Source organism: Panthera leo, chromosome C1, assembly GCF_018350215.1.
Source record: "Panthera leo isolate Ple1 chromosome C1, P.leo_Ple1_pat1.1, whole genome shotgun sequence".
Classification (NCBI taxonomy): domain Eukaryota; kingdom Metazoa; phylum Chordata; class Mammalia; order Carnivora; family Felidae; genus Panthera; species Panthera leo.
In genome coordinates this window covers 90,645,986-91,222,701 of record NC_056686.1, presented here as the reverse complement: position 1 = coordinate 91,222,701, position 576,716 = coordinate 90,645,986, and the positions used below count along the sequence as shown (strand labels likewise).

General features: G+C 38.9%; 2 protein-coding genes and 1 pseudogene across 3 annotated transcripts; 1 reads left to right on the top strand and 2 right to left on the bottom strand.

Annotated features, from left to right (window-relative positions):
* Positions 1–91,883: 91,883 nt before the first annotated feature.
* On the bottom strand, positions 91,884–478,214 carry NTNG1 (netrin G1). Of its 2 annotated transcripts, XM_042953169.1 has the most exons (8): positions 423,563–423,957; positions 415,833–416,587; positions 241,959–242,599; positions 176,207–176,379; positions 163,093–163,119; positions 152,497–152,562; positions 136,777–136,911; positions 91,884–93,448 (listed from the first exon to the last, which is right to left on the bottom strand). In XM_042953169.1, exons 2-8 carry the CDS (start codon positions 416,076–416,078, stop codon positions 93,219–93,221), a joined length of 1,518 nt encoding a protein of 505 aa, XP_042809103.1. In that variant the 5' UTR covers positions 416,079–416,587; positions 423,563–423,957; the 3' UTR covers positions 91,884–93,218. The 2 variants fall into 2 exon arrangements, with proteins under 2 accessions (XP_042809103.1, XP_042809102.1); XM_042953168.1 differs by lacking the exons at positions 136,777–136,911; positions 152,497–152,562; positions 423,563–423,957 and adding exons at positions 436,907–436,968; positions 477,918–478,214.
* LOC122228231 lies at positions 391,218–391,887 on the top strand (annotated as a pseudogene).
* Positions 478,215–498,705: 20,491 nt separating the features above from the next.
* Positions 498,706–503,941, bottom strand: PRMT6 (protein arginine methyltransferase 6). The gene is made up of 2 exons (XM_042953167.1): positions 502,712–503,941; positions 498,706–500,408 (listed from the first exon to the last, which is right to left on the bottom strand). The coding sequence occupies exon 1, from the start codon at positions 503,933–503,935 to the stop codon at positions 502,808–502,810; it is 1,128 nt and encodes a 375-aa protein (XP_042809101.1). The 5' UTR covers positions 503,936–503,941; the 3' UTR covers positions 498,706–500,408; positions 502,712–502,807.
* Between the last annotated feature and the right edge of the window lie 72,775 nt (positions 503,942–576,716).

Below are 576,716 nucleotides of genomic sequence, written 5' to 3'. Positions count from 1 at the left end.
TCCACTCACACCAGTGTTTCAAGAGGGCTAATAGGTAACTTATTTCTTATCCTTCAGTTTACCTTCCCAGAACTTTACTTCTGCTATTGTATGAGATCTAATTCTTACAACAAATCTCTTACCTAATAGCACTCATAGTGACTCTACTTCTGTGGCTGACAGACTCATTATTTAAAATTCACCATGCATAGCTTGGACTATGTGCAACACCTAATGCCCTCAATATCCCTGTTCTCATAGTAGCCCTATGTGTTCTCATATGGGAAGGATCTGAAAACATTTTGCTTTCTTTCTTGAGACTGGTTATAAGGAGAAGAGTAAAGAATTCATATCTTCTCTGTTTAAAAACTCTGTAATTTTGGATTTTTCACGTTAAGTTGCTAGGCATTGAGAGGACAGAGAAGACATCTGATGTTTCATTGGATACTAGAGTTAGAAATGCCAGAGACCTCCCTTAATCCACCTAATATAGTTATTATGAAAAATAAAAAAATAAAGCAAATATCTTTTCTAATGGCACTAACCGTATTCTATGAAATGCTGATGTGTATTGTTAAAGTGACTTATTTATTCTTGGATGCCATGTTGTTTTTTCCTGAATATTAGGTACTTCTCTCCAAAACACCACTACCCTTGGCCGCAGAGGAGAGTAAACTTAGGTATCAAGTGTTACTTATCTGTTCCTTTGAGGTAGAACTGGAAAGGACACCAAATCATAAACAGAATGGCCTTTTATAAAAGGGAGGCATCTCTGAAAGATAATTAAAACATCTCCAAAAACTCAGATAAATTACTGGCTGGTCAAGTACTCATTTTCATTTGGAGTGTGGGTTATGGAGAATTGAGTGCTTTCCCTGTGTAATTTATGGAATTACATCTCATGTTGTTTGATAGAATCTACAAGAGCTGCATTAGCCATGGTCCCAGCAAGAAACACATGTCACATGAACCATGGAGACTTTAATGGAGAGACTGTTTGCAACACTTGGGATAGGGTTAAAGGAAACCAGTGAGGCTTGATGAAGCAACATTGGCCTAGCAAGAGTGGACAACAAAGGCCCTGACCCAAGGGAGGAAGAGGAATGAGTGGCTTTGGGAACCTGGAGAACTGGAGGAAGCTGAGAGAGACAGCCTGAGATGGTCACTGCCAACCCTCAGCCCAACCCTTCCTAGGGAATAAATATCTTTGCTTCAATGTCTCCCACCCACCCTTGCCAGGGCCTCCCACTCTCCAAACTCAATCATAAGCTGGGGGTCGGGGACTCTGGTTGGCACAGACCATACAGATCAGCCCTCTATGGTCTATGTGGGGTGAGGAGTGGATCTAGGGACAAACAGAAAATGTCCACACAGGCTATTGCATCCATTAATCTTTACATGGGAGAAAATTAATCCTATTATTCCAGATGTAACCACCTTGCTCTTACATGTTCTTGTCCTGCCGTGGACATGCCTGAAAGACTACTCTTCATTTGGTAGGATGCAGTCAAGCTCCTTAGTCATTGCACATAAAGGTTAGCAAGACAGTAAGTATTCATTTGAGTGAAAAGTACTTGGTGGTTTTGTTTTGAAGTCTCTTTTGTATTTTGTCTTTTTGAAGAGCCATGAGGGCATACATTTTTAATTTAGCTGCCATGCATCAAAATTTACTGGCCTGTTTTGGGACTCCTACATTTGGGATGGCCCAGAAGAAAATATAGTAATTTTATTATTATTAGGAAAATTAGTCAAGCACAAAACCTATCCATGATGGCTTCATAGAACCTTTGGTATTTGTAAAAGAACTTAAATGGATATTGCCTTTTCCTTATTCCTTCTTATTTTCATTGAAATAACTTACTGCATTCCAAATACCAAGTGATTCTAATGAACGAAACAATTCAAGCCATTTTCATCAGATAAATGACATTCAATAACCACAAAATGTCTGTGGACTGGATTGTGCTGAGAATGAACAAGGGTTTCCCTATGACCATGAGACCTGCAACAGTCAGGCCTCATCTCCATGCCCATCTACTGTCAATAGCAGGCTGGGATTTCCCACGGCAGGAGGTGGGAGCCTTGGATTCTGTCATTGGAAATGATAGGCCACTGCTCCGCCATTAAAGCTCTGGATTAATCTCTTTGTCCTTGATGAAACTACTTGATTACTGTCCCCCTATGTCAGGTTTTAGCATCTTCTGTCCATTTGATCTTTCTCCTACTTCATGCCTCTGAATAAGATGCTTATATTCAGGGCTATCATTCTCTCCTCCCATCTTCACAGACTTGTTTGATGAGTGATTATAAGGAAGAATTCTGGCAAAGAGCAATTATTTTTCAAAATTTCTACCAAGGTCTCCTCATGCAAAGGAAAGTGAGTCTGCATTTCTAGGATGAGGGGGAAGTTTGGGAAGAGAGAGAAGTTGGATGCATCCCATTGTAAACAGGAAATCCCTTTGAAGAGTCATGTTTTATGGATAAAATTTGTATGGATTTTTCACTATCTTGATATCATTAAATGTAAAAACAATAGTTTCTGTAAATCTGAAAGAATTGAAGTTCCATGAAGTTCCACATGATGTATTTTTCTGTGGCCTCACATAGCCCTCCACACCACCATGGAATGTTGTCTGAGAAACACAGATTTTTATCAATCAAATTAGCAAAAATTAAATACACATGCATGCACACAACTCCCAGGGTTATGAGGGTTATTGACTGGCGGAAAGCAAACTTTCTGGAAGAAAATTTATCACGACCAGTCGAACATTCATATACTTTGATCTAGCAATTCAACTTTGGGAATTTGTCCTAGGAAATCAATCAAAGATGTGTGCAAAGAGAACTACAGAGATGTATATTTCAGGGATAACCTGTATGAGTGAAAAATCAAAAAGAACAAAAGTGTACAATTGAAGTGAATCTATTGAAAATTATGGTTAAAAAAAAAGGTATACCCAAATGCGGGCTACCGTACTAGGTATACGTTGGCTGATTACTGAAGCACCATTTCCCCTTCCTGTCCTAATAATGCTCAGATTTTGTTAGGGGATTCTTCCTACCTCTCCCTACACCCAGCCCATATACTTCAGGAGATGACCGAACCCTCAGCTCAATAAATAAATCCGATCGATTGATTAAGCTCATCAGACCACGCCCATTCCTTGCACTATAGTTACTAGTTCAGGGAAAAGAGGCCCAAACCACTCAGTACAAGGCATTTCCTATAGTGCCTCCTCCTAGGATTGCCTTTACCTGTATTTATGCCCTTTCAATCTGGGAGGCTGGAATGCTAAACACTGCCTGTTCAAATGTCTTCGTGACCAGGTTTCTCCCAAGAAATTCTCCCAACTGAATACACTCCTGTGAGATTTGGAAGCTGGCAAATGTGGCCCCATCTTTCTGTGTTAACATGGACATATGTGAGTACTTGCAGTTGCAACCTTCTCTGAACTGTTAAGGATCCTTACCTGGAAAGCAAGGGTAACATTGGGCCTCTTGCATGGAAATGTGGTAGATGGATGCCGTGGTAGGCTCTTTTTCAATATTCCTTTCCCAGACATTGTGACCGCAGTGTCACTCAACTGAGTGGTCTGAGAATTCTTGGGTACAGATGGCTATGTTTTTTCAAACCTTATTCTGCCCAGTCAGGAGCCAGACTAAGGACCTAAAAGTGGGTCTTGACATTCAGGTCAAGATATCGAGCAGGTATGCTCAGACCCCTGGTGGCCATACCATGAATACGGCTTATTTATGAACACAGCCTGCACCCATCTGACAGGTTTCCAGACAATAGAGATTTGATTTTTCCACAAGAGAAACCAAATAGGAACACAGGAAACTGAGAGCTGTTCTTGGCCCTGAGAGCTCTCTAATAAGTGACATTGACCAAATGCATTTATCCCTCAGGACCTCAGTTTCTTCATCAGAAAAATAAATGTTTAGAAGAGGTGTTCTCTAAAGTGCCTTCCAATTTTAGAAGCTCCATGTATTAGTGAGACAGAATGGTTGGAAGTTTTTATGCGAAGTCAATCTTTCTGCAACCAAAGGTCAGCCCTGAAATGTTTTTATTTCATATACATCTTTTTAAACATGCCCTTTAATAAATTTGTCCTATGGTACAATGCATAAAAAATAACAAAGTGTGTGGCACAGAATAGCAATGTCCAGGATACATTATAAATTGACCCCTATGAAAATTGCTGATAGTTTATTTTATTTGGCCCATAAATCAGCAATTTTATATGACTCGATCTGCTAAAATTGTTAAAATGCAAAATTTTTAAATGTGTTGAGCATCAACAGATTAAGAAAGTTGAGATTTTTTGTCTGCCTCTGACTTCACACATTGATGTCAAAAATCTTCATTTTGTTTTTTTCGTGTGGGGTGGTGGAAAAAAGAATGATACTACGATATTTCAATTTATATAAAAGGCAAAAAGATATCTGAACTGCTTCTTTACCCTCTCACCGGAAGGCTCCCCAGTTCACTCTCCCCTGCAGAGCAGAGTCTAAAAGATGCTTGACCTGCACTCTGTGATATGCTGTCCTGCCCTGGTTCCCTGGGCATCCTAAGGGTGGCAGTCATTGAAGGTTATGGGTTATTATGGGCAACTTGTTTGCTTAGATCCTTTGTTTTTTTAAGTTTATTTATTCATTTTTGTGAGACACAGAGACAGGGTGGGAGGGAGAGGGATAAAGAAAGGGGGAGACAGAGAATCCCAAGCAAGAAAACCAAGAGTTGAAAGCCCAATCGACCCAAGGATCCCTGCTTAGATCCTTTTAATCCAATTCTTTGGCAGAGTAGGCATAGGATCTGTGTCTGTGTCAACAATGCTGGTAATATTAAACTAGCAAACACAATATAGCACTTCTTTCATGTGCCAGGCACCAGTTGAAATGTTCTGTGCTGATGTATTAAGTCATTTCATCTTTACTTTCCTGCAATAGCCACACTACTAGTTTACAGATGAAAAGACTGAGGCACATCAAGTTTTCTTTCCACGCTCAAGATCACACCACTAGCAAGTGATCCAACCAGAACCCCAGCCTCTCTCTGTAAGCTCATGCTCTGTTGCCTCTCTGGTTAGGCTTCCTTACACTGATCAGAATGTCAGTATCACAGACACAGTTACAGAGTAATTCTCAGGACAGGGTCGCTGTCACCTATGATCACAGACATGTTTACTAATGTGCTTTACAATGAATAAAAATGTATTTATTCACAATATTTATTTGTCCCAGAGAAGCTGGCAGACCCTCCTGCTCCTCTCTCTGTGTGGGGATGGAGGTATGGGTGCTCTACCTGTAGCAGGTCAGCATTTCCAGGCTGGTGGAGGCAGGTGTGTTTTCTACAAGTTAGTTTTCCTCTCTGAGATTCTCGTGCATCACCCTAGGGATATCCTCATTTGAACCCCTGCCCTGGATATTGATGCAGAACAGAATGTACCCGAACCATTTTGATTGTTTGCCAAGGTTTAGATGGATAAAAAGAGTATCATGTGATTTAATAAATTTACCAATAAAATTACTCCATCTATTCTTATTTACCTAGTATATTACTTATCTACTCTATATGAAAGAATTTTTAAGCAGTAAACCTGTAGTGATTCTACACTCGAATGCATGTTATTGTCTTCAAGCCCTGCTCTATCACCATTTCCTTGCTGCTGCCTTTTTTCCTGAAGGGTCTGGAGATGTTGGTGATTGGTCTTCTGCACTGATTCACAGTGAAACCAGGCTGGCTATCTGACGGACCCTCCTGTCCTGAGCACAGTGGAATGTTATTCCTCCATTCAAGTGTGAGAATAACAGACGAGGCACCGTCCAGGACTGCTGGAGGAATTCACCTGGAGCCCTTGCCCCATGAGTCCTTCAAGACAGGACCACTCATTCCAAATAGAGACAATAAAATTTTAATTGCCCCAGGGTCTGTCATAAGAACCTGCAGGTGGATGATGAACTGTCTGTAGAACTTGGCTATTTTCCTTGGATGCACTTTCGAGTCTGAGAAATTTGCACATCTTTTTCCTTAGCAAGCAAGTTATTTTAAGAAAAGAAAATGCACTCACCCATTTAGCATTGTAAATTTAAGGTAAAACTTTGTCTTTTGTCAGGTTGGGGTTTCGTGATTTTTTTTCACTTACTCATGGGGTAACATCTGTCCCCACTTTGTCCACAAAGGTCCTCTTAGAGACTCACTGGGCTTGGATGTCCTGTCCTTAGGTCAGCAGTGATTTTCCTGCTGTAACAAGGCCTGAAAAGACATTGTCTGATGGTGTCCTTGGTGGGCCCAGAGCAATGATTTGAAAACATGCCCAAGGCTATCCTTTTGCCTTCTTTATCCAGACTGGGGTCCTCTCACAGCCCCATCTGGAGTGCTTGGCTCAGTGTTAGAAAAGGACAGATTCCTAGCAGATGGTTTATCAGAGGATCTGGCACATGGTCCGGCCAAGAAAACCTCATCTAATACCTTTGAGTTTGGGAAGCTTTGGAGCAAATAGTAGCTCCAAGCCTTCTGCACAACCAGGAATGTTTTGCTTATTAGATTTTTAAAATGATGCCCAAGTAAATATCTAGACAACAGCAGTTCTGGAGATCTGGCACCACAGCCAGCACCAAACTAATGTATCCCCTCAGATCAGCTTTGTGACATCCATGAAGTTTGGGAAAGGGCCAGCCTCTGGGGCCTGAAAGGAATGAGGCTAATCCTAAAGGATATCAGGCATTTTGACAAGTGATATTTTAATTTAAAAGACGCAACTCTGATCAGAACTAATGTCTTGAATATCTAATAGGCTGCTCAAAATTAATATGTTCAGACCTAGACCTTCCACAGCCTTCCTCCCTCTCGGTTAATGGTAACTCCATCTTTCCATTTGCTCAAGCCAAAAACCATTAGAGTCATTCTTGATTCCATTTGCTCTCATATACAACATCCAGTTCATCAAATTTTTTCAACTCTACCTTTGCAGTGTGTATCCCATTTAAACTGTGTTATCGCCCTGGATGGAGCTGCCATTGTCTACCAACCAGATTATCAGAGGTGCCTCCTAGCTGACACTTTAGTCCCCATTTTTACTCTTATTAAGTTTATTCCCCAGATAGCATTTTGAGTGAGACTGACAAAAATCCGTGTCCCAGCATGTCACTTCCCTATTGGGACACTCTGGTAGCTTCCCTTTGCATACACTGTGAAATCTCCCACAGGCCAGCAAGGCTGTACATGATGGAGCCCCTTGTGTCTGCACTGGTCTCTCATTGCTCTCTTTGGCTTATTCTGCTCAAGCCACACTGGCCACCTTTTTGACCCATGAACTCTCAAGGCGTACACCCATGTAAGACCTTTGAGTTAGCTGTTCTCTTTGCTGGAGTGCTCTTCCTGAAAATATCCAACTCATTCTGCCATCCCCCCCCCTCCTACCCCCTTGCCACTTATTTTTTCCTATGGCATTTATCACCATCAAGTATACTATAATATGCTCTATATTCTTCTCTCATTTTGTTTATTCTTTCTTTACTAGAATGTATCCTTCTTAAGGACAGAGTGTTTTGTCCCCATTTTTAAAAATTATTTCCATATTGCCAGCACCTATTCTTGAGCTTGACACAGAGTAGGTGCTCCAAAATTTTTTTCTTGAATAAATGAATCATATATTTCCCAAATATGTGTCAGGCACTGTGCTAATTGATAGACTTTTAGTGGTGAGCAAAATAGACAAGGATTCATGATCTTGTGGATCTTAAAATCGAATAGGCAGGGAATATGGTCATTTAACAATTAGATGTAGAAACGAAAGTTGAAGCATTTTAAGAACTTGCAGAACTGGAAAATATTGAATGAAGCTAGAGAGTATGGTTTGAGAAATGACACTGTGAGACAGAAGTCAAGCTATGTTGAGGTTTGGGGTGTGATCCTAGCAATGAGATGCCATTGAAGGGGTTTAAGCAGATGAATGACATAGTCCCACATGTACTTTATGAAGTCCTCTCTGGCAGCAGTGTGAGAATGGGTTGGAAGAAGTCATCAGTGGATGCAGGGAGATGTGGTGAGAGATGATTGCTGCAGTACAGTTGAGGGGTGATGGTCACAAGCCGGGATAGTCTGTGTAAGACAGATGGGCAGGAGCCTAGTGCCAGCCTGAATAGAATTTGGATGGATTTTTGTGGTTAGGGAATAGGAGGGGTCAAAGATGAGCCCCCGGTTCTGCCTTGAGCAGTAGGTGTATGCCATTTCCTGCGAGGCACACTGCAGTAAATGGGATATGGGATGCAGAGTGGGAATGGGAAGAAGGTCATGAGTCATCTTCTGACACATTGAGTGCGACATATACATATGCAACAGCCCTTGGTGGCTTCCCTGCTTAGGAGCAAGCCTGAGCAGGAACAATGGATTAGAGTCCTTAGTTTACAGATAGATGGTGATCCGAGTCACTGAGGTGGATGGGATCACAAGGAAAGAGTTAAGATGAGTAAGGAAGGTGGTCTGGGACAGAATGCCACCTAACTCCACTATTCAAGGCTTGATCATGTAGGCAGAAAAGGCTACCATGGAATTAGGGGGAAATAAAACATTGAATCTGTGAAGGCAAGGGAAAGGAGGATTCTATAGAGGAGAATACAGTTAGCTGTGCCAAATATTATTAAGAGATCAAGCAAGGCAGGGCTGCAAGTGGGACTCATCACATGGAGGCACTAGTGAGAACAGTCTCAGAGGAGCACGTGGCATAAGATGATGGGACGGTAATGAGACGTGATGGGAAGGTGAGTAAATGGAAGCAGTGGGTAGACATTCAGCAAGAAATGTAGTTGTGAATGGGAGAAGTGGGTATGGAATTTTAAGGCAAGGGAGACTTAAGAGGCTGGAATATTTGAGGGAGGCAGTGGTCAGGGAGAGGCTGAGCATACTTTGGCAGTCATACAAAGATCAGAGGGAAAGTGTTCCATACAGAGAGAATGGCCAAGGCTCAAAGCACATGAATTCAGCACAGGCAAGGAACAGAAAGATCAGTGTGGCTAGAGCTAGTGGCAAAAGGGTGGGGGCCAGCTGGGAGAATTGGGCTGCTCACAAAGTCTCTAGACAGCCATGGCAAGGAATCTGCATTTCATTTTAAATGTGATGTTCAGCCATGGGACAGCTCTAGTGGGGAGAGGTATGATATGAACTCATCTGAATGGGTGTATCACACAGGTAAGGGAGAACAGCATTCCTTGTCCACAGCCCTTCTGATGTACCCTACTGCCTCCTAATGTGCTCTCTGCTGTGCTCAGAGACTATTCCACACCTTTAGAAAGAGATGAGAAAAGAAATAAACCACATCACCCAGAGAAGGTAGAGAGGGAGATGATATCCCACCATCCCTGTGAGATATCCTGTCTCTCCTCTTCTCAAAAGCACCCACTATCCCCACCTCACTGACGGGACATTCAAAGCCCTCATCTTGACTCATGATGCCCAGTGGAAATCGCCCCACTCCCAAACCCTCTCCCCGTACTCTCTCCCTTCCAGCCAGACTTGCCAGATCAGCTCCTGTCACCAGGGCTTTGAACCTGCTGTTCCCTCTGCCTCGCATGCTCTTCCTCCAGGCATCCTCAAGGTCCTATCCCTCACCTTATACAGACCTTCACTTAAATGTCACCTCTAGTGTGGCTTTTCCTGGGTGCCATATCCAAATTTTCAATACCTCCAACATATTGGCAGCTCCTTGCTTTTATGACATTCTATTTTACTTAATTTTGTTTATTCTCATATCCTCTACTGAAATTAAAACTCCATGGGAATGGATGGTCTGGTTTGGTTTGTCTTAGCATCTAAGACAAGTAAGTAAGATTTAATTCTGATGGAATATTTTAGGAAGGAGACAAGGACACCACCTTATCACAGGTGGTGACTGCCTTTGTAACACTGGCACATAGTAGTCACTCAGCAATTAGCTGTTGAGTGACTGAATGAGTCATGATTGGTCTTAGGTAGGAAAAAGGACATCTCTCCCACATCTCTTCCATTTTGGCAGGAGAGAAGAAGGAAAGGATGAGTGCTTGCCAATTTGTAGCAACGTTTGAGAACATTTCTATCTGATGGCCTCTACTTTCTTTGTGGAATGGCAAGTGAACGTGGGAGTGAAGGTAGGGTTAAAAGGTATAGGGAACATGCAGGGAGAAGCTTTGCAGGGGTCACTGTGGAGCCAAGAAGAGTGAGCATAGTATAGAATCAGAGCAATGGCAATGGGCAGTGCTGAGGGCAAGGCCAATATGGGTGACTAGGAGTATATAGCAGTGCTAATGTGCTTGGTTGGAAAATGTCCTCCATCAGCAATTGGTGGGCCAGGTGCAGGCATGGAGGAGACAGGTAGGTGGAATTTTCCAGGTGCTGTGATGACTGGATTAGTGAGTTGCAGCTATTTGAAAGAGAGTCGTTGAAAAGATGACCCCCTGAACCTGAGCTGGACCAGTCAGGGGTAAATGCAGATGGAGGCAGATGGATGGGGGTGGGTGGAGCACTCCATGGACTGAAGTCATGGCTGCCCCTCCTGTGAGGGCACAACTCGGCCTGCTGACCTTTTCAGAAGAACCTATTCTTTGTCTCATTCCTGACATCTTTCAAGGTTGGGAGGTGAGGCCACTTTGCCCAACCTTGATGAAGTACTTGTTGTAGTCCTTCCATCATTCCTTCATGGAGGTCACAGGTTGGAAGTAGGAATTAAGAAATAGAGAACTCTATGATAGCCTTGGGATTTGTGTGTTATGATGGTTAGAGATAGGTGTCCAAGAGGGAAGGAATATAGGAATGCAACAGGGTTGGGGGAGTGACAATGAATTCCATTTATTGAAATGTTAAATCAGATGCTTGTGAGACACCCAGAGGATAAGATCAGTAAATAGTTGGATCTATGACTCTGGAGTGCAGCCTACTAGCTGGGGAAAGAGCTGTAGTTTGAAGATGGTTATTTAGAAATTATCCATATATGGGTGGTGACTGGAATAAAAAAAAAAATGTAGAGTGAGTAGAAAGGGCCAGGACATGCCATAGAGAACACCTGCATTTATGGGGGCAGGTAGAAATGTCCAACCAAGAAGACTGAAAAGGAAGTGAAGGAAATTGGGAAGGGTGTTATAAAGACCAAAGGAGGAGAATTTTGAGAACAAGGGAAGATTCAATAAGGACCAGTGCTGCAGTGGATCAGGTAACATGGAGACTGAAAAGAGAGGCCATAGGGCACCTTCATGAGGGGACTCTGAGGCAGCCACCCCTCCCTCCTCCCCCCTAGCTACAATGACTTCAACCTCTCTTTCTCAGGAATGAGAGCCAAAAGTAAAGAATTGCCCTCCCCTGGGGAATGTTTTCAGGCTGGTTCACTAAAGCAGTCCCATAAACAGCCTAAAGAAACCTTGATCTCACCAAGAGTCTTTGTTGTAAATCAAAGGTATATAAACACACCTCCCTGACAGAAGAACTTTCTGGATACAGGCCCCATGTACTGCCCTCTGTCCACTGTGCACCTGTCCCTGGAAGCCCTGGGTCCCCAAGGGGATTCCAAACATGGCTCACCATCAGAAGTGGATGCCGCATGGAACACTGAGCTCCTGAATGAGGCCGGATGACTACTTGTCAAAAACTTTGTTGGAAAAATTCAGGCAATTGGTGGCAGCTGGACTAGATGACCTCGTGGTTATTTTCAACCCAACAATTCTTGCATCCTTTGAAGGAGAGCTCATTCCTGTTACTAATTTTGTCATATTTCCCATGGGGATTCTGTTACAAAAGACTTCTGCCCTGATTTCTACTCACGGGTCCCTCGGCTGGCTTCCCTTCCCTGCCTATGGATCCTCCTCTTTAATCCTAGGATAGGTGAGGCCCTGACCTTGATGTGCCAATCAAGCCCAGTTTCTCTCTTCTCTCAGCTCCTCTTTGGACACTTTCCTGCTCCAGAGAGGTCTTCACCATGTGGGGTTTTGACTATGTGGGGCTTAAAGTCAGGGACTGGACCTCTCAGAGTGAGGGGCAGAGGGTGGGTCCAGGGCCTAGTTTGAGAGGAGGCCATGGCTGTGCAGCCCCGGAGGAGGAGGGCATCCCCCATCACACTCCTTCTTCACACTTGCTTCTGCAGCCACTGTGCTGTGGGGCAGAGTCAAGAATGCTCCATATTCTGTCCTCAGTCCTCCACCCAGTCTCCCCAAGCTTGGGGTATTGCTCTTGGCTTCCACCACAATGCTGCAGCAAGATAGGAACGTAGGTGAGATAGAAGTCAAGCCTCCCATTGGGGCCCCCAAAGTCCTGGGTAGTTAATGAACTGGGTTGTAGGTGCCAAGTGCAGGAGAGGATTAGCGGTCTACATGGCAGAGAACAGTAATGGGGTGAGGTGGGGGGTGGATGAGGGCTTGAAGAGGGCTGGACCCCCCTAGGAAAAGGGGGCATTTAAACACGGGCCTTTTCTGGATTTTTTCTGGGAGTCCTGATAATGAGCCTTTCCCCTGTTCCCAGAGACTTCCCTCATATGTACACGCCTTCCAGTTTGTTCCTCTCTGACCCTTCCAGCCTTGCCTCCATCTCAACTGCCCTCTCAACTTGCCTCTGGGGGAGCTTCTCACTTCCTCGTCCAGAGGGCCCAGCCTTCAGCAGGGGTCATGGTGGCTTTTTACCAGGGTCTCAGTCTGGTCTCACATAGTCTCAAATCCACCTTTGTCCTCGTGAGAAGTTGTATCTAACTCCCCAGTTGCTTCTGGTCAGAACTAGGGGGCGGTGACAGGGCAGGGCAGTTCCTGCAAACTGCCCTAGGTCAGTGTAATCCCTAAATAACTAGCCAACTCAGGGACTCCCTGTGGGTTTTGGATGGGCAGTGAAGGCGGCCAAATCTGTTGCTTAATTAGTGTGTGTCACAGCATTCTATAGTCACCAGCAGGCCCTGGGTCTGGCCTCAGGTACTGATCATTTAAAAAGTGGGCAGCAGCAGGGCAGAGTCAGGAGGGAAGCGAAGCCAAAGCAGAACCAGCTCCAAGCTGTGGAGCCTTCAGCCACCAGTAACGTGACCATTCAGAGTGGCAGCCCCGACCAGCTGCGATGGGACAGGCCTTCCTTGTTCTGCAGATGGGGTGTTTATGCACTTTTTCACCCGCCTCACTTCATGCATGCTGTATTTATTCACACAGAGGTTTTATTACAGCCTTTATACTGCAAGCGTCTTGTGAAAGGTGCGCTATGCATTGGGTTGGTCCTCACAGTCCCGTCCCTGGGAAATGCCAGTTTCTCCAACAGGAAATCCGATGGACAGGAAAGACCAAGAACCTGTAGTCTGAAATGCTAATGAACTAAAGTGAATGGTCTTGAAATAAGAAAAAACCAACCAACCAACCAATCAAAAAACAAATGAATTGTGTCCCACAGGAAGATGAGGATACAAGGTCCTTTTTGTAGTTATTATGGAAATGAAGAGCAAGCTCCTAATTTATGCTGCTTCCCCTGTCTCACCCCGCCTGAGCTATCAGCATCCATTCCGCTGTGGAGCTCAGCGACCGAAGTGAGCCGCGACACCACCTCTTGTGCTGTGCCCTCCATCTGCTTCCTCATGGCATTATGCCAGCTTTGCAAACAGTGAGGTTTAGGGGTCAATCAGGGGGAGGGGGAACCAGGGCATGGTAGCCAAGGGGCACTCATGCCATTTGCCCTCACCCTTGGCTTGCCTACGTGCACAGTGGGCCATGACTCACACAACCAATCCATGGCAGGAAATGCTAGGTCAGCAGCAAAGGTGACAATGGGTACCGAAGGTGGGCTAGAAGGTGCAGAGCTTTTTTATAAGCCTCTCCTAACTCTGCCCCTGCCATAATTTATTCCACAAATACTTATTGAGCACTTACTGTATGATAAGGGATGAGAATACAATGATGTGATACCATGGTATAAGAAATATATGTAAGAAATATATATTTGGGTTTTGTCCCAGGTTTCTGGCACAGAATTCATAAAACTGTTGGAATTTCTGGAGTGATAGAGATGATAGGAGCACCTTTTGTTACTCATGATGCACCCCTTTCAACCAAAGCCATGTTTATATTAATGAGATGACTGGTGACTGAGGATGGTTGCCAGAGGGAACGGTTTAGAGGGTTGGAATTTTTAGTTTCACCCCCTGACCTCCCTGGAGGTCTAAACTAAAAATTGAGTTAGTCACCAATGGCCAATGATTTATCAATGATGCATGATGTAACGGAACTGCCATAAAAACCCTAAGTGAAAGGACTGGCGAACACATCCATGTGCTGGGACAGTGACACACCCCAAACTGTACTAGAACTCCTTCCAGACCTTACCCTATCTGCCTCTCTATCTGGCTGTTCATTTATATCTTTGTCATAATTGGGTAATAGAAGGCAATGTGTTCCCCTGAGTTCTGTGAGCTCTTAAAGCAAATTATTGAAACTGAGTAAGGGTTTATGGGAACCCTGATTTGTAGCCAAGTCTGACAGAAGTTGTGGGTAACCTGGTAACCCACTGGCATTTGAAGGGGCTGTAGAGGCAGTCTTGTGGGACTGAGCCCTTAACCTGTGGGGTCTGTGCGAACTCCAGTTAGTTAGTGTCAGAGTTTAATTGACTTGTAGGACATTCAGTTGGTGCCTGCAGAGAATTGGAGAATTGCTTGGTGTGGAAAATATGCACATTTGGTGTTAGAAGTGTGGGCAGCAGAAAACAGCCCATTAAATAGTGAACAAGGCAGGCATGGTCTCTGTCCTCACAGGTCTTTAGATTTAGCAGAGGAGCCAGACTAGCAAAGAGCAAAGCTCTTAGATTCTGTCTCTTACCACTTTCCCCCTTAGTTACCACATGCCAGTCATTCTGACCTCTCCCCGGTTGTTTATAGACACCACATTTGCTTTGCTCTTGCTGAGACCTCTGTCTAGAATGCTCTCCCCTCTCCACAGATCTTCTCATGTCTCATCCTTCTGGTTTCATTCAGGTCTCCACTCCAATGACACTTTCTCATAGAGACCTTCTCCAACTTGCCTACCTAAAATAGCATTACTGTTACTCTCTGTGTTCTGCCATCGCTTTATGTTTTTTCCCCTGAGCTCTTATGCTCCCTGTTATGTTACATGTTTATTTCTTTACTCGTTCAGGGTTTGGCTCTGCCAGCTGTAATGCAAGCTCCCAAGAGCAGAGAGTTGGCCTACTTTGTTCACAGGTGTATTTCCAATGCCTGAAACAGTGCATGGGACATGCAGAGTAGATGCTCAAAAAATATTTGTTTATTAAACAAAATAAATAATGAGTGACCTGCGCAAGTGGTATCTAAATTACAGTTGCAAAAAGTACCCCAAAGGAGACATTCCAGAGCTTTGTGAGACTACATCACCAAGAGTGGGAGCAGGTCTCAGGATAGAAACGGGGGCTCCTGAAGTGTCTTATTGCGTTAGATGGCTTTCCAAGCAGGTTGGTGGGTGTGGGATTTGGCCTCTGCTGCAGACAAGCCAGACCTAGTTTCCATTGGGTCCCTACCACACTAAGCCTCTTGGGCTGTGCTGTCCAATATGTTAGCCACTAGCCATGTGTGCCTATTTAACTTTAAATTAAACAAAATTAATTCACTTTCTTAGTTACACATTTCAAGTGCTCTGTGGCCCCATGTGGCTAGTGGCTGCCATATTGAGCAGCACCGTTAGGTACAGGCTATCTCCATAATCACAGATAATTCCGTGGGGCAGAGTGTGTTTCAAACCAGCAGTCCTGTAAGTATGGCATAAGCTAACTGCCACACTGCCATCTGTATCCATTCCCATTAGCAGTACTAGAGAGAGAGAGAATGGGGGGTGGGGAGGGGCGGGGAAAGGAGACCTGGTTACCAATAACCCCCATGTAATCATAATCATGTATTTTTCCTAAACTTGCTCTTTCCCCTGAGTCACAAAACGACCTCCCTGCTAATGCCGACCCCATCCCTTGCCCTAAGCAACAATACAACACATGGTTGCCCTCATTCATATGCTCCCTTTTCCTGCTGGAAAGAGAAGGATAAGATGCTTGGATATTATCTGCATGGGAGGAACAAAGAGGGGAGCTCACAGTACACTTTGGATGGAGGTCCCTCCATCTGTAATTTGAGACTCCATTGTTGGGAAGGCAGGAAGGCGGACACATTGCCTCCTTTCCAGGTTGAAGCATAACATCTTCAGGAGAAAACTGGAAAGAGAAGGGTCCTTTAGCCTCCAGAGCTAGGTGGCCAGGGCATGCTCTGACATCTGTACTTTGTAAGCAGACTATCTTATGATTCTTGCTTTCTTTGTGTTTATCCCTTTTTTTGTGCTCCTTTTGTACTTTTTTTGGCAATCCCAGCCAGGCTTAGCTGTGCTAAGGATAGTCAGAGACAGCAGATTTTGTTCCACTTGTGCCAGAGCATGTAAGGGGGTACAGCCATTCTGGGGGCAGGCTGGTGGCAGAGGAATTTCCTGTGGCAGGGGGAAAGATAAACCCTGGCAGACAATGTTAGATCCACCTGGCAAATTACTTCTCCCCACCTGGAGCTTCATCTTCGAGGGCAAAAGCCTTGGATGTTTTAATAAGAGAAATGATGACAGCAATAGGATCTAAACCTGAGGTCTGGTGGGACATGCCTGTGCCACACCCAACCACCGCAGTGAGTGGAAATCACACACCTGCATATCTTACAGGACCTGTTTGTGTGACCGGAAATGAAGAAAACTCAAGGGTGGAATTAGTAATATCCATATGAATTATTTGTCATTCCCCATTTGTAATAAAAGTTAGAAAAATACGATTACGAATATCCCTCATGAGATTATATGCTAATGTTAATTTCTTACAGTCCTCGAAGCGCAGGCTAGATTTTCCTGAGCAGCTCAGCATGCAAGTTTATTGGTAACTATGTGTGAATATGCTTATTTCCAGGGATCAATTACAAGAGATGAGTTCCCTGTCTGTAATAGCCTTTGTCATAGTTATTGTTTCACAAGCCTCTAACTAGATAGCCCTCTCGATGTCACTGCAGTGACCAAGGAGCAAAAAGGAAAAATGAACCATCAATCAATTTAATGCTATCCTTTTCTTTCCCACGAAAACTTCCACTCAGTGGATGATGACTGACATAAAAACTAAATCCATCTGTTTTATCACTCCTCTACAAAAGGACAAGTCTGAGAGGCAGGAAGAGGACAAAATGTGTAGGATTAGTCTTACCTCTAGTCACTGGTCTGCTGTGGTACTAGGTAATCTATCACTTGGGGGAAGAAAATCAACTATTAAAATAGCTGTCTTGCAATTTAGTGCACATTTAGTATAAAATGTGCAGATGTGAATCGTAAGCAAGATCTTTTGGAGTAGCATTCTTAGAATATCCTGTTTAATATTACAGAAAACATCTTTAAAAAGTGTCTGAGAATGCAGTTAGGTTATTCATTCATTCATTGAACAAATATATTTTGAGTACCTATTATGTCTGAAATGCATGCCAGACATCGAGGACATAGTGGGGAACAAGACAAAACCCAGTTATTGCCTTCATAGGGCTTACAAGTTGGTGGTGAGGACAGATGTTTAATAAGTGAGCAAGTGAGACAAATGTTACCAGAGAGGAAGCACAGAGAGCATATCACTCCACTCTGACAGTCCATGGTGGTGGCAGTGAGGGATACAAGGGTCCTTTCTGAGGAAGAGACATTTGAGATGCCATACAGAGGGTGGGTAGGATTGAGACAGATGGAAGTGGAGGAGGATGAGGGGTAAAAGTGAGGAGGGCATATTGTAGGCCAGAGGGCAACAGGGAACAGGAAACATTTCAGGAACTAAGGTAAGAATGGCTGGTGCAGAGAAAACAAGGGGAGAGTGGCACATAATGAAACTGGAGACATGAAAAGGATCAGATCCCAGATGAGAGGTTTAAAATTCTACACAGAGAAGTGGGAAAACAGAATTGTAATCATAGGAATGGAATGCTATAGAAAGATCTGTGTGCAGCAAGACTGATTAGAAGGGTGTAAGACCAGAAGTGTGGGGTCCAGTTAGTGCTGTAGTCCAGGTGAAAGACAACAGGTGTTTAGACTAGAGCACAAGCTGCAGATATTTAGAGAAATGGTCAGATACCCAGGAGACAGAACCCGCCACACTTAATGATTAAGTTTTTAAAATATATATATTTTTATTTATTTTGATAGAGCACACAAGCAGGGGAGGGGCAGATACAGAGGGAGAGAGACAGAATCCCAAGCAGGCTCCATGCTGTCAGCTCAGAGCCCAAAACGGGGCTTGAACTCATGAACCTCGAGATCATGACCTGAGCCGAAACAAGAGTCGGACACTTAACTGAGCCACCCAGGAGCCCCATCACTTAGTGATTAATTGGATGGAGGGAGAGGTGAGAGCAGAGAAGGATTCAAGGATGACCCCTGAGCTTCTGGCTTGAGCAGTGGGGTAGACAGTGATGTTCTCACTGGATTGAGGCACACTGGAGGGGGGGCAGGTTTGGGGAGTTGGGAAGAATCTGAGAAGAGTAGTTGTACAAATATTGAATTTAAAATACTTATGGAATATCCAAATAAAGATGTCTAATAAACGGTTGATATATGGGTCTGGTGCTTACCAGAAACAAGGGTGTATAGGTGTTCCACTTTTACCTCTAGTTTTCTCGACTCATTTAAACAAAGAAACATATTTGGAAAATTACTTATGAGTTGTAAAAATGGAGGCTAAAATGTATCCTTTATTTTTTTAATTTTTTTTTTAACGTTTATTTTATTTTTGAGACAGAGAGAGACAGAGCATGAACGGGGGAGGGGCAGAGAGAGAGGGAGACAGAATCGGAAACAGGCTCTGGGCTCTGAGCCATCAGCCCAGAGCCCGACGCGGGGCTCGAACTCACGGACCGTGAGATCGTGACCTGAGCTGAAGTCGGACGCTTAACCAACTGAGCCACCCAGGCGCCCCTAAAATGTATCCTTTAACTTCCAAATTCAACCTCTGGGAAATTATCCCAAATAAATTACCCAAATTCAGTTACCATATGCATTGAATTCTGGTTTATAAGAGAAAAAAAACTGGAAACATATTCATATCCAACAAAAGGGGCTAGTTAAATAAATTATAGTATACCAACAAAACAGAATATTGTACAGTTACCAAAAACAGTAATTATGGATATATTATAGCAGCTTAGAAAGATGCTTTGACATTTTAAGCTAAACTGCAAAATTCAAAATTCTATTTATGCTATGATTATAATTTTGTGGGAATGATCACACATGGACAACTAGAAGGGCACATGAATAAACAAAGGGTTGACTTGCCAAGCAATGGAATTATGGTGATTTTTTTTTTTTTTTTTTGCTGAAATGTTGTCTGTAAAGTAAACATGCTAAACAAAATAAAGATGGTTTTCTGCTAGGAATTTACCCAAGGGATACAGGAGTACTGATGCATAGGGGCACTTGTACCCCAATGTTTATAGCAGCACTCTCAACAATAGCCAGATTATGGAAAGAGCCTAAATGTCCTTCAACTGATGAATGGATAAAGAAACTGTGGTTTATATACACAATGGAGTACTACGTGGCAATGAGAAACAAGGAAATATGGCCCTTTGTAGCAACGTGGATGGAACTGGAGAGTGTGATGCTAAGTGAAATAAGCCATACAGAGAAAGACAGATACCATATGGTTTCACTCTTATGTGGATCCTGAGAACCTTAACAGAAACCCATGGGGGAGGGGAAGGGAAAAACCAAAAAAAAAAACAAAAAAGAGGTTAGAGTGGGAGTGCCAAAGCATAAGAGACTCTTAAAAACTGAGAACTGAGGGTTGATGGGGGGTGGGAGGCAGGGGTGGGTGATGGGCACTGAGGAGGGCACCTTTTGGGATGAACACTGGGTGTTGTATGGAAACCAATTTAACAATAAATTTCATATATTAAAAAAAAATAAAGATGGTTTTGCTATTGTTTTGTTTTTGGTTTGGAGGCAAATGGGTTTCCATCTTAGATAAGATGGAACCGTCTTGCTGAGTTGGGGACATGGAGTTCAGTAGTGGGGTGTGGCTTGATGCACTTTGTCCACAAGGATCTTGTCTCCCGGCTCTCCCCACAATCACATAGGAGTCTCATCTGAGCATGTCTCAGTTTCTCCAACTAAAGAAGCCCAAGCTCCTTGGAGCACATGTGAGTCTCCCCTGGGATCCTGTGGTTTCAGTTCTTTACACTCAGATCTTTCTTCCCAGTGGCTTTCTAATCTCTGGAGACCGAGGAACTTGATACACAATTGATCTCATTTTTTTTCCCTCTGTTCCTTGACTTGCCTCAGGAACCTAGTAAGAATTAATGGTCAAATGTCGGAGACAGGTATTTATTTTGTTTTCTCATCTCCTTCATTGAAAGCCCCTCAGTGAATATTTGCAAGCAACCATAAAGATGATGTGCCAATGGTTTCCAAAGGAGAAGTGTTCTGAAGATGCTGGATGCCCATTGTTACGATTCTTGTCTATTCATTTATGCCCTTTGCAGTCCACAGGGGATGCAAGGAGATTTGCTCACAGGAGAATCTTGTGTGATGACAGTAGCAGCAAGAGCAGAGCCAGAATGCAAAACTCCTGGGTCAGATGTCACCCTGAAATAGGCTGTGACAAGATGGCTGTACTGGCAGGATCCTTTGTTTTTCCAAAAAGAGAAGCTCTGCCTGGGAACTAGTATAGAAAATGAACTCCAGTGGCATGTACAGTAAGGACGGATTTCATGCTTTTGAAATGAGCTGGGCTATGTGGCAAAGAAATCAATGCCAATGAAATAATGAAACATAAACCCTCAGAGGTAAAAGAGCTCTTTTCATTCTGGGAGGAAAAAACAAAACCAAGCAAAAATGCATTTAAAATGTCCTTGTCTTGGGTTTATGACAAATGGAGAATTAAGGAGATTGGCTGGATTGGTTCCCCTGGAAGAGATAAAATGGCTGAATGTTCAGATGCTCCCTTTTCTCTAGGGAAGCCCAACAAGAAAGTTGCCGTGAATGGCAGAGTGGGGCAGTCAGGTGAGAGAGAGGGGCTCAGCAGTGGAGCCAGGCAGGGCATTGATGCAGCGAATTCCTATTCCCACTGCTCTCTTCCCCAAGCAGGGGCCATTTCATACATCCTCCTAGTATGTGATGTTTCCATGGGAAGTTTTGTGAGCTCTTGTATCTGTTAGGATTGACGGCAATGCATCAAGTAATAGCTACCTGGGTATGATTTACAGGTGTCACAGAGATGGTTTTGTGTGGTTATAAACATTCAATAGCCTTATTATGGTTTTAACTTTTTGTTTTCAATTCATCTGAGAGTTACAGAAGGATCACAAAGACAGGACAAAGAGTGCCATGTGCCCTTCCCTGAGCATTAGCACCATACAGAGCCAGGGTCCATTTTCCGAAACAGAGAAATTCACATTGGGAGAGATTTTATTCATATTTCAGCACTGTTTCCACTAATGTCCTTTCTCTGTTCCAGGAGCGAATCCAGGATGTCACCCTGCATTCTTTTGCCTGGTCCCTTTTGTCTTTTCCAGCCCGCGATAGTTTCTCCATCTCTCCTTGTTTTTTGTGACCTTGATAGTTTTGAAGAGTACTGTCAGGTGTTTTGTAGAACATTCTTTAATTAGTGTTTGATGTTTTCTCATGATTAAACTAGAGTTATACATTGTGGGGAAGAAAGCCACTGAGATGTTCCCTTCTTACCATGATATCAACACGATGTCACCACAACTTATACTGGTGATGTTAATCTCAACTTGGTCTAGGTGGGACCTTCCAGGTCGGTCCCCTGTAAAGTTACTGTTCTTCACTTTCTATACTCCTTTGAAAGTGACATTAAGTCCAGCCCACACTCAGGAAGGAGGAGAGGGGAATATCAAAGAATTTGTGCACACATGCTAAAACCACCAGAGTAATTAATACAGATTTTGGGGGATTACTTTGAAGCCAAACCATTTGTTTGTATATTTACTATTTTAAGATTAAATGTCCTTTTTTGTTTTTGATCACAAAGTGTAAAGCAGGTGACCTAAATTTCAGCAGTCTCACAGACAAAAACCCAAATCTCACTAATCACTGGGTGCATGTGGATGTATAGTGTGTATTTACTATTTGGTAACTGGTTAAATTTATGACATTGTGAACATACTTTAATGCAAAGTGATATTTGAGAAGACCATAGAGTACGATAAGCTTCCTTCACTGTCCAGCCCCTACCAAGAATGAGTGCCTAAGATCAACACAATTACCAGAGATTTTAAAATATAGGAGTTCTAAAAACTCAACACCCCCAAAATGAATACAACAATTAAAAATGGGCAGAAGACATGCATAGACATTTTTTCAAAGAAAACATACAGATGACCAATAGTCACATGAAAAGATGCTCAACACCACTCATCATCAGGGAAATGCAAATCAAAACTACAATGAGATTATCACCTTACACCTGTCAGAATGGTTAAACTAAAAAAGCACAAGAAGCAACAGGTGTTGGCAAGGATGTAGAGGAAGGGTAACCCTCGTGCACTATTGGTGGGAAGGCAAACTGGTGTAGCCACTCTAGAAAACAATATGGAGGTTCCTCAGAAAATAAAAAATAGAACTACCCTAAGACCCGGCAATTGCCTAAAGAATACAAAAATACTGATATAGAAGATGGCAAAACAGCATGGAAATTTTTTGTGTGTCTCGCGTCCATGAAATACAGCCAGACCCACACTAAACCATCCTGCACACCTAGAAAACTGATCTGAGGATTAACACAACAATCTGCAAAACCTGAACCACCGAACTCAGCAGGTACACGGCACGGAATGGTGAACTGGGGGAGATAGAAGCCACAGAAAGCAGGGAGCCACTTTTGCATGCAGAGAGAGGACAGAGACGGTGGAGAGAACACGGGAAAAGAACCCCTCCCCCTAAAGCAGCTGGAGAGAAAGTGGAAAAGTGGAAACAGCTGCAGAGACTGAACTAAAAAGGGACAAAGGAGAGGGTTTAAATTCCATTAAGACTATAAACAAGGGGAGCATAGAGTCTGAAACTCCGTAGCACATTACCTGACCGTGCTCTGGTGGGAAGGGCGAATCCTCAGGAGCAGAGTGGAGTCCGGGGTTCTTCAGGCCACACGGGCAGAGGCGGTTCCCCTGCTGGGAGGACACCTGGTAAAGGCTGTGCAGGTCCCCCAAAGGCAGGGCCCCCGTGGACCCAGGAAAACAACCACATTTGCTGGTGCTGGAATGAGGTAGTTAAGGGTGAAGCTGGTACCAGATGTGTGTTGTGATTTTTCATAATCCCTGAAAAGCTGCTACACTACCTCCTGAACTTTTTCTGGGCGGGCTGGCACCCGGCTGCAGCCTCTGGGCATCAACAGCAGCACGGTCCCACAAACGTTCCTGGGTGCCGCCGACACACGGCCGTTGCTTGGTGAGACCCTCTGGCAGAGGGGCAGAACGCGTCAAAGCCGCAGTCCCTCAGAAGTAAGACGTGGGGAAAAACAGCCGCATCTGAGACAAAACTCAGGAGGGAGGTGCTGCCTGGGGCTTGGTCACGGACTGTGTAAAAGCGGGGAGTTAACGGCAGCCGAAGACAAAGGACGGGTACGATATTGCTGATTGGGGAGAACAGAATTCTGATACTGGACACTGGTTGGCTGGGTGCCGCCATGGTCACCATTCCGGCGCATGCGCATATGCACCTACAGGCGCCACAACAATTGACCCCAGTAAGCTAAGCAGCGTCATCTAGTGGATAACAGAGCCATTACACTAAGCCCTGCTCAGCTGCGCCAACTTTGCTCTTCAGGAACACGTCTCTCTCTGCCTGCTTAGCTTATGGACTATAAACGGCTTCATAGTTTGACTTCTAGGGGAAAACAAAGTAATTTCAGTCATATTTCAGTCTGTTCACCGGTCCATTTATTCAATTTTCTTTCTTTTATTTACTTATTTATTTTTCTTTTTTCTCTTTTTTCTTTTTCTTGAATACAGAAAGAGAAATCCATTTTTATTTTCAATTTTTATTAAAAATATTTTTGTTTAATTTTTTCTACTATATTTTCTACTTTTGTGTAAATTTTTTCAAATTCTATTTTACTTCCATTATTTCATTTTAGTCTACTTCAGTGTATTCATTTTTTCAAATTTTCAAACAATTTCCTTTTTTTTCTTTTTTCTTTCCTCTTTTTTCTCTAATCTATCAAGCCCCTTTCAACATCCAGACCAAAACACACCTAGGATCTAGCATCATTTATTTGATTTTTTGTGTGTGTGTGTGTTTAATTTTTAATTTTAATATTTTTTTAATTTTAATTTTTTTACCTCATTAATTCCTTTCTCACTTCAAAATGACAAAACAAAAGAATTAACCCCAAAAGAAAGAGCAGGAAGAAACAACAGCCAGGGACTTAACCAACACAGATACAAGCAAGATGTCTGAACTAGAATTTAGAAGTATGATAATAATACTAGCTGGAGTTGAAAATAGATTGGAATCCCTTTCTGTGGAGATAAAAGAAGTAAAAGCTAGTCAGGATGATATAAAAAATGCTATAACTGAGCTGCAATCTCAAATGCAGGCCATGGTGGCAAGGATGGGTGAGGCAGAACAGACAATCAGCCATATAGAGGACAAACTTATGGACAATAATGAAGCAGAAAAAAAGGGAGATCAAGGCAAAAGAGCAGGATTTAACAATGAGAGAAATCAGTGACTCATTAAAAAGGAACAACATCAAAATCCTAGGGGTCCCAGAAGAGGAAGAGAGAGAAAAGGGGGTAGAAGGGTTATGTGAGCAAATCATAGTGGAAAAATTTCCTAACCTGGGGAAAGACACAGACATCAAAATCCAGGAAGCACAGAGGACCCCCATTAGATTCGACAAAAACCGATCATCAACAAGGCATATTATAGTCAAATTCACAAAATACTCAGGCAAGAAGAGAATCATGAGGGCAGCAAGGGAAAAAAAGTCCCTCACCTACAAGGGAAGACAGATCAGTTTTGCAGCAGACCTATCTACAGAAACTTGGCAGGCCAGAAAGGAGTGGCAGGATGTATTCAATGTGCTGAATCAGAAAAATATGCAGCCAAGAATTCTTTATCCAGCAAGGCTGTCATTCAAAATAGAAGGAGAGATAAAAAGTTTCCCAAACAAAAATTAAAGGAGTTCGTGACCACTAAACCAGTCCTGCAAGAAATTTTAAGGGTGACTCTCTGAGGGGAGAAAGGATGAAAACAACAACAACAAATAAATAAAGACCAAAAGCAACAAAGACTAGACAGGACCAGAGAACACCACCAGAAACTCCAACTCTACAAGCAACATAATGGCAATAAATTCATATCTTTCAGTACTCACTCTAAACGTCAATAGACTAAATGCTCTAATCAAAAGAAATAAGGTAACAGAATGGATAGGAAAACAAGATCCATCTAGATGCTGTTTACAAGAGACCCACTTTATATGTAAAGACACCTTCAGATTGAAAGTCAGGGGATGGAGAACCATCTATCATGCTAATGGTCAACAAAAGAAAGCCAGAGTCACCATATTTATATCAGACAATCTAGACTTTAAAAGAAAGACTGTATCAAGAGATGCAGAAGGGCATTATACCATAATCAAGGGGTCTATCCACCAAGAAGACCTAACAATTGTAAACATTTATGTGCCAACTGTGGCAGCACCCAAATATATAAATCAATTAATCACAAACATAAAGAAACTCATTGATAGTAATACCATAAGAGTAGGAGACTTCAACACCCCACTCACAGCAATGCACAGATCATCTAATAAAAAAAATCAACAAGGAAACAATGGCTTTGAATGACACAGTGGACCAGATGGACTTAACAGATATATTCAGAACATTTCATCCTAAAGCAGCAGAATATACATTCTTCTCTAGTGCACATGGAATGTTCTCCAGAATAGACCACATACTGGGACACAAATAAGTCCTCAACAAGTACAAAAAGATCGAGATCATACTGTGCATATTTTCAGACCACAATGCTATGAAACTTGAAATCAAACACAAGAAAAAATTAGGAAAGGTAACAAATACTTGGAGACTAAAGAACATCTTACTAGACAAGGAATGGGCTAACCAAGAAGTTAAAGAGGAAATTAAAAAGTTCATGGAAGCTGATTAAAATGATAACACCACAACCCTAAACCTCTGGGATGCAGCAAAGGCAGTCATAAGAGGAAAGTATAGCAATCCAGGCCTTTCTAAAGAAGTAAGAAAGACCTCAGATTCACAAACTATCCTTACTCCTTAAAGAGCTGGAAAAAGAACAGCAAATAAAAACCCAAACCAGCAGAAGACAGGAAATCATAAAAATTAGAGCAGAAATTAATGCTATTGAAACAAACAAACAAACAAAAAAACCAGTAGAACAGATCAATGGAACCAGAAACTGGTTCTTTGAAAGAATTAACAAAATTGATAAACCACTAGCCAGTTTGATCAAAACGAAAAAGGAAAGGAGCCAAATAAATAAAATCAACAATTAAAGAGGAGAGATCACAACCAACACAGCAGAAATAAAAATAATAAGAGAATATTATGAGCAATTATATGCCAATAAAATGGGCAATCTGGAAGAAATGGACAAATTCCTAGAAACATATACACTACCAAAACTGAAACAGGAAGAAATAGAAAATTTGAACAGACCCATAACCAGTAAAGAAATAAAATAAGTAATCAAAAATCTCCCAAAAAACAAGAGTCCAGTGCCAGATGGCTTTCCAGGGGAATTCTACCAAACATTTAAGGGAGAGTTAAGACCTATTCTCTTGAAGCTGCTCCAAAAAAATAGAAATGGAAGGCAAACTTCCAAACTCTTTCTATGACTCCAGCATTTCCTTGATTCCAAAACCAGACAGAGACCCCACTAAAAAGGAGAACTATAGACCAATTTTCCTGATGAACATGGATGCAAAAATCCTCAACAAGATATTAGCCAACCAGCTCCAACAATACATTAAAAAAATTATTCACCACAACCAAGTGGGATTAGGGATGCAAGGCTGGTTCAGTATCTGAAAAAAACAATCAGTGTGATTCATCACAACAATAAAAGAAAGGACAAGAACGATATGACCCTCTCAATAGATGCAGAGAAAGCATTTGACAAAATACAACAACCTTTCTTGATAAAAACCCTCAAGAAAGTAGGGATAGAAGGATCATACCTCGAGATCATAAAAGCCAAATATAAAAGACCCAATGTTAATATCATCCTCAATGGGGAAAAACTGAGAGCTTTCCCCCTAAGGTCAGGAATAAGACAGGGATGTCCACTCTCACCACTATTATTCAACATAGTATTGGAAGTCTTAGCCTCTGCAATCAGACAACACAAAGAAATAAAAGGCATCCAAATCAGCCAGGAGGAGGTCAAACTTTCACTCTTCACAGATGACATGACACGCTATATGGAAAACTCAAAAGATTCCACCAAAAAGCTGCTAGAACTGATCCATGAATTCAGCAAAGTTGCAGGATATAAAATCAATGCACAGAAATTGGTTGCATTCCTATATACCAACAATGAAACAACAAAAAGAGAAATCAAGGAATCAATCCCATTTACAATTGCACCAAAACCCATAAAATACCTAGGAATAAATCTAACCAAAGAGGTGAAAAATCTATACACTGGAAACTATTAGAAAGCCTATGAAAGAAATTGAAGAGGACACAAAAAAGTGGAAAAAATTTTCTATGCTCATGAATTGGAAGAACAAATATTGTTAAAATGTCGACACTACCCAAAGCAATCTACATATTCAATGCAATCCCTATCAAAATAACACCATCATTCTTCACAAAGCTAGAACAAACAATCCTTAAATTTGTATGGAACCAGAAAAGACCCCGAATAGCCAAAGCAATCTTGAAAAAGAAAACCAAAGCAGAAGGCATCACAATCCTGGACATTAAGCTATACTACAAAGCTGTAATCATCGAGACAGTATGGTCCTGGCACAACGACAGACACTCAGATCAATGGAACAGAATAGAGAACCCAGAAATGGACCCACAAACGTATGGCCAACTAATCTTAGACAAGCAGAAAAGCATATCCAATGGAATAAAGACAATCTCTTCAGGAAGTGGTGCCGGGAAAACTGGACAGCAACATGCAGAAGAATGAACCTAGACTACCATACACCATACACAAAAAATACTCAAAATGGATGAAAGACCTAAATGTAAGACAGGAAGCCATCAAAATCCTCAAGGAGAAAGCAGACAAAAACCTCTTTGATCTTGGCCGCAGCAACTTCTTCCTCAACACATCTCTGGAGGCAAGGGAAACAAAAGCAAAAATGAACTGTTGGGACCTCATCAAAATAAAAAGCTTCTTCACAGTGCAGGTAACAATCAGCAAAACTAAAAGTCAACTGACAGAATGGGAGAAGATATTTGCAAATGACATATCGATAAAGGGTTAGTATCCAAAGTCTGTAAAGAACTGATCAAACTCAACACCCAAAAAACAAGTAATCCAGTGAAGAAATGGGCAAAAGACACGAATAGACACTTCTCCAAAGAAGACATCCAGATGGCCAAGAGACACACGAAAACATGCTCCACATCACTCATCATCAGGGAAATACAAATCAAAACCACAGTGAGATACCACCTCACACCTGTCAGAATGGCTAACATTAACAACTCAGGCAACAACAATGCAGAGAAAGAGAATCTGTTTTGCATTGCTGGTGGGAATGCAAGCTGGTGCAGCCACTCTGGAAAACAGTATGGAGGTTCCTCAAAAAATTAAAAATAGAACTACCCTACAACCCAACAATTGCGCTACTAGGTATTTATCCAAGGTTATACAGATATGCTGTTTCAAAGGGACCCATGTACTCCCATGTTTATAGCAGCACTATCAACAATAGCCAAAGTATGGAAAGCCAAATGTCCATCGATGGATGAATGGATAAAGAAGACGTGGATATATATACAATGGAGTATTACTCGGCAATAAAAAAAAAATGAAATCTTGCTATTTGCAACTACATGGATGAAACTAGAGGGTATTATGCTAAGTGAAATTAGTCAGAGAAAGACAAGTATCATATGATTTCACTTATATGAGGACTTTAAGACACAGAACAGATGAACATAAGGGAAGGGAAGCAAAAATAATATAAAAACAGGGAGGGGGACAAAACATAAGAGACTCTTAAATATGGAGAACAAACAGAGGGTTACTGGAGTGGTTGTGGGAGGGGGGATGGGCTAAATGGGTAAGGGGCATTAAGAAATCTACTCCTGAAATCATTGTTGCACTATATGCTAACTAATTTGGATGTAAATTAAAAAAATAAAATTAAAACAAAAACCAAAACAAAACAAAAAAAGGAATACAAAAATACTAATTCAAAGGGATGCATGCACTCTGATGTTTATAGCAGCATTATCTACAATAACAAAATTATGGAAAAAGTCCAAATGTCCATCGACTGATAATGGATAAGGAAGATGTGCTACACACACACACACACACACACACACACACACACACACTGAACTATTACTCAGCCATAAAAAAGAAATTCACCATTTGTAACAACATGGATGGAGCTAGAGAGAGTATTATGCTAAGTGAAATAAGTCAGAGAAAGACAAATCCTGTATGATTTCACTCATATGTGGAATTTAAGAAACAAAACAAACAAGCTAAGGGGAAAAAACAGTCAAACCAAGAAACAGACTCTTAACTATAGAGAACAAACAGATGGTTAGAGAGCAAACTGATGGTGGGGGTGGAGTGGGTGAAATAGGTGATGGGGATGAAGGAGGGCACTTGCTGTGATGAGCACTAGATGTATGCAAGTGTTGAATCACTCTATTATACACCTGCATTAATATTACACTGTATATTAACTGAAATGTAAATAAAAACTTAAAAAAATATATGCATTTTTCATTTAAAGCCACATAACAGGGTACAAATAATCAAGATTGAGGCTGTGTTTACTGAGGCGGGGTTCTAGTCAGGCACAAAGAGCAGTCCCAGAGATTTCCAAGCATGACACTTCAGTCTCAGCTCTTGACCTCTGAGGCAGAGACAAAAGCCACAAGTCTTCCGCAGTGAAAAATGAGACCTTTAGACATTCAAGAATGCCAGCTTAAATCTCATTCAAGAGTGTTTAATTTTCAGAACAGAAATTGCAAATACTTTCCTCATCATTTTAGGAGCCTGCACCTGGGGGGCAGGGCAGTCCAGCTGGTCACAATTAAGACTCATTTCATAAATGCCATGTTTTTGAAAGAGTCTTCATCCGATTTTTAAAAATGTTTATTTATTTTTGAGAGAGAGAGAGAGAGAGAGAGACAGAGTGTGAGGAGGGGAAAGGCAGAGAGAGAGGGAGACACAGAATCCGAAGCAGGTTCCAGGCTCTGAGTTGTCAGCACAGAGCTGGATTTGGGGCTTGAACTCACGAACTGTGAGATCATGACCTGAGCCAAAGTCAGACACTTAACCGACTGAGCCACCAAGGCAAGCCATGAGAGAATCATCCTTTGAATCTTTTTTCTAGTATTAAGATTGGAAGAATGAATAATATAGTGAAAGATGCAGGAAAAATTAGATGGCATAGAATGTATAAACACCTTATCAAATTTACATTGAATGTCAGCCCCAAGGGAAGCCTGGAGTTCTGTCACCATCACAGTGTAGAGTATAAATAAATCTTAAAAACTTGTGAGTGGGTACAGGCATCCTTCCCCTGTCTCTCTTTTGATTTTCTTAAGTAAAGTGACTGATCTGTCCGTTGTATTGAGGGTCAGGGAAAAAACCTGAAGACAATATTGCAACACCTAAGAGACCTGTTTACTTTTACTGTTGCTCCATATTGACTGGCAAACATTTAGATCTCTCTCTCTCTCTCAATTGCTCTCCCTCTCTCAACCTCTCTCCCTCTCTCCCTCTTCCCTACCCTCTCTGGTTCCCCCTCTTTAGAATCCAGACAAGGGTAAGGAATAAGAAACAATGCATTTGCTATTGGAGAGGTTTGTGGGTAACTGAATAATTCTCTATGTCTGGAATTAACACTGTTGACATTGATGTTGATGCTAAGCAAGGTTAAAGGACCAAATTAGACTCCTGACACATTAAAAAAAAATGTTAGCCATTTCTCTTGTCAAAAAGTCTTAGAGTGGCTGAACTTGAGCATAATCACCAAGAATCACGTGGGTGACATCTGAGAAGCTTCTGTGCATCAGGACCACAAAGAGAGCTTATTAGCAAGAGAGTCTGGGCTCCATTGCCAGAGTCTCTGATTTGGTAGGGCCTAAAGTGGGACCCAAGAAGTTGCATATCTAACAAGTTCCTAAATTATGCTGATAGTTTTGGTCCAGGACCGCACTTTGAGCATGACTTCTACAGACCAAGTTACTTGCGCAGATTATTTTCTGCACAAGTAGCAGGTGCTGACTAAGTGGATATGATGAACTAATAATGCAACACCAAGACAAAACAAAATTCAGCCTGCCTTGCTACAATTTTATTCTAATTAACATCTGCTCTCTCTTGGGCTCTGAAAAACTCTTTTGATGTTTGTATTTGAAACCACCACCAAAACGAGTTGATGCAAAAGTTCATTCAATTACCAAACATTTTGTTTGTGATGAGAAAGGAGTTTGCTTTCTCTAATTTGAGACATGTTTTGTTTCATCTTCAATAGTGGCTCGCACAGGTGTTTCTTCCCTCTGACATCTGGCAGGCCACAGTGGCTTGGAGTTTTCTGATCTTCTCTCACTCTTTGCCCCTCAGAATCTTGAGGTTATGAGGCCTGGGGCTTGCTCTGAGTTGTAGGGATCTTTGACAGTTTCATCTGTGTACCTCTTTTAGTCTCAGATGAAAATCTGTGGCTTCTGGAAGTCATCAAGCCAAATGAAATCGTTTCTGATACAGTACCAACCTTGGCATTCCTGGGGGATGTGATCCAAGACTAATCAGTTCTCCAACTGGAGAATTCCAAATACAGTCTGCTCTTCCTCATTCTTACCTCAGTGAGGCCCCCTGGAATATAGCTTCGGAGAAACAAACCAAAACAATGCTGCCACCACCCTAAGAAAGCGGTACTGAGTGTTCAGCAGACACAGAAAATGAGGGCCAAAGAGGTTTTTCTGAAATATATCACTGCTGCCTAGAAAGGAAGGGGAAATTAAATAGTGCAAGACAAAGAGTGATTCCTTGCTTGCTGGATGGATGATCACTCTTGTAGAGGGAAATGCAAATGGAGACTTGAAAGGGCTAAGTTATTATCCTTGTGTTTTAGTCATAAGCAAAGTCGATGCCCATTTTGGCTACAGAAACATCTGGTATGGAGCCAAGGGCACGGTTTGTTATGGGCCTGGGCTGGGCTAGTGTCCAGCGTCAATGATCAGGCATGTAGAGCTGAGGTTGGAAGTTGGTCAGACAAGTAAGAACAGGATTGTGGTTAGAGACTCCTGACAGAGGCAGACAGGCAAAGGTGGGACAATGATTCACTTTACTGAGCAATCCCCATGGGCCTGCTTGGGTTAGAAGTGTGTGTGTTTGGGGTCTGTGTGGTTCAAGAGTCACTTTAGGGAATGAGACAAGTAAAGGCATGTTCCCAGATGAAATACAGGACACTCAGTTAAATTCAAATTTCAGGTAAACAATGAATATTTGGGACATTTCTCTGCTAAAAAAGTGTTTGTAGTTTATCTGAAATTTAACTGGATGTCCCGCATTTTTATTCACTAAATTTGGCAGCCCTAAATTCAGGAGGCCCGGCTTAGGTAAAGCAGGTGGGCAGCAGCTCCTGGAGGCGGGCCACATGGCGGCCAAGGCCTCTGCTCTGGAGGCAGGCGCTGCGGGTGCTGCGGGGCCCCTGGGCCAGTGGGAGAATCAGGAGACCCACTCTCACCTGGTCTAGGGGAGAGCCGTAGGCTGTGTCCAGTCAGCCTTTGGAATGAGTTATGAACTAAACAGTAATTAAAAACATTTCACATTTTTCCAGGACTTTTTTTTTTTTTGAAAGCAAGAGAAAGGTTGGGAATCCTAGGGGCCAGGAGTGTGACTTCAGGCAGAGACTCTAAATGTGAATTCTCCACAGCTAGTTGGTAAGTGTGACCCAATAGGGCAGAGGAGGAGAGGAAAGTAATGAGCATCTGCTCTGAGCTAAGCATTTTCTATTTGTTTCTCTATTTATTTTCACAATAACCACTGTAATCTGGGGGGGGAGGGGGGGGGTTGGCAGTGCCTATTAACTTCCCAGCACCCCAGCCCTTATCAGGACCTGCCTCACTTCCTTCTCCTCCTCCACCTCCATCCCTCTCTCACCACCCCGTGCACATATCCAAAGATTGGACTTGGCTGCTGTAGTTCTCATGCAAATCTTACTATCTAAACTGAGCCAACAGGAAACCCTCTGAAGTCTTGGAATGAGACATAGAGACTGAGCTCCTTATTTGTGGGAAGAAAAGTTAGAAGGTCATATGAACTCAGAAGATTTCTTTGTCCTTGCGGGTGGCCAGACTGATGGGTGCAAGCATTCATAGTGCAGATAAAGCCAGTATACAGAGGGTGCAGAAGGATGTGGAAGAGAGAGGTAGAGAAGGAGAGAGACACACAGACAGAGATAAACTACTGGCAGCTTTCCAGTTCAGCTGTCCTTGCAACTGGCCTGGCAGGACCACTCCCTTACAGTTCATCTCAATTTTGTTTTTTAATTCTGAGTGGCTTCTTGTTCCTCATAACTCATAACTTGTGTGCTGTGAACCGGTCATTATTATTAATTCTTCTTTACAACATATCACATGGCAAATAAATGATAACACCTGTAAATGACCCCCATGTGGCCAACCACAATAGTCCCTGCTCTGTATGGTTCTAAGCTGCCAGCTTTTTCTGAAGCATGATCTCCTATCATGACAGATGGTGAGTGACCCATGATTTCCTCTCTTGGGTAGACCGCAGAGGTGGCAAAGGTTTGCCCAGACACAGAGACCAGAAGAATATAGTTGTTGAGGTCCACTGAAAGCAGAAAGCTGAGCTGGGCTGGGCTGGTCCAGCAGGTAAGGCCAGGCTCTTCCAGCCACAAGGCCATCAGACGAGCCAGAGCTCCCAGAGAAAGCACAGATGACTGGGGCCTGGCCCTCGGGCTGCCCAAACACTCAGAAGGTTTAAGTGAGGCAGCTGCAGGGTCAATGTAAGAGGCCAGAAATAGGATGGTTCCCAAATGGTGCCATTGATTGGCCAGTCACCTGGCATACAGCGATGACACCATGCTGAAGGGACTCTTGCATTCAAGAACTTTAGTGGGAAAGGACACAATAAGCAAATAAATGTAACTAAAAATTAATAAGCGCAGGTGACTGGTGTGCTATGAAGCAGAAGTTCTGGCTATGAGGACCGAGGTAACACAATCACCTAGAGCTTAGTGTGGTCCAGCCCAGGAGGGAGTTGTGGCCCTCCCAAAGCAACTGTTCAGACCAGGGGCTCAGAATTTGTTTTATGGGTTGGGGAGATCCGCTGGTGGGATAAATGGGATAACTTACTGAATGGGATGGTAGGAGTGGTAGATAAAGACTAAACTTGAAAGTTCTTCTTGGATTTCATTTATCCAAGTTGGTGAGGTGAGGTGTTTGGGATCTGGGTCAAGTCATTGAAAGTAAATTATTCACAATTCACCTGAAGGTTAACTTGCTAAATTATCAAATTACCAAAGTTGGTCAGATACATTTTTTTAAGTTTATTTGAGAGAGCGTGAGCAGGGGAGGGGCAGAGAGAGAGCAGAGAATCCCAAGCAGGCTCCCTGCCAGTGTGGTCCAACATGGGTCTCAAACCCATGAAATTGTGAGATCATGTCCTGAGCCAAAATCAAGAGTCAGACGCTTAATGGACTGAGCCACCCAGGTGCCCCAGTCAGATACACTCTTTACCTGGCTCTAGAATGGTTTGTCACAGCCATTTGGTGGGCATGGGCAAAGATGGGGCACAAGACAGGAGTAGTAGAAGATAAAGAGAAGAGATAGGCAGAAACAGGGGTGTAAGGTCTCACATTAGGATAGCTAGCTGTATTTAAGGGAAACTCATTCTATTTGCATATAAAAACTGCAACGCTTGGAAAGGTCCTGGGCATTTAAGATGTGAAATCCATAGGAAATTGACATTCAATTTAGAAGAGTCTGACTAACATCACAGCTAAATGCGAAAGTAACAGCCCGGGAGAAGCCATAGCTAAACCAAAGTGTGGGGAAAGCGTCAGATTTGTGACTAGGTCGTTCAGCAAATAGATTATTTGAGGAATTGATTTTTGGCAAATTGGTTAATCAGACAGGTGGCTTTCAGAAACGTGGGGATTCAGGGTACCGTCCTGTTTTCATTTGATTTGATTCATTTATTAGGGCTCTTTTAGATTCAAGGACAGAAACTCAAAGTGGCAATGGCAAAAATAGTAATTTACTAGAAAGATACGGGAGTATCCTATGTAATCAGAGGAAGGATCAGGCAGCTAAAGGGAAGGGCAGAGCTGCAGCCGGTCCTCAGAAGCAGTGCCCAGGGTCAGGCCAGCCCACTGCTGGTGTCAGCCCAGTCCCACTTGTGGTATTCTGGCTTCTGCCATGAGGCTACTGATAGGTCCCAGCCTCATGTCTCAGGGCTCCCATGCCTGTGGTGGACTGACTTTTTGCCCAATTTTCGTTTGAACATAGCAGAGGAGTTCTTTGGCCAGCATGAGAAATGTACCCAAAGCAGGGGGAGGCAGAGTTTCCAGAAGAAGGGGGTGATGTGGACACACAAAAGTCCACTTGCACACATATGTCCACTTGCTGGCCTTATGAGAAGCTGGGAAAGACGTCCTCACCGTGTGGGCCCACAGCACAGTTCTTGTTGACACAAAAGGACAAAATTAGTCAATTCCCCAAATGAACAGGTCCTCAAGCCTCTTGTCTCCACCTGCCAGCTTAAAATGGTGATCAACCCTCCACCTTCTGCTCAGAGACATCAGAGTCCCCTCCAACCCTCAGCTCAGTGGACAGCAGACGGATATTGCTCGAGGGAACAGAAAACCTGCTGGCCAGATTGGGCTCCACTTTGAACATGGCAGTGGTCGATTACTAAATTCCACAGGGGCTTCTTATGAAGGGGATGAAAAGATGGAGAGGGCCAGGAACACAGCTGAGGGGCTCTGTGGAGCTCACCAGAACTCAGTGGGAATCAAGACTGCCTAGACACCCAGCCTGGCACTGGGAGTGGGCAGGTGTCCTGTCTGCATAATGCCCTTGATCTCTAGGAAAAATGGTGAGGAACCAATCAGGTGGCGGTCTCCTGCCAAGGACTCCATTAGCCCGCTCCGGTGGCTGCTTCTGAAGTGGCGGCCGCTGGCTCCTTCTCGCTCTCTTGTTCACGGAGGACATATGGGCCAGGCAGGGATCAACGGAGGAACATCTGGTACAGGAACAAATCAAACAGCCCCAATGACTAATTTAGGAGGGTTGCTTCTCCATTGTTCTTTCCATGGCCCCATGCAAAGGTCACCCAGTGCGGCAGGCTCAGAGAAGCCACCTATCCACCTCCAGCGGTCCCCAGGATCCAGCTTGTTTTCCTTAAAAGTGAATCGATCGCTCTTTCTTTGAGGATAGAAACAGCAGCTACCTATCACTGAATCCTGAATTCTCCCAAGCATGGTTAGCCCCTCCTTGCCAACCCCCCAGGCACCCCTGTTTCTTATTAGCCATTTATCATCTTGCCTCAGAAGGCTCTCTTTTTTTAAAAAAACTCTACTGAATTCAAGTGTGACATGTTCTATTTCTGCAGCTGAACTTTTTCTCCTTTTGGTTCAAATAAAGGAAACAGCAAATATTAAAGAGCATGAGAGAAAAGGCACAAATGCCTGGACCATTAACAGACAAGATTGCCTGTGGTTCTGATTTTGGTGGTTTATGTAATAGCCAGAAATGATCTTTAAATTAAATATCCATTTTCTTTTAAATTATCTCTAATGGCACAGTACAACCATATCATTTTCAGCCTAAGAAGAGGGTTTGATAGGATATCTGATGCTTCTTCTATCCTTTTTTTTTGGGTCAGGATCACACATCACATAGCTTATTTTTGAAGTTCTCTACTGGAAATGTTACATCTTTCCTTCAGAATTTATTCTCATGTGTTAAAGGTGTGCTGTGGGATAAGCCAGGTCTTCTGTGTTTGTCTGCATCCTAGCTCATTGGTAACCCCCAGCTGGCTGTCACATTACCAATACCTCCTGCTTCACTCCCTCACCCGGTATCACACACTCCTGGGGCTCTGGGTGTCCCCAGTCATGGGATGGTCAAGATTATTGTGGTTAGTCACAATTATCCCTGGAAACACCTAAAAATATTTCCTGATCCTATTCCCAGCAAAGAACATATTCCATTCCCAAGGGAAGCAAAAGCCAGCTTTCTTCCTGCTGTCCCAGGCCGGCTGGCTCTGAGCTCCCAGAAGTGATTCTGGAATTGTCTTACTGGTTATCTCCATTGGGTTTCTTCAGTGCAGCACTAGCTTTCTTTCCTCCCTTCACTGATGTAGACTGGTGTCCTTTGTACAACAGGCTGTCCTAGGCAAGTAGATGATCACTGAGTGACAAGACAAACGGAATCTAGTTCCAGCTCAGTCATGAACTTGCTGCGTGCTCAGAGACAAGCTACAACTTCTCTGTGTCCCTGTATCTGTACCTTCTGTTAGGACATACTATAGATCTTCTGATGTGGTTATCACTTAAGGTGGGAGTGGGCAACAGATTCAGTGAAAACTATCCTTCCTAAGCAAGGTGGTGATAATGAACCGACATGTGTTTTGAGGGCCCTATAGTCTAGTGTTCAGAGCATTCCACTGTGTCTTCACTATTCTAACCTACTAGAGACATATTTGTCAAATGAGACTTCCAATGGATTCCTCCAGATTTCTTTGGAATGGGCGAGAAGACAATGCAGGGCATTGTCTGGAGCCTGTTCCTCTTGGTTGCGTGACTGCCCATTACAGCTGTCTAATAAGGACAACATGATCATCTGTCTGGTAATTACAAAGCACTTTCATTTTACTGCCTCCTTTAATGTTGCCAATAACCCTGTGGAATAAATATTATTTCCCCTATTTTATAGATGAAGAACCTGAGGTTTAGAAAGGTTAATGACTTATTAAATGATGCCTGGCTACTAAGGGGTAGAGTTGGAATACAAAACTAGGAGTTCTGATTTCAGATCTAATAATTTCCATCTTCCCAATGGTTTTCAAGCTGTTCCCTCAAATGGCTAGGTTTGGGGAGGTACCTTAGGGGAACAAGGGAAGCTAGACCAGTGGAGTTTAGATCACATGATTCCATCAAAGCATCTTTTACCAGTTTTTTTCTGTTTTATATTTATAGGATTCCACAGTAAATTTGGTTTTGAACAAAATGTTCCCAGTGCTAAAAAACAAAGTTTGTGAGCCACAACACTAAACCATATGTGTTGAAAATAAGACCTTTTATCAGTCCTCTCTTTAGTACTCAGGGGATTCTTCCTTCTTTGTTCTAACAATTCTAGCTTGAAATCCTCTGTCCCAGAGGAGCTGACCACAGGTACTCTTTCTTCTCTCATTCCAGTGAGACACATTCTGTTTTGGTGGATCTTTCTCAGGAGAAGCATTGTGGCCCAGGTAGTTGACACTGAGCCAGCTGTTGTAGAGCCCAGATAGAGGCCCCGTTCCTTTCCTCAGAAGGACTGAACCGCATGTTCCAACCTGCCTCGTAAATATAAAAAGAAAAGGCTAGTTTCCATTTTAATTAGATGAAATAATTACATGTCACACATCTCCTAAACAGTTTTGTGTTTGCCCTAACTGTAATGCTGACATTAGCATTCAAAGATGCTGTTTGCACCGTGTACAGATGTTGAGTTTATAGACTGTCATGTTCCTTGTGGCCACAAGATGTCAGGCAAATATGGTCATGGGATGTAGGCGCCAGAAGGTGCCTTGGCTCCTGAAAATGCCATTGATGAGTTCATTAGCTGATTAAAATCCTTCCAATACGCTTGTTGGAAGAATGTAGGGAAAGTCTATGAAATGTGTCATATTGTTATCCTGTTGATGGAGGTACTGATCACCACTAGCTGGTAATCAGATTAAGATGAACAAATATTGATTGTACATGCCTGCATGATTAAATCCTGAATAATTAAAGGCCACTGAGTTTCCCAGCTCTTTCTCTAGTGTGTGTTACCATGCGCAATCTCCTTTGAAAGTTTCTGTTTGAAAATCTGGTAAAGTGAAGAAATGGGTTTTAATGGCTATCATATAATCATGAGACACTACATACACTGGAATATGTTAAATAAAGCCACATATCTAAACATGTGCATATATCTAATGTATACTTGTTTCCTCAATCATTTGAATAATAGGTGTTGTTAATTAATGGCCGTCCTGACACCCCACCCTTGCTATTCTTTTAGTCTCCTGAGTGACTTCCTATAGCAGCTTCCTTGGGATCTGACGGAAGGAAGCCATCATGGCAAGCAAAGGCTGGGTCCAATCAATAAGCAGTTATTGAGTTCCTACAGAGGGCCAGGTGCTGGTGGGGATTCAGAAGACATTGAGGATATGGTCTCTGCTTCACCCTTGTTTCTATCCTCCTCATTTATTTCCTTTCTCTCATTTTCTGTCTTCTGCTCCTTAACCTTTCAAATGCTCTTTACTGCTAAGCTAGAAGATGAGGAGATGAGCCATTATTCATTTACCTTTGAAATCATATTGGCCTCCTACCACATGCTAAACTTTGGTCTGAAGATTCAAAGATAAAGTTTAAAATGTTGCTCACCTTTCTGGGATGCCTGGGTTCTCAGTTGCTTGAGTGTCCGACTCTTGATTTCATCTCAAGTCATGATCCCAGGGTCATGGGACTGAACCCTGCATTGGGCTCTTTATTCAGCATAGAGCCTGCATAAGATTCTCTCTCTCTCTCTCTCTCTCTCTCTCTCTCTTTTTCTCTCTCTCCCTCTCTCTCTCCACCCCTCCTTCCCTCTGCCCCTCTCCCATGCTCTCTGTCTCTCAAAAAAATGGTACTCATCTTTCTGTTGGAGGAGTATGGTCATGGAACAGACCACGGAACAAATGAAAAATCAAATGACAGTGGTCTGGTATTAGCGATGTCATCAAGTAAATGTGCTATGGAGAGCATAGGCAAGAAAGGATTAATTCTGCTGGGTCCTGCGAGAGTCATGGCCTTTTGCAAAAGTGATGAACTGGAGCTTACCAAGTAAGCAAGTTGGGACAGCCTGAAGGATTAGGACACATGAGGGCAGGTGCGTTAAGACAAAGGCTAAGGGCTGTATCAAAGAGATCTACAATATAGCGACTTGAAAGAAGTCTGTCACAGAAGTCTCTCACACAGTCTGCAGAGGACAAGTCAGTGGGACAGGGCAGCTTTGCTCTGCCATGTCATTCAGGGACCAAGATCCTTTCAACTTGGGTCCTCCAGGATTGGTGGGGCATCACATGGCTTGCTGCTAAGAGCACACGCCAGTTGCAAGGAGGAGAGAGGGAAGAGAAGGATAGCAAGCTAGCTCATTTTAGCCAAGTGAGGCAGAAGTTGCACACCTGTCTTCCTCCTACATTCTGCTGCTGGCTTTGAGAACAGACGTGTGGCCAAATCTAGCTTCAGAGGAATGATGGCGGAGGGGTGTGGTGGGAAAAGGGAAAAATATATTTTTTAGTAAGGTGAAAAGGGGAAGAGTGGGCTGTGGGGACCAACCAGTAGCCTGCTGTAGCAAAGGGTTATAAAGGGAATGCTGTGTCTATGGTGAATCTGTAAGTGGGGACATGTAGCTGGCTTATGGCTGGTGTGGCTGGTAATTTGTCTGGTGGGGTGGGGCCAGGGTATGGAGGAGTTTGAAAGCTACATGAGAAAACTTCAATGGATCCAACACACTGACTTTGTTTTTGGCGTATATCACTCTATTTCCTGGTGGCTCCTTTGGTACGGTGAGACTGGAGGCAGGCAGTTGTTGTAAGTCCAAGTCAGAGATGACAAGGGCTTCACTCAGGGGTAGGGACGGCTGAGTGGGATGGTAGAGTAAAGTTAAGAGACATTTAAGCAAGACTTTGAACTGAAACTGGCTAAGGATCTACCAGCATCTTCATTAAAAAGTGTTAACAAACCAGACTGATAGTATTTCCACTATTAGCAAAGCCTCTCCCACAGAGAATAGTCCCACCTCTGTCCCCCACCTTTTATGAAATGTACACACTCTAGAAATCAAAGCAGCAGAGTGGGTCTTTATGCTTTACCCACTTGGATCCATGTTCTTCTTCTTTTTTTTTTAATATATGAAATTTATTGTCAAATTGGTTTCCATACAACACCCAGTGCTCATCCCAAAGATGCCCTCTTCAATACCCATCACCTACCCTCCCCTCCCTTCCACCCCCCCATCAACCCTCAGTTTGTTCTCAGTTTTTAAGAGTCTCTTATGCTTTGGCTGTCTCCCACTCTAACCTCTTTTTTTTTTTTTTTTCCTTCTCCTCCCCCATGGGTTTCTGTTAAGTTTCTCAGGATCCACATAAGAGTGAAAACATATGGTATCTGTCTTTCTCTGTATGGCTTATTTCACTTAGCTAATCTACATTAGGGATTAGGAAGTTTTTTCTGTAAAAAGCAGGATAATATATATTTTAAGTATTGTGGGCCATATGATTTCTGTCATAACTACTCAACTTTGTAATTATGGCACAAAAAGAAAAAAAACCCTGCCATAGACAATAAGCAAATGTTCCAACAAAACTTTATTTACAAAAACAGGCAGCAAGCTGGATTTGGGTTGACTGACCCCACTGCCTATCCTAGATTATCTTTTTATTGACAAAATCTTTCTTGGAGGAGGATTTAATACTATTGACTTTTTTCCTACTAAATCTTATCTTTAAGTTTACCCACCCTGAGTTTGCATCCAGACCAACCTGATTGGAATTTGGGGTGTTTCTAAAGCTACAAGTCACAGAGAATCTTCTAGTTTACTATCACAGATGCTTGTCTCATCCATCATGTGAAATTCCACTAGTTGAATTCTCAAAAGTCAATCTTATTTCCCTCCAAGTTCCAGAGTCGCAACTCACTTTGTACCTATTATGAAACCCATTTCACAGATGAGCAATCCAAGTTACAGCAATGTTAATAAATGGAAAAGCAGAGATTAGACGCCAAATTAGTAAACTCCAGGTCCAGGATCCTTCCCACTCTGTCACATTCTCCTGGGTTTATTCTAATTCTGCAAGTATTTAGCCTGGCATAATGACAACACGGAAATGTGGTAATATGGGCAGGACAGAAAATTATTAGGATCTGAAGGCTATAAAAACAAAACAAAACAAAACAAAACAAAACAAAACTGGAATGTAAACCCAAGTTCACTGCCTAATACCTTCTTATATCTACACAAACATGACCTTTGTGGAACAAATGATTTAGTCATCGAAGCTAAAGAGGTTTATGTGACTGTGTGTTTGGATTTAATCTCTACACTTCATTAAGCATACGGCAGTAGTGAACAATGTCTGCTTCCTACTGTACTGACGAGGGGGGATGTGACCAGAAATATCCTTCAGACGTCTGTGAGCGGCTCCTGGAAGCTGCCAGGCTTAGCAGATGGAACTAGGAAAATGTTGATTCCAAGGCCCCTTGTTGTTGTGGTAGTTGTATTACAAATTGGAGGTCTTCATCCTGGCCAATGGCACTCCTATGAAATCCTTCCCACCTGAACCCCACCCCTGTAGGAATCAGCCGCTCCCTCTTCTCTGTAAATCCTGCTCTAATAAGGCCTACAACACTTTGTGGACTTATCCATTTATAAGTCTGTTCCTCTGTCTTTTTTTTGAGGCAATAATTAGGTTGCGTCTTTCCACCTAGCATAGGGCCTGGCCCTTAGTAGTCACTCTGTAGATTTGCTGTGGGAAAGAAAGCTTCCCCATGCAACTTTTTTTTTTTTAACCTTTGCTCTTCATATACACTTTCCAAATAATGAGTGTGTGACACCACTTACCTCCTCTTTCCCTCCTCCTGGTTGGTTCTATCCATGTTCGTCCCTGCGGGAAGCACGGCTTTGCCTGGAGTCTCACCATGTGCACGTGCCAGGCAGTGTTTTACATGCTTTGTATGTCTCAGCTCCTTTAACCTTCTCAGTACTGCTCTAGGTCCTACTTCATGAAGCTCTAGAATTAGACAGCTTGCATTTGGATTCTGAATTATCTACTACTGAGCTGTATGGCTTTCCGTGTGTCACCTCCCAGTCTGTGACGTTGAATGAGATAATACACGTAAGGTGCTTAGCACAGTGTCTGCCATGCAGTCAGAGCTCCTTAGGTTTTTAACTCTTAATATTATGCTTGAGAGATGACAGATATTAGCAAATCAGAGTCTGTTTGTCTTTCAGATGCTTTATGCTAAATAGTGTGATTATCTACTTAGCATGCATGGAAGCCATAACTAGGTGGAGATGGGACTCCGGGGGGGGGGTGGGGCAGAGAGACCTAAAGGAGAAAGGAGAGAGGAGAGGCAGGCCTCCCTCTGAACCCGAGGAGAGCTGTAAAGATCCTGTTTGTGCCATGCTCTGGCCTCAGCATGTTTGTGATGGGCTAAGAGTAAGATTGGATTTTCTCTGGTAATGGCTCATGTGGCCTCCCAGACATTGTGCAACATGGTCACAAGATTACAAATGTCTTACTTAGGTGGTTAAGCAGTGGATCAATAATTATTTATTGCAAAGCAACCTCCTGAAAGCCTATGCCCCATACCCTAAAAATGGTCACAGGTATTCTTGTTATAATGCAGCAAAGGTGGATTGGAGACATACCCAGAAAGTTCAAGAAGGGATGGGCTCCTGCCAGAAATGACTCCTAGGTGTAGTTCCTGGGCATGAGGCAGACTGTGGAGAGGAAATAATGACAAGGGTAAGACATTTCACCACACAGAGGTCTTCTGACACATACCATTCAAATGGAAATGAAAACCGAGACAAATTAAGGAAAATTAAAAGCTCTCCTTGCTCCCTCCCCCTGCAAGATGCATTCTGTGGTGCATGGCCCACTTAAACAGATGCGAGAGGTCAGAGCTTTCCACTTCCAAATATATATCAGTGCCTCACTGAGGAGGAAGCATGAGGAGGGCTTTGGGAGGAGGGCTCCGGAGAAGATGGTGTAGCAAGCCCACCCTGATGGTGGCTCCCCAGATCTTCATCCCCACCTCACCAGCTCTGGCTCCTTTAAGCCTATGCCACTCTTCTAGCCTTTCTCTTGCAAGGGGAAAAATCGCCTTTCATATCCCACGTGGGTATTGTTGGGAAGAGGTACGCTTCCTTCTTCCTTCTTGGCTATAGAGTTGTCTGTTAGGGTATGTTATAAATAAATAATGTTTCTATAAGAGAAGAGAAGACTGAAGCAGGAAGGGGGAGGACGAGGTTTATCAGACAGAATAGGTGCCAGTTAGGAGAACCTGCAGTGGAATGTTAACATGGACTAAACAGGAAAACACGCTGCCGGCCGGGGAAGCTAAGGTGTGAGCAGCCTTGACTGGGTACGCAAGGGGTGGCCTCCAGGTGGACTGCCTTAAAGGGAAGCCTGGCTCAGACAGGGCAAGAAGGACCTCCAGTCAGTGCAGCCCCTTAATTGCTTTGACAGTGCAGGCGGCTCTGGGGGATGTGGCTCCTGCGGGGAGATAGTGCAGGATTAAGGGAACCCAGGATCTCTTGGGAATTATTTCCATGAGGGGAAAAAACAACAACAACAAAAGATACTTAAGCAACTCTAATGTTATAAAAGATAACTGTTTGAAAGACTTAATTGCTCCCATGGATTTCAGTATAGGAATGATATCTACCATGTATCTATTTTAATCAACTTGGGACTTCTGTCTAGGGATGTGTTCATTCATTCATTCAACAGAATCTTGATAAACGTGCCCCATGTGCCTCTTGTATTATACCTTTGGATAATATAAGCAAAGGAGGCAGGAACAGATGATAAGTAATCAACATATTAAGTACAATATACATTTTAGAAGATGATAAGTGCTCTGGCACACACACACACACACAAAACCAACAGAAAAAAAAAGAGGGGCGAGCCAAGAAGGAGGTAGTTGACATGATAAGTATGGCGGACACAGTGAGCCTTATGGAAAAAGTGACACATGGGCAAGGACTTAAAGGCAGCATAGAAGTGGCCACTGAGGGTATCTGGGAAAAGAGTGTTCCAGGCCAAGGAAACGGCAGAGCAAAAGCCCTGTGGTAGGAGGAAGCTTAGTCTGTTCTGAGTCAGCAAGGGTGCCCTGTTGTGGTGCCTTTGCCAGAACAGAGAGTGGGGGTGCAGGGTGGCAGATGATGGAGAGCTTGATGGTCTCTTGCCTCAAGCCCATTATGAGAACTTTGGCTTTTATTCTGATGGCAGAAGGAGGGAATGGCAGCGGCTGTCACTGGGAAGCTGCTGCTTTTCACCTGACAGGATTTCTGAGAGGCCAGCCAAGCAAAGTTCTTGTTGCTACTGCAGAAGAGGACCTAGTATGTTGTAGAGACCAAGGTATATGGGAGCTGAGGGGTCGGTCATCTCCATGGAGGTGCAGAAAAATCCCTGTGGTGCAAACAGCTTCCAACCGTTCAAAGCCAAATGGGATTTTCTTTGCCATTTTAATTTCTTCCCCTAGTATTTGTCCAACCAATAGGTGGTGAGGTGTCAGGTGAAAAGAATACTGGATTAAGGGTCAGATACCAGGTATATGTGAACTCTAGTCATCTTGATTAGTCTTAGACTTTTCTTAATGAGAGTGATTAAACCCCATTGAGCTTCCCTCACAGGGTGGGGGGATGTGAACAGTCTTAAAGGGGGAAGAGAAAGGGATGGGTCTGTCAGCCACTCACTGCATGGCAGGCTACAGGTGGAGCTCAGCATGGTTTGTTTCTCCTAGTAAAAGAAAACCTGTTGAATACTGAGAGATCTAATGCAAATAAAAGGTTTTTTTTTTTCCCCCCCTTAAGTTGATAACATAATTAGGCTATTGCTCTGGAGAGGCTTTTTCTCTGTGTTTTGGAGACTAGGACCCAAAGCTAGGAATGCAGGATTAAGACAAAAAACAAGGAATTTCTTGTGTTTTTGCCAGAATGGAAATGGTGATTATAACTCAGAGAGAAAACTCATTGAAGATAAAAATCTTCATTTTATTGATCTATTCATGACTAATAACAGTGCCTTCATGGGATAAAGAGTGAATAAATAAGAATTGACAAAGAAATAATGAACAGATGAGAAATGAATAGGTAAGGAATGGTTGCACAGGTGGATGGATGAACCGATGTTTGTGATTCTCCACAGTTCATTGCTTTTTGTTTGGTTTTGTTTTACATGGCTTTGTCACTTAAGGAGGCCTCTCTGGCTTAGGAAATTATTATTTTTTTACTTACAGATTAAGAATTATAAAAAAAAAGATGTTGAATATATGGAAATATGCACAAGGAGACATTACAGAATCAAGTGCTCATTTCACTCTAGGCCACATTGAAAAAATGGACTTTACATGGAACTGAAGACATGGCCAGTGTTTTTCTCCCTCAGTGAAGTTCATCTTTCAGAACCTTGGGAACAGCATGAAAGGCAGTGTCTGAGCTCCTTTTTCCAGGAGCAGAAGTACACAGAAGGTCAGGGAATGGTGCCCTATCTACTTCCTTCTTGCGTTCCCTTTCTCCTCTTCAGCCTCCTTGCTTCACTCTGCCTCCTCAGCTTTTCTCCTCTTCTTTTAATGGATGTATTTGCCCTTTCCAGGGTGCTCCGCCTTGTTTTGTCTTCCCTGAAGACCTATCTGAATAATACCTGCATCTCCCGCTCTATTTCACTACAGTTCTTCTCCATTCTTTACTCCTCTGTGAGTTTGGCATGCTTCATCCCTTCTATCCGCTTCCAGCATGTGTCATGAAGAAGTTCCTGTTGGCTCATTTACCTTGGTAAATCTTTTTTTTCAAATAGTTGTGCTTTCCGCCTCCTTTTACTTTGAATACTTAGTGAGAACACTTTAACCTATGTTAGTGGATGATTGAAGAAAAAAATCAGTCTTAACCATCTCTGAGAGAAGAATATTTTCAGTTTTTGAATTTACCTGGTAATTAGAAAGTAAGGCTTATGTGGGTCTAGATGTCAAGAAAGTTTGGGGCCATATTTTTGAGATGTCCTGGAATGAAAATGGGCCTAATCTTCCATGTTCCAATTAAGTCAGGGACTGATGGAAAAGAGCCTCCTGTAATCATGCTCTGGGGGTGGGGTGGGAGTTGGAGTAGTTGACCAGACACATTACCTGGATCATGTGCTTATTTGTTTGTAATGAATGACCCCTGCCTTGGAACATTATCAGTAATGATGATTTTGGCCTACTTAAATCTTTTGGAGCTTGGAGCTAGGGGTGAAGAAAAAGAAAGGAATCTGTCTCCAGGCCACTCTGCTTTCAGCCAAAGTCAGAGCTAAATGTTTTGCCATTTTCCTCCATCATGTGTCTTTGCTTCCTCATTTGACCTATAAACTTAAAAAAAAAAAAACAACACTTTTTTTAGTGTTTATTTATTTTTGAGAGAGACAAAGTGCAAGTGGGGGAAGGGCAGAGAGAGAGGGAGGCACAGAATCCGAAGCAGGCTCCAGGCCCTGAGCTGTCAGCACAGAGCCCGACGGGGGGCTCAGACTCATAAAACATGAGATCATGACCCAAGCTGAAGTCAGATGCTTAACCGACTGAGCCACCCACGCGCTCCTCATCTATATGCTTTTAAAGTCTGAAGAACTTCAAGTCAGGAAAGGCAGAGGCCCGTGGCTTCCGTGCATACTCCTTGCCTGTGCCCAGGTGAGGGCAGAGTGGCTGCACCAACAGGGTATGTAATGGAGCCAGACCAGTTTGTGGCTTCAGTGACACTGGAAGCAAAAGGAGAGTATCCAATGTAAGATAATTCTTATCTTTTGAGTTGTTGCTCCTATTCCCGTTCTTGTTCCACTGAGAGAATTCACAATTTCATAGTCTCATCAAAAAAAAAAAAAAAAAATGCATAGTGACCAGCAGTGAATGTGGGCAATAAAGCACATAAGGCATTTTGACTAGAAGTGAGAAAGTAGTTTTAAAACAATAAAGAAAGAAAGGCTTAGGGATTGAATGAACTAAAAACATGCATATTAACTGTGGTTGTTTCTTGTGGCGGTGAGGATCTTGGGAGACTTTAACTTTTTTATCTTTTAGTTCATCAGTATTTTCTCCACTGATATTTTTGTAAACTATGTAATTGTATAATTAAATATAGTAACTTTTTTTTAAAGGAATGTAGTAAAAACTGTTGAAGTATGACTGACTTCTTATTAATGTCCAAGTGACCCCAACAATCTTAATTGCTTTGAACAAAACCTTTGCAAGACATGGGTGAGACTGAAGAATGCAGTTGTATGTTGTGATGCTAAGTGTATTGGCTTTAGGGTAATCTGTGCAATTCTGAGACATGTTGATTTATGAACTAATTAATGGCACACCACAAAAATACTTAATAGAAACTTGCTCTACCCCCAGCCTGAAAAAACTTTTGAACAACAGGAAAATGGGTTTTGCATGTTAGAAAATTAAATTCAATATATATTTATGAGGCCATTCAAAATGTGGAGTCCTTTCCTACTAAGTCCCGAGTAAGCAGAAATGTACATGCATCAAAACCTAATTGTGCCAGAGTCTAAGGCTTGGGGAATAAATTAAGTCTTAAGCCAGAAAAGACATTGGACATTAATTTTATGGCTTATTATTGCTCCAATGATATGGGCATTAATAAATCCAGCAGGAAGAAAGAATAAGGAAAAACAACAAATAAGACATACCTATTGGTTTTCCTTGGCAAAATGTTGATTGTTGATAATTCATTTAAAGTTGCACAGATATTTCTGCACTCTAGGGTCATGGTTCCAGCAGCTTGTTAATAGGGACTGAATAGGGTGTTGAATATTTCATGTACTTTTGATGTCCACTTCTTGTTTCTGAGGTGAGAAGGGAATGGAAATTATTTTATACTGTGTAGAACATTCAACATTCATCCCACAAACCTTTACTGAGCACTTTGTTTGATAAAGTAGTATTATAGGCTATGGGTAAAATTTGATGGGCATTTAGAGGAGGGAGACATTATTTCAGGCTGGAAATAGAACTGTCTTTAGAACTGGCCTTTGAAATATCTGTAGGACCTAAAAGTACAAAAATGTGGCTAAGAAAGATTTCATGATAAAGAAGCAGTATGAACAAAGATGCAAAGATTGGAAAATGTGGGGCATGTAATAGAAATAGTAAGTAACTTAACTGTGTGATAAAATAAGGTTCATAAAGGCACATAACAGAGCCAACCCTGGAAAGGAGGTAGGGGCCAGATAATGGTTAAGTTAAGAAACCTGGACTTTATGTGCTAGATAATGTAGTTATTGAACCAATTTTTACTGAGCACCTATTAGATGGGTCTAAGATATTAATATGAATATGAATAATAAATGCTACCTATTCTCAGAGCCTCAGGGTAATATCACAGTCAAAAAAATTTCAGTACAATCAATTTCAGTACAATTTCAGTACAAAATGAAAAATCTATGTTAATACAATAAATGCAGGTCTATGCAGACCTGTTAACAGGGCATCTAATATGTTCTTGAGGGTCAGGAAAGTTTTATTGGATAGATAACCTTAATTATGAATCTTGGGAATTTAAGCAAGAATGTATGGAAGAAAGTCATATTGTGTTTGGGAAAACTGGAATTACTGCAGGAAGGCTGGGACGTAGATTGTTGAAAGAGGGATGAGAGTAGCCAAAAGATGAGCTTAGCTAGAAAAGCAGGGAACAGACCATTCAAACATGTGCAAGCTGTGGCGAACTTTTTTACTGTTCACTGAAGTCTTGTTGCCCTCTTTTTCTGGACACAGGGAAGGACTATACTTATATACACCTTGAAATTAGGCATGGCCATCTGATTTCCTGTATCCAATGGAATGTGTATAGGAAGAAGCACTTAATTACGGGTATTCAACTCTATATCTGGTTGTGTTGTCATAAGATTATAAAAACATGTGTTGACATGGCAGTGTAATACTGAGCCATCTTGTAGAGGGCAGCTTCTGTGAAGAGTCATATTAGGTTCCTTTGAACCCATCAGACGTCGTGTGAATGAAAAATAAATGCTCTCTCTCACTGCCCTGCTAACACCAGCAGGGGTATACGGTTCCTGTGCTCATCCACTGCCCTGCTAAAGCTGGTGCACATTTGCAGACCACACAGGGGACTCTCCTTGATTGCCTGGTTTTAGTGGTCAGGGGGCCTTGCATTCCTGAGTCCACAGTACTGTAACAAACAGAGAGACAGCTCTTGGCAGGCCACCACCCCCAGGACACTACACAGCAGACTGAAACATATCCTCCAGTCTTCCTGTGAAAAAGGCCTATTTACTTGTCCTGGAGCTTCAACCTGAAAGGCATGCTTTAGGTTTTATATACATCTAGAGGCTATGGAGTAGCTCTCAGGGAATGTAGGAATCTAAACCTAACACTAAAGAAAGTCATCAAATCACAAGAGGAGAAGAAGAAAGGAACAAAGAGGAACCACAAAACAATCAGAAATAAATTAACAAAATGACAATAAGCATATACCTATCAATGATTAATTTAAATGTAAATAGACTATATTCTCTAATCAAAAGATACAGAATGGATGAATGTATAAGAAACCAAAACCCATCCATATGCTGCCTGTAAGAGACTCACTTCAGATCTAAGGACACAAACAGATTGAAAGAACAGAAACACACATTTCATGCAAATGGAAACCAAAAGAAAGCTGGAGAAAATATGAGACAAAACAGACTTTAAAACAAAGACTGTGATAAAAGACAAAGAAAAGCATTACATAATGGTAAAGAGGTCAATTCAACAAGACAATACAACATTTGTAAATATTTGTGCTCCCAACATAAGAGTACCTAAGTATACAAAGCGATTGTTAACAGACCTAAAGGGAGAAATTGACAGCAATACAATAGTAGTAGGGGACTTTAATACCCTACTTACATCAATGGCTAGAGTATCCAGACAGAAAATCAATAAAGAAACATTGGTCTTGAATGACACACTAGACCAGATAGTCTTAATAGATATATGCAGAACATTCCATCCAAAAATAGAAGAATACACATTCTTCTCAAGTGCACATGAAACATTCTCTAGGGTAGATAATATGTTAGGCCACAAAATAAATTGAAGAAGATTGAAATCACATCTAGCACCTTTTCTGACTATAATATTTTGAAACTACACATCAATCATAAGAAGAAAACTGGAAAAGTCACTAATATGTGGAGATTAAACAAGATGCTCCTGAACAGCCAACGAGTCAATGAAGAAATCAAAAGTGGAATAAAAAAATACCTTGAGACAAATTAAAATGGAAATACAACATACCAAATCTATGAGCTGCAGCAAAAGCAGTTCTTAGAAGGAAGTTGATAGTGATACAGGCTGACATCAAGAGACAAGAAAAATCTCAAATAAACAATCTAACTTTACACCTAAAGCAACTTGCAAAAGAAAAACAAATGAAGCCCAAAATCAGTAGAAGGAAGGAAAGAACAAAGATCAGGGAAGAAATAAATAAAATAGAGATTTAAAAGACAATAGAAAAGAACTAAAATTAAGACCTGGTTGTATGAAATGATAAACAAATTGACATATCTTTAGCTAAATTCACCAAGAAAAAAGACGGCTCAAATAAATTAAATCATAAATGAAAAAGAACTTACAACTGATACCACAGAAATACAAAGGATCATACGAGACTACTAAGAACAATTATATATCAAAATGTTGGCCAGCCTTTAAGAAATGGTTAAATTCGTAGAAACATACATTCTTCCAAGACTGAATTAGGAAGAAATAGTAAATCTGAATAGTCCAATTACTAATAAGGAGATTGAAACAATAATCAAAAATCTCCCAACAAACATAAGCCCAGGACCAGACAGCTCTACTGGTGAATTCTACCAAACATTCAAAGATTTAATACCTATCCTTCTCAAACTCTTCCAAAAAATTGAAGAGGAAGAAATGGTTCCAAACATATTTTATGAGGCCAGTGATATCCTACTACCAAAACAAGACAAGGACACACACACACACACACACACACACACACACACACAAATTATACTCCAATATCCCTGATTAATATAGGTGCAAAAATCCTCAACAAAATATTAGCAAGCCAAATTCAACTATAAATTACAAGGATGATGCATCATGATGAAGTGGGATTTATTCCAGGCACACAAGGAAAATTGGACAGTCAAATACAAAAGAATGAAACTAAACCACTATCTTACACAAAAATTAACTCAAAATGGATTAAAGACTTGAATGTAATGCCTGAATCCATAAAACCTCTAGAAGAAAACATAGGTGGTAATCTCCTTGACATTGATCTTAGCAACGATTGTGTGGATTTGACAGCAAAAACAGAGACAACAAAAGCAAAAATAAACAAACGGAACTACATCAAAATAAAAAGCTTCCACACAGCAAAGGAAAATTAAAGCAACAAAATTAAAAAGCAACATACTGAATGGGGTATTTGCAAATTATTTATCTGATAAGGTATTAATATCCAAAATATATAAATAATTCATACAACTCAATAGCAAAACAAACATTCTGACTAAAATATGGGCAGAGGATCTGAATTGACATTTTCACAAAGAAGATGTGCAGATGGCCAACAGGTACATGAAAAGATATTCAATATCACTAATCATCAGGGAAATATAAATAGAAACCATTATCAGATATCACCTCACACCTGTTAGAATGGTTATTATAAAAAAGACAAGAAATAACAAATATTGGTGAAGATGTGGAGAAAAGGGAGTCCTTGTGCACTGTTTTTGGGAATGTTTTGAGAGTGTAAATTGGTACAGTCACTATAGAAAATAGTATGGAGTTTCCTCAAAAAATTAAAAATAGAACTGCTATATGATTGATCCAGAAATTCTGCTACTAAGTATTCAGAAAATGAAAACACTAATTCAAAAAGATATATGGACCCCTATGTTCATTGCAGCATTATTACAATAGCTAAGATATGGAAGCAACATAAGTGTCCATTGATGGATGAATGGATACATATATCCATTATATATATCCGTATATACAAATACTACTCAGCCATGAAAAAGAATAAAATCTTGCCATTTGTGACCACATGTATGAACCTTTAAATTATGCTAAGTGAAATAAGTCAGACAGAGTAAGACAAATGGTGTATAATTTCACTTATATGTAGAATCTAAAAAAACAAAAGAAACAAATGAAACAATACAAAGCAAAGCAAAATTCATAGATACAAGGAACAAAACGATGGTTGCTAGTGTGGAGGGGGTGATTAGAGCTGGGTGAAAAGGTGAAGGGGATCAAGAGGTACAAACTTCCAATTAAAAATAAATCAGGCTTGGGGATGTATGCACAGCACAGTGACTATAGTTAATAATACTGTAGTGCACACTTGAAAGTTAGCAAGAGAATAATCCTGAAAGTTCTCATCACAAGGGAAAACAATGTTTTGTAACTTTATATGGTGACGATTCGTAACTAGACTTTGTGGTGATCAATTCATAGTGTATACAAATATTGAATATCTTGTCTGCCTGAAACTAATATAATGTTATATATCAATTTTGCCTCAATAAAAATAGAGGAGGAAAATAAAAAGAAATGTATCATTCAGGTATGGAGACATTAGAGATTGTTACTTCAGCAAATCCCAACCTGTCCGGATTGATACCATTAAGCCATAGTTAAGAGTACATATTTTATTATGAGGGCATGAGGACTAATTGGAATGTTGGATTAAATTTTTGAAAGATTGCTTTCATGTCAATGTATAGGAAAGCAGAAAAGTATGTTCAATAATTAAGGTGAGAGATAATATGAAATTAAAATATGGCAGTGTGATAGAAGAGACTGATGCATAGGAGAAATGTTGTCATGATGGAATTTACATGATTTGTTGAGCAATGACCTGTGAGAATTGAGTGAAGGTTCTAGGATGACTAAGTTTCCCAGCCTCATGTACTAGAAGAATTAGGTAAAAGAAATAAGAAGAGGGACACCTGGGTGGCTCAATTGGTTAAGGATCTGACTTCAGCTCAGGTCATGATCTCATGGTCTGTGGGTTCGGGTCCCCCATCGGGCTCTGTGCTGACAGCTCAGAGCCTGGAGTCTGCTTCAGATTCTGTCTCCCTCTTTCTCTGCCCCTCCCCTGCTAATGCTATGTCTCTCTCTCTCTCTCTCTCTCTGAAAAATAAATAAACATTAAAACAATTTTAAAAATTACAAATGAAAGAAATAAGAAGTGTAATAGGAGAAATGAATTGGGGATGAAAGAAGAATTCAGTCCGTGAGCTGATTTACAGTCGAAGAATTCAAGACACTTTAGTGCTTAAGAATCATGTACTTCTAGGTGGTAGTTGACTTGAGGAAAATGACTACCTAGAGAAGAGGGTTGAGAACAGAAGCCCAATCACAAATTTGGGGGACAGGAGCATATATAGGAACATAGGAGCATAGGAGCAAAAGAAGTTGTTTTGCTGTGACAGAAGCTAAAGGAGAAGAGATTTTCTGGAAGGAAAAGGTATTAAATGCTGTAGAGACATTGAGAGAAATAAGGGCTGAAAAAATCCATTAGAATTGAGGTTCAGTAACCGCACTGGAACTCCATGAGGAAGGGGTTTCCTGAAAGAATTGGAGCAGAGAATGGACTTTACAAGACAGAGAGGAGGGTGGGTGTTGGGAATTGGGAGGCAATGGGTATAGATGGATATTTTAAGAAATTTGCCCATGAAGGGATTTAAGAAAAGGGAAGATGGACTGGAAAAAAAATAAACTATAAATAAAAAGTGGAAATTTCTAAAGAAAGTTGACATAATGGTAATGAGTGCAATTAGGACATCATAATTGTTAAAAGTGTGGGCCAGGGGGGCAGGTAGGCCTGGATTTGAGTCCCAGCTTTGTCAATAACAAGCTTTGTGACCTATTGAAAGGGGACCTCTCAGGTCTCTCAAATCCCTCTAAACAAGTGTTTTCTTGATCTGGGCCCTATCTACCTGTGTTCACCTCACCTCATACCTCCCTACCCTCTGCTCATTATGCTCCAACCACACTAGCACATAGTAAAGGGCTCCATAAATAAGAGCTATTTACAGCCCTTTGGATACAAAGATCCTCTGACCAAGGTTTGGAGTGGGCTTAGAGAGTTTCTGATCTTCAAAGAACTTGCTGAAGATTCAATTCCATTTGATGTCTATGTTTTGAGATGACGGTGGCTAAGGCAACATCTGAGGATGCAGGGAATTTGTCTCAAGAATAGTTTAGGGCCTGGCCTGACTGGGGAGAAGGTGGGTCCTTGCCTGGTCATGAGAATAGGGAGAGCCCAGGTAAGGCGGTCTCCATCATCTTCACTAGATGTGATGCTATTCAGGGATCAAAGAGAGCATGTACAGGCCATGCCTGATGACTGCAGGGCATGGATGAGCCTCTGTATGGGTGTGTAGTGATGGCAATGCTTACCCAAAATTAAGCCTTTAAGTTGTTATCTAGGTCTTTGGAATGTGAATGCATCTTCCCGCCATACTGTGTGTTCAGGGTGGCACCGAATGGCAAGAAATGAGATTTTATCAATAAAGATTTCATGAGCATCCGGTACCTATGAAGTACACCATTATTTTAAAGGGCAGAGTGTTGGGGCGCCTGGATGGCTCAGTCAGGTAAGCATCCAACTCTTGATTTCGGCTCAGGTCATGATCCCATGGGTTCCATGCTGAGTGTGGACCCTGCTTGAGATTCTCTCTCTCACCCTCTCCCTCTGCCCTTCCCCTACTTGTGCAGTCTCTCTCTTTCTAAAAAGAAATAACAAAATAAAAAATAAATGAAAAGTGTTTGTTTTGTTTTGTTTTTAAATTACACAAATTCTTGGCAACTACAGCTGCAGGGATCAGGCTGAGGACTACCCTGGAGAATGGAGCCTCACTAATGCTTCTGTATACACTGGCCTCTCTGAATCTATTTTGTTCTTAGGCAATTCGGGGGAAATAGAAGCAACACACTAGTTGCCAAAGCTGGATCACCCCCCTGGGACTTTCTAGGCCATTACTCCTCTGATAAATTATTGCACTTAAGGGTTTCATTGGAATGCATCGTCTTCATTAAAAGAGATATTACCAAGAGGATGTCATTATAGGGCCCAAGGAACAATAGTTTCAGAGTCAGCTTTTGAGCCATGTAAATCCATGGTCCCACTTCTACTAGGCATATATGAATAACTTTAGCCATTTTTACATAGCATGCGTCTCTATCATCTTATAGCAAAGTAGATAAAGTTATGCCCTAAACTTCACCAAGGGCATCCCAGAAACACAGTAAGTGTGTCTTGAGAGCCAGACTTGCTGACAAGGAGATCTACATGGGACTCATGACGAAGAACGAAAAGTCTGTCGTGGGGACTGAATGTTTGCTCAGAATCCCAATTGTGGTCTAAAACCTGGTCCTCTCACAGACAGAGAGGTTTATCTGACAAAGAAAAGGAATGTTGTCTCGTAGAAGCAGGAGGCTTCTTTGGGAACCTTAACTCAGATTATAGATCCAGACCTTTAGTGGAAAAACAAGTATATAGGGACTTATACTTTTCTTTTGGTTCTACTTTTCAGGGACAGCCTATTTCATTAACCACTCATGACACCAGGCCATCCAGGAGACACATCCATTTATTCACAAATATTTACTGGTCACCTACCAGCACCAGACATAAAATAGACAATAAAACAAAACCCCGATTTCATGAAGTTTAAATTCTAACTGGGGAGTCACTGGTAGATAAATGAGTATGTGTATGTAAACATTCATGCATACAGATAGTGCTAAATGATATGAAGAAAAATAAAACACGGGAAGAATATAGTGAAAAGGGATGCCGATTAGCTAAGCAGATATCTGAGCAGAGACCTAGGTGATATGAAGGATAAACTACATGCAAACCTAGAAGGAAATGCAAAAGCCCTGATGTATGAATATTTGTGTATTTAAGGAACAAGTAAGGAGTGCAGGTGACAGAGCAGCATGAGTGTGGAGGGGGACAGTAGCTGGGGGATGAGTAGAGCTTACCACACTTCCACCACACTTACCCATGACATATGACAGCCTTGGGGTTTTGTCATTCCTTGTTCGTCTTTCCTCCACGTTACCTTCACCTCCGTATCTTAAGTGATGGTAACTGTACTTGACACACAGTAAGTCCAAAGCAGAAGTAAGAAAGTCTGGAGTTTTGAAAAAGAAAGTTTGGAGTCAGAAAGTCTTTACGACAAATGTCACTCCATTACTTATTGTCTGTATGTCTTGGGCAAAGCATTTAAACTCCTTCTGGGTTTCCCTATCTGGATAGGTACTAAGGATCCCAAACATGAAAGCTGTCAGATGGATGAAATGCAATACACCGTGTAAAGTCCTCAGCCCAGAGCCTGCTGGTGGTGAGCTCTCAATCAGTGGTGGCAATAGATGGGTTATAGATAGGTTAACAGGGTTCTGGCGGGTACATAAGTTGTTTTAGGGACAAGAGGCTGATCTTTAACTTCTAATACTTGGAAAATTTGCTTGGCAGATGAGAAATAATTTGGTGGCTGATCTTTCTAGTTTTTTAATTTTTAAATTTTTTTTTACTTCTCAAAACTCTATAAAAAAAAAATAAAGAGGCGCCTGGGTGGCTCAGTTGGTTAAGCAGCCGACTTCAGCTCAGGTCATGATCTTGTGGTCTGTGAGCTCAAGCCCTGCATCGGGCTCTGTGCTGACAGCTCAGAGCCTGGAGCCGGTTTCAGATTCTGTGTCTCCCTCTCTCTCTGCTCCTCCCCTCACTTGTACTCTGTCTCTCAAAAATGAATAAGTGTTAAAAATAATTAAAAAAAAAACCTAGCAATACCCCTTTACCAATTAGTTTCACTGTCTCCTTTGTTAGCAGCCATGATATGGGTCATAAACTAAAATGCTGAGCTGCATAGTATACAGCTTTTGGAAAGGATTTTTTTTTGTCTGGTCCTAGACTGTTGGCTAGAGTAATCTGGGACTGGATTCTACTTTGAATGATAACAAAAGTTTCCCTTATTCCCTGACAGGTATAAGAAGGATGTGTCTTCTATGTGTTTTCACAAGTAGTCCATATGCTTTTTCTCTATGTGAGCAAACATGGTATGGTAATTGCTGGTCTACCCGTTTAGACTGAAAGCCATTATATGTGTTGCATCCACACAACTCCTGAAACAGAATGCTACAGGCACCAGTGACAGTCACAACAAAGTTTATTGCAATGAGAGGCAAGGCAAACCGATCGATCTGGACCAACACTCTTGACCAGAGTGCCATCTCGAACAGCCGGGTACAGAGCTTTTATAGCCGACCACATCGTCTTATTATCACCTGGGAGCAAAACAGAGGAATAGTTCCCAGGTGGAAACAGTTCAAACAGGCCCTTGCCCCAATCCAATCAAACACTAATTCATCCCTTGATTGATAGGATAAGGCTGTTATCTCTTAACCTATAGTGTTAAAACAAAGCTGTTATTTCTTAAGGCTACAGGTTAACCCTACACTACAATTTAACCCTTACATTTCCTTTTTCTTGTCCGTGAATCAATCCCTTGATTCATCATTAGGAACTAAGGGGACATAGTTGGACCTAATCATAATTTTTATTTCACCAACTCACCTCTTGACATACTGTACTAACGAATTGATAATGCATGGGCTGATCGTTAACAATAGCAGTAACAATAGCAGTAACAATAGCAGTAACAATAGCAGTAACAATAGCAGTGGCCCAGCCATGGTGGTGAGCAGTGATGTGAGCCAGGGGGACCAAGAGTGATACCAATTATTGCTGGCCTCCCTGGCACGTTCCCTGGCTCTAAGATTGTTTCTTACTAAACTGAGGGTCTCTAATTGCTCCAGAATTGTTGGCATGAGACACTATGCACCAACCCTACCCTTGGAGGTCCCCTAGGGTTAAAATTGGTCTCGAACCCCAAGGGCATAATGACATCATACATTCGGAGGCCCCAAGTGTGCCCAGTATCTCAGAATGAGGAGAAAATAGATGAGCTGGTGTTGGGTTACATTTTCCTTGGGCATCACATTGGGAGTTCGGGGTTCTAAGGAGAGTAATTAGGGGGTCAAAGTCCCGTCCTGTTAACCAGTGGGCTAGTGTCTCACAACCCCATTTGGCAGAGTGGTATTGACCCTCTCCTTCACATTCATTTTTTTCTATCTGCATCTTTACCACATTTCGCTCTAGTGCCCTATTTCCACATCCACAATTGTTCTCCCCAATGTTCCTGAGAGCTCTTGCCCAGGTTTACAACCCCCATCCTTCTCCTACCAGGTCACACAGGTCGAACAAGAAACAAGGCATAGTACGAGAGGCGTTAGACGTTACCACCTTCCGTGTGACAGTGTCTGACTTCCCATTGGTATGGCCAAAAAGACAAGGGCTTCAGTTCCACACAGTCTCCCAAGCTTATTATACAAAGCCAGACAATTATTATTCCCGCATCAGTCTTATCTTTAAAGGATCCTCTGGGTGCCTTTTGACCTTCCATCGCTGTTTGTTCTCTGGTCCCGTATCAGTCCTGGGTGTTTCTGCCTCCGCACAGTTTTTCTTAACCTGAGAGTGACGAATCCAGGTTCGGACACCGTCTGTCTTCACAGCCGTCGGTGTAGTCAGGATCACGGTATGTGGTCCTTTCCAGAGCGGCTCCAGGGTTTCAGGCTTGTGCCTCTTGACCCAAACTAAGTCTCCTGGTTGAAAGGAGTGGGGAAGAACAGGAGGATGGACGGAGGCTTCTTTCAAGGCCTTAGTTATTTCCTTTTGTACAAGATGCAGGGCCATGAGTGAAGCCAACAAGTGGTCCTGTTCTAGCTGTTTCTTTATGTCGTCCCCTAGCCTTGGCAAGATAGGTGGAGGTCTGCCAAATAAGATTTTGTAAGGGGACAATCCCTTGATAAATGGAGTACAACGCACTCGCAAAAGGGCAAAAGGCAGAACATCAACCCAATTTTCGCCAGTCTCAAGGGACAATTTGGTTAAGGTCTCCTTTAGAGTCCGATTCATCCTTTCTACTTGACCGGAGCTCTGGGGTCTATATGCGTGATGTAATTTCCAATCTATTCCCAATGCTCTGGCTAGACCCTGCGATACCTGTGCTGTGAAGGCCGGGCCATTGTCTGATCCTATGCTCAGAGGCAGCCCGAATCTAGGAATTAGTTCATTTAATAATTTAACTGTCACCTGAGCCGTTTCTGATTTAGTGGGGAACGCCTCAACCCATCCGGAGAAGGTGTCCACAAAAATGAGCAAGTACTTCTATCTGTATTTCCCTGGTTTAATTGCAGTAAAATCTACTTCCCAAAACCGGCCTGGCTCAGTTCCTCTATCTCTTTTAGCTTCTGAAAACTTATTTGCACCCTCATTTACTTGGGCACAACTTACACATTTTTCAACCGTCTCCTCAATCTCTTTTCCCAGCCTTTGCGCCCTGAACTTCTTCCCGCACCAATTCCGCCATCTTTGCTTTTCCCAGAGGAGTCCCTTGGTGGAGCAGACGCACCATGCGTTGCCCGAGTGCCGCGGGTAAGAGTATCTTACCTTCAGGATCCTGAAACCACTTTTGTCCCGGTATCATACTTCTTCCTTTTCTTGAAATCCACTCCAAATCTTTAGGAGTGTAATTGGGCTCTGGCGGAAGCAAGGGGTCTATCAAGATCCGTAGTGCCAAAGCACTTTTACTTTCAGTTAGGGCAGCTTCCTGGGCTGCTGCGCCAGCCAGGCGGTTTCCGACTGCCTCTAGGGAGTTGCCTTTTTGATGTCCTGGGCTGTGAATGACGCGAGTCTCACAGGTTCCCGGATGGCTGTTACAAGGTCTAGAATTTCGGCTTTATTTTTGATGTCCTTGCCCTCCGCCGTGAGGGGGCAGCGCTTAATAGATGGACCCGTGCACATGCGCAGTTGCAAAGGCATAGCGGCTGCCCGTATAAATATTAACTGACTTGTTTTTGCAGAATTTCAGGGCTTTAGTTAGCTCGATGAGCTCTGCGCGCTGGGCTGAGGTTCCCGGGGGAAGGGTCTGTTGCCATAGAACCTCGCCTTCTGTCCTAACCACAGCACCATCATACTTTTGCCCTTGAAATACAAAACTACTGCCATCTGAAAACATGTTGATATCAGGATCCTGTAGGGGAATGTCCGTGAGATCGGAGCGGAGGAACGAAACTGTAGCTAAGGTCTCTGGGCAAATGTAGAGGGGGACCTAGTCCTTCGGGCAGCAAAGTAGCTGGGTTTAAGGCTGCGGGGGCACAAAAACGTATCCGGGGCTGGTCGAGCAGCAATGCTTGATACTGGGTAATCCGAGCATTTGACAGCCACCGTTCTGGGGAGCGTGCAGTAAGGCCTCCACTTCATGGGGCCCTGTAACAGACAACGTCTGTCCCAGGGTTAGTTTATCTGCATCTTTGACTAGTAGCGCGGTGGCAGCTATCTGTCAAACGCATGTGGGCCATCTGGAAGCAACTGGGTCTAGCCTTTTGGATAAATAGGCCACTGGTCGGCCTCAAGTTCCCAGGAGCTGAGTCAGAACTCCCTTAGCTACTCCCCCTTTCTCGGCTACAAACAAATGGAATGGCTTAGTGGGATCTGGCAGGGCCAAGGCCGGTGGGGTCATGAGAGCCTCTCGTAAAGCTTGGAAGGCTTTAGTTTGAGTCTCCCCCCATGTGAAGGACTCCGGAGACCCCTTGAGAGTGGCATACAAAGGGACTGCCAGTTCAGCGAAGCCAGGTATCCATAGTCTGCAGTAGCCTGCTGCCCCCAGGAACTTGCGAGCTTGTTTGCGAGTTTTAGGCCGAGGAATATCGAGTATAGCATGAATTCTTTGTTCACCGAGATACCGCTTACCTTTAACGTTGTAACCTAAATAAGTGACCGCAGTGCGACAGATCTGCGTTTTGGCTGACACTCGGTATCCTAGTTTTTGCAGAAGACTCAAGAGTTCCTTGGTGGCACTCAGGCATTCTGAATGAGAGGGGGCTGCCAGCAAGATATCATCAATATACTGCAACAGAGTTACCTGCGGTTTGGAGATTCAAAATGGTTCTAAATCCTGGTTCAGGGCTTCATTGAAAAGAGTAGGGGAGTTTTTGAATCCCTGGGGGAGTTGCGTCCAGGTGAGCTGTCCAGCTTTTCACTCTTCAGGATTGGTCCATTCAAATGCAAACAGTAGCTGGCTCTGTGGGGCCAGTGGGATGGCAAAGAAGGCGTCTTTTAAGTCCAGAACTGTATAATAAACCTGAGAAGGGGGAAGCAGACTAAGGAGAGTATATGGGTTGGGTACAGTGGGATGAACATCCATTACTCTGGCGTTTACTGCTCTCAGGTCTTGAGCTGGCCGAAAATCAGAGGAGTTAGACTTTTGGACAGGGAGAAGTGGAGTATTCCATGGCGACTTGCATGGGGTCGGAATGCCCGAGTCGTGCAAATGCTTGATGTAAACAGCGATTCCCCGCCTAGCCTCCCAGGACATAGGATATTGTTTCAGTCTTACTGGAAACACGGACACCTTAAGTTCCACAATTAGTGGGGCTTGATGAATCGCCAGTCCAGGTGGATTGGTCTCAGCCCATACCTGGGGAAAGTCCGCCTGGAGACTTTTAAGGAGGGGATTGACTGTGTCGATCCAACATTTTCATTGGGTACCCAGGGTACGTAGGCCCTCTTCCCCAAGTGGCACAGTCACCATTACTATTGTTGGGCCATCCTGGCTGACTTTAACAGGCATACCCCCTTCAGTGAATCTCAAAGAAGCAGTTTATGTAATAGGTCTCTACCCAGTAATCCAGGGTAGGGGCATTCAGACATGATTAGGAAAGAATGTGTAACAGTTTTACAGCCTTGAGCAGCTTTCTCATAGTCCTGGAAATGGGTTAGTATGAGACTCAGAGGGGTGGGGGTACTCTGATTTTGCTCCATGACAAAGATAGGCAAAACCAAGAAGGACGCCCAGACAATCAACAGAAAGAAAATAATTAAGACACGAAGAGAACACAAGTTCGAGATCTCGAGGCCAGTAGGCCGTGGTAGCCACCTGAAAATAGGATCCTTTCTAACAAAAACCAAACCAAATGGGATCCACCGGTGTCCCGGTAGGAACCCCGACTCTGGGTCCATAGCTGCGTCCAGCAGACCCTTCTTGAATCATTCAAATTGCGTGCCCCAATCCTTACCTCTCCCAATCCTGATCCTCCTTCCAGGGGTCGGTGGAGCAATCCGAGGAAAGGACCCTGTTTCAGACCTTTAACTTTCCTGGTCAATGCACCAAATGTTGCATCCACACGACTCCTGAAACCGAATGCTACAGGCACCAGTGACAGTCACAACAAAGTTTATTGCAATGAGAGGCAAGGCAAACCGATCGATCTGGACCAACACTCCTGACCAGAGTGCCGTCTGGAACAGCCGGGTACAGAGCTTTTATAGCCGACCACATCATCTTATTATCACCTGGGAGCAAAACAGAGGAATAGTTCCCAGGTGGAAACAGTTCAAACAGGCCCTTGCCCCAATCCAATCAAACACTAATTCATCCCTTGATTGATAGGATAAGGCTGTTATCTCTTAACCTATAGTGTTAAAACAAAGCTGTTATTTCTTAAGGCTACAGGTTAGCCCTACACTACAATTTAACCCTTACAGATGGTTTTCCAATAGCTACCTGATTTTCATTATTGAATCCCTACCACCTTAGATGCATTTACCATAAAGCTAGTGTACTTTAGGCTTCAGGTTCCTAACTTGCATTGTGCCTTTACTTGGGGGGTAGGGGGAAGAGTCCTTTAACAAAAGTTCACATGACAATTTAATTTTGGTAAAAGTTGCATAAGTTAGATATTTTAATCACAATCAGTTACACTGCCGGGTCTTTCCCCACTGACTTCCCCTCTGTCACACTCCTTCTTTGTGGTGAGTTGTGTTGGTGTGGCCACGAGTGAGTTTTGGATTCAGCTAAGAGAGGGTTGAGTTGCATAGATATTTAATTTTAGTTTAATAAGATATATTTCTGTGGCTCCCATTCACTTTTTTGGTATAGCTAAGTTATTACTTGCTGATCCAATCCAAGAACAGCTTCCAGATATAACCCCACTGCCTCCTGTGCCAACTCATCTGGTGTTGGGATATAATGATGAAGGGCCAGAGGTTGTGCTTTGAAATGAGTGTATTCCTATGGTTCCAAGCAGGGGAGGCATAGGGCGAATAGAAGAGAAACAAGGTTTGAACTATATGGTGTCTGAAGTTAGTCTATGAAAAATTCTTCCAATCATCAGTTGTATAAAATCCTAAGGGTTTGGTTCTTGTTGCTGGAAGCAAATCAAAAGAGTTCTCTCCTTGATAAATGTTTTCCCAAATTTGCTGGCAATTCTGAAATTTTATATTACACTCCTTATAATTAGTTGTGAAGCTAAAAAAAAAAAACCACTTCAAATTGCCAATTATCAGAAACAAATTTTGATTAATGATATTGAAGAGAAGACTAACATATCTTCCCTTTCTGTCTACAGAAAACGATATTATAAAATCATTGTCATTGAAAGGTGATGAGGAATATGTGCCCAAAATTGTTAGGGAAAGATATTATAGAGGTGTGATAGGTAGTTAATTAACAAAAATGTTACGCTACTTTTCTGGATTTTGTAATGTCTGTGATGATTGTTGGCTTCAGCATTTTTTTTTTGTTTGTGTTTTTCCATTATTCTACATAAGTATTCACTTTTTGACCTAACTTTACATTCTTTTCTTAAACTTATATAAGCTTCAGGATCCACAAAGCTGGATCTACTCCTGCCTACTATTTAGCATGGCACCTGGCTCATCATAGGTGCTCATTAGACACTTACTAAGTGAATGAATGAATAAAAAATATGACCAGAGGAATCAATCTCCCTCTTCGGACCATGGTCTCTTTATCTGAAAAATAATGGAGCTAGGGTAAGAGGGTTAGAGGTGATACCTACCCAGTGTTCTTTTACTGCTAATGTTCCTAATTCAGTATTCTGGAATTTTCTTTGGTGAGTAGGAGTCACATTCCATGTGCTGAATTTGCTTATGCAATCTGTGCCCCTTGAGTGATCACCTGAGCACTGGTCTGTATTTTAGTGCCCTAACCTGCTACCCAACTCAAGCAATTTCTGAGCCGTGTGACTCTATTATTCAGTGTTTCTGTTTCTACCACACACTCAGATTAGAATGCTCTCATGCAAATCACAGAATCAGATTTTGAGCTCTCTACTTCTCCAACACTTTTGTCAAATCCATATCTTTAGCCCACTGCCTCATTTCCCCAAAGAGAGTTTAAAATAGTATCTAAAAATCTCTCTCTTCCCACATGATTCTCTTAAGGATGACCCACAAGGATATAATAACTGAATGAGGACTGACATTGATGTCTTACCTCCTATTAGCAAATCCAAAACAAAGAATCACACCACACAGAAACCTGGCTGATGTGTATTTTTTTTAAAGAACACAATTTAACTCATTAAACAGTCCCCTCATGTCAAATTCTCCATCAGCTGAACATCCTACACACTTTCGCTGAGAACATCTGTGACAGCCTGGAATGTGTTTTTTTCCAGTGTTTGACTTAATGCTTACTCTAAGTATCAGACACTTTCCCAGATCCCGTGATATATCTTAGTACAGTTTTAGTGAAGAGATGTCAGTTATGTCTGTATCTTCAATAGTGTCAATCTGAATTGAAAATATGCCTTGTTCTTACTAACAGAGCTTTTAATTCACTGGCTGATGGTGTCAATAATGCTGTCAATTGATGGCTCAAGATCTATAGCTGAATATGTCTTCTATTTAAATTTACAGCTTCTTTAGAACTAAACAATTAGTTTTTCAATGTGAATGAGAAATTCAGAAACAACAGGAAAGCGACTGATTTAAGTCTCTCAATATGTAACTGTCACCTATGAACTCCAGTTGCATTCATTATTTATTCTACAATTCCAGTATTTTTCATGATGTGTATTCTTGTCATACTGCTCATAAGAATTAGTTTTAGCAGAATGTCTTGGGATGGAAGAATGAGGATTGTACTTTTTCATTTCATAGAGTTTTAAATATACTTGCATGCAAGCAATTTAACATTTCTATAGTCTGGCTCATTTCTTCGATGTATTGCCCATACATAGGCTGATGTACAAGAGCTTGTCCCTCCCAATATGAAATGAACCACTGTGCTTTTAGGCCAAAGCTTATTGAGAGTCAGTAAAGATTTCTTTCTATGGCCTAGTCTTTTACAGTAACTTGTCGACCTCTGCTTGGTGCCCTGAGTATAATACACATACGCCAGAGGTTGTAAGGGCAGAAAGCCAAGACCTGGGAAGAGCCAGGTCTCAGCAGGAAAAAGGTGAGAGGAGAGGAAGTCATTTTATAATTTATCAAAGTAGGAATACTCGGAGCACAGGTTTTATGAAGAACTAAAAATTGCCCTTTTAAAAAATAAAAATATGAAATTCATATTTTACTTAGATTGAAATAAATTAAGCAAAATTTTTTTTTGCTTTCACCAAAAAAATAAGAATAGCAGTTTATCCATTGCCCATCAATAAACTACAAAACTTTTTTTTTCATTCTCTTGGCTAGCTATGTCAAGGTGAGTCCTGACGAACATGGCACAAACACAGACAGAAGAGTGTCAGTGTCCAGGGGCCTTGCTTCTGATTCCATGATGACTACACAGCAGGTATCAAATATATACCTTCTAAAAAGCTTGTAAAATGGTTTGCACGGAGGCCCAACAAAGGACAGGATGAAGTAGCAGCATCCAGATTTGGATTCATGTCTGCTGGCTACTGGTGAATGCTCAATAAATATTTATTGAATGAATTCAGTGACCCAGAAATAGAGGTCATATCTCCCTTTTGATGCTTGTTCACAGATATTTCCAGCCACTCAAGCTGAAACACATTTCTTAGAGTCTTTGTACCCCCTAAACTCCACCGTTACCAAAAGTTTCTGCTAAGGAAAGCTAGGAACTCCCTTATTTCAAGATTTTATGGTCAAACGACTGGAAACTACTGTTTACCCAAGGAAAAAGCAGAAGCGCTTTTCCTGTTCTTTATTGCTATATTCCTTCCATCATAGAGGAGACTATCTGGAAGGCAGAGGTACATTTTCCCCTCGCTTTTGCTTTTCATTTGGAAAGGGGGGTGGTGGTGGTGGTCAAATGTTATATTACATAAGCTGGTATTATTTTCTCCAGCTCTCATTTGCCTCACTGCAGCTGGGTGTATCTAGTCCTTGAGTCTTTTTTTTTTTTTTTTTTTTTGAACATTTATTTATTTATTTTGAGAGAGAGAGAGAGAGAGGGATATGAGTGGGGAAGGGGCAGAGAGAGAGGGAGACAGACAGGGAGAGAAAGAATCCTAAGCAGGCTCTGTGATGTCAGTGCAGAGCTTGATGTGGGGCTTGATCCCACAAACTGCATCATGACCTGAGCCAGATACTCAAACCTACTGAGCCACCCAGGTGCTCCAGTCCTTGAGTCACTGGATCTGCATTAGTGCTTGGGTGCTAAGACTAATGTCTCATAGGCAGTTCCAAAGTTATCCTTCATGAGAGTGCTAATGATAGCAGGTGCATTGCAAACACTCTGGGGTTGGGGGGGGGGCGGGGAGATAGAAACGCAACTTATGCAAAATCATAAAAACAGAGTTGCAAGGTGTTTCTTTTTTTTCCTGGAGTTTTTGAAGGCCATGTATGATAAATAAGGCACCAAATACCCAACCCTATAAGTTGAGCATATGTTAGGAATAAACACCTAAAACATGTGTATGGTTAATCCCCCATCCAGGGAGTCTCATTAACAAACACATTAATTAGGATCCTGTTTACTTTGCTACTGTCAATAGTTGTTTGTTTGAACTATTCTATTCTACCTTCATTTAAAGTAAAGCAGCACCAGTTAGTGCATGAAAATGTGTTTCAATTTTATAAGAAATTTAGGACCCATACAGAGAGTCGATCTCTACACAACTTCTGATCATTCAATATTTTAAATATATGAACAAGGTATCAGGTTTATCTTAAGAAGAACTGTAAATGAAACTGCAAATTATAGTATCCATTCTGTGGACATTCATTCATTCATTCATGTAATTCAGAACAATAAAACTTGGCTCCTGTTTTCACATGCCTTATAATCTAGTATAAATCAGGAACATCAACACATATAACAGATATGACCCCAGCCTTACCATCTTGTGGGTACAAATGAGGGCAGAATTATATCAACACCCTAAATTTCAATGTTTTAAGCCAGTAGTCAGCAAACTACTACTCCTAGGTAAGATCCAGGCTGCCACCTATTTTTGTAACGTTTTGTTAGAACGCAGCCATGTTCATTTGTTTTCTTGTCAGTGGCTGGTTTTTTGGGTTCTTTTGTTTGTTTGTTTGTTTTTGGTTTTTTTTTTTTTTTGTACTGCGACAACAGAATTGAGTAGTTGCAATAGGAAACATATAGGTCACAAAGTCTAAAATATTCACAGCATGACTCTTTACAGAAGAACTTTGCTGAGCTCCATTCCCATGCCTCCAGAATGTTTGCGGTTCCCCTGGGGTGCTTACATGTCAGTCGTCCTCATGGCTCTGAGGATGTCCTTTCTGGGGAGCTGGGATTTTGCATGTGCCCTTTGAGGCTACGTCAGAAACTGTCAGCCTCCAAACATCCTACAGGGCTGCCGCCACTGTATCATCCAGTGCTGCTGGCCCCAGTGGCCTTGATGCCATAGCTTTCACTGCCTCCTCTGCACAGGCTATTATGTTGCAAAATGTCCTACTTGCTATTAGTAGAACCAGAAACTCGTAAACCTTATGGGGGGCTGCCAAGCAAGACAGAACAGACCCAGAGAACGTCTTGGGGATATGCCTCATCAGGTCACTTGGGTTGGCCTCAGCGAAGCTTCTCCGATTGCCCCAGTCTGCCAGGATCTTGGGGAGAAAGGAGAACGATGCTGCACGTCCTCCATGTGCCACTCTCCACTCCTCTCCACCTGCTCTGTGCCTTGGGTAATCCTTTATGTTTCCTTCAAGGATCACGTGAGCAGGCTCCTTTGCTTTCTTGATTCCTGTTGGGTTCGGCCAATGGGAGGCCCTGGCAGGAGACTCAAGTGCAGAGAAATAGAGAAGGGTTTTTCCCGCCAGGATGCCTCCTGTAGGATGCAGGTTGGCAGGAACTGGTTCCTCTGCTAAAGTCCATACCTCCCCCAAAGCTGCCCGTCTCTTCAGGCTCTGGTGACGGCTCACTCCCTTCACCTGTCAGGCCTGGGGGTGGTAGCTGCTTCCCCAACCCAGAGACCTTACCGTTTCTTTTCCCTTAACTCTTCCCATGTCTTCGAACATAGTCCCTTCATTAACTTCTCCTTAATTTCCCCTTTAGAATGTGCCATCTGTTTCCTGCTGGAACCCTGACTATACCCAGAGCCATTTCCTCAAGGCACCCGCATGTCAGGAGGGTTACTGGGTTGAAATCCAAGTTTCTCCTCTGTGTCTTAGGCTGTGGTATTGACTCCAAAATTATTTTCCTCTTATGGCACCTTAAGCCCTTTCTTGAAATTTGATCTTGGGTAGGATCCATTCCAAGTCAGCATTCTAAAAAGTCAGAGACTCAACTAGGTCCATGGGGTGGGGGGACAGGATGGAGGACTTGGCTTTATTCCACTTCTTGGTAACACCTGAGCCTCAAATACTTGTGAATTGCATCTGAGTCCAGCTCAGCCAGATGCAAAAAGGGCCAGAGAGTGGTCGCCTACTCTTCTCCCCAGATGCCTCTCAGGCCCAGATCTGCTCAGTCCAAATGCCCTGTTTCAGAAGTGCCTTAGAGAACCAGGAGGCCGTGAGCCCGTGTTGTCTTCAGTTCTAACATCCACGCAGAACTGGGATTTACCTTTTGGGTCTAGGCTCAGAGAACGGATGCGTTCTGTGATTACATTATGGTATTTGCAAGGCCACGGTACAGAGGCAGAAACAAAAAACAGAAGTGGAATACTCAACTGAGAAGGCACAGTCTGTCAGCAAGAGAAGCCTTGGCAAAACTTATAAACACCTACCCATTCTGCTCTTAACTGATCTCTCAGGGGAACTTCAATTCTGCTTGATTTCCCAGACTGGCCCTCTGCCCGGCTGCTGGAGGTCTCAGTCAGGAGGTGTCTCTCGGGTTTGCCATTCTGACTGATTTAGTTTAGAGAATTTCTCGCTCTTCACATGGCAGCAAAGGTCACGTGGTTTAGCGATTATGTTGTTCAGGAAACAGCTTCTTTACTGCTGTGGTTCTGTAACACTGTTTGAAATTTCCCTTTTTATGCTGGTTTTTTTTTTTTTTTTTTCCCCTCTTGGGCCTGAGATTATAAGGTTCTACCAAACAGTCTTATGACCACATCTTGGAAAACACATTTTTTCCCCTGTAAGTCTTTATTGCCAAAGGGGACGAGAATGTGTATATGCACTTACATAGTGTATTTCTATCTTCAGAGACAATTTCCCATCTCATAGAGAGAGGATCAGGAAGAGAAGCATCTGGAGACTGAGTTGGTATTATTTGTAGGCAGCTCTATCAAGGAGAAAGAGGTCTTGATAAAAAGAGGAGATGGCTTGGAAAGCAAAGGACCCCAGGTGTTGTTGCTTATGAGTAGTTTTATTTACGATGTTGAACTTTGCCTGTAATTGGGAAATTAAGGTGATATCAGGAAGCCCTTCCATGGTCATTGGTTTGGTTCTGTTTTCCTGATTTAATAGCATTCCCCTAATGGCAAAGGAATTCTACATGTGCGACTCTCTTAGGACTTTATGGAATAGGAATTGTTATCTCAGTTTTCAGAGAAGACTGTGGCTCAAAGAATTTGGGTCACTTGCCCGAAGACACACAGCTTAGAGGTGGTAGAACACCATCCTGGATGTGAAAGAGTCAGATATTGGCTTTTTTTTCACTCCCCTGGGGCAGCCTGTAAAGACTGATAATGCCCTGCTGAGGGTTTGGGTTTGTCTGAGAATTTTGAAGGAAAATTGAATAAGAATGTGTCCTGGCATGACACGTAGTCCCAACCATTCCTGCCTGACTACTGACGGTGTTTCAGGTATGGCCACAATACCGTTCTTTTTTTCTGTCTACACCTCACCCAAGTGCTCTCCATTCTGAGATTTTTTTTTTTTTTGATTAAACAAAGGTGACTCAATAAAATAACACTGACAGCATTTTATTTTTTTAATGTTTATTTATTTATTTTGAGAGAGTGCACACACATGAGTGGGGGAGGGGCAGAGAGAGAGAATCCCAAGCAGGCTCTGGGCTGTCAGGCTGATACAGGGCTTGAGCTCATGAACCATGAGATCATGAGCTGAGCTGAAACCAAGAGTCAGGGACTTAACCTACTGAGCCATCCAGGCGGGCCAATGCTGAGAGCATTTTTTTTTTTTTTTTTTTTTTTTAAATTTTTTTTTTTTTTATTTATTTTTGGGACAGAGAGAGACAGAGCATGAACGGGGGAGGGACAGAGAAAGAGGGAGACACAGAATCGGAAACAGGCTCCAGGCTCTGAGCCATCAGCCCAGAGCCCGACGCGGGGCTCGAACTCACGGACCGTGAGATCGTGACCTGGCTGAAGTCGGCCGCTCAACCGACTGCGCCACCCAGGCGCCCCGCTGAGAGCATTTTAAAAGAGAAGCCACCTCTACCTGATCAGACATGCAGGTCCCATCTGCCTTTTCCTGGCATGCTTTACTGTTGGTCCCTGCTGATTTCCCCTATTATTCTGTGGCCTGGTGCTCAAGGCCCTAGCTTCTGCAATGGTATAAAACAGAGAGGGTGCTCAATAAATATTTCAGCTTTGCTAGTGGACAGAGAACAAGGTAAGACATGTGGATTGTATTCAATAAGAAAATAGGCATCTGTAAAGTTTTTGTCTGAAAGGCAGAACTGGAATTCTCAGAGTGTATTTTATACAGCCTCCCCCCACCCCCTGCCCCCCACCACCAGCAGCAGGCAGTAGAGCCAACCGCCTCGGGAAACTTGAGCGCAGGCTATTGTAATGGTTCACAAGGTAGGCAAAGGCGGCAGATGAAATGGTGGGGGCAGGTGGGTGAGAATGAAAGAGAGGGGGCTCATACAAAAACACCTGGTGGCACTAGAATCAATAGGACATGTGGACTGAATTGAAAGGGAAAGTGAGGGCGATAGCCAATTCTGAGACAAGTTGTGGAGCCTGGGTGACTGAGAGAAACAAATTGTCTTGTTATCACTGCTCCTCCTTCCCTGCCCCATTCCTCACATCAGCTGCCATTTCACTGTTTACTTAGTTCCTGCATCTCTTGTGTTGGTATTGGCTTTTTCCACCCTTTTGAACTCAGAAAAGAAAAAATTCAGTGCAAGCTTTGATCCTTCAGAGCCCCGTCTGACAAATTTGGTGGATAGTTTTCGGACATTCGTACTGAAGATGATGTCAGGATCACCCTGCCTGACTCAACCTCTACGGGCTGCAGTTCAGGCTGCCGGCTCCCATTTCAATCAGACCTTTCCTGGCAACTCTGAGGAGGGGATTAACTAGAGGGAGAGATTGGGGAGTGACCATATAGAAGTGGAGGTCAAAATAATGAGAGTGGACAACACCACTAAGGCAACGTCATAGTGATTGCCCTAATTACCTTGGGCTACTTTAACAAAACAGCATAGACTATGTGCCTTAAATGACAGTAATTTTTTTTTACTGTAATTCCAGTATAGTTGGCATACAGTTTCAGTTATATTATATTCATATATATATATATATATATATTCAGTTATATTAGTTTCAGGTGCACAATGTAGTGATTCAACAATTCTATTCATGACTCAGTGCTCATCATGCTAAGTGCACTCTTTAAAGTTTATTTATTTTGAGAAAGAGAGAGAACCAGTGGTGGAGGGGCAGAGAGAGGGAGGGAACAGAGGATCCAAAGCAGACTGTGCGATAAGAGAGCCCAATGTGGGGCTCGAACTCATGAACTGTGAGATCATGAACGGAGGCAAAGTAGGACGCTTAACCAACTGAGCCACCCAGGTGCCCGATAAGAGTATTCTTTAATCACCTTCACTGATTTCACCCGTCACCTGCCCCTCCCCCCCACCTCTCTTCTGATAACCATAGGTTTGTTCTCTATGGTTAAGAGTTTGTTTTTTGGTTTGTCTTTTTTTGGTCAGTGTGTTCGTTTGTTTTTTCCTTAAATTCCACATATGAGTGAAGTCATATGGTATTTGTCTTTCTCTGACTAATTTATTTGACTTAGCATTATACTCTCTGGATCCATCCATGTCAGTGCAAGTGGCAAGATTTCATTCTATTTCATGGTGGAATAACATTCCATTGTATGTATATGCCATGTCTTCTTTATCCATTCATCAATCAATGGACACTTGGGTTGGTTCCATAATTTGGCTACTGTAAATAATGCTGCAATAAACATAGGCATGCACATATCTTTTCAAATTAGTGTTTTCATATTCAAACATTAGAAATTTATTTCTCACAGTTCTGGAGGCTGGATGTCCAAGATCAAGGTGCTGGCTGATTTGGTTCCTGGAGTGAGCTCTCCCTGCTTTCTAGATGGCTGTCTTCTTCCTGTATTACTACACAGCGGAGAGAGACATCATGTTATTTGTGTTTCTTCTTATAAGGTCACTAAAATTCCATTCACGAGGGCCCCATCCCTAATTATCTCCCAAAGGCCTCACTTCCTAATACCATCCCAGTGAGATTAGGACTTCAACATGTGAATTTTGGGAGGACACAGACATTTGGCAGTAATAAAGCAATAATGAAAATAATGATGACAATACTAAATATTTAAGGATTATTATGTTCCAAGCTTAAAAGATGTAGACATACATTCAATTCTTATAACAACATGAGGGAGATATAATTTTAAACCCATTTAGCAGTGAAGAAACTAAAAGTTAAAGTTTGAAGTCAGTGCCCAAGCTTAAGAGTGGAGAAGCTGGGCTTCGAGGCAACTTGACTCTGAGCACATCCTCCCAGCCAGTCTGGGAGCAGGGAGCAGCCAGCAGGGAGGAGGCTTGGAATATGATGGGTATTGAGGGCCTGCTGGCAGTGAGCTAGTGCCTCTCAGGTCTAACAGCCAGCCTGATCCTTCTGTGAGCTTAACACTCCCATGGCTCAGACTTGCCCCCTGCAGTCCTGGAGGGCTGGCTTTCTGCCCCTGAGGGTGGTGGAAAAGTGAGGGATTGGAGCTGCCGAGAGAGGGTCGTGAGTTCTGCCCTGCCCTGGCCAGAGGATGGCAGCTGTGGGTAATTGAAAGAATACGAAGCCTAGAGTCAGTCCAAGACTGAGCTCCTGCCACTTCTTTGAGCCACAGTTCCTTCATCTGTGAAATGAAACTGTCATGGGACTGAAGGAGATTGGGTATGTGAATGTACCCAGCGCAATGCCAGGTGTGTGGCTGGTACTTGGTAAAAGCTGATTCACTCATTGCATCACTCTGAGAATAAATGCCCGAGGGGCAGGGGGAAGCTCCCCCTATCTCCCGTTACTCCCAGGGGAAGCTCTGATTTTGTATGTGTTCGAATGATAATGTTAGAACATTCAACCATGGCCCAAAGAGACGTGTAAGATTTCCTCACAATGGCAATGCTCATGCGTTACCCCCGGTTAGAGCAGAGCAGGAGTCAGCATCTAGAGGAAACTCCTCTTGTACTTGATGTGTTCTATGAAGCATTGTTTCCTTTTATTTGTCTCATGTAATGTGCTGATAATTTCATTGCACAAGTTGGCATTTCCAACTAATGTAATTACATTTGGAAACTGTTATAAGAGGCTATTACTAAAGAAATCAAATGTTTCTCCTCTTTATGTAAAATGGGGATAATAATTTCTCTTAATGTTCCTACCATGCTTGGAGAGCCCTGACTTAAAGAAATTTTGCAAACACAAAGCAGCATTTTCTGTCTTGCTTTGTCCTTATTTAGCACCTATCACCAAGAATGCCTTTCTGGCAAAAAGTAAGGCAGAAAGCACAGCCTCTCAGGACCTATGGAACCTTCTTGCCACCTGAGTGACTGAGTGTTCACAATAGAAGACGGGAAATGTCAAATGTAAATTAAGGTCTCCTGTCAGAAATTCCAACCATAATTTCCTAAACAGGTACACATAAGCACAAGATAAAGACAGTACCATTTCTTATCTTATCCCTGCAATTCAGGGAAAGATGTCAGCATGAAGTGACCACCCCCATCGCTCTAGTCCACACCAGGGGAGGAGGCTCTACTGATGAAGACAAGGATCCAGACACTCCTCCCTGGAGCCGGCTGCTTACTGCCCAGTTAGCCACCTTCTCCTTCCTTCCAAGCTGCCTGGAGGAGACGGGGAAGGCACACGGGGCCTGGGGCCCAGTGCTTGACACAAATTTGGTGTCAGTAAAATATTGGCAGAATTCAGCTGGGGCTCCCATATCACCACTTAGTTATTACATACGGTGAGGCACAAAGCCATCGCGTGGACTGCTCTTCGTCTTCTGAGCCATGAGTGCAGCAGACACCATTAAATGCCTATTATCCCAGACACTGTTAGGTTCGGGCAATAAAGAGACAAAACAGTCTTTGCTGTGAACAAAACAAAACAAAACAAAACAAAACAAAACAAAACAAAAGGAAAAGCATCCCACGGTTTAATGCAGAGACCGCACATTGTTTTCATTTCTTGAGCTAAATGCTTTCAAATTGTTGGTCACTTGGAGCCCCCATCTGAGGGGTTCCAAGGCCTCACCCAGGTTCTGCAGGCAGGAGCACTGCCATCAGGGTCTTCCGTGAGCGTTCATTCACTTATTCATTAATTCCACAACTATTTATTTGGGGACCTCTATAATGCCAGATGCTGTTCGGGATGCTTGGAAAGTAGCAGCAAACACAGCAGACATTCTAATGGAAGGAGACAGACAATAAACAAATAATATAATGTCAGAGGTGGTAAGTGGGAGGAAGAAAAACAAAGCAGGCTAAAGGAATAGAAGGGGATTGGTGTGGAAGAGGGAACTCTCTGATGAGGTGACATTTAAGCCAAGTCCTGAATGAATTTTGAAGAATATCCAAGAAAGAAGATTCCAGGCAGAGGAAAGAGCAAGTAAGTAGGGGGCTTGAGGCAGAGCACGCTTGAGGGAAAGGTGGCGTGGGTCTGACGTGGTGTCAGTGAGGGGTGGTGTGGTAGGACATCTGGGCAGCAATGTAGCGCAGGGCTAATCCTGTAGGGCCTTGTGAACAGTAATCCCTTTGGACTCTACACGTGAGGAGAAGCCATCGGTGGGTTTGAGAAGAGGAGGGACATAGGCATATTCCCTTCTTTAAGGGGTCACACTGCCCGCAGAGGTTGCCATGAAGGGGGTGAGGCTGGATGAAAGGAAGCCAGTGAGGACACGGTCACAGTAGACCAGGTGGGAGAGGTGCTGCGTCTGGGATGCCACGTGACCTGAGGATGAAGCCAGAAGGTCTTGCTAACTACATGTATGAGGAAGAGACCCCCCATTCTGGGGGTCTGAGCAACTGGGTAAAAGGTGGTATCATGACCTGAGATGGGGAGGTAGCTGTGGAGCAGATGGGGTTGGAGGAGGTGGGCAAGTGAGGATTTGGCATTTTAGACATAATGATTGAGCATTCCTATTAGACATTAGACGTCCATGCAGGCCGGACTCCAGGGAAAGGGGGAGACAGCAGTGGCACAGGAGAGTGACAACAAGATTGTCTGTGCCTTTTTTAATGTTTATTTTTGGGAGAGAAAGAGAGAGAGAGAGAGGCAGAGAGAGTGGAGGACAGAGGATCCAAAGCAGCCTGTGCTGAGAGCAGAAAGCCTGATGTGGGGCTTGAACTCACACACCGTGAGATCGTGACCTGAGCCGAAGTCAGATGTTTAACCGGCTGAGCCACCTGGGCGCCCCTGTCTGTGCCTTTTGACAACCCTGGGGTACTTGTCGTTTTAGTTCATGGACATGATATTTCCTTGGACAAAATTCACAGCATTGGCAACGTTTCTCCTTTGCTTGTGAAGGAAATGCAAGCTACTCTGTACAATGTATTGATAATATTTTCTGATTAAAACCTGGCATAGATAAATAACAGTCTTTCAAAACTGAGACTGTTCAAAAAGTCTGGGTGTATTATCACGGAGTTGATTAACTTAAGGTTCATGAATTCATACACACCACCACATTTGTTGAATGGCTCCTCTGTGGTTTGCTAATTTTTTGTGTAACTTGCAACACAGAAATAAGACTAAGGCAGAAGAACCCTATAAAGGGACTACTTTCCTCCTTTTATGTCTTCTGGGCATCAGAAATCCTCACTCAAATATTCATATTAAGTTTATATGTCAGTTTGAAGACGAAATGGGTCCTGACCCTCTCTCACTTCATCTACGTCCCCCCCTTGGCTCAGCCTATTCATTCTTGCAGCTCCTCACACATACTCTTGCCTCATGGTATTTGTCTTGGCTGTTCCCCCTGCCCCTGATGCTCTTCCCCTACATATTGGCAACGCCCACTTCCTTACTTCCTTGAGGTTCTTGCGTAAGTGTCACTTTGTCATGATATCTCATCTCAGGGCCTCAACCTGCCAGTGCTCTCTGGCCTCATGTCATGTGTCACCATCTGACACACTCTGTGCTTTGGTTCTTGTTGGTCACCTGCCACTAGGGTGTGATGTGAGCTCCATGGGAACAGGGTTATCTTTTTCTCCACTGTATCCCGGCACTGGAACCCTAACCATTCCTGGCACATATTAAGTCCTCCGTAAATGTTTGGAGAATGAGGGACTGCACTTAGTAGTGGTCTTTTTTTTTTTTCTTTTTAACACTCAGGTCTTTGGTGGCTTATTAGCTTGCTAGGGCTTCTATAACAGAATCCCATGGACTAGGTGGCTGAAACCATAGAAATTTACTTTTTCAGAGTTCTGGAGGCTGGAAGTCCAAGATCAAGGTGCTGGTAGGGTTTGTTTCTCCTGAGGCCTTGCTCGTTAGCCTGCAGATGTCTGTCTTTTCGATGTGTGTTCAATGACTTCCCTCTTTCATGCATGCATTCCTGGTGTCTTTTCCTTTTCTTTTTTTTGTTTATTTATTTTGAGAGAGAGAGAGAGAGAGAGAGAGAGTATAAGCAGGGTAGGTGCTGAGAGAGAGAGGGAGAAAGAAAGAATCCCAAGCAGTCTCCACACTGTCAATGTGGAGCCCTATAGGCTCACGAACTGTGAGATCATGACCTGAGCCGAAATCAAGAGTCGAATGTTTGGCTGACTGAGCCACCCAGGCACCCCTCTTCCGTTTCTTGTAAGGACACATCAGTTCTAAACACTGATCCTAATGGTTTAGGACCTCACCCTTATGACCTCATTTAACTTTTAAAGGCCTTATATACAAAATCAGTCACATTGGGGGTTAGGGCTTCGACATATGAAACTTGAAACAGAATGCAGCCCCTAGGAGAGGGGAATGTGCTGTGCTTACAGTGATAGACTCTTTCCCCCTGGCCTCTATGGTGAGATTAGTTTTCTAGAACAGTGCTTTTCATATCAGGATTCCATGCCTTGATGCTGACACCAGCCATGACTGCAGCTAATGGGGGAGTTCTCTGTGCCTGGCCAGCATGAACCCTCTGCCCCGTGCCCTGTGTTATTCCTGTCCCCAGATACCTCTGCACTTGGAAGTCTGCTCTTTGCTTGGAGCCCTTGGCTTGATCACTGCTGGTATTTGTCTTCGGAAAAAACAGAGTGGGGTATTACTCACCCCACTCTGGAAACATTGTGGGTGGTGGCCACTGGTGGCCTCTCTCACTGAGAGATCTGAGTTTATGTTCTCTTGGCCACCATGCACCCTGCCCATAAACAACACTCTTCCATGTGGCATAGTGGGACTGTGCTGGGGAGCGGGGAGGTTACATACCCTTTGGTGGAGGAGTTTCTGCTTGGAATCCAAACTTAAAACAGATCCTCTGTGTGAGCAATGCTCAGAGTGGTCTCATTAAGCACTTTTTTTAATCCACTATCTTATGTGAGCTTTGCTAGGCCCTGCAAATACAATGATGCTAGGAGGTCAGGGTCTAGTGTGGAAGCCAGTGGGCTAAACAGCCACACAGCACAGCCTGAGGCAGGTGTTGACAGAGACCTCAAGGTACAGGGGTAGGCAAAGAAGAAAGTACCACCCTATATGGGAGGGGTCAAAGAAGAAACAGGGTCCCAAATTCTTTGACACTTTTCCCAATGAGAGGGAGAGTCTGTGTCCTCTCCCCATGAATGTGGCTAGCTCGGGACTGTGTTGAGTGATGGAATTTGACAAAAGTAACACTATGTATTCTGAAGGTAGGTCATAAAAGGCATGTGGTTTCCATCTTGTTTGCTGGAATACTAAACCTTTCCATTGGATGTTTGGCTACCTGACAGCTATTATGCCAAAGAGACCACATGCAGACACTCTGGTTGATGGTCCCAGCTGAGGCTCAGCCTTCAACCACCCCCAATGATACGCCAGACATTTAAATGAAGAAGTCATTTGGGAGTGATCTTCTAGTTCCAGCTGCCAGTCCCTCCAGTGTTTGAGTCACCCCTCAAGTGATGTGCCTGCCAGATATTTTGGAGAAGAGACAAATGATCCTCACTTGTCTTGTTTTACTCCACTAAGTTCTAGGGTGGTTTGTTATGCAGCGATAGTAATGGGAGCAGGGCATCAAAAAGAAGGCACTTCAACTGAGTCTTAGGAATGAGCTCGCCAGATGGACACAACGGGGAGGTACATACCAGGCAGAAGGGACAGCAAAAGCAAACGCACGTGGAACATCCGAGCCTGGTGTCTTTGGGGAATCGGTGCCATTGGTACTTAGCTGGAGCACAGGCTGGTAAGATGGGGTGGAAGCAATACAGACACCAGAGGACAGGGAGTCTTACATGCCTTGCAAAGACCTCATCATGCTTGATTCCATTAAATCTAAATTTGCCACCGTTCCACAACTGCTGATGATTTCCTCAGGCAGTGATGACTTATTAGTGAAATTAACTGTTTCATAATACTTGAGATGCTATCTATAATACAGTAAATAAAGTCGCCTTTATTTCCTAAGTCATTGATCACAGATTTTAATTTTCCTGTGTTAACATTTTTTTGAAGTTTATTTATTTATTTTGAGAGAGAGAGAGAGAGAGAGAGAGAGAGAGAGCATGAGCAGGGGAGGGGCAGAGACAGAGAGGGAGAGAGAATCCCAAGCAGGCTCCCCCATGTCCATGAGATCATGACCTGTGCTGAAGCTAAGACTCAGACACTTAACCGGCTGAGCCACCCAGACACCCCTTGCTGTTTTAACATTTTAATCATGAGTGTTACTGTTTGTCCTCGAGTGTCTATTACGTTGTCCCCAAAAAGAAAAGGCACAGGTGTCTGACCTCTGGAATGCTATCACTTCCAGGGGACAGAGTGGACTGGAGCTTGGGGGTCTCCTAAGGGGACAGCTAATTCTCTGTGCTCTCAGAACACCTCTATTGCATTTTTCCCAACTGTACTTAACCACCTTCTTTTACTTTTCATGGGAACAAAAGCCTTTTCCCTCCTTGGAAAGGAGACTCACCATCCTGTATTCTTGTTGAGGCAATTTTAGAAGTACCTCGCTCTGTGCTGCAGGATATTGTAGTGCGTTTCCATAACATGTTTAAAGGCTCACTCCTTAAAATTGTCACGTCTGGAGAGCCCTAGATAAGTCAGCAAGGACACAGACGTGATCACTCTCTCCTGCCCCTAGTATTACAAGCAGCTATCAATTCCAGCTCATTTAGACTGATCCAATCCCGGCACCAAAAGCCATTTCCATATTATTACACCAAACTGGAAATTACAAGGCTGTGTATTCCTCTGCAAAGTCTCCAATTTAGGCTTATAACTTAGCACCAGGTTATTAGTGATATGCATCATTATTCTCAAGATACATTCTATCTGCAAAATTCTGTTCTCAAATCCTTTGGAAGATCTCAGCTGTGCTGCCCTGACTTTCTGAGAAGCAAGCTGCACTGTTCATGTTAATGCGCTCTTACCAGGGGCTTTAAAATTAATTTCTGATCATTGATTCCTTGCATTAGCCACCCCCTGATCCTTTCTAGTGGGCAGAGAAACATCACAGAGTGAAGGCACAGAGTGACTCAGTGGGCAAGCTGGCATCAGGAGGAACTAGGCTTTCATTAAGCGGGAACTCACAGGGCTTCCGAGCGTCCGTGTGGAGGCTACCGCCATGACCTGACAAGAAAAAAGAGAATCTTATTTCTATTTTTCTTTTAGTCTGGATGTGTCTTGTTTCAGTCAAATAATTCAATTTTGGAAAAGCCAGATATTCAAGTTGAGGAATGACACATGCAACCAGTTCAATTGTTTTGATTGTTTTATTGAATCAAGAAAGTAAACAAAAAAGGCTTGACAATTTACCTGGTCCAAAACATTTAACTGCTCGCTACAGAAAAATCTCTAAGGTCTTTGTCAACTGTAGGGTTCTATTATTTTATCATTTTGTCAGTGAAATTAGTTGAATTTAGAGGCTGGAATTTCTCACAGATAGTTAGAATTGCATGAGTGGGAGAATCTAGTGCAATAAATGCTCTTGCCTTATTTTGTGGCTAAATTGAAAATGTGTGGCTTCAACTCACATTTCCTGAATGTGAACCTCAGATCAAACAGTTACATGTACGTGATGTCATTCAATTCTTGCCATAGCCCTGTGGGGTGAGGGTCAAGATGGCCACTTTAATGTTAGGTGACTGAGCCTCCCTCCAGGAAGGGGAGTTAGATCAGCCTTGTGAGATTCTCAGTAAATTGCAGTGAAGGTTTTAACTACCTTAAGCCAATGGGTCTCAGACAGTGATGTCTCAGACCTGCAGCATTAACTTCATGTGGGCACTGGTTACCAATCATACCCTCCGGCTTCACGCCAGACCTATGGAGTCAGAACCCCAGGGGTGTGCTCCACCACACTGCTTCACCAAAGCCCTCAAGGTGATTCTGATGCATGTTCAAGCCTGAGAACAGTTCATTCAAGGGCGACGTGTGACAAAGATTGAGAAATACAGGTATTTCTATTTTAGGACAAGGAAATGTCTCAAAATGTAAATGGTAAATTAGGATACATTGATCACACTGTAAAAGACTGCTTGCTTTTTAGGAAGCATACCTCACAAGTTTTAATTGGGGGTACTCCTCTAATGTTTAAACTAATTTTTTAAATGTTTATTTACTTTTGGGAGAGTGAGGCACAGAGTGTGAGCAGGGGAGGGGCAGAGAGAGAGGGAAATACAGAATCCGAAGCAGGTTCCTGGTTCTGAGCTGTCAGCACAGAGCCTGATGTGGGGCTTGCACCCGTGAACAGTGAGATCATTACCTGAGCCGAGGTCGGATACTTAACCGACTGAGCCACCCAGGCACCCCTTCCCCTAATGTTTTAAAAATGAGATTCAATCTGCAACTCTTAAATGTAGACAACATTTTCTCTTTGGGAATTCAGTTTGCTTTAGTTCTTATTTATATTATTTCACAGAATAGTTTACTTAAATTGCTTTATTTAAATATAATGTGAGGGCCACACACTCAAACTTATATTAAATCCTGTTGTTTCAGTCTTTTAGATCAGCACCTGGTATATAATAGGTGCCCAACAAACATTTGTGAATGAATGTATGGAACACTATTCTACAGAAAGTCTTTGTGTGTGTGTGTGTGTGTGTCTATCCAATGTTAGTCTTAACAATGATAATCTACTAGGAGAGATAACAAGTAAGTCATGGTATAAATCACATATAGCAAGAGCTAAGTGATGAGTCAGACCCCTAGAAGCTGTGGGGATAATTTGCCAAGATTTCTTGGAGAGGTGGAGCTTGACTTGGGGTTGGATTTTCATGGGTGAAGAATGTTTAAAGGCACTCCAGGTTTTTAAAAAGACCTAACTAAAGTCAAGAAGATGATAATGGGCAGGGCATTTTCAGGTCTTGTGCACTGGAGAAATGCACGGGGACAACGTGAAGGTGTCTTTTCAGTCTGAGGCTGTGGAGTGAGCAGTTTATTTTGAAAGATTGTTGAATGGAGGGATCATGGAGGTGCTATCTCATGAAAATCATTGTTTAAGCAGGTAAAATTTAAAGTAATTAAAGGTTTAACCCTTCTAACAATAGAAATCCTAACACCCTTCCCATTATAATGCTGTATCTCTATTATGCAGCCTATGTGCACATTATAGACTCACATTTGGCCTTTGTCCATTGGATCGCCACACTTTGCCATCTTCCATTCATTGTATGCATACACAGCTTAACAGAAGCAATTAAATGTACAGAAAGAAAAATGTGGGTCAACAATATGCTCGTAAGCTGCGTTAATAGAAATGTGGTGTATTATTTAGAATAAAGATGGTAAAAACACTTACCACTGCATCTAGCTCCAGGCTTTCAGTGAAGACTTGCTGTGTTGTTGCTAGTACTATTATTTTTTATCACCATTAGTATTCTTGTTGATGCTGTTGCTAACGTAAGATCCACGTTCAGGCTATGTGACTCGTTTAAAACTCTAGAAGCCTAGCAGTGCCTGGGTGGCTCAGTTGGTTAAGCTTCCGACTTTGGCTCAGGTCATGATCTTGTGAGTTCAAGAGCCGCATCGGGCTCTGTGCTGACAGCTCAGAACCTGGAGCCTGCTTCAAATTCTGTGTCTCTCTCTCTCTCTCTGTCTGCCCCCCTGCCTTGCTTGAGTGTGTGCTCTCTCTCTCCTTCTCAAAAATAAATAAACATGAAAAAATTTAAATAAATAAAACTTTAAAAGCCTAGCATTCGTTGTTCCAGAGTTAGAGAAAGACTTGGTAAGACCTTTGGCTGAAAATTTTCCAGAAAAATCTGGAAATGTGGAACTGGAGCTTGAAAACATCAAGATTGTCACCATCAGATTCATCAGCACAGTCATCTTCCTATACTTTACAATTTACCAAGTAATTTCATGTTCCTTAGCTCATTAACTCTGGAGAATGAATTTCATGAACCCCATTTTAGAGATGGGAAAATTAGGTATCTAGGGCATCGCTGTCCAATAGAAATATGACATGAGCCACATATGTAATCTAAAAATCTCTGGTAGCCACATTAGAAGAGCAAAAAGATACAGTTAAAATAAATTCTAATAATATATTTTATTTCACCCAGTATATCCAAAATATTATCATTCCAACATGTAATCAATATGAAAATTATTAAAAGAGAGAATTCACATTCTTTTCTCATTTATTTTGTACTAAGACTTTGAAATCCAGGGAGTATCTTACAGTCACAGGACGTCAGTTTCGACTAGCCACATTCAAGTCCTCAATAGCCATCGGAGGCTAGTGGCTACTGATTTAGATAGTGCTGGTCCAGAGGACAGGGTGGGAATGAAAATCAGTGCCCTGAAGAGTCAGAATAATGCCCACAACTTAAAGAACCATAGAGACACTTAGAAAGATCTTTGCTCCTGATGTAATGCTTGTAAACTAGAATAACCATAAAAATAAAACAAACCAGACAAAAGGAAAATGGTTTCGTGCCATTCAATCCAAATGTGTTCTGGTGTCACATGTACTTTATTTTTCAAAATGTTAGGACAAGTATGGAAAAGAAAAAGTTTGAGCCCATTCCAGCAAACTGTCTGCAATAGAGAAATCAGGGTGGGTTGTGCTTTGCACATCCCTGAGAACAGAATCAGAACCCACATCATGTCAGGCTTTTTCAGAGTGTTAAGAGTATTTTAGGTGATGGAATCTGACTAATGGGGAGGGATTTAAATCTATGTGGTAACATCCTATAATAGGCGAGTCTCAAATTAACCCAGTGCTATCTGCCTTTAATGAAGGGTAGTCATAATGTGATTTTAAATGCTAATATGTTGTGTGCATTAACGTGAAAATTTACATGGAAATATGCACATATTCAGATCAAATGAAAAATGGTATGTGTCCAATTGGCGGAGTTTAGTTATCATTTAATTGGAACTGAATATGCAGTATAGGGCCTTTATTATAAACATTTTTTTAATTGTTTAATTTTTAAAATTTTAAACACACGCTTCCATGCACACGCACAAGAGAGACAGACAGAGAGAGGGAGACAGAGAGAGAGAGAGAGAGAAAGCTGGGGAGGGGCAGAGAAAGAGGGAGAGGGAGAATCCCAAGAAGGCTCTGAGTTGTCAGCACAGAGCCTGACACAGGGCTTGATCTCACAAGCTGTGAAATCATGACCTGAGCCAAAATCAAGAGTCAGACGCTTAACCAACTGAGCCACCCAGGCACCTATGATAAATATTTTAATGCAAGTACTTAAATTACTTAGGAACAGAGATTCTCCCAAGAGCTTTATTTAGTGGCTCTTTATGGAGCCACCAATATCCTTCAAACCCTAGAGAAGGTCCCCCATCTGCAGATACAGAGGATGTGAATCTCCATTTGTCTACATGCTGCCATGAGAAACACTACATAAAACACTACACAAAAGCTACCAAGACACTTGGATCATTTGTCCATGACATTACACTCCTGCTCTGGGCCATTTTCACTTTTACTTCCTGCCTGGCTTCCAGAACAACCATGCACATGTTAAAATAGGTACCTACAAAAGGGAATACAGATGCCCTTAGCAGCTTAGGAGAGATAAGGTCGGTACGAAATGAATAAAGAGCTGATTTCTGGAAAACATGTGCTTTCAAATGCCTTCATGTTATTTTCACTCATCACCTGCCAACAATTTATTATTTAAAGAGAACTTCCAGGGATCCCTGGGTGGTCCAGTAGCCTGGGTGGCTCAGTGGGTTAAGCATTCGACTTCAGCTCAGGTCATGATCTCGAGGTTTGGTTTATCAGTTCGAGCCCTGAGTCCGTCAGATGCCTAACTGACTGAGCCACCCAGGAGCCCCATTCAAAAAATTTTTGTAATTCAGTTCCCTGTGTATATATAGAATATTTGTAAATTTGGATAATTATTGCTTTATTTCAAAGAATAAAGTGCTATATAGCTTATTTTAATTATAAATTATGAATGTACCATAACAAATGTCCTGTACATATCTCCTCCAGAAGTTTCTTAATTTATTAGGAAAATTTTTTTTACCATATAATTATACTACATAAAATTTGTAATCTTATTATCTCCATGAAAAAATACCTCTTCAGTGTTCACCTTTACAAATTAATTAACAAAGATGTGGGTTGCCTGGGTGGCTCAGTCAGTTAAACGTCTGACTACCACTCAGGTCATGAACTCTGTGAGTTCAAGCCCTTGTCAAGGACTGTGCTGACAGCTTAGAGCCTGGAACCTGCTTCCGATCCTGTGTCTCCTTCTTTCTGCCCCTCCCCCACTCACACTCTGTCTCTGTCTCTCTCAAAAATAAACACTAAAAACAAAACAAAACAAATTTAAAGAGAACTTCCATAGATAGGGTAAATCTCAATCTTAGGTTTGGGAGCAGTCATCCTTATACTTTTAGGCCTTTTGTAAATTAAAAAATAAATACAGTGGGGTGCCTGGGTGGCTCAGTCAGTTAAGTGTCTGACTGTTGATTTTGGCTCAGGTCATGATCTCACTCAGGGTCATGAGCTTGAGCCCCATGGTGGGCTCGGTGCTGGGAGTGGAGCCTGCTTAAGATTCTTTTTCTCCCTCTGTGCCTCTCCCACATTGCTCACACAGTCTCTTTCTCAAAAAAAAAAAAAAAGAGTGTAACAGCTCCTCTGCCAGAAAAAAAATATATGTATGCACACACATATATGTATATACATACATATGTGTATACACATACATACACACATACATATAATCTTACATGTAATTTAAAGCACTTTACTGCCAGAATTTCTCCATTGCCCTCCTCAAATCTGGTTTGAAGTCTAGAAAGAAGTCTCACTTTTAAGATTCCCTTGCTATAATGTGTGCTGCTGGGTCTATGTGGCAGAAAGAACCATTGATCAGAATGCATTTCGATTTCACTGCTTTCCCAATTATGAATTGTAATTACACAGGATGTAAACACGAGTTTAAGTGGTTGTAAAACTGCTTCAATTCTTGTCACACTATTAATTTAATAAACCTAAATATTTAGCTGGGGTCTTCATAATTAGGCATCAACCGACCAAAGGATTCTTGCAAATGTAGTCCTCCCATATTTGGACCCATTCCCCGCCCCCCCCCCCCCACCCCCCCCACCCCCCCAGCGGGGACAAAAAGAGATAGAGAGTGATGACACTAATCTCTGCCTGTAGGTGTTTATCACACACCATAAAAGCCAAAACAATTACTCAGGGCTTCATGGGGTAGGCACGACTGGTAAATTTCAAAATGCTATTTCCTTGGAGAATGTTTTTTTGCCGTGTTTCACACCGGCAGAGGGAAAGTCATTCCCCCACAGGAGCAGCCCCCCTTCAGAGCGCAAATACAAACGAACAAAAATGACATTATGTTCTTCCTTGCCTGGGGCAAAGAGAATCACCTATTCTTAACAGGACTTCAGGTGTGTGATTTTCTGCCATTTTCCTTCTTTTGTTAGATTAGAATGACTGCTCCTTGTAAGAGTAAAGCTGTAATGTGGTCATATCAGGGCAGGGCGGCTGGAGGATACACAGCATGGCACATTATGTCTTTAACGTAACTTGACACATTCTTGCCACACAGGAATTTTCAGTCTATTCAGACAGATATAGGAGAGGTAGTCATTATGTTTTCTCTCTTCCAGGCGGTTTTTTTTTTTTTTTCCTACATACAATTCATGGTTTGCTAATTAAATAATGGTTAAAAGGAATGCCCCTGCAAAACTGGGACAGTGTTAAGAAAATGGGTATTATTTTTACTTCCAATTTTCTGCAGTTCACTTCAATCAGCCTAGCTGAATCTTCAGTGTTACCATAATTAGGTCTCACGGAATAATGGCCCATTTTACCAGCTATCATTTCAGGTTAATAAAAACATCACATAATTTTAAATGCTACTACTCCATTTTAATTCATCTATCAATTAAAAACAGCTCTTGGGTGACAGGAGAAGGTAGAAGAGGGATTCTGGCATCTGTTAGATGCTTAACTTGTACCATTGTAAACGATGCCCTTAAAATCATTTAGGTCTTCTTGACAGGCTTTTTCAGGACCTACTCTAAAAACGTGTTAGGAGCAGAATTTTTCTGTGGTAATCTATTTTAAATAATTGCATTTAAAAAATATTAATATGAGTTTTTCACAGATATTGTTTTCTCATTTCTAGCTAAATGCAATAATATGATTTATACAAGGGATATATCTGTTTCTTATATTTCTTATATTTGATTCTTCAGAAACAAAATGAAGATGATAATATGTGAGTCACACCTTCCCAGGTGTTGTGAAGATGAAAAGTTCTCCATGTTCCCAAGATTTTGGTGAAAATTCAAAACCCAATAGTTGGCATTCTGAATTCTCTCTGACATCATATTATGTTTATGTGTAGTTTATGCTGGGAGCTTATTGGCATCTGTTTTAGGTAACTAAAGGGAAAAATTACTTTTTAATGTAAAAACAAGTGAAAATGTAGTTAAAAGTGAAAAACTCTTCTCTATGGAACTGGTAAGAATTACAGGAATATTTGTGCCAGATCAACATTTGATATTTCTTAGACAGAAAATGGATTAGAATCTAGTCCTGATACCCTGAGGCACAGAAGAGATTGCTCACAACTAGACATTTGGATCAAAATTCTGGGGGTGTTCCTTGTCTCTATGTTTCATTCTTACATATCACTAAGGCTGTCCAATTGGATTTCCAAAAAAAAAAAAAAAAAAATCTACTTTTCCCCGGTTGTTCATATTTTGCTAACGTGTAGCTTGATTGCTGCTACCATTCCCATCCTTGCCGATGAAGACTGGGAGGGACATGGTGGGGAAGGAATTCTAGTTCAGATTTCTGAAGGTGAAACTTGAAATTGCCCCAGATCATAAGGTACAGAGTCCCATATGTAACAAATATATAGAACATGTAGTCCAAATTTCCCACATGTGCAATCCTGTGATCAAAGAAACTGTTGAACAGGTATTTTTTTCTTTTTTTGTCTTTAACAACAGATGAAGTACAACAACCCATATCCCACATAGTGCAGAGCAATTATTTCAGAATATGGGGTCTTTACATCCCAGCAATACTGGGTTATTGATGGTGGAGAAGGAAGGCAATGGGACAAAAGATCTGATTTTAGGGTTCCCCACAGCTGCCCCGTAGTCCATCCAAACTTCTAAAATTCCAGTAAGTCCATAGGTCTGAGAAAAGGTGAGGGAGAGCATTCATGACAGCAACTGCTGAACTGTGGCCCACGCCTTCTCCAACCTGTACCTTTCTGTTACCTGGGTGAGTGATTTGTGCCAACTTAGTGATTTAATGCAAGGGCATCTCGTGCAGTGTTTACCTCCAGGTAGAGCCACCAGGTGGGGGCCAGGACAAAAGTACCAACGGGGATCCATGTGCCATATGTCTAAATATTTAAAAGTTATACATTAAGCTAACACAGTGTTGAATAAAATACATTCCAATCTGCCACACTGATGCAAATGCTTTCCTAAGAAATGGAAACCCAGTTGTAGATTTATAATCCTTAGTCTGCTCAGGGTTCTGTACCCGACCCTGGCCCTGAGGCAGCCCTCGTCTCTCTCTCTCCCACGTTTTAGACCCTTTCCTTCCATTTCTGAGCTCTGGTTTTCACTGCAAGGGGCTTCTTCTCACTCATGTGTGAATTCTCCCATGTACACTCCTAGGACAGAGTCACTTATCTACCCACACAGATTCACTGTCGGCCACCCCTTGTGTCCAGGGATATGCAGTCATGGTGCTGCTTGCCTTTGGAAGTTTGGACCCATAGAAGAGGTGCATACATGCCCTTTAAGTGGGTAGAGGCCATTGGGGAAGGGAATACTAGGTTCCTGGCTACTGAGATGAAGTGAGAGGAGAGTCAGAATGGACTCCTCTTTGCTGAGACTCAAGTACATGCTCTAGGCTGGCACAGGGACAGAAACGAATCACTTCCATATCACAGCAGGGCAGTCTAATTACTGTCCTAGAAATAGTGACCCTTTCTATAGAGCTGAACATTTGGATAAAAATTTTGTTGAAGTTTTATGCTCATTAATGGTGTTGATGGAATGAATTATATTTTTACTCTGTGGGAAAGTTGGGGAAGCAAGAATTGGGACCTTAAGTATGTGAACAACTCAGTACCCACTTTTCACCCCAATCCTGTTCTCAAAGGCATAATATTGCAGGTGGAACCCACATGGCAAGAATGCTGGAAAGCAGCAGATGAATAAAAATCCACTGAGTTGGGGTTTCTTCAAAGGAATAAACCCTTTAGAAGAACTTGAGAATCCAGATTAAAAAGAACATTTCATTTCCATTTGTTATATACCTAAAAGTGAATTTTTATTAAAAGCAGATCACATCACTTCAGGAAATTCAGAAAACTATATCTAAATACATGGAACGCAAGATATTCCTCATCAATTTAGATTCTTATAGCCTCATAAAGATAAAATGCAGATGAACTGATTTAGATCAAGCCTTCATTAAATTTTAGAATTAGATTTGGAGTCCCATGTATTGAAATGTGTGGAGTCTGATTCCTGAGCACTGTGACAAAGCCATGAGTGGATAATGATAAAGTGCATTGTTGCTAGAAATAACACAGTCTGCCTTTGGTTTGTGCTAATAAACTATAAGACAACCTAAATTCCAATTTTAATATGAGGAATCCACCTCATTAGAAGTAATCACAAACTCTGTATGTTATCAGCATTTTCATGTGTATTCTTTGGTGAGTCTGAAATATAATTTGCTGTTTATGCTTCTAATGTAAATCTCCAATTTCTGGCACTAACCCAGAGCTCTAATTTATTTCCATCTTTCCTTATTTCTTACATCAAAAGAGACTGTTGGTTTGAATAACAAACATTCAATCGACTTAGACATGGGGTGGCAGGCAGCACAGGCATTACCTGTTTACCTTTTATTGCCTTTTTTGAATTGGCTTTTCTGGGAACAAAACCAGTAAGACATGATGTTCCTTCATCTAGTTTCTACCCAGGTTATCAGAAGACACCCCCCTCCCCGCCCCATGGTAGGGTAAAGAATTCAGACCAGAAGCCGCTTCCAACCTAACACTATCATGGATTATTGCTCTGCCGAGTCAGGTAGGACTTGGTTGTCCTTAAGACTCTGGCTTGGGCTGAAAATTGTTTTTGATTCCAGGAGATGCTGCTGCTAACACGCTTGTAACCTGTAGGACAACAGTGTGCCGGGAACGGAACACACACTCTTTGAGCCACTGTGAAAGTTTGCGAGGGTTCTCCTGCACCCACCTCCCCTTGCTGCCTTGCACAGTAATTGGCCTGATAAAAGGCAGAAACAATTTATTACACCTCGGGTGGTACTTAAAACAAACTTTATTCTCAGGAACAGCAGTCATGTCTACTTGCTGCTGTATATTTTGATATTTCCTCTAAATACTAAGTCTGAAGATATTCAAATTGCTAATCACTCAAATTCCCTGCGAATTTCCTGGTTCTCCAGGTTTTCTCTCATGATACTCCATGTAAACACTGTATTTGCAAAGATACATAGATCAGCATCCCTAGAGTCACACGATCACATCAATCTGTGAAAATAGCATGACTTAAAAAATCAAAGTCTCTTAGTACTCTGCCAACAGGCTTTGGCATAATCTTGGCAATCATTTAGACTTTTTTTTTTTTTTTTTTTTTTTGCTGTTATAATTTTTTCCCAAGTGGAAATAGTCTCATGTTTTGCAGAAGTTGTCCAAGCTAGTGAACATCAATCCATCTTCCTGGGTACTAAATTCATCAGCTGAATGTATTCAGTCCACAGAGAAACCAGTAAAGTGAGTGTGGAACTGCTCGCTGGCTGCTCCATTCATCTTAAGAAATTGCAATACAAATTCCTGAAATCATTTACGCAGGAATTTTTATTCTTTAAATCTTCCAGTGTTAAAGCAACAAGAAAACACTTAGAATGTCCTTTGGTGGAATCTTATTACACTTGTTATTATATGTAAACTGATATTCTTTGATGCCAGCACGTTCGTTGCCCTTACAGAGAGATCTCTGCACAATGAAACAAAACAGAACCGAAGAGGACAAAATAAAATGTCAGTCTTTGCTGATTCGAATTAGATACATCAACAGATTGTCTGGTAACACAAATTGGCAAGAATACAAAAAATCTACATATTACAGTATTTCAAGAAAAATAACTTCATTTGAATACAAAAGGATAGATACACTTTCTTTTTTTTTTTTTCTTTTTTTTCTTTTTTTCCTATAGCCACTCTTGGGCAGTGGATGTGTGCTTGCACTGGGATAACTCAGTGCTGCTAAGATATACAGGGTATGACTGGCTTGAGCTTTTGGAGGGGGTTGTTACACATGTGCATTACTAACATCAGACAAAGAAATCTTTCAACCAACAAGGGTTACAGAGCAACGTTCACTAAAGCACAGGTTGGAAGGGGTTCAGGGACTGAAGCAGGCCAATATGGCAGCTTGTAACAGATTTCCTTATACCCACAGTGCACTGCCAGCAAAGAATGCTTCTATTTGGTTGGTCCACACACCGGGCCAGTGGTGCTGGGGCACCCCGCGGGCGAGTAGCGAATGTTTTTAGGTTGCTTGATTTGTTTGTTGTCCTTCCTGTTTCAGGGGCTGTCACAGCCTTTCCGATCGGCAATAATGCTCTGCAGCTGGCAATGTGATTTGCGGTGATGGTATCAACAGCTGCCAATTCCTCTGGAGTCAGAAAGTAACAGTCTTGACTCGGGATGTGCTGTCCACGGCTGATAAATATGGCTTAGTTCAGTTAGGCCTTCTTAGTTTGTACACGGTGTTTGAGTGGGGTGTCTGAGTGTGTGTTTCCTATGTTAGCAGCGAATGCTCGCGTTGCGTTGGCTCCCCCTCCCGGGCGGGCACGCGCTCCGGCCGGTGGCTGGTGGCCCATCTAGAACAGCAGGGGGCTGGCTGTGCCCAGCAGCGCGGCCAGCAGCAGCAGCGCCGGGGAGCCGGGAGGGGGCGCCCCCTGGCCCGAGTCGGAGCCGCAGCTGCCCGCCTCCTCGCACCGCAGCTTCTCGCACAGGATGCCCGTGTACGCGGCCGGACACAGGCAGCGCACGTTGTTGTGGCACGTCCCTCCGTTCTGGCAGTGCAGGAGCTCGTTGTCGCAGACATTCGCTGCAGAACGAGGGGTGGGGGTGGGGCGGGGCGCGGGGAGGAGAAGCAGAATCAATTTAAGTTCATCTAGTACATCGTGTTTTTCAGCTTAAAAAAATCTCTATCGATCTTGTGCTTCCCCCCTCCCCTCCACAAACTAAGCATGTGACTCCAGTTTCCAAACGAATGTAGTCCGCTGCCTTTTTTTTTTTTTTTTAATTATCATATTTGTCCTTTTCGTATAGATTTTTGCTGCTATCCTGGATGGTATCATTGTCCATTTCAGGCTATCGAATACGAAGGAATGTAATACTCCTGGTTTGGCAGTATCTTCTCTTCATAGAACTGGGACCTGTTGTGACCTCCCGGGTTTTTAAAGAGCGAGTGCCCCGTACAAGAATGCAGAGTTTTAAAGCCAGGTGAATGGAAGTTAAAATGCAAAGCAGTATTGCTGAAATGACCAAGAACCTCTAAGGGGTGGGCCATTCTCCCTGCAGGTGATTCCAGCCACTGCATGCAGGAAGACCGAGCCAACAGGGAAGCAAGAGGGGAGAGGGGACCGGTCAGGGGACAGGCAGCATGCTCCAGGCAGGCGGGCAGCCAGATCAGAAGAGAGAAAGTGGTTTTGTGGGAGGAGAGGGAGGACGAGCGGTCATATTTACCCCTGACAGCCCTATTAGGATATTCATCGCCATGTAAATATGGGAAATAGAGTCCAAGATTACCTTGATTTCCCCGAATAGTAAAAAATGCGGTGATGAAACCCTGATTACCAAAATTTCACTCTGTCCATCAATTAATAGAATCCGTTTGAATAAATCAAGCAAGCAATTCCAGATACTGCAATTCATTCATGGTCCCTGTCATGTAATTTTCATCTCTAATAATTACTTATTTCAAAGTTCTGGTTATCCTCATTAATTCCATGTCTCCTATTCTTTTAGATAATCAAGGTTTCACTGATTTAGCAGAATGTTAAATAGGACCCAGGGAAATTAAAATAATAACAAAGAGTAAAAGAGCCAAGAACACTTCCCAGCAACATATGCTGCTTAAGCACTTAATATATAGAACCACTCTGGAGTTGGGGGTAGGGGCAGAGCAGAAAAAATAGATTCTTATAAATTATAACATTTTTCATTTTTAAAAAATGTCATGGTCAAATTTCCCCAGGGGTACCAGGTGAATTAAACACAGACACACACACACACACACACACACACACACGCACGCACACACACACTTAATATTACTATCAAGTGCAAAGTATTAAAAAAAAAAAACCTCCCAAGTAGTAATTCAATAGAGAATGTTGCTTGTCCATTAATCATGTTCAGCAGTCATGTCACCTTCAAAAGAAGCTTCCTACACACAAATGTGCTAATGCCCTGTGTGCAAATGAGCTGAGGAATGATGGTAGCGGACACTCACAGAGTTCACAACAAAGTGCCCTAAACAAGGCCTTCTTTTACCTTCTTCCACAGTAACTCTTTGGCAACCTCTAAGGCAGCTGCATCACTCACTGGTATAATTTTCAAATGTACCCACATTTGCTGTCTGTAAATGTCAGAAGTGACTATTAAGGCCTACCAAATCCTTGAGGCTCAAAATATTGATATACACGGTAGTGTCTCAGGGGTTCTAATGATTATTTAAGCTACCTCTCATTGGGTGGTAGAAATCTTGAATATTAGACCCAAATGATGGTATTTTATGTGTCATGGTTAAAAAAATGCCAAGATCTGTGGCTGCGAGGCAAAATCTACAAGGGTAGAATGGTTACACCCATGGTCAGAGATGGTTGTTGTTAATTTGAGAAGCATACCTAGGTTTTCAGGATTTTGTTTTGCTTACACTTCAGGAAATATCTGTTTAATTGGGGCAACATGGAATAAACAGATCCAAATAACTGTTTCCATTTAAAGTTAAAGATTCTCAGCATTTCTTGTTCCAGGCAGCAGATTGCTGAATGGGATATTTCCTTTCATTTGGGCACTGGAGGTAGGGAAATATCTGTTCCATCAATATCGATAATTGCTTGCCTTGAATAATTGAGAAGAAATCAATAGTTAATTAAATATTGCTCCCCTTAAAAAAAAAAAAGCTATTTTTCTTCTTGGACTTGAATGTAAATCAGTTGAACAGAGGTTTCTTTCTTTATTTCTTTTTTTTCTTTTTTCAAGAAGCTGGTGATTAAGTTCAGATTCAATACCTTTCCTACATTTAAATAATCTGCTAGTTGATGTTGGGAAGTGTGAGAAATTCAATAAATATGCAAGGAAGAGATGTAACCCAGGATTCATAATACCGTGAATTGGGGATATCTATTTTTCTGTAGGAGGTAAACAGAAAAGAAATCAAACCTAGAATATATTTCATCACTTTACAATTCACTATAAGACATTTTACATTTAGTCTCCCGATTGTGCTATTCAACAAACACAGAACTTCAGCGTATGAACAGCACTTTGTTGGAGTCATGTGCTAGAAGCACGTCTAAACCTAACTACAGATCTTACCTGCTCTTCATACATCTATTCTCCAACTTCATGTCTTTTTGAACCAAATTTGTGATGCTTAACGAATAAACTAGGTGGTTAACAAATATCACTGAGCTCTTCTTCAGCATATGAAGCCTTGTACTGAACACCATGCAAAAGTTTTAAAAAAAATATTATAAAGCGTGAACTCTGCTCTTATGGAGTTCAAGTCTGGTTGGGAAGATAAAATATGTACAAGAAGTGATCTAATATTAATTTCATTGACATGCCTTTATTGATTCCATCCATCTCAGCCAACATCTGTTGTGTGCCAGGCACCCTGCTCCATTCTATGGTTGTAACTCTACCTGCCCTAAAGAAGTTCACAGTTTGGCAGAAAACAAATAAAATGAACATACACAAGTAACTGTGAGACCAAAGAAGACTAGAAAGGAAATATTTGCAAAATGCTAGTGGAAATAATTATTTGGGGGAAAATTAGAGAAGATTAGAAAGGAGATTGTATTTAAACAATGGTGTACTCCAGGCAGATATTGGTTGGAAGAGCATTATGGATGGGGAAGCTGTATGAGTATGGATAAGGAGACAGGGAAGTGCAGAGTGCTGGTCATTAAGCAATTGTCTCTCAACTCTAAACCCACCCTTCCTTCTCCAAATTGTCTCCTGGCTTCCACCAACAGGGGGCACTAGAGGCACTGGAGAAGGTGAAGAGATTTTCCTTTTCCCATTTGATGGCTCTTCCTAACATTGTTGCCCCACCATGGCCCTTCATCCCAATAGCAGCATTTGGTCCCAGTGCATAGCTTTACTCAGAACCAGCTTTATCTCACCCTTAGAAGGTCCCTGCACCAACCCAGCAGCATTCCTTCCCTAGAGGTTTGAGCTTAGCTCCAAGGGGCCCTTGCCCATGTTGCAGAGGTACTAGGAGCAGCCAGGCATTACATCTCCTCAGAGATGCACGTCCCATGTCTGTGCGGTCTCCCCCTATACTTCTAGTTTCTAATAACCCATCCCCTTGCCTGTAAGCCCTCTGCCTGGGAGTGGTGCTGCTCCCTGCTTACACAGTTACTATCTCTGAGTGACTTCAGGGGCTCTCATTTCTAAATTCCAAAACACCTGTTTAATGATTTCCTTTGATAAATTCTGTCAAAATGCCTAGTGTGGTTTCAGTTTCCTGACAGGAGCCTGAGTGAGAGATGCATGGGACACGCTAGTGAATGGTGAGTGGACTGCAGTGGCTGGAATGTTGGATGTGCACAGGGAAAATGGAGACTAGAAAGGTAGGTTGTGGCCTGATGACTGTGTAAGCTCTACATAACACACAACACAGCGTTTAAATAACAGGCAATGGGGAGCCATCAAAGACCTATGACCAGGGCAGGGTTTTAAGGGGGAAATAGACAGATGAGGCTTGGCCAGAGAAAGGACAGACTGGAGGCTGACCTTTGCATGGAGCCAGCCATGCAACCCAGATGCTTCAGTACAATGGGCTTGGTCTGGTTAGAGCACTGGGGAGAGAGAAGGGGAAGATTTGGACATAGGTGATTTGAAATGGGTAATTTTCAGTATTTGGATGCATTATAATGTAATTTATTAAGAAATGTAGACTGGAGGAAGACTTTGGTCAGGGATGAAAATGCACTTTTCTTGGACCTATTGACTCTGAGGGGTCTGTAGGCTCTTCTTTAGGGGTCTTGTTATTAGTTGGAAAAATTAATTAACCATTCAGGAGGTGGGTCATCTTGGAGATACAGGTTTGGAGCAGGAGTGATGGTGGTCATCACCAAGACCTGATCTTGGTGGAATACACAGCAAGGAGAAATGAAGGAACCAGTTGGAAAACTGAAGAATATCAGCATTTAGGTCATAGGAAGAGAATGAAAGATCATGAAGCGTTCTGAGAAGAAAAGATGTCAACAAAATGTAGTGATCATATGAGGGTATAAAATTAAGCCTAGAAGTTTTCCTGCTGTGGTTGACTCTGTCTAGGGATAAACAGACTGGCAGAGTATGAGAGGAAGGGCACTTTGAGTTGGGTGAAAGAAATTTAAAAATAAGCATTTGATTCTTGATTGAATCTGGTAAGAAGGGATTTCAGAATAATTTAAAAAAGGATTGAAGAAATTTAAAGAGCTAACATTTCACCGAGGTCTTTGGTTGTCAGTCTAAAGCAGTGGTTTTCCACAGTGGATGACATTGTCTCCCTGCAGACACTTGACGATGTCTACAGATGTTTGGCTGTCACATCTCAGGGCCCGCTACCGGACAGAGGCCAGAGAGGCTGCTAAATATCCCTCAATGCACAGGACAGCCCCCACAACAAAGAATCTCTCTTCAATTAACGCTGATGGTAACATGATGAATTTCTGAATGGGGGTGTCAGCCAGGCAATGAGGAGGAGTTGTCTTTACACATACTGGGCAAAGGAGAATGAAGATGTCTTGGTGATTCTAGGTCACAGAGGATTTTGAGTTTGTAGGTGTGCAGCTCGGGAGTTAGAGGCAACTATAAGTACTTGAAGTTGAAATGTAAGAGTGGATTATCCTTGGAGGGGAGTAAATACAGAAGCTTGGGATCTAAGACAGACCCTTGAGTGCTGTACATAATTAAAGAGTAGGAGAGAGGAACCAAAATCAGCCTTGTCATGTAATTTGTTCTACTTTGCCCTGTTAGAAACAGTAAAATCAGAGCTTGAGGAGACTCCAGAAACTAGGCAAGTTCTAGATGAGGAAACCAAATGCAATTTAGGGAAGAACTAGAGCTAAATCAGGTCTCTTGATTTGCAGATTACTGCTCTTTACATAGAATAGAACATTCAGGAGAAAAGCAGTAAATGGTGGTGTACAGTGTGCACCCTGTGCTCCTCAAGACAATATAATTCACCTCTGTAATCCTCAGTAGGTTGTCACTTGTATTGACCTTCATATTGTATTGTCGGCTGTTCTGCTGTCAGACCACACTGTGCCTAGGTTGAGGTGTTTGTTGACAGGATCGAATCTCACATCTTCTAGACTTCTACCGCATTCTAGGAGAGCCCCAAATACCAATCAGCTCAGACATAAATATAACCAAAAATAGCAGAGGTCTGGTTTGGGAACAGCAAATATGCTGCATATGCTGCCATTTCCTCTTCCTCCATGGAGAAGACATAGCTACTTATCCATGGCACTCTCTTGCATCACACTTCCGGATTTCTTGCAACATAAGGTTTCAGGCATCCACCACCAGCTGATAGAACTGGCATGAGGATGAACAGCCATTTACAGTCCTGTCATCATCGCCATCTTGTCTGGCATGTCACTGCAGATTAAAAATCCAACCGGGGAGTTTTTGCAGTTATCACTTCCTTTACTTGGTGCCCTTCTGTGTGGATTTGTCCTTATTTTGGGAAGTATTTACATTAAACATGTTCTGATTTTTTCCTTACCGCTATTGATAATCTAAGAGTGTGTGACCTCGGTAAACAGGGAAGGTTTGTTTTTCAATCCCTTTTCCAACACTTGATCCAGTATTGGATGCAAATTGCTATTTGTTAGACACCATTGTTTTTATTATGATACCTTTTATTATGATATCCTTAAATACTGGATAAGCTAATCCTTCTTTGGTAATAGTTTGGCCATATTCTGAAGGATAATTTTACAATTGATAAAAATAATTCATGTATGGTGTGTCCAATATCACACCATATAATCTATAACCCCCTGACATTTCAATATCAGGAATGCTTTCAAGTAGAGTGACCCAAATGATCTGTGGCCCTTGATAGAAAGGTTACAATATTAATGTTAGACCCGAACAGTTACACGGCTAAAAGATGAAGTGTGGAATCCTGGTGGAAAGTTTGTGGTTGGCAAGGTGTTATAATAGCTCTGATCACACCTTCAGTAAGCAAGCTACAATGGTAGATAAATAGGCTTCCACAATTGCTATGAGTTTCTAAGAACACTCAGAATTTTCAAAGTGAAAAAACAGGAATGCGCAGCATTTCTTCCTCCCTTTTTTGCTACTTATTTTTTTTCTAGCTTGAATAATGAGCCACTGGGATGTAGTTAACTATTCAATTTTTTTAAGTTTTTTTTTGTTGTTGTTGTTGTTGTTGTTTTTTTGAGAAAGAGGGGGCAGGGGAGGGGTGGAGAGAGAGGGGCAGGCAGAGGATCTGAATTGGGCTCTGTGCTGACAGCAGAAAGCAATGCAGGGCTCAAACTCACAAACCGCGAGATCATGACCTGAGCCAAAGTTGGATGCTTAACTCACTGAGCCACCCAGGCACCCCCAAATTATTCAATTCTTTAACTTTTTTGTAGGTTCCTTGTCATACACATTTCCTATTCCCCAACTGCAATCTCTTGTCAAAATGTGCATTATGAGAGTTTGATTCCTTTTCCCTCTATTAGTCCTTTCTGGAAGGAATGGAAAAGCAGACATAGAGAAGGATCCCTATGCTCAAAATGGGCACCAGCCAGAACTTAATGCTGCTGCTTGCTCTAGTCTTCTTTTCTTTTCTGACCTGAAGGGTCACTTATTCCCGTTATGGTCATGATGATCCATTACATTACAAAAGGGAAGTTTTCTTTTCTTTGTTTGGGTCTTGTTCAAAGCTATACATTTAGGTTCACCCTGTCAGTGAGTTGCTATGCTTGAGCAATGCTGGGTCTGTATTTATAGACTTGAAAGTTTCTCTTTTTGGCTTTGTCTCAGGCACTTCAAGGGATCGATGCAATGCGTTGCCATGACAGCCTTCCTTGATGGTTGTATTAATAAAGTGACCTCTACCTTCACCACCTGAAACAAGCCCAGGATTGCCGAGGGAAAGATGTTCCAAATTGTTCCCGTCCTTTTCAAAGAAACGTCAAAGAGTGAATAACCTCTACCAAACAGGCTAATAACAAAGGCATGTGTGAAACATTCAATTCTGATTTAGACATTTGAGATTTTGTGGCAGGGAGATGAAGAGCTATGATTATGACCCATTTATTCAGCCTTGGTGGCTGTTATACTAACTTGTGAGCTGGGAGCTATAAAACTGAACCTACAGGTTAGCTCCTGGGGTATAGAAAAAACTTTGCAGACCATGGTCTAATGGGCTTTTTTTGAATTCTGGGTACTCTAACTGCATTTCCCTCCATCTCTTCTCACTTGTGTCTGGCTATGACTGGTAGATGTATGGTGGAGAAAACATTAAGAGGCATGAAACATGAGTTTTGGGTCTGACTAGCCATAATTATGCTGTGAGGCTTTGGACATATCATGAAGCCACTTAGTGACATCCACCCATCCATCCATCCATCCATCCATCCATCCATCCACCCATCCATCCACCCATCCATCCATCCATCCATCCATCCATCCACACATCCATCCACACATCCATCCATCCACACATCCATCCAACCATCCATCCATCCAACCATCCATCCATCCATCCATCATCCCACCAGTCACTGTTCTCGACGATGGGCACATAGCGGGAGCCAGGTGGACAATGCAGCTGCTTCTGGGGAGCTTACATTCTGATGACAGCTACAGAGTTAGGGGAAGAGTTTGACATAGGTATTTCTAAAGTTCTCTTGAACTTTATGATTTGCATGCATATTATCATGGTAAGCCTATTGTCTGAAAAGGCAAAAAGTGAGGAATTCCTCTTCTTTTTGATGAAATACGTGATGATTGTTGGACGTCTCCAGTATTAGTCCTGGTGATGACTCAGGTGGCTTTTTTTGCTTGACTGGTTTTGCTTGTCAGTCTTGTCTAGTGCAGGAATAATTTTTCTCCTGACTTGTACTATAAGCATGAGATGGTATGAAGAGAATGAGGCAAAGAGAACTTGTGATTCAAGACTGGTCTCTGTAGTTAATGGGCTGCGTGAATTGGGGAAATCATTTAACCTCTTTGTGGCTCTCTTTCTTCATTTCTGAAGCAAGAGTAATAACGCTTGTCCTGTTCACCCACCTCACAGTTGTTGGGACCCTCAAGATAAGTTATGTGGAGGTGGTTTAAAAAAAGATAAAACATAACCTAAGTATACTTTGTTAATGTTCAGTACCTTTCCAATCCCTTCCAAGTGTTAGAAGCCTGGGTTGAAGAGTGAGCTGTTGCTCCTGTCTCTGCCAGATGAGGATTTCATCACTACCTATTCAATTCAAGGCACTGAAGTGAAAATGGAAGCAAATGTCCTCCCTCAAAGATGCATCTATGTGTCCCCTGTGGGGTCAAATGTGCAGTCCTTGAATATTTATTTATATCCAACTGTTGTGTACTCCACAACAGTTCTGTGAGTTGGCTTGGGTGCACAGTTCCCGTCTGTTCAAAGGTGACTTGTGTACTCACAATGTACCTTCTCGGGTACTGATCAGAGTACAGAAGGTGTGTTTTCAGGGGAACAGGGAGGGTACCACCCCACAGCCCACCTTTAGCCTCTGCTTTGGTGAGGCAGGGATAGATACAGATGCAAACCAGGAGCTAGACTGCAACGTGGGGGCCATCCATTGGAAACATTTTTGCCTTCCTGCTATCAGCCTACCCTGTGTGCTGCATCTCTATCCATCTGGGGACAGTGGTGCTGGTGGCAAAATGCCCATGTGACAGCATCCAGTCTACTTGGTTTCGGTGTAATGAGGCCAAGGAGCAGAGCTGAAGGGGCCGTCGGGAACAATGTGGGAGCTGTCAGCTGGGTGCTCAGACATGTGTGGGTAATGAAGTACAGCAGGTTCTGACATCAGAGAGAAGCCGTTCTATTCATATTCATCTAATCTCAAGGCACTGATTATGGGAGTGACACTTGCTCTTGTCCAGTTCAAGGAAACACTGCTCAAAACATCATAAAAACAGCCACGTTCATTTTGAAGGAGCCTATGTTTGCAGCTTGCAGCAACACAGCCAGCGTGAGAGAAATCACAGATGACTCCAATGCAGGAGCGAGAGGCGCTGCCCAAACACCCCCCAAGTTTTCAGCTTCTGCAACCACCCCCTCCAAAAAAACCCCTCCGCTGATGTTGAGAAAGAATTAATTCACTGAGAATCCCACAAGCCAAAGGCTGGGTATCTTTTCCCAAAGCGATCACTAATGATGTATTGAAATCCTATTTAGGTCAACACCTTCAGACAGAGACACAGGCAAGGTGCTCAAAAGACCGTGCTGAGAAATCACACAGTTTCTCATCTGGTATCAGAAAACACACTTGTCTAGTTTAATAAAAAGGTGCAGCCTCTACTCTTTTGCCCGAGGTGAAAGATGGCTCCTGTTGGGAGGCTTAGTCACACACGATGCAACACACATCAGGGTCTAAACCACCATTTCAAAGGGCATGACGCTATGTCAGGAGGAAAAGCAGCACAAATGTTTATCCAGCATGATCTCCATAAGCACAGACATACACCCCTACACGTGCCCTATGTAATACAGACCTTAGAAGAAGTACTAGAACAAACTGTACCAAAATGCGACCAGTGTTTATCTCTGGCTGGTGGGAGTATGGGTGATTTTAGTAATTTTAATTTTCATCTTTAGACTTTTCACTTTTTGCAAAATGTCTAGAATATATAGTCCTTTGAAAGTATTAAAAATGTTAATAAAAGGAGCTATTGTTACTTGAGAACATAAAAGGCATCTTTTACAGAGATGATAAAGGTGATTCATGTAAGAAATGATCCGTGTGACCAAATTTTGCCACATTTCAGTATTTGTGCTATTCATATATATTTCTAGTCAAACTGCTGGTTATCTTAAATGTCTCCAAAAATTATCTCGGAGTATGTTAACTAACTGGGATTTAAATAAAAAGTTGAAACTACAAAAACAAATTATCTCATAAAAGAAAAAAGAGTTCCTACACAGTCCCACAATCCTAAGAAGGCCGCAAATGTTTTCACTCATGTGTGGAATTTGAGAAACTTAACGGAAGACCATGAGAGGAGGGAAGGGGAAAAAATAGTTTCAAAAGGGAGGCAAACCATAAGAGACTCTTAAATACAGAGAACAAACTGAGGGTTGATGGGGGGAAGGGGAAGATAGGAGATGGGCGTTGAGGAGGGTACTTGTTGGGATGAGCACTGGGTGTTGTATGTAAGCGATGAATCATGGGAATCTACCCTGAAAACAAGAGCACACTGTATACACTGTATGGTAGATAACTTGACAATAAATTATATTAAAAAAAAAAATAAGGCCCCAAGCACTGAGATTCCTTGCCTTGCCAAAGACTAAACAGTGCCAGGTATGGATGGAAGCTGTAGAACCCTTGGGGTTAAAGGGATCTGTAGCCTGAGGGCCTGCTCACTGCTAACTGGTGCAGATGATATGAAATGCATGGACATTCTTGTATTGGCAGATCACAGTGATGACTGTAACTGAATTCTCTACTACCATCCCAGTATAGGGGCTCAGAGTCCAGCTTAACTGCCCTGGAAGAAAACATATTTCATGTGCCTTGAACCTGTGGGAGACACTTATGGGCTCCCCTCGTATGTGTCTGCACCACATCTAACATGCTCACTGTGGTTATAAGTCAGTAATGGGCACTGTCCCTGGCACCAAACTGATGCCCGATAAATTATTTACTGAACATGTAAATACAATGTGTCTTTTGTTCTCTGCCTTTTTCTGAACAGTGGGCATATATCTATTTTAGTAGACAGACAAGTAGATTGGTAGATAGATATTGATACACATGCATATAAAGCTTATTGGCTGGAATGGGAAGTGGAGGTAACTTTCCCTTAATGGCCTCATTTTGTTTCTGGGCAGTAGGAGGTAAGACTAGCTCCTGAGCTCAAGGAGACAGAGAGAGGTAAAGCGAGACATTGAAGGTAGGGCTGGAATATTTGGTAGGGAGTAGGACAGGGAAGTAAGACAGGAAGCTAACAGGGGACACCTGGCAAAAGTGCTGAGCAGCTTTGACATTCCAGCTCAGCCTGCATACCATGACTGGTCAGACCTTTCCTGCTTTCCTGATGGAGAACACTAGAAGGAAAGGCATGGTGACTTATTTGGGGTTTCTTCCTTCGATGATACAGTTTATGCCTGGGGAAGGGATGGAGGGAGGTGAAGAAGCAAGAGTGGCCACCTGAGCTCAGTCATCAGAAGCACCCCCCTTCAATTTTCATTAGGCAAAATGTATTGGCCCTTAGTATCATCTTGGCATGTGAGTAACCCAAAGGTGGAAAAGACATGGCCCTGAAGGAAATTAGTGGCTTTCCATTTTTTTTTTTTTTATAATTTTGTTTTAATGTTTATTTATTTTTGAGAGAGAGAGACAGAGTGCGAGCAGGGGAGGGTCCGAGAGAGAGGGAAACACAGAATCTGAAGCAGGCTTCAGGCTCTGAGCTGTCAGCACAGAGCCCAAGGCAGGGCTCGAACTCTCGAACCGTGAGATCATGACCTGAGCTGAAGTCAGACGCCCAACCGACTGAACCACCCAGGCGCCCCTCTTTTTGTTTTGTTTTGTTTTGTTTTGTTTTGTTTTGATTGGAAGGTGACTAGACAAATTCGGAACATAGGCTAAAAAAACATCCAGATGGAACTGTTCTATGTGGAACTAGGATGGAGGTGATACACCATCACAGGCATATGGAAGAATGCAGGTAAAAGGATTTGGTGTTCTTTGAAATGATGAGGGAATTGTGAAAGACAATCCATATAGCCTCATTCCATGCTGAAGGCAAATCTGTAAAACAGTCCACATTCTGAGGAGAAGGTAGAGCAATACTACAGTAGGCCTTTGATATTTGGCATTAAGAATCCAAGTTATCTGCGACTGAGAGGAGATAATTGTGTCATTAATTCACATGCATGTTTTTTTTTTTTTTTGAGACAGAATTTCAATGCCTTTGAGCACTGTGTAAAGCTAAAATATAATTTGAGGTTCCTGTTTGTCAAGCTATAGCTAAATGACTCCTTAGAGACTTAATTTTTCCTATATATATTTGGCAGGAGTGTTCTAAATATGGTCTAAGCCCTCTTAGGATTTTTAAACAGCAGGGATATTTAAGTATGAAAAATAGCTACTGAAATCACACAGCAGTAACTTTTCTTAATGATTTTTTTTTTTCCCTGAGAATCACTGTAATTCACTCTTGTCTGTTGTGGCCTTGCTGTCACCATAACCACCTCCTGACAATGTCGAACGAAGTCTTGGGAGGTGATTTTATAATTGGATGAAGCAAAGCCATTTCCCTGTTAATGCCAGTGTCAAAGCAAAATGAATTGGTGTCAATAAATTCAAGGTGAGGAAAACAACATTATGGAATCAAGAGAATGTGCAGAATGATGACAGGAGTCATTTAGGGATGCCAAGCTCCAAGTAAAAATGACTGCTAATTTTCAAAAATGTACTTGCTACTGCATCAGGGACCAAACATTTAAGTGTTCTAAAGTACATTAACAAGGTTCCAAACAGACAAGGGGTTACAATTATAGATGGGTCATAAGCATATCTTTTCAATAAAGTCATTGGTGACCCATTGCAGTTCACATTGTCCTTTCCCATTGATAAAGTCCCGAGACATCCAAAATTTGAACTGCAAAATTTAGTGTTTAACTGTTTACTTTGGTTTTGTCCAAAAGCCTACGTTCGAATACTGACATCACCACTCATGGCTGAATTTCTGAGCCTCTATTTTTTCATCTGTAACAGAAGCCATCTCATAGGGCTGTTGTGAGCATGAGAGATCATTCAGCTCAATGATTATTATTAAGAGTTTTGTAAGTGTGGGCTCTGTTCAAAGTCCTGCAATAAAAACATAGACTGGGAAAGCCACAGGAATGGTGTTTATTTTTGTAGGTCAATGTATTCCTTGGATAATGTAACTTCACATGGGGTATGTTCTTGTGTCTTCTAGTTCACTTTAATCATTAATAATTTCTAGCTTCTGGGGCACCTGGGTGGCTCAGTTGGTGAAGCATCTGACTTTGGCTCAGGTCATGATCTCACAGTTTGTGAGTTGGAGCCCCTCCTCGGGCTCTGTGCTGACAGCTCAGAGCCTGGAGCCTGCTTCAGATTCTCTGTCTTCCTCTCTCTCTGCCTCTCCCCTGATTGTGCTCTGCCTCTCTCTCAAAAATAAATAAACATTAAACAATATTTGAATAAAAAAATTGTTTCTATCTTCTTTGGGGCTTAATAAATACCTGTCGATTAAAAAAAAATCATCTTTCCCACCTACAGTTCCTTACACAGAAAAAACAACTGCTTACCCATTGAAAAGAAGATCTATTTGCTCATTTTTCTTTAATGAAGAGAAAGAGGGACAAAGCGTGTTCTGAGGAAAATGTTTTGGTAAGACAGGAATGCTAGACTAGCTCATAAGTAATTTAAATAATTCTGTGCAACGTAACTTTTACCAAACCTAAACTTCAAACATGATGCAGAAGGTAAAGTTACTCAGTTCTTTCTTAACATCCAAGGGAATCTTTTCTTAATAGGTTAATAAAAAGGTGTAGGGATGAAAACAATCCAGAGTGGATGATTTGAAAAGGGGAAATAAAGTCATTGCAGGTATAGAGAAGGACATTTTAAGTCTTCTAAGAAAAGCATAGATGTGTCTCAGGAGAGAGGTGAGCTAGTCAGCCCGAAATCAAGAGGCTAGCAAGCAACATGTGTGAGCTGTGCCTTCTGGGGCTTTCAGATTCAGAGGCAGAAAGAAAAAAAAAATGTAGGAATTGGTTTGGATACAGTTGGGAGGCTGTGAACATTATTTAAAACAGTGAAAAGATGTTAGCCCTCCTCTTTGAAGCAGACTAAGGCATACCCAAAGTTAGATTAAGCAGGAATGAATATGATTTGGGTGGGCTGGTTAAAGAGAAATCACACAAGAGCCTTTGAAATATACCTTGTTCTTTTTTTTTAAGTTTTTTCTTTTTATGTTTATTTATTTATATTGAGAGAGAGAGAGAAAGAGAGAGAGAGAGAGAGAGAGAGAGAGAGAGAGAGAGAGAGAGAGAGAAAGCGCATGAGCGGGGGAGAGGCAGAGAGAAAGAATCCCAAGCAGACTCTGCACAGCCAACCTGGAGCCTAATACGGGGTTGAAACTCACGAACCATGAAATCATGACCTGAACTGAAATCAAGAGTTGGACGCTTAACCGGCTGAGCCACCCAGGTGCTCTGAAAATATCTTGTTCTAACACGTTTCATTTTCTTGGACATTTATTATTCTTTTTTTGAATATACCATAATTTTATATTAATAATGACTTATTCTAGACTATCAACGGGATTTTGACTGTTTTGTTCCTCAATGCATGTGTGATGCCTAGAACCATGCCTAGTACCCGACTGTATTCAGTGGATGCCTGAGTATTCTCAAGTGAATGAATACATGAATTTCATAGAAAAAAGTCATATATCATATCCATTCCTCCCTTTCTACTTCTAACCTACCTTCCCACTGTGTCTATTCTCTCTCCCCAAATCAAATGCGCAGAAGTGCTATGGCCAGATTGAACTCACAGAGCTTACATGATACCCCTCGCTCACTGGGTAATGTTGTAGTCAGAATCCTTCACAATGTGCTGAGAATCTCCCTATCGTCTGTTTTTACTCCCCAACATAAACTTTCCAATGTTGGCTAATCTACTTACTGTCCTAAACACATACATATGCACAAGACAAACAAAAATAAATTATAATTAAGATACCTTTGCATATGTCACTTTGCCAAATAATTCCACTGGCCTGGCAGGATAGCTATTATTATTATTATTATTATTATTATTATTATTATTATTTCCATTTTATGGGAGATGCGTGGATTTTACCCAAGCCCTACCAGCAACCCAGCAGCAGAGGCAGGACTAGAACTTAGGCCTCTCTGGCCCCAAGCACCATTGGTCCATTCTGACCTCCTGTTCCTTGGCTGCCACATGCTGGCCCCTGAGTCAGAGCCTCTACTCCTGGTGTGTCCTTCCCTAAACTCGCACCCATCCTTAAAAAGCCAGTTCATGGACAACCCCACCATGAAGATTTCTGCCTCAGCCTTCAGACACCAGCCCTGCCTTTGATGCCTAAGATCTAGATCTAGACATAGATCTAACTCTAACTGTAGATAGAGTTTGAACAGCCTGGATTTAAACCTTGGTTCCACCAAATACTTGCTGGATGCTCTTATGAAGTCGCTCAACTAATCTTTGTTTTATTCACAACAGGGAGCTAATTTAATACCCGGTATCCACTTCATAGGACTGTTATATATGTATTAAAGGAGTTAATACATATAAGGCAGCCACCACAGTGCCTGACACACAGAAAGTCCTTCAGTAAATGCCAAGGTTTATTTGACTCTTCAAAACTTACAACGAACACCCCGTTTCCACATGCATTTCTTGTCTCCTCCGTGAAAACACATGCAATTTGAGGGTAGGGCATTGTCTTGTAGCTCTTTTCTTTGTCTGCACTGAGCAGCACGGGGTGCTTTGCACAGAGTGGAAGTCTAAACATTATTTCTTGAGGGCAGTGAACATCTCTTATCTTTGTATCCTAAGCACCTATTCTACTGCCTGGCACATAACAGGAGATTCTTCTTGGTGTGGTTTTTTTTTTTTTTTTTTCCCCCTTCTCAAGCAATTCTGCATTCCTAAGATCATGTGAGAGTTAAATCACTCTTGAGAATATAACTGAAAATAATCTGGTTTCATTACTGACTCCAAATAGTAGTTTCAGCAATGTTCCTTTCCTCTGTAGTTTTTAATACCTTTTGTTTCTGTTTCTTTTAATTCTTTGGAGTGAAAGCAGCAAAGACAGGGGGGCAGGGAAGGAGAAAGGGAAGGGTGATGCAGGGTTGGGTTGATCTGGAGGGAATACCACACCAGAGATGTGGTGCTGGCCCTCCTTGGGGTGGGGGTGGAAGGTCTCCAGCTCTCCTTGTTTGGGAGTATGTATTGCATTTAAAGTTTAAAGCCTTCCAAAATCTTAAATTAAAACTCTAGCTCAGCTTTAGCCTCTATCCTGGCTATTTTATTCCAAGGATGAGAAGGATGAATACGTTACATGTACTCCCTATAAAAAAAAGTGCAGAAGGGCAAACAGGTTTTTCACTCCACAAATTCAACTTTCCGACTTCTCCTTAGGCCAAAGCCAAGACCCTGACTCCAATGAACACGTTTCTTCGCACTGGATGTGCTGCTTGGTATGCTGTGTGATCCTACGTGGGTCAATTTATCTGGCTTTATTGTCCGGGGTTCTAATTGTTTTGTACCAGTTGCTCCGTGTAGGCCTCTCAGTTAATCTAAAGTTCTTTGCTCCACTCACCCCTCTTCCTCTGGGTTCCTGCTACCTGTCACTGCTGCAGTAGACCTTTCATCTGTGTCCAGGTCACTCATTTCCATGCAATGCTTGCTTTCTACACCAGGTGCCCTTAACTAGTCACATCTTCTGAATATCACTTCAGTGTATTAGAATGTTTTAGGCAGGTCTCTGACCTGTTCAATCAGGCAATTCCTTTGTGGTAATGATTGTTGGTTATAAATCTTTGTGCTTGTCAAATGCCCCTACAGTGTTTAAATGCTCTAATCTAAAGGTGCGCCTATGGCTGGCCTGGCTTCATCAAGACAAAACAGGGCAATTTATAAATAGATTGCAAAGAAAGAGAAGAATCATGAGGGTAGGGAGTGGGAAACAGAGGTTTTCTGACAATGTAATCATTTTCCCATGAGAATTCTTGGATATTTTTTTCTCTTGGCCTAATGCTTAAATATCTAAAAATGTCTCAATTAATGTTATGGGTTGTTAGTGTGCCGTTTTATTTCATCAATTCTCTTTTGTGGGAACAAGTATAAAAAGAAACCCAAGGAAACAAAGGTACCATGAATTAAAATTGTGTCTTATTTTTCCAGTAATACATAACTAATAAGATGAAAGTTTATGACAAAAATTCAGTCAGTAAAGAAGAATCATGCCAAAATTTCAAATAAATGAGTTTGTGTGACCAAACTACATGATATAGATCTTCTTTACAATGCTAACATCAATAGATCCTTAACTATATGGCCAAAAGCAATTATGTGAGAATAATGTGAAAAGACTGAATGGCCACATGAAAAAGTAAAGGATTTCCAGTGATTTCCAGCCTTCATGAGTTTATTTCCTAAGAAGCACACAACAAATTCCTGTTGACGATGGGTACTTGCCTAATGGCATTAAAGTGTGTCATCAATACGCACTAACCAGGCTGGGAATCTAGTCCAGGACATCCTTGATTGGAGACCAGTCAAGACACAAATGAAGACCTGAGCTTGCTGGCATGGGGGGAAAACTAACTTCCTGGTTTGTCTGATGGATCTGAGAGATCGCTGGAAGTCACCTGGTATAGTTTGCCTCTAACCCACTCTTTAGGAGAAAGGGGAAAGGCTATGATGTCATACAAAGCTGGGTCACATTTTGGTTCTTCAGCTCTTCAGCTCACTAGTTGTGGGAACTTGGGAGGGCAAGTAACCTCCCAGATCCTTCCAACGTTGTAAAACAGGCACATAATGTTTTCCCAGCAGAGTTATTTCCGAGGGTGCAAATAGAGACTGCATATAAAAAGCTTACCAATAAATGGTAACTATTTTGATTACAGTGAGGTCTAAATGAGATATAATTGTCTATGAAACATCTGTCAAATAGCAAGAGCTTCTTCAATGTTAGTTCCCCTTCTCCTTTTAAGAAATTGAGAAAATCTCTACACAGTCTCTCTTCCTGTTTGGTAACTTAAAAGAAAAGCACATGTTGATATGTCATTTGATGTATCATTTGGTCAGGGCGGGGGAGCGGGGTGAGAGAAGGGGGTTTAGTCAAACCATGATAATAGCAAAAGCTAACATTTATTTATTGAGCATTATTGAGTGCTTTTCATGCATTAATGTATTCAATCGTTTTTTAACAATCTTATAAGGTAGGTATTCTTATCCTGATAGTTTTATTGTAGATGGAGAAACAAAGACTCAGGGAAGGTAAATCATGTATGGAAAGTCACATAGGTAGTGGGTGGCCAGAGCCTGGGATCCCACCCAGTTTTGGGGACTTAGTCACTTTGTCTAATCTCTAGGCATTACATTAATATGCTGGAATGCTGTGACAACTACTACTTGTGTTCCTCTGTTTCCTTCTCTACCAAACAGAAACCAGTACAGCCCAACTACAAGGCATCCAGGTGGTGAGGGCAACAGAAAACAGAAAATACAAAGCTGTGTTGCAGACCACCTCAAAATTTAGATTTAACACTGAGTTTCTCAGCAAAGGCAGGCACAGACTACAGCAGGTCGTGAATCCATCCACTTTCATTACTTGCTTTGCTGCCAATCCAGTTCACGCCACCAAAGCCTTCTGCCTAGACTACTGTGGCCTTGTTAGTTCAAACCTCGCCCTCTCTCTTTGCCCCCTCTACCATTCATTGCTCTCACTGTAGTCACAATTATTTATTATTTTTTAATTGAAACCCCCATATCATGTCACCCTACTGCCTAACATCCACTGTGCTTAGAAGAAAAGCCACACCTCTTCTCCTGGCCCTTCAGGGACAGGTGAATCTGGTGTCCAACTCCCTCTCCCACCTCATCTCAGACCCTCTTCTTCTGATTCACCGCACCACACTTTCTTCTTCCCACTTTCTGAACTGGGCAAGCTCCTTCCTGCCTTTCTGCTTTTGCAGGACGAATTTCTTCTTCCCTGGAATACTCTTCCTTCAGAACTTCCCACAGTGGGCTCTTCTTGACACTTGGGTCTCAGCCAAAGTGTTACCTTCTCAGAAAGGCCCTTGATAACCACTTGTCTAAAATGGTCTACACCCACTGTTCATTCCTTGCCTTACTTCCCATCTGCCTCCCACCAGCATATGAGCTCTGGAGAGCAGGGGCTGCGTATGTCTTCCTATTACCATACCTTCAGCACCCAGAACAGCGCCTGGCACAGCATTCGTGCTCAATACATGTTCAGTGAATAAAGTGAAGGCGTCTATGGCTTGTTTCACCTAGTATCCTTCCTTTAAGGACCTAAAACTATGACGGGAATACTGGATTTTGTGGAAGCTCTCCTGGCTGAGATGGATTTTAATTGCTCTCCTACTCCAGGATTAGATAAACTCTTCAGACTTTCTGGGCTTTAAGGCCCGACGATACCTCTAGAACACAATTAGCACTCCAGGCCCTCTAGAGTTACATATCATGCGATATGTCACAGCAGTGTCGTTTTATGCAGCCCCCCTCCAGTGGAATATTATGCACTTGGCAATCTGGTAAAAAATTCTCCTCAGAGAAAAGATCATTCCTCATGATGGATGAACAGTTTCCAACATCAGTTTCCACAGCTAGGCTACCTCCTAATTTCTAGTTCAGTATAAAACTGAGAGCTGAGGAATGTGGCTGCTTTCGAAAGAAAGAAAGAAAGAAAGAAAGAAAGAAAGAAAGAAAGAAAAGAAAGAAAGAAAGAAAGAAAGAAAGAAAGAAAAGAAAGAGAGGAAAAGAAACAAAACTATCAAATGATTACAGCTATTATTTCCATAGAAGTGCCTTTTCCCCCAGCAATACAGCTAAGATGCTAGGAATATAAATATTTGTAAGAAGTCAATATGAAACCACGGGCCATAGAGGAAATAATTTCATATCCCAAATAGGAACTATTGGATTTCTTTGTGAGATTTAATTGCCAAAGTTATTCCAAATGGTAAAATCTGTCCTGCCTGATAAATTATTATCAGCTCACCTCTTTATGAGTAACAGAGCAAAGGAGGGATGTCATGGTAAAAGAGGCTGCTAATGACCCGAGAGTGCACTCCTGGGAGCTGCCAGCTTGGCCCTGTGCAGAGGCACGGCTTAGTGGCATGGCACCGGGCAATGAGGCAAGCGTCATGACGAGAGCCAGGGCTAGCCATCTGTGACGCTGAGATGGGTCTCAGCCTGCATGGTCATTGTGCTGAGAACTGTGTTTTGAGGTTTTTCTCTCCTGGCAAAGCAAATTGTTTTCTACTCTCAATGTTCCAAAGACACAGAAAAGAACAAAAAGCAAAATCAGAAAAGATGAGCCACCACTGTACTTGAACCCATCGATGCATCTCTGCTCCCCTGGTGTACCTCTGGCTAGCTGGGAGGCAGGGACCCTGATTTGTGGTTTTAAATCTCTCACTGTCAAATCCACAAGCAAATGATTTTCCCTGGGAGTACCTGGTTGGCTATGTCTGAAAATGCTGCTGTGAACCCTTTCCTTCAACATTCCCTAACTGTGTATTGGAACAGCTCCCTTGTGCCAAGTTCTAGGTTAGAGCGTTCCATCCCCAAAGGTGTTCTAACAAATTATCCCCTGCTGGCTTCCCACTAGCATCACTGCATAATGGGTTTTGTCAGAAGAAACTAGTGGGGAGGCTAAGGCCTACCCCCATCTGTAAGGAATCATTAATCTTTATTGTGAATAATTTTGCAAGACTTGACTAAATAGAAAAAAGCTCAAATTGAAAGTGTAGTTTTTTCTCTTGGCAACTTATTTTCCACTCCTGCCTTGCCTCTGTCCCCCTCCTCCTCCTCTGCCCTCATTCCTTTCCTTTTCTCAGGCTGACATCTATGTATACTGGCAAGGGTATTTGTGAATACTCTCCAACAGCAATGAATGCAGAGAATGGGATCTTCAGAAAGTGTGTATTTTACTTTGCAGCTGAATGAATGGCATAACCTGAAGCTGGTAGCCTCTGTGTTCAGAAAACAACACAACACAACAGAACATGTTTGTTTTTTAAACAAAGTTTTGGGTTTTACAAAGGACATAGGAATAAAGTTATCCTAAGTTTAAGACTCAGACCAAATTTATCCAATTTCTAACTCACTCTTCTTAAACAATGTATCTTTGCAAAGTTGCCTTAAAAAAGGCAATAAACTGCTCTAACCATTTTGTCTTCAGTACAATTCAGGCAATAATAGATAGTGTGAGCCACTGCTAACTAAAAATCCAATAATGACATTTTTTAGAGGCCAAAGAGATTAATAAAAATAATCAAAGAATATGCATTGAGAATGACTTTAAAAAAACATCTTTCTGCTCAGTCGGTTAAGCATCTGACTTTGGCTCAGGTCATGAGCTCAAAGGTTGTGGGTTTGAGACCCGCATTGGGCTCTGTGCTGACAGCCAGGAGCCTTGAGCCTCCTTTGGATTCTGTGTCTCCCTCTCTCTGCCCCTCTCCCGCTTGTGTTCTGTCTCTCTCAAAAATAAATAAACATAAAAAAATTTTAAAGGAACATCGGTCCTGTTTTGATGCCTTTTGAAATTATAGAAAGTACAGCAAAATTAGGCAAAATTGAATCATATTCCTTTGTAAGAAATAACACTTCCAATTTGAAAGTAAAGTTTACATCTAACAAATAGGATTCTATATATAGGAACATTATAGAAATTGGAATGATAAATTTGGACCACTAGTTTTTGGCATGCAAAAATGTTATGCAAGAACCCATCATATGGAAACTATAACTATAGTAATAGTAATGGTAAGATATTACAGATTTATGTTCTTTTTTTTTCCTTCCAGAGTTGTTCAAAAAGGGCTCAAGAAGGCCATCAGGCTAACTTTTCAGTAACTGTTTCATGAAGACTATTAATTTGTGAACTAACTGAATTTGGAGGTCTTTAAAAGAGGAAGCTGTGGACCCTTTGCTCATTTCTGTCCGTGTCATAAATGATACCTATGTTTTAGTTTCAACCCAGATGGTCAATGAAGGCAGTGACCTCAGTAATAGCCAATGTAATTACCTACTTTATTTTCACTGAGAGTGAAACTTCATTGAAAATAATTTTGTCTCTCAGTTTATTTATAGTGAAAAGTGCTTTTTACCTTTTGAACTTTAAGACTACTGGGCTGACTATAATGGCTGGAGATCTCCTTTAATCGTCTCTAATGGCTTCAGAGCAGGATGAAGTTAAATTTAAAATGATATAGAGTTCTTTGGCTTCCCCCAGATTGGCAGTACCTAATTTTAGAAGGCTGCCAGTGGAGTGATAGAACAGTGGAGCCAATGTGCCATCCCTATTAATCTGACTAACGGATTTAAAGTAAGGGGACTTTTTATTATACTGTGTTTTTTAATATTTGACATCAGACGCATAAGGAATAACACTCCCAAACTTCCATATGAGGACAGATTCTTGGGCTATTAGGGCAAATGAGGTCAACTTTTAAAAGGAAACTGAAACTTTTCCTTGAATATTATGAATAAAAACATACCATCCCGGGGATGGGCTCATTTTCTAATGTCACAAAGGAGTCTGGGATAGATAAAAGTCTTCAGAAAAATTTCCTTACACTACTCATAACACAAAAAGCCAAGAAATTAATGTTCTGTTTCCTTAGATATTATGGTGAAGTATTAGATTCATAATTTTCTAATACTTTAGGAAGGCGAACACATCCTCACACTACAAACTCATAAGTCTATGGATATAAATAATTTATTCTGGCAGCTTATGTATGATTCAAACTGTAATATTTATAAAAGGATGTTGCAATTTTCTTGTTACAAAAAACTTAATAAAAGATAAATTATTGTTAGATAACCCCCCAAACAAAATAATCTATTTGCCTCTAAGAACATTACATGAATAGCTGATAGACACATGTATGTCATAATTAAGCATGATATTAAACAATATTCCCAAATTTTGTTAATTGAGCATAGCACATTCAAAGTAAGCATGTTGAATGAGTGCTCACATCTATGTATATCTACAGCACTGAACACAGCACTGTGCACATGAATAAATATGAAAGGTGCAAATGGAATTCAAATGCATTGCTTCCAGACTTTTCCAAATATGTGCTGCCATAAAGTATTGGATAGAGGATTTTGTACCAAAAGAACCAGAAATTCATACTGGAAAATAAACTGAGTGATAGATGTGCGGTGTTTTCTTTCCAATCTGGATGCTGCCTGCTGGCCTTTATTTCTCTCCAAGAATGCTTTTCTAATGAAGGAGAACAGCCTGGAACAATTCTAAGTGCACGCATCTAAAACGGCACAAAAAGAATTGCGCTAGCCATACAGCCTGAGGCTTGAGATTTGTATTTTCCTCAAATGATACATCTTAGATGTGCCAGTAATTAGATTTGTGATAGAACAAAAAGGAAGACATTTTGTATGCAGAATTTCTGCAGACAGATTATTAATTCATCTGTACCTTGAGTTACACAGTACACAGTACTCCAAATGTGTAAATCTGTGGACCTACAACTTAGCATTCCAGTGCGATCTTACAGAGAACAGTTGCACGCTAGAACCTCTGATAGCTAACGGTACATCAAAGCACACATGACATCCAACTGGGGGATTAAAGTCTTGCATCATCATAAGGCAACACTATTACAATGTATAGCCAGACAAAGGTATTTGCAGACCAATATGAAAACAAATGGAACCTGTAACCCTGGGGTATAGGGTTTCTTGGTTGGTACCAGATACCCTAATCTACTTTGGGCATAAGGATTAGATGAAGTGCAGTGTGATATCTGCAGATACATCAAAGGCTACTCTAAAGTCCAGTTAGGAGTCCCAGTAAGCAAACAAGGTGGGCTCCTTGGGGGGTCGACTCACTTCTGGTGGCAGCTCTCAGAAAAGTTTAGCTGATTTATTTGACCAAGGGTGATTTTATAATACCAGGGTCTTTGGGAGTAGGCATGGACCTACAGCAGATTCCAAAGCCAGTTTGGGTGAGAGAGAACTTGCTTATGCCTATTTTGTCTAAGTCTCACTCCCTCTTCTAAAGTTTGAAAGCAGGGAGGTGGATATCTTCTTGGTGTCCAAGGGGTTTCCATTTTGTTAAGCCCAGGCAGCCGAATGAGCCAATGACTTACCAGAACAGCCCATGGAGGACATAATTCTATTGCCTTACTACGTACTGTAAGTAATCACTCACAGCCCCAAGTGATTTTAGGATTCCCTCCATTGCACTATTTCATTTCCCCTATCCTTCATTGCTCATCCTCCTTTTCATGAGATGGTTTTCAGTTTTAGAGATGACATGAGTCTCCCATCATGATGGGTCACTGTGTTCAGGCATGGGCAATATTCTTATCTCTTCTAGAAATGGGTGCATCTTTCCAAACCTGATCGGAGATTATTCCATGACAACTACCCACGGTTTCAAAAATCCCATTTATAGCATGTGCAGCCACTATATGGAGCCATCTCCATTTCCTCTCATACACACTTCCGAAAGAGATGACAGGCACAGGACACAAGAGCTGAGACAGTGTCTGCTACCAGCAGCTAATGATTTGATGATGAAGAGATTCTTGCTATTCCTTGTCTCCAGGGCAACAGAAAGAGCCTGACCATGGAGCACTGACATGACATCATGAAAGCTGCTACCACAATCAAGGCTTGTCCACGCATTGTTCCTGCCATGCTACTCAGTGCTGTCACCTTATTTCACTGGAATGGTTGCAATGCAACAGCAGTTACTTGCCCTGCCCGTCTGAGAATATTGGACCCTTACAGTGAATCAGGCATTTATTACTTTTCACAAGCACTAACACAGCTGGCGAAGAATAAGCCTGCTGCTTTAGAGAAGATGGGCGCCTTCCTGTTTCCAGCATCCAACATTCTGTTTCATTTGATCCTGAGGAGCACCACACTAGGTTAATGGACAACATTGTGAATAATGACTCTTTACTGCTCCTAAAAATCATCTTGCCAGTGTCTGGTGTTCAACAGTCTGCCTCCTTACACCTCACTTCTCACCTCACTTTCTCTGCAAGGCTCACCCCCGAGTGCCGTAGCTCAATGCTCTGCATGTGGCACTGGGCGGTGAATACACATTGGTGGCCTAGAGAGGAAGCGAACTGGGTTTGAGTCTCATCCTTTTCTTTTCTAATTTGTGACCTAGATAGTTGGGTTCACCTCTCTAAGTCTGTAAAATGCAGAAGGTGATATATTCTCTTACAGGGATGCCGTGAAGGTTATTTGATCTTCTGCTTGGTGTCCACATAGTAAGGCAACAGAATGATGCCCTCCATGGGCTGATCTGGTAAGTCATTGGCTCATTTGGCTGCCTGGGCTTAACAAAATGAAAACCCCTTGGACACCGAGCAAGATGATGCAAACGGCTTGTCATGATGATGATGTCGGAATAAGATGATCTCTTTGGTCAGATAGGGCCAGTGACTAAATATCTAACAGCTGTTTATGTACGCTGTTTCCTTCTTTGAGGTATTAACATGTGAAGTGACGTGGGATCAGCTACAGTTTGATGTCTTTATTTGAATTTCTGACTGGCTTGAGGAATTGGTCAGAAGGTATTTTCATGACCAGTTTGAGTGATTTTTCTGTGTGAAAAGACACAGGATTGAATGATTTGCAACCTTAGAACACATCCTCTTTGTTAACCTCCTCCCCTACATGAGATGCTACCTCTCACCAGTTTGTATGTTATGGCAGCGCCTCTCTGCACGCTTCTAGGCGCCGACCTTGAGAGCTAGGGATCTAAGAATATAGTTTCCTCCTTCCAAGTGAGCATGGGTGGATGAGCTGTGGATTCTGGGAAATAAATTCGCTGCACACAGAGGACAGTGAATAAACATTTGCTGCCATTGGCACATGATAAAGTGATACTGAGACACAGTCAGTAACCTTTGTCTGTCGATGCTTGTTTTTGTCCAGAAGGCTTTTTCTCTGTTGTGTGGTGGTGTCTGTGTTCATAAGCACTCCCATTAATGAGGACCGAGGATTGTTTCCATCTCACTGAAAGCAAACTGATCCTGTGGCTGGGCTGTGGTCCAAGACTACGACACCGCAAGTCGCTATTACCCTCCCAGTTCTGAAGGAGGATTGAGCTTAAGACTGCATCTATTTTGGACCCACAGCACTGAGTTTGCATGGCAAATGGGACAAGGAATCAGATCTACATCTTGGTTTTATAATAGCTCTATTGCCTACCAATTGTTTGACCAAATTTAACTCTCTGAGCCTTAGTTTCCTCATCCATAAACTGGGTATACTAGCACTTCTTTCAGGGTTATAGGGAAAGCTAATTGAAATAACATGTGTGAAGTGTTCATGCCATGCTTATGGCACATGGCATGTTTATTACTGAAATATTTTGAAATACACCTATTTGTAATAGGGGTGTATTTATTTGTAACACTCCAGTGAATTTCCCTATATGGTATTCATCTTTCCTGTTATTAAAGTCATAGCAGTTTGAAAAGAAGGACACAGTCAGTGGGAAAAGCTTAAGAACATTGCAGGCATAGAATTGGACTTATGCTGGGCCTGAGGAGAGCCCCTGGGGGTTTTAGTCATGATCTCTAGTTGTGTTTTCAAACACATTTTTCAGTGAGTAATGCATACTCTTGAGCTGGAAACTAGGCACCTGCTGAGGGAAAGAAAAGATCCCCAGTGAACACCTGTCTTCTCTTGAAAAGAAATGTGTTTTCAATGTCCTTTTTGACTGTCAGTTTCTGGATGAAGTTTTTTTAGACAGAAATCCATGCTCTAAAGGAACATTATTTTCTGTACTGATGTTAAATTTGGAGCTAGGAACAGATAGTGCCTGGCCTTTTTTTGATTAAAAAGTGTAAGACTACCTTTACCTTCAGATTTATTAACAAATTTGAAGCTGACTGTGCTATTCCACAAAACAATAAAATTCTCATTTGAAACTGGGTACAAAGGAGAACTCTTTCTTCTACCACACAGATGATGGCTAAAATTCTGATGTTTTGAGATGCTAAACTCATACCAGAGAAGTTAGCCACAATGAATGGAAGCTCTAACTTCTCCCTCAAAGACCGAAGGGGGAGTATCCAACAATCTTGAGCAAGGGTAGGAGGTTCAGGCATTTCATAGATCCTGGTCACTTCCCCAGCACAAGGGAGAAGACCTGTGATGTCAGATACCTCCTGAATATAGAACAGAATTTTCAACTACTTATCTTTTCCACATCCCCCACAAATGAATTTCAGAACATCAGGGAATCCACGTAAAGTTCTCTGTCCCCACCCAGAGACTCCCCACTTTCCCTTGATGGCTTCTGAGCACACATGATTAATTGCCTTGTCAAATATTGCTTAGAAACCAACATTTATGATTGGAATCTCCATTTATAGCTGTAATGGCTCATTGACAGCTGCAAATCCTTCCCAGCTCTTCATCAATTGCTGTTACCTACTGCAGTTTGCTTACAGTAGAACAATCCCAATAATAGTGATCCTTCGCAGAGCTTACTGGGCCCCAGGAACTATGCTCAGTAATACAACCATTTCATTTAATTTCCTGACAACTCTATGAGATGAAATCATCTCTTTTTTTTAGAGAAGCAACAGCTTGGGCAGAGAGGTTATATAATTTACTCAACACAGGATGAGGCAGGGCCAGGATTCCAACCACTATTCAAGACAGAGCTACTTACTCAGCTAGAATAGACCTAGAGTAGTTTTCAGTTTCCTTTTACAACCAGAGTCATTAGGAGAGAACTAAATATTCTGGACAGGAAACTTCATTTAACTCTCTAATTTATGTGCTTTACCCCAATTTCGAGTTTGATAACCTCCTTGAGGGCACAGGCTGTATTAACCTTGCTTTACATCTTATATAGCACCTAACATGATGCAGGGTTCATAGCAAAAGGTCCATAAGTGTTTGGTTATTTATTGATGAATCCCTCAACCCAGGGTCTTTCCTCCAACCCTGCTTCTTTAGAGCTTGGTACTTTCACACCTTTTCTCCCTGCCCTGATAAATACTTCCTCAACAACTAGTACACTCATGTTAAAACATAAATTAATATGCCAATACAGCGTACAGAGGGACAGCACATTTCAAATGCACAGACTAAACCAAGATTGGTTGACCCTGGCAGTGAGTCCCCTGCCTGTTGTGAGGGACAGTCACACTTCCCTCATGTCCTCCTTACCCTTTGGAGGTTCTGTTTCCTTCTTATTTTCACATTTGGTAGTGACATTGCTAGGGCTGAAGAAATATCAACTCATCCTCTGTGCCTCAATGCCTTTGATTCACTGTTAAAATTCAGCCTTCCTTCTTTATGGGCTGGATGACATGTGGTTAAACTGTTACTCATATTATTTCTTTTAATCTTCTGCAAGAAAAAAAAACCTTATTCCCTTAAAAGTAAGAGTCTCAACTTGAGCATCTTTGTAGTATAAGAAGAGAAATCTTTGCTGAAAAAGATAGCACATAGCATGAATTTGCTAAGAATAGCAATAATAATACTAATAATAAAGTCTCCTGAGGAGTTCTAAAAAAAGGGGTGGGGGATCTGAATGTATTTCTGACATACAAATCCCTTAGGGTGTCAATAGTCACCAAGCTGAAAATGATCAATTATCACATCCAATAGGTCTGATGATGGCACAATTGATTGTTAAGTGTCCAATCATCATCCTGAGAAACTGGTTTATGTCCAACCACAGAACCCAGTCTGCTTTGGGTTGGATTAGGGGTCACCATAATTCAAGACCTGGCTAGCAGGCAGGCATTTTAGCATTACAGGATAATTTCTAGGATTTAAGACGATCCCAAAATTGATGAAGAAGTGCTGCTAAGGTTAGGGTGAATCTAATGGACAAAAGTTTATAGTGAGAGCTTTACTTCTCTATTTGGAAACTGCAAAACTAAAAGGCACTGATGTTGGATAAAATCGTAACTAAAATTTTGCATTCACAGGGGGTGATGAGGACTTGAAAGAACCACAAGAAAATGACACACTAAGTATTAAATCCCATCCATTTTTGAGGTTTTTTTTCTTTTTTCCAGGTAGCAGCTGTGACTAGGATTGCTTTCATTCTCATGTCATTTTGTTTGTAACTTGACTGCTTTCTTAAATTTGTTGATCCAATTCCCACCATTTTCAATGAAACTTTGAGGGCGGGAACCATCACGTAGCTCACCTTGTGATCTTACTGTGAGATAGAAACTGGGTTAAATATCGTTATATTATTGAATTCTCACAGATAGTGAGATGGATCTGATTCTTAGTGTCATTTTACATCAGCAAATTGAGGCTGAATAAGGCTAACTAATGGTACAGGACTGTAATGGCTGCATATAAAATGTTCGATCGAGTCTATAAGGACTCAGGCACATTAGCCTAAGTTGCAAATGTTACATTTTGTTTCATTGTCCTTAAATTTCTGTCATTGCCCAACCAAATGTTCTTCCTTCTTTATCCCAAGATTTAAAAAATTAATAGGTGTTAATGTCTTTTAATAATCCTACTCATTTAAAAAAAATAACTGAATATAAACATAATTTTTTGAAGAAAGAATATAAAGCTATCAACAGGAATAAAGCAGTCATATTTTTTATCTTCTTATACTTCCTTTCTCTCTGTCTCAGAAATATTTTATCAAGACACGTATGCAAGGAGGAAGTTGATTTAAAAAAATGGTAATTGGGAACCTGATAAAATATACTTCAGAGTAATGCTAATCATGTGTGTCAAGATAAAGGAAATTAAGGTAGCTTAAGTTTTCAGTTCTCTTCGGAAAAATCAATTATAAAGCAGTTACGCTGCTGACACTAAACAATAAATCCCTGGATTTAGTTCATAAAAAAAAGCCTTCCACTTTTTGAAGGTTTTTTTTTTTTAATCCAACAGAAGAAACTCATAACATTGATTTTTTGAGAAAGAAGGGGCTATTTACATCAGGTATCTTGAAATCCAGATACATTCTTGATCTTAGCCTGTATGGATTAGAAATCACTTGCCATCTAGGGAATATGTCTTTATAAAGCTGCCATGGTTTACACTGCTCCTGGCCTTGGTTGAATGCCCTCTTACCTCAAACTCTAATGAAGAATGGTAAACTGGAACCCACCTTGCATTCACTTGGGGTTCAGAATATCGAGTCAAGTTCAAGGCTGGATGAAATCTCTCTGACAACATGCAGTTACTGAAAATGTAGCCCTCAGTCCTGGCTGTATATTGTAATTGCCTGGGAAGTTTTGGAGAATGCAGATGCTTGGGCCTGCCCCCAGGAGAATCATACTTATGTATGCTAGAGGGGGGCCAGCAATAACTATTCCATTTCAATTGCAATTAACCTTTATACAGTTGCTGAGATGTTCACAGTCTTGTCACTTTCTAGTTTTGGATGATTAGAATCTTGCTGTCATTCTTTCCCTTTTGTTCTCATAAAACCAATGACACAAAGGTTAAAGCCACTGAGAGGGAAAGTTTTTCAACAAGTGCGGTTCTGCTCATCGCTTTTCAAATGAGCAATTAATAATTCATAACAATTAACTGAGTTATGAGTTTCTCTTTCAATACGTTTCCAAACATGAATAGATTAAGTGGTAATTGCCATCAAATTTTATGTTCTATTTCATGTGCCCAATAAAAGTTTATCTTTCGGAACTCACTTTGTATTTCCTTTTGATATATTCATAACCAAATGCAATATACTATATTAAAATATTTATTATTAACCTATCAAATATTAACCACTTTTAAATTATATGGTGAAAGAAAACAAATAGGCTACTTGTTTAAGTTTTCATGATTCTCCTTCTTTTAATATGATTTGGATTTGTAGAATACATGCTGGTAAAAACTGATGACATGAGATACTATACGAGTTCTGCCCCTTATATAATTTTTTCCAACGCGTGCGTATGCCCTTGATTTCCCAGCTACCATCATTCTGTGAACACTAAGTCATAAAAACAAATAAGCAAAACACCTGGGCTGTAGAATCAGCCCGTCCTAGGTTAAAATCTACACTTACTATCTCATCCCCTAACTTCTCTAATTTTAATGCAAAATGCATATGAATCACCTGGAAATCTTGTTAAAATGCAGATCAGGAAGACTGGGGGAGGGCCTGAAATTCTGATTTCTAACAAATTCCCAACTGCTGCTGAGGCTGCTGGCTGAAGGATCGCACTTTTTTAAGTTGCAAGAATCTAGACGTGCAGGGTACTTCGCCTCTTTGAGCCTCGATTCACTTATCTGTAAAGCGGGGATAACTGCTAATGGGATTTTATACAGATTAAACAAGTCAGGGTAAATGGCTTGGCATAGTTCCCGGCACATGGTGCCTGCCCACTTAATAGTGGCCACTGTCATCATTAGTAAATGCAATAGGGAGAGCCTATTAAAGCCCTGAACAATTTAAAGACTAAACAATTTTCATCTATGACTGAAAAATAAGGGCTAAACTAGAAAACGTCTACGACTCAAATCATATATAAGATCCTAAGATTAGAGGTTGAAGGAGAGATTCCTGTGACCAGAAAAACAAGCTAGGAAAGTGGTACAGGAGGTCTGTCTTCTCAGATTCCAACTAGAGTGGAGAACCCTCCTTAAACTGTCAGCCCTTAGAGGGAAGGGATCACATTTTCATTGCCTTTGGTGATAAAATTTAGCACAATTCCTGGTGCACAGTTGGGCTTTAATATTTTAAAACGAATGACAGTATGAATAAATGAAGGAATGGATGGGTGAATGAATGACGGCGTGAACAAGTGAATGAATCAAACAATCCTCTAGCCAGCCTGGTTTGCTGGGGAGGAAAATTCAACAGATTTTGCAAGACTCGGTTAAGAAGCCTTTCTATCACCTTGGTTAAATCGAATTTAGTAACCAAAGATGAAATTAAGGGTATAGATTTCCTATAGAGTATGCTACAATCTGACCCCATTTGTTGTATATGAAGGAACATACTGACCATGATTGATTGAACCCATATTAGATGGGCCTTGTCAATAGGTGAAACAGAAACTCCTCCATCCCAAGACTCTGGACAGTCTTGAGTAAAAATGTGACTTCAGAAATTTTAAAGCCTGATATAATCAGACAGAATTCATATGTCATATCTATGTGTCTATACATAGTTTAGCATCCTTGGTGCAAAATCAGCTCCTTTAATTTTTACTTTAATTGGAAAGAAGAAGGGTGTGATATCTCAGTAAAGACCTCATAATATATCCAAATATCTTCCATGTGGTCACTAGTTAAAGCTGGATTGGCAAGATCATTGAAAATGCAGCCACTGTGACATTATATCACGAATAAACTGCCAGATTAATCCTGGTAACAAGCCTTCCTACAAACTCCCAAGCTTTGTCTTTTTGTACTCAAAATCATGTGAACAATGTAGTTGTCTATATTATTGATTTTCATGATAAAGACTACAGATTAACATAAGACTAAGTCCATAGGGTCCAAATACTAATTAAAAAGAGGTCTCAAGGTGATTCTTAAAAATAATTACATCAATATTTCATTATTTTTGTAGTTTTGTCTCTGAGACATACACCCATTTTCCCCAAAGAGTTGTAGCACAGAAGAAACAGCTGCAATACATAATATTAATCCTGCACTTTTGTAGAACATGGGAAAGAATTTTGTGAAAAATACATTTTTAGCAATTGTTTCTGTTTTAAAGCATCCAGCAATGTCTGGATGATCTTGACTGCTATCTATGAGGATGAGTCGGTGACTGAAGTTGGACGTGGAACAGATGAATCGTGTACGGGCCTGAATTTCTGCGTGTATGTGCCTGTTTTCAATGAAATCCAGTCTTATTGGAATTTACATCGAGATAGTCAACTGCGCTGTATTAACGCATGCCTCTTCTCCCACCTTGCAGCAATGGAAAACTGAAGGTTGACTATAATTTTTAAAAACAGAAAATTTGACAAAGATGAGATGAAGAGCATATAGCCCTTAAGTAAGGATGGTCATGACATAATTCTGTTCCTGGAGGTAGAGCCACATGATCCAGAATGCCCTGGGTTCAGTGGACTCAGTCACACTCAAAAGGGCATTGGGCAGAAAAGGCAGGGGTTTATGGCCCTGACATACACTTTATTTAAAATAATTATCTCTGACATCAAAGCTGATGGTAGAAAAAAAAAAATTCTCAATGGGTTCTGTATGTTTTTCCTGCACTCTCCGTGTTGTAGGTGGTATTATTACTATAATTCTCCCTTAGTAGAGCTTTTTGCTGATGTTCAAGGTGATGGGTTGTTCCTGTAGAATGCAACAGAATGATTCCTTACACCAACATGAGCAATCCTGATTGTATTATGGCCACCCTGATTCCTCTTTCATTAGTTGCTGATTGTACTAAATTGATGCTAAATTGACTCGGCTGGCTCGTAAGCCTTTAAACGGCTGGCAATGACTACGCCTGTGATCTTGTCCTGGAAATTATATGATTGCAGCCTTGATGTTTCTGGAAATCCTAACTTTCTTCTTAAGGTCAATTAGGGCCTGGTAAATATGAATCAGTTAGACCAGCCCCCTGTGATACCCATATCAAGATAGAAGACACACTTTAATGAAATGTGTGCGTTTTTTCTTAATGTCCTCTTCTGTCTCCTGCTTCATACTCTCTCCGCTTTATTAAACAGGTCCTCTGTTTTTTTATTTCTAACTGCTGTGTGAGCTTGAAATAAATCAAACTATGGTCTGCAGGCCAAATGGAGCCTGTCTCCTGTTTACTATGGCCTATGAACTAAGAATGTTTTTTACATTTTTACGTGATTGAAACAGAATCAAAGGGAGAATAATATTTCATGGCGTGTGAAAACATATGAAATTCAAATTTTAGTGTCCATAAACAAAGTCTGATTGGAACATAGACACACGCATTCATTTCAACATCATGTTGGGCTGATTCGGGGCTACAACAGCAGAGGTGAGTAGTTGCAACAGACTGTGTGGCCCAGGAAACCTGAAATAATTGCTATCTGACTCTTCCTAGAAAATGCATGGTGACCCCTGGAGTAAATCACCAAAGTCTCTGTCTCCATGTTCGAATTAAAAATGACAAAATCCTATAAAATGCTGCAGCAAACTCAATTAATAAATATTTGCTAATAACTGGTTTGCCATTTTGGCGGGGGAAGGGATTGCCCTCTTTAAATCTCGGTTTTTCTGTCTACAAAATATGGAAGATAATCTTAACCTCCCTTGTAGAATGAGATAATGCATACGTATTCCTGACACACATAAAATGTACAATAAATAACAACTTTTATTATTTTAAAATAGTTATTACTCCTCAGAAATTGGCCCAAATGCAAGTAGGTCAAACCATTTGTGAGGTTTCAGGATCACAGAATTTCAAACCAGCAAGGAGCCTGAGGATTTCACAGGAGATGCACAGAAAAGGCTGAGGTGTGGAACAAACATTCCTTGGAGAGCTGGTAGCAGTCACACCCAGAATTAGGATCCCTGATTTCATTGTGTTGACTTCTAAAATTTAGTTATCAGGAACCCTAGCTACCCTGGTTTATCTGTGGCTCCTCTACCCCAGAATTCTGTTTGATGGGGGCTGAGGACTGATTTTTCACTTACGTAAAATTTTTTCTCCCACAAATTTCAAGTGGGGCGGCCCTTTTACAATTGGGCTGACTTATACACATAGGCATTACCTTTATATACACAGCCTCAGAAGATTTTGAGATTCTCTTTCTCTCTCACACACACACACACACGACACTCACTAGTGGGTAAAGAGTGGCTCAAGGTGAAACTCCATTTATGTATTGTCTAAAGTAAGGAAAGAACTTCATGTATTGTATTTCTTCTTGGCCTCTCGATCATCTCACTATCAGATAGGACCAGGCTGTTGCTTCGAATCTGGGACACTAGTAGATAGAGTTGTACCCGCATTTCTCCATGAGTTTTGGCATTTCACACACCTTTCACTGTTGAACTTGTACAGTGGTGTAAAATTGTAGAGTTTGGGCATTCTTGTCATTTTCAAAATTCTCTTCAAATAAAGGGGGAAAATTCATATGGATTGCCAAGTAAATATGGAATGTTTCTTATTGAGGTCAGAACTGAGGCCCCTCTCTGAGCTGAGCACAGGGTAGCTGAGTAGCAGGCAAACCTCAGAATGTCAGGAAGTGGTCTGGAGTTGCTGTTAGTATACCTACCATCTGTATCTGTCTTATGCCAAGCTCTAACAATTCGAGAGTCACAGGTTTTGATTTTGAACATACTTAGGATATGATCCAACTGTGAGGGGAATTCTGAACAAGGCACTCCTTTCAAGCTGCCCCAGCCTTTGCCTCTAATGGTTGCTCCAAATGGAGTCATTAGTAATGTGAAGGGGGACAGCACTTTCCATGGCATGAGGGTAAGCCTTGGCTCCCCTGTTCATGGGTGGCATCAGGTCCCTGGTGTACTGGAGATTGGTGGGATTTTTCTGCCAATCCCAAATTAAAGTTATGCTAAGAATGGAAGGGAAACAGGACTGGAACTGGAAAGTGATGGCTATTAGCATGACGGACTGCTGTGACCACGTCCTGCTGAATCAGGAGAAATTTCACAACTGAGAGCAACCCTGGGGTTTGCTCTTCTAGATGACAAAATGAGCCTTTTCTCCCCAGGAGGACTACCAAGCCTATTTGTAATGCCTACAAATTGCCACTTTCTATCTTCTGTCGTCCTAATATTTTCCTTTTTAAATTACCTCGGGGAGGCTCCTACTGGTTCTGTTTAATGAGCACTTCCTTCCCACCCTTAGGAGTTGAACAACAGTAACATCAAGTACCCTTCCAACTATTTACTTTTCATCACTGTTATGTATGTGGTGCTCAGCAAGGGAGATGAGACTGTTGTTCAAGTTGCTAGCAAGAAAATTAAAAACTTGGATTCAGTGATGCCATTCACGTTTAGTGATACAGATGCAAGAGCCAAAATGAGTGAAATCATATGTCTGGGCCTGCAAATGCGCTGAAGCATCACGGACATCCTTGTTTAAGTGATGTGCCACCTGTCAATGGATTCAAAATGTGAGGTCAACTGGTGAAATGTGAATTGGATGTTTTAATGTAACACAGCAAATAGCAGGTCACTGCAACTGGAGGCAATTGAAAAGTTACAAGTTAGGTTCACAGTATTTGTCCAGGGAGGTATAATCTTCATCTCAGTGAAGCAATTGGAAGCATCATCTTAATGATCACAAGTTGGCAGGTCTGTAGACGTTAATCTCATACAAAACAAAACAACAATCAAAAAAGAAAATAAAAGAAAGCATTCTGATCTATAGTAGGAGAAAAGTTAGTTTCTAGAAAAAAAGGATTTACCAAGAAGTGAGGATGCAGAACATGGCCAGTGAGAAGCATGAGAATCTACCCATTGGTAAGGAAAGGCAAGAGCACAGAGGACAGCTGAATGGCCAAACTAGTTCTTAATACAACTTGAGGTATCTCATGATGCCTTCCCTTGGCCCACTGACTTGGTCTACTAGAGCCAAAAAGCTGGAAAGGTCCTAGAGGTCCTTTCACTCAACTATTCATTCAGGCAGAAACTCTCCCAAAAGCATCACTCACAGGAGCCCATCCAGCTTCTCTCTGAACTCTTCCAGAGTCTGGGGATTTATCATTACCCAAGGCACTCTCCTGTATATTCTTAAAACAGCTGGGGAGAATAGTTGTTGGAAAATGCTGAGACTCACCTCTCTCTTTTACCTACTGGTCTCCATTCTATCTTCCTGAACCAACATGTCCACTTGTTACATAAGAGCCCTCTGAACCCTGGTTGACATGTGTCAACCTGCTTCAGCTTGCTTTATGAAAATCCCTTCACCAAAGATGGAACTCTCCTACATCACTATCTGCTGCATTATTATGTGGTCTCCCAGGACTAGACTCTTGACGTGGGCTGCTTGGGGCACATGTCAGAAGGACTGTAACTTCTTTTGGTCTTTGTTCAGCCTCAAGTTGTGTTAGCTTCTTTGCTGCTCATGACATACTGCTATCTAGAATTGAGCTTGAATGTGAGCTGAGATTGCCACATCTTTGTGACCTAAGCAACTGTGAACACAACTTTATACCATCCTACATTTTTGCAACTTCTATTTTTTAGCCTTAATTTGCAGCACAGTGTATGGCACACAGTGGGGACTAAATGTTTGTCAAAACCCTGTTGGGAACCCTTGGATAGCCATGTTGGTTATTTTAGAAGTCTTCTATTTTGGGTCATCTATTGGGAACAATTTGTTCTTTTATTTCTTAAAAAAAAAAAAAAAGAGCGTGTGTGTGTGTGTGTGTGTGTGTGTGTGTGTTTAATAAGGGTCTAAGATCTTACTCCTGCCCCCCAAGGATATTTTGAATTTTTCTTAAGGTTTGGGACAATGTCCCTTAAAGGTTTTTATTAACATTTCTTCACTTATGTGATACTACCATCTCTGTACTAACCCAGTGGTAATACTAGTTTCCTGACTCCTTTTTCCACTCTTGTCAATGCAAGTCAACAATTAGTAGACCACATCTTTTAACAAATATCTTGGTATCTGAATTCCCTCAGTTTGGAAGATTCCAGAGCATCTAGATTTCCTAATTTGGCTTTGAAAAATATCTATATCTTCCAAATAGCTGTGTGGTCTATAATACACTTTACAATACCTTTTCTATAAGCTTCTTGGTCTTGACTGAAAAATATTTCACTGTTTCTATCTTCTACTTCATAATGTGAGTCTATACCTTCTTGACCCATGGCAATCTTTTCTAACCCTATAATGTATTTTTTCAAGTTAGTTTTATTCTTGCATATCTTTATTCTGAGCATGAGTTACATTCCATCTCCATGATGCCTGCGTATTTATCCTTGGCATTAAAAAATTGACATTATCAATGATTATTGTGGTAGGCAATGTTGACTGTCTTCTCAAAGATGTCTATATCCTAATAACCTGTTCTTTTACATGGCAATAGCAACTTTACAGAGAAATTACATAAGGACCTTGAGGTAGTGAGATTATCCTGGATTATCTGTGTGTGCCCAATCTAATCATGAGTCCTTAAAAGTGGAGATCCTTTCCCAGCTGTGGTCAGAGAAAGATGTAATAATGGAAGAAAGGCAAAGAGAGATAGAAAGTTCTTGGCTTTGAAAGTAGAGGAAGGGGGGCATGAGCAAAGGAATGCAGGTGGCTTCTAGAAGCTAGAAAAGGCAAGGAAAAAGATTTTGCTGCTAGAACCTCCAGAAGGGTACACAACTCTGCCAATAGCTCGATCTTAGCCCAGTGAGATTCTTGTTGGACTCCTAAATACAGAAGTTTAAGAGATACATTTCTGTTGTTTTGAGCCACTAAGTTTCTGGTAGCTTACTATAGTAGCAGTAGAAAATGAATATAACTATTGTGCTCTCTCTGGGAAGGAAAACATCTAAGCCATAGAGTATTGTTCCCCAACTTTCCCTTATTCTTCTGAGAATAACTGTTGTCTTTTTTTCTTAACTCTGTGGTTTGCCACAGTGTTCAGTTTTTACAGTTTTATAAAGGTATTTTCACAATACCCTACTCAAACTTAATTAAAAATCTTCTTGATCAGGCCATTGCGTCTTCTGCTAAACACTCATTTTTCTATTCACAGTAATATATGTACTGATCCCTTCCAAGAACCCATATTCTGATATTGTAGGCCATGATCCAGCAACTGAATCTCAGCCTTCCCCTTGCTATATGTACTTAGTTCTTGATTTCCTACATGTTCTGTTATCTTCCAAAATCATAACACTGAACTATGTTACCAAATCTTTGGACTTTAGTCCAAATATTCAGACTATAAGTTCTTTTGAAAGTACCATTAGTATTCATACAAACTAGGTAAAAATGGGAGATACTTGGTAGCTTAATATACACTGCATGATATTCTAATGTGTCTTATATGTCCTCCAGGGAAATGACACACCTTCTCTTCAGTCTCATTGGTTCTATGTGTGGCTATTTCCATTAAATTTTCCAAACCAAAATACCCCCAACCTCCTCTATGTCCATCTCCTTAGAACAAGTGTTTCATTACTTCCCAATACATGTTAACCCTCCGTGTTTTATGTGAAGCATGGAACGTGGTTTCCTTTTGGATGATTTAACTTTATTCTCTGGGATGTGGTTCATCCCTCTTCACTAACTTCAGAGGGGCACATAAAAAAAACCCTCCTTCTCCTCAACATCTCATTCTTCTATTAGTAACCTCAACACTAATTTAGATTCTGCTTGGTGTCCTTGAAATCTTTTTCTTTCTCCTTTCTCTCCTAGGTTGGGTGTGCTCCATGCTGTCTAAAGACCATTCATTCCAATGGTTTTCAAGTGTTTCACCTTTTATGTCAGAGAGAGCAGCTTACATTTATGGAGCACACAATCGGTGGCCCCCTGAGGCAGAAGGTTCACTTATGAACCTAGAGTTCTTCATTTTGCCTGCTGAAGCCATAGCATTGTTTTTGGGGTCAGCTTTGCTTCAGTCTCTTAAATCAGCCTTGCTTATCATAAAGGGCTTTTTAGAACTTCCTAAGTCCACAGTTTGGAATTTCAATAGTGGCCCAGCTTGCTGATGTTCTGCACTATCACTGTACAATAACTTTTAAACACAGATTCTTGCCTAGCATTTTCACACATCAACATGTGCTTGGAATTAAATAATAATAATCGAGTGCTTACTATGTACCATAAAGTCCACATTCATTACTTTCCTTGAATTTTCACAATTATCATATGTGTTAGGTCCCAGTATACCCCCATTTTAAGACGAAAAACTGTGCTTAGAGAGTCCAAGTGATTTCCTCTAAGTCTTGCAGGTAGTAGGAGGTGGAGGTGAAATTCAAACCCAGAGCCTAAGTGTGTCTGCTTCCTCCCTGCTCGTGGCTACCAGCACCACTGCCAGCCCTATTTACCACTGCTTTCTTCTTGGCATTGGTTTCTTGTTGTCAGGTTAATTACTACCACTGATAATGTGGCTAACTCAAGGATGGGTTCATCTCAGTAGAAGTGTGGGGGGTAGGGTGGGGAGGAGGGTGGAGGGAAGAGAGAAAGAGAGAATTGACTTGAGGGACTTATTTTTAGTACATTCATGTGTGTGCAGACACAGAGTGATATGAAAAATATTTGTCAACCTATAATCGCCAACTAATTAGAATGATATCTTTTATATAATACTGGTGCTGGAGGCACCTTACTATGACAGGTATTACCCTAGTAGTTGCTGGATCTTGGGGGTGGTCTGAGAGATCCTGGGGAAGGCACTTAAGGATCCTCATGCCATAGCCATTTATCAACTGACAGCAGAACTTCTATATTTTTATGTAGAATATCAGCCCTATGTGGGTGGGTCTGAGGGAAGGAAAATATATTTCAGAGTGAGAAAAAGCTATTGCATACTCAAAGGTGTATTTGAAATATGTTAAATTTATATAACAAATCCCATCTCATCCTGTTCCAGTCCTTCCTTTACAGAGCAGCCAGAATAATCTTTCTAAAACAAAATCTGACAACTTCATTCCTCTGCTTAAAACTGTATGATGGATTCCGTGTCTGTCTCCTCCCCAGTGAGAAGAAATTCCTCAGCTTACTGTTCATGAAGCCATATGATCTGGTCTCTGGTTGCCTTTTCAACATCTTCCCTCCCTCCCAACACATACACACATGCATGCGTGTGCACTCACACACACACACACACACACACACACACACACACACACACACCTCATCCCCCATCACATCAAAACTATTTGGTATTTCTGGAACATAGTGGGTTAGCTCATTCACTTTTACTCAAGAAATCCCCTCCTGTAAAGCTCCTACTAATCCTTCAGTACTGAATCAAATGTCACTTCTTTGGGAAGCCTTACAATTCCCACCCGGGCTTCACTAAAAGCACGCCTATAGGTCTTTCTTAGTTCTGATCATCTTCTTTCATAATCATTGGGTTGCAGGTTAGCCTCTTACCTCAGATTGTGAACTCCATGCCCATATGTCCACAGCAGCTATCTTTCTTCATCCTTGTAGCCTCTACTGTTACCTCAATGCCTAATTCATGGAAGGTACTCAAGAAATACTCAAGAGGATAAAGCATTTGCTTCCATAATCTCATTTATCCATACATACCAAGGATGTGAGATGCTGGAGCTGAGGTACAGAGTTTTCTATATTGCACAGCCTTTATGTGGTAGGGCCATGTGTAATACAGTCTTCCAATTCCAGAAGGGAAAATTTGATGACATTATATTGGTTTATAATACTCCAATAATTAATACAGAAAAATCAAGTTAGGACCTTTTTGGGATATATTTCCCCTAAGGCTAGATTAGTTTTCCTCTCTAATGTCTTTCTCTGATTATACTACAGGAATCCATTCCTCAGGTCCTGTTGCATCAGGAAATTTACATGGATCTTTCTTTTAGAGAAGTGTGTCTTAATTGTAAAGTCTTATGCCTTATGCCTTGAGTCTTGGACCTATTTTGGGTCCCTCCTTTGTCTGTCCCTCCTTCTCTCCTTTTGGCTGCTGGCATTCTCTGGACCTCCACATCCAGATGTTCCAGGACCAATGACTGTCTGCTGAGTCCTGGCTCCTCATATGGTCCTTGGGATCCACCAAGTCATCCATACCCCTAAGGTGCCTTCTAGGAATCTATAGCATGTAGGATTTTTAACCATGGCCTTATGCAGAGCTCACGTGCAGTTGTGTTGCATGACTTCTGACTATTTGTCTTCTAATGCTCCTCTCCAGCATGGCTGGAGATGCTCACCTCCAGCTCCTTGATCCCATATTAACCTTGGCATACTCAATGGCAAATTTCTCAAACTATCACCACAGTTTTCTGCCGCCCATGACAACAGGATGGCAGTTAATTTCACTTTGGCTTTACATTACGTAGAAGGGTAGCTTACAGATAAGTATAAATTCGACAAGTGGCTGGTGAAATATTCTGTAAGGCCCTGGACTTAGCTTTAGACAGTTCCTGCATGCTGACATTGTTTTCAAGTGAAACGTAAGCAAAAACAAAAACAAAACAAAACAAAACAATCCCAAAAAGGCAGAAAAACAAACAAACAAAAAATGTCTAGAGCTGTGCTGTCCAATATGGTAGACACATGTGGCTATTAGGCCTTGCAATATGGTCAGTCCTAATTGAGATGTTCTGTAAGAATAAAACACACACTTGATTTCAAATACAGTATGGAAAAAACGTATCTTTAATAGTTTTGATGTTGATTTTATGTTGAATGATACTATTTGGGATATTTGGGTTAAATAAAATAAGACGTTAAACTCAGTTTCTTTTTCAATGTGTGTAACAAAACATTTAAAATTCCATATGTGGCTTGCACAATTTTCTATTGGACTGCACTGCTCTAGAGGATTTGCCTGGTGGCTCTTTAATATTAGTAAGCTAAATGTGTATGGATAGACTCACAAGTTAGTGCATAATGAAAAAGCAGAAAAGGTTATGAATGACAGAAGGAAGCTTCTGCTCAGATTTTTAAATTTCTGTTCCCCGAATACACCGACATGCCACCTGCCTGACAAGCTTTTAAGAAGGTCTGATAATCCTCAGAGAAATGAGGCTGAACCAAATGGCATCTGTCTAAGTCTCACTGCATGGTGCCTAACCTCAGAGGCTTAAAATCAATATTGATTTTTTCCATTATTTTACCCTGGCATTTAAATATCCCTTAGATTTATTACCCTTAGGTTTCTGGTTAAGATTCAGTGATGGGTGTGAGAGCAGGGGTGGTAATAAGTTATGTAGATATCATTTAATTTATGAACTCTGGAGCTTTGAGGTAGCTTTCAGTTCAAGAAATATATTAACCACATCCACATCACCCTTCATTTTGCGGTAAGGATTTCCACGCTGGGTCCCTATTGTGCCACTTAATTTATGGTCTGGCCAGGTACATGGATCTGAGTACAATATTTCAATATAAGTTGCTCCTGCATTCAGAGGAGAAGAAGATGGGCTTCAAAGAAGCTGGCTGGACAGCTGATGGATTGCTCTCTCTCCTATACATAGGCTGGGGCTTTAAGTAGCTTTTAAAGCTTGTCAGTGGCTTGGGTCTTTTTCTGCTCTGAGAAGCTGCACACACCGGCCTGGACAAGCAGATCAGCCATGCTGCAGCAGGCAGAGGGCAGCTCCCAGAGTTACTTACGTTGACAGCCGTAGTGCCAGGAATTTCCCGGCAGACACTCATCACACTTAGGCCCTGTCGTTCCCGTCTTACACTCACAAAATCCTGAGCCATTACAACGATCATGGACTGAGCCCAAAGGGTTACAATAACACTCTGTAGAAACAAGACAACACACAGGCTGGAGACAAGTCTGCATGGCTTATAGGTTATCAACACAGGAGCGTCACTTAAATGCATCGCTTACTTAAAGAAAGATGTCCGCTAATGAAATGCTTTGGCAAATACAGCTATCTCAGGTCCCTTTATTTATTTCCTCAGCCTTCTGTGATGCTGTTTTTATGATATGGGAGGAAATTAACTGAAAACTTCCCGGGAAATAAGACATTATGCTCTTCATGGCTAACAGATCATAATAGAGATTCCATTTGTTAGGGCATTTTTAGATGGTTTAATGAACACCATGAGAAGTTTGTATATCAAGGATAAATCAATATGCCATCAGTGTAAAATCTGTTTTAAATTATTCAAATGGCCTTATCTGTTACACTCAATATTTGAGAACTGCTGAACATTTTTAAAGTGCAATATGAATGCACTTTGTTCACTCAAAGGCATTTTTACTTTATGATATGGGAAAGCACTTTAACTTATTTATATATATACTGTTTGGTATGAGCTTTTAGATACTCTATCTGCTAGGCATGTTAGTACGGTTTTTATGCAGCTTAGATTAACAATCATGAAAGAAAAATAAATTTTGTAATCCCAAGTAAATTTCAACACAGGCATAATTTGAGACATATATTTCATCATAATGTCTCCTGGCAGGACAAAACAACTTTGTCCAATGAAGAGTAAATAGAGTGTTTTCTGGATTACTCACATACTCTTATACAGGATACTTTTGCTTCTGAAACTCTGTTTAGCTGAAAGGCTGAACCTGAAGTGGGGATTCCTTAGGTTTCCATTAGTTTGAAAGGTAATAACTGCTAGTTTGCAGCTTTGGGGACTTGGGGGCCAAAGTTTCTTTCCTTGTTACCCCACTGTATAATCTTGGACAAGTCATTATGCCTCTCTGTCTCTCAGTTTCCTTTATACTAAAAGGGTCCTATTAAAAGGTTTTCTGGTTAAAAAGCAAGTAAAATCATACCAGTCAACCAACCAACCAACCAACCAATGGAAGCCCTGAGAGCTTAGCTTAACAGCATCAAGTTTAGTGTTTTAGACTGCAACAGAGATTCAAGGTTTAACGTTATAGAGAGGACTGGACATTTTGTTCTGGTTTTACTACAGGAATTAACTAGAGAATGTCTTCAGAAAATGTGGGAGACCTTACGATTATGATTTATTTCATGTTAGTCAATTTTTGAGTTCTGCATTATGGTGATATAAGCATTGATAAGACTAATAGTGATAGTGACATATGCAGGTAAAAATAAAACTAAATAAACTAAAATGTTCCCTCCTTGCCTGGCTTGGTTTGTATTTAATAACTAGAGTTTTAAGTCATCATTTTCTATTTTAATGTGTGTACATGGGAGTTGTTTAAAAAGGTTTTTTTTAAATAGTAATTTTGTATGGCTTTAAAATGTTTTGTGTACATATTTATACTATCAGTCTGTGCTTATACTTATTCAACATTTAATGTTTCTTACTATTTCAAGTGCATAAGTTGACAGTGAGTCACCAGCATTTTGCAAACCAGGGAGTAGAGTTATATCTAGCCAATAGGAATCCACACACCAGTCTAGTCATTTAGCCCATAGCAATTATATTAATATAAGGATTTAGATGCAAAGAAAGTAATTTTTTTTTAAACATGGGACACCTAAACCAGTGATTGTCACAGGAAGGGTGATAAGTGTTATGTTATACAAACAGTAGGGAAAATAAGTGACAAGGAGAGGTGTGGTCTATTTACCACCTTATGTACAAATAACTTAGTTTTTTAAAGAATACCATGGTCAATGGTAGATATTGGTGATGGCCTTGGAGTATTGTATTTTATTACATTAAACCAGGAAGAATATGCAGGACTGTTAGGCTAAAAAATAACATGAAATATTTTGGAGGTTTGATTAAAAAGTTACAGTACAATTGATTTATAGGTACTAGAAGTATCCTGTCTATAGAAGGTACCTCTGACTACCTGATCTTGGGTTTCAAGGGGAATAAAAAGACAATACTTCATAATTTGAGATACGTTTAGTAGCAAATGCTGAACCCTGTGTTTCATTCTGATGTCAAGCTTGTTACCAGAGATTATTAGCAGTGATTACCCAAGGTCACGAACCACATATCCTCTAACTTCCTGCTTAATGCTTGAGTTTATATGAAACAGAAGCATGCAAGGGTGTCATCTTCATGTAATTGCTGCGTAATACAGGGTAATTACATGCATCTTTGGAGACATGGCTGTGCTTGGAATTTGTATGAAAATGGGGAAATTCACCAGTAACCAATAAGCAGCAACCACTGTGGCAACACGGAATAGCCTGCATTTTATATCTGTCATAATATAAAATGACGCAAATAGTTTACGACATGTACTTCAATGCAGTCTATATTTTGTCAAGATTTGGCCTGTTCCCTCACAGCCAGTGTGGTGGATTTCATTGTCATTTGTTGAAGAGATGGCCAAAATGCCTCTTTTCCCCCTTAAATTTAGAGAAGACTTAGATGAAGTTCAAATTTTCTGAGATTGGTGCTTAATTCTGTGAAAGTGAATTGGGTAAATATCCATTCATTTTCATTAGTGCTTTCTATACAAAAAGGTATTAAACTCAATTATTTGTGATGTATGCTCTTCAATTTAATTCTCAGTCCTGGCTCAAGCCCTTTGGGGAGCTTAACTGTGGAAAAGAGTGAATAAGTTCATGCTTTCCCTTAGGGCAAACCTTGGCAATAGGGAGCCACAGGCTACCAATGGCCCTCAGAGAGCAAACTCCAGCCTTAGCCTGGTGTGTAGGCAGCTCTTCAAGTGGGAAAAGTGGAACCCATAGCTCTTATAGGACATAGTTTTTATTGTTATTGATTCATTGTAGATATATATAGACTAAAGACAAAAGATAGACTATAGCATATATCAGCTAGCTACATTTTCCAATGCATTCTTTACAAACAATTTTACGCCTTAGAAAAAAGGCAGCAATTTAAGGAATTTTGGTATGTGGGGGAATATTATAGCCAATTTTAATGGTACCTAAAAGTTCTCATCTTTGTGTTTACCAATTTACTTGGTTTGGAAAGTATAAAATACTGAATAGAAACATGTTTGCTTCAATAAAATAAAATTCCCCAAAGATTTATAATTTTAACTAACAAACTGTCTAGAAATGGAGATAACAAACGCTCTTGATTTTTTTCGGCAGGAGAAGAAATGTATATTCAGCTTTTTCATATTTCATCACTAGTTGATGTTATTCAAAAGACAAAAGCCAAACAGGCTGCCTTCCTGCCTGTAGATAATCAGAAATAGATTTACAACAGGACTAAACCTCTTAAAATTAAATAGTAAGTGCAGATTTTATACTTCATAAAATTACTTTAGGACTGGAAAAAGGCCAAAGCTTATAAGAAAGAATACTCTGAGTAAAACACTTTGGGATATTGTTAAGTTACCTGCTATTAGAAATTTTATGGAATAAAATCTTTTCTTTTAAGGCCTTTTTCTCTGATTTGTTTAAAATACTATGAAATTAACACTGTAAAACATGTTAATCTTAGGTATTTTAGGAAAATGATTTTTATTCCTGCGTACCTATTTATTTTACCTTTTTTCTTGTTTCTGTATTTACAGTATGACATTTATATATTTTTACAAATGACATTCAGTGAAGTGTAGCTCTGCATTCAAAATTCAGACAGCTACATGTCTTTTGGGTTATTAATAGCCTCAAATCTTTGTAACCCCGATTGTTATAAAGGCCACTGAACTACTGTTCACAAACTCATGGTGGAATTGCTACTGTCATCCAAAAAGCATACCGTTTAAGTAAGAAGTCTGACAAGTTTAGTTTTGCTAATTATGTCAGGGTAGCTGGGAGAAGATGTTCAAGCTCTGAAGTCAGGAAGCTAACTCTTTGCTAAAGCTGTATAATTTGGTTCATTTCACCTTACTTTTCTCAACTAGAAAATAGAGGAAATTATCAGTGGAATACTTACCCCCCCGGTTTTGTTAATGAGGATTAAGTAAAAACAAAACAAAACAAAACAAAAACAAAAACAAACCATATTTGCAAGTCAGTTCACAGTTTACCAAGTGTTTCCTGGGCATTCCATATGATCCCAGTTTGTTTGACTGGGAGTTCTGAAAGGACTTACCTAAGACATACAGCTATTAAATAGCAAAATGGGACTTGAACCCAGCTCTCCGGTCTCTAAGTCCAGTGATCTCTCCACTAATTCACAAATAATAAATAAGGAGGCACTTGGAAAAATAGAACATACTGTAGACATTAACTGTATTGTGTAAACTTGGTCTAACTGAATTCACAACAACTTGTAGGCCTAGTTTATGGGATTCTGGGTAAGTAGCCATATGATCTTGATGACCTAATCAGAAGACAATGATCTCCGAATTGCAGATTAGATTTCTTTTTTGATGAGAAAACCACCTGTCATTTTTCTGCATTTTTAAAAAATTTACATTAGTCTTTATGTGAAAAATTCTATTTTGAAAATTAGTTGCCAATGTATTTACCTACTGGTATGGTAACAGACACACATGTACCTTGACCATTTCAAATATATGCATTTCTTCAAAGTAAATTATGAAGTGAAATTCCATTTATTGTTTCTTATTTTTCCATCAGCTCCCTTTCTTAAAGACTGGTTCCACTGTGCAAAAGGTGGGAGAAATTTTTTGTCTGTGAAAACAGGTTCTCTCTCCAGTTGACCTGAGCAGTAGTCATGGTGGGTAGGGGATAGTGCTCAAGGGAATCCTGTGGACCCAGTTTTTCCTTATTTACCTTGGAAGCTATGAGAATTCATTGCCTATAATAGTTCTGAGAAATTGCTTCTGCTTTGGGGGGCAAGGAAAATTAAATAAATGGAATTTCCTTGCTATGGATGGAAAAGTCAGGCAAACTTCTATATTACCAGTTGCTAATGATTTTCAATTCCAATTGGCAATATTGTTAATCAATGTTTGTTGATTACCAGTTATGTGCAAGAGTTTATCCTAATTTCTCATATCTATAATTAAGTCCCATATAATGAGTTTTCATTTTAAAAGTTGAATGTACAACATAAGCCTTTAAGATCAGTTTGATATTACCAGGTTTTAAGATTTCATGCAAAAAAAAGGAAGAAAGAATAATTGATAGAAAATTCTTCATCTTCTAAACAAGATTTCCAGATCATCATATTTAAAGCAACAAAAACATAAGGATTCAGAATATATTCCCCAATTCAACCGGCACAAGAGAATTTTAAGTCTACCACAAGGATGTTTTCTCCATTGAGAAAGTTCTTTCTGGCTCAGCCGTGGTTCAAGTTAACAGCCTCTTCACCTTGAATAGCTCCCCATAGCTCGAAAGGCACAGAACAATAGCTGAAATTATAATGGAACTGACCTATGCACACATTCTCATCGTCCAGCTGTGCAGAAGCATTTCTGAAGTAGCCCAGCCTGCATAACTCACAGTGCTGCCCTCTAGTGTTGTGTTTACAGCTCACGCAAATGACTGTATTTAGCAGATCGATATAACTGCATCGATTGGAGTGGCCGAAGCATTCACAATCTTGCAAGGAAGAACAGAAATGTATACAGAGTGTATACAGTAGCAGAGTAATAGCACACTACATGCTTGGATAAAATGAGAAGTGGAGAAAAGATGGCAGAATGGCATTACATCTATGTGATGCAACACGACACATGGCGACCACAGGTGGTTGTGACTGGCATGGAAGTAGCATCTGTTTCAAGCAGGATAGAAAGGTTGGACATTCAGAACATGACCGAAGAGTGTTAATTCTTGGCATACAACATGAACAGAAGCATTTGCAGGTGTACACCTTTTAAAATTTGGGAAGGCTCGGTCGCCATTGATGCAAAAGTCTAATTTTTGCACAGTGAGAACTTTGCTGTCTTTACATCACTTCCCCATTTTTTTCTTCATATTTGCACTCTTAGAAAAAGGGAGGGAAGTATGTGAGCATCTAGGGCCTGAGCCTGCCATCACCCATGACTCCTTTGTTTAGTGTCATTATCATTTATGTTAAGACAGTAGCTCGGTCAGTGTTTCACAGAAATTGTGGCAAATTTAATAGGGATCTGGAGGACTAAACAATTCTCTATTTTTATTCCAAATGCTAACAGGAAAGACAGCCTTTGTAAGCCTTTCATCAGGCTAAATATGATGTTTGTTTATGTGTGAGAGAAAATACAAAAAACAGAGAGATGATTTGTATGGGAAAAGTGCTCTGAAGATTTCCTTTTCATTCAAATTTCAAGCTGAGTCCACTACAAAAGAAGGATTAGGCAGCTAGTGATTATGCAGTACTCCCAGATTTCCATTCTTTGTTTTCCCAGAATGTTGGAGATGCCTCTGAGGCTGAGGTCCTAATGGTGAGAAGAACTAGACAAGGAGATGGGGAAAGAGAAGGAGAGCAGGTGGGGAAGGGTGGGGAGTGATTACATTTTCTCTTGGTTGCATCTCAGCTAAAGCAAGAAGTTGTTCATCTAATTCAACATTTTTCAAAAAAGTGGTAAAGACAAAGCCTTTACCGGTAGCAATCACCATCAAATCAGATAGAAAAAGAAAAAAAAAAAAAAGACGGGAGAAGTAAGTAGGTAAGTAAGTAAGTAAGCTAATTTGTCTTCTCAAAATATGGAGGCAGGTGTAGCTGGATATTAATGAGGAAGGTCAACGGTGATACTGCAAAACCTTTATTTAGTTTATCCAAAAATACTCCTCTTTTTAATGTCTGACCTTTATTTTACCTCACTAGGAAGCCAAAGACAGCCACTACTTGAACCCATTCATTCATTCATTCATTCATTCCATATTTTATTGGGTTGATCTACCATGTGCCAGGCATTATGCAAGGGACTGAGTTACTCTTTTGGCTTAGATAAACTTTGGAAGTATCGCATTTGATGAGCAGAGTAACAATGAAAAAACACTGTCAAAATGAATAACGAAGATTAAGGAAGAGAGACTGGATTTTTTTTTAAACATGCTGATACTCATCGGAATGGTGTGGATTTATTTAGTGCAGAGCCGATTGCTATAGCAGAGGGTCAAGGTCCTGACAGAATAAAATAAAATGTGGATCAAAGCAGAGGAGGACACTGGATGTAGTGACTAGTGAAAGATACCAAGATTAGGGTCAGCACCTTGGGGATTCTAGATACTCAAAAGGGAAGCAAGAAGAAGGGGAGGCTCCTGAAGACAAGCTGGTTCCTTTAGGGGAGGACAGCTCTGTCGTGTGTGTGTGTGTGTGTGTGTGTGTGTGTGTGTGTGTGTGCGCGCGCGCGCGCGCGCATGCGCGCGCGCACCGCGCACATGTTAGGGGCTGGGATCAGGAGGAAGCAGAGGGAGAAGAGCAGAGTGGGAAGGAGGCCTATGCAGTAGTTAAGGCATGCCATATTAATAATAATAAAACAATAACAACAAAAATAATAGAATTACAGATCACCAAATTAAATTTTCTTAGAAAACAAACATATCACTCCAATACACTATATCTCCCTGAGTTACACCTTGTTTATGCTGGCAATTCTGACTTGCGAGGAAACCTAAAAGGGCTCTAGAGCCTTTCTTGGTTGAGGATTTGGAACAGGGAAAACCTTTCTGGCCTAGAGCCACCCAAGAGTAGCGGTTTCAGGAAGGAGACCCAAGTTCCAAATCTAATTTCTTCCTAAGGACTTCTTCAGAGCTGCCTGGAACTGCTGAGGAATGGGCATCAACAGCCCTGTCCTCTGGCTCTCCCTCCTGGAAGACGTTCCTTGGTGGTTGTTTCTCATATTCCCCATCCCAGGCTGGCCCTTGGTGCACCTAATATAATTTACCCAGCTTTGAAAAAAGCTGGAGCTACAAAGAAGCCCTTGTTGTCAAAAAACTAGTTTTGTGGGTAAGACAAACATATGGTTAGAATAACTAGAAAACAAAAGAGCATGTGCTAAGAAAGCCAAACAGTGACACAAAGTGATCTAAGGAGAAGGTCATTTAACTTGAGGGGAATTAGCAAAAACTACCTTAACACTGGACTTAACAATGGGTCTTCCATGAGGGCAGGTAGGGTTTGTTAGAAAAAAGAAGTTTGGGGGAGAGAGGATGAGCATTTCAGGTGAAAAGGGAATAGAACCTGCAAAGGTATGAAGTTGGGGGAAGTGTAGAGAATAAGGCTAGAGAAGTTTCATAAATCATTTCCTTTGTGGGTATTTGAAGGGTTCTGTAAGATCTGCGCAATGGCAAGAGTACATGCTGAGCTCTATCTGACAAAGTTTTATCCAAGAAATAAAACATATCTATAGATATCCAAGTTCAACACTTTCAAGACTCAGCCCATGAATCTCCATGGACACATCAAGTGTCACACTGTCATCTACTATTACTCTGAATTCAATGAGTAGTATACATTTCCACAATGACATTATTTGTTTCTGGGTCTTGTTTGAAGACCGATTTATTAATTTTGGTAGGAGAAGATAAATAATGTAAGTTGTATAATTATATATAGAACCATACCAGCTAAATGCCCAATATTAATAAATTTATTTTAGAAGATAAGTGGATATTTAAATATCTTTTAATCTAGGAAACAGGGTAGCAACTTGATTCTTTTAAGACTTCTAAGATTCTTCTGAGACTTCAATAAAGCTGTCTTCTCTGGCCACGATATATTTGAGAATGTAAAATGACAAAAAGATCTTTGAAAATGATTTGAAAAACATGAGAGCAGTGTATAAATGCAAGGCATTTCAAATGTAATTATTAGGCTGCTGTATTATTTTTCAGTATTCTGTTAATCTACCACTCTTTAGGAACTAGTCTTTCCACACAGGCACAGAATCCTTGAATGATTATTAACGATGTAGTCTGAGTTACATTACCATATTAAGACCCTGCAGGGATGATACTAATAGTTCAATAATTCTTTGATCTCTCAACTCATTGACCTGCCATGTCCTCCTTTCCCTTCTTACAAAGTATGGAGTCCATGGTCCATCCTTACAGTGACTTCCTTTCATACACTTTCATCTCCCTTGACCCCGAGTGTCCACCGCAATCAGTCTCCTGGGAAAACCTGATCCTGCTTAAATCCACCTCTCCATCTCTCCATGCCTACACCCCAGCAGCTAAATGTGGCTGGAGTTTTTCTCCAACTATTTTGAAACAAGTCTCATGTTAAGTTTATAACCAATAGTCTCAAAGGGACCTTTAGGGCTGCCAGGAAACCCTTCCTAAAACAGGGGACTTCTGGGTCACCACTTTCTCTTGCTTCTTCTTCTTCTCCACCCATGATTGTTTTTCCCTCTCTTTTCCTCTTGGTCCTTTCTCCTCACAGGTACTCAGGGCTTAGCTCTTGGAACTCTTTGCTCTTTAGGCTCAACCTAGAGCCTAGGGCTCCTTACCCAGTCTGCGGACTTTACACATCATGTAGATGCTGACCTTTCCAAAATAGTTGTTTCAGCCTAGATCAACTCCCCAGTTAGTGAGACTTCCTCCAGACTGACATACTCATCTGCATTCTTAGTCTCCATCTGGACATTTACTAGATATCTCAACTTCAACATGTTCATAACAGAGCTCTTAGGTCAACCTTCCCAAACCTGCTACTCACCCAGGCAGCCCACCCTATCTCAGTAAATGGCAACTCCATTCCTCCAATTGCTTAGCTCAAAATTCCTGATGTTGTTCTTGACATGTCTTTTTTCCTCATCCCTGACAACCAGTCAATCAGCATATATTCTTGGCTATGCTTTTAAAATACACTCTAATCTCACCACCTCTTACTCTGTCACCTTGAGTTAAAGGCACTTGGATTATTGCGATTGTCCCCAAACTGCTCTCTTGGCTTCCATGCTAGTGATACCTCCTCTCCACACAGCAGTCAGAGTGACTCTTTCAAAACTTAAATTCAGTCATGACACCCCTTTGTTTATAATCCTAATGGCTTTCCATGCCATTCAGAATAAAACACAGAACTTATATGCATTCATTCCCAATTGATCTGGCCCCTGGCCTCCCTGGTGGCTCACTGCAATCACTTTCCTCCTTGCTCTTGTACAAAGCCTCCATGTTGCTCTGCAAACATGCCAGGGACTTCCCTGGGGCATTTGCTCTTGCTGTTACCTCTGTGTAGAATCCTCTTCCCCTAGACATCCCTGTGACTTGCTTCCTCACTTTGTGCTTAGGTTTCTGCTCAAAGAAAATTTTGTGACCACTCTATTGGAAATAACAGCAATGCCTAAACATACTAATCCTCAATTTCCTAATCCTACTTAATTTTCTGTAGAATTTATAGTATCTGGAAAGTATATTTAAAATAATTTTTCCCCCATACTCTGAGTATAAATACACGAGTGTGGACTGTGTTATGTTTACAGATGTAACCAGAGAACTCAAAACATCTGTCACATGCTAGGCACTCAACGAACATTGTCAAATGAACGTATCTGTGAATATGTGATGATTCTAAAGGTGCCCTTTTTTGCAAAACACAGGCAGACACAAGAGAAAAGTTATGCTTAAATTCATGCCTCCCCCATTTGAATTCCATCAGAGTCTGGCTACATCCCATATACCCAAGAGTTTAGAAAAACAACAGCCACACCAACAATGTGTAACTGAGTTACTGATTATTTTAGCTGAGGGTTGTCTACCCATCTATGCAGATCATTTTGGGAAGAAAAAGAGGAGACTTGTAAAAACTTCTATGGTTTTATGTAGTTTTTCAATCTCAGATTACACTGTAGATGATTTTTCATTGCTGCTGTGTAGACGAGCTAGTGGGGTCATCTAGAACACATGGCCATGGTGTGCAAGGAACCGCTGGCAGTACATATTTCCTGAGAATCACCTCATACCAGGGAACAACATGAGCCAGTCCTGCAGAGTCTAGGGTGGTTTCTCAGCCTTGGCACTATTTCCACGTTGGGCCAAATAATTCTTTGTTTTCCTATACGTTGTAGGCTATTTAGAAGCATCCCTGGCCTCTACCTACTGGATGCAGTAGCAACCCCCAAGTTGTGACAACCAAAAGTCCCCTGGGGGGTAAAATCCCCCATATGAATAGATGAGCTCATATGAAACAGTTATGATAAGATACTACAATACTTAGCAATTGGCTAGTTAAGACCAATTAAAGCTAGGGATACTTTAGAAGGAGTATTTTAGAAGGAGTGGTTGGTCTAGATCAGGAAGGACCCAACCCTCTTAAGTAAAGGTTCTTTCTGACTGACACTGGCTGGAGAAGGGCTGGGCAAGGAGGAGTTGCCAGAAGCAAGAGGTTGGAGAGAAAGAGAATGGAAGAAAAAGAACGTTAGAATAGGAGGGGTTAAACTTCCCCTGAGTGTCTTCTTTCTTACTGTTCGCCATGTTGCCTTGCATCATATGTTACATGGCCTATGTAAATATAAGATCAAGTCCTCTGAATATGGCACAGGTCATTTTTCTTTTTGGCCAAATTAGGAAAGCTGATGAAAATTCATTAAAAAAGAAACAAAACAGATTTGGGGAAAAGAGTTTAGATAGAAAGTAAAGGAATGAGAACTCTCAAAAAGTATTTTCCTCTCACTACATTAATAGAGTCACCATGCCTCTGAGGGGCCTCCTCCAGGGGTGGCAGTGAAGTGGCTGTAGCATTTTGCTGGTCCTTACCCCATCCCTCCCCTATTTTGCAACCTTATGTAGCTTTTGAAGCTACATACATCATTTGATGACGATATGGATTTTTTTAAATGATAAGTCATCAGGTGGCTTCTTCCTGCCTCTGGAGATGTGTTTGAACCTCATTAGTGCTATGACCCCAGGAAACTGGAGATTCAATGATGCAGGGTGAAATTCCAGATCAAGAGGCCCTTTGTATTTCCAGTGTACTTGACGGGACATAAGAGAAATGAAATCTATGAAAGTCCCTAATGCTTCTCTGTTTCCTCCACTTCCTTGGTTTCTTTGTGTGGATTTGCATTTTGGAGATAAAGAAAGATCTTCCCCCTGTGGCCTTAAGATGGGCACACTTGCCCAGATAGGCTTGATACTCTATGACGCTGTGGCCGGTCTGTTCCAAAGAACTTAGTTTCCCCAAATTCATATACATTTGTATTCCCCTCAAAAGGGCACCATTAATGTTTGATATGTAAAAAGCACATTGTGAGGAAAGTTTAAGACATGGTTTGAATACCATCCATTTCCCTTTTCCCATCTTTGGACCAGTTTCATCTTTTTCTCTATACGTCACAGAAGGACCAACTCAACATTAATTAGAATCTGGAAAATGATCTGACTCTATTCAATAAGGAATAAATAAGCTGTTATGGTAATTTTCATCAAGTGGGTCAAACTGAATTTTGATTTTGTTAATAAATATATTTCTTTATAAGAGGTGTTTCATGAAAAAACAAAGAACAAAAAAAAAACCCCACAAACCAAAAACATGACATAAGCCCAACAGTCAAGGGTGGAAAACAAGACACACCTGTCACAGAAGACATTTAAAGGAAAATGGTAAAATAAAAACAGAAGTCTTTATGTTTCCTGAAAAATCTTCATTCTGTGAATGACAGATGCTAGCTGGAATGGACTATTCATGAGTCACAGATGAGATACTGCTTGCTTGCATTTAAAGTAAGTAATGTAATTATTATTTTCAGGTCATAATCAATGCTAAACCCAGTGTAGATCTTCACTGGTATTCATTCAATTTCATTTCAAACAATGGAAATAGAAAATATAAGCTATTTCGTTTGTCCAAAAGTCAAATGGGCACAAAACATGGAATCTGCCATTCTGTTCTCATGAAAAGCATCCTTGAAACTCACTGTAAGTGGGTTTCCTTATTTTCAATGCCAATGAGCAACAATGTTAATACTCTAACATTCATGTTCTAAACAGGATCCTAAGCTGTTTGAATGTTTATTCACGTGTTAATCTTTCAGAAAACAAATGTTGCAGCAATTTTAATTTGCAGCAGTGAAATTTCTGAGTGAAGTTTTTTGTCTCTTACAGATGACATTCTCAGTACTATTTGATGCATTGATTGGTATCAGTCAACATGCCTCACCGATAAGCTGATGGGTACACTTCACAGATATTCCAGATTCATACAGTGCAATGTTTCACAACACATAACACCATGAAATCACTGTATGAATCCAAGAATTCCTACCTCTCTTGTGGTTTGCAACTTGAACAGAAGAAACTGTTGACAAAGCTAATTTGGGAGCAACTGGATAGGTTTAAAAGAATGAACAGCACATTAGAAACAATAGTGAAACGTTCAAACTGTAATAACTTATCATCAACCCACTTGAAAAGGTAGCCCTAAATGAAGAGACTACTTGTATCTGTTGTTTCTGGGAGATGGTTTCAGTCCCAAAGGAAGTCTTGTATTTGGCTGAAAATGTTTTTACATTGTCAGTAATAAAGTTTAGAAGCTTTATTTTCAGAGGCAAAGAGAATTACCATTTAAGAGTCCAGTTATGCAAGGATTATTCTGGTAACAATATGGATATTAGGATCCCCTATTGACCCTCTCTTAAAATAGTAGTTGTGCTGAGATAATTAGCAATCATTGCCTCAATTCACTGTCATTTTCTCTGTGTAACCAAAAGCTCGTCTGTGCCTCAGCCAGTTAGATTATTTTTGTTGAACTGATTAGACCTCACGGAACATAATCTCAGTGGCCAACCATATGGACCTTAGTCTCAGAGTCACCTTGAATCTGTCTACCTTTGAAAAATGTAGTCTCCTTCTCAATATTTATTACCTTTGTGGTCATATCAGTTTGTTAATGGCAGAGATTGCTCTGTTTCGCTGTCTGCCATTTCTTTTCCAATTATTCATGACGAGTTGCTTGCGAAAACAGCAAAAGCAGGTAGAGCCTGACGTTCTTTGCAGATGTTGACAAGATAAATTATGGCTGCACAGAACTGGCCTCTGTTAGAAAGTGCACCTTGAGCTAAAATTTCAAGTTTAAGCACTTTATCCCGTGCGCTGCTTCTCAAATAAATTCATTTGAACTCATTACCCACATTCTAAAAAAACTGCACCTGGTATTAGCTGAAGGTATTTCTGAAAGTTTGCTGTGCAGTGACACTGAACAGAAAACACAGCAAAATAATTAAGCAGGTGTGTTTCAGGTTTTGAACAATGCATAATCTTGTTCATCTCAAAACTCACTGTGGAGAAGTGTTAAATCTTAGATCCTGTCTTGTATAATTTGTTGAACTCTGAAATTCAATGGGAAATACTGAGTGACATTTCACTGAAGATGCTCTCATTGAACTTGCCAAGGAATAAAGCCACTAAACCTCCCCCAAATCCTCACAGAATTATACTAATAGGGGTGAGCTTGAGCTCTATTTCTTCTTTCACATATGTATGCAGAAAGTTGAAAAAATTCATTTGGAGCAGATGATTAAGATAATTCTATTTGCTACTAATATATGTATCTAGGACAGTCTCGATTTCATCACCCTGATCAAGGACTGAAAATGCAGCCCTTCCAATTTGACTCCCCAACAAATTGCTAATATATTTTGTTTGCTTAGCAGCTATTTCCTGGTTCCTCCTTTCCCTCATTTCCTCCTCCATCTGTATTCATTAGAGTTTAAAAGGAACATCCTGTATGTAATGAAAGAAGGTGGAAGCCAAAAATGTGCCTTTTTTTTTGAGAAGAAAGAAGGCAAAAGAATACAATTTTCTATTAAAATAAACTCCTATTTATACATGTCTATATATATCTATAGGCTGAATGTTAATGTGAATTTAACATTGCACTGCCTCTTATGAATTTCATTGCCCAGTTTTTAAAAGTTCTATTTCTTCCTGTGTAATCACACTGCTGTCAGTCTCTCTCTTTTATTTATTTACTTATTTTTGAGGTTACAAGTCAGAAAATAATTACTGCTCTAAAGACAGACAGCAGGTTGTTCTTAATGCTGCTAGAAATAATTGGTAATTTGTGAAGGATTAAAAGGGGAAGCCCCAACAGAGAAAATATACTGTGATGTGGAAGAGAAAGAGAGAGAGAGAGAGAGAGAGAGAGAGAGAGAGAGAGAGAGATACACACAGAGAGAGAGAGATTCAAATTTCTGCCAGTCAATATGGAGAAACAGTAAAAGAAAACAAGTCTGTTAGGGGTTGCAATACTGCCTTTATGTATTTTTCCCCCGACCTTCAACACAACTGACGTACTAGTCAGTTTCGTTAAGAGGAGCAAAAGGGAGACATTGGAAGGACACCTGCAGCACTCAGAAGTTTTTAAGGCTTATTATTTATATTCTAAACTGTGATGGCAGCAAAACTCTAGGCTTCTCTTGGGAGAGACATTCAACCTAAATTTGATGAAGTGCTTGTAACTTCTATGCCATCTAATTTTCCCCTATATCTTTCACTCTAATATTTCCAGGGCACTCTTCATATTAGAAATAATATTTGAATCAGGATTCTTTCAAAGACATGGCATTCACAATAATGCTGTTATCCAGTGCTGAAAAACAGTATATGGGATTTTCCCCCTAAACATGTGGGGTTTTATATTGCTAGGAATTTTACATGCTCCTACCTTGTTTTGGGTTAGAAACCTCAAGGGAAGAAATATTCGGCCATATCCTATTAAACTTTGGAAGATCTGCATGCATCAGGAAAAATCAGGGTATGTTATTTTCAGCTATAATGTCATTTGGTCTAAACAGAAACTTATATGGACAAAGACACAAACCACACATCTGCTCTTTAACTTGGCTGTGATGCACTTAACAAAACATGACTCCCGCACCAAACAAGAGCAAGCAATTGATGATTCCCAAAACATTGAATGGACATTAAATAGATAGCCCCTTCGCTAACAAAGCTATATACATTTACTTTTGCAATAAACTAGAGTGTTCTTACAAATAACCAAATAGGGACTTCGGCATTTCAAACTGTTATATAAAGCTGGTGCCTGAAACTAGAAGATAACGTGAAAGAAATAATTTCTCACTGGAGGATTCCATTCTCTGCAATTTATATTTACAGATATGAACTGGTTGCATTAGTCTTTCATGAGAGATTCTTTGGGGTATGTTTTAAGTGTGAGCCATTATCTCTGCAAAGAAGTGGATTTATTTCCTATTTTTATTTATGCCATTTCTCAGAGAAAGAAAGGGAATACTGGTGATTTCTGGCTTCTTAGTATAGCTAAGGTTTGTATGTATGGATGTGTATATGTCTTCATGATTTTTTTTTTTTTACTTCAACCTATGTTTCTAGAGTTTTTGGCTCCAATCCAGAGGTAATTATAAGCATTGTTACCTTGAGAACTGATGTTCTTTCTTTCTTAGATTCACCAGTATATACATATTTAAAAAAAAAGACTCTGGAAAAGCAGAACATCTAGGTTTAGGATTGGATGCTTTAAAATTATTTTTGCTAAGGTGCATAACTATTAAAGCAGGCATTTTAGGACTCCAATCTACCACCCATTCAGATCAGCTCAAAACTACACCTTCTGTGTGGTCCTTTGGGACTACCCAAGTCCACAAAAAGTGCTCTCACCTCCAAACTCCTATAGCATGTTACTGTCTGTGCTCCTGATTTCTCATTGATATGGGGATAAGGCATGAGTTTTAATATTGTTAATTTAAATTTCATAGGTCTATTTCTCATCTCTGTAATTAGATTGGATCTCTTTGAGGAAGGGCAAAGCCTTGCAGGAGGCCTCAGTAAATATCTAATAATTGAATAATTGATATCAAGTGGCTAGGCCACTGTAAACAGGTATTATCAGATTGTTTCCTCCATAATTAGATTATAGCAAGTAACATTCTTGTAAGACATGGTACTTTCGTTATAACTTTGGTATTTTAATATTTGTTAGAAAAGCTGATCTACTGTGTGTGTGTGTGTACACAAAGGCAGATGAAATCTTAATATTGATATTACTCTGTCAAAACTGTGGAATGAAAAAAGTGTAGTAATATTTTCCACATTTGTACCCAACTGTTACTAAATATATAGATACTTAGTAACATGTATAGGCAAAGTAGGCAACTAATGTTGCTTTTCACCTGAGCATTTTGGTGCTGGGTAGATGCTGAATTAACAGAACAAGGCTACTTAAACAGTGCTCATTACCTCTGAAAAACTATAAATTTGCATTTTGAGGGAATGAATATGATTTCTAGAAATTACTTGGAAAAAAATTGTGGGTTTATATAGAAAATATATTCCTTCACATTATTAGCTTCAAATTAAGAATATTTTAGTTTGTTGAAATGGTTCTCTCCATATTTTTGTTACAGGAGAGGCAAATACAGGTCATAGTGGGGCTGCTGTTTGTAAATTTGATGTTAGGTATTTAGTGACTTGATGAAATTAAGCAATATGATTGTTTGGTTAATAAGCTCTGCCAAGAAATTTAAGTAAAGACCGGCATTTATACTAAATCAATTTAAAAGTGAGTTTTGAAAATTAGCTTCATAAATTAAACTGTATCCCATATTCTATTAAATATTTGTTTATGCCTATTTTTAGCATACTCTTTTCCTAGTGTTTTATAATTTTTCCCCCTAGGATTCTGAGGTTCCATGTTAAGGAATGTATAAAATATATAAAAAGTTAACATAGGGCATTCTACTTTTGAATCGTTAACTACCTGACTGTATGGAATTATCGAGGTAGACAGCTCAGTCACAATCTGATCCGTACCTGGAGTGTAACTTTCTTCTGTATTGTGTACTTCAGATGGCTTCTTGGGGGGAAGGGGAGAAGGTAGCCCTTGTATTTGCCTGGGAATGTAATTAGACATTCCACCCCCCTGCCGCCCCCAAAAGTTCCATTATGTGGGATGCCTAACTTTCCTGAACACTCAAAACTCAGAACCACCAGCAGTGATCCCATTGGAAATCCCAATCTAATCTACACATATCTCTGATGGGACAAAATTTTATGTGCTGTTTTTCCCTTGGAAGGAAAAATGTCCTGAAAAAAAGGCACTGAAATTTGTGTCCTCCCTCCCCCCAGACTCCTACAGCATGTTACTGTTTGTGCATGCATGTTCCAATATTTGGTCCCCAGGAGTTTTTAATTTAATATCTCATCTTATTTTTTAAAAATTTGATTTTGTCTTATAATTGCAAGGCTAAGTAAGAAAACAATATTAGGCAGTTACTCTCCATTTACTCTTGTTACTCTAAGATCCTGGCTCAAATAAATATTTAATCAATATTACTAACAAATGTTTAATTCCCAGGAGTAAATTAGGCACATTGAAGGTGATTTTAATAGTATAATTGAAACAAATTCTATGTTATCATAGCCAATTCTAATGAAAAATTTTTGCATAACATGTAGCTTCTGATAATTTTTAGCCAGGGGGCCACTTGTTTTGAGTAGGTGGAAATTGAAAATAGAAAAAAAAATATCTATCTATATCTATATCTATATCTATATCTATATCTATATCTATATCTATATCTATATATTGCATTAAAACTATTGTATTGCCTCTTTGGGTGACCTGAGGCAGAATTTATTAATTTCACTTTTTGACATATTAACTAAGGTATATCTTTGGGCCAACATGAAGGTCTTAAAGTGGTGCCTTGTTGCAGGGCAAAGGTCACCGTGAGTCAGAAGAATCAGGTTTGGTCCCAGTACTGCTACCAAGGAATTGCCTGGCTGTTAATTTCTCTGGACTTCCATTTCCTTATAAATAAAGGTGCGGGACTAAAAGATCTCAAAGGTTTCCCTTAGGTGTTAATTTCCATCCTTCTAGGAGTTCTCCAATGGTCTAGCAGGGCCCCCACTCAAGTTCATGGGAGGATGAGGCCTATTGGGATGAGGTACACGTTCTTTGGAGACTCTAGAGGACTAAGAGGGAAGGGAAAATTATTGCTGCATGTTTTGACAGTGGACCTTTCGACTGTCATAGTGAAACCCAAACTGGAGTTGAGAAATTATTATTGGGGTGAGGGGAGGGATCCCTCCATGTGTCCAGTGGGGTTGTAGATGGCTAGTCATTCAAGAATAGCCTTCTGTGGAAATCCCTATTTCTTAAGGATGCTGGCACAATACATCTGGGAAAATGGACTGGACTCATTTTGATAATCTCCTTGACTAGATTCCAAAGACTGGCTCTAGGAGTATAGAGACCATAATCACATACTCCATAGCTGTCCCCTTACAAAAAACAAAAATATCTGGAATGTCCATCAGATCCAATTACTCTCATTGTTGAATTTTCAAAGTGCATCTATGGGAAGCTTAGAAAATAACTATTTGGGGAAAATTTTTTGAGATATGGTGCAGGTAAGTAGAGTTTGGGCTGGATTAAAATCCCAGCTCTACCACTTGGACAAGGAACTTGTCTCTTTCTTGATCAAAAAAAAAAAAATAAAAAAAGGAAACTCTCTTTGTCTTTCTCATCTGTAAGTTGGGGATGATGACACTATCTGCTGGTTGTTTTCAAGACTCAATGAGTTAATACTTGCTCGATATTGTGAGCATTTAAAAAATGTTAGCCCTTATGATACCATTTGTGGTTGCTATTGTAACAAAAATCAGATTACTGTAGTATTAACAGTTCTTGCTGAATTGAATTAGAGAAAATAATGTGCTCCCCCTATTTTTTGCAATCTTAATTATTCCCAAAGTGAGTGGCACTGATAGGTAAAAAAGCTCACTTAAGATGTAGTTTACTTTAGGCCAGTTTTAGGGTCTCTATTGATTAATACTATTGTTCAGAAAGCAATGGAAATAGTTTGGGATACTGTGAAAAAGATTTGATTTTTAATATTAATAGTTAAATATATAATGTTAACTTTCAAATTTCTTTCAGTTTGGGGGCACATCAGTTTAGACTATGAATCAAATATATATGTCATCTGAATTCTGTTTTTCATCAGGGAGAGAATTCAGAAAACACTTTGGTTGTGGCACTTGAAACTCACTTTCATGAATCAGAAAAAATGAGATTCTAGTTACAAGAGTGAAACTTTGGAGGAAAATTTTTCTCCTCTGTGCCCCAAGGAAAACTCTGCACTATACATTGGAGGGGACTTTGTTAGAATGGCTGAAATTGACCATCTATTGCTGATGCCATAATTTGTCAAACTGGAAAGCAAGCTTGAAGCAGAAGGCTGAAAATATGTTATTCACATCAAGAAAGCTTTAGAGGTAGGGTTGTTTTAGAATATTAAGTTGTCCTCTATCATCCATAGCACTCAGTTTGCATGAACTATAGGCAACTTTCAACTCACTTTGTGGGCACCCTTTAAAAACAGAGTAAATTGTGACCATGATTTCCCATCTTTTTCTAGAATGGTGCACCACATAGAATTTCATACTTTAGTAGTTTCATCAAATGAGAAGGTGAGTTCTAATATCAGGGTAGAATGTGAAGAGTCCTAATCTGGAAATTGGATATTGAGCTGGAATCCTACCTTGGCCACTGCCCCGATGACTTAGACATTTCATTTAAGCCTTTGTTGCCTTATATACTGTAAAATGATGATGTTGAATGAATTCTCTTTAAGTTTCCTAAAAATACTAATTTTTAAATAATTTTTTGGTTCTAAAATATGGTGGGAAGCCACCATGGGTGCCACCATGGATATGAAAATCCACTCCTGGGGGATGTTAGTGAGCCTTCATTAAACATCCTTCTTCAAGGAGTGTGAGAGGGAAATATCAGGTAGAGGCAAAGTCACAAGGTCCTTTGGGCCTTATATAGTTAATGCTTCTGTTACTCAGGGAATCTGGAAGCATTATTGATGCCTAGAAAGGAATCTACAGAAAACCCTAAAGCTTTCCAGAAGAAATCTCTAGGGCCTTGGAGGTAATCTTACCATCTTTATAGCAAGCTGCCTACCCTCAGAACTACCATGTCATTAAACTGATGGGGAAAGATATAGTTTAATGTGATAGTGGTAGGTCTGTCCTAGAGATGACGTATAGAATTTTATTTTTGCTATAAGTGACTATTTCAATAAAGAAAAAAATTTGGATTTTTACTGTCATACAATATGAACAAACATGTTTCATAATTTGCATAGAAAATTTCATGAGCTGTCTTGCGATCTATAATATACCTGACATCTATACATCTCCCCTCTTGCTCAGCATACTGAGGATGTTTAGCGGTAGAGGAAGGGCATATATTAACGTGGAGGTCACAGTTCTCTACCCCTTCTACTCAGACATGATGCTGGTAACTTCTGTTGACAACACAGTGAAGTACCAGAAAATGAACTTCTGTTTTTCTCCGGAACACTAAATTTCTCTGTGCAAAAATGGGTCAATTCAGAGATCAACAGGTCTAAAGTGCAGTGTGGTAGACTAGAAAAAGTCTGAGTTAAGAGTCAATAAATCTAGAATTTTTCCTTCTGAGCTCTTCCATTTGGTGTAATGTTATGAGCATAACTTCTGGAGTCAGATGGGCCTTCCTGCTTGTATTACACTGGTCAAATGACTCGGCCCCTCTGAGCCTCAGATTCACCATTTGTAAAATGGAATTCTGTAGATATGTGGGAACATCTCCCTCCGGTTGTGAGCAAAAGCACTGCCTAACTCTTCCTGGGAAGTGAAACACTTAGTTGACCAGCTCCATATCTATACTCTAAGAAGATGTCAATGATACCCACACTCTTAGCACAGGAATTCACAGTTACATGTTTGAGGCTCATCATGGGGCCTTTCAGAGATCTTGCTAAATCTTTGTTTATGCTAGGAATTTCCAGATGCCCCTACACAGAGATAATAGCAAAGGTGCAGATAGCAGCTCACACTTAAAAACTGGTCTGGCACTCTAAATTCACCTGGGAAAAGGTTAACACATGAAAAAAGTCAGTTTGCTCAAGGTGGGTGATTTTTGATAACATTACTAAACTTCCCAATTCTTTTTTCTTTAGGTAGGGGGTACTTTGCCTCCTTCACTGTAATACTTGATTTATTCTTCAGGATTAAAGCAGCAGCTATATCCTAATGTTCATTCAATTTTAGGATAACCACAAAGGTTTCATGAATGTGAAATGCTAGTTACACAAATATGAAATGGATCTGTGATGAGGATACTGGGTACATGATATAACAAAGTCCCAAAGGCATTTCACCTGGGACCTGAGCTTTCCTTCTAGAACATCAGCAAACAGTTCAAAATTAATGTAGCACACCATGCAATTTGCCATATAGCTACACTAGCCTGATAATTTTTTTCCTCATTATATAAAACCTAATTAGTTAAAGGGCAATTCAAATGAAACTTTTATTTGGGAGATTTAGAAGTATTAAAGCAAAGGGGAAAAAAAACAAACACTGCAGATGTCTAGATAGATGAACATGATTACTAATAACCCTTGGGTGGGGAAATGATTAACCTCATTATTTTCCTCATGATCCAGGTTTCTACAGCAAATCGGTACCAAACAGAAATATCTGGATGCTGTATGGAACAAACTTTTACAAGGTCTCCAACTGGCATCAAATATTTTCAAGTATGAAAACATCTCTGGGCTTTCTCAACAGGCTATTGGATCCCTGCAGCTAGCATCTCCCTTGTTCCACAGTCCCGTCAGTTAAATCAAATTAGAGATGAAGTTTAACTCCATGATGAAGGGAATGCTCATTATAAGAGAAAACAGGAAAATGGAATATTTCCTGCAAGTGAACCATGATTTCTAATTGAATGAGGTAGAGAGGAGAGGATATCCAAACACTTCCACCAGTATTCTATGCTTTATATATCATGGTCTCAGCCACTTAAAAGTAATTTAAAGAAATAATGTATATTTGGGTTCACAGAATGTTTACATCTCTCTTTTCTTTTGTTGCTTTTCTAAAAATATCTTTACTTATTAAAAATTTTCAAGTTGTCTGAAATGGTGTTTCCTGATGTGATCTTCCATTTCAGTGGCTGGCCTACCTTTAACCTCGGACTCATCTGTCATCTGCTTTCTTAAGTGATAATAACCCACACAAAGCTATGTGCACATTAGGCCAGTTCTTATTCTAATTATGGTCTGTATAATGTTTAACATATTAGGGAAATCACTTGCTTTTCAGGACTAAGGATCAGATAATATATGCTAGAAGGTAATCATTAGTTTATCACTCTAGCAAAAACATCCACACCAAACCAACTCTTAATTTGCATCATCAGCATCAACAAATGTTCACTTGGGTAAAATTGTGAATGTTTACTTATCAGTGTGTGATACATTTTATTAAAAAAGAATGAAACTTGAATGAATTACTGCCCCATTAGGTAAAGTAGTAACAGAGATCACAAGGCTCAAATGAATATAGATATATTTTTGGGATTCATTAATTGCTGACAATATCACCAGTATTTTTTTCAGCCATGGTCAAAAGCACATCAAAATGACCAAGTTTTAAATCAAGTACCTTTGAAATGATTGGGAAGCCTATTTCCTAATAAATAGACAATGGCAGGTACAACAAATGATCTTAATGAGAAATTTGTTTCAAAAACATTTTTAGCAGATGATCGGAAAGGATGACCACTCTGTCGATGCATTTGAACCGTAATACTGGTATTGACAGTTTGAGATCTATACTGAAATCTATCAGGGCTTGAAAATCTTTAGCCATTGTGTATATAGCATACGTATGTGAATTTATGGTTACATAAATCAATAATTTACATCAGTAGTATATATCATTCCCTTTCCTTGAAATATGCTTTGGTGATGGGAGTCTCATGGGTATTACATCTGTTATAATGGCATTGTCTATGTACTTGGTGGAATTATGCTCATTGCTTCTTTCTTTGGGATAAAGGCGAAAGAAAGCCCTGGGAAACACCCAAACTTAGTTAAAAACCCAAGCAACTCCCTCTTCTCTAGCTTATACCTTGGAAACCTCCTTCCTGAACCCTGTGGAATAGGCCGTGAGTCCTCTATGCAGGAATTCTTGCCCTTTGGAGAGGAAAGGAATACACTAGTGCACACAAGGAACACCTTATGAGGAGCACCACAAAGAAGGAATGTGCAAATGCCATTTAAGCAGCCTAGAAGATACAATCATGTTTGATGGTTTTATCGTAAATCTCTTGACTTTAAAGCCAGCAATAGGCAAGCTAGTTGTGTGTGATGTTGGGTGACTCCTGGAAGCTTTTACATCCTGTTTGCTGGAGAAATCTGAGGAAACACCCACTGGGCTCCAAACGGAGCTGCCAAAGGCACAATGAGGTCAGGTTACAAACTATCACTTTGTTAGAGGGTTTTCACTAGGCATTAAGGAGTTAAATTTTCCTAGGCTCCTGATTAAAAAAAGGTTGATACATTTGCCAAAGGCACAACAAAGCATCCTTTCAGGTCACCACCCATTTCAAAATAAAACAAAGCCAAACAAAAGTGGGATTTCCTGAATCAGGGTGTAAAAGGTCAACATCTGCTGATGCTCAGAGATGGGGCATGTGGCGGAGGCGGCCGAATGAAATGTCCAGTGAGCTGTACAGTCAGAGATTCCATGCAACACATGACTGACACCGTGAACAGAAACACACCCCAGCGCCAAAGAACTACTTTCCATCCATCCATTTCTGAAGATTGGATAGGCCAGACTGCCACAGCAGCCTCAATAGTCTGTGCCAGCTTGCTTCCATTTGGTTCCCTTTTGCTCACAAATGCATATGCAAATGAAATTGTCAAGGCCTGAAAGGAGCCTACTGTGGGGTATATGTATGTGTATACATACACACACACACACACACACACACACACACACACACACACACACACAATTAGGCAAATGCCAGAGGAGATTCTAAAGCAGAACCCGGAGACTACTAGAGCTGAACTTTCTCCATCTGCAAGTCTGTAGCACTGATGCCGTTTCAATAAGATCATAAAGGCCATGCTGTAGCATTAGGCCGGTATCTAAAAGGATGTGGACACTACTTCTATTTACAGAGCTGCTGATTTTCATGGCATTTAACATGCCCCGTGCTTAACAAAGCTGTGTCTGGGCCTATTCACAAGCTTAAGTACACCGGGTTGCTTTACAAATTGGAAGACCTGCCTGTGCATTTGTAAGAAGGAGGAAGTTGTTTTTATCCAAATGATCAGAGTATTGCTTTCACGATGGATGTTGGGTTTTGCAACACCTCAGTGGCTGTTGTTTACAATGCAATCACCCTGGGTGGCACAGCACCCATGAGGAAGTCTGGGAGGGGTGAGACCACAGTGAAAATTCTTCCCTTCACTTACAGCACATAATCTTGGCTTTCTCAGTATTCTATTTTGAATCAGTTAATCTAACAATTGTTCAAAGGTTTTAGCCATCAGAGCGAAAGGCTGAGATATATAAAAACCCTGCTCCACAAAGCTGTGGGGCATTTCCTTAATGAGCATTTCAGGCTTGGTGTTGGGGTGTCATTGTTTTCTATGTGAAGAAGGAGCTATAGTCTGTTTCTCCTATGACAGCTGGGAGGATGCTGTCTGCCATGGTAGTGGGAGTTTCAGTTGCTTCTATTTCTACTAAAAGATTTCTTGCAGGAATTCTAGTAGCCGGATTCCTAAATTCTGCATATATTTTTTAATACCACATTCTCTATCAAACTTAAGCCTAAGTAGTCAGGAAAAGATGGATTGCTGTATTTTAGGAGGGAGAAATGGACATACATTCTTTCATTCCTCCAGAAAACTAATGGTCGCCAACCTGCCTCTTTCAGGCCTTCACAAAGACTGGAGTGCAATACATTACTAAAATTCCCTCCCCCTGGTTTTCTTGGGTTCTAATAAATATGCCTAAAGCATTTGTTGGTATTCACTCTCTGCTTTTAAAAATTACAGTAGAAATCCATACCCAGTCCTAAAGAGAAAGTTGAGTTTGTTGTTGGTTACTGAGTATGAGTACACAGGACTATTTATACTTTTGCTCATGAGCTATGGTTACCTCAGTAACTGCACCTCTGTAAAGGTAGCCTTCATTGATTAAAAGTAGTCAGGAAAACTGTGGTATTAGAGGAGTTATACATGGATAACTGTTTTATCTGTGCTCTCACCATATCTGTGCACAGAACAAACACAACAGTTCAATTCACAAAGAAAATACCCTTTCCATCAGAAATGGACACTGGGAAAATAGGTCTTAGGAGCCCAACAAGAAAACAGAACTAGCCTAGACTTGGTTTGGTGATTTTCTTTTTTTTACTTACTACCAATACTGGAAATACTGGGGATACCTGGAAAGAAAGAAAACAATAAAGAAAAATTGTTAGACAGTTATTAATACATGATATCTTTAACTTAATATAAAAATCTCAGAAACTTAACACTAAATAACATTCAGATCATTAGGAAATATGCACAGAAACAGAAAGACATATATTCATCCATCAAAACCATTTTTGCTTTCATTCTAGAACTCCTGAACTTATCAGGGTTGGGAAATTAATGCTCAACTTCAACAGCTGGTTCAAGACTGCTTCATGACATCAAACATTTTGTGCCTGCCTCTAAGGTCAATAAACATTTTGTGGCACTGTATGTGGTTCAAAACAGATTTTAAGCTAGGCTTATGTTCCGGGCATAGAGTGCCAAATATACACTGTGTGGACCTGTGTAAATATCTCCACACGTGCAACAGATCTCTTTAAATGTGTTATGAGACGCATATGTTAGCTGTTGAAAGTCATTTGGCCCTTTATTTGATTAATTTTGCATAACCATCATTTTTAGCCCTCTTTTACTTGTCAGATATGTGGATTAAACTCTGTAATAGAAACTTAATTGAGCAGAATAATTCAAGAATACATTAGGTTGTTCATATTGATCATGCAGTTCATCAATTTTCTCAGCTTCCACTTTAATTTACAGGTTGTGCTAAGGTGGTGGCACCATTGCAGAATGCAATGGACTTGGTACAAACGTGGACATGAATTTAGTCTGTCCCGAGAGCAGGGGCATGGCAGCCAGGCTGCCTGGGTTTGAAGCTTTGCTTTTACACTCACTGACTGTGTGACCTTGGGCAAGTTGCTTACGCTCTCTGTAGCTTGGTTTCCTACCTCTTAGGGTTGCTGCAAAGATCACTCAAATTGATACATGTAAAATACTCAAAATGCTGCTTGGCAGGTAGTGTGGACTACATCCGTCTTTACTATGATTACTGTTATTGATATAGTGGGTTCATCAAGCAAGCAATACAATGAAAGATACTGCTAATTAAGAGTCAGAGATTTATATCTTCTCCACTAAAGTTGGGTAGGGGTATGGATGGGAGCATGAGATGGGAATCAGACAGAACTGAGAGGCCAGCTTTGCAACTGATTAGCTGGGTGATGACTTCAGGCAGGTTCCCAGCCTCTCTATGCCTGTTTCCTCAACTGAAGGGGGCTAATACTACCTACTGCATAGGGCTGCTGTGAGGATTGGATGAAACAATCCATAAAAATGTCTGACACATGGTACACTGTCAATAAGTGATAGCTGTTAAGGGGCTGTTCAGACTTGTTCTCCACATCACTGGAGTGTGCTCCAAATAGGTGGTAAATGTAGGAATCATTAAACTTCTATTTTAGTATTTATCTTTGAACAACTGCCCTCTGCTTGTTTTAACATCTGACATTTGGCATAACCTACTTAATCATCGTAACTTACTCAGAGATTTCTAGCTGTGTATTCTTTAAAACCAAGAGCCGTTTTCCTATTTCCTAATGGGGAGGGGTATGAAGGAATTAAAGCGTACCATGATTTTTTAAAAACCTTGGAAGGAGTGAAATTTTATTTTCAGTTATTAAATACATTCCAAATCTCTTGATTTTTAAATGCACAGGGTTTATGGCGCTTCAGCTTAATTACTGATCACTCTTCGACCCAAACTGGAAATCTAAATTTCCATTTCTGTGTTTTAACTCTGTCCTCTGAACTGAATTTCATGCTGAAAGCAATCTCTTCAAAGGACTGCTGAGTTCCTGACCGATACTTTGGCAGACTATCTTTGCTGCAGCGTGACAGTGACTTGGTACTGAATCAATCTTTCTTTCTTTCTTTCTTTCTTTCTTTCTTTCTTTCTTTCTTCTCTCTCTCTCTCTCTCCCTTCCTTCTTTCTTTCTTTCTTTCTTTCTTTCTTTCTTTCTTTCTTTCTTTCTTTCTTGCCTTCTTTCTCTTTCCTCCCCCCCTCTCTTCCTTCCTTTCTTTCTTTCTTTCTTTCTTTCTTTCTTTCTTTCTTTCTCTTCCTTTCGTAAATCCCCTGTTGAGTGAGGTATAATGGCACCATCACAATTTTAGTATCAATGGCAGAAGCTCCAAATTCCCCTATGATTGAAAATCCTGCTCCATCAGAACTGGTTGCCTTTTGTAATCCGTCAAAGAGAATGGAAGTTAGGATGGCAGAAAGAGACTTTTCGGGCGTTTTGAAACTTACATGGAGTTAGAGGGCCATGCATAATGCAAGGCGGAGTTCTCAGGATGTTTGGCCAGGCAGCTGGAGAGAGAGCGAACCTGCAAGACTATTTAATGCAGTACTTGCTGCAGCTGAATACATTAGAACGATGCAGAAATGTTTCCATTCCTTTGGGGATGCTAGCGCAGGAAGAAATGTTCACTGCAGCTGTACAAAGCTTGCCAAGCAAGGCCATTCTGAGATCTTATTTTCCTCATGAAGATGTTTTCCATTACCTAACATTTTGGATGCTTAAAGTTCAGCCCCTTCCTCATTTTGTGGCTTACAATTTTTTGGGGTAGTGTCAGGTGAGTCACTTTCTATTCCATTGCTGTAAAATGGGAATTCCTTAGAAAAGCCTTTTAAACTGTTTGCTGGCATAAAGATTTTTGAAGTAGAAAATATGTGAACACCAAGGGATAGCCATTAGTACATTTTCGAATGTTATTATTACTATTATTTTTCCAAATGTTCCTTATTGTACTGTCCAAACACCTTGGTCTGGGTTCTCTACAGACAACTAAAGAATTTAATAAACCCATTACAGTCATTAAAAAGAGTAAGGTAAGCCATGAGAAGCCTTCCAAGAGTAAGACAAGAGGGCTGTCATTCATGAAAGGTGGGCTTCTTTGGGGTCTGTAAAGGATGAATAAATGAATATAATTTCATCTGACAACACAGACAATGCCCATGAACCACGGGGATGAGAGTCAGATTATCTAGACACATGTTGGCAGTTCTTAAACACTCCCTGTGAAGTAATAAGTATTAGGTAAAGAATATTTTTACCCTTAAAATTGAGCTTGGAAGTTATTCTTTCCCTTCTTTTTTCATCTCCCTGATGTGAAATAGCCACTCCCTGTGATCACACACCTCTTTGTACAGGCCTCCCTGAAAAACTTATCAACTTATTTATAATTGTTTGTGTGTCTGTCTGAGAGGTCTGAAGGATAGTCACCATGTCTCATTCCTTTCTGTATTTCTAGTATCTGCCTGGGACAATGCCTGGTACAGAAAAGCTGCTCAAAGTATATTTGAGCAAAACTTTATCACTTGTTACCAAAACGGTTTCTATCAAATGAAAATACTTTTGGCCATAATATGATCTTGTCCCCTATAAAATGTTCAACTGAGATATTTCTCAGAGTTCAGAGTTAATGGGTACTTTTGTTCTCTCTGAACATTTACTTCATTCTGATAGCCAGAGTTATACGATATTCCTTGCCTTCTAGAAAGTGTAGTGGCTCAGAACACAACCTGGTGCTCAACTGGGTAAACTCATTTAATATTTGGCTTATTTGCCTTCCATTCCTTCTTTCACATCTTTTTTTAACCCTCTATTTGGATACTCTTATTTGTATTTGTCTTTTCCCCTAAGCCACCCAAGGGAAAGTACAGATTTTGTGGAGGTCTAAAGCATATTCAAATCTGGGAGCTCTCTTTGAGAAAAAGAATATTAACTTTAAAATATAAAATTAAAGATAAAATTTATTTTTTTAAGGTTAGAAGGATTCTGATGAGGAATCCTAAAACTCAAGCTTCATTAGGTTAAACCTCACCTCTGAAACAACCTCAAAAATACTTGGGAAAGATAAACAGATGATAGGTAGACAGACAGGAAGCACGATACCAGGTAGGCTAATTCAGAAAGAGTAATTTAAAAATGAAGAGCAGACAGGGAGTTAAGAAATAATCTCATCGAGCTTTTCATTTTAGAAAAGAGGAAACTGAATGCACAAAGAGAAGAAAGAGAGAGCCTTGCCCAAGTCAACACCTTTAAATTCAACATTGGAACAGTTAATTCCTAATCCTTGTCTGATTAGACACTGCTGAACTTGCACTGAGGAAATGAAGCACAGGTATGCATGAGTTTGAGAGGAAGGTTCTGCAATACATGGTATATGAGTTTAATACTCCTGCTTCTAGAATAGAAAATGCTCCTTCAGTCAGAGATACACACACACACGTTGAATAAGCCAAAGGGTTTCGTGTATCAAAAGAATGAGAAGGCACTTAGGGCTAGTCCTTCCTCAACTGTAGGCACTTATGGCTAGTCCTTCCTCAACTGGCCCTTCCACTCCTGTATTTAGTTTAATGTTTGTTTTAAAGGAATTTGCTACAATTAGGGGGATGAGAACTTAGTAGAATTATACAATCATTTTCTTCTTCCCGTTCTCCTCTTTCTCCTTCTCCTTCTCTTTCTGTTTTCAATTTTACTAACCCTCCCACCAAGTAAATGGCTAAAGGGGGCATAGTTAAGCAACATGATGGAGATCGCAAAAATAAACATCCTAATCTTCCAAAGCAGATTAATGCAGTGCTAAGAGTCATAACTCCTTCTGAGAATCAATGCAAAGTCGGCAGCTTTTCATCAAGAGGAAATCAGAAGGGACACAGATTTGGCATGCCTCAAAATGAGAGGAAATATTACCACTGTTGTGATAGATGGTTTGAAAAAAGCCCATCAAGTAGATGGCTAGATCTTCAGGGGAAGCCAGGCTGCGGCCATCGGGAGCTATAATTTCAAAAAACCCAGTTGAAGAAGAGGTGGGTGATGAGGAAGAAAACACTCTGCAGCCTCATTTGTATTCTGGGGGAATAATTTCCAATGTCCTTCCAGCCCTAATCCCTGGTCCCACTGTGTTGATAGGAGGCACAGTGAGTTGTCTGCCGGGAACTTGAAAGTAAAGGAAATAAGGTTGCCTTTATAGAATTATAGTGTGAAATCACCATATAAATGATCCAATCAAAGATAGCTAAAGTCATCTTACAACAGAAGGACCTGAGTGTATGTGATTGACTTGACATAGGTGACATCAACCTGATGTAGCCTATTGACAGATCTGAAGAATGGAAGAATGGCCAATCAGAAGGGGGAGGCCTAGAAAGGAGCAGTATCCCAAGGCATATGGTAGCACTGCTGGCCCAGCACTGTTTCAGGAAGAGGGAGGGGCAACCTGAAAGCTTTCAGGCCTGCAGTGTTCTGTTGGCATTAAGGAGGCTGACTCTGTGGCAGGATGGATGTGTCAGGATGTTTCAGTCTCATGTTATTAGCATTAGAGTCATTTAAATTTCCTGATGCCATGCTCACCAAGCAACCTTCTGATTATTATCTGGCTCTGCAAGGAGTCTCAATTACAAGGGAGAGAATACACTGGTCATGAGGACTTAAATATTCTGAATACCATAACAGTTATTTCATATTCTACATGAATAAGCTGGGACCTGGACATAATTTATCTCCCTACATAGCTGTTATCTCCAAAAGGAGGATTTACACATCCGGCTGGGATGAGTCCATGTGTTAGATCTCAGTGAAATTATAATGACAATAGCATCTCATTCCATTGTGTGCTTACTATGTGTCTGCCTCTGTTCTAAATACCTTACATGCATTTGGGGCACCCGGGTGGCTTAGTTGGTTGAGTGCTGACTTCAGCTCAGGTGATGATCTCATAGTTTGTGAGTTCGAGTCCCGCTTTGGGCTCTGTGCTGATAGCTGAGAGCCTGAAGCCTGCTTGGGGTCTGTGTGTCCCTCTTTCTCTACCCCTCCCCCACTCGTGCTCTTTCTCTCTCTCTCAAAAATAAAATAAGAAACATTAAAAAATGTAAATACCTTACATGCATTAATCCATTTAATTTTGATGACAACATTATGAGGTCAACACTCAGGTTTATTCTATGGATGGGAGAAACTCAAAAACAAACAGCTTGCCTAAGATCATCTCTTAAGGAAACTGATTTGAATCCAGAGATCCAGGTTGCAGAGCTTGCACCTGTAACAACCACTCTATACCATCTCTTAATTTATTTTAGGTCCCTATCTCTTATCTCCAATCTTCAAACAACAACTCTGAAAATTAAAAGTTTTTTTTTTTCTCCCAAATTTACCTCCAGCACAACATAACATGCTCTGAACTAATTTGGTGGTAAAACCTGAGTGAAAGGGGCATGAGGTGAGAATAATCAGAGGTTTGCTGCAGAAATATTACAATGTTTTCAAGTGGTGCTACCTCATATTGTGCTGTGAAAATGGTTATATGTCTACAATATATGTATTACCTTTTAAAATCCCAACAGTTTTGAATTCCAAGTCATATTTGGTCCCATGATCTTCAGATAAGGACTGTGTGGATTGATGGTTATACATGAATAATTTGGTATTCTGGTTTTGTATATTGGGCTGACAGCTTGGCATGCATATATATATATATATATATATATATATATATATATATATATATATACACACACACACATACATATATATATGGCTCTGAGAGGAAAGTCCTCTCTTATTGTGCTGTAGAATCAGGGGTCTCAGCCTGAAAGGCTGGTGGGCAGAATCTGACAGTGCTCAAGTCAGTGAGGCCATGAATGACATTTGCGGAAGTCTGGGAAGCTCAGCCAGCCAATGTGCCATCTCTAGATGGTCAGATGGGTTATGAGTACCCTTGAAAAAAAATGAGTCTTTTCCCTGTTGTATTTCCTCCAAGATGGCTGGCTCTTGCTGTAGGAGATTGAAGACCTTTGTGTTAGAGCTGCTGAGCTGTGAAGACCATACATTCCAGGAGACAGGGGAAAATGGATGGGAGGTCAATGTACCGCATGCACATTACAGCCTTATTTAGGTTTTCTTAGTCATTCACAAAATAGTTAATTCCACAAGCATTTATAAAGGCCAGAAATACAGTATGGTACTGTTCTTAAATTGCTAACATTTTAGCTCCTGAAGTCATATAGACCTGAGTTTAAATCTTATTCAGTAAATCAGGACACTATAGATGCTGGAGAGGATGTGGAGAAACGGGAACCCTCTTGCACTGCTGGTGGGAATTAAAACTGGTGCAGCTGTTCTGGAAAACAGTGTGGAGGTTCCTCAAAAAACTAAAAATAGATCTACCCTAGACCCAGCAATAGCACTGCTAGGAATTTACCCAAGGGATATAGGAGTGCTAATGTATAGGGGCACTTGTACCCCAATGTTTATAGCAGCACTTTCAACAACAGCCAAATTATGGAAAGAGTCTAAATGTCCATTAACTGACAAATGGATAAAGATGTGGTTTACACATATAACGGAATACTATTTGGCAATGAGAAAGAATGAAATCTGGCCATTTGTAGCATTGTGGATGTAACTGGAGGGTATTATGATAAGTGAAATAAGTCAGGCAGAGAAAGACAGACACCATATGTTTTCACTCTTATGTGGATCCTGAGAAACTTAACAGAAGACCATGGAGGAGGGAAAGGGGGAAAAATGTTACAGAGAGGGAGGGAAGCAAACCATAAGAGACTCTTAAATACTGAGAACAAACTGAGGGTTGATGGGGGTGGGGGGAGGGGAAAGTGGGTGATGGGCATTGAGGAGGGCACCTGTTGGGACGAGCACTGGGTGTTGCATGGAAACCAATTTGAAAATAATTATATTTTTAAAAAGTAATAAATCTTGTTCTGTGACGTATTTGCTGTGTGACCTTGGAAAAACTTACTTAGTGATCTTTGTGTGCCTGTGCTTTCTTATCTGTCAGATGGAGATAAAAATAGCACACACCCCATGAGGATTGTTATAAGAATTTAATGCAAGAAAGCACTTCACAAACTATAAAAGCCTGGGGTAAACTTAATAAATAGAAGCTACCATTATTATTATTACAATCTTGGTCATAGAAAGTCAACCAACTGTAAGTGTACACACGTTATCAAAAATCTAGAGCGAAAAGAGCAGTTAATTTTGCGTGGGAGAATCTAGGTAGGCTTCACTGAGGAGTTGACATTGAGGAGCAGTTTTGAAAAAGGAGAATTAAAATAGAAAGTGAGAGAAAGGCAATTTGGAGAAAGGAATAAATTCAGTGTCCAGCATGTGGACTTTGAGATCTTCATAGACAGCTGGAAAAACCAGTGTGGATTCATTAGAGCAATTCTAGGCTGTAATTGGCTGATTACTATCAAACCAATAATACTAAGAGCTAAAACCACAGGAATAGACAGGAATTGTAAGGAAAAAAAACTGTAGACTGAGAAGAAGCAGGGGTGGGGAGCTTGAAAATTGAAAGCAAGGGCAGATGGGGAGTCTCTGAAGGCAAAGAAATAACAAACAGAAGTCTAGGAAGAGAAGTAGGAGAGACCAGGTTTAGAGAAGACTGACTTGTTTAAGCAGGTGTCAGAATGTGCATACCCCAGTGGAGAACAGAGGAAGTCATTAAACTTTAACCTGAGAAGCAATATAGTACAATGTGCAGTCCTTGGAGTCAAGATATATGTGGGTTCAAATCCTCCTGCTCACCCTGACTAGTCATGGAAACCTTAATACTCATCCTCAGTAGTCTGCAAAATCCACGTCTGTAAAATGAAACTAACAGCATCTACCTTATAAGAATGTTGTGAGTTAAGAATGAGCTAATGCATGTAAAGCACTTAGGAAATTGTCTGGATAATGACACACACATGTGTACACCTGGGAAAATATAAATTGGTCAATGTGAATTTAATACTAGAGAAAATAACAGAACGATCATCAAATTATTTTCCATTACTCAGAGGAGACCTAGATATTGTGTAACAATTCAAGTTGGATTTCTGAAAAAACAAATAATGTCAATGTCAGACCAATTTAATTTTCTTTCTTTGAAGAATATTAGACTGTGTAGGTAAGAAGAAAGTGAAAGATTGAATACAGTGGAACTAGATGGGCTTTCTGTCTGTCTTCATGACATTTCTATCACTAGGCTGTAGAAATTGTTTAGTGCAGCAGATTCCCCCAAAGAGTGTTTTACAGAAAGTTATTAAATGTTCCATGAACAGTTAATTTTGGGAAACTAGGGGTAAAATAGGTTACTTTACTATAGGATTCTCAAGTTTTTAATAAGGTAATATGAATATCTTAAGAGTCAGTATAGTTTATAGCATTTTCCAAACTTATTTGACCATGGAATTCATTAAAGGGTCATAGAACACACTTTGGGAAGCAGAGGTGTGGATGGTATTGTACTATCTTTCTTACAGTTATAGTTCTTAAAAGTTAATTATTGAGTTTTTAGCATATATATGTAGAAAAATATTGTGTTATTCCACAGGGATCAGAAATTTAAAGATGTGGTACTTAATACTTTTATTCATGAGCTGGACAATAGCAATCAAGTGAATCATGATGAAGCATGAAGTTGGACAGAGTTGCCATCTACTTTGAAGACAGAAAAGAAATTTAAAGGACGCTGAGAATACTATCAAAAATAGAATGAAGATCAATGGGGAGAAGATGCCTTACAGAGAAAACATAAGCTTTGTAGAAAAACAAGGAAAACATTCTGATATATATATTTGGCTTTAAAAGACCAAGAAGAAAACACACTGGTCTTGAATAAAAAACATGGTGAATAAAAATATAATCACAAGAATTATTACTTCTGCCTCTACCAAGCCTATGGCAGTGAAAAGCATAGGGAAATGTGATGTGTCTCACAGATTATAGGGGTGGCTCTATTTTAGAATGTTGGGGATCTGTATTCTTCTCTTCTGGCTCTACATGCTCCTTACAAAAGTGGCCTTGGAGATGCTCCAGAATTCAGGACTTCCAAAGTCATAAAATTCCCAGCAAACTCCTGGTTTACAGTACCTCTGGGTGATGGGTTAATTGTCTGTGAATGGAGATCTTCTAATTTTCTAGTTTAATGAAGTTCTCTTAGTTCTTTTGCTGAGAGTGGACAGGAATTGACCTTCCTACTAAAAAATTACTCTGGGGGCACCTGCGTGGCTCAGTCAGTTAAGTGTCCAACTCTTGATTTCGGCTCAGGTCATGATCTTGTGGTTCATGAGTTCGAGCCCTGCATCAGGCTCTGTGCTGACAGTGCAGAGCCTGATTGGGATTCTCTCTGTCTCCCTCTCTCTCTGCCCTCCCCTGCTCTCACTCTCTATCTCTCAAAATAAATGAAAACTTAAAAATTATCCTGGCTGCTGACATTCTGCTAAATCAAGAGATTATCCAGATTGCATAGCCTTTCTAAGCCATTGAGGAGTTGATGTTGAGGGCTCAGAGATTGTAGCCACTCTTTTTTTACTTCTTAGGTTTTGTACTTTTGTATTAGGATATGACATATCCTAAGTGTTCCTCTTAAATAACTGATCTGTGATGCACCACCTAGAGTTGTGTGTGTGTGTGTGTGTGTGTGTGTGTGTGTGTGTGTGTGAGATGCACACAAAAGCACGTATGCATGTGTGTAAGAAAAAGCCGGTATGAATAAGAATCACAACAGTGTCAGAGTCTTGTGCTTGGCTGACATTTTCACACTAAAAAATTAGATGACTTCTAGGGCAAGCAACCCCATAAGAGACATGAAAATCTTATTATATGAAAAAGGATGATGATGTTAACCTGGAGAAGAAAAGAAACAGGGATCATATATTCTTTCACTACTTAAAGAGAAAAAAACCCACTGGAAATTAGGAGATAATATTGATATTAATAAATAAGTTTTATAACAATGAAACTGTCCAATAATGAACAAGCATGCCTTATGAAAAAAATTCCAAAATCAAAATTATTTTTGAACACTTATTTGGTGACAGGTGTTATGCTGAACACATTACACGCAGTAGGCCATTCAATTCTCTCAAAATCCCTATGAGGTAAGAACTGTTATTATTTTCACATTACAGGTGGGAAACAAGTGTTGGAGAGGTTAGTTTAACTTTTTCAAGGTCACACAGCTAGTGAATAGATAAACTGTATTTGATCCTGGAACCTGTGTACTAAACCACTGAATTGTTTATTTCCATCTTTGGACATTTTAAAGCACAGTCTGATGTATCAGAAATTTAATTTAAGGGGTTCTTTCCACTGTAAGGCTTTTCCATTGCAAGACTGAACCACTGCAGTCATCTCTAAAATCTTTCATTTAATTTCTGCATACTAAAGACTGAAAGAAACATTGACTTGAGCCCCCTTGGGCATTATGACCCCTGTCATCTTCCTACTGTAACAAAGATGGGGAAAAGTCTGCAAGTATAGAAAAGGCCAGTTGAAGACTAAGGGGTTGATAAGCGATAGAATCCACAAAGAAAATTGGAAGAGGTTGCATTCCTTTGGCCAGGGAGTAATTGGTGATCTTCTGCAATGTGCAAAAGATGATGGGTAGGTAAATCATGTCCATGGAGAATACAAGAAACCCATCACAGTGAGAAAGCTTGGCTAGCACAAGAAGCTCTTCCCAGTGAAAAGGTCTTGAAATAAACAAGACTTCGAAGCTCAGTTACAAGCAGAAGAAGTCATGTTAGAATAGCAACCAATGCCATTAGTAGCAGCCCACTCCAGCTGCCTTTCTGGTAGCCTTGTTAAGCTGGTCAGTCCTGAGGATGAGCTAGCAGGCTGGCAGGTGTCTGTGAACTTTCCTCTGTTCCATCTTGTCCCACTAAAGAAGCAGCAGACACCAAAAATGAAATCTGAGCCACTTTCATTTTGGGAAACCTTTAAAGTAAATATGACAAGTGTGGTGATAGGGACCCTTGGTAGGCAGCCACAGGGTCTCACAAACAAATAACCTTTTGATTCCTTCTGAATTCATGAGTCTATGGCCCTGAACAATTGAGGATGGCCAAAAGAGTCTCTGTGAATAAAATCACCTTGAAAAATCAACATTTCTGTTCAATAGAGTTTTATGTATTAATTTTAGGAGCTAGACTGTCAATTTTTCTTTAACCCAGAAAGAAACTGAATACCCTTACAAATAGGGATTTTTAAAAATCTTTTGAAGAATTTTTTTTCTGCCTCATAGAAATTTGATCATAATTTCATGCCCCCTTACTTCATGGCTTGTTTCTCGCTTCATTACTCTTACATTTAACTTGATAAGGTCCTGGTTCCTGTGATACTAGTTTTTAGATTTTGGTTTCTCACAGCTGCTGCTTTGAAGTACCTGATAACATTCTTAGCCTTGCACAGAGTGAGTGGCTTTTCAAGCCCTCATTCTCCCACTGCTCACTGTCCTGCTATTTCTGTTATTTCTCACTTACTAGGTATATTCTCAACCTCACCCCTCCTCTACTTTTGAAAGAGGGCAAACCTTTGGCTTTTACAGGTGGCTAATCGGTCCACCCATGGAATTGGGCAGTTTATTCTGAAAGTAATCATTTCTCTGCCTGAGCGTGTCAGAGTGTGTTTTCCTATGGATGTTCAGGGATTTTAGTGGGGCATACACATGAGTGGTAATGGGGCACCTGTTATGGTTCCTGTAAACACAGATAAGGCCGATGCTCTTTTCACATACACACAGACGTTCCTTAACTTAATGTAGCACCTGCAAGGCCTACAATCACACTCTGTGTCAAAAGGTGACTTTTGCTAACAGGATCCATGCCAAGCATGACCTCAACTGCTGGAATTTGGAAAAAGCCAATTATTTCACTGGGCATAGCTAAGGCTATGCTAAGATCAGACAGGGAAGCATCTTCTGGACAAAGCATCTCTCAGGTTACCCAGTAGGGGAAATGGGATTATAAACATTTAGAGAATTTCTGGAGTTGTTTATGGTTAAAATTAAGTTACCATTGGGAGTTTTGAACGCTGTCGTTATTTTAATTGGAAATTAATTTGGTGGAGAAAAACAAACATCTCCTGTTTCATCCACTTAGCAAAAATTTCTCCTGATTTCCTTCATTTCCCAACACATTTGATGTGAATGTTGGAAGACTGAATTGAACAGATGAGCCAAGTGTGAAAATGTGCTTACAAGTGGTAAAATAGGGACTAGAGCTTCAGCTGCATTTTGAAGAGGAATGGGACAACGGTAAGAATAAAAACAAAAAAAGCACAATCGCAAGTGAAATTGAGCAGAACTCTCAGTTCATCTCATTGTGCACAAAATATGGTGTTACAGAGCAAAGCTACTCACAGGTATTTGCAGTGCCCTTGGGGATGGGGAGATAGGAGCCTGGACTCCAAGGCCGGCCCTGATAATTCTTCTTGCATTTCCCACAGTCTGGACCTGTAGTGTTGTGCTCACATTCACAGGTCAATTTGCTGTTGTCATACACACACACAGTGGCGTGGAGATTACATTTGCACCTAAAGAGAGGAGAAACAAGAGTTCATTGTTAAGTCAAGTTGGTGATCACAGAGGCTTTACCCATCTATCTCCTGGGTGGTAGTTCTCACACCCTGCTGTGCTTGGATACCCACAAGCTCTTGGCAAAATACAGATTTGGAGGCCCTACCCTCAGAATCTTTTCAACAAGTGCCCTTGGGGGAAGAGGTGGGGTTATGATACAGTCTGTCTCCTCCCACACTTTGAGGAATCCTAATACCAGTCAGTCTGTTCAATGGGGACCTGAATATGAGGTAAGACAACTGTGCTAAAAAATCAAGGGCTTTCCAACAGGTATCCAACTACTTAGGGAGCAGTTTTCCTATAATATTATCAAAACTATGACGATTTCATCTGGGTTTGAAGAACAATTTTATCTTCTGTTTTTCCTTAAATCAGAAAGGCAATCTTTCTTTGTTGAAAAGGAAATGTAACCATTAAGACAATTTGCTATTCAGACCATTTTATAGACCCAAGGAGGTCATAATAAGATATTCATATTCCGGGCTCAAAAATGACCTTACCCCAGATCCAAAGTTTTCTCACCAAGGCTTCTACCCAATCTGAGTAGTCCTTAGATTCCTCCCTCACAGCAAATAAGACAATTACAAAGTTCTCTCAGGAATGGTTCAAATGACTCAGAAAAAAAATGCTTAGAGGCCTAGAAAACAAAAACCTTTATGTGGCTGGGTTATTGCCTTTGGTGCCTATGAATAAAACTGTGATCTATGAGAGGCCACAATGAAATATGCAATTTCCACAAAAATGCATCCCCCTATCCAAAATCCTGGACTGTAAAATTGCAAAGGCCAACTGGATATTTGTTGAGGTAGCAGATTATAAATTGTAACTTCTCAAGCACAGGTCGCATCCTGTGGAAAAGTAAAACCTAGGTTGACAGGATGACCATGGCCAGAGGCCAGAATAGTGTATGCAGGACGCCATGCATCCACGCAAAGGGGAGAGCTAGGACACCCAAGCTGAAGGATAAAGGGTCAAGGTATGTCAGAGTCAGAATCGGGAAAATGTAATTTGTGTGTGTGTGTGTGTGTGTGTGTGTGTGTGTGTGTGTGAATTTTTAAATGAGTCTGGCCTCTCCCAAGAAGTAGGACAAAAATATAGAAAGCCAAATTTCATAAAGACAAAGAAATATTGTCGTGCTTTACATTTGTTTTCCTTTGTGGAAAGTGTCATGAATTAGAAAAGGTAACAGTAGTCTTTCTTAGGTAGGAAAATAAGGTTCTTTAAGAACTGATGTGGGTTTCTATGTTGTCTGTACAGCAACATCCAAGGTTCTCCCTTGTGCACTGATGATCTGTTTGGTAGGCTGGCCCACACTTATGGCAAGGAAGCAAAGGAATGGCTAAGACCATTACTGAGAGCTGTTGGGTTCTCTTCTAACCAAAAGGCGTGGCCCCTAAAGCAATGCCCACCCTGCCCCCCTCCCTCAAACCTCCCTGGGTAAAGACCACACCTCAGCTTCCTCAGGGGTCTAGCACAATTCGTAATACTTGTAGCTACACTCTGCCTTCTGTATACTTATAAATTGTAGTAAATTGAAAGGCTGCTGTTTAAACAATACCTCTTCAACTTAGATACATAAACAAAACCTTTAAAATTAACATGTATGCAGTCTCATAAAAAGATAAGAGAAAAATAATTCGGTTAAGTGAAATAGTGTTTAATTATGAGCTAGGTCTTACAGCAATCTCCTCTATGCAGGGAGGGAGTCAATTGTGCCAAGTTGTATATGGAAGGATCTTTATCCATCAACATTAGCACCTTTATTTATGGGTGTGTTTGTATATATGGAAGATGTTAGAAACCTAAGTGATAGAAGCACCAGCTTATACTGATTTAGCACCCTATCTGGTGTTAAAAATTCCAAATGGGGAAAAGAATAATGTGACCCCAAAGGATATGCTGGTTTCATGTAGGAAGACCAAGAATACAAGAAGTAATTGTAGGTTGGATTAAATGTCTTGTAACTGTTAATGCCTTCATATACTTGTAGTCACTTTCTGTGTTACAGGCAATTTCCATTCTAAAGACCTTATATTTGCTGAGAAAATATTCTTTGAATAACAAAAGAAGGTGAAAGAGGAACGGATAAATGTTTAATCTTATTTCTCTCAGATTTCTTTCAATTAATGGTTCATCCTCACCTGTCCAAAAGCTAATCATTCAAAGGCTCAACTCAATTCAAACTCTTCCCAATCACCTATGCTACCAGTGTAGGCACCCTGAGCTCTATTCTTCTGATCCCCTTAAATGCTTCTATTTGGTTTTGTCAGTTGTTCCTTAAGGCTCTTTGAGCTTTTAAAATGTTGACTCATTGCACAAATCTCTCCCATCTTAAGCGGGGGTGGGGGGGGGTGGGGGGGTGGATATCTATCCTGTACTTCTTTTCTACCTTGTCTTCATTTCCAGCTACTTCTTTAACAATCTCCTCTCCCTTCTTGAGTTTCCTGTACTTGAATTTTCCATTTTCTCATCTCCCACTCACTCTCTCTCACCACCACAACCTCTCTTGCCATGACCTCCTTGTTGAAAATCCAATGGATACTTCTCTTTACCTCATTTGACCACCCAAGGGTATTTGAATCTCTCCCTTTGATTGAGGTATTGACTACTCCCTTTCTCCTGATACTTTGTCCTCACTGGATTCTCAAGTGCATTTTCAGAACCTTCTTCTGTGTGTTCTTTTTATATGCTGTTCTTGGGGTTCTGGCTCAGAACCATCAGCCTAAGTGAGTCTTTTCAGACACTCTTACAAAAGGCCGTCCCTTCAATTTCCTCTGTGGTCCTTAACTACCTTTGGGTTACAGCAAACTTGCATTCTAAAACAAACTTCCATAATCTTCCCCACCCTGAAATAATAAGCACATGAAAGATAAGCTTTAACATTTGAAAACATTTTAGGAGATTCAGAGATTCTCTGTTACCCACAGAGATTGATAGAACCCTTCCCTCCACTAATTACTAGGTGAAGATTACCTGATTGACATATTGATAAATTCTGGATCTATCATGGATCTCTCTCCTGGGCATGTCAAACTCCACAGATCCTGAACTGAAGTCTGAGCCTCTCTTCCCCACTGACTCCTCCTTCTGAGATGTCTGTCTCAGTAAACTGCATCACCTTTGAGGCAGTTGGTTAAGAATGCCTCTCTTCCTTTCCTATCACATCTAAGTTGTCATTGCTCCATCTCTCACCAAATTCTGGAATTCCTTCCTCTTTGATAACTCTCAAATACACATGGTTCCAGCCACCCATTGTCACTGCCCTAGTTAAGCTTGTCATCATCTCTGATCTGCTTTATTACAATGGCTTCTCAACAGACCTTACTGCCTCCAGTCATGCTCCTCTCTAGCCCAGTCTCAACACAACAGTCAAAATAATCCTTTACACAAAAATATTGGGGTCACTGTGGCTTAGAACCATTTAAAGACTTGTCACTATTCTCAGAATAGAGTCCAAACTCTGTCATGTGGCCTCCAAGTCCCTTTGAAGTTGGTGTCTTCTCCCTTCTCTAGATTCATCTGCACTGCCAGCAACACTACTTAGTTTTTCAAACTTTGCCTTCAGGTAATCTTATAAGCTGTTCCTTCTGCTTGCAACATTCTGCTCTACCATTTCTATTCCTTTCATCTGCAAAATTCTTACCATTCAGGTGTCAACTTGGAAATTTCCGGGTCTGGCTGCTAACTGACATTCAAAAAACATCTGCTGGTCAATTATCTGAGTGCTTCTCTGACCCACCAGAATACCTTTCCCATGTGCTCCTGGGACACTGGGTCAGGCCAGTCACATGATAAAGCCCACACTATCTCTGCCTTAGACATAGGCTGCATTCTCATAGTTTCTTCTTCTAGCATGTTTACTAGAGTAAACTCCTGGAGGCAGCAGTCATGTTTGCCTTATTTATTGCAACATCCCCAGCACATGTCAAGGTGCTTGGCACGTAGTAAGTACTTAAAAAAAAAAAAAAAAAAAAAAAAAAAAAAAAATATATATATATATATATATATATATATATATATATTTGACAGATAAACAAATGATTGTTAAACAAGTAAACTCTCTGAAAGCAGGAACTTCATGGGTCTTTTCTACTATGTCTAGCACGGTAATGGACTAAAAACAGAATTAATAGTATTGTAATAAATCAAAAACTCCTTGACATGTGCTCAAAACTACCACATGCCCTTATCATTGGTTTACATAACTAACCTCATAATGGGCAAAGAGAACTCTATAAAATTGGTAAGACCTTGTAAACACTATTCAAACTCCAGCTAATTTGCCAAATGCTGGAAACCTAACACAAGAAAAAAAAAAGCCCGAAAATAAATGCCTCAAAGACTCAGGAAAACAACACAGTTTAGAGGAGAAAGAACAAGATAAAACAAAAACAAAGCATTTGTGTAGCATAATTATTCTGGAATGTTTATCTTTTGGCTTCAACTTCTCATGGAAGAATGGCCACCTGGTTCAGGTTCAAGTTTGGCAATCTTGCTTGAGTTCTGGCAAAAACTGGAACTTGTCTAGTATTCATTCTGCTGACCTAGCCTAGCTTCTGGACTGTGTTTCCTCCATCCTGGTGATGACTGTTGTACCTGGGCAGCACAGGTGAAAGTGGACATTGAGGTACCACAACACTGGCTGGTATTTGAAAATGATTCTCTTTCCTTCTCTACAGCTTGGTTTATTTGCATCAGCCCATTCCAACCAGCCACTAAGATTCTTTATTTAGAGCCCCTGCCAGAGTATCTTTTCCTCCAGCAGAAAAAAAAGAAGAAATGGATGTCACAACGCCAGGAAATTGCTCTCAATTCCTGGGAATATGACCTCCAGCCTTGTGATGGGATGGAGGTCAGATTTCCAGGGCAACCACTTGTCTCTGACAGATTCATTATCTATTTCCATGGTCATCCAGCTCCCACGTCTACCATTACATCAGGCAGGGAAGGAGCTGTACAAATGGAGACCTAACAGGCTTTGCTAACAGTGAAATATCTGATGTTCTGGAGAGCTAAAACCTATTCACTGATTCTGTTTACACACATAGAACTCACACCAAGACACTCTAGATGGAATTGACTTGCTTGTACCTCAAAGATCCACTTGTGCATAAGTGACAAACTACATACACTGTCAAATAAAGGCATTGCTAAGACGGACTTACAAAAAAAGCGAGCTCTGTTCTTTGATGCGAGTGATGAAAACCAGTGTATTCTTGCTTTCAACCAGGTCTGCACTTCCTGTATTTTAGTGACCAGCTGTCATGAGTCAATTTAATCCTGCTTATAAAAAGGCTCCAACATTTAGATGTGTGCCACCTGCCAGTAGGTACGAAAAACCCATACAGTCTGCCTGTTTTTTTTTTCAAGATAATTTAATATATTTATTCTGGGAAACATGTTATCCACCAGAATTTCCTGTGAGTTAGAGATCTATATATATAATCTATCACTAGTGTTTCAAATAGAGGCACCAAGACACAGAAGTTTGAAACTGGCCCTTTCTGAAGCAAAACAGGAAGGAAAGCCAGGCTTGCTGCTTTGCAGGTCAGGGATTTGACTACTTTTGTGCCAGAGGAGGATTCACCATGAAGCGAATGAAGTTTAGCATCACGGCCTTTTCAGGGCCTTAAGGAGGACCCTAGCAATGCTCTCATGTGGTCATGTGCTTTTGTATAATTTTCACAAATAAGATATTTTTGCATTTTTTAAGTAGTGAAGGCTTTCCCTTAATGAGAGCACCCTTCCATTCCCAAAGGTTGTAAATTTTGGGCACGACAAAACCTGGCTCAGTCTCTGGTTGCACCCTCTGGCTTGGATTGGCAGCAGCCACACAAATGCTTCTAGAAAATGAGTTCGCACAAACACTGGAGCTTTGAAGATGTCTTTTTCAAAAGGTGATAAATTACAAAATGCCTTTCACATATTTTTTATGCCTCTGCAGCCCCTTGACCTTTCTCTTTTCACTTTGACACATGAATTGTTGGTTTCTACCTCAACAGATTATTTGAAATAGGAGACCCGCAGCAACATAATTTAGAAATTATGAGTTATTGATTATTAAGTCAGATAGCCTGGGTTCAAATCCCACCTTTGCCACTTGTGAGGCCATTGGATAAATGACTTCACAAACACACACGTAAACAGAACGTGTGGAATACTTCCAAGTAGCGGGAACGGTGCTAAGCATTTTTTTTTGTATAGTTCACACGGACCTCACAATAATACTGCGGGATTGGCATTAATTATAGATGATGTATTTGCATATTGACCAGCTAAGAAACCAAACCCATCTCTCTAGCTAGAATGAGACGGAACAGAGATTTAGACTGTGGGCAGCCGGCCTCCAGAACTCTGCTCTTACCACCAAAAGTGGAAGGCTGTCTAAGTATGGCTAGGTCTCAGCTGCCTCGTCTGTAAAACAGACACAATAAATGGATGTGTTTCAAAGAACGGTTTTGGGTATTGAATAGATAATGTATGCGTGCCTTTAGGATAATGTCTGACACAAAATTCTTAATAAATGTTATTACTTCTATAGTCACTACTGCTACTACCACGACTGAAATGGGCTTATTCATTCTGTAAGACTTAATTAATAACATATTCTTGGGTAGCACCATGAGAGGGCCCATGGGATTCAAAACCAGAAGATGACAAAGAGTCCTAATGTCCAAGAACATACAATTTTTGAGTAAATAAGATGAAATACACATAGACTACAAACCTTCAAGAGGGCAATACCAAGAATGCCAGGGACCATGGGAACAAGCCCCAGGTGAAAAACATTATATACCTGGGGCATTTCATGTTGACTATTATTGCTAAGCTGCTTCTCTTACAGTGCAGAACCGGGATGCAGACTAGTATACAAGGCTGACTTAAAAACAACAGCCATAGCTATGTCCTATTGGCACAGAAACAAACAGGCGCCACAAGCCTGAAAGACCCCAGCTCCAAAAGACACCAATAAACTGTCTTAGTTGCTTGCCAAAATCAACCAGTCAGGACAAGGCACTTTTCTATCCTTTATTAGCATAATGGACCTGGCAACTTTCAGGGGACTTTATATAAGCAGGGCCTCCCCTTTGTTTGGAGAAGCCAGCCTAACTCCTGTGTGTTCGTGATGTGTCTCCTTCCAGCTAGAGCTATAGCCCCAATAGAGCCTTGCCTGTGCCTTGGTCTGGCCTCATTTCTACCGTTGTGGGGCCCAAGATCTGGACTCCAGTAACAATGCTTGATCTAATCATGACAATATAGGAAAGTAGGGTAGTAACACTCACTTGTCCCTCCACTGATAATGCTGTATTTGCACAAAACAGAGGGACAGCCCCTAACGCTGAAGGCGGGTAGAAGAAAAAAAACAACACTTAACCACGTCCTAATATAGATCTGGAACTGTGATAGATGCCTTATGTATGTTATTTCACCTCCTCCTCATTACCACTGGGAGAAGGAAGTATAAGTATCTGTAATTTACAGATGTGGAAAGTGTGGTGAAGAGCAGTTAAGTGATTTGCTCAAAGAAGCACTTCTGGTAAGTGGTAGTCAAGAGTCAATTCCAAAGGCCAGGTTTGAGCTAGGACATCAGTCTATTTGAGGCAGAAGAAAGCAAATTGGTTTGTAGAAGGAGAATTAGACTCATGGTTCCCAACAGCGATATTAATACTTCTACTAACACTTGCTACCTAAATTGAGGTCCCTGGATCAGCAGTTTCAGGATCACCTGAGGGCTTGTTAAAAATCTCAGGCTTTTCCCAGACTTGCTGAAGAAGAATCTGCATTTTAACCAGATGGCCAGGTGATTTATATGTAGAGTAAGGGCTAGAAGCACTGCTGAGTCACCAGTGTGTCAAAATCCTGGTGAACAGGGGTGCCTGGGTGGCTCAGTCGGTTAGGCGTCCGACTTCGCTCAGGTCATGATCTCATGGTCCGTGAGTTCGAGCCCCGCGTCAGGCTCTGTGCTGACAGCACAGAGCCTGGAGCCTGCTTCAGATTCTGTGTCTCCCTCTCTGTCTGACCCTCCCCCGTTCATGCTCTGTCTCTCTCTGTCTTAAAAATAAATAAACATTAAAAAAAAATTAAAAAAAAAATCCTGGTGAACAGGAAAACTAAAATCATGGGTGTGATCCATATACAAACCTTACTTCTGCCTATATTCTGTTGGGCAGTCTTTGGCCTAAAATCTGAGTAGTACTAAGGTGCTAGCTGTACTCACAAACTGAATTGACCATTTTTGTTTGTGAATTCTGTCAAGGCTATCAATCTGCAGATTCATATATCACGGAATACTTAAATAATTCAACTATATTAAAAACTGTTTATACTTACTAATCAAAATCGTATTTCTATCCAGAATATATAAGGAGCTCTTACAACTTGAATAATAAAACGACAAAAAAAAAAAGTTAGAAAACGTGTAAAGGATCTGAATAGATAGGTCTCCAAAGAAGATTTATACAAATGGCCAATAAGCACAGGAAAAAATGCTCAACACCATTAGTCATTAGGGAAGTGCACATTAAAACCACAATGAGTTACCACTTCACATCCACTAGGATGGTTATAATTTAAAAAGATGGTAAACACTGATGATGATGTTGGTAGGAATGTAAACTATAAAAAAATTTTAATGTTTATTTTTGAAAGAGAGAGAGAGAGAGAGCGAGCAGGGAGGTGCAGAGAGAAGGGAGACACAGAATCCGAAGCAGGCTCCAGGCTTTGAGCCATCAGCACAAAGCCTGACACGGGGCTCAAACCCACAAACTGTGAGATTATGACCTAAGCCAAAGTCCGACGCTTAACCGACAGAGCCACCCAGGCGCCCTGGAATGTAAACTTTTTTAGCCACTTTGGAAAACAATATGGCAGTTCCTCAGAAAGGTAAACATAAAGTTATCATAGGATCCAACAATTCCACTTCTAGGTATTTACCCAAGAAAATTGAATACATGCCCACAAAAAAACCTGTACACAAATGTTCATAGCAGCATTATTCATAATAGTCAAAAAGTGAAAACAATCCAAACATCCATCAACTGATGAACGGAGAAAGAGGATGTAGTATATCCATATAATGGAATATTATTTGGGAGGAAAAAAAAGGAATGAAGTACTGGTACATGTTACAATATGGAAAAATCCTTGAATACATAATGCTAAATCAAAGAAGCCAGACACAGAAAGCCACAAAATGTATGTTTACTTTTGTATGAAATACTCAGAATAGGCAAATCTATACAGATAGAAAATAGATAAGTGGTTTCCAGGAGCTGGGGGAGGGGCATACTGACAGTGACTGCTGATGGATGGGGTTTTCTTTTAGATTGATGGTAGTGTTCAGGAACTCAATAATGGTGAGCGTTGTACAACTTTTTGAATATACGAAAAACCACTGAATTGTACATTAAATAAATGAAAAAGTAAACTAAAAAAATATGGTATTTGTCCACAGAGATGGCAGAAAAACAGTGGATAAGAGTTTGGGCTCTGAGGTCAAGTAGTCTGGCTTTAGCTGGAACTTAGGCAAGTTCCTTAAGCTCATTTTATTCCTCTGTAAAATGAGGATAATTAAAATACCTACCTTAGGGGTTGTGGGGGCCTTAAATGATAGATTACAATACAGCAGAGACTGCTAATTGATGTATCTTTTCTTTTTCCATACCACTACAGTGTTAGCTGGGTGCACAGTCACACGTATTAAGACTATGTTTCCCAGCACCTCCTCTAGCTAGGTGTGGCCATGTGACTATGTCCCACCATTGGCATATTAGTGGGAGTGATGTCTGTGTGTGACACTCCTGTTGGCCTACACTCCTTCCTCCATTTCTAATTTACTTCATGGAACACGAATGTAGCGTTGATCCACTTTGGACAACATGGACCATGGCAGTAACCATGACTAGTGGAACCTGGGGCCTCAGGCAGCCTTCACTGCGGTCATAGGGAGGTAGGTAAAGATAGAGCCACCATTCCAGCCATGGAGGACCTACCTCCCAAGAGAAAGGAGAGAGAAAAAACTTCTACTTTGTTTAAGGCTCTTATTTTTTTTTTTAATATATGAAATTTATTCTCAAATTGGTTTCCATACAACACCCAGTGCTCATCCCAAAATATGCCCTCTTCAATACTGTTTAAGGCTCTTATAATGTGAATCTATCTTACACACATCTGAACTTATATTTGAGCATAGCCCCTGGCAAGTAAGCAGGTAATAATTATAAGCTATTACTATTATCACTTCTATCTCATAGCAAAAGGCCAGATTTTCAACTATCAAATGGGTCTGCTGATCCTGATCCCATGAAGAAAGAGAGAGCTCAAATCTTTCCAGCATTCTCCTACTCCTTCCTCCATTAATAAAAGCTGCTAATTGCCGTCTGACAGTAGTTACCACTGGTGAGCAAAAATGTTTTCAGAAGATTTATTGTTATAAACCATGCAATGGCCAAAGTTCGATGTGAAATAGATATCTACTTACAACAATTTTTGGAAAGCAGCCACACACTAACATACTAACAAAGAGTCTGGGCATCTAACTTGGGTTTGCATTCCTGTATTATAGGAGAAGCATAGAAGAAAGAGAGGCGCTAGGACTGTAGGTATCCGCCCTGCAAACCCAGAGGACAGATTTCCACATAGCTTTTGAGCTCATTCTTTCACAATATATTGAGTATCTAATATGGCCCCGTGTTGATGGTGGCTTTCCTGTCCTGAGGAAACTAATTGAAAGAATTAGTTTTGAAAAGTTATTGGTACAGATCTTTTTTTTCTTTTTTCTTTTTTTTTAAGCAAAGAAATATACAGTTACACAGTTTTCTCCAGGAGTGTGAAATAAAGCCTGAGACCCTTATCAAGTTCTTCACAGACACTGGGATCTTACCATCTTTTAAAAAATATGTAATTTATTTGCTCCAAAAATTGATGGAACAGGGGCTAGAAATCCTTCTTGTACATTTAAGCAATAAATGACTTAGACATCCTTATGACATTTAAGAAACCCTCTAAAATTACACTTAAATCTTGCTTGAAACCCTAAACCGACCCGTAGTGAAACCTCAGATTACATGACTCGCTAAACTACTGGTTCTTTTAGATAATCTTAAAAATAGCTCTTTTCTATTTCTAAAGCTTGCCAGGGAGACTAGCATACCATGACTGTAAAATAAAATAAAAATAGGAGCTTATAAATTTGAGATAATGCATTCTCTAAGATTGGAGTAGGTATACGATGGTGCTCTGTGACCTGTTTATTACACTCATGAGGAATCTGGTTAGACAAGAGGTGCTGAAGGATAAAAGACATAACAAGATAATTATCTCAATTGAGACTGCCACTGTTCTCTGCACAACCAATCAATCTGGAGATTGGGAGGTAAAGAGCTTGTTAAATTAAAACTAAACTAATCCAAGGCCAATTAGCAACTAACAGATGAACCTAGATGTTTAATATATCCATGGTGAACCTTTCCATTCTAATTCTTTTTGAGAAAACAGAAAATTTAGGGGTCTCCAGTTCCAGAAATAGAGATGATCATTGTTCAAGGAACCAGATAAGAGAGACAGGGCAACATGGTGTTAAGAGCTTGGACTCTGGAGACAAAGGGTCTGATGTCAAGTCCTAGCTCTGCCATGAATCTGGTGGGTGTCTCCATCTGAGTCTCAGTTTCCTCACATATATTTTTGGACTGTTATTAGTACCTATCACATAGAATTGCTATGATGATTAAATGAAATAGTTCACGTAAAGTATGTATCACAGATTCTGGTAAATACTAAGTATTTAAGCTGTTATTATGGAGAGAGATGGGAAATTCATGGCTTGGCCATCTAAAAGTCCTTTTCATCCCTTTCTCTCTTGATTTTTTCTACAAAACATGTGAGAAAACTACAATACTCATTTCCCAGGCTCCCTGACTCTATGGTTGACCATGTTATATAGTCTGACCAGTGGGATGTGACCAGAAGTCACTAGGTGGGGTGTTCCGGAAGGTTTTTATTTTTATTAATTAATTAATTAATTAATTAATTCATTCATTCATTCATTTATTTTAAAGTTTATTTATTTATTTTGAGAGACAGAGAGAGTGTGGGGGCGGGGCAGAGAGAGAGGGAGAGACAATCCCAAGTAGGCACCACACTGTTAGTGCAGAATGCCATGCAGGGCTCAAACTCGAAAATGGTGAGATCATGACCAGAGCTGAGATTGAGAGTCTGACGCTTAACTGATTGAGCCACTCAGGTGCCCCTTGAAAGTTTTTAAACAGGGACAGCTTAAAAAGAATCATTCCTTCCCCTTTCTTTTTTCTTTTTTCTTTTTTTTTTGCCCCCTTTCACTTTGCCATTTCTTCCTTCTTGTCTGGGATCCAGACAGAAATGCTAGGGGGACTCCAGGCTTTGCAACCACAAGAATGGAAGTTCCATTTAATGATGGGTAAGCGGGAGGCCAGAAGGAAACTAAGGCCTGATGGTGCTCTTATACCCTGAGCCCCAGCCTGCCCACCTCCCATGTGTTCTCACTTGAAGAAAACATGCTTCACCATGTTTAAGGCAGTCAGCTATCCTGTTTTTGGAAACCAAATATATTCCTGATATAAGAAGCCATTATAAAGGTTGTTGATGTAATCAAGTTATTATTTTCACACATATTCATCCATTTTGCGGTTTACAGTAAACAACTGCTAAGTTACATTTCTTTTTTTCTCTTTATAGAACTACACAAGTGAAATATTTCTTTCACCTATTTTTTACTTCCAGTTGATTTGGACTATACTATGATAATTTCTTATATACTTCTTGGATTAAAAAAATATAATTCTCCTTTTTTCTAGGAGAAACTGGGACAAAAGAAAAATAGGACAGGAATAAACCTAAAGTCCTCTTGTGCTCTGCAAAGCCACACCGTTCAGTAAAACTCTGGCTATAGACCTAAGAACCCTCTGACACTGTAGGATTCCGCTCTCAGGTTAGATTGTCAGGTAAGCTTGGGGGCCTTTTAACTAAGTACACTCATCCATTCAAAAAAGGTCTTATTTCCTCAAATAGTTACAGTAGAGTCTGATTAAAAACGAACCAGGCTGAATAAACAGTTTTATCACATAAAAAATAAAGTCACACCTGTGCAAAAGAATACACTACAGCAACCTGATTCTATATTTTTACTTTTCACTACAAAATTTGAGAGGAAATTGAATTAGATTCCCATGGGTGGTATGGAAAATTGGGGGAAATAGCTTTCTTCTAATTCTCCCTTTTCTGAGAAATAAAATAATATCCAATAGAGAAGGGTACACCTAGCAAAGCCTTTGTTTTTTTCCCCTTATTTGGTGGCCTACTTTTGTCAGCAAGCCTTGAAAAAGTTGAAGTTTAAAAGTAAAAAAAAAAAAAAGAAGATAGAAGAGAGAGAGAGAAACAGAGAGAGACAGACACACACACAGAGAACGGAAAGAAAAAAAAAAAAAACATCTGTTAAAAGAGACTGATCTTACTTGCTGTGGCCGATGACCTGAACTGTATGTCACTTAAGATTAGACACAAAGGCTTTAAAGCAAAGAAATAAAGAACTCTGAGAATAGAAATGAAGAACAGCAATGAACTCTCAAAAGATCCAACAGATAGGATGTGGTCAGGGAAAAATAACCAGATGGTAGCTATGAGATTAATAATATTGTCCCCATCACCATCTCTTCACTTATATAATGAAATATTCAGAGGTGGGGTCTGCACCAAATGTATGAGAAGTGAGGTGTCGTGAGAAGTGAAATTTCAAATAATGTAATATGGATCATGGTCATATTTTAGAGTTAAGTGATAGGTGATCAAGAGACCCGGGCTTAATCACTAACTAGGTGATTCACTTTGGGTGGGTTACACTGGCTTGAGGGACTAATTTCCTTGAATTGTGAAAAGTTTGGTCTGTGCTTGAGAAAAGGCTTACGTTGGCTGTGTGATTTACCCCACCTCTGGCAATATCTAAACTGAAATGGGGGTGCACATTGCAGTTTTTGCACCCCCAAATTCCTACTTCTTTTTCCTTTGGTAACAACACTGTGGGGCTGCCCTTTTTCATCTTCATGTTGGGAGGTCGAGGTGGGGGATTCCAACCTACAGCTCCAGGGATGAGCAGAGAGGCTGAGCTCAGCCTACCAATCCATTCCATCTTCTTGGACACATGATGATTGGTTCAAGGATGGGAGTAGGACCTAATCCCTGTGAAAACGGACCCTTGGGCCTTTGCTGAGAGTATGAGGGTAAAAAAAGTCCTGTTCCTTGTGGTACTGATACCCTGGTAGCAGGTGGCCTGGAACTGCTCATGGCCATCTTGTCCACGACATGGAGAATCTCAGCCTAGAATAAAGCCAAGACGGAGGAGAACAAGCCAAGAGATAGGGACAATATCCTGATGACTTTGTGTAGCTCATGCTGTCAGCCTGTCTGAATCTAACTGTGTCCCAGATTCCTAACTATGTGAGCCAAAATAGTCTCTATTTTGTTTAAACTAGTTTGAATTACTTATTTATTTATTTTTGGCACTAGCAACCAAAAGATCCTAATACAATATGCCATGTTAGTTCCCCATGATTCTTCCACCTCCCAAAATGATTGAACTAGACTGGACCTATTACCCATAAGCAGTCATTACAGAAATTGCTCAACAACCCAAAATTTATGGCCTGGCTTGGAAAAGTCTGGCCAACCAGATTTTTCTGCCAAGGATTTAGACTTGCAAAACAGACATATGTTATCATTAGGAGGTAGGCATTAGAATATGCTGGATAATTTCAAAGTATGCTGGTTCTAACCTTACATGATTTTTATAAAAAGTGTTTTGTTTTGTTTTTGTTTTCTGTAAAATGAACTGACTTTTTAAGTTAAGGTGCAAAAATCGTGCTGTATTTTGGAGTAGAAAAGACCTAGATTTGAATATCCCTATGATCACTTTTAAACTCTTTGACCTTAAGCTAGTTCCTCACCTGTAACATAGAGATGAAAGTGAATGACTTTGTTAGGCTTTATTTTATTTTATTTTTTATTTTTTAATTATTTAATTAATTTAATTTTATATCAATGAAACTAAGAGCTGGGTCTTTTTCTCTTTTTTTTTTTTTAATATTTTTTTAACGTTTTTATTCATTTTTGAGACAGAGAGAGACAGAGCATGAATGGGGGAGGGTCAGAGAGAGGGAGACACAGAATCTGAAACAGGCTCCGGGCTCTGAGCTGTCAGCACAGGGGCCCGATGCGGGGCTCGAACTCACGGACCGCGAGATCGTGACCTGAGCCGAAGTCGGCGCTCAACCGACTGAGCCACCCAGGCGCCCCTGGGTCTTTTTCTCTTAATGTTTATTTATTTTGAGAGAGAGTGTATATGTGTGTGTGTGCCTTGGGGAGGACAAAGAGAGAGAGAGAGAGAGAGAGAGAGAGAATCCCAAGCAGGCTTTGTGCTGTCAGTGCAGAGCATGATGCAGGGCTCCATCCCATGAAGTGTGGGATCATGACCTGAGCCGAAATCAAGAGTCACACACTTAACCACTTGAGCCACCCAGGTGACCCTTTATTTTGACTTTTGAATGAGATAGCATGTCAAGTGCCACCATGAACAGATCATAAAAGGGTAAACTTGATAAGTTTTAATTCCCATCTGTCATCATCAATCATTATGAAATATTTGTTAAATGCTTATAATACATAAGATCCGGTGGCTAAGCTTATACTATTTCTGAACGATATCAGAACAATAATCCACAGAAAGAAGGGACCTGCTGTCTCACCTCAATTACTCTAAGGTCATGAGGTCTTCTCATTTTTGTTTTATATTTAACAGAAGAATGAGAAGAAACTTGAGTGCGTTGTGAGGCACTACAGTGTGAAGGAAAGGGATCAGGACTCTGAACTTCATGAGGTCAGGTGATGGGCAGGCTAAACCCCCAGTTCCTGAACAGGACCTGTTATGGTGCCTGGTCTGGAGTAGGCTCTTTGTAAGTATTTGTTGAAAGAATTATCCAGTCCCATTCCCTCACTGTGGAAATGTGGGAAACACAGGATCAGAGAAATAATAATAGCAATAATAACAATAAAATAATAAATTGGCTAGCAGCTTTTGAGCTTAATTTCTGTGTTTAAACGTACATTCGTTAAGAGTACATTTTTCTGGCAGTGTTTTATTTCATCTGTATGGCAACGTTGTAAGAGAGAGGTGGGCAGGTATCACTCTCCCCATTTTATAGATTAAGATAAAACTCAGACTTAGAGAATTTACATGTAGTAATATATAAAAGCAAACTTGTTTTAATATTCCCACTAGCAATACTTTAAACAAATTAAGCCAGTATTTTTTTCTTCAAGTTTTCAAAAACTGAGCTCTTTCTACTTTGCTTTTAGTTCCCAAAGATTTTGGCTCTGGTTTTAACAGGTGATCAAAGCCTCTCCATAGGAAGGAACAGAGAGGGGGATAGGACTTGGGGTGTGAAAGGATACAAATGTATATAGTAAAAGCATCATCATTGTCCCTGCAATGATAGTCATTTCTTGCCTCCGCATGCTTGGTACTTGGCGAGCAAATTTTACAAGGGAGAGGTGAATTAACTCCCCAGGAGCAACCCCTGGGTGTTTGAGGATAAATACTCCAGTTTCCCTGCCTCTTAGGGAGCCAGTTCTGGGAACAGCACCCTGATTGACTTTAATCCCTGCTCCATTTATTCCCCATTTCCTCACAATGCTTTCCTGAATTACTTCCCAAATATATCATTTGCATCCAGATCCTTGTCTTGGGGGACTCTGAACTAGGAAGACAGAAAAGCATTCGTAGACTGCAAGAAGAACCACAGAAAGGGACACTGCTAGATTGTTGGGTCAGTGTTGTCCTAGTAGTAAGAAGCTCTCTGCACACGTCGTGTATGTCTGTTGATCGTTTAGTTAGCACATCGGAGTGTGTCTTGTTCCTTATGTAACAGGGTTTTACTGATTGACTACTTTTCCCTGGGATTCTGAATCTCTCCTGGGGTGTTCAGGAAGGAATTTTATACCTCTAGAGGCTAACAGATCCAGCCTGACAACTCTCTAGAAATAGGATGGGTAATTAGTGAAGTACCCTCATTGTATATACGACTTGTCCAAATGCATTAGGATCCAAACTTGTATTAGGATCTTCTGTCTCTCAAGTTCCAAAATGCCTCAGTTTGGTTTCTGGCTCTACTACTTGCTTGCAGTGTGACCTTGAGCAGGTTACCTAACTTCTACATGCATCAGTTTCATCATCTGTAAAACTGGATAATAATAGTACCTGACTCAAATGCCAAAGTATTATCTTCAAAGCAGTTTTAAAAAATATTTATTTATTTATTTTGAGAGAGAAAGAAAGAGAGAGGGTGCAGGGTGGGGCAGAGAGAGAGGGAGAGAGAGAAAATCCCAAGCAAGCTCCACACTGAGAGAAAATCCTGACGCAGGGCTTGAGTTCATGAACTGCGAGATCGTGACCTGAGCCAAAAATCAAGAGTCAGACAACCGACTGAGCCTTCCAGGCGCTCCTTCAAAACATTTAAAAACAATGCCTGGCACGCAGTAGATGTTGGCTGTCATTATCACCATCTTCATCATCACCATCATCTTCATTATTCTTGTCATCATTTTGGTTGTGGGAAGGGAACTAAAGAGGCACCAGAGAAAGCCAGACCTTCCAGATTCCTAACTTGTAGAGTTACATAACACTAGTGCCAAATTATCACACAAAAGATTTCTGGGTCCATGTGGCTGACAGAGAGCTCAAACTCTTATTGATAACACTAATATCTTCCGCTCTCACACAAATTGCGTAGTTTGGACAGGATTTTAAACTTTTGGGTGCTTGAACTGAATGTGAAGAATGAAGCTGTTGATCCCTAAACAACAGCACTGGAGGCAGGGAGTGAGGATTTGTCATCTGAAACTGAGGTGGAAGGTTCCGGAAGTTGTATAGGCCCACGGTCCTTAGATTCTATAGAGATGGCCATAGAAATGAAATGACCTGTGCTTTTTCTCATAAAAACCACATGATGGTGGCAATAACTACCACAATGCAGTCTTGGGCTTTGAGGTTTCCTTTCGTTTGGGGGCCCGCCCAAAGAGCATCTCTGCAACAAAAGTAAATAAAAATTGCTTCTCCTGCAGGACTGGAAATATCAAATGCAGAGTGTGGTGCAGCCTTTTAATCCACAGGGTAGCAAAGTAAAGGTCAATTACCTCACTTAGAGGAATGAAAGGCATGTAGTAAAAGTCAAATAGATATGCCATTAGATAATATATTTCAAGCATGGAAATGAGGATTTTCTATTGCAGGGTTATATTTAATGCACTGGTAAACACAAGAGCTTTATGACAGAGAGTAAGATACGAGGCTGACAGTGAATCTGCCCGACAGAGTGCCCTCTGTTCGATGAAGGTGTCTGTGTGGGACCGAGCAGTCACCATTGATTGGTGTCAGGACCCTGCCGGGAAGCAAGCAGGCTGGCCCCACAACCTGCCAGACAGAGCCAGGAGGAACAGGTGCCTCTGCAGTGGCTCTAGGGATTTAAGGCTGTCAAGACACTCAGCTGTGCCAGACTAGTCTCTCTGTCTCTAGTCTGTCCTGATCTGTGAACCTCTACCTTTGTTTTTCTCCTTCCCTGATATTCTACTTGTGATCCTGACATTGGCTCAAAACCCAGTTCTGCATTCCTGCATTGGCGCATTTGGTTTAACAACCTTATTCCCAGTTCCCAGGGCTGTGACTCTATTCCAAAGCTGTCCCCCACCCCCCCCAGCCTTATGCATCTAAGATTCTAATCTCCACGTTTAACCAGGATTAATGTGCATGTATCCTGGTTTCTGAATTTGTTGATGATTTGATTTGGAGTCTTTGACCCTGATGTATTCATTCTGATCACTTCCAATACCCTTGTTCTTTAGGAAGGGCTCTTTCTCCTAAAGCAATCACATGGCTATGTCTCTAGATTGAGCTTCTCCCCCTAGCTATGGCCTCAGTTTTTCACCTCATCAAAAATATCCTTCAGGGTCACAGGCAATATGCTGAGAGGCTGTGTGTTTCCGTTGCTGACACAGGCAGTCCCCATGACCTGCCATTTTTTCACTTGGGGAAGCACCTTGTTTATTGGCCACCGCTTAAGAAGCTGTGCGGCTTTAGAGACGTTGTTTAATTTCTCTGAGCTTCAGTTTTTCACATTATAAGCATTCAAAAGAGTCTCATTTTTCATTTTTTAAAAATAAGTATTTACATTAAATTAAGATATTTAGGAGGAAAGGTATGTTAATACTTATTGAAGCTGCAAAACGATCACCTGGGGCCTCAGCTAGAAACATCTGCAGTAGATTACATCTACATAGCAAAATCTGGAAAGCACACTTTGGTGAACTTTTCATTCATGAAGAGGAATGCCAGGACCTGCCCACTGTTTTCAGGAAAGCCTCGATCCTGTGAAATTAACTCAAATGCAGATGCTTCAGCTTGCTCCAGTAAGATTTCTGGTTGGTGTAAATTTGGTGTGTCACCTGCAGATCCAAGCCTTTGAAGAGCCTCCCCACTAAATCATAAGTCATGCTCACTTGCCCCTGGGAGACACGTGTATCCTTTCGCCCGAGCATTTGCTCGTAGGAAATTAAGGGAGTATATGAAACAGGAGGAATGTGGTGGTCTGACCTCTTAAACACTTTCGGGATAAAATGGGGAATGGGACAAACTGGGCACACCCAACATGACTGGGTGTTGGTGCCATAAAGATGATGTTATGGAGGATGAGGCAGACTTGAAGACACGCACTGTTGGACGGCTCATCTGTTTTCACAAGGGCCAGGAGGTGTGATCACATTCTCTAGGTAGGGGTGGGAATTTCTCTTGAAGGAACTGAATGTTCTCAGTCTTCCTGAGGCAGGAAATTAGATGGGCTTTGGAGAGAGAAACGAGGTTTTTCTTCCCTCTCTGCAGCCAGGAAGTGGGGAACTTGGAATGTGAGCTGTAGTGGTGGCTGAAGATTCCAGCTGGTGGTGACAGAGATGCTCCTCTCTGCCCAGGCCACCATGTTGCCTCTGAGTGACGCCTTTCGGGAAGTGGGAGCCACTTAAGATTGAACATGAACTCTAAAACTAGTCATTCTCTCTCAGTGTGATTCTTCAGTATTCTCCAAATCTTCCACAGAGTGCTTTTAAATTTAACAACTTTGTTTTAAGGGAGACGGTGTCCATAATTGAGGGAAACGGGTATGTAGCAAGCACCTGATGAGCCCCTTGTAAGCAGGTGAGAGGGGTCAGAGGGACCCCAGATTCACATATATCAGCTCAGGGGACTTTAATCTCCTGGCAAAGCTGCATCTTCTAGCTCGCTCTGCCTCACTGTTAGTCTAACTGAGGCTGTGCTGTGAAACTAATAAATAAAGGGGAAAAGAAGAGGTATTATTTAATTGAGGAAGAGGTATTCCTCCGATAGTTCTGAGTGAACAGAGCTGTGAATATGAAGAGCAGGGGACGAATGTAAAGAGCAAGCACTTACAGGTGCCTGGGTTGCCAGCTGGGGAGCAGCAGGAGAAGCCTAGAGGTTGGGACCGAGAGAGCCGAGAAATTATTGAATGAAGTTCATTTGTTCAGCAACCAGGTTAGAAATCACCTCATCATACAAAATAAATTCAGAATAAAGCATGTCAGAAACTCAGAGAAAAAGCAGACTTCATGATGGATATACATTCTGAAGTGCAGAGGATCTGGGCGGAAGGTAACAGAGCAGAGTGGGTTGGGGCGTGGGCACCAGGGCAGGGTTTCCTGTTTGGAATGCCGGCCTTGGACAATCCTCTTATCGTCTCAGTGCCTCAGCTTCCCCTTTTATAAAATGGGCATAATAATAATATTAGTATTATATGGATGTTGTGATGATTAAATGAGCTAATAAGAGTAAGTGCTTACAAGAGTTACTAGCTCAATATAAATACTTAATACACATTAACCATTGCAATTACCATCATTATTTTCTAGGCAGAGATGAACTAGGAACAACTGATTAATGGTCAAACAAATGCAGAAAAAGAGGAAAAGGAACAAAAAGAATGGGACGAATGGAAAATAAATATCAAGATATTAGAGTTCAACCTAACCATTAAATCCAAATCACAACATCCGATCACATTAAATCTAAATCCTAACAGCCTATTAAGATACAGATCAGGGGCGCCTGGGTAGCTCAGTTGGTTAAGCACCGACTTCAGCTCAGGTCATGATCTCACAGCTGTGTGTTCAAGCCCCGCATGGTGCTCTGGGCTGACAGCTCGGAGCCTGGAGTCTGCTTCGGATTCTGTGTCTCCCTCTCTCTCTGCCCCTCCCTCGTTCATGGTCTATCTGTCTCTCTCTCTCTCAAAAATAAACAAACATTAAAAAAAGAGAGAGAGATCAAAAAGAGCAACTATATGCTGCTTACAAAAGGAAAGAAAAAGATGTATCCTGCTAACACTAATCAAAAAGAAGCTGGGATGGTATGTTAATATCAGATAAAATAATACATGTGAAAGATCATAAGAATGTTGTTACACAGTGCTCAGTGAGTGCTCACTGTTAGTATGTCACTTATGTGGTAGTTCTAATGAGGGAGGCAATGAATCATAGCAGACTTAGAAGTCAAACATAAGAGTAGACCAGGAGTCTTAAATTCAACTCGTAGCACTTTATTTATCATCTGTGAAACTTTAGATAAGTTACTTAACTCCTCTCAGCCCCAGTTTCCCTACCTGTAAAATGGGGTTAGCAACAATGCTTACCACACAGGAATGTTATGAAGGAAGGTGAAATAAGCAACATGTATTAAAAAATTCTGTCACCCATTCTTTTTCCTTTAGGTAAAGGAAATTAAGAAATGTGGTATTTTGCACACCTGAGATTGTGGACTGAGATTCATCCCAGTTGCACACACTATATTCATGTGGTGGAGAGGGGAGGGGAGGGAAGGGAAAAAAGAGAAGAGAAGGGAAGGAGAGAGGAGAGACACAAGGATACACCAAGGGAGGAGAGACACAATGAAGATCATAGAAATAGGAAAATGGAACAAAAAGTAATTAGGAGATAGAGAAATTCTCTAAGAACCCTGGAAATGATGTATTTGGGATAGAATAAAGGGTTTCCTACTATATGTTGGATGGATGTTTTGGCCATTTTTATTTAAAGATCTAGTATAGAGTAACTAGGGGATACCTAGATGGCTCATATATATTGGTAATATATTTTGTTTTATTTATTATTTTATAGTTTATATTTGTACATTTATATTAATATATATTAATAAATATATAAATATAATATGCTATATTAAGTTTATAATTTATAATCATAAACTTGCCTGTTTTACAAAAGAAAAAAGCTGTCATTCTGTAAGAATACATTGATATTCTTGGCTTGTGATACACTAGGAACTTATATGTACAGTGATATTCTAGCACAGGAAAACATTTTCCTGAGGGTAAATCTGGTCACGGTTACACATAAAGTTTGCTAGGCCATAACAATAATGGTTCAGTCAACAATTATTTGTTGGGTATCTGATATGAACCAGGCATACTGGTGTTCAATATTCAGAAGATTCAGTGCCCTTCTTCAAGGAATTTCAAATCTGCATGTTTCTACTTCCTACCTCCATTTCTTAGGGTCCTGTATATTTAAAAAATAAAAATCGTTTCTGGGCAACTATTAAGATCTACACTTCCTGCTTTGGGCAGGAACAAGTTTCAAATGCCCTAGTCCCCGTTCAAGTTGCAGTTCCTTTTCCAATTATATCTGTAGGACAGTAGTGATTTATCATATGCCTTAATGTCATTAAACATTTATTAAGCACCCATAGTGTGCTAGACACACAGAGAACAGCTGAAAGACATTGTTCCTGCTTCGCAGCTCTTTGTAAAAGAGGACTAATGAATATATGCTTATTCAATAGATCAAGCAAGCAATATACATTTTAAGAAATTTATAAATATTCAATCAAGATGCTGTACAGTTACTCTGACAGAGAAACCAAGGCTTCTTGGATTACAAAAGTGGATTCTCAATGACTAAAAATGTAAAGGTCTACAGCTTTCATGGACAAAATGAGTTGAAAACATCTTGAAATAGGTATGTCAAAATTATTCCATATAATTTCTCCTAATTTCCCAGAAAAAAAAGTTAAAAATTTGAAAACATCTTAAATCCCCAAGAGACAAGATGAATTAACTCTGCATCGTTTCAATCTAGATATAAAGTATGGAAGATTTCCTATTATCCCAGTAGCTTATATGTTAATAACTTGGAAAAGATTTGAAGTCTGACTTTATCCTTTCATTCTGAGTGACTTTAAATATAAATACTCCTACACGTGTGCGCACAACCCCCCCCCCCCCACCCCCCCGGCCTTACTGGAGCTTTTGCCTACAGATCTATAACCCTAGGTTGGCATTTTGTGACCCTCTGGAATATCATCCTTGACTCTAAACCTTTTTGTTCTAAAGTTAATTTTAGCTATGAATTTCCAGGTCTCTGGAGAGAATGTGTCACAGCAAACTTTACTTTGAGACAGATTTTTGGGTCTATATTTAATTAAAAGTGCCCTTACATCTGCTCAGTAGCCATCCTATAAAAGTCCTTCTGAGATGGGAGTGATGACCCAAAACTTCCGATCTATATTTGTAGGTAGTATTCCATAGCAGCAACTGCCAGCTGGTACCCTGCACTCTTCTCCCTACCGTGCCACTGAAAGGGAACAATTCGTTGTGTGGGAGGTCTAAAATTGTAGAGATTAAATTACCATCTGACTGGACATGGTTACAATACCATTCAAAATCTTACTTAACTCTCTGCTATGTTTTTATTCTGCAACCCCCTACTCCCCCAAAAGAACTACCCAGGAGAGTTGTTACAGATCTAGGCTGACTGCTATTGTTGGCTAGAACAGAAATGGGTAGCAGGATCTTTATCTGTCATCAGCTTACTGAAGAGGTAAAGTAGAGAAGGTACTTTGACACAGTGGGGAATATAGTACATTTATGAACTGAAAGAAAATTGAATTTCTGTTGAATTGTTTACTGCTGCTGGAGAAACAAGAGAGGTTAATTTCATACTGTTTAATATAGCTTTGAAAGAATGTAAAATAAAATAATGCTTGAACATAACAGTGGTATGCTTAAAATCTGCCCTCCCCCAAGCAAAACAAACTCAATGTAGTTTTAGACCTTTAAAATACATTTTAAATTCTTATGAATTCAGATCCTGAGGGATTATGTTAAGTAGTTCTTACAAATCATACCTTATGCCAAGTGGCATATAGAAAAAATATGCAAAAATATGATTATGTTTCATTGAAGATTCTGTCTATTCCATATTATGGCTGAATTTGAATTTTTTTATTTATAGGCATCATTACATCACATATGGTAAGTGATGGTAAAATATGCATATATAAAGTTTTATTGGTTTACCTATATGCAAATGAATAAATATATTCATTCATGTGTATAATTTTTTTATTATAGTTTGACTTCTCAAAAATAGGGCCTTTTTCTTTTTTCTTATGGGCTCTGGACTGCCAAGAAGGATTTATGTGTAGCATCAGTAAATCATTCACCACTGTGGTGGTCCTCTGGCTGTCTTTTATTGGTAGGTATCATCTTTTGAAATTTTTATTTATTTTTTTGATGAGGGAAGAGACAATTCTTATTGCAGGTTCAAGTTACGGAGTTATAGTGTGAATGAAGACAAATTCTAGGATTGACTTTGAACATTTTGAATGAAGTTTTTCAAGAAGAACTATGCTCCATATTCCTAGCCAATACACTGGATCTCAACTGCTTTTTAGGTCAGTACTTTAAAAAAATTTTTTTTAATGTTTATTTATTTTTGAGAGAGAGAGAGGCAGAGCGTGAGCAGCAGTGGGGCAGAGAGAGAGGGAGACACAGAATCCGAAGCAGGCTCCAGGCTCTGAGCTGTCAGCACAGAGCCCAATGAGGGGCTCAAACTCACGAACTGTGAGATCATGACCTGAGCTGAAGTTGGACGCTTAACCAACTGTCACCCAGGCACCCCTAAGTCAACATTTTGTAATAAAAATGTGGCTCACATCACAAACGCAGACACAAACACTCACATGACAAAGCCACAGACGCAAACCACATATATAACTTAGAATTTCCTAACTAGCTACATTCAAAAAAGTAAAAAGTAACAGGTGAAATCAATTTTAATTATATTGTTAATCCAATGCTATTCAAGACACGATTGTTTTAATATTTTTTAAATACTCATCAAAGTGAATATATAACTGCATTGTGTAAAAATTTTTTGCTTCCCATCAGTGCTAAAGGTGCTATATTTTGGAAAATACTTTTTGAAATAATGAGTGTGGGTGATAAAAAAAAAAAAAAGAGAAATTATTAGGTGTGTATTGGACAGATCTGGATTGGGACTCCAGGTTCTGTATTTGACGATATAATTGACCTTAGGCAGGAATGTAGTGCTCTGAGCCACTCTTACCTGTAAAAGCATAATAATAATAATACTTGATTCAAACTGGATAATCAATAAGTATTCAAAGCACTTAGAACATTGCCCAGCACAGACAAATTGCTCAATAAATGCTAAGAATAAGATGATGGTGACACTTTCTTGATTGGGAGGTAAATTGTGGTCACTCCTCCAGAAGCTTCCCTTGAGAGTACTCTATATCCTGCGCTACACATTGTAAATGGTTGTATAAGCCCCTTGTAAAGCAATACATAACACTTAATATGAATATTAAATGTGTCTTCTTACCAAGTCAACTCATTCCTAGAATGTATCTGAACGAAATAATTCAAGTGAAACAATTAAAAAAAAAAAAAAAACCAACCCTTTGTTATGAAGGTCTTCACTGAAGTGTTACAAATGAAAAATAAATGGGAAAAGGTCAAAAGTTTAATAATGAGTGAATAGATTAATAAAACTATGGTTCTCTCATAAAGGGAATATTATGCTGTATAGTATTGTACAGGTAACATGATAATCATGGAGATTATGTAAAATTACTGAAGTGATTATGCCAAATATAAATGAAAATTCAGAATATGAAATGTAAGTACATTCTGATAATGATTATATAAAATATTTATAGACGTGGGAAAGGCATGGAAGGTAATTTGCAAAGGTAGAAATAATTGTGTTAGAGTGAAGTGACTTAAACTATTATTTAATATCATTACATCACACTTTCAATACAAGAAGTGTAAACAGTTTATTACATAAGTCCTCATACATTCTTATTATTCAGTTAAGCACAAAGATTTATTTAGCATCTATTCTATCTATGTACTTCCCTTCACTGGTCACAGTGGGGCAATCCAAAAGAAAAAGAAAAAAGGGAAGTCCTCTACAAAATAACATAGTCAAAACAAAAATGAAAATTGTAAGATAGACATGTCATTGTGTCTTATTTAGTGATAAAAGCATTGTATATAATGTCTCAGGAAATATATATGTATCTATATCTATACAGATGTAAGATGGTAAAGTTCGGGTAAGAAGGAAGAACTCAATGCAGATGGTATCTCTGGGTGGAGATTAGCTTGGAGCTGAAGTTTAAAGTAGGCAATCTCTGTATAAACGGAAAGAGAGGATCCACATTCTATTGGTGGAAAAAGTGAATAAAAGCATGATGTGAATGGAATTAATCAGAAAATAGACTAATGATATTAGAAAGTTTCTTTTTTGACGGGGAAAGAATAGTGGGATAATTATTCAATTTTCTTAGCTAACATTTATTAAGTGCAAACTATAGTTCAGATAAGGAGTCACCAACTTAGGCAAGATATGGAAAGTAGGTTATGTCACAGGTTAAATCATGTGTCCTGTGTATTCTTGATCCGTGATCAAGTTGGACTGGATGGCCCTCCATACCTTTCATGATTACGAGATTCTGTGAGGATACACCCCATGCCAGTTTCTGACGCAAAGACTATGTAATGCAGTATTCTCTTCATAGGATTATGTCAGGATGATGCTCTACCACATCTGTACTTGAAATAGGGCTTTTTTCCATTGAGTTCTCCAGAAAACAATCCAAAATATAAGCCCTGCCTTTACTCGATCATATGCTAATGAAATTTATATGAGAATACACTTTAGTTTGAGATGTATGATTAATGATTAATGTAGATGACTTATATTTACAAAATAAAGAAAAAAACTAACTTCACTCATTTGAGTAATTTTTTCAAAGAAGAAACAAAATGATGGAACAGTGATGGTTAATTTGACAATATACACAAAAGGTTCTTCAGGAATACTTGAAGTCAACTTCCTGCGTGACCAGAGAAAGCCCAGAAGAAATGCCAAGGCACATAAAGGAGGAAGAAGGTGAGACACTGAGATAAAACTCATGCATTTGTTCAGAAAAGTCTCCTGAGAAACTCAAGTAATCAGCCATAATAAAAACAGATTGTCAAAAAAGGTAGAGAAACTTTAAAAAGAAAAATCTAAAAGAGGATCTTGAAATCTTCATCTGCCCTTATTCTATTTTTGCTTAAAATGAAAATAGCATCATTTGCCTTGTGCTTTACAGTTTACAAAGCATTTTAACATATATTCTGTGTTTAGATTTCACAACAACTCTGTGGGATTTTACAGATGACGTTAAGAGTCTCAGAGACTGAGGGACCTGTCCCATGCCTCTTTTTCCACAAGCAGTGGACATGGAGGGCTCACCCAGGTCCTTGAACTCCAAAGTTCTTTCCACGGCACCACACCAGGTGCCTGTCAGCTTTGGCTTCACATGGGCTGGGATAAGGGACAGAAAAATTTACTTTCCTACTTCAGTTCCTGTTTCACTGTAGTGGTGGCTAAAATGAGGATTAACTAATGAATATCCAGTCTTCAGTAATGAAAGTAATAGAACTGCATAGCATTTACCATGTCCAGTCAGGGCAGTAGGCAGTAACATGTACTTAATAACCACACATTAGACATCACATGGTGGTATTCCAGGGGGATCAAAAGGCATCTTGTCTGTAACTCTCTTATGTTGCCTCCTATTGCATCTAGAATGTCACCATTCAAGTTATTCCTTTGGAGAAGGTATAAGCACCTCTTTTAAAAAGCAGTTATGTTATTGAATGGAAATATCATGGCAAACAGACTTGGGAAATTTATCAGAGAGAGGGCTCTGAGGAAAGCGGATAGAGGTCAGAGTAATTCTGATGGATGGGTTTCAGGGGTGGATGCTTTTGAGAGGAATATTCAATAATACCTTATATTATTATATAATATAATATATGGTTATAATTATATTGTGTATAATATAATATGTGGTTGTACAAGAGCACTGCATGTATGACGTGTGGATGTGAGACGATTCTTTCTGCAATTTTGTTCAGGGCTTTCCCTGTCCCTATCCTTGTCTCTGTCATATGTAAACCAGCCTGTTCTTGCTCAGTGTTCCATGGACCCTGCCGGTCACACTCAAAGATTCTACAAAATAGGGTAAGAGAAGCCATGATGCTAATTTGCTACAGCTCCACAATTATGAAGTGATCCTCAGAAGTGAAACAGCAAACACGATCTTTTATTGAGTTACTGCAGTAGGATGCAGACTTGTTTATCACTTCTTCCATATAGGAATCATTTCCTAAGCATCAAAAACAATATCAGCTTTCAGCAGGATGAGGAAGTGCTGGCAGTGATTAAAGAATCTGTTTCCTCAAACTCATTTCAAAGTTCTTTTGCCTTTTTTTTTTTTTCTGGAGCTGTGAACTTTCATATTGCAGTATGCTTTTCTTTAAATCAAGGTAATTAATAAAAGAGTAAAAGGAGTGACATAGGAGCTCCATTAGAAGCAGGTTTATGTGTCATAGTTATTGATCAATAACAAAACTAAGGTTCTTAATTTGTTTTTTAATAATAGGAAGAAAAATGTAACAAATGTATTTTGGAGACATGGCAGAAAATACTCAGTGACAAGTGAATGGATGTTAGAAAATGGTGTCTAAACTTTTTGAGCCAGGCACTATGTATTAAGTAAACTTTATATTGTGAACAGAACTTAGCATAGGACTTTGCACACAGTAGGTGCTCAATAAATGTTTCCTAACATATTGTAACTAGCTAAGCAGATTAAGAATCCAGCTAAAACTTCAGGAGCATTATTTAATTTTACAAATATTTTAGGAATTTAAAATGAGTTAAAATATTTATGTACAAATAATCCAGTGAAGAAATGGGCAGAAAACATGAATGGACACTTCTCTAAAGAAGACATCCGGATGGCCAATAGGCACATGAAAAGATGCTCAATGTCGCTCCTCATCAGGGAAATACAAATCAAAACCACACTCAGATACCACCTCATGCCAGTCAGAGTGGCTAAAATGAACAAATCAGGAGACTATAGATGCTGGAGAGGATGTGGAGAAACAGGAACCCTCTTGCACTGTTGGTGGGAATGAAAACTGGTGCAGCCATTCTGGAAAACAGTGTGGAGGTGCCTCAAAAAATTAAAAATAGATCTACCCTATGACCCAGCAATAGCACTGCTAGGAATTTACCCAAGGGATACAGAAGTACTGATGCATAGGGGCACTTGTAACCCAATGTTTATAGCAGCACTCTCAACAATAGCCAAATTACGGAAAGAGCCTAAATGTCCATCAACTGATGAATGGATAAAGAAATCGTGGTTTATATACACAATGGAATACTATGCGGCAATGAGAAAGAATGAAATATGGCCATTTGTAGCAAGGTGGATGGAACTGGAGAGTGTTATGCTAAGTGAAAGAAGTCATACAGAGAAAGACAGATACCATATGTTTTCACTCTTATGTGGATCCTGAGAAACTTAACAGAAGACCATGGGAAAAGGGAAGAAAAAAAAAAGAGAGGGAGCGAGCCAAACCATAAGAGACTCTTAAATACTGAGAACAAACTGAGGGTTGATGGGGAGTGGGAGGGAGGGGAGGGTGGGTGATGGGCATTGAGGAGGGCACCTGTTGGGACGAGCACTGGGTGTTGTATGGAAACCAATCTGACAATAAATTTCATATTAAAAAACAAACAAACAAAAAAGAAATATTTATGTACCACTTATGAATAAAAATTATCGATTTATTACCATATAAGTTAAATTACTTGATTTTCTTGCTGAAAATCTTCCAGTGGCTTCCCCTTGTCTTGAAGTAGCCTGTAAGACCTAAGCAATCTGGCACTTAAGTGCTTCATCACAGTGTATATCACTTTCTGCCTCCACTGCTCCACACTGGTCTACTTCCTGTTTCTCTTCAGGGTATTTACAGTTGCTACTCCTCCTTTTGGAAAGTTCTTCCCCCAGATGTTTACGAGGCTCACTCTTTTACATCACTTAACTCTTGCTCTGATATCCTGTCCTCTGAGAAGTCTTCTTAGACCATTCCTAAAGTGGCTGTCCTGTGTTCTCGCTCTGTTTCCTTAACTGAATTTATTTTTCTTCATGGTATGTATCGCTGCCTTAAATTATAAAATCTTTTGTTTGGCTTGTGTCAGGTTCAGTACCTGGCATATAATAAGTTACATTTCAGCAACCGTTTTCCTCAAAAAGTCAATGTTTCCAAATCAATCTATTGGATGGTGTTAGACCACGGCGGGGGGGGGGGGGGGGGGGGGGGGGCGGGGAGGTGTCACAACTCAACTGCCTTCAGCTGTCAGGTAGGTAAACACACCTTGTATCAGACAACAAGGTGTGGAGGGAGATGGAACTACCTGGAAATTATAGGCTCCATAAAAGGGCATTCAAATTTTAAATATAACTAAAACACTGTGTTGGCCACAAAAAATACATCTAAGGACCAGACTGGGCCTTACCTTTTTGAGTTTACATAGTATATGAATTTATAGATAATGGTAGTTGGCTTTGGAGAAAACATATTGTTTCCAATAAATATTTATTCCCATTTCTCTTCCTCCCTTTCTTTTGTCTTCTTTACCTTAGCATTTTAAGTTAGCACAGTTGATGTGCTTAATTCTTGACTATTCAGCAACCTAATGTTATAAGCAGTGACCACAAATGAAAATATCTCTAGCTTTCTAATCACAGAAACAGGGAGCTCCAAACTCAAGAACACAGGGTGAGTTATAAAAATGAGAAGGGAAGGGGCTTGCCAAACACAGACAGAAAACAGAAAATGCCACCTCTAACTTCTGGTACCTACTCTCACGTCTGCAGAGAAGGCTAACTGCCAGAAGAATGATCATCTTATAGGTATGAATAGGGCTAATGAGGCTATGAAGGCTTCACTGGACAACTGGACCCGTTCACTCCGTATTCGTGTGGTCTCTTCCTAGGAAGCTAAGATTGATTTTAGGTGGTGCTTGGATTTTCTGATGTCTTAACTGGTCTGTGATAGGGTTCAGATTGAGTCAATCAATCTGTTATCATCTGCTATTCATATTTCTCTGCAATCAATGTCCATGCCACGTTGCTTCAGGCTGTGATTCACAATCATAAACAGTGGTTTATAGTTATCAACCTTGGTTATAAGAAAAATTGAGCAGGCAGGATGTAATTACATTGTCATAAACTACTAGAAGACCAACACTGAGGATCACAGAAGTCAGGCACATTCTCCCCATTAGCTCCGTGTGTGTGTCCACATCTCTATTTCCCCACCAGCCTTGAGGGAGCTGCAATTTCCTGTGGTTTTACCTGCCTTGTTCAAGTTTCTACCAAATGGGAATAGCATTTTGTGATAGAGATGTCAGCATTTTCAATAGTACTTTATGATTTTTTTGCAAGACAATGATCAGGCTTGTAGTAGTCTGCCATCATTTAGATTAATTTATGGTGGAGCTGTCAAGCCTAGAATTAACAGGGAAAACCTAGCAAAAAATGAATCTGTCAGTTCAAGGCACAGACCTCAATCCTTTAATCACAGCTAAACTCTTACTTCTGGGGCACCAAAGCTGTCCCCACAGCAGGGTGCTATGGCAAGTTTATAATGTCTAAAGGGTAGAAATATGCTCAAATTTCAGTTCGTATTGTGTGTTTTCAAGCAACCTCAGCTTGCGGATATTGTTAAACTCTCTGCCTTTTTTTTTTTTTCTTTTTCCTGGAATGATTTGATTACCATCTCAAGGTGCTCTTTAGAATTCATTACTTTCAAAACAGATATTCGAATTTAAGCTTTTACTCATAGGATATTACTTTGGGAAAAGATGACCACATTTTTAGTGGGCTAAAGCAACACTAGAGATATAGCAGATGAATTGGAGATCAAGAAAAATGTTACTGTTGACAGAGTCATCCAGAACAAAAGAACAGAAAGCCCCCAGTAGTGACCAAACCTGTGTGCAAGCTGCCATGTGCTGTTGATTAATTCTAGCTTCTTCACAGACGTCAAGAAAAACAAATTACATCCTAGCTCTTCACACCCATCTATTTTCCAATGTTCAACTGTGTGGAGTATCACCTTTATCAACAAGACTTGATAAAGTAAACTTTAAAAATAACTCAAATTGAGGTGCTCCCTGAGTCAAGAAGACAGTATTTTCTCCCAATTACTTTTTTTCTCCACAAAGATAGAAAAGCCATATTTTGATATTTACTTTCAGATTTTGCATATTGTTGTACCCCAAATCTCTATCACATTCTTAGGATGTGTAAATATTTTCTCACAGAGTTTAAGATGGAGTTCACAATAATAGTTCATCTAAAATTCAATATATCTCAAAATCCTAATCTTATATTTGAATGAAATAATGTATTCCTTAAGAGTAGTCACAAATTTAAAAGAAGTAATTTGCCCTACATAGTTGAGTAGGTTATAATGCTATAGATTCTACCATTAGAGTTTCCAAATGTTTCTTAGATATGTGAAATAAAGCACAGCTTCAATATTCTAACTGAACAACTCCATCTATATTTCAAATGTTTTCGATCAATATTTTCCTTCATTTCATATTAACTTACCATTTTAATCACATATGATTGAAAAGCTTAGGATCGGATAACCCGTTGTAAATAATTTATAGTTGTCTCTGTGAAAAACAAATTGTTATATACCATGAACAAAAACATTATGTTTATCCCTTTGTGTTAAAAAATACATTTTTGCCCAGTGTCTCTCCTTTTCTCTTAGCTTTTAAAACCGGCCCATCTTCTTTCTTTCAATGTAAACTTTGTGATCTAGAATTTCTGGTCACTTCTCAGTCATATACTTGACTAGACCAGTCAAGTAAAGAATGAAATCATTTCAAATTTTTAATAAACCATGAAATGTCTATAAAAGAAGTAAAGTAGTGGGGCGCCTGGGTGGCTCAGTCGGTTAAGCGGCCGACTTCGGCTCAGGTCATGATCTCACACTTTGTGAGTTCGAGCCCCGTGTCGGGCTCTGTGCTGACAGCTCAGAGCCTGGAGCCTGCTTCGGATTCTGTGTCTCCCTCTCTCTGACCCTCCCCCGTTCATGCTCTGTCTCTCTCTGTCTCAAAAATAAATAAACGTTAAAAAAAAAAACTAAAAAAAAAGAAGTAAAGTAGTTAAAATTTAAACTTGGCTAAGCTTGTGTAGGGATTCTGGAGCCCAAGACTGCCAAATAGATACTAGGATTTAGGGGCCCAAAACAGATGTTATAATCTGGAATCATTTTCCACCACTGTGGAAAACAGTATGGAGGTTCCTCAAAAAATTAAAAATAGAACTATTCTATGATCCAGTATTTCCAGTATGATCCAAAGAAAATGAAAACACTAACTCAAAAAGATACATGCATTCTTATGTTCACTGAAACACTATTTATAATAGCCAAGAGATGAAAAAAACTTAAGTATACACCAATAAATAAATGGATAAAGAGATTGTGGTGTGTATGTATATATACATATATATGTATACATATACACATATATACCATATATACACATATATATGTATATGATACATACATATATATGCACATGTATAAATACACACAATGGAATTGTACTTGTATTTAAAGTGAAAGAAACAGCCATAAATATTTATAAAGATTTCTGTTTCTGCCATTATGGCAGTCTAGTATACACTAGCCTTACAACACAAGATCTAAAAATATTTGATACATATTTTTAAAACTGTAAGAGTATAGAGAATCCACTGGAGTCAGGAATAAACAAACAAACAAAAAACAAGGAATCAAGTGAATATCGGCACCACTGGATTATTAGATTTCTATGTCCTAGAGATTGAAGGTGGTGGTGGTGGTAGAATTAGACCGGTACTGAGACAAGACCTTGAGCCCGGTGGATCAAAGACTACCTTAAATAAAGATGGAATCCAAAAAGGATTAGGGTCTTGCAGAAAAGGGTAAATTCATGCGTGCATATATATGCAATGGAATTATTCATCCATAAAAAAAAGGAAATCTTGCTATTTGCAACAACATGGATGGACCTTCAGGGTAACACAATAACGTTAAGTGAAATAAGTCAAACAGAGAAAGATAAAGTATGGTCTCACATGTGGAATCTAAAAAAGCCTAAAAAATAACAACAAAAAGAAGCTCATAGATACAGAGAATGGATTGATGGTTTCCAGAGGTAGGGAGTGAAATGGGTGAAGAAAGTCAAAAGTTATAAAATAAATAAGTCACGGGGGTATAATGTACAGCATAGTGACTATAGTTAATAATACTATATATATGAAAGTTGCTAAGACAGCAGATCTTAGAAGTTCTCACCACAAGAAAAAAAATTCTATAACTATGTATGGAGATGGATATTAACTTGACTTATTCTGGTGATCATTTTGAAATATACACAAATATTGGACCATAACATTGCACATCTAAAGCTAACATAATGTTATATGTCAATTATACCTCAATAAAAATAAATAATTTTTTATTTACTTATTTTTTTAATGTTCATTTATTTTTGAGAGGGAAAGAGAATGTGAGCAGGGGAGAGGCAGAGAGAAAGGGAGACAAAGAATCTGAAGCAGGCTCCAGGCTCTGAGCTGTCAGCACGGAGCCTGATGTAGGACTCAAATTCATGAACTGTGAGATCATGACCTGAGCTGAAGTTGATCACTTAACTGACTGAGCCACCAAGGCACCCCAATAAATAAATAAATTTTTAAAAATAAAAATAAATAAATCCATCACACACACACACACACACACACACACACACACACACACACAGAAATTGGAGATTGATTCTGAGCCCAGATGAAATAGTCAGCTTTTAAAAGGAATTCTTACAAGTATCAATATGAAATGGAATGGGTCCAGCTCTAGCAAGGCTGATTTATCTATTTTAGGCACTCTAGTATACTAGTTTCTGGTGTGCTGTAGCATAGTCTGTGAAAAGCTTAAGTAATATTGCCTATTGATGTAATAATAAATATATTTACTTAGATATTTCTTTGTCCAGTTCATACTTTAATTTCTTAAAGAATAACAGATGATGTCAACTTGTTTTAGATCATTTTTAATTAAAAATGAGATTAATATTAATAAATGTCATTGGATATCTATGAGATACCATACATTCTATTTTCTACTTTATTTCCTAAATTATATTAATAGATTTATTAACCTCCTAATATTGAAAGACCTGACATGTTAGAAAATCAGCTCTATTAAGTATGACCAAATCACCTCCCATTGGCCTTGAGAAGATAAGCAACATAATAAATATGGTCAAGCAGGCCTTGGAATGTTTGCCTTTTCCTATCACTCCATTTCCTGCTGCATATAGCGAGCGCTGCTGAGTAAGTTTTTACTATATTGGTTACTTTGACATAATTATATTTGAATTGATGTGGGATGATTCTTTAAATAAAACTCCCTTTCAGTAAGAAAAAGAAAAAGAAGTTGGAATATTCAGATCAAATACGAAATATTGATAGCCTTAAGAAATAAAGAGAAAATTGAAAACACAAGTTGGGAATGAGACTATCAAAAGCATTCAGGTAGGTCTGGGGAAAAAAAAACTAAACTAAACACAATTTTAGATAATGCTCATTGAAATAAAATCAATGAGAGTTTTATCTAGAGAAAAATCCAACATAAGGCAGAAGTAGCATTGCATATCCAAAGGAAAAGATGAATGTTACACACTAATCGTTCCAAGAACCCCACAAGGCCAGTTATTATTCCCATTTTACTGATGTGGAAAATATAGCTCAGAGAGACAAGGCATTTGCCCACATTATCCAGAGGTAGTAAATGATGGAGAAATGGATTTGAGCCATTTCCAATGGGTCTGTCCACCTACAAAGATGACCATTAAATAATACAAATGGTGTGACTCTGGTGTGAACATTCTGTTCTCACTGGAAATCTCCTCTTCCTGCTTGCTCTGTCTTGTTCTTGTTTACTTCCTTTGCCTTTGTCCCTAGTATATGCTGCAACTGCTTCTGGTGTACCATTTCTCAGGGTCAGTGCACCCCTAAAGAAAGAACATGTTTTTTTTTTTTTCTAGGGCAGAAAGAGATGATGGCAGAAATAAGGGACTAAGATAAAACTCCTACTACGTGTAGGTTCTTTACATGTGCAAATACAAGATAAGAAAGTCCTGGCTGTTATGGGGCAAGATTAAAGACATAGTTAAGCAATTTGGAAGGCATGTTTTAAATAAAGATTGCCTCGCAATAACTTCCAAATGCTATTCTGGTCCCCTAAGCCTGATCAAAGCTTCTTTTTAAACCAGGCACTGAACATTTTATCTTGGATATAAATTTTTCACTTGTTTTGACATCTCTGAAGATTTTTTTTAAAACTTGCCAAAAAAAATCTAAATATATAACGCATTTGTGAGTGCACCTTGAGAGAAATGTATTCTGTATCCAGAACAGCCATCCCACCCCGTGTAGTCAAGCTGTTATCCAAGGAAGGGGCCACAGGCCGTGCCTGTGCTGCTGCCTGGAACACACTTTCGGGCTAACCTCTCACTTGACATCTGGGCTGCTTTCAAATGACTGGTCATCTTCTCAGCCTGCAATCCCCAAGGATGCCAAAATGGCTTATTCAAGCCCCATTTTACCCCTGGCCAGCCAACTATACTAAATTCATGCTTAGAGCCAAAGAAATGCAGTTTCCTCATAGACCTGGTGTTTCCAGGGAGCAATCCTCTCCCAGAGCTGTGTTACTGATGGAGAAAACCTTCAGTCACTTTAGGTTGGCTGTAGGTCAGCATTTCTCATTCTGAGACATATCTCCTTTTTGAAGCCTATGTAAATTGCAGTGCCTGGGAAAGTCAGACTGCAGGACATCAGCCACACACACAGGGAGACTCCAGATCCCAGCCCAAATCCAGGTTTCTAAAGTGAGCCTGTTTTGTTTGTTCCTGGTTGCTACAACTGTACTTTTTCTGATGTCCTGGGGCCTATGCAGCCTCAGGAACCCCTTCTCAGAAAACAGATCAGCAAATCACACAATGTATGCCAGGAGAACATCTTCAATTCTAAGAAGACTATACATACCCTCAGTCTAGAAATGGGAATTGGGTATTACTCACCATGTCAGATACATGATCTAGAAATAAAAATCTTTCAATTCAGGAAGTTTTTTATTAAAAAAAAAATTTTTAATGTTTATTTATTTATTTATTTTTTTTTCGAGAGAGAGACAGAGACAGAGATAGAGTGCGAGCAGGGGAGGAGCAGAGAGAGGGAGACACAGAATCGGAAGCAGGCTCCAGGCTCTGAGCTGAACTGTCAGCACAGAGCCTGACATGGGGCTCGAACTCACGGAGTGTGAGATCATGACCTGAGCTGAAGTCGGATGCCCAACTGACGGAGCCACCCAGGCACCCTCAATTCAGAAAGTTTTTAAAATAAAAAGAAGAGCACTAATGTAGGGCAGTTAGCACACTTTTTATATGGGGATTTGTTTTGGGGAAGAGTCTCCAAGTTCCCTAAAAAATCTGCATTCAGACTATTGGCTATAAGGATAGTTATCCATCTGCAGGTGGGTCTTCTAGAACAATGGTTCTCGCTTGAAGCGTTGCCATCATGAATAATAGGAAATGCCATCTGACATTCTCATCCCAGAAAAATGGCATTTCAAAGGATAAAGCCAAAGTAACTTGATGCCCCTTGCTGCTGTGTTCGTGACTTCTATGCCACAGCATCTCACACCTGTCCAGTGACCTGCTGATCATTGATCCTTACAGAACTGAAAATCACCCTCTGGGTTCTTTGGGTTCACACAAAGAACACCAAGGTTTGGTTATTCTGAACATTACATAACAAGATGGAGTTCCTGCTTATAACCTATTTTAAAATGTTAGCCACCCCCCCCCCCTTTAAATAACTAATTCTGGAAGCAAGCAGTATGGAGATCAGATACTACCCAGATTTTCCATATAGCTTCTGAACACTGGATTTTAATTCCCAGATAAATAAATCAGACTAACTCAAACATTTGGAGAGATTTTCATGATCAAATCTATGACACAATGTGTGATCCCTATTCTCTCTTGGAACTATTGAGTCTTACCCTTCTTAGAAAAAAAAAATTAGAAGGGACATTTTGGAACTACTCTATAACTATCAGTGTTTGAATGGTTTGGGACTGCTTTTCTTGTTAGTACAACAAATATACTGTTTTGATCTGTTTTAACTAGATATTTTCCTCACAGGTCAACCTTTCCTGCTATTTTAAAGCAGAATATCACATTGTAAAGGACACGGCAAGGTTTTAAAAACATTACTCTTATTATAAAAAAATGAATAAATGCCTGCCTTCACCTAACTAGACAACTTGAACTTGATGACCCAGAGGAGTTTTCAGAACGAAAGTGAGATAAGTATTTTGGAATTGAGGAAATTGCCAGTATAAAAAAGTATTAAGAGAGGGCTATGAAATTCTGCTTTGCATCACTGAGATACCTTTGTGCCCAAGAAGAGGGCTCAAACCTCCAAAAGACAACAGAGTGACAAGTTTGCTGACAAATACCTCATCAAGTGAATTTGAAAAAAAATTAAACCACCAACAGATGGAATGTGTCTGAATGCCCTCCCTGCTGGTGTGTGTGTCACTGAATATCAGCACAGTGTACTGGGGAGGCCCCATAGGATCCTGCCAAGAAGGAAAGCAGCAATGACCCAAATGCACTTCCCTATACAAAACACTCAAGGTTGATGAATACCATGTCTCTGCAACTGGCTTTTGTTGGCTCTTCATATTTCCCTGGGTGCCCTTTCCTCTCCTTAAAAAAAACCAAACAAACAAAAAAAAACAAACAAAAAAAACCCACCACCACCACCAACTCCAGAAAATCAGACTATAATTTTGGATCAAAGAAACTTTCCATTTATATTTCCATGAAAAACTGGTAAATATCATCTGTAGGTTTAAAGAATCAATCCTCCTGTTCCCTGTAATTAAGTGGGAAAATGAATTAGTGAATGTTTCCAAACACAAGCATTAAAAACAATAAATATGCCTCCATGGTGAAGTTTTCCTTTTGGAGGGGAAGAAGTAACAAAATCTAAATTAAATTAAAGTGGTGTTCTGGGAGCCAAAGTGGTACTACAGCTCAATAAACTAATGTAATTAGACAACCTAAGATTTTTTTTTCTTCTAGGCTCCAAATCTAAAGCATGGGCTTTGTAAAGTTTCAGGATCATTGTTAGAATCCAATTCAATATTCGAGCTTCTCAAATTCACAGCCGGCACACTCTGCCTTTAAGGTATTGCCTGTCTGATTATCCTGCCAGTCTCCCCATCTCCTAATGGTTTTGTGTAACTTTCAAGTGCAGCAGCCCCCTTTGGAAACTGACTAGTGTTCATTTGGAAATGGAGTCATCAAATGCACGCAGCCTTCAGGAGGCTCCTCTTTTCATGAGAACAAACAAAGGGAAATGTTTTTAGTACAAAATCCCTTTTTAACAAATAAAAAGCCTGTATTGCACTGCAGGGCTGCCCACCTCCACAAAGCCCCGGCTCTTTTTGGTGGCCCTCAGAAGCAAGCTTTTCATTGTATAATTCATCCACGGATAGAGCATCTGCTGGGCTAATGAGCTCTCCTGCAGCCTCTTCTCCCGCAGGCGAATCCCCAAAAGCACAGTCTTAAATCAGATACTGTAAAAGCCAAAAGAGAGAGGAGTGGGGGTAGGGAAGGAGAAAAAAAAAGTAGGGTAGAGAAAGCCAAGTTAGCAGTAAGCCAATAATCATACCTCGCATCTGGCTTTAGTGAAGTTGTATACTTAAAGATTTTCATCCACACAGTTAATTTCTAAGCTTGTTCTTTCATGGCCAAAGTTCTATTTTGAGTATTGTATCACTGGAGCACACCTCCAATGGAGATTAATGTAATAGATCATCATGGCAGCTGGCTCTTAAATATACTGATAGCAACCTTGACCAGGAACTGATTAGAAAGGGGAGGATTAAGGAGCATTACCTTTTTGCCAGAAAGTGGAACATGACATTGGAAACCTGATGGCTCTGATTCCTGTCCTATTACTAATTTTCTCATGTTTTACACTGTCATCAGTGAGTCTGGCGGACATTATTGGGAAGCTATGTGACAGCATCTAATAAAGTATGTTGGGAGAGAAATCATGGCTCCCCTTTGCACTGATGATCTTTTGGAGAAATACAGTATTGTGGATTATGGGAGGTGGAGGTTGCAAACACTGATGATACCCATGGCAATTCATCATCAGCCTGCAACTCGCCAGTGATCTACAGCTATAAAGGAATACCTTCCAGGAGGGACGGGGATGGAGAGTCTGTCTTATTCATGTTAGCAAAGATGTTCTAGAGAGGATTGTCTGATTATTTATTGGTTGTTCTAAATCCCTGAACACAATTTTAGGACACTGTCCATCTCTGTGCAGTGTGAAGCCTCTGTAGAATGTTCTGCCTTTAGAAGTGTCCAACGGGGTTGCATTAAAACAGCACAGACTGTGTTACGAGTGGTTTAGTGATGAATTTGTAGGATTCAAAAGGCCAGAGGAGCATTAGTAATGTTGGGGTTAACAGAGGCAGCTCATTTTAGAAATGTGGTATTTGAGTTTTTCAACATCATCCAAAGTAGGTTCACCACATTCTTTTTAACAAACTCTCCAGCACAGAGCAGATGGTTCCTCTATTAACAACCATTTGCATTTAACATATTGCAATGATTTATGTACCACATGCCACTGAGCAAAGCAAAAACATTCAGTAGCGACTAATTAGTTGACTGTAAAGACACATATCTCAATGTACAGAGCCCTCCTCTATGTTTTTTTTTCATTTTTTATAGTTTAGTATTTTATCTGTGTAAAGCATTTAAATCTGAACTATGACATTCATCTTTCAATTATGGTAATGGTGTAATTATGGTTTTATTAATGCCTTTGTTATACTCTTTTTGGGGTGGGTGGTTGAGATTTGTATGTCAAAATTTCTCTGGGGACTGATCGGTCTGTCACATTTTATTGCCAAGGTGGTAGAACGCTTGTAAGTTACTCCCGAACCCACCAAAATGCTTATTTTAAGAAGTCCACTTTGCCTTTAGAATAGAATAGAATAGAATAGAATAGAATAGAATATATACTAGAGATGAAATAAGACTACTAGTCAAAAAAGATGACTTACAAAAAGTGATTAATTTTAATTGGATTTGAGTGTCATTTATTAATACACAATACCTTTTGTATCAGATCTTCTCCACTATATTGTCCACCTTAGTGAGCTCACATAATTTTCTTCCCTCCCCTGCTAAATCCCTGCTTCAATTCCCTCACAACTCATGGGTTTGCCTCTGAACTGGATGTGGTTCTTAAGTTGGTAAGCCCTGAACTTCCCCAGGACACAAGGGGTTTTGCTGCCTTTTAAAAGCAGATTACCTGAAGCCAGAGAAGAAACTGAACTACAAATTGTATTAATTCTTGCATTCTATGGAAGAGAAGTCTTAAACTCTTTTTCTGTCTTAGATGATCCTGAGACATTTTCGTCTCCTTTTTGCTGACCAACAGGGTCAACGGACATTACAATACTGTCACTGTGTGTCAAGGTGACAGCGTTAGGACTGTAGGATGAACCAATGAATCTTTAATACCTACAGTTTTCATTCTCAAGGGTTATCCATGCAAAATGTCAAAGTAGGCCATCCATCATCGGGAGGATAAATGCATGTCTGCAACCCAGAGGAAATGGGGTATAATATAACTGCATTTAGCCAGGACTCAAGGAGCCAACCTTAGAAAACCTGAACTTGCCCTGCTCTTTTTACAATTCCCAGTTTTAATTTTCATGGTGATCTCTACTGACAGAGAACCCTAGAAATATGGTAATGATAAATTTAACCTGCTTAAGTCTTTAAAGGGAAAGGAAGCAATAAAGACAGAGAATGTAAGTGCATTAATGAAGGTACAATAGAATATGAATTATATATTAGTATAAACAGTCCAGCAATATAAGAAAGTGGAAAGAATTAGTAGACAAAAAAATATTAATGACTGAAGTCTATCAGGTACCAAGTGGAAGAGCTTAGATTTGAACCCAGGTCTTTCCTGCTTCAAGCCCCCTCTACTGCCTCTCCATGTAAACCAGAGTTGGTTAGAAGCATATGCTTCAACTTAATATTTTCTTATTTTAGTTTGTGTCAAAAACTCAACTGTGGTGTGATTTCCTTTGGCATTTTATTTTGGTAGTAAAATAATATTGGAATCTTTAGATATGCTGTTGTTAGTAGCAAAATCTAATAGAATAATCAATATCAAGGAAAAGAGCAAATAATCAAATTGCAAAGAAGACTCTTGGTTTAAATTCATCAATGCTAAGCAAATATAAAGTGTATAACCCTGAGAGATATCTTTTTTGCTTCTGCAGGACTCTAGTTTTCCATAAATAACATTTATATTTAATGAAAACAGGATTAACTTTGTATTGAAAATTGAGCCTGTCATTCAGTCTGATTAAACAACATGCGGTCTTGCAAATCCACATTTTACTCAGTATTTTTGTGTGTTTCTACTGTGAATAAATTTTCTGGATATACCTATATTAGGGAAAGAAGAAGGAAAACATGTCTTTCTAAGTGTGTACTGGTACTTAAATAGGACACTGGACAATTTCACCCATTAGATAATATTCAACCATTTTTAATCAATTAATAACAACTTCATATGGTTCAACCTAATATATGGAAGTAATTGTTTAGAAATAACCCTGATGCAGGGTGCCTGGCTGGCTCAGTCGGTTAAGCGTCTGACTTCAGCTCAGGTCATGATCTCACAGCTCATGAGTTCCAGCCCTGTGTCAGGCTCTGTGCTGACAGCTCAGAGCCTGGAGTCTGCTTCAGATTCTGTGTCTCCCTCTCTCTCTGCCCCTCCCCTGCTCACATTCTGTCTCTGTCTCTGTCTCTCTCTCTCTCTCTCTCAAAAATAAATAAACATTAAAAAACAAATTAGAAATAACCTCAATGCAAAAGAGACTATCAGAAGGTCCTCTAGAAACCTTCTCCCATCCCACCCTCCTCCTCCTTACTAGTGTTACTACAGTAATCTTATCTGTATCCCTATCACTACACAGATCACATGGCCTTATAATTTTCTTTGTGAAATGTCTATCAGTCCGTGCAGATGGTAGCAGTTTGAAGACAGGGACTGTGGCTTTTCATTTTTGTATCTCCAGGAATTGGCACACTATCAGGAACAAGTAAGAACTAAACATTTAAATGCTTGCATTTATTTGTATTGCATTTTGTGTCTTCTTCTTCTTCTTCTTCTTCTTCTTCTTCTTCTTCTTCTTCTTTTGTATTTTTTTCAATTCTTGAAAGGGAGGTAATATAGGTATCATTATTTCTCCAGTTACAGTGCTGGAACTAGAGTTTTTGTGATTCAATCCTCAATTAAATGATCTTTTACCCTTTTTTTCTTACATATTGTCATGTTCTCAAAAAGACTTGTAATATCACTTGTACTTAACTAAATATAACTAGTTTTTCTATTCACTTTTAAGATATAAGCAAATTATTATTAAAACTGCAAAATGTCTCCATTGCATTAGCATGTTTAATCAAATGGTTATGCTATTTCCAAAAAGGACTCCTTTCCTTTTCAAATTACCATATATTTCTGACATTCCCGTGGCTATTTGAAGTTTTTGTTATGCTTTATGGGATTTTGCACATTTTACATTCTATGTAGTGCTAAGGTTAAATAAGTGGTTGTGATGCTCTCATTTAATATCAACACTACATACTTTTCAACATGCTTTATCTCTTCCTCTAAATGGGTGACTCTGGAACACAGCAAAGGCCCCACCTTATAGACTATGTTCTTCTGACTCCCAATCTCATAATGACTAGAGAAGTGGGCAGAGCTGTGAGAAACAAAGAGCATTTGAATGGCTCTGGTGAGTTGGGGACATTCCTCTCAACCAAGACGGCCATAGGCTCTACCCTTTATTCTCTCTGATCTGTAATCAGCCATGAAGCTGGCCTATAAAAAGTGCTTCTGAAGTGGATGAGATTTCCCAACTGATCTGCTCATCTTGGGTAGGAGTGCAGAAAGATGCAACACGCTATTAAAGACTTGCAAGTTACAGCTTTCCTGAGAAACACCACAATTTTTTTTTCTTCTTTTTAAAATGTTTATTTATTTATTTATTTTGAAAGAGAGAGAGAGAAAAAAAGAGGCAGAGAGAGGGGGACAGAATCTCAAGCAGGCTTCATGCTGAGTGTGGAGCCCAACATGGGGCTTGATCTCATGACCCATGAGATCATGACCTGAGCCAAAATCAAAAGTGGGACACTTAACCAAGTGAGCCACCCAGACACCCCTAATTTTTTTTCTTTACAAAAATTTTCCCAAAGGAAATAAAACATTCCATTCAAAATATTTTTGTAATATACTTTCCATCTAAAATCCTATTTTTTATGCTTATGGTATGCTTATTGGTATACTTCCTAGCTGAGCTGGAAAACTCATTGAAGAGTCCAACCATTGCCCTAAATACCAGTTATTAATGGTCTGAATGCATTCAAGGTTATACACAGGAAAAGAATACTTTCTAGGTATTCTGGTGTCATTCAGAATTACTGGGTTGCAATCAACAAAGATATTAATTATTGCTATCTGCTTGCTTCTAAAAAATATTTTTCCATTGATGGAATTTTAAAATGTAAAATAGCAATCTATTTTATTTGTAGGTCATCAATAAGCCAATTTGCTCATGTAGCAACTAACAAATACTTATCATATCATATCATATCTATTTCATGTTCTTACAGTCTCATGATTCCAATTTCCTATAGGTCATTACCACGTTAAAAAAAATTTTTTTTACATTTTTATTTATTTTTGAGAGACAGAGAGAGACAGAGAACAAGTGGGGGAGGGGCAGAGAGAGAATGAGACACAGAATCCAAAGCAGGCCCCAGGCTCTGAGCTGTCAGCGCAGAGCCCGACGCGGGGCTTGAACCCACGAACCATGAGATCATGACCTGAGCTGAAGTCAGACACCCAACCGACCAAGCCACTCAGGTGCCCCATTACCACGTTTAAAAAAAAATGTTTTTATTTATTTGGGGGGGGGAGGGGCAGACAGAGAGGGAGACAGAGGATCCAAAGTGGGCTCTATGCGGAGAGCAGAGAACCCGATGTGGGGCTCCAATTCATGAATCGTGTCATGAGCCAAAATTGGACACTCGAATGGACCACCCAGGCACCCCAGGCCATTACCACTTTTGAGTTAAGTTAAAATATGAGCTCACTGTAGTCTTAAATAGGTGTCCATTTCAATTTCTAAAATATTAGTAATGGCCCCATGACCCTTCTAGCTCCCTGGGATGAAAAATTTGGTCATACATTGTAGATACCTCTGTCTCTTTCTACACTTCACCATTGATGTCCTCAGGTCCCCGCAGAAAGGGTTACTGCCCTGCACTCTGACTTTAGAAGGTCCCCTATATCACAGTATAGAAACATTTTTAAAAAATGTTGTTTTCTTAAAATTTTTTGAAAGTTTGGTAACAGATCAAGCAGTTAGGAATCATGGAGGGGGACTTGAGATTTTACCTGAACCTCATCAACATCTCACCAGAAGATTTAGGGCTGAGAGAGCTTCAGTAGCTATGTTGGGTGTAGGGGGAGTGGAAGGCGGGAAGAAAAATCCAAGCCTCTGCTTGTATTTTTGTTTTTACTTTTAAAAAATACTGCGCACCCCAAATTACCCAAAGTAGATGTCTAGGCAGATAGGCTCCCCAGATAACTGTGCTTCTTCCCTTTCCTGACCTTGGGTGGTATAGTTTTGTCTTGATTACATATTCCATAAGATTTACATTTCAATTTGTCCATTGGTTTTTAAGATATTAAAATTATTGAATCCTATTATTTAATTATTGAATCACTGAGTTATTGTTACTGATAATTCTTCTAGAGATTATAATGTATACCCTTAGTTTTTCATTACCTACTTGGAGCTAACACTGTACCACTTCATGTCAAATGTAAGAACTTGCAAACATATAGATCCATTTATCCCCTCTTCCCATGCTTTATGCTGTAGTTACCTTATGTTTTATATCCACATGTTATAAACCTCATATTAAAATGCTATACATTTTTTACACAACCATATATTTTAAAGAAATAAAGTGGAAAAATATTCATATATTTTCAATTTCCAGTGTTCTTCATTGCTTCCCAATGTTCTAAGATTTATCTGGTATCACTTCCTTTTGGCCTGAGAAGCTTCTTTCAGCATTTCTTCTAGTACAGGCCTGCTGGCGATGAATTCTCTGGTCTTCTTTTATCTTTATTATTCTTTTAATAAGCCCTCATTTGTAAGAGATATTTTCACTGGACAGAGAATTCTGGGGTGAGAGGGTTTTTTTCTTTTTCTTTTTTCTTTCAGCCCTGTAAAAATGTTCTTCCCCTGTCTTCTGGTCTTGCTTGCTTCTGATGAGATTTTCAGTGGTCATTTGAATTGTTGCTTGCTCATATGTAATGTGTCTTTTCACCTCTTTCTGCTTTCAAGATTTTCTCCTTATCATTTGATTTCAGTGGTTTGCATATGATATGCCTAGAGGCTGCTTTCTTGATGGTCCTCTTGTTTGGGGTTCACTGTAACTTTATGCCACTGGGAAAATTTTGGACATTACTTCCTCAAATACTTTTGCTGCCCCATTTTCGCTCTTTTATCTTTCTGGGACTCCTATTACATATCTATTGGACCTTTAGATATTGTCCTAAAAGTCCCTGAAACTGGATTCATTCTTTTTTCTACCTTCTTTCTCACTGTTTTCTGATTTGGATAATTCTACAGATGTATTGTTAAGGTCACTGATGCTTTCTTCTATCAGCTCCAATCTACTCTTAAGTATATGTGGTAAAATTTTATAGAAAAATATGCTTTTTCAGTACTAGAACTTCTGTTTGGTTACTTTTTATATTCTCTGTTTCCCTGTAGGTATTTCATATAATTATTTATTAACATCACATTCTCCTACATCCTTTGGTATTGTTATAATAACTGCTTTAAAATCCTTGTGTGCTAATTCTTATACTTTTGTCATGTAGAGTTTGGTCTCAGTTGTCTATTCTTTAGAATGTGGGATATCTTTTTCTGTCTTCATATATTGTGTAATTTTTAAATTGTATCTGGATATTATGAATGATACTTTGTAGAAACTCTAGATTCTGTTATGTTCTTCTGAAGAGTATTGATTTTACTTATTTGTTTTAGGGGGCAGGGACTGTGACTAAATTCAAACTGCACACTGTAAACTGTTTCCTATGTGATATGAGTCAAAATCTCAGTTCAGTTCTTTTAGCTTTAGCCACGCTGCTTGGAGGCTGTCCCATGCATTAGGGATTCAGGAGTTCACCAGAGATTTAGGCAGAGTTTATATATACAGTATTTGAGGTTTCTCCATCTCTGTCTCTCTCCTTTTCATATTTCTGTCTTGACATTTTAGTTGTTGTGGTGGCCTCAACCTGTCCTCTGGTATTTCAAGCCAATAAAAGAAGAGGATTTTCCATCCTGGTTTTAACTAAACCCCGTTCCCTATCATGCATGGCACAGACTGAGGCCTGCCCTTAGGGGAAAAACTGAAAAGAGGTGAAAGTCCCTCAATGCCTTTGACTCCCCTCCAGTATCTGCCTGCTTCTTATCTCTCTCTAAAGTCTTCAAATAATTGTTTTTATTTTTAGTCCATAGTTTGTAGTTATTATTGGCAGGAGAGTTAGCATGATAGGAAATGCCATTACCACAAGGAGAGCACTTGGTGTAATTTTGGGAGGTTCTTAGAACTACCTGGAAATCTTGGAATGGAGAAGTGAGAATGGAGAGAAGAACCTTCTTGCATTGGTTTGCTCGCCTGGGTAGGTTTCCATCCCAAGTTCAGGCAGATCAGTCACCACTTATGAGTCTTGGACCCAGATACAGTGTCTACTTTCCTCCAGCAGTACCATGTTGCCATCAATCTTTCACACAGCAGAACTGTCTGGGTTTAGATGGTGGCTCCTTTAATTACACATTGGAGAGTGGGCTATGGGGTCCACGGTGGGAAAATGGGCCAGTCAGAGGTGTAATTCAATGTATAACATTATTATTTAGGCATATAGTATTTCATTTGTATTCTTTCCCCACCTTGCAAATATTAGGGACAGACTTGGGTATTATTAAAACCTATTTTTCATCTCTCCTTCTATTCTGAATGACAGCTTTGCTAGGTAAAGGATTCTTGGCTACATATGTTTCCTATTCAGCACATTGAATATTTCCTGCCACCCCCTTCTGGCCTGCCAAGTTTCAATGGACAGGTCTGCTACTACCATTATGTGTCTACCCTTATAGGTTAAGGCCCATTTCTCCCTAGCTGCTTTCAGAAATCTCTCTTTATCTTTGTATTTTGCCAGTTTCACTACGATATGCCATGGAGAAGACCTATTCTGTTAAATTTGAAGGGAGTTTTCAGTGCCTCCTGGATTTGGATGTCTGCCTTCTTCCCTAAATTAGGGAAGTTCTCAGCTATAATTTATTCAAGTAAACCTTCTGTCCCTTTCTTGCTCTCTTCTTCTGGAACTCCTATGATACAGATATTATGTTTCATTGAATCACTTACATCTCTAATTCTCCCCTTGTGGTCTAGTATTTTCTTACCTCTCTTTTTCTTGGTTTCATTGTTTTCCATAATTTTATCTTCTATTTTTTTTAATGTTTATTTATTTTTGAGAGACAGAGAGACAGAGACAGAGACAAGGCACAAGTTGGGGAGGGGCAGAGGGAGACAGAAACACAGAATCAGAAGCAGGCTCCAGGCCCCAAGCCTTCAGCACTGAGCCCGATGCGGGGCTCAAACCCGCAAACTATGATATCATGACCTGAGCTGAAGTTGGAAGCCTAAATGACTTAGCCACCCAGGCGCCCCCATAATTTTATCTTCTTTTTCACTTATTCTCTCCTTTGCTCCCCCCACCCTTGATGTCATGCATCTAGTTTATTTTGCACCTCATTTATAGCATTTCTTAATTCATCATGAGTATTTCTTAGTTCCTTGATCTCAGCAGCAATAGATTCTCTGCTGTCTTCTATGCTTTTTTCAAGCCCAGCTATTAATCTTATGACTATTATTCTAAATTTTTGCTCAAATATGTTGTTTATATCTGTTTTGAGCAATTCTCTAGCTGTCATTTCTTCCTGGAATTTCTTCTGAGGAGAATTCTTTCGTTTCATCATTTTGGCCAGTTTTCTGTCCCTTACGTGTTTTTTAAATTTTTTTTTTTTAACGTTTATTTATTTTTGAGACAGAGAGAGACAGAGCATGAATGGGGGAGGGTCAGAGAGAGAGGGAGACACAGAATCTGAAACGTGTCCCTTACGTGTTTTAATAGCTCATTATGTGTCCTGCACCTGCAAGCACTATTATATTAAAATGGGGTCATACACTGTCTGGGGCCTGGCCCTCCAGGAGGTGTTTTTGGAATGTGTTGCTTGTTCTCTGTTGTTGTGACTCTGGTTGCTTTATCTCCCTACTCATAGTGGTGGTTTGGACCTACCACCAAGTGTGCTTTGATTTGTTTTTTGAAGTAACCCAGCTATATGACCTTGAGAAGACTACTTCATGTATATGAGCATGAGTCTCCACCTCTCAGCCTCCTGGAAGTGACTGACTAAGGTTTGACCCGACTGGGGTATAACTTAGGGTGCAGGCAGCCCAGGGTACTCTGGCCTGGATGCTGCCTGTGGGAGCTGTGTAGGTGGCCAGAGGAGTGCACAGCCCCAACTCAATGGCTCTGCCCATTTCCCTGTGCCTCCACCATGCCGGCTGAGGCTTCCTTTCTACTGTCACAGTCATCATCTTTCATGATGGTTATTGCAACAGTCAATAAGGTTCTTCTTTCAAGCCATTGTACACACAGACAGTAGTATAATCTTCTTAGTGTTTTTTAAAATATTTTCATCTTCCCCAATATACATTATACACAGACCTACAGTTTTTCCTCATTGCTTACTTCAAGCAATGAAATCAAAACTCAGTCTGATATTGAATATCCTCTACTACTATTACTGTGCCTGCCCTTTAAGCCCACTTTTGTAATTGCTCTCCATCTCTCCTGTACACAGAGAATCCCCTCTGCCCATTAACTATCTGTTTGACAAAATATGGTTTCCTCCAACTAGCATGTATTCCCTTCCTCATGAAGCCCCTTACAAACTCAAAACCCTGCTCAAAATCTTTCTTCATCTCAAAGCCAAGAATAATATTAAAAATAGCAAAGGGCTAAGAATGTTAAATATGTTAGAATTTCTGTGCTTTACTTGAGTCAATAGGTTTTATGTTTTTGCTGTTACTTAATTTTATTTACTTTTTACGTGGTAAAATACACATAACATAGAATTTACTATTTTAACTATTTTTAAGTGTACACTTTTGTGACATTAAGTATATTCTTATTGTTGTATGACATTCACATTTGTTGTTGGATTGTAAGTTTGTTATATTTTCTGGATAACAATTCCTTACCAGATATATGATTTGCAAGTATTTTCTCCCATTGTGGGGGTTGCCTTCCACTTTTGATAGTGTCCTTCAATATGTGAAAGGTTTTAAATTTGATTTTTTCTTTTGTTGCTTGTGTTTTTGGTATCACATTCCAGGAATCATTGCCAAATCCAATGTAATGAAGTTGTCCCCTTATGTTTTTTCCTAAAAGTTTCATAGGTATAGCTCTTATATTTAGGTCTCTGATCCATTCTGATATGGTTTAAGATAAGGATCTAAATTCCTTTTTTTTGCACGTGGATATCCAGTTTTCCCAATACCATTTGTTCCAAAGGCTGTCTTTGGCCTTTGAGTGGGATTGGCACCCTTCTCACAAATCATTTAGTTATATGTGCAAGGGTTTATTTCTGGACTCTATTATACTCAATTGCTCTATAAGTCTATCTGTATGCTGATATGCACTGTTTTGATTACTATAGCTTTGTAGTAAGTTTTGAAATAAAAAAGGATAAAACTTCCAACTTTGTGCTTCTTTTTCAAGATTGTTCTGGCCATTCAGAGTTACTTGAGATTCCCTATGAATTTTATAATGAGTTTTTCTACTTTCGCAATAACTGTCATTAGGATTTTGATAAGAGATTGCACTGATTCTATAGATCTCTTTGGATAATACTGACATCTTAACATCTTTCAACTCATGAACATGAGATTTCTTAATCATTTCTTTGTCTCCTTCAATTTCTTTCAGCAATGTTTTATAGCTTTTAGTGTTTTAGTTTTTAGTTTTTTAGTTTTTAGCCTTTTTGGTTAAGTTTATTCCTAAGTATTTTATTCTTTTTGATGCTGCTGTAAATGGAACTGTTTTCTTAACTTATGCTTTGGATTGTTCATTATCAGTGTATACAAGCACAACAAATTTTTGTGTGTTGATTTTGTATCCTGTAACTTCTAAATTTTAACTTTATTTTTAAAACTAATTTTATTCAATGATATGTCCTATGAATGAAATGTGAAAACTACAGAAAAGCACAAATAAATAATATTACCCACAATTCCATGATTCTGAGCTAGCCATGCACTATGTTCTTTCATTTTCTTCCCCCCCCATCATAACTATTAATAGTTTTAGTCCCATTCTGTTACTTAAGAGCATATAATGAACTTGAGTTATTTTAGTAAAGACATATGTTCATAAAAGGTCACTGCCTGTCTCCATGTCTCCTCAGCTCAAATTTCTTGAAACCCAACCCTGACTCTATCAATATTTAAAGGCCTCATTTACAAGTTGTAAGATGGTTTTTATATAATTTTTAGCTCTTTAGTTGTGGAACCCAAGAGACAAACCTCATTTGAAGACAGCTTTGGGACACATAGTGATATTGTAATTTTACTAAATATTTCTTAAGGGTGGACAAAAGGGTCCACTTCTTTTCATGGACTTGTTCTCACCCAGGGAGGAAATTATGAGTCAGAATTTTTGGTCTTAAAGCACGAATCAGACGATAATAAAAGAAACGTGTGTGTCTGGGTAGAGTGATACTCATTTATCCCGAATAGATATATGACTCTGATATCTGAAATAGATAAATTTTATTCTCTATCTTTTGACAATTGGTTGAAGCTTTGCAATTTTGGTGTTTTAGAAAAGTGGCATTACCAAAAATTTGGGCTTGGCTCCAGTTCCCTTATGGTCTTATTAAGGAATACACAAATGTGGTCAAAGGATGTCAAGTGATCGCTTCTTGGCCTTTTGGCTAAAATCAAGTGTAGGATGTCAAGTGAAAGGGTATAGATGCTTAGAATTGTTGTTTTACATGATGTTCAAAAGGGTATTCCACAGACATTCATTCATTCTGTCAATAAGTATTTATTGAATCCCTACTATGTGCCAGGCCCAGTTCTAGTTACTGGAAACAGGTCAGTGGATAAAATACAACAAGTTCCATCTGGCTCTAATTCCTGATTATGCAACAGTATCATCCTTGGCTAATTGACTTAACCATTCTGTTTCACATTTGAAAATGAGGGAGTTAGATTATATTATCTCATGGTTTCTTTCAGTTCTAAAAGAAATTATTTCATAGTGCTATGATTCTGACTATTTGGCATACACACTGCCCATATAATTCCAGTTCAGGGTTCATAATGCTATCTACTCCCAGTTTGACAAATTGTTGACTTCTCCTCCCATCATCTCTTGGCCTACCCTCCGCCTATCTGTTCTCTGTTCCCAGCAGCACTGGAAAACCTATAATTACACATGGATATCACCAGTATGTTATAATAGCTTCACTTCCCTGATGTTCTGCTAAGACCAAATGAGTAAAAGCAGACAGGGCAGCAACACAATTTCCAGACAAGGTGATATCCCTTAGCTGTACACTATTTTTATTTTTACTGGGCTCTCATTTGTTATTCATTAGCACTCTTAAGGGACAAAAGAAAGGCAATATGCATTTAACTAAAATCAGCCCGTGGTTTCAAGAATATCTTCCAAAGCAAATGAAAAAAATAAAAAAGAATATATTAAATATGAGTTAATCTTATTTTCCTTTAAATACATGATTTTAGTTTATTGCTGTAATTAGAGTTTGAGAAGTTTACATTTGAGAGAAATAGAAATCTTCCAACATCTCTATTTATCTCTGAAACATACCAGATTGTACCACTTGGCATTTCATTTTTTACATCTTTGCTGACTCTTCCATCACAATTTCTCAAACTTAAAAACAAAACAAATATCCCTATCTATTCCAATACTGTACTTAATTTCCTATCTTAAAGAACGATACACAGTACTCCCCTAGGTTCAAAAAATAAGAGCAACAGTTAAAAAAAGAAAGGCACTCCCTATCAAGGCCATACTTTCCTTAAGATAGTCTCATTTTTTCACTCAAGGTAGCAACAATATAGGAAAGATGATAGCTAAAATTAGACTTTGCTGGGAAATATCAATCTGTTCTCAGCACTGCAAATAGTTCAAACACACACACAGACACACACACACACATGATGTTTTCATTTATTTCCTTATATCATACAAAAAGTCCAATAATATTAGAGACTTAAGTGAAGAAATTTTGCTACCCACATGATTTCTACTGATGCTAGTTATATGGGGTATTAATAGAGGCTTTTTGGCTAAGTTTGGGAGGCTCTGGGTAAGTAAAATGGAAATGTTTTCCTTATTATAGGATAATCTGCTAATACATATTGTGATTCTCCTAGAAGGAAATACTGCAAACATTTCCAAAATATATTTGACCATTATGGGCTTTATTTGAAGAGTAATTCTCAGAAACTAATGTAGTGTAACATTCTTACTTTGTAGATGAGGAGACTTTGCTCACAGTTGCTGGGGCTTGCCCTGAGCTCACACAGTTATTAGCATAATAGAGCTAGAACTATTTCTCTTGACTCCTAGCGAATGTTTCCTTCTAAAGAAAGACAAAAATGATTTGAGATCCTAATGTTTTGTCCTCTGTCATCTCAGTACATTCCTAATACAATATCAGTTGTCTTAGTACCAGTCACAAAGTTAGCAAGAGTTGACACAATAGCTATCCTAATTGAACAATTTTCTGGATTGGGATCTGTGAACCAATGGGATTTGTGAAGCTCCTATATCACAGACTTAAAACCTAGTCTATCCATTCACTCAATGATTTTCAAGTTGAATTTCAGGAGAAAATTCATTTCCCCAAACATAAGTATTTAAATTTCTTCCTTTTCCGCTTGCCACTGATTCAGTGACCTTATTTAGATAGTTTTCTTACCTATAAAAAGGAGGCAGAAATAGCAATGATTTATATGTGGTGTAGTCAGTTCTGGTTAAACTAAAATATTTAATTCTAAAAGTCACTTAATTGAAATATAGACCTATATTGCAATGAAATCAACATATTTTACATAATCAAATCACTATGATAAAACCCATTACTATGAAAAAAATCCATGACATTAATACATTTATTCTTGTATCTGGAGAATGAATGGAAATAGTGTCTCTACTGAACCATTGATTACATAATTCCACACAAACTCTTACACTAAATATCAACCAGTGGCCATGACCTCCTAATTTGTCAGGAAATACCTGTGATCCTAGGGACAAAAAGTCCAAGACCTTCCAAAGATGCCTACCACGGAACTAAAATGAAAAGCATAGCCCCAGAAGTTGGACATAAGAGCTGAGTGCATCCCTGTCTTCCATTGTTCGGGCATGCAGATGCAGCCAGAATGTAGCTTTTTCTACAAATGCTAAACTAAGTGAGGGAGGAAATTATTTTACTTTTTAATTATGTGGTATTTTGCCTAACTATCCTTTTGTTTCTTAAAAAGGAGACAACACTCCTTTAATGACCCACTAGTTTAAAAAAATCTACGGCACTGGGGAATTAAGGATAAGGAGACAAGCTCTTAAACTGGGTTGTTTTTCTGCACACTAATGAAGTTCATAATTTAATTGGAGGAATTATTAGAAACATTCTCTCTTTATAATGGTGCAAACCTCAGAGGAAAATGAGCTGCTTAAGCATATATTCTCCTTGTAATTCAAGAGATCCTCAAGGATTTAAGAAATATGTTCCAAATCAGAATGGCACTCAGTTGTCCACTTAAAATGGGTTCATACCATAAATCTTGATTCTAAGCATTTCCACTGGAGTTAATGCTTTGTGTTGTTTTTTATTTTCAATTATGGTTACTAAGCTTTTCATTTGAGTGCTCTTATTTACTGAACTTCATTCTCCCTTTGAAAGAAGAGGAAATTAAATTTTAAAAATTTGGATGGTAAAATGTTATTTATGTATTTAACTTGAATAAAAGACTTAAGGATAGAATCATTGACTGCAAATTTATGAAATGCTATCATATGAAAGAGGTAGTACACTTATTCACTATAGTTACAGAAGAGCTAATGTAGTCTAATACATGGAAGTTAAAAGGAAAAGCAGATCATTCTCAATTGAAAGGTAAACTCTTAAAATAAGCTGGTGTAGTTGGTAATTTCCAAGCTTATCCATTAATATTTGTGGTTTGTTTTCATGTTTGAGGATGCACCTTAAGCAGAAGTGGTTGTGGGTATTAAAATTTATGGGAAAATATGGGGAAAAATTAACATTTAGAAAATTCAGTGCATTTCTTTATTTTTTTCTCCCCTTAGAAAATGAGACACTACCATGAGAATTTTATTTTAGCAGTGAAGCACCTAGAGCTAACACAATATGTCAAATAAGCCCAATCAAACATATAAAAATGAGTTAAGAAGTTAGGATTCAGATAAACACAGTGATCTGATACAGTGAAATACACCATATTTCAGCTGAGAGTCATGGAGAGGGTGACTCCCAGAACATTCCAAGAAGGGCAGAGCCATAATTTAAATTGTGTCCATTTAAAGATGGCTCCTTTAGGAATATTCTGGGTCTCCTATATGGATTGAGCTCACTACAGGCTAGTGTGACTATATAAGCACAATGCAGAGAGCATGAGGTTTGTAATTAGCAACATGACTTTGTCACTTTATTATTACGTATGGGATGTTTAAAAAAACAAAGTCATGGAACTTCTCTGATCCTCAGTTTTCTCATCTGTAAAATAGGGTTAAACAATACCTTCCTTAAGTTTCTTTTTTTTTTTTTTTTTTTTTTAAATTTTTTTTTCAACGTTTTTTATTTATTTTTGGGACAGAGAGAGACAGAGCATGAACGGGGGAGGGACAGAGAGAGAGGGAGACACAGAATTGGAAACAGCTCCAGGCTCCGAGCCATCAGCCCAGAGCCTGACGCGGGGCTCGAACTCACGGACCGTGAGATCGTGACCTGGCTGAAGTCGGACGCTTAACCGACTGCGCCACCCAGGCGCCCCTAGTTTCTTTTTTTTTTAAGTTTATTTATTTATTTTGAGAGACAGAGAGAGAGAGAGAGAGATAATGAGCTGGGGAGGGGAAGACAGAGAAGGGAACAGGATCCGAAGCATATTCTGTGCTGACAGCAGAGAACCTGATGCAAGGCTTGAACTTACGAGCTGTGAGATCATGACCTAAGACATGAAGTCACGATCTGAGCTGAGAGATCGTGACCTGAGCCAAAGTCAGACGCGCTTAACCAACTGATCTGCCCAGGTACCCTGCCTCACAAATTCCTTATGAGGATTAAAAGAAAGAAAGAACCTGCCAAGAACCTTGTAACTGAGTGCCACACAAATGTAAAGGTTTGTTACTTAAATATTCATGGGGGCTATTAGAATTACTTAATTCATTCCCCCCTTTTCTGATTTCCTCCTAGTTCTCAGATTATTTCAAAATTTCCTTCAGAAATTACCTCTTAAATGACAGTATTCCACAGAGTTCTGTAAATGTTCTGTAAGTGACCACAGTCATTTATAACTGTAAGGGAAAACACCATATCATATCATATCATATCATATCATATCATATCATTGTCATCCATTCCTTAAACTTCAACCATTACATGTAAGGCATAATTTTCAAACCTATATTTCTAACTCAAACCTCTTTCTGCAACACCAGAGCAGTATTGTTAAATCCTTGACTAAACTCTCTACTTGGATTCCTACTGAAGTCTTTCCTTCAGCCCTTCCTTCCTCAAAATCTGATTGAGGCCATCAAGTTCTATTGACTTTGCAAGCAAATCTCAAACCCTCATGTGATGATGGCTTTTGTGGAACTTAGAGAGCTTTTCTGGACTCCTCATTTGGGCATCAGGACTTGGAGTTCCAGCTTCTCCACCACTGAGCAATGTAACAGCTCTTCTTGTCTCTCCCACATTCCCTGCTAACCACAGCTGCACTGAAATATCCTCTAAAACCATTGCCTTAGCATGTTTCTCACCTGCAGGGGTGCCTGGGTGGCTCAGTCAGTTGGGCGTCTGACTTCGGCTCAGGTCATGATCTCGCAGTCTGTGAGTTTGAGCCTGCATCGGGCTCTGTGCTGCAGCTCAGAGCCTGGAGCCTGCTTTGGGTTCTGTGTCTCCCTCTCTCTCTGCACCTCCCCCACTCGTTCTCTCTCTCTCTCTCTCTCTCTCTCTCTCAAAAATAAACATTAAAAAAAAAAAAAAAAAAAAAGAATGTTCCTCACCTGCGCTTAGTTGATATATGAGAATCCAAATAATCCAGTGAAGAAATGGGCAGAAAACATGAACAGACACTTCTCTACAGAAGACATCCAGATGGCTAACAGGCACATGAAAAGATGCTCAATGTCGCTCCTCCTCAGGGAAATACAGATCAAAACCACACTCAGATACCATCTCACGCCAGTCAGAGTGGCTAAAATGAACAAAGATGTGGAGAAATGGGAACCCTCTTGCACTGTTGGTGGGAATGAAAACTGGCGCAGCCATTCTGGAAAACAGTGTGGATGTGCCTCAAAAAATTAAAAATAGACCTACCCTATGACCCAGCAATAGCACTGCTAGGAATTTACTCAAGGGATACAGGAGTCCTGATGCATAGGGGCACTTGTACCCCAATGTTTATAGCAGCACTTTCAACAATAGCCAAATTACAGAAAGAGCCTAGATGTCCATCAACTGATGAATGGATAAAGAAATTGTGGTTTATATACACAATGGAATACTACATGGCAATGAGAAAGAATGAAATATGGCCTTTTGTAGCAACGTGGATGGAACTGGAGAGTGTTATGCTAAGTGAAAGAAGTCATACAGAGAAAGACATATGTTTTCACTCTTATGTGGATCCTGAGAAACTTAACAGAAGACCATGGGGGAGGGGAAGAAAAAAAAAAAGAAAAAAAGGTTAGAGAGGGAAGGAGGGAGCCAAAACATAAGAGACTGTTAAAAACTGAGAACAAACTGAGGGTTGATGGGGAGTGGGAGGGAGGGGAGGGTGGGTGATGGGTACTGAGGAGGGCACCTGTTGGGATGAGCACTGGGTGTTGTATGGAAACCAATTTGACAATAAATTTCATATTAAAAAACAAAAAACAAGCAAGCAAACAAAATAAAGAGAATCCACATAATTTTAGATTTCCTATGACATGGAGGGCTCAGAGGCCAAGATACAGGATTCCTTCAATGTTCTTGGAGATCCAAAGAAAGAAGATCCACAGAGAGAAGATGGAAGGGCATCTCCCAGGATTTGTCCATCCCACCAATTCCCAACTATTCAGAGGTTCTTAACATGCTGTGTTGTTCTTAAACATAATTTTTGACCTAGAATATACATTCTGCCCTGGCTACTTAAAATTCCGAAGCACATATTTCAAGATACCATGCAAATGTCATATCCTCATCAAAACTTTTCTTAGGCTTCCCAGATTAAATTAGTATCCCCTTCCCTGTCATCAGGGCACTTTACACTTTCACATGGTAAAAGCACTTAAACCAAGCCATCATCATTTTTTGTTTACACCTCTGTGCCCACTCTGGTTTCAGCTCCTTGAGAACATTGACGATGCCTAGTACATCTCTGTTATACTCACTGTCTAGCCCAGCGTCTGTCCCAGGGTGGAGAAGGAGTATTTTTTGGTGACAGAAAGAAGGAGGGTGTTATAAAAGCAGAATCTGTTAAGTAGTAGTACAGCCCAACCTCAATAATTAGGACTAATTGAGAAGAATGAACGAATGCCAGGTCCAATGCTTCAAAAGCGCCTTGCAGGATGCCTCTCACAGGAGAAGTGAAAAGTAAATATTGTGGTACATTTATTCAAATTGTGGCTAGGAAAAAGAGAACTTGCAGGGTAACTGGTAAACCTTTGGTAATTGGCAGACCACTTTCATATTACATGATTTTTCCAAATTATTTGAGAAAAATTGAAGGGATGCCCTACTGCTTTGATACTTTTAAACTTCCCTAGTGTTCTTGCTTACCTAATATCACATGTTTCTGCACTAAATATTTGAATGCCTAGCTTTAAGAAAGTGAATTCCAACCTCACTTCATACTAAGTACAGCAAATACCAAGGCAGTGACATTCGAAGAGTAAGCATTTGCAAATAGATCTGATTCCTCCTGAGGGTGAGAGTGTAGTGGGGGGAGGGGGGTGTCTTTCTCACTCCAGACACCTAGTTAGAGTGGTTCTGTTCCTCTACCTTTGCAGATCTTGGGATTAGGTAGGGAGGGTGTAGGGAGGGAGGGTGTGGTTACGAGCTGGAACAACAATGAAGTGAAGGAAACACCCAAAAAGGTAGCACATGGAACTTCTGAGCTAGCACCCCCTGGCTCCTTCCTTGGAGATAAAAAATAAGGGGACAGAAGGCAAAATCAATTCTGTAAATAGTAACAGACAACCAACTACTTGTGAGGTGTTTGGGTAGGTGCTGCAACGGGTAAGGAATGAATAAGCACCAGGGAGAAAAAATACATTGATAATTATTTTTAGAAATATTGTGTAACAAGGAGAGTAATGGAGATGTGGGTTAGAGTTTTCTAGGCCACTGAGAAAAGTTCTGACAATTCTGTCCTAAAGTTTTTGAGGTCAAAAATGATTTTCTAGGGGCACCTAGTGGCTCAGTCACTTAAGTGTCCAACTTTGGCTCAGGTCATGATCTCACAGTTTGTCAGTCTGAGCCCCATGTCAGGCTCTGTGCTGACAGCTTAGTCTGGAGCCTGCTTCAGATTCTATCTCCCTCTCTCTTTGCCCCTCCCCCACTCACACTCTTTCTTTGTCTCTCAAAAATGAATAAAAACATTACAAAAATTAAAGAAAAAAAAGAATATGATTTTCTATTATCTTAAGTCTGAAACCAGTACCCCGATACATTGCTGGTAGCAAATCTTACAGATAAATGAGCACATTATCAAATGTTCATTTGTCTTTCAGATTTAACAATTATTACAATGAATCACATTACTTCCTTGAAACTGTTCATCTCAAAGAAACAATAAATTATGCTGAGTTTATATTCTATAAAATCTACACATCTGACAAATGTGATGTTCAACTTTTCAATTAATTTAGTTACAAAAGCTTGGAAGAAAACGAAACATTTAAAAATCAAAACTTCCAATTGTGCAACTAAGAAAACATTTTGGACATTATCTCTATTTAACAGCCTGTGACTTGAACTCCCTGTCTGTGTAAAAAGATGTTCAGAACAAATATCTACTCTTCATTTCTCCTCTCACCCCTCATCTGGGTAGATTTTATTTATGCATTAGATGACCTTTTTGGCCATTAGAACCATCTTGCTTCAGCAGTTAATTAACACAAGTACCATAATTTAATACAGTTAATGCTACTTGATGCCCTTTAATGTACCTTCCATTAGTGATATTATTGTAGTATTACCCTGTAAATTAAAATGAGATCAAGTCTAAGAGAGCCACTCTTTAATTAAGGTACTGGCACACTGTACTCGTCTATTATTCACTAGAGAAAATCACCCTGATTTACTGAAGTAGGACATCCATAAGTCAGAATTAGTCCATGAAGATTATGAGGTTTATTGAACAATGTAAGTACTACAGAGTCGCTGAGATTGCCAACAGCCATGTTTCCTCTTTTCCTTCCATTATCTTAATAAATACACAATGAGAGGGAGTAAATGGAAGCAAAATAAGTATGTGGCCAAAGAAGAATAAAATTTTTATGATGGGATTATAGTTTTTGTCACCAGTAAAACAGGTATGAGGTGTATCACATGCTAAAAGGAACATAAATGCTACATTAGTCTAATAACAATCAAAACATCACCTTTACAGCAAACAATACTAGTGTAAAACATAAAGGCCAGGGAGCCTGGTTCAGTCTGTTAAGCGTCTCACTCTGGCTCAGGTCATGATCCCATGGTTCATGGGTTCAAGCCCCATACTGGGCTCATGGCTGCCAATGCGGAGCCCACTTAGGATCCTCTGTCCCCCTCTCTTTCTGCTCTTCCCCCACTTGTGTGCTCGCTCTCTCTCTCTCAGAAATAAATAAACATTAAAAAAATCCATCAAGGCCACGTGCACATGTTGCACAAGAATTGAGAATTGGAATTCACAGTCAAGTCAAACAAAGACTCTCCTGTTTTTGTTTCATAGCTTCATATACTTCCAGGTGAAAAATCTTGTATTGCCTGTCTACTCTTCTATGGATATTTGCCCACTTTCCCCAAATAATAATGTCAATTCCCACACTATGACATGGGTGGTAGTAGAGTGATAAGTCAATAAACATCATTATAATGATAAGATATGGACATGAAATGACACATTAAATATTGCGGCCATTTAATGGATGGCCAAGAGCAGGTTCAGGGCAACAAAGGGCTTCTTATACTTTGGAAAGTTTATAATGATGAGGTCTTGGAAAAGGAACCCTTAGAACTTTCTTTTGGACATCATCAATTAATATTTAATCATTTTGTAGATGATTTGTTCTATAAGAAAAAGTTAACCCTACCGAAGTTTTCAAGTATAAAATGTATGTATCAGCTTCTGTGCTGAAAGGCCTGTGTACCAGAGACAGCTCAACAGCTCTCTTTAGTGCCTCCATTTCCCTTATATAACTTAAAAGCTGGAGACACGCCTGAGCCATCAGGCCTTGCTTCCTTAGTCCCTCCCCTAAGACTAAAAATACCCCAGCCATCTGGTGCCTAGCACAGTACACGCCAGCATCAGTTTTGCCCTGAGGAATTTGGACAGAGTTTAGAGGTGACAGAGAAGGACCTGATGGAAGGAGCTCACCTCTATTGGACCTTTCTCTCTTGCCCAGCTGCTTCCTCACTAGCTTACATTTGGTGAACAGGAAAAGGCAGAAGAGGGGAGTCCCAGAGAAGGGAGGATGGTTCCTGCCAATTTCCCAGTCACCAAAATGCAGTTGGAGAATTCTAGTAGGACCAGGGATAAAAGAAAAGTGGTAAGTCTGGTGGGAGTCTACATTTCAAACATGCCACTTTTAAGAGATAGTATGTCTGACCTCAGTAGAGAATGCATCAAAAATGTCTATCACTTTATGGGGCGCCTGGGTGGCTCAGTCGGTTGAGCATCTGACTTTGGCTCAGGTCATGATCTCACAGTTTGTGAGTTCAAGCCCCGCGTCGGGCTCTGTGCTGACAGCTCGGAGCCTGGAACCTACTTCGGATTCTGTGTTTCCTTCTCCCTCTGCCCATCCCCCTCTTGTGCTCTGTCTCTCTCTGTCTCTCAAAAATAAATAAATAAATGTAAAAAAATAATGCTGTCACTTTAAAGTGTGTTTATACTCTCTTTTTTAATCAGAGGAAACAAGAATGAATGTGCAGTAACAGAAGTAAGTCCCAACAATGGTTATATCTTAACCAAAAGCTGCACAAGATTGCCTTCTTTACAAGTGGAAGATGACAGTGTTTGCAGAAGTTGGACTCTAAGGATTTTGGCTTGGATTAAAATTTCTCAAACTGCAAGAAAACTGAATTAGATGATACTATCTAACAGTGCCGATCACACTAGGATTCAAATTCAAATCTCAGTTTATTAATTCTGTAGCACTCATTCTTGTAGACGAACAGAATACTTGTTACTTTGTTGTGGAATGCTATTGTTAATAATACCAACATCAATTATTTTTATATATTATAGTCCCCCAAAATAAGAACTGGAAACTGATTATCTTTTGCTAAGATATTTATGAGTATGATAGCTACCTTTTATTATAAATAGCAAATTCATATTTAAGGCAACAGTTCCAGATTGCCCACTCGTGGTGCCCTGCTAATACATAAACATTCCTCTACACCCTAGAACCCATAAGCTCAATAATGTACCGATACATATTTCTCTCAGAAATACTACTTTGTTCTAAAGATATCTTCATCATATGTCACCAAGACCCTACTTAAAAGTTTTTATTTGTATTAATTAATTAATTAATTTTAAAATATTTATTTGGGGGGAGGTGGGAGAGTGTAAAGGGGGAGAGGGACAGAGAGAGCGAGACAGAGGATCTGAAGCGGGCTCTGTGCTGACAGGCTGACAGCAGTGAGCCCAATGTGGGGCTCAAACCCACAAACTTTGAGATCATGACCTGAGCCGAAGTCGGATGCTCAACCGACGAGCCACCCAGGTGCCCCCGGCCTTAGTTAAAAGTTTTTATTTTCTATTTATTTACTTATTTATTTTTTTATTTTTTTATTTTTTTAATTTACATCCAAGTTAGTTAGCATATAGTGCAACAATGATTTCAGGAGCAGATTCCTTAATGCCCCTTACCCATTTAGCCCATCCCTCCTCCCACAACCCCTCTAGTAACCCTCTGTTTGTTCTCCATATTTAAGAGTCTCTTAAAGTTTTTAAAGAGGTGTCATTGCTAAAGATTCTAGACTCTTCCAGGAGGAACATGAAGCTGGAATAAAATTGAGAGTAGGTGGCCACCAGTTCCTGCTACTTCCCACAGTTAAGATTGTGAAACCTTTACTACTATACCGAGGTCATGTCCACCACTCCATTCTGTGTGCCTGCTATGGTCTTTACCTTAACATCAGTGACCTCTTCTTTCTTCTCGTGCACAAGTACAACAACACTATCAAAAGATAGGTCGAGTCAACTCTTGGAAAGACCAGGGAGTCTCAATTCTTCTCCAGTTTGTGAGGACAGGGTTGCCTTAAGGGATGCTGAAAGCCAGTAAACCTAATGGAGCCTGCCTTATTTGTTTGAATTTTATAATTGTTAATTAAATCTACATGATTTATGTACCATTTATATTCTTAAGTTCATATATTCTGACTTAAAGCTATCTTGGCGTTGTTAGAATGATTATTGCTTTGTTTTGCTGTTTTTTCCATTTTGCTGTGTATTTCACTCATCTTTAGTTTTCCCAGCTAATTACCTCATGCTTCAATTCCCATCAGTTGGTTATTCGGATAACATACCACACTTAGAAATCTGGTTGAACAGCTCTACATTAGTAGCCCTGGTTCTTATTACTTGAGGTTTTCATTAACACATCCTCAAAATTCTCAGAAACTTGCTCATGTGTGTCTCTGATGTATTCTCAGAACCAAATATATGCTCAACTATGACCATTCAGGTGTTTAAACTCTGGTCCATCTGTAATTGACCCATAAAATGAAGCAAGCCTGCCTCAGGTCCATATTTAAATGGCAGCCTATCTTTTTAAGACAGTAACGACCAAAAGCCTGAAAAGTAGAGCTACTCCTTTTTAATAAATGTGTGACATTCCTATTTGCATTTGGCTCTGATTTAACATATTAAAGGAATATAACTCACATTTCTGAAACTTTTTGGGGGGCCATACAAGAAAACAAAAACAGAGTTGTACCATGCTGAAACCCTCTCTTGCACTTGAAAACAATGGAAAGACAAATTTCTTATCTTTCAGTGTCTTTTATAGAGCAGCTGGCTTTGTTTCCCCTGGTTTCATTGTCTTAAAGACTTAAACCACCCCCTGGTCTAGTGAATTCCTTGGTCTCAAATAAGATGCTATTCTTTTTTTCTTTTGTTTAAATTCTAAGAAATCCTGCCAGGTTCAGGCTCAGTGACAGGGAGTCTGGGATTGCAAATGACTGCTGAGTAAGAAGGGTCTCAAATTTCCCCAAACCTACCTCCAGACTGGCGTTCCTGAGAAAATGGTGTAGTAGAAAGTGACAAATGTCACTCTCCAGCTGTGGGGCCAACACACTGGCATTTTCTTTGAACAACCGTTCTCACTCAAGTCACACAGATGTTTTCTTACCTTCCGTGAACCTTTATGTCTGAGATCGCATAAAAGTAGCGTGCCAAGTGTAGCTCATCTACAAATATTTCCCCAACCGCTGGTCGCAAAAGCCGTATCCTCAGGTCTGTGACTGTAAAGAAATCTCTGAGTTTCTTGGTTGTATCCAGCTGTCCGTAGAGAGAAGCCATATTGCGTAGCCATGGTCCAGCAAAAAACGCAAACCTGTCTTTGATTTCAAAGTGGATTATTTTGCTATTTGTCATATACCCCGTAGAGTACTCTTCAGTGCAAATGATTTCTAAGACAGTATGCTGTGATAAATCCTTCACGGATTTAGGGTCCATGTGAAAAGCGTCTAAGCAGTCTGTGGCATAATACTGATAGGGCTGCCATGTTCGTCCATAATCAAGAGATTTCTCCAGGATCATTTGGTCTGGACGCCCCGATTCGAAGGTAATAACTATGTTGTCTGTGAGCTCAATGGTTTTGCTCCAAGACAGAGTGATGTTAACCTGGAGAGGCTTGGGATATTCCTTCCAAGTAGCAGACTGCCAAAATGTGGATGGATGTCTTCCTTCAAAATCAAACATCAGCTCAGGGGGATGCGCCAACTCGGGGGTACTTGCATCACACTCATTATTGCACATGTAGGGGTTGCCCTATGGAAGAAGAACAAAAGAGGGTTCATCAAAACACTGGTTTGACACAAGTCTTGCCATATTGCTGTTGCTGAGTAAAAAGCTAGGAAAGAAAGAAAGGGGGGGGGGAACCCTGTCTGCAGTAATCATTTTTATTTGCCCTAACTGGATTCTCCTTTTTAATAGCTTTAAAAAAAAATGAGGCAATATGGTAATTTTCTTGTCTTGTTTCCTTCCATGGGCTTTAAGAAATGAAAACAGTTTATTTATCCCATATGTGTTAGACCCATAATGCGGTCCCAGAAGCACAAAGACACTGAGCAACTGTCTAACAGCTCAATACCTCTGTGTCCTCTTAGAAAGATGCTATAGAAAAGCAAGGAAATTCCTCCATGCCTCAAGGACGTTCCTCAAGAGCATAGTTCTTTAAAAAGTCATTTTTCAAGCAAACCTTTAGAATTAGCAACGAACCGTAGATACCTGTGTCCTGTTTGGGAAACAATACCCCCCTACAACATCCAGTTTCTTTTTGCTTCACCTCAAATCCATCATACTTAACTAGGTCTCTGCTTCATAAAGCCTTCTCTTAAAGCATTTACTTTGTTCACCACAAATCATTAAAATGTGGTATACTACAGGCTCTGGGGCTTGGTCCAAACATCTGCCATCCTATTAGCTAGAGGCAAGGGGATTGCACAGAAAAGACTTGGGGCAAGGGTGTGCTCCAAGTTATCAGGACAGGACACCCCAGTACTTAATTAGAAGTATAAGCCATGGCTACTTGAGGTGTTACTCTGTGCCGGCCCATAGTCAGCTGTCTGTCCATGGATGTTGGCCATTACTATAATTTCCCTCTCACAGAAGCTAGTTCCTTCACAGTCCACTCAGACAAGAAGCTGGAAATAAATCTTGTATCACAACAAGTTACAACACCACTTATGCTACACTTAATAGCTGCTTTCAAGCTTTCATCAGATGATTCTTTGGCAAACAGCTGGCTCCCCGATTTTTGTTTATTTTGCATTTAAGAAAATAAATGGTATCATTTGGAGCCAACTATCCAGGCATTTCTCTCTAATCCTCTATTGGGTAATTATAAGCATGGATGGGTGAAAGAATCGACCCTCTGACATTGTCCTCAGGCTTTCTCTTGTAATTACAATTAGATTTTTTTTTTTCTTTTTCATGAACTGAGAACTTTTCATCGTATCTGCAGGATGCATGGGCCAGGTCTCAAATAATGAACTTACACAATGGACCTTGGTGCTCAGTTACCAGCTGACTCCCATGAAATGTGAGATGGACACTGGAGAATTGCTTTGGCCTCCCCAGAGGCGATTTCTCCTACCCAGTCAGCTAATACTCTCACTCTCTCTTTCCCATTAGTGCAACTGAATCCTAAAGCTGGCAACAGGTTTGGGGGACTCAAGTATAATTGAGATGGGCAAGAGAAAGGAGAGAAGGTACATTATCTGAGGAACAGAACTGTTTTAAAAATACATCCGAGGCATCAGTGATAATGGAAATGTTTCTGTACTTCTCTCTCGAATTTCAATTCCCTATTCCTGATCCCAGCGTCTGTGGCACTATTTATAGTAACCCCTTCAAGAGGAGCCAAGGGGGGAAAATACGTTTCTGTTCCAGGTGGAATAAATCACCAAATTTATTATTATTTAAACTCTCTTAAGCATACCAGAGAGCCAAATGCAAAGCTCTGCAAACTGGCAAAGGCTTTTTATGGAGGGCTATAAATATTGTGGAATCTGTCAAGATTTATAAGTTCTAAATATATGTAAATGCACATTTTACTGGAAGGGGTCAGGTTTACACAAATCACACCTTCATTTGAAATTTACTGAAAAAATACGGTCACTTCAAAATCTACCAGCATGTAGCCATCTGCACAATCATTAACTTGGATGCTACCACCTTCCTCCTGACAAAAGCATCTTCATCTGAGGTCAAGGGTATCAAAACACAGGAAATCAACTCTGCAGGATACACCAAAGTGAGTTATCAGGCATTTGTATTAAGTCATGTTGAAAGATAGCATTTCTTGGACTTCAGCATTGATGTGCAGATCTTCTCAGATGGGCATAGGTTGCCGAGACAAAGAAGGAGGTACAGTAGACTGATTCTGGGTATGGGTCAATACTAGCAAACTCGTCTTAGGAAATATACTTGAAGGTATCTATCTAAAAAGCATTCATTCCTACATTCAATAAAAGGCGTTGACAATAACCACCATTTATTTAGCACTTATGGGTCACTTTACATCCATTATCCTGGGTAGTCCTTTCCACCCCTGCTATATGGAAGAGAAAACCGAGGCATAGAGAAGTGTTATGCAACTTGCTCAAGGTCACATATCAAAGTGAGTAAGGGACAGAGCCAAGACGAGTTCCTTCTGCCCCTGCCCTGACCTGCTTAATTCCCAAGTCAATGGAGTTACCTATGATGCAACCCAGTCTTAGAAACACAGTTGGCTGGTTAGAAAGCAAGGGCCTAAAATCAAAATAGGTTTGGGAAACAGCTTAAGATCTTCCTGCCTTAGAGAGCCCTAATGAGCATTATCATACATCTCAGATGTTAAGAATCTTCCTCAGCTTCATGTAAGACCTAGTTTCAGAAACTTAATTTGACCATGGAGCCCCTTTTTGCTTTAGTAACCCCTATTTATATGCCACAGAAGTAGTGTTCTGGAGAACATCCTTTGAGATTCCCTGCTTTGTATTACTCTTAAAATTGTAAACGTGTGGATGCCAGAGAGCACTGCAAAACTCAAAGTTTTAGTCCTTTAGTGAAGACATGGCCATACAAAGCACTTAGTCTCTGCTTTTGTTCCATAAGGATACCCTTCCACAGGGGCTCAGCAGGACAGCCAGCTCAGGATAAATGCTTATATTTACATCAAATTGTCAGCCATCAAAATGCATGCCAGGACAAGGAGACAATTTTATTGCTTTGCACTGATCTGGTGCTGTAGGCACCTGAAAAATGAGAAAAAAGTTTCATGCATGCAATAATTATTTATTGATTGCCTACTATACTACTATATTTAAGGCACTTGTCTTGGCTTTCAAGAGGCAGTAGCGAACAAATCCAAGTCCCAGCTATTAGCATGGCTTCCATTTTAGTTGGGGGAGATGTACTAAACAAATATATAATGTTCTATAATGTTACATGGTGATAACTACTAATAAACCAGTTAAAGGGGAAAATGGTGTTGGAGGAGGAATACTGATTGTAATTTTATACTGGGAGGTCAGAGAAAGTCTCTCCTGGATAATGTGACATTTGAACAGATTAAGAGCAATTCCCAATTTACACTGGAGATGATCAGAGTTTGACCAGAATGACAGTTTTGTCCTTCATCTGACTCTACTCTTAGAGATAATTTCAGCAGCATAGCAATTTATTGAAATGGATGAGTAAACAAATCATTTCTAAGGAGATTCTACACCAAATGGCTCACCCCCCCCCCCCAAAAAAAAATTAATTGAACCATTCTTATTTCATAGACCTCATGCTCTTTTAGGAGATTCATGATTTGATGACCATTAACATAACTTACTGAGAGACAATGATACTGAAAGAAAATTACTAGAGAAAAACAAAGATTTCATTTTGCTCCCCTCAGAAAAAAGCTTACATTTGTGGTGAGAGAGAAAAAAAAAAGAGAGAGAGAGAGAGAGGCAAAGAAGCTGAAAACCTTACTATTCTAGAAAGAGGAAGCTAGAGGAGAGATTATATGCTAAAATATTTCATGTAAATATTTCACAAGGGTGTGATTGGTAATACTGTTGTTACAGAGAATTATCAATATGAAAACAATTGCTGTTAAAAGGATTAGATTAATTAAATTTTCAACTACTTCAACCCCACCCTAATCCTCCCTAATACCATTAACAATGAAATTTATATAAGAAAAATAACTTTCCCCTACTTGTGAAAGCAAAGAACACTTCTTGTTGCTAAATCTAACAGATTCAGGCATTAGCAAGTGTAAGTAATTATTTTGTGGCCAGCAGGCAGCTTTAAATAGATCTTAATTTAAGTCCTACAAGTAACAGATCCTTAACTGATTGTCTATGGACAAAGCAGAAAATATTTATGACTGTGCTGATAATATTTACACCATTAAGAGATGCCTAAATAATTAAACAGATATTGCTGCTAAATGTTTTTGTAACAATTAGAAGATGAAGATTGTGATGCTTAATTTCATTTAAAAAATGTTAATATTTTACCTCTGGGAGAATTGAAGTTAGTTATTAATTAGCACTTTGTAGCCAAAGTGGAACTGTTATTCTTCCTTAATGCGCTTTCAGAACTTAACAGGATAAATAAAATTTGAGACATGTTTCTATTGATGGAATTACCTTCCTTCTGTCAAGAGATACTTTGACAAGAATAGTCATTTCAACTCAGATCTGCTAGACCCTTCTGAGTTAAAAAAGAAAACCTGTATAAGCAGTAATCCTTGTGGTTCCAACCATTTTGAACTTCTCCTTCCAAGTTTTACCCATTGGGAAAGACAGTTGGAAAGGTAGGGAATTCTCATGAGAGGTTTGCCACTGAACTGTACATTACATGCCAAGTAGGCATGTACTTACAAGTGGTCGTGAGAAGGATTTGGGTTCACACTTATACCGATTATGAAAAACAGTGAGACAGAGCTGCCTCACACCCATTTGCATCTGGCTCATCCTTGCTTGTTTTAAGACTAGGTGCCATTAAAAAAAAAAAAAAAAAAAAAAGACACATAGGTAAGGGAGCAGACACAGTATTCTGGGATAGCACTCCCAACCTGTTTCTATTGTGATTTTGAAATAGATATTACTATGTCGTTGCTAATGCAAGGCTTTAAAAGGGTGAAGAAATACGTAGCATAGTCTACTGCTTGTCTCTCAGAGAGATGAACCATGAGCACCATGTTTTAACTGCTAGGCTGGGCTATCATCTTGAGGAGATGGCTTCCTTTTCTTCCCTTTCATTGGTGTAATTTGTGGTAGTTAGGAGCCCCTACTCCCCAGTCCCTTCTTGGGACTTCTTCGTCACTCCTTTCCCTGAGTTCTCAATTCTCGGTTGGCTATAACACAGAAAGGCCCCTCTTTTATGACTCCTTTTCTGAGGAGCCCCTCTCTGATTTTTATGACTACTCTGAGTCTGAGAGCTGATCATTGTTCAGGCTGAGGTGCCCCCTCCAGGTCTTATAGCTTTGTTACTCGTGATAGAAAGAACAGGAAGAAATCAGAACCAGAGGTGTGTATAATTCAAGATGGTGGATACCTTCTCCAGAAATCTGAAAAGTAAGTGTCAGCATCATCAGTACTGATAGGTCTTGCTGACCACAGCTATGGGGATAAACTCTTCATGTCCTCAGGTAGGTCCACAAGGCAGCATGTTTCCATTATCCCTCTGTACATAAAGGGCAGCAATCCCTACAAATGACAGTGCACTCTCACTTATAACCTGCCCTGTTAATTGGCATGTTGGATCCCAATGAGGGGTACACACAGGGCAACAATATAGTCTGAATATTTTGGGACTGTCCAAACTTTAGTCTGAAAATGTCGGGACAAAATTACCTATATATTTGTCAGAGCATGAGTGCCAATTTTTGCTTTGGAAAATATGGCCACTCTAAGAATAATAGAGGAGAAAGAGTTTTGTTTTTGTAACTCTGCAGTTAAACACCAACTGCCCTGTTTTCTAATGGAACCCTCTGTTCATCACAAAGATTCCTTTCTGGCATAGACACAGGCTTAAGGCCTGATTGAAGCCATTGCTTGTTTCAATCTGCTCCCTGACGATACTAACACCATGTGGACTTTTTTACTCAGGAATAAAGACAGGAGGGCTTAACCTTTCTGCAACGAGAATTCTAGAGGCCATATTACAGAATATGGGCCATAATAGACACCTGTGTAAATCCCCACAGAGGATTATGGCCAGGATTTTCAAACTGGTGAAGACTGCACAGATCAAGATGACCAAGTTTTTAAGAAGGAGCCAAATACATTCTCAAGCCACAGTAGCCACAAAAGTGGATTCTTATATAGCAACCCAAATCATTATTTTGCATGAACTGGAGAAGAAATAAATATTCATGGAGTCGAGTTAGTTTGAAAGTGAACGTCTATAGAAAAACACTGTAGTAATGTGACACTTTTATAACTGGTAGGGAAATTGCTTTTTAAAATTTATTGTCTTAAAAAATATTACTTAAAAATCCTTGGCATGGTGTTTTGCCTTATAGGTCATCTTGAAACAGAACCTAAGTGTTGATAACACCAAGTTGAAATGGACTTTCAGCATTTTGTTAAAGTAACTTGAGGGGAGTTTAAATATCATGAAGGTGGGAATGTTCTGAGTCTGATACCATCATGCACTGTGAGAGTTGATTTAAACATTTTGAATCCTGAAAGTTCTGACTTGATTCTCAAAAAGTGGTTCCTTCCTCTCTCATATGAAAAAAACAAGTCCAAGACCCACTTGAAGTCCATTTTCTGCAAGCCTCCAGCTTTCCTGTAAGAGAGTATAGGAAGACCAAAGCATTCTCTGTTGAAGTGATCACTAAACCATGAAAGGCATGAAGAGAACTTTCTAATGTGGCACTTTTCAAAAGTGACTGGTTTCTGGTGAGTCTATTCTGATTTCTCATACTCTCTATTTCTTTCAAACTCCTCTCTTCCAAATTCATTAGCTGTTTACTGGGAACCTACTCTGTTAAAAACACTGTGAAGAACACAGAAATTATACAACAAAATGTTTGCAATTTGGTAGTGGAGACTAGATCTGTACACGCAACAATCATGTTTTTCCAATTGGTTATTCATGCTCCTAGAGAGAGCACTAGGTGCTCTTGAGGGGAAAAAGACTCACCAACAACATTGTGTAATTTTCTGGAGGGTCCATTTCACTACTTGCCAAATAATTAAACAAATATTTATATTAAAAACAGACATTTTAAAGTATGGAAAGAGCCCAAATGTCCATCGACAGATGAATGGATAAAGAAGATGTGGTATAAGGGAAAAACAAATCAAAACCACACTCAGATATCACCTCACGCCAGTCAGAGTGGCCAAAATGAACAAATCAGGAGACTACAGATGCTGGCGAGGATGTGGAGAAACGGGAACCCTCTTGCACTGTTGGTGGGAATGCAAATTGGTGCAGCCGCTCTGGAAAGCAGTGTGGAGGTTCCTCAGAAAATTAAAAATAGACCTACCCTATGACCCAGCAATAGCACTGCTAGGAATTTACCCAAGGGATACAGGAGTACTGATGCATAGGGGCACTTGTACCCCAATGTTTATAGCAGCACTCTCAACAATAGCCAAATTACAGAAAGAGCCTAAATGTCCATCAACTGATGAATGGATAAAGAAATTGTGGTTTATATACACAATGGAATACTACGTGGCAATGAGAAAGAATGAAATATGGCCTTTTGTAGCAACGTGGATGGAACTGGAGAGTGTGATGCTAAGTGAAATAAGCCATACAGAGAAAGACAGATACCACATGGTTTCACTCTTATGTAGATCCTAAGAACCTTAACAGAAACCCATGGGGGAAGGGAAGGAAAAAAAAAAAAGAGGTTAGAGTGGGAGAGAGCCAAAACATAAGAGACTGTTAAAAACTGAGAACAAACTGAGGGTTGATGGGGGGTGGGAGGGAGGGGAGGGTGGGTGATGGGTATTGAGGAGGGCACCTTTTGGGATGAGCACTGGGTGTTGTATGGAAACCAATTTGACAATAAATTTCATATATTAAAAAAAAAGAAGATGTGGTATATATATACACACACACACACACACACACACACACACACACACACACACACACACACAATGGAGTATTACTCAGCAGTCAAAAATAATGAAATCTTGCCCTTTGCAATAACATGGATGGAACTAGAGTGTATTATGCTAAGCGAAATTAATCAGTCAGAGAAAAACAAATATCTTACGACTTCACTCATATGTAGAATATAAGATACCAAAGAGATGAACACAGGGAAGGGAAGCAAAAATAATATAAAAAGAGGGAGGGGGCAAAACATAAGAGACTCAAATACAGAGAACAAACTGAGGGTTGCTGGAGGGTTGTGGATGGAGGGATGGGCTAAACGGGCAAAGGGCATTTGGGAGGACACTTGTTGGAAAGAGCACTGGGTGTTACACGAAGGAGTCGTATATGAATCATTGGATTCTACTCCTGAAATCATTATTGCACTATATGCTAATTAACTTGGATGTAAATTTAAAAAAAAAAAAATAAAAATAAAAAAACAAAATAAGGTAAATGAAAAGTGAAAATAGGCATTTTATGGAGTAAAATGCAAAAAGTATTTGCAAGCAAATTTTTAGGAAAACACACAAAAACATTTCATGCTTGGGGCAAATTTGGAGGTATGTGTCAAAACCACTGAACTAGAGAAGGAGGGGATCTGGGGGTTTCTGCTCAGTGACAGTTTATTCCATTCCACCACCTGCCTGCATATGATACTTCATCCAAACCACCTTGGAGAGGTTGTGGCAATACTAGCTTTACCAACACTGAGAATGGTGATTTAAACAGTCCCAGCATCAAATTCCAGCCTGAAAATATTTGCTGCACTCTACCATGGCAATCTGGGTGGGTACTGCATACACTAAAATCTCTATACAAAAAGAAAATTTGCCATCCTTCCATCAAGTTGAACATACAGTATGTACTGTGGTAATATACAAACTTTAAGGTGCATAAGAAATACTTGGTGAGTCCAATCCCCTTCCATCAGGAATGCCACTTCAATAGATTGGGTGGACCCAGGAGCCTAATTTGACAACTACCCTAGATGAATCTGATGCAGACAACCTCTGGACTACACTTCCATAAACACTGGTGTGATGTTTCTAAGAATCATGGCTCTGGGTTAGATCTGCTTAGGTTTGAATTCCAGGCCTACACTTAGTTATTAAGTAATTTTGGACAAGCTAATTGACTTCTTGAGCCTTGATTTCTTCTTCTTCAAATTCCATATAATATGTACTTCATGATATTAACGTGAGAAAAAATTACATAATGCATGTTAAGTGTTCAGCATCTCCTTGAAATGCAGTCAGTGCTCAATAATTAGTAGTTAGCATTAAAAATGCTCCTCCTTCTGCATTTCTTGACTCTGAGAATGACATCAAATTCTTCCATGTCATAAGCAGGAAACATGGAAATCATCTTTTTTCCTTCTCTTTCCTCAATCTGTTTACCAGCCAAGCTCTCTAGAACCCATCACTACAGCTTTCTTAACACTGCCAATGTTTTCTTTAGTTTTTTCATGTTTTAAATATTTAAAAACTATTTTTGTCCTGAATTACTGTAACACCTTCTTAAATGAACTCTCTCTAGATTATACTATCCTCTTACAATCTATTCTCTGCGTAGTTTACAAATGTACTTTTATTATGCCCCCTTCTTAAAGCTCTTTAATGGGTTTCCATTACCTTGAGGGCTACAATTCAAATTCCTTAGCCTAGCTTGTAAGATCCTTCAAGATCTGGCCTCTGTGCTTTTTTTCTTTTTCACTCACTCATGTTCACACCTTATGAGTCAATCACACCAGCCCATGAGTGTTTATATATATGCATTATTATGCAATTCATCATATTAAATTCTAATTGTTTATTTTTACGTCTTTCCAACTAGAGTTCTATGAGAAGCATTGGCACATAAGAAGCAAACAACACAACTTTATGAATATAAGAAAAATAATGAAAGCAGAAAGACAGGAAGACAGGGAGAAAAAAGGATAAATTAAGTTGGTTTGACAGTATGGAATAAGATGGGAGAGATTTGCCCATAGGTTGGTGATTAGGGATCAAATAGACCACCAAGCTTAAAGGACTATCTAACATCCTAAGTTGTAGATGAAATTAGTAATGATGTAATATATTGGGTAAAACAAAATAAAACCAGGAAAACATCAAGAAGTCCAACTCCAAAGTGCAGAGTGCCTGTGTCTGTGATTGATATAGTTACTGGGACTTCTGGTGAGGTCGGAGGACAAAGACAAATGGCATGACTACAGTCATGTCCCAGTCCTTTCCTGGTGTTCATTTCATCTTCATTTTTCTCCATCAGTCACAGCAGTGTTTCTTCTAGTGGCTTTAGGCTGAAGACCTCTTTTCCTCATCCCACCTTGCCTCACTTATCCAACCTATAGCATCCTTCTGAGTTTACAGGAGTGGCTGAACATCAAGGGTTTGATTGGGCAATTATGGAGAATAAAATAAAAATTGAGGGAAGAAGCAGTGAATGGGGAGGTTATAATTTAACAATGTTCAGGCATGGAAATGGTGCCTGGTGCAAATCCTTGGGAAATGTAAGATGTGGTAAGTGGAAATGGGTGAAGAACCAGGAAGCAGCACAGTCTGTTACAAAACAGGAAGTGGTCTTCATTTATTGTGCTGCAGCTTACATGGCTCTCCTAATTACAGAGGTCCTGAAACTTCTACCTGGCTCCAGAGGCTGACTCATTAGGAAGCTAATGAAGCTTACACCTCAGAGCCACTCAATTACACTAGCTGCCTCTTAGGTCTAGTACCTAATTTTGTGTTTGAAGCTTTGCATTTCTCTTTTTAAAAAAGGGCCCCCAGAACTGTATAGGCTCCAGGCTCATAAAACTTGGTCTTACCATGGTCTGGGCCATAGGTAGTGTTTCGGGGCTTGCTGAACTAAAATAACTCTCCCTTCTTCCTTCCTTCCTTCCTATTTCTTCTTTTCAATCGATTTCCTTCTCTTTTCTCCCCTAGAATGTTCTTTTCTCAACATTTCCAACCTTGAAATAACTTTCTCTATTTTTTTTGCCCAAGTTCACACTTGAGGGGTGTGTGTGTGTGTGTGTGTGTGTGTGTGTGTGTGTGTGTGTGTATGCGTGTGTGTGTGTGTGTATGCGTGCAAAATAACATACCAATATTTGTTATATTAACACTCTTGGTATATTGTCAACAATAAATGTAATTCATTTATTTGTAAGTCTGAATGACAGCTTACCAGAGCCACCATCATGAACCAGAGTAAATTAAATGACAAAAACTATCAAGCAGCTATCATGTGCCAAGCATTATGCTAGCTCTTATAGATTAGTTTATAATAAGGTTGATTCTTCCTTATCAGCTATAATGTAGTGGCAAGATAAAATTAAGGAAGGTGTATCAGTTGAAAAAAAGAAAATGTATTATAGAGGGCTATTTTGGGTAGGTTATATAGGAATGAAGTAGCAGCTAATAATATTCTAATATGCAGGTAATATATGCAAAATGTATTGTTAAAAAGAAGTATAAAAGTCAGGCAGTCATGATGAAAGAGTTAGAGTAGGCAGAATCTTAGTTTTCAAAGATGTCTCAGATTTGCATAGGTGAGGAAGGCATTCTCTTCCTGGAATAAAGAAGGGATCAATGATCATTGAATACCTTTTATGGTTAGGAATTGCAAAAGGGGCTTTATATGTGTCCTCCCATTTAATCCTCACCATTACCCATACAGCAGGTGTTATTCTAACTTTACAGATGAAGGAACTGAGGTTCAGAAATGTCATGGAATCTATTCCAGATAAATGGGATAAGTCTGTCTGTAAAATGAAGATGAACCTAGTGTTTGAGAGGCTGGAAGGTGTTAGGAGAGAATTTTAAATATATAATGTGAAGTTGATTTTAGAGAGTACTAAAATCTGGGTAGGCGTATTTGTGTGTGATTAATTGGAGAATAAAAAGCTACTGGTGGTTTTCAGAGTAAGTGACCTGTACAGTTAGCTTTCTTCATTAGTTTTCCAGATTCCTTTCTAGAGAAAATATCACCTTGCGTCCAATATTAGGAGTTAACTCAATCAAGTCATGAAGAAGAATCAAAAAGCAAGAGTTACAATTCTCAGAGTGGGCACGCAAATAATTCTGGACACACCTCATTTATCTTTGTATCTAGCACAATTCCTGGCACACGGTAGACAGTCAATATATGAGGAGCTTACAAATGAATGTAAAACAAGCTGCTTCTCTAACTAGCTTTTCTGTTTAACAAAATAAGAAAATTCTCAAAAATGAAGAAGAAGCAATTAAATGTCTTCTAATTCAACTATCTGCTGTGTAAATCACTTCTGGGACTTCAGGTAAAGAAGAAGCATGATCTTTAATTTTTCTCTTTATCTAGAGAGATACTGCCCAAATCTCAAACACTCGTTCGTATTTCACCTACAAATCAAGAGATTCATTATGGAAGTGGAAAGGGTCCAGAACTGACTTAGGGCCTGATGACTCTATTTCCAATGAAGTCTAGGGTATGGACTGAGACAGCCTCAGAAATAGCAGAATGTCACAATAACTGCAGTGTGGGATATAATGAAAGGAGGTAAGACTGGAGGTAAGGAAGGAAGCTAGGAGGTAGCTTTAATAATGTAGGTGTGAGAACAAGGAGCTGATTAAACTGAACAGAAAGGTAATGGAAGAGTCAGCAGGAATTAGACTGATTGGAAGCAGAGAGCAAAGGAAAACAAAGAATCAATGGTGACACTGAGTTTAATGCCTGCAGACAGTAAAAATGGTGGTGATAAAGTTTTCGACTAAAACTAGTATAAGACTGGGACTCTTTTATTGCCCCATCACAGCAAAGTTCCAGTTGCAAAATGTTAGTGTGACATCTAACATTACTGAAAACCAATTACTGAAAATGCCACAGAGATTCTATTCATAATGTACAAGATATTTAATTTATTTTTTATTAAAAATTAAAATTTTTTTTAGCATTTATTAATTTTTTTAGAGACAGAGAAAGAGTGTGCGTGAGGGAAGGGCAGAGAGAGAGGGAGACACAGAAGCTGAAGCAGGCTCCAGGCTCTGAACTGTCAGCACAGAGCCCAACGCGAGGCTCGAACTCACGAACCACAAAATTATGACCTGAGCCGAAGTCGGACGCTTAACCAACTGAGCCACCCAGGTGCCCACAACATGATATTTTAAAGCCCTCCATTCTCATATCTCTCTAAATAGCCAACATGCGTACTTATTGATCTCCAAATATTTCCCACCTAACTTTAAGTTCCCATTAACTTGGTCCCAAACTTGGTCTGTACAGGCTTCCTCATCTCTCTTGGTTTCTCCTCCTTCCCCTCTTTATCTTCTTTTAGTTGCTGCTTATTTCATTGCAAATCCAGCTATTCTCCTACGTACAACACTAGTTTATAAAATGAAAGCCGAGGAGCCTAGAGAGAGCAAAATAGAACCCTTAGGAGCCAGTGCAAGAAGCTGTGAATATTATTAAGGGGCGAAGTGGATCCAACTGTATTTTAGACAAGAGGCTAGAGCTGGGAATTACAACCCGAGGAATGAACAAGGTATTTTATCTTCCCCAAAGCAGTCCACAAAAGAGTAAAAGGCCAAGGACAAATGTCCAAGAGGAAGGAACTTGGGTGGAAGTGTGACTAGGGCTAAGTGTTAGAAAGTAGAAACCAGTAAAAACAGGAGCAATAACTTAAAAATAAGCCCTGTTAGCTACAAACTAGTGATGCATGGGGGCATTAGTGCTGGACAAAGAATCAGCATTTTCAAGCCTGGACATCTGGAATAAATAGTTATTCTGTCAAGGAGTATCAGCCTCTTCCATAGTGAAGATGAGCACATGTAATTAGAATAATAAGGGATACTCTCACAGCATTTTTGTGAGGACTAAATAAGCTCATAAGTAAAAAGAGTTCAAGATGGTGCTTGGCCCATAGTAAGACCTCAGTACATGTCAGCAATTACTATTATCATCAACATTGCCATCTCTATGACCCTTACAACTTGTTGCCTCATAAAAGCCCTCCTTTTCAGGATCCATTGTGCCACCAAATAACTCAGCACTCAGTTATTCAATGTGAGCTGGTAAAATGGAGGTGTGAAAGTTAATCTCCTCATAGAATTCATACGATAAGTCAACCTCTTAGGGATGCACATGCAAAAATACCATTCCTATTATTTACAGTACAGCTTTACAAGGTCTCAAGGTACCTTTCGTAACAAATATAAAAATACCTCCAGACGGCTCTTATTTTTAGAATCTTTTTTAATGTTTATTTATTTTTGAGAGACATAGAGACAGAGTGTGAGTGGAGGAGAGGCAGAGAGAGAGAAGGAGACACAGAATCTGAAGCAGGCTCCAGGTTCTGAACTCTAAGCTTTCAGCACAGAGCCTGATGTGGGACTCGGGACTCACAAACTGCGAGATCATGACCTGAGCCAAAGTTGGACTTTTAACTGACTGAGGTACCCATGTGTCCCCCAAGATGGCTCTTGTTGAATGCAATATCTACCTCTCAGGATCAAACCTGTTATAGTAGCTATGGTCAATGTAGAGCAAACCCAGAATCCTCCCAACCGGACAGCTAATTCAGAACCCAGTGTAATTAAAATGAGGATGGGAAGAGGGCAAGACTGAGACTGCATCCACACTCTTGAATTTATGAGAAGAATCAACCTGGGGAAATTATCTAACTTTTCTGAGCCTCTGTTTGCTCAGGTATACACTAGGGAGTACATCTCACTACCTGGTGAAGATTAGAGTATCCAACACATTAAATACACACACACACACACACACACACACACACACCCCATAGAAAGTGAAATAGAGCTGGGAATAGAGATTAATTTTCCTCTTTTTATTATTTTTTAATGTTTTATTTATTTTTGAGAGAGAGAGAGAGACAGAGAGACAGAGTATGAGCGGGGGAGGAGCAGAGAGACAGGGAGACACAGAATCCAAAGCAGGCTTCGAATCCACAAACTGTGAGATCATGACCTGAGCCGAAGTCTGATGCTTAACTGACTGAGCCACCCAGGTTCCCAGAGATTCATTTTCTTCTACTTCTATCCATTCTGTCTTCTTTTTAATGGTTCACACCTATGTTTTCCAATATGGTAGCCATGAACCCCATGTGCTTATTAAGCACTTAAAATGTAGCCAGTAGGCAGTCCAAAATGAGATTTGATGTAAGTCTAAATTACACACTGGATCCCACAGACATAGTAAAGAAAGAAAAAGAATATAGAATACCTTGTTAATAATTTCATATTGATACATGTTAAAATGACAATTATTTTGGATATGTTAGGTTAGATAAAACATATTATTAAAAAATTGTTTTAAGATTATTTATTTACTTTGAGAGAGAGAGCTGGGAGGGACAGAGAGAAAGAAAGAGAGAGAATCCCAAGCAGACTCCACACTGCCAGCATGGAGCCCGATGTGGGGCTCAAACTCATGAGCTGTGAGATTATGACCTGAAGTGAAATTTAGAGTCTGATGCTCAACTGACTGAGACACCCAGGCACCAAATTAAAATCATTTTTACCACCAAATTAAAATCATTTTTACCTGTTTCTTTTTACCTGTTTTTTTTTTACCTTTGATAAATTAAATATTACTTATATGGATACATTATATTTCTATCAGACAATACTGGTTTAAACAATCAACCAGATGTGATGAAGGAAACAAACATTTGGCAAGTGAAGGTTCATATGGTCCTTTTAACTTCTCATAGCCTAGATTGAGCTGACTTTTGTCATTGATGCCAATAGGCACTTGAGGTCTCTTTTGGGCAGGCATCCAGAAAGGAGAATTAAGCACCCTGCCCACACACAAGGTAACATTAACATTAATAATAATAATAATAATAATAATAATAATAATAATAAATAGAAGTATGAAATGGCATGGAAGGCACAGCCCGACCAACTGGTGAAAACAAAGCCTGAGATGAGAACAGAGTGACAAGAGTCTTTGAAAAATTGTCTCAGCCTTGTGTTTTTCATGATTGTGAAGACCAAAGACAGATCAGCCACCAAGGACCAAAAAAATCTTTAAAAATTACATGAAAAAAAATGAACTGGATGCTAAAAATGAAACTGCAACAAGAATGCATTTATGCCTACAGAAAGGTAATTAGAAATTCTTCGACTACAATATCAGCAAGTTATTCCAGAATTTAGGAGTATAAGAGGGAATTACTCTTTCTGGAAGAACCTCTTCTGGACCCATCATGTAGGCTATTGATCAACTCTCTTGGAAGAAGAAGAAAGAGTCCATGTATTTTGTCATAAATGTGAAAATACCATTTAGTTAGAGCTGGTTTTATTGGCAGCTTACAACCCATATTTGAGTTAATAAATGTAAGTTAGGGCTCACTAGATATTTTAATATATGTACAAGGAGAGAAATAAAAATTTAATCTGACCTCCAAGAAAATGAAAAGGCAATTCAATATCCTAGAGAATAAAAAACAAACAAAACAAACAAACAAAAAACTTCAAAATGCCAGAAAGAAAAAAAAAAATTGTGTGATCAATAGTGCCAGATACTCAAGAGAAGATAAGGAGCAAGAAAAATCTTTTGCTCTGTCTTGTAAAGGGTTGTCAGTGACCTTGGAAATACTTGTTATGATTGATGTTGATCCAGAGCCATTTTACTAGAGAATGTGAAATGCTAAAAACAAAAAGGGAGAGAGAGATTCAAAACACTCACTGGAAAAGTCTCAAAACAAAAGCAAGAAAAATGAGATAGCTTAAATGGGGAAGAAGATTAAGTAATGCACTTTTAAGAATGATCAGTGTTTGGAAAAAAAAAAAAAGAATGATCAGCGTTTGCTGACAGAGTGCAAAGAAACGTAGCACAAAAAGAAAGAAGGGTTAAGTGTGAAACCAAGTTGCCAGTACCTACCCTGTAATTTTGGAAACAAAGGATATCTTCTCAATGCAAAAAACTTATGGCTAGATCTTTTCAGTGAGTAGCCAAGATGCTTTACAACTAGAATTATTGGATGAATGTCTCCTTTGTTGCTCACCTTCTAATTTCATTAATCTGCTGTGGTTAAGGCTCACTAACAGGAACCAATATAAGAATTGATTTTAAGCAATTTCAAATCTTCCTCAATATTAGTTCAGGACCATATCAGCGGAAAATTTACTTGTCCTGAATGGATTGCACTGGTCTACTCAAGTGAGTTCAGAACTGGGAAGTCAGAGATATTGAGTTTTAAATATTAGATTATTTTATATTGGACTTTGGATCTAATATTAGATATTAAAGTGTAAAATCACATTGTCCTTATTGCTAGCCTTCTTTTTTATCTTGCTGCAGGATCAGTATTATTTTAGTACAGTATTTGATGGCTCATGAGCCTACAGGGTAAGGGAAAATATTTACACTACTTACTGACTGGTGGACGACCTAAGCTTTAAGATAAATGTTGCCAAACTTCAAATGCACTAATTTATTAATGTCTGATGACCAAATCATATTTTACTAGTGTAGCAAAAATATCAAACAAAATGAAACAAATCCCAAGCTAACTTAAAGAAGTAATGAATGTGTTTATGAGTCATTTGTAATGATGCTTTCAAAAAGAAGCATTCTGCATCTATACAGTCTGGTATGCTGACACCATAAAAAAAAAGGTAGCAAACAAAAACAAATATAGAACAAAATTATGAGGATCCAAACTTCAAAAGCAAATTGGGTCAACACTACTTTTCAACTATACTATTGTGAAATATATTAAGAATAATCAGTATTAAGAAATACTTAAAATTGGGGCGCCTGGGTGGCTCAGTCAGTTAAGCGTCCAACTTTGGCTCAGGTCACAATCTCACAGTTCGTGAGTTCAAGTCCCTGCATTGGGCTCTGCGCTGACAGCTTGGAGCCTAGAGCCTGCGTCAGATTCTGTGTCTCCCCCTCTCTCTGCCCCTCCCCTGTTCATGCTCTGTCTCTCTCTCTCTCTCTCTCAAAAATAAACATTAAAAAAAACTTTAAAAAGAAATATTTAAAATGATTGAAAGCAGAAACAAAACATGCAATTTTAGATCCTCAAATGAAACACAAATACCTGATTTTTATTGAACTGCAAAAACAGCCCAAGTCTCTTCAGAAAATACCCAATGCAATTGTTTAAAACAACAATAGTAAAAGTTTTTATTATATTATTATATTTATTGTGGACCTATTATGTGCAAGGACTGTTCTAAGTACTCTATTTCAAGTACTCTACATGTATTGAATCATTTGTCTCAAAACAAACCTGTGAGGAAAATACTGTTATTCTAACTTTGCTGATGAAGAAACGGACTTAATTTCCCTGCCAAGGTTGCATAGTTAGTAGTGCAGAATGTGGATAGACCAAATCTAAGTTGCTATTGCTGTTGGGCTTTTTGTTTCTTTTTTTAATTTTGTTTTGTTTTTTGTTTTTTTGTTTTTTAATGACCAAAATACTGGTACACTACAGTAGTTCCTGAACAGAAGCTAACTTACATTTTACTTTGTTTGAATTCCAGATACTCATATTCCCTGTATAGCAAGGATTTAAAATATTTTTCATGAAATGGTCTGATAACAGGCAGGTTAGCAATCACCTGGTTATCATCACTGGAATAAAAAGTGGGGAACGGGTCTTAGGAATAAGAAGGTTGTCAAAATAGGTGTTCCTATGCATGATCAAGACTAAGCAGGAAAGGTGAATTTGTGGTGAGTTGAATTGTGGAGTAGATCTATTTTAAATCCCTTTAACCAGTACCAAGATTCATCCTAGAAACTGGAATGAAGCTAGGCTCACAAGTTTTGTCAAAAGCCAAGATAGACTAGTTGCATGGATAACAGGAAAGCTGAGGCTATGATTCAAGCAGGGCTTATTCAAAAGCATATTAGGTTCTGGGTGCAAAGGGGAAAACATGGTCCTAGAAAAGAAGGAGACAATAAGTGAGATGAAAGGACAAAGAGGTTGGGAATTGGTAAGCAGGATCTTTTCAGATTTATATGGGAACCCCATGGAAAGAACTGGCAAACAGCAAGCAAAGATGATCTTCAGGAAACTTGAATAGATGGGGGTTTCCCAAAGGAATCTTGGAGGAATACTAGCCCTATAGTTGTTCTCCCTTGTAAGGACTCACAAAGAGTCATCTGTATTAAAGATGGGAAGTCACATGGCAAGGAAACCTAATTTTAACCTAGCATTTCCCAAACTTACTTGACAATTACACCATTCCTCATACTTATAATGACATTAAGCTGGTGTTGCATAGAATAGACTCTGGGAAACACTGAAATGGACACCATTAAGAAGAGGGCACCAAGCCTATTAAGGGAGTTGAAGAAAATACTGGAACATCTATTTCTACTTGTGTTATCCTTTAAAATTTCTTATTTTGGTATGTTTCATAATGTACAAAATGTATTAGTGCAGTAGAACATATATTCCATTTTTATATAAATGAACATATGTATACTAGAGGCACATGTCCCCTACTTCTTACTGATTAGGTGCACATCAAGTGGGTTTGGACACAAGTAGGAGAGGGATAAGACCACTTTTCTGGTGAACATTCCCAACCAGAATGCAACCCTAGTCTATACAGATGGGGAGACTGATCTTTATTCTTCCTCTACTTCTATTTCTTTTGGTGTTTGTCCCGGATGAGTTCCAGCCCCCCAGAGTACCACCATCAGCCACCGAAAGCTGTTGGTAATAAGGAGCAATATCAACCTAACCAATGCTTTCAAAGAGAAGAATTTTTGTTCCCTCAGAGGAAATATGAAAATAAATCTAAACATTACATGGTATTTTATTGTTATTTCACTTTTTAAAGAAAATAAATAAGCCAATAATAGGACTTCTGAGTAGACACCAAGGTTACTTCTTTTCTTTCTAATACTGATATCTACTTAGGGTCTAATAACGGGTTTTAATTAGCAAAAAACCTTTTATTTTTTAAAGTATTTATCTCAAAAAGACCCCAGATTTTAGGTAGAAAAAATGAAAAAAGAAAAGAAAATCCATTCAGTTACTGTAGTTATTTGGACTTAACAAAAATCTCTTTCCTCCCAAAGCCTTTAAAATTCCCTCTAGTAAGTTTGCTGGTGTGCATTTTATTTTATTATTTAAAAAAAATTTTTAATGTTTATTTCTGAGAGAGGGAGAGAGAGAGAGACAGCCTGAGCAGGGAGGGGCAGAGAGAGATGGAGACACAGAATCTGAAGCAGACTCCAGGCTCTGAGCTGTCAGCACAGAGCCTGATGCAGGGCTTGAACTCATGAGCAGTGAGATGATGACCTGAGCATAAGTTGGACGCTTAACCAACTGAGCCACCCAGGCGCCCCTGCTGATGTGTATTTTAAAAATATAATCTGGATTCTCAAGAATATTATTAACCTTTAAATATCCAATTGTAGCTAGTTACTAAATCTCAACATTTTAATGTTGATCTGACATCAGGGTACCAACAAAATGTGAAAGTAGAATATAAAATCTGTTAACTTTTGAGATACAAATATAACTCCCAAATTTAGAAAGAAGTGCTCCACCAAGCACTTGCTTGATCTGGATCCCTTAAAAAACACAAAAACAAAAACAAAAAAAAACCTACCAATATAATTCTGAACATCACAAAACAGATGTAACCACTACTTCTAACTTAAAAAAAAACTTAAGAGTTTACGATTTGTCATAGTTTATGTTTTCAAGTACATGGCTGTCTGAATTATAATAATCATTTAGGTTTGAGGTCCCAGATCGAAAGCCCAGAGAGGGGCCAGGCAGGCAGAATCAACCCATGAAGTGCACTGGGTGCAAAAGGAATGGAGTGTTGGGGTTAAGTGAACTGGGGAACTAGAGCAACCGATAGGTCCATCGCACTGTTGCCATTTAAGAATTCAGATCCGGTTCTGCCCCAAATCCAGACTTTAGGGCATCTCTTAGTATTCAAACCTGACACAACAGTTAAAGAAATCATTGCATGTGACAGACCCACCACATATATATACAGAATTGAACTGCAAGCTGCCAGTGTGTAACCTCTGCCCTGGCAACATGCTTCCCTTTGGCAATCAGTAATTGTATCTAATTATCTTTGATCAATCAAAGACCATTGGCTTCAGATGCACCTATATTTAAGTCTGCAGTCTTATTTTGCCACATACTAGTTCTGGAACTTGGAACAAGTTACCTATCCTCTCCAAGCCTTTGTTTCTTCAGCTGTTGCACAGGAAATTGGTAATGAAGCCCCACTGTGATGATTAAATAATATTATCAGCCCGACTCTCCATTAAAACTGACTACATTCCTTTTCTTTTATTTCCTGCCAATGTTGGCAATAATGGGAAATTTGTGCGGTTGTGCGTGTGTGTGTGCGTGTGTGTGTGTGTGTGTGTGTGAAGGATCTGCATATCCACAATATTGTTTTTTGTTGTTGTTGAGGCCATACAAAGTAAAAAGAATGTAGAATAGGATTGGACTATATTCTATCACTAACTTATTACATGCTTCTTGCTAAGATACTTAAGTCCTCTGGGCTTCAGTTCCTCATCCACATAAGTGTGAAGGGAGCACCTCATCCTAAAGTCCTTCGGAGGCAGTGACAGAGTGATGACGGACTTGGCCACTGGAGTCAGACTGCCTAGATTTGAATCTTGGCTCTGCTACTTACTAGCTGTGAGATATGTATCACATTACTTATCTTCCCTGTTTTCAGTTTGCCCCTCTGTAAAGTGAAGATAGTAATAACACCGTACTTTTAAGAAATAAGTAAGATATGTAAGGCCCTTCAAAAAGTGTCCAGAACATAGCAGATGCTTAATAAATAATAGTTATTTCTATTATTCATAGAATATAAGAAATGCAATTGTATGTATCTCTAAAGAAGAAAAAAATCACTTCAAATTAAATTGTGACACATGCTTTCTCATTAGAATTTTTATTTTACTTTGAACAAAAATGGTTTCTAGGCCTTTTGTGCATCACATGCTACACTTTTGCATATATAAAGAGAAAAATATAAATTTAATTGACTAGATTGACTTTGCTGAATCAGTGCTTTTCTACCCAATATCATCTTCTGAGTAATGAAGAGTATTAGGAATGCATATCTCCTCTCCTTCTCTTCCTGCTCCTTCTTCCTTCTTCTGATTTGTGAAGACTTTTCATTTAAAAATATTTCCAAGATGCATATTAATAGAGAGAACAGTATAATGAACTCCTATATACCCATAACCCAAGGCAACACTCAACAAAGCGCTTTTACCATCTGCAGCTTTTTTCCCAAGTCACTAACATCTATTTTGCAACTTCTGATGCTTACATTTTCTTGATCTTTCTAGAAGATGCAAATAGAAGCTTTGTAGGCAAGAATCAGGACTCATATTTCTTCCTCTTATTCCCCTCAAATGGTTTGTTTTTTGAAACATCAAGGGGCTGCCCTTATTCAGTCATGTCAACAGGAATCCCAGCCAGGTTTGTGCAAGGGCAGGAAATGACAACTCTCTCACCACTCCCACCTGTCACACAGCAACTGTAGGACATCATTGATTAGAAGACACATCCTGACTTCAGTGATGTTAAAATGAGGTGGGGAAGTGCAACTTAGGTTCAATATAGTAGAATATTATCATAAAATATGACCCAGAGGATATCAGACCCTTTTCTTGATTTCTCTTCAGTGACTTTAACTATTTGTTACCAACTTTGGCAAAACATGTTCTTGGGTAACATATTCTCTGCTACATTACATATCCGAGGATGTCTTTTTATATGAACAACTCATGATTTCTCTGTAGGAATGCTAGAATTAACCCAAAATGCAAATGAGGCCCATGAAGAAAGGTAATGATAACTCCTGTTGAAGAAATCTAGACTTTTCTGTTCTGAAACTTATGGAATTCATCATCACCTTCTTCTGTAATTTAGAAATTATAACAAGAAACAGCGTGTGTCATTACCCTGATTACTAAGTTACCCAGGCCATGATACAGTCTTTCAGTTGCTATTTTTTGGGTCTCTTTTTTCCCCAGAATTGTAAAATACATGTTATTACATCTTTAATGATTAATTTTGATCCATTTGTTGAGTCTATAAGCTTTATCTTCATGACTGACCTCTAGGCCCATTATATTCTGTCTCATCTTTTAAACCCATGATTTCATTTTCTCAGTATTCTGGGTATGGCTGATTTGATTATCTGCAATGTCAGGTCTGCTTTTTACTACTTTCAAATAAGATTTTTATTTCAGTTATTGTCATTTTCATTATGTAGTGTGCTCTTCTTACCCAGGCCTGCTTTTCCTCAACGAGACAATGCCCTCTTTTATTTCATTAGGAATAAAAAGTAGATAATTTCTAAAACCATGTCTTCTATTTCATGAAATAGATCAGATTTATTTCTGAGCCTCTATAACATGGCTCTGTCTGTGCATCTTTGAGATGGATGCGTTGATATTTCTATCCGGAAGTTAAGGTTTTCTTTGGATGTCTCGAGTAGCAATTGTTGTTTCGGTTAGAGATAGATATGATCCTGCTATCTTAAATCTCAACCAGTGGTTCTTAAATATTAAAGCACACAAGATTCACCTCGAGAGCTTTCTAAGAATGCAGAATCCAGGGCTTTATCCCCAGGGGTCTTGATTCAGCACAACTGAAGTGGGGTGCCAGGAACTGTTATTTATTAAATAGTTAATATGAGATTTTCAAACATACGCTAAAGTAGAAGAACAGCATAGTGAGCCACCCTGTTCCCATGATCCAACTGTAATAATTATCGATAGCTTACTCATCTTGTGTCTTCTATCACTGGTGCCCTTACTTTATCTTTTTCTGTTTTTTTTTTTTTTTAGTTTTTATAATTTTTGCTACACTAATTTAGAACATATCGCAGACATCAGTTATTTCACTTTTAAATCTGTAGAATGTATCCCTAACTGATGAGGACTTAAAAAAAAAAAAACAAACACATAACTGCAATGATGTTATCTCAATGAAAATCACAACAATTCCTTAATATCTCACATTGCATGATTGCATTTGAATTTCCTCTTGTGATTAAAAAATTTCTTTCACAGTTCGTTTGTTGCATCAGATCCCAACACCATGCATAGTTTGCATTTGGTTATGTCGGTTATATTGGAGCAGCTATTCCTAAAACTTGTCCTCTAGAACCTGGATAAGATGCTGGCATAGGATCCTTCCAGAAGTGAAATGGTTTCGTTCACAACACAAGAAGATAAGGAAGACAAGGTTTGTCTTTAGCCCTGATGAAGATGGACATAGAGAGATCAATTCAAGATTTGAGTCAAGGAACACTGTCCAGGGGTGCTCAGAGAAGGAACTATCAGTTCAGAACAGGCTGTAGCACAAAGGATACTTGCTATTCATCCCTCATGCTATTAAATGATACAGTATATAAAATGTGCTTAGGATGACCTAGCATATGGTAAGCTCTCAATAAAATGCTAGCTGTTGTTATAATTACTCGTTGGGACACAAAAAATAAAGTTTAGAGGCCTGGTCAGTGACTGAAACAAAACAAAAAAAACTAATCAGCATTTAAATGTCTTCAGTGATTTAGAGCAGAGTTTAATGGCACGTGGCAGAGGGTAAGTGCAGGAGAGAGAGCTGAATGGAGAAGTGGGTGACTGGTTCTATAGTAAAAACAAGGCAGGCCCAGAAAGTGCAACACGGGCAATGAATAGAATTCTCTATGGTGTCCATACCTGTCCCGTTGGTATTTCAAGCACAACAGAGACACAACTTAATTCTCATTAGTTTTTACATATGCTGCTGAAGCATCTTTACTTAGTGTCTCATAGGTAGTTTAAGTGGAGTGAGGAAGGTGGAATGCCATAATTAATATGGAACACTGTGTGTTTTCTAGGCACTGGAAATGATGTGGGATAAATGATATGAAAACAAATGAAAGTTTGCTCTCAAGGGGCTCATGCCCCAGTGGCAGAGAGGTAAGTGAGAATTTATAAAATAATGAGACTTTATGAAACAATGTGATAAATCTAATGCAGAAGGGAGTGCAGAGGTCTGTGGAGACAGAAAGTAGGGCATGCTTAGCTTGGCCTAGGAACAAGGGGAATTTAGGTAGAGTGATCAAATAATGTATCGTCCAATGCCCTGTGAGTGAAAGGTGGTGCCAACATTAATCACAGGGAGACAGCAGCGGTAAACTAAAACAATCCTTGACAAACTGGAATGGATGGTCACCTAGATTAGGCCAAAGAAGTCTTTATAAGTCAGGTGATCTATGAGCTCTGATGGGAGAGAACACAGTCACCAGGGAAGAGTGTCTTTCAAGTGCAGGAAGAGTGTATATAAGGACAGAGAGGTGTGAGAAACCTAAGATGGTTATGGGGTCAGGACATAGCTTAGAAGTGGAATACTGCAGTATGAAGGATGTAGAATGGGCAATGATGAAAGAAGAATCTAGAGTTAGGGCCAGGCCATCAGAAAAAGAAGTCAACTAAGCAGCCAAGACTGAATTTTATCTTTAGCGTTATTGGGCATCATCAAGGGGAATGTGGCACAGTCAAATTTGCATGGAAAGGTACCAGTAAATAAATTTTACTAAAGTGTCTGCCTATCATATACATTTCCAAATTTAATGTTTCAACCACCTGACAATATGCATATAGCTATCCCTATTTCACAGCCATATACAAGTTCAACAATTTGCCCGTGAGAGATGGAACTGGCAAATATAGGTGTATCTAATCTAAATGTAGGTGTGTCTACCTCAAAATCTAATCTACACTCAACTGTGACTGAAGGTTTGAGAACACTGTGGTGAGGAGCCAGGGGAGTCCAGTGAAGTGCCCGCTGAAATCCAGGTAGGAATCATGACAGGCATTACGTGTGGAACAGGCAGGAGAATGATTGAGAAAGAAATAGGCATGCCATATAAAAAGAAATAAAAATCATAAGACTTGGTTTCTTGAGTGAGTAGGAGGGGCAATAAGTAGATTCAAAGAGTCTAGATTTCTAGTTTATATGTCTGAGTAAATAGTGATACCACTCACCAAGATGGCCAATTCACTGAAGGCAGACGTTTTATGAAAATTCAATAGGTTTTCTTTTAAAATGTTGGTATAGGATTATTGGGTGGTACTTAGTCAGTAATTGGATATATGAAGCTGGTGTTTACCATTGAATTAACTGTCAAATCCATGGAAACAGATTATATAAAATGGAAAGACCAGAAGGTTGAAAATGAAACTTGGATAATACCACCATTGAGAGGATGAGCTGGAGCAGATAAGAAAATAAGTTACAGGGGCACCTGGGTGGCTCATTCGGTTGAGCATCAGACATTGGCTCAGGTCATGATCTCACCATTCAGAGTTTGAGCCCCGCAACGGGCTCTGTGCTGACAGCTCAGAGCCTGGAGCCTGTTTTAGATTCTGTGTCTCCTTCTAGCTCTCTGCCCTTCCCCCACTCGTGCGCTCACTCTCTCTCTCTCTTTCACTTATAAACATAAAAAAATTTTTTTTAAAGTAACAGAGATAGATGAGCCAAAGGGATAAGAAGAAAATAAGAGGAATGACTCAAGAGAGTAGGAAGTTTTGAGAGAGCAAAAGTGGTTGACAGGGACAAATACTGCAGTATAGTAAAGCAAAGATGTTAAAGTGTCTTCTGAATTAGGCATCTAGCAGACCAATTTGGGAACCTAAACTGAATACTATATCTTTGTACCTGTTAAATGCAATACTTGCTGAAACACATTTGAATCTCAATTCTGTCATCTCTTATACTAGCCAGCTTTTTCTGCTTTGTGTCATCCATACACTTTATACATTAATACCTATTTTACTTATACATTCATAATAATAGATACAATTCATAAAATGCCTACAGTATCCCTGGTTCTTCATATAAATTGTCATCTAATTTACAAACAAGCCTGCAAAATCCATATTCTCATCTCCATTTTAAAGATGAAGAAATGGGGTGTTCCTATAGCTATGATTCAAAGAAGAGGGGAAGAAAGCTAATTAGGGAAGATATTGAGGCCTGTTCTCTATGTACTTACACCACAAGCCCATCATTCTCTTCAGGTTTCAACTGCATTAAGCCCATTTCAAATGTATCTTCTTTATGGCACAGGAAAACTGGTGACAAACAGCAAAGTTATTTAATGTTTCCATTCCATGGAAGAAAATGGATTATTTAATCTACTATAGAAGCAAGAGGATCTGCTAACTGAAGCAAACATGGAGATACCCACATCCACAATGAATGAACAAACAGAATGTACCGAAGGTACAGGTAATGAAGCTTAAAATAATCACATCTAAAGGGAACCAGAAGAAAAGAAACAGGGTTGGGTGAGACCTACAGGAAAATCAAAGTGACACAGCTCGCTCCATTGGGCTCCTTTTTAAAATGGCAAGAGCACAATGATTCTTCCCGCACATCCCAACCAACTCTAAGGTAATTACATAACTGCTTCCTGACACTAAAAACCGAAAACAGTGCAAAATCCACAGGATGATTTTAATTAAAAGTTATTTTCAAAGACAAACATGAATGGATTTTACAAAAGGGCAAGTAAAAAATCAGATGTGTAAGGGTTGCAAAGATTTCACTTATTGGGTGCACTTAGGTTGACACTATTTTGGATGGAAAAAACTTCTCACTCCCATGGGGTCAGCTTCATTTTATATGTTGGAACACCCTGAATTTCAGGTGAACTCATCCCTAATAAAGCACATTATGTGCTTAAGGTAATGTTACAAAACAGTGGACAAATAAATGATACCAATGAAAACATAAGGAAAATGCTGAGGGGTTCCAAATGAACACTAAACAACCATGAACTCTCACTAATCTCTATAACTCTGTTGGAAACGCCAGAGTACCCTGCCCTCTTAAACATGAACCCATTAAACTGATGACTTTTTAAGATCACCTGCTTCATCTGATCTTCATCTACCACCATATATAGCAGTCAGGTCTCATTTCTTCTTCAAACATGCCCTCTTACTGTCTAGCAAAGGTGCTATTACTGACTTACCAATAACAGGACGTTACGTTTGGGGTTATTTGTTTAATAGTGTGTGGGGTGGAGTGGAGAGAGAAGGGAGGAGACAATTTGTTCCTTTCCATTCATGCTCCAAACTGGCCCAGCCTTGGTTAGACATATGGCAACAAATGGGCATGTAGCCTGCAGGCACACAAATGGCTAACTAGGGAAGTCCCTTGGGGATGATGTCTGGAACTTTGGCCTCATTAATACCATGCTTTAGCCCAAGGATTCTCAAATTTTGGTGTGATTTAGAATCACAGGTGGGATAGTTATTAAAAATTCAAGCGCTTGGATCCCACGTCAGTCCTACCAAATTAAAATCTCTGGAGGTGGGGCCCTGGCATCTCCACTGTCATCAGGCTCCACCGTTGACTCAGACACACATCACAACTGCAGAACCACTGCTCTGGCCACCAGGCTGCACCTCGTCAGCCAGGACTCTGACTACTCGCTGTGTGGCAGATGGTGCTGGCTGACAGTTGCTCTGTCCTGGTGGCCCACGTCCTGGCTTCTGCTGCCGCCTGTCTGATTTACATTTTCTTTTCAGAATCCTTTGTCTGCTTTCTACCATTTGGAAATGAAACCAAAACAAAACACAAAACCGGTATACTTTAAGAATTATGAAAGGAGAAAAAATTACGAAAGAAAAAAAATCACATAATTGCAACATTCTGAGATAACCACTGTTAATGCTGCAGTCAATTATTTTCACTGTATATTTAGACAGTTACAACCATCCTTTGGAGGAATCATGTGCCTCATTAAAAAAATAATTTTTATTGAGTGCTATGTGCATTGCGCTAAGTACTTTATATTCATTATTTCATTTAGTCCTCACGGCATCCCTGTAAGGAATGCACAAGCATGTCCCCTTTTATAAATTAAAAAAATTGATAGCATGGAGAAGTCATAGTAGATGGGGGGAAAGTGCTGGTTTCAACCCTGACACACAGTATCTTGTCTCATTCTGACATTTCATATATGTGTGTTTCAAAGATATTAAAAACACTTTGTAAATAACATGTATAATGACCACATACTCTTCTACTTCAGGACTCTACCATTTGCTCATCCAATGCTTAGAATCCAACTATGGAGTGTAAATTGCTCTAATGCTGCAATACCTTCATAAATTTAGCTTTATCTGTGTTTCCAATGATTTCTTTAGGAGAAGTGCCTAGAAAATGAATCACTATGTCAAAGAGTATAAATATTTAAAAAATATAATTCTTGGTTCACATTACCAAGTTGCTTGTAACAGAAAATTGGAAAAATTTCTGCATGCTTTTTTCATTTGCCCTGGCCAAAATGCTTAGGGTAGCCGTTTCTCATTTTTCCTGATTGTAAATAAATCCTAGGTGACTATATTTGTACATTTATCTTTGCCTACATTTCTGATTATTTCTTTAAGTTCCATTTCTAAAAGTGGGATTGCTGGAGCAGTGGATACACATATTTTAAAATCTGTTAATACTTATGGTATTGCTGAACTGTCTGCCAAAAAGATCACAATGATACTCCCACTGGCAGGGAATGTGAGTGACCATTTCTTCACACCCTTGTCAACACAAAACATTTTGTTTCTATTTGAATTTTTAAAAGCTGAGGAAGTAGAACAGTTTTTCACATGTTTATTGACCTACTGCTTTCCTCTTTCTTTTTTTCTTGTAAATTTTTAAGTTTATGTTCTTTGCCTTTATTTAAAAAAAATCTTTATGTTCAAGTCTCTTATTAATCATTTATTTGGAAGAGTTCTTTATATTAAGACTATTAGCTCTGTCAAATCCATTGCAAAATGTCCCCTGTTTCTCATTTGCATATTTCTTAGTAAAGTTTTTGATGTAGTACAGTTTAAATTTTAATATGGTCATGTCTATCAGTATTTTCCTATATGGTGTCTACCTTTGGTTTTATGTAGAATTTAGAAAATGTATTCTCACTGCACTAAATATGAATATTCACATATATTTTCTTTTATTTATGGCATCATTTAATCTTTAAATCATGTGGAACTTTTTTGGTGTAGGGTATAATATAAAAACCCTAATATATTTCAAGTAGTTAATAAATTAAGTGAGCAATATTTCTGGAAACAATATTTTCCCTATGTGAAATGCTATTTTTGTATTTATGAAAAAGACCCATGCATGTACATACATATAAATTGTGCATGTGTATGTATAAATACACACACACACACTTGTTTATATACATATAAAACACTTAATATCTTGTGCGTGTAATAAATATTTTAAGCACCTAATTCATTGATTCATCTATCTAGACTTTCATTTATTTATCCCGTGCATATTCATGAATATATTCTACATGTAAGCACATAATTAGATGCTTTAAACTCAATCTCATTATTATTGTATTGACAGGGAAGAGGTCTTACCATTTAATGAGAAGTTCTACTTTTCTCTAAACTCTATAGCACTGATGATCCCTTCTGTTCATTAGGCACTTAATCATCTCAAGTACAACAGCATGTCTTATTTAATTTTAGACTGTTTTGGTGTGGGTCCATATGAAGAAGATAAGCTTTGTGGAAAAGGACTTTACCTATCATCTTAGTATCCCTTACAATGCTTCAGAAATGTATGCTTATGGGGTCCCTGGGTGGCTCAGTCGGTTGAGCATCCGACTTTGGCTCAGGTCATGATCTTGTGGTTTGTGAGTTCAAGCCCCATGTTTGGCTCTGTGCTGACAGCTCAGCCTGGAGCCTGCTTCAGATTCTGTGTCTCCTCTCTCTGCCCCTCTCCCCCCACTCTCAAAAGTAAACAGTAAAACATTTTTAATAAAAAAAGAAATGTATGCTTATATGCACAGTACATTTTTGAGACAAATGTATTCTCTTAACTAAAAGTTAAGTGTAAATCACTTACACTAATTTTACAAATGAAGCAGATTCAAAGGGGTCAAATGACTTATCCAAGATCATACAGCTAATCAATGATCATATTAGGATCAGGACCCTGTTTTTAAGCTGTCACTTTAGGGACCCTTCTGTCACCACATTTTTTTTTTTTCTGGCATTTTACTTGGCTCTTCTAGATGGGCTACTCTTCTAAAAGTCTTGGCATAAAGGCAATGCCAGTGGCTCTTGAGCCATGAGTGAGTGTCAAATCATGAGGAAACTCTCCTGGGTTGTGAAACAATTCTGTTCTATATTTTAATATGTGTATACATAAGCATTCTGTGTCTGGTTGACTAAGTTATTAGTAGCATAGAAGAATTAAATACACAAACTGAAAAATTAAATACATATGGCAAAGAGATAATGCTTGTGAAAGCAAATATAGAAATGTTAAGGATGGTTATATCATATGTTGAGGTCAACACTTTCTCAGTGGAAACATATTTGAAATTGTAATTGTGCTTAGTGAGAAAAATGACTTCATATGAAAATATTCCTTGCTTTCCTCCTAAAATGAATGTAGAAAAATCAATTAATGTAAAAATCAATTAAATATAAATTTATTCTTTTGATAAATTACATTATAATGCATGTACTAAGGAATCTATTAATGAGAATCTGCAAAGAATATTCAACAAAAATTTTCTGAATGCTTACTCTATGCCAGCTTTACTCTATGCCAGACTATATGTAGTATTCACTATATAAGAATGAACAGGACATATTGCCCTTTCTTTATGAAACTTAGAGTCTCTTAGGAAAGAACAAGAAGTGACTAGAAGTGTAGTAGGTATAATAAAGAAAAGTTTCAAGTCTAGGACTGAGACTCTTATGAAGAAGTGATGTTGAAGACTGAAAAGGTGAGTATGAAGAAGCTCGAGGGGTTAGAGAGGTTGGGGGCAGGAAAGAACATTCTAAGTATGAACATTTTAAGAAAAGGCAGAAGGTAAGAAGTGGTGTTATATGTAAAAAGTTGGCCAAACGTTATGAAGCTACAGAATTAACATCAACTTCTCTATAAAACAGGAGCTGGAGGAATATAAGGAGTAAAAAAGGGGGGGAGGCTTTAAAAAAGTGTAGTAGAGACCTTAGCTTGCTTGATGACTGATATAAAGAGGTCAATGTGAACTTGCATATATGTGAAGTGAGGAGATGACTCAGCACAGATTCTGGAGAAGGAGGGAGGAGAGAAATGCTGTGCAGCAGGTGCCGGGGTCTGCCTGCTGCATTGTGAAAAGGGAAATGGAATAACCAGGAGACTCAAAGGCACATACGTTTCTAGATTTGATGGTGGATAGTGGAAAGAGTCAGCATCTCTGCTGGCTTGTGTTTTCTCAATGAAGTAGATTGCCTGATGGGAATGAAGAGAAGGAAGAGAAAGCTGGAAGAATGCAGAAATTTTGAAATAATCATTGATGGTCAATGGAAGAGACAATGTGAGGCTTCTTGTGTGTATACCTGTATTACACAAAATTTAACTTGGCTTTAATCTATGAGGTCATCTGAGAAATTGGGGAGAAAAAATAATACAAAGAAAATAATTGAACCCTGATTCAAAAATCACGTCAAAACAACCCAATGCGATTGAATGTATATACTTCTTGTAAAATAAATCAATCAAACCTCCTCAGAATATAAACGTTTTTTGAGCTTCCACTCACTACCAAACTTCTTGAAACAATATTTCATACATGTTTCTAACTCATTCCTCAATCCCTTGCAAGAGCCATTGAAGTTTTCAAAGGATATAGCTGAATTAAATGAAAATTCTTCGGATTCATCCTACACTGTCTTTCCTCAGAACTTTACATCCTTGAAACTCTCTTCTCTCCTACCATCTTGAAATGTCCTCATTGACTCTTAAGATTATTCTTTGCAGAAATTTATGTTTACAATAAAATTGAGAAGGATGTCCCATAACTCCCCCACTCCCCACATTTATAGCCTCAGTCTCCTCCATTATCAACATCACTTACCAGAATGGCATATTATTTCTAATGTTCATTTATATTTGAAAGAGAGAGAGAGAGTGCAAGTGGGGGAGGGGCAGAGAGAGAGGGAGATACAGTATCAGAAGCAGGCTCTAGGCTCTGAGTTGCCAGCACAGAGCCTAAAGCGGGGCTCGAACTCACACACCATGAGATCATGACCTGAGAGGAAGTCGGACACTTAACCGACTGAGCCACCCAGGCGCCCCATAGAATGGCATATTTTTTTTTTTTTGCCAAGGATTACCAGAATTATTTCCTAAATTACAGGTGTAATCATGTTACTTCCACATCAGAATCCTCTTATGGCTTCTCATTAGTGATAGCTGTCATTTATCAAGCTCTTCCTTTCCTAAGTTCCAGTCAGTTTACAAAGCTTGCCTAATCTTACCATATATTAGTTATCTGCCTCATCATCACCTAAGAGTATCATCCCCATTTTGCAGGTGACAGTACTGCAGATCATACAGCCCAATTAATAAGAAAGCCAGAATTAAAACAAAGCATTAGATTAACTTTATTTCCTTGCTCCTAACTCTGACTCTCCTACCTGGAGAACAAAGTAAAGGTAAATTCCCTGCTTCCCATTCAAGGTCTTCAAGATGGGTCTCAAATACACATCTTCATCATTTTGTTCTACTTTCATTCTTCCCAACTTCATTGAGTTTAACTACATTTCTGGCAGGGATCTCAAGCACAGGAAAATCTTTGAGGTGCTAATTCTCCAAAGAACAAGTAGTTATTAACCAAGGGCTATGAAACTTCAGTATTCTATGCTACGCCTGATTGAAATAGTGAAGAACTGGTTATACTTTAGGCCAAATATTTTTAACAGTTTATTATCTCTACCTTTTTTACTTGAAGGGATATTCTAAAAGATGGTAAATAATTATTGTAATACTTTATGCAGAGTAATATTATTACACACAATGCATATTTTGCTGGGCTTCAGCTTCCACAGCTGGTAGAATTTGTTCTTCCTTTTATAGATGAATACACCTATTACTCCTTTGTATCAATAAAAATTCTACATGCGCAAGAGGAGTCTCCAACATGCTCTAGAAAATCAAACGCTGTAAGTAACTATACAGATTTTAAGAGTTTTTAGAAATGTAAAAGCATCCTTGTACCTATGTGTGAAGGATACATTGCTTAGTGTCATTTGAACACCTCAAATCTTGGTTGGCCTGAAAAGTGTATTAATATTTTGCATAAATTTGGATGATGAGATTTACACTTTTTTTGGCAAAATCTCTGGAGTTGGAATAAGAGAGATTATGGATGTCATGATGAATCACATCAATAACCAGGAATTAATATTTATCTGCAAGCTTTTCTATACAAAGAAACCTACTATCAGCAGACAAAAGATAGCAGATTTACAAAGGCATTTACTCTGTTGAAATATTCACCCTAAGGAAGTGAATTTATAATTCATTTCTCTCTTCTTGTTTCCACCCATTTATTATAAAATCCTATTTGCTTCTCAAAATGTATAGCTGCAACAAATATTCATACAACACTGCTGCATAATCTGTGGGAAATCAGATATAAATTACAGAAAGAAAATGAATGAGAAGCATGCAATCCTCCATGGTGTTCATTAATGGGTGCTTGTGACAAGGTATTGTCAGCTTTAGTTTGCTAATTTTTCCTTGGATGGTTCCTATTTCTTCAGCAGAAGTCACAGGCATTGCTAAGTTAGCTCACCATTGGTAGCAGGAGTGAAATGACTCTCGTCAGAATGGACATGCTACAAAGCTTAGCGGTATAACTGAAAGACATGAATGAGGTCCTCAGGTCTCACTCAGTTAGTGAGTAGGAGAAAACTGTATACCAAATAATCCTCCTTACACCTTCAGCCACTTCTACACCATTGAGTATTTCTCATTTTCCCACAAGCATTTGGATAATTACAGAATTAGCTTGGGAGTGGCTCCTAGATAAATCCAGATATAGAAGCTGAAACATAAATAACTCCCGTGGCCTTACATCCTTCCTGAAAGGAATTTGCAACAAACACCTTCACAAATGACAAAGCGATTACAGGTCTCTATCTTCACAGTCTCTTCAGTGTGCTTCCCTCTTTTAGGAGGAAAAGCTGACATTTATTCTTTATTGTGAATTCTATTGCTAATTCCACTGGGTAGAGGTGAGAAGCTCCACAGATCCAGATGAAAAAGAGAACAAAGGCAAAAACAACAAATGAAGGTTCTTTCCCTCCACTTGGGATCTTTGAAAGGTACTGCTGGGATTGTCTGCAATTGTGAGCGTTATTTGTGGACTATTGATTCCACACCTGTGGATTCCATGCACAAGTCAAGTTTCTAAAATAACCACAATTTCATGGCTGATCATAAAGCTCTCATTGTTTTCGACAATTTCTGACCTGCTCCTATGCTGCCAATATGTCTACTGCCATTTTTAATAAGCTTTAGAGCTGGTGGATTAACACTGAATGTCAAGCACCACAATTGGAATTGCTGATCGTATGCAGAAACACTATTTTCATATATTAAAAAGCTGCCTTATTCTTGCCATAAAATTCAGCACTCACTTCTGTTGTATTTGATCATTCTTACATGTACTTTTTAGCTCTCAATAACCCTTGTGTGAATACAAGCCTTTGAAAGGGAAAGAGAAAGTCAACATAAATAAAACTGACAATCAGAAGTGGAACCTAATTTCCTTTCACTTTTCTAAAGGGCGCATGGACTCTTTAGCTGTTCATTTTTCCTATGATTCATCATCAACAACCACATAACCCAAAACCTATAAAAGAGCACATTTGAAAGCTGGACCTTGACAGAGTACAGTACACTTCCCTAGCATGAGTTGGAGTTGGACTTCTTATATTCTCAAATTATGGAGTATATTTCTCTAGGCAGGGGTGATGTCACTTACCCACTCTACTTCAAATTATTCTAGATACTCATAGAAAACTGTTTCTGCATTTAATCCATATTTTTCTACAGCATCCAGTAGTATAAACTCAGTTTGGGGGAGAACTCAGCATTTTCCAACTATCTCACAAAAACTTTACATATGTCAAAATATTTTTGATATGTGTGAGTGGCAATCAATGAGATACAAATTACTTATGGAGATGTCTCCATGACTAATTTAATGAAAAACAGATTTAAAGCAGAATACTATACTCCTCCCTGAGGGACTCCATTCTCTGCCATTCCAAGTCAGAGGACTAATCAACTTAACAATAGCTATCAAAGAGTTAGATTTCTATTGGATATTTTTTCTTCCCTTTTAATACATTTTTTAAATACAGTATTGTATATCCACTAAAGAAAACTTAGAATATGCAAAATACTATAACAGAAAAAACACTCATCCCTGTGGCACCACACTTAAATATTAACATTTTAGAAGTGTTTCTACCTTTCTCTCAAATCTTTTCTTATGCATATTTACAAAACAATCACAATTAAACTATACATACAATTTTTATCCTGCTCTTTTCACTTGCATTATGTAAATATTCTTCACGTTTTTGTAAACTATGAAGTATAATTTTTAATGGTGATAAAATTGACCACAATGTGAATAAATTATTAGGTCAATTATCTTAAGCATAGATTTGGTAAAGACTCAGACAAAACAAGCATTTCTAATTTTCCTCAGTTCAAATACTGTTATTTGCATGCATATATTAAAGGCTTCTGAAAAGTATCCGTAAGTAAATAATTTAAGATAAATTATTGGAAGGGTGCCTGGGTGGCTCAGTCAGTTGGGCATCTGATTTCATCTCAGGTCATGATCTTACAGTCCATGGGTTCAAGCCCCACATCAGGCTCTGTGTTGATAGCTCTGAGCCTGGAACCTGCTTCGGATTCTGTGTCTCCCTATCTCTCTGCCCCTCCCCTGCTTGCTCTCTCTCTCTCTCTCTCTCTCTCAAAAATAAATAAATATTTTTTTAAAAAGATAAATTATTAGAGGGGGGGATGCTCAAGCCTGTAGTTCAGTATCATAAGAATTAAGTTCTGTCACCAAGAGTGGCCCCTTTTCACTCCTTGCTTTAGTTCAAACTTTCACAAACCTACTTCATTAAGTGCCCATCTTAATATTTACTTTCTTGGTTCTTCCTTAGTATGTAACAATCAATAAGTAACTCACTATTTATTGAGTGTTTTCCATATGAAAAATATGTTAGCCACTATGAGTGAACACTGATGCATGAAGAGGCAACCCATGCCCTCAAAGAGATAATACCAAAAAGAAAGGAGATAAGTGCACTAATAAGTAAGAGGAAATTAAAGTAAATAAAGAAGTTCAAAAGAGAGAAAGATCACATTTGGATGATCTAATCATATGAGGTTGTCCTAAAGAGACATCTGAACTGAGCTTTGGAGGATGCATAAAAACTGAATCAGTAGAAAAAGGGAAGACACATATAACAATAAGAGCAAAATTAAACATGATAATTAAGGGAATGTGACTAAATAACTGAATTAGCCTAGAGTGTAGGAATCAGTGGCTGAGTTAATGATGTAGCTTAATCATCAGGCAATGATTCTTGGACTCCGTATGTTATGCCATAGGGAGCCACTATAGGTTCTTCAGCACAGATATAAGGATTCATGCAGCAAATTAAGAAACTTAGTATCTCAGGAGTACATACCTTGGATTGAGCAGAGAAAAAGTAACAAGATATTTAGGTCAGATCTATTGAAATGGCCGAGGTCTGACAAGGCCAAGTCATTGGAAATGGTAAGAAAGCAACTGATCTGACTTACTCATTCCAATGCAATTGTTAAATACAAAGGAATAATGTTACCATAAAAGTGAGTAAGTGACAAACTAAAGAAGTTATTTCTTGTAACATAACTCATGTTTCTTTGGCATTCCTAATCACAGGTATTGGACAAGGTAGAATTTACAGATTAAAGATTTGCAAGGCTGGAGCAGGATCTATGAAGTTGTCCCAAGCAGTGCCCTGCACCAAAAAGGCATCCTGGGAAAGATGAACAGGTAGGTACCAAGAGAGAACAGAGCTATAATACCTGAGAAAGGTCACAGAGACTTTAACCAAGTTAAACTAGGGTGTAGCCTATCCAGTCTTATGTGAACTGAGTGGTAAAAGTCTGAGGGAAAGTGGTCTCTATAGAGAAGGATTACATGCTGTTCTGTGAATGGAATGCAAAGATGGTAAGAGCTCCATTTAGAAAGTAGGCCATTCCAGGATGGTCTAGAATGAAACTGAGGACAGGACCACAACATGACCTCTGGAATCTGGAGCTAGCTGAAACCAGTGGTAAACTGGCACTAGACAGTGAGCTATGGTTTGGGTGGGTTTTATCCCTAGGAGAAAAAAGTGTTCAAGACAAGAACCATGGAACTCTGAGTGCCTACAGAAGGGGGCTGATCAGTGCCTGGTTATGCCATAGCTGTTTTCAGGAGCTAGCATCTGCTCAATGGCATTGCAAAAAAAGATGGAGAGATTATTCCCAAACTCTGAGAGGACTTACAATGGAAGACAGATATTGATATACAACTCACTACCCACATCACTATCAAAATACACACAATGGTTTGTAGATGTCAGAGTATTAGTTAGCATTAGCTGACATGAAGTCTCAGGATGCGAGCTCTCAGGAAGAGATCTAGGACAGGCAAGGGTTGGCAACAAGTAGAGTTCTACAACAGTTATGGCTACTGTCTCATTGGCAACTTCAATGGTTGTTTTCTATTGAATATATCAAAGGAGCTTATAAGGTTTTGCCAGACTGAAAAATAACAAAACTTGCACTATGAGAAATTAGTAAAGTTCCCTTATTGCTTTATTAATGAGATAAGTAACTAATCATCCTATCTGTGAATGATCATGGTAGTTTTCAAATTTCATTCCAAGGAAAACATGTGTCAGATACAACATTTCTTTAATGCCTTATCTGCTAGGCACTGTTCTGATTTCTATCAGTCTTCTCAAAGTGTGGCCCAAAGATTGGTGCTAATCTGAAGACTGTTACTTGTCTGTGATAAGATAAGCAGCTTTTCCCAAAATGTTAATCAATGCGCTACTTCTTTCATTGAAAAATCTCATTAGGAAAAGATGTCAGTTAACTATGGCTATGCTTAGTAACCTAACTGATTTATATTCTGGAACAAATTCCTTATATCATCATGAGTAGGTAAAAAATAACTCATGGACATATAGTAATCCACAAACCAAATTTTAAGGAGGTTTGATTTATAAACATTATCCCATTTAGCCAAGTAAATGAGTCAAACTGAGTTGAGAAAAATGCAGGGCAACACAGACTTCTATTTACATTTCTTCAGTCCAATACCAACAATATGAAAATTCCACAACTCTAAACATTTGTTTAGTGGTTCAAGTTTCTCAATTATTTTGAAAACTTGAACATAATCATTGAGTTTCCCAAAAGATAAAAACCAGCAAACAAATGCATTTTTTCTTTTGATTAGGAAGACTAGATATAAAAACTATAATTACTTAATAGAATTATATTGATTTAAGAAGCTTCTACATCCATGACACAAGAACAGAATACTATGAAAAAGGAACAAGTGGGATATAATAAAGAGCTCTTCAGTTTTAAAAATATATAGTCAAAATGAAGTCAACAGAAGGGTTGGAAATAAAGCTAAGAAAATTTCTTGAAGATTGAGTAAAAGGAAAGACATATGCACACATGAGAGAGAGAGACAGAGAGAGAGAGAGGTTAAGTGATATAGTTAACCTGGGTTAAGTGAACCCAAGACATCCAAAGAATGTCCAATAGAGTTGCAAAAATAAGAGAATGGAAAACATGTAGAAATCATCAGAACATAAGAAATTATCAGAAATAAAAATGAAAACTTTCCACAACTAAAGAAACAAATTAACCTTCAGATTGAGAGGTTTCAAAGAATGACTAAAATAATGAGTAAAAAGTCCAACACCATGATACATCTGCATATCTTTAAGAAATCTAAGAAAATCAAGACTAAAAAGATTATCCAAAAAGCTTCCAGATTAAAAAAGAAACACACACACACACACACACACACACACACACACACACACACATCTACAAAGGAACAGGAATTTAGAAAGCACCAGACTTCTTTTATTAGCAACAGGAAGGCCAAAAACCAATGGAGAATGCTTTCAAAATTCTAGGGAAATATTATTTTCAACCCAGAATTCTGTTATCAGTCAAATGATCAATCCAAAATAAAGAGAAAATAAAGGTTTTTCATTCATATAAAGTTAATTTCCAAATTTCTCTTCTGAAGAAGCTAAAGATGTAATCTAGAAAAATGAAAAAGAAACAGAAGTCAGGAGAGTAAAAAAATTATTAAGTCATCCCAGGAGAACAGAAAGGAGGAATCCCACCGTGATGGATGTGCTGCTGTCTGAGAAGTGGATTGTTCACACTGAACTTGGTAAGCAGGGCTGCTAGTCTGTATACACTAGAATGCCCTGATTGGTAGTTTATCAAGGTCCTCTTCCTTGATTGGTCAGTGATGATAACATGTTAGGTGTTAAAATAATTTGACTCTAGGATGAATCCAAGAGGGAGGTCAACAGGAAAAGAGGGGTGACAATATGCAATAGATTTCATTTTATATTTTATAGAATGAAAATCTTCAGGCTATGATAAACAATTTCTATTGTCAATAGGAAAGCAAAGAAGTAAAGGAAAAGCTGTAAACGAAAACATGGAGATTTTATATAAAGCAGATATGAACCAAAAAAAAAAAAAAAATGTGGCATAATCTTAAGCAGTTAGAAGTAATTTGAAAAGAATCTATTTGACTTTGTGGTAGAAATGCTCTTCTCTGAGTGACTGAACTGTCATGACATTGGTGCTCTAGAGAATGAAATGTAATCATAGTATTCAGTTTATCCATGATTAACATCAACACAGCCATAGTGACCCCAATCTACTTGAATTCTAACTTTTAAAAGCAACTTAGGGGTCAAGCATGAAAGCCTTGGTTATGGTTACAGCACAAAATGTAAATCTTTAGAATCCTGACAATATAAAAATAATTGGAAGGTGATCAATGCAATGAGAGGAGGAAAAGTAAAGAAAGTTTCAGGGCATTAAAATTCTCACATAGGGTTAATTAAGGTGCTTACTGAAGTTGATGGAATAAGAAATCAAGAAATACACATTTTTTTTAAGTAACAAAGATAAAAAATTATTAAAGGTACAAAACTAATCAACCAAAGACTTAAATTAAAAAAATCACTATCAAATAATGGGAAAAAAGAACACTTAGTAAAAATAATGATTTATTATTAGATCTTTATATTTCATAATGGGGAATGAGTAGAAATTGTCTAAAACTTCTAATGAAGAAAGAGAGGTAAGTGCATTTTAATTATGTAGGTAAGACCACCATAAAAATGAAAACAGAAATAATTAAAAGAGGCTGTCTCTGGGTAGGTAGTGAGATAGAATGAATTAAAAAACCCTCAAACTCATGTTTTTTTGGTCATAAACACTTATTTGGATTTTAAAAAGGTAAAATATAAACACAACAAAAGCATTTGTTGAGGATCTACTGCAGAATGGGAATACATTCCCTGAAGGGTTTTTAATCTAATTACATGACACAAGACATAAAACAACTTTAGGAAAAGGAAACCTGTGATTGAGTGCCCAGCATGGTTGTGAAATGTACCTGTATAGGAGTTAAAGTATGCAAGTACCTAGTGACATTATTTCCTCTTAGTTTAAAAAAAAAAAAAAATTTGGGCGGTTATTTATTTTTTGAGAGAGAGAGATAGAGTGTGAGCAGGAGAGGCAGACACAGAATCTGAAGCAGCTCCAGGCTCCGGGCTGTCAGCACAGAGCCTGAAGCAGGGCTCGAACCCACAAGCTGTGAGATCATGACCTGAGCCAAAGTTGGTCACCCAACTGACTGAGCCACCCAGGTGCCCCTATTTCCTTGTAGTTTTGTAGCTTCTAAGAGAACAGTTTTGTAGAAAAGGCTTCATAAAAGAGAGTAGTCTACCAGCTCAAGGTATCTTCAAGGAAGTAATGGGTTCATATGGGTTTGGAGGAAATAAAAAGGCATTTTTCAACAAGATGAAACCCAGGAGAAAACAAATCCAAAGAACAAGGAGTGAACATGTGGTTGAGTGTGGGGGACAAGTAGAGTAGATACTGAACAGAGAAACCATATCATGTAGTTTTATTAGCACAACTTTCAATAAGTTCTACCTATATTATCTTGAATCATTTCTTTCTGGCATGAAAAAATGTTATATGAAATAACAGTTGGGTTTTATTTATTTATTAGACTTGAGGTTGCTTCTAAGACAGACTGGTTTATTTATAAGAATGCAAATTTAAAAAGCCTTCTGGAATTTAGAAAAGGCTTGTCATTTAAAACCTCTATAAATTAGATATGCTCTATTCTACACAACAAACTTTTACATGTTCTTTCTCACAAGATATGCAGCATCAACAATTTGTTAAATGTGATTCTTCTGAGGAAGCCTTTTGAATTCAACCTCTAAAATCCAGCAAACTATGACCTTAGTCAAACATCTACTCACTAGAAACTGCATGTAAAAAAAAAAAAAAAAAACAAAACAAAGAAACCAAACTCCTTTGATTGTTCTCTGAAACAATTTCCTGTAGTATTTTAAGTTTATTCAGTTAAGAATTTTATTTTTCTCTAAAATGTCAGAATTAGCTAACAGCCGAAGCATACCCAAGACTAAGTAACCTGAAATGTATTTAAGATGCCCAGTGCATTATGTATTGTTCTATTATTTAAAGCCTGTTTCATGTATTTAAAATATGTTTTGCTGCAAATCTGTAGAAGGGATAAAGAACCATCCCTACTGCATCAAGAGTTCCAAGCCTTCGTGGTCACCATGAAAATGTGGGCTCTCATATCTCTAACTGCAGGGAGTGTGATCAACCAAGAGCCTCAGCTGTTGGGCTCTAAAATCCATCTTTGAGTTTGACCAGGGAGTTTACACTTCCCAAGATCTGCTCCTAGACAACTGAACACAGAGGGGCAATAAGGCAACCAGTTCGTGGGAGATGTAGAGCTCCTCTGTTGGATGACTAGTGACTCAGAGATTCCCCACTAACTTTGTTGAAATTTTCTTGGAACTGCACCATTGTCTAAACCTTTTCCTACCCATCCTTCATGTCTTCTCTTCCTCCTCCACAGGACACCTGCATGGTTATCTGACAAGTCTTCCAGCCTTCCCCAGCTTCCTCTCCTTTTCCCTCCATGCAAGTTCTCCCCACTAAATTGTTAATAATAATTAGGTAATGAATATAATTGTTAATAAATGAATATAATTATTATGTATGTTAATTATGCATCCAATAATTATTGATTACTTACTGTGTCAAGTACAGTCCTAGGTGCTTGAGATGCAGAGGTGAATAGGACCTATTCCTTGCCCCCTACAATTTCACTGGCTGGCAAGGAAGGCCAGTCCTGGATAAACAGTCAATGGATAAACTCTAATGGGAGTAGGTATCCAGTATTATGGGAAATCATATGAAGACACAATTGATTCTTCTAGCAAGAGGAAGGTTGAGGGTAGAGGTTCAGTAGTCTGAACCGTGAAATTTGAGTAGGAGTTCACCAAGCGGAGAAGGCAAGAGGAAACATTTCCAATCAGAGGGTATGGTGTAAGCAAAAGCTGGCAGCCAGACTAGTTCATGTGATATGTGAGATGTGGTGAATAGTAGGTGTGGCCAGAACTTAGAGGGGTGTTTGGGAGGGCACTAGAACTGAGAAAGGGGACACTAATGGTTTGATGGCACAATGACTGACTACTATGCTGAATTCTAGTAAATAAATGTCTTGATACACTGTCTTCCTCTGCACACAAGGGAGGATGCCATTGATATGGACTTACAGAGTCTCCTTAGGATGGAATCAGCAGAGAGTGTTAGGGGCACAAAAGAAAAGGTCTGATCCCTACCCCTGATGTGCATGAGACTTCACAGGGATGTATTTAAATACATACACTCAAGATAACTAGAGAATGAAACAAAATTAGTTAATATCTAGATCTTATTTTGTCCAGAAAATGTTTCATGTGACTAACCTGATTATATTTAACACCTTCTATATTCTAAGCTTCCTACTAAGTTCTGGGGGATTCATTCATAGGAAAATAAGAGAGAAGCTCTTCTCCTCTGTCATTAGAGCTCATCCTTTGTGGACAGAATGAACAAAGGAGATACAAAGGCATGATGAGAGCTATAAGGATGAGGACCTACTGGTTCCTCAGGGAACACAGAGAGGCATCTATCCCACAGGTAGGAGTGGATGGTCAGGAAGCTTCCCAGAGAAAGTGTCTAAGCTGAGCCTTAGCACAGTAACTTCTATATATAATGAAAAGCTAAATAATAAATGCTTAGGATAATGTTAATGTTACTCTAATACCTGCATAGACTCGAGTGTAAATTCCTCAGCCAATGCATCTAGTGCCCTCCACAATTTGTCAGTAGTAAGAGATAACCTGTGTCAAGTGCTTTCTTATTCATTGCCCAGAGAAAGCCTTCATATGGCAGAATATGTTTGATTCTTTCTAAACTTCCTAGATACGGCTCTCATCTGGACAATCTATCCCCACTCTTTGCTGTTCCTCTAAACCCTTTTCTCACTGGCTGGGAGACCTGGACAAGTTATTTAACTGTCTATGCTTCAGTTTCCCCATCTGTAAAATGGGCATACTATGTGCCTGTCTCATAGAGTTATTGTGAAGCATACATGAGTTAATTATAAACAACTGATCTCTGGTAAGTGCTATATAAGTGTTTCATATTATTACTATTGCCCTTACTTACTGTTCAAACTCAAGTTCTATCTATGCAACCAAGTCTATCCAAATAACATGCCCACAGAGGCATTTCATTTTTTTGAAATCTGATGGTGCTTTAAACATTCTGTGTGGACACTTAGCATATAACACCTTATAGTGTTACTTGTCTTCCCTGAAGGGGCCTGAAGACAGCCTGCTGGGGTTAGAATCCCAGCACCACCTCCTGTGGCTTTGGCAAAGTTACTCCTCAAGCCTGAATTCCCTCATTTGTAAAATTGTGAATAATAATAACGTCCACCTCCACGGGTTCTTGTGCAATCCAAGTGGTAAAACATACCCAAAGTCTAACAGGGTGGCTGGCACATAAGAGGTCACTAAATGTTTGATATTAATAAATTGTAAGTTCCGAGTGCACAGAGTGTGCCTGAATTCTCAAATTCCCAGCACCTGGTCGAGTTATTGATAATAATGATAAAATTGTTGTAATGGTAACAGGAGAGGAAGAAAGCATTAGGGAAAAAAAAGTCATTGAGAAGTAAGATGCCAAAGGTTGGTCAGTTTATACTGAATGCATTCCATTCAGTTAACAGGTACAGTGAGCACTGACTGGGGCACTCTGGAGGACGTTGACTGTGAGTGATATACAGTCACCAAGAGCCCCACAGACCAACATATGAGATGGCCCGTGTACACCTAAAGCCATTATAAGGAGGTATATAATTCACATTCCAAATTGAGAAAAACATTCAGAATTGTGAGGAAAAAGAAAAGTTTACTCATTTTTCAAATATTGTTTCAGCACCTATTAGTCAGAGTTAGAAGGCACTCTCATGGAGATTTCATGGAAAGAAGGAAGGGGAAAGAGGGCAGGAATGGCTGCTGTTCCAGTCCCACAGGTTTTGTGTTTAAAAAAAAAAAAAGCAAAGCAAATACATCCTCTTTGCCACCAAAACATCAAATCAAATCAAAACAAAAAACAAAAACTACCAACAAAAATAACCATGATGCTTTAGATTTTGCACTTCCAAAGGCATACCTCATATAATTTCCTTAAAAATTCTTAGAGGTGGGGGTGTCCTGGGTGCCTCAGTAGGTTAAGCATCCGAACCTTGATTTCAGCTCAGGTCATGTGAGTTTGAGCCCCATGTGCTGACAGTGTGGAGTCTGCTTGGGATTCTCTTTCTCCCTCTCCACCCTCCCCTGCCCCCTGCTGCTTGCACACACAGGCTCTCTCTCTCAAAATAAATAAATAAATAAATATTTTAAAAATATGCTTAGAGGTGGGTATGAATTTGTAATAACTTTAGGGAGTGTATACCGTGCCCTAATTTACAAATGAATAAATGCCTTCACCAGGATTCAAACCTCCTAATGTCTGAATTCAAGTTCTCCCTTCCAGTTCTATGCATTTTGTTCTACATCACTCAGCTGTTCTCTTCCCTCAGGTCCCTCACAACCTTCCTGCCCTTTTCAGGACTTGCTTGTCTTGATATCTGTCAGCTCTGGGTCACCCCCACCATTTATCAAGGCTTTATACTGTTAAGAGAGAGAGAGAGAGAGAATAAAAAGAAATAACCTTCATAGAAGAAAAAAACAGATAAGCATTTTATTCCTTTACCAAGAAATGGGAAATTATTGATCTTTACTTCTTATCATCATATAAAAAGCAAGCTGCTTGAAATACAATGATAGTAAGGCATATGCTAAGTAATCTTTAAGTATTTATGATGCTGTAGATTAGTTGTGTACTATAGACAATTTTACTAGAGCTTTTAAGTGCTTCTGACTTTAGTGTTCTAAACTGCTTAAGCATTTATACTTAATGGTCATATGATGATAATGCCTACTCTCTTGATACAACAGCACTGAAAGCCAAATTCATACATTACAGATCACTTTTAAAGACTGGCTTTTCAAGTGACTTAAGTGAACACTATCAAACCTCAACACCATCCCTCAACAACTTTTCCTTAAATACAAATTAACTTTCACTTGCTCAAATATGTACATATGGGGGAAAATGGTTCCTTCTGGGGTTTATGGCTGCCTCTGAGGGTTTCCAGGTATTCCACAGAGCCATGCTAAAACACATAAATAACCTTCCCAAGGGTGAACTTCTTCATCATTTTGCTCCATGTACCTATGGGAATTCACCGTAACAAAATGCCCTGGAGGGCTGATTTGAATACCATTTCCCAGTGGAATTCTCTGTAAAATGCTCATTTATTAGCCACCGAGGACACTGATGCTCAGATCAGTCCAGCAGAGAGCTAAAAAGTTGTGCAGCAAATGCAGACAGTCATTAGTTTGTAATATAAACTCCTCAGGGAAGAAACAACGCCCATTATTCTATATTCTGAAAGGAGCTGCAGAGAAGGAAACATTTTACCACGTTAAAAAATATTCAAAAACAATACTGAGTAACTGCTTTTAGTTCCTTTAAGAATACTAGAATTAGTATCATTATTCAAAAAGCTGGACGACCCTATTGTTGATGGTAATAAGTAACTAGGTCATCTGTAAAGGCACAGAATTGACACTAGGAGGCACTCTATAAATATTTGTTGGAGAGTCCCTTAAAAATATTAAGGGTATTTTACTGAAACTGATTTCCATTTGACTTTTAAAAGTTCTCTACATCACTATTTGGTCAGAAGGGAGTTTTAACTAGAAGAGACGGTTTTAGCTTAAAATTCTGAATCATTGTTTTTAGAACAGGTACTAAACTTGACAGAACAAGGTCTTACCTCCCCATAATTCCTTCTTTTCATTAATGTCATTTTTTTCAATGCATTTAAAAGACAGTGCATGCCCTAGATTCTGAAGTCACTAATATATATTCATGAGCCAAACATGATTGGAGTGTTATCCTGCAAAGCTCTATACCTTGTCACGTTCTTGTCTCAGATTAGCAGCACTTTTTTGACCCAAAGATGGGGAAATGTCTATTTAACCAGACTCTGGAGGGTCAACAACACATCTCTGTGTCATGTCCTTGTTCATGTTAACTTTACCTCCATTACCTAGTTTTAATTAAATATCCATCCATAACAAAATAACTGTTTCATTGGAATATATCAGTTTGATACTGTAATTAAGTTATTTAGGATTCCTAGTCATCAGCAGGTTGGGTTTCTTGAGGTTTTTGGTGTCTGCCAGTTACCAAAACATGCTTTCATTATTTTTAAATACAACCTCTGAGTATCTGGTGTTCATTTACCATAAGCTGAATCTGTAATAAAATGGAAAAGGGAAATTTGGAGGTTATAAACAAAAGTAATAAATGCTTGAAGAAGATAAATGTTTAGATCCAATTTGTTGATTTCTAACTGGTTTTGTCTGATAATAATGCTTACAATCTCAATTAAAATATATTTTGAATCGATTTATGCTACCTAGAGACTAAACTCATAATCTGTGTTTGTATAAACAAAGTGATTGTAACCATTTAAATTTTCTTAGTTTTAGATTTATGTCTAAATATTGTGGTAAGCGATTAGCCTTTCAAATCCTTTTGGTTGAATATGTAGAACATCTTCTGTTGCTTAATCAGTTCTTCAGCACTTGTAATGAAATCGACGGATGTGTAGTCCATTTCCTCATTATTAGAATCATCCTATAAGGTGTATACTTTTTATAGGTAAAGGGCGCTTTTGCTATATGAGGGCCTTCTCTTAAAATAAATCATATTTATGCAAGTAAGGCAAACCTAGGAGCATGCTAACTTGTCTTCTTTTCAGAAGACACACTATCACTGAAAAACTTAATTCTTAATTTCAAAGAAATATGTCAGGCCTTGACAAGGAGAAAAGAGAAGACGCTGCATTTTACAGGGTCAAGTCAATGCATTCAGGCTGATAAGCTTCATTTAGGAAGGGAGCAAAAAGTGTGCATTTTAGAGGTGAATGCAGCCCCAAATTAGGAGCTTTTAATAAATAGTCTTTCTGACAGTATAATTAATAATAACAGAAATATTAAAAAATGCATATTAAATACTAGTAAATGCTATATACCATTTATTTCCATCATCGTAACAAATTTCCTCTTCCCATTTCATAAATGAGGAAACCAAATTTTAGAAACGTTATGTAATTTTATGACTTTGCGGAGATGAGAATTCAAAGAGCGTTGTTTCAAGCTGAGATCTGCCTGATGACAAAGCCTGAGCTTTGAAATCGCGATAGTAAATTAGCAAATAAGGCATCTATAGCAATCTACAATGGGATTTTTATATTTTACAAAACTATTTGCAAGAATGATAAAAATGGTTCTGGTTAAAGCATGAAAAACTAAATACAAGTGACAGGTAGAAAAATGTTAAAACATAATACAATAAAATGTGGCTCTAACTGGCTGAACGCGTTAAGTTTGTTTTCTGCTTTGGAAAGTTACTTGCTGTTTTGCATCTGTCTTCCCGCTTAAGGTGACTTGGATTTGGTTTTCACCAAATTTGGAACAGTTTGCTGTGCTGAAGCCCAACTTGAGATAAAATGGCAGTTGATGATATTTCTCATATTGGCATACTTTGTGTAATATTCAGTGGCTTTTCAATGGCATTTGGAACATGAATAGAAATTACAGAACCAGCCATCCTAAAAGCAAAACAACTGCTTAGACCACCATTGTGAAGGCATTAATATAAGGCAGCTTTAAAGCTGCTGATGTCTACATGCTTAGTTAAATTGATGAAAGTTCAAGGCAGAAGTCGGAACAAGGAAAGAAAAAAAAAAAAACAAAACCTCTGTAAAGAACTCAGAGAAACTGCTAAGTATTTTAAAGACATGAAATGTAACATGCCCAAGAGTGTGTACATGCTAGTATATTTGTGCTGCAGAGCTAGAAGGAATGACTGATATACTAGTCTCCCATGGTGAACTAAGGGCCTCATTCATTCATTTGTTCATTCAAAGAATGTTTTTCCAGGGGCGCCTGGGTGGCCTAGTCGGTTGGGCGTCTGACTTTGGCTCAGGTCATGATCTCACGACTCGTGAGTTCGAGCCCCGTGTCGGACCCTGTGCTGACAGCTCAGAGCCTGGAGCCTGCTTCAGGTTCTATTTCTCCCTCTCTCTGCCCCACCCTCTGTCTGTCTCAGACCCTCTGTCTGTCTCAGACGCTCTGTCTGTCTCTCAGTCAAAAATAAACATTAAAAAAAATTAAAACAAAGAATATTTTTCCATCACACTCTATGTACTAGATATTCTTCTAGGTGTTGGGGATAATAATAAATGGGGGTGGGGATGGGCACTGTAAAGGCCCCGTCATCACAGAGTTCCCTTCATGTGGATAAAGGAAGACAATAAACAAACAAATAATGTATCATGAAACAGTAAGTGCTATGAAAAATAATAATAATAATAAAGCAGGGCAAACAGAATTGAATAAGCCAAGGGTAAGGGTGGGAATACTAGTTTACTTAGGTGATCAAATAAGATTTCACTGAAAAGGTGACAAGAAAGCAGAGAACTGTGGAATAGGAGAGTGACCCATGTCAACGTGGGGGGGGGGGGAAAATTCCAGGCAGAAAGAGTAGCAGACACAAAGGCCCTGGGGTGGAGGAATGCTTGAGTGTGTAGTCAAAGCCAAAAAGAGGCCTATGGGGTTGCAAACTAAGAAAAGGAGAGATTAGCAGGAGGTAAAGTCAGAGAGGTAGTAATGCCACCATACAGACTTTAACTTTGACCCTTATTTCTTAGAGACAAGAAAAAACTGGAAAATATTTTAATAGAGGAATGGCACATTATGCTTTACATTTTACAAGAATTGCTCTGGATGTCATCTTGGTAAAAGACTATCGGGTAGAAACAGTGAGACCAGACAGGAGGTTACTGTGATTATCCATATGGGAGATGACAGTGGCTGGGACTGTTGGATTCTAGATGTATTTGTTAATAAACTGGCTGTGATAAAGAGAAGAGTCCAAGGTTTTGGAGGTGATGGGGAGAGGTAATTTAAAAAGAACCCTAAAGTTTGGGGACTAAGCAACTGGCAGAATAGAGTTGCACTGAACTGGGGACGTATGTGGATGGTGTGGTTTTGGGTAGGAAGTGAGAATTGGAGTTTTGTTTAAGATAGTTCAAAATGCTTAATAGAAACTAAGCAATAAGAAGTTGGCAGTAAGTAAGTACTAAGTAAGTAAGTAGTAAGTAAGCAGGAATTCAGTGGTGAGGATGAGATTTGAGCTGTTTGGGGCTTATCACTCACAAAGGAGAGTGAGAAAGAGTGATAAGAGAATCAAGATAGAACAGGCCAATAAGCCAATGGAAGACAGTGTTTCAAGAAGGGGTTAGTAATCAACTAAATCCACTGTGTCAAAAAATCAAGAGAGGTGAAGCTTGAGATCTTATCATTAAATGTGGCAATGTGGAGATCAGTGGTGATTTTGATAAGAACTGATCTGTAAAAATGGTAGGGACAAAAGTCTAACCAGTGTGATCAAAGAGAGAATGGAATAAGATGTAGAGAGAAACACAGTATAGACAACTTTTTCAAGAAACTTTGTTGTAAAAAGGAAGAGAGAAACAGGATGATGGCCAGAAGGGTGAGACATTAAGTTAAGGTAGTTTCTTTCTTTCTTTTTTTTTAAAGATGGGATGTAGTTTAGCATATTTGCATACATGATGTTAGAGAGGGAAAGTGATGATGTAGGAGAAAATGTAGAATGTCTGGCACAATGTTCTTCTTTGGTGAGAAGGGATGGGATCTATACATGTAGAGAGAAGTTCGTTGTGGATAGAATGGGGGTCAACTCATCATCCATAGTAATGGAAAGAAAGGCAAAGTTTGGGGGTTAGATACAGGAATATTGTTAGACATGGCACTGGGAACTTGTGGAAATTGATGGTTAGCAGAGTGACTTTTGTGCTTATATTGAAGTGAAGGACAGAGAGAGATAAACAGGCAACCAATACTATACTAAAAACTTACTGGAGAAAAAGCTTCTAGGTGCAAGTGTATGTGTGTTTAGTGTGTGCTCAGTGTGGAGAAGGAAAGGTGGCTGGAGGCTAAGTGTTCTATGGTTTTTTTTTAATGTTTATTTATTTTGAGAGAGGTAGAGAGAGACAGAGAACGGTAGGGGGAGAGAGAGAGAAAGAGAGAGAGAGAGAGAGAGAGAGAGAATCTCAAGCAGGCTCTGCAATGTCAGCACAGAGCCTGACATGGCGCTTGAACCCACAAACTGTGAGATTATGACCTGAGCCGAAATCAAGAGTCAGATGCTTTACGGACTAAACCACCGAGGTGCTCCCCCCCATAAGTGTCCTATGTTAAACAAACAGGATGTTCAAAGCCCTTGGGGCAAGACAGTGAGGGACACTGTTGGGACTGAGAGCAGCTAAAGGAATCATGGCTGAAGAGAGGTTCTGGGAATGGAGGGGTACAGTAAGAATTGAGAGGACTATGTAAGTTTGAGACACATTTGGAAGTCAAAATTGATAGAACTTGGTAGTGAATTGAGTATTAGAGTAAGTATGAGGGGAAGAAAGGAGCTACAGTTGATACCCAGGTTTCTAGCTTGAGTACTGTGTTTATCTTGATGATGGTATTGATTCAGTTACCTCTGTGCCTTCTTCATTTATGCTTTACCTCTACGCAAACTTGGCTTCTGCCTCCATATCTAATGCACACTCTAAATCCCTGATAAAACCCCACACTGACTTTTCTCTTCCTTGGATAATGATCAAAATTGCTACCATTGGTTGAATGTCTTCCATATATCAGGCATCCCGTTGGTGTTTAACATGCATTTCCCATTTATCTCTTTACGGCCCTATAAGGTAGATCCTGTTATCCCTTTTGCAGAGGGAAGACAATGGAGGCTGAGTGTGGACATTTTAACAGAGGTCTACATGTCTTGCAAATCCATGCTGACTTGGTAAAATGAAAGCAGCGGAGGAGCAGTCTCTGAACTTCTACTCTATTTGTTGTACACCGTACTACAATGGGTCATGACTATAGTCAGACTGTACTTTATGAAGGTGCATCAATGCCCTTTAACTCATCATAGCACTGTGAACATACTAGGAATTCAATAAATGTTAACATGAAGGAAAGGATATTTGTGGATGAGACCCCATATCTTGAAACTTTAGGTAAATCGATAATTTTTGCGGACATATTAAGGTTAGGGAGGCGAAAGTGCACTTCCACTGGCTAAAATGTTAACATGATTATAATATCAATTGAATAAACATGTTAAAGATCTGAAAGCAGTCCATACATCATCTTACTTTTGATTCTTTGTAACTATTCTCATCTTATAAAATTTTTAAAAAATATTTATTTATTGAGAGAGAGAGAGAGACAGAGAGTGAACAGGGGAGGGGCAGAGAGAGAGGGAGACACAGAATTCGAAGCAGGCTCCAGGCTCTGAGCTGTCAGCACAGCGCCTGACGCAGGGCTCAAACTCAGGAGCCGTGAGATCATGACCTGAGCCAAAGTCGGACGCTCAACAGACTGGGCCACTCAGGCTCCCCTTTCCTCTTCTTATAAATGAGGAAACTGGAATTCAGAAGGCTAAATGGCTTGGCCATGTGACAAGAAAGCTAAACTTGGAACAACTGCACATCCAGCACACTTTTCTGATATGCCATTTTATCTCCCAAATCACCATCAACTGATACTTCTCAGTGGTCCCCATCCCAGCTAACACATACTGGATATTTACAGGCAGAAAAACATTAAAGACATGCAGAACCTCACATTCCAGCAAAGGGAAAAAGATGTGGTTAAAACAGCATTCTGAAATGTGACGAACACAATTAGAATTATCTACAAAATATTACAGACGCACAGAGATTGGACAGATTAATTTTGCTTGGGGCAAGGGAAAGAGAAATGGAGGAGGTTTCAATTTGTCCATTAATTCCAAGATGCATTCTCAAATATATTGATCATTTCCAGTTACTGAATTAAAGAAAAGCACCCACTAGTAGTAGGCCAATCAGAACACCAAAGAGGAAGCTCTGATTTTTTTTTTTTTGCTATGCTTTCATAGTTTTGCTTTATTTTCTTATGTATTTCTTAAACAAATAATTTCTTGTACTTCTAACAAAAGAGAAGCATGACTGAAAATCTTAAGACATATTTGGGGCTCATATTTCTTACTCCTCATATTAAAAATTTAACAGAAAGCCATTTGGCCTAGAGTAAGTTGTAAACAAGTGATTTCAAAATAACTAAGGGTATTGACCAACCAAATCACCTAACAGAAAGAACGTGCTCCTTTTCAGAAGTCTCCATGTGATATTCATCTCACTGTTTAGGCTTGCAGCCCTGCAAATCTTAATTCATGGCAGAGAATTTTCAGTGCCTTCGATTATTCTGTTAATCATAGTTAGCTGACTACTTGGTTGACTCGCTTTCAAGAAATCTTCCCACTTCCAGACTCTCACCATTCGGAGGAGTGCTGTATTTGAATTTTCATTAAAGAAAATCCTCTAATTTCTGAAAAAGTAATTTACAGAGCCTGGAGGGATGAATCCATAACAGTGTACCAGTCTACAGACACAGAGAATTCTGGGTTCCTGTCCTTGCGCGCCCTCCCGCCCCCCCTCCTCCCCGCCCCCGATTTACTATACATTTTCATCAGCTCTGCTCTTCCATAATTCTCCAGGGAACTCAAGGAGGCAGTCTCCTGAGAGAGGGCAGTGAAATCTAATATTGGAATAATGAGAAAACAAGCTATAATCACCACCCCAGGATTAGTCCTTCATGCAACACTCATTCATTTGTACATCCATTCATTCATTCATTCAGCAAATATTTGTTGATGCCTGCTGCACAGGACACTGGAGAGAAAGGTGAGTGAAGACACAGTCAAGGAAGGTGTTCCTCATCTTGTGAAAGAGGTAAATCGGCAAAATTCTCACTGCACCCAAGACACATGAAACATCCTGCCTGAATATTTGATCAAAACCTTTATGTCAGTGGAGGCAAGCCATGTGTAACGGGCAGTGCTTCCCAAGGGAATTTCACAGGTGCACAAAGGGACTGAAGTCTGGACCCAGCCACTGCTTCAGCCCTCCCTTATCACAAATGCGGCCAAACACAGAGATCAAACAGAAAAAAAATGAGAAGGAAGTGACCCAAAGATGCTTTAAACTAATGTAAATAGAGAAAATGTTGAGATCAGCCCAATAGACACAAAATGATTTCTATTTTTAAATCTGCCAATATATAAAGAAACAAGAACAAAGAGCTATAGCCAGGAATTCTGCTCAAAGAATAAAACATGATATGGTATAAAAGTCCAAAGAGTATTTATAAAAAAATGAAAGAAAAATCCATATATAGTCTTTTAACTTCATAAGGAAAGAATGGGGGGCATCAATTACCATAGGATAGTGAAGGATTTTATTCTGTAGCTAAATGGCTTAATCCACTAGAACTCTGGGGTTGCTTTTTTAATGAAGCCATTTCTATAATGAATGGCCTCTTCAATCCTCACAAAGGAAAAAAAAATGGCAGGGAGGAGTAAACCTCCAATAAATTGTGTGGGAGGTAAGATGATCAATAGGACCGTCACCTTAAGGAACAACCAGCTACAGAACTGCGCAACAAGGTGGCAAAATGATATTGGAGGTGGGGGGGGGGGTGTGGTTAAGGATTCTGAAAAACAGAAGGGTGTGTGTGTGTGTGTGTGTGTGTGTGTGTGTGTGTGTGTTCTCCAGGCAAAGGGAAAGAAGGTGCTGTGGATCTGTGCAAACAAATAACAAAGGGATTCTAGATTAATCTCCTGTCATCCACTAACAAATATCAAACAAGATAATTTAGTATCTATAATGCCTTGGAATGTTTGGCAAATTACGATAAGAAGACTCCTAAGAGAAATACTGTATTTTGAATAAAGGTGTGGAGTTTTGTAATATTTAATTAAGATGCCTTTGGTTCATGATTCATATACCTTACTTCTATTATTTTTCTATGAAATTCCAACAATAATCCTTAAATCTAACCCCAGATTCTTGAATTCTCAAACGTTAAAGTGAATGTTAAAATGGGATTTTTTCAAAAATATTAATAAAGGAAAGTGCCGTAAGCATAACTCTCAAATACATCTTTCCCATAGGGAATATCTGGGACTGCCTCGGGTTATAAGGCTTGTAGGGAGACAAGAAACGCTAAGTGGGAAGTTACACGTACAAGACTTGGGAAGCATTTTTTTAAACTTGCCTTGTTAAAGCTAATTACCATAGATAAAAAGTGCTAGATAACTTAGAGTATTCATTAACTCTCTCACTCTGCCAAGCAGCCATCCCCCAAAGTGCTAATATCTTTCCTACTCCATTCTTAAAAGGTTTCATAGTCACTATTCATGATTCACGCTTTGAAAAGACCAACTTCCTGATTAATGCCTAAATGGAAAGAGTAAAAATGTGCCTCAAAAATTAGTACAGGCCTCAAAGGTGAAAGCCTGCCTATCTTAAAGGTTTCCAGAAAATTTAAAAAAAGAAGAAGAAAGCTAACTGAGAGGTGTTACTAGCTTTCTCCACAGCTGCCCTCCCTCTCATATCCATACACCCATTCTCCCAGGAGCCTTGGCGGCCACGTACTTGAGGTAAACAATTGGGATTTGCCAAAACTTCGGGCTATACGTACTCCCATTCTCCTTGGCAACAAAGGCAACATTGATTCCAAGGCTTTTTCCCCTCCTTGATCAGAACCGTTTGCAACAGTAATTCACACATAAGTCAATGGCTAACTTTGCATTTTTTGTGCTACATAAGGCATTCCAGTCCTTTGTCGCCATATCTTCTAAATGGATGGATTCTCAATCCAGTCATATCTATAGCAGTTCCCTTAATTATGAACATTCACAGACATAAACACAGTTGTGCACCAGAGAAAGTGTTTACCACCAACAGATGGACTTACAAACAGCCCTTTATTTTGTCTTTTACGTCCCTCCTTTTTGGGGTGAAGGGAGGGATTCTTTTTCCTTTTTTTTTTTTTTTTTTTTCTTAACAGAAGGTCAATATGCTCCTGGGAAATGTGCATACCATATGCTCAAGTCAACATAAGTGATTTTTAAGATCTTCTAATTCATGTGTCCCTTCGAAACAGCATACCTGTATCCCTTGGATAAATACCAGGTCCCAGTAGTTCATTTTTGCTTTTGTTTCCCTTGTCTCCAGTGACGTGTTGAGTAAGAAGTTGCTGCGGTCAAGATCAAAGAGGTTTTTGCCTGCTTTCTCCTCGAGGATTTTGATGGCTTCCCATCTTACATTTAGGTCTTTCAGCCATTTTGAGTTTATTTTTGTGTATGGTATAAGAAAGTGGTCCAGGTTCATTTTTCTGCATGTCGCTGTCCAGTTTTCCCAGCACCACCTGCTGAAGAGACTGTCTTTATTCCATTGGATATTCTTTCCTGCTTTGTCAAAGATTAGTTGGCCATACGTTTGTGGGTCCATTTCTTGGTTCTCTATTCTGTTCCATTGATCTGAGTGTCTGTTCTTGTGCCACTACCACACTGTCTTGATGATTACAGCTTGAAGTCTGGGATTGTGATGCCTCCTGCTTTGGTATTCTTTTTCAAGATTGCTTTGGCTATTCGGGGTCTTTTCTGGTTCCATACAAATAAATGGAAGAAAAATTTTAATTGCCAGCCGTTCTTACATGATGTTAATGAATTAATTTATTGTTATCAAATTGGCTTCTGTAAATTGTCTGGTGTTTTACGAAAATCTTAGATGTTTACATGGCATTTATCACATACATGATTAAGTAATCCTGTATTTATTTGCCTAATATCTTTATTTTGTACTAGACTGCCCATTCCATGAAGCCAGGGACCATGTATACCTTATTTCTTTCCATATCTCCAGTACTTAGAATAGTGCCTAGCACAGGCAGGATGTCAGTAAATATTTGTAGGGTCAATGAATTAGGAATGAACAACTTTGAAATATGGAATGAATTAAAGAACAACTAATATCACCAGGACTCCTCTTCTTTGGGTTCTGATCCATTGTCACTAGAGTAACTAGAGTTCTTCAGATGTACTTATTTGGGCTGAGGGTTCTCAAAATCCCTTGACTCACTTTCACGCTCCCCATAAACAAAACTTGGGAAGTGGTGCCAACTGGGACCTCCTTTCTCTATGTAAAATACTGGCTTTTAAATGGTTTTGTTTGTTTGTTTGTTTGTTTGTTTGCTTGTTTTTAGAGAGCCAGTGCAGGTGGGGGGGGGGCAGGGAGAAGGGGGACAGAGGATCAGAAGTGGGCTCTGTCCTAACAGCAGTGAGTCTGATGTAGAGCTTGAACTGATGAGATCATGACCTGGGCCAAAGTCGAACACTCAAACAACTGAGACACCCAGGTGCCCCTAAAATACTGGCTTTTAAACACTGACTTCCAGTTACCTGGTCTATCAGGCAGCAGAAGCAGCAGAAATGCTGACAGAACAAACCAGAGCAGTGTGTGTGTGGTTTGAGAGGGAAATCTCAATTGAGTAAGTTCTGGAGATTCCTAATCACCAGCATCTTGACAAGAGTATTGCCAGCTGACAATGGTGGAGATGCTCTTAGTTTGGAGCCTGGAAAAGCTAGACAGGAGGATGTCAAAACAGAGGTAAGTCAGCCCTGGCATTCTGAGCTGTAATGTGTTCTGGAAATGATGGTAGTGACTGCTGCCAAAGATCCTGTTCACAAGTCAGAAGCTTCAGTGGGTCTATTACCAGCTGTAGTTACTTTTGTCTCGCTGCTGATGCTCCAACTGAGTTTCACACTGTGAAGGTCATTGTTGCTACTACAGCTGTTGGAGGCAGGGTAGACCCTCTCCTCACTGAAGAATGTCAGAGTGAAATGGGGATCTTCTTGTCCACACATTTAGCTTCTGAAGTAAGAAAAGAGGTCTCAAAGCAGCCCCCAAAAAGTATCGAATAAGAATTGAATCATCTTGTCCCCATCCCACAAAGCATCTTTATAGTCCATATTAGTAGAAATTGCTCTTGTCAGGGACCAATCCAAGTAGGCTATTTGGAGAGCTGGGAAGGTCAATAAACTCATTCATTTTTATATGATGTTATCACAGAAAACTACTATTGTGAAATGATCAAATGAGTGTTTTCACTTTTCAACTATTGTTTACTATCATGGGTACATGGCCAAAATTTTAATTTTCAATGTGTGCCTTTTGCATTCCAGAGTTATGTTTCCATAACCTAGAATTTGCATCCAAAAGGAGAAAATGAAGTGTTCACACAATCATAGTTCTGTGGTGTCTTTTTCTCATCTAGCTTAGTTTCCGACCTCAATAATAAGTTTTTGTTATTCTGGAGTTTGAATCAACATGACTATAATTAAAAATAGCAGAATTTAGGGGCGCCTGGGTGGCTTGGTCGGTTAAGCGTCCGACTTCGGCTCAGGTCATGATCTCATGTCCCGTGAGTTCGAGCCCCGCATCAGGCTCTGTGCTGACAGCTCAGAGCCTGGAGCCTGCTTCCGATTCTGTGTCTCCCTCTCTCTCTGACCCTCCCCCATTCATGCTCTGTCTCTCTCTGTCTCAAAAATAAATAAACATTAAAAAAAAAAATAGCAGAATTTAAAATTATATTTCTGACTCAAGATATCAAAAGAATTATAAAGATTTTAATAATTATTAATAAAATACAGACTTAGTGAAATGAAATCAGTCTAAAAAAAAAAACAAAAAACAATAACAAAAACCCCCCAAAACTCTGGCATCTAAGGCACACACTAGAGAGAGGTAGTTGATTGATATTTGAATGAAGCAAATAGCAAGATTGAGGTTTTTATCTTGTGGGGGACATATAATGAGGGTAACATAGAGGTAGCAAGCATAAATTATTCATTACCAGCAGAATAATAATGTTAGAGAGGGAAAATCAAGAGTAGAACTTAAGGGAAATAGACCTAGAAATGAGTTCTAACACATTCTGGATTTAGATCGATGAAAATTAGGGCACCTGGGTGACTCAGTCAGTTAAGCGTCTGACTTCCACTCAGGTCATGATCTCACAGTTCACGCGTTCAAGCCCTGTGTTGAGTTCTGTGCTGACAGCTCAGAGCCTGGAGCCTGCTTCAAATTCTGTGTCTCCCTCTCTCTCTGCCCTTCACCTGTTCACACTGTGTCTCTCTCTGTCTCCCGAAAATGAATAAATGTTAGAAAAAACTTTATATCTATGAAAACCACGCAAAGCAACAAGTTCAGAGTTCAAATAAATGACTTTAATAAGTGTTTTCTGTGTCTAATTTTAATGAGTATATGGGTTAGTAAATCAAAGCTATAATACATTGTATGCCTTATACAGTATGATTCCTAATATCGAGGGTCCATTCCAGGACCTTCGTCAATTTATTCCCGTTATGGATAACACTGTTTTCCACAATGAACATATTTGTTACCTTGACCCAAGTGAGATTTTAGTGTGAAATGTCCAGTGATGCACATGGAAACAACTGGAAGTTGTAAAATTGCAATCTGCTTTGGAATTTTGGTTGCATAGAAATATACCAGAAAACAGTGGGGAAAAAGAGAAAAAAGGAAAAGAAAGAAAGAAAATGGCAAGAATAAGACTCGTATAAAAATTATTGGTTTCCTTAGAAACTAGTGTTTACAATTTTAATGGCTTTCTGGTTTTTAAAACCCAACGAATTTTTATAGTGCATTATTTTAAGACCAGCATTTCCTAAATATTTTTATTTCCTGTCCCTAATTCCAATCAAATTTTGGTCACCCCTGTTACAGAGCTGATTAGTTTTTAGAGATCCTTTGAAGTATTCCTTTACTTAGTGTCCTTCCCATTTTCCTGTTGGGTTTCTCAGATGAAACATTTTGTGTTCTCTGAATCCTTTTTTGTTGTTTCCTCCATCCCAAGGATCAAACCAAATAAACCATAACAACAACAACAGTAGCAGCAGCAACAGCAAAATGGCTTACTTTCTTTGTACGAAGATGGTCACATTATCAAATGAAAGTCTTCTGCTGTGTAGATCAGGCTTGCCAAAGTGTGCCCACTGCTTGGAGTCTGAACTCTCCCTCTAGGCAACAGGAACTTGGTGAAGCAGCCCGTTGGAACCTGTGAGGTGGGCCCCTGAGATGCGATCCCATTCTGCCACTCAGTTGTTCATGAACTCCAGTGAGTTATTTAACTTCTGTGCCTCAGTTTCCTCATTTGGAAAGTAAGGATAGAATAATAGCAACTTTAAATAGGGGTTTCTTGAAGAAGTAAATGCTTGGACAAGTAAATGGGCACATTAAATTGCCATGTGAGTCTTTGCTGTTGTTATAAACTGTATCTGTTTATGCGTGCCCCTGAAAAAATCTAAGTTGACACCCCAATTGTTTCTCCTTTTTAAATAAAATAGTCTATTATGGAGCTGTTTTTGTTTTTATTTTCATTCAATTTTTAAAAATTATTTTGTCTAGGGAGTAGATGAAGGAACATGTTTTAATTCAGAGAGGGGAACCCACATTATTTTTAAATATTGACAATTTTTTCAGCAACATCAAGTGGACTTTTTTCCTCAGCTACTATTAAAGTGGAAAAGAAAAACAAAAACACTTCATAGGGCTATTAAAACATTTCCTATGAGTAGCCCTGAGCAAAGCATTATATAAAAGAGCATACAATCCCAGTAAGAACATTCAACTTAACAAGCGTCATCCTATAAACCCAAATATGGATGATCCTATCTATACAGGGCAACATGGACAGTGCCAAGGTAGAGAAGGGATTAGTCTGACAATGTCTTTCATGTAATGCTTTAATCCCACTTGTCCAAAATTGGAAAATGGGAACGGAGGCCCTATTAACACTGATAATGTCCTAAATAACAAAATATCTTGGGGTAAAAGGCTCTTTGTGTTGCCATAGGCCTGAGGCTACTGAAACAGAGGAAGCATGGGAGGGATGCTGGATTATTAAAGTGAAAATGCAGGATACTTTCTCACTGCTAAGGTCATTAAGAGAATAAGATATTTGGTTCAGTGAAATTCCAGAAAGCTGTGTCTACACCTTTGTTCTCTGCCCTGCTCCACAGGACATTTGTCATACAGCTTTGCTTCCCTCCTTGCTATGTGTCTCCACAACTAACACATGGGAAAGGTTCTTTCAGTGGGGGCCCGGACAAAGAGGGCTCTAATCCTCCCAGACCTGAAATCCTCCACTATCCTTACAGCATGTCAATGGATAGGGATCAAATTGTGTATGTACAGTCAGGCTGGTATTTTGGGATATATTCACAATCACTTCTAAGTCAAGTGAGTACTACAGCTGAGTAGCGACTCAATGTTTTCATTAAGATGTCCAAAATAACTGTATTGATGGCTTCTGGTCTTTTCATTGTTTTAAGTACAAAGGGGGAAAAATTCTCTATTTCTAAAGAGCTGACTGGGACAAATATGAAAGAGATAAGATGCATTCCTTAAATGTAGACTCTTATTTCCTCATCTGCAGTGGAACTACAAAATAAATACCTGAAATGAACACACATCAAAAGACAAATTTTTCTCAAATATTTCTGTAGACCTAGTTGTTTTCTAGTCTTAAGAAAATTTTAACAAAAGTGGATTTCAGTGATATTCTGAGCAACTAAAATATCTTCTGTTTTCAGATTTATGAATTATGACCTATACTATTTTCTAAACTGATTTATTGAATCCAAATAATTATAAAAGCAGGTAGTTAATATATGAATAGCGTATCATCTTTTTAAAAATCCTGTACAATTATATGTTGAAGCAGATTCACCTTTCTAATTTAACATGGGGAAAGATATCAAGCAGGTAGCTGAGGAAGGAAGATAGAAGTTAGAAATTCAAGCGAGAAAGAAAAATCTCTCTATCTTTGAGATAAGCAAAAACATTTCAAAGTCAAATCTGTCAGAAATGGAAGCCAGCTCAGTTTGGACAATAAAAAATAAAAAACAAAACCAGTTTGGACATTTTGACAGGTAAAGAAAAGGCGTAAAGTATGGCTGATTAATTCAGTTAGAATATGATACTAATTGGACAGAAGTCATTCTCCTGATTAAATCCTTCCTTTGCTCTCCAGTTTCTGCAGAATGAAAACCAAATGCATGGCTCATAGGACCATCCCAGTCTTGCCCTACCTTCCTTTCTTGTCTCCTGTCCATCTTCCTGCTCCTCTAGGTTTAAGGAACATCTCAAGCAGGGTTCTCTCTGCAACTCCAGCAAATGCAACCAGCCCTCTTCTGCCTGGACCACCCTTCCCTCAGCCCTTCCTCTCCAAGAGCTTTTACTATGTCCTCCCCAAGGATGCTTTCGCTGACCTCTCTGAGCTCTGTTAGGCTCATTCCAAACACTATGCAAATTGTTTGTTCCTTTGCAGCTGCTCTCACAAAACCCTGAGTTCTTTGAAGGTAGGGATTATAACCTTCATCCAAACAGAAAATAAAAACATGGGTTCTGGAATCTAGTAAGAATTTAATACATTTATTCATTGACTGAGTGAATGAATGAATGAATGAATGCTGCCCCAGAAAATACCCAGTAATCTTCAACCTGTTTAGTGTCCCAAGAGATATCCTTCGTTACATGATGAAATTGATGAGAGGACACTGTCCATAAAGGGAAAAGGCAATTAAACCAAATTGTGGGTCGAGAGTAACAATGAATCAATAATGCCATTTTTTTTTTTTTTTGTTTTGTTTTAAAAGGACAACCACATTTAGCCATCAAATAATTACAGGGATCTTTAAAAGTCTGAGGTGTGACCATAAAGTAATGAAATGATTTTAGTAAACAATACATGGAAATGAGTTTCATTAATTTATAGATACATTTAGCTCTTACAGATACATTTAACATGCTGCTTTTATAATTAAGACAACAGCTAAAACACTCCAGTGAGGTTCCAAACACATATTTTCAATTTCTCAGAGTTGAATAATTCAATAATATCAGCAACTTATTTATTAAAATAGGTCTGAGTTGTGAAAGTTATAATACTATATGAAAAAGACAAGGAAGATATTGGGGATACTTTGAAAAACAGGGTTCATTTCTCAGGATTCCAGTCTATTTCTAAAAATGCTGAACTTAAGAGTTTTCAAACCATGGATAATTTGTTTTAAAGCAACTTTATTCCCATAATAGTCTCAGCCCCACTTCCCAAGATACCAGTCTGTCAGAACTGAGGGATTTGGGGCCTGAAAACTTGAATTACTAGAATTTCCTACTGGACTTAAGAAGGTACCCACAAAGAAACAACAGGGCAGTCAATGAGAAAGGAAAATGTTTAAAAAAAAAAATTAATTCTTGTCTAGTTCCAGTTTTCAAGTCACAGAGGAAAAGAAGAATTTAATCAAAAAGGCCCTAAATATATTTTCAGCTGGGCTAATGCATTTCCTCTTATTTCTAGTCTTTGTACCACTGGAGAAAGCCAACCACCCCCCAAACACTGCCCATCTCTCATCATCTTCTCATTTATCAATGTCCCATACCTGTACTCTAGGCTATTTCTCCTTTGGTAATTACTCTACCTTATGGAGGAAAACTATCTTTGCCATAACAACATAATGATTGTGATGTTTAATTGTCTTAAATTCAAAATGATGTGAAATGCTAAAAAATACTTTGTGTTTGCAAATAGCTTGCCTCCTGAAGTCTCAAGCCATAACGGAAGACTGATTGAAACATGAGGCAAGTCTTATTTCATTTTCATTATTTTACTATTGTTTTCTAATTTACTGGGATGCATGTTAAAATGCTTGCTTAGTTTTAATCCATAATATCGCAAGCCTTAAGCACTTTCAGAGGCTTATTTCTAAGAATCTGTGTTATTGTAGTCGTTTATGATTACAATTAATAGACCTAAATAATAAAGTCAAAAGAGTAGGAAAGAGAGTAATATTCTTGAATCTCTCTCTTCTGGGGAAAGATATAGTATATTCAGCAGACATGTACGTAGCTTCTTTGGGTCCTAAAATTGTTTGTCTAATACAGCCATAGGCATTCAAAGTCACAGATAGGTGTAACATACAATTATGTTCAAGCAATGTATTTTTTGGTCCCCAAATAGACAGATTAGTCCAACCTTCCACTATACAAAAGGCTGCTCTATTTTTAATCCTTAACGCATTTGTTTCTTTCAAAAGTACTTTTCTATTTAAATTTGTACAATTCCCCCATTGCAACAAAATCCTATTATCGTAAATCCTTCCCTAGTGCTTGCAGTCAGCCCTCGAACACAGAAGATAATGCGTGCTCTTATGCATCACATAACCCCCTGTAGTTTGCTATTGCGAGGCAAGCACCTCAAAGGGCTGCAGTATGGGCTCTTCAGGAGGGACCAGGGGGCTCTCAAGCCCCATTGCAAGGGGCAGACTCGTATAGCAGTAGTACCTGCCATGTGACAGCCACTGGGAAGTGAGGTATATGACAGTCAAGAGGTAAAATAACAAAGTCACAGACCCTGTTTTTTTTTGTTTGTTTTTTTGTTTGTTTTTTTTTTGTTTTAGCTTACTGGAGACCAAGAACATCCTGGGAAGTGCTTATTCACCTCAATTTTAGAGTCCAAGTGGTGTGCTGGGTTTTCAGATTGTATAGCCTGTATTAACTCAATTTTATCATTGATTGTTTCTCCTGATGTTAAACAGATCTGATGGCTACTCTAGCCACCACTGTAGGTGTTTATTTAAAGAACACATTTTTTCCACAGCCTATTCTCCATTTTACAGCTCTACTGGAGCATTCTCATGTCAACCCAGCCCCCTGGGCTTTTAGAAGTGATGAATCCTAAAAGATGTTTTCCCCACAGAAACCACAAGGTAAATGCAACAAGTAATCAATCTTCTGAGCAGCAATCAGGCAACCACTTAACGAACATACGACACAAACAAAATAATTAATCTAAGCACTGTCCTGAATAGTAATTAATCTAATCGGCCCCAAATGATGTGTTTGTTCACGGTACACTATTTGGTTTCATAGTTGTCATAGTTAAAGGTGTCAGAGACAGTACAAATGTGTTAACCAGTTTAAAAGAATACTAATTTCAGAAGGAAAGTGTGACACAAATGTTTATGCAGTGTGGGATGTTCATTCCTTTGTTTGCAGAGAGGAACAACACATATCACTGTCAGACTAAAACAAAAGGGACAAATACTTTAAAATAAAATAGGAAACAGGAGGGACACCACCAAACATCAGGCAAGCCATTAAAGAGCTTAGAAAATTATAATATGATCTAGACCAATAATTGCCTCTTGGGGAAGAACAGGTAAATTTAATTTTAAATCTCCTGATGAATGGAAGTGAAATGAAATGGAATGAAAAATACAGACAGCCAAAAGAATCTCTTTCTCTAAGATCTCTGACACACAAACTGGGAAGAATTTGTTGCTTTTTCTAGGAAAAATGGGTTGCATGCAAACTCATTCTGATAATTTAGAATAAAAGGCTAAACATAAATCCCTTATTAGTGGTTTCCTTTTTTTTTTTTTTTTTTTTGATCCTAAATTCAGTAATTTCAAATGCTCTCAGCTACCTCTTATTGTTGAACTTCACTTTATGTCATGAAGACCAAACCTTTATTGCAGGGTGGCCACTGCAACAGTCACAAGGAGCCACCGGATTTTATTTGTAGCTGACATCTGACCCGGGAGTGTGATATATAGTGGTAGTCAGCCTCACTGTAGGTCAGACTCTCTTGAGTAACAGGGTCTTTCTCAAGACTGTATTTTTAACCTCTGAAAGCTGAGTGAAGCCACCTTCACAATTTTAAGCTGTTTTTGAGAAATTTCCATTAAATTAGGATTGTGGGTTTCAAATGCTCGGTTATAAATCATTTTCCCATTTTAGTTCTTCTTGGTGAGAAAGTGAGTAAAGAAGAGAGGAATTTTAGAGGAAAACACGAAGACATACCTTCCTACCGCAAAGGTGGGAACAGGTTGTATGGCCATTTTGTGGTGCCCATACCACCAATGCCCATCTCTGGTATTGGGGATATCCTTCCCCCCACCACTAACCCGACAGGAGGGCTATTCTAAGTGGTCATATTTGTACCAGAAAAAGCTACAGTTTTGACTATAGCTGAAAAAAGAGTGAACCCTTGAGACAGGGAACCAGACCATAGTCTGATCAGAGCCCTTAAGATACTCTTTCCTAAGAATTTGGAATTCAGACACTGAGAGATTGAGTTTGTTAGTTGTGGGGATCCCTGATGCTAAACCAAGTGGTGTCCAGGTATAAATCAGTGCCTTAGCAAGCTGGGCCCACCAATGTGCAAGGATATCGGGAAACGGCAAAATCGAACAAACAGAGAAAATCAGTCGGCTGAGAGAACTAGGGTAAGGGCCCAGGACCAGACGAAAACAGCATGAAATGCCCCAGAACTGGAAGGAGAAGTCTCATTTCAGTCTAACCCCATATGGTCTAGCTGTCTGTAATTTCCTGTTTTTAGAAGTTGGTGTGATTGCCTGTTAGATCTATTCAGTGAGCGTCATGTTTACATACATTGGCTTCTGTGACTTTCAATATAACATTTCTTGAATTAGAACAAAAAAGAATCACCAAATAGAAAATCCGGGAGCAGGCATACAATTAGCAAGTAGCAAATCAGCTGCTAGGTTTAAAAACAAAACAAAACAAAACAACAAAACAAAAACAGTGTGTTATGGACCTTCAGTAATAGATTTCACACAAAAAGGTATTTCAGTGAAGAATTTAACTTGGCCTGGAAGAAAATAAAACAATAGCCAACATTCATCGAATGCTTACTTTAAGTCAGGTATGCTTCTAAGCATTTACTTACACGAACCATTTAATCCTTATAATGTCCTCTGACACAGATGCTATTATCCCCACTTTACAGGCAAGGAATCCCCATTAAATTGGCAGAAGTGAACCTTGGAGGCATATAAGCCCAAGGCATCTGTTGTTAAAAGTAGGTAATGCGAAAAAAACACAATATAGAAACATAAATTATGACAACTTTCCCCAAAGTGTATCTCTTAATACATTATACTTACATAGTGTAACTATTAATTCCAGGAGACACTCTTAGTTGTTCTTTTACAGGAAAGGTCTTGGTAGCCAGACAAATGTGGAACATTATAGGTCAAATGATGTAAAATAAGTTCATATATATAATAAATATATGAACTAATAATATATATGAGCTAATAGTAGTGCAGATTTTCAAGAGGGAGATGTTTTATGTAATGAAAAAATACAAATTTATTTGTCCACAATATTCTTTTTTAGGGTAGTCTAATCAAAATAACACTTTTTTGGGAACTTAAATCATATAGAATAATTAAAGCAGTAATGTCTTATGAGATAAAGTCCCAATACATGCATAGCTCCCCAAGCTAACTTTCTAATCTCAATCAATATAATGTCTAAACTTCTGATGAAGTAAACCGGGAACATTCTTAAAATTTTAGAAGAAGCTAGATATATGCACAACTATCCCCATTCTCATTCATGAAAGGAAAATACGAAATTCAGCACCGTGGATATGAAGAAACACTGTCTTCCATTTTTAACACTCTCCTGGACTTGGGATGTGACCAGAATAAGAAAACTGAATAATAATTGACAGGTTAATAAAATTGCTTATATTGTGATCATCATTATAGATTCAGTGAACTCAATTTGATAGCCACAAGCAATGAAAACCGCTTGTCTTAAATCACAGAAGACTTGAGGACAAGTGGATAGCGAATATACATATATAATCTTAGTTCCTCGGTAATATTAACCCCTCACTACCTCTCACATCTGCTGTAGTGCCACATTCGTAATGGCAGCTAAAAATCCCAAACTTCCCTAAACCAAAGCTATCTTTACCACTTGTTATGCTCCTCCTAGCAACTGAAGAAGTCACCATGTTATATACTTGAACATCTCAGTACGTACATGATGCTGCCACAGACCATCACTGAAGTGATCATGAATGAATCCCCACCATTCTCCCTCTGGAGGGAAGGCCTCAAACAGAAGCATCCTGATTGGCCAAGTCACAGTCATATGATGGAGCCCTGGCTGCCAAGAGGACTTGAAAAACAAGGTTCATTTTCCTTTCTTGACTTCTGTACTCAAAGTACCATATTTTAATAATATCATACAGAGTGGGATTTTCCCTTTAAATAGAAAGGCACATTGGCAGTACAAAGGCAAAAAATTGACCAAAGTTCATCAGGGTGACCAGGGACCATTCTGAGTGACAACCTCAAGTTCTGCAGGAACCTAGACTATTGACCTAAATAAAGAAACATTTGGTAGCTGAGGTTGTGTCTCAACCTTATGCATGGAGCTGTAGCCTCTGACTTCCTGGTTTTGGCTATACTTGAAAAGGTGGATGCCAGATACATATTAATTGAGCAGAGAACCGCAGCCCTCCTCAAGGCCTGGCTGGTTGGTGGAACCCACAGCTGAGACCCTTGCTTCACTTGGCATTGATACTGTTTCTCTTGTAAGAGATGTCATTTGATAGAAGTAATTAAGATCCTCTTAAATAGCAGATGGTTGGCATTGCAACTTTGACATTTAGGAAGCCAACAAAGAAAAGCTGACCACATGATCTGGAGGGAAGGGACCAGATGAAGTTCTAAGACTGGGACCTAATCCCATAGCACCCAGGCAGAAATCCATGCTTCCAAGTATAGATCTGTCTTGAAGTCATCAACGCACACTGAAAGACACCAAGCTTATAACTATATGTATCATCTCATTTAATCCTCCCAACAGTAAGATTAGGTGGGTGTTATTATTATACCCATGTTACAGAAGAGACTGAGTCTTAGGTACTTGAAGTCACTTGCCCAAGTTGTATAGTTCCTTAGTGGCAGAGATACCTTTCCTCTCCTGACGCCAAGCCCTGTGCTGGCAATCAATGATCCCTTTAGCTCGCTTCTCTCCCATTCATGGTTCTGAGACCTCATTTTAAACATATGACTGAGAAAGAAACAGAGAAAGACAAAGAAATGACCAGCTAATTAAGTAATGATTATTTCTGGTAGGACTGAGGGTGCAATTGTAGTGTGACTGACTAATGGAACAACACTTCGCATTTTGTATTCAGGAAACGACCAGTCTGTGCAGATGGAAAGCCTCAGAGGTATAAGACTGTTCTTATGGAGAATTACCCTTTCAGCTTCTTCCACCAGAGTCTCACAGTGGTCTCCTGAAATGTACCTCAGTGAAAAATCAAGCAGAAAGGCAGCCTCATCTCTGAATTCACTGGGTTTCTAGGGTGACAGTCACATCAATAAAGCCATGGTGAAGTGGCAGAAAATGTGACACGTCTTTCTAGGAATAAGCCAATGCCTAGCTGAAAGCTGTAATTCTCTCCAAGAAGGAAGCATACAATAGATTTTACATTTTACGTGTAGGTGTTGTATATTGTGAAAAATTAAACTTACTATACAAATACATTTGCCTCTTATAAAAGGGATCTTGGATTTTATCAAATCCACTCGAAAGCTCTTTTAAGTGGCCAGTTTCTCTATTATAGGTAAATGGGCTTTGTATAACTTAGTACACAGGGGCCCTGAGATAACAAAATTTAAGATTTTATCATTAACTGCTACTGCAGGACAAATTTTAGCATAAATAAAAAATAATACTTTTTAAATTATAATATATAATATTACAGGAAAGAGGAGTACATGAGATAAATCAAATTTAAACTCAGTCTCCCAAGATTATGCCTATTCTATGAATTGAGGTTTAGATCTTTTTCCCTATTATAAAACAAGGATTAATAAATTTATAATAGTATTCCTTTATGAACAATTGCCTTTATTTAAGCTTTTACTTCCCAAATGGGCCTTTTTTGGCTTAAACAAAACAAAACAAAACAAAAACTCTAATGTAGACACTAAGATACAAACAAGTTGAATGCACCTAACATGCCCCTAGGTTATCTACCTACACACAAATTTGCATAAGTTTGTCATAAAGCCATAATTAAACAGCAATTAGAAAACCAGTGTTTCTAAATACTTTAGAGCCCACTACTAAGAGTTAAATAACTTCCCATATAGAAAAACTTTTTTTAAATGTTTATTTTGGAGAGAGCAAGTGAGCATGTGAGCAAGGGAGGAGCAGAGAGGGGGAGAGAGAAAATCCCAAGCAGGTTCCATGCTGTCAGCACAGAGTCTGATAAGGGGTTGAAACCCAGGAACTGTGAGGTCATGACCTGAGCAGAAACCAAGAGTTGGACACTTAACCGACTGAGCCACCCATGCGCTGGTTGAAATAAATGTTTTAAACTACTAACTTCGGGATTTAGAATTTACTGTTAGGCATATAAAATCAATATTGTTTTAATAAGATAATATAAAAAATACATATTATTTACTAAACGCTTAGCATATGCCTAGCTCTAAATTAGGCTCTTTACATTCATTATAAAATTTAACACAACCACTTGTGGAATAGGTAGGACTATTCCCCTTTTGTAGATGAGAAGATAGTAACTTAGTATTACTGACTAATTTACCCAACAGCTCATGAGAAATAATACCATGTGAGAAGCCATTCAAACCCTGATGTGTTTCTATCACCCTCATTCCCTACTCATTTGCTCCTGGCCCTGCTCTACCTAAGTGCAGTGAGAGTATTTTCCTAGGTTAGCATTCTCTGAATCATTCAAATCATTTGATGCATAGCAGCATCAAACTGGAACAAGAAAATAGTATTGATTACAAGCATGGGTAAAAATCAACACAATAAATGTGAACAAAAAGAAATATATATTAATGGTGAAAAGCAAATTAAACTTGAAAAATCATTGCAATTTAAAAACTAAGCAGTGGTGGTATGAGCAGAGATTTTTTTTTCTTATAATAGCTGAGTAGGCTGATGGCTCATTTCATTGTGCAGCAATATTCTGATTTTTCTCCTGAAGCTGGAAATGCCTATTTACCAGAATGAGAAAAATACTTACACTTATGTAAACTGCAGTGGTAAATTATGCATGCTCAATTAATCCGCAAGTACAGCTCTGGGTTTGCTTAAGGTTTTTTTGAGGCATAAGATGCAGGTGCCATAATGATAATTTATCAAACCCTGGATTTTTAGTCATCTATCCAGATTAGGCTGATTGTGTAAGAAATGCTCACTGCTTAAAACAAATTGGACAGGTAAATTCCTGCAGCTGCCCCTCCCCCACCACACAATTCATTATTGAGCTCCATGGATGTGAAAGATGAACACTTCTGGGTCTCTTTTGATATAGTTCTGAGAAAGCACTGTTAGCTAACAAATCCAGTCCATAATAAATCTTTTTTATTTACTGCCCACCTGGCTATGGCTCTATCAGTATCAGCAGGAGAAAAGATAAAATCTTATCAGTAAACTGCGCTGACACCAGATGCAGTTTCCCTTTCAAGACCTGGGGTATGTGAACGGCATACTAGTTCCAGCAGGCTCCAAAGTGACAGCTAAATTCTCCAGCATGACATGCACTGGCTGGCATGTGCCACACGAAAGGTCCTGCTGCCTCCTCTCCACACCCTTCACCTTATTCCGAAGATCTAAGAACGGCATATGTGTCAGAGAGAGGCTGATAGAGACAGAGAGAAAGACAATGAGCCAGCAAGCAGGAGAAGGAAGAAGAAAGGGGAGAGGGGTAAGAGAGAACAGAACCCCCAAATAAAACAATATACAAAATTACTGAAATAAAGGATCACTTATTCCATAAGGGAAGCTAAAAATGGAAACACAGAGTGGAAAAATTTAAAGCTCTACCACAATCACACATAATGGTCTTGTCTGAGAATAAAAGGGGGTGTATTATTTCTAAGAGAGCAGTATTGGTTTATATGGAGCAGCAGATGTGGGGACATAATACAAGATACCTCACGTGGCACATTTTGAAACAAGTTAAAAGGATGGGGGTGTGAAGGGAAAACCAAATAGCCAACACTTCGCAACTTTTCAGAATTGGGAGTTTCTGAAATTATGAGCAACATAAAAGAAAAAATAGTTCAAAATTTTAAAGTTTTATCTATTTAACTAGTATTTTTATCTCCATAGGTTAACTAAATGTAGACAACACTCACACTCTTATTTACAAATTTATATCTACATAAAAAATATATTTAAAAATAGATGACCTCGGGGCGCCTGGGTGGCTCAGTCGGTTAAGCGTCCGACTTCGGCCCAGGTCATGATCTCACGGTCCGTGAGTTTGAGCCCCGCGTCGGGCTCTGTGCTGACAGCTCAGAGCCTGGAGCCTGCTTCTGATTCTGTGTCTCCCTCTCTCTCTGACCCTCCCCCCGTTCATGCTCTGTCTCTGTCTCAAAAATAAATAGACGTTAAAAAAAATTTTTTTTTAAATAAATAAAAAAAAATAGATGACCTCATATATGAAGTTATTAACCTACACCCTATCTGCAATAATAGGTATACCTTTATAATTTATTTATTGCATCAACATATTTTTTTCTTCTGGTAATTATTGCCACGTATTGAAAAATGCTAAATGCTTACCTTCAAGATATTTCCAGAATGGAAGCTGGCAATTTATTTTGCATTTCTAACTAAAACAAAACCTTCCTAACTTGTTATATATCCATACTTCCACTTCACTGGACAAAATGTCAAGTTTTGATGAAATTTGGTATATAAATAATATACTTACAGAGTGAAGGAGGTGTAAAGAATTGAATAGCTCTTTCTTTTATCTATGTATCTATCTTTATATTAAAATAACTCAGCACAAAGTGTCATACAATGAGAAACAACTCTCTGAGTCTCTTGAGCCCAACATCTTTCCCTTGCTCAAAAGCAGTGCTACTAATTTATTATGTAATTATTCCAAATAGATTCTATGCATATGTACACAAAAATATTGAGTGAAAAAATCAAAGTACTTAACAGTGGGGCAGTTTTTTTTTTCATTCATTCATTCAGTATGTCTTGAGGACTGTTCTGCTCTTTTAAACTGGTAAATAGAATTCCACTTTAAAGATGCACCAGAATTTATTTAAGTAGTCCCAATTCATGTTCATTTAGGTTATTCTCAGTCTTTTTTGAGCTTCAGCATTTTTAGAGCCAAGTTTTGGGGTCACTTTTCTATTTCCAAAACTTACTGCTTTTTCTAGAAATGCTCAAATTCAATTCTGATGCTACAACAAGTATAAAGCCTGCACAAGAATAGTTGTAAAGCTACAAGGAGAAGCATACCACATGGAATATAAATGTGAGCAAAAAACATTTTGTATAATTTTTCAAAGGAATAAAAGTCAAGTTCACAAGTTATGAGGATTTTCAACAAACCCCTTGATGCTCTGATCAAGCCTTAGAAATTTAAATCAGAAACCCTCTGGCAACCTTAGTTCTAAGTAATCAAAAGCTCACTTTCCCTGTATATGACATATTGACATATGGTAACCTCTTATTCCAAAAAGTTATTTCTTCTCAAATAAGGCTTTTCATTATTTTGTTCCCTAGTTGCATTTAATCCTTCACTACAAAATCTCTTTTCTCCTTTAATTTGGAAATTCAACAAAACAAAGGTATTTCTGAAGCACAAATGTTCACTGAAGTAGCTCACTAAGATCCAGACCAGACACAACATTGAGTAGATGAGGTGGTCAGGTGGCGAAAGGAAAAGATCTTTTGTTTGCTGTAGAAAGCAAGTCCTACTTTTTATTCATTTTTGACACAAACGATACAGCAACCAACTTGTAAGTACCGAGCAAAGTTAGGATCAGAGTGAATCCAAAGCTCGAGATATGTTCATCTTGTAGACCACATACATAGAAAGCACAGGCTGGCTTGTGTTAATTAACATATCTTACATTTTTTACAAAAGCTCTTTGGCTTTTGTAAAACGCAGAAGCTGATCTGAATTTGTCATATGTTTAATACAACCGTGTGATAGATAAGACTTCCTCTTGCCACAGATTTCTAAAGCCTTCGAGTTAGATGTGATTTGGATATTTGTCATAGTATTTTTTTTTATACCAGTTATACATGACAATATACAACTACCGTGGTGCAGGTGGTCAAAAGTTCTTTAAGTCCATTTAGACTTTTAAAGACAACTATATGAATCCCTTCCCCTTTTTGCCCTAAAACATGTTCATGGCATCAAATAATCCCCCAAACTGAGTCAAGCAATCGGTCAAATCTACTTAGGGCATGCTTGGAGTAGTAGTAGTAGATGGAATTTTCTTGAGGAAAGAGGGTGGGTCTTCTCTGGAGAAATGTGGTACATACTGATATTTTGTTGGTTTGGTCAGTACACTGCTTTGCCCCGTGCAAGCTGTTCTAGTTATAAATGCCGGGTTTAGTGTGAGGCTCTCCAGACGACTTTTAGTATGGCTCAAAGACCGTGGTTTACGGTTTGCCTGGCCCTGCCTCTTTACTGATATCCTATCACAACCTATCCTATCCTATTCAATTATATTTGGACATTCTTTGTATAGAACCTTCACCGAAGGCAATTTTTTTGCATAATAAACATCACTGCTTCACCCTTGCCATTTATACTCAGGCTCAGCTGTTCCAGGAGGTCTCCTGTCCAAGAACCCATTAATTCATCAAAAGAGCAAATGTCATTATGCAGGAAGCCACGGGAACTACTTTGCATTTGATTTCTGGTTCTGATAGCATTATTATTGATTTAGTATTCTCCAGCATGACATGGGCTAGACACAACAGATCACTGTATTTCTGAACTGTCAGTCACAAATGATCCAAGGCTTTCCAAAATATTTGAACATATGAGAGTCAAAGGTCCATCTCACAGCCTGAAAATGATCAAACTTTGAAATTCTCCAGCCCCCAAAGGATTAGTAACGAGTTGCTTTATTTTCTGTTAAGAAAGAAAGAAATTTTTAAAAATGAAATCTCAGTAGTTTCTAAAAATCTTTGAAGCAAATGAAGAATAAAGTAAGAAACTGTTGGAAGAAAAACAATGCAATATAATTAGTTCTTTAAAAAGATAAACAACAACAAAAAAGTGACTTTAAGGATATTTATTTTGAACTTCTTATCTTCCTAGAGAAGAAACTAAAAACAGAGAGGGCAGGTGAAAATTAAGGCACTTCACATAATTTCTAAATTAGTGAGAAATTGAGGAATTTTCCCACTATTTGGTAGTAAATTTATTTTTAATTTTTAGTTGGTCAAACATACCTCAATTTCAGTTATTAAAAAACAAAACTCAATGTTTTTATATTATACAGAGTTTTCTCACTTTTTTTCACAAACTGAACAATGAAAAGCAAATTAGACTCATGAAAATCAAATGTTTAGCTGGGTATTAATGGAAAGCATTGAATGGATATGACATTTCACAAAGATCAAGGTGATGTGAATGTCCACATTTTTGATAAAAGTGATATTACAAAATATCTAACAATTGCTGGTGTCCAAGCAGAATGCTCAGATGCTGGCTGTAAACATCTAGAGGTGCCCATGCCCATACCCACTGGTGGCCTCTCAGTCCTGGAAATGGCTTTTAGGGCTATGTTGGAGTCCAAAGGTCAAGTGAACAAACTTTGGAACTAAGCACCCTGACTTCAACTCCTGATTCTACCATCTTACTACTAGTATGAAGTGACTTGACTTCACTAAAATTAAATTTCCTCATCTATAAAAATTAGGATATTCCATTCCACTTGAAAGGGGGAAATACCCCTACAGATATTTGTTGGTAACGTCAGATAATTATGCTGTAAGAGCTCTACTAAGCTTTACTCCTCACTGCCAAAATAAAAAAAAATTTAAAGCTGTTTTGCAGTTGTTTCTGGGAGATAATAAACTGCATTTCTCTGTTGTGTCATTACATCCCACACACTTTGAAATACTACCATTTAATAGAACTTCCTGCGTGGATGGAAATGTTTGATTTTTCTGTGCTGTTCAACATGGTAGCCACTAGAGATATGTAACTATTGAGCACTTGAAATGTGACTAGTGCAACTGAGGATGTAAGTGTTTAAATTTATGTAGTATTTTAAAAATGTTATTAAGTTTTTAATTTTAATTCCAGTATAGTTAACATACAGTGTTATATTAGTTTCCAGTGTACAATATAGTGATTCAGTAATTTTATGTCATTTTAATTAATTCAAATTTAAATTTAAATAACTAGTGACCATGTTTTTTGACAGCACAGTTATAGACAGCCTACTATTACAGGGCTAGACTCAGTTTCCCTCATATTGAGCTCCTCCTCCACAAAATCAAATATAATTTTTGCCCTTTTACCATCTGTCCCTTAAATAGATCTAAATAAATAAACAAGTCTGAATCTTGAGTGCCCATCCCATCTCAACTCTAACCCAACCTGATCGCCATGTCATTAGTGGACTCTTTCTCTCTCTCCAGTCCCATGAAACACCAAGCACCAAAGGTCACACACCTATTATTAGTCTCTGGTCTAATGGCCCTACTAACAGATGATGAACTCTCATTTCACTGGATTTCAGTTTACACAATTGAGAGATTTTTTATCTGTCATTACTGTGGTTTTCAGAAGGATAGGACTCACTCCTGGCCAAGAGTTAATGTTCCTCCACAAAATAGACTTCTAACTCCAGGATCAAGAATGCTAAATTGTTTCCATCTCAGATGGTAATTTTTTAAAAAAATGGTAGTATCAACATGAGTAGGTCATAGTACTTAAACTCAAAATGATATGTCAGGACCTGTCCTACCCTTTCATTTCTATTCTGATCTAGTTTTCTTATTGTGTGATCTGGCCTTTGGGCCCTGAGCTACATAATCCTTGGGACTGACTTGAGACAAAGTATGAAACATTCATACAGTTTGCTAAACCAGAAATTGCTAATGCTCCATGTCTGCCATTCATGTTGCCTGTTTAGGTTCGCATCTGACATGTTCTATTCCTCCTTCTAGTCCTAAATCTCATGGAGCTTTCCTTCACAATCTGAGAGACATGACTATTTGCTCTCTCACTTCTTATTTTATAGCACTTTCTACACTTTATTTCAGCAATGATTACATTGCCTGGTATGGAGAAGGTACTCCGGAAATACATGTTGAACAAATAAATGAACTTAGATGTGTTTAACTATGACTTCCTAAATGTATGGACCATATTATGTATTCACCTTTTTATTCCTAATAGGAAACAGTGCATGGAACACAGTGAACATTAGAAATCATCTTTTCACCTAAACGACATGCAGGGGGTTCCAACACTCTTTTCTGTTCCAACTACTATCTGACTAGGTTCTTCAAGTCCTAAATATCTGGACTCTACTTTCTGTGCTTTCAGTGCCCTGGTTTCTAACTCTCTGCCCAGATCTTTAATGGCTTGAATGTCTTTGTCTGTCTGCCTATGTGGTTGCAAACCCACTGCCAGACCTTATTCAATAAGAATTTACTAAGCACCTACTTTTTGGACTTTGCCTTACTAATCATAGTTAAAAAGATATATTTGCCTAGTCATCTTTTAATAATTTTTAATGTTTATTTATTCATTTATTTTATTTATTTTTTGAGAGAGAGAGAAAGAGAGAGAGAGAGAGAGAGAGAGAGAGAGAACATAGGAGGGGCAGAGAGAGAGGAGACATAGAATCAAAATCAGGCTCCAGACTCTGAGTTGTCAGCACACAGCCCAATGCAGGGCTCAGACTCACAAACAGTGAAATCATGACCTGAGCCAAGGTCAGATGTTCAACCAACTGAGCCACCCAGGAGCCTCTCTCTTTTAATAACTGTATATTTGATTGAGCTCAGAATCTTAGTTCTGTCATTTTGAGCTTTTAGGGAAACAAAGTAGAGACATCAGTAATGTGATTAAAAACACACCTTTAATCTTGCCTCACACTTCCTCATCTCATCTTTTTCTGTTTTCTATCCTCCTAACATATCAATTATATTTACTTTAAAATTTTTTCTAGTGTGTTGTCCATGTTTCCAACAAATCCATCTTCCAATAATACGACATACACCTAGCTTCATATGTAGTACAGGTACCTACTTTACAAGGGGGCTTCCCGATCCCTCCCTCCCATCCCTGATGACATTGCTGCCTTCATTCCATTTATCCACATGCTATAATCACTTGATGCACTTAAAACATTGTTACTATTATTACCTTGAAGTTAACTTTTATATTAAGAACAAAAACTGAATATCTTTATTTTACCTTTATTTATTCATTCGTCAACACTCTACCTTTGTTTATGTAGAATGTAGCTTTTGACCTGTAGCATTTTCTTCCTGCCTGAAGCACTTCTTTTACTTATCCTGCAGGGCAAATCAGTTGGTGATAAGTTCTCCCAGTTTTTGTCTGTCTGAGAAAAGTGCTTATTTCTCCGCTACTTTTGGGGAATAATTTTGATGGATACAGGATTCTAGGTTGGTGGATCTTTTTTTTTTCTAGGAACACTAAATATCTCACTCCATACTCTTCTGTCTGGCATGACTTCTGATTGGAAGATTACTGTAATTCTTGCACTTGTTCCCCTGTAGGTAGAGGCAAAGTATATATCCCCCTGTCTTTTTTCATAATTTTCTCTCTTTGACTTACTGCAGTTTGAACATAAAATGCCTAGCTATGCATGTGTTTGGCATTTTTTTCTACTTGGTGTTCTCAGGTCCCTGGGTCTACTATGCCATTGGTACTTCAAATATGTTTTTTTGATCCCTCCCTTCTCTTTCTGGCATTCCAATTATGTGTATTTTCCACCTTATGAAACTATCTCACAGTTCTTGAGTCTGTTCTGTTTTTTATTTGTTTGGTTTGGTTAATTCTTTTTTCAATGAATTCTTTTTTAGTTTTTGTGTTTCAGTTTGGGAAGTTTTTCTTGATCTATCTTCAAGCTCACTGATTCCTCAGCTGTGTCAAGTCTATATATGAGCCCATCAAAAGCATTCTTCACTTGCATTATAGTGGTTTTTATTTCCAGTCTTTGATTCTTTCTAAGAGTTTCCATCCCTCTGCTTGCATTACCTATCTGCATTACTATTCTATGGTTGCCTTAACTAACAAACTATATCAAATTTAGTAACTAAAAACAACACAAATTTATTACCATACAGTTCTGTAGGTAAGAAGTACAACACAGATCTCACTGGACTAAAATCAAGATGCAAGAAATGCTGTATTACCTTCTGGAGGCTCTAGGGAATCATCCCCTTCCTTCCCTTTTCCACTTCTAGGAGCTGCCTGCATTTCTTGGCTCATTGCCTCCTTCCTCCATCCTTAAAATTAGCAGTGGTGGTCAAGTACTTCTCATACTGCATCACTCTGACTTCCTCTTTTCTCTCCCTCTTCCACTTTTAAGGATCCTTCTGATCATATTGGGCCCACCTGGATAATGTGGGATAATCTATTTCAAGACCCTTAATTTACTGACTTTTTTAAAGTTCCTTTTAACTATATTCATAGTTGCTGGGTATTAGGATGTAGACACCTTGGCATGGAAGGAGGGCATTATTCTGCCTCTTCTACCATCTGTTCTTGCATGCCATATACCTTTTCCATTAGAGTACTTCATATATTAATGATAGTTATTTTAAATCCCTTGTCTAATAATTCTTGTATCTGTGTCATCTCCGAGTCTGGTTCTGAAGAATACTTTGTCTCTTCAGACTGTTTGTTCTTGCCTTTTGGAATATCTTGTAATTTTTTTGCTGAAACCTTGGATATGTTGAATCACAATAGGAACTGATGTAAATCAATCTTTAGTGAGAGGATTTATTTTAATCTGGCTAGAAGTAGGTCTGTGTTTAATGTTTTCTATAGGTGGCATGTGAGTAAAATACATTTGAGTGCCCTTGTTTTTGTGTTCCCTCTTGACTTTAAGAGTTTGTGTCTTGCAGTTTTTTCACTTGCAATCCATGGTTATTATGCTGGTTGGTGTACTGGCAGGGTGTGGGGGAGGGAGAGCATTATGTAACATTCAATTACACTCAGTGTTTTAGTGGGGTCTTCCCACTTGGGCTGTGTCATTAACCCAGTAGCCTAGCTTGTTTTCTCCCCTTTTTCCTACATCTTACTTTGGTTGCAGTGCTCCTAATATAGTTCCTTGAAGACTTGACCCCAGCAAACAACCTCCCCCCCCCCCCCCCACACACACACACACACATACCCTTTAGATGAGAATGGAAGGCTAGAAGGATCTGGGATGGGAAGAATGCCCTCTCCTTAGCTGAGCCATAGATAACAGCCATTGTTATGGAGAAAGATCTTGGCATATTTCACAATTACTCCCTGCCAAAGCAATGACGGAATGTTCACTATGAGAGTCCCATGGGATTTCTGGAGGTAAAGTCCATTGGATCTGTGTAGAACTATCTGAGATTAAAGTCCCCCAGAATTTCTCACACTCATGCTAGTCCATAGCTCACTCATCAAAATGGTCATTTAAGTGTTCCTACTGGCTTCTGCTGTAAGTATGCAGATCTTCTATGTGTCTCTCTGAATGAACTTGTCTTTTTAAATTTGGGGGTAGCAATTGGTCCTGTAACTTCATCTCTTATGAGTTCAAGAAAACTCACTGATTTTCAGTTTGTCTGAATTTTTCTTATAAGGACAGAAGTGATGACTTCAAACTCTTTACTTCAGGGTTAAACCAGAAGTCCTAGCGCAAAGCCCTCTGAATTCAGACAAATTGAGTTCTGCCATTGTCTTTCAGCAGCTATGTAATCCTGGGAAAACTGCCTAACCATTTTAAACCCCAGTTGCTGCATTGATAAAATTAGAATAATTATAAGAAGCTAACATTAAATAAGGCATTGCATTACATTGGGTCTAGCACACAGAATTGCTCAATAAAAGTTAGCTGCTGTTATTTCCCAAGGGTAGCTTTCATTTGTGCTTATCCATGATCCTTTGCTGGAGGCCTTGCCCCAACTTCTTGCAACCTGCCTCTTTGTCCCACATGTGAGGTTTGATACTGCATGAGCAGTTTCAGTATAGACAAATTTGGAAGCTGTGGGCTCAGTAGCAGTGTCCTCATTTTAATCATTAGCTTTCATCCAATGGAAGATAGTAATTCCTGACTATCAGTGTTTTATCTATGGGGACCCATTGACCTTGGGCTTCTCCAGGCATTAATGTGCTGTTAAGAGTAGGTGGAGAAGAGAGTCAAATATTTTTTCTGTCATTTTCAGCTATATCACCTTAGGTATGTTACTTAACCTTTCTTTATACAAGTTTTCTTGTCAGTACAACAGGGTGGAAATAGAGCCTACTTTATGGAATAACACTACGGATCAAAAGATGTAACAAATACTGAATTTAGAACTGAGTAAGAACTCAATAAGCATTAAGTATTATTTTCATTGACCATATACATCTGAAAAAAAAAGTAAGAAGGCTTTCTTGAACATCTAACATTCCTGGACTATTATTTCATTATGTTATTAAACTTATAAGTAATTCCTTCTCTATTACAAACATTTATCCCATATAAAGATAAAGATCAATTACCTAAAAGGCCTATCTACAGAGTAGAGAGTGACAGAACAACATAGACAAAATTAGCATAGATAGTTCTTTGCCCTTTGACCTAATGCACCTCTAACTCTGAAACAACCTGTACTTCTTTAGAATACACAGCAGTGAGGACAGGAATGTAATATGGAAAGGTGGTTCTCATTTGATGGCTTCCAGTGAGTAGAACTCCCAGGAGCAAAAGAATGGGAAAAATGCCGAAAACCCAATGCTCATATCCATTAACCATCCTGAACAGGCAACAGACTATTAAGTAATTAATCTGTGTGATGAGTACACTCCCTAACCACTGTATTTGAACACTGTCTGGGGAGGAATTCTTGCTTCCAAGTGTAGGGAATAGTAAAAGACTATGATTGTCAGGGAACACACTAAAAGAACTTGACTACCATGCTTAATGTTTTCCAAAGTTCCATGAGCACATTTCTTTTCCAATAGAGGATGTATTTTATCAATTGTTGATATTGATTTTCTCAGTACAGCTCCTTTTTGGATGGACTTTGAAATTATACCCATCACATTTCTTTTTCAAAACCATAATCAAGGATGCTTGCTTAAGGACCTAAAATTTTGAATGCCAGTAAATGATCCAAAGGCTACTTTCAGTAGGATACCTGAGTTTAATAGACTTCATATAAAACAACAATCATTGTGGAAATATTTAAGCTCAATGAAATTTTTTTTCTGAGACCCATAAAGCATAATAAATAGGGAAGTGCAAATGTTTAAAAAATAGTTGATGAAGTCTTCTACTTGCTGGTAATGTTTCTTATCTTTTATCTCCAGGGTCTTGCTGATTTATACAAACCTGAAATTGAAATCTGTTATTCTCAGCACAGGTCTATATGCTTTAATGTTTTCATAATCTCATATTGATGTATTTTAGGCAAATGCATTAGTCATATCAGAGACAATCTTGAAACAAAGGTAAAAGTGTGTGAGTGGTCCCTGAAAGGATATGTAATTAAAATGATAAAAAGTTAATAAAAATTATATTATTATCCATAAAGTAGTAAAAATACATAGTCTGATGAGTTTTGTGTATAAGCTTCATCCTAAATAAAATAAAGCCTAATATTTGAGCTTCCAACCTTAATTTCTGCCTCTGTAATCTGAGCTATACACACTGTCATTATCAGATAATGTCTATGCAGCTGAATGCTATTAGTACTCTCCATTCTGACTAGACTATTATATTATAAAACATGAGATTGGGCAATTTTACATCTACTCCTTTTATTGATTCTGACTAGTAAGTAGGCAATCAATGGTGATTACAAGATGCAAAGCATTCTAGAGTAGAAAGAAAATTAAATTTGGCTCATCACTTCTGTTAACTATACAAATATAATACCTTCAAGATGAACAGCAGGCAGACTTTAATATAAATAAATATACCATTTAAGATCCCAAATCAGCAACAAAATTTATGAGACCACTTCAAAATGATGATGCATTTAAAAGGAGATTATATTTTCAAAGGAACTGCTCTCTTTAAACTGTTAGCAATATAGGCACATGGTGACACTAATTAGTGGGTGAGAGAATGCAAGGAATATTTATTAAAAGAAAAGAGAGAAATCAGGGGAAGCACAAGACCCAGGGCTTCTGGTTTCCACAGAAGTAGGAGAAGATATGCAGAGAAGAACTGGTTTCAGCAGATCATTCAGGGCTTCCTCTAAGAATGAGAAACAGCCAACATATTGTTGACTGTTTTTCACCTTTAAGAATTCTGTTCTAAATTAAATATCCTTTATATGTTGTTTCTCTGGATCTGAACTTTGTTTCACTTGAAAATATATTCTTACAGTAAAAAGGATTTTATCTTAAATGTTTTAGTAGCTATGAAATGAAGGTTACATATGGTAGCCCTTTATTCCACTCACCTTGATTTAATGGCAATAAAGACCAGATGAGACTAATCCTGAAATTCAGTCTGTTGAATGTTCACACAATATAAGTCTTCCATCCAGAGTTTCTGAATCAAGAAGCCATTATTCTTTCCTTCTATAGGAAAACTGTCCAAAGTACAAATTACCCACAGATATATGGAAAATGCCTGGTGAGTCTTTAGACTGAGTTCTTTTAAGGCTTCCTAATGAAGGGATCAATCTATAGAACAAATGTGTTTCTTCTATGATAGCCTTATATTAATTTCATCTCATCTTCTTTGGTAACAGTATGCCTTCCATGACATAGCAGGATCCCAGATGGAACAGACATCACTGAGGAGGACCAACTAATAGATATTAGGAGTCTGATCTACTTCAATCTGCACAGTTCATTGGCCTGAAGTGGCCAGGTACCACTCAGGGGTGAATCTGTTTATTCACCTTCTGTTTATACACTTCTGTGTAAGGCACTATCATTTAACAAGAGGTGAAGTTCTCAGAATTGATTAATTTGGTAATATAGGGTAACTTAGTGAGCTTAGTGAGTTAATGATTAGCCATGTGAAATGAATTAGCCTCTAAATACAATAAATAATCCTAGAAAAAAGTACGTGATCCGGTGTAAAAACACACAGAAATGTATTCAACATAAATAACTTATCTGAATTAACCAGCATTTACCAGTAGTAAATGCCAATCAGGAGCTGAAATCAGACTGCTGAAGCCTAAAGCCTGTTTATTCACTTGACCTTTGCATTTCAAGATGTGCCAGAAGGGCATATCAAGGATGAAGAGGCTGGAAGTGGGGGTAGCGGTGGGCATCTCTGGTTGTTTATGCCAGCATCGGAGCTTACTAAGTAGCGTGAACTTTCATGGCCATCATCATGGCCATCATGGTCCTTGTATTCATCTTTTATTATACAGGTAGTTTATGTACATTATCTCTTTTAAAAATCTGGAAGATAGGGATATTTACCTTTTTTTCTGCAGGTCAGGAAATTGAGGTTCTGAGAGTCAAGTACTTTGTCATACATTCAATAATTACCAAATCTGGTTTCAAACCCATCTTTATTTGATCCCAAAGTCCAAACTCCAGTGACTCCAAAGTTCCCACTCAACGACAATACCTCTTTCATCCATTAGAAGTCAAAATATGTATAACACATTAAAAGTTATCCATTCTAGGAGGCATCCCATATGATACAAGGAAAGCTGGACTCACTGATTTTTGAAATTCATCAGTAATTGTACCATAATGCCATGTTATCTACCAAGGCCAACTAGTGGGTTAATGTTAACTAGCCTACATTTCTAGATTCTGAATATTAAACTAATATGTGTTCAGCTTTTCACAGACCTGGAAATAGTAACTCATTTTTTCTGATACAGTTTAAAAAACATATTCTTAAAAAATATATAATTTGAGTATCACAAAAATTCATCAATTATTATCATTAACAACAATGTTATTATATAATATAATATAATAACAGGATATTATTACTAATATCCCCATTTAAAAATTTTTTAATGTTTATTTATTTTTGAGGGGGGGAGGGGCAGAGACAGAGGGAGACACAGAATCTGAAGCAGGCTCCAGGGTCTGAGCTGTCAGCACAGAGCCCCACGTGGGGCTCAAACTCATAAACCATGAGATCATGACCTGAGCCAAAGCTGGACACTAAACTGACTGAGTCACCTAGGCGCCCCTAATATCTCCATTTTATATATAAGGAAACATACTCAAGGCAAAAAGAAAAAGAAAAAGAAAAAAAAAAGTGGGGACCCAGAATTTTAGAACATTTAACTCTAAAATACATACAGAGTCAGTACTCAGTTCTACTCTACTGACTCAGTCATTCCAGAATCCTAAAAATGCCCAGCCTCCAGATGCCCTGTACCCACTCTTCAGCCTACTCATTCTCCTAGAGCCCTCCCTGGTCTTCCACATGCAACAAATCCCACAAAGACGCGGACTTTCTAGGAGTCTGTCTGCCGGATATAGGCAGGCCCTCAGTGACTGACTAGAGCCTGGAAATAAAGGATACCATAGTTCTCTTTTCTTTCTGCAGTAATACTGGCACCTTATATCATTGTGAGGCCCAGGGATGTCCAGAAGTAAAAATGTCTTGTGATGTCACTAATTCTTAGGGATTTGGGCTTTCATAACTTACTTTTATAAGGGCTTGTAAAACTACTACAATAAACAGGTGTAATAATCCAACAAATAATAAGAATCAGAATAAGAAACTATGCATATAGGGATCAGTACTGGCATTATCACTCGTGTTTCATACTCAGTTTCCTTAATTTATATTCCATATTTTGCCTTAGTGATGAATTCTAGGATGAGTCTTACCATTTTTACAAATAAACCAAATTCCCAGAGACCACAGAACAGTGTTTCTTCGGAAACAAATTCACTTTCAGGGTCATTAACATATTCCCATGGGTCTGCAGAGCAGAGCAGCTCTAAGGGAAAATGCATTTCCTTCCTCTAGGAGAGAAACCACCATATTTTTTTCCAGCCCCTTCTCAGAGGATCATCATCATTTCCAATAGAATTCACAGCAAATGCAAAAATACACAATATGACTTAAGTGAAGGAATCACTTGGGATTCTAAAAAGAGTATTTGTTCAGCCAAAAAAATAATCTTAAAAAGTTTCTGCAAACTGTCATGGCAGAGAAAACTTTTTAGCAGTGGAAGGAAAGGGGAGATATTACAGGGCTCAGCTTCCCCACTCCTCACAGAGCAGACCAACACACCAATACCTCCACCTCTGAGCCTTTTTCCAATTGCTTCTTCTTTCAGAGCAGAATCCTTTTCAGAAGTTCTCATTTGAAAATGAATGAAAACAACTTTGAAATGTACTAAACACACCCTAAGTTCCTGCAGTATAAATAAGCTGCTTGGGACAGGCAGGATTAAGAGCCTGTGAGGCCAGCAAAGGGATCCTTTCATTGTGGCTTCTGTACTACTTGCTATCTTTGATTGCTCGAGAAGGCATACTTGATGAGAGAATGACATCAAGTGTATACAGATGTGGCTGGAAAGGCCAACTCTGGATCAACTGAGGACATGCTCCTATTGAGTGAAGTATTGATTGTCCTTCAATCAATTAGTAGTGGGACTGCTAATCTAAAATGGGGCTGCCATCCAAAGAGCCCTTTTCCGTTTGTAACATTTCCACCTCCTGGACTTGCTGCCAAACCCCAAGTCCTTGCTCAATACGAGCAGTTCCATTCTGTCTGGCCTCTTGCAAGGCTGGTTGTGTAGCGACCCTTCCTTTTATCTAGCGCAAAGCCCGTCTGAGCTTTGGTATCACTGCATCCTCAAGGCATTCTTACCAATTCGCTAGTTAGAAGGAGGGTCTTGCTCTACTCAGGGAGGTTACTTGGATAGCTCGAGCCTTGATCTGCCCAACAAAGGTGCACTGGGGAAGCAATGCTCCCATGCCTGGTGGGCTGACCAAGGCACACGACCTCATTCATTACACTGTACTCCGGCCACTATGTCTATGTCCCCATGACACCAAATAAACTCCTCATGAGAGTGATATTTTTGGTTGCTCTAGACCTTACAGCCTCATCAGAAGCCACACCTGTGCCATATTTAACTTCCCTAAGCCTAGTTTCCTCATCTATAAAACAGGAATAATAACACTACCTGCCTCATTAGTTTATTGTGAGGTTATTGTCAAGTATTTAGCCCAATGGGTTGCATGCAGTAGTCACGCCGTCAACAATAATAATTATTATTGTTGTGTCTCAGCTTCTAAGAAATTGTGCTGGCTCCAAGTGGCTGAGATAACTTAACATGGAAATTATAGCCATACTTTCATAGGAATGAATTTTCTATACACATGGAAGGGGCTTACTATAACCGAGATGGCAATTTTCACTGATGTGTTCATCAAAAGAGATTGTATAGATACATTTTATAGTCCACGAGATAACAATGGAGTCTGATCACACAGATTTAAAATTTCCTAGTATGTAAAAAAGCAAGCACTGAAACAGTGCTTTCTCAAATTTAGAGAGATCAAAAAAGTAAGAAAGAGAGAAAGGAAAGAGATTAATACCTAGGTTCAAATGAATTACTGGTGAAGGGGTTAATGTTTCTGTCTTGGAGGTGTTGCTTCAACTTTACTCTTAGAAAAGAATCCTTGTGATCATGTCTTACCGAGAAAAAGAAATTAAATTAAATCTTTTAAAGTTGATGCAAGATTAGCTTATATGGATTACCTGCTGCTTACTTGAATAAGAACATGAGAAGCATAGATTATCTACTATCTAGAAGCCATATAAATAAGCGTTCTTTAATAAACAACTGAAGTACATGTTTTCATTAGCCTTGAATTCTGGCCTCAGGTAATTCAAGAAGAACCAATTAACAACAATGACAGATTATTTGGGAGGTTTCATGTAGGAGACTATCATCTCACAATGATGTTCTGTTGAAACTCCAGTGACAAAGTACCTTTGAAAGAAATTTAAGAAGTCAAGTGTACAAAGTTGGTTTAATAAGCAAATTATAATAGAAGGTTTCTGACCTGCTGAAACAATGTTAAGTCTTTGCTTGTATATGGGAGTAGGGGAGAGAATGCTGGTTTGCGCCTTGAACCAAAAGTAACTTTAGCCAAGAATTCAAACATACAGACTTATCTTGGTCTATTTGGATGCCTGCTGGAACAGTCCCAATAGGATTGATATGCTGAAGGGAACTGGGGAGCTGACCAGCAAGGGAGAATCACAAGGAAGGAACAGTAAGGCACACACACATAATTTAAGGTTAGTGCCACAGAGTTGGAGAGCAGGGCATTTCTGAATAAAGCCAAGTGCTTCCTACTTATAGCATCTTCCAGTTCATCACTGAGTCCTAAGGAGAGGAGCTACCAGTACAAATTGAAATAGCAGATTAAAATCTCTGCACTATTCTGGGAGCCTAAACCAGTTTGAGCCCAATAGGACCAACATGTACTGAATCTTTACTCTGGACTGGGCCAACCCCAAGAGGTAAGGACTATTGGTAGCCCCACTCTATGAAGTGAAGAAGAAAACCCAGGTGAAGAAACCTGGGCACAGAGAGATTAAATAATTGCCCCCAGTCACACTACAACCTGAAGGAAGGGCTGACACCCAGACCCAGGGAGAGGGCAGTCTGACCCCAAACACCTACTCTAATCTACTACAGCTTATGAAGCAAAATCTTCAAGTGGTGAACTGGATTTCCTGCATTATCCAAAACATACAGAAGTAGTTTTAAGACTTCAGAAATTCCAGAGAACACAGGAAACCATTGGTGCTTCTTAGTTGCTGGGCTCTGCAGTACTCTTAAGACTACATGTCTTTGCTAGAGGCCCCAAGAATGGAGACAACCTCAGAGACATCCCCAACCTTCATAGAGCCATGGCCTCAGGAAGTCTGAATATACGAGGAGAAAACCAGTTGGCAATCTGATATCAGAGGAGACTGTGAGTAAATCTCCTTGGAATAACTGAAGGAATCCTTACATAGAAATGGAGGACTAGAAATAACGAATGGGCAGATACACCAAGAAATACTGTTACTAGTGTCCCAACACTTACTTCACCTTTAGTGTGATAAGGCCTGGTGAAACCTATTTAGGTGATAAGGAAAGTAAGGTTACTACAAATACAGTCAAGGAGGAAATTGCCATTTGTGTGCCTGCTGGGTGCTGAACTCCACCATCAGCACACAATTGCCCTAGAGGCATGTGAATCTACCTGTCTTTTATTCCTGAGAAATAAAACTTTTGTCACATTAATGACAAAATTTGTCTCTTACACAATGAGAGACGGAAGAAAAGGAACACGAACATGGCATTTATCTCAGATGCAACATTTTACTTTCTGTGTTAATGATTGTATTTGAATAGCAGGGGGGCGGGAAAGACCTAAAACAGTGCATGGCATTTAGCATTTAACATCTGGGATCAATTCAGTCAAATTGAGACTCACAGAGTTCACTGGGATATCATGGTGGTTCTGTTGTTGTTCTACAATATAGTCATAATATATTACATTTGTATTTCCCACAGCATTAACAGTGGATAAAAAGTGGCTTTAAAGACAACTGACTCTAGTTCAAATCCTGCCTTCTCTTGCAAGCTGTATAACTTTGGGCAAGATACTTTATGTCTCTGAATCCCATTTTATTTGCCGATAAGGTACATATGATATTTGCCTTTCCCATAGCATTAATGTGAGGTTTGCCTCAAACATTACTTGCCCAGTGCTTAGAACAGTACTGGGTCAACAGTGAGGGGTATGGGAATAGGGTAATGAGTGTCCCTTACTGTTTCAAGAATATAAGAATACTTAACCACATGGAAAAACATTATTATATGTTTTAAGTAAAATACAGTATAAATCACCATGATCCTATTTTTTGTTTAAAAGCATTTGTGTACACACAGATAAGGGATTGAGGAATATATTCTAAAATAATACATAGGTTATATCTAACTAGTTGCAGTATGGTGACAATTTCATCTTTTTGCTTTAACATACTGATTTTATACAAAAATTAAATAATAAATGTTGCTGTTGAATAGTGTAATGAGTGAGAAAGATTGGTATCTCTGGGATAAGGGGACTAAAAGAAGGTCTTTATATATTTTTATTTTTATTATTTTTTTAATCTTTATTTTTGAGAGAGAGAAACAGAGTGCAAGTGGGCAAGGAACAGAGACAGAGAGGGAGACACAGAATCTGAAGCAGGCTCCAGGCTCTAAGCTGTCAGCACAGAGCCTGACGCAGGGCTTGAACTCATGAATCCCAAGTTCATGACCTGAGCAGAAGTCAGACGGTCAACCGACTGAGCCACCCACCCAGGAGCCCCTTATTTTTTTTTTAATTACAGAATACGTCTACAGCTTTTAGACAAGGCAGAGGCAGAGTGAGCTGGGGATAAAATGCTGGAAGAATCAATTTGGAATTGTGTCAGATTAAGTAGTGAGCCTTGGAATGGAGAAGAAAGTCATCTTGTGAAGGAATGGTAGGAAAATAATAATGACAGCTTGCAAAATAAAGGCATTATTTATATCCAAATTTTGAAAATGATAGTTCAGTTGTTTTCAGATGCTTTTATTAGAGAACAAAGTTATGGATTTGATCCCCTAATGGGCCAGTTAACTTCTCCCTGTTCCTAGAGGCTAAATAATTTACCCTAGTATCACCTGCCTGTTTTGTAGAAAGATGCCAACTACCCATTGTTAACGTGCTTCAGTCTGACACAGCAACAAACCTTACCTGAAGATCTGATGACTCTGGGTTTGAGGCTCATGGTCTAGAGGTTGCTCTCCCTGAAAAGCACTGCCATCAAACATTTGCCCAGACCTAAGAAACACATCTTCCAGAACACTGATGCGTATGTAGACTTGCACTGGTCACTGATTTCTAAGGGTGGCAATTCAGGACATCATTTCCAACATAATGAACCTCAGTTTCCTGGGTATTTAGACTGCCTCATCTTCTCTACAGCATCACCACACAGGGAACTCGTCAAGAGGATCACGGAGCAAAGCCCCCTGAGAAGCAGCTATTTTGGGAAAGCTTCTGTGGTCAGACATTTGTTGGTCCCCAAAGATTTTACTAAATGGGATTTGATTCAGTTTTCTTGCCTGGAATGCTGCAGATTTAAATGCTCCCTACTGGATTACTGTCTGCTCTTTTTTCTGAGGTATTGTGTGGTATTTAACAGAAGCTGCAGGATTGCAGTGTGCTTATTTAATTATGCAAGAATAATGAGAAATTAAATCGCATCTTGGTTTGTATTTTACAACCGAGGAGAAATCTATAGCACTTAAAAAAGTATGGATGTTTATGTCCTACAGAATCCAGCTTGAGACCCACTTCTGCAAATTGTTAGCTCTGAGACTGTGGCTCAGTTTCTCATCCAGTGTCTAATAGCCACTTCCCTTATAAGGCTACAGCGAGTAGTGAATGAAATAACACATATTTACCAATTAGTATAGCACCTAGCAAACAGTAAATGTTTCATAAATGTTAGCGATTACTGCTTTCACTTCTACTACTGCTCTTAGTGGATATATCTAGAGAATGCCTCTGACAAAATAAAAGAAGACTGTCCCAAGGGAAATACTAATTTACCATTTAACCAGAACATAAGATTTAGAGGGGATGAAAATGGAAGAATTAGAAATTTCCTTTAGTGGCCCAAGATTCTGGATAAAAGCTTGATTTTGGAAAGGGTTTCTCAGGGGCATTTCAAGGATCATCAGATACCACAAAGATATTTACATCCATCTGTTAGGTCAAAGGCAGGTGAGAAGCTCCTATATATAGGACAAAGGAAAATCGAGTGCATATTAAAAAAAAACAAAAAACAAATCTTGTCTGTGTTCAGTGATAAATTCTGTGTAAAAATATGTAAATATACCAGGGCAGGCTTCTGGGGGGTTGAGACAACATGGATTAAAGTTTCAAACCTGATTTTGGAAGTAAACAGATCTGGGTTTGAATCCCAGGTAAATCACTGTACTAGCTATAAGCCCTTGAGCAAGATATATAACCTATAGTAAACCATATCTTCCTCTTTTTGTGGGAATTAATTTAGATGCTGAAAGCAAATTAGCAGAGAGCATGGCATGAGCTAAACAATCAATAGATGTTAGCTCTATTTTTCCATGTATGAGAATGGGACATTGGTGTGTATCCAAGCACATAAAACCTTTCTATCCCAAGAAAGTTATCACAGGTGTCAAGATAAAATTAAGAATTTGTATTTTAATCCTCAATTACTCACAGCTACATCTTCCCCATTTCCACAGGCATTGTTTCAATCATCCAAAAATATGTGGCACATCTATTATGTGCTCAGTAGCATATGGTGTGGGGACTCTGGGGGGCGTGACTGTCACTACCAAGCAAAGTTTTAATGGGTGCTTATGATGTTTTCATTACATTACAAGCCTCGTGCTAAGAACTTTAAATTAGGCTTTGTTATTATTCCCATTATACAGATGAGGATGCTGAGAGTTAGCTAGATAAGGTAAGTTGTCCAGCGTCAATCAAGTATTAAATGGCAGGAACCAGGATTCGCAAGAAGGCTTACATGTAGCTCTCAATCCCCACTTTGAACCAATAGCTTATTTAGTCGTCACTCTGCCAGAGCTTTCATTCTGCAGTGGTTAGGAGGTGGGTACAGAGAAAATGAAGCGGAGGAAGTGTTAGCATGTGGGAAATATGGGCTACCATGGGAGTACCCAGGAGAGACATGATCCAGACTTGGTGGATGATAAGCAGTCAGAGAAGGCTTCTTGCAAGAAGTGATGCATCAACCAAGATGAATGATGAGCAGGGGTTGACTAGTGCTGAGGAAAAAGATATTCAGGGCTTATGTAACCACGTGTAGAGACATTTGAGACTCGAGGAAAAGCTTGGCAAGTTGTAAGAACTGAAATAAGCTTAGCAGAGTTAGACCTTAGTGTAGGGGGGTGCATGGACGCAGGGGAGGAGGAGAAGGAAAGGCAAGAGATAAGGCTGGAGAGCTTAGAGGGAACCTGATTGACAGTATGCACAAGTTCAAGCGCACATGGGTTCGAGAGAGTTCCAGATACTAGCCATGGGCCAGGCACTGTACTGAGTGTGAGACCCATGCTTTGCATTTTACCTTCCACCTGCAGTCCTCATGCACCCTAAGTTCTAACCAAGTAAATTACCCGCTCTGTACATTCCCCCCACTCTTTCTTTGCCCCAAATGTTCTCTCTACATAAAAAGCCTTTTCCTTGCATTTTGATAGGTAGACACAAGGCATACCTCGGGACCAAGCACAGGTGTCACCCTGTCTGGTAGCAACCCTGGATTGACCAGACAGTGGTGGTCCACCTCTGCTGAGATTATCCACCACTTAACCTGTGCCTTCATTAGGGCACATATCAGTTTTGTCTTACAGATGTTTGTTTGCTTGTTTTTAAAAGAATGTTTTCTCTTGCCTAAAGGATTGTGGCTTCCCTGCGAGCTAAGACCCCAGGGTATTCTGGAATTCATCTAGGAACCATCACAGCCTTGCCCAGCCTTATCATCAAAGCTAATACAAATTGACTCTTCTCATTCCTCTGTCTGTATGAAAGCGACTTAACTCAAATATGGTGGATATTGGCAATTTCATGTGGTTAAATTCGAATATAGGCCAACTACTGAATTAAGCAATTTGCATGTGATATCTCAATTGATCTTCACAACAGCCATATGAAGTAGACACTATAATCATTTCCATTTTACAGACAACGCAACTGAGGCTTAGAGAACTTAAGTGATTTTGCTCAAGGCTACACTGACAATAACCGGAAGAGTTTAATTAAGCTAAAAACTGATTAGAATAAAACTGCCTCCTGCTGGTGGGAGTAAGGGAAATATATACTGTTTTCACTCAGTTTCTGTATTTTTCTCTTCTCCATAAGAGGAGTATAATGCCTGATTGTAAATAAGAATGCTATTAAATTAACTGAAAAATGCATAGTTGTAATAATTATTTTATTTTATTCAGCACTTACCTTGTGCCAAACACTACTCTACATACTTTAAATCATTTCATGCTTATAATAATCCTATGAGACAGAGTCTGACAAATGAGGAAACTGAGGCTAAGAGGGCAGAGACATTTGCCCAAGGTCATACAGCTGCTAAGTGGTGGGGCCAGGCCTCAGCAGGAGTCTGACCTCAATCCCGTTCACTCCACCTTTATGCCATGCAGACGTACAAAAGCCCGCACCATATATAAAGGAGATATTTTAAATGGCAAGAAACACAAACATATGTTAATCTAAATCAAGGTTTAAAATGCATGCAAAAATGTGAATGAATTTGATACTTTAATTCCCCCTTGCTATGGCTGGCATAAAATCACCGGCTGGCTCCTTTTAAAATGTTCCACTTTCAAAGGCAAAATTACTTGTTTACTACCCTCCTCAAAGAATAATGATTAGAAAAAACATAAAGGCATAGAGTCATACTGAGGCACGCTTGATGGCTGAGAATCTTGAATACAGAAGTTATTTCTAACTCTGCCACAGGAATTTGTCCGCTAGACCTAACTGGGTCCAAAATGTCACGAAGGAACTAGTCATAGCTAATTTAGTAAGTGGCCTAGGAGGATAAACCAGGCAGGTGAGGGCAAGGGAGGGCTTAGCGGGTACCTAGAGAGCAACCTGTTTGGGGGAAAAAGCAATTCCCAAGTAGGGCTTTAGGAACTACCTTCCATGCACACTCCAGCCCTCAGTCTGTATTTCTGTCTGAGATGTGGAATACAGAAACAGAGAAAGCAAGGCTGAAGTTTTATAGCTTATGGTTAGCCAAGTCTTAATATATGTCCTTTAACATGATTTCTTGTGGCAGTCTCTTTAGACAAGCTGTTGTGCTTTTCATAGCTTCCAGATGTTAGAGCCATGATGCAAAAAATTGAAACAAGTGTAATGGGCTTGATTGTGCAAAATCAGATCGATTCAAATTAATGAGCCCACTAAACATTAACAGTCAATGAGTTTACAAGAGATTAAAACTGAAAACAGCACTAACTACAGTATTTCATGACAGAATAAGGAATGTAACAGCTAAAATGAAAATATTTTATTTCACTTTTATCTAGCAGCAATTTTCAAATCACTCCAGAATATGCTCCACTAAGAAGCATATTGGCATTCACCACCATGTCTTTTAAAAGCAGAATCCAAGGTAAGCGGGAGCATTGCCCTGGGATGTTCCCAGTAGGCATTGCCTCTGAAGGGCCACCTTCATCACCCACATAGCTTGCTTCAAGCGAGTTAATACATGCAAAATGCTGAGCATATAAGGGGCACATAGCCAGTGTTCAATATGTAATGTTTTCTTTCTCCTTTGCCTTATACCACAGAAGCTAAGAAGCCTTTTCCTACTTTCTGTAGAAACTACTGGACACAAACAAATATATTTCAGGGTAAATGGAATCATACGCAGCTGGAGTTTTTCTTCTGTAAATTCATGGGAAGGTGATTGTTTGGGCTAAATCCAGAAGCTTCAATGAATAATTCACTGCTCAAATCTCAATAACGTCAAGATTTTCTTTTAAGAAAACAAGATACGTCTATGGACTTTTCATACATTCAGTGACATTGAATTAACCAGCAGAAAAATGGCTTGACGTTACTGCTCATATAACAAAATTAAATGAGCATGGATTTTAGAGCCAAAAGGACTTGGGTTTGAATCCAGATTTCAACACTTACTAGCTATGTGACCTTGAATAAGTCCCTTAATCTGTCTGGAAGTCATTTTAAAAGGGATAATCCTTTCCTTGCAGTGTTGTTATAAGGATTCAAGATAAAATATGTAAAGCACAGTATAGTCTCTGGCAAATAATCAGCACTCTTAAATGATATCATATTATCACAATGGGTATTTAAGCATACTCCTTACTATTAACTTCTTAATTGATAAAACAGCAATATCACAGATTTAAAAGTTTTCAACAAAAATGTGTGGGTTATTGTCACTGAAATAAGAACAAATGGGATTACTTGGTCTAAGGATCTGACCAACCCTTAAGCCTTCTAGTTCTCATAGAATGCTTTCCTCCAGGAAAACAATAATATCTAGTGCTGATTTTCTCTATAGAGATTTATGAGTATTAAATATATTTTAATATATCTATAAAGAGATTTAAGCTCTTTTTGGAAATAAAGCTGAGGGAGCCATTGATCAGAATTTGACGTGGGAATAATTTCACTGCTGGGCTGCCTTTTTCCAAATACATTTCTCCCCATAAACTGATGGGAAATTCAGTCTTTCATTTTCTGAATATTGCCCAAATGAATTGTGGAAGTCCAGCAGAAGTGCTTGATTGTACTTTCATTAGACTTCTTTTCCTTTAGGCCATACAGGTGCAATGAAAGAAGAAAGAAAATTAATTAAATTTATGGGCATGTTTATACCCTCCAGGTGTCATAAAATGTACTGGCTCAGACATTTTTCAAGTAATTAAGCAGACATCTCTGTGTTTCCTAATGAGTTGCTGCCCTTCCCTTTTTAATCTGGTGAGAGATCTCATCACCTGCCTTCTGTCAGCTGATGGGCTTATTCCCTGGACAAGCTCAGCCTTTTCCTCACGCTGCAATGTGCCAATGGGACTCCATGGATATGAATATGAGATCCTCTTTTCCACAAAAATCTTTCCTAGGGTCAATTAGTGGCTTAAAGATATTAAAAGTTGACTGGTTTGTCTCTTATATGTATTATTAGAGATGCTGGTCCAGATTATTTGAGAAATAATATGAATGAAATATGTTCATATGTTCAAATATATACACATATATATGTGCTCAAATATGTATTATAGATTGTATTATATGTATTACATATTTTATATATGTGTATATGAAAAAAGCGTGACTACTATTTCAGTCTGGGGCTTAGATGAGACAAAATTTAAACTCCAACTTAGAGGATTTATTAATTTGGACAAAGTGAGAGTTTGGCAGGATTCTAGTAGAGGTGAAGACCACATATAACTAGTTTGTTTGTTTGATGTTTATTTATTCATTTTGAGAGAGAGAGACTGAGAGACCACAGGGGAGGGAGGAAGAAAGACTCCCAAGCGGGCTCTGTGCCACCAGCACAGAGCCCAATGTGAGACTCGAACTATGAACCGTGAGATCATGACCTGAGCTGAAATCAAGAGTTGGATGCTTCACTGACGGAACCACCCAGGCACCCCCACATGTAACTAGTTTATATGATGCTCTGTAAATCACCTAGCACTGTTCCAGGCACCAAAGGTCTTTACGGAGCACTAGGTTCAGTTGCGAAAGCAAACTAACAAACATAAAATAAATAAGGCTGTAAGTAATAGAGAACATGCATAAGTGACAGCGTTTCACAGCGATTGTTGAGTCCAAGTGGATGTTTGGAAAAGATACACAAAGGCTACAGAACAGAGGATGGTATGGAGAAGGAAGGCACCCCAAAGGAAGGGAGGTTGAGCTGAACTCAGCCACTGGATAAATAAAGAAATGGGAGAGGGCATCCCAGAATAGGGAGTATTATGAACTTAGCATCTTCAGGGGCATGGAAGGTACTGCTCTCCCTAGAACAGAGTGTGGCATGGGAAGGAGCTACAAATAAGATTAGGGAGGCACAGGGGGCCATATTAAAATGGAAGGCTTAAGAGCCAGGAAGAGAGGTTAGAATTTGAACCTTTTGTGTGGATTCCTCGGCAGTGACATATAATCAATTCTTTTTAAAAAAAAAAAATCACTTGAAGAAATCTTAAAGATCAACTAATCTAAACCTATCCTCCCTGCACAACCTTTTCACAGATGAAGAACTATACTGAAAATAGTGTTTTATTAAGATTCATCTGGCAGTGACAGACGCCTGAGTTCCCGGGCACTCATCGTCCTCCAGACCTTCTCTATTTCCGGTATTCCCCATCTTAGCCAAGGAGCACTTTCACCCAGGGGTACCCCAGTCCTCCTTCTCCCTCTACCCAATGACCCTACCCTAGAAGTGTTATCCCTTTATTCCCTCTTACAGCTGTCCCTCTCCTCTGTCCCCAGGGCCACTACCCCAATTCAGGTCTTCATCATTTCTGACTGAAGTGCCACAGGAGATGTTTACCTGTTCTCCTTGCCTTCAGTTTTGTCCCACTCCAGCTCGTTCTACAGATGACTGTGAGTGAAACAAGATTAGGGTGCCTGAGCCATACTTCTTTTGTAAAAATGTATATTTTAATAAAAACTCGATATTAATGTGTTCAAAATGATGATTTGATATCCATCCACATAGTGAAATGATTACTATAGTCAAGCTAATTAACAGGTCATCTGCTCATATAGTTACTATTTTTTCACGTGTGTAATGAGTGCACCTGAAATCCACTCTCTTAGCATATTTCTAGTGTTCGATACCGGATTATTAAGTATGGTCACCAAACCATCATTCTTAAATATCTTTTTTTTTTAAGTTTATTTATTTATTTTGAGAGAGAGAGAGAACAAGTGTTAGAGGGGCAGAGAGAGAGGGGACAGAAGAACCGAAGCAAGTGGGCTCCATGCTGACAGCACAGAACCTGACAGGGGGCTCAAACCCACAAACCATGAGATCAGGACCTGAGCCAAAGTCGGACACTTAACCAACTGAGCCATCCAAGCTCTTTATCAAGCCATCATTCTAAAATGCATTATTTTATTATTGTCTTCAGAGTAAAACTCCAAACTCCTGTGCTTGACTGCCCCTAACTGCTCCTCTTACATCCTCTCAACCGATTTCCCTCCCCCATCAGGAACATCCCCACTGTTGATGTTTATATATTAATGCAGCCTTTGTTCAAAGGGTTTCTCCTTCCTGGAATGCTCCTCTCCTCCTCCTTGAACATGAAGCTCTGGCATCAGGTCCTTTAGGAAATATTTAAATCACACCTCCTTTAGTTGCGAATGACCAAAATCCTAACCTATCCAACTGAGAAGCTCAACCAACTTAAACAACAACAACAAAAGGGATGTACTGACAGAGAGGACCACCATGGACAGGGCACAGGCATTGCCTGATCTAATGACACACCTCTTATCAGATCCCTCTCTGGACCTGGGACTCCTGCCCGATCCCCCATTATGGGAATGGTTTCATTTTATGCTCCTACAGGCAGGCTTTCTTCATGTGGTAGCAACACGGCTATAATCAATTTCTTCTTGAACAGAGATAAGAGAGAATTCTAAGTAAAGTTCCAGGGAAATGTGTTCAGTTGGCCTGACTTAGGTCCTATGTCTATTCCTGGGCTTATTACCGTGGGAAGTTGGATGGGGTGCACGAAATTGGCTCAACCAAGGTTGTGTGTTAGAGGCTGTCACTGGGCGGTGATGGACAAATGAGTACTGAGCACAGGAAAAGCAAGAGCCAACACAAGAAGCCTTTCTTACCTGTCCAGGCTGAGTCACCCCCATAGATGCCCCATTCACACCTTTTCCATTCTGACATGTCACCATTATATCATGATGCTTCCTTTTCTGCCTCCCCCAAGGATATACTCTGAGGCATATCCTCACATGACTGCAGTGCTTAGCATACAGTAGTCTCTTGAAAAAAACATTTATTGAATGGACCACAAAAATGTCAAAATTTGTAACTAAAAGAGAATAGATTAATTACCACATAGTGGTAATCAAAGCAGTAAATAAGGTTTCGAACAGAGACAGACCAGAACAGAGGAGCAAGGATCCAGGACTAATGGCATGAGGGTATTTGCTGTTGAACAGAGTGAGGAAAAAAAGTGAATTCACCAAAGAATAAAAGGCAAGCAGAAAGTTATTAAAAAAAGAAAAAAAGTAACAGAAGAGTTTGTGATATCAAAAACCAAGCAAAAAGCTTGCAAATACAAAATGTAAAATTTTTAGGTTTATTTGTTTGTATCCTGAATAACTGGGAATGTTTTCTAATTTCCTTAAGCAGCTGTATTTTCTGGCTAGAACAAGAATCTCACAAATCAGTTGGTGGCATGTGGGCAGGGGCATGGAGGCAGTAGTGGTGGTGGAGTCCCAGAAAAATCCTATAGAGGCTGCAAGAGTTGTTGAGAGCGGGCAGTCTGTCAGAGGAACTAGGGGACAAACCCCCACAAGAGACCATCTGGCTGAGAGACTTAAGGCGCCTTCTAGGAGTGAGATGGCCCAAGGGATGGGGAGGTGAAGCAGACAAGCCTAATCCAGGACGAAAGCCTGGGTTGGTGGAAGGAAGAAAGTCTGGGTCAGCACAGCATAGTGCTGGTCACTTACATGCCTCTCAGGCAGCTCTCTGGGAATAGGGGATAGGGACAACAGATGGAAAATGACAGAGTTCCCTTGCTGTGCTGCTTGGGGACATACATGATAAAGGTTAACGTTGAAGTGAGCAACGAAGCTCTCCTGCCACTTCCGCATGAGTCAGACTCTGACGCTTTGAGGTCTTGAGACAACACACAGTCCTCTGGCATCTTCGGGACTTCAGCATCAGCTCTGTCACCCCTCCAGTCAAGGTGAGGAGGCGGGCAATGGGATGTCCTGCAGAAACCATTCTACTATGGATTCCAGAGGCAATGACAGCACAGTCACTGGAACCAGAATTATATCTGTTGATACCCATTACCTCATTTTCAGTAGGCAAAGTTTTGAACCATTTTGAATATTAAAAACAAAAATTAAAACAGGGGTGTCTGAGTGGCTCAGTCGGTTAAGCATCTGACTCTTGATTTCAGCTTAGGTCATGATCTCAGCTCAGGTCATGATCTGGCAGTTCATTGGTTCAAGCCCCACATCAGGCTCTGTGCTAACAGCTTGGAGCCTGCTTAGGATTCTCTCTCTCCCTCTCTCTCCACCTCTACCCCACTTGTGCTCTCTCTCTTTGTCTCTCTCTCTCTCTCCAAATAAATAAACATTAAAAATGAAAACAGCTGGGGCACCTGGGTGGCTCAGACAGTTGAGCATCAGACTTCGGGTCAGGTCACGAACTCTCAGAGCCTGGAGCCTGCTTCGGATTCTGTGTCTCCCTCTCTCTCTGCCCCTCCCCTGCTCATGCTCTGTCTCTCTCTGTCTCAAAAATAAATAAATGTTAAAAAATTAAAAAAAAAATTAAAACAGCTAGCATTTATACCCCAGACACTAAACATATGTATAGTTTCTCCACAGAAAAGTTCATTTTTGTCCTTAATTTTTGAAGAAGTTGATGGAAAGAAAAAGCAGAATCAAGAGACTCTTAAAAATGAATAATGAAGTACACGATGAGAACTCTCGCTAAGCACCGTAAAAACCTTGGCTTCATGCCATCTCCTTCCCAGTTACAGTATTCTTCCTTTAGAAGGTGGTGATTCACAACTGGAAAGCATTTCTTTAGCATGCATACCTACTGTAATACGTATCTGACTCCTTAGAGGAATTTTTCACAGATACAGGAGGAAAATGGGAAAGTGTTTCAAGCAAAATGAAATCTCTAGGTCTCATAGTTACTGCTAGGAAGAGTGTCTCTTCAGAGTGCAAGCCACAGAACTACTATTATAGAGGATAATAAAGCTGTGTCGGACAGAGAAGAGGATTTCTCTCATAAAACCCATACTGACACTTATGACTGTCCAGGATACCTGAGAAATTAGGAACCAAGTAATTGGATGTTTCATCTCCAAAACATGCTCCATACCACTTTTGAAAAAAATGTCAGTGAAAAATCTTTTTTCTTTCTTCTAGAAAATTACAAGACATAAATCTCTCAAGACCAAATTTCAAAGTGGCTGCCATGTTCATATGCTTAAAGTGCTATGTATCAGCTTCTGCCCATCCAGTTGCACCAGAAAGGTGGGAAAACAGAGCCAAGGAATTACACTTAAGGAAGGTTCATCTGAAACTAGCACTTAAGCTAGGCTGGTACATGATCTAAAATCTCCCTAAGTAAAGGAATTATCTGATTCACTCATATGATCTCCCACAACCCAGCCTTACATAGTAGCCAATACATAGCAGGTGTTGAACAAATACTTATTAATTTTTTTTAAATGGTTAAAACCTAAAACTTATATACTTGATTCTCCAGGAATAATGTTTGAGATGGCTACCAGGTGCAACCTCTAGCAGGTCTAGAAGCTGAAAGCCCCATATTCATTCACTTAAGCAGGCATCTGTGTAATGCTGCATGAAAAGCATTAGAAGACTTTGTAGCAGACTTTGTGCAAAGGTGAATGATACAAGTCTTCTCTAGACAGAATTCCCAGCCTAACTAGGAAAACAGACTTGATTAAAAGTTCATCATAGGGGAGCCTGGGTGGCTCAGTTGGTTAAGCTTCCGACTTAGCTCGGGTCATGATCTCATGGCTCAAGAGTCTGAGCCCCACAACAGGCTCCATGCTGACAGCTCAGAGTCTGGAGCCTGCTCAGATTCTGATTCTGTGTCTCCCTCTTTTTCTGCATTCTCTGTCTCTCTTGATCTCTCTTTCAAAAAAAAAAAAAAAAAAAAGTTCATCATTATAAATGGTACCTTCAAACGGCCAGAAAACATAAAATGCTCAATTTTATTACCCACCAGGGAAAGGAAAAGTAAAACTACAGCAAACTATCACGATACACTCCAGAATAGCAAAAGTGAGAAAATATGAGATATTGACTGTTGGTATAGATATGGAGCACCCAGAATTTTCATGCATTGCTAGGTGATGTGGGCAGGGTGGGAGATGAGGGAAAAATAGGTGTGGTCACTTCAGAAAACCACCTGTCTATATTGAGGAAAGCCAGAAGTAAGAGTAAGTTATGACCCAGCAATTACACTCCTAGGTATACACATGTTCACCCAAAAAACACGTATTAGAAAGTCCCAACAGCCCTGGAAAACTACCTAAGTCTTCATTCACTGTAGAATGGACACATAAATTACCATATAGTCACAAAATGCGCAATGAGAATGAACAATCTACAACTAACACAATAAGGCAGATTAAATCTAAAACACATAATGTTAAACTAAACAAGTCAGATGTGAAAGTATGCATATTGTAAGATCCCATTTCTATGAAGTTCCAAACAAGCCAGACTCATTTATGCTGTAAGAAGGCAGATTAGTAGTGAATAGTAGTTATCTTCTGGGACTGGGGGCAGTTAGGAAAGTGTTAAAGGCAGTTGAATGGGGAATGAGAGGTATTCCTGGGCATATTGGTAACGTTCTGTTTATTTATCTGGGTGATAATTGTGTAGGTGACTTTTTGTTTGTGAAAATGCATTGTTCTATATGTGATTTGTGCACATTTCTGTATAAATATTAGACTGATACAACAATTTAGCAAAAAGCCTCTTTTATATACTGAAAGAGAATTATAAAGAAAGTGCTCAGGGGGTGGTTCAGTCAGTTAAGTATTGACTCTTGATTTTGGCTCAGGTCATGATCCCAGGTTAATGGAATTGTGCCCTGCATTGGGCTCTGGCTGAGTGTGAAGCCTGCTTAAGATTCTGTCTCTCTCTCTCCCTCTGCCCCTCAATCCCACTCTCTCTCTCTCTCTCCCCCTCAAAAAAATAAAAAATAGAAAATAAAGTATTCAGGATTCGTGGTCAAGGGGGTATTATAATTTCATACTTTGGGGCTCAATATCCAAGTCCAAACATTGGACAATAACAGATACATTTTAAAAATCATTATAAAAATTTTAAATAAAAAAGGAATGACTGCCCTGTGGTTTTAGCTCTCAAAGAGCTTAGAAGTCATCACTCCCATCCTTATAAAAGAAAAAAACTGAATAAATTAAAAACCTTTGACTTTTCTTGGATCTGTCAGAGAACTGTGGTTGCATGGGAAACCACCACGCTGAAATTTCCAGAAAGATACTGCTTAGATCCAGAAAGACACTGCTCAGATCCACTTACCTGGGGCAGAAATCCCTGAAGCCATAAACTGATAGAGGCACTTAAAAGGGATTGTTGATGGATGTCTGGAGGCTAAGTGTGGACTAGCATTAAGACTGAGACAGTTCTGGGGGCCAGAGCCTTAATGGGGTCTCCACCCTTCCATAGGCTTTATCTTCAGAAATCCCACCAGGTTCTCAAGATTCTCTCTGACTCTGATAGGGGAAGGGAAGATAATCTTTGTGCAATGTGCCCAGAACCTGCCCCATAGAATACTTAATGTTGAGGAAAAGACTGTCAGAGCATTACTCCAGCTGGAAGAATGGCATTTACTCCCACACAGCCCTCTCTAACATTCCCAGATTACCTGACAGAGGAAAAAACATAGTCAATAGGGGTGAGGACTTTGTGGAAATAGATTGGTAACACTGCAGCCAGCAATGGAGCAAGAATGGGGGTGGGGAAAAGCTATGCCATGAGAAAAACCCTTCTGAAGGTTACAACCCCAAAAGACATAGGCAATGAAAGACACAGATTTAATCAGAAGATCAGAGAATTCCCTTTCCCTGACACTTTACGATCACAACAGTGCTGCTGTATAAAAATGGTGACTCTTAGTTGAGAGAGCTCCAAGATTCAGTTTTTCTCTGAGAAGGAGTAGTTAGGGAAGCCCAAGATCAAGAGGGGAAACAAAAATAAGAACACTAGAGAAATCTGAAGCTTCTAATTCCTACTGCTACAGCAAACATTAAACACAGCCCAAGTCCTAGACAGATTAATGTAAACACTCACACTAAAGAACTATTTACCTCAGTTCTTATTACCCAATGCATCAAATCTGGCTTTCAACAAAACAACACATGGCATACCAACAAGGCAAAACACAGTCTGAACAGACAAAGGAAGCATCAGAATCAGATTCAGATATGACAGGAATTATCAAAGAATTTAAAGAACTATGATTAATATGCTAAGGGTTCTAACAGAGAAAGCAGACAATGTGCAAAAACAGGCAATGTAAGCAGAGAGAGTAAACTAAGAGAAGAAAATAGAAATGCTATATATTCTGAAACCACTACACAGGTATCCTAGAATGCTAAAATTAATTCTAGTTAATTTTAAGATTAAGAAAGTGTAGAAGCGCCTGGGTGGCTCAGTCAGTTAAGCATCTGACTCTTGATTTTGGTTCAGGTCATGATCTCATGGTTCGTAGGTTCGAGCCCCCGGTCAGGCTCTGTGCTGACAGCGTGGAGTCCATTTGGGATTCTCTGTCTCCCCTTCTCTCTGCCCCTCCTGCACTCACTATCTGTCAAAATAAATAAGTAAACATTAAAAAAAGTTTGTTAATTAAGAAAGCGTATAGCAGATAGTGGAAGACAGGTTTCTCACCAGTAGAGTGGGAAATTACAGATAAGCAATGGGAGAATGCTAGTGGGATTTGTGTGCTAAGAGATTAAAACTGAAAACATTAGGGGATCCTGGGTGGCTCAGTCGGTTAAGAGTCCGACTCTGATTTCGGCTTAGGTCATGATCTCAGGGTTCCTGAGTTCGAGCCCTGCATTGGGCTCTGTGCTGTCAACGGCAGAGCCTGCTTGAGATTCTTGCTTTCTTTCTCTCTCTGCCCCTCCCTTGCTCTCTTTCTCTCTCTCTCTCAAAAATAAATAAATAAACATTAAAAAAAAAAGAACTGGGGACATTAGATGAATTCATGTTTAGCTAATATAGATATAGATGGTTTCCTACAGAAATAGTTATGAATACGTGTGTATACAGGGGTTACTCTATACATGACAGTTTCATCGCTTTGTCAGCTGAGACGGCCTTGAAGCAAAAACAGTCTAGTAGCAATAAACATACCTTAGCACATAGATCTTGGTTTCTAATACCATTCTCCAGCAAAAAGGGCCAGGCTGCTTGGGGAAATGGTTGATTTTAGGGCTGGAACTGGAAATACACTTTAAGGCATCTTGTAGTGTCAACAAGTAAAGAAATGTTAATACACATGCCATACACACACACAATGATGAGTGTATGTCAAAGGAACCTAGGAGCCAACTGAAGGAGCTCCCAATGGTCACACTTGTACCAATTTATGTAAATACTTTACCCTCAAAGAAGTGAAACAGAACTCCTGATCCTTAAGCAGGGGCTATGCGCAGTTAGTTTCTCTTTTTTTAGTTTTTTGTTTTTGTTTGTTTGTTTGTTTTTTAAATGTTTTTAAATATTTATTTATTTTTGAGACAGAGAGAGACAGAATGAATGGGGGAGGGTCAGAGAGAGAGAGAGACACAGAATCTGAAGCAGGCTCCAGGCTCTGAGCTGTCAGCACAGAGCCCGACGCGGGGCTCGAACTCACGGACAGTGAGATCATGACCTGAGCCGAAGTCGGACGCCCAACCGACTAAGCCACCCAGGCACCCCTAGATTTTTCTTTTTAAGTTTATTTATTTTGAGAGAGACAAAGACAGCACAAGTAGGGGAGGGGCAGAGAGCGTGAGAGACCAAGAATCCCAAGCAGGCTCTGTGTTGACAGCACAGAGCCCAATGCAGAGCTCAAAGTCACAAAACTGCAAGATCATGACCTGAGCTGAAACCAAGAGCCAGTGCTGAACTGACTGAGCCACCCAGGTGCCCCCTGTTTTTTTGTTTTTTTTTTTTTAATTTATTTAGTATTTTTGAGAGAGAGAGCACAAGCAGGGGAGGGGCAGAGAGAGAGGGGACAGAGGATCTGAAGTGGGTTCTGTGCTGACAGCAGAGAACCTGACTTGGGGTTTGAACTTTTCAACTGTGAGATCATGACCTGAGCTGAAGTTGAATGCTTAACAAACTGAGCCACCCAGGTGCCCCAGTAAGTTTATTTCAAAGAATACAGTATAAAAGAGGGATCAAAGAATAACTTTATAGTACAGAAGTCTGACAAAGGCTACGTTGACCAGGTGATCAAGGTTAACAACAGCAGTGATAGGTCATGTAAAGTACGTAGTATGTAATCTTCATATAATGTGATCAGAATGGTAGTTTATCTTTGTGGTCTTCCTACCAAAATATATAACCCCAGTCTAATAATGAGAAAATTATCAGGCAAATCCTATCTGAGAAACAATCTATAAAATGCCTCACCAGTATTCCTCAAACTGTCGAGGTCATCAAACACAAAGGAACTGTGGGCAACTGTCACAGCCAAGAGGAGCTTACGGAGACATTGACCACTAATGTAATGTGGTATCCTAGATGGAATCCTGGAACTAAAAGGGACATTCGGTAAAAACTTCTAAAAAATCTTAATAAGTTATGAACTGTAGTAATAATTATATACCAAGACTACTTCATTAATGGTGAGGAACTTCTCTCACTAATTAGACATGTTAATAAGAATGAAAACCAGATACAGATATATACAAACTACCTTCTTTACAATTTTTCTATAAGTCTACTCTATTATTCTAAAACAAAAAAATTATTTCAAAAAAATGAAAAAGAAATCATATGATAGAAAGGAAAAGAAAGAGAGAGAGCACAAAAAAAGAGATATGGCTAATCTCCCAAATAAGCTAAACTACTGGGGTCAGAAATGAAAGAAACACAAAGAGTAAATGCGACTGAATCTGAGAGTTTACTGTGTTTCAAGTCTGGAAACCAGCACATGTAACTGCGCAGGTTTCTTGTGTGGTGGCTGGAAGTAAAGTGCCTACACAACAAGAGAGACTATACACAAGCATGGCTCCCTCCATCTTGGAAGGTGGCTCAAGAATCAAAGCTGGTGCTCACATGAAGTTGAAAACCTAAGGAGTCAGGAGGAAGCAAGCACAACATGGAAGCCAACTCCTGGGCCAAGCTGCTTTTGGCTCAGTGGCTTCATCTGCAGTATCTCCAGTATCACCTGTAGACAGGGACCTGAAAGCCTAGGGGTAGACTGGTGGAGTGCGGAAATTTAGTGGAGTATCCCCTAAACCAGTGGTCATGATGAGTGTGTACAGAGAGTATGGGACAGGGTAGGAGGCAGGAAAAGCCAGATTCAAGATAAGTCATGTTTCCATTATCTATTGCTATGTAACAAAGCACTCTAAAATTCTGGCTTAAACCAATTAACATTTTATTGTATCTCATAATTTTGAAGTTTAGGAATCTGAGCAGGCCTCAGCTGGGTGATTCTTCTGCTCTACCTGGTATCAATTATGGTCACTTGATGATATTAAGATGGTGGCTAAGTGACAGGAGGGTCAGAGACAGCTTTGTTCACATGCCTGATTCATTAGGAGGGACACATCGAAAACCAGAATACACTCCCTTTCCACATAGTCTCAGGGCCTTTCCACACAGTCATTTGCATGTAGTTGGACTTCTTACATAAAAACTCAGATCCATAAAAGGACTATTCCAAGAGATAGAAAGTACCCAGAAACTGGCTCAGTATTATCCCCATTGCATCTTGGTCAAAAGAGTTACAGATCCCACCAAATTAAAGAAGAGATATATATCCACCAGTCAGTGAAATCTGTGACCATCTTTAATTGACCATTGTTCTCGATCCAAAACTCTAAAATAGGTGATGACAACTAATGCTAAAAATTCCAACCAAAGAAATCAACAAGTAGGCTATAAAATGTGTTCCAGATGAAATGAAAACAAGAACATCTGATAACTTCAACATAAAAATGTTTGGGATATTCAAAGAGATACAGGAAAATAGCATCAATAAAAAGAAAACCTAGGGGTGCTGCGATGGCTCAGTCAGTCAAGCATCTGACTTCAGCTCAGGTCATGATCTCACGGTCTGTGAGTTCAAGCCCCGCGTCGGGCTCTGTGCTGACAGCTCAGAGGCTGGAGCCTGCTTCCAATTCTTTGTCTCCCTCTCTCTCTGCCCTTCCCCTGCTCATGTTCTGTCTCTCTTTCTCAGTCTCAAAAATAAATAAAAAAATTAAAAAGAAAAAGAAAACTATATCACAAAATACAAAGTAGCTAAGAAGAGTAAGCAGATTAGAACACTTGAGTATTAACCTTGTTTAGTAGAATAAACTTTATAAATCTTGTTTAGTAGAATAAACTTTATAGAGTAAATGCAAAAATTAGTGAACTGAGAGATACTATTGAGAAATTCACCCAAAATGCAATGCAGAAAGTTAAAAATATTTTTTAAAAAGTTTGAAAAAGCAGTTAAGAGACATAGATCAGTTGAGACTCTCTGACACTTCAAAAAATAATTCAAAGCATAAAACAAAAAGAACGGATAAAAATTTCCAAAACTGAACAAAAATAAATGCTCTCATATTGAAAGTATGTGACCAAGCTGACAAACTAAAAATAAAACCATATTAAATAGAGCTTATCAAAATTGATGAAGAATAACTATAATTATATACATATATTCCATAGGGAAAAAAATCATTGTCTACCAAAAAACCCCCCAAGATTGATAAAATTTGCAATAAATTGCATTAGTAACAATAGGTGTCAAGAAACAATAGAGGGGCACCTGGATGGCTCAGTCAGCTGGATGTCCAACTTTGGCTCAGGTCATGATCTCACGGTTTGTGGTTTGAGTTCCATGTCGGGCTCTGTGCTGAAAGCTCAGAGCCTGGAACCTGCTTCGGATTCTGTGTCTCCCTCTCTCTCTGTCCCTCCACTGCTCACACTCTGGCTCTCTCTCAAAAATAAACAAACATTAAAAACATTTTTTTAAAAAAAGAAATGATGGAAAAGATTCTTCAAAGATGGATGGAAAATTAATGTCAATTTGGAATTCTATCTCTGGATATATTACTAAAGAAATAGAGGGAGAAAAGACTTTTTCAGACACAGGCTACAAGAAATTAGTACTCATAGATTCCTACTGAAATAATTTTTAAGGAATGCATTTGAGTTTCAAAAAATTGTAAATTCATGGACACCTGCGTGGCTCAGTCGGTTGGGCATCTGACTCTTTATTTTGGCTCAGGTCATGATCTTACAGTTTGTGGAATCGAACTCCATGTCAGGTTCCTGCTCACAGCATGGAGCCTGTCTGGGATTCTCTCTCTCCCTCTCGGTCTCCCCTCCCTGGCTCTCAAGCACACCGATGCCCAGCTTAAATAAATAACCTTTAAAAAAAATCGTAAATGCAGAAAGATAGAAGGATGAAAAAATGAATATAAGTAGTCAAAGGAATTGGCAAACTCTTGCTAAATTTAATTACCTGCAAAAACGAAGAAATACTATTACGTTTTAAAGTGCACAATCAAAATTCTAGACAATAGCAAAAACAGAGAGAAGGATGAAAGGTCAGAGGGTAGGGATCTAAGATCTTTTTCATTTAAAAATAGTGTGGACATATTGAATAATTTTTTAAAGTTTATTTCTTTATTTTGACAGAGAGAGAGAGAAAAAATGTGTGCATCCACGAGCATAAGCAGGGGAGGGGCAGACAGAGATGGAGAGAGAGGATCCCAAGCAGGATCTGTGATGTCTGCATGGAGCCTAACACGAGGCTCGATCTCACTAACCTCCAGATCATGACTTGAGCAGAAACCAAGAGTCTGACGCTTAACAGAGTCACCCAGGCACCCCATAAATTTTTATTTAAATTATGAATAATTTTATGAATAAAATTAAATAAAATTTAATAAATTTAAATTTATTAAAATTATGAATAATTTTAAATTTGGATTGAAATTTTTGCAATTAAGATACATTTGATGTAGCTTCACATGCCTTCACAAAAGGCATTAATCTAAGTGAAAAGGAAGCCAGTCTCAAAATACTACATGCTGTATGATTCCATTTAGATGAAAAAGGGAAAACATTTGAGACAGAAAACAGATTTGTCACCTTAGATGGTGATAGGAAGGGCTCATGGAGGAAAGACAATTGATTTTTGAAATGAAAAATCAAGCCCTCCCTCACATCAACAAATTATGTGAAGAAGCACTGCGCCATTAGAAAAAGGCGCAACCAGTTCTTCTAACTTTAAAAAGGCTTTGAAAATTTCCTCATCAAAGCGTATTAAAAAGACAATGAATTACAAAGACAAAAGAATCTTCAAAGTGCTGGCCAAGAAAGAATGGAGAATGATTTGGTCAAAAAACTCCCTTGGAGGAATATGGGGGAGGAGCCAAGAGGGCAGAACAGCATGGAAGATTTTTGTGTGTCTCGAGTCCATGAAATACAGCCAGACCAACACTAAACTGATCTGAGGATTAACACAACTATCTGCACAACCTAAACACAGAATTCAGCAGGTGCATGGCGCCAAGAGGTGAACTGGGGGAGAGGCCGCAGAGGGCAGGGAGTTGTTTTTGCCTGTGGAGAGAGGACAGAGACCGGGGGCGGGGGGAGAACACGGGAAAAGCACCCCCCCAAAACAGCTGGAGAGAAAGTGCAAAAGTGGAAACAGCCGCAGAGACTGAACTAAAAAGAGAGAAAGGAGGAAGGAGAGGGTTTAAATTCTATTAAGACTATAAACAAGGGGAGCACAGAGTCTGAAACTCTGCAGCACACTTCCTGGCAGTGCTCTAGTGGGAAGGGCGAATCCTCAGGAGCACAGTGGAGTCCGGGGTTCTTCAGGGCACATGGGGAGAGGTGGTTCCCCTGGTAGAAGAATACCTGGTAGAGGCTTTGTGGGTTCCCCAAAGGCAGGGCCCCCGTGGACCCGGGAGAACAACCACATTCGCTGGTGCTGGAACAAGGTAGTTAAGGATGAAGCCTGGTGCCAGATGTGTGTTGTGATTTTCCACAGTCCCTGAAATGCTGCTGCTACATTATCGCATAAACTTTTTCTATGGCAGGCTGGCACCTGGCCGCAGTCTCTGGCTATCAGCAGCAGCACAGTCCCGCAAACGTTCCTGGATGCGGCGACACCCGGCCATTGCTAGGTGAGACCCTCCGGCAGAGGGGCAGAACGCGTCAAAGCCGCAGTCCCTCAGAAGTAAGACGTCGGGAAAAACAGCCGCATCTGAGACAAAACTCAGGAGGTAGGTGCTGCCTGGGGCTTGGTCACGGACTGTGTAAAAGTGGGGAGTTAAAGGAAGCCGGAGACAAAGGACGGGTGCGATATTGCTGATCGGTGAAAACAGAGTTCTGATACTGAAGACTGGTTGGCTGGGTGCAGCCATTTTCACCCTTCCCGCGCATGCGCATATGCACCTACAAGCGCCGCAATTCACCCCAGTAAGCTAAGCAGCGCCACCTAGTGGAGAAAGGAGCTATTACACAAGCCCCGCCCAACTTGGCCAACCTTGCTCTTAAGGAACACAAGTCTCTCCACCTGCTTAGCTTATGGACTATAAAGCGCTTCATAGTTTGACTTCTGGGGGAAAACGAAATAATTTCAGTAGTATTTCAGTCCATTCACCGATCCATCTATTTAATTTTCTTTTTCATTTTTTCTTTTTTCTTTTTGCTCTTTTTTGTTTCTTTTCTTGAATACACAGAGAAAGAAAATTCGTTTTTATTTTCAATTTTTATTAAAAATATTTTTCTTTAATTTTTCTACTATATTTTTTATTTTGTGTAAATTTTTTCAAATTCTATTTTTCTTCCATCATTTCATTTTAGTCTAATTCAATGTAATCATTTTTTCAAATTTTCAAATGATTTCCTTTTTTATTCTTTCCCCTTTTTTCTCTAACAGATCAAGCCCCCGTCAACACCCAGACCAAAACACACCTAGGATCTGGCATCATTTATTTGATTTTTTTTGTGTGTTTGTTTTTAATTTTTTAATTTTAATATTTTTTATTTTAATTTTTTTACCTCATTAATTCCTTTTATCCCTTCAAAATGATGAAATGAAGGAATTCACCCCAAAAGAAACAGCAGGAAGAAATGACAGGCAGGGACTTAACCAACACAGATACAAGCAAGATGTCTGAACCAGAATTTAGAATCACAATAATAAGTATACTAGCTGGAGTCGAAAATAGATTAGAATTCCTTTCTGCAGAGATAAAAAAAAAAAAAGTAAAACCTAGTCAGGATGAAATAAAAAATGCTATAACTGAGCTGCAATCTCAAATGGAGGACAAGGCGGCAAGTATGGATGAGGCAGAACAGAGAATCAGCGATATAGAGGGCAAACTTATGCAGAATAATGAAGCAGAAAAAAAGAGGGAGTTTCAGGCAAAAGAGCACGATTTAAGAATTAGAGAAATCAGTGACTCATTAAAAAGGAACAAAATCAGAATCATAGGGGTCCCAGAAGAGGAAGAGAAAGAGAAAGAAAAGGGGGTAGAAGGGTTATGTGCGCAAATCATAGCAGAAAACTTTCCTAACCTGGAGAAAGACACAGACATCAAAATTCAGGAAGCACAAAGGACTCCCATTAGATTCAACAAAACCAACCATCAACAAGGCATATCATGGTCAAATTCACAAATTTGAGGCAAGGAGAGAATCATGGCAAGGAGAATCATGGCAAGAGAATCATGAAAGCAGCAAGGGAAAAAACTCCTTAACCTACAAGGGAAGACAGATCAGGTTTGCAGCTGACTTATCCACAGAAGCTTGGCAGGCCAGAAAGGAGTGGCAGGATACATGCAATGTGCTAAATCAGAAAAATATGCAGCCAAGAATTCTTAATCCAGCAAGGCTGTCATTCAAAATAAAAGGAGAGATAAAAAGTTTCCCAAACAAACAAAAATTAAAGGAGTTGGTGACCACTAAACCAGCCCTGTAAGAAATATTAAGGGGGACTCTCTGAGGGGAGAAAAGAAAAAATACATACATACATACATACATACATACATACATACATACCTAAAGCAACAAAGACTAGAAAGGACCAGAGAACACCACCAGAAACTCCAACTCTACAAGCAACATAATGGCAATAAATTCATATCTTTCAGTACTCACTGTAAACATCAATGGACTAAATGCTCCGATCAAAAGACATAGGGTAACAGAATGGATAGGAAAACAAGATCCATCTAGATGCTGTTTATAAGAGACCCACTTTAGACCTAAAGACACCTTCAGATTGAAAGTCAGGGGATGAAGAACCATCTATCATGCCAATCGTCAACAAAAGAAAGCGAGTCGCCATACTTATATCAGACAATCCAGACTTTAAAGACTGTATCAAGAGATGCAGAAGGGCATTATATCATAATCAAGGGGTCTATCCACCAAGAAGACATAAGAATTGTAAACATTTATGCGCCAAATGTGAGAGCACCCAAATATATAAATCAATTAATCACAAACATAAAGAAACTCATTGATAGTGATACCATAGTAGTAGGGGACTTCAACACCCCACTTACAACAATGGGCAGATCATCTAATCAAAATATCAACAAGGAAACAATGGCTTTGAATGACACACTGGACCAGATGTGGACCACTTAACAGATATATTCAGAACATTTCATCCTAAAGCAGCAGAATATACATTCTTCTCTAGTGCACATGGAACGTTCTCCAGAATAGACCACATACTGGGACACAAATCAGCCCTCAACAAGTACAAAATGATTGAGATCATACTGTTCATATTTTCAGACCACGATGCTATGAAACTCGAAAATCAACCACAAGAAAAAATTTGAAAAGGTAACAAATACTTGGGGACTAAAGAACATCCTACTAAACAATGAATGGGCTAACCAAGAAGTTAAAGAGGAAATTAAAAAGTTCATGGAAGCCAATGAAAATGATAACACCACACCCAAAACCTTTGGATGCAGGAAAGGCGGTCATGAGAGGAAAGTATATAGCAATCCAGGCCTTCCTAAAGAGGGAAGAAAAATCTCAGATACACAACCTAACCTTATGCCTTAAAGAGCTGGAAAAAGAACAGCAAATAAAACCCAAACCAGCAGAAGACAGGAAATCATAAAGATTAGAGCAGAAATTAATGCTATCAAAACCAAAAAAAACAAGAACAGATCAATGAAACCAGAAGCTGGTTCTTTGAAAGAATTAACAAAATTGATAAGCCACTAGCTAATTTGATCAAAAAGAAAAAGGAAGGGCCCAAATAAATAAAATCAAGGGTGAAAGAGGAGAGATCACAACTAACACAGCAGAAATAAAAACAATAAGAGACTATTATGAGCAATTATATGCCAATAAAATGGACAATCTGAAAGAAATGGACAAATTCCTAGAAACATACACTACCAAAACTGAAACAGGAAGAAATAGAAAATTTGAACAGATCCATAACCAGTAAATAAATAAAATCTGTAATAAAAAATCTCCCAAAAAGCAAGAGTCCAGTGCCAGATGGCTTTCCAGGGGAATTTTACCTAACATTTAAGAAAGAGTTAACACCTCTCTTGAAGCTGCTCCAAAAAATAAAAGTGGAAGGAAAACTTCCAAACTCTTTCTATGAAGCAAGCATTACCTTGATTCCAAAACCAGACAGAGACCCCACTAAAAAGGAGAACTGTAGACCAATTTCCCTGATGAACATGGATGCAAAAATCCTCAACAAGATACTAGCCAACCGGATCCAACAATACATTAAAAAAATTATTCACCATGCCCAATTGGGATTTATACCTGGATACAGGGCTGGTCCAAAACCCGCAAAACAATCAATGTGATTCATCACATCAATAAAAGAAAGGACAAGAACCATATGATCCTCTCAATAGATGCAGAGAAAGCATTTGAAAAAATACAACATCCTTTCTTGATAAAAACCCTCAAGAAAGTAGGGATAGAAGGATCATACCTCAAGATCATAAAAGCCATATATGAATGACCCAACACTAATATCATCCTCAATGGGGAAAAACTGAGAGCTTTCCCCCTAAGGTCAGGAACAAGTCAGGGATGTCTACTCTGGCCGCTGTTATTCAACATAGTATTGGAAGTCTTAGCCTCTGCAATCAGACAACACAGAGAAATAAAAGGCATCCAAATCAGCCAGGAGGAGGTCAAACTTTCACTCTTCGCAGATGACATGATACTCTATATGGAAAACCCAAAAGATTTCACCAAAAAACTGCTAGAACTGATTCATGAATTCAGCAAAGTTGCAGGATATAAAATCAATGCACAGAAATCGGTTGCATTCCTATACACCAAGAATGAAGCAACAGAAAGAGAAATCAAGGAATCGATCCCATTTACCATTGCACCAAAAACCATAAAATACCTAAGAATAAATCTAACCAAAGAGGTGAAAAATCTATACACTGAAAACTATAGAAAGCCTACGAAAGAAATTGAAGAAGACACAAAAAAATGGAAAAAGATTCCATGTTCCTGAATCGGAAGAACAAATATTGTTAAAATGTTGATACTACCCAAAGCAGTCTTCATATTCAATGCAATCCCTATCAAAATAACACCAGCATTCTTCACAGAGCTAGAACAAACAATCCTAAAATTTGTATGGAACCAGAAAGGACCCCGAATAGCCAAAGCAATTTTGAAAAAGAAAACCAAAGTAGGAGGCATCACAATCCCGGGCTTCAAGCTATACTACAAAGCTGTGATCATCAAGACAGTATGGTCCTGGCACAACGACAGATACTCAGATCAATGGAACATTATAGAGAACCCAGAAATGGACCCACAAATGTATGGCCACCTAATCTTTGACAAAGCAGGAAAGAATATCCAATGGAATAAAAACAATCTCTTCAGCAAGTGGTGCTGGGAAAACTGACAGCGACATGCAGAAGAATGAACCTGGACGACTTTCTTATGCCATACACAAAAATAAACTCAAAATGGCTTAAAGACCTAAATGTAAGATGGGAAGCCATCAGAATCCTTGAGGAGAAAGCAGGCAAAAACCTCTTTGATCTTGGCTGCAGCAACTTCTTACTCAACACGTCTCTGGAGGCAAGGGAAACAAAAGCAAAAATGAACTACTGGGACCTCATCAAAATAAAAAGCTTCTGCACAGTGAAGGAAACAATCAGCAAAACTAAAGGGCAACCGACAGAAAGGGAGAAGATATTTGCAAATGACATATCAGATAAAGGGTTAGTATCCAAAATCTATAAAGAACTGATCAAACTCAACACCCAAAAAACAAAGAATCCAGTGAAGAAATGGGCAAAAGACATGAATAGACACTTCTCCAAAGAAGACATCCAGATGGCCAATCGACACATGAAGAAATGCTCAACATCACTCATCATCAGGGAAATACAAATCAAAACCACAATGAGATACCACCTTATACCTGTCAGAATGGCTAACATTAACAACTCAGGCAACAACAGATGTTGGCGAGGATGCAGAGAAAGAGGATCTCTTTTGCATTGCTGGTGGGAATGCAAGCTGGTGCGGCCATTCTGGAAAACAGTATGAAGCTTCCTCAAAAAATTAAAAATAGAACTACCCTACGACCCAGCAATTGCACTACTAGGTATTTATCCAAGGGACACAGGTATGCTGTTTCGAAGGGACACATGCACCCCCGTGTTTATAGCAGCACTATCAACAATAGCCAAAGTATGGAAAGAGCCCAAATGTCCATCAGAGGATGAATGGATAAAGAGGATGCGGTATATATGTACAATGGAGTATTACTCGGCAATCAAAAAGAGTGAAATCTTGCCATTTGCAACTATGTGGTTGGAACTAGAGGGTATTATGTTAAGCTAAATTAGTCAGAGAAAGACAAATATCATATGATTTCACTCATATGAGGACTTTAAGACACAGAACAGATGAACATAAAGGAAGGGTAGCAAAATAATATAAAAACAGGGAGGGGGACAAAACATAAGAGACTCTTAAATACGGAGAACAAACAGAGGGTTACTTGAGGGGTTGTGGGAGGGGGGATGGGCTAAATGGGTAAGGGGCATTAAGGAATCTACTCCTGAAATCATTGTTGCACTATATGCTAACTAATTTGTATGTAAATTTAAAAAATAAAATTTAAAAAAAAATCTCCCTTGGTTACACCTTCCCTTAATATACTGATGGGAGTCCTCATGAAAATAATCCACATGAAAGCACCTTCAGAAAAGAACTACAGACACAATGAGTAAGACCATGCATACTGTTTGAATTCAACCACACAGCATGTGATTAGTTGATATGCTACCAAGGATAACCAGATTTCATAATATTATGTTATTTTGAAAGTAGAGGTTGCTGAGATTATCTTTCTTACTCTTGCACTCACCCAGCACACAGTGGATTTTAAAAATATCACACACAAAAAAGGTCTATTGAATAAATGAATGAGTTAGCTAACAAGGAGCCACAGTAATGTGTCAGAGACAGGAGTAAAAGAAAGAAATGGTTACAAAACGAGTGTCCAAGAACCTGACATGGTTACTGGAGTATGTATCTGACTAAAAAAGGAATGGATATTACTTGTCATGTCAAGTACTTCTAACAGGTTGATGGAAGACCCCATGATTCCACCAAGATCAAAGAGAAATTAACCCTGAAAGACTCTGCATAAAAGTATCATTTCACAGACACCATACACACAAATCCTGGTCCAGAAGGTTATTGATTGATAAAATGGATTATCACAAACATATTGAGTAAGCAGAGAACATTTGTTTTGAAAAGCGATAATGGATTTCATAAAGATATTCCATTACGGCTTTGCTGAAATAGTCACTTCACTTTACGAGGGCCTGAGTTGGGACTCTGAATTAATTATGGTAATTTTGAAGTATCTGTGCAAGAGGAAGACTGTGTGTATGAATAAGTAAGTGTCTCTTAGTAACATTTTCTGATGAATAAATCAGTTTAAAATTGGAAATCTGTGTCCTCTGGTAATTTGTTCTAAGCCTTCTTTCCTGTGAGATCCCTTTTCAAAATTAACACACCTAGAAGACATTCATTAAACATTTGTTGAATGGATGAATTTTGATGTGACATTGAGATAATACTTTTAGCATCACTATAAAGTAGTGCCCAGTGCATATTTTTCATAAGCAGATGTTTTGCAATGATTATAGGACTGCAAAGAAATTGAATCCTTGGGTGGAAGTTACAAACATACAGGTTTGCAGTGAGTTAGGGTTGCACTTCACATATTCAAAAGTCTCACCTTTGTTTGAAAAAACATGACATAAATACAATATGCATAATGTACGCCAAACTATGGAACTAGGAGCAGTTCAAAAAAGAGACAATAAAATTGGTGAAGAGGGCAACGTCCTGCTACATGAGAATATATAAAAGATTTTTTCAAAAAGGCTAGGGACATAGCTGAACATAATACAATCATAAAATGATATATAGACAGTAAATATGGGATTATCCTGGAATCCTAAAATGAGGATTTGAATTTTGAAAGTTTATTTAAGCACCACACCAAGGATATTGTTCAACCTTTCAAAGTGGAAAACAATTTCTATAATTCGTTGACTAGGTAATAGCAGTAAAAAACATCAACCAGTATCAGCATGACTTAAATAATAAATTCATGCACAGGAAGCATCCATAGGAAGCATATAATATTTTAGTATCCTATTCCTAATATCTTTCAGTTAAAATCAGTGGTTCCCAGAATAGATCCCATTGCTCCATTACTGGGGACAGAATAAAGGTTAAACACACCATGAGCCAACTTAATGGTGGACTTGGAAAGCCTGCATGTGATATCATCAAGTCAAACAATTTTAGAGCTGAACACCCTAAGAGACTACTGCAGTGTTTTCACTTCACATAATGAGAAAACTAAGGCCTGAAGAGATTAAGTATTTTGCCTGAGGTCACATAGCTAACAAAAGGCAGAGACCTGTTAGGATTAAACTCTTTTGAGTTCCCACTTCTAAGTTCTTTCTATTACTGTGACTCTCCCAAATGAACATGAAGGGTAAAAAAAAAAAAAACAACAAAAACAACAAACAAACAAACAAAAACAAAAAAACAAAGCAAACAAGTATTGGACATTAAGGCAAATGTTATTTCTGTCCTCTCAATATAGTCATTAAAATGGCTCAGTCGGTTAAGCATCTGCCCCTTCATTTCAGCTCAGGTCATGATCTCACAGTCATGAGATTGAGCCCCACATTAGGTTCCATGCTGAGTGTGGAGCCTGCTTGGGATTCTCTCTCTCCCTCTCTCTCTGCCCTCAAAATTAAAAAAAAAAAACCAAACCTTTGATTTTGTGATACAACTTTATTTAATTTCTGTATAATCAATCTAGAGATTGGGAATCAGGAGTCTAGTTTTAACTTTTTATTATGCAAAATTTTGAGCATAGATAAAAACAGGCAGAATAGTATAATGAAAGCTCCACGTACCCTTCATCCACCTTCAAAAATGATCTCATGGCCAATCTCATTTTAGCTATTTCCTACCTAATCCCACCTCCTCTCACAATGTAATTTTGAAGCAAATCCAAGAGCACATTCATAAGTATACCAGCATGTGCCTCGAAATGTGACTACAATTACATTATAATACCTAAAGAATTTCTAATAATTCTTTAACATCATTTTAAAGCTAATGTTCAAATTTCCACTTGTTTCATACATGTCACTTTTAGAATTTGTTTTGAACTAAAAATAAGTTAAATTTTACTAAGTTATTAAAAAAAAGAATAACTAGATAAGCTATAGTCATGAAAGTCACAATAGAATCTATCTTTGATAAAAATAGTATATCACTGCACCTTGAAAAATGGGGAAATGTGTACTATAAGGGTCTGGGAATAAGGTCATTATTTTTGTATAATCAAATTCAGTGATCCAATTTAATGCATAGAAGAGTATTTTAATAGAGATGAGTATATGATTAAAAATGCAGTGGCCAAATTGATGGCAATGTTTACGCACTATGGTGCACCAAATTATCAATTATGTCCATATATCCAAATGATCCCGGGCAAGGTGCCATGCAGAGAAAATGAAACGGATCCTACCCTGTCACTGCATGCCTGTGTATTCTAACAAGTCATGGTGGGGATTAGTTAGGGTACACTGCAGGAGAAACTCTGCAGGAGAAGAACCTGCTGAAGTTGGAATCAGGGGGTTGAAATTCCAGCCTGGGCTCAGCCAGGATGTAGTTGTGTGCAAATCTGTTGAATTCCTTGGGGTTCAGCTCCTTATGGCTATATAACAAATAGTCAAGATGACCTCTGAAGTCCCTTCCATGTATAAGAGTTGATGATTTTAAGTATCGTCGACTTATTCCTATGTATTATGCTGAATTCAGATACCATAATACTACTAAATTGAACATTGAAAAGTCACTTCATTTAGCACACAGTTTCTGAAGAACAAATCCCAAAGCGGTGACTATTATGATCTCTCATTAGATGGTTTAATGGCAGGGAGTCTATGACTATGTAATTTGCTGAGGTAGAGGGTGGCATTTGGGAGTAGTAGTAAGCAAGCCGAGACTGACTCAGTTTCAGCATAGCTGACCACTCTAGCTAAAGGCTGCAGAAGCAATGCCATCCATCATATTTCCTTTATCACACATCTCTGGGTATCATACAGATATACTCATGCCCCCTGCAGGTTTGCAAGATTTAGCAGATGAAAATACAACATGCTAAGGTAAATTTAAGTTTCAGATAAACAATGAGTATTTTCATACTAAAATTTTATATACTAAAAATGCCCATTGTTTGCATGGGTTTCAAATTTAACTAGATGTTCTGTATTTTACGTGGCAACACTAAACCCCTAACCCATGCCCTTGGGAGGATTTATCTTCATTTTACAGATGTGGCGATGGAGGCTTAAGTAAACTATCCATTAACAGGGAAAAAATAAATGGTGGCAATGGAATTCAAATCCAGATCTGCCTCACTCTAAAACACAGGCATTTTTCACTACCTCTTCATTATTCCCTAAGCACCTAGGGAAAACAATTTAAATTTCCTGTAAATATGCAAAGAAACTTCAAGAAATTCAAATGTAAGAAGACCACAGCTTGCATAAGGGCTATGCCTCGAAGTCTGTAAGGCAGCTATTTAGAATTTGGAAGGCATCTTTCCCACAGAAATTCTGACAAATGGTTGTTAGCTTCCAGGTCAACCCATAAAGCCCTGTATAAACCACATTCTAGCTGAATCACCATAGATATTCTTAATCAAAAACACAGTAGAAACTAAGTATGTTAGTAATAGTCATATTAGTAACTAATAAGTGCGAATTAATAGGAAATATGTTCTTATTTATGTTTTAATAGTGATGTAGGAAGTAAAGGAAATCATACTGAGACAGAGAAGGTAATGAAAATATTGTGGAGACTTGAAAGAACCTTCTAGAAAATTTTAAACACATTGCAGATGGATGCTGTTTGTGTACTCTGCCAGTGTCACTTTTCAACACGTTAGATTTTCTTTTCTTGGAAACAGATGTTGACTTGCACATATGAACTGTAACTGGGGCTGTCTCTGAACTCAGATGAAAGGATACGAGGGGAAGAGAGAAAGAAAGAACAAGAACACTGACAAGTATTCCTCCATGTGCCTGAATTAACTGGAAAGAGTTTTAGGAGAAAAGGGCGGACTGGTACATATTTGTGTTTCTGTAAGGTGGCTTTGATTTAAAATGTAATTAGTTAAGGAATGATAAAGAAAAACCAGGACATTGCTGTGAATGCCACAGGGGAACAAATTTCAAATCAAAGTATTCCTTGCACTGGTCAGCACCTGACATCATCATCCAAGAGTATTTGGTTATTGAAGAAGCTCAGAGTATCACAGGAACAGAGGGTAGGGGTGGGGGTGCATGGCAGGGTGAGGGGACTAACCCTCCAGAGGAGGAGTGACATTCAAGTTGAGTTCTGAAGAATGATAGTAGTTAGCCAAGAAGACAGGACTTCTGGGCAAAGGAAGAAGTATATGCAAAGGCACAAAAACCAGAATGCATGATCTATTGACAACTTCAAGCAGTTTGGTATATGTGGAAGCTATGTGTAAGAAAATAAATGATGAGACACAATCCTGGGCAGGATTTCGGGGACCTGACCATAAAGGGCTAAGGAGTCTGGATTTGACTGGGAAGCCATGGTGGAGCCTTTGAAAAGTTTAAGCAGGAGAGAGACAGGATTGGTCCTTTTTTCTTTTCTTTTCTTTCTTTTTTTTTTTTTTTTAATCACTCAAAAAGGAAGGAAGGAAGGAAGGAAGGAAAGAAGGAAGTCTCATAGCAGTAAAGAAAATGAATGTATGTGGTCAAATTGAAGGCATATTAAGTGTGGGAATATTCCAGGTGAAACTTTGCTGACTTGAACTAAGATAGTAGTAGAGGAAATATAAAAGAGAGATAAATTCAACAAACATTATGATGCCATAGGACTTAGAGACTATTGGTAAAAGACAACATCGAAGATATGAGCCATGTGGTCTTAGTGCCAGAGTGTCTTCAACTGGAAGTCTTAGGCAAGCTACTTCACATCATTCAGAGAAGAGTTCCTCAACCGTAAACTGAGGATATAATTAAATACACTTCCAACAGCTGTTTTGTATAAAAGTGCCTGACACAGAGTGAACACTCACTAATACTAGTTACGACTTGCTTTTAGTAGGAGCGTAAGGAAGGCCTTCTGGCCAGAGAAAGATAGGGAATCCAGGAAAAGTGGGCAACAAGGAGGAAGAGATTGAATTCAGTTTAAAGTATCCAGAATTTCAATGTGTCCTGAGATGGAAATGTTTGGTTGGCAGTTGGTAATCAGGGCTTGGAGAACACAAAAAGGTTGAAGTGGAGGAAATAACAGCAACTAGGCAGAACTTGTAATCATAACAGTAAGACTGTGAGAAAAGAGAAGAGCAGCGAGAAAGAAATTTAATATGAGAGATAACAGCACTGAAGAAGCTGTGGAAGAAGTTCTCAGAGAAGTAAGAAGACTACCAGGGGAGAAAATTATACCCCCATTCAGGAAAGTTCTATCAACAAAGGAAAAGACAATTTGGCCACCTATGAAGGTACTTTTAATTTCTGAACATAAAAATTAAGCAATTAATATATGTTTAAGGGCATTTGCCTTATATTTAATACCAGTATATTTTGAATTATAATCCTCCTATACCTTATCTCATTTTACCTATTAGTCTCAGTTTACTTTGTTTATGATACACATGGAATTTAAAAGGAAGAAAATTTAATTCTTTGAAAAAATTGTCAGTGGTTCTCATTTTTCAGGAAACCACTGTAGTCTAACTCCCATTATTCAGAATTAGTCAGATTTTATTGTATAATGTGAGCCAACTGAATTAAAGTGAACATTAGAACCAAATCCCATGGCATCGCCGGTAATTTCCGAGCATGCAAAATGTAGTCACACATGTGGAATAGCAATTGTAACAAAGACCATTTCATCCATCCAGGAATAGCAATTGTATCTTAAACTTTAAAACTAAATACACATTTTGGAAATAAAAGGAAAACAAGATGGGGAAGATGTGTCAGAAAAAGAGTAAATACAAGTAAAGAGAGGGAGATTACAGGCTAATATATGTGTCTCTAGACCCCTGAGTTGGAAGGAGGAGGGCTAACTTCCAGACACTGACCTTTTGGGCTAATGGTTGGAATCTGGGTCTCGGGAGTTATGAAGACTTCTGGGAAAAAAATATAGTGAAACACACTGGAACTGAAGTCATTCCCTGGGATAAGGCTTTTGCACAAAGTCTACCCACTTTCCTCTTAGGAAACCCCAAGTGATCTTGTCCATCCAGGATTGGTGTCTGAAAAGAAGGAAGCCAGCAGCACAAAGTGGGAATCAGACATGAGGGACACAGACTGAGTAGAAAGTGAGAACATACAGAAAGATAATCGTGGACTCCTGACTTCTTCCAAGGCACCTTTGTTGTTGTTGTTGTTAATTGTGGCAAAATATACACAGTACATTTTAATCATTTCTGAATGTACAGTCCAATGGAATGAAGTACATGCACCTTGTTGGGCAACCATCATCATTATCCATCTCCAAAACTCTCATTTTCCCAAACTGGAGCTCCCTATCCATTAAACAATAGCTCCCCACTCCCTGCTTCTCCCAGCATCTGACAGTTACTGTTCTACTTTTTTGTCCCCATGAATTTAACTATTCTAGATATTTCACATAAGTGCAATTATATGATATTTGTCCTTTTGTGTGCAGCTTATTTTACTCAGCATAATATCTTCAAGGTTCGTCAATGTTGTAGTATGTGTCCAAATTTCATTCCTTTCTGATCATATTCCATTATATGTATATACCACATTTTGTTCATCCATTTCTCTGTTGGTGGACATTTGGGTTGTTTCCACTTTCAGCTACTATGAATAACACTTATAAATATTGGTGTATAAAAACCTGTTCAAGTAAGGCACTTTGTTTTCTTAAGTTTTGACTTGCATTTACCTCCTTGGTCATAAGTGTTTGCTCCCACTGTCTTAGGACATTAAGAACTTTCCATTTTTAGATGTGTTCAAGCTGGAACTGTCTATCTGTCCAGGGTGATATATAGGAAATTTTTATACCAGATATGAAGCTGGAAAACTGATGAATTATATGCCTATAAGGTTCTTCTAAAAAACATATAATATTGCAATCTCTTATGAACCTACCTATACTATTAGAGTACTATGATCAAATGGCACAGCCAAAAAAATTGATATTCGAGCAGCAAAGAGTAATTTGGCAGGGCTGGGAAATTTGACTCCCATTTTTATCTTTAGAGACTACTCATTGTTTATTTTCTTTAAAAAAAAAAAAAAAAAAAAAAAGCTAAGAATTACAACTTTGTCCTTAAGCTCCATTTACATTTCTAAATTCACCCAAACTGTTAGAGGCTCCAAAATATGACTGGCTATCAATGTCCATTCTGTCATAGGAAGCCCCTCATATGGGATAGAATTAATACTCTTAAAAATTTCATTGATTTGTATGCCACTAACCAAAATGAGATTACCAGAAAGGACCATTTTAAATTTAAATGAATGCTGCCTTAGATGGAATAACTTACTCTTGATCCTCACATTTGTAATCAATAGGGAACTCTTCGGCTGCATCTGATTTTTCACATTTTTCAGCTAGGTCAGGAATCCTAATGCAAAAATCTGCTCTGTTATGTGGATTTGTGAACTGTCTAGAGGGCTCTGGGTCCATTAACCAATGGATAGATTACCATGAGACATAAATATAATGTTTTTGTCTCCAACCGAGACAGTCTTGCTCCAATATTATTCATGCGATTTCAAGAAAAGAGGTTGCTGTTTTCTTTAGACTCACACCTGGAAATTAATAAAGAGCAAGGCATTTCTCTTGGTATTAATTCAAATTACTAAAACAAAATTAATTACACATGCACTTTTAAAACTCTGCATCGTAGAGCTGGCAAGGAGAGCATCTTAGAATATATTCACTCAAAACCCCAGAATGCATGTGCGTAATAGGAGGTATTATTCCTACAGGGTGTGAACCAATTAGAGCAAATGGGCCCACAGTATAGACTTGTCAGTTAAATCAGAGACACATTACATCCTGGCCATGACCGAGACAAGACATCTAAGCACCGCCCTTTGTCTGAACACCTAGTGTTGCAATCAGCCAACACGTCAGGACTTTCATACCCAATGTGATAAATAAAATCCCACCAAATGCTATGAATTCATTTGGATCTATTGCCAGATTCACACCAGTGTGGGACTGCTGATCAAAAAAAATATTTTTTTTAAAATTTAAGAATTGTCAAATAAACTACTTTCAGCAATGCTGAAAGTGGCAGATATTGATTTAAAAAATAATGCCTATGTTATTCCATATTACACACAGAAGTAAATAATTGGACCAATTATAAATCAGTCTTTTGTGTGATCATTCAGCATAGAAATCTAACAAATATTCTCAAGGAGATTTCTCTTCCTAGCCAAAGCTGTAACTGAGCATTTTTACGCCTAATGTGAAATATTAATGGCTTTTTTCCCATCTCCTTTTTTTTTCACTCCTTCTTGCTCCAACCCCTGCCATCCTTTCCATATAAAGGATAAAACAAAGTCATCCTGCCCTTGCTTCTGAATCATATGTGTCCTCGCCAACACCTAAGGCAGAGGAAAAAAAAAAAAAAAAGATGAAGAAATGACAGTATCTGGTCTCAGTGTTTCTCACTACATTGTTGTAGAGATATCTAGTATTTCAGATACAGCATTAACTCTTCATTGTCCTTGTGCAGCTGTGAGAACAGCTTTGCTCTGAAACCTCACCAATGTGCATGATGATCTTTTTGGAGCTAAAGCAACAGGGGCTTGTGGAGAGAAGGAAAGCCCCCACCCTTTTGGAAACCAGTTCCGGTGGGGGAGCCACCATGTTCTTTGCAACATTCATTCATTCATTTAGCCATTCAGTGCTTAACTTTCCGGGATCTTATGAGTCACTTGTGAAACTGCCGACTGAAATCAGCCCTGTGGTGGCAGTATGAAAATTCAAAAGAGCTATAAATCAGTCCCCAGCCCCTACCCAAACCTAGTGGCTAAACATTTACCAACACTTGTGTAGGGATACCAACATAAGTGTAGGGATCTACACTTATTTATCAAATACTTATTAAGTATCAGATATGTGCCACACACTGCGTTGGATGCTGGAACACAACTATGAACAACAAAAAATTCTTTGATACTGGTGAGAAAGATAGGCAATAAATAAATAGACACATACTTAAAAAATTACAGAGAGTGATCAACAAAGTGAAGAAAATAAATAGGTTCTATGTCTAAGAATAAAATAAGGGACACATCTTTCTGGAAAGGCAGCAGGGTCTAGTGGTAGAGAGGGCAGTCTCTAGAGTCAGATAGTCCTGGGTATAATTCTAAACTCTATCATACCTGGTATATGTTACACAGCAGATGGTAGTATGATTCTGGGAACATTATTTAAACTCTTAACCTAAGCCTTAGTTCTCTTATCTGTAAAATAAGAATGATAATAGTACTTCTTTCAAAGGCTGTTATAAAGATTTAAAGAGATAATTCAGATAGAATGACTAGGGCCAAAGTCTGGCAAATGTTTTGAGATAACTCAAAAGAATGCTAGCCATAATTATTATCATCACTATTGTCTGAAGAGGTAACATATGACACTTGGAGTGTGCAATATGTGAGCCCTAATGAGGAACCAAAAGAGAGAGATTTCAGGTAGAAAAAAAGTACATGTGCAAAGTCTTTGAGATGCCAATGTGGTTGACTTGGTCAAAGAATGGTTAGAAAGCCTGGGTTGCTGGAGACAGTACATAGCGAAGAAGAAGTTATCATACCTTTTTACTGAGGCACTTGGAAAGACAGGTTAGGGAAATATTATGCACAGCCTCTTAGGCCACTAGGAGACATGTGGATTTTATTATGTATGCAATTGGAAGCCTCCAAGGATATTTAAAAGAAGAGGATATGAGTCAATTTATAGTTTTAACAACTCTCTTCTTGTATATTGGTGGTGAACGGATTAGAAGAGGCACAAGTAGGTACAGAAAGATTGGATAACAATCTAACACAGTAATTCAGATGGAAGACTATGCTGCTTTACATGAGTGGGTGGCAAAGGAGATAAGTGGACAGACTAGGGGTATATTTTGGAGGTAGAATCAATAGACTTTGGTCATGGACTAGATAAGGACATGGCAGAGTGTGTTTTTTAAAGATGAACAGAACAACACCTCATAACCCGCCTTCTTCTACAATGTGGTCCTCAAAGTCTCTCATTAATAAGTGTAGTCTAACTCTTCTACCTTTAAGCCTAAGTGAGCATTATCGTGACTGTGTCAACCAGTTGAAGAACAGCACAAGTGATGCTATGTAACTTTCAGACAATGTTATAGAGACAGCATAATTCCAGTTGTACTGGGTTGAAGAGTGTCACACAAAAATTCATATCCAACTGGAACTTCAGAATATGACCTTATTTGGAAATAGTCTTTGCAGATATACTTAGTCAAGATGAGGACATCATGGATTATGGTGGACCTTAATGCCAATATAGCTGGCATCCTTCAAAGCTGAGAAGACACAGATACACAGAGGGAAGAGGCTCATGTGGCAAAGAAAGCAGGGATTGAAGTGATGCAGTTGGAAGTGAAGGAACACCAAAGATTGTGGGCAAGTACCAGAAAGCAGGAAGAGTAATGGAAGGATTCTTTCCTAGAGCCTTCAGAAAGAGTACAGCCTTGCCAACATTTTGATTTCAGACATCTAGACTCTAGAACTGAGACAATAAACTTCTGTTTTAGGCCGCCTGTTTTGTGACATTTTGTTATAGCTGCTACAGGAAACTGGTGCACACTTTGTTGGCTATGACGCTCACTTTTGAAGCCCTGAGCTTTGATGTAGAAAGTTCAACTACGCTGTGTCAACCATGCAGTAAGAAAACTCTAGGCCATACAGAGATCCCATCTCTCTCCTGGAGAGATCTCCTATGTGAACAGCCCAAGAGGTCCCTACTGCTAGCCAGCATCAACTGCTAGATATGTGAATGGAGACACCTCAAAACGATTCTAGCCCCAGCTGTGAAAATGTGCCCAGCTACTGAAGACTCCCAGCTGAGATCCTAGATATTGTGGTATAGACAAGCCGTCTTTATTGTACCCTGTCTAAATTCCTGATCCACGCAATCTTTAAGCATAATAAAAGGTAAATGGTGCCACTAAATTATGTGGTGGTTTCTTACACAGGAACAGAAACTGAAACAGAAATTTCATGTCAGAATTGAGTTCTGCCACATCAAAAGCTTAAAACATATGGCATTACCTTTAGGACTGGACAGTGGGCAGAAGTCCTTAAGGAGATAGTAGTTCAGAGTAAGTGAAAGCTAGTGAAGCAAACAGATGTTAAAAAGGACTTATGGGGGGGGGCACCTGGGTGGCTCAGTTTAAGCGTCCGACTTTGACTCAGGCCATAACCTCGCAGCTGTGCTGACAGCTCAGAGCCTGGAGCCTGTTTCAGATTCAGATCTCTGCCCCTCCCGCGCTCACGCTTTGTCTCTCAAAAATAAATAAACATTAAAAAAAAGTTTTTAATGAAAAGAAAGGACTTATGGAGTCCAGTGACAGCTAGGATGACAGAGAGGAAACTCTTATTGGAAGCTGGGAAAATACTGACCTCTGCTTTACAGCCGCAGAGAGTTTGGCAACCCCATTGCCTGTATTAACATAGAAAATAAAAAATGTACCTAGTAGGGGCACCTGGGTGGCTCAGTCAGTTAAGTGTCTGACTTCGGCTCAGGTCATGATCTCTCAGTCCTTGAGTTTGAGCCCCGCATCAGGCTCTGTGCTGACAGCTCAGAGACTGGAGCCTGCTTCAGATCCTGTATCTCCTTCTCTCTCTGCCCCTCCCCCACTCATGCTCGCTCTCTCTCTCTCTCTCTCTCTCTCAAAAATAAACATTAAAAGAATTTTTTTTAATAAAAATAAATGTACCTAATAAACTGGTGAATTTGTCTAAGGATACTTCTCAGGCAGGATACTGAAAGTGTCCATCTATTTCTTTTAGCCATGTGTAAGGCACAGATGCAAAGACATAAGGAAAAAAAGTACTGGACAACTTCTAAGCAAGCTTTAAAGAAAATATAAAAAGACTTAGTGGGTTTGAAAAAAAAAAAACAAAAATTGTTCTTTCAGTGTCTCTTAGAAGATTCTCAAAATAAGAAAGGGCCTCAGTGCAAAGATCAAATCAAGACCTATTAGGAAAATGTCTCATCGTTAAGATGAAGACAAGAGTGTGGCTGTAAAATTTTTCATTAAAACCTCAGGAAGATGTAAGATGGTGCCTCATAAACCTTTCAAATACATACAAAGCTTCTGGATTTAAGGGCATGCCTTTTTAAACAATAGACACCTAGACTCTTAAGGGTTTGTCTTATGGCAGCTTCACAGGGAGTCCATGGCAGAAAAAAGCCTATAAACTGAAGAGATTTCTAGACACGTTTTTTTTTTTGTTTGTTTGGTCTAATATGATAGATTTCTATATTAATACATTGGAAGCCGAAAAATTTTAAAGGAAATGTATCAGCTTGGACTGAAAGGAGTAGATACACCATAAAATAAAAGGGGTTTGGTCTTTGGACCCATGGACTACTTTGGGCAGGAAGCAGGATGAGAAAACTACTCAGCTGCAAACATGGAAGGTGGAATAACTCAGGGAGTGAAACCAAATGCTGAAGAAGGTGGATCCAGCAGCTGGAGAAAACAACGGCTAAGAAGTAGATTCAAGCCCATATCAAGGAACTGGCAAGATGTGCCCAACCAAATTTCAGAATTGCTATTGGACACTGATTCTGTGTGCCTCCTGCTCCTCCTCCCTTTTTCAACAAGAATATTTATAGTGGTTATCCTGCACTGCATATTGGGTATATGGAAGGAAGATCATTGGAGTCTCTTACTCATAGCTCTTCAGAGAGTGAAAAGAACCATGCTAGAGGAATTGCATCCAAAGAGCCTTGTTGGCACTTGGAATTGATTTGGATGACCACGTCCTGGACTTCAAGTACTAAGATGAGACTTCAGGAATTTTGAGGGAGGGGTCAGATGTCTTTTGCATGTGGAAAGGATGTGAATAGCTGTGGACAGAGGATAGACAGCAGTTGATAGTATTTTCCAAAAATGGCTACAATATCTTTCATCCCCTACTCTCTTCTACTTTATACAGCAATAAAGTGATTTGTTATACAGCAATAGTACTCAGACCATAAAGATGAGAGAAAAAGGGGACCAAGGATGCCCACTAGCGTTTTGACTTACACAAATGGGGGAACGGTGATACCACTTGCTGAGATGATTAGTAATAGTTTTTGAGTGAGGGGAAGGGAAGTGGGCAGAATGGTAAATCACAGTTGTCTTTTGGCCATGTTAGTTTTGAAATGTGTATGAGATATTCAAATGTAATCTCTTTAGTTCATTCAGGATTGTGAAATCACAGTAACACTTCTACAGTGGAAATAGCTCACCAGTGACATTTTTATGAAGCATGGCACTACAACCCTATTATGACATTAACAAATATAAAAGACTGATGTCGTCCAAATGGCATAATCATCCCAAACTAATACAACTAGGTATAAGCTGCCCCAAATTTTTAATATTAATGTTTGTTACTTTAAAGGTCACCATTTGGCCCTAATGAAATAAGTGCAAAAGAACTTCATTATTGAAAACGTTTGAGTGCTTGAAGTGGAAAAATATCTTTCAAGAATCATGCTTGCGAGAAAAACACAATTTGAAGTTGACCTAACTGGTCACTGGCCAAAAATAAAATCTTGGCCAGGATTCCAGTTTCAGTGGGATGTAAATGAGGGCTATTCAAAAATGGTGTTCCTTAAGGGGATGCCAAAAAACCTTAAACATTGCAGTATGCCAGAAACAGCCATAAAGGACAGAAGTAGTTGCTTTCCTTCACAGCATTAATCACAGGAACCAGACAAGAATAAACAGCAGTTGGGGGAAGGGGTGCCCCATGAACAAGGATAATAAATGCTTGTGATGACCTCTTCCACCAGTGAATTAAAGGCCTTGAGAGACACGAAAAAGTCGAGCAAAAGAATCAATTTAATCTTTTGGTACCTGTGTTGAAACAGTGTGCAATTTGTATGAAACCTCTACTCACAAACAAACCATCCCAGCCTGCCAGACACCATGCTCCTGGTTACAATGTCACCCTGATACCATAGAAATTCTACTTCATTTTGGGATGTTGTGATTGATCCATGACACTAGATTTGCTGTAATTTTCTACAGAATGCCATCACTTGCTCAGGGGGCAACTGAACAGCGATAAATCAGCAAGTGAGAGACTGAGTCTCTGACTCCTCTGTTCCCATCTCTCCTGAGAAGGATAAAGGAGGCTGCCATCCACAAGATGCCATGTTTCCCCTTTGTCAATGCACCAGTGGTTCAAACTGAAGGTGAGATTGTGGGTCAGACTGCACCCCAGAATCCTGAAGAATCGCTCAAGTGCATAAATAAAGCCCTACATCACCCCTGCCAAGGAAATGGTGAGCGCTTGGAAGATTACTATGACTATGGGATATTAAGACTATAGGCCAAGGAAAGAAGGATATTTTATTGTTTTTCTTGTTCCTATCACAGGAACTCTAGAGACCGGCAGAGCTCTACCCACAGTAGGACATCATCAATAAACTTTTTTTTTTTATAATGATAGGGCTATTCTTAATTGGTCATTGCTTCTCAAGAGAAAATGCAAGGCAAAATTTCATCACTTGGATTTGACCATCAAGTAGGGAAGAATTTATTACCAGCAGTATCTTCTAATCTGTGGCATGTTCTGTTGCTAGGAAATTTCTCTAAAATGAGATTTAGGGAGACTCAAACGTTGTACTTGTGCCTGTATTTTTTTCCCACTCCCTCCTCCTTCTCATTCCTAATGTTAGATATAGATCATAAATAAATGTCTCATTTTGCATTTCAATAAAATATATTTATGTATTCAGATCTTTCATCAAATGTTAAAGCTTTAAATATTTTAAACACAAAGGGGAAAATCACATTGGTTTGGGAATTTGGGGGTGTTTAGGATTTTTTAAAGAGGAATTGCAAATGGTGCAGGACAAAATCTAGGACAGCAATCAAGCATAATTCCCCTAATAATTATTATTAATATAAAAAATTGGGGGAATGTGGAGAGTTCTTCAGTATTTTTTCACCTAAAGGAGACAACCAGAATGAGATGCAAATCAGTGCTCTTATCTAATGAATAATGCAAATGAGTGTTCTGCATATAGCAAGTCAGTCTGCAGGAATTCTCTCTGCCTCACCTCACATTTCTTGTGGATTTAAGCACCGTGTGTCACAAGAAATTAGAGAAAGGTATTGCCAAGTAATGACAGAGGTTTGGAGCCCCAAGTCAGTGTAGACCGCAAGGACATTAAGATGCATGGTACAGCAAGGGAGGGAGCTGACATCTCAGTAAAATGAAAATGTTGCTATTTTTCCTTCACCTGGTTAATGGAGTTGTATGACACCATAATCTGTGATTATTTGTGTGGCTATTACTTAAAAGAATCTACAACAACACTTCTTTGGAAGGGTTCTGGAAAACTCTAAAAAGCAAGCCACTATCTTCCCAACCCCCAGTAGAGGTAGAAAAACCTAGAAGTAGTTTACTTTCTCTTTTGTGTAAGTTAACCAACACTTAAGATTTTTCAGTAACATGACGGAATCCACTTAAAACTGTGCACTTTCTGCAACTTTTCTTGCTACTTGAAAGGTACTCAATTCCCCAAATAACAATTGGAAACAAACCCTCATTTACTCAACATATAATCAATGGATGTTAACCATGGGTGTGCTCACAGTTCCTTTTCGGTCATGGGTTATTTCACTGCAATGTATTTTTGATTTAGAATTCACTGCCATTGTCTCTGGTTTTCTAAGAAAGCTGTCCTGAATACAGAGTTATTTTCCTTGTATAACATAACACATGCCTCATGTTTTCTGTTGAGTCATTTGCTCTGCCAGTCCCAGATTTTAATCAATCTTAAAAGAGTGCTCAACTTAATCTTGTGCAAATGTGATACACTTTTTTTTTTTTTTACCAAAATATTTAGGAGAGGTTCAGCCACAGCCACCTGGCAGAGGGGAATCTGTAGCACAGTCCTTGGACTATTTGTTTCTAGCCATCCTTACAGCTACCTCAACACATAGAAGTGGACCAAAATTGAGCAACAACACTTAAATCTTCTTAATGAAAATTGTTTGATGTATGTTGCAAATCTCATTCTCCCTCAAACAAGCAACCTGACCATACAATATCCCAATTAAGACAACGACCACATATATTCATTATTACACTAAGCAACCATTGGGGTCAATTCTTCATTTTAGTTTTGTAGGTTTTCCTTTAAGTTTGAATTTTGGAGAAAATACACAGATAACAAAGCTTGCTAAGAATTGTTATGTTAAACACACATAATAAGACTCTGAGCTTTAAGGGGCACCTGGGTGGCTCAGTCGTTTAAGCATCCAACTCTTGATTTTAGCTCAGGTCATGATCTCATGATTTCCTGAGTTCAATCCCCTCATCAAGCTCTGTGTTAATAGCGTGGAGCCTGCTTGGGATTCTCTCTCTCTCCCTCTCTCTCTCCCCTCGCCCCCCAACTTGCACTCTCTCTGTCTCTCTCAAAATAAATAAATAAACTTAAAAAAAGATTCTGAGTTTTAAAATGATGTTAAAAAATGAAGAAAATATCTTTAGAGTAGGGAATTTATGACATTTACTTGAAAACCCAGAGAACATTTTTATTTACTTCATAGAATTTCTATAGCACTGTTTTATATATGATAAAATATTAGTGAGTCATAAAACACGTCTAGTAAGTGTTGATCAGAGTTTTAATATCTGAAATATAAAGGAAAATATAAAATTGGTTTGTATATAGTATGGCATTTTGTGAATTTTTATTTCCATTAAGTGCATATTTATGTTTATATGCATTACTGAGTCTTAATGTAAAATGCATTACAGTTAATCTTAGATTAAAAAAATGTGAAAGCTTGTGCTCTAGGGCCCTTCATCAAATCATCTAACATTCACATTGACATTGGGAAAGAGCACAGACAAGCAGACCAGCTTAATTATTATGCTTACTAAGTCAAAGGGTTGATTGAGTCTTCTATACCAGTATAAAATACAAGCTTTGTGAAATCCACAACCTTATAGAAATGCAAATAACATTTTCATTTCTTAATGGGCTCTTCAAAGAGAAGCAGGCACTTTGCAATTCGTAGCTTATTCCCAAGGGTGGGTATCAATCCATGTTCATATCTTTGGGCAGGAAAATATATGGCACTCTCTGGAGTGTATCTGGTAAGGGTTAGAAAAAAACCTTGAATTAAGTGTGTGAGCAAAGGTGAGGCTCCTGTTTGGACACTGTAGTCTCAAAGTGGAGTCTTGGCATTCTGGTCTGTCAGACAGACATCACCAGATATACTGCTTCTGGAGGCCAAATTAGACTAATTCCTTCATAGTGCTTCTAGTCAGAAATTCTTTTTTTTCTTTTTTTAATATAATTTATTGTCAAGTTAGCTAACATACAGCATATACAGTGTGCTCTTGGTTTTGGGGGTAGATTCCTGTGATTTGTCGCTTACATACAACACCCAGTGCTCATCCCAACAAGTGCCCTCCTCAATGCCCATCTCTCATTTTCCCCTCCCCCCACTTCAACCCTCAGTTTGTTCTCTGTATTTAAGAGTCTCTTACGGTTTGCCTCCCTCTCTGTTTGTAACTATTTTTTTCTCCTTCCCTTCCCCCATGGTCTTTTGTTAAGTTTCTCAAGTTCCACATATGAGTGAAAACATATGATATCTGTCTTTCTCTTCTAGTCAGAAAGTTTTGAAAAGACAGCCAAGGTAAACAAGCAGAAAAATGCACACTGAAGGAAATGGAGATAATTCAGGAAATAGAAAAGGATATTAAAATGAGCAGATTCATCTACTCAGAGATTCAAGAACATTTTATATTCATAAAACAAGAACAAAATATTTTGAGAGAATAAAAATCAAAACAATAATTTGTTATTGTCAAATTTGTTTAAAGATCAATTGAAAATAAATGTCTCAAAAAATATCATAAGGCAAAAAGACAAAATAATGGAATATATGTCTAAAAAATAAAAAAGATAAAAACATACATATAAAAGCAATTCAGGTGGTTCAATTTCCTGGAAGAATGAGTGAAAAACAGGAAGGAGGATTTACTAAAGAAAGAATTGAGGAATCTTTCCCACAAGAAGGATATGAGTCTTTGGATTATAAAGATCCACCAAGTGCCTAGCATAATGGATGAATAAAAGAACCATCTCAATACATAGTCATAAAATTTCAGAACTCTAAGAATAAAGAGAGTAAACCCTAAAATTCTAAAATGTGGTAGAATATATTATTATTCCTATTTATTCACTGTCGCTCTGTATAAGGCCCATCCCTCAGACCCTTCCCTGGGGCTCCTTCCCATGTGATGGATATGGGATGCTGGAGAAGAAAGACTTTTGGAGGCAATGATTCCTGCTCCATTGGTGTCAGGTTTGGACATGTGACTGGTTTCAATGTGAATGGTAATAACGCTAGTAGGAGCTTGAAATGTCAACATTTTTTGGTTCTATCATAGTTCCTTTCTCTTGTCAAAAGTTGAGCATTCTCTGCTAGGGACGACTTCTGGAGTCTAGATCCCATACTTAGAAGACAAATGAGGCCAAAATAGAGATACCCACAGTTAACATGTGACAAGCTACTGACATTTTGGCACTGCATATACCGTAGCCTAACTTATTGACACCAAATACAAGAGAGAGAGAAATATGTCAAGAAAACGTGTATGCCTTTCAGCAGCCCTGGGTCTAACTGTACCTTTAGAATTGTAAACAAAATTATTTTTAGCTTAGAATTTTATGTTCAACCTACTGATCAGAGTGAGGGTAGAAGAGAGAAGTTTTTAATCACTCAAGACTCTTTTTATTTGTAAGTTACTTGCAGCTATACTCTAGCAAAATGAAGATAAAACAAAAATTACAAAGACATGGGATTCAAAGCAAAAATCACAAAGACATGGGTTTCGGGCATCTGTGGGTCCAACCTAGGAAAACAATGAAGAGAAGCCCTAAGAGTGGGGTTGGGCATGTGGGAAAAGAGATTAATCAGCATGATAAATGTGAGGATATGGTGAAGAAAAACAGACAAGCAGTGCAAAAACAAAGCAAATAAAAACTCACAAGATCTAATGCACAGTGTGGTGACTATAGTTAATAAGACTGGACTGTAAACTCAAAAGTTGCTAAGAGAGTAGATCTTAAAAGTTCTTATCACAAGAAATGAACAGACTCTTAACTATAGAAAACAAACTGATGGTTATCAGAGGGAAGTGGGGGGATAGGTTAAATAGATGATGAGGATTAAGGAGTTCACTTGTCATGATAAGCACTGAGAGATATATGGAAGTGTTGAGTCACTACATTGTGCACCTGAAACTAATATAACATTGTGTATTAACTAACTGGAATTAAAATAATGACTTAAAAAATAAAAAATAAAAAAGTTCTGGTTGTAAGAAAAACAGTATAAATATGTATGGTGATGGATGTTAACTGGACTAAAACAAAAACTCACAAGAAAGATATGGGCTATTTATGAATCAATGTAAAATATGCCATGATTTTTCGGAGCTATAAGAATTGAAGAAAGAAGTTCTCTGACACTAACACTGATCTTTCTCCTTCAGGTGAATCAAGGATCATGCCATTGAACAATGGAGAAGGAAATAAAATTATAGCTCTATACTTGACCTGGTAGGGAGAAATGTTTGTATTGTCATAAAATGTAAATTTGGTTTATTGGCTTTCAACTTAAAGGGTCAAGCTAAGAATATGGCATAGAAGACTTTGTTGTATTTGCAAGAAAGAATGAAAATGTCAACATTGTAAATGGGAACATAAATAAAAGTATAGCTGACAGAAGGTGGATATGGAAAAAGAGGAAGATAAGGTAAAAGCAGTGAAGCTCCCATCTTACTAAGTGGGAAGGTTGAGAGATATTATCAACTTGGTCTCTATCTCACTCAGCTTGAGGGGGTGCAACACTGTGGTCTTGAAAGTTGGTTGACCAAAAATATATTATCTTTTAAAGATTACCATGTATGACTAGAAATAATCACCTACATGTCAAAAAATGGAAAGGAGAGAGGGTAAAAGCCAAATTATATACCTGAGTTATAACCCCATCTTTAAAACAAATAGCCAATAGATTTTGCCTAAAATTGATAAGTCAAATAAACAGAAGTGTAACTAAACCTAGAACTATGGAGAAAACTGCTGGAAGTAAGTCAGAAACAAAGTTTTTAAAGTTGCCTCTCAGGAGAGAAGAGAGGAATAGAACAGGAGGCCGCTTTTCATGGCTCCTCTGTACTCTTTTACTCGTTAACATGTGCATGTAGCATTCTGCTAAAAATGAAACTTAAAAAAGATAGGGGTGAGGGGGATAAAGGTCTGAACTAGGGTAAAAAGTCACTAGAAGTTTAGGGGCACAGGAGTAACAGAATGAAAGCAAGGCTTAGAACCATTAAAATGGAAGCTATCATGAACAGAAGTGAGACTGAGGAAGAATATCTAGAAACCTGCCTTAGATGAATTGTTTTCCACTGGGGCAATTTTGCCTCCCAGGGGGACATGTGGCAGTGTCTGGAAATACTTTATTTGTCACAGTTGGGGGTGTGTACTCCTGGAATCCAGTGGGTAGAGGCCAGGGATGATACTCAACACCCCCACAATGTACAGGACAGCCATTTCCAAGGAATTATCCGGCTCCAAATGCCAACAGCACCAAGGCTGAGAAACCCTGGTTTTGGCTCAGGTCATGATCTTGTGGTTCATGAGATCGAGCCGTGCTTTGGGCTCTGTGCTGATGGCTTGGAGACTGCTTGGGATTCTCTCTCCCTCTCTCTCTTTTCCTCCCCCCCCAAAATAAATAAATAAACTTAAAAAAAAAAAAAAAAAAAACCTCTGCTTTAGACTATGTACATTTGTTCAAATGTAAGGTAGAAAGTCATCAAAATAGGCAAATGGCAGTAAGAACTGAACAGAAGAAACATGAGGAAATGGCATTTGGAGCAACCTGGATGTGTTACATGAAAATCAGAAACCCTTGCAAATACAGAGTGTGAACAATTACATTCCTTTTATCCACTTTAGTGAATTCCCTATTGTAGTACAGCACTGTATTTAACCTGCGAATTTTTAGTATATTCCAATTCAGATAAATACCATGACATCCTTAAGCCTCACTGTAAGGAGTATATGCAGTTCATTCCTGTCAGCTAATAAACTTAATGGTGATGTTAAGTACACACTTTGCTAATAAATGAGTATAGGTAATCCTTAAATTCCTTAGTTGAGAATCAATACAACTGAGTTATTTATAAGAGTTAATTCAGTAAAAATCTTCCTCCAAGGCATCTTGGATTCAGATACCTAGAGTAAAGGTATCTAGACACATAGATATCTAGATACATAAAGATCTATGAAAATGCTTAGTGATTTTTACCTTATTTCAGAAACAAATAATGTATAGAGTAGACCACCTTATCTGTGGTTTTGCTTTCTCAGGTTTCAGTTACCCTTGGCCAACTGCAGTCCATAAGCATCAGATGACCTCTTCCTTCTGACATATCATCAGGTCAATAGTAGCCTAACACTATGCCACAATGCCTGCATCATTCACCTCACTTCATCTCATCATGTAGGCATTTTGTCATCTCATATCATGACAAGAAGAAGGGTGTCTACAGTACCATAAGCCATTTTGAGAGAGAGAGAAGGAGGGAGAGACCACATTCATATAACTTTTATTATGGTATACTATTATAATTATTCTTTTATTTTGAGTTATTGTCAATCTCTTACGGTGACTATGAATGAAACTTTATCATAGGTATAACACAGATAGGAAAAAACATTGGGTTTGATACTGTCTGTGGTTTCAGGTATCCACTGAAGGTCTTGGAACATAACCCCCACAGATAAGGGACTCCAGTATCTTTCTTATCAGATGAGTTGCTGACTACAGTTGAATGGGGGAAAAGGGGTATCCATAGGGAATGGGCAGTCATTTGTTTTTCCCTAAATCAATCTCCTTACCAACGTGCTACTCTATAAGCCATTAGTTTCTTTGCAAGAAGACTTGACTTTATAATCAAAAGCTGTCACTTTCCCATGCCAGAGAAAGTTCTTTGAGGGTAGGAACCTTGCCTTACTCAACTTCCTTTCCCTCTCAGTGCCCAGCCTTGAAAATAGACGGTCCTCAATAAGTAGTTATTGATTTGTACTGAATTGGTGAATTTAATTTCAAACTGCCCCCAGCAAGAATCTGTACTTGTCAACACTAAAATTACTTATGATCCTATGAAGAACATAACCAACTGACAAAGTTATGAATCTTTCCCAAACTGGCCTTAGAACTTCTTGTGATTCTCACCATGCATGTTGTAAATGAGTTTGGAATTTGCATGCCAAGTTGAAATATGGTGACCTAGAGAATGTCTATGATTGATCTCATTCAAGCAAATTTACTCATTGTCCCCCAATACCTCACTATAATTAGACACTGGCTTTTTGTTTCAAATTACGTAATGGTTTTTCATAGGAGACATCTGTCTTGTAACTTGCCTGATTCTCTTAGGAAAAAAAAAAAAAAAAAGAAAACAAACTGAAAGGAAAGGGAAAAACAATACCTTAGTGACATTAATTATACCAGCATGTTTTCCAGTGCTTTGAAAGGGGGATTCTGAGCATTGACTACCATTGAAATGAAGCCTAAAGGGTACACTACAGTTCTGAAAACCCCACTTAATGTTCTTATCGCTCCAAGAAATCTAGTCATATCCTGATGGCTACCTAGCGTGACAATCAATTTCTCCTATTAAGTTGCCCAAGGCAGTAGCCTGGTGTGTGCTAGTGCCAGGATCCCTCTGCAGGTTGTTGAATTCCGTAATGCCTCTTGCTTTCCAACAAAAATTGAGCAGGATATAACATACCAGTAGGTAAAGGTCCTTCCAACCCCAGGATAGACTTGAAAAGAAACCTTACACTCTGATTGCAGTATTGTTGTACTTCATTCATCCCAATAAACTGCTGCTTCTTGTGTTTGGAGTTTTTATGAAGCATTACTATGAAGAATTACTATGTTGAGGTCTGCTGGGCAAGTACAGCTTAGTTGTGAAATTCAGAAAGCACTAGCTTAATTTGAAGCTAGTAGTATAAGTGCTCTTGAATACTTTATAGTATTTGAGCATTCATACATTCATCAATCAAACATTGATCAAATAAATAAATAAAATATTTATAATGCAAAAATCAGGGTAGATCAACATTTTAAAGTTCATTCATTCATTCATTCATTCAAGCAACCACTATTAAGTAACTATTATATATCAGGTATGGTACTAAATTCTATGAATATGGCTGAATTATCCTTGCCCTTGAAAAATGTATAGGCTGATATTTCACCCTCAACTCTGAACTTGCTTTAAAATTACCAGAGCAATTAAAAAACAACCTGTGTACTTCATCTCCAAAGGTAGGTCCCAAACACTGGCACTGCTTTTTTTTTTAATATCATTTTAATTTGTTTAATATATTTTCAAGTGCTTTTTTTTGGGAAAGCATCCATCATCTCTTAACCATGTGAAACTTAGTCGCTTGAAGGGGAACTGGCTCAAATTTACTTCCATTTCACCTATATCTTAGAAGTCTCTAATTGTTAGAAATATTAAATATAAAATTAAAAACAAAAGAATCTTACAAAACAGAATATGCAAATACATTTAAATGATTGACTTTAATATTTATATTTTTCAAGAATATCTGCAAAGCAGTAGAATATAATGGTTAAGTAAACAGCATTTAGAATCACATATTTGGCTTTGAGTCAGTCAGCCATTAATTATTGGCAATAAAAGTTCAAGCTAGTTTAATAATTTCTGTAAGGATTTAAACATTGGCATTTAAACACCCCAGCAGAGAACGAAATCCTTGCTCTAATAGGTGAACTACACAAACAAACAGGAGATCATAGTATAGAGTAGTAAGTGCTATCACAGGCATAGACAGGGTGCTTCTGGAGCACTTTGGAAGGCTGTAAAGATCAGCCTTGCAGGGATGGGGTGGTGGTCAGGGAAAGCTTTATCAATAAAAATAGATTAAAGCTTCTAAAGAAGAGGAAAAGTCCTTCTAAGAAGGGTCAGAGAAGGAGGGAGACAAGAAAGCAATGAGAAAATAAGCAAGAAGAGGGTCACCTGGGTGGCTTAGTCGGTTGGGTGGCCAGCTTCGGCCCAGGTCATGATCTCACCGTCCGTGGGTTCGAGCCCCGCATCGGGCTCTGTGCTAACAGCTCAGAGCCTGGAGCCTGCTTTGGATTCTGTGTACCCCCCTCTCTCTGCCCCTGCCCCACTCGTGCTCTGTCTTGCTCTGTCTCTCAAAAATAAATAAAAGTAAATGTTAAAAAAAATTTTTTAATAAAGAAAATAAGAAAATAAGCAAGAAGACATGCATATTTTAGCATACTTTTGAACAAAATATCCAGCCAAATTGATGGATTCTGCAGTGGAAATTCATGGAATTCAGCTCAAGCATCAGTAGTGTATCCCTACACAAGTCACTAAACTTTTTTGATCCTTTATTCATTTATAACTTGAGGACAATGATAGATACCTGACGGGGTTATTATAAGGAACAGAAAATGTAGCATGAAACACTCAATAAATGCCATCATTAAGCAGATAGAGATGATTCAAAAACAAATACTATTCAAATATTATTGTAGTGATTGGATTAAAATTATAGTCTGTTAGTTTAGAAGACTGAAATCTCGGGGTACCTGGGAGGCTCGGTCGGTTGAGTGTCTGACTTCAGTTCAGGTCATGATCATGTGGTTTGCGGGTTTGAGCTGCACGTTGGGCTCTGGGCTGACAGCTCAGTGCCTGGAGCCTGCTTCAGATTCTGTGTGTGTCTCTGCATCTCTGCCCCTCTCCCACTTGTGCTCTCCCTCTCTCTCAAAGATAAATAAACATTAAAAAAAAAGAAGACAACAACAGAAATCTCAAGATCAAATAAAAACAATCTTGACGTACTTTTCTCCAGTGAAATATAGTACATATTACTTTTTAAGCTACATTAATCCTGAACAGGACTCAATTTTCCTCTTCCAATAGTGATATTGACTAGTGTAATGCACTGATTAATCAAGATCAGAAAATTCTGAAGGAATTAGAATGGAATTTAAATGCTATACAGAAATGGAATTCTAAAACTCAAATCTCTCTTCCAGAACTGAGAATAAACATTCAATGTGACACTGAAGTATTTCGATGCTTAAGATTTGCTTATCTATCTTAGGATGGTGGGCAAGAATAAAGAGCTATGATTGTTGTCTCATTTTATTTCACTGCTCTAAACAAGAATTTCTTAAACATCTCACACTACTTCACCAGATGGGTATGGTCTTCCTTAAAATCCAGACAGCTATAAAACTTTACTTTCTAAGTAGCAAATGTGTTGGAGCATTATTAAAAGGTGTTGGGCATGGCATATAATTTTTCAGGCAAAGCAAAGTGTTATGGGTCATATTTTGTTGTCAAAGAAACACTGGCCCAATTCTTTACTTCTTCCTTGCCCCTAGCAACAAACAAAAAAACAAACAGATGAAAACAAACAAACAATATGACAGGATATTCAATTGATCTATTACTGAAAAAGAGAAACACCAATCCCTTTCAATCAGGGCTTTGAAATTGGTATTTCTAAAGAATCACACAAGTCTTTCTGTATTCTAGGCTACGCTATATCCAACCCTAGAAATAAGTAAGTAAATAAATAGATAAGAATAAAGGGGAAAAGGAACAAAATAGAAAATGGAAAAGACTTCTAGAATAGTGAATTATGAGGAAATTTTAAGGTGCTATGGAAAAAAATGCAGTATGGCTGGATATATCTCAGTAAATCTATGGAGCACACCTACTTTTATTCTTTGATACATAACACATTACGGCTTACAAGTGAAGTATAATTTCAATTCCTACTCCTGAGCCATTATGATGTTCTTGGGGACCAGTTAATTTATTACTGAGCTTTCGTATACCAATCTCATACCAGTCTGGAAACAGAAAAGTCCTCTCTTCTGAATAAGGTGATTTCTGTAGAAACACAGCTGTTCTCAAAAGTTCACAGCACATAGATCGCAGGACACTACCAAGTTCTCTACTTTAGAGTTTCCAAGAAAAATTATTTTCACATACCACAAACATTCTATCAAGTACCTATTGATTTTTAAAATGCTAGGTTTTTTTTTTTTCAAGTATCAATTAGTGAATTTATGTTTATGAGAGTCCCTAGTGAGAGGATATGGGAAAAGCAGTCTACAATTTAAGGCAAACCCTTTTCAGATTGGTTTCACAAAAATTCCTTTTCTCTTAAGACAACTTATAAAAACAAAGCCAATGGATGCCACATTCTGAGAATGGCTGAACCAAATGACTGGTCACTTTTTTTTTTTCCTAGTAACAGTATAGTTAAGTATATGTTAAGTCTTGGATTCTAGAATTTTGACTTCATGAATTATGCCATAGTATACAAGTTAAACATAAGAAGTTTAAACCAGACTGCCGAGATTTTTGCTAATTTTGTGGCTTTGGGCAATGACATAACTTTTCTGTGCTCTACCCTCTTCATTTGAAAAATGGGACACTACCTAATTATGGAGTTGCTATGAGTTAGCACACCCAGAAGTTCTTATAATAGTGCCTCACACATAGTAGGCACTCATTAGAAGTTAGCTTTTAATATATTATTGCAGTCTCCAAGAATTCGCTTGGCAGAGTACAGGTTTTGGAATTAGGGATGAATCCCACCCCAGTCATTCATCAGCTTTGTGATGACAGACAAAACTATTTGACCTCTCTGAGTCTCCGTGTTCTCAAGAGTAAAATAAGGACAATAATACCTACCTCATACTGGTTTGAGGATTAAACAAGCAACAAGCAATATGCTTGCTATATAGTCAAGTGGCTATCTGAAAAGCATACAACAACTAAAGCAAATAAATAGCATATATACTAGATTGTCAAGTTGGTAAAGGAAGGAAAGAAAAAGACTGAAGAATAAGTTAAACATTTGGTTCTAAAGACTCCTGGATCTCTCATCTACCATGTCCCCTCCTTTCCCCACTTCCCCAGGAAAATCCAGGCTATTGATAAAGTATTTCTATGCCCCAAAGTGAATGTGATACTTGAAAATCAGTCAGGAGTATTGTCAGCCTTTGGCAATCATACTGAATCGGACAAGGTTAATCATGGTCACTTTAGAGCCTCCGGAAATACCGTGGGCCTTCAGAGGGTGGGTGGTCAGTCATGTCTATGAGGGTCAGGGAAATGGAGTTTAGAGTGATAGACGCAGCAGGTGTGTAGTGACTAATGCTGGGAACTGCAGCACTCACAGAGCCCCACGGAAGCTTGGCAAAGAACAGCAGGAGAGCCTCTAGGCCTCTGCCGGGCCACTCAATGGCAGACCAACGCAAGCCACTGAGACTCAAAAACAATCCAGTGTCTTTGAAGCAGCCAGACACCTTGAGGGAAGAAAAACCTTAATCCCAAGTCTTAAATCTCCTTTCCGTGCCTTCTGCCAATGATTTTGAGAAGATGGTGAAAGGCCAGTGGGGAGGAGAAATAGATGTTTCTAAGTCCAAGACTCAGAGCTGGTACAGAATGATTAGAGAAAATTAGGAAGTGTTTAGTTAAACGTGTACATAATGAGAAAAAAAATATAAATACTTGCTGAGCATTTTAAAACATCAATAACTCAGCCATTTATATTTTTAAATATTAAAAAGGGCACAGAGTGTGGTATTGATTTGAAATACAGGAATGTCATGCTAAAAAAATGTATCTGGTTTTGAACTGACAAAATAAGACCAATCAATCTGGTTTTATTCACATACTAAGGGCTACATTTCAACATAATGAAATTTTGCCTTATTAAAATGTAGGTTAGGATACTCAATATTTGTATGGTACAACAAGTAATAATGGCCCCATTATTAACCTCCTATTCTTTAAAAAGTTCCAAAAAAAGAAATAGGAATTGAGAGCCTAGATGTATCTATAATATGACAAACAGTTGCCTATTATCTTATTTTGGGGTCAGCAATGGTAACTCAATAAATTGTAATGTGTTTTATAAACCTGACCTATAATTGCTGTTTTAAAACAAAACATAAATAATACCAAATGGTACATCCAATTAATTCATTTCCAACTGGTTTTAATTATCAGCACCAATAATTATGTTCAGTTTGTATCTGGTTATTAGCCTTAATGATACTATATCTGACATTTAAGTAATTACTTTTTTACCAGCATCATCAGTAACAATAATTTTTTGCTTGTAATTAGTTGATTTGTCATTCATTAAGGCTGCTAAATTATCCTGTTAAATCATCATCCACAAGATGATCATAAAGATAAAAAAAATATTGCATGGGTACTGAAACCTGTCACTCACTTGAACTTTGAAGTATGACGTAGACTTGGCCTAAGAAAAAAAGAAATAATTTATTGATCTTCTTTAGGCTCTAATACGCCCTTTAACCTCACTTCCTTTACGGCTTAAAGTATATTTTTTAAGTAAAAAACCTAAATAGCAAAACACTTTGAAAATAATTTTCTTAATTTTCTTAAAAAGCAGATGTGATGGTCTTTTTGAAGTGTAAACTCACTATGCTACAGCCACCAGTTATTCAAACACTAATTTAGGTGTTGCTATGGAAGTGTTTTATAGATGTGATTAAAACCCATAATCAATTTGGCTTTTAAGTAAGGAAGATCACCCTAGATAGTCTGGATAGGCCTAATTCAATCAGCTTAAAGGCTATAAGAGCAGAGGCAAGACTTTCCTGAAGAAGAAATTGTGACTATGGAAAGCAGCCTCAGAACATGCTTGAGAGTTCAAGCCTACCCTTTCTGATAGTCTACCTTACAATTTTGGACTTGCCTAGCCAGCCTCCATAGTCACGTAAACCAATTCTTTGCAATACTTTTCTTTTCTTTTTTTTTTTATATGAAATTTATTGTCAAATTGGTTTTCATAGCACTGGGTGTTGTATGCAATACTTTTCTAAATACAGAGGCACCTGAGTGGCTCAGTTAGTTAAGCATCCAACTCTTGGTTTTGGCTCAGGTCATGATCTCATGCTTTCCTGAGTTTGAGCCCCACACCTGCCAGCACAGATCCTGCTTGGTGTTCTATGTCTCCCTCTCTCTCTTCCTCCCCTCTACTCATGCTTTCTCTCTCTCAAAAATTAATAACCAAACCTTAAAAAAATTTTTAAAATACTTTTCTAAATATATATCTCCTACTAGTTCTGCTTCTCTGGTTGGACTCTGATACAGCACGCTAGCACGAGGTGGCTTGGGTGTTGTATCAGACAGAAGAGATAGATAGTAGAAAGTACTCCTTGACCTAAAATGGATAGCTTACCATTTAAAATTTCATTAATGGATAGCCATTCACTTCTTTGTGTGATCCCATAAAAATGTAGATGTTTCTAGAAGGGGTAGCAGCATAAATATTCCTATTAAGACCTTCCCCTTTAAAGGTCCTCAATTCCCATGTGAGGCACTAAGAGGATAGAACCCATAAGTTGTAAAGATCAGGGGAGGAGTAAGCAGCAAATGGAAGTGTTGCTACCTCATAGCTTGGCCAAGGGCCAGTCTTGTCAGAACTAGTATTGATCCATTTAAGTTACTGTAGATTTCTGCTCCGTTATAAACTTGCCTTCTCCCAGGCAGGCAAGACCTTAAAGAAATGTACACGCATTAGGATTCCATTATCAAAAGAACAGTCACGCCATGTTTCAAGAAACTCTGGAAGAAATCTGGAAAGAACACAAATACATGGAGAGTAAATAACATGCTACTAAATAATGAATGAGTAAACCAAGAGATCAAGGAAAAAATTTAAAAAATACATGGAGGGACAGTGCTCACCAAGGCCGATGCCTGGCCCTCTAGCAAGACCAAGCCCCACTGCATTTTATTTTATTTCGTTCGTGGTTTTGCATAGACTAAAGTTTTGTGGGTTAGGTTCAACTCTGGACCTCCTTAAAGAGGACCCATTTTTTTTTCTTTCCAAAATGACAGCTTCCAGCCATGCACTAGTGTTAGATTTGCACTGGTTGATGCTGAGAGATACCAAGCATTTCAGCTCCTATAATTACAGAACTTATGTGGTAAGGAGGATAAGAGATGACTTCAGAGAAAATAAGAAGGTAAAGGATCCTGTAGAAATTCAAACCCTAGTGAATAAAGTCAAAATAGGCCTCGGAATAATCCATTGCAGGTCCACATTGGCCAACTGTATTTGACTGACAAGTTTATGAATGAGAATCAAGAGAAGTCCAGGACTTAGGGAGCTGGCACCAGGCACCTCCAACAGCTGTAGACCACCTTCAGCATTCATTCTCTGCTTGGGATGGGGGCTCTCAACAGAACACAAGTAGTCTCTTACATCAGCTTAAAACAGCTTCTTGCTCTGTCTGCTGTAGGAGCAGCTCAGTCAGATTTCCATTCTTCTGCAGCCTTAGTGGAAAAGGATGGCTCTCTCTTGGTTTGAGTATTAGAATGAAGACCTGAAGCTCACTCAGAATAATTCTGTGTATTATTGTGTCACTCCTCTTTTATATCTCATCATCACCTGTTTAGAGCACTTCCACACTTTGTTTTTGCTTCATTGACAGTAAACAGAACTGTCTCTCTAAAAAAAAAAAAAAAAAAAAAACAAAACATGGATACAAGTGAAAATGAAAACACAATGGTCCAAAATCTTTGAGACACAGCAAAAGCTATTCTAAGAGGGAAGATTAGAGCATTATAGGCCTATCTGAAGAAGCAAGAAAAATCTCAAATAAACAACATAACCTTACGCATAAAGGACCCAGAAAAAGTAAAACAAACAAAGCCCAGGGCTAGTAGAAGGAAGGAAATAATAAAGATTAGGGAAGAAATAAATGAAATAAAAACTAGAAAAACAATGAAACCTGGATCTGGTTCTATGAAAAGACAAACAAAATTAATAAACCCTTTAGTCAGTCTCATCAAAAACAGAGAGCGAGAAAGATACAAAGGATAATAAGAAAATATTACAAAAAAATTGTATGTCAACAAATTGGACAACCTAGAAGAAATGGATAAATGCCTAAAAACATATAATCTTCCAAAACTGAAACAGGAAGAAATAGAAAATTAGAACAGACTGATTACTAGCAATTAAATTGAATTGGTAATAAAAAAACCTCCCAACAAATAAAAGTCTAAGACCAGGTGGCTTCACAGATGCATTCTATTAACATTTAAAGAGTTAATACCTATTTTTCTCAAGCTGTTCCCAAAAAGAAGAGGAAGGAAATCTTCCAAATTTATTTTATTAAGTCCGCATTACCCTGATACCTAAAACCAGATAAAGACACCACAATAAAAGAAAAATACAGGCCAATATCTCTGATGAACACAGATTCTAAAATCCTCAACAAAATAGTAGAAAGCCAAATCCAACAATACATAAAAAAATCATTCACCATAATCAAGTGGGATTCATTCCAGGAATACAAGTGTGGTTCAATATTTGCAAATCAATCAACATGATACATCACATTAACAAGAGAAAATATAAAAACTATGTGATCATTTTAATAGATGCAGAAAAAGCATTTGACAAATTACAACATCCATTCATGATAAAAACTTTCAAAAAAGTAGGTTTAGGGGAAACATACTGCAACATAATAAAGGCCATACATGAAAAACTCACAGTTAACATCATATTCAATGGTGAAAAATTGAGAGGTTGTCCTCTAAAATGAGGAATAAGACAAGTCCACTTTCACTACTTTTATTCAAAATAGTAGTGGAAGTCCTAACGGCAGCAATCAGAAAAGAAATAGACATCCAAATTGGTAAGAAAGAAGTAAAACTTCCACTATTTGCAGAGGACATGGTACTCTATGTTGAAAACCCAAAAGACTCCACCAAAAAGCTATGGTAACTCATAAATGAAGTAAGTAAAGTTGCAGGATAAAAAATTAATATCCAGAAATTGGTTGTATTTCTATACACCAATAATGAAGCAGAAAGAGAAATTAAGAAAACAATCCCACTTACAATTGCACCAAAAATAATAAAATACTTAGGAAGAAACTTAACCAAGAAGACAAAAAAGATCTGTCTTCTGAAGACTATAAAACATTGATGAAAAAAGTTCTAGATGACACAAACAAATGGAAAGATATTCTATGCTCATGGATTGGGAGAATAAATATTGTTAAAATGACAATATTACCCAAAGCAATCTACAGATTTAATGAAATCCCTATCAAATTATCAACATTTTTCATAGAACTAGAACCAATAATGCTAAAAGTTGAATAGAATCACAAAAGACTCTGAATAACCAAAGCAATCTTGGGAAAGAACAACAAAGCTAAAGGTATCACAATCCAAGATTTCAAGATATACTACAATGCTATAGTAATCACAATGGTGTGGTAATGGCACAAAAACAGACACATAGATACATGGAACAGAATAGAGGGTCCAGAAGTAAGCCCACACTTATATGGTCAATTAATCTACAACAAAGGAGGCAAGAAATATACAATGGAGACAAGACAGTCTCAACTGATACTGGGAAAACTGGAAAGCTACATGCAAAAGAATGAAACTGAACCACTTTCTTACACCATATACAAAAATAAACTCATAACAGACTAAATACCTAAATGTGAGACCTGAAGCTATAAAACTCCTAGAAGAAACCAGGCAGCAGTTTGTTTGACATAGGCCATGGAAACATTTTTCTAGATATGTCTCCTGAGGAAAGGGAAACAAAAGCAAAATTAAACTATTAGGAATATACTAAAATGAAAAGCTTTTGTACAGCAAAGGAAACCATCAACAAAACAAAAAGGCAACCTACTAAATTGAAGAATATATTTGCAAATGATATATCCAATAAGGGGTTAATAACAAAAATTTGTAAAGAACTTACACAACTCAACACCACAAAAAACAAATAATTCAATTAAAAATGTGCAGAAGCCCTGAACAGACATTTTTCCAAAGAAGATATACACATGAGTTTCTTAGGAGCCAAACTTAGGAGTTTCCTCAAAAAATTAAAAATAGAATTATTGGACAATCCAGTAATTCCACTATGGGGTACTTACCCAAAGAAAATGAACACTTAATTCAAAAAGATATATGTGGGTGCCTAGATGGCTCACTTGGTTAGACACCCAACTCTTGATTTTGGCTCAGGTCATGATTTCACTGTTCGTGGGTTTGAGCCCCGTGTTGGACTCTATGCTAACAGCTCAACGCCTGCTTGGGATTCTCTCTCCCTCTTCCCTGCCCCTCCCCCACTCTTTCTCCTCTCTCTCTCTCAAAATAAACATTTTTTAAAAAAGATATATGCTCCCCTATGTTTATTGCAGCATTATTACAAGAGCCAAGATATAGAAGCAACCAAGGGGATCCATTGATAGATGAATGCATAAAAAAGATGTGAGATACACACACACACACACACACACACACACACACACACACACTATGGAATATTACTCTGCCATAGAAAAAGAATGAAATCTTGCCATTTGCAACAACATGGGTGGATCTAGAGGGTATAATGTTAACTGAAATGAGTCAGTCAGAGAAAGACAAATACCATATGATTTCACTCATATGAGGAATTTAAGAAACAAATGAACAAAGAAAACAAACAAAAAACCAGACTCAAATACAGAGGACAAATTGTGGTTGCCAGAGGGGAAGAAGGTGGGAGGATAGGTGAAAGGATAGCAGAGTACACTTATCTTGTTGAGCACTGAGAAATATATAGAATTTTTGAATTATATTGTATACCTGAAACTAACACTATATATTAATTATGCTTTAATTTAAAAATCTCTAAAAATACTCTATAAAAATACCCACTCAAGCAAACAGTTTGATACACAGACTACAGAATCAAAGAATATATATCTAGATTAAACTCTTTTAAATGGATAGTTTCGGGGCGCCTGGGTGGCTCAGTCGGTTAAGCGTCCGACTTCGGCTCAGGTCACGATCTCTCACTCCGTGGGTTCGAGCCCCACGTCGGGCTCTGTGCTGACAGCTCAGAGCCTGGAGCCTGTTTCAGATTCTGTGTCTCCCTCTCTCTCTGACCCTCCCCCGTTCATGCTCTGTCTCTCCCTGTCTAAAAAATAAATAAACGTTAAAAAATAAATAAATAAATGGATAGTTTCATTTTTGCTATACCAACAAATGTCGGTGTGGGTTTGGTAGGGAAAAAAAAAAAAGGCGGCCTACATAATGGAGGACTTCATGATGGTTTCAGTAAATTTTGGACTATCAAAAACATGATGCATATTTAAAATTGGTTAATTTGATCAATTTTTTTTAGATATTTAAGATATTTCTATAGATTTTGTTTCTGGTCATTTCTATGATCAGCCCTCTATGGTTGAGCAAATGACAGACCTGTCCCAAGATTGGAGGATTCAGTTAAATAGTAGAGAGATCAAAGACCTTGCTATAGATTTGGGGGAAAAAATTATACCATGTGCTTGTGCTTATGTCCACCCAGGATGCCATTCAAAAGAGAATGATTTTAAAATAGATTTACCACTGGGTTTATTTTGTTGACCTTGGGAAATGTCACCTCCATTTCATTCCACCTCTATTTTCCTCAAAGGAGCAGAGCTGCTCACGAGCAGGTGAAGGCAGAAACACGTGGCCAAGTTAAAGTAAAGATATTGCAAGTTTCTACACAGAGAGAAACATTTTCAGCTATCCAGAATGTTAACAAGGAATAGGATTTGTGTATCAGAAAAGTACTCTCCTGAGCATAGTGTCTTAGTTTATAGATTAGTGACTACTTCATTATAAACACAAATTTAGAGCTTTCTGAAATTATTTATGTTAGAGTCTAGTACTGAAGTCTTTTTTTTTTCCTTGACATTATTCTAAAATGGAAGGGAGAACATTACCCATGATTTCCTATGATAATTGTGGACTTCCACTCAAGAGAAGGAAAGAAAAGCAAGCAGAAGCAACATTTGAGAACTGTCTTCCTCATTTCAGACTGCGACTACATGAATAATCTTCTATTTTCACAGTAAAGCTCCCATGAGTTATACTGTGAAATTGCAGGCTACTTTTTCTCCAGAGATCTCAAAGTTCTTTTCTGGTATCAATTTGTCAATAGCCCAATGTCTCTGATTGTATGGAGCCCACAGGAATCTGAGAAAGCCTTTCATAGGCTTTATGACAACCAAGCTAAGGAGTATCAATAATGACTGCAAAGTTCTTTTGCCAAGTGCTTACTTAACTAACAAAAGACATTTCCATTAAAAGAAAAAAAGTATGGCTTTGAAAAAAATTGAAAACTCAAGGGCGACATATTTACATCCTTCTTAAATCTACTCAAGCTTTCATTCAAAGATTAAATTTACGCATGTTATACACTTACACAGTGCCTGGTAAAGTATACCCAATAAAATTCATTACTATTAACTTTACAAATATATGATAACCTAACATCTATTATTTATTAGTTATTGTGACTTAGAAAAAGTCATTAACCTTTTCAGATCTCAGCTTTCTCATTTATAAAATGGGGCTTTGCCACCTACATATTAGGATTAACATTATTCAAGATGTATGAGATCATTTTTAAGTTGTTTTTAATGGAAATATGAATTTTTAGTATAATTAGCCTGGGATTTGAACTTTAAACACTTTAGAAATTCAACACAGATAATAATGAACTATATGTAATAGCATTATATATCACAAATATTTAATAAACTGGGAAAAATGTAACACTGATGTTCTACCATTTATGGCTAGATTCCTTCAGAATAAAGTTTTTCTTGGTGACCACGCATAAATTCATGTCACTTTAAGGATGGCTGTAGGCAGATTCATGGAGTTATGAAGATTTGTTCTGGAACATTCTGAAGCAAAATTTAAAAAGGCATTTAAGCAGTCTTATAAATGCTTCTAACTGGAAAACAATGGTAAAACCAATAGTCCAGTGTGCCAGCGAAAATGTCATATAGTCTTAAATGAGTATTTTGGGAGAAGAAGGAACATTGGGGTTTGGGCTAGGATTATGGAAGACCCTCTGAGCATCAGAACTTATAGACATAAGCCAGGTTAGGTTGCTTGTATTTGAATTCTGTGTTCACTGTGATCTTTCTGACTACTCCCACATCTGAACAAGGACACAAACCCATGATACTCAATGACAATAGCAGTGACTTTGATATGTAATCACCTATTGTTAGGAATTATTATATATCTCACTTATGTAAGTGTCATCTCTCCAGCAAAGCTTTTGGTATCAAAGGCCTAAGTCAAACCAAGGGTCTGGTATGTATTGAGTGACTTTTTCTTATACCATATTTTACAGGTTTCAAAGTTAATGATGTCAGTGAATCTTCACAAAAACCATGCAAAAGAACCCGGAGCTCTGAAAGGTTAAATAGGCAACTTGTCCAAAGTTACTGGGGTAGGCTTCAATAAATATTTATTGAATTGAATCTCCATATCATCTGTTAAGTACCATGATTTGTGATCACTGAGCTTGCAAATACATAATAAGAGTTATAGTGCCTTGTATGGCACTTTCCCCTGTTTTATATAGTACTTTGCATTTTATAAAGTGCCTTCACCCACATAATTGTGTTTAATGATTGATATCTTAGAGAGTGGGAGAACATGCCAAGTGTAAGAAATGATGTTCCAGTATTATGTGGTAGGAAACATAAGGACAGCTGAGCAGGATTTAGATTAATTCATGGATGGCACAGTCATAACATTTGTTACTGTTGAGATAGATCCACAAAAGGAAATTATTTGAAAGGAAAGCTAAAGACAGGGCTTTGCTTATCTCCTTAAGCTATAATGTCCTTCTCTTTCTTCCTCCATCTCAGAACAGCTTACTCTTCCTTCAAAGCTCAGCTTAAAGACCATCTCCTCTATGAAACTACCACTGAGTTCTCTGAGTTTGCAATGAATCACTTCCCTCTGAATTCTCACAGCTCTTTAAATGTAGCTCTTGCATAGAATTTATTTCCTTCTGCTTAGTAAGTAACTGTTTATAAAGCTTCTTGAAAGCAGAATCTCCCGTTATCTCCCATTTTGCCCACCACAGGGCTCTGGCAGTATTAAATGAACTGGAGGGAACCCACTATTTAAAATACTGAATACTCCCACAAAATATCCCAAAGGGTGGTCTCATGCCAGATTCTGCATGAGGTTACTTCGATATTGTAAATGATAGCAAGGACGGTGGAAAGAAGAATCGAAGAGGCAGAAAAGATTATTGAGAGACAATAAAAAAATTAAAAGGTAAAAGTGCACAGAGCAGAGATTTGGGAAAGCAGACTGTTAGAAGAAAGCTCATCCCACAGTTATATATTAAGTGTCCACTATATCTCCGGCACTAAACTAATTTCTGTGGATGAAAAACAGAACAGGGCTCTGTCTCTGTTCTTCAAGGAGCTTCCAACCCAGTGTGGAAGGCAGTCAAATAACCCATAATTACAAAACTAAGTGCTAAATGTATTGTTAAGGGTAACTACCTATTATAATGTGGCAGTTGCAAGTCTTAAAAATTCTTGTTTTTAAATTGCCTTAAAAATATGAGGAAATGGGCTGGCTGGGTGGCTCACTCAGTTAAACATCTGACTTTGGCTCAGGTCATGATTTCCCAGTTCGTGAGGGTGAGCCCTGCATCAGGTGAGCTTAAACCCCACTTTGGGCTCAAGCCATATATATGCATATGTATGTATATATACATATACATACACACATGGAAATGAAGTTGGGGCTAGATTTCTAGTCTTGTGATGACAAAATTATTTTACTGTAGGAGTTTCAATAATAAAGTTGCATGTTTCCTATTTCAAAGAATATACTATGCTAAACTTATAACATCATTGAGCAAATCTAGCACTTGACAACATCCAGACTTTCTTCAAGAAGAATCAGTTTTACTTTCCTATCACCACCAGCATTATGATTATATACTCTCAAAGGAACTTTAATTTCTTCCTTGAAACATTCATCACTGTAGTAATTACTGGTATACTTGTGCCGTGTGTTTCTCCCTGCTTTGATCATGATGAGCTCTACGACACTGGGAAATGTGTCTGTCTTGCTCATCCTTACAGCCCTAGCTCAGCACCATGCACCTCCTACAGGCTCAATGAGTATTTGCTAAATTGGTTAAATTACTAATATTTGTTACTTTTGTCATTCAATAACATAAAAATAAAATTTCTCTATGGCTTGCAACAGCTTTTTCCCCACTGTGAGGTGCTAATTCCAAAATGCAGTGTGAGTCCAGAACAAGATCAAATTATAACTGAAATCCACATAGTGCACAAAACAGCAAGCACAGTTGGGCAGCCTGTGCCCAACACAAAGAAGCCAACCAAGTCTTAGATGGGGGCTGAGATCCAACCTATTTTCTCTTTTCTAAGACATGGCTCAAGGATGCATTTCTTGGAAACAGAACCTCTTCCTGATTCACATAGTAGCCTTGATAATACAACTTGTTGGCTGCCCTAATTGAACACACTATCCAAATACCATGTGTACTGAAATATAGCGGGAGAAGGTGAGAATCATGGATCTAGGTTTCACTTAACAATGTTATTTTTAATAAAGGTGTAATTGACATACAACATCATATTAATTTCAGGTGTACAACATAATGGATTAATATTTATATAATACTGCAAAAGGATCACCACGATAAGTCTAGTTAATATCTGTCACCATACAGAATACAGAATACACCATACAGAATTTTTTTTCTTGTGGTGAGAACTTTTAAGATATACTCTCTTAGCAACTTTCATATATGCAATACAATATTATTATAGTCACCACGCTGCACATTAATTACATCCTCACGATTTGTTTATTTTATAACTGCAATAACCCCCTTTTGACCCCCTTCAACCATTTCTCCCACCCCACATTCCCAGCCTCTGGTAACCACCAATCTGTTCTCTGTATTTATCAGCTTGGTTTTTTACTTTCTTTTTTTCTTTTTCTTTTAGATTCTACATGTAAGAGAGATCATATGGTATTTATCTTTCTCTGCTTAACTTATTTCATTAGTATAAGACCCCCAAGGGGTCCATCCATGTTGTCACAAATCACAAGATTTCATTCTTTTTTATGGCTGACCAATTTTCCATTATATATATATATCCAGTGTTAGACATTTAGTTTGCTTCCATATCTTGGCTACTGCAAATAATGTTGCAAGGAAGAATGTTTCATTTTGTTGATCAGGACTTAGTGCAGGTGGAAATCCATTGGATATTTTTGAGGAAGGAGATACTGTAGGTAATATGGCAGCCAAGAATATTGATTTGGGATCCAGCATTTCCATTTCTCATACTGAATTTCTCTCTTCTACTTCAAAGCATCCATGAGAGCCAACATATTGTGCCCATTCCAATATTTGATTAATAAAATAGCTTTTATTTAATTTATTTTCACATAGGTAATATTTGTTAACATTTTCTTTTTGTTTTTAGACACAGTGGTTATGCTCTCATTAGACATGTCTAGTGCATTTGTTAAAACACTATCCATTATAATCTCAGTGCAAATGCCATTGCATCCATGAATGATTATTTTAATACTTTGTTATTTAGAACACCTTTCATTTATTTCAAAACCACAATTGTGAAATTGTTATTTTAAATACCTCATTTGGAGCCAGACCCTCATAAGCAGTTAGTTAATAGATGTCATTGGTAACATCAGGAAAGGCCAGACAGTTCACAGAAAGGGGAACTAAAGGGAAAGCCTTCAGAACATCCCTTCAAAGCAGAATATGAAAATCAAAATGCCTTTAATTTTTTATCAACAGAAATGATCATCACAATGATAAAAATAATACTTATTGGGCATCTCCTATGTGCCAGACACTGCTAAGCACATCATTATCTTACTGTCCCTCAGAACAAAAAAGTGAAATAACTTGATTAAGTTGGAACTTGAACCTGAAGACTGTTTGAATTCAGTAAAATAGCTTTAAAGGCATGTACTTTCCCAAGTTAGACAACTCCACTTCTAAAAATACCTGGTTCTAAATGCCCAAGACCCAGGGATCTCGGAAACTTCCCATCTAGAAGGGGCAATAGACCCTTTCTTAGGAGGCCATAAAGAAGTACAAAGCTACTCCTTTACTGTTACTACTTCTAAAATAATCCCAAGTTGCCCCAAACAAACAAGCAAGTGCATAAAATATGTACCAACAGTGTACCTGTACTGTCAGTCTAAATGGAAACTTCCTGGCTGTGGTTTTAATTGGAAATGGAACCCTTCCCTTGCTGCCCAAATTTATTACAGTTACACATCACCCTCAGGTTTTCATCTAGGAGACAAGTCATTCTGGTGATGGATGAGGCAATATTTATATATCATCTTGCAAAGTAAGCAAGGAGACTTCCAGTTTAAAAGCACTATCGGCTATTGTTATGTTCTAATAATGAAAACAATGATTTTGGGAAAAAGATTACTTATATATAAACAATTTTTTAAACTGCGAATTTTGTATTAGTCATACAGATCAGGGCATACCTATCAATTCAGGTGGCCAGATGCAAGATGTTACTCTTAAAATTCATTGCCCTCTGTGGAAAGATCTAGTCAAAGAAGGTTCTCATAGTTTAGCTCAATATTTATTCCTCCAAATTTCATGCTTCCTCCTGTTGATTCACCATTACGAATATTCATTAGCTATGTTCATACAACTTCCAAGTGATTTACTATTAAATAATTAAAACAAAAATGAAAGATTAAGAGCCATGGTACATACAGTTTTATCAAAAATCCTGTTAATTATGGTTGCTATGATACATCATAAAATCCAACTATGAGTGCCCGGATAACTAAAGCAATCAAATAAACAGGATTTTTAAAATATTTTTCATTTAATAACAAGAGGAAACATATAAGAAAACAACACAAAACAAGACTTAGAAGAACCCTTATAATCTGCTGGTAGGAACGCGACACAGAGCAACTACATTTGATGAAAATGCCCACACTCTACAGACCACAGATTGGTTTCTGGGTGCACACCTTGAGGTAAACAAAACAAAATGCAACAACTCTTGATCATATGCACCAAGATCTAGGTACAAAGGTGGTTCTTGTAGACTGGATCGTAACTGCAAAAATCTAAAACTAAAACACACACACACACACACACACACACACACACAAACTTGCTAAATTCTCACAATTGAACAATGTATTTACCCAGTGGAACAGGTAGGTAGGTAGGTAGGTAGGTAGGTAGATAGATAGATATGGATATAGATATATATCCTTTTAATATGAAGGAACCATATCATATAGATCAAACAGATAGTTTACAAAAATAGTGTTGAATGAAAAATTTAAGCTACAGAATAGTTTTTTCAGGATGGTAACATTAAAAAACCCAAAGTCAAAACCATAAGCTGTTTATGAGCATATATGCTTCACATAAAAAATATATATTAACATTGAGTGGAAGGAAATACACCAAATTTATGATACTGGTTCCCTCTGGAAAAGGAAGGCATGGAAGGGATCCGAGGATGGAGACAAGATGGTTTCAACTCAGTCAGTAATATTTATTTTTTAAAATCCTAAGAAAAACAATGTAACGTCATCATTGTTAATTTTAAGTGGTGGTTGTACATACATCTGTTATATTAAGTACCTTTAATTTAAAAAAAACTAAAAAAGGAAAATATTTATTATACCTTCAAGATTAAGGACGTCCAACATAGCCTAAATACTTTAAAGAACACGTATATATTAGAGCAATAATCTTTAGTATGAATGCCATCATCATATTAACATATCTCTGTTTTAGCAGCTCATTTATTCATTCAACAAATATTTATCGAGCCCACCATGGACATAAGACAAAGTTCCTGCTCTCTGGAGTTTATATTGTGGAGGAGAAAAGAGACAGAAGCAGTATATAACATAATAAATATCCAGTCATTAGAATGAATGTTCAATCAGATGGTACCCAGTAAGGTATGGCCACTAACGTCTTTTCTGATTGGTTTGTGTTGATTCTGTCCCAGTTGTTAAATAGTTTGAGTATCTCCCTTATAATAAATTCAATGAAGAAAAATTAAGCAGACTCAAGGAATGGATAAAGGGTGTGAAAGAAATGCTAGTTTTTAGTTTTTTTAATTTTATTTATTTTTGAGAGAGACAGAGAGAGCACACAAGCAGTGGAGGGGCAGAGAGAGAGGAGACAGCGAATCCCAGGCAGGCTCGCCACTGTCAGTGCAGACGTCAATGGCGGAGCTCGAACTCACCAAACACGAGGTCATGACCTGAACTGAAGTCAAGAGTCTGACACTTAACAACTGAGCCACCCAGGAGCCCCAAGAGATGCTATTTAAATAAGGTGGTCAGATAAGCTTCTTTGAGAAGGTATTCACAAGACAGAGTCTTGAATAAAAGGTGGGAGGGAGCTACGGGAAGATTTTGAGAATGTGGGTCCAAACAACGAGGCAAAAATAAACTTAGTTTTATGCGTAACACCAAGAAGTTGCAGGCAGAGTGGTCTGAGCAAGGTGGGAGTGATCAGAATGGACTCTAGAGAGGTATTCAAAGACCAGACTATATAGTACCTTTCAGGCATTAGTAAGACTTCAAATATAGGGGTGCTTGGGTGGCTCAGTCGGTTAAGCATCAGACTTCAGCTCAGGTCATGATCTCATGGTTCATGGGTTCAAGTCCCACCTCAGGCTCTGTGCTGACAGCTCAGAGCCTGGAGCCTGCTTTGGATTCTGTGTCTCCCTATCTCTCTCTCTCTGCCCCTCCCCAACTCGCTCTCTCTCTTTCTCTCTCTCTCTCAAAAATAGATAAACATTAAAAAGTTATTTTAAAAAATGAAGAGTTTGGATGTAATTCTCAGTGGGACATAACAATTGAGGAGGAACTTGAACAAGGAAAGGACCTGACTGATTCAGATTCTTAAAATTTTATCTCTATGTATATTATATAATTACATATCTAACTCTATAATATTAATGCTATACATCTATATGTATAATTTTTATATATTATAATATTTATATTGTGCTCTATATTATAATACTATAAAACCTATGTGAATTTGGTAACAGGGCAAAAGTTAGGGAATACTGAAGAAGTCTAGCCTAGGTATAAAGCTGTTTGGGACCTGGTTGTTAGCAGTAGAGAGGGTGAAAAGCAACTGATTTGGGATATATTTGGAAGTTTAGCTAACAGGACTTGTTGATATCTGTTGTGAAGGACATAAAGGAGTTAAGGAGGATTCCTAGATTTTTCATCTTGAGCAACTAGATAAATATAAGCTGCTGTTTATAGATATGGGAAAGACTACAGGCAAAATCCATTTGGGGAGAAGAAATCAAGAGTTCTATAATAAATGTGTTAAGTTTAAAATGCCTACTAGACATCCGAGTGGAGACAGCATGGAGGGGGTTGGCTATATAACAGTTGTTATTGATAGTGTTAAAAAAAAAATCAAAAGCATCATGCTAACTACTTTCCTCAACACCTCCCCCACAAGAATATGATTTTGTTAACTAGCCAACAGTTGCTGACTTATTATTCTGGTTTTAGATGGTGAACACAATATGTACTCCGCTCTGTATGATTTCTAACAGCTTATTTCCATTTATATGAACACGTTAATGGAAAAGAAAGCAGGAATGGAAACAAACACTGTTGATTGGTTCTCTTATCCCTGAATGAAGACACTCATCACATAATGTGTATTTCCAACATTCCACACACTCTGTTTACAGAATCCAATTTTCTGAGGTTATTTCAGATAAAAGGCATTTTAAATAACAAAATCATAGTATTGTGTTCATAGTCCAAATCATAAATGTAATTTTAAAAAAGGTTTTTGTGATGGTTTTATCCCACATACTACAAACAAAATTAGGGAGGAATTTATAGTATGGTTTATGAGTAGGGAATGCATGTCATACTGTCTGGGTTTATATCCTGTTCCGACTACTTGGGTGAAAAGTTATTTAACCTCATGCCTCAATTACTCCACCTGTTAAATAAGGATAATGATGGGATTGAAGGTTATATGAACCAACAAAGGCTGATGCTTAGTCAGTACAGTGCATGGTACCATGTAAGCTCTTGATAAATATCAACTACAAACATTATTTGTAAAAACACAGCACACGTTCAGTTCAACAAGCATGCATTAAGTACTATTATCTGCTTCACACTGTGCTAGGCACTATTTAAAGCACTGTCTCCAGTGATGGCTAAATAGAACACTATTCTGAGTCAGACAGTAGACACATTGATGAGAATGCTCCCTAACACCACATATATTATTAGTCTTCTAATCTTTGAAATCAAAATCCTTATGGAGTGGTCCAGGCATCACAGCCAACCTCAGATTGCCTACCAGCTCACTCTCTTTATCATGCACATATCCTCCTCTTGCAACTTGAGTTGACCATTTATGTTGAATTCTCCTTTCCCTTGAGGGAGAGCTGCTTGGAAGTGTATTTGATTTCTTCCTTTCATCATTTCCAAGAAGGAAAGAGAGCAACAGGAAAGAAACAAAAAGTTACATGGAATGGTGAAAAACCATTGTTCAGACAAGACCTGATTATAATGTAAGCTGCTAGACTTCTCAATGGACATCAACCCTCTGGAACAAAAAGAGCTATTTCTTTGTACCGAAGCAATATCCAGTTCAATTCTTCATTTAATATTTTAGAAGTCAGTTTCAAAGTAGGTCAAAGAATGAAAACCAATTCTGGCTCTTTCTTGGCTCACATCTTTAATTTTCATGGAACTGATACTATGTGAATCTATCTATTCCCAGAAAGATGGGAAGAAACTTACAACCTGCCAATCTCAGTAAGTTCTTTTCCAATATTATGCGTGTGAAACAACTTTCAGCACTTTCCCCTTTTGTAAGAAAAGAAATTCTGAAATCTAAAAATGGCACATGAAAAACCAGTCTGCCCATTGGTCTGGTGAAATAAAACTAAAGCAGATTTCACACCAGCCACTTTATACAATTAATATGTTTCAGTATGCAACTGTTTCCAAAGGATGATACTAAATGAAAAGGGGTGCTTTACTTAGGGTAAATAACAACTTCTCCAAGCTCTTACATTAGGAACAAAAGATATGAGGGGGTACACAGATAAATTTTTCTCGGCTTTGAGATGATGACACCCTGCCACCAAAATCTCCTGCAAGAATATATAAAATTTCCACAAGATGAAGGGTGTGCAAAAGACCCTGAAACAAGACCTATTCTTCTGGAAGAAAGGATACTCGCAATTTTAACTTAATCAACTGACAAAAAAATGGTATCTGTTTAAAAGGCCCAAATATACATATTTTTAATTGCTGGCTTCAACAGAAAAAATAGGAGGAAAAAGGCAATAAGTGCAAAAACTACTACAATTGGGAATAAGAAATTTTAAATGGCATAGAAACATTAAAAATCAATCTAAACATTAAAAAAAATTTTTTTTGAGAGAGAGAGAGAGAGACAGAGCATGAGCGGGGGAGGAGCAGAAAGAAAGGGAAACGCAGAATCCAAAGCAGGCTCCAGGCTCTGAGCTGTCAGCACAGAGCGGGACAAGGGGCTCGAACTCACGAACTGCAAGATCATGATCTGAGCTGAAGTCAGAGGCTCAACCTACTCAGCTACCCAGGTGCCCCTGGCCAAGAAACATTAAAAATCAGTCTAATCAAGAAGCAAAAAATACATCCTTAAAAAATTAAATGTAATCTCCCCTTCCAATATTTCCATTTATCAATACAAAATCACATAAGTTATTACCTCGGCAGAAAAGATGGTGGCAATAAGGATAATTTTATCATTATTCTTTTTGGTAAAGTACATATTTTCACTTATCTGCTAAGGCCCTACATTAGAAGAATATTTAAGAATTTCCAGTTGAGAATCTCATGCCTAGCACATTTTTTTTAAAATGCTTAAAAGCAGAGTGTGAACTAATCATCTTTCTGGAGGACAATTTGACTCCAGTCAAGAGCCTTAAAATGTAAAAATCAAACAAACTAAATGTCTAGAAATAGAAGATTGATTAAAGAAAAATCCATATGGTAGAATACTACATAGCAGTAAATCTCAAACACATAATGTTGAATTTAAAAAAGGAAGTTGGGGCACCTGGGTGGCTCAGTCGGTTAAGCGTCCGACTTCAGCTCAGGTCATGATCTCGTGGTCCGTGAGTTCGAGCCCCGCGTCGGGCTCTGTGCTGACAGCTCAGAGCCTGGAGCCTGTTTCAGATTCTGTGTGTGTCTCTCTCTCTGCCCCTCCCCTGTTCATTCTCTGTCTCAAAAATAAATAAACGTTAAAAAAATTAAAAAAAAAAAAAAAGGAAGTTATACAATGATGCGCACAGAATTTTCCCATTTATTCAGAGTTTCAAGAACAATCCTACCTATAATCTGTGGATCACAATCAAAATATGATTTTCGATTATTTGTTAAAGGTGAAGAATAACTATAAGGGGAGAAAAAATTACCAGAGGGCATAGCACCCAGGAAGGGTAAGTACTTTCTTTGTGAAGCTTTTGTTTTGGTGGTGTATATGGAAAGCATGTGTTTAATGAGCTGTAATATAAAATGTATTTCTCACTGAGGATCAATTTAAAGCAAGTTTTAAAGCCACAAGTACTGTTTATACGATGTAATTTGCCCATTTTTAGCTTGTTGCTCCCAAAGAGGTCCCCTGACTTTGCTCTCTACTGTGTGGCAGAAGCTGTCTTTCTCCTATCTCTAGAAGCTCTCTCAAGTCCACGTAAAGAAGAGCAAGGCCCAGAGAGGGGCCTGCCTAAGTCACACATGCTGATTTCAGTCCCCCTGACTGACAAACAGAATGTCTATTTCATTCCACTCTAGGGAATGCAAGAACATAGCCCTACTCTATAGCCTCAGCCAAATACAATATAAGGAGCTCAACAATCAAAACACATGTGTGGGTGCCTAGATGGCTCAGTCAGTTAAGCTTCTGACTTCAGCTCAGGTCATGATCTCATGGTTCATGGGTTAGAGCCCTGCGTCAGGCTCTGTGCTGACAGCTCAGAGCCTGGAGTCTGCTTCAGATTCTGTGTCTCCCTCTCTCTCTGCTCCTCCCCTGCTCATACTCTCTCTCTGTCTCAAAAATAAATAGACATTAAAAAAAAAAATTTTAGGGGCGCCTGGGTGGCTCAGTCGGTTGAGCATCCAACTTCAGCTCAGGTCATGATCTCGTGGTCTGTGAGTTCAAGCCCTGTGTCAGGCTGTATGCTGACAGCTCAGAACCTGGAGCCTGCTTTGGATTCTGTGTCTCCCTCTCTCTCTGTCCCTCCCCCGCTCATGCTCTGTCTCTCTCTCTCTGTCAAAAATAAATAAACATTAAAAAAAATTTTAACATGTGCATTTAATATGGGAGGTTTTGAATGTGGGAGAAGAAGGATATGTTCAATAAAAAAGACTACATTGATATATGTTCACCACCGCATGTAACCGATAATATATAACCAATAGAAAAGAACATTAAGCTGTCAAGGTGAGAGGGTAATTAAATAAAATATTGTATATCCACATAATCAGATCTTTATAGCTATCAAAACCATATTTCCTAAGAATATATAATGATACAAGTAAATGCTATAAGTGTAGCAGTAAATGGGAAAAAAAAGATGAAAAAAATGTATGTGATACGATTCCAATTTTGTAAAACAAAATATATATTTAGAGAGAGAGAGACTCATAAGAAATATGACAAAATCACTTCAATGTTGCATGTGAAGCTCTTCTAATTTTTTTTTCCAAATTTTCTATTTGGAAAAATACATTTCAAAGATTCAATGAGAAATGGAATTTAAAAATCCCTTATATACGCTTTCAGTGTTGGAACTGTGAGTAGATTTTGCCTCTCTCACCTCTCTTGAGAACATCATCATAAGCTGCCCAAGTACAGCAGCCAAACTTTTCCAGTTGTTTCTTAATTTACAGAGGAAACAGATTCATGATAAAAGTTCCCAAGAAACAGAAAACATTCTAGAAAATCAAATACTACATTGAAACAACTGATCAAGTAATCAATTAAAAGCATGCTATTATTTATTTGTTCCCTAGGAATATGTTAAATGCTATGAAGTAGGAAAGCAATATAATGCACAGTCTCTGTTGAGTCCCGGTAGGCTTTCTTACATATCATCTCATTTAAAGAGTGGTGATCCAGATAAAGAATCAGGATACAATAAACACACAAAACAAATGTGCATGTGGGTGTATTAATCAGTAAGATGTAATAAGTGCTAAATGGTACCACACAGTGCAGTACACAGGCAGGGCTCACATATATACTCAGTCAACAAAATGATATGTGCTGAAATTGGCAGGAAGTACATATAAAGAAACACACAGACCTTGAAGGATGGGTGGAATCAACACAAGTGCAGAGAAGCACAGACGATTCCAAGCAAGAGGAATGTCCTCTGCTTGTCCTCGCAGGGAAAACACATGAGATGAGGGACTTCCTGTGTGATGACACTAGTTTTCAACATCAGACGATCAAGATGCCAGCCTAGGACCCGTGTACAATCCCAAAGCTCGGAGAGCAAGCCCACCTCACCAAAGTCTGGAGAATATGCCTGAGAGACCCTAAAACAATCTGGAAGGGCTATGGTATTTTTAGGATATTGCTTTTCACACTTTTCAGTGATATTCCCCTCCACAGAGAGCAGATAAGATTACTCCTTGGGGGACTGAAGAGTGTTTCATCTTTAAAAATCTTGCATTTGTGCATTCAGTTAAATGCTTCTCTTAATCTTTGTGTAAAATTGGAGCTCCAGGTAGATGAGCCATGCTTATCTTAGCACACTCCAGCATCAACTAAGTTAAGAAAAATACATACATACATATATTATGTATGTATGTATGTTACATATATATACACACATGTGTATATGCATATTTATATATATATGGCATATATATAGGTCTAACTCAACACGTTTTATGATTTTCCCTCCTATTCCATCTTGCCAGACATAAGGAGCCATTCTACCATTAACCAGGCCACTAGGCTGTCATTTAAACACTGTGCTTGCATCTGACCCACCCAGCCTTTTTCTATCTTTTTCAGACATTGTTGAGCATCAGGCACTTGGCTACCAGATAGTATTCTCCAAGTGGCCCTTTGATATGCAGCAAAATAATGTTCCACCTTTAAATTCTGAATGCTGGCTTTGCTGCTCTGCTCCCCCAGCCTCTGAGTACACACTACTTTTTTATTCATTTTTCTTAGGACTCCTTGATTTCCTTTGGAGGCAGGGAACACATGTTATTTGACTTTGGTTCACACCACCACCTCTCAGTTTTGCATGTGCTGTATGACTCTGCTCACTTCACTCTGCATTCAGAAGTCTGGAATACTACTTGTGAAGCCTCAGCCCAACACAGACAGAGGCACTTGCGCACACAGAGAACACTATCTGAGAACATTCAGTGACATGACGTGGTTTTAAGTTTTGTTAGCCCCACCATAATCTTTACCAACTCCCTCCCAAGCTCCCTCCCCATAATATTCTGTTCATGCCATGCCACTGAACTTCAATCCAAATGCAGTAGCCCCCTCCCAATCAGATCATTAGCCATAAGTCCCCTGAAGGTGCCATACACAAGGTCCTAGTGGGAATGGGAAAAAAGGTTGAATACAAGAAGATTTAAAACCCAGCTACAGTACTTTAGACTCGATGCAACAGACAATAAGGAGCTATGGTAGGCTCCTCAACAAGGAAATACTTGATACAGTGATAGATCAAAAAGATCGATCTCCATGAAACTGAATTCATTTCAAACGTGAATTAAACTTTTCTAAGAAATGAGTCTAAATAACGAACTAAATAACAATGAAGTGTTAGTAATGAAGGAACTGATGGTTTTTATTTTTTAAATTCCATTCTGGGATAATTAAGGGATAAATCAGTTCAAATGAAAGATGTCACTGTTATTAAAACTTCATTCATTTATTGAATTACATTTCATGTGAACAGAGTTATTTTAAGATTATTTGATTATCATATAAGTCAATGTCATTTCCAGTTTTTGGAAAATTGATATTAATGCCTTGTCACTGAAAATGTAACTCAGTTTATCAAACTAATTTCTCAGAGGCCACCTGATAGCCACCAGATGGCAACCTGCACTGATGTCAAATTCGAAATTTAAGTTCTGGATTGCCCTGCAACTATGCATTACCCCTCACCATCCCGCTGGGTTCCGTTAAAATCATAAAACCCAAAGGCTTTCCACTACTTTCCTAAATTCCATTTGAACAAAATGAAATATGTTCTATCCACAATGCTTACGATAATTAAGGTATTTTTTTTCTTAATAGGAGTCTATCTGGAAATAGCACAATATGGAATGATCATTAATAGGCCTGTTATGGTACTTGAGTAAACGCCTATCAAGAGCAGGGGCACACATTAGTAAATTTCCTAAAGAAAATCCATTTTCATTTCAAATTCTGACATTTTATTTAGAAAAATTACATCCTTTCTTTTAATTATTTCAGTAAACATAATGAGGGTATTGCTAACTACACCTCAGAGTACTTTATTTTCTCCATTTTTTTTAGTAATATGAGTCTACTTGTAATTAAAGGCGCACTGCATTCATGATGCCGAGGGTCTCCAAGGGAAACACTTAATGTCCACCTCATAATATTATGCCACAATTACATGCACAGAAGACTTTTTAATAATCTTTGTTTCCTAATTTAGTTTTGATTGGCTCTGAAATCCACAGCAGTTCTCAAGGGCTCCCATTTCCACAGTCATCAGCACTGCTGCACCATCAATTGTACAAACGCACATGACTTCTTCCGTCTGTGGGCTTCCTTTCAAAGCTTCTGTTTAACTTATCCAGAAAATTAGCTGCAGGCTGGAGATAATTGCAGATAATTTTGCCATTTTTAAGCCACTGGGGTGTTGCGTGCAGATATGACAGCTAAGTTTGTCCAAACACAAAGAACAAGTCATAGCTTTGTGTTGTCACTTCAGCTTTACACACGGGTTCAGATCATCCTATTTGCTCTTTATGCAAATTGAAACAAATTGTCGTCACTGGATGATCTGTGTTTTCTGACAAAGCTGTGCTATGTGAAGCTTTTATGTGGCTGGAAGAAGGACATGATCTATACTAACATATTACCCCAGCCTAAAAAACAAAAAGCCTAATCTATGCTTCTATGCTTCAGATTCTTCCTCCTTAGCAGAGATATTTCTTGGGCCACCAACAACTTAAAAAGAATACATTAAATTAAAAAGAAGATGTATGGTCTCAACATACACAATTCATATATATTAGTCTCAATATACACAATTCATATAGATGTGTGTATATGTGTATATGTTTCCCCTATTTTACTGTCATAAATAGGAATGGCAGAGTTCTCCCATAAAATTTATGTTCACAAATACTGGTAGTACTAATATACAGCAATTTAAAACCACTATATATTAAAGAGTTATTAAACAGGTCATCTGGGTTAGCAAGCCGAGATCTATTGTCAAACAGAATCACGTGGCCCTTTTTTCCCTAAAATTTCACCATAAACTATATGCTGCATTCTCGGATAGTCACAGCCACATAATGATGGAGCAAGTGCAGAAAGCGGCAACACTGACTCTTAACACATTGCCAATGAACTTCAACTTCATACAAATCAGCCAGGGGAATTTCAGGGTATTTCTCTTACTAAATGTGCCCTTAGTGTTCAGAATTGTTATACTCACAGCTAATAAGGGTGTCAGTAACTGAGCAGGTGATTTCTGAAACCATTTTGCAGCAAACATTTACATATAAGGGCTAAGTAGTGATTGCGCTTATGTGGCAGCAACGCTGATGTAATGGGCCATAACGACTCTGAGGGAGCAGGAAGGGATGGATGTGTGTGTCAAGGAGGAAAGTGTGAAAATCATAACACAAATGACTTTATGGATTCCCATTAGACCTTGGGCTAGGGAGCACCTAAACAGGTCTGATATGACAGCATCCTGAGACATCTTTACAGCCTGGTGTCAGGAACCCTTACACTAAAGAGTTTTATGGAAAATCCAAAACTACAGAGAGGAAGTGTTGCCCTATTAGGCCATTATCATTGACTTGGCATATAATATGCATACAAATAGCCCCAAAGTATGTGCTTAAAGGATAGATTATTAAATCTGTTCTGCCAATCATATGCATATTAAGGAGTCCAAATTAGGCACTGATAGGTAACATCGCACAAATCCTACACTCTCCCTTGAAAAACGTTTCTGCTCCGTGACAAGTTTACATGCACCAAGGCTTCCAAATATCTGCCTCATACTCAGATGTAGCCTTTGAAAAGGCGGTCTTGTGGATCTTGGGGTAAACATACAAAGTATACATATTATTGCACTTGAGAAAGTTGAGGGATATCACTTTAATTCTTTTTTCTCTTTTGGTCTCTAACATCACAAAGCTAGGGAACTGGTAGGGAACTGACTTGCTTAAAGACCTTATACCATGTGCTGTGAAAGGCAAGCATGAGAAGTTCTGTAATGTGCCCTTTCCCACTCATGATCGGAAAGAGAGGCACACTAAAGACACCCAGTCAATAAACCCTTCCCCAAAAGGACAGGAACAGTGCCGAACTTGCCTTTTCTTGCCAGGGGCTGAGATCAGGAAAGCTGCATATTTAAATTACAGGTTGAACACACTATACAGGACCTATGCAAGTGGAAACGGCACACTGCAGAAAGATGTCTGCTCTTTTACTTCAATCTGTAAATTATTAAACAATTCCAGAAGAGGCATATTGCTACAAGTGTCATACAAACCAATATATAGAGCTAGAGTGTTCTTCATAATATGAAGAGTTGGCCCAGAACTCATTCTCTGCTGTGAGGAGTGCACAACTTATCACCTGCACAGCAATTTCCCTCCAAATTTGCAATGAGATCTTAAATTTGACCTTTTATGAGAGATTATCAAAGACCTTACACAAAGCCAACAAATGTCCCTGCTCTTTTACAGATTTATTATAGTTTTGCTAATGTGTTTGAATGAAGTACTCTTCTAGAAGTCTCTGGTTTCTAAAATGTACGTTTTTTGGTTTTTTGGTTTGTTTTTTGTTTTTTGGGTTTTTTTTGCAAAGCACATACCTGTTTCCCAGAGAGACGGGTCCTCTCTTTGAAATATTTAGTCTTTCAGGGCACTTTAGTCATTGTGACACCTAATAGCCAAGATCTTTTTCTCACCCTCCACAAAATCAGGTTTAGACTATAATTCAAACCAGTCCCCAAAGGCACTTCTGAAAAGTGGCAAGCCGTTAGCTTTTAGGTAAAAACACTCTTTATTGCTCAAAATTGTTTCCTGTTACAAAACCTTTTCCACAGTGCTAGGTCTAAGATGATCTTATGTTAATTTAACTCACTGGGGACTGTGAACAGATGCTACTTTGATTAATAGTTTCACTATCCTGAAAATGCCAGGCTGGGTTCAAGATAATAAAGTCAGATAAGAATACTATTAAAATCTGCCATATGATTATATCTGTTACATGGGGAAAAATGGGATCACAATTCCTCTACCAAATAAAGACCGCCTGTAATAAAAAAAAAAAATGACATAAACTAAATGAACACACTATCTGGACTCTCTAGCACCTTCATTTACATCAGCTTAATCACCAAATTCGTGACTAATACCTTTAGGTAAACTTTCAACCATGTCCTTAGTGAAAATCCCATGTGTCACTCCAAAGTTCTTCTTTCACATAACATTTAACTTTTCACCCCGGAAAAGACTGATGTACACCACAAAAACAATGAATTCTTTAACTTGGCCTCTCAAAAGGATAGTGTCTGAATTTGTATGCCAAGGTCACTACTTTTCAGCAAATATGCTTTCAACATTCCAACATTCGTATTTAAAATACCCATAGAAAACCAGGACCCTTGAAAATAAGGACCCCACATGAGTTGACAAACAAGACTTTTCTGGAGGCATTACCTCCTCTCTTCTTTGCTTTTCTTCTCACTGACCTCCTAACCAAGGACTTCCACATCACATCAGTTTCCTGATGAGGAAAACCATGAACTCTAACCTAGCCTTGAACAATGAACCTCAAGGGTGGCCCTATACAGGCATGTGAAGAGAACTTTGTTTTTCTAAAGTTGGTTTACCAATGGATTTTATCCTTTACTATAAGACATTTGGCCTAATCATATTCCCAGACTCCAATCTGAAACTGAACCCTCAGCCTAACTCTTTCTTTTCTCAGTTATATACAGTATGCCTGTTTCAGTGGAAGCTTCGGTTTGTAAGGAAGGCAGAAGGCACGTTCCAGTGCATGAATCACCCTGCGAATCGTAATCCCAGGTCCTGCAAACCTCCACCGAGAAGAAAGCTAGCCTATTAGCACCAATCTGCCACCAGCAGATTCAGCTCATTGCTTGAGTTTTCACACTCACCACATCTGTACACGTAAATGACATGCCTCCACTTAATATGAAACATTCTATTCAAAAGGGTTGCCTCACCATTGCACAGAATGTCTCAGGAGGGTCTCCACAGGTAATGTCCGGAGGATCCAGTTTTACTTTCAGATATTTGGTCATGTCCGTGGATTCCGGCTGACAGGCCATGTAATCCCAAACTTTCCCTTCTTCTGTGTAAATCTGAGTCTTACACACATCGTAATGTCCCCATACCAAAGGGTAGGGCTGCATCACTGAGGACACTGTAACCCAAAGGGCATGAATTGACAGGAATCTTGACAAATACATCTCTAAATTCTTGGCAATCTTTGTGGTAATAAAGCAGGGTTTCCTTATTTGTGATCTATGTCCCTTCTACATATACATATATGTGTATATGTAGGTAAGTCTATATATTAAAAAAAAAAAAAAAAGAGGATGAAATCTCAATGTAGATTCCAAATCTAAAAGCCAAGGGTTGATATTGTGCGTGTTCAGGTATATCAAGGATTTGGGTGGAAGTCTAACATACTTGTGCGGTAGGCATCACCAACAACGTGCAGCTTTTTCGTTGTCCTAGAACGTATCTATTACACTCAGGTCTAGTTTGGTTTTTGTAAAAGATGTCCAGGAGCAAAGGATGATTTAGCGATGTGATGGCTCTGCCGTTGTACATCCGATAACCCTGGGTGATCCTCAGTGCTCGTGGCTCACAAGGGATGCTCAGATGCACTGATAGTATCTGAAGCAAAAGGATGAGTGTCTATAGCCCGGTGTCTGCTTCTCATCAATCATTCTTTCCTTCTGGCACCAACACCCTTTAAGAAACAGGAAGAGTAAAAGTTATTGCCCCAGAATCGATGCATTACAAAATGTTTGATATGTTGACATTTGGGAGGGTTGATGCAATATAAAGCAAATTGGTGTAATATGGATAACCTTTACGCCGATGTTTTGCTAGAATGAGCAAACCACAGAAATCATTCACATTGGGGAGAATTTTGATACGAAGGACTTAACTCTTCCGTAACAAAGACAGATGTGCATGTTCCAGGTGAGTTACAGGTTTTCGCTTCAAAAATCATATTTCCATCTTGACAAAACTGAGAGCAAGCAGCTAGATTTAAACATTTCTCATGGATTGCAATGCTAGAAAATCTTACAGGAGAACAATGGGGGAAAATGAACGCTTTTATAACAATGACAAAGAAGTGACAACTACTTGTATGCCTTTTGTCTATTGGCAAAGAGACCCTAAAAATCTCTAAATTCCGTGTACATTTCTTAGCTTTTGTTAGCCCGAGTGAAAACTGGCATTGTTGGCACAAGGCTGTCCCTCTGGATTTGCTCATTATATGGAAGAATTTAGCCTCTTTTGTTTAGTTGCATTTAGTGATAAAGATAACTTGGCTCTCTGGAAAAAATACTCAAAAATAAAACCAAAGGAGGAAATTTTCCTTTCATAAGAATTTTCTATTTTCTTACATCTTTTTATAGCCATTACATCTGCATTTGCACTTACTTTCTGTAACAGAAGAGAATTTGTCCCAAAGGCGAATATTATACGCTGTCTTAAAACTAAAAGCTCTGTAGTAAAATGCACAATTTAAAATGCACATATAAAAACAGCTGAGGGTGAGTTAACAGGCCATGAAGCAGAATAATATGGCACTAATTCTAACAGAAAATAAAAATTACTGTTTAAAAAGTACTTTTGGTCAACCGATAATGCAGCCTACATAACTATGAGTACTAGTCATTGGTGAGTTTAACTGGCAACTTTTCTCTTTAGAGATCACTGTCCAAATCTAAACCAAAAATAACATTTGGAACCCAGGTGTAAAAAAGAGGTATTTGTGTAATTAGTTGGTTCATCGTGTCACAGTCCCAATAATTAACTATTTTTTAAACAATTGCAAAGGACAAAAAAGCCCACAGTTTAGAAAATACCATTACAGACCCTTTAATTCACATTAAGCAGTTTAAATAGGGAAGTTCACTATCTTCAAACAATCTTGTAAAAGGAATTCAATATATTTAAATAATGCACAATCTTAAAATGAACTAAGCCACAGAGACTATGAAATGCCAAGGGATGGCTGAATAGTGTTTCCATAGCAAAGTAATTTATAATAATTGCTTTATGGATGCAAGTGCAATTTTCATTATATTCAATTCATAAAATGTTATCATCCAGCTGCAATTTGTGATATTTTCTATTAGGAAAAGTGTTGAATATTTGGGTTCCTACGAAGCAATAATTAGCAGTTTGTCTAAACATGTATAAACTGCTGATTTGAATCTGCCTCCTCCTTGTAACATAAAGACTGTACTATACCGTGTTGGGCACATTTTGATATCTTAAGCTAAAAAGAAAAAAATCGCAGAGAAGCATGTGTTGTGGCTAGCACAGCCTTCTGCTTTTTCAGATTTGGTGGTAATTTTAAGTTGATATTTTAAGAAACATCCAACAATTTGACAATTAATAATCTGAAAAGGTTGTGAAAATAATACACATGCACATTTTCTAGATGCATTTTCATCTGTGTGTACTACTTTGTTATCACAAGAAGACTCTCATGGGGTGTAGGGGAGCTGGGCATCACAACAGACAGCAGAAGTGTAAAATCTACTAGACTAGAACTTATTAACTTCAATTCTTAATTTCAAATACTTAGCAACTTATTTATCAAGAACAATATAATCTTGAAGGCCAGGAATGGACTGCTCTGAGTGTGAACCAAGTGAAAATTATGAATTAGTTTTTAATACTGTTTTTCAAATGTGACCTTAAGTATATATTTGAATGCTCTTGGAGCTTAATCTTCAGTTTTTTTGTTAAACAGTAAATGTTATCCCCTAATCTATTTATGTCTTATATCCCTTTCTTTATCCACATTTGCCTTACTACAACCACAAAATAAAGGATGACCAGGTGGCTGTACGTGAAAAATTTGGACACTAAGGAAATGTATGTGAGCCTGTTACTGTTTCCTGATACAACAGCAATCCCAATAGAACGAATTCTCATTAAAGTATAGCAGAATTATAATGATGGTCATTACACAGAATTATGGACTACACCATTGATCGAATTTAGAGCACTGACAAGGAAAAACGCAGAGGAGTGCAAGATATTTGAATATTAGGCAGTTGCAGGACTGTGCGACAGACATTCTTGACAAGAAGCAGCCAATTATAGCTTAAATTTCTGGCACATAACCAGTTGTGATTAATAGTTTTCCATTACATTACAGACATATTATTAATGTATTAAAAATGTCAAGCTTTGGCAAGCACTAATATAGCATGGCTCAGTTAGTCTGCAGAATTTACATTTAATGAGCTCCCATTGACACAGAAAAAGATATTGACCACGCATATTACAGATCAGGAGCAGAGGGTCACTAAGCTGTTCTTTAACATAATTGCTTAATTTCATTCTAATTTTTGTATTTGTAGCATGTATTCTAGCGTGTGTTCTTTATATAAGGTCTCCTTACTTTTTTCAGTGCCACATACACTTCAAAGAAATTCCTCTTAATTTAAAATTAGTAAGAAATTAAATTTGTGAACTGTCATGACACACAGTGGGAAAGGAAGCCTCTGTCAAAATGGAAAAGTTGCCATTAAAGTATAATTATGGAGTTTTCAAAGAAAACAAAATGATATGAAAATAGAATATTGTTTACCCCCTAACCTCTATTGTCTTAATGGCACTGGTTCCCATCTGGCTATGCTTTCAACCAGGTTAAAATCATCAATTGCTTCTTAAAAGCTAGGTCATCACAGCAAATATCGAAGCAAATGGATTATGAGAAAGACAGTCAATGACATATTTGAAGGTTTAATATAGTAAACCAACCCCTTCTGGCCCATAACTGAACTGATTGCCAAATAATATGGGCTTTCAATTGTATCAGGTGTCTGCATCACCTAAATGTGAGCAGCTTCAGAAGAGCTCTGGGCAGCCCCAGTTCTAGTTCTTTGCTTTGCAAATCTTGGAAACTCACTGTACTCAAATAATGCCATCATCTCTACCTACACACTAAAGTACTGAGAAGTCCTCTTTGATAAAAAATAACCACTAATATGCTATGAGAACTCCAAAGACTCTCACTGGTATATAAATGTGCAGAGCCAATGTAAAAACATAAAATTATGTCATGTCCTCAAGTTGACAGATATTACTGATCTGTACTAAAATGGGCTATAACATGGCTTTGCATCCATGAGACATCTTTCTCCAGGCTTCTGTAGCTAATTCCCTTCCACCTTGGATTAACTTTGCATAAGATCCTTCACAGGCCCTTTCCCTCACTAGAAGAGAAGCCTTACAAAATATTACACGGAAGTAATAATGATCAAAATTATAGACAATTATATTCTAAAAACAATCGCCAATTTCATCAACTGAGAGGAAAATATTGACAGTAAATCTGTTAACTCCAGCTCATTCGTTTTATTATATAATTTCACTAGGAGGTGGGGTTGGTGGTAGTAGGCTATTTATTCCATAAATATTCAGCTCTTCGGGGGCACCTGAAATAGACAGCTATTGACTCATTCCTCATAGACATTAAGACTTTTATAAATATGCATGTTTCTGAATGGGAAGGAACAAAAAGAACATGGACTATCATCACATTTCATTGAGTGAAAAGTATAAAGAGATAAAGATATGACCCAAATTCTATAACCCACCAAAATTAGCAGATTCAAACACTGTCATAATGAGATGGACTAGACAAGACATTTAAGATATGCTGAATGCTCTTTGCATTTATTTATTTGTTGTGAAGAAAGCATTTCCTAGTCATCTTAATGGGAAACAATTTGCTTCTATCCTTTTGCTAACTGTCTCTCAAAATGTAAGGAATTTAACATGTATTACAACGCCATTGGCATATCTTATGCATTCTTGATTGGGTATTATGAGCAACTGCCTATCATGAGATTCTTAATAAAACCGAATAGCACACCTTCGTATTTGAAAATCTCGGTTTTCACAGACAGAAGAATGATTAGAGAAATCAGATAGCATATACTTGGCAGGATGTTTGGGGATGGGATAATACATAAAATTATTTCAGAATCAGTTAAGCCTAGAAGAAATCTGGGGTTTCATTCCCATACAACAGCAAATCTTGCCTTCTTACATAGGGAAGTTCAGACATCCAAGGTTTCAAACACACATTTAAGAAAATGTACACCCACCTGAAGTTCTGAAACAAAACTCTGGATTCTGAAGATGAAATTATTTTTTTAAAGTATGCTACATCTCTTACTGACCTATAATATGATACACACACACACACACACACACACACACACACACATTTTTGTTAACACAATAATTGACTTTCTGAGTTGCATGAAATTTTTTCTTTCCAAGCGCCCTGATGCTCTTGTAACTCCAAAACTCTCCAAATCTTTACAACACTTAGAAAACATATCAACTAAATGTGTAATGGTTTAATTCTTTGACATATTTTTTTTCAGAATAATAATGGAAGCAGACAAGTAGTTGCACCAACTGCAAATATACAAAAGGAAATTGCAAAATACATTGGCTTCCTCCTAAAAAAGCTAACCTGAATCACTTTAACACACATGCCATGTGAAAGCTGACAAAACAAAAATTTCAATAGAAAAAAAAAAGCTTTGTGTGCAAATAAATTGTTTTCTTACAAAATTTTAGGATTATATCTCTTAAATTTCACAGTAGGAAATGTCACCAAATTAATAGCCAGTATGTGGAATTCTGAATGCCCTCATGTTGGTCTTTAGTGGCGAAACAGATGTCACTTCATGGTTCCAGAAGAGAAAAGGAAATACATCCCTTACGTTTATAAACTGTAACAACATTAAGTGTAAAACACTTGATGCATTTTTTTCCCCTTTGTATCCTTATCCACATGCAAAGGCCCAAATTTTATCTTCATGAAAAACTGAAAGTTGCTTATCTTCCAAAAGAATCTTGGACAGTTATTGAACGGCCTTTCCTTTGCCAAAGAGAAAGGGTGGGGGGGGGGGGGGAGGATAAGACATTCAAAGTGATACAGTTCAAAATACTTAATGAAATCTGAGGTTGCTAATTCCCCACAGGTTAGAGATACTCTCAAGGTCTAGGCAAATCAGAAAAACCTGGTCCCGTCTCCGGAAAAGACAATTTCTGGGAAACTTCTTCTAACAAGCTTAACCATTATGTAAATTTGAATAAAGCATTTTGTTGGAGGATCTTTCTGGGTAGTCCCACCACCACCACCATTTCTGTAAGATAGGAAAACTTTTAGTGTTTTCAGTCATAAAATAGGGCCTTATTTCTAGAGCAATACGAGTGCCAGATATGCCATATGCTTGGTGGAATTCTGAATCTTACTCAGAATTTTCCATTCCAAAGACTGACAAACTGTTATGATAACGAGGGGCTCCATTACCGTTCAGAGTGCAGAGAAGAATGGAGGGGGAGTTGGGTAACAAAAGCCTCTACTCTCTGGAAATCTATACCTGATGCGACGATGGGAACGCAACCTCCGACTTCTCCAAATAAAGTTCCTTTAAAATCCCCGCTAGGAATTTTCCTGCAAGCCCTGCAAGATGACAACCTAAGTGGATGGGGTGGAGGGTGGAGGTCCCCGGGTGAGGTTACTAGAATAAACAGCAGAGGGCGCAGTTTCTTTTTTTATCGAACTTTTCGCGTGTATGAATCACTTAATTGGTTATTTTGGGCCCAATAATATTCGGGATTATTTGTATTATATATAGATATCCACAGATCCATATAGGACAGGAATTCAGTGTCCCTAGACGATTGCACCAACCGGTTAAAGTCATGCCAGCAAAGAATCTGAGCAAAATATTCCACACAGCATTCCTACATCAAGTCTTTCCCTCTTTGAATTTTCCCTTCTCCCCAGCTGCACACCATGGGATAGTAATGCTTTAATCTCGCACCAATAACGGAGATTAAAAGAAAGAGACTTCAAAAGCTCTCAGTGTGGCCACCGGCTCCACAGGGCCGGCAAGAGGGCAAGTTTTCTCCCCAAGCAAAGACAATTGGCAAAAGGAAAAAAAGAATCCTCTGGCGCGTTGTGTGTGGCCAGGTGTGTGCGCGTGAGAGGGGGAGCGCGCAGGGTGCCGGTCCGTGAGTCCGCCGAGGCACAGACCCCGCGCCCGGGCTCCGGAGGCAACACTCACAGACACGTAACCCGCTCGGGGCGCACACCCAGGAAGACTCGCGTGTGGGTGTGAGAGTGTGCGGGTTGTGTGCGCGCCGCGGCTCCGCGCGCTGCCTCCTCAAGGCGCTTCGCAAAGTTCCTCGCCCACCCGGAGCCTCCCTCCCGCCTGTGGATCGCAAGGGCGGGGTGGGGGGGAGGAGGCGGAGGGCGGGAGGGAGCCCGGGGTTGGGGGTTGGGGGAGAGGGGCCAAGAAGAGACGCGCGGGTCTCCGGAGGAGGGGGACGCCGGCTGCACTTACCGTGTGGCCCGCTTGCCCTTGCGCCGGCCGGGAGCCGACCGACGGCGCGGGGCGGCGGCCCTGCCCAGCCGGGTGCGCCTCGGGCGGCGGCCGCAGCAGCGTAGCCCGCGGGCGGCGCACGGGCGGGCGGCGGCAGCTCCCGCCGAGCCTCCTCCCGGGCGCGTGGGGACCGAGAGGGGTGGGGTGTGGACCTGAGCCGCCGCCGCCGCCGCAGCAGCAGCCCCGGGGTCCCGCTCGCGCCCGGCCCGCCGTGGGAGAGGACTCTGCGGACCCCCAGCCCCGCGCCGGCCCGCCACTCCCCGCCGCTTAATTACCTTGGTCGCGGGCCCCAGAGGGGGAGCCTCCTGTGCGTCGCCCCCTCTCGGAGCCCTCACCGAGAGGGGGAATTCCTTTCCGTTGACGTCCTCTTCCGAAATGCAAAAGATCAGTGACTTTGACAGGTAGATGAGGGGGAGGGAGCAGGGGTGGGCGGAGAGGAAGAGAGGATGAGAAAGGTGCCTCTCCCTCCAAAAATATAGTGATATTAATAATGAAATCGCAGCCTTCGGGAGGTCTTGCCAGCCCAGTTCCCCGCTTGCCGGCTCTCCTCCGCTCCTCCTCGCGCCACTGCCTCTGCCACTTCTCGCCTTAAACTTTTACTGGGGGATTTTTTTTTTTTTTCTATTTCTATTTTTTTTCTCTCTCTTTTTTTTTTTTTTTTTGTATTTTTTTTTTTTTTTTTTTTTTTTTTTTTTTTTTTTTCAGCTGCAGGACGATTTCCTGATTCCTGGGGATCAGAACCAGCGGCCGGGCGGTTCTACCCCGCTTGGCACAGCTTTCATTTTATTTCAGATGAAGACGTTGAGCTTAGTCAGAAGGGACATAAATCAGGACAATTAGCATTGGCGCCAAGAAGATCCTCTAGTAACAATTTCGCCCGGGCTTCCTTCGCGCATTCCTCCACTCAAGTCAGAAATGTCACTGCACATAGCGTTGATGGCTGTGAGACGCGACGCACCCAAAGTCCATTTGATGAAATATACATGGCCCACGACGCTTCTGGATTGCGGTTCCCGGGCTCCCCGCCCCCGCCCGCGGCGCCTGGCCGGAGCGGCTCCGAGCGGGCAGCAAGCTCTCAGCAAACTTAGGGGTGCGTGCAAATTAAAGAGTGAGCGTGAGGGCCGGTGAAGAGAGAGAGAAAGAAGCGAGCCCCGGGAAGCCGCAGCCCTCAGAGGGGTGGCTCGAACGTTTCACTTAAAAGCAGATCTTCTGCAACTGCCAGCAAGTGGAAGGATTGCAAACCTTACGCTACCTCGAGACCTGGGCGCTCCGAGCGGTCCTAACTCCGTCCCGCTCGCTGTTGCTGCGGCTGCTCCGCCGCCCGTGCCGCCGCTCCACGACCTCCCAGCGCTGAGGCTCTGAGACCACCCTTCACCTCCCCACCCCCAGCTCGCCCACGGAAGCGCCCTTTCCAGTAACTCTTCACGTACCATCCACTCGAGCCCCCGCCCGTCCCATCCCTCGCTGCTCCTTCTCCTCCCCCAAACCGTTCCTTAAGCGCACCCCTCGCCCCTAGCAGGGATCCCTATTGAGCTTTTCAACCAACAATTCCCTGGCCCTGCCAGCGGCCCCTACAGCGCCAGCCTTGAACCTCCTCATTTAGAAATCCATTCCCCTTTGGAAAGTTGAAGTTCAAAAGAAAGCTTGTCAGATCTCCTTGCCTTTCCCGAGAAAAACGCAAATACCCCGACCCCAAGACTTCATTCCCCACCAGTGGGGGCTCAGACTTACCTGAAATCACTCTTAGCTACAAGCTAACGTCAAAAAATAAAATAAATACAAAATCCAGACTTAGATAGGGAGACACTTTAATTAGAAAGAAAGACTATTGCAATATAGAGAGAGCTCTGATCTCAGAAATCTGTAAGCATCTCAAAGCCAAACAAAAAAAGGCTTGATACGGTTAAGGGGAATACGTGGCAAGGGAAAGTTGGGCAGAGGAGAGGAAGTAGACCGAAGGCATGACTGACCTGCGGGGTTTGACAAGAATGCGTCTCTGTGGTCCACGGATTTGGGGAGTAAGCAAACAAGGAAACATGTTGTGCATTTTAGTGCTTGCTCAGATTTGCAGGCAAGCTAACGTTCAGGGTTGGGTGGGGAGGAGAGAAGCCTGACTCAAGTTCAGTCAAGGCAGAGCAGAGGGTAAGAAAGGGGTATCTGTGAGCACTTGGGTCACTAACTACACACCCAACTATGAAGGCACAGAGCTAAGAGCAGAGAGATCACTTTTCTGCAATGGCTGGGGGGTGGGTGTGTCAGAAGAGTGTTAGCGGGAGAAGTTTTTTGAACTGAGCCTGTAACCAGACCCTCTTTGGCCCTCAAGCAGCCAGAAAGGAGGCAGGAACCCCAGGCATCCAGCCCCTAGACCGTCTAACAGGGAGAGGTCACAGTGAATCCTCCTTCCCTTGACTTTCTCCAGTGCCTGAATCTTGTGTTTTCCTTGCTTTCCTTCTCCCCGCCTCTATTCTTAAGCACTGACATTGCCAAAAGGGATTACCTAATGGGTGAAACTCTTTAAAGGCATGCTTAGACAGTGGCCATTTCCTGGCTCTTCATTCAGTCCCTGTCTATGCTCCTCCAGGATTGAAATATACTGATTATATGGAGATACTATTCACCATTGCACCCTTCCTGACAGGCTCCAGGAAACTAGAACCTTCAGGGAAGCCAGTAGGAGTTAAGAAACAACACCCACAGTGGTGCTCTCACTTCTCACAGCTCCCCCCCACCTTTCTCAACACTGAATACAAACAGCTCTCAGCCTTACCTCTCCCTCTTGTTCTTTCCACTCAAGCCAAGAAAACCCCTTCTGAGTTTCCATCCCCAGTGTTGTCTGATATTTTAAGGTCCTTTTCTGGGAAAAAGTAAAGAAAATTTATCCATGTAGAGATTAGGAAATTCCCTCCTGGGATATATGAAGATCTTTGTGATATTGGCTCCCAACCTGGAGAAACGTTCCTTTCCAGATGTCAAAGTCTCAGAACTAAACCCCTTCCCCTCTTGCTTTACTAAGACCCTCTCTCATCGTCAAGGCTCCTTTAACTACGAGGCACACACCAGTCCCAGAAGAATGTATTTGTAGGGGGACCCTTTCCAGTTAAGTAGCCTCTTCTGCTCCAGGAATGGGAGAGTCTTCCAGAGGTGAATTTTTTTTTTTTCCCAAACATCTGCTCTGATCTTTTCACAGGCTCAGTAAATCACCAGTTTTAAACATGTGGATTTAAACTTTGGCCAGGAAATCAGAATCGTCAGAGGAGACTTTTCAACATTAAAATCCCTTCCTCTCCAGATCATGATCCCTCCTCTAGTGGAGATGGAGTGGGAAGGACCTTATCTCCAAAAAAGTACTTTGGGTGGATCTGATATACTCCCTCAAACAGAGAACCCTTGAATTTATCTATCAAAAGAGCTTTCCTGAATGTATCTTTGCACATTTGTTTATATAATACAATCAGATATTTACTTTAGATATATTACAATTGTATTATATAATACAATCAAAAATTTACTTTAGATATATTCTTGGCATCAGAGAAAATAAGTTAGGGCATACTTACTTTTCCTACCATCCTTTGCCTTCTCCACCTACATATATATTTAACTTTCTTTGGAAAGAACGATTTTTCTGTTTTTATTTAACCTTTCGACTCTACTTTTTTTTTTTTTTCCTCTCTCCTTTAGAAAAGAATTGTTTGATCTTTCAGTTCTCCAGCTTCAGATCTCTGGCAGATTTCCGTGCATTCCTCATTCTTCAACTTAGATTTTCATTTATTTGTAATCCCATTAGGTCTCTAACTATTGTTCATCTTGCTAGGTTATTAGCTTCTTAAAAACCTTCTTTTTAGAGATTTGGCAAGGCTGTTCAATTACTTGTAACGTCAACATGCCAAACTGGTAGTAGTGACATATTTGCAATATATCTAGTCCAAAAAGATATGTGTCTTCTTATAAGTACTCTAAAGTACTTAACATAAAGTAGGTATAAGATCAAGATTCGTTTCAGGTGTGAATAATTTTGCCCATTTTCAGGATTCAGCCATAGCCTCCTTGGTAACAGGAACTAACTCCCACTATGTTAAATTAAGACTTCCATGTCCGAAATACCCAAATCAGGGACAAGTTCTGTGTGGCCAATTGTGTACTACGTGATAGATGTTTTTTATAACTGCTGCTTGTGTCCCAGTAGAAACATCCTAGCAGTTGTAAAACCTTTAGTTGTTTCTTGCCTCCACTCTGTGCTCGGGGACATGTTTTATTACAAAGCCATTAGCAGTGTAGTTTTGACAGGTTTTGAAGTTACTTACCTAACAGGATTTTTTAATGCTTAAATATTTTGACATTTAAACCTCTCACAAGCCCTAACCATCTGGTCTGGGCTCTATCACTGGACTATATTGGCACTTTCCTGCTGTTGTAGGTGTTCCAAGTACACTTACCTTCAAACTTTAAATTTACAAATCCAACGTATCCAAGTATCAAGCATGCCCAGCATAGATATATCAGCAATCTCATTTAGGTTTTCTGAGGACTGATAGTATACCAAAGGGCATATTGTTTAATGTAAGAAAACACACATATTTACTGTGCTACTGATTCTAGAACATGAAGAATAGCAGATGGTATAAGCTATTGATAGTTAATGACTAGTGCAGGGAACGTGACCTTTGATATCCATGTGCTTTCTAATATATGGCACAGTATCAAATGCTCTGGAAATAATAAAATAAACTGCTTGGTTAGGGTAATATAAAAATTTAACAAAATGTAGAATCTGATATTTTTTTTTAGGAGAAAGCATTCTAACCTAAACGATAACTGTTTTTAGTCAAATATTTCATGTCTTTTTTCTATTTTGACTTTCCAGACCTAGAAGTGTTTGAGGGAGAATAGATTTCTTATTTTTGTTTACCTAATATCACCCATAAGAAATCACTTCTTTTTTTTTTTAATTTGAGAGAGACTGCATGCAAGAGGGGCAGAAGAGAGAGAGAGAATCTCAAGCAGGCTCCATGCCTAGCTTGGAGCCTGAGGCAGGACTCGATCCCACAACTCTGGATCATGACCTGAGCCAAAATCAGGAGTCGGGCGCTCAACTGACTGAGACTTCTAGGTGCCCCACTTCTTAGTTTTTATGCTTTCAGAGTCTATTACATTAGATGTTTTTATCCAACCAGTAAAATCTGTCAAAGTCATGACAACTTGAATTTTTTTTAACCTATTTCAGTGTTTTTGAGACTCAGAACACATAGTCAATATTTGTTAAACAGTTTTTCTGAGGCTACAAAAAGAGGGCATCCCACCAGCAAGTTTGGATAATGCTATGGTCTGAACAAACTCAGGGTCTATGAGCTTGTATTTTGTTGTAGTTTGTCTGTCTAAGATCATAAATTTACTTCTTGAAAAAAAGGAGATCTTGCAATTTATCTAGTGTGCTGGCTGGAAAATTCATCTCAAAAATCAACAGCTGTGCAGATTTCTTCAAATGTAATTTTCATATTTTCAGTTATTTTTCAACAACAAAATCAGGATCCTTTTCAAATTGAGAAAGAAAATATATGGAGGAAGACTGAGTAACACTCTTTGCCTAATTTAGAGATCTTTCCATCAACTCCATCTCAATGGTTCTTCTCTCCAATTCAATACATATTGATGGAACCCACACCACCTTCGAGGAACTGTATTAGGTGCTGGAGGCAATGCAAAGCTCTCAAGACAAAGTGTAGACTATCATGTTGGGAAAACAGAGTTGGATTAATTGTAACGTGCATTTTTAATGTTATACTACAGATTGCTAAAAGCAAATGTAGTTGTAATGGTCAAGTCTGGAGACTCTTTTTGTACCCAAAATGGGACAAACATGCACACAACTCAGATGATGGCGTCAGCAATCTCTAAGAGGCCATTGGCCCAAACTAGATTAGAGTGTAGACTGGTTTAGCAGCCTCTGCAAGAGGTTCCTGGACTCTCATACAAATGCAATAATGGCTGAGCCAAAATTCATTGACCCACTGCAGTCAAAATATCCATGATGAAAGAAATTCCAATAATAGAAAAACAGTAGACAAGGAAGAGAAATCTAAGATCACAGGGTGCCATTGGTTTGAGTTATACTCTATCCAGATGTTTCTCCCCACTTTTCTTGACTCCCTGCTTCTGGGTTTAGTTTCAGGTTTACTGTTCTGAAATGATTACCTTGGTTGCTGTTTTTATCAGCTTTATGGCTCCCATCCTTTAGCTTCTATGCTGAATGGAGGCAGTGGACATAAGCTGGTGTTGGCTTCTGGTGAGTAACATGGATTTGTGCCAAGCGGCCTTTACTTTGGCAAGAAGGCTCCCTCTCCTACAGAAGATGACTAATTCTCTTAAATTCTGCCTCTATTTGTAATGGAGAAGAATGAAATCAGAGGCATTGTGAATTCTCTTCTTTCTCCCATAAGCCAGGAAGAAAACTCAATTATCAGTTCTCCAAACTGTGAAATTCCATAGAAAATAACACAACTGTAAGATAGCTATGATATCATAAGAATTCTTTCTTGTCCCCCTCTCTCTTCCTTTTTCCTTATTCTCAAACATGAATTTAACACCTACCATGTGCTAGGGACTACATTAGAAATGATAAGATGAATAAGGCAGTCTCTGTCATAGTTTACAATCAATGAGAGAAAACAAATTTGTAAACTACCAATGTGATACTACTACAGGAGCTGAAATTGAATCCACAGGGAGCAGGTGAACCCCAAAGGAAAATACCATATGATTCTTCTTGGAGAATCCAGGGAAAAGCTAGGTAGATTAAGTGGTGTATGATCTACAAAGAGCCTCAAGAGATGTGTAGTGTTCACCCAGCAGACAAGGGAGCAAAAAATGCTTCTGACCAGGAAGCAGGGGGTGGGGTGCAAAGTCAGGAGTCCTAACCCAATAGGGCATTTTTTTTTTTGTCAGTAGTTTGGTATGATTGAAGCTCACTGCCCCACACAGATAGCCTTTGAGGTGCATGCTTACAAGCTTTCGACCCTGAAAATCCGTAACAAGACTTGAGAACAATAGGAGAGAAAATCAAATGAGAGGAAGTATCTTATATTATTTAGGCTGAGACTATGAACACGCTGATAATTTACCATTACCGACCACAGAAATGGCAACTTTATGTGTCAATCTTGCGGGACCAAGAACTTCCCATTCATTTTTCTGTAACCTCTGTGAAGGCAAGAGCATAATCTAAAACAAAAAAATAATTTTTAAAGCTTCTGTATTTGCTTTTGGAGTACATTATATGCCTCTTTTTGGCAGGAGATCTACTTTCCTAATGAGGTTTTTGTGCTTAGATTGGTATTAAAATTAGTCAGATTTCCCTGAGTAAGCACTGAGAGCGGGAGAACAGGGCTGCAGAGCAGACTGGTGACCAGGAAACCCAAGGTTCAACGATGTAACCAGGGATAAGCTACACATGAGTAATGGAAGTTGACTAATTAGTAATTATAGATACCAATTGAGCCTTAGATGAAAGAACCAACCCCCAATCATTCCACCATGGTTTACATTTTTGCAATCCTAAATAAGTGTATTTCAAATTCCTGTTGGGGAATAACTATTTTTTCAAAAATAAAGGGGAAGAAAATAAAACAAGCTAGAAAAAGACGCTAACATTCAAGAAATTTAGACATCATTATGCATAATGGAAAAAAAGAGCAACAAATTGCTATTTACGTGAACCAGTTCTTGTCTAAATCAAAGTAGAATTCAGGTTTTTTTTCTTTTTTGGTGAAGATGGGACCGTTAATCAAGCTTTTTACTATTTATGATTAGAAAGTCAGGAGGTGTATTGATGAGGAAAAAATGAATAATCTATTTTTGTTTTTTTACCTGCCATATTCCCAATTACCTTCTGCATCTATAAATCTTAGTTTTCTTGATATCTATGTAAAATGAGACTTAAAAAAATTACCCCTCTCCTCAGCCACTTCCCTGAAACTATATTTTCCCCAACTAGTAATCTGAAGGCTGAGTTTGCAATGAAGAAAGAGAGCTAGACTGTTAGTTACTGTATATCATGGTATACACACCACTGTTAAATGTTGCAGTTATCCTCATATTAAGAACCGATTGAGGGGTGCTTGGCTGGCCTAGTCCATAGAGCATACTACTCTTTTTTTTTTTTTAATGTTAATTTATTTTTGAAAGAGAGAGAGAGACAGAGCTCAAGAGGGGTAGGGCCAAGAGAGAGAGGGAGACACAGAATCCGAAGCAGGCTCCAGGCTCCAAGCTGTCAGCATAGAGCCCAATGTGGGGCTCGAACTCACAAACCATGAGATCATGACCTGAGCCGAAGTCGGACATTTAACCGACTGAGCCACCCAGGTGCCCCAAAACATACTACTCTTAATGTCAGGGTTGTGAGTTCAAGCCGAACATTAGCATGGAATCTATTTAAAATTAAAAAAATTTTTTGATTAATAGACAAAGATTGCTGAATGTTCATAGTTCATTTAAGCATTGAGAAACAGAAGCCCAAACTTCGGCAATAGAAAATCTGAGACTGATATATATATGTGAGTTTAGCTTAAAACTATTATATGTTTGGATCCTTCAAATAATTTTTTTCAGAAAGTCCACTAAGATATAGTGTCAGTCTGGGTGCCTGGGTGGCTCAGTTGACTCAGCATCCAACTTTTGATTTTGGCTCAGGTCATGATCTCATAGTTGTGAGATCAAGCCCTGTGTGGGCTCTTAACTGGGCATGGAGCCTGCTTAAGATTCTCTCTCTCCTTCTTCCTCTGTCCCTCTTCCCCACTCATGCACGCTATCTCTCTCAGAAAAGAAAAAAAAAAAAAAAAAAAAAGGAAAGAAAGAAAGAAAGAAGAAAAAGATGTAATGCTAAGTAGCATTGGACCAGGAGGAGACCAAAACCTTCCTAAGACACTTTTTGCTGTGATAATTTGCATAAGTCACTTTACTTCTCTACACCTTAACTACGTAATCTGTAAAATGAGGAAGCTGATTTAGATGAATCTAAGGGAGTAGTTGCTAAAATGGGCTTCGTGGACTTCGTGCCTTAACATAACTTTGGGGCTTTCTATAAGGCAGGTCCTGAATCAGCACCTCGATAGGTGATTTTTATTTAAGCATATTAAGTTTCAAGGATCACTACTAGCCTAAGGTTTCTTCTAGCATTTGCATTTTGAGTCTTCCTTTGAGGTTGGGCTTAATTTAAATGAAAGCTGAGACAAAAATAAATGTATCCTTCAGATTCTTGGATAATAGAATAGGAATTTTGATTTCTAAAATATTTTTTTACACTTCTATACAAACGTCTATGTATTAGAATTAAGTGGGGTATATGTTTGATTCCCTGCAAGATTAGATGGAATGAAGGCCAAAGACTTTGAAACCATATTGTTAGGAAAGGAAGAAATCAAGCATTTGCTACATAATACAGTTCATTTGTAACCATGCTAACTGAGGCCCAATTTCTGGAACATATGTATTAGCTATAAGCTGCCATAAATCTCTCCTAGAGGTATATTCCTCAACTTGTAAACATCAGTTCTTTGAAACCTACCATGAGATCTAGTCATGAGGTGTTAAAAGCTTTTTTAAACATTTTATTAAGGCTGAGTTTCTTCAAAATCAGTCAGTGATTATTGGACTTTCTTTACCAGCAGTAACTAATACATGTATACAAAATGTCCTAATGAATTATTACCATCAGCTTCCATAAAAGTCAGAACTTCCAAAACAGTTTAATTAAAAACTTAACAAACTGTATATAAGGATGTGCATACATTATGCGTATGTATACATTTTCTGTGTATTTGAGTCAAAGTCATTCTGAAATATAGTAGGATGTATTGATAAATCCTTGAAGACCAGCATTCAAGTCCTTATTACATTGCTTAACAGTTGCATGGCCTTAGGTAGCTGACTTAATCTTTCTGGGCCTCTCTTTCCTTGGCTATAAAATGGGAATAATGTTGAGTATCTTATAATACTGTTATGAAGAATAAATATATTTGGTTAAAAAACACTTTGTAAATGTTAACTATTATTTACTTCTCATATTATAGGACTGAAACTTCCATTATTAATGTCAAGATTAACTTATTTATTAGACAAGATTTTTGGGAGGCCATCTGAGTCTAACACTGTACCAAATAACCTGGAAAGTAAATATAGAAGAAACACACACTGTAATTTTTGTGCCTAAGGCACTGAAATTTTACTTGAGGATTTCACAGAGCAATATCACTGAGTGAAGGATAAAAACTGAGGTACATATTTTAAAAACTGACTAAAAATGAATAAAATTGGTCTTCAAAGATCAAAGAATGTTTTATGGGAAGGGAGGTAGAAAGGTAAGAAGACCTTTTAGGGTTTGGATGGGTAAATGATAGAAGGAATTTCATCAGGGGACTGAACAAGAGCAAAGGCAGCTGAACCAGGAAAGTCAAGCCATTTCCAGGAAATGGCAGAGAAGCAAATTACTTGGAAGTAAGGTATTATTTGAGGGAATTGTGGGTATCTGCTTAGAATTTAGGTGGGAGGACCATGGGTCAATGTTCCTTGAATCCCCAGTGAAGAGTTTTAAAATTTATCCAGAAGATGTTATACAGCAGTTAAGACTTCTGAGCGGGCAGTTGTAGGGGTGGGGGGAGACCCCCTGGGTGGGTCAGTTGGTTAAGCGTCCAACTTCGGCTCAGGTCATGATCTCAGGGTCTGTGATTTCAAGACCCGCGTGGGGGTCTGTGCTGATAACTCAGAGCCTGGAGCCTGCTTCTGATTCTGTGTCTCCCTCTCTCTCTGCTCCTACCCCACTTGTACTTTGTCTCTCTCTCTCTATCAAAAATAAATAAACATAAAAAAAAAAAAATTGAGAGTTCTGAGCAGGGTAGACCCATGAATAATATGGCAGGATTCTTTATATATGTATGAATTTATCTGGATATCAATCAGAGCAGGGAGATACTAAAAACAGGGAGAGCAAATAAGAGGCAGACAATGATTTGGTAGCTGTAAAATAGAAAAGCAAAAGTGGATATGTGAGGCAATGCTGAGATTATTGACACAAATTATTTATTAAAAAATAATTTTAAGCTAACCGATTATTTTGCATCAGAAAATGAAAATAATTCAATAGAACCCTTATATTTTCATTTCTCTTCAAATGTTCAAAATGCACACACCTTTCCTTCATTCAACCAAATATGTGTTGAATGCATAAGACAGGCATTGTTCTAGAAGTTTGGGATTCAGTGGTGAGCCAAATAAAGATAAGACTCATAGCCTTATATTCTAGTTTGGGGATCCAAGTGATATAAACAACAAATATAATACGTTATCTACTATCTTTGAAAGAGAAAAATATATGGAAACAAGGAAAGTAGATTAGGACATGAGAGTGATATGTTGAGGGTGAGTTGTACAGTGAAATAGAGTGGTCATCACAGACCTGCAAAGGTGATGTCGAGCACAGCATTAGGGAGGAAAGAGAATGAGTCTTACAGAGAGTTGGAGGAAGACTGTTTCAGGAAGAGGAAGCAACCAGTGAAAAAGCCCTTCACCTCCCTGGCATGTTGGAAGAGGCCAGCATGATTGCTTTTAAAGTCTGACAATTTACAGCAAATCACATTAATTCATATTTTTGCAATTCTTTGAGACTTAGCCATACTTGTACTGTTTTAACTGTGTAACACAGCCCTCTACAGCAATTTTGAGCCTTTAGGGAAAATTATTTTATTTATATATAAAATATGTATAAATAATAAAATTATTATTATTTACATATTATATATATGTATATAAACCATGGAGAACAGTCCTTTTCACACTTGATGTCAGTTACCATTATTATTTTTTATTAAATCTTATATGATTTCTGTATGGTGATTTCATTTCTGTAGTTTTCTGGAAAGTGGTTTTTAAACTCCCTTGCCCATTTTTAAATTTGTGCTACCACCATATTTCAGAGAGGATTTAAGGCTACTTACAAGAATACATAAAATATGACCCCCCAAAAAGAGCAGAAACAAAGGAATGGGGAATAGGGCTTAAAATGGATGACACAGTGTCCATGAATATAAGGTTTTCCCTAAGCTGACTCGTGGACAATGAACACGGAAAAAAATCTCATAACCTAATTGACCATATCTATGAGATTTAAAAAAACACAACTAGATATACCATAGAAAAATATAACTGTTCTTTTTAATAAGACCGGGCATGCATTTTTCCTAGGGGTCCTGAAAAAAGAGGATACGTGATGAAATAACATTTTTTACAACATCCTTGCCAATGATATGAATAGAGAGGAAAGAATGTTTCATAGGAAAGGCAGTTTAATTCAAGACTTCAATTGATTATCCTGAGCACCTCTGGGAAAGGTAGGGCATACACATGAAATAATATTTGTTTTAGCAAAAAAGAATCTCATTTTCTCACTTAGGATGTCACATAACTATGTGTTTACAAACTCAACAAATTACGTCTCTGTCCCTTGTTCCATATTAAGATCCTGAAATCAAACCAGGGAACCTGGGATGGGATTTCTTGTTTTGTTACACACCTTTATAGGAATGCTAAAGAATAAGAGACTGGAACATTTTGTCTGGGATGCTGGTAATCCTCTGAACCGGCAAACCACAGAACCTAGAAACCATAACGTCTCAACCAGTGGAGTGCTTCCTTGTCTCACAGTCCCATTTTCCCAAATTTGTTAAATCTAGGGTGTGGGAAATATTAAGTATCATTCATGTATGTGGCCAGGAAGGAACAACCCATTAACACTTCAGAATAATCAGAAAATAGTATCAGTAGCTGTAGAGTTGATGCAGAGCAGCAGTAAGATAAATTTCAGAAATTAAGACCCCCTACCCACTATCAAACTCTTACAAGTTGTTTTGAGGCTGTAGAAAATCTTCTCAGTGATATTAGAGCATGCATTTGATATGGTGCCCATTACATATCTGTCATGATTTATAATGTTTGCCTCACTATCATCTCTTAATTATATTTCATGGATTAGATTTATGTGAGAATCTCTACTCCCTGACCACAATGAGGGCACAGAAGACCACTTGGATATGTAAGAGAATATTGAACGAACAAGCAGGAAATTCCGATGAACCTGGTTTCAGGTCAGAGAATGACAACACACAGAAAGTACTCCAAGCTTCTGTGAGCCCAAAGGTGAAGAAAAGTTATCTCAGATGGCTCCCTGTCTGATCTTCACAAATACAAGTTATCTGAAATAATGCATAGCATATGGAGATCTTCACACCTTTGACAACTAACCATGAGTCGTGGTTTGTGGTACCACTACAAACCAGTAAAGGGCAGCAACAGCCAACAGCTTTGTAACATGAAACAATAAAGCTTAATTGTTATTTCAAGTTGTAGATAAAAGACTGACACTGTTATATGTAAAGGTGTTTACTAAAAAATTAATTATATTATGCTAATAGTTCTGATAGGCTAGCTTTAAACAATATCATCTTAACCCAAAACGCATTTATAATCAATTTGTCATTTCAGAATCAGTTCATTCTTACAGAACTTAGAGGTAGAAATTAAAGATTTTTCTCCAGTGATTCTGGGAACATTTAACGAACAAAATATCTGCTCACCCTCTAGTCTGTCATCCAAAAATATATTACTGAATAGCAGAAGCATCCAAACCTGTATTGATCTGAAATTGAAAATAAAAGAGTAATCACATTCAATGAAATACCAATTGATAGAGTTCTAAATTCAATGAATTCACATTCAGGTATCAGTTCGGATCATGACTGGAACTCACTTTGGCCATAGATTCATAAAGTGTGCAAGGAAAGGGAACACAATCTTGCCACAATTTTACACTTTGCCAAGGCTTTCTGATTAAATTAATTTGTTGATGCACTATGTTAAAAGGTGGCAGGAGGGAAGGTGTTTATCCTAAGTGATGAAAATGAATCGAGCAAGGGAAAGGAGACTTGGAGCCAAGTCTCACTTTAATTTTCTTTCACTGGTTATAAGCACGATGTGAGGATTCCTACTGGCTTTAAAAATTCCAGGATAGCCATTGAAGACTTTGTCTAGAGTTTGGGTTTGTTTTGTTTTGCATGGAGCCCAAACCAGGGCTTGAACTCATGATCCGTGAGATCAAGACCTAGGTGCTTATCAACTGGACTACCCAGGTGCCTCTAGAGTTTGGGCCTTCTTAGAGGGGACATCATAATCTCTGGAGGCAAACGACTTTGTTTTGATCTACAGCTATTCTATTTAAGACCTGTGTGATCCTCAGAAGTGACCTCATCCTCTCTAACATCGGTTTTTGTGGATTAAAAAGGCGATATCACACAACGCGTACAGTTACAAAAAAAGGATTAAGTCACATGGCCTATGCGGGTAATAATGTTGTTAATGTTTTTTGTAACATAAATATAGGAGCAAATCAAATAGACAATCTATTATTTGACTTCCATCACTTTGGATTGTTTAAAGATACAGAACATTTGTAAATAGAATATTTACACTTAAAACAGAACCTTTATTTAGTGTAATAAGACACTGTGTAAATTGTATTCACTATTACAAAATAATTGTTGCACATACTTATAAACTTTTATGTCATTTGTCATATTTGTTTTCTTATTAAAAAGCTTCATGTGATAATGTTAAAAAAGAAATAACTGGGAAAACTTTGTTGATCTTTACAAATCATTCGTTGTAACAGGTTCCAGAGAAACAAAGCATGAGGATACTGTGCTGCTCACCCACAAGAGCCCAGCAGGGTCATTTATTTGCTGTGGCTCTGCCTGCCTTATCACATTTCTCTCTCAGTGTGCACATCTAGAGTGTGTCCGCTCAGTAGTAAATGAGCATGTCCTATAACATTTGTGAAATTTTCACAACTTGAAATAGTCTCTGACAGAGTCATTTTCAAATTGCCCCATGAAGATCCACACTGTGGATAAGAGATTGAGCCACGGTAGTCATTGTTCCCATTACCTAGTCTTTCTTTCTGTCCTTGTCATATGATTGTAGCTGAGGACATTTCCTAGCCTTCCTTAAATAGTATGCAGAACTTCCAAGAAATCCCCTTACAGGAAATGAGTCATCCTATGTTCCCCTTTTCTCCTTCCTTTTTTGAATACAGATGTGAAGGTCAGAGCTGGAATAACCATCTTGAACCATGACATAGAAGCTAGGTATTGAGGGCTACAGAGCAAAGGATAAATGGTCCTGGCTTCCTGACATAACACACCAGCACAGGAGCCCTGGACTGCTATGCTCTGATGATTATAGGAGATTATTTCGGGTCTCCTTGCAATGGCTAAACTGTACCTTAATGAATAGAGCTTCTGTTGCATCAGGAAAGCGCCTGTATAATTCACAGAACAATCACCATGTAACTGAAATTACCACAAATCATATTCAAGTATTATAGTAAAATTTGTTTTTAAAATGTATAACAAGTCATTTAAGTATTTTATATTTATTCTATTATTTGGATCTTCTAACCTACATGGTAATTTAATTTGTTCTTTTTCTGTCCACTTAAAAAATTTCTTCTGCCCTGAGACTCTCACTTTTTAAAGTTTCATATAGTAAATAATTAAGAGGAAACTGTTATATCTTTTCCTAGTGAACATATTCTAAACTCTTTGACCTGAGGGTTTTAAAAACTGGTTAAAATGTGTTTTCCTAGGGGCACCTGAGTGGCTCAGTCAGTTAAGCGGCCGACTTCGGCTCAGGTCATGATCTCGCGGTCCGTGAGTTCGAGCCCCGCGTCAGGCTCTGTGCTGACAGCTCAGAGCCTGGAGCCTGCTTCGGATTCTGTGTCTCCCTCTCTCTGACCCTCCCCTGTTCATGCTCTGTCTCTCTCTGTCTCAAAAATAAATAAATGTTAAAATTTTTTTTTTTTAAATGTGTTTTCCTATAAAACATAATCAATTACTAAATGCTTCCTACTATAGTCTTACTCACTGATTTGCTATTTGGTTTTTCCCTAGTTCATGAGTTATGGAACCCGAACAGCATACCTTTAAAGACCGTGGTCAGTCTACTGATTTATGATCAGCTTATTATAATCCCAACTACTCATACTCAAAGCTTCATTTGAGTGGGCTTAGCCATGATGTGTTGAAGTGAGTAATTCTGGGAGGCTGTAAGTGCAGTGAAGCCAACTCCAGCTTTGAAGTCAGATATGCCTAGCTGTAAATCTTTACATTGACACTTACTACCCTATTTCCTCTGGGTTATTTCTTTGACTTCTCTGAGCCTATGTCTTTAAATGGGGGTAATAACACCTATTTTACAGTCCAGTTGAAAATAGTGCTTCATTCCTGGTAGGTGTTCAACAAATGTTAACCCCTTTCCCCTACCAGAGTGCTCTGACAGAATGACCATACGTGAGCATGAGCATTTTGACCCTTATTTCTTAGGACTTGCTGTATTTGCCTATTGCTGGGTGCACAGAGATATTGCTGGCTTTGCTCAGCAGCCTTTTCAGTAGTTGAAACACTCACTTCCTTTTAAAGTTGATTGCAGCTGAATTAGAATGAAATCCACTGGGAATGGAAAAAGAGCAACTTTGCATCTTCAGATGTCCTACAGATGTGCTCTGTTGCTCTCCTCTTCCCCTACCCTGTCTTGTTATCTCTTGGTGGATTTGACACAAATTTCCCCAGGTGCTTGACCTTCTGTGACAAAAGGTGTCTTTAAGTAGATCAGCTACAGCTCAGCCCATCTAACTGAAGATGGGATGTTGTGTAAGTGGGAGTCCATGGATGCGTACTACCATTTCCATTCAGCCACTGGCTAGGGGTGTGTCCCAATCCAAGGGAAGAGAGGCAAAGAATATACACTGAGTGCTTATCATGCACCTTGTCATGTGCTAGGCATTGGTGTCTTAATTTCATCCTTAAAAGGGGCCTGCGATGTAGGCACTCTTACATCCATTCCAGGTGAAGAAACCAAGGCTTCCCTGCCCTGAGTACTTGCACGTAATTATGAAGCCATGAACTGAACCCAGCACTGTCTGGCCTCGAAGTCCTGCCTCTTTTGCTATAGAATGCTGCCTCTTTGACCTGAGTCTCCTTTTTTCCTCTGTAAAATGCTGTAGGATAGATGCTCTCTAAAGTTCCTTATATGCTCAAATCCTATAATTCCATGTTCTTTACTTTGAATGCAGGAATACAAAACATACTAAGCTTTCTAAAGACTTAAGTCTTCCTCTGATAAATGTTCATACTACACTTGCCTCAGTACAGTAGTCACTTTTTAATGTAGAAGACAGAAAGAGTAAATACATATAATTGGCGGTAAAGAGTAAGGAATTAGGTACTTATCACTTTTTGTAGACATAAATTTTCAGTAAATTGCTGTTTAAAATCTAAATACTCTTATCCTTTTTTTTTTTTTATATAATTCTGATTATACAACAGAACACAAATGAAACAATTCAGAATCCATGCTGTGTTCAAAGAAGAAGGGGTTTCCACAGGTACAATTGAGCCCAACAGGAGATGCAGTTATAGACATGTTACAGCTGAAGGAGCCAGGATACAAAAGATTGTGTTGAAAAGCCCCTCCATTATTAGCTTAACTCCACTTTAGTCTTCCTGGGTTGGCTGGGCAGTTAACACAGCCAAATCCAACACTTGACTTCCTTCATTTGTCACATACATTTTAAATTTGAAGATGTCAGTCTCACACTGATTTATTTTAAAAAAAAATCTTACCTTCTTTGGTATCATAATGCTTTATTTCTTTTCTCTCAAATAGCAAGACCAGTTCTAGGGAGATTTTGCAGGGCTGTGCTGAAGCTCGACTATAATACCCTTCAAGTGGCAAATTCAGTTTTATATTTAATGGATAGATCTGCCTTAGTCATAATCGGTAAGCCTCCTTCTGGGTCACCAAGAAATGTTGCATTTGGTTGGGATTTATTATTCCTATTCATTGCTCTTTGTGTACCTCTTTGAACAATAGGGGGAGGATACTCTTTTCTTTCATTATCATCAAGTCTGTGCTTTTGTGAAACACACATTTGAATTTGCATTTTTGCTCTAGTTCATAATATAGTAATATTGCAAGCTGCTAGGAATTAAAGGTATTTAAGAAAGCGACAGGGTACATTTTCTCAATTATTCCATAAGCTGGAGAGGCAGAGTCATGATGGAATGGGCATTTAGGTAAAGTGACAGAGGTGCAGAGGCTACAGCTTCTGAGGCAGATGCTCTGTGAAAATGTAACCTGGCCCATTTAACTGCAGTTTCTTTAACTGTACTATTTACGATATACTCTAGCTGACTCACTTTATGGACGTTTTTTTTTTTTTTTTTTTTGCGGATGTAAAACTCAGCATTTTGATTCCGCATTCCAGGTTTTATTGCTGCCTGAACCTCCGTGGCACGATGTACGATTTTCATGCACATGAGGTTTCCACTGGTGTCATGTGCAATGTGAACTTCGGGCAAGGACAAATGACTCAGCTCTCCCCTGGAAATGGAATTGCGGGGCCCCTTACACCCCTTCCAAATGTTGCAATTAATCAGCCCCACAAATATGTTTTGGGTGTGGACTATGTGCAAGGGTATAAATACCGTGGAATGGCTTCTGGGGTTATTTGATGTACCAGCAGCCTGCTTCAATTCTCCCTAGCCTACCCCCAAGTTTTGACCTAATTAAACACTCTTTAACACCTGGTGCTTAAAAAGGAAGGCTCACTTAAAAAGTGTGCGAACAAAAAGGAAAGGATAGAAAAGACACCACTTCTCTTCCCCTAACACGCCATCCCTGCTTCCAATATGGAAGGCTCTCAGAATCCAGGCAGTTGGATATCTCCAGAGGGATGTGGAGACCACAGCCTGTGATGTCAGTGATCTCCCTGGGATTTAACACTGGTGCTGGGCTCCCAAATTCATTTGCTTTGCTTATTTTTCTCTGATAAAGTCAAGAGGGGTGCACTTGGGTCTCCAAGCATGGTCTGAACCAGATAAATGTGGCGCTCCAGCAGCCCCAGTCTTAACTAGAGCTCAGTCCTCAGCTGCATAGGAGCCATTTTATTTAGGCTAACACCTTAACAAGAATATTGCAAAGTAGCGGGTTAACATTTTGGGGACTGTTTCCTTCTCAGTGAATGAGGGAGGTTGGAGGACTCATAAAGGGGTGGATCCCAGACAGGAAGGGAACTGCTGCCATCCACATCTTGTTTATTCAGAGAAGGGCTTTGAGACCCAATTTCATCCTTCTTGACATTCCCTGTCAAAACCACCATAGCAACCTACAAGGGGGAACACACACAGAGTTCAGGAAAAGCCCTACCATATAGGTTGCTGCCTCTGTGCCCTTTCTCTTTAAAACCATGGCCGAATAATTGCAACTGAACTTCAAAACTACCCTGTAATAAGTGTGACTGACACCCAGGCATATGATTTGTTCGACGGATCACATTATAACTTGGTCAGCATGGTGCTTTAAAATGTATAAAGGATTTCTATTTAACAATCATAACAGTAAGTAACACTTAATGGGACTTTACACCAGGCCAAGTGTGATTCCAGCATTTTATGAGCATCTTCTCATTTAATTCTTATGGCAGCCCATGCAGGGAGAAGCTGTCAGGGTCACATAGCTTGAGTTTAATCTTAGCTCCTCGCTGTGTGGCCTTGCTGCCTCTCTGTGTCAAAGTTTCCTTTCATCTTCACGACTACTGTGTGTGCCGTAAGTACAATTTTCCTGCCTTACAAATGTGGAAATAGAGTAAAAAATACTAGTGTAACGCTCTGCATTTGAATTCAAGTCCCCGAAAGAAAATCTCACATATGTTTGCCTGCTCTCCCTCTCTACTATCAGAAACTGGTTCAAACAGCTATTTTCACCAGACCACTGCAGTAACTATGAGTCTCCTGGCGTTCACAGATGCCCAGATTCCTAAACTCCCACCAATTCATTCTTGACATGGCAGCCAGCATGTTTAGAAGCACACCTAATTGTATATGTTATAAACATATCTCATCCAATATCGAATCTGTGATGAACCTATCTAATCATGTCATGTGCTGCTTTACACCCTTGGTGGCTTTCCATTGTTCTTGAGACGAAAACTAAACCCTTAGCATGACCTGTAAGGAAAGATTTACCTACAGGTGCCTAGCCAAACTGATCTCATGACACTTTGCCTCTTGCTCTCCTTACTGAGTTAAGAAAGATAAGACAAGTAAGTGGACATCTTGTCAGCTGAACTGCTTTGCAGGGACAAGACCCAGTACAGAAAATACTAGACACGACCAGCTCTCCTCGGGCACTTTTCACAAACTGCTTGATTCAGACTGTCTGAAACTAATATGTGCATATATGCCTCAATTTTGGAGGGAGGATGCATGTTCCCATAGAGTCAGAATTATAAAAATTAGTTTAAGTTCCTGTTTTGCCTATAAGGTAGCAAAGCTATTGTCAAATTACAATATTTGACAAAATAATGACAGCCAATGCTTATTTAGTACTTTAGAACCTACCAGGTGATATTTTCCACATTTGGTATATATTTACTCCCAAAATTTATTAACTCCCCCCCCCAAATTTATGTGGTAGTTGCTATTATAACTCTCATTCACAGATTTAAAAAATTAGACACCTCGCAAATTCTAACCAGGAAAAAAAAATGTAAGAGATGGTAAACTACACCATAGTTTCAATAAGAAAATTCATATTCATATTCTTCCTCTTTATACCTCTAACATTAGTAGGATAGCAGTTTAAGTTTTGGTAACCGAACATAGTTTTGAAGATTTTTTGCTCCCACTTTCATACTTTGAAAAGAAAAAAAAATACAATCATTTGCTGATTAAGAATTCAGTGCTTGTTTCTCAGCCTTTGAAAATTCTCCCATAACTATGACAATAAAACAGTTTCTGCTTATTGTTGATTTACATTTTGCTTCTGTCTATTCAAACCTGTGGTAAGATACCCACCATTGTGATCCACTCACTCAACAATGTATGTTAGTGTCTGACTAGGTAGTGGGACGGCACGCACACAGCCCTGTATCTATAGCAGAGTCAATTTCCTTACAGCCACCCCACTTAGGACATATTCTCTAGGAATGCACAGATATAACAATCCTCAGTGTCTTACAATTGTCTAGTTCTTTCTTCTACCAAATTGGGATGACTTCCTACTGCATGGGGCTAAGTCTCTGTTTAGATTTTTTATTTTTTAAAAGCTTAAGCAGATTCTGCAGGTTTAAGAGATCAAATCTCAAGTTATTAATATTTGAGCAACTACAAAAAATTAAGCTAAAATTCCAGACAGTATCACTGATTCATTTTTATCTATTGACTTTGTTGTTTCACACTTTGGGGAATATTTGGCTGGGGTCTGTTTGATTTGAGGAGATTATTAAAACGTGTTTTCATTGCCTACAATGATTTTCAATAATAGGTCAGCAAATGAAGGGATTTAAATACATGTTTTATTGAAAGTTGAAAAATATTTTGGATTTAAAGGGATGCCCTCATATAAAACTGTAATGTTTTGCAAAAACAGAACTGTTTCTTAATTGTGAATTAATGTAAGGAAGGTAGGTAATTAAACAGTGCTTATGTATTTGATATTCTCAACATAGGCTATAACCAAGGAACACGTGATCTATTACTTCATTCCATCTTCTGTCCCACTATTTCCACAACACCATGGCCCCCATACCATCCTGGTGCACATTTCTTCCAATAAATATTGTAAATACACCATAATACAAAAAAAAGATGTAATGTGATATTTAAAAGAGTCTCTCTCTCTCTCTCTACACACACACACACACACACACATATATAGATATAAATATGTATATATGTATACATATTTATATAGATATATATATAAATATGTATATAGATATAGATATAAATATGTATATAAATGCATAATATACATGATAAAAGGAATATTTGAGCGCTGATTTCTTTTTTTTTTTTTTTTTTAATTTTTTTTTTTTCACGTTTTACTTATTTTTGAGACAGAGAGAGACAGAGCATGAACAGGGGAGGGTCAGCGAGAGGGAGACACAGAATCTGAAACAGGCTCCAGGCTCTGAGCGGTCAGCACAGAGCCCGACGCGGGGCTCGAACTCACGGACCGCGAGATCATGACCTGAGCCGAAGTCGGACGCTTAACCGACTGAGCCACCCAGGCGCCCCTGAGCGCTGATTTCTAATCTTAATAATGGGCTTAATAGACTAAGACCCTTCAAAATATCAAAATGCTAAACAACCAGTATAGCTCAGGTCCTTACCAAATAGAACCAACATGGGCTCCTGTTTAATGCTGTGTCAACAATTAAAACTGCAGTTGTGGAGGGGCGCCTGGGTGGCGCAGTCGGTTAAGCGTCCGACTTCAGCCAGGTCATGATCTCACGGTCCGTGAGTTCGAGCCCCGCGTCAGGCTCTGGGCTGATGGCTCTGAGCCTGGAGCCTGTTTCCGATTCTGTGTCTCCCTCTCTCTCTGCCCCTCCCCCGTTCATGCTCTGTCTCTCTCTGTCCCAAAAATAAATAAAAAACGTTGAAAAAAAAAATTAAAAAAAAAAAAAAAAAAACTGCAGTTGTGGAAAGACAGGATATTGCAGAGTGCTCACTGTAATGGCTGTTTACCAACTAGTGCAAAAGTATTTCAACATTTTAACTAACTGAATGTCTACAGTGGCGCATTATTTACTGGGGGGGAGGGGGTCATCAAGAGGATGTGACCTCCAGTTAACCTGTGAGCTGGACTGTGGAAATCAGAGGCTTTCCATCCTCTCCCTTGTCCTTCGAATTTGCACTCTTCTCACCTTCCCAGCTCACAGAAGCTGCCCCAGGGACATAGCCTTGGGATAGTGATATGGTGTTGAGACCATCTGGATGGTACACATGACTCAACAGTACACATGCCTGAACCCTTTTAAGGCCTCTATAGAAACTTTTAAGATCTGGTGAGTGGGTGCATAGATCCACTCATCTTGCAGCCACCGAAGACAAGCCTCATACGTAAGTTCCCTTGTTTACTGCACTTGCCACCTACCAAGCTAGCATGGCCTGGGTCTTTCTTCAGTCTCTCCTCCCTCTGTGTATGGAGGCCAGTTTCAGATTTCACCTGGGAAGCTCCCGAGGAGGTTGCCAACCAAGGCCCTGGCTTATGAAGGTGAGATCAGCTTGTGATATACAGCATAGGAAACCCACCACTTTGCATTTACCATTTTACAATCCTGTCTTTGCATTACTATGTGAGAGCCTAGTTCTAGAGCAACACCTCCAGCTCTGGCTTACAAAGGAGAGTCCACACCGAACACCTCATGCTGCCGATGACCAGCGTATTCCTTATTGCGTTGGTGAAAGAGTATCTCAGAACATAAGTGGTGGGTGGGTTTTTAGACTTCACATAACATAGCCACTTCTATACACTCACTTCTCTGAGCCCTTTTTTCCTTCTTTTACCAACTGCCATGGCAATGCACCCTTCTACTTAACGTGGGTCATTGCACCTCCAAGCATGTAAGCATTTTTCCTGAAGGTCCATGTCAGGATGCTAAACCCTGTATTCTAGGAGAATGAGCTCACAACAACACATTCTTTCTTACTTAACTTTATATCCTGCCTCTCTTGATCCAGCATCCTTAACATCTGTTTTACAGACATACTCTTTTAGTTCCTTCTGGTATATGCTGACCAAGTCCTACATCTTCTTTGATAGTCTTTTTCCTCACTTAGTGCTGAGATCTAGCCCTTTCCTAGCCAAGTTATGTTTGGTTCTATGTGGTTTCAACCTTAATTATTGTTCTGGAGGCCAGGATAAATCTGGAGGGAGTATGAATGTGGTGTCTCATACTGAACCAGCTTTCGCATCTCCGCCAAGCAATGTGCTATCCTCAGAGAGGGAAAGTGGGCAACTTCTGCAGATCTAGATGGTTCACTGGAAACTAGGGATTTAAGAATTTCAAGTGCATCTTATTTCTCATGATCTCATTCTTCCCCAGTTAAGGTCCTAACCTTGACATCGCTGACTTGCTTAGGTTGAGAACTCAATCTTCTTTGGAGTTCTGCTGTTTTTTAAATTCAATTTGGGGCCTAGTTCTCAGCATTTCTTTTTCCAGCCAGCTCTATGAGATGAGAGTCTCTCTATGCCATCAAAGAGGACATCAGGCTTGCATAGCTCCCCCTTTATTGCTCAGAATTTTATTACTTTTTTTCAGAGCATCAGTTATTCCCATCAATAACCAAATAATACCATTATCCTTATAATTATAATAATTAATACTTTTCAAACACCTGGTACATTGCACCCACTTATGCATTTATTTCTGTTATACCAATTCTATTCGCCGCCAGGGAGCAATTTAACAGTTTCACTGCTAATTTTTGCCAGGACCTCCATCTGCCATCAGTAACAGGGTCCTCATTGTCAGGGGACTGGCAGGTGGTCAAGCTCCAATATCCCATCTTAGTGTTTGAACTTTCTGGCCACTCCTGGTATCAACTATTACCAGTTGACTTCCTAAGGGGCAGAATGTGAAGCGATGATTAGCAATGCAGGATAAACATCCACGCCAGAAGGAAAGCAAACATAACTGGGAAAAGAGGGAATTTGGGCCACAAGGCAATGCAGTCTCAGTAAAGGTTTCAACTGACATGGGGCATGATAAAACTGGGGTAGCCCTTTAGAGTTGCTCTGAGTTGGGACAAAGAGGTAGAAAGGAGTGGGACTTTGGTCAAGGCAATTCTTATTAGTGTGAGTCAATGGCTCTCAAACTTTAGCATATATCAGAATCAGAACCCAGGAGAGCTTAATAAAATCAATACTTGGGTCCTACTTCTAGAGTTTCTGATTAGGTCTGGGATGTTGCCTGAGAACTTGCATCTCTGACAGGTGACGCCAGTGATCCAACTGATGCTGATACTGCTGGTCTAGGGATCATACTTTAAGAATCGCGGATATGATTCATTTCTTGAGAGGGCTTGTCAACTGGCAGCACTCCAAACATCTGGGGGAACAGGTCCTACAATCCTGAGAGGGGATGTGGGAAGTATATCACAGCATCTACTACCAGCATAGACTCAGGAATGAAGTGTATACTATCAACTCTATCACTTACTTTTCTAAGTGGGAAGTTCATAGTTAGGACAGTACCTATCATAGTTATTTTCTCTACCAAAACTGCAAATGATTTAGAAAGTTTCATCTTTTAAACAATTTTTTTTAATCCTAATGTCACTGGTAAAGATATTAGTAGCATAAAAATATTGCAATTTTATAATCTACCATGGAAATGAAAACCATAAATAATACTGCAGGAACATAATAATCTTGCCATAATTATTGTTAATTTATTTTTCAATTATTATTTAGTTATATTAATGATTAAGTCAATTTTTAAGTATTGATATAACACTCTGTGACCAGTGTGTGCTTCATAAATTCAGCAATTTTATGATATATATATATATATATATATATATATATATATATATATATATACCTATATATACCTATCATTGTTTTTGCAAATGAAGAAAGAGTTACTTAGGAATAGCTCAAAGGCAAGAAAGAAACAGAAGTCAAAGTCTGAGTTTTTAACCACAGGAATCACATATCCCAGCTACATCTACTTCCCATGAGAAAGAGAAATCTGTATCACAATCCATGGGAAATAAAAAAATTGCATCATTTTGGGTAAAACATCAATAGAAGAAATCATAAGCCCATATAGTGTAATAAGGTGGATAAATTTCCGTTATGGTACACAGGAGAGTCTTCTGTTTACTTTCTCCATTAAGGATATTTGCTATTTACTATTATATCAGCCTAGTCACTCAGCACTGCTTTATATCCTTCTCTTCCTATCAACTGTCAAAAATCTCTTCAGAAAATTTCTGATGGAACACTTCTCCCCAGGGTGTATGGGGACTTTATAAGTATCAAGTTATAAAGTTCTTATGGTGTCAGATTGGTTAAAGTGAACTACATTTCCCAGGATTCTCTTTCCTACATGTTTCCAGTTACAATGAACCCAAGAGATATTCCTTTGAGAGATTTGGAGACATAAATGAAATGGCAGCCATTTTGTAATTCACACACAATGACAAATCTGCTGATGCACTTTGTGAAATTTAAGAAACAAAACAGATGAACATATGAGAAGAGAGAGAGAGGGAAACAAACCATAAGAGACTCTTTATGATAGAAAACAAACTGAGGGCTGATGGAGGGAGGTGGGTGGGGGATGGGCTAAAAGGGTGATGGGTATTAAGGAGGGCACATGTTATGATCAGCACTGGGTGTTAAATGCAAGTGATGAATCACTAAATTCTACTCCTGAAACCAATATTACACTATATTATAACTAACTAAAATTCAAATAAAAACTTAAAAAGAAAAAAAGAAGGCTATGCTCTGGGTGATCAAATATTTACAGCCTTAAAATATTATAGTAAAAATACAGAGCATAATGGGATTGCTTGGTTGCTTTTAATTGCTGGAGAACTTGAAGCACAAGGATAATGAACTCATAGTGCTTTACATTCCCATCTCAAGGTCTGCATAAAGGACCTTATATGACTACTCCAAGGAAAACCCCTATTTTCTGTAACAGTGGGACTAAGATTGCTAAGAACTAGACCCATAGTCCAATCCTGTGTGTGGCTAAACTATAATGCAAATTGAATTCTCAATCTTGAAGTGTCTCTTCTCTGAAAGTTATGGCATTGATTTGGCAGGAAGGAGATCCTGAAAATGAGAAGAATGGGGCATATGGGCAGATTCTGATGACCCAATCTCCTAAAATCTTTTGAGTCTTCTATGGGGGTGGAAGTATCCCTTCCACCCCTTCCCAAGTAGGTGAGTCTTTCTTTTCCTGAGGAAGCTGTCATGGCCTCCCCAGATATAGTTGCCTTGTAATGCACTGCTGATCATCCTCTTGACCTACCCTTGCCACCCTTCCAGATATATAGCCAGACTCAAGTTCCAGAAGGTCCCAAAGGGTAGGGCACAAATCATTACCTGTGATAAGGTGAAATATTCACCAAGACAATTGCATAATTTGCTAATTTATTTTGACACAGACCTGAAGGATATGTGTAAGAATAGATATTACAGGTGTGGAATCAAGGTAGAAGGAATATAAAGTTGTATCAGGCCTAAAATATTGCTATAGGTCTGCTAAGGAGAGAGTCTAGATTTAATGTCTTAAGCAGAGAAGCTAGAAATGGCCCTAACTTTTTTTTGTAGGCTGGTTGAAATATGGATCTGAAATATCCTATGCCAACTAAGTGAAAATGCCATAACTTTCTTGGAATACTGTAGAGGAAGGCATCCAAAGGTGTAGGGTGATTAGAATATTAAAGTGTTTTCTCATCTAAGACCTACTCACTCAGCTCTAGAGGGTTCCTAGGAGGTATTTTTCATGAAGTTATGAGAAATAAGTTTGTGACGAGACCCTAGGATCCCTGAAAAGTTTTGTGGTAGCTCTTCTTCATAGGTCGGAAATTATAGTTAGAACTGCTCCCATAAAACTGGGATGCTGACATGCAATGGGGTTGATGTTATCACTGGGACCAAGTAGCAGTACTTAATCTCCCAAAACAAGCTGGTGGCATGGTTACTATAATGGACACTGGAGCCAATGCAGTCATTAGAATGGACTATCTCACCATTTGGCCAGATTGTCATGATGTCCCAGAACTGAAAATGATGTGTAGCCTAATAAAGTCTTACTTACTTAATCTTTATAACTGGAAAAGTCCTAGTGAACAGAAATCTGAATTGAATTTCCAAAACAGAGTCATAACTCCTCCATTGATTCCCAGTTTTGAGCCAGCTCACACAACAAGGATTCTTTGAGAAAAGACCCTGTTACACTGACAATGAGTTATACTGTTATTCTTTTTCCCAGAATTCCCCCAAGGGGATCTGTGGCCATTTTCTCAGTATGACTATAAATTGTGAGGGAAAAATAATCAAACTTTATAAATATTAATGAAACTGGCTTAGACCTAATACCTGCTCCTGTAGACATAAAACATTACTGTGGTCCACCAGTTAGAGTGGGGTCTTGTGGAAGTTAAATAATCAATGAAGTGGACCCTTTGGTGCAGGTTACTCTCACAATGAAACTTGGGGTCTCTAAACCAACTCTGTGATTACTCTCCTTGTTCTAGAATGCACAATTGGAATATGCATATTTAGTGATGGGAAGGATCCCCACGATGGTTCCCTGACCCATGGAATTAAAGCTATTATGATAGGAAAGCTCAAATAGAAGCCATTATAACTGCCTCTAGTTATGAAAATGGAAAACCAAAAATAATACTGCATTGCTGGAGATATGGTGCCATAAGCAAGGACTTGAAAGACTTAGGGATGGTTATTCCCATTTAACTTTCCTGTTTGGCCAATGTGGAAGACAGATGAATTTTGGAGAATGACAGTGGATTATTATAAACTTAACCAGGTGGTGACTCCAATTGCACCAGTTGTTCTGCAGGTTTTTTTTTTTCTTTTATCTGGGCCAAACCAACACATCCCCAGCACCTGGTATACAGCTATTGATCTGGTGAATATTCTTTTTTCTCTATACTTGACAGTAAAGACCAGTAAAGAAACAGTTTTCTTGCAACTGACAAGGCCAGCAATATACCTTCACTGTCTGATCTGAGTGGTATGCCATTACTCCAGCCCTATGTCAGAATTTAATCTGCAGAATACTGATCATCATTCTCTTCACAGGACATTGAGCTAGTCCATTACCTTGATAAAATTTTCTTTGTTGGACCTGGTATGCAGAAAGTAGCAACTATCTAGACAAGCTGGTAAAACACTTGCATGTAAAAGGGTGGGGAATAAAACCTATAAAAATTCAGGAGACTGTCACATTGGTGGAATTTCTGAAGGTGCAATGGCTTGAGACTTACTAAGTTATCCCTTGCAAGGTGAAGGAAAAGTTGCTGTAACTGACCACTGAGAAAGTGGCATATCACCTAGTGAGCCACTTGGGTTTGGGAGCAACGTATAGCCCCATTTGAGCATGCTACTCTGACCCCGTACTGAGTGATCCAAAAAGCTGCCAGTATTGAGTGAAGTACAGAATAAACGAAGGTTCTGTAATGAGTCTACACACCCTTGGTAGCTGCTCTGCCACTTAGGCCATATGGCCCAGCAGATCCTACGGTACTTGAAGTGTCAGTGATGAATAGAGATGCTACGTGAATCTTTTGGCAGAACTTTATCATAGTGAATACCCTTAGAATTTTGGAACAAAGCCATGCTGTCCTCTGGTGATAACTTCGCTTTTAAGAAACAGCTTTTATGTTACTATAGGTCTTTAGGAGAGACTGATCATTTAACCATTGACTATCAACTTGTGACCTGAACTGCCCATCATGAACTGCATGTGGTGCCTTGTTCAAACCATAAAGCTGGGTGTGTACAACTACACTCCATCATCAAACAGAAAAAGTACATACAAGGTCTCGTACAAGCTGGCCCTGAAGGCACAAGTATGTTACACAAACCCAGATGCGCTTTGTCCCTCTACCTGCTACATTACCTTCTGTTTTTCAACATGTACCTGTGGTCTCATAGGGAGGTCCACAAGACCAGTTGATTGAGGAAGAGAAATCTTGGGCTTGTTTTATAGATGGTTCTATGTAGGTATGACCCCAAAGAAGACAGCTACAGCACTATAGCCTCACCCTGGGATGACCCTGAAGGGTTGTAATGGAAGAAAATCCTCCTGCTTCAAGAAGTGCCCCTTGAATGTCCGTTTTTCCTGGAATAAGGGATGTCATGACATATAAATCTATACAGATTTATGAAGTAGAGCCAATGGTTTGACTGGAAGGTCAGGGGCTTCTAAGGAATTGATTGAAAAATGGATTAGTAGGAGTTCTAAGAAAGAACTGTGTGGTGGACCATTCCAAATATGCAGAAAAGTTAAAGATTTGTGTCCCTTATAAATGCTCATCAAAGAGTGACTGTGGAAGAAAATTATTTTTATAATCAGGTGGATAGGATGACTAAGTGTGTGGATAAAGTTAGCTTACTTCTCCAGCCACTCCTGTCCTTGCTTAGTGGGCTCATTGATACATGGCTATGGCAGCAGAAATGGAGGTTATGCATAGGCTCAGCATCATGGACATTCTCTCATCAATGCTGAACTGGCTATCCCCACTGATGAGTGCCCAGTTTTAGCAGAGAACTGCTACAGAGACCAAAATAAGCCCCTGATGTGACACTATTCCCCTGTGGGGTCAGCAAGCTTTGGCATGTTATTTACATTAGGACACTTGCATTATGAAAAAAGTATTTATTTCTTACTAAAATAGATACTTAAACTCTGGATATAGATTCGTCTTCCCTAATGCATCTGCCAAAACTATCAGTCATAGACTTCAGGATTCCTTATCCACCTTCATGGTATTCCACGCAGGATCACTTCTGACCAAGGAAATCATTCTGTAGAAAATGAAGTGTGGCAATGGGTTCACGCTCATGGAATTCTCATTATCTCAAAGGAGCTGGCTTAATCGGGAAGAATTTGAAAACTTGTGCTAGGGGGATGGCAACACCTTGAGGGACTAGTGTGATTGTCTTCTTGGATTGGTATATGCCTAAATCGGCATCCAATGACATTATTTTCCTAGAACCAGGATTCATGCATCCATCCAGGAATCCAATAGCAGAGGTAGAAGTGATTTCTTTCAGTACTCTAAATGATCTCCTAGCAACACTTTTTTGTTTCCCATGTCCACGTTCTGTTGGGGACACAAAAATGATTCCATTCCAACTGCTGCCTGGATATTGGTTTCTTTAGGCCTCTGAATCAATGGGCAAAGGAGAGGGTTATTCCATTGGCTGGTGTATTTGACCTTGACTATTAAGAGGACATAGACCACTACTATACGATGTTCTAGAATCAGATGCAAAGTCAACAGCCTTCCAGAGACTACTTAAACAACTTGAGCTTCCATATTATGTAAGGTCAAATACGTAGAACAAAACTCTATATCTATCTGTTTATCTATGCATATATCTATCTTTATCATGTATAGTTTCCTGATAGTTCTGCTTTTTATTTTGACCCTTATACAAAGTGTAAATGTAAATAATTACAAAGTAATTACAGTGGTACTTTCTAATAAGAATCAAATCCTTAAGCCATTAGAGAAGATGAGAACTACTTTAGGAAAAGGGCTTTTGGACTAATTGCCACTAAGGTCAGATTACTACTAAGGTCAGAAAAGATATTTTCCCAGTAGGATCTAGTAGGTGTTTTTCACTGAAACAATGTGTGTTAACCTAAATAGACCTGCTACTTTATTTGCTAAATTGGCAGGTAGCTTGGGTGAATCTAATTAGTCTAATAGCACCAAATCTTAGGAAAACATTTTCTGTGTTTCAAACAAATGGCTGCAATATGACCTCTAGGACAATCTATTATATATTGGGGATTCTCTATGTGAGGCATTCTATGGAAAGAACCAGAAAAGGTGATCGTTCAATAAAAGGGAAGAAAATCAAAATGGAATTTCTTTGAGAATGTTTCTTTCTGATAAGAAGACATTCTGTACTATCCCTTGGCCTGGGAGAAATTGACAATTTTCTTCAAACCTGTTTAAGATCAAATTTTCAGATCTGTAAACAATAATGAAGATGCGACTTACTCTGTGATATCATGTAATTACTGTGATGAGATAGTGGGATCAAAATTTCACTAATACAATGAAGATTCAGCTACATTTTTCAGTGTCAGTGAATCTGAAACATACAAAGATCGTCCAGTAAAGGCCATGGGACTGCATCACGAACTCAGGATGAAATAGACTTTGAATGTGGCTCATGGCCCTAGTGTCAAGACTTAATCTGTGATTATGGTAAATAAATGAGGCTGCCTAATGTTAGCTTCACAGTCACTTCACAAATAACCTATTGTATCTCAGAATTTATGTAAACAATTTATTTATGTCATTTAACACTTTCATGTTCAAACTTCAGCCATCTGCTTTTATCGGTTTCTAGGGCTTTCTGTCCTCAAACTAGAAGCAGGTGTGTGTGTTCCATGTTTCACCTCCCCTTTCAGTAACAGCCTCTTTTAATCGCTTCAATCCATCACAGTCTAGCTATGATTAAAATCGTGTCATGAATTACCAGTTGTATGCTGGACTCCAGGAAACAAGTAGCTTGAGAAACATTTATACTGAGGAGCGCAAAATAAAATATTCAGCCCCCTTGTCCTCACTCTCTTCTTGAGTCAACGAAACTGTCAAAGCACAATAGCATCTGGAAGATTCATCCAAGGATTCATTTTCAGAGGATGCCGGAATGGCCTCCATCCTGTAGGAATTTCTAACTCCAGAACTATATTTCCAAAAGGCTTACAAGCCTCCTTACCATATTTCTTTGAGTATAATATCCCCTGGTATTTTCCATCCCACTTCAGTTTTAAGGAACAAATATATTTTTTTATTTGGTTGGTTGGTTTTTACTCCAAGTTATTTTCACAGCAGTGAGCTGCTTTGGTTGTTGACAAAAGTAGTCACTGCTCTGAAAGAGGCATGAAAGACCCTATTTGCGGAAAGAGAAAGCAAGAGTGTGTACAGACTTTGTAACAATGCTTGAGTGATTTGATACGCAGGAAGTTTAGCTGTAAACTGCCGTGGCTGTAGTCCCTGGGGCAACCATAATCTATTCCTCTAACTTGTATTTTCTACTGACCGTCTTCTCTGCCTATTCCTATTTTAAAAATAAAACATTCAGGGGCACCTGGGTGGCTCAGTCGGTTAAGCTCATGATTTCACGGTTCATGAGCCTGAGCCCCATGTCGGGCTCTGTGCTGACAGCTCAGAGCCTGGAGTCTGCTTCGGATTCTGTATCTCCCTCTTTCTCTGCCCCTCCCCCACTCATACACTGTCTCTCTCAAAAATAAACTTAAAAAAAAAAAAAGAAGTAAAACATTCATTTATGAGGCCACAGAAATTAAGCCCCGTGTACACACAAAGTGTGGGAGGGACTAGGGTCATAAAGCAATTCTTGTTTTGAAGACTTCCCTCAGTTCAGAGATTTCAGAAATGATTACAGAGCTCCAAGCATTCAGTTCATCTCAGCAATTTAAGAATTCAGAAGGTAACTTTCTCAGTATGAAAAATATAAAATATATTTTGAAATAAAATCATTAGAAATACTGTTTTCTAATACATTTCTCAGCTTATCCATGCTGAGCCATGTAAAAAGGGGGAGAAAATACAACTAAATGGCGTTTTGCCCCTGACCATACTGATTATTAGAACATGATAAGACTAGTAAACAACTTGTGAGTTGCAAATGTTAATGTGCTCTAGCACATTATTATCAGTTGCCATTGCATTTATTTAAGCTACTAATTAGAACTGTAACCATTGCCAAATAAAATACATATAGCCTGGTGGCTTACAAGCCAAAGTCATTATGTAAAGGGCTATGAGAAGGAGTGTTAGAGAAGTCATTTTGTGTTGTCTTTTCTAATCAGTGGAATATGAATGCAATACAGCATGAAAAATGAGTAAAGGAAAGATTATATTGATATAGAAGAGAAAAAAGATATTTCTGCCTCATTGGAATCCATTTGTTTGTTTATGATCTCTGTATTCATTTGGGAATTTACCAAATCAGAAGATATTTCTGAGTGACAAAAAATGCTCTCTTCTGTTCTATGTTGTAAATTAAAAGAATGCTTGGTTCTGAATGTACACAGTTCACTTATTTGATAAATGAATTGTGGTAAAATTCCTCTTTAGTGGCCACAAATAATAAAGACTATTTGGTGTGGTCCTTCAGAACATAAGCCGCGATGACAAACACAACTGGCTATGAACTTCGACTCTGCTACTTACTAAATGTGTGACCTTGGGCAAATTTCTTGGGCTGTCTGAATCTTAGTTTCTTTATCTATAAAATGGGGCTAAAATGATAGTCTCTATTCATAAAGTTACGTGAAAATGAGAAGCAGTAATATAGAGAAAATGCTTAGCACAGTGTCTGGCACATAATAAAAGCTCAATAAATGTTTGCTATTTTTAAAGTTGCAAGCTTATATAACCTTGCAATATTCAGAGTATGCTTATAAAATGTAGATCCATAATAGGTTGGTCTTTTAATGGAGCAAGGACCCACAATTTTAGATATAGTATGATGACGTAACGAAACTTTAGATTGGGTCAAATGAGTTCATTGTTCCCTGAAGGTCCAAATGAGATGAATAGGGACATCCAGAATTACACATGAGGCTAATCAGCTGATAATCTAAGCCTGAAGGTAGGTAACAGTAGAGAAGAGCTGTTGAGGCAGGAATTCCTCTTAGGAACAGGCACAGGGTTAGACAGATAGGGATGGAGCACTGGTAAAATATACAAAATCTTCAAGGATACGTTACAAGGAGGGATTGCTACATCAGATCACAAGACAATTATATTGGAGTCAAAGCCTGGAAGAAGAATCAATCACCAAGCAATAGTTGAGAAATGAAAGCAAACCCCGGAAATGGACCAAAGGGCTAGCTGACAACCACATCGGCTGAGCCACAGCAAGGAGTAAGGGACACACTGATGGTAAGCCCATCTATTCACTCACCTACTATGTGCCAAACAAAACGAGTTAGGAGAATAAAACAGTATATTCAGAGAGAGAGAGTGTTGGAACTCTAAAGCATTTCTCAAATATGTTTACTGACCACTTATTTTGTGCTAGGCTATGTTCTAGACACTGACCATGCAGTATTAAACAAAGGCAAAATTATACTCTAGTGAGAGAAAGACAGACGTTTAACAAAAAGTAAAATATATTACATGTGAGATGACAGTGAGTGCTAGGCAGGAAGGGAAATAAGAAGTGCTGTGGGGGATGCAATTTTATATAGGCCTTGCTGAAAAGGGACCCTTGAGTAGCAACTGGCAAGAGATGAGGGAGCACACCAGGTGAATATCTGAAAGGCAGCATTCCCGAGGGATGTGAATGCTGGTTTGAGAGCCTGCTGGCTTGCTATGAAACCCACTGTGTCAGGGGCTGCAAGAGAACCAGCAGTCTAGGCTAGATGAAAGGTCTGATGACACCCAAGATGTCTTCAGTTAGTGGAAACCACACTGACATTGAGAAATCAGGCAGGACTACCAGGCTATGGCCAAACCAGACTAAATCATGGGCACTCTAGTCAGAAACTGAATCACAAACATCTCAGCAGTGCCAGTATATCCCTTGTTGGCAGATCCAAAGCTAGACCTGCACGCAGGCACTAAGCCTCATCTCCTCTGCCAAGTCCACAAGGACATAAAGGCCATGAAACCCTTCTCCCTCTTCCAACTCCAACCACATACCCGGACAATATTTAAGGGCAGGGTTCTGAATCACTGAGTATTTTTATCTAAGAGAAGCTGGACCCTACCTAAACATTATAGTATACTAGGTTATGTAACTTATAATATATAAATTATATATGAATTCTTTAAGTGGAAAAAGCTTTAAACTGAAGAGCACATTTTATTTTTTTGGCTTATTTTCCTCCTTCCTTCGCCTACCCCACATCAGCGGGTGTGGCCCCAGAGGAAGACGTCGGAGTTGTACTATGAGTAAATGTACGACTCCAATGCATTTAGATTATCAGAGGAAAAATATGGGGATAGATGTTTCTTCAACTGCTACAGTATAAAAAAAGACTTAAGTGTTTTCTTCTTAATTATCTATAAGTTTGTTCTAATTGCCCTTTTCTTTCCTCCCTTAGACATATGTTTAATCTTTTTATTTTTCCATTTAACTATTTTTATGTTCTTGTTCCAAGATGAGTTTTGGAATAAGATGTTCTAGCAGCAGTGCAAATAACAAATATTATTTGGCTCATTCAATACTTTCTATTCTTCTGAGGAGGATACCTTTTCCCTTTCTGATTGGTGTGATTCTAATGGGAACTTTGGTGATGATGGTGATGATGAGGAGGATGATGATGGTGATGATAATTTAAAAAAATTACTGGGGCGCCTGGGTGGCTCAGTCGCTCGGACGTCCAACTTCGGCTCAGGTCATGATCTCGCTGTCCATGGGTTCGAGCCCCGCATTGGGATCTGTGCTGACAGCTCAGAGCCTGGAGCATGCTTCAGAGTCTGTGTCTCCCTCTCTCTCTGACCCTCCCCTGTTCATGCTCTGTCTCTCTCTGTCTCAAAAATAAATAAACATTAGAAAAAATAAAAAAAAAATTTACTATTTTGTTAAGCATTTTTTAAAACAAGTTTTTTTAATGTTTATTTTTGAGAGAGAGAGAGAGAGAGAGAGAGAATGCCAGAGGGGGGGCGGGGCAGAGAGAAAGGGAGTCACAGAATTGGAAGGAGGCTTCAGTCTCAGAGCTGTCAGCATAGAGGCTGATGCAGGGCTCAAACTCATGAGCCATGAGATCATGACCTGAGCCAAAGTCAGATGCTCAACCGACTGAGCCACCCAGGAGCCCCTTTATTAAGCATTTAATATGTACCAGATACTGTGCTAATTGCATTAGGTACATTAATTCATTTAATACTCACAAAAACTCTGTGAGTTGGGAGCTAGCATTTCTTCTCTGTTACAGATGGGGAAATGGAGACTTGGAGAAGTTAAGTAACTTTTCCAACATCACAGAGCCAGTAAAGTGTGGGGCCCAGACATGTTCTTGTATCACCATCTCTCCCTGGGGGCAGGTGCTTGTTCTGTGGTAGCAGCCAGCACCAAACTGGCCCAAAGATCTTACCTTCCCTCAAACCTCAGCTGACTGTTCTAAAGGGAAGCACATGACCCAAGCCAGTCACTTGTCTTTTCCAAACTGGGGATGAGGAGGAATTAGTGGTACTAGGGAGAGGAAGTGGAGGAAGATAGTTGAGTTTTAGGTGCTATTGGCCGCCATGTTTTCTATCAAATGGAAGAAGCAGGACTAAGAAAATGAAAACAAGATCAGAGATTTAGAGAATGTGGGAAGATTCTATTGTTCTAGCCTTAGGCTTCCACTGTCCCTGAGGTCTGGCAGCATCCCTGCTATTACATAATACGGTTCCAGTTGGGTTTCTTTTGCCACCAAAAGTCCTGAACAAAAGCAAATGGACAAAAAAAAAAAGGAGCTTAAATGTTAAATGCCTCACCTTTGACTGTATTTGTGGTGATCTAGTAACTTCAGAGTTTCAATTTTAACATCATGCTACACATTAAGATTTTCATTATTTCTAGTAAAGGTAATACTGCTTTGCTCAGTATACTTGATGGTCAGGATCTCAGTATATATTTTTGAATTATAATATGTGAAGGGACTTGGAGAGGGCATCTTTGTTCATCCAAATCTGCAAAAGATTACTCATCTTTCAAGGTCTAACTCAACACCCTCACTGAGATTATTTTTTCTATGTTCTATGTTTCTATGTTCATTCTTCCTATTATCTTTAAAATATTTTTTTCTATGGTACCAATATAGTATCTCTTATATGGGTATTTGGATAGGTTTATAAAATGTATGTTGTAGATTTTTGTCTTTGTGTTTTTACATTTAGCATATACCTAACATTCTCTAGATACTTAAGACACATATATTACATGAATTAAAAAATTATTAAATTTAATAAGACAAGGAAACAGATAAAAAGGAGATGTATGGAGAACCTTAGAAATCATCTGCTGCAAACTTCTTAGTTTATACATTTGCAAATTGAGGCCTACAGAGTTGAGGTTTTTCTTCCAACCTCACATAACTAATTATCGGCAAAGTTAAAATTAAAACACAGCTCTCTGTTCAGCTATGCCAGGCTGTATCTCCAAGACGGTGTTTTCTCAAATTAAACCCTGTGTGACACACTTCTGGTTTGGGAGAAAAGAGAGCGCATCTACCCAAGAAGCATGGCCGTCTTCATCCTCCATAGAGTTCGACAGAATGGAAACTCGTTCTCCCTCTTGATTTGTCATTTGGTGAAAAATGCTTTGGCTTCATAACCCTGAAGGGTGAATAGTATTCTGAGCATGTGTCATCTGGTGGCATACTCTCTATTTTGTGTTTGAAATATTTAATTGCCATACAAAAAAAATTGGTCTATGTTGGAGATATTTAAAAATAAGATATTTATCACAATAAGTGTATTCTTAATCTCCTTTATCTATTTTGCCCATCCCCCCATCCACCTCCCCTCTGGAAACCACAGTTTTTTCTCTATTTGTCCAGTTTTTTTGTTTGTCTCTTTTTTCTTTGTTTATTTGTTTCTTAAATTCTATATATGAGTAAAATCATACTATATTTGTCTTTCTCTGACTGACTTACCTCACTTAGCATTATACTTCTAGGTCCATCCATGTTGTTTCAAATGGCAAGATTTCATCCTGAGTAATATTCCCTTGTATATCTATATCATATCTTCTTTATCCATTCATATATTGATAAACATTTGGGTTGCTTCCACATCTTAGATATTGTAAACAGTGCTGCAATAATCTTAGGGGTGCATATAATACTGTTTTTGTTTTCTTCGGGTAAACAGTAGTGGAATTACTGGATCATATGGTAATTCAATTTTTAATTTTTCGAGAAACCTCCATACTGTCTTCTAGAGTGGCTGTACCAATTTTCATTCCCACCAACAGTGCACAGGGGTTGTTAAGAATATGCTTAATCATGATGGGTACTGAATAATGTCTAGAATTATTGTATCATTATATTGTACATTATTTCTAGTAAAGGTAATTTAATATGTACCTAAAACACCTGAAACTAATATAACACTACATGTTAATTATACTTCAAGTTTAAAAAGAAGATAAGGTATATAAATACAATGGAGTATTAGTCAGCCATAAAAAATGAAATCTTGCTATTCATAACAACATGAATGAACCTAGAAGATATTACACTAAGGGAAATAAGTCTGACAGAAAATGACAAATACCATGGGATTTCACTTATAAATGGAATATAAAAAAACAAAATGAACAAAAAAACAGAAATCAATTCATAAATACAGAGAATGAACTGATGATTGTCAGAGGGAATGGGGATGGGGAGGATAGCCAAAATAGGTGAAGAGGGTTAAGAGTTACAAAGTTCCATTTATAAAATAAGTCACAGACTGAAAAGTACAGGAAAAGGAATATTGTCAGTAATGTTGTAATAACTTTGTATGGTGACAGATGGTAACTACACATCATGGTGAACATTCAAAATGTATGTAATTGTCAAATCACTATGTTGTATACCTGAAACCAATATAATATTGTATTTCAGCTATACCTCAATTAAAAAAAAAGATTAAAAAATATGTAAGTAGTAGTTATGGGTATGTTTTGGATGTTCCAAATGTGTTTCGCAGATTTGATCAGACTTCTTGGTAAGATTCTTGCATTTTCTTTTATTTTGGAGCATTGCATAATTTTCTTTGTAATTAGGGTAGAGTTATATCTGGGAATCTGTTTTATTTCCATGTGTGCTATGTAGGACCCATGTAATCTTGGTGTTCATTTTTTTTACGTTTATTTATTTATTTGGGGGGAGAATGGGCAGAGAGAGGAGAGAAAATCCCAAGCAGGCTCCAAGCTATCAGTGCAGAGCCTGATGTGGGGCTTGATCCCATGAACCATGAGATAATGACCTGAGCCTAAATCAAGAGTCTGAGCCACCCAGACATCCCTGAGTCTTCATCTTTTGTAATGATGATGGATATGGAGAACACTATGGCACTGAGCAGGAACTCTGATAATAAGAGGTTGATTGCACATTGGCCCAAGTGGAGACTGTCAACTGTTGAATGTTGAAGGTCTATAAACTTAAAGAAATAAATGTACTTATGAGGATAAACACCTCTGAATTGGGAATAATATTTCCCCTGATTACAGACTCAGATATTGTGGTTTGTAGATGCAGATCACAGAGGAAATGAGAAAAGGCTAATCTGAGAGTGGATTATAAATGAGATACAACACATACAAGATTACTTCTATGAACTTTCAAAAAAGTTTACTCTTTTGAACTAGAGTTGAGACATGCATCATCTATTCCCAAGTTGTTTGTGAATCATACAGTTCTTAAATTCTATAAAGTGGGTAGGACTCTTGGAAACCTTATGGGGACTACAAATACTGCAAGTATTAGGTATAAATTCTGGTACCAGTCACGCTATATGACAATCAGTATAGTTGCTGAGATTGTAAGAAGGAGACAGATAGATACACTTATCCTTTTGTGTTGTCTGTGACCTCTAAGACATTAAGGAGAGAACTGAATTCCTACATTTATATCAGAGCCCGTTATCAAACCTAATTTTTATTAGAAGATTTCCTTTCTCTTCTTTTATATTTTTTGCCACATTATATCAACAAATTTAAGAAATATTTTTGTTCATGTATGAGCAATATATTTTGAGTACAGCTCTTATTAAATATTTATAAAAACACAAACACTTTACTTTTCTGTACACGGTTATTAGACATTTTTTTCTTGGTATATATTTAAAATGATACATTTTTTAAAAAATTATGAGAGCATAGACTTCAATTTATACTAATGCTCTTGAAGGAGAGAGATTAAAACTCATATTCCAACTATGTTTGAGAAGACTGACATATTTTATGTTTCTTAATTATCTTTAAAGTTCCCAATTGCATTACTGTTGAAAAGACTCAATTTACTATGTGCCAATGAAAGAATAAAAGAACCTCCCAGACAACTGCTATTTCAGATGAGAAAGTATTTCATTCCTTTGTGCTGTCAGAATATAAAACTTTCATGTGAAGGGCGTTTTTAACCTTCTTTTGTTCTACTCAAAGTCATGGCATCGTTTGGGTCAAGACTGACATTCAACACAAGTTTAAAATATTAATTTAATAAAATTTTCCAGTATATAGATTTTCTGCACTTATTAATTGGCAATGCCTTTAGGACTTTGTCTCTCAAAAATATTTTAAAATATATGAAGGCAATCTCAAAACTATCTTGACAAAATTGATCAATCTCTTGAGGTCTTTTACTAGCCTACTGAGATTTTTTTTTTAACCCTTCCACATTTCCTGTTCTTTCACCAGAGGGTCACTTCATTCAAAATCTTATATTGTACCCTCTGTGACCCTTTTCAGTATGTGCCTTTTGGAACTACTGGGGAGAGTTTGATGAATCAATAGTAGCCTGGAGGAATGGATGCTGAATTTTTTCTTCACTTAAATGGCTCAGTAACAGAAAGCCTACCCTCTTCTCCATTTGCATGTGGGCAGATTTCAATCTTCTGCAAACTGTCATAACTATAAACCTACTTGCATGTTCATTATATAATTTTTTGAATTTCTTGTTGGTTATATTGGCTTTTATCTTTTTGGATGGCTGTACAGAGATTTCTTTTAATCACAGGTCTGAGTTCAAGGCATGCCATCACCATCAGTGCTCTTTTCTTTTTTAAATTGTAATTAATTATCCCTCCAATAGCCAGCCGCTTGTCTCATTCCTCTCCTGTCCCCTCCTCCCACCAAAGACACTATTTTTTTTTAAGATATTGTTCATTTGTATATCCTATCCATGTTGTTTTGAATCTTTTTTTAAAAAGTATGTAACTGGTATTGTACTATAGATTATAGTTCTCTTTTTGTTTCTTACACTTTTTAAAACTCAGGCATCTATTCATGTCCATCCATGTCTGTGAATGTACACTTACTTCATTGCTTCTAACTGTGGTATGGTATTTCATAGTGTGTGTTCACCATATTTAATTATCCATTCTCCCAGCAATGGACAACCAGGTTGTACCAACCCACCATGATCTCTCAGAGTTTGAGGGGTGGACGTAGGAAAGAACCATGGGTGGAGGAAATGCCCAGGACCTAGACTTTCTGCCTGTATACCCTCTGTCATGTCCTCCATATCATAAATAGCTTTGAACGACACTCTGTTTTGCCTCTACCATCCCTGGTGCTGGCCAGAGATACTTTTCCCTGTGTCACAGTGAGGAAGGAGCCAACACTGATGTACCTGGGGTTCTTTTTTATTGTTAATTTTTCAGTGAAAAATTTTATCTCACTTCTGTGGCATATCAGACATTGGATATCAATAAAGGGAGCTACCAGCCTATTCCTAGTGTTTCTAGGAACCATAAATCCATAAATATTTTTAGAAGACAAGTTCTTGTTTATAAAATAGGGATGGGTTTAAACCTTTGGGAGATACAGACTTGAAAATGTACTTTCATTGGGCACTTTTAACATGCATATGTACTCTAGATAAACATGAGTGCTGTTAACCACATTAAGAACCACAATCCTCATAGGAAAGAATGAATGGCGGTACAAATGACCACAGATTTATTTGAAGTAATAAGGGGAAAAAATGACTGTGGGAAAGATTTCTCAAAATTATTGCAACAATATATTTTCTGGTCATGTTCTCACCTTCTAAGCAAATTTTGATCTTTGTGATCTCTTTTATGCCTTTGATCTCTTACTTTGAAACAATTCCTTTTTCTTGGTAGAAGGAACAGGACTTGACATACAAGCACTCATCTTTCTCTGCTCAGTGAACTCTGACTAGAACGTTCTAACACTGCCTAGAGTCTTTCAATGGTGGGAGGGGGGAGGTGGGGGAGGAAAGAAAAGAAAAGAAGAAAGGAAAAGGAAAAGAAAAACAATAAACAGTAAGATATTTTCCTTAATCTCATATCTCCCTTGGTTACTGTCTTATATTCTTCACAGCCTAATTTCTTCAGAGATGTCTTCCCTTCCCACTGTGACCTGTCCTTAACACTTCACTAAAATGAATGTCACCCTAGGGGGTCAAATTCAACACTTCATTCTTTGCTCTACATTTTCCCATGTCAGCTAACTGACATTATGAACTGCTTCTTCCTCCTCAAACTCTCTCTAAAACCCTGTCTTGTCCAGTTCCAATTGCTATCTCTTGAGGAAATTCCTGTTTCCTTTGTCTCTAACACCTCCAGCTCAGAATGTTCTTCAGCCCTCTGTCCAAGGAGCTCCTCTTGTCACTCTACTCTCCCTCCCTGGGCAATTTCATAAACTCATCTACCATGTGTCTATTTTGTCAGGAATTTTCAAATCTGTATACTCAATCCAGACATCTGTATGTACAACTATATAATAACTCTCACCTTGGATAATTCATAGGCATGTCAAGCTAAGCTTGTCCAAACTGAACTTAGGATTTCTCCAGCACCCCACTCACACTCTCCAGTCCTCCCCCACATCCTCACTATTCCTTGTACAGTTTTCTGACATGTGCCCTGTTGGTCACAACCACCTCTCCAGTCAAACATATATAAATGGATGAGCTGTCTTTTAAAATGCCCTTTCGGGGCGCCTGGGTGGCTAAGTCGGTTGAGCGTCCGACTTTGGCTCAGGTCATGATCTCGCGGTCCATGAGTTCGAGCCCTGCGTCGGGCTCTGTGCTGACAGCTCAGAGCCTGGAGCCTGTTTCAGATTCTGTGTCTCCCTCTCTCTGACCCTCCCCCGTTCATGTGCGCTCTCTCTCTCTCTCTGTCTCAAAAATAAATTAAACGTTAAAAAAAATTAAAAATAAAATGCCCTTTTTTCAATCTTGATAGGTAATCAGTCACCAAATCTCATCAATCATATTTCCAAAACGTATTTAAAATATATCCACCTTTCCCAGTGTTTCCTCACTTCCATTCTTGTGTCCTTCCACACAGTGGCCAGAGTGAATTTAATAAACACTGTATCAGATTTTAAAATACTTTCAAACGGTTCCATAGTCCACATGATACCATCAAACTCTCTATGGATGAGGCCTTACCTTTCATTCATAATTCTGCTCAGCACTATCTTTCTTGTCATCAGACTTGCCATATGGCAGTTCCTTGTGTTCTCCCACCTCTCTGCCTGCCGAGGTGACTTTCTCTCTGCCTGGAATACTCTTCCTGTATCACATTCTCCCACTTTACATGAATAGCTCTTACCCTTTAGCACTTGGGTTTTTTTAATTAAAAAAATCTTGCTCACTTTAGAGAGAGAGCGCAAGCAGGGAGAGGGCTCTTCAGCAGGCTCCCTGCTCAGCACGGAGCCCAACACAGGGCTCCATCCCATGATTCTGGGATCATGACCTGAGCTGAAATCAAGAGTCAGATGCTCAACCAGCTGAATCACCTAGGAGTCCCATTACTTGGTTTAAACCTTACTTCTTCAGATTAGATAAGAATTCTTTTTTGAGGGGCTTATATAGACCGCTGTACTTCTCCTTCATAATGTTAACTTGTTATTTGTTATTGTTTGTTCATTGACTCTACCTGCTACAAGTTAGCTATTTCTTTTATTTTCCTGGTATAGGTGCCTGACACCAAAGGTGCTCAAAAATATTTGATGAGTGAATGAATTGGAAAAGTGGAGTCTTTAAGCATTGGCTTGAAGGGCAAACTGCATCCTTTGAAATTCACTCACGTATAATCTCCTCAAGAAAGCCTTTCCTTAACTTTCTGTTTTGGTGGTGCCCTTCCCATTATATTACCATCACGCTTTCCATGACTCTATATTATCCATTTCTAAATGAGAGTGAAAATATCTGCTCTGGGGTCTGCAATCACTAAACTCTGTCCTACAACCTGTAGTTTTAATTAGAACCGACTGCCTTGGATTGAATGCCAGCTTTGCTACCAAATAGCTATGTAATTTTGGATATAGTCTTCCTCAATTTCCCTCTACATAAAAAAGAGATACTAACAATTCTTACATTGTGGTTTGTTGTTAGAATTAAATGACAATACACATAATAAGTGTTCAATAAATGTTAGTTACTATTATTATTAACTTTGTGTATTCTGTGTTGTTTTGCTCTGAATGATAAGGCAAACTGCTTAAGGCAGTAAAAAGAGAGAGAGAAACCAAATTACAATTTAAATTAATCCATTTATTCTTTTATATAAAATATGTATTTGAGTACCTATTTCTAAATTCACTTCAATTCATCTTCCACACTGCAAAATTATATTGTAAAAATGCAAGCTTTCTTTTGCTACTTCCTTCATCAAAATTTCTTCTGTAATTCCTTATCACTTATTTAAAAAAACACAAAAGTTTTAGCATGGAATAAAATGGTCCGTGCAAACCTTTTCTCATTTGCCTCCTCAAAAAACTTTTCCATCCTTTAGTCTCTCTTGCTTCAGCCATATTTATCTGCCATTAAGAGAGAGCGGAGGGGGGGTAAGAGGCAGAAAGAGGAGGGAGGGAAGGAAGGAAGGAAGGAAGGTAAAAATAAATCCAATGTTCTCTCACTCAAGCACATGATCTCTACATGAACAAATTCTCCTTCCTTTTCAAAGTCTTTCTGAGTCTCTTCTACCCTGTCTCCTCACTCAACAGAGAATTATATTTTCTCTCTTCCAAATTCTCATGACGTCTTATGAAGCCCATATTATGATACTTGTCACATTTTATTATAATTATTAATGGGCTTATTTCTCTACTGGATTAGGAACTCCTTGAGGGCAGAGATTTCGCAGAATATAGCAGATCAGAATTCAGGCCTTGCATTTTAATTCTAGCTTCATCTCTTCTAGGCTCTGTGATCTTCAGCAAGTTTACTTTGACCTCACTAGAAAATAGGGATCATGTTAATACTTACCTGAAAATTAAATAAATACTTAAGACCTAAGAAGAGCTGAATAGATGCTGGCGATTATTAGGCGATTATTATTATTATTATTAGTTGTTGTTAGGGTTACCTATTGGCACATAGCAATCCCAAACCCAGTAGTTTACCCCAATAATGTTATACCCCAATTATGTTATAATGATGTGGTTAGAAACCTAAGAAGGGCCTGGACAATTTCCTACTCCTTGTGGCACTAAGACCAGCTATTTTGCAGGGTCCCAGACAGCTTCATTCAACATCTGATGTTTTGGTGAGGATGGCAGGAAGACTGTGCTTAGCACAACAGTTGACTGGAGTGCCTACACATGGTCTCTATACCAGGCAGCTTCAGGGTAGTCGGACTTCTCACATGTTGGCTGGCTTCCCCCAGAGCAAAAGTTTCAAGAGGACCAGGGAGAAGATGCATTGTCATGTATGACTGGCCTCAACATTCATGCACTTTCATTTCTACTACCTTCTTTTATTTTTTTATTTTTATTTTATTTTGTTCTTGTTGTTTATTTATTTTTGAGGGAGAGAGAGACAGAGCATGAGCAGGGGAGGAGCAGAGAGAAACAGAGACAGAATCTGAAGCAGGCTCCAGAATCTGAGCTGTCAGCACTGATGCAGGGCTTGAACTCATGAACTGTGACATCATGACCTGAGCTGAAGTCAGACGCTTAACCGACTGAGCCAACCAGGCGCCCCCATTTCTACTACCTTCTATTGGTTTTGAGCAAGTTTTAAGGCTAGCCCAACTGAAGAGCAATCAGAGCCCACTTTCCGACAACAGTAGCCCCGTCACATTATGGAAAAGCATGTGGGAGGCAAATATGTCTGCTGCCGTTTTTGGAAGATAGAGTTCACCACAGCATTATCAGTGGTTAGCAGGAGAACCAGACACTCAATCAATATTTGAAGAATGGATAAATAAGAGATTCTAGGAGAAGAAACAAAGTAGAACACAATCCTTGCTTTTTAGGATATTTTAACTCTGTTCTTGCTAGCTGCTGGGAATCAGAGATAATCACAGTCTGCGTCTGCGTGAAACTGAAGAAATAGGCTCCATCCTTCTTTTTTTGTCTTTCACTTCTAAAATAAATCTCAGTGCATAGTGTTTTGAAACTGGAAATGAAACAGAGCTTTTTTTCCTGGTCTGACATCCAATGTTCAACCCCCTCTCCCATAACTACCATGTTTTCAAATGTAATTAAGTTTTGTAACAGTTGTCTTACTAGTTTAACACAAAGAAATAGTCTTTCTCTTTTACAGGAAATATTACAGGAGGTTTTATGATAAAGCATTTACTACTTAATTATCTGTATGAATGAAAACTATAATTTTAAGATAACTAATGAAACTTGTATCATAAACTGTTTCAGAAGTCCAAAATTATATTTTTAAATGAATAAAAACTAAAAATCATTTATTTAAAAGTCTCTGATCAAATTCTTCATGCAAAACAAAAACCCTTAGAATAAAATATCCCGTGTCCATTCATGGAATTCCCTGGCCCATGTGCCCAAGTGAGTGTGTTTGTGTTCCACTCTCTGATGGGGGTACTGCTGATAATTACACTACCAGAGAACATATTATATTTTCTAAGTTCATAGTTAGTATACAAGATACTATATTGGATTTGGAAGTAAGTTTTTTTTTTAATTTAATTTTTTTTGAATGTTTATTTTTGAGAGAGACAGAGACAGAGCATGAGCCAGGGCGGGGTGGGGGTGGGGCAGAGAGAGAGAGAGACACAGAATCTGAAGCAGGCTTCAGGCTCCCAGCTGTCAGCACAGAGCCCAACGCGGGGCTCGAACTCATGAGATCATGACCTGAGCCAAAGTCGGACGCTCAACCGACTGAGCCACCCAGCCACCCCTGGAAGTAAGTTTTTTGTTTTGTTTTGTTTTTTAAATTCCAGCAGTATCAATAGAAAATACTGATCTAAAGATATATAGTACATGATAAAACACATGTCTAAGTAATGGCACAACAACCTGAAATGTAACAAGACAAAAAAGAATTATTTCCCAAATTGAGTATGGTGTCCCATGCCCAATGAAAACAAGCTCGTTTCATTATTTACACGCACTGGTTAGTTGCATCTTTTTTAAAATCTGGAATGTCTTGCTGAGCAGTAGATAAGCCAAGACTCTAAATTCAAGATTTTCCTTTCTCCTGGACCACAGCCCAGCTCACTGAAGTAGAGAGTTGCATTTATTACAATTCAACAGCACCTAAGGGACTTAGATGAAGAATATGCATTGATTTAATGTGACTATTGGCTGCTATGATTTGGCAGAATCTAAGGAGCACAGAAATTATACTACTTCTTTAACATAAACTCAAGCAAATGCAGAGGAAAGCAAACCAGTTCAGTTGTTTGAAATTTAATGATATGTTTTGCTTAGTTACTTGTTTTGCTATTTAATCTCTGCATTTATCATTTAAACTGAAACTTGGTGAAAATATACATGTTTGACCTTTCTATTGATTGTATCTAATTGTGTTTAAACATAAACGAGTATAAACAATCCCTGAATGAATGTGTTCAAACAATGAATATGGATGTAACTAGTTTCTGAGTGAGATTCAGTCAAACATTACTGGGTCCTTGAGATTTAAGCAAGTACACATAACTTCTCAAGAGATGCTAAAGAAACTCAACCAGGTATCTGTTCAGCAGAACTATCTGACCATGCAATGAATGTTGGAGACATTCTACTCATTTGTCATTGAACCATCCCCAGGTTAACTTTATGCATGGAATCCCTGTCCTCCCTCATGCCTTGGAACAAAAATCAAATAGCTTGTGGCCATGATACATCTCATCATTAAGTCTGAAGAGAAATGGGCATTGGTTTGATCTCCTTTCCTTTTCCTTTCTCCCTCCCTCCCTCCCTTCCTTCCTCTCTCCCTTCATTCCTTTCCTTTCCTTTCCTTTCCTCTCCTCTCCTCTTCTCTCTCCCTCCCTCTTTCTCTTTTTTCTTTCTCTTTCTTTCTTTCTTTCTTTCTTTCTTTCTTTCCTTCTCTTTCTCTCTCTTTCTTTCTCTTTTCTTAGTTCTTTAGTTTTCCAAAGTCTCAAGTTTATCTTTAAGGTATAAAGTACTCTTCATTAATAGATGAGTATATAACTTGATCATGAATTCAGAGAACATTATTGAACTATTATGTACCAGGCACTCTAGAAGGTAGAATCATTATTCTGAGTGTCAAATTATAAACAAAAGAAAGCCATTAAACTTTAGTTGCTCATGTGGGGGGCAGACAGGCACTTACATTGGCAATTGGTAATTACAGGCAATCATATTGTGCTGTATATGATAAATATGTGACATACACACCCAAGTGCCTATATTAACCATAGAAGCCCATAGGAGAAGGACACTTATTCTTTCCCTGGAAAAAAATTATTTTTAGAGAAGATAATAATATGTGGAAGGAAGTCTTAGGAGATACAAGGAAGGATCAGAATATGCTTTAATGTCTTTTACTATTTTATTTTTAATCAATATCATTTTATTTTTAATCAATTATTTTCAAACAATTTTATTTTTAATCAGATAGTATGTATTGCTGAATGGAAATGGTCCTTATTTCTCCATTATTCTCACCTAAAGAGTTAGTATTAGTCTGCAAACTTTCTACTTCCTCATCACCATTGGAAGAAAGTGTGTACAAATTATATATGGAGTTTGTGTGCGGTGCAACATAATTGATTTTTGACATTTTAGAAGTTAGTTACTTGCAGCTGAGACAAAGATGGGAATGGAGGAGAAAGCTATTAAAGAAATCATAATGGCTTTTTTTTTTTTTAATCACCATTTAACTCACTGGTTCTACAGTGACAGAACAGGAAATGAAGTCATTTGGCACCATTTATTTTATTGGAAAGGTCTTCCTTAAAGGCAATTCCTAGGTGGCTCTTCTTTCAAGAAAGCAGTCCCCAAGGCCCTTTCTATTAATATATATTTCCAGATAGTGATATCAGTTGACACTCTTAAATGTTTTACATCCATTTTTCCATTTATTCATTTGATGACTATTTATTAAGAGCCACCAGGTCAGGCACAGTATCAGGTGCTTGGGATACAGTAAATATTTAATAATAGTGAGAGGGAGGGGGTCTTGATTTGTAGCACTTGCTGCTTTCCCTGGTGTAAATACTCTCATGATGGTTGATTTCAAGTTGCCAACAGGATGCCACTGAATGAAGAGTTGGGAGAAGATGTATAGGATCAATTGTTGTGAGTTTGTGCGAGCTGACTTCAGCACATCACTGGATACACCAGTGAACAAAGTACACGAAAATCGCATCCTCATGGTGTTGCAGGACTTTTTTTTTTTTTATCTCAATGCCCGGGGTTGGCTGTCTCGCTGCTTCCAAGAATGAAGAGGTGGACACAAATGAGCAGCAGCCAAAAGCTTATTAGAGTATAAGATTAGAAAGGAAGAGTAGTAGGAAAGCTCTCTTTACTGAGAGGGGACATTCAAAAGTGAATGCTCATGACTATAGGCAAGGATCTTTGTTTTATAAGGTTCTGGTCAGTCCTTCCTTCACTTCCCCACGGTTCTTTTCAGGTCCTACCCTTATTGCCTGGATAACTCTAGGTGCTGTGTTGTCCATTCCTGAGAGGCTCAATTCCATTGTATGAGCAGTGAACTATGGCCAAATTGCTCCTTGTTTGTGGAGGGTTTTATGGCCTGCTACTTATTTTTAGTCAGGTCTTCTGTCAAATTCCTGAGGGGAACCTGAGGGGTAGTAGGTGGTGTCTGTTACATTCTTAAGAGGAAACTTAAGGGGTTTCCTCTTAAGGGGTTTGCTGTGGTCAAATGCTCCCAGCATTGTTCCAAAATATGTGTTTTTCCACAGCCAGCGATCTCAGGTCCTGTCCTTTCCCTCTCTGCCTACTGAATCCTATCTTTTGCTATCATAATGGAACTAACATTGTACATTGAACTATTTAATCTTGGGACCCTGCCACACCCCTCTGAAATATTAACCTTCACAAACAGGAAGCACAACCAAAGATGTTAAGTAACTTGAACTAACTCACACAGCTAAAAAAGTGTTGAATCCAGGACTCCTCTCCAGAGTTTCCAATTGTGATCACTGTGTGTCACATTGTGTAACCAATTCCTCGTGATAGATCATTGCAGTGTTTTGAAAACTCCGGGGTGTGATCAGTCAGCATTATTAAAAATTTTTTTAAATTAAAAAATTAAAATACATTGGTATAAGGGATAAGTGTTGTTTGTAAAACTTTATTTTCAATTATGAGTGAATATTGAATCAGAAATTAAAATCTGCTTTTTCCTCTGGGTTACAGTCCAAGTAAGTTTGAAAACAGTTTTCCTGACTTAAGCCTCCTAGAATTGCCCTTTAATTGATGTGGTACAAAGGAAATGCCCAAAGGGCATAATTATTGAGCACCCTAGTGAATTGAGTGTCCTTTCTTGGGAGAGCCTTAGAAACACAATTGCCCACGTGAGGTCAAAAGGGCAGCTTCTCTTCTACCTTGAATCCACATTTAGGCCTTAATTATATCAATGTCACTATCTGAACCCCTCTCAGAGTAGCAGGGGAATGCTTTGGTTACAGAAAATGAGTCAAAGCCTCTGTTGTAAGAACATTTGCAGGCTTTTAAATTTTACCTCCTGGCTTTGCTGTTGACGATATTGTAATTCAGTGTTAGCAGTGAAAATATTAAAAGAAATTGAAACAGCAAGAAAGAGGAAAGCCTATCAAGGCCAAATCCATCGTATGACTAGTCTTGAGGAATGAGGGGGAGATTGGACAGTGGTTCTGGAACAGAGAAAACAAAGCATTGCTGAGCTCTGCGGCTAAAAGGGTGACCCAGAGGAGAGTGTCTGGGGCTGACCCTGACTCAACTTTTGACCCAGAGTTGACTTTACTGTGAATTTCTTTTGGAACTCTCATTCTACTTGACCAATTTTCACATAAAATAACACTCAATGAAGTGAATTTTGTGATTTTTCTGGTCATAAATCTCTGAAACAGAAACTTTGCCTATTTTGCCCCCCACCATCTCCTCAACACCAAGTTAATAATAGCCGTTCCAGAAATAATTGTTGATTGAATAATTAATTATATGCTTGAATAAATATAAAAAAGAAAAACTTTGGAAACTTTGTATATTTTTAGTATAGCTTTTAGGCTGTGAATTTCCTAATGATAATGGAATACTAACTTCTTTGATTTTTTTCTGGTTTATTATTTGCTAATTGTGGGTGTTAGGATGTCCTTGGAACCACAGTAGAGGGGACAGCCATCTTGCCCACGCAACCCAATGAAAAGCCCCTAGTAGCGTGCCAGAACGAATTGGAGGTCAACCAATCACCGAGCGACTGCACGACCTGACTGGAAAAAAGGCCCACCTGGACCTAAACCCGGAACCGCTGCAGCTTAAAAACCCCACCCCACCACACCTGGGGGCGACTTCCCTGACTCCTCTCTCTCTCTCCCTGAGTCACGGAACCTCACCTGAGACCTTAGTTCCCAAATAAAGCCTTTGACTGCTAAAATTTTTTAGCCTTTGACTCCTCTCTTTACCCTGCCTTACACCTGACCCTAACATTTGGTGGCGAAACCCGGGGGGAGGTAGTAGCTCGCCTCCCTTGGCTGAGCTCCCTCCTTGCCAAGCCAGAGGCCAACCACCCTACTCTCAAGCGCCTACAGGAGCCGGTAAGTAGGACAGACCCCTCCTTCCCTCCTCCAACTATGGCTGACACCCATGAGAGATGTCTTGCAAGTCAGTCTCCTTTCCTCTGCACGCCGCAAGGCCCGAACGCCAATATGCCCCTTATTGCAGCGCGAGGGACACCTCGCCCTGCCACACCAATGGCGAGTAACGAGTCCAAACCACTTAGATCTCTTACCACCCCCCCACCATTGCCTGTTAAAAAACTTCCGGCTCCTGGGCTTACAAGGCGAACTTCATTGCAGCCGACTCATCCGCCTTTGCACTGTAGTCTGGCCTCAGTACAAATTAGATAATGATCCTCAATGGCCACCTGAGGGGTCTTTACAATACCAAATCTTAACCGATCTGGACAATTTCTGCCATCGGCTGGGAAAATGGGGAGAAATACCCTACGTCATGGCCTTTTGGGACCTCAGGTCTCGCCCCAACCTATGTTCCTCCTGCCCCTCTGCGCGCATGCTCCTTGCCCGCCCACAACCCCCACCCCCCCCCAAGACCCCATCTCACCAACTTCCCCCATCTCCAACCCATTAGAAGATCTAGCCATGCCGCCCACCGGCCCTCGCCCCCCTCTGTACTCCCAACCCCCAGCTGTCCTGCCCTCGCCTCCCATATCATTCCGAACTCCTGCTCAGGCTCCTCCCAGCTAGCAGACCCCAGTGGCCTTCTTACCTCTCCGTGAGGTGGCAGGACCTGAAGGCCTGGTTCTTGTTCACGTCCCCTTCTCCCTCCGAGACTTATCCGCCATTGAAAAGTGGCTAGGGTCATTCTCGGCTGACCCCACCCAATACATTAAGGAATTCCAATACTTTGCCCAAGCCTACAGTCTCACATGGCATGACATCCATGTAATCCTCACCTCTACCCTCATCCCTGAGGAGAGGGAGTGCATCCAGGCTGCAGCCAGAGAACATGCAGACCAAACCCACATGACCGACCCCACTATGCCTGTAGGGGCCGATGCTGTCCCGGCGGCCGACCCCAATTGGAACTACCAACATGCAGGCAATGGTCACCGGCGCCGGGACCAGATGATCCAGTGCCTACTAGCAGGCATGAGGGCAACCTCAAACAAATCAGTAAATTTTAACAAACTTCAAGAAATAATACAGGACCCCAATGAAAACCCCGTAGCCTTCCTTAGCCGGCTCACAGAGGCACTTACCCAGTATACCAGACTAGACCCTACCACCCCCGCCGGGGCCACTGTATTGGCCACCTATTTTATTTCCCAATCAGCCCCTGATATTCAAAAAAAACTAAAAAAGGCCGAAGATGGTCCTCAAACCCCTATGGCCGACCTGGTAAAGATGGCTTTTAAAGTTTTTAATGGCCGAGAGGAAGCTCAAGAACAACGGTGATAGGCCCGTCTCCAACAAAAGGTACAATTACAGACCCAAGCCTAGGTAGCTGCCCTGAGGCCAGCCACAATAAAGCCCTCCAGACCACGGCCCCCTCCGGGGCCATGCTTTAAATATGGCCAAGAAGGCCATTGGTCTCGTCAGTGTCCCCATCCCCAAAAGCCTACCAGTCCATGCCCATTGTGCCAGCAAATGGGCCATTGGGAATCCAATTGTCCTAACCCAGGGGACGACAGACTCACAATGCCCCCACATGGCGAGGCTTCACCCCGATTGGACTCTGCCTTCCAGCTGCTGGAGATGGAGGATGACGACTGATGAGGCCCAGACTCAGTAACTCCGGTGACACACGCTGAGCCCAGGGTAAAACTCCAGGTAGCAGGTAAGTCCATCTCCTTTCTGTTGGACACGGGGGCTACCTATTCTGTCCTGCTGAGCTATTCCGGCCCCACCATGCCGTCCTCCATTTGGGTCATGGGCATAAATGTCACCCCTTCCATTCCCCCATGCACACCAGTACTCACCTGCTGCCTGGATGGTTTCCACTTCTCCCACTCCTTCCTAGTCATCCCCTCCTGCCCCGTCCCCCTGTTGGGCCGAGGTATCCTCAATAAATTAGAAGCCTCAGCAACCTCCCTATCCGCCTTACAAAGGCAGATCAACTCCCTAGCACAGGTCACTCTACAAAACTGACGAGCCCTAGATCTCCTGACAGCAGAAAAAGGAGGAACATGCCTGTTCCTGAGGGAGGAATGTTGCTACTACCTCAACGAATCAGGCTTAGTTGAAACCAATATAGAACACCTAAAGGAAATCCAAAAAACTCTATCTACCTGCCCAGGATCCTCAGACCCCCTAACCTCCTGGTGGAAATCACCCCTCCTAACTTGGCTTCTCACCATAGTCACCCCACTAGTTACTATCTGCATAATACTTATGCTCTTACCTTGTTTTCTCCATTTCATACAAAAACGAATTCATGAAGTTTCCCAGGTTACATTTCATCAGATGGTGGTCTGGCCATATTCCCGTATTCCAACCTCAGACCCCACATACCATGACGTTGCCCTTACACCCGCAGGAAGCAGCCAGATCAGATCCGTCGCCCATTATCACCAATAAGAGGTTGGAATGTTAGGATGTCCTTGGAACCACAGTAGAGGGGACGGCCATCTTGCCCACGCAACCCAATGAAAAGCCCCTAGTAGCGTGCCAGAACGAATTGGAGGTCAACCAATCACCGAGCAACTGCACGACCTGACTGGAAAAAAGGCCCACCTGGACCCAAACCCGGAACCGCTGCAGCTTAAAAACCCCACCCCACCACACCTGGGGGCGACTTCCCTGACTCCTCTCTTTCTCTTCCTGAGTCACGGAACCTCACCTGAGACCTTAGTTCCCAAATAAAGCCTTTGACTGCTAAAATTTTTTAGCCTCTGACTCCTATCTTTACCCTGCCTTATGCCTGACCCTAACAGTGGGTACAATATTTTATTTCTTTCTTTTTTAATGTTTATTTATTTTTGAGAGAGAGAGAGAGAGAGGGAGACTGCAAGTGGGGGATGGGCAGAGAGAGAGAGACTGGGTCAGAGGATCTGATGTGGGCTCTGTGCTGACAGCAGACAGACCAGTGCAAGTCTCGAACTTATGAACCATGAGATCATGTCCTGAGCCTAAGTTTGACACTTAACCGACTAAGCCACCCAGACACCCCTGTGATTACAATATTTTAAAAACATAAAATTGAAATAGACTCTGTAACAGTTTTCTATTGTGGTAGGGTCCCCTCCCTAAGGAAAGAAAAAAACCCTCAAGGCAACCTGGTTATACGCATATGTGACAACATCCCTCAGGACCTTGTAATATGAGACCACTTATTCAGATTACATGTTTGTGTGGTACCATATATGGAAGACAAAGAAGTGGAAAACATACGTAAAAACTATGCCACATGGTGTTCAGGCCCAGTTCTTCGGATAGGAACAAACTGAGTGGTGCCGGCAGGAATAAAGTTGCTTCCTGAAAAGAAAAGCCTGTGTCATGACTCTGAGAATCCTGCTGCATTATGGCTGCTATAACAAATTATCACAAACTTAGCAGTTAAAAAAACAACATAAAGGTATCATCTTACATATGGGTTCTAAAGTGTACAATATGTTTCACTGGGACAAAATAAAGGTGTCAGCTGAGCTTTCTAGAAACTCGAGGGGATCCTCCATTTTCTTTCATTTTCTAGCCTGTAAAGGCTACCTACACCCTTTGGTTAGTATGTTGCCCTCTTCTGTCTTCACAGCCAGCAATGGCCAAATAAGTCCTCATATCATGTAAGGCTGACACTCACTCTCCCGCCTTCTTCCTCCACATTTAAGGCCTCTTGTGATTATGTGGGCCTGCCTGGATAACCTAGGATAACTCCCCATCTGAAGGGGATTAGGATTGTGGTGCCATTATTCTACCTACTGTAACTAAACACTGGGATTGAAATTCTTGTTCTGCAGTCAGCAAGGGGTAAATTCAATAATAGCATCTTGTCCTTCATTGGCTCATCCATCCAATCTGAAACTTTTACAGAATCTGAGAGGTTTGGGTCACAGAGTTGGGCTTCCGTCCCAGTTCTGCTCCTTCTAGTTTTGTGACCTTGGGTGAGACAGCTAGACTTTCTCAGTGTCATTCTGAGTCTGTGAAATGGCAATGTGGTGTTGCAAAAGTTTTGTGAGGAATGAAGAAATATGGGTAGAGGCAATATATATATAATTTATAGGCTTATTAAAATATTGATTTATTCTCACTGCTAGGAGAGAATAGAAAGAATGAAAGAGAAGCTAAACCTCTTGGTTCTTGCTTCCCTTGCCTCAGTGGTAATTGATAGCCACTTTAAAGATCTATCTGAAGCCATCTTGAAATTTTTTTTCCAAGAAGAAGACGGGGCTGCTCAGGAAGGGGAGAAATGGAAGTGAGCATCTGAGAGGATGACAGAGGTGGCAGAATTCTGAGCCTAAGAGGACACAGGTATTGTTAGGCCAGTAAAAGAGTTTTGTTTTCCCTTTGTACTAACACACTAGGACCAGGTAGGACCTCAAATGGTGATGGCTGCATGTATCCCAATGGAAATTAGGATTCATGAGGGAAATCATGTACTCACACTAGCCAGGTTGCCTTCCCTTATCTTGAGGTCTATCCCTTTAGGGAGGGGACTCTACTCCAGTCACACCTGACACAGTAGTAAAGTATGTGCATGCCATGAAAAGCACCCCAAAGATCTGGGCAAGGAGAAGGGGCAGAGTGGTTCTTATAGACTTCACTATTCTTGAATTGTAGGATGAGGAATGGATTGAAAATTTTTGATTTCAGGGGCACCTGGGTGGCTCAGTCAGTTAACCATCCAACTCTTGATTTCAGCTCAACCCATGATCTCACTTTGTGGGGTTGAGCCTTCTGTCAGGTTCTGTGCTGACAGTGAGGGGCCTGCTTGGGATTCTTTCTCTCCCTCTGTTCCTGCCCCTCCCCTGCTCATACTCGCTCTCTCAAAATAAATAAACATGTAAAAAATAAAATTTTAATTTCATAAAATAAGGGTATTTGCTCTTTCTTCTTTTGTAAAGCTTCTGATTATATAAGAAACTTTTTAAAAAGTAGCATTTACTTAATTAATTTTCAGTCTATGTGATCTAATTTGATTCTTTCCAAATACTATCAGGCTGAGTGCAAAATAATAAAAAAGTTTCTGATTCCTTTGAATATTTTTCCATCAATGTCCTTCGTAAATAAGGCTTCTTGAAAACCAAATGGCAACAGGTGCTGGATTTTTACTCTTCATGAAGCTAGTCAGGTAATACTCTCTTTTTATTTGAAATCTTCATTCCTGTTCCTGGCGTTTGCCAGTGCCAGTGTACCATTTGCTATTTGCTATAAAATGCAAAAGCAACATTTCCGAAAGTCTCACTCAATATGATGAAGAATGTATTTGAATGGCTCGAAGGACACTCACTCTATTTAACCAAAGTGTGTATGCATTTTGATATTATTTTATTTTAATTTTTTAAATGTACATTACTTATCCAACCAATTGGAACTATTCTAGTATGCATTTATTTATGAATGCTTTTAAAATTCCAAATGGCTCATAATAGCATATTTGAAACTACTAGAATTGGTGCTGTAAGTGAATATTAAGACTCATAACCCAAATGAAAAGCTGTTATTGCAGAACACTCAAGTCATTTTCTAGAGCATAACATCTCAGCAATTTTAAAGACGTTTATTCAAAATACCAAGAAAAATTAGACAACATGATGACAGTCCCTTTGCAAACCTCAATTGTTAAAATCACTCTTGAACCATCCTACTGGAAAAGATCAACCAAACCCAAAAGCATTCATTAGCATTACAATAAACAAATGTTGACTATGGTAATAAAAATGCCATAAGAATTTTAATAGCTAAGAAAAACAATCTTCTAAACAAAAAAGCCTCAACACTCTAGATATATAGCTAGATTATTCTATAAAAGGTGAGGAGGTATAAATCTCTTCTATGGGCTTGAGAAAGACAGTCATCTGGTTAATACAGTTCATGGGGTTTACCACCATACAGTTCTTGGAGTATCATTCTCCTCACTGGAGAATGTTCTACATAGTAAATATCTCATTCAGTAATATGTGTATTCTATGAACCATCTCATCCTATTTTTAATACAGTGCATGATTTTTGGGCTGGAATGTATTTTTCTAGTAATTATTAAATATCAGTTTTAAAGAATGTATACAATCTTCACTCTGTTTGAATTCCTTTTAGAGAACTAAAACTTGCCAAGCAGTGGCTCTAAATGTGTGAGTCTCAACCTCGGGGGCGGGGGGGGGGGGGATTTTTGCCTTCAGGGACATTTGGCAATGGGTGGAGACAGTTTTGTGGGTCAAAATTGGATTGGGGGTGGGGCTCCTGAGTGGCTCAGTCAGTTAAGTGTCCGACTTTGGCTCAGGTCATGATCTCAAGGTTCCTGGGTTCAAGCCCCATATCAGGGTCTGCATTGATAGTGTGGAGCCTGCTTGATATTCTCTCTCTCCCTCTCTCTTCCTCTCCCCAACTTGTGCTTTCTGTCTCTAAAAATAAATAAAATGAACTTTAAAATTGGATTGGTGATGTACTTCAAGGTCCTGAAGGGTAGAAATCAGAAATGTGCTAAACATCCTACAATACATAACATAATCCCCACAACAAAGAATTATCCAGTCAAGGATATGTGAATAGTGACAAGACTGAGAAACCTACCTTCCTTCCTTCCTTCCCTCTCTCCCTCCTTTTCATTTTTCTTTTCTTTTCTCTTTTCTTCTCTCTCCCTTCCTCCCTTTCTTCCTTCCTTTCTTCCACCTTTCTTTCCTTTTTTGTTCTTTCTTTCTTTCTTTCTTTCTTTCTTCTTTCCCCCTACCTCATCTACCTCTCTTTCTTTCATAATACCAGATAAGTCCAGCAGGAATTGGGAGCTGACTGCATTTCTCTCCTTCAACCATGCAGGAAGAGATGCATTGTTTTGCCTTAGCCCAGTCTTCTCAGAACCCAACTGTCCTATCCAGAGCTCAGGCAGCACTGCTAGAATGTGATAACCTGGCCATATAGTAATAGATGGAGATGGGAAGATAAACTGCTTCTAGAGAGGACACAGAGGAAGCAGATAATAGAAAAGTATTGCAGGGCGCATTCCAAGAAACCATTTGAAAAGAAATATTTATTTATGAGAGTTCCAGAGAAAATGTCATTTATTGAATCTCTTGATTTCCCTGCATAGATATAGTAGAGTAAGACCATTCAATCTGTTTTAACGTGGGAAGTTAACACTTTTATTTTTCCTCCTTTTCTTTGCTATCCTGGGACTGTTTCAGATAGCCTGTATTTATATTTCTAATGATTTCAGATGTTGTTTTAGTGGACCAGCACTGTCGATTATTAAAGGAGAAGATTAATTTATTTGAATAGAAAATCTGGTGGTGGGAGAATACATGGGGCATGGACCATAGGAAGAACTTTGGAGATGAGAAACAAGTTTGTGCTTTTGGAAGTGGAGTAGTCAACAGATGAGGTGCCTAAAATTTAGGAAGTACTTCCGGTAAAACTTTCAAAAAGCAAGAAGAAAAGGAAGAACTTGATGGGTGGGCATAACAGAGAACGGCTGATGAACTGGAATCTTCCAGGGGCTTGGTCTCAGTTCATCATCTGCTCGTCTTTCAATCAAGAAGAGCATCTCAGGGCCAAGCCCCGAGGGACTACATTGGCTGAATCTCATGAAGCCCTAAAGAGAAACTTTTATGGCACAACTGTCCACTTCCACTTTGAATGCCCATCAAGATAATGGCTATTCTTGATACAAATATTTATTTGGTCCTGCCATGTTCTGTGCATACACATACAATGTCTCAGAACACCCGCCAGCCCATAATCTCGCTTTTGTGGGTTTGAGCCCGGCGTCGGGCTCTGTGCTGACAGCTCAGAGCCTGGAACCTGCTTTGCATTCTGTGTCTCCCTCTCTCTCTGTCCCTCCCCTCCTCCCACTCTGTCTTTCTCTCTCAAAAATAAATAAACATTAAAAAAAATTTAAGCAGGGCTTGAAAGAGAAACAAACACTTTTCTGGGACAAAAAATGGCATGAGCACAAATATAGATTTTTTTTTAATGGTGGTTATTTTGCAAAAACAAACAAACAAACAAACAAACAAAAAGGTGAATAAATCTGACCCAGTAGTGATTTTATTGGCAGTAACTAGAAAATTATTTCAGTCAATTAAGGGATACTTATCTTACATAAAGAGAAATTAGTGATTTAACTTATGCAATGCCAAGTTTTGGCATTGGACTCCCCTGAGTGCAAACGGATGAAATAAATTTAGGGTACCTCACAACATTGCTGCTAAGTGCAGAATGTTATGTGGCTGGCAGACATTCTATATCTGTGGTTACTTTTCCCAAACTAAAAAATTAGTAATAAAGGCTGGGATATGAAGTAGTTAAATATTTCTCAAAGGAAAAAACAATCACTTTTTTGTTCCCTTTGGGGAAAAAACAGTTATATGAAATAAGCATTTCAACAAATAACGTTATAGTATCCCCAAGCAAAAGCTTTCCACAAAAGCGTGCATCCCCTTTCTATACTATATATTTGTATCGAAATATGGATCTAATTTTCCAGGTGCTGTCTGTGAACACTGGAGAAAGTCTTGCATATTCAGTTCATATGTTCTCTCAGCTTAGACTATATGCACACTATGGCCTGTGCAGTTTGTTGATAAGAATGCCTGTTGCAAAAATATAGATTTGCTTCTGCAAATGCATGTCTGAATAAAAGCTGTCAATAACTATTCATCAATATGTTTTACTGGCCAATTTTTTTTTCAGCATATGCAGTTCCTGTAATTTGTTGTGATAATGCCGGTTTAAAATAGCTATGATTCCAGTCAGTTCACATTAATAGTAAACAAACAGACGGCTCACCAAAAGATGGATCTTCTTTTTCAATAGCCCAAATATGCCACATTGCTTACTTTTCTAAATATGAACACCTATGAAAATTATCTTCTGTGATGGTTATTTTTTTTGTCAACCTGGCTGGGCCACAGTGGCCTGGTATTTGGTTAAATATTATTTTGGATGTTTTCTGTGAAGGTGTTGTTTGGATGAGATGAACATTTAAATTGATAAACTTTGAGTGAAGTAGATTACCTTCCATAATGTTGGTGGGCCTCATCCAATCAGTTGAAGGCCTCAACAGAACAGAGACTGACCTACCCCCAGCAAGGAAAAATTCTTCCAGTAGGCTGACTTTGGACCTGAACTGCAACTCTTCCCTAGTCTCCAAACTGCCAGCTTACCCCATCAGATTTTGGACTCTTCAAGCTGCCATAATTGCATGAGCCGACCTTTTAAAGTAAATTCCTCTCTTTCTCCCTCTCTCCAAGGACAGATAAACAGACAGACAGATAGATAGATACAGAGATAGAGATAAAAATATGTTTCCTCTCCAATGTCACTAGCTTTCTTTACCTTTCTGTTTACTCAGCCAATGACCTTGATATTTTGGACTTCTGAAAAGCAGTGTAAGTCTATTTTCCACCAAAGGCACAACCCTCTCTGATAAAGCAAGAAGATTTGTAATCCAATTATTTCTCTTAAAGTGACCAGTTTCTTTTCTTTTCTTTTTTATCTCTTCAACTGACATATTCAAAAAATCACTTCCAATTTTCTTTGGGTCCTTAACTAGTTTAATTGCCTACCCAAACTCTTTCCTTTTTATAGAACATTCCTATAATTCAGAAATGTTAGATAATTTAAAATTAGTCAGAATTTATTGAGTACCTAGTACATCTAAGAAATTGTACTGATTAGGGATACAACAAAATAACATGAGAATAAGCATCGGTCTTCAATTAGCAACTATGTCGTTACATGCATCAGTATAGAACTAGCCATATCAAGTATAGGAGGGAGCCCCTCCCCCACTGGGAAGGAAATGACTGCTGATTACCCAATTTGGAGCCAAATACGAAACATATAGTTACAGTTTTATTTCGTTTTTCTTGAATGGGAGAAGAATTTTGAACAATTCTGTCTGATGCACTGAAAAATCAGCAAATTAGAATTTCATGATTATTGCTAGCAAAATAACAGGAACAAAACTGTTAAGTCTAATGGCATCAACATAGGTAGCCATCTGTCAATTTTAATTTAAAAAAATAAGACCTACTGAATGAACCTAATATGTTTGGGCCCCAGGTTTCTGTTTCAAATGATCAATAATTGATGTTTTTGCCTTCTAAGTTCTAAGATACCTAAGTTCTAAGTTCTAGACACCTTAAACATGGTAAGTCTTCAATCCATGCTTGCTGAATTAAATGGAGTCTTGCGAGAAATGAATTCAGAAGACAGAGCAGGAGGTGTGCGAACCTCCTTTCAATGGTGTCCTAAATGCTCCATTTAGTTTACATTTTCATGCTTACCCATACAACTTTTGTGATATAAGAATTAAATTCTAAGTCAAATAAAACTGATAGATCTGGGGATAGTGCTTTTTTTTTTTTTCAATGTTTATTTATTTTTGAGAGAGACAGAGAGGGACAGAACATGAGAGGGGAGGGGCAGAGAGAGGGAGACGCAGAATCCGAAGCAGGGTCCACGCTCTGAGCGGTCAGCACAGAGCCTGACACGAGGTTCAAATGCCCAAACTGCAAGATCATGACCTGCACTGAAGTTGGTCACTTAACCCACTGAGCCACCCAGGCACCCCTGGGGATAGTGCTTTTTAATGTCTGTGCCTTACTTTCTTTTTCAGAAAAATGAGAATAGTAAACTTTGTCTCTTCTAAAGGAAAGATTATAGGAAAAAACTTCTCAAAATCTGTGAGCTTTGCATTATTCAGAGGCAAAATATTAATGTTGTTATTTGTAGTATTCAGGTAACCACAGTAGACCACATCCAGAATTCAGAGATATAATCAGGTGTTATCTTATTAAAACAAAATTAGTTTAAAAAAAAAAAAAAAGGAAAAATCATCATGTAGCTGATATTAACTACCTCTAGAAAGAAACCTCTCTATCCCTTAGGAGACAGTCTGCCAATACTCTTGACTCGAGTTATTTCCTGGATTAAATAAACAAAATCCAGATTACTTCTGTGAATATAATCAAAGTAACCAAAATGTTTGTTGAAAAATGCAACCTATTTGATAGTATTTTAATAAACAATCCTATTACACTTTCCCAGTAAAGTCATTTTCTCCAGATAACTATCTCATACCTCTCAGTCCTCCCAAGGAGAAGAGACTGAGACACATATCCACATCTATGATAAAACTTTGGTTCTGCATTGAAAGATACTCCCAAGGGTTTGTACCCCTCAACACAGAATTCAAGTACACTAACTCTTTATTGCTGCCACTTACAGCCCTAAGTCCTAAGCCTCAAGATAGGGCTGGAGGATTTTAGTCCAGGGACAATACGCTTTTGCCCCTCTGATGTTTGTGTGAGAATTTGAATCTACACAGCCTTGAGCTTTCAGCCATTATAACATCTGCTAATGGCTTGGGAGGTGATGAGTGAAATATTATTCTGTCTGGAAAGTGAGACTGTTCTATCTTAATTGGAATAAAGTAGCTACTTTTATGGGGCTCTGGGGTGTTAACTGATGTCACTATTTAGGGACAAATGCTCATCTAAGGCAACACAAAGAGTCTATCGCTTTTACATACTTTTAAGTGTACTTCTTCACAACTCGTTAAAAGATGTTGAACATTTAAATCCTTACTGCACAATGAATTTCAAGCAGCCAGCATAACACCCACTGCATCACCTCAAAAGAAACATTTTCTTCTAATCAATTCGTTTATTATATTTGACTGTAATTGAATTATCACTCCAAAATCATGTGTTTATAAATATCAGATGTAGGAAACTGACCTCTCACTCCATCTCATCACAAGGGGAAGGCTTCTTTTCATCCTGCCCCCATTTTTTTTGGTAGCAGACAGATTGGCCCTTTAAATGGAATTTCACAGTTACCTCCCTTGGTGGAACAATTCTCAAACCTTCCCTCACCAGCTGAGTCCTCCACTCGCTGCTCCCAGAACTAAGGAAATAGAGCTTTCAAAGCACATATGCTTCATGATCGCTCTGCAAACTGACCCGCCAGCCTCCACTGGTACCCATCTTTCCTGCTTTCCCTTCTGTATGCCCAGAGAAGTACTCTGCCACCATGAAAGTCTCCTCTTTTGCTGTAGAACCTTATTGGTACTTTGCCCCAAATTTCCTACCTTCCTTTAACCCTTCTTCATTACCAACCCTTCCCTCTCCACCAGATGATTTCTGTCAACAAATAAACATATTCTCTTATCTCTTGTCTTGAAAGGAAAACACCTCATCCTTGACCCACGTTGCCCTCTAGCCTTTCCTTATCTTCACTGCTTTTTACATTGTTCACAGAAAAGCTCTGCCAAGGCACTGCCCTCATTCACTGGATCCATTTCATTCCCCCAAACCACTTTAGTTATGTTGGAACTGCTCTTGTATACATCACTGACTTTATCTTTGAGGCCAAATACAATGCATACTTTTTCTCTTGCTTGACCCCTCAGCCACACTCAACATAGTTCATCCTTCATGTCTTCATGACTTTCTGGGTGCAGCATTTGCCTAGCTTTCTGGACTCTTCACTCTCAAGTCAACCAGGATGCTTCATCCTTTAAATTTGGAAGTTCTCAGACTCAACCATTCCTTGGTTTTAGGTCATGTCTGTATGCTGATGACTCTCAAATTCAGTGTCTCAGTTCTCTCTTTTCTGGCCTCAACATTCTAACTATCTATCTGACAGCCTCCCTAGAACACCTAATAGGCACTTCAAACATATTAGACCTTGAGGCAGGGTGAATAATGGCCCACCAAAGATGTCTATGTCCTAATCCTTAGAACTGTGACTATGTTACCTTACATGGCAAAAGAGACTTTGCAAGTGTGACTAAATTAAGAAGCTTATCCTGGATTATTATCCCAATAGGCTCAGTGTAATCAAAAGGGTAAGAGGGAGTCAAGAAAGCCAAAGCCAGAGAAGGTGATGTGATTATGGAAGCAGAGGGAGAAAAGAGGATGTGATGTGAGGTCACAAGCCAAGGAATGAGAACAACATCTTGAAACTGGAGAAAGAAAGGAAACAGATTGTCCCTTGGAGGTTCCAGAAGGAGCTAGTCCTGCTGACACTTTACCTTAGCTCAGTGAGACTGATTTTGGACTTCTGACCTTCAGAACTGTAAGACAATAAATGTGTGTTGCTTTAAGCCACTGAGTATGTAGTAATTTCCTGCAGCATCAATGGAAAACAGGTCTCAATATCTGAAATTGGGTTTTTAATCCATCCCCAAACCTGTTCTTCTGCAGTCTAAGTGAATTCAGCAAAGGGCACCATTATCTAACCAGTTGCTCAAACCAGCAACCAAGGAATCACCATCGATTCTTCTCTTTTCCTTCAGCTTCTCCATCAATTCATTAACAATTCCTAATAAAATAGATCTCAAATGTGTATATTTCTCTCCCTCTCCACTGTGACCACCTTTGCTAAGTCATTGTCATTTCTTTCCCATAGGACTTAAATGATCTTCTAAAAATGATTTATCTGGGAAAATTTGTCATAGACACAAAATAAAGAAAATAGTTTAATGAAGTGCTGTAATAGCTTGCTGTAACACTGATCAGCATATGTTGACCTCCCTTCTTCACCCTTCCTTTTTTTCCCCTGGACTATTTAAAAGCAAATTCCATATATCATGTCATTTCACCCACAAGTACTTTATTATATATCTCTGATATAAGATTTTTTTACTAAATTTTTTTTAATGTTTATTTATTTTTGAGGGAGAGAGACAGAGACAGAGCATGAGCATGAGCATGAGCATGAGCAGAGGAGGGGCAGAGAGAGAGGGAGACACTGAATCTGAAGCAGGCTCCAGGCTCTGATCTGTCAGCACAGAATCTGATGTGGGGCTCGAACTCACAAACTGTGAGATCATGACCTGAGCCAAAGTTGGATGCTTAACTAACTGAGCCACCCAGAAGCCCTTTGATACAACAATTAAAAAAAAAAAAAATCTCATTGTCATTTTCATGTGTAATGTAAGGATAATTTCTTTATTTTTGATACAGTCCATATCTGAATTTCCCTCATTGCTTCAGATGTAATTTTTACAAATTGTTTGTATCAGACACAATTAGGTACTCGTATTGTATTTAGTTGTTATGTCTCTTAAGACTCTTGTTCTATAACAAACCACACCCATCATCTCTACCTTTTATACACCATTGGGTTTTTGGAGGAACTAGGCAGTTGTTTTCTTGTAGAATACACACATTCTAGATTTGACTGGTTGCTTCCTCATAGTGTTGTTTAACTTATTTCTCAATTCCCTATATTTTCCATAAATCTCAAGGCCTGACTAGATCCAGGTTCAATATTTTAGGCAAGTATACTGCCTATTGCATTCATCATGTTTTAAGACACATAATAACTGTTTTTCCTACTTTAGAGATTAGTACAGTTGATGGGTTCTGAACATGGAAGCCTGTTTCTTCATTATACAATTATCCATTAACCACTCCCCTCCTAGTGTTTGCAACTACAGATGATCATCACAAAGACCCATTATTTCATTATGGGTTGCGAAATGATGATTTTTAAATTCTATTATTCCCACCACTTTATTTGCTGGAATTCTATAAATGAGAACTTTCCGTCATCAACTATTGTTTATCCTGACATGCAAGTGAGGAGGCTATTGTGACGGGCTTGGCCAGACTTTTCAGTGGCATGGACTGAGGTGATGGCACACTGATGATAAAAAATAAATTTTTTCAAAATATATTTGGGTAGTAAAACCCTCAGGGTTCACAACCAATCAGAGGTGGTGAAGAAGTAACACGAGTTACAACTGACCTCTCATTTTTTGGCTTACATAACGAACTGGTGGATGGAGACGCAGTGGACCCAAGTGGGAAAGCTTTGCAGAAACCAGCAATGGGAGAAGACGAGATCACTAAGTAGATGTTATTGGAACAGAAGAGAAAGGGAGCCTTTGTACCCGTTTCTTATAATGACATTTTAGAGAAAAGGAGTTTCCAAAACAAGAAATGGCTTTTCTAAAATTTTAGAAACATAGGAAAACTGTTCAGCAAGTATTCAACCAGTTTTATATATGAAATACCACATCCAGCACCCAAATCGTGTTGCCACACTGACATCAGCAAATGTTATTACAGCAGCACATTCGTCCTTCCGAAGTTAAGGGTCTGTCAGTATTTCCATTATAAACTCCCATTTTCAGCGGTTTATAACTTGGCTATTTTAAAATCACATCAGGCTGAAACTTGCAAGTAATAAAACATTTTAAAAAATAGATTTAATGCATTTTTGTCAAAATCTAGTTAAAATATTGCATTTTTTCTGAGATAAAGTGACTTACAGTTAATATATTGTGAGGCGAATGTTTAATTAAAGACACTTTCATTTCAAAGTTTCTGGAAATAATTACACTTTATAATAATGTCACATTTCATATGTATAGATTAGATAGGGATGGACCATAAACATTATACTGAAGCAGTCTTAATTATAATTATTTAATTATAATTTACTTTAATTTTATCAGAAACTGGCACATGCATTGTTTTGAATGAATTTCTTCCCAGTAAAACTTGTAGATTGGTTAAGGTCTTCATTTTTTTTGAGGGATAATAACATGTTCAATTTTATTTTTTAAATAGTTACTTTGCTATTTTGTTAGAACTCAGTCTCACAGTTATTGTTCAATTAAAAATACACCATCTTTTGTTTGGGATAGAGTATTTTGATGCTCTTTTAGTCATAGAATTTTCTAATATTATGGATGCCAGGTTCATCTAAGGTCTTTTGTAGAATCAGTTAAGCCAGGAATTCTGCCTTAAAGTACAAAAAGACTTTCTTTCCTTATAAGGAACAGGAAAAAACATATTGTTACAGAATAAAAACAATCAAATACCATATGTTGGGTAAGGTAGAGCATGTAAAGATAAGTAAAAAATGTGCCCTGCCCTTATAAGACTTTAAAACGAATTTAAAGTAAACCTGGGAAGTCTCCAAAGAATAAAGCAAGTAGAATATAATGTGAAGTTGTGAAGAGATTCCATCCATCAGGGAGAATGAAGAAAGACTTGGTATGGGGGTAGAATTTAAGCAGGACCCTAAAGGTTGGACACGGAAGGAAAAGGGAGAAGATGGGCATTCTAGCTAGGCAAGGGTGGCAGGAGTAAAGGAAAGGAGCTACAGAATTGCATGGTTTATTGGGATGATACTACCATATTGCTCAGAAATTGTATCACATTTCCCCAATAGATGTTTGCTCTTGGTCTGTTTCAAAAGTTTCCTAAGGGGCGTCTGGGTGGATCAGTCGGTTAAGCATCCGACTTCGGCTCAGGTCACGACCTCGCGGTATGTGAGGTGGAGCCCCGCATCAGGCTCTGTGCTGACTGCTCAGAGCCTGGAGCCTGTTTCGGATTCTGTGTCTCCCTCTCTCTCTGACCCTCCCCCGTTCATGCTCTGTCTCTCTCTGTCTCAAAAATAAATAAACGTTAAAAAAAAAATGTGTGTGTGTGTGTGTGTGTGTGTTATTGTGCGTATTTGATGGAACACGATAAATTAGATAAATGCAAAATGGACTCCACTAGGTAAGTTCCTTGATGGCCAAATTGAATCCTAGAAAGAAACTTTCACTTTGGGGGAAGTTTGCTCATGGATTCTTCCTTGTGGTGACAGAAATATTCCAGTCTAATATAGAGAACACTGATATCATAAAAACAGGATTTTTCAGGGCTCCTGGGTGGCTCAGTTGGTTAAGCATTGGACTTTGGCTCGGGTCATAATCTTAAGGTTCATGAGTGCAAGCCCCATATCGGGCTCTATTCTGACATCTCAGAACCTGGACCCTGCTTTGGATTCTGTATCTCCCTGTGTCTCAGTCCCTCCCCTGCTTGGACTCTGTCTCTCTCTTTCAAAAATAAATAAGCATTAAAAAAAAATAAAAACAGGATTTTAAAATATTTTTAAAGTTTATTGTTTAATATACACAAATTGTGTCAATATATATTTTAAATGGCATTGCATTGTAAACATAACCCAAATGACTCAGTATATATAAAATATTTGTCCCATTCTGTTTGGAAGAGTTTCATTCTTGATTGTAATCGCATTGAAGAAAACCTTTATGTGTGCAGAAATAAGGTCCATAGGATGTGTTTGCTCATATCATTTAAAGATAAATTAAGCACTGAGACTAACAATGAATGAAGAGCACCCAGGTTTGTGATTCCTTCAGTGGCTTTTGGGCAATTTTGTGGGATCTTATCTACTCAGGCCTGGTTGGCGAGAGAGGACTGGCAGATACCTACCTGTCAAACAATAACTGGGGAGAAATCTGAGTAAATCGTTGTCAAAATAATAGCTTTGAAAAAAGGATTTCATCAAACTTAGTAAATTATACCTTAGTTTCGTTTTCATCCTCTGTCATAGTTTTTGGTCTTTCTCTTTTGTTCATGGAAATCTTGAGAAATAAACCAATCATTCTGAAAGTCTTATCAACTCTTTTATTTTTCTTATGCCTTGCAAAATTTTACTTCTAGAGATCCAACCGAGTACTCTTTGGCAAGGTTTGTTTTGTGTACTCAAGCAATACTGGTAGACCCAGGAGACGTCTTACCGGCTATAAACTCACTAGAGATTATTATAATGCTGGCAAGCCCAATCATTTGCACTGTCCATCTGTGATATTTTCAGTATGTCAGGTATCACTGAAATTTTCATCTATAGACTGTGACTGAAAAAAACTAAGCACTTGTTTTTTCCATCCATTGTCCTTGCCTAGAATGTTTACTCTGCCTTCTTACATAAGTTGCATTTGGTTTACAAGGCCCATTTACTTAACAAATATTTATTGAATATCAAATTTGTGCCAGATAATGTTTTAGGCAATGGATAGACCATGGCGAACAACAGAGACAAAGTTCCTATTATCACAAATCTTATATTGTGAGAAAGACAATAAACAAGTAAACAACTGACTTTCAGCCAACAGGGGGAAAATGGTATCTGCGGTGGGGAAGAGGACTATTTTCATTATGGTAGTCAAGGAAATGTCACTCTCAGGTGACATTTAAGCAGAGAACTGAAAGAAGAGAGAGACTGAAGCATACAGTCTAAGGAAAAGACATTCCAAGTGGAGAGTAAATAAGATAGAATCTTGACATGATCGAGAATCAGAAAGATCCAGTTCCATTCCTCCATTTTCAGTGAGAAGCTCTGATTTCCCCATCTTTCAGTGACAATACCCTTATAATCGTACTTGTCCGTGTGACTCATTTGGCGTTGAATGTATGTGTTGTGTTATAATTCTAGTTATCTTTGAAACATTGAGAGGCTAACTCTCCACTTAAGACTCCTCTCCTCCAGGCTCAGGACCTTGCCCTATACTTCTTGACATGCCAATATCAAAAATAGTAGTCTTATGCAACAGGCATTCAATAAACACCCATGATCATTAATCTGATGTAATGATTTGTGCTATTGTTGAGTCCTCAGGAAGCATATTAACCCTTGACTAAAGATTGAGTTGAGAAGAGGATTAAAGTTCTGAATATTTAAAAACTATATTTAATAAATATATATTGGTTTTAAAAAACAAGCAAAACTTAAAATATGCTGCTTAGAGATATACACATATATGGCAAAAATTATGTATATAATTATATACATGTTATTTATGTAGACTAGTTTGGTTATGTTAGGTTTGAGATGGCTATCATGTCCAAGTGGAGATGACAATTAAGCAGTGGTACATATGAGTCTGAGATGCAGGAGAGATGTCAAGGATGACGATATAAATTTGGGAGTCATTGGCATATGGATGGTACACTACTTAAAATAATGTGACTGGATGAGCTGAGCTCACCTAGAGAAAGAATAAAGTGAAAGGTGAGTATAATTTGTAGTAGCAAAGAATTGCAAACAACTGCCTACCAATAGAAAATTGGTTGGATAAATTATGGATTATACTATTAACATTTTCATATTGCTATTAATAAGAATAAATTATAGATACATACATTGACCTCATGGGATATTTAGCATATGTATTTTAACCCTCAAAAAACAATTTTCAGAGTAACATGGGTAATATGCCTACACATTTTTAAAAACAACCGCGTAGGCTGTATATAAGAGAATATAGTAGAAAGATACACTCTAAACTGTAGGGAATAGGTTAACTTTTTCCTTCTACATATTTATTATATTTATACCTTATTCATGCAGCTTTTAAAAGACTAATGAAAGAGGGACATAAACAAACAAAGTGTCTGTAACTATTTATTTAGAATGTAAGGGAATCTTAGAAAAGATATTTATGGCAGGAACAATATCCTATCGGTGCTCCATTTATTCCCCATGTGTGCCACTTGGCATCCCTTTTCTTTCTTGTATATCTCTGCTCCTCCAGTATCTTTACCATCAAACTTCCTCACTGGTAATCTTTAGCTGGGGACTGTCCTTAGGCTGTGAAAACTGCTGCACCCATCCACAGGAGAGCAAGCAAGTGCCTAGGAATTTACGTCTCTCCAGGGGCAGGAATTAACCAATGTCCGGTGGGTGAGAGGGTATGAATGCTCCAGCTCTCTTGCTCCCTAACTGGGGATAGTCTGAGATGTGATCTATGCTGTCCCCAGAGCATCTCTGCAGGACTGAGCCAAAGTTCCCTTTCTTAGGATTTGGTTTAATGTTACACTCTAGTCTCTTCTCCTTCCCTTCTTTTCTGCTTCTCAACTGCCCTTCTGGCCTGTTTGGGGAACACCTGATAAACACCATTGTATGTATCCTTGTCTCAAGGCCTGCTTCTGGGGATTGTGGCTTAAGACAATGACCAACCTATTTTAAAAGACTATAGATGTAACCTTAACTCCTGAGAGCCCAGGCATCATAGATAGTATAGTGTAGTAAGTCAGATGCTCAGACTTTAGGAGAGGAGTCTGGAGCTCTGTCACTTACTCTCCCTGTGGCCTTGGGCAATTCACCAAACACCATGCCTTTGTTTTCTCATCTGTAAGATGGGACTGATAATAGAACTACTTCATAGAGCTATTTCAAAGAGTTAAATAAGATAATGTACTTAAAATGCATATAGAACATTAGGCACTCAATAATGATTTAAAAATTAATATGGATGTTTTATATAAGTATAGGGACTATCTCTGTGTGCTGTGGCCTAACAAAAGGAGGAGTTTCTCTTAAATGAAAACTTATGATAGATATGGAGCTTTCCTTAGGATGAAAGCCACTCTTTGAAGAACGTTATTTTATTATGTGTTACTCATGTGAGGTAAACAAAGTTAATACATCATTGATTTTAATGGGACTTTGCACAGTTTAATATACCATTATTGCATAAAAGCATTCTACGTGCTGAGAAGTAGTAGCTGGTGCATTTGAATAGTGTTTGGTCTAAAGCTTCAGCATATGCTATTTTCACTACATGCCTCCATGCAGGCATTATCATCCGGTATACAATAAATCAGATAATGAATCAAAAAAAGAAAAATGGTACCTCCCCAACAACTATATCACATATTTTAGCACTGAATATCATTTTAATGTCTTCAATGACATCACTGTGACGATGGCACAATGACCACATCTAGTTTTACTTTTACAAACCTTAACTGATTGCTTAGAGTAACTCAACTAACTGTTCTCTTATCTATTTAAGAACTTACCATCCTGAAGCCAATTTTTCTTGGGCCCAATACCATGGAATTAATTGATATGTGAACCAGTTTTACAACAATGTCTGGGCTCTGTAATATCCCTCTGATTGGGAGATCAAGCAAAGCTAGCCGATACTGAATTCTATTTATTACAAACAGCACATTTCCTGGTAGTTTTTCATTTCATTTTGTGTAAAAATCCCCTTGTAATTGCTGTCATTCTCTTTATGTTTTCCCCTAATTATTCTGACTAAATTCTCAATTATTCAGGGACTGTATAATCTGTAGATTTTCCAAATCCTCTTTTTAATTCTTTTACTGTGTACATTCTTAACCATTTAAATGTCTCCTATTTTTATAATTCACCAGGTGATAAGTGATGGTAGAGTGAGAAGCTCATACTAAAATAAGCAGTTTGTGGGGCACCTGGCTGGCTCAGTTGGTAGAGCATCTGACTCTCCGGGTTGTGAGCTTAACACCACTTTGGGCATGGATCCTACCTAAAATAGTAATAAAATAAGCAGTTTGTTATTTCTATTGAAATTCCTGGTAAAAGGTCTGATTCCAACGAATGCATAAAATGAAAGTTTTAATCATTTGTGGATCTTAATCTGTTCTCCAATACTGTTTATAAAGTTAGAACCCTACACTTTGTTTTTTTGTGTGTATCAAATTATTCACGTACACTTTTTTTTATGTAGTTGACATACAATGTTACATTAGTTTCAAGTGTACAACATAGTGATTTGACAACTCTATACATGCTTGCCCTGCTAAATATAGTCACCATCTGTCACCAAGTAACATTATTACAAAATCACCATATTACCTATGCTGTACTTTTCATCTTAGTGACTTATTTTATAATTGGAAGTTTGTACCTTTTTTTTTTTAAGAACCAAACAGTTTATTTATTTTTTATTTTTTATTTATTTATTTATTTTTTTAACGTTTATTTATTTTTGAGACAGAGACAGAGCATGAACGGGGGAGGGGCAGAGAGAGAGGGAGACACAGAATCGGAAGCAGGCTCCAGGCTCTGAGCCATCAGCCCAGAGCCCACGCGGGGCTCGAACTCACGGACCGTGAGATCGTGACCTGAGCTGAAGTCGGACGCCCAACCGACTGAGCCACCCAGGCGCCCCTAGAACCCAACAGTTTAGATATCATAATTTTACCAAGAGCAAAGCTGTAAGTGGGTTGTTTTATTTTATTTTGTTTTATTTTTTTTAAGGCCTAATGTCATCTCATTCCATACAACCCATTACTAAACTGCACATAGCTTGAGATAATGGAGGTTGGTGGTTTTGTTCACAAATTTGAAAGGGTTGAGTTCTTAAATAGAACAATCCTTGAATCTGTTTAGAAATTAAGCTAAAATGAGAAGTTAAAGACAAGTATCAAAATAAGCAATAGTTTGTAATCTATCAAAACACTCTTGGTTATGTTCTGAGCCCATGACTTCAGCAAAACCTTACCCTAAGGATATGGTGATGTGGGCAAAACGTATGCATTGGGATCCTGATCTTCATTTATGAGCTTCTCTCACTAACCTCATGCCTCCTTGACCCCAAGATATCTTTTATGTTGTCCTCTGACTCTGGAGAAACACTTACTGTCCTCAATCACATTATCTAACCATCTTCTGAATACTCAACTCTTCCTTCCACTCTACACAGGTCAGCATTTCTAGTCCCCTTTCCTGTTGAACTTTTCTAGTGACCAAAATAGTAAAATACATAGATTCATACTAAAGGATAGTTTTGTGACCTGTAAGCCTCCCCACCTCCTTTCCATTTTCCTTTTAAGACAATTTGCATTAAAAAGAAAAGCTCTATGGGGCATCTGGGTGGCTCAGTCTGTTAAGCATCTCAGGTCAAGAGCTTGGGTGGGTGGGGTTCCTGAGATGAGCCCCACATCCAATGGGGCTCTGTGCAGACGGCTGGAGGCTGGAGCCTGCTCACACTCTATCTCTTTCTCAAAAATAAACACTAAAAAAAAAAAAAAAAAAAAAAAAGTTAAAAAAGATCTACAAACCCAATGGAATTTCAAATTGGTTTAATTTCTGGAAATAGAACAAAGGACAGAATGTTCTGTCATGCATGTTTCTATAAATGAATAAACTCAAATGGTATTGGTAAGTAGAGGAACAATGTCAGAACATAATGTGGACGGACATTGGTTAGTCGGTTGACTCCTCTCACCAGGCAACAACCACCTGACATAAGGTATATGGACACAGTTGATGCGAGTCAAAAAACCTGTCACACCCTATATTCTTCCTCTTGGCACTGTTTGGCCACATGCTGTGTCCTGAAATGTTTATTACACCTTCAATCCATTTTTGTGCATTCTGCTTTCTCAGTAACTCTTCCTTTTTTTCTTCCATCACACTATCTTATTTACTGCAGTATTATTAGGACTAGCATCTTTTTTTTTTTTTAACTGCTGCTATCTTTATTGGTATTCTTAGTACTCTTGGTTACAAAGTTACATAAGTTTTAATTGTCCACCCAAACTAATTTTCCCTGAAGTTCGCCATTTTTAGTGCAAAATATTACAGACTGGGAAGGTTTTCACAAGTACCTCTTTCATCTGATTGCAAGAACACTGGTAAAGCACTTTAAAAAAGTGTGGGGAAGATTTACCTCCACCCCACCTTCCTTTTTGTGCAGGGGGCAGCATGAACAAAGGAGGAATTTTTTTCCTTCCTTACAGCTTTCTGCATTTGTTGGAAGTTAAAAAGCTACCCAATCAACTAAAAAATTCATCAGGCTTTATTCCAAGTTATTATAAATAATGAAATTAATCATCAAAGCGCCCAGAGGAGCACAATTCCAATGTTACTGGTCATGTCTTAGTTTTTATTACAATTTTGTGCTTAGGTAGATCCAGATTTTTTGTTTCAAATGTCTCATCCTACATGCATATGCAAAGTTTTGAGGAATAGTCTCATTATATCATCTTCCTCTTTACATCATATCTTTCTGTGAGGTCCTCATAATCTATGTGATAAGTAACATAGAGAGGAATTCTGCACTTGAGAGGAATTTTAAGGTTACAATTGACAAAAGGGCTGGCTTCTCATTCTTGCTTCAGCAGAGGTTAAGATTTAGCTGGATTGAATTCTTCCAGGTTAAATAATGTATGCAAATTACTGGTCTAGGTGATTTTATTCCCCTCTTGTATTCCAGTTGAGGGTAACATTTGCTTATTTATCATAGAACTTGTTAGATAGTTGGTGTTTATGAAATCATTAAATTAGTGAACACCTCATTGGATGCCTCTCTGATCTCAAGCACAAAGTACCTATAACCAAAATGGCAGGATGTATCTACTTTTGTTTGCTACTGCATTGAGAATTTTCTCCTGGAGGCTTCAGAAAGAATGCCACACTTGATTAGCCCTCTTAGGGAAACGAGTACACGGTATGTTTCACAAGTCCCTAGTAATTAGTAATTGTCAACCTTGAGATCCTATGTTGGCTCTTTGAGGCCTATGACTTATATCCCAATGGAACCTTCTTAAATTAAGAGGTTGTTTGGGGCTAGGAACTGAAATACTTGTGTTCAACTGTCAAGAACTGGCTATGTAACCATAGGCATCCTTCAGTAACAAAGTCTTTTTCCTACTATGTAAAGTGACCTGCCTTTCCTAACACTTACACCACCCCAAGTCTTTAGCCCGTTATCATTTATGTATTTTTCTTTCTGGTTCATCCTATGAACACATCTATTTGGAAGGAAAACTATGTTTTATTGGTTTGTATCCTAAGTGCTTCTCACAATGACTGTTACCTGGTATTCTCAATAAAATGTCCATTGGTCCAGTGAATGTAAATATTTGGAAAGTTTCACAGTGCTAAATAAATGTAAGCTGTCTCAAAAAAGCAGGTAGAACTTCACCGTTTCTTTCTCTTCTTAGGGCTGACAGTTCTTCCTGTGGCCCAAATGACCCTAGGCAATCAGTGCCAGTTCACACAGAGACTGAACAGTGCCTGGATATTGGAGCAGGTCACATTCTCATCCTTCTGGAAATGTTGTCACTCCAAAGGGCTTGGACTTCCTTTGGATCATCTGGTGTCCAGTCATACATCGCTCATCATACAAAGCCATGCTGATACTGCCAAACACCTGTAAAAAAAATCAAAATGTTGAATATTTATTCTGTGGTACATTTTATAGGTGTTCAAATGCTTCAGGTTTGCATAGCACTTTTCTGTAATTACAACAGCTAGGAATCACTAAGATCTTACTGTGTACCAGGCATTATATCCTTACATGTATTAACCACATGTATCACATGTGTCACATTTCTATGGAGCATGCATGATTGTTTTACATTTTGCATGAGAACACTGGAGAGGAACAGAAGTTAAGTATTTTGCCCAAGTTCACAGGGTTAAAGAGTGGTGGAGCCTAGGTACCAGCAGGATATGTCTGGTTCAAGTCCTAGCTTTTAATCCTATGCTATGCTGCCTCTCCACTAATTGCTTTAGTAGCTATATTTTTTTAATTACCATTCATTTTTCTTTTGGGAAACAGTTACAAGAATATTACAGCTTACTTTGCCTAAGTATGAAATCATTTCCACTTCTATGGTTACCCTAAGTTTTAATTGGTGTTCTTTGCATGCTTACACTGGTGATGAGAACTCTATAGTATACATAGATTTATAAAAGATATACTATATTTAAAAAAATGGAATTCGGGGAGAATGCTTTTGTTTGCCCAAACAGTAAAGGGATTGTTATAGGAAGTTAAAAAATTATAGAAATTAGAAATTTATTCAAAACCATACAATAAAATTCTAAATACATGTTCAACTTAAAATAAGCTGTTCACCCTAAAAAAAAAAAGGACCTAGATTAGATCTCCAGCTTAAATCAGGCCCAGCTTGCTATGACTGTTCCATTTATATAGACTGTTAACTATCAAAATGGTGACAACTATCACTACTGTTGCTTGCTATTCAAGGATCTTATAACGTCATGATTTTGTATGTTTCCCTTCATAACTGAAGATCTCATGTGTTAACGCTAAATTTTAGCAAATTAGTTATAATACTTTAGTACCTTAATATGCGATGAATAAAAGAGAAAACTTGGTTACAATGAACAAAAAACTATGTTAGACTATTTCAGAAGACCACTTTTTCACACCTGTTTTCTATTAGCATACAAGCTACCAGTATGAAGAAAAAAGCTACATCAAGCATAAATTACCCTTAAACTATATTCTGAAGGGGTTGTAACACTCTTAAGAATTGACAATATTAAAAAGGCAAAAAGCATTATAAGTCACAGTACACAAGACTTCTTACTTCATCTATAAAAATAGAATGAATGCCAATGTTTTATTTGCCACAGGGATAAGGAGGGAAACATCCGTGAAATAAATTTGATAACATGACTCACACTTCATTACAAATGATTTTCCTAAATTCACAACTTTCACATTTGGCTGAGCTAAAAAGAAAGGAAAAAAAAAAAAAAAAAAAAACCTCTAAAAAAAGGAAATTTCATTTGATGTAAGTAGGCCAGATCACATGATCTCTTTAGATGAGAGTTTAAATGAGTGCACTTCTCCAGCTGGGAAAATATTTTCCTTCATTTAGAGAGGCTAAATAATTTACCCCAAATGATGAATAAACCCTTGGGTCAGGTTCAGAAAAACCTTCTATCAGCCTGTTTAGTAAGAATCACACAAAACTTTATTATGTAACAAATATGAAATAAAACATTTCCTTGTTTAAGTCTTAAAAGATAAGAATTAAAAAATCCATACTAACTTCACCATCTTTAGATCTTTTCTCCTACATCTACCTTCTAGGTTTCTTGGGTATGCCACACAACTGTATACAGCCAATTTTACTCAATGGAGAAAAGTGTTCCAACTTTTTAGCACCCTATGGAAGTAGTAAGTGTAAGAACAGGGTTATTCAAACTGCTTCCTCTTTCTCCTCCCTCTCATTACCAGCAGCAAAGTTTATTTAAAAAACAATGAGGGAGAAGTACTGAAGCCTAGAGGCACCTAGGAAAGGAGGGAATTCAGAGAATGATAGAATATGGCTCTGGAGAGCTATTTAAGTCATACTGGAAATTTATGTACTCTAACAAAACCCTTTACTGTTCTCCCTGGCTACAGATTTAAATGTGAGGTGTCAGGGATGTGCATGGAGCCTTCATAAACTTATATTTTCTTCTGTGTTTTTGCTTTCTTCCCGTGTAACAAAAGAAATAGAAATACAAGTGCTTGGTACCACATGCTTTTAAGGCTCAACAAAGCCCATTGATAAACAAGCTGTTTCCAAAGTTGGGGGCCTCGGGATTTGCTTTTTAAATAAATATCGACAGAAGAATCTCGAAGAGAGGCAAGTCACTCTCCCTCCCCAGAAGCCAAGGGGGAAAAAGGAGACAGAAGGTATTGCCCCCTACTTGCACGTGGAATCTCCCTTTCTCCTCCGAACCCCCCTCCGCCTCTACCACGCGGGTCCTGCAGATTCGGGAGGTAGTTGGGAGAAAAGGCAACGATCAGTCCTCCATGGCAAAGTCTTTGGTCTTCTCCTCCTGGTCGCCTACTTTGTAGCGCAGCAGCACGCGCAGGAGACGGTGGTTATCCCGGGAGGGCAGCAGCGTGATCTCTCCGGAAATGTCCGTATCTTGTTCCACTTGCACAGGTTCGTTCAGGTAGAGGAGTGCCTGCTTCCAGTGCGTGACCGGATGAAAAGGCGAAGTGGACAGCACCAGCGGTTTCTCCGAGTCCCCTCCGGGGAAGGTCACCTGGAACCAGATGGCAAAGCCGTGCATGGGCGCCGAGCCGTAGCAACTGAAGCGGAAGCGTCCGCCCACCCCAGCCTCCAGCTCCTGCTCCAGGCCGGTGCGGGCCAGCTCCAGCTGAGCAAAGCGCTGCGGCCGGGCCAGTACATCCTCCCCAGACAAACCCTGCACCACGATCTCCGAGTGGCCCATAAGGCAGCGCGTGGCGAAGCTCTCCAGGCAGCTCATGTCCACACCATAGAGCTGCTTCACCTGGCTCCAGAAGCCTAGGCGCAACTCCAGCATCTGGTCGCTGATGGGCGCCACGAAGAGCTCGGCGGAAGCCGGCAGGAGAAGACCGCCCTCTTTCAGCCATTTGGTCCGCGCGTGGAGCACAGAGCTCAGCATGGACTCGTGCAAGAGTCCGTAGCCCATCCACTCGCTCACGATGGCATCCACCTGCTCCGGCAACTCCACCGTCTCCACTGGCCCCGGCAAGACGTGCACCCGGTCCTCCAGGCCGTTGAGCCGCACCACCTCCCGGGCCTGTTGCCAGATGGCGCTGGCCTCCACCGCGTACACGCGCCGGGCCCCGGCCTGCACACAGAAGATGCTAAGAATGCCAGTGCCCGCGCCCACGTCCAGCACAGTCTTGCCCCGCAGTGCTGACCAGTTCCGCAGGATGCCCAGGCGATAGGCATCCGTGCGGACGCGGTCCGCAATCATCTCCTCGTGGACGGATATGTCCGAGTAGCACTCGTAGTACAGCTGGTCCCGCTCCCGCCTAGCCCTCCGGGGTCGCGGCAGGGCCGCCTCCTGCTCTCCGCCATCTTCCTCCTCAGCTCCCTCCCCTCCTTCGCCGCCGCCCCCCGACTCAAGCTTTCTTTTCTTGGGCTGCGACATCTTGGCGGCTCCGACCGACTCCCAGCGGGCGTTGCGCCGCTCCTCGCGGTCTCCAGGAAGCGGGGGCTTCTGGGACTTGTAGTGCGCGCCCGCGCCTCCCACTTACTGGGGGTTCGCAGCACAGGTGCCAGCTAGAAGCCTCCGAGCTCTACTCAACTCTTTTAATTGCTCCTTGGAGGTACAGGAATCTCTTTCCCACCCACCATACCCAGATTTTACGAACCTGTACCTACGCCTCTTTTCCTTAGCTCAATTCCCTTTTGCTTTCACTCCCTTCCTGAAGCCCACACGCGCACAAGACTAAACATCCATGTTTGTCTTGTCTGCTCAACTTTGTCTTGTGTGCTCAAGTGTCTGATTTTATTCCACCGAATCATCCGGGCGACGCCCTTCAGATACTGCCACCTCACCTGGACCATTACTACTCTTAAAGTTCTCCAGGTGGATATTTAAAAATTGCACTCACGTTTTCTTTTCTGTTTTCAATGGCGTTAGGGTGCAAAGAAGGTGTAAATACAACAAAAACCTCTCACGGTGTAAAACTTTGGTTCTGATTCCGGTGAGAGCACAACTTAACTGAAAAGATTAAGACGGATTGTGTGACCACTCTTGCCTTCAATTACCCACCCACACCAGCAACAAGGAATCTTCATTGCAGTCTGAGAATTATGTTGCTGGTCTCTATTTGAGGAGAATACTTACTTAACTCAGTCTTGCTCTGGTAATTCAGTGGCTCATTCAAAATTTAAATCTTGGAAGGGTTCAGAATGAAGAACAGTTGAAAAGCAAGGGTGATTTGATACAGTGAAACCCATTGCCAATTGTATTCTGGTAACCAATTAAAACTTTTTCCCTCAGAAATAACTGAGTCCTTCCTCCCTTATGCTCACTTTTCCACTGCAACTCAGTTTTTTTCTGTGTGATATTTTGTCTGGACAAGATTGATACTCTGCCTCTTCTGTTTTTCTTTCAGTCACCTATCAGCTATTAATTTCTTCCCTCTGTGTTGTTCATAGTAGCAATAAAATAGCTTTAAAATGTGATTTCTGTATGAGTGTCTGTATTTTTAACACTGTGAGAATAAAATTTTCTCGCAGCTTCAAAAAAATCACATTGAGGAAAATTGACTTTTATTTTCTTGTAGTCTCAAGCCATGTCTATCTAAACAATGGGCCTATATGCCTCATCTGGGGAAAAAGTTCCTTTACCTTTACTTCCTTCTACTAATCTCTTATTTAACGAAATAGGTTTGTTGACCAGACAAACCTCGGCTCTACTTCTAACTCAGGGCTCTCACTTCTTGCTGCTCAGTAGAATCATCTGTGTAGCATTTAAGAAATACCTATCCCTGTGTCCCACCTCAAAGTTACCAAAACAGAACCATTTCAGTGGAGCCTGGGCATATAGTTTTAAAAGCTTCCCAGGGAATTTGAATGTGCAGCCCCTGTTTCTAAGATGATCTTAGTTAAATCTTGCTTCATTATTTTCATTGGGTAAAATTATCTTTTTTCAATGGCCTGGGCTCAACCACTTAAGACCACAAGTCCTCAAAGCAGCTCTTCTATATTTCTGCCCAGTTTGATAGCTTGTTTGTTGTTGTTTTAAATAGAGGCACAGAGCAAGCCAGGGGATTAGAGTTTTAAATGTGACCACTTTAATGTATGACTTCTAGGTTGTTACTTAGTGCATACCTCTCCTTTCCTTCCTCCAAATCCTTCCCTTCCCCTTTTAAATGCACGGACTCCTCCAACCAATTTTCAATGCACTTACTTATAGTCTCTTTTAAGAAAATTCTGAATATAACTTTCATTGGTTCTCCCTCCAAAATATATCTTGAGCCCATCTTTTTTTCCTTCTCCCTTGCCAGCACCCTAGTCTAATCTTCCATCTTTCCTTTGCTGGAAATCAGTCTCCTAAAAGATGGCTCAGCTTCTAAACATACCAGTATCCAATCCATTGTCCACGTAGCTATAAGAATGAGCTTTACAAAACCCAAATTAGACCATGTCACTCTCCAGTAACTTCCCATTCTAGGTCCTGAAACAATCCAGTAACTTCAGATAACTTCCAATCTCATCTCATGATACCCTTCCCAACTCACTGGGCTCCAGATGTTCTCTTTCCTGGCTCAGGTCTTCACTTCTGCTCTTCTAGGCTTGGAACGTTGTTTTTCATGTTAGTACTTAACCCAGTGGCTTCTTCTCCTCCATTAGGTCTCAGCTTACATATTGCCTTCTGATAAAGGCCCTCTTTGGCTACCTTAAATATTATTTTCTAATACTGATTATTGCTTTATTTTCTATGGTTTACTGCTTTTATTATTTGTATGTATTAGTTTATTTCTGTATTTGTTTTTTTGTAAAATATAAACTCCGAGAGGCTTGGACTTTTGTTTCCCCCCTATTGTAGTTCCTAGCACTAGCACAGGTCCTGGCATATAGAGTGCTCAGGAAATAGTCTTCAATGAAGAGTATTGTGGAAATAGATAGGAAATAGTTAAATAGTTAATTATTCATAGGGGAAGCAGAAGAGTTTTGTTTTTTTTGTAGTTCGTAGTATGACAATTTGACTCTGATAAATGCTGAGATAAATCCAGATATAGATTGAATTTAGGATGCTCCCAAGTGTGAGAGTTGCTTTATTTTCAAACACTCTTAACCCTTCTAGACAGAATAATGTTAAGCTCTACATTTTATGCCCAGACTAGAGAAGAAATGGCCTGTGGCTCTCTCCCCTCCTGCACATTGGCTTGATATAGAGAGGGATTTCTTTACTCATCTTTTCTACCACACTGAGTTGTTTTAAGTAGGAAAGGGGCATAGATCATCGTTCTCCTCTACGTCTTGTAGCTCTAGCAAACCACCTGGATGGGAGGAGAGTTGGAGCTCAGCTGACAGAGCATTCTTTGTGTTTTTATTTCAGTGGTCTACTCACCACATCCATTTGATGCTCAATCCCAATGTCTTTCAAATGAATGGATCTTCAAATTGATTTAATACATCTTTACCAGCATTAAAAAAAAAAAAAAAAGAAGAAATAGAAAATCTCAAGTACATGAAATGAGTACAGGTGAGTTTTATTTCAATACTCACTGGTTTCACTTAAGTATACTATATATGTATTTCTTGCTCCAGATTATGGTTTGAAAGTTTGAAATCCACAGCTTGTTCTCCAAAGGTGCTGTTAATTTTACATTTCTGTACCTTTCCTTTGGGTTTGTCCACTCACTCATCTATTTAGATAATGTTCAAATGTTATCATTTATTTGTAGCTTTTTTCAACCAGTCTGTGACTGATAATACTTACATATAATTCTTTTTTCACTTATCCCATTGGACCACAGCTACTTACATATCTGGCTTTTCCATGTTAAATGGTGTATATTTGAACACCAAGAGTTTATGTTTTTCACTTTGATGTTGAGAATCGAGTGTATTGTGCTGGAATCTGAACTGTTTTGACATTCTCAATTGTTGTTCCTGAGTGCTCATGGCATCATAGATGTGTTTTGTATGACTAGGAGAAAGATGATTGATTTTCTGTATCACACGCATTGATGTATTTATCCATTTATTCAATAAACATTTGGACTTCTCCTCTGCATTAAATATTCTAGAAACAGGGGCTCCTGGGTGGCTCAGTTGATTAAGCATCTGACTCTTGATATTGGCTTGGGTCATGATCTTGAGGTTGTGAGATTAAGATTGAGCCCCACATCAGGCTTGGTGCTGATAGCATGGAGCCTGCTTGGGATTTTCTCTCCCCCTCTCTCTCTGCCCTCCCCATGTCCCTCTCTCGCTCTCTCCCTCTCTCTCAAAATAAATAAACATTAAAAAAAGATTCTAGAAACAAAGAACATATCAAGAAACAAAAGACAAAAATCTCTACCTCCGCAGAGCTTATATTTTTGTATTAATATTATTTTATTTACCATTCTTACATTACCTTACTTAAGCAAATTATTATACCACTTTTAATTCTCACATTTTTTCCTATATTAATTTATTTGTGGAATTTGCTGGTGTGATTGCCTCTCACAAATATTTAAAAAATTTTTCCTCTTTAATTTCAAGGTCTGTTTAAAAATGTATTTTAAAGCCTGGAATTAGAATTGAAGGCAGTTAGTTCCTTCAGGATTTCAGGATTTCATTGTAGTTCTCAAAGTGTGTGTTGGGAAAGGGTAAAGGAGCAATGACATGAAAAATGTTATAAATATCTCTTTGATATGAATATTCATTAAATGATGTAGTTCTTACCATTCCATAGTTGCTTGGAAGCTGTCAGCATTGAAAAAGGCACTTCTATCTAAACAAACAAACAAACAAAAAAACCCAAAAACCCCAAAACAAACCTTTGTAGAAAATGAAGGTAAAAGATGGGGCACCTGGGTGGCTCAGTCAGTTAAGCGTCCGATTTCAGCTCAGGTCATGATCTCACGGCTTGTGAGTTTGAGCCCCGCATGGGGCTCTGTGCTGACAGCTCAGAGCCTGGAGCCTCTTCAGATTCTGTGTCTTTCTCTCTCTCTGCCCCTCCCGCACTCACATTCTGTCTCTCTCTGTCTCTCCAAAATAAATAAAGATTAAAAGTAAGTAAATAAACATTAAAAAAAAAAAAGAAAATGAAGGTAAAAGATGATGATTTTTCTGTTTAAACAAATTGGAACATCAAACATAAAAAGCATAGGTATATGTAATTCTCTTGATGTACATAGTGTCTTTCCATGGTGTATTGGCCCAGCTATTAAACCAAATACTAAAACAGATGAATAGCAAATTCATAGCTCCCTGATGATATTATTATTTAAAAAAATTTTTTTTAATGTTTATTTATTTTTGAGACAGAGAGAAACAGCGCATGAGTGGGGGAGGAACAGAGAGAGAGGGAGACACAGAATCTGAAGCAGGGTCCAGGTTCTGAGCTGTCAGCACAGATCCCGATGTGGCACCCAAACCCATAAACCGTGAGATCATGACCTGGGCCGAAATCAGATGCCCAACCAACTGAGCCACCCAGGCACCCCTCCCTGATGATATTATTATGAATAGTTGTAATTCTTTTAAAAAATGTTTGTGTTAAATTATTTAGGTAGTCACAACAAAGATATTATGAATGTAATCCATAATTATCAATTTGGTTTAAAATTTGGTTTATTGAGCCCTCTTAAAATATTGAATGCATCATTTTAACAATTTCAAGTACAAATATTGGCTATGACATTTTAACTATTTCTGCTACAAATCATGCCACTATAATGGAAATAGTACAAAAACCCCCAGGAATGTTCGTTATAATATGGGGAAAAGTAATATATTAGTGCATCTATGGAAATTTGCTCATCTGCCACAGGAGTAATAAGAATCAGGTAGCTTGAAGAAAATTAGATATTAAAGTTAACGAATATTATTTAATAAGCTCTTCCTCTCTATCTTTTTTCTTTTATGAAAACCAGTATAAAGAAAGTCAACCATTTTCTTCAACCAGATGCTTATGATCTCATAGTATTTTGCTATTGAGGACATTTAAAATGCATAGAAGTAAATGTAGTCACAGTAGACCTGTGATTCTCAAAGTATGGTTTCTAGATTAACAGGTTTTTTTTTAAAGTTTATTTATTTCGAGAGAGACAGTGAGCATGAGCAAGGGAGGGGCAGAGAGAGAGGGAGGGAGAGAGAATCCCAAGCAGGCACCACACTGTCAGTGTGGAGCTGGATGCAGGGTTTGATCTCACGAACCATAAGATCATTACCTAAGCCAAAATCAGAAGCCAGATGCTTAACCGACTAAGCCATCCAGGCTCTCCTCGAGATCAACAGTGATAGTATCACCTGGAAAATCACACAAGCGTGGACCCCGCTCTATATCTAATGAATTAGAATCTCTGGGGTTAGGGTTCTGCAATCTTTCTTCTAATATCCCTTTAGGTAGTTCTGGTACATCGAAATTTGAGAATAACCACACCAATTTGAAGAGTGCCAGGACCAGTGTGAGGCCAGGTGGAGTTCATGGAATGGAAGGTCTATTTTTTCCCCCTATTGCTATGAAACAAATTATTACAAATTTAGCAACTTAAAACAAACTTTTTTTTTCTTTTATTTCCTAGTGTCCATGAGTCATGAGTTCAGGCACTGCAAGGCTGTACTCAAGATGTCAGCCCAGCCACATTCCTTTTTGGAGCTTGGGATTCTCTATCAAGTTCACATGGTTGGCAGAATGCAGTTTCTTGCAGTTGTAGGAATGAAGGTTCCTTCCTCTTCCTGATTATCTGATAGGGGCTACTTTCAGCTTTTAGAGGCTTCTGGCAATTCCATGCCATGCCCAGTCTTTCTCACAACATGACAGCTTACTTCTTCAAGGGCAGCAGAAGAAGCTTTCTGACCTTGGAGAGGGCTCTAGCAAAAATCATTCTCTTGTTCCCACCCACCCCCATCTCCCTTTTAACTAACTAAAAATCAACTGGGAACTTCAATTCCATCTGAAAATAATATTTTTCAGCTGCAGAAAATGGTTCTGGGTAAAGAGACAAAGGGTGTGTTCCTACTGAAGCTTCATAAATTTTGTGAAATATCTGTAAATAAGTGTATGTCTCAGAGAACTATGGGTGTAGCTCACGGCATGTGGAGATGACTGTATCAAATAGATCAGAAACAAAGTTTTGAACAAGCTGTGACCATATCTGAGCAGAAAATTTTAATGCCACTAGCTGCACACATTGCCTACTACTGTTGAGTTTCTGAATCCTGCTAGGTGAGGAAGCACACTCCAAATAGTGACCACTTTTCTAGTCTGGGTCCAAGAAGTGAATACTTTCAGAATAAAGCCAGGTGGAACTGGGCCTAAGTAAACCCAGGAGAGCCAACTAGATTGCAACTCCCATGTGGTGGAAGCAAGGAACAAATTCTTTTGTTACAGTGAGCCACTGAGATATTGGGGTTGTTGCTGCAGCAAAAACAAAGCTGACTTATACAATATATGTACAGAATGAGGTCGTTAGAGAACCACCACCCAGGTCAGGATATTTAAAACACCACCAGTGACAGAAGTGTCCCTGTGTCCCTCCAATTCTGTACTTTTCCTCTTCTCCACAGGTATATATCCTGGTAATACCATAAAAAGATTCAGTGAACTTCCTGTACATCTGATCACACAGTATGTGTTCCCTTGTGCCTAATTTCTTTTGCTCACCATTATGGTTGTGAGATTCATCCCTGTGACTATGTGTAGAAGTATTCTCTTCACTTTCATTGCTTTATTTTATAATATTCCATTGTATGAATATACCATAATTTGTTTAACTGTTTCTGCTATTGTACAGATCCTCTGGGGTGGAAATAATCATTCCTACAAGGAATTTTGTAGTGTTATTTTTTCTTGTACAGTTCTTTTGACCCTTAAAGTTTTCTACTTTATATAAATAACTTATTTTTATCATCCTATTATATATTAAGTGCCTAATAATAGTTAAAACTTATTGTGTTTAGCATTGCCTAAATGTTTTATATGCATTATTAATTAATTCATTCAACAAATATTTTTTAAATTTTATTTTTTTTAATTTGCATGCAAATTAGCATATAGTGCAACAATGATTTCAGAAGTAGATTCTTTAATGCCCTTACCCATTTAGCCCATCTACCCTCCCACAACCCTTCTAGTAACCCCCTCTGTTTGTTCTCCATATTTGAGTCTCTTATGTTTTGTCCCCCTCCCTGTTTTTATATTATTTTTGCTTCCCTTCCCTTATGTTAATCTGTTCTGTGTCTTAAAGCCCTCATATGAATGAAATCATATGGTATTTGTCTTTCTCTGACTAATTTAACTTACCATAATACGCTCTAGTTCCATCCATGTAATTGCAAATGGCAAGATTTCATTCTTTTTGATTTCTGAATAATACTCTATTGTATATGTATACCACATCTTCTTTATCCATTCATCCATCCATGGACATTGGGGCTCTTGCCATACTTTGGCTATTGTTGATAGTGCTGCTATAAACATTGGGGTACATGTGCCCCTTTGAAACAACACACCTCCATCATTTGGATAAATACCTAGTAGTGCAATTGCTGGGTCGTAGGATAGTTCTATTTTTAATTTTTTGAGGAACCTCCATACTGTTTTCCAGAGTGGCTGCACCAGCTTGCATTCCCACCAGCAATGCAAAAGAGATCCTCTTTCTCCGCATCCTGGCCAACATCTGTTGTTGCCTGAGTTGTTAATGTTAGTCATTCTTACAGGTGTAAGGTGGTATCTCATTGTGGTTTCGATTTGTATTTCCCTGATGATGAGTGATGTTGAGCATTTTTTCATGTGTCAGTTGGCTATCTGGATGTCTTCTTTGGAGAAGTGTCTATTCATGTCTTTTGCCCATTTCTTCACTGGATTCTTTGTTTTTTGGGTGTTGAGTTTGATCAGTTCTTTATAGATTTTGTATACTAACCCTTTATCTGGTATGTCTTCTCCATTCTGTCAGTTGCCTTTTAGTTTTGCTGATTGTTCCCTTTGCTGTGCAGAAGCTTTTATTTTGATGAGGTCCCAGTAGTTCATTTTTGCTTTTGTTTCCCTTGCCTCTGGGAATGTGTTGAGTAAGAAGTTGCTGCGGCCAAGATCAAAGAGGTTTTTGCCTGCTTTCTCCTTGAGGATTTTGATGGCTTCCTTTCTTACATTGAGGTCTTTCATCCATTTTGAGTTTATTTTTGTGTATGGTGTAAGAAAGTGGTCCAGGTTCATTCTTCTGCATGTCGCTGTCCAGTTTTCCCAGCACCACTTGCTGAAGAGACTGTCTTTATTCCATTGGATATTCTTTCCTGCTTTGTCAAAGATTAGTTGGCCATACGTTTGTGGGTCCATTTCTTGGTTCTCTATTCTGTTCCATTGATCTGAGTGTCTGTTCTTGTGCCAGTACCATACTGTCTTGATGATTACAGCTTTGTAGTATAGCTTGAAGTCTGGGATTGTGATGCCTCCTGCTTTGGTTTCCTTTTTCAAGATTGCTTTGGCTCTTCGGGGTCTTTTCTGGTTCCATACATATTTTAGGATTATTTGTTCTAGCTTTGTGAAGAATGCTGGTGTTATTTTGATAGGGATTGCATTGAATATGTAGATTGCTTTGGGTAGTATTGAAATTTTCATAATATTTGTTCTTCCTATCCAGGAACATGGAATCTTTTTCCATTTTTTTGTGTCTTCTTCAATTTCTTTCATAGGCTTTCTATAGTTGTCAGTGCATAGATTTTTCACCTCTGGTTAGATTTATTCCTAGGTATCTTATGGTTTTTGATGCAATGGTAAATGGGATCGATTCCTTGATTTCTCTTTCTGTTGCTTCATTGTTGGTGTATAGGAATGCAACTGATTTCTGTTGATCAACTGATTTCTGTTGCAACTTTCTGTTGCAAAGTTGATCCTATTATGCAACTTTGCTGAATTCATGAATCAGTTCTAGCAGTTTTTTGGTGGAATCTTTTGGGTTTTCCATATAGAGTATCATGTCATCTATGAAGAGTGAAAGTTTGACCTCCTCCTGGCCGATTTGGATGCCTTTTATTTCTTTGTGTTGTCTGATTGCAGAGGCTAAGACTTCCAATATTATGTTGAATAACAGTGGCGAGAGTGGACATCCCTGTCTTGTTCCTGATCTTGGGGGGAAAGCTCTCAGTTTTCCCCATTGAGGATGATATTAGCATTGGGTCTTTCATATATGGCTTTTATGATCTTGAGGTATGATCCTTCTATCCCTACTTTGTTGAGGGTTTTTATCAAGAAAGGATGATGTATTTTGTCAAATGCTTTCTCTGCATCTATTGAGAGGATCATATGGTTCTTGTCCTTTCTTTTATTGATGTGATGAGTCACATTGATTGTTTTTCGGATATTGAACCAGGCTTGCTTGCCAGGTATAAATCCCAGTTGGTCATTGAGATAATTTTTTTAATGTATGTTGGATCTATTTGGATAATATCTTGTTGAGGATTTTTGCATCCATGTTCATCAGGGAAATTGGTCTATAGTTCTCCTTTTCTAGTGGGGTCTGTGTCTGGTTTTGGAATCAAGGAAATGCTGGCTTCATAGAAAGAGTTTGGAAGTTTTCCTTCCATTTCTATTTTTTTGGAACAGCTTCAAGAGAATAGGTGTTAACTTTTCCTTAAATGTTTGGTAGAATTCCCCTGGAAAGCCATCTGGCCCTGGACTCTTATTTTTTGGGATATTTTTTATTATGAATTCGATTTCTTTACTGGTTATGGGTCTGTTCAAATTTTCTATTTCTTCCTGTTTCAGTTTTGGTAGTGTATGTTTCTAGGAATTTATCCATTTCTTCCAGATTTCCCATTTTGTTGTCATATAATTGCTCATAATATTCTCTTATTATTTCTTTTTATTTATGCTCTTTTGGTTGTGATCTCTCTTCTTTCATTCTTTTTTTTTTCAATATATGAAATTTATTGTCAAATTAGTTTCCATACAACACCCAGTGCTTATCCCAAAAGGTGCCCTCCTCAATACCCATCACCCACTCTCCCCTCCCTCCCACCCTCTTCTTTCATTCTTGATTTTATTTATTTGGGTCCTTTTCTTTTTCTTTTTGATCAAATTAGCTAGTGGTTTATCAATTTTTTTAATTCTTTCAAAGAAACACCTTCTGGTTTCATTGATCTGTTTTGTTTTTTTTGTTGTTGTTTGTTTCGATAGCATTAATTTCTGCTCTAATCTTTATTATTTCCTGTCTTCTGCTGGTTTGGGGTTTTATTTGCTGTTCTTTAAGGTGTAAGGTTAGGTTGTATATCTGAGATCTTTCTTCCTTCTTTAGGAAGGCCTGGATTGCTATATATTTTCCTTTTATGACCGCCTTTCTTGTGTCCCAGAGGTTTTGGGTTATGGTGTTATCATTTTCATTGGGTTCCAATACTTTTTAATTTCCTCTTTAACTTTTTGGTTAGCCCATTCATTCTTTAGTAGGATGTTCTTTAGTCTCCAAGTATTTGTTACCTTTCCAAATTTTTTCTTGTGGTTGATTTCGAGTTTCATAGCATTGTGGTCTGAAAATATGCGCAGTATGATCTCAATCTTTTTGTACTTGCTGAGGGCTGATTTGTGTCCCAGTATGTGGTCTATTCTGGAGGATGTCCATGTGCACTGGAGAAGAATGTATATTCTGCTGCTTTAGGATGAAATGTTCTGAATATATCTGTTAAGTCCATCTGGTCCAGTGTGTCATTCAAAGCCATTGTTTCCTTGTTGATATTTTGATTAGATGATCTGTCCATTGTTGTAAGTGGGGTGTTGAAGTCTCCTACTATTATGGTATTACTATGGATGAGTTTCTTTATGTTTGTGATTAATTGATTTATATATTTGGGTGCTCTCACATTTGGCACATAAATGTTTACAATTGTTATGTCTTCTTGGTATAGACCCCTTGAATATGATATAATGCCCTTCTGCATCTCTTGATATAGTCTTTATTTTAAAGTCTAGATTGTCTGATATAAGTATGGCTACTCCGGCTTTCTTTTGTTGACCATTAGCATGATAGATGCTTTTCCATCCCCTTATTTTCAATCTGAAGGTGTCTTTAAGTTTAAAGTGGGTCTCTTGTAAACAGCATCTAGATGGATCTTCTTTTCCTATCCATCTGTTACTCTGTGTCTTTGATTGGGGCACTGAGTCCATTGACATTTAGAGTGAGTACTGAAAGATATGAATTTATTACCATTATGTTGCTTGTAGAGCTGGAGTTTCTGGTGGTATTCTCTGGTACTTTCTAGTCTTTGTTGCTTTAGGTTTTTATTTATTTGTTGTTGTTGTTGTTGTTGTTGTTGTTTTCATTTTTTCTCCCCTCAGAGAGTCCCCCTTAAAATTTCTTGCAGGGCTGGTTTAGTGGTCACCAACTCCTTTAATTTTTGTTTGTCTGGGAAATTTTTAATCTCTCCTTTTATTTTGAATGACAGCCTTGCTGGATAAAGAATTCTTGGCTACATATTTTTCTGATTCAGCACATGGAATATATCCTGCCATTCCTTTCTGGCCTGCCAAGTTTCTGTGGATGGGTCAGCTGCAAACCTGATCTGTCTTCCCTTGTAGGTTAAGGACTTTTTTCCCTTGCTGCTTTCATGATTCTTTCCTTGCTTGAGTGTTTTGTGAATTTGACTATGCTATGCCTTGTTGATGGTTGGTTTTTGTTAAATCTAATGGAGTCCTCTCTGCTTCCTGGATTTTGATGTCTGTATCTTTCCCCAGGTTAGGAAGTTTTCTGCTATGATTTTCTCACATAAGCCTTCTACCCCTTTTTCTCTCTCTTCCTCTTCTGGTACCCCTATTATTCTGATGTTGTTCCTTTTTAATGATTCATTGTTTTCTCTAACTTTTAAATAATGCTCTTTTGCCTTAGTCTCCCTCTTTTTTTCGGCTTCATTATTCTCTGTAAGTTTGTCCTCTGTATCACTGATTCTCTGTTCTGCCTCATCCATCCTTGCCGCCTTGTCCTCCATTCAAGATTGCAGCTCAGTTATGGCATTTTTTATTTCATCCTGACTAGCTTTTACTTCTTTTATTTCCACAGAAAGGGTTTCTAATCTATTTTCAACTCCAGCTAGTATATCGTGATTCTAAATTCTGGTTCAGACATCTTGCTTGTATCTGTGTTGGTTAAGTTCCTGGTTGTCATTTCTTCCTACTCTTTCTTTTGAGATGAATTCCTTCATTTTTCATTTTGAAGGGAGAAAGGAATTAATGAGGTAAAAAAATTAAAATTAAAAAAAATTAAAATTAAAAAAAATTAAAATTAAAAAAAATTAAAATTAAAAAATCAAAAATAAACACACACACACAAAATTGAATAAATGATGCTAGATCCAGGTATGTTTTGGTCTGGGTGTTGGAAGGAGCTTGATAGATTAGAGAAAAAAGGGGAAAGGAAAAAGGAAAAAGGAAATCATTTGACAATTTGAAAAAATGAATACACTGAAGTAGACTGAAATGAAATGATTGAAGTAAAATAGAATTTGAAAAAAGTTACACAAAAGTAAAAAATATAGTAGAAAAACATTAAAGAAAATAATTTTTAATAAAAATTGAAAATAAAAATGATTTTTTCTCTTTCTGTATTCAAGAAAAGAAACAAAAAGAAAAAAAAGAAAGAAAATTGAATAGATGGACCAGCGAACAGACTGAAATACGACTGAAATTACTTCGTTTTCCCCTAGAAGTCAAACTATGAAGCACTTTATAATCCATAAACTAAGCAGGTGGAGAGACTTGTGTTCCTCAAGAGCGAGGTTGGCCCAGTTGGGCGGGGCTTAGCGTAATGGCTCTGTTCTCCACTAGATGTCGCTGCTTAGCTTACTGGGGTGAATTGTTGCGCTCGTAGGTGCATATGCGCATGTGCGGGAGAGGTGAAAATGGCGTCACCCAGCTACCCAGTCTCCAGTACAGGAACTCTGTTCTCCCTGATCAGCAATGGCACACCCGTCCTTTGTTTTTGGCTTCCATCCACTGCCTGCTTTTACACAGTCCGTGACCAAGCCCCATGCGGCACCTTCCTCCTGAGTTTTGTCTCAGATGCAGCTGTTTTTCCCAACCTCTTACTTCTGAGGGACTGCGGCTATGACACGTTCTGCCCCTCTGCAGGAGGGTCTTACCAAGCAATGGCCGGGTGCCTGACGCAGCCAGGAAAGTTCATGTTATTGTGCTGCAGATGATGCCCAGAGACTGCATCCAGGTGCCAGCCCGCCCCAGAAAAAGTGCGGGAGACAGTGTAGCAGCAGTGTTTCAGGGACTATGGAAAGATCACAACACACATCTGGCACCAGGCTTTACCCTTAAGGACCTTGTTCTAGCACCAGTGAATGTGGTTGTTTTCCCGGGTCCACAGGGGCCTTGCCTTTAGGGGACCCAGACAGCCTTTACCAGCTCTCCCTGTGTGGCCTGAAGAACCCCGGACTCCACTCTGCTCCTGAGGATTCGCCCTTCCCACCAGAGCACCGGCAGGTATTGTGCTACGGAGTTTCAGACTCTGTGCTCCCCTTGTTTATAGTCTTAATGGAATTTAAACCCTCTCCTTTCTCCTTTCTCCCTTTTAAGTTCATTACCTGTGGCTGTTTCTACTTTTCCACTTTCTCTCCAGCTGCTTTTGGGATGAGTGCTTTTTCCGTATTCTACCTGCCTCCCCCTTTTCTGTCCTCTCTCCACACGCAAAAGTGGCGCCCTGCCCTCTGTGGCTTCTGTCTCCCCCAGTTCACCTTTCCGTGCCGTGTACCTGCTGAGTTCTTTGGTTCAGGTTGTGCAGATTGTTGTGTTAATCCTCAGATCAGTTTTCTAGGTGTGCAGGATGGTTTAGTGTTGGTCTGGCTGTATTTCATGGACACGAGACACACAAAAAACTTCCATGCTCTCATTCAACAAATATTTAATGAACATCTGATACTCTGTATCAAAAATGTAGGGGTAAACAAGACAGGCAAAAATCCTTGTTTTTATCGAGATTACATTTTAGAGAATAATCTCTAATTCTCAAAATCTATGGAATATTATTACCCCTATTTTCACAATTTGGGAAACTGAGGCACCTAGCAGCTATTCCGTTTCTTATTTATCTTTTGCACTGGATTGTAAACTCCTTATAGGCAGGAACCAATTCCTTGTATATGTCCACAGTGTCTAGTTGAGCAACATTCGTGTAATCATAATATTAATTATTTGATGGTTATTAACATTTATTTCATGCTTTCTGTATGCCAGACATAACTCAATCTTCACAAACCTATGCAGTGAATATTATCATTAACCCCATTTAGAAATCAGAAAATAGGCAAAAAGAGGCAAAATGACTTGTCTTTGCTCTACATTATGTGTATTGAAATCAATCCATGTGGTTGCATGTAAGTGTCATTCCTTGATTTCCATTGCCATATAGAATTCGGTTCTTTATTATCTCTACAGTGACTATGGTATACACTGTGCTAAACCTAAGAATGACTTTGCATAGGGAATGTAATTCAGCTTCTCCTTTCTTCCATCTCTGTTCTGCGGCTACTATATTTCTATACACCAAAGGAAAAAAAAAGCATGACAGACATTGTGTTTTTATCTAATCTGTACATGTGTTTTACTCAGAAGCGTTGTGATGTGGGAATTGTTAGTTATGCTGTAGTAGACTGTATTGAAGAATCTTAGTTTGTTCACTTAATATTGTTGAGTTTCTTCCCACATACCTAGGAGTGTGATGGGCTTTAAGAAAGGGAGGAGGAAGCAGTCTCAGTTTCCATCCTAAGGAGCTCCCAATTGTTGGAGGAGGTCATAGAGAGAACATGAACACTGGTTGACACTTGAGTTACATCAGGGCAACCAGAGGCTCCTTACCCCTCCTTGTCCTTAGAATGTATATTCTGCCCACTGTTCCCATAGCTGGAGCCACTTCAAGAGTACAGTTTTGAGAGTGTCATGTGTTGTTGAGACCATCTGGACTATATCCAACAGAACCCATTCGAGACCTCTATAAACTGTTAAGATCCTGCCAGGGGGGTGCAGAGATGGACCAGTCCTATGGCAGCCCAACACAAGCCTTGTATGTAAGTTTTCTTGCTTATCAAACCTACCAGCTACCAGTCTCCTTTCTTCAGGCCCTCTGTGACTGGGGGCAAGTTTCAGATTTCATCTAGGAAACTCTCAAATTTGTGAACCAACAATTGGCAAGCAAGCCAGGAGGCCAGAGAAATGAATCTTGGGAAAGAGGCATGGGAGCAGAACTTCCAAGTTGGCCATCAATCTGTAAGTGAGGAGGGACAGCATGTACGTTAGATGCTTGTGGACCCTGTATGAGTACAGCAATGCGTTCAAAATGTGTTGGTTTGAGGACCTGGCAAAAAAGGCAAGTGAATGATTGCTGCAGTGGGCTGTTCTCTACTGTGGGTACTCTGGCTGGCTATCAGCGACAAATTAGAGACTGAAGCCAATTTAGAAAGCTGAAAGAAGAACTGAGTTAAAAAAGGGTATGTGGGTGCCTAGCTTCAGGGCTGGCAGAGAAGGTGGGGGAACAGGACAGTAAGTTGGAGAATTTAGCATACTATTTTGCAAAGCTAGAAGGGTGCAAGCCTCTGTGGATTAAGGTCCAAGTTCTTATGACAAAGCCTGATTGGGGCACTAAGAGGTGGAATCTCCGAGAAAGCCAGGAGAGTGAAGAGGAGGATGTTGTGGTGATTGACAGTGAAACAGACAAAATGTTCCCCGCTGACCAACTCCTAATACAAACACAACAGCACAGTGCAGCCAAAACAACCCCAGCCAGCAGGGTGGACCCCAATTCAGGATACAATCATGATGAAAGAATATACTCCCACTGAGCTTATTGATTTAGCTGCCAAGTTCCAGCAAAAGGCCATGGAAAGTACTCTGGCGTAGTAAGTGTGGCTATGAGCTGGGGGGTTGGGGGGCAGTGATGACATTTTTCTGACTATGTAGGAGGCACAGAAAAGGAACAACATCACCACACACCCTGTCCTCTGGCAGGGCCTGCATGGTGCTCTGGTGTTCGAGATACTCAGTCTGTTATAGATTGGATTGTTCTAACCCACAGGAGGCCTGGCCCAATAAAGGGAATCTCTCTGGGCACATGACTGCTGGAAATCTATAGAGGAGGTTCAACAAATTCTTAGGAAGTTGGGAATGAGATAGGCCATCTGTACTCCTGTTTTTGCAGGCTCTCATTGGGCCACGTTCACTGCAGGAATGGAAGCCAATATACTTCAGTCTGCGCCCGGGACCTGGTATGGCACACTGGTGTCCATGCTGAGCCCTGTCATGGGACAGGACATTTATGATGTTGGGCAATCCATTGCTAATCTGGGGGACACTAACAAATCCTAGGAAATTACCAGCTATGGGAAAGACTTGAGACAGAGATGGAACTTGAAAAAACAGAAAGCTCTCCCAATCAGCTGTGAAGGATCCTGTAAAAGTAACTTGGAAACAAATGTGGTTTGACCTCCTGGCTGCCGGACTCCACCTATAAAGGTAGACTGACAACCCAATGCTGTGTTGGTCAACCTGCGGAAAGCCTTAAAACCTGAACAACAGTTCAAACCTGTCCCCCCTGCTCCTATCATCCCTGATGCCCCCATCTGCTCCAGCAGGGCCTCAGGGGTACAGTCCTATTTGGGGTGGGTGTCTCCCACACCCCAAGTATAAGATGCAGGCCAAGATTGCCTCTAGGTGAGGGCCATTGGGGGTGACTGGAGGCCTCAAGTTGAGTTCACTATTCACTGATCCCCCTGAAATAAACAAAAGGTGATGGCTCTGGTTGACACGGGGACCAAATATACTCTAATACATAGTAATCCTTAGACGTTTTCTGGCCCCTTCCTCACCATCTATGGTTACAGAAGGTGAATATCTATGGTCAGGAAGTTTCCTTTAACACTGCAAGTTGGGCATCCCCCCCCCCCCTTTAAAATATGGAGTTTTAATCTCTCTAATACCAGAGAACACACTGGGCATTAATATTCTATGAGGGGTGTCTGGGTGGCTCAGTTGGTTAAGCACCTGACTCTTAGTTTCCTCTCAGGTCATAATCTCGAGGTTTGTGAGTTCGAGGCCCATGTCAGGCTCTGCACTGACAGTGTGGAGCCTGTTTGGGATTCTCTCTTTCTCTCCCCATCTCTCTGTACCTCCCCTGATCTCTTTCTCTCTTTCCCACCTCTCAAAATACATAAAATTAAAAAAAAATTCTATGAGATCTGCAAAACTCTATCAGTGAATTCCGCCTCTGGGTTAGAGTAATCAAGCCAGTGCTGAAGGGAAACACCAACTGGGAACCAGTTAGTCTACTACCCCCATGAGAAATGGGAACTGTCAAACAATATAAATTGCCTTAGGGCCTAAGAACCTAGGAAAAACTGTCCAAAAACTGCACCAAAGGGGTATTCTGCACTCTGCTGATAGCACTTTCGGTAGACCTGTATGGTCAGTGAGAATCGGATGGTTCATGTGAAGACTGTGAAGTACTGAGAATTGAAGAAGGTAGTGCCCCCCATCCCTGCAGCTGTGCCCAACATTGCCACCATCTTAGATACATGGCTATGATCCCAGGAGTGTTCCATGTTGGGCTGGACTTAACAAGTACTATTAAGTACTTTTTTTTTTTTTTTTTTTTGGGATGAGTATTTGGGCCCACACGGACCAGAGGTGGTTTATTAAGCGTGGAAGAGAGGAAGGGAGAAAAGGGCAGTTGTGCCCCGCAGAGAAAAAAAGCCCAGGAGCTCCCGGGTGCTGCCAGGGAGCCTCTCTGAGCTCTGACCCCTGCAGCCCCACCCTGTCTTCTTGGAGGGTTGTGGAGTCAGTGGACCTGATAGGCCAGGCCCAGGTAGGCAAGGATGAGGCTCTCAACCAGCTAGGTACAGTCCAGTGGTGGGAAGGCAGCCAAGGGTACTGACCCATGAGGCCCTACACAGCAGTGGAGCCATCTCGGAAGTCTGGCTGATGAATCACAAGATCAGTTTGCCTTCACATGGGAAGTTTAACAATGGACTATTCAAATGCTTTCCCAGGTTAACCTACAAAGTTCCACCATATGTCATGAGGCCTGTCCGTGTTCTCCTTCCCCACATCAGTAAAATGGGCCCATTACATTGATGATATAATGTTAACATGTGAAGACTTACCTTTGCCATAGGGCATTCTGCAGGATTTGCTGGAAAATATGTGAGGGAGAAAATAGGTCATGAGATCCCGAAATGTTCAAGGCTGAGACACCACATAAAGTTTTTGGAAGTCATATGGTCAGGTAAGACATGCATTGTCCCAGAAGCTATGATTGACAAACAACATACAAGCCTACCCAACCCCTAGAAGCACAAAAGAGTTGCAAGCTTTTGAAGGAATTTGGGGTTTTGGAGGAGTTTTATTACCCACCTGGCATGGTGTCTCCATCCCTTGTACCACTTGGTAAAGAAAAAGCAAATGTGGGATTGGTGATTGAAGCAGCAAGCCACCTTTGGGAGGGCAAAGGAACTAATGAAACACTCTGGGAATCCCCCAAGCAGGGCTACCACTTGAGTTGATGTGTCTGTGACTCTGGAAGGCATGGGCTGGGCACTGTGGCAGAGACAGTAGAAGGAGAGAGTACTCCTAGGATTTTGGTCCCAGCTCAGAAATCTGATGCACCCCCAACAGCTCCTAGTGGTGTACACAGCATTTCTCCAGGTAGACCCTCTCACAAAGGAGCAGCATATCATGGTAAGACCTTCCCTTCCCATCAAGGGATGAGTTGAGAATATGTTCCATCCACCCATCTCTGGCATGGCTCAAACTTCCATGTTAACCAAGTGACAAGCCCATTTGCAATAGAGGCAGCCTGTGCACCACTGTCTCTAGAAACTCAGGTCCTGCTGAACCCAAATGTCCCATCAGTGTCCTCTGGTATCCTGTGTGGCCTGTAGAAAGGAGCTGGGGAAATTCCTGCTGATGCCTAGAATACAGGTGGATCTAGTCAGGCATCTGGATAGAAACAGGAACTAACTGCAACAAGTAGTGGACTGAACTCAGAGCCATTTGGCTCATACCACTCATGAGCCCTAGCCATTAATGCTTTGCACTGAGAGTTGGGCTGTTCTAACTATATGGCTTGGACAGTGGGAACTGAGGGATGGATGACCATGAATCAGCCCTTGTGGAGTCAGGATATATGGAAAGACATTTGGGTCTGCCTGCAAGAAACTGAAGTGGTCTTCACTATCTGCCACATCCAGACTCATAAAGTCCTGACTACTACTGGCAATCAGGAAGCCAATGCCCTAGCTCAGTATAAGCTCTAGCAACTGACTGTTCACTAGATAGTAGATTGGGTGCATAGAAAGAGTGGCTAACATAGTGCCTGGATGAAATGGCATATTGCTAGGGATGCTGGATTTCCTTTGAAATACAATGACTTGGTAAATGCAGTAAAACATTGTTTTATGTGTTCTAAATAATGTCCAAGACAACTGCCAAAGAATTCTGGGGCCATCATCCTAACTCGTGAGGGATTGGCAAATTGATTATACTGACACCTTCACTCTGAGTGAGGGTTCTAAACATGCTTTGGTTTATGTGAACACTGTGTCTAGCCTAACCCAAGTTTTCCCTTGTCCCCATGCAAACCAGGCTGCTACTATTAGAGGATTAGAGAACCTGAGTACCATGTGTGGATAATCTCAGCAAACAGATAGTGGTTGGGAGGTCACATTTCAAAGGTCATAATATGCAAGACTGAGCAAAAGAACATGACATTGAATAGAGGTCCCATCACCCCTATAACCTATAAGCAGCAGGGTTGGTAGAAAGGAAAAATGGAATATTAGAGCAGCAAATAAAAACACGCATTAACTGTGGGAACTAAAGGATTGCCCCAAGCTCTAATACATTTGAATGCTCATCTAAAATGGCCTGTTACCTCATCTTCCAGACTGCGGACCCTTGCCAAGACACACAAAAATGTAAAGGTATGGAAATGACCATTGCCCAGATCCTCACCAAGGATCAAGATGCTATGCTGCTGAGAACACCAAGCCCCAAGATGCCTGGGAAAGACATTGTCCCCTGGAATTTGCAATGGGATGGCCCTTGGGATGAATGGGTTACTTTGGATCTCTCGGTGAGGGGGAACTAATCAATTTCCACTGGGATCCTGTTGTCTGGCTGCAAGCCAGAATGAAACATGCACCACTGAAGAAGGGAAGAAGGTGGGGATCCTGGTCTGGCAAATCCCACCCCCTATCTGTCTTCTCATGCCTGACGGTGCTGCTTGCTTCAGCCAACATGTATGGTATGCATAACTAAGTCAAATTCCTAAAACTGTAGCCATCTTAACATCTAAGGATCAGGCCACAAGTATAATTTTTAGAGAAGGGGAAGACCTTCCCATACAAGTTCCTATTAAATGTCTGTCTTTTTGACCTTAGACTTCTGCTGCTCCAGTGGTATCTGGTCATGGACTGGGTACAGGATGGAAATATCTTTCTGCACTGGGTCCCTTCATATGCCTGGCAAATGAATCATTCCAACCGTTGGGTACGTGGGAAAGATGCCCCTCAAGCTTAACAGGATTACCATGGTGGGTATCACCACTCCAGGGAAGGGACTGGAAGGCCTAACACAGTACATTAAAGAACAAGCTAGGTCTAGTACTCTCAATTCAACTGGTACCACCAGTACTGATGCAGAAACCTGGCCTGTGATACACACCTGGCCTGTGTATCAATAACACTGGGTGTAGGTAGTCCTCTTCTGTCACTCAAATTATACACCCAGTCCTAAAAATACCACTAGTAGAGCCATGGGTGGCTACAGTCAGATTTGGAATGGGTTCATCTGGCTTATAGACATTTGAGTCTTGGATTATAGACATTTGAGTACCTGGATACCCCTATTTTGGAAACAGAAGAATCAATTTAAACATAACTGGCTCAATTTAAACATACTGGAGTATGGGATGGATGTCACTGGCCCATTCTGTCACATTACAGGATAGTGACTAGTTTGGCACTAAATGGTCACACTGCCTAGGTATTTCTTGGGTAGTTCCAAATGGGGCCACATGGGTGTGTGACACAAATCTTTGGCCATGGCTTCCACCTGGTTGGTTGGGCCACTGCAACCTAGGTTTTTGGTGGGCACAGGGGAGAATCTGCCCCATGGTAGTGAAAATTGCCAACCTCCCTCTTTGCAAGGTCAAACGTGCATATTCTGTTTTCCACTGGTATAATCATTTGGCTGCTGTCTTTGTCCCCTCCAATGACCTGGAGGACCAGTACACAGAAACCCTTACTACATTCACCCAACAAGGCTTAAATGGTAGCCAGCAAGCCTGTCTTTACTGAACCCTGAAATGTCTTTAATGAGAAAAGCTGTCCTCCAAAATAGAATGGCTTTGAACATTACTGCTGCCTTGCCAAGAGGTACCTGTGTCATTATCCAAAAAAGAAGGTTGTGTGTTCATACCTGATGACTATGCTAATGTGTCATCTTTATTAAATCATATGAGACACAGTGAATGTCCTGAGTGATCTGACACCCAGCTTAGGGGACTTAGTAAATCAATGGTACAGATCACAGGGCTTTTGGTGGAAAAAGCTGTCACTGATTTGGAGCATCGTTGTCTTAATCTGTGTTTTCTCTTGCATGTAACTGTATTATTGGTATGGTATCTTCCTCCAGGCAGCCAGATAGCTGCCAAAGGAGTCACCTCCATGCTAATGAAACACCTTGCAGACTGCTCAGGTCACACTATAGAAGAGGGGGGCTTATGAGATTATAAGAGCCAGTATAGAGGAGTGAAGTGTTGGAGGAAGTCATTGACAGGATGTGACCACTGATTGACTGAGGAGCTGGACCTCCACAATGGAAGGCTCCTGTCTTTGGAATGTTCTCTCTGCTCACTGTTCCCACAGGTGGAGCTATTTTATTTTATTTTATTTTATTTTATTTTATTTTATTTTATTATTTTATGATTTTTTAAAATGTTTATATATTTGTTTTGAGAAAAGAGAGAGAGAGAGTGCGAGTGGAAGGACAGAGAGAGAGAGGGACAGAGAGAGAATCCCAAGCAGCCTCAGCTCTGTCAGTGCAGAGCCCTACGTGGGCTCATAAACTGTGAGATCATAACCTGAGCCAAGCTAACTGAGCCACCCAGGCGTCTCTAGGTAGAGCCATTTTAAAAGGACAGAGCCTTGAGCAATGTGTTGCTGAAAGCATCTGGAGGGCACAGATGAAGAAACCCAGTTAAGGCCTCTATACAAATTTTCACGATTCTGGAAGGCAGGTAAGGAGATCTGTTCATTTCACAGCAACACAAGAAAAACTTTATAAGGTCTCTTGCTTATTCAACCTGCCATCTACCAATCTGGAGTGGCTGGCCTGTTTCTTCAGTCTTTCCTTGGCCTCTATGAATGGGGGCCATTGTCAGGTTTCCCCTGAGAAGCTGCCACAGGTGCAAACCAACAATACCAAGAACTCACTGTCCACTGTTCAGTTTTTTAACCCAGGCTCATCTATGGTTTGCAAATGATGCTGAGTGCCTTTTCAAAAAGGCGAGGATAATTCTTGTATTATCCAGATATCTTTCCTACGTCTCTGCAGATATTTAATTGGCATTGAACCTTGTTGCCATTTTGAGGAACTATTGTGCTACTCTTGTGATGAATACTGTTATGGGGTCTGCTTAGTTTTATATGCCTTAGGATATAATTGGATAGTGTAATGGCCGTACTTAAGAATTCACTTTTATGTATATTAAAGCCCTTTGTAAAGTGCTATGAAATGACAACATAATTGTTATTGTTGTTACTCCCAACAACTGTTGAGCTGATGCTTTCTCAGCATAGTCACCATGAGGAAATACCTGGATGATTGAATCCATTCTTTGTTTTTAAAATGTCCATTGACTTGAAGACTTTTTCCAAGGACAGGAAGCAAAATTTAACACATGCTTCTAGGCTTCTCTTTATATTCTCAAGTATGGTTTACAGCCTCGAGCATGGTTGTCCTTTCCGACAGAACTATCTTTTATCTTCTTTTTACAAGAAAAGATTGATCTATTTTTTAAGCTAATACACCACTGGCTTTATATCCTTGTTGTAGGCTTTGGGAATAGGTTAAAGCTTCTTTGTGTTGCATTATTTACTGTGCAGCTACATTCAAAAACACAATGAGTATACTGAAATTAATAACTCTAGGAGGGTGCAAAGTGATAGTATTCACAGTCAATTATAGAGATGATCTATTACATTAATATAATACTGATGCTATTTGAATGCAATATAGTGAAGAAAAATAAAGTGGCAGGCTAACAGAATTTCAGTTTTTGAGTTCAGAAAAAAAAAGATAAATGGTTAGCGGGTGTGGTTTAATAGTTCAAATGCATATGCTATAAGCTCTTATTTCAATGTCAGCTCTTAGCAAAGGACACCAGGCAAATGAACTTGAATATCCATTTGATTTACTAGCTTCTTAAAAACTGAATAAGGTTTTATATACTTTGTAAAGACTTACTAGCAAAAAGGATAAGAGGGTGGGTTTTAATGGAGGTAATCCTCTAAGAAATTACTCCTTAGCAGTTAGAAATACAGAAAAGCAAGATAAACTTGAAATAAGCCTGATAAATCCTATCTTACTCATTGTCTTCACTTAATAGGTACCTTGGATCTGGATTAAGTTGTGCTCAGTAGTCACCCTGAGAAATTCTATTCTTTATGTATTCTCCTTCCACTCCTCCTCTTACTGAGCTAATGATTACTTTCCACCTACAAGTTATGAATGAAGTCACTGAATGCAATTATTGGGTGGAGTTCTTGGATTAAGATCACGGATCTTTAATGAGCCTTCATGGGTTCTATAAATGGTGATTCTCAGACCTGCCTGGGCACCAGAATCACCTATGTAGCTGGTTAGAAATACACATGCCTGGGTCTCCTTCCCATAGGATTGATTCTATATATCCGGGAGGACCCAGGATAGATGTAGTTTATGATACAGAAAGAGGATTGAGAACCCTTACCATTGTTGGTTCAAAGTACATTTTATTAAGAGGTGGGAATTGAAAAAAAATAAGTATGCTATAACATTGATTTGAATTTATATTATTTTATATATTTTATGCATATAAATTAATTTTTATTATGCAAGTTTACCTGTATACTGTAGAAGCATAAGAAAATACAGAAGCACAAGGAACAAAATAGTTTCAAATATGACCAGTTAATTTTTTAAAAAATACAGATGGACACTGAGATTTTAACTATAGTAAGAGAGCATTTGCCTCTGAAATTAGAAATAGAAATCCAAGGGTGCTCCATAGAGTTGTTGTTCTTGTGTATTGGTTGATATTCTTTACTGAAGGGAAGATCTTATCCACCCTTTCTTCCTCTACCCAAATATTTTTCTGTTTTTTTTTCTTCTTCAAGGAATTGGCATATATGAGTTAATAAGGGGGTTCAGCAAAGCTAATAATGGGCTTTTGGAATTATCAATTCTGGAGACAGACTAAGCTGGTGATGGCAGTTCACTCATTCATTCATTTATCTATTTGACAAATATTTATTGAGCACCTACTAATATGCCAGACACTATGCTATGTGTTGGGAATATTCAATCCCTTCTCTGGAGAAACTTCAGACTCTAGTATAGGATATAGACAAACAGACAAACAGACTGTTTATGTGCTGTGAAAGATATGTATAGGATGTGTTTAGTACACAGATAAGAGATATCTAAATCAGAATGGAGAGTCAAGGGGGATGAATATAAAGAAGGGACATAAAAGCAGGGTATCAGAGGTAGAAGACACAGATGGCCATTTAGAGATTTTGGAAATCTTCATCAAGGGGTCTTCACTTACTCTATTTACTGGGAAAGCTCTTCTTTGTTCCCTGATACTATTATTATTTTTTGTAGTATTTTGGTTTCTTTTTCATAGATGCATTATCTTTTATTGTATTTCCAAAGGTCTCAATAATATTTTGAAATTTTCTTTTCCTTGCATAGTTTGTTTCTTCTGAGAAGCATTTTTAGTTTTGTTTGTTTTGGTTCCCGTCTTTCACGGTAGAGATCACATAGTTCTGAGAAGTCTCTTGTAATCTCCTGCCAGATGAATTATCTATCTGCCTGACTTTCAACTTCTGTGAAGGGCAGGGGGTAAGAACATTGGGGGTGCAGCACTCACAATGTAAACATTCACCAGGAAAAAGGGGTCACCCAGCTAATCTGGTTTTATAATGGTGGGATAACTGGTTCTTAAAAAGATTTTCCACCAATTTTCATATTTTGACTTTATTTTCACCTACACCTCAGGCAGGGGTGGGAGTGGTGCAGTCACATGGTATAAATGAGGCTGCTTCTGAAAGCCCCCTTACCTGTTTTGCATTTTGCCTTCCTGTGCCTGCTGTCAGTTACCATTTGTCAGGTATTTACTTTCTGGCTTCAAAATGTTTGTTATTTTTCTCTAACTCTGCTGTTCTCTTTGTCTTTGTAGCTTTGTGTCTTAAAGCAAAGCAAAACAAATAAAACACCACCATTATGAGATGGTTTCAGGAAGGGGAGAAAGTGAATTCATGTATTCTGTTTGCCTTTTGACCTGCACCTAAGTGCCTCGTTTTTGTAGGATACTGTGCTAAGAATTTAATTAATAATAATTCTAGGTAAAACAGGCATTATTATCGTATTACTTTTGCAGATTGGGGAACTGAATTTCAGAGTGATTAAGTGGCCAAAGAACAGACAAATGCCAGAGCTATGGCTAATAAGTGGCTCTCCAATCTGTGGAGTGGTTCACAGAGATGATAAGATTTTGGGCTAGCATTGCTTCACAGACAAGCTCCTTATCCTGTCCCTTATCAGGGTTAACCCTGATCCCAAACCCAGTTTTGGGGACTATGATAGTGAGGGCCTGTGAAGGGAACATTGGGCGTGGTATGCCATGCGAGAGGCCCTGTTCCCTAAAGAGCTGACTTTTATCAGGTCTGTCATTAGTATGGATCGGACTGTTTTCTGATACAAATTCTTTCTTTTAGGAACTTGACAAAGTTGCATTTTGATGATCTATTTTAGTATTTTGCTAATTATGAAACGCAGACCACCTGCTTTCAAAATAAGGTGCTGGAATGGAGAATAATAGAGATGTAAATATGGTGCCTTTTATGGGCAAAAGCAGATTTTTTAGCAGCATGTTTTAAAAAATTAGAAATTTAACAGCTGTTTTGCAAAATAAGTGAAATGCTTCCATCTTGCTAAAGAATATGCACAGGTAATTAATTTTAAAGAAAAACTTGTGACCTCATTTGACAGTATTAGCATCACTAAATTAATTAATAAACTAATTTTATCTGTCAAATTATCGACTAGATTCTGAACCTCTGTTCACTAAAAGCACTGCGTTTTTTTTTTTTTTTTAATGAGAAGTAAATATAAATTAATAAGACCAATTTTCTGATGGAGTTTGTGAAATTGACCTCATAGTTTTATGCACATAACTGGTATGGAGTGGAATATACATTACTTTTGTGGTAGGGGCACCTGGGTGGCTCCATCAGTTCAGTATCCAGCTCTTGATTTCGGCTCAGGTCATGACCTCAAGGTTCGTGCAATTGAGCCTCACATCAGGCTATGTGCTAGGGGCCTGCTTGGGATTCTCTTTCTCTCTCTCTCTGTCCCTCCCCTGCTCACACACCCTCTCTCTTAAAATAATAAGCTTTTTAAAACAAATACGCTTTGTGTTAGATGATTTTTTCCAAGTGTAGGCTAATGTAAATGTTCTGAGCAAAATTGAGGTAGACTATATTAAGCTATGATGTGTGGTAGGTTAGATGTATTAAGTGCATTCTTAAAAATGTTTTTTTAAATGTTTATTTGAGAGAGAGAGAGAGAGAGAGAGAGGGAGAGAGAGAGAGGGAGGGAGGGAGGACTGGGGGAAGGGCAGAGAGAAAGGGAGACACAGAATCTGAAGCAGGCTCTAGGCTCCCAACTGTCATCACAGAGCCCAATGCAGGGCTCAGACTCCCAAAACGTGAGATCATGACCTGAGCTGACATCAGTCGCTTAACCAACTGAGACACCCAGGCCCCCCAAATGCATTTTTGAAGTATATTTTCTACTTATGATGAGGTTATTAGGTTGCAATCCCATTGTAAGTAAAAGAAGATCTGTACACCAAATTTAAAATACGAAAGAGGAAAAAGAGATACTTGAAAAGTCCTATCTCTTCCTACAAGCTTTCCATAATTTCCATGCAAATTTCTTAGCCAGCAAGCAGTTTACCTTGGCCCCTTGTGTGGACAGAATGTTTTTGTCCTCGCAAATTCACCTTTTGAAGCCTTACCCCATGATGCCATGGTGTTTGGAGATGGGGCCTTTCAGAGGTAATTAGGTTTAGATTAATTCATGAGTGGTGAAAGTCTTATGTTGGGCTTAGTGCCTTTTAAGAAGGGAAAGACAGACATGAGACAGAGACTGAGACAGATTGCCATCTCTTGCTCATGTGAGTTGACAGAACAAAGAAGAGAGCTTTTACCAACATCTTATCATGCTGGTACCCTGACCTCAGACTTTCAGCCTCCAGAGCTGTGAAAAAATAAATTACTGTATTTAAGTCATCCAGTTCATGCTATTTTGTTATGACAACCCAAGCTGACTAATATACCTCTCAACATTGCTTTTTGTCTTGTTCTAAGCTTCCTCTGTTCTCAGGGTAAAATATATCCCAAGGAACCTGAAAAACTTCCTCTTGTCAATACTTGGTAAACCTCTATGTCCCAAAGTTTGAGGAGAAGTTTTGAAAATCCAGATTTTTGTATATACTTTTAATATAGAAATATTATCCTATAATATATTTCTATGCTGGTCTACCCACAAACAGCACGTTTACAAATTTTGTTTCATTGTGTATGTCCTATCTCCTAAGATCCTTGAAGGGAGTGTCTGTGTCTTATTTTTATTCTATCATTCCCAAAGGTCTAAAATGATTGATAATCAAATACTATATATTCTAGTTGATGCTGAATCTACTTGCTCTTTCTCTGATCACTTTCTTCTTTAGGTAAATTATTCTCAATTACATGCATTCCTCCATTCTTCTTCAATTTTTTTTTTTTTTTTAATTTCATTTGGTTCTTTGATTTTTCAGATTTTGGTGAACTTCTGTTTGGAAACATACTGAGGGAAATCTGATTGTCCATACTCACCACTTTTTAACCATATATACACTTTTGGACCCAAAGGTGGGAGCATTGGCGTGGAGATCTGTTTTCACACGAGGGCCTTGAATTGTACATAGAAAGGAATTGACAGATACTAAATATAAGGAAGGTTTTCTCCAGTTCTGCATTTTCTTTCTGTTTTCATCACCCACTATCTTGATTGATATTTCAACAATAGTGCTGTGCTACTGCTCCGTGGTCCAATTTCTCTCGCTCTCAGTGGGAAGGCTTCTCTTTTATTTATCTATTTGTTCCTATTATGTAGAAATTAAGCTTTAAGTGGCTATACACCTGTTTATTCATTCTGAAAGTGCTATTGCTCACTGTTACTGGTTGTTTTTGATGCTAATACTGCTTCTTGCCTTGTTTTATTTGGAGTCCTGACATGTTTGCAGGTCTACAGTAGCTAATAAATAACAATAATGAATTCTTTACCAGTTCCTGTTCCTCCCTCACCACAATCTTCCTGGAGTCAAAATGGAGAAATGTTTTTTTCCTCTCTGGTTTCATATTTGTTATCTACAAAGTGTTGAATCAGGGTGTTTATAAAATGAAGTTAGTTGGCATTTCAATGATGTAGTGCTGATATGATTTTCTTATGATCTATTTTTCTGCAACTGTTTTCCATCATTTGATTTTTAGGATACATAATATGTTTTCATAGTTCAAAATTATATAAAAATGCAAAAAGATACACAGTAAAAAGCTTTATTCCCATCTTTTCTTCCCGTTTCCCCAATCCCTACCTCCAAAGTCTACAGGTAACTACTTTTATTAATTTTTTTATGTATCCTGCCATGTTTATATACATGTAAGTAAATACAAATATAAATATTCTTATTTCTCCTTTTCTTAAACACAAGTTACCATTGTTTTACTTCTTTTACTTTACACTTAACATTACATCTTAGAGCTTTTGCCATATCAAAATACAGAGTTCCATATTGTTTTGTACAGTTGAACGGTATTTCAGTTGATGGAGATGCCATCGTTTATGTAACTAAGGTCTTACTGATGAACATCTGGTTTGTGTCCAGTGTTTTACTAGGATATGCTACCTCCCAACAAAAAACCTCTAACAGACCTTATGTCATATGTATCCAAACAGATTTGTGTATTATAAATCCCCAGAAGTGATAATAATGAGGTCCAAAGGTCTATGCATTTGTGATTTTGTCAGATTTTGGTAAATTGCCTTCCACAGAAGTTTTACCAGTTTATACTTTCAGCAGTAATGTGTGAGAGTGCTATTAGAATTCTCAATTTATCAAGCTTTTGGATTTTGTCAGTCTGACGTGTAAATGTGGTATCTCAGGACAGATTTAATTTACATTATGAGAGTAGTTGGACATCTTTTCCTATGGTTAAAGCCATGATTATTTCCATTTATGTATGAACTATATGTTGATAGCCCTTACCTATTTTTTCACTGGGTTGTTAGATTTGTTTGACAAGAATAAACATTTATCTGTACTATAAAAATAAAATTGCTTTTTGGTGATTTGAGATTTTTCTTGGCTTATGGTGTTTTTCTATGCTTTTTTTTTTTTTTTTTTTAGTATTCGTTCACATTTATTTATCTTTGTATGGATTTGGGGTTTTGAGATACAATTGAAAGCCCTTTCCTACAAAAGCCCTGTCTCCTGCCCCCAGCCTAAAGCACAATTTTCTTCCACCATTTTATAATTTAATTTTTTTAACATTTAAATTTGTGTTTGATTGGTTGATTCATTCATTAAACAGATGTTTATTGAGTGTCTCTCATGTACTAGGAACTGTTTTAAGTACTTGGAATGTATCAGTGATCAAGACAGACAAATATCTTTGCCTTTATAGAGTTCACCTTCTAGTGGAAGGAGATAGATTAGAAACAACAACAACAACAACAACAACAACAACAACAACAACAAAATGAGTAAATTACATAACATGTCAGAAAGTGATGAATGCTGTTAAAATTAAAATAGGAATAATCCATTGAGAGGAACCAGAATACCAAGTGGTGGGTATAAGTTGCAATTTCAAATAAGGTAACTGGTACCTCAGGGAGATGAAAGTGCTAGGTTGAGGCTCTAGGTCAGGAACATTCCTGAGAAAGAGCAAGAAGCCAGTGGGACTGGAGTGAAATGAATGGGAAAGAGAATAGTTGAAGAGGAAATCAGAGCTTTCTAGACCCTTGTAAAGGCTTTAGCTTTTACTTGAGTGAAATGAGGAATCACTGAAGAGGTTTGAGCAGAATGATAAATAGGGCATATTTTAAAAGGATAATATCAGGGGATGTAATTATTGAGAAATTAGGGGAAATAATCCAGTTCATACAATAGGTCAGCAAAAATGAGGAGTAATTAGTGATGTAGTCTGATGACAATAGGTTCAAACCTGGGGTGTTTAAGGAAGGAACAGTCTGAAAGCAGCAATAAGGACTGAGGGTGACCTCTATCACTCAGCTCACTGATAGCCTGGTGGCACTAGAGTTATGGGTCAAAACCAGCCATCACTTGAGAGAGCTGTAGAGAATGCAGGGTCCACTGGGCAGAGCCAGGTTTCAGTTAGGTGAAGAAGGTGAAGGGAAGAGGATTTTGCTGTTAACAGAGCAAGGAATTTCAAAGGGTGGAGTAGAAGAGTTTTGGCCACTGGATGGCCTGGGAAAATGAGACAGAGAAGGGAATGTAGGGATTCTGTGACTGGAGTGTGGGTATTCTGAGTGTGGTGGTAGTCATAAATAGAGATGCTTCATGAAGTAAGTTGAGAATGTTTAAGGCAGGGAGCCCCTTCAGGACTTAAGAGTTTAAACTGGAGAGCAGGGGGGTGGGTGAGTTTCTGATCAAGGGGATAGAGGCCCTAGGAGGTATATTTTTAGACTCTTGACCTTGATTGGACTGAAGGTGGTCTTATATTCAGAATGTGCTATGTCTTGACTCCACGTGGATAGTCTTGAGGGCTTCTGGGGAAGCAGAGTGTTACACAATATATTGGCTGCTTCACTTCTGATTATTAGGAAATTAATCCTGTTTTAATGTGTGAAGTGTGGAACCAACTTCATTTTGTTCTAGACAATTACCAAGTTGGCTCAAAACCTTTTTTTGGATAATCTATATTTCCCCCATGGATTTGAGATGGCATTTTAACATACAAATTCCTGTATGTATTCTGGATTTTGTGCATCAATGTATTAATGTATTTACAGTTATTATGATTGATAAAATAAATGTCCTTTAAGAAGTGTTTACATAAGTTATAGAACCCTTTTCTTAACGTGATTTTCTCAAAATGGAAGTCATAAAAAGGTACAACTGTTATTTATTGGAGGGACATGTTAAGTCATTAACATTTCTTTGTTATAAAAGAACTCTTATACCAAAATGTTATGAGAATAACCTTCTTCATTATTTTCCTTCACTGAGTTTATAAATCTGCAGATGGTTGGTCACTGTTTGTTCTGTGCTAGCATGGCTTTCACCATCAAATAATGATACAGCAACACAGCATAATTCCCAGGATTAATCTTATCACAAATTGCCATCTGCCATAAGGTCAGTTAATAATGCAAGGTTGAGAAGGTCTTTCTCTAAAGTATCCAGTAGACCCTGGCAGGGGCCAGTATTACAGTTTCACCTGGGGCATGGTCTTTTTGTGCTGCTATCAACAAAGTGAGACAAGTGATTAGTAATAGTGACAAGGGTAGTAAAAACTTACTATAGTAAAAAATTACTACCACTACTACTACTACTTAAATAGGCATCATTTTTTGAGTGCCTTATTAGATGTTTGTTAATGTGCCATGGCTGTTGATGGCGTATGTTTAAAACAATCAGGACTTGTTATTTTGGTTTTACCAAAGAGTACTAAGGCTCAGGTAAGTTCGGTACCTTGTGGAAGTCACGTAGCTGGTAAGTGGCAAGCCAGAACTACATAATGTCTGTAGTCTACTCTGAAGCAGAATTTTTTTTGTCTCTTCTCACTTTACTACCAAATATTGTTAATTAATTTATTTTTTAAAATGTTTATTTACTTATTTTGAGAGAGAGGGAGAGAGAAGGGGAGGGACAGAGAGAGGGAGAGAGAGAATCTTAAGCAGGCTCTGCACCATCAGCACAGAGACATAGACGGGGCTCAATTTCATGAACTGTGAGATCATGACCTGAGCTAAAATCAACAGTAGGATGCTCAACGAACTGAGCCACTCAGGCAACCCCTAAATATTCTTTAGATGAGATAAATGATAGAGAAAATCTCATAAAAGACTTTCAAAGCAATTAACATAAGTACGCCTTATTTTAGTTTTGCAAAAATAATTATGATTGCCATTTAATGTTCATAAAATCAATGTACGTATACTTTAATTCATCTGTCATCTATTTATCTATCACCTGTCCATCTGTCTATCCATCTGTCCATCCATCACCTATGATAGAATAAATTTGTATAAATGATTATAAAGATAGCAAACACATGAAGTAAAATATATTATTCTTTTATTTTTTTATATTTTAATGTTTGAGAGAGAAAGAGTGCACAAGCAGCAGGGAAGGGCAGAGGGAGAGAGAGAGAAAATCCCAAGCAGGTTCCATACTCAGCGTGGAGCCTGACATGGGGCTCTATGCCATGACCCTAGGATCATGACCTGAACTGAAATCGAGTCAGATGCTCAACTGACTGAACCACCCAGGAAACCCTAAAGTAAAGTATTCTAAAAAATTGTTTTTAAAAGTGTTTTGTTTGGACCTTGTAAAAACCAAGATTATGGAAACCCCAATGTCAAAATATATAATCGAGTGTCTTTTACCTGGTTATTATAAAACACACACTCAAGAGACAGCAGCTGTATTAATAATGCTTAAGGGAGCTTAAGAATGAGTCTAGTTTTATCAGATTGTGAGGTCTGTATTCTGATTTCTCACAAGTAATGAGAGGATTTGTAAGAATTTTTTTTTCATTTCACATTAAATATAACTTGGATTTTAATTTTTCAGAGAAAATGTGTTAATTTTCTAAGGCATCAGAAAAAAAAAGCAGTGCCTTTGTTTTTGTTTTATAAATCACAGTACTGTTTTTTCCTTGACATAAATGTGTTCTGCATATTGTTCAGATTATTGATTTTTACTCAGTATGCTTATGCATTTTGTTCAAAGGCTTTTCTCTTTTTGCATTGTGTTGGGCAATAGGCATTTTTGCCCAGTGTGGGGCAATGTAACAGTCATGGACACATGAATTCTAATAGAAGATGGATTCCCCATTGTGTTCTAGTTACAAGTGCCTCAGTTCTGTTCCTTGAATATGTTAATCACTCTCTGGCTTTAGGGAATTTGTATTCGTTTCCTGGTCCAAGAATCCATCTACCCCAGATACCCACATCTCTCTTTCCCTTACTTCAGTCAGGATTTCTTTAATCTTTTAACTTTCTGGAGTCTTTTTTGACTGGACTTTCTAAGAGTGTCTCCTTACTCTGCAGTCCCGAATCTTGCTCTTCTTTGTGAACATAGTACTATCTCATGCTTTATTTAGTGTATTTATTTGTGTGTTGATGTCTTTTCCACTAGAATATAAATTACCTTCTCTCACAGGTTATTTTTTGTACACCAATGTGTCTATAGGACCTAAAACAGTGTCTGACACCCAGTGGACACTCCCAAAACACGAGTTAATTGTGTTCTTTTTGAAATGTACAAGCACTTGTGGGTTCTCTTCCTTTCGTTTCCATTTCCCAAATATATGATCCATGGAGAGCAGCTTTTGATTTCTTTTTTCTTTCCTTAAAACAAAGTACTCATATATTGTATCTTCCTTCAGTGGTTCTTCTGCAGTGACATATGGAATCAAATGATTTCCTGAAACAAATTGTCAGAATTTCCACCAATCCTTATGTTCTACCCAACTTGTAAAGAATTGTAAACATGTCATTGAAAAGAAATAAAGAGAATATTTATCTCTGCATAAGAATCTTTAAAGCATCTATATTCCACTATTTATTGAAACATTTGAGATTCATTAGGATGAGTAATGCTTATGAAAGCAGTTGAAGTTCTTTTTAGTTATAAGATATTATTGTTATTTAACATTTTGGCTGTAGTAATTTAGAAAATGCCTCTTGAGCCAATATTAGCATTTTATGTCTGTTTTTAACAGAACACTTTATACTGCTAAAAGCTCACTTCTAAATATTTAAACTTAAAATCATACAAAGTATGTTCTTAAGAGATTTGAAATTTCACTGTGTAGGTTATTTGCTTGTTTTGGTGATATATTCTAAATATTTGAACTTAAAATCATGGGGGAAAACATTCTGAGGCTAGTAGTCTTTTTTACTGATAGGTAGTCTGTCTCTGTTGGGAGTTGGTCTTTGTGCAAAGTCATTTAGAGCATTTAACAAGAGAGCAAACCCATTAAAAATATGGAAGCTCTTGGAAAACAAAATCCAGTATACTAATTAGACCTATTATGGCAACTACAGAGCACTATAAATGATGCAAAAGTTATGTTGGGCTCCTCATGGTACCAATGACAAAAAGGCAAGGAGTTCCTATTTTTTCTAGAGATAAAGAGTGTGGATGATTAATTTCAGCACCATTGAGTTAATTTGCAATGAGTCAACAGCAGAAGACATTTCCATGGGCATAGAATAATGGTAGAAGATGGTTTGTTTTTATCACTTGATGGTAATACAGCTATTTGTCAGAGAATGCTTTAGTAATGAAGGGAAAAGTAAAACCATCTATTGACAAGAAAGAAGAAATATAAAAAGTTTCCTGAAACTGTGGTTTTTAGTTGCAACCAAATCTCTGAGGTTTCCTTGACTAGCATGCACATTTGAGAAGATTGTTAAATGCTACCTTAATATCTTTTGATGGGTGATCAAAACATTATGATCTCTGTTTCAGAAGACAACTTCAGGCTGACGAACTAGTAATAGGAATTTTAAATCTGTTCCTTGAATGGCACTGATAATTTGTGTGGTGCTATGGAAAACCACTTCATTTAAGGAATATAAAAATGAAGTTGTGGTCAATAAAACTCTAAAGGAAATTTTATCCCTATAGACTTGTGAGAGACTTTTTGAGTACTTTAAAAAAAAAAAAAAAAGGAGAACATCAGTTAATATGTATAAGCACTCTGAAGCAACTGACACAGGGGATTTAACTCTTCAGATGAACAACTGAGGCAGAGAAATGAAGAGATATCATTCCCTAGGAGCTTTTAGTAAGGGAAGAGAAATATTAGATCAGGACCTGTCCTTCCAAACACCTAGTCTGGCACAAGATGGCTGCAGTGAGGTGGTCCCTGATACCAGGTGATTGTTTCCCCAATCTCAGTTGCCTAAATGATTTTTTAGTTGAGTGTGCCTTGAAGCATCACACATTGCAGAAGTGTATTTATTATTATTCACCAAATTACAACAGATGTGCAAAGTCAGCTAGGGCCGAATAAGCGTGAAGGAAGGACGGCCAACAGCGTATGTGCAGATGTAATATCTATTAGAGCCCTCCTCAGTGTTTTTGCCAGGGGATGGAGTCCATCAGCAGATCTGCTTGAGGCTGCAAAATCTCATACAATGCCCCCCTCCACAGCCAATCACAGCAGAGCAACTTAGTTGTTTTGGTTTTGCATTAGTGATTGTCATTTCCTTTTAATGTGTTCATAAAAACAATGTGTATGCATTTTAATTGGTATATGCCCCATGACAGAATAAAGTGGTATAGGAAGATGAATCCAAACTGAACATAATTAATGGACTGTTTTAACCTCGTAAGATCCAGGACTTAAGAATCCCCGTTGCAAAAACATAGCTAATTGAATTGCTTTTCCCCAGTTGCTGCAGCACACATTCTTTGAGTGGATATTTCTTAACTGAGGTCTTATGAAACCTAACAACTTTGTTTTATTCTTCCAACAAGATGCAGATTAATAACATCGTAAAATGAATTCCTCAGCCTATGGGCTGAACAGTTCAGTTCTTGGTCTATCTTCAAATTGCCTGTCCCACAGAGTTCATAATCTTAAAATGTACTGGCCATATAAGGCTTTTTGCTAAGTTTCCACTGAAACTTAGGCTGAGAATCCACTGAAAGCGGAAACTTTCTATTTCCTCTTTTTAACACTCTTGCTTAGTATCACACCACAGGTATTGAATAAATGGTGCATGAACCAAACAACTTTATATCAGATTGATTAACAGTCAAAATATTGAACAAGAGAGTGCTAAATGCAGTTCTGAAATGGCTAACTAGAAAGAGGACTATGTCTTTGGAGCAATTACACAGACATGGTGAAAGTTGTAGAAGATTATTCTGATTTTACTATTTTTTTAAATGTTTATTTATTTTTGAGAGAGAGAGAGACAGAGTGTGAGCTAGGAAGGGGAAGAGAGAGAAGGAGGCACAGAATCTGAAGCAGGCTCCAGGCTCTGAGCTGTCAGCACAGAGCCTGACACTGGGCTAGAACTCACAGACTGCAAGAACATGACCTGAGCTGAAGTCGGATACTTAATCAACTGAGCCACCCAGGTGCCCTTAATTTTACTATTTTTAAAGGATGAGTAAAACTGCTGAAAAAGACCTAGGGAGCCTGTCTAGAGTCTGTGAAGCTTTGGGTTCTTATTTCTCCATATAAGGTATAGGCTATGAAAGAGAAAGGAGGATATGTTCATTTAAGAACTTGATTGCGAGGGCGCCTGGGTTGCTCAATTGGTTAAGCAGCTGACTTTAGCTCAGGTCATGGATTTGAGCCCTGCATTGAGCCCTGCACTGACATTGCAAAGCCTGCTTGGGATTCTCTCTCTACCCCTCCCTCACTTGTGCTTTCTCTTTCTCTCTCTCTCAAAATGAATAAATAATAATAATAACAATAATAATAATAATAAATCCAGCTTGGTTGCTAGATGATGTCATTGCTAGGGAATGGTTTAAGATTATTAAAATTATGTGCTCATAATGGAAAAGTGGAGCTCCAAAGATTGAGAAAATCCACTCATTTATTTATTTTGAGAGATTGGGGCGGGGGGAGAGAGAGAGAGAGAGAGAGCGAGTGAGCATGTGTTTGAGGGAGCAGGGGGAGGGGCAGAGAGAGAGGGAGAAAGAGAGAAATCCAAGCAGGGCCCGCACTGTCAGCCCAGAGTCCAACATGGGGCTCGAACTCACAAACCATGAGATCATGACCTGAGCTGAAATCAAGAGCTGGACACCTAACTGACTGACCCACCCAGATGCCCAAGATAATTCATTTACTAAGAGATCTGCCAGCTGGATCAGTTGAAAATAGATGAGAGATTTTTTTTTCTGGTTGGAAATTATTTTATTTATTTTATTTTTTTTCAATATATGAAGTTTATTGTCAAATTGGTTTCCATACAACACCCAGTGCTCATCCCAAAAGGTGCCCTCCTCAATACCCATCACCCACCCTCCCCTCCCTCCCACCCCCCATCAACCCTCAGTTTGTTCTCAGTTTTTAACAGTCTCTTATGTTTTGGCTCTCTCCCACTCTAACCTCTTTTTTTTTTTTTTTTCCTTCCCCTCCCCCATGGGTTTCTGTTAAGTTTCTCAGGATCCACATAAGAGTGAAACCATATGGTATCTGTCTTTCTCTGTATGGCTTATTTCACTTAGCATCACACTCTCCAGTTCCATCCACGTTGCTACAAAGGGCCATATTTCATTCTTTCTCATTGCCACGTAATACTCCATTGTGTATATAAACCACAATTTCTTTATCCATTCATCAGTTGATGGACATTTAGGCTCTTTCCATAATTTGGCTATTGTTGAGAGTGCTGCTATAAACATTGGGGTACAAGTGCCCCTATGCATCAGTACTCCTGTATCCCTTGGGTAAATTCCTAGCAGTGCTATTTCTGGGTCATAGGGTAGGTTTATTTTTAATTTTTTGAGGAACCTCCACACTGCTTTCCAGAGCAGCTGCACCAATTTGCATTCCCACCAACAGTGCAAGAGGGTTCCCGTTTCTCCACATCCTCGCCAGCATCTATAGTCTCCTGATTTGTTCATTTTGGCCACTCTGACTGGCGTGAGGTGATATCTGAGTGTGGTTTTGATTTGTATTTCCCCGATGAGGAGCGACGTTGAACATCTTTTCATGTGCCTGTTGGCCATCTGGATGTCTTCTTTAGAGAAGTGTCTATTCATGTTTTCTGCCCATTTCTTCACTGGGTTATTTGTTTTTCGGGTGTGGAGTTTGGTGAGCTCTTTATAGATTTTGGATACTAGCCCTTTGTCCGATATGTCATTTGCAAATATCTTTTCCCATTCTGTTGGTTGCCTTTTAGTTTTGTTGGTTGTTTCCTTTGCTGTGCAGAAGCTTTTGATCTTCATAAGATCCCAGTAGTTCATTTTTGCTTTTAATTCCCTTGCCTTTGGGGATGTGTCAAGTAAGAAATTGCTACGGCTGAGGTCAGAGAGGTCTTTTCCTGCTTTCTCCTCTAGGGTTTTGATAGTTTCCTGTCTCACATTCAGGTCCTTTATCCATTTTGAGTTTATTTTTGTGAATGGTGTGAGAAAGTGGTCTAGTTTCAACCTTCTGCATGTTGTTGTCCAGTTCTCCCAGCACCATTTGTTAAAGAGACTGTCTTTTTTCCATTGGATATTCTTTCCTGCTTTGTCAAACGTTTGTGGGTCTAGTTCTGGGGTTTCTATTCGATTCCATTGGTCTATGTGTCTGTTTTTGTGCCAATACCATGCTGTCTTGATGATTACAGCTTTGTAGTAGAGGCTAAAGTCTGGGATTGTGATGCCTAGATGAGGGATTTTAAAACATGTGAATATATTGTTACCCTAAACTGACCTAGAAGGAGGAATAATATGGAGAATCTTCCCAACAGGTCATATTGGAAAGGAAAAAAAAAAAAGAAGAAGAGAGAGAAATATTTAAGATGACAGAAAATGGCATAATATGATTATATGAATCTAAAGATATTACTGAGATTTAGTATGATAGGATTGACTGCTAGAACTCTGGCTATAGAAAGATAAAGATAAGTATTATTTAATAGAACTATAATATGAGCCACATATCAAATTTAACATTTGCTAGTAGCCACATTGTATAGTAAAGAATTTGGCATGGCTCCAGGAGAAGATTTGTCCTTTCTTCTAGGACTAATCTATGTTATACCTGATAGGAGTATCTTTGTTTAGGGTGGGGGTCAGCCACACCAGATATAAGGTGAGACCAGCTATACCCAGTAGTCTGAGAGTGGGGGCTGGCCCTGCCAGAAAGACCAACCAGGTAATTTAGGGTGGGGACTTTGGGTCACATGGTATTTGTTTACCTGAAGCCTGAATTCAACCATGTAGGACATCAGTTAATAAATCTTGCCTTTGTAATGAAGCCTCCATAAAAAATTCTGGACACCAAAGCATGGGTGAGCTCCCCTGCTTGGCAAAACTCGGTGTGTATTGTCATACACTGATGCCAGGAGGTGGTAGTACATCCTGACATGAATGGAAACTTCATCTTTGGAACTTCCTAGATTCTGCCCTATGAGTCTCATCCCCATTGCTAATTTCACTTTATATCTTTTCCATGTAATAAAGCATAACTGTGAACATGATAGCTTTCAGTGAATCTGCAAACTCTTTTAGTGAATTACCAAAGCTGGGAGTGGGTTTTGGAAACCCTACAGACTTGTAGTTGATGCCTGAAGTGAAGGCTGTTTCCCCTCTAATATTTAGTTGGACTGTAACTCCTTGCAGTTGGTGTCAGAAGTCTTGGGCACATTTGTCAGTCTGGAGGATTGTGCCTTCAACTTGATAGTTTTGCTAATTCTGGGTACACATTAATAAAGTAAAAAAGATAGAGGTGAATTAATATCACCAATATATTTTATTTGTCAATATGTCAAAAATATTATCATTTCAACAGGTAATCAAGTAAAAATTATTAATTGGCATATATATACTATAGTGTACTAGCTAAGTGTATTGGCTACTGGCTTACCATGTCAGATCGGGAAGTTATAGATAATTCAAAAATCACAGAGCTTTAAGCCAGTGATATCAAGTACTGTCATATGTTAAGACAACATTTACCTACCATAAAAACTCATGGACAGTATTGAGGCTCTGAGTAAAAGGGAAATAGAATATAAGTAACAGAGGACTGAGATGCTAGGTCAAGTACATGGATTGTATATCCTTGAATCTGATTATAAATCTGGCATGCAGATTGGGGGACTTTAGCTATCAGATCATCTGCTGATACTCTCATTTAGCTAAATGCAGTAAATAGGATAAATTCTTGCTATTCACAGGAATCTTTCTACGTCTCTGCCTCTCTCTTTCATCCTTTTCTCCCATTTTCCCTCTTCCCTCGCCTTCTTCCCTCCCTTCCTTCATCCTTCACTTTTTAAAAATTAATTTCCGTCCTTTCAAAAACTATTTATTGACTTCTTATTTATGTGTCATGTATTATTTTTGCCCTAACAATTTCAAATCCTGAACCTAGTGGACATCTGACTATATCTGAAGACATTTTTAGTTGTTGTTACTTGGAGCAAGAGTGCCCCAGGAATATAGTGAGTAAAAGGCAAGGACAGTGCTAAATGTCCTTACAATGTACAGGACAGTGCCCCACCACAAAAATTGATCCAACCCCAAGTGTTAATAGTGCTGAAGTTGAGAAGTCCTATCCTAGAATATTTTAGAGATAAAGGGAACCAGTTTTTCAGGCATAATTTTGATTAATAAGGAAAAAAGTAGAAGTTTAAAAAGTCTTTAGAGAAAGTAGTAATTAATAGTAATAACATAATAGCTAACACTAGTGTGTTTACCATTTTACAGGAACTATGATATACATGTTACTCATAGTAACCTCTTTAATCTTTGCAATCTAGTAAATATGTATTCCTATTATCCTCATTTAATGGAAGAGGATCCTGAACCCTTGCCCACTGCCTGAAGCTGCAAGTGGCGACATTACCATATTAGAACAGTGGGAGAAAAGGACGATTGAATCACCTGAGTGTTTACCGTGGACACTAGAGATATCAGTTTCAAAAAATGGAAGGAAAGATAGTGGGATTCTGTGATCTGAGGCTGTAACAGGGGATGTCTTGGAAGGATTTGGAATCTCTGAAAACACATTCTAACAATGATTTAGAAAATGATCTCATCCAAATAAAGAATGGCTGTTTTCTAAAGAGACGTATTAATCCATCTTAGCATGTTGTAGTAGATGGATTCAGTATCCTTGTTCCTGTCTACGGGACACATATAGGTCCTGTGCTTGCAGACCTGACTCAAGAGCTCTCTACTATAAACCCCTGAAACTCTTTGCTTGGGACTTTTCTCGGGAAAGTGGAGAGTTCTTAGCCTACGAGATGCAGCCTAGACATGTTTTTACAATCAGTTTCTTTGGGAGAGCCTTCACTGATAGCTGACAAGAGTGTGCATCACACGTCTGCTTCTTTGGCCCTCTGTGGTGGCCTCTATGCAGTTTCCTAAGCTCCTCAGCAAAATCGAGCCTCTGCTGTCCACCCACAGTGGTATCCTGCTTTTTTTTTTTTTTTTTTAAAACACATCTTACATTGAATTACATCCTTTCCCTGCCTCATTTACTCTGTCTTCCATGGCTGCTTCCCAGGATGACCTTGTACTCACAACCTTTCTTAAAGTCTTCTGGCAGAACCCAGCCTAAGATGGGTATTGTCAGATTGGGTCAGATTTTGGAAGAACATGACAAAACAAAAAGTGAGGGACAGCCATGTAAGGATGAATATGAATAAACCAAAGAACTGTAAAATCTAGAATAAATTAAGTCTTATGAAAATTGCTGTAGACAACTGAAATGGCTGTCTTAGGAACTAAAGGAAGAATGATAAAGATTTGAGAAATATAAGTTCCAATGTCAAAGAAACAACTAATGTTGCTTCTAAGAAAAAAATTAGCTTTATTTTTAATAAAAAATGTAGGACAGGGGCACCTGGGTGGCTCAGTTGGTTGGGTGTCCGACTTTAGCTCAGGTCATGGTCTCACAGCTCGTGAGTTAGAGCCCCGTGTCAGGCTCTGTGCTGACAGCTCAGAGCCTGGATCCTGCTCCGAATTATGTGTCTCCCTCTCTCTCTCTATCCTCCTCCGCTCATGCTCTGTCTCTCTCTGTCTCAAAAATAAATAAACACTAAAAAAAAAAAAAAAAATTAAAACAAATGTAGGACAAATATCAATGAAAGGAATTGAAACCCAAATTCCTTGGAGAGGTGTAGACTTTTCAGTCTGAATGGGGCATTCCAGACAAATTTGAGTTAATCTATTTGGGGAAAACCTTCAACTAATGATTGACAAGAGTTTGTGCATAATGGCCCAGCTTTCTTGCACCTCTGAAATGCCCTCTGTGCAATCTCTGTGTGAGTTAGCAGTCTAAATTCAGAGAAATTATTTTGCAGGAAATATAAATTTGAAAACGATATTGTTGAATTTCTGTCAGATATCTTACAAGAATCATGAAAAATATGTACAAATAGATATAATGTATATTTTCATAAGGGTAAAGATATTTTATTGATCAACTATATTTCCCCTAATGCATCTGAGCAGGATTCTAAAATGAATTATTAAAAGAATAGTTTGTGAGCATTTGTCAAATAAACCTATAATCTTTTGGAATCTATGTGGATTTTTGACAATTTCTATTTTACCTGGATTTATAGAAAGTAAAGAGAACCAGAACTCTCCCTATCCAGTGTCAAAAATTTGGTAACACCAATTATCACCCCATTACAGTTTTTAAATGATGAGAAAATTAGAAGTATATATTAAACCACAGACCTGACCTTTACCTCACAGAAAAATGGCAGTATAAAGGGTCTTAAGTAGATGGACATAAGTCACTTACTTTAAAAAAAAACAAAACAAAACAAGCTTCAAAAGAATTAAAAGGAGTGCACTTTGAAACTTTATTTCATTTTATTTTTTCTCCTGTTGATTGCTCAGAGTTATACCCTAAAAGAACAAAGGAAATAAATTAACCCAGCAATGAAAGAACTACATTAATTATAAAATAAACCATTTGAAGTGATTCTCATTGTATTATCTTAAATATTAGTATAATGATGCAACTTAGAATGATGATTAATGTTTTCCAACATAACATTAGTGACTGGAATGTCTGGTGACAGAAATCATAAATAATGGTATTCTACTGTTACTTTTGTGCCCTGAGTTTTAAACTCATTTAGTTTAGACATCTTTGCATTTCTTTTGAACTGTGCGGAAGGAAGTTTCTGTGTGCATATTTATGATTTCGTATGAGCCCTCTATACATATTAAATATTAATCTACTTAAAAGAACACACTGTTCTCACATCTTGTCAGACATATTCCAAAAGAGGGGATCCAAGGAGTACAAACAGCTATGCTTCTCATTGCTACATTGTTTTCCCTATGACTTCCATCACAGTTTACTCATCTCTAAATGTCTATATTTTAGTTTTTAAATGTCTGTATTTTTAGTATTTCCTGGTGGTAGTGGAGATAGGAAAGAATGAGGCATGGGTGCTGGTGCACATGGCGGCAGTTAGAGCTATCAGTAATATGTCAGTAATTTAAAAAATTAGGTAGAGGAAATTAATAATTTAGCCACAAAGGGTTCAGAGATCTGCTTCTCGTCAGCACATAACTCAGAGTGGGGCTGCAGCCAAGTTGGTATTCTCCTTTAATGTTAAGTCTCTAGTGGCTGAAAATCATCATCTCATGAATGCCTGCTAGTGGTTTTTAGAGCTCCATGTTCCTCTTTAAGCTCCTCCCAAGACAGAGTATATGTAGATAGAAACTGGTTGTAAGCAATCCAACAATTTACTATCTCAAGTCAGTGTTTTGTAGGATCTTCTTCAGAGGTAAAATTGTTGAGCCAACAGGAAGGTCTTACTTTGTCAACACATTTCAGCTAATTAAGTGTTATTTGCCCTGTGGACATATTAAACATTATGTGGGTCAGTTGTTTTCTGTTTCACTTTTCATAACCTTTGTCAAAGCTCAATCTCAGATCAGCCTGGTAGCAGCTTTCTCAGCAGTGTGAGAAAATGGAGGGTTGGATTACAGGAGGAGTCTCTCCAAATGAAATTAACCCAATTATCGATTTCCAAGTAACACAAAGGTAGAACAAGGCTTCCTTCCTCCCTCCCTCCTTCCCTCCCTTCCTTCCTTCCTTTTTTTGGAAACTTCTTTCCTTCCTTCCTTCCTTCCTTCCTTCCTTCCTTCCTTCCTTCCTTTTTTTGTCAATGTTGCAGTTTTAAAATTTTAAGACAAATTTCAAATGTTGAAATGTTTCAAATGTTCATCAAATAATTAAATCACTTTAAGAATCAAACTAATTCAATAAATTAGATTTGATGTAGAAAGCATTAGTCTTCCTCCTCTTTCTCTTGTCCATTTTCCCCTTTTCAGAAATGTCACTTTCACACCTTATGTCTAGAAGATAGATATTATTAAGACTAGGGAATTTTATCCAGAGCTGGACTGTAAAGTAAACTGTGAGTTACTGTAACACTACTGTTGAGAGTCCAAGGCTATTCTGATTCCTGTTCCTTTGAATAAGAACTCTTTCTTTTTATCCCCTCTCTGGAAGCTTTTAGGATTTTGTCTTAGTCCTTGGTGTTTAGAAATTTCATGGTGATGTTCTGTAGTGTGTCTATATTTTTACCATTTTTCTGGGACTTGGTGGCCTTCTCAATAAGTTCTGAAAATTTTTCTTTTATTCTTTCCTGGATGATTTTTCTCTATGTTCTTTTTTTCTATCATTTGAAGTTTGGATCATCTAGATTGATCTCATTTTTCTTATCTTTTTTATCCTGTTTCCTTCCTTCCTCTTCCTTCCTTCCTCCCTTCTGCCTTCCTTCCTTCCTTCCTTCCTTCCTTCCTTCCTTCCTTTCTTCCTTCTTTTCCCTTTTCTTTCTTTCTTCTTTCTTTCTTTCTTTCTTTCTTTCTTTCTTTCTTTCTTTCTTTCTTTCTTTCTCCTTCCTTTTCCTTCCTTCTATTTGTGGCATAGGTACTCAGTGTTAGCTATTAAGTTTTGTACATCACCTATCATATATATTTTTTTATCCCTAAGGATTCTCTTTTTGCTCTGTGAGTGATCCCTCCCCCCCCCCTTTTTTTTTTTTCAAAAAATGATATTCTATTCTTGTTTCATGGTTGTAATACCTTCATTTATCTCTCTGAGGATATTGATGATAGAGTGTTTTTTTTTTTTTATCCTCTTTCCACTCTGTAGTCCATTTTCCTTCAAATGGCTTTTCCTGTTTGATTATTGTGATCTCAACTTCTTATGTAAGACATTTTCCTTAGGTACCTGCTCTCTGTTGTTTCTTATTCAAAAGTAGTGACTTGAAACTCTGATTGGGAGCTTTGAGACTATGAAGGGAGTTTACCATTTGTGAGCTTTGCTGTAAGATGACCTGACTGGACTGTTTAGTTGTGAAGACCCTGATATATCCATCTTTAAGGCTTTTACCTTAGGTTGTTCAGATTCTGCAGAAAATGATCCTCTAGTCGTCTGTGTGGAGATGAAGGATGGATGTTAGCATTCTGAGATTTGGAGTTTTCCACTCCCAAACTCTCTGGAGATTCAGAGATACAAATTGGGTGGGCTTTCAGCTTTGCCCAGTTCCCATTTAGGATTCAGTTGTATGCCACTCTTCCATCTGTTTCTGGCCTCCAAACCTTACAGCTATTGTCCTCTCTCCCATACTCCTGGTTACTATGGGAAAATACTTGAGAAAAAAAATCTAGTTACTGCTGCTTTGGTGGGTTTTGGAGGAAAAAAAATTAGATAGGTGTGTGCAATTTGATATTTTTTTTGTCTGGGATCTTACTCTTTCTGGAGTTATTCTTTAGAGACTGAAGTTAGAAATCCAGAGATTATCCAGACCATGTTCAGGCTTTCTGAGGAAGCTGTTCATAAATACATCCAGTCAGATAGCCATTACTCAAAATTAAAACATATTCAAAAAGCAAGATTGTCTTTGTGATGATAATGGTTGAAATTGGGTAATACATATATGTGGGTTCATTGTACATACTCTTTACTCTTGTATCTATTTGAAATTTCCCATAATAAAAGGTTAAAAAAAGGTTATTGTACAGTCCTCAGTAAAAGTGTTTCTAAATCCAAGAATCAAGTAGTTTTTTTTTCTCTAAATTTTACCTGTCATATATGTTATGTATTTAAAAGAATTTAAATTATGTGCCCTAGGCTTTTGGGATGAGCACTGGGTGTTGTATGGAAACCAATTTGACAACAAAGTTCGTATATTGAAAAAAAAATAAATTATGTGCCCTAGGAAAGCTGTGGACTTCAATCAAAACATCACCACTCTTTTTGAAATAAATGAACTTCCTAATAGTCTAGTGTGCCACTGTTATTGGCTTAAGTAGACAGTTAATTGCTTACCAGTCCATCTTTTTAAGAACTACTATTTCTTTTTCTTCTCTTCTGCTTGTAACTCTAACTTAAGATAGTCAGTCTCCTTTTCAACTCAGTCCAATATATTTCTAGTAGTCCAATTTAGGTGATCAATTTTTTTGCCATTCACTGCTTGCCTTCCATGCCAACTGAAATATGCAAAAAATGAGCTTGGAAAGGGTTTGATTGTACCTTAATAAAATAAATTCAAGGTCACTTTAAAAAAATCTGTGGAATTACAATTTGTCTAGGAAAAAAAATCCTCGTCATGGAATACAATTTTACTTTAATATTTTATAAAATTTGATTTTTTAAAATATGGAAGTTTTAGTATTCTACTCAGAATAGTACCAAAATGTAGTTATGATATTCTGTAGCAGTATTGCTAAAAGTAACTCTTTAGACAATAATGCACCTGACTAAAATATGTCATGGAGATTAGGAAATTTTGGCTATTTATAGCAATTGCTTTAGGACTTGGAAATTAGAAGCAATCAGGCAGAAATTCAAGATAATAACAGTAGAAAGAAATGTCAAATTTATGAAAATGCTCTTACCAATCACACTATGTCAACATTTATTAACAAACATTCAGTTCCACTGGCTGCACTTAGAACTTTAGTTATGATCTATTGTTTTGTCTCTCCAATTTAGTTTGGTTTAATTGATCAAAGCCCAAGTATATTTATAAAATGACATTTTTTCAACATGAGAAGTCTGAGAATATTGATGATTCTATTTCAGGAGCATGTCTTATTGAAATGGAAGAATCAGGACAGGCTTTTAATTTTTTTATTTTTTTATTTTTTTGTTTTGTTTTTGTTTTGTTCTGTTGTTTGTTTTTTCATTTGGTATGTGGGAGATGAAAGAATCATAAGATTAGAACAAACCATTAAAACCACTTAGTCAACTGATTCAAAGCCAGGGTTATTTGAAATGTATTTGGGCATTTTTCATTGTTAATATGACTGAATGGAAGGGGCCCAATGGGCAGTTAGTAGGTAGGGATTCAGAGATGATAGAAATCTCACAATGTTTGGGATAGTTCAGGATAATGAGGAATTGTCTTTCCAATTTCTGATCAGACCAGTTACCACCTGATGCTTGAATTCTTTCCACATCATGGGCTCACTTTAAGAATGATAAATAGGAGGGTCACCTGGGTGGCTCAGTTGGTTAAGTGACCGACTTTGGCTCAGGTCATGATCTCATGCTCCTGAGTTCAAGCTCAGCATCAGGCCCTGTGCTGACAGCTTAGAGCCTGGAGCCTGCTTCAGATTCTGTGTCTCCCTCTCTCTATGCACCTCCCCTGCTCGTGCTCTGTCTCTCTGTTTCTCTCTCTCAAAAATAAACATTAAAAAAAGAATGATAAATAGGAAATTCAGGTTTTAAAAAAATATTGTTGAAGCATAATTGACACAGGATATTCTATTATTTTCAGGTGTACAATGTACTGATTTGACAGTTCTGTACATTACTCAATGCTTACCATGATAAATGTATCATCAAATAGCCAAAGCCATTTTGAGAAAGAAGAACAAAGCTGGAAATATCATAATCCCAGGTTTCAAGATATATTGCAAAGCCATAGCAATCAAAGCAGTATGGTACTGGCACAAAAATAGACACATAAATCAATGGAACAGGATAGAAAGCTCAGAAATAAACCCACACCTATAAGGTCAATTAATCTATAACAAGGGAGGTAAGAATGTACAATGCGGAAAAGACAGCCTTCAATAAATGATGTTGGGAAAACAGGAAATTTAGTTATAAAATTACAACAATGCAATTCTGAGAAGTTAGGGAATAGCTGTTATAGCAGAGAGCAGCACAAATTTACTAGAATTGAAAGGTCACATAATAGAACAATATCATCTATCTACCTATTCCCAAGGTTTTCTGAGTATCTTTGATTTAAATTTATTCAAATAGATTAAATAATTATTTCTTTCAAATGGAATTTCCTTTACTCTGATTAATAAAAAACAAAACAAGCACCTAGTTTCTATAAATAATCCAGAATACAGAAAATCACAAAGAAGGGACAGCAATGACTATTAATTTTATTACTCAGAAACATTATTATTAACAATGGAGATGAAGGTTTCTCAACATTAGCACTATTTAAATTTTGAACTGGATAATTATTTGTTATGGAGGTTGTTCTGTGCATTGTAGGGTGGTTAGCAGCACTCCTGGCCTCTACTTACTAGATTCCAGGAGCACCCATACAGTTTTGGCAACCAAATATTTCTCAAGAAATTGCCAAATGTGCCCTGGGGGAGAAAATCACCCCAAGTTGAGAACTGCTAGTTAAATGTATAATCTTTCATCCGTGTGTGTGTGTGTGTGTGTGTGTGTGTGTGTGTGTGTATGTGTGTGAATGGCATCAAGAATTCCAATATTTAACCAAACTAAACAAACTAGCTAGATGCCATAGTATATTTTGAAACATTTTTCAGGGCTGTGACTTACTTAGTGGGACCCCTGTGGCCCAGTGAATTACATGCATTCTTTTACATATGTGACAGGAGGGCCTTCCTACGGTTTATTCTTTATCAGTTTGCTCACATTTTAGACGTGAACTAAGTCAGCAAGGATGATGATCTGCATAGGTGAGCCAGCTGAACTAACCTCAGGGAACATCGTGTCACACTAGAGTAATTTAGTTGAACTGCTATTGTTTTTCCTTTTCTCTGCATATTCTCTCCATTCTAGGCTGGCGTCCATTTTAACTCAGGCTGAATATCATCCATTGGTGGTTCTGGGTGCTACCCACATGAAATGAAGATGTTTTTAATATAACAGCACACATTTCCTCCTGTACTGTATTGGCAATTTCATATTCAGTTTTGCTTAAGCTGGTCGCTAGGCTGGTTGATGAGAATTCATTCTCTGAAAGAGCATGATAACTGTTTTCTACTTTTTCCAAGAGACTCAGACTGTGAACGCTGTTTTGTGATTTATTAAAACATGAAAAATATATGTTGGCAAGTAATAACACGTGGTAGATTTACAGTGGTGCATTCTAACAATGTGCATCAGGACTTTGTCTTTTTTAACTCTTTTGCGTCCGTAGAGCTAGACTTACATGACAAATTCTTTACATAAATTAAAAGAACCCCTCCTGCCTGAGCCCCACATTTCATTTCCTTTGTCCATGAAAAACGAGGCAGCCAGGCTTCAACTGACAAGCTACTCACCTCCACCCTGTCTTCAGCCTAACTCAAATTATCTTGACAAAAGTAAACTTTACTAAAAACTGTGTTACCAGGTTACTGGGAAATTCAACGTACTCTAAGAGTAAGAGATTCTAAGATTGTAATGAAGCCACACACACACACACACACACACACCACACACACAATGCTCTTTCACAATGAACAAAACTGTAACATTAGGAAATCTCAGGTTAAGAGAGAAAGTGTGAACATATCTTCAGAATTTCACTCTTGTATCAGATATGAGGAGTTTTAGGGGCACCTGGGTGGCTCAGTTAGTTAAGCGTCTGACTTCAGCTCAGGTCCTGATCTCACAGTTTGGAAGTTCGAGCCCCACATCTGGTTCCTCACTGATAGTGGAGAGCCTGCTCGGAATTCTCTATCTTTTCCTCTCTCTCTGCCCCTCCCCCCCAACTCTCTCTCTCTCTCTCTCTCTCTCTCAAAATAAATAAGCTTAAAAAAAAAAAAAAGAAATGATGAGCTCTCCACTACTACTCATGCACTCCTCTATCCTTCCTAGCCTCTCTGGCATGTACAATCGTAGCCAGTGAAAGGTGAGTGTACCCCTTGCAGGATGAAAAAGAGCCAGTGAGCTACCTCATCCTTATGATTTCCTGCTGTGGTAACCTTAGAGCCTGCATGTTCTGGATTACATGGCTATAAGATGGAAGCAACCTATGGGGCGCCTGGGTGACTCAGTTGGTTGATTATCCGACTTTGGCTCAGGTCATGATCTCAGTGGCTTGTGAGTTTGAGCCTTGCCTCGGGCTCTGTGCTGACAGCTCAAAGCCTGGAGCCTGCTTTGGATTCTCTCTCACTCTCTCTCTGTCACTCCCCTGCTTGTGCTCTCTCTCTCTCTCAAAATATAAATAAACATCAAAAAATAATTTAAAAAAAAGATGGAAGCAACTAGATCTTTGAGTTACCACATGGAAGAAAACTATGCCAATCCTGACCTAATACTGGAATAAGAAATTATTTGTAATTGCGGTCTGGCCTCTCCTAGCATAAGATATCAGTCAACCTTAAAGGATTAGAAAATGAGAAGGAGGACATATGATTCAGACACAGCCAAGTAAGTGATGTAAAGCAGAGCAACAATGACTCAGTTTGAGAACTACAGGAACGTTTTAGGCAACAATTGTTTTCCTTGGAAGCAGAAACACTGATTTTGTCTCAATCTATGGTTTGTGGATGGAAATAAAATTTCCCAGAAAATTTCTGGGAGAAGAACTTCACTGTGTTGGTATTTAATGCTTCTGTTTAAATTTTAAACAATTTTTTTTGTTTCGTTTAGCATATCTATGTGAAAGAGTCCCCAAACAGAATCACAATCTCATAATCAATGATGACCTTTTGTGTCTATTTTGTTATGATTCTGTTTCTGTGTGCTGGGAACTTAAAGCAATGATTTACTTACTCTCAAAATTCAAATCAATCCTCACTCTTTTACAAATCACACAAGTTAGAAAAAAATAGCTTAAATTTTTTTTTAGTTTATACTTGGTTGGGCTCTTCCTTTTCAACTTTGTTATATCTTACACATAAGTGAAACCTCCAAGGCTAGCTCCATTGTTATTTTACAGTTTTGTCAGGGATTTACTGGTATTGTAGCACTTGATTTCAACTAATTACAGAGACAATCAGAAGATTGACAGAAAGTTTAGAGATCCCAGATATTTTCACTTTGATCTTCTTTAAAAACAATCTTACAACATTTCCAAAGTTACAGGGAGGAAGGATTCCCCTACTTTGTCCTTCTCAAAAGTTGACAGAAAGAGTTGGCAAATGGATTAAGCCTGGGAAGAAGGCCACCTGGCATTTGTACATTAGGCAAGAAGGAATAAGTCAAGCCAAAGGGATTTCCCCATAAGGAAACTGTGGTAGTGAGGAGGATTCTCGAGGATGGATAGGGATAGGGAATATAAGAAGCTGGAATCTAGCCTAGATCCACACACAGTTTGAAGAGTTTAATTTCACACCAAAATGAGCCAAGGATTATTGGAAGCTTTATACTTTAGAAAATGTCAATTAAGTTTCAGATTTCAGAAAAGAGCCTAAAAGAAAAAACAGAACATTGGCAATGATGGTGACTGGCTGGTAATGGCTGCAGCTAAGTGGTGGCCACAACAATTGCATTACCCTTCCTTCATCACTGAGTCAGTCCATGACGCAGGGGTCCATGTTTAATTTGTGAAAGTGTGTAGCACTAGAGAACATCATGTGTTCTTAGCTCTTTGGATGATCTTCATATTAAAAAGCAAAGACTCCATTAATGATTTAAGAAATATAGAGGAAACTGAAGGCTTTTTAGAAAGCATCTATTTAGTTACCCATTTATTTTATAAAAAAATATCTTGCCATCCACAATCAAACAAACAATTAAAGATTCAGTCAGCTCTTGGCCATCAGCTATAAAAATCTTTCCCTACAGCAGCTGTATTGTAATAAGGTAAATTGGCCATTTGAAGAATTTTTCTGGGCAATAAGCAGGTGTGTTAAATTCAAGAATTTGGGTGTGTAAGAGTAGGGATAGGCAGGGAAATGTCAAGTGCAGGCTAGTAAGCACATCCTCTACTGAGGGAGGGACCAAAGTTTTAAAGAGAGAAGCAAAGCTTTTAGATTTAACTCCCGTGTCTTGGCAGAACCGTTAAAAATACACTGGCAGGGGTGCCTGGGTGGCTCAGTCAGTTAAGCATCTGACTCTTGATTTTGGCTCAGGTCATGATCTCACAGTTCATGAGATAGAGCCCTGAGTTGGGCTCTGCATTGGCAACATGGAACCTGCTTGGGATTCTCTCTCCTCTCTGTCTTTCTCTCTCTGCTCCTCCCCAGCTTGTGCTTTCTCTCAAAATAAATAAACAAACTTAAAAATACACTGTCAAACAGACAACTTCCTGTTTATCATCTGTAAAATATTTGCTGCTTGTAGCCTATGAGGTACATCTTTAAGAAAGTGACCGGGACAGAGGAAAAAAAGTAAGAAATAGTTGGAGTATTAGATTCCAATGGATATTCCACATTTTTGTCTGTTGATTAGAGCAAATTGCTATTCTTCAGTGTAATAAACATTTAATATCACATTTTAGGTTTTAACTCCAGTGTTTTTTAGGTTCCAATGTGATGGACCTTCTGTTTAGCAGACACATAAATATTGGTCCCTTCTCTTATGTGGCTGTTTTGTGGGTTTTCAGAGACTCTTCGTCATGAGGGAACTCTTCCTCCTCATGCCCTAACATGGGAAATGCTCTTTCTACCACCAGAGAGATGTTATCTCTCTCTCTTCAGGCTCTGTCTTCTGGTAGTTCATCCTTCACAGATTTTCCTGTTGGGTTACTTTGCCCCTCTTGAGCCTCTAGGGTAAGGGGGGTTTGCTTAAAAAACCACACGAGTTTGGCTTTCCACAGATCCATGAGGCCAAGTGACAACTTTCTGCACCAAAGCCCAATCTATGTGCCCTGACATCAGGGTGGCTCCATGTAGCATCTGCCTTCAGACTTCTCAAGAGAGAGTCAGGTTCCAGCAGCTTCGTGATCTGCAAACTCCAAGTGTAACGAATTAGTTTTCCAAGTGTTTGTGTAAGTGGCCCCTAATTCCAACTCACTTGGCTTGGTAAAGATGGGGCAAAGGGAAAGTGAACAGCACTGCAAAGACAACATCTTCCAATGAACTTTCCAATTCTGATCTACTGCTAATGAATCCCTGGCCTTCTCTCATATGGCCTGGAGGTAGCCTATGTGGTAGCAGAACAGGTTTACAGATTCTTCATAGATGATCTAACATATCTGTTTTTAAATATGGAGATACTTGCATCTATTGCACTTGTACATATTGGTGGGAATGCAAATTGGTGCCATCACTGTGGAAAATAGTATGGAGGTTCCTCAAAAAATTAAAAATAGAATTACCATATGATTCAGTAATTCCACTACTGGCTGTTTACCCAAGGAAAATGAAAACACTAATTCAAAAAGATGTATGCATCGTTATGTCTATTGCAGCATTATTTACAAGAGCCAAAATATGGAAGAAACCCAACTGTCCATCAATAGATAAATGGATAAAGAAGATGTGGCATATATATATATGTACATATACATATATATGTGTGTGTACATATACATATGTATATGTACATACACATATGTATATGTACATATATGTGTATGTACATATGCATATGTGTATGTACATATACATATGTGTATGTATGTACATATACATATGTGTATGTACATATACATATACATATATATGAGTATATATATGTGTGTATATATATCCATATATATATGGATATTACTCAGCCATAAAAAAGAATGAAATCTTACCATTTGCAACAATATGAATGGGCCTAGAAGATAGAACACTAAGTGAAATAAGTCAGAGAAAGACAAATACCATATGATTTCACTCATATGTGGAATTTAATAAACAAAACAAATGAACAGAGGAAGAGACAAAAAACAGACTGTTAACTATAGAGAGCAAATTGATGGTTGTCAGTGAGGAGGTGGATGGGGGGATAGGTGAAATAGATAAAGGAGTTTAAGAGTACTCTTATTTTGATAAGCACTGAGAAATGTACAGAATCTATTATGGAAGTACTTGTGTCTATTGGCTGTGGTCTTGGGGTTTTCTAAGCTGAAATTCTAAAGAGAGAAAGACTCCCATTTTAATCATTGGTTACACATGTCAAACTGCTTAAAGGAGATTATAAACATGAAAATAATAAAAATGGAGGGAACAACTCTCAAACCAGGTAGGGAAGGAAATGGAATAATAATAGCTATAATTGTAGTAAAAAATAAAATTGATGAATCCAAAAGAAGGTAGGAAATGACAAATACCAAAGAATAGAAATAAGGCTAATAGAAGTAACAAAATGAGACAATGTCCAAATATAACTATGATCACAATAAATGTGACTAGATTAAACTGCCAGTTAAAAAAGTAGTCGAACTTGAATTTGAAAAAAACCCAACTATATGTTATATGTTATTAAGAAAAACAACATACTTAAATAGAAAGACAAATATTGGAGGTGAAATAATAAAAATGTACAATAGACAAATATTAAAAAAATGAGGCTGCTATATTAAAATCAGACAAAATAGACTTCAAGGTAAAATATTATCAAGCTATTAAGACATTTATGTGTGGTGCTGGAATAGACAAATAGAATAGAGACCTCAGAATCAGACTCAGAAACCTGATTTATGACAAAGGTGGCATTTCCTATCAGTAAGAAAAGGTTAGAAAAAATGGTACTCAAACAATGATTCACCCATAAGGAATAAAATATATATTGGATTCCTACCTGCCATCATACCCAAGAGTTAATATGAGTAGATTAATAAAACCTACTGTACAAATTAAATCTTTAGATCTTTTAGATGTTATCAAGAACTACTCTGTTAGAAAAATCTCTTCTAGAAAGACAGATACCATATGGTTTCACTCTTATGTGGATCCTGAGAAACTTAACAGAAACCCATGGGGGAGGGGAAGGAAAAAAAAAAAAAAAAAGAGGTTAGAGTGGGAGAGAGCCAAAGCATAAGAGACTGTTGAAAACTGAGAACAAACTGAGGGTTGATGGGGGGTGGGAGGGAGGGCAGGGTGGGTGATGGGTATTGAGGAGGGCACCTTTTGGGATGAGCACTGAGTGTTGTATGGAAACCAATTTGACAGTAAATTTCATATATTAAAAAATTAAAAAAAAATAAAAAAGAAAAATCTTTTCTAATAATTCTAGGAGTGGTATATAATAAATAGGACCCCAAAAGAATACACTATAAAGAAAAAATTAAGTTTTATTATGTACAAATTAAAATGTTAAAAAGTATATCATAATAACAATAACAGAAAAGGAAAAGTGTAAGCCATATACTAGAAGATAATTTCAATGCATATAACCAGAAGAGAATTAGGAAGCAGGATTTACAAAGACTGCCTATAAATCATTATAATAAAGATTAACAACCCAATAGAAAAACATGATAAGATATCTCAACTTAAGAAGAAATTAAAATGCCCAAACATGTAAAAATATGTTCAGCCTAACAAGTAATTGCAAAATGCAAATTAAAACCAGAATGAGATGTAATTTTGCACCTATTAGATAGATAAAAAACCCTCGAAGATACCATGTGTTGGAGAGGATGCTGAACCACAGGAGCAGTCATAACTAGTAGTTGAAACACATATTGATAAACCACATAGGGGATTGTTATGGACTGAATGTTTTCCTCCCAATTCATATGCTGCAGCTGTAACCCCCAACGCGATGGCATTTGGAGGTGAGCCCTTTGGGAAGTACTCAGGTTTAGATGAGATGTTGACAATGCCCTCCCCACCCCCACACCATGGGATTAGAGTCCTTGTAAGAAGAGGAAGAGATACAAGGACTCTGCCATATGAGATCACAGTAAGAAGGTGTCCATCTGTAAGATAGGAAGACAGCTCTTACCAAGAACCAAAAGGCTGGCACCTTCATCTTTGACTTGGCAGCCTCCAGAGCGGTGAGAAATAAATTTCTGTAGTTAAAATCACCCAAACTATTGTATTTTGTTATGATAGCTCACATTGATTAAGATGGAGATCCATTTCACAATGTGTGGTCAAGTTTAAGATGCACAGATACTATGTGGTGGAAATAATGAAGGCGCCGCAACATTCATTTCCACGTTGGTGCCCTGTGCCATTCTGTTCTGTCAAAGTTTGAGAGCTGCAATCAACATTTCTCAGACTCTCATGAAGTTAGACATCTAGAGGCACATTAGGTTTTGTCAACTGACATAGTTGGGCAATCTATAAAGAGTAGAAATGATAGGGGGGCAGTTCCTGAAGTACTGTTTCGGATGGCAGGCAAAATCATGCAGACATTGGTTCAGTTTTCGTTTTTTATTTTGTTGCAGCAGCAAATGTCAAGTCACTAGGTTCATCAGAGTTAAGAGATAGCTGTAGTTCAGAGGTTATGGTTTCCTGATCCTGGGACAGTGACAGTGGTTTGTTTTCCAATTTAATGGTTCCAGTAATGGCCTATTGATTTCCTATCTTCTTGGTTGTAGCCATGGTGAAATTCTTTGGATGGGTTCATTTGATGGCATGGTTCTGAGTCATTCCCAGAGGTCTGGGGCCTAGTCTTTCTGCTCCTTCAATGATTTTGCAATCACTTAATACTCTATATGTCATACTTCTCTCCTTAAATAATTGGAGTTGTTTCTGTTTCCTACAATGGAACACTGACCAATATACCTTCAACCTATGAATTCCACATTTAGATACATACCCTAAGGAAACTTTTGCATATGTACCCAACTTCTGGATAAGGAAGATGTTGTGTATGTGCCCAAGGAGACATGATGGAAGAATATTCATAGTGGCATGGTTTATAAAAGCAAAATATACTTGACAAGAAAATAGATAAAAAAGTAGTATAATCATGCAACCCCTTGCATATTTTATAATAAATTAAAAATAATAATGAAACACAAACACACAAGACATAATACCTGTTCTTGGTTAACTTAACAAGATAGTGGCCATTTGTAAGTGCAAGACTTTGGAATCAGATGATTTAAAATGAGTTTTCTCCTCCTTAGTTCTTAGTTACATATTCTTGAGGGTTTTTTTTTTTTTTGTTTGTTTGTTTGTTTTTTAATCAACTTTCTTCTTTCCATGCACACTCTTCCAGGCCTTCTCATTCACTCGTATGGTTTTAAGTACATTGTATGTGTTGATGATTGTCAAAGATATATCCCTGAGTTTCCAACTCGTATGTCCAGCTGACTACTGGGTAGCTCTCCACTTATGTGTGTTGAAGACATTTCAAATTCAGTGTGGCTGCAAATGATCTTTGTTCCAAGATCAGCTCTTTATTCTCCATTCCTTATCTCAGTTTAAGAAAAATGCTACTCTTTATTACCATAAACTAGAAACTTTGGGATTATCCTTGTCTACATTTTTTCCTGAACCCCAAAGACCCTCACATACAATGACTAAGTCTTGCCAGTTCCTTCTATTTCATATTGTTAAAGTTTTCCTCGTCAACTGTACTGTCATTTTCTTCACGTATGTACTCTTGAAAAGCCTTTTAACTCATTGTCCCTTGTTTTAAATCTTACCCTACCTATCCATTCCACACAACACAGTTTAAGTGTCATTTCTAAAGCAGAAACATCATTATGTCCTCCTCCTGGTTAAAATCCTCCAGTGGTTACTGATATTAGTGGTGAAATGGAGGTTAAAATCCTCCATTATGTCCTCTCCCTGGTTAAAATCACTCCTAATCATAATATTTAAGGCCCTTTATGACACAGTTTCCAATTACTTCTCAGTGTTCCCACTTACCTCTTGCCTTTCAAGCTCTGCAATACAGTTATACTGTATCTTTTGGTTTCTTGGCTACACTGTGGTCTTTCTGATATTCACAGCTTCCCATGTGCTATTTCTTTCATGTGGAGAATGCTTCCTTTCCCTTCCTACCCAGTTAGTAGGTCTCAGGTAAGACATTAATAATTTTCAGTAGCATGTATCCCTGACATTCTCCTCCTTCCTCACATTACATTCCCTTTTCCACAGTCTGTATTATAATAGATAAGCCCTTTAAAAAATCATCACCATTATCACATCTACCGTATTTAACAATTATTTCTCAATATCATCTAATGTCCAGTCTGTGTACAAATTTCCCTGATTAACTCAAAATAGTATATGGTTGATTTGCTTGAATTAGGATGAAACAAAGTCTACATGTTATAATAGGCTAGTATATCTTAACTATAATAGTTCCCTTTCTCATTTTAATGCCATTTTTTTTTTTTTTGGAAGAAGCCCGTTGATTTTTCTGATGGAATTTTCATATACTATATTTCACTAATTTGTCTCAGGGTGACATTTAACAAGTTTCTCTACCCACCACATTTTCTATTAGTTAGTAGTTAAATCTAAAAGCTTGATTAGATTCCCATTACAATTTTGGTAAGAATATTGAACAGATTGTGCTGTGCATTTCCTATTGAGTTCATCAGGATCCATGTATTAATTGGTTGTCTCTCTTTAAGGGCTATTAAGGTTATAAATCCAGTTCAGATGGTTCCAGCCCCATATATCTTTCACAAAGTTTCCCATCAACCTTTCATCCAATGGTTTTCACAGTCATTGATGATTATTGTCTAAACCCAGTATGCCATGAGAGCTGCAGTATGATGTTGCTTCTCATTCTTTCATTTTTTCTGCATTTTTGTTATTCTGGAATATAACTGATATAGGGAAATGAGCATGAATGTTTGATTCTTTCTCTTCATTTACTGATTTTAAGAATATTGGCTTGGTGCATATCATGGTCATCCCATGGGAAATGGGCTCAACTCTCTACTCATAATTTGATTTAATGTTGAGACTGATAATGCCACAAATGTGTCAAGAGGGTATGAAGAGTTTGTTATTCACAGTCTTTCTGAGGAGAGCAGAGCAAGCTCTCAACTAGGTCTGAAAATAGCTTTAGGGAGAGCAAGGAGGGCGTGACTGGCTTTGAGTTCTGTTGCGGTTTGGGAGTGGGGCTGAAGTGAGGTAAAGAGTGAGTAAAGAGGCTGGGGCTTGCCCGGTGTAAGCATTGCAGGAAGGGACACCTGGGCTTGCTCAGAAGCGGGACAAGAGAAGGCATGTGTGGGGGGAAGAGTAGGATTTGAAAGCTGTCAATAATCAAAAATAAAAGAATCGAGTCAGACTCTTTACTACCATTCACCTTTGATATTTGACTGACAATTGAAATATATCATGTTTTATTTAATTACATTTGAACTTATTCCAGCCAGGTCTGGCATTTATGAGGTCTGAAACCTGAGACTGCTAAGGGAGGTGAAATTTCTACTGAATGCCTTATTCAAGAACCCAGTATTGTATATTCTGAGAAGTGAAATGAGTGTCTTTACTTCTTTTCTAAATAGGTCTTGTATAATACATTTCAATCCTTAAAGGCTCTGTTTTAATTTACATTAGACCACATTAATTATTTTTGACCAGGGGGTACATGGAATCCAATTTTATCAAGCTGATTGTAAGTTCTAAAGATTAATTTTATTTAAATTTATCACTTGCTGGGTCTGAGTGCCCATGCCCATCCTGAAATATTTTAGGACAATGGCTGCTATGGCTATGGAGAATTTAGGCATGCAATACTTCTGATGGCCAAGGTGAATCTTACCTGTTTGTCCTGTATTCTATGTATGGTGACTACCCTGACTGTATACAGTATACATTATTGAAACTTATTGGGTTCTCAGGTATAACTATAATTTGAATCCCAGTATAAATTAAGGTATGAAGATTTGTCAACTTGTAAATTTCATCATATGTTAAAATTAACCCAGAACCTATGCTATGAAGACACAAAAGCCAATCAACATGCTTTTATATTGGGAGGAGGAGGATTTTTTAAAAATGAACTTTATTTATTTATTTATTTGAGAGACAGGAGAGAGAGAGAGAGAGAGAGAGACAATGCATGCAAGTGGGGAAGAGGGGCAGAGGGAGAGACAGAGAGAGTATTAAGTAGGCTCCATACTTACTGTGGAGCCCAACATGAGGCTTGATCTTATGACTGTGAGATCATGACTTGAGCCAAAATCAAGAGATGGAGGCTTAACTCACTGAACCACCCAGGAGTCCCTATATAAACTTTATTTTAAAATTTTTTAACATTTATTTATGTTTGAGAGAAAGAGAGACAGAGCATGAGCAGGGGAGGGGCAGAGAGAGACAGAGACACAGAATCTGAAGCAGGCTCCAGGCTCTGAGCTGTCAGCACAGAGCCCAATGCGGAGCTCCAACTCACAAACCGTGAGGTCATGATCTTAGCTGAAGTCCAAGGCTTAACTGACTGAGCCACCCAGGCACCCCTTAAACTTTATTTTTTAAAGCAGAATTAAACATAAGCCACAAGATTTCCTACTTCTCCTCCCCCAACACATGCATAGCCTCCCCCATTATCAATATCCCCTACCAGAGTGGTGCATATGTTAAATGATGAACCTATATTGATACATCTTTATCATTCAAAGTCCATAGTTTATGTTTAATGTTGTATATTCTAAGGGCTTTGGCAAATGTCTAATGACATGTACTGCTATTATAGTATCATATAGACTAGTTTTACTACCCTAAAAATTATCTGTGCTCTGTCAGTTCTTTCCTACTCACCACCCAACTCCTGGCAACCACTAACCTTTAAAACATTTCCATATTTTTGCCTTTTCCAGAAGGTCTTATAGTTGGAATCATACAGCATGTCAGCCTTATCAGACTGGCTTCTTTCACTTAATAATATGCACTTAAGATTTCTCTATGTCTTTTCATGGCTTAATAGTTCATTTTTATCACTAAGTAATATTCTGTTGTTTGGATCTACCACAATTTATTTACCTTCTCACCTACTGAAAGACATCTTGGTGGCTTCCAGGTTTTGGCAATTATGAATAAAGCTGCTATAAACCTCCATTGCAAATTTTTATGGATAAGTTTTTAACTCCTGTAGATAAATACCAAGAATCACACTTGTTGCACAGTATGTTAAGAGTATGTTTAATTTTGTAAGAAATTGTCAAGCTGTCTTTCAAAGTGGCTATACCATTTTGTATTCCCACCAGCAATGAGTGAGAGATCCTGTTCCTCCACATCCTCACCAGCATTGGTGTTGTCAGTGTTTTTGATTTTGGCCATTCTAATAGGTGAACTGCGGTATATCATTATTGTCTTAATTTTCAATTCCCTAAGGACATATTATGTTGAGCATATTTTTGTATGCTCTTCCTTGGTGAGGCACTGCTCGGAACTTTGGCCCATTTTTTTAGTTGGGTTGTTTATTTTCTTATTGTTAAGTTTTAAGAGTTCTTGGTATATTTTGGATAATAGTCCTTTATCGGATGTGTCTTGAACAAATATTTTCTACCAATATGTAGCTTGCCTTCTCATTCTTCTGACAGTGTGTTTTGCATAGCAGAAGTTTTTGATATTAATGAAGTCCAGCTTATTTATTTTTTCTTTCATGCCTCTAACATTTTTCCTTCATTTTTCAAAAAAGTCATCGCCATACCCAGGTTTTCTTATCATTTTGAAGTTTTATAGTTTTATATTTCACATTTAGGTATAAGATCCATTTTGACTTAATTTTAACAAAGAATAGAAGTTCTGTGCCTAAGCTTTCTTTATTTGTTTGTTTGTTTTGTTTTGCATATGGAGGTCCTGTTGTTTCAACCATTTATTGAAAAGACTGTCTTTGCTCCAATATATTGCCTTTGTTCCTTTGTCAAAGCTGACAGATATTAAGACTCTATTTGTGTGGGTCTATTTCTGTGCTCTCTATTCCGTTCCATTGATCTATGTTGGCAATTCTTTTGCTAATTCTTTTGCTAACAGTCTTATCTTGGTTACTGGGGTTTTATAGTAAATACTGAAGTTGGGTAGTGTCAGTCTTCCAACTTTGTTCTTCTCTTTCAAAATTGTGTTGGCTATTCTGGCTCTTTTGTCTCTCCATATAAACTTTGGAATCAGTTTGTTGATGTCCACAAAATAACTTGCTGTGATTCTGAGATTACATTTAATTTGTAGATTATGTGGGAAGACATCTTGACAGTATTGTCTTCTTACCTACAAATGTGGAATATCTCTCCATTTACTTAGTTCTTCTTTTATTTTATCAGAGTTTTGTAGTTTTCCTCATATAGTTTTTGTGCATAGTTTGTTAGATTTACTTTGAAATCTGTTTCATTTTGGGATGTTAATGTAAATAGTATTGTGTCTATGTTGATGATCATGTTGATTGCTAATTAACAGTTTTACTTCTTCCTTTCTTATCTAGATGACATTTATTTCTTTTTCTTATCTTAATGCAGTGGATAGAACTTCTGATACAATCTTGAATAAAAGGGATGAGAGTGGACATTCTTGCCTTTCAGTGTTTCACCATTAACTATGATGTTATCTGTAGGTGTTTTGTAGATGTTCTTTATCAGGCTGAGGAAGTTCCCTTCTATTCTCAATTTGCTGTCATTTAAAAAATCAGAAATAGATGGATTTTTGTCAAATGCTTTTTCTGCATCTATTGAGATGATGTTTTATTTGTCTATTGCTATCTGACAATAACATCACAAACTTAGCAGCTTAGAACAACACATATTTATTTTCTCACAATTTGGGTGAATCAGGAGTATGGACCTTGCTGACTTAGCTTAGTCTTTTGCTTCAGAGGCTCACAAGACTGCAGTCAAAGTATAGGCCTGGGCTACTCTGATGTGAGGCTACAATCAGAAAGGATTGTATTCAAATTCAAATCCAAAGTCAAATGTTTGCTGGAAGTATTCAGTTGCTTGCAGGTTGGAGGACAGAGGCCCTCACTTTCTTGCTGGCTGTTAGCTGAAAGCTGCCATAAGCATCTCTCTGAGTGGCCCTCTCCCAATGGCAACAAACAACACGACAGTTTCTTCTTTGAAGCCAGCAGCGAAGAGTGTCTGTTAACTGATATCACAATTTTATGTGATGTAATCATATACACATAATCACATACATCCTTTCATCTGTGCAACATTCTATACATTAGAATGAAGCCACAGATTCTGTTCACACTCAAAGGTAGGGAATTACACACAGGTGTGAAATGTCTTCTGGTCAGGATATTGGGAACCATCCTAGAATCTGCTCATCACAGCTGGTCATATGGATGATTTTATTTTTAATCAGTTACTGTGATGAATTACACTGATTGCTCTCAAAAGTGAAATTAACCTTGTATTCCTGGGACTACTCTACTCCATTATGATTTATTATCCTTTTATATATTATTATATTTGATTTGCTAAAATTGTGTTTAGAATTTGTACCTAGTGTAGTTTTTTCCATATTTCTGGTGTTTCAGATGCATGTGTGGGTTTATAGTTTTAAAATAATTCGAAATTTTGGACTTGTTGGGGGGATTTTTTAATAACTCTCTGTCTCTGTCCTCTGCTTTGGGACTCCTCTTATATGTATATCACATCATGTGAATTTTCCCCACAGTTTACTAACACTGTGCTTATTCTTTTTATTTCTTTCGTTCCTCTGTGTTTTTCATTTTGGATAGTTTTATTGCTATATCTCCATGTTCTGATCTGCTAATTATCCCTTCCAGTATTTTTCTTCTCAACACTGTATTTTCATCTCTAGATGTTTACTTTGAGTCATTTAAATATTTCCTATTTTTGTACTTAATTTTTGGAACAAATAGAATACAGTTATTATAACAATTTTAGTGTCCTTGTCCATTAATTCTAACATTTGTGTCTGTTCTGGATCAGTTTTGATTTATTAATTTTTCTCCTCATTGTGAATTATTTTCCCTGACTTCTTTGCAAGCTTATTATTACTTTTTAAAAAATTAGACTCCGGACATTGTAGATCTTTCCTTGCTGTGCACTGGATATTTTTGTACTGCTCTAAATATTCTTGAGGTGTGTTCTGGAATGCGATAAAATCACTTGAAACAGTTTCATCTTTTGGTCTTGTCTTTAAGATTTGTTGTATGGAAACAGAGCAGCATTTAGTCCAGGACTAATTTTGCTTCACTACTGAGAAAAAATCTTTATGAGTACTCTGTTAAATGTGATGTTTCCCAGCTTGACTGGTGGGAACAGGCACTATTCCCAGCCTTCTGTGAGCTTTGGTACTGTCCCTTCTAGGCTAGCTCTTTTTTAGGCGTTAGGGCCTCAGTTTCCTCACACATTGTGGATCTCTGGAGTTTCTGCTCTCTGTGGCTCTTTTTACAGTGTTCCGTCCCGTGAAGTTTAGCTTTTTTGGTGCCTGGACCCACAAATCCATGATTTTACCTTAGGGAAACATTGTCTTCTGCCTGGGCTCCTCCCCACCACCCCTTGTCATGCCTTGGAAACTTCTCAAGACAGTAAGCTGGGACAATCTTCAGGATCATCTCATTTAAGTTCTATTCTTCAGGAATTTATATCCTTCATTGTCTGATGCCCATTGTCTTCAAAACCATTATTTTATGTATTTTATTCAGTTGTCTTATTGCTTCAGGCAGTAGGATAAATCCAATATGTTATTTGAACTTGGCTGGAAGCAGAAGCTTCATAGGTTCTTTTAATAACTAAATGAAATAGCATGTTAAAATATGTTTGAATATAAAGCTCTCTACATATACTCATTATTTATAGAACAGTGTATAAAGTGTACATATCATGTTATTGCTCAAAAAGCAAGTATGAAATTCTATTTTAATATAGTTTTTTATTATAAAACCCACAATATACATATTGTAGATTATTTGGAAAATAGAAGCACAAAAAGAAATATTAAAATCACCTATAATCACACCACCCAAGGTATAATCACTGGTGATATTTTGGAATGTATGCTTCTAATGTATATTTTGTATATATCGGGATCCTTCTCCCCATAATTATGTAATGATATTTCTTTTGGTGATATGAACTATTTTTCAAAACATGATTTTCAATGGGTGGATGAAAATCTATTTATAGATCCACAATTCTTTATGTAACCATTATACTTTTGTGGGGTTATTTGGAGAATTTTGAAATTTTGTTATTATAAATAACATATTTTACATAAATTTTTGTTCATAATTCTGATTATTTCTTTAAAACTGATTTTTAGATAGATAATTACCAGTTCAGTTTTTGTTAGAAAGAAAGGAAACTGGTAACTTTTGTTTGTAAAAGTTACTTCTGCCTCACCTTAGTAGATGGAATATTTTATCTTGTGGGGTTGGAGTTGATTGATGCTAAAGATCATTTTGCCATACTGCATTGTAACACTATAGGTATAAATAAACTTCATTTAGTCAAGACACTTCTCCGTATTCATGCTAGTTAATTGAAAAATCCTATAACCAGGAGGAAGATTCTGAAAGATTAATGAAGGTTGTCAAAGCAGCTAGCAGACAGTGATCCAGATGCTGAGATAATTTGTCCTGCTTCCTTTTCTACTTTAACCATGTTAGAATAAGTACATCAGTGGAAAAGAGATGACTTCAGCAAAAAATACATATTAAAAGACTTGTGTGTCTATAATGAACGGAGTTATGATCTATGATCACACCATCGGTATTCAAATTCTGGCCTTTTCATTTATTAGTTATGCCAACTTATTAATCTTTTTGGGTCCCAGTTTTTGTTTCTGTAAAATGGGCATAGTGTAATACCTCAAATGGTTTTTAGGATTTTACTTTTATTTTTGTCAATTAGGTGTTCTAAATGTATAGCACTCAGAACACTGCTTGGCAAGTAGTGAAGACTTAAGATTCAGTAGATATTATTAGTATCCATCCTTTGTAATACTTTTATAAATAATTCACTTTTCTTTAGTAAATAATTATGAAATATATATGGATGAAGCAACTGATTAGTTTCTAGTACTATAAAAAAGTATATATTATAATCTTATAAAATCCTTAGATTTTACTTAGTCTCCTTGTCATAGACTTTATTATGAATCAAAGACTTCTATATGGGAAATTGTAATTTCCTGTCTACAGTGAGAATCCCTTTTAAAGTATCTCTGACAGTTGATCTCACCACTCTCATCTGAGAACCAAAGCTGAGTTCCTTCTTGAAATGGTATGCTTCATTGTGGGGCCGTGTAGATTAGAACAAAATGTTGCTCATGCTATATATCCCTAATCTCTACTTTGGCCTTTAGGTTCCACTTTGAGCAAATCAATAACCTCAACTTTTATCTACACTATAGCTTAGTTTCCACTCTCCAAGCAATTCATTAGATTTACTTAATCCTTTTCTAATATGGATAAGATTTCCTTATCTATTACCACCATCTGGATCAACTTTTCCCTGAGAAAAGCAACCTAACTCCATAGATAGTTTTTAGCTTCATCATCAAGTAAAAATGACAGAAAACTTAAATTTAGCTACAAAAGGCTTCAAATTGATCTATTAAAGAGACGTTCTATTAAAATTATATATTCTTCATGTAAGTGAAATAGAGATTTATCATGGGTATAATTAATATTCATACATTTGTATTTTTGAATAGTCATTTTCAATTCCATAGTGATATATTTTATCACTAAATCTATTTTTAAAACTGAATTTTGTTTCTTAGAAATTGTTTTTTCTTTCAACAACATAAAATACTGGAACAAAAATTTTCTTTAAAAATCAAATTCTTGCTACACGCACAAGATGTTATATATGAACCTAATGGTATCCACAAATCAAAAACCTATTATAGATACACAAAAAATAAAGAGAAATGAATCCAAGCATAACACTAAAGAAAGCCATCAAACCACAAGAGAAGAGAGCAAGCGAAGAAAGGAACAGAGAAAAAAACCCCACAAAAACAAACATAAAACAAGTAACAAGATAGCAATAAGTACATACCTATCAATAATTACTTTAAATGTAAATGGACTAAATGCTCTAATTAAAAGACAGAGGGTGACTGAGTGGATATAGAAGAAAGACTCAGCTATAGGCTGCCTACAAGAGACTCACTTCCTTCCTATTCTTTAATCTTTTTTCAAATATTTAATTACTTGACTTCAAGGTTCTTTTCCCACACATCTTTTATAATAAATGTTAGCCTCTTCAACTTCTACTTTTTATGGACTTAACATACTTACTCTGAACATCTCAATTTCATTTCTACAAACTTGGAACCTTGTCATCACTTATAATATTTCTGCACCTTTCTTTAACCTACACCTATGGCTCACCTATTTCCTCTTTTCCATTAGACCTTTTTTTTTGTTTTCATTGCATCTACTATATCTGTTCATATTTTGCTCTGTACCATCTGAATTCCATAATCAGCCATAGTAAATGTATTCTAACCCCCTCAACCATCTACCTTCAGGACTTTCCTATTAAGTAATAAACCCACATTCATTTTCTTTATCCCTAATCCCATTTGGTCAGACAATGAATGTTGAGAGGTTTTTGTTTTTGTTTTTGTTTTTTTGAGTGCAATATGTACTTATATTTTTACTCTCAATCTCAGCAATGAGATGAAGGACATATCATTTTTTCATATGCTTTATCTCCTACCTAGGAGGAGTGGGACATGACATTGAAAGGGTATGCCAATTGCCAGTCATATATTTGACATTATTTACATGCAAAAATCTACCACTACAATGCAGATACAAGATAATACCAGTACCTACAATGTTCCATTGTGCTCCTTTCTGGTCAGTCTCCATCATCTATGCTTGGCGCTTAAAAATCTGCTTTCTGTCCTGTGAAATACTATATTTTCCTTTTTCTACATAAAATTCCTTATAATTCCATATAAGTGGAATGTAGCCTTTGTGTGTGGCTTCATTTACTTAGCACAAATGTTTGAGATTCATTCATATTGCTGCATGTGTCAGTGACTAATTCCTTGTTAGGAATTAGTGCTGAAAGGCATTCCGTTGTATATATCACAATTTGTTTATCCGTTAACCAGTAACTACATGTTTGGATTGCTTCCAGTTTTTTATTTTATTATAAATAAAGTTTCTGTGAATATCTACAAAAAGTCAATTTTAGAATATTTAGATACAGAATAATGTTATATGTCTTATACTCGGTGCCATGAAATTGTAATAGTAGATCTAGGAATAAACCAATTTGATTCTCTTATTTCTTATAGCATCTACCTATTTTGGTTTTTAAACAATTAGTATTAGTCTCTTTGTTCACTTGGAGTTGGAAAAAAATCATTGCAAAATTTTTAAATTATCTAAGCCAATCCATTCATTTTACAGATGAAAAAAATGGAGGCTCACAGGAGTTACATCACTTGTCCAATGCCATCCAGCTCTTTGGAAGCAGAACATAAATCAGAAATTAGATTTGACACATACAGTTATCACTAGTATTTTAGAGAAGATTTTGTTTTCAAATAGCTTGTTTGTAGCTATTCCATAATAATTTTAAATTATTTTCAAGTTAACGAATCTTAAGTAATACTAATTGCTCAGCCTTAAAGGGGTACTCCAAGAAAGCCTAAGAAATTGTTTCCCTACACATAATACTCTTAACAGGGAAGAGAGATGCACAAAATAATTAAGAAGGACTTTGAGGTAAAATATAGTGGCAGATGGAACTGGGATGTGGTAGGTTGAAGTGAGGATTAGTTGTAGAGAAAGGTGAGGATGATAGAGCAATCAACTTGAATTAAAGCAGTTGTTAGAGAAACCTTTGGGAAAAAGTTTGAATATTAATGGATGCATCTAACCACCAGCCTTTTTCTTATCCTCCTGGTGCTATGGAATAGAGCTGGAGGAAAACACCAAATAGGAGAAATGAGGTAATTATTTACTCTTTGACTCTAAGCTCAGCTGTAGATCAAGTTCCCAGCAATCTTTTAGATTCCAATCAACTTTTTTCTGCAGGTGCAATCAGGTGCTTTTCCAAACTTTTCTACACTCAGACCCCCAAATTTACACACCTCTCACAGTTGATTGATGCTGAAGATTAGTTTTGCGGTTTGGATTGTTATAACTACAGGTGTAAATGCACTTCAGCTAGAAAGAACAACACTGTATTCACACTAGCTAATTGAAGCGTTCATAAGCATTAGGAAGAATCTGAAGGACTAAGGAATATATTCCTTTCATTTAATCCCAAGTAGGTGACACCGCCAGGACAGAACTCTTCACTTGCTGCCTTTTTGCCCCATCACTACCATTTGTTTTCTTTAACTTCATCTGTCTCTTACACCTCCTCTCTCATTGCAGAGGATGAGGTAATCCTTTTTGTCTAAAGTGAATCCATCTACTTGCTTTTGAAAGCTGCTTCAAGGATCCAGACCCATTAATTATTTTCCCTCTTTCCTATGTTTTTAATTTCTTATTCTTTACTGGCTTCTTTGTACTACATTTGCTCAATGCTTTCTCAGTTTTATAAGGGAAAATAAATCTCCATCAAGCCTGTTTGCTTTCTATCTAATGCTGAGCTCTTTCCTTCCATAGTCAATTTTCAAGTTACAAACTCTGCATCCTTAGCAAATAGTCACTGTGTTTTAAAATAACTTTATTAAGATATAATTTACAGGCCAGAAAATTTACCGATTTTAAGTATATGGTTCTGTGAGTTTTAGTAAGTATATTGAGATGTGCAACCATTATCACATTCTAGTTTTAGAACACTTCCATCATCCCCCACCCCCACAAATTTCTCTCATGCCCTTTAGAGTTAACCCCATTCTCACTCCCAACCCGACACCACTGATCTGATTCTGTCTTCATAGTTTTGTATTTTCTAGAAGTTTCAAATAATTGGATTTGTATAATAAGTAGTTTTGGTATCTAGGTTATCTTGGATAGCATAGTGTTGTTAGGTTCTTTTGTGTTTTTACATGTATCACTTTTGTGTTCCTTTTTATTTCTGGGTGGCGTTTTATTATACAGATACACCACAGTTTGTTTGTTTATTTATTGATAGACATTAGATTGTTTCCAGGTTTTGGCTATGACAAATAATACTTCTATAATCATTCATGTACAAGTCTTTATCTGGTCATATGCTTTCATTTACTTTGGAAGATACCTAGGAGTGGAATTGCTGCATTGTATGCTAAGTGTATGCTAACTTTTTAAAGAAACTAACAAACTTTTTCCAAAGTGCTTGTAACATTTTTACATTCCTACCAGCAGGTATGAGAATTTCAGTGTCTCCACATTCTTTCTGACATTTAGAAAGCCCTTTTGATTATATCTATTCTAGTGGGTGTTTAGGTATTTTTTTTTGAGTGTGTGGTTTTAATTTGCATTTTCCTAATTACTAATAATGTTGAGAATTATTTCATGTGTATATCTGTCATTTGTATATCTAATTTGGAGAAGTAATTATTCAAATCTTTTGTCAGTTTTTGCTATTGGGTTGTCTTCTTTCTGTTGAGTTGTAAGTTTTTATATACAGTAAAATCTTGGATTGCAAGTAACTTGTTCTGTGAGTGTTCTGCAAGACAAGCAAACATTTCTAATAAGTTTTAACTTGATAAATGAGCAATGTCTTGCAATACGATTAGTATGTGATGCTGAACATCACATGATCACAACTGAGCCAATGGTCCTTGAAATTTGCTTTGATGTACAAGTGCTTTGGATTACAAGCGTATTTCTGGAATGAATTATGCTCACAAACCAAGGTTTTTGTATCACAAACACAACACAGCTTTAACATTTCTATGATTTGCAAATACTTTCTCCAAATCTATGGCTTGCCTTTCAATTTTTTCAACATTATTTTTAGAAAAACATAAGTTCATAATTTGGATTTATAAAAATTATAAAATGTTTATTTTAAAGATTGTGATTTTTGTTGTCATGTTTATGAAATTTTGCCTAACCCAATGTCACCAAGATTTTATCCTTTGCTTTGTTCTAAAAGTTTTCTAGTTTTAGGTTTTACATTCAAGTATATGATCCATTTTGAATTATTTTTTGTATATGGTGTAAGGAATGGACCAAAATTTATTTTAACGTATAGAATATCTAATTTGAAACAATTTATAGAAATCTGTATTTTTTCCCCTGACACCTGTACTTTGAAAGGAAGTTTCAGTGCACAGCTAATTCTTAAGGAGAAATTATGCTCCCTCTTCTTTAGGATAAAATATCTATAAAATTATTTGGAATTTTTCTGCATGAACATTTTATATGTTTCCCCCATTACTAATTTATTTAATCATTCATTTATATCACTATAGACTCATGAATATTTATTTTATACCCTGGGTTACAATCCATTACTGTTTTATTTCCTTCTTCTGATATGCCAATTATGGACAAGTTACACTTTTGGAAATTGTCTTGTATTTTCTAGATGCCTGTTCTATTTTTTTAAGTTCCTTTATTTTCTTTTCATTTCAGTTTGGGAAATTTCTGATGACTTATCACAGTCACTGATTCTTTCCTCATTTGTGTTGCATCTGCTGATGAGACAATCAAAATCATCCTTCTTTTTTGTTAAATGTTACTGATTTCTCACATTTTCTTTTGTTTTTTTCCTAATTTTTTAACAAAAATTTTAAAAAATGTTTATTTATTTGTTGAGAGAGAGAAAGACAGAACACAAGTGGAGGAAGAGCAGAGAGAGAAGGGGACACAGAATCTGAAGCAGGCTCCAGGCTCTGAGCTATCAGCGCAGAGCCCAATGCAGGGCTCCAACCCACAAACTGTGATGTGACATCATGACCTGAGCTGAAGTCAAACACTTAACTGAACGAACCACCCAGGCACCCCTATTTTGGTTCTTTCCTAAGAGTTTTCATCTCTTACATTGGCCAGATGTTTGTTTTCTTTTACCACTAGATTAACATGTTACTCATTAAGTTCTCCTTGTGATGATTCCAATATCTGTGTCATATCAAGCCTGGTTCTGATGACTGCTTTGTCTCTTCATTCTGTAGTTT

Coding starts and splice junctions, on each gene's coding strand:
- NTNG1 (XM_042953169.1), bottom strand. CDS start 416,078: ATGTATTTGTCAAGATTCCTGTCAATTCATGCCCTTTGGGTTACAGTG. Junction 163,120..176,206: donor CAAGGGCACTGCAAATACCT/GTGAGTAGCTTT, acceptor CTTTCTTTCCAG/GTATCCCCAGTATTTCCAGT. Junction 136,912..152,496: donor GGTTTCTAACCCAAAACAAG/GTAGGAGCATGT, acceptor TTGTTTCTACAG/AGTGTTATTGTAACCCTTTG.
- PRMT6 (XM_042953167.1), bottom strand. CDS start 503,935: ATGTCGCAGCCCAAGAAAAGAAAGCTTGAGTCGGGGGGCGGCGGCGAA.